The sequence below is a fragment of the Rhinatrema bivittatum genome, chromosome 4 (assembly GCF_901001135.1).
Source record: "Rhinatrema bivittatum chromosome 4, aRhiBiv1.1, whole genome shotgun sequence".
NCBI classification, from domain to species: domain Eukaryota; kingdom Metazoa; phylum Chordata; class Amphibia; order Gymnophiona; family Rhinatrematidae; genus Rhinatrema; species Rhinatrema bivittatum.
This window is the reverse complement of record NC_042618.1, coordinates 354,091,239-354,667,954: the sequence shown is the minus strand read 5'-3', so window position 1 is coordinate 354,667,954 and position 576,716 is coordinate 354,091,239. Positions and strand designations below refer to the sequence as shown.

At 44.6% G+C, this 576,716-nt stretch overlaps 1 protein-coding gene, 2 long non-coding RNA genes, 2 other non-coding genes and 2 pseudogenes across 7 annotated transcripts; 2 read left to right on the top strand and 5 right to left on the bottom strand.

Moving 5' to 3' along the window:
* Positions 1-40,529: 40,529 nt before the first annotated feature.
* LOC115090972 lies at positions 40,530-103,776 on the bottom strand. 3 transcript variants are annotated; one of them, XR_003856558.1, is made up of 4 exons: positions 103,242-103,776; positions 43,779-43,924; positions 41,221-41,261; positions 40,530-41,108 (listed from the first exon to the last, which is right to left on the bottom strand). It is a non-coding gene; the product is annotated as an uncharacterized LOC115090972 (long non-coding RNA). The 3 variants fall into 3 exon arrangements; XR_003856557.1 differs by lacking the exon at positions 41,221-41,261 and having other exon boundaries at positions 43,575-43,924; XR_003856556.1 differs by lacking the exon at positions 41,221-41,261.
* Positions 103,777-146,396: 42,620 nt separating this feature from the next.
* Positions 146,397-146,468, bottom strand: TRNAT-CGU. The gene has a single exon. It is a non-coding gene; the product is annotated as a tRNA-Thr (tRNA).
* Positions 146,469-146,491: 23 nt separating this feature from the next.
* Positions 146,492-167,023, top strand: LOC115089531. The gene is made up of 3 exons (XR_003856145.1): positions 146,492-146,715; positions 164,204-164,417; positions 166,786-167,023. It is a non-coding gene; the product is annotated as an uncharacterized LOC115089531 (long non-coding RNA).
* A 14,536-nt stretch (positions 167,024-181,559) lies between these two features.
* RAB11FIP4 (RAB11 family interacting protein 4) lies at positions 181,560-533,553 on the bottom strand. Its single transcript, XM_029600704.1, has 16 exons — positions 533,281-533,553; positions 460,208-460,295; positions 400,827-400,915; positions 257,415-257,623; positions 254,936-255,127; positions 245,921-246,055; position 245,784; positions 228,410-228,444; positions 227,719-227,818; positions 227,423-227,526; positions 225,674-225,814; positions 205,903-205,984; positions 197,169-197,306; positions 194,530-194,688; positions 189,169-189,312; positions 181,560-186,268 (listed from the first exon to the last, which is right to left on the bottom strand). The coding sequence occupies exons 1-16, from the start codon at positions 533,419-533,421 to the stop codon at positions 186,152-186,154; spliced, it is 1,875 nt and encodes a 624-aa protein (XP_029456564.1). The 5' UTR covers positions 533,422-533,553; the 3' UTR covers positions 181,560-186,151.
* Positions 294,828-294,933, top strand: LOC115091397. The gene has a single exon (XR_003856702.1). It is a non-coding gene; the product is annotated as a U6 spliceosomal RNA (small nuclear RNA).
* A 10,266-nt stretch (positions 533,554-543,819) lies between the features above and the next one.
* On the bottom strand, positions 543,820-543,940 carry LOC115091378 (annotated as a pseudogene).
* Positions 543,941-547,706: 3,766 nt separating this feature from the next.
* LOC115091384 lies at positions 547,707-547,822 on the bottom strand (annotated as a pseudogene).
* Positions 547,823-576,716: the final 28,894 nt, after the last annotated feature.

Here is a 576,716-nt window from a genome sequence, read left to right as displayed (position 1 = left end):
AAGGGTGTTGGTAAGGGTAATGGAGAGAAATCACCGGAGATAAAGTATGGTCTGTGGTGACACAGTAGATAGGGGCAGTTGGGTGAGCCAAGAAGTCTTCACTTGCCGATAACTACTGTGTTACTATATTATGAGTTTGTAGATGATTGTTTTAGTTTTTTTCATCTTATACTTTTAGCAGCGTGACATATGGAGAAGTAAAGTTTTGCGGGAAATAATCACATTTTTTTCCCAGTACTCACACCCTGACCTTTGCCCTAAATAAAACTGAAAATACAAATTGAAAGAAGGCCCTATAGTTTGTAATTTACAAGAGAAAGCCAAGGGCTGTCAGTCACTGGGAGTGGTTGAATCCCAAGTACTCTTCCTATATCTTCTGTCCTTAGACACTTGTCACGAAGCAGGAAATGCTGACCCTTATGTGTTACTAATTATCATTTCTATAGCACAGATACACGTAAGAAAAAAATCCCTGTCCTGTGAAGCTTACAGTCTAGTTAAGATACACAGTTTTCAGGATATTTATTTTTAGTGATAAACAGGGTTAAAACCTAAGGGGTAGATTTTAAGAGGCGCGCGAACAGCCTACTTTTGCTTGCGCATCAGACTCAAGCAAAAGTACGCTGGATTTTAGTAGATACGCGCGGAGCCGCGCGTATCCACTAAGGGGCGGATTTTCAGAGCCCTGCTCGCGTAAATCCGCCCAAAACCGGGCGGATTTACGCGAGCAGGGCCCTGCGCGCCGGGAAGCCTATTTTACATAGGCCTCCCGGCGCGCGCAGAGCCCCGGGACTCGCGTAAGTCCCGGGGTTCTCGGAGGGGGGCGTGTCGGGGGCGTGTCGGGGGGCGGGCCCGGTCGGCGCGGCGTTTCGGGGGCGTGTCGGCAGCGTTTTGGGGGCGGGTACGGGGGCGTGGCTACGGCCCGGGGGCATGGCCGCACCCTCCGTACCCGCCCCCAGGTCGCGGCCCGGCGCGCAGGAGTCCCGCTCGTGCGCGGGGATTTACGCCTCCCTCCGGGAGGCGTAAATCCCCCGACAAAGGTAGGATGGGGGTTTAGACAGGGCCGGGCGGGTGGGTTAGGTAGGGGAAGGGAGGGGAAGGTGAGGGGAGGGCAAAGGAAAGTTCCCTTCTAGGCCGCTCCGATTTCGGAGCGGCCTAGGAGGGAACGGGGGTAGGCTGCGCGGCTCGGCGCGCGCAGGCTATACGAAATCGATAGCCTTGCGCGCGCCGATCCAGGATTTTAGCCGATACGCGCGACTACGCGCGTATCTACTAAAATCCAGCGTACTTTTGTTTGCGCCTGGAGCGCAAACAAAAGTAGGCTGTTCGCGCTCGTCTGAAAATCTACCCCTAAAATCCTGGATCGGCGCGCGCAAGGCTATCGATTTTGTATAGCCTGCGCGCGCCGAGCCGCGCTGCCTCCCCCCGTTCCCTCCAAGGCCGCTCCGAAATCGGAGCGGCCTTGGAGGGAACTTTCCTTTGCCCTCCCCTCACCTTACCCTCCCTTTCCCTACCTAACCCACCCACCCGGCCCTGTCTACCCCCCCCCCTTACCTTTGTCGGGGGATTTACGCCTCCCGGAGGGAGACGTAAATCCCCGCGCGCCAGCGGGCCTGCTGCGCGCCGGGCCGCGACCTGGGGGCGGGTACGGAGGGCGCGGCCACGCCCCCGGGTCGTAGCCACGCCCCGTACCCGCCCCCAAAACGCGGCCGACACGCCCCCGAAACGCCGCGTCGACCGGGCCCGCCCCCCGACATGCCCCCCTCCGAGAACCCCGGGACTTACGCGAGTCCCGGGGCTCTGCGTGCGCCGGGAGGCCTATGTAAAATAGGCTTCCCGGCGCGCAGGGCCCTGCTCGCGTAAATCCGCCCGGTTTTGGGCGGATTTACGCGAGCAGGGCTCTGAAAATCCGCCCCTTAGGGGCTGTGACTGGGAAAAGCCAGGGTTTAAGATTTAAAATAAAACTCGAAAAGTTGGGGTTTTAGGCAGGACTTGAATCTAGAAAAAAAAACAAATCTCCACAGAGGTTCTACAGTGTAAAACAGTCCTTATACTTCTCTATTTAATCATGCTTTAAATTTGAAATTAGATTTTACATTTTATTTTTTTTTATTTTAGATTTTAATTTTTTTAATTGGGAGGAAAAGAACTCAGACTAAGTAGCTAGTTTAATATTTCATCCAAAACATTTCGATTATTGGTCAAAAAAATTCTATAATGTTTTTTTTTTTTAATAAGATTTGCCAAAAAATGTTGCTTTCTTAATAAGATAAGGGCATAGGTATTCATAGGGCTATCCAGAAAGGCCAAATATTGCTTTCTGGGGGCAACCGGCCCTATGACATGAGCACCGACAAAACCCTGTCGATCTTTACAAATTCCTGGCCAGAATAGGACAAGTGTCCTGGTGGTTCGGGGTTAGAGAAGGGTGTAACAGCTCCCATATGCTGGAAGGGGGCAGCAGCCAGATATGGGGAATATGCTGCAGATGGGGGATATCCTGGGGACAAATGGTTAGTAGGAGTAGCCAGAGCACTCCAAGTACACCGAGAGGTAGCTCCTTGTGAGCAGGGGACATTACCTTTTCCAGTGACCAACCTGATTACAATTGTGGCAAAGCTGATGAGAGCTATTCGGAGGCAGGAGCAACAAGTGGAATCTCCCTTCAACTCTTCCCCCTTCCCTTCCCCTCCCTCTTCCCCCAGACTCCAGGTGGCCAGTCTGGAGTGCAAGAAAATGTTGTGCCTGTGCCACCTTGAAGGCAGACATCTGATCAAACAAAGCCTGAGCTACTGCACAAACTTTAGTTGGGGGTCTCAGAAGTCCAGGTGTGCATGCTGCATCCACCCCCTCACGCAATTTGGGCAGTAGCCCTTTGTAAAAGAAATTTGTAAGGGCTGCCTGATTTCTCTCATTGTTTGGGTCCTCCAGTCCTGAATCAACAGACCCATCCACAGGAAGAAGCCATAGGGGGGCAGGCTTGCCCTATTCTACCAAAGATGGGTTGAGATAACGTCAGACAAGTGGCTCCAAACCATCATTCGAGAGGGATACTACCTGGACTTCCACAGTATCCCTCCAAACAAATTTGTGAAATCACCATGCCACGCCCCCCTCCAAGAGGACGGCGGTAGAAACTACACTGACAAAACTACTCACCCTAAGGGCGATAACACCGGTGCACATAAACCAACAAAATACTGGACACTATTCCATCTATTTTATTGTCCCCAAGAAAGGGGGAACGTTCCGGCCCATCCTAGACCTCAAGTCCTTCAATCGCTACCTGAGGGTTCCTTACTTCCGCATAGAAACCCTCGCTCGGTCATAAGGGCAGTACAGCCGGGAGAATTCCTGACCTTTCTGGATCTGTCAGAAGCCTATCTCCACGTCCCGGTCTATCACGACCATTAGCGCTTTCTATGCTTCGCGATACTGGACCATCACTACCAGTTCCGGGCGCTACCCTTCGGACTAGCTACTGCCCCCCGGATGTTCACCAAAATCATGGTCGTAATGGTGGCGACACTGAGGAAAGAAGGAATCCTCGTACATCCATATCTGGATGATTGGCTGATCAGGGCAAAATCTCCAGAGGAAAGTCACCAGGCGACCACCAGAGTCAAGAATCTACTGCAGAATCTCGGGTGGGTCGTCAACACAACCAAGAGCTGCCTGCAGCCCTCCCAATCACTAGAATACCTGGGAGTACGGTTTGACACCAAATAAGACAAGGTCGTTCTTCCCCCTAAAAGGAGAAGGAAACTGATGGACCAGTTGAGAAACCTGTTGACCTGTTTCCACCCCAAGATATGGGACTACCTCCAGGACCTCGGCCTCATGACATCAACACTAGAAGTCGTCCCATGAGCAAGGGCCCACATGCGACCACTACAACGTTCCCTACTCGCGATGGAACCCGATGTCCCAGAACTACTCCGTTCGCCTCCAGCTACTGGCAAATGTGCTGACCCAGCTCCAATGGTGGCTACAGGAAGACCATCTGAGCAAGAGATCTTCTTAGTGTTTGGATAATTGCAGGTTCTTGTGGCCTGGTTTGGCCTCTGTTGGAAACAGGATGCTGGGCTTGATGGACCCTTGGTCTGACCCAGCCTGGCAATTTCTTATGTTCTTATGTTTCTTAATTTAGCAATAGACTAAAAGGACACAAGCTTAATAAGAGCTTCCCCTGTAGTCAGCAGGACAGGAAACAGTTTCCATTCCAATGCCACTTATAATTGCCCAGCAGGTGGTACTGGGTTGAGAGGGCCTTCAGCATTCCCAGTGCCAATTGGCCTGAGCTATGGGATGCAAAGAGATCTCCCTTGTGACAGTGCATGTGCTGCTGGGTCCAGTTCCATGTTCATCGTGTTTTCTGAACAATGAAACAAAACGCACCCAAAAGAAGAGACACAGCAAATAGCCATGTTTGAGATGTGTGCAAATATACATTATTGTTAGGGCAAATATATTACTATTACAACATCAAATTTCCTGTATAGGCAATTCTGATTCAAATAATTTTTTTTCAGGTATCAGAGACTCAAAGGAACCTTACTTGCTTTAACCAAGCTTATCAAATTCAAATAAAATTTGTCATAGGCTCTCAAACCAAAATATTCTGAATTGTGGGAGATAATGGTGACTGTGTTGCTGTTGACTAGCTTTGTATTGGGCCCTGAAGCATGGTGGTATGGGACACATTATGGAAAATAAAAAAGACCCAAAGGATTCTCAGATTAGATTTCTCCTAGTCACAAAGAGGGCCTATATACTAAGTATTTTCCTGTGGACTTAAAATAGGGGACCCCAAAACTACATCAGGCCCAAAAATGACAGAAAACCTGCTCTGAGAGGCTCCCGGTTCTGTTCTGGTGATCCCATAGACAGGTTTTTAGGATATCCCCAATGAATATGCATAAGAAATTTGCATGTGCTGGGTCGCCAATGTATGCACATATAGCTGTTGCATAGTCACTATGGAGAGGGATGTACCGTCTATAGTGCCCAGTGGTGCACAGCTTAGAAAAGGGGTGCGCCATGCACCACCCCCAACCACCTCATTTTTTTTTTTTTGGCATATCGGAATTAATAAAATGGCAAGTGTTTGGCATGCTGCAAGGACAAGAGGAAGCAGATGGCACAGCAGCACTGACAATTATAGCAGGCTTCTTACTGCAGGGTCACCCAGTGGCAGAAGAACAAGACTGCATTAGCGGGAAGAATCAGCACGGGAAGGAAGAGTAAGAGGACAGAGTCTCTGCAGAGGCAGGAGGATCAGCGACAGTGGCAACAGTCTGTACACCCTTGTCCACAGTGACTATGCAACAGATATATTTGCATACATTAAAGACCCAGCATATGCAAATTTATCTCATGCTTATTCATTGTGGATATCCCGATAGCCTGACTGTCTGTGGGATCACCAGGACAGGGTTGGAGCTACCCAGAGAGTTACTGTAGGTCTGTGTGGGGAGCTGGAGCAGGAGGATTCAGTGGTGGCAATGACAGCAATCTGTGGGTCTGTGAGCTGGGAGGACACAGCGGAGGCAGTGGCAGGAGGAACACAAGTGGCAGCCAGAGTGGTAGACAATGCATAGCTGCAGCATGAGGGAGGATCAGCATGGGCGAGTGCCCAGCCGAGGAGGGAGTCTGAGTGATACAGAGAGAGAAGGCCCTACAACATGAGGCTGCTTATTTCTGCTCTGCAATAGTGGGGGTCTGGGAGGGGGGGGGGGGGGTGGTGAGTGTGAGTATTCTGGGAGAGGGCGTGTACCACCAACTTTAGCAATCATCCTATGCCCCCCCTGATTGTGGATATCCTGAAAACCTGACTGGCACAAGGATAGTTTTGGGAAATGCCAGTGTAGGTCCTTAGGTGATTAACTGAAATGTTGAGCTAAAGCTTTCTGTTGCAGTGAAAGTCAGTTTGGCCAAGTATAAGCTGACCTCTTTAATGCTGACCTGGACAATATATAAGTGCCATGCTTTTCCAGAAGACCACTTGATTTCTCATTCTGATCTTGTAGCTTGAGGTTTATGCATTGGTTCAGGAACCTACAAGAGAAGGAGCAATTTTAGATCTAATTCTCAGTGGAGCACAGGATTTGGTGAGAGAGGTAATGGTGGTGGGGCCGCTTGGCAATAGTGATCATAATACGATCAAATTTGAATTAATGACTGGAAGGGGGACAGTAGGCAAATCCACGGCTCTTGTGCTAAACTTTCAAAAGGGAAACTTTGATTAAATGAGAAAAATTGTTAGAAAAATACTGAAAGGAGCAGCCACAAAGGTAAAAAGTGTGCAAGCGGCATGGTCATTGTTAGAAAATACCATCCTAGAAGCACAGTCCAGATATATTCCACACATTAAAAACGGTGGAAAGAAGGCAAAACGATTACCAGCATGGTTAAAAGGGGAGGTGAAAGAAGCTATTTTAGCCACTAGATCTTCATTCAAAAATTGGAAGAAGGAACCAACAGAAGAAAATAGGATAATGCATAAGCGTTGGCAAGTTAAATGTAAGACATTGATAAGACAGGCTAAGAGAGAATTTGAAAAGAAGTTGGCCGTAGAGGCAAAAACTCACAGTAAAAAACTTTTAAAAATATATCCGAAGCAGAAAGCCTATGAGGGAGTCAGTTGGACCGTTAGATGATCTAGGGGTTAAAGGGGCACTTAGAGAAGATAAGGCCATCGCGGAAAGATTAAATGATTTCTTTGCTTCAGTGTTTACTGAAGAGGATATTAGGGAGGTACCCATACTGGAGAAGGTTTTCATGGGTAATGATTCAGATTGACTGAACCAAATCACGGTGAACCTAGAAGATGTGATAGGCCTGATTGACAAACTGAAGAGTAGTAAATCACCTGGACCGGATGGTATACACCCCAGAGTTCTGAAGGAACTAAAAAATGAAATTTCAGACCTATTAGTAAAAATGTGTAATCTATCATTAAAATTATCCATTGTACCTGGAGGATAGCTAATGTAACCCCAATATTTAAAAAGGGCTCCAGGGGCGATCCGGGAAACTACAGACCAGTTAGCCTGACTTCAGTGCCAGGAAAAATAGTGGAAAGTATTCTAAACGTCAAAATCACAGAACCTATAGAAAGACATGGTGTAATGGAACAAAGTCAGCATGGCTTTACCCAAGGCAAGTCTTGCCTCACAAATCTGCTTCACTTTTTTTAAGGAGTTAATAAACATGTGGATAAAGGTGAACCGATAGATGTAGTGTACTTGGATTTTCAGAAGGCGTTTGACAAAGTTCCTCATGAGAGGCTTCTAGGAAAAGTAAAAAGTCATGGGATAGGTGGCGATGTCCTTTTGTGGATTTCAAACTGGCTAAAAGACAGGAAACAGAGAGTACGATTAAATGGACAATTTTCTCAGTGGAGGGGGTGGCAATGGAGTGCCTCAGGGATCGGTATTGGGACCTTTACTTTTCAATATATTTATAAATGATCTGGAAAGAAATACGACGAGTGAGGTAATCAAATTTGCAGATGATACAAAATTGTTCAGAGTAGTTAAATCACAAGCATATTGTGATAAATTGCAGGAAGACCTTGTGAGATTGGAAAATTGGGCATCAAAATGGTAGATGAAATTTAATTTGGATAAGTGCAAGGTGATGCATATAGGGAAAAATAACCCATGCTATAGTTACACAATGTTGGGTTCCATATTAGGTGCTACCACCCAAGAAAGAGATCTAGGCATCATAGTGGATAACACATTGAAATCGTCGGTTCAGTGTGCTGCGGCAGTCAAAAAAGCAAACAGAATGTTGGGAATTATTAGAAAAGGAATGGTAAATAAAACGGAAAATGTCATAATGCCTCTGTATCGCTCCATGGTGAGACCACAACTTGAATACTGTGTACAATTCTGGTCGCCGCATCTCAAAAAAGATGTCATTGCGATGAAGAAGGTACAGAGAAAGGCGACCAAAATGATAAGGGGAATGGAACAGCTCCCCTATGAGGAAAGACTAAAGAGGTTAGGACTTTTCAGCTTGGAGAAGAGACGACTGAGGGGGGATATGATAGAGGTGTTTAAAATCATGAGAGGTCTAGAACGGGTAGATGTGACTCGGTTATTTACTCTTTCGGATAGTAGAAAGACTAGGGGGCACTCCATGAAGTTAGCATGGGGCACATTTAAAACTAATCGGAGAAAGTTCTTTTTTACTCAACGCACAATTAAACTCTGGAATTTGTTGCCAGAGGATGTGTTTCGTGCAGTTAGTATAGCTGTGTTTAAAAAAGGATTGGATAAGTTTTTGGAGAAGAAGTCCATTACCTGCTATTAATTAAGTTGACTTAGAAAATAACCACTGCTATTACTAGCAACAGTAACATGGGATAGACTTAGTTTTTGGGTACTTGCCAGGTTCTTATGGTCTGGATTGGCCACTGTTGGAAACAGGATGCTGAGCTTGATGGACCCTTGGTCTGACCCAGTATGGCATGTTCTTATATTGTATCAAGAATTAATTGCAATTTAAGGAGCTGATTCTGCAGATATCTATCGGTTGCACTGGGATCGATTTTTAGTTTTTAGCGCATGAGCTTTGACAGCTACACTGTACAAACTGTTTCAAATTGTGTTAACTGAAAAATGTGCAAAAAAGCACTGTGGGACTGTTGCTAAATCTGGTCTTACGTGCCATAAATAACTGCTTCATGGAGCAGCTGATCCTAGAACCAACATCCAGTCCTCAGTGGAACGCATGACCTGGTGCATGGGGTTACTATGATGGGGCCAATAAGCAGCAATGATCATAATGCAATCAGACGTAATCACTGGAGGGAGGATATTGTTGCGATCCCGGGCCGAGGGGTTCCCGGCCGGGATCTCCTACCAGGCCGGACAGGTCCCTCGACGGCGGCCGCGGATCGCGCGGGCCGCGGCACGTCTCTCCCCACATCAGTAAAGCAGCGTCGGGGAGAGCGCGGCAGGACCCGCCCCCTTATAGGGGCCGAGGTGGGAAAGTCGGGTCGGCCCCGGAGGTGACGTCAGACGCCCGGGGAGATTTAAACCTCTTCCCGGGAAGGCTCTATGCCTTTGCAACAAGGTTCTTCTGGTGCTATTGGAGTTCTGTCTTGTCTTCGCCTACCTTGACCCTGCCTGGATTGGATTTGCCTTGCCTGCCGCCTGCCCTGACCTTGCCTTGAACTGGACTTTGCCTTGCCTGCCGCCTGCCCTGACCTTGCCTGGAACTGGACTTTGCCTTGCCTGCTGCCTGCCCTGACCTTGCCCGGAACTGGACCTTGTCTTGCCTGGCGCCTGTATCGAGTTACTGCTCCACCTTCCGGAAGGGAATTCATCTGGACATCTCCTTGGTGAGTACCCTCCGGACCAAGGGTCCACAACTGATTGGGTTTGGGAACAGATATTAAGTAAAACTACTACAATACATATAGCTTTAAAAAAAGAGACCATGACAAACTAATGGGCCGATACAGTAAGGAGCGGTAGGGAGAGCTGCGTTAGTGCCGGGCGCACCCGCGGTTGCCGCACGCACAGTCCAGCTCACCTACCACTCGATACTGTATGTAAATAACTTGCAAATGCAAGCTGCGTCTAAGAAGCGTTTGTGAAGCGTTAGGCCCGTGCAACCCATTTTACTGTATAGAGCGCTATACAGTATCCTGGGTGCGCTGGCCTAACGCTTCACGGACACGCTGGTATCTGTCATTTCAAATGTCATTTCAAATGACATTTGAAATGACAGGTACCAGGAAGTGGATGGTTCTCCTACGCTCGGGATTGCCAGTCCTCTCTCCTCTCCTCCCGAAGCAAGCAACGAAAGGGGAAAAAAAGAAGAAAAAAAAAGTAGCAAGAGAGAGAGGGGAGAGAGGACAGGCAATCCTACGCTCGGGATTGTCAGTCCTTTCTCCCCTCCTCCCGAAGCAAGGCATGAAAAGCAGCCTTGCTTTTCGGGAGGAGGGGAGAGAGGACTGGCAGTGAAAAGCAACGAAGCGACTTACTTTTTTTGCAGCCTCCCTCCGGAGACGGACATTGGCGACGAGGGATCGCGGCTCCCCTCGCCTGCCTCCAGCTGCCCGCGAAGATAGACGCATCGCACGAGCGAAAGCGGCCCCTGTGCAATTGGGCCACTCAAGGCGCGACGTCACGATGTTTGGCGTCACGGCATGTGACGTCACGTCTTGAGCGGCCAATTACACGCACAGGGGCCGCTTTCGCCCGTGCGATGCGTCTATCTTCGCAGGCAGCTGGAGGCAGGGGAGGGGAGCCACGGTCCCTCGTCGCCGATGTCCGTCTCCGGAGGGGGGCTGCAAAAAAAGTAAGTCGCTTCGTTGCTTTTCACTGCCAGTCCTCTCTTGATTCGGGAGAAGGGGAGAGAGGACTGGCAATCCCGAGCGTAGGATTGCCCGTCCTCTCTCCCCTCTCTCTCTTGCAACTTTTTTTTCTGCTTTTTTTTTTTTTTTTTGCGTTTTTCCGCTTTCGTTGCTTTGGGAGGAGGGGAGAGGACTGGGGCTGTCCCAGAGACCAGCACCCATGTATGCGGCCAGGGCAGGTGAGCGGGGGCTGGGGGAAAGTTTGCCGCCTACCCTTACCCCTGCCTCTAACGCAGGGGTAAGGGTAGGCGGTAAGTTAGCAGGTTAAACGCGCGGCAAAATGGCAGGGTAAAAAAGCGATAGTCGGGGCGCGCGTTACTGTATGGGAGGGAATAGCTAATTCGATCGTTTACATGTAATATACATGCCGTGGGCGGAAGGGGTTACCCGGTGATTTAAAGAGGCGGTAAGAATGGGTTAAAGGGGATAGTGTATCGCAGGAAGGGCTAACGCGGCCGAAAAGTGGGTAGAAAGCGGGTTAGGAGCAGGGTAACCGCGGCCGCACTTTACTGTATTGACCTGTAAGGAAATTAGAAAAAACTAGTAGTTGCAAGAGTTAAAAGTTTGCATAAGGCATGGATATTGTTTTAAAAATACCTTGTTGGAAGTCCAGATAAAATATATTCCATGCATTAAAAAATGTCGAATGAAGACCAATGGCTGCCATCATGATTTAATGGTGAGGTTAAGAAGGCAATAAAGCTAAAAGGGCATCATTCAAAAAATGGAAAAGGGCTGAAATAATGAAAAGACTTAAGAGCATAAGTACTGGCAAGTTAAATGTAAAACAGTAGTTAGACAGGCCAAGAAAACTTTGAGAACATGCTTGCCAGTGAGGCAAAAATTAATAATTAAAACTTTTTCAAGTACTTTTAAAGCAAAAAGTTTGCAAGGGAAGCAGTTGGGCAACTAGATGACCAAGGGGCGTAAGGTTTGCTCAGGGAGGACAAGGAAAGAGCAGAAAAACTGAATGATTTCTTTGCCTCGGTCTCTATGGAGAAGGATGTTGGGAACATATCTGCAGCTGATACACTATTTAATGGTGGAGATTCTGAACAACTAAAAAAAACTATCTTTGACAATGAAGGATATAATACATCAGATTGACAAACTGAAAAGTAACAAATCACTGGGACCGGATGATATCTACCCCAGATTTCTAAAAAGAACTTAAAACATGAAATTGCTAACTTGTAATCTGTAACCTATAGTTTAAAACCGCCACGATTCCTGAAGACTGGAAGGTGGCCAATATGATGCTGAATTTTAAAAAGGGCACCAGGGGTGAACTGGAAAACTATAGACCAACGAGTCTGATGTCGGTGTTGAGCAAAATGGTAGAAGCCATTCTTAAAAACAAAATCACCGGCCATGATTTGTAAACCGTTACGATAGCATGTCTTAGTGACAGTATAAAAAACGTAATAAATAAATAAATATAAATAGACATGGCTAAATGGGGAAGAATCAAGATAAGGAGAAGTCTTGGCTTACCAGTTTTTTAGAATTTTTTGAAGGTGCAAATAAACATGTAAGAGTGAGCTGGGTGATAGTGTATTTGGATTTTTAGAAGGATTTGACAAAGTCCCCCATGAGAGACTCCTTAAGAAATTACAAACGGGCCGATACAGTAAAAGTCGCGGGAGAGCGGGCAAATGCCCGCTCTCCTGTGCGCGCGATTCTGTATTCAAATGAGGGCCCGCGGCAAAAAGAGGCGCTAGGGACACTAGCATGTCCCTAGCGCCTCTTTTTGGACAGGAGCGTCGACTGTCAGCGGGTTTGACAGCCGATGCTCAATTTTGCCGGCGTCGGTTCTCAAACCCGCTGACAGCCATGGGTTCGGAAACTGGACGCCAGCAAAATTGAGCGTCCGGTTTTCAACCAGTGAGCTGCGGGCCGATTTCAAATTTATTTATTTTTTTAATTTTTTAAACTTTCGGGACCTCCGACTTAATATCGCCATGATATTAAGTCGGAGGGTGCACAGAAAAGCAGTTTTTTAAGTCGGAGGGTGCACAGAAAAGCAGTTTTTACTGCCCGGAGAAATTAACGCCTACCTTTGGGTAGGCACTAATTTCTGAAAGTAAAATGTGCGGCTTGGCTGCACATTTTGCTTTCTGAATCGCGTGGGAATACCTAATAGGGCCATCAACATGCATTTGCATGTTGCGGGCGCTATTAGGTTCGGGGGGTTGGACGTGCATTTTCGACTCGCTATTACCCTTTACTGAATAAGGGATAAAGCTAGTGCATCGAAAACGCACGTCCAATCGCGGGTTATCAGTGCGCTGGAGCGCACTGTACTGTAACGGCCTGCAAGTCGTGGGATAGGAGGCAGTGTCGTATTGCGCATTGGCAATTGGTTAAAAGGCCGGAAACAGAGGGTAGTACTAAATGGTCAGATTTCCAAATGGAGAAAGATCATTAGTGGAGTGCCACAGGAATAAGTAGTGGGACCTGTGCTGTTTAACATATTTATACATTATTTGGAAAAGGGAACAGTGGGTGAGGTGATCAAATTTGTAGATGGCAAAAAAATTATTAAAATTTGTTAAAATGGCAGTGAATTGCAAGGAACTGCAGAAGGACCTTGTGAGACTAGGAGACTGGACATCTGAATAGTTGATGAAATTTAATGTAGAAAAGTGCAAAGCGATGCACATAAGGAAAAATAATCCCAAGTACAGGTACACAGTGGTGGATTCTGGATGCTAGATGCTGAGTCACTACCCAGGAAAAGGATCTTGGAGTCCTTGTGGACAATACGTTAGAGCCCCTGCCCCGGTGCGTGGCGGCAGTCAAAAAAGCAAGTAGAATGTTAGGAATCATCTGAAAAGGAATGGAGAATAAAATGGAAAATATCGTATTGCCTCTGCACCGAGCCGTGGTGTGACTGCAGCTTGAGTATTGTGTGCAGTTCTGGTCAACCCATCTCCAGAATGACGTAGTGGAACTAGAAAAAGTGCAGAGGAGGGCAACAAAAAGGATAAATTGGCTGGAGCACCTCTCCTATGATGAGAGATTACCCAGGCTAAGGCTCTTCAGTTTGGAGAAGAGATGGCTGAAAAGGAACATGACAGAAGTTTATAAAAGCATGAGTGGGGTGGAATGGGTAAATAAAGGATGGTTATTATTTACCCTTTCAAATAATACTAAAAACAAGGGGATATGCCATGGAAGGAACAAACAGCAGATTTAAAACAAATCATAGAAAGTACTTTTTCCCTCAGCGCACTATCAAGCTGTGGAATCTGTTGCCAGGGGACGTGATCAAGGCGACTGGTATAGTGGGGTTTGAAAGAGGTTTGGACAAGTTCCTGGAGGACATGATCAGCTAGGTAGACTGAAGAAAACTATCGCTGTCCCTGGGAGTGAGTAAGAGGAAACAGATCTATTTCATGGCCTCTGCCTGGTACTTGTGACCTGGACTGTCCACTATTGGAGACAGGATGCTGGGCTTGATAGATCTTGGTCTGACCCAGCATGGCAATGCTTATGTACTTTTCTGCGCACTAGAAAAGGGTGTCCTGGGGCGAAGTTGGGGGCAGGGAAAACATTTACATACATACTTTTGATTTTTGAAAGCATGTGTGTAAATGTGTGTGTACCCATTTATATCCGCTCCCAAACAGGTGTAAATGAATGTGTTTGTGTATCCTATGCTGGATTCTGCACGCATCCACTTTGGAAATTCAGGCTGAAGTCTGCATGTGCTTTTAACACAGAGACTTTAGCTCTAAGCGCGCTGTTATAAAATCTCCCTCATTAATTTCAACATTTTTTACGTCAGTCCCCTAAAAGCCTCAGCTAGAAAGGAAAATGTCTCTTCGCTGACAGGGATCATGATGCGAGGCTGGAAGGAGAGAGGCCTGGAGTAACATAAGAGAGCATTCCTTCACAGAAAGAGTGGTGCATGTATAGAACGTTCTCCTGAGGTGGATGTACGATTGGAAAATCAACTAGATCAAGAAAGACCTGGGATATTTTGGTTGGCAGGGAAAATACACAGACTTACTTGGGGCCTTGTGGTCATTATCTTCTTTTATCATGTTCTCTGCTTAGGAGATTGGCTGTGAAGTTCTCAAGAAAAAAGTGCAAGCATAAACATTCAGGAAGTATTTACCTTCCAAAAGAATGTCTAATTGGGTCTAGTAGGACAAAAGAAAACCAATGAAGATAGAGATGATACCTTTGTTAGGCTGCATCTTTGTAGTGAACTGATGACTGCATCATTGTACCAATCCAGTTAGACTTCGCTGGTGATCAAGCATGAATTGACACAGGGAGCCCAACTTTCAAACCTGTCCATGATACAGCACTTGTGTGCATAAGTGGAGATCAATGCTAGTATTTTATAAACTGTGAGGTGGGAGCTGCACAGTTCATAAAATACAGTGTATTTTTGTTCCAATAACATATGCGTATATTTCCACTGCAAGAAAACTCACACTTTCTTACCCATTTTAAAAAGATATGCGCATGTATTTTATGTACAAAATAAATGTGCGGAAGCATTTTATAAAGTATGCATGAGTACTTGGAATCACCAGTTCATTCATACTGCCACCAGTTCACCCAGCCTTTCTCCAGTTCACCTAGACCCTCTAGCACTTCACCCTGAAGACCCAACAATTCTCCTAGTCCTCCCACCCAAAATGTGCAGACAACAGACAAGTCTGATTTCCCTTGCAGGAGTCAATTAGGTAGAAAAGTGTACAAACAAATTTGGTAATTATTATTTTTTTTAATATACTGACATTCAATCTGAGATATCACATTGGTTTACATTCAGGTACTGTAGGTATTTCTCTATCCCCAGAGGACTTACAATCTAAGTTTTGTACCTGAGGCAATGGAGGGTAAAGTGACTTGCCCAAGGTCACAAGGAGCAACAGCAGGACTTGTCTGCTGGTCTCCTGGATCGTAGCTCACTGCTCTAACCACTAGGCTATTCCTCCTCCCATGTATGTCTCTTACAAAATAGCAGCTACTACACGTACTTCTGAATCTCATTCTGGAACACCCCATACCACCTTTTTTGTACCCGGTAAAATTAACATGTGTGGCACCCCTCTGGGTTGATTATAATGCCAAATAATGAATGTTTAATAAACTTTATTCAAAAATACATAACATATTTTATAAGGACCTCTATGTGCTGAAAACATCACAATTAAAACCATTAACGACGCATCACTCACAACATCACAATCATACCATTCAATCCATATATGTCCCCAATTACCCCTAAAAATCAATGTACTATAATACTATAACTTACCCAAACCACCCAATGTTAACATATTCAACATATGTCATACAATACATCACTGTAATAAAACTCTGTAATGTACTACATCAGGTAAAAACCTATTATGATTTAACCACACTCATAATTTTATACATATGACAATTATCAATATAACATCTATACCACCCCTTGTATTTATGCCACCCGACGGGATACCCGTTTCGCCCAAAGAATAGGGCTTCTTCAGGGAAATATTATAGATGTCCACTATTTATAACTCCATTAACAGTATCTTCATTATGTTATTATCTTCTCATTAATGCTCCTAATTGTCAAATTTCATCATTGATGGTCATGGATAATAAAACTGCTAAAAGCACATAGATCTGGTCTCTGTAACTTTCATGTCTGGAACTTTCTAAAAGACATTTGGAAAACTTTATATATATTTATTTCGAATGCTATCTGTGCATCTAATGCATCAACCGGAACAACAACTCCTTATGCCTTTTACAACAAGCCGTCAGCTTCGCTCCCAGTTCAAACGTAAAAATTTTAGATTACTCTCCCAGTATTTAGGTCTCCAAACTTTTCTTGCCAATTGCTCCCAGCATTCTATTCAGTCGATATCGCTACCGCGTCTGCTGCAGCTGAAACGCCATGAAGACTGGCGTATTACCTGGCATATTACCTGGCGTATTACCTGGCCATGAAGACTGGCCAGTCTTCATGGCATTTCAGCTGCAGCAGACGCGGTAGCGATATCGACTGAATAGAATGCTGAGAGCAATTGGCAAGAAAAGTTTGGAGACCTAAATACCGGGAGAGTAATCTAAAATTTTGACGTTTGAACTGGGAGCGAAGCTGATGGCTTGTTGTAAAAGGCATAAGGAGTTGTTGTTCCGTTTGATGCGTTAGATGCACAGATAGCATTCGAAATAAATATATATAAAGTTTTCCAAATGTCTTTTAGAAAGTTCCAGATATGAAAGTTACAGAGACCAGATCTATGTGCTTTTAGCAGTTTTATTATCCATGACCATCAATGATGAAATTTGACAATTAGGAGCATTAATGAGAAGATAATAACATAATGAAGATACTGTTAATGGAGTTATAAATAGTGGACATCTATAATATTTCCCTGAAGAAGCCCTATTCTTTGGGCGAAACGGGTATCCCGTCGGGTGGCATAAATACAAGGGGTGGTATAGATGTTATATTGATAATTGTCATATGTATAAAATTATGAGTGTGGTTAAATCATAATAGGTTTTTACCTGATGTAGTACATTACAGAGAAGAGCTGCAGTGGCAGTGTCACCCCCAGAAGATTTTTGGACATTTTTAGTAAGGGATTCTCTTTTTGTTGAGAGGAGATATTTTTCTCACCTCTCTTTTGGAGCTTGGGCGAGGTACCTGATCTCTATCAGCTACCGACTTTTCCCACTGAGAGGTCCAGAGAAAAGGATCAAGGTTGGAGTCATGAGAAGGAAAACAGTATTGGACACCCACCATTGGATCCCACCGCACAGGCTGGGTAGAAGAAAACAACTTTGAACTCAGATAAGACTGTTTAATGTTTAAGGGGATCCCAAGCAGAGCAGGATTTCCCTCAGTGACTTGTCCTCTCACACACTCGGAGAACAGAGTGATAGGGATCACCCAGGAACCTGAGTCACCACCTCGTGCACAGAGAGAAGACAAAATCCAGCTGTAACTTCAGTTTATTTGTGAGTTGGACATTGATTTGCTTTTTAAAAAAATCAGTAAACTATTTTATTTTGAACACCCAGCTCTGTGTCCTGTTTCATCTGACCCAGGCAGGCATTATCACAGTACCATTTCAGATAAACAGATGCACACTGATATAGGAAGCATCTCACCACCTGGGCCACAAGTAATAGCTTCTCCCCACAGAAAGGACTCACCCCTGGGGTGTAAACAGCAGGAGGGGACAAGTGGCAGTGAAGTCAGCCCCGTAGATATTAAAATACTTTTGTGTGCCCTGAACGATAATGCCCCTTCAAAGAAAAGGGTTACACATGCAAAATCGAAAATGCATACATGCTACTTACACACACATATATGTTATTTTTGTGGAACTCCTTTGAAAATTCACCGTGTAATGTAAAACGTTATGGAAATGATACGGGAAGAGGCTGTTCTTGCCAAGGCTGCAAATAATTGAAAAATAAGGTGACATAATCAGAAACAACTAGTTTTCCTGTATTTTTGCTTTCTTTTTTTTTTTCTCTCTACAACATTTAAAATTCCAGCCCTTTAAGGCCTGGTCTGCGTAGATACTGTGGCCATGGCAATTGAAAGTTTTCTGTTTTCTAAATTGCTGCTTAGACAATAGGCGAATGGCTTTTTAAGAGCACAATGACATTGTCATATTTAATGCCTTAAAATAAATCATGTGCTACAGTTACTGTTGAACAGAAACCCATAAAACTGCAGAAGAACAGTAGCACAACCCCGTTTAACTTCAAGCAGTGTCTTGTCTCCGACGTTACGTCAAAGATGCAACTTTGTGCTTTCCCAGTAAAGACCTGTTATTGGCCATATGGACTGTATGCACTCAACCAGAAGCCTGAACAATAGCCGATTACAACTGCTAATATTTACCTTAGAATATGCCAGAAAACTCTTTATTTTATGTATAAATTCTTCTCGATATTCCATAAGTTCAAGGTTGAAACAGAAAGAATAAATTAGGTCGCTAGCTTCAGTCATAAAGTGGCACCTACATAGATCTCTAATAAAACAGAGCATAAGAGCTGTCATACTGTAAAGGACCAAAAGGTCTATCACTTAAAGGTCCAGTTACTGGCATTTTGGTTCAGATCACTTGAGGAGTCTGGACTATGAGCTGAGGAAGATCCCTTCTCAGCTTGTTGACTGAGATTGGAATCTATACAATATGGAAATGGGGGGGGAGCCTGCCATCCTACCATATCAGGGGCACAGTTATTTTATGAACATGGCCAAAGCAGGAAGATTAAACCTTATGCTTAAAACAAATCCTGTCCCTGAGAGTAGCAGCAAGGAACGGATATTTGTAGGACATGAATAAGAAACAGGGCCACATCACAGTTAGCTCACATAGTTGCAGAGGCACTAGCTGAAATAAGTAATCAGCCCATTGATTTGACTCTTTGAATTGCTGAACTATCTGTGATGATTCAGGAGGCAAAAGATTTTGTGGAAACCTCGATCGACTCTAGTCTTGGGATAAGAAACGAGTGCCCTGAGACACACCAGCAATGGGCTGATTTTCAAGATCCTCTTTCTTCTGTAGGGTGAGATCGGCTTGGTTCTCCATGAAGCAGTCTCAGTTCCCACTGTCTTTTTTTTTTTTTAACTGACCTGTAAAATAAATCTCATAACCAAATATCATTGCTCCTTCTGAAATGTTTCACACTGATGAAGCACCACCCCCCTACCCGAAGGATTAAGCACATTTACCTTATATGACTCATTGACTTGACTTCTAGTTATTTCTCTGAAGCTGCTTTTCCTACAATACAAAAATAATCCTGATAGATTCAGAAAGTCACACAGTATTACTAATAATTTATTAACAGCTGCTGTGTTTGACTATTAGATTTAAGTATATGGCATTCATGGAGCTTTGAAAGCCTATAAACACATGGATTGTCTTCTTTCATCTTCTTCAATAGGGGTGGGAGGAAAGGATGCACTGAACCCAGTTCTGAATCACACCCGATGAAGAAGCACGAACAAACAATGCTACCTTTACTGTCTATTAGAGATTGTAAGAGATATGAAAATGTCTGAATGGTAGGACTCCAAAGCCACATGCTGCCAATTGCAGTATTCACAGAATAGGTAAAGCGTGGACAAAATCAAGGCAAGTTTCTACCACAGTACTTCCTCTGCGCAGGCCATTTCTAGAAGAGAAAGTCAAGTTCGTTTTTGGGGGACTCTTCAAATCTTGGTTTCTCTGCACACCAGGGTATACAACTTGTCTGATGATTTTAGTGACACAACCTCAAGTTCTCTTTCAGATCTGCCTTACTCCTGGTAGACCGAGAAAAAAAAAAAAAAGGTGCAAATGGTTCTCAAAATTCAACCATCTACTTTGCAGATGTATATTGATTGGCTCTATTCTAGATGCCTGCAGATTCAGAAGGTCACACCTGATTCTTCCAGGTCTCAAGGGGTCTGCCTCTAGCTTTCTGTGCAGGATAGAGAGTTTGCAGTAGACTGGAATCGCCGAGAACTGTTTTAACTTTGCTGGAAGTGTTGAGCTATCTGGATTTCAATTTGGGATCTCTTGAGAGGCCGATCTACTAACCTGCGTTTTTTTTTCATGGATTAGAGGCCTGTTTTTGTGAAAGTTCACGATGGATGCTAATGAGATCATTTAATCTGTAACAAATTTTCCTGAGAAATATTTTGTAGGGACGTGCGCATGTTATAAAATCGTTGGGTCGTGCTCACATGCGCGCCGGATTTTGTAATCCATGTGCGTATGCGCAGGCGGCGCGCACAAGGGAGATAGACTTCCGCCAAGTTTGCACAGCGATGCATCCCAGCCTTCCCCAGTTCCTTCCCAGGCCGTTCCGATTAAGGAGTGAACTGGGAGGGAACTTCCTTACCTCCCCCCTCCTGGAGTGGAGGAGTGGCCTAGTGGTTAGAGCAGTGGCCTAGGAACCAAGAGACTAGTGTTTGACTGTCACTGCTTGTGACCTTGGGCAAGTCACTTTACCCTCCATTGCCTCAGGTACAAACTTAGATTACAAGCCCTCTGGGGATAGAGAAGTCCCTGAATGTAATCTACTTTAAAGTGCAAAAAGTAGAATATAAAAATCTAAATAAATAAAAAAAACCTCCTAAACCCTTTCTCCTACCTTTATTTTTTTTTAATTTTGCTGCTCCGCTGGAGCAGCAGCAACTTGTATGCGTCAGCAGTCCCTTCCCCGGCACAGTGGCAAATGGCAGCTGTACCAGCAGCCGCCTCCAGCCCCGCCCCTCCCCTTTCCTTCGGCCCAGCACTTCTGCACGTAAATTACGCGCATGGCCGGGCCCCTTTGAAAATGTGTGCGGCGCGTGCCAGGCCATATGCATAACCCTCGTTTTTTACGCACGTGGCTGATTAAAAATTCGGCCGTCAGTGCGTTTTTTGCATTCATTAGAAATGAATGCACATCCTGAATATTCTTCGTGTTCCTGGTTGTAGCAACGTGTGATCCTGGCCCGGAATCCTTGAGACTGCCAGGGGCTGTAAGCCTGTTAGAAGCCCCCTGCCCCGTCCCCCACCATGTGTTTTTAAAAATCCCTGGTAGTCCATGTGGACCAGTCCTAATCCCTGACCCCACTTATGGACTGTAAAGGTAATAAAAAGGTATCCTTTCTTAAGTCTAGCACTCCAAGCCCCACCTCCTTGTCCCCAGAAATAAGTGCGAGCTCCAATTTTGGGGGGAAGGGGAGTGGCAACTCACCCTTGCTGTCCCCAGGAAGCTTACCTCATAGGTAGGGTGGTCTTCTGGGGGAGGTGCAATCTCTACTCGTTCATGCCCTGCCACTGCTATCCAGGGCCGGTGGTAGCACTAGGTGAACCAGGTGATCGCCTAGGGTGCCGAGCATTAGGGGGCGCTGAGCCGCTGATGGCCGATGGCCGCTGGTGGACTTCATCCCACTGGCGGCTGAGCGGTGAACTACTGCTGTGCTGTGTGCCGGATAACACAGCAAGAAGATTGGCAGGGCCATGGTGGAGCTCACGTCACCACGGCCTGAAGAAAACAGTCGCGTCTAAACGTGCAGGTGTTCCTCCTCCTTCGTGCCCACACGGCACCGGAAGAAAAATGTTGCCGGAGCCGCACAGGCAGGAAGGAGGAGAAGCATCAGCCGCATGCAGAAGAGGAGTAGCACGGCCTGAGAAGACCAGGGCCGCTGCAGAGCCCATCCTGCAGCAGCCCGTGAAGAGGAGGCCCAGAGGTGAGAGAGAGGCTGAGGGTTTGTAGAGTGTGTATGTGTGCGTGTATGAAATGAGTTGAGAGACTGTGTGTGGGAGCGAAGACCTGAATGTTTGCAGAGACAGCATGTGAGAGCCTCTGTGTGTGTGAGCGAGACAGCATGTGACAGTGAGAGCCTGTGCTTGAGCAAGACAGCATATGGAAGAAGTGAGAGAGAGCCTGTGTGTGTGAGAGTCAGACAGCATGTGAAAGAGAGAGATTGTGTATGAATGATTATATGAGAGAGAGCATGTGAGAGTGAGAGCCTGTGTGTGTGTGCGTGTGTGAGAGAGAGAGAAAGAGAGAGAAAGCATGTGAGAATGAGAACCTGACTGTGTGTTTGAGGGAAGAAGAAAGATGGAGAGAAAAGAAATAGAAAAAAAGACTATAAAAGGAATTGTCAAAAAAAAAGAAAGGGAAGGTGGAAAAAAAAAGCCCTTTACCAACTGATTAGAAAACTAAGATCAGACAGCAAATGTAAAAAAAAATAAATTACTTTTTACTGATTGGCACATACTGATTGGCACATGTAATCTTTGGGAATGTGCAAGAGTAGCACTTTCTCTATGCGGATCTCACAATGTTCCGAGATCAGCATGGAGGAACTGGAAGCCCATGGGGCCTGCACAGAGGAGGCAGCAGAATGGGCTTCAGTGCCAATAGCAGTAATCAGCACCTCCCCAATAGCCGCATGGCAGCAGTGACAGTGGCAGCAGAAGAATGAGAGAGGATCTGAGGTTGCTGGCAAAAGAAAGAGAGGGGGTCTCTGCCTTTAGTGTGTGCATGTGTATGAATGGGAGTCTGCCTGGCGGTGTATGTGTGTGAATGCATGGGTGCCTGCCTGAGGGTGTGTCTGTGTATGAGAATGAATGGGTGTCTTCCTGGGGTTTGTATGTGTGAGAATAGGTGCCTGCCTGTGTGTGGTGTATGTGTGTGTGAGAATAAATTGGTGCCTGCCTGGGGGTCTGAGTGTGAGAATTAATGTGTGCATGCTTGGGGGATGGGGAGGGAGTGGTGTGAAAATGAATGGGAGCCTGCCTGGGGTTCAGCGTGAGAATGACTGGGAGCTTGCCTGTGTGTGTGTGTGTGTGAGAACGATTGGGAGCTTGCCTGGGTGTGTGTGTGTTTGTGTGTATGTGAGGGAGCCAGTGAGAGTGAGAGCATGAGTGTGAATGAGAAAATCCAGGGGAGTAAGAATGTGGGGGGGGGGGGGGGGTGGAGGGGGAGAGAGTGTCTTACAGCCTGAGAGTGTGTCAGTGTCTGTGAGAGCGAGAGGTTATGGTTGGTATAAGAGCATGAATGTGTATGTATGTGACAGTGTATGTGTGAGAGAGAATGGACATGTGAGTCTGTGTGAGAGAGAAAGGATAACCTCCTAATCCTCGACAATATCAGGGTGACTGGAAATCAAGAGCTCCCACGTATGGACAGCAGGGGCTTTTTAAAATCCTTATTAGTTGTAATTATTATGTTATTTGATATATGTGCTGTTTTGAAATATTTTATTGGTGTTTGGGAAATTGTAAAAAATGTATATGATTTTAATTAATAGAAATTCTATTTATCAGTAGTTTTAAAATATTATTTTATTAGTATGGTTTTACTATTATAACTGATGCTTTGTTTTTCTTGATTTTATTGTTTTATGAGGAATGATGGTTTTGTTTTTCCATTGTTAATACACAGAGTCTGGCTTCTTGGGGTTTCCATTTCAGTTTTTTCTAATTTGTGCTCCTTTATTTTGTATTCTGTATTTGGTGAGGGGCTGTCTCTGCTCTGTGGGTGTGACAATGATGAGAGATTCTGCTAGCATGTAGTGTCTGTATAGGGATCTATAGCAATCGGGTTTGTTTTGTTTCCTCAGTAGGTGGTGTATTGTTATCCTAGGACCCAGTGTAATATTTACCCTTGCTTATTCACAGGTAGGGTTATTGTTGTTTGAGTCCTTGGTGTTATTACTGTTATGTTACGATGGGATTGCAGTATAGATTTTGAGTGTAGTTCACAATGTGTCTGGCAGTGGAAGGTGTTTGTGCTGCTGTTACTGTGAAGTGACACCAGAATTTGAAGATATCTTTTAGTATGATGAGCTGTAAGGGAAACATCCAAGCTCCATTTTGGGGGGGAATTTCAGTGGATGCACAGAGTTATAGAACTGGAGGTGCAGGATTTATATTGACATTCCTTCCTATATATTCCAGACTTCACTCTCATAGCCATATAGAATTAGTTGAATGAGGCTATCAAATAATTTTATAGTGTGAAACTGGCCAACTTTTTAAAATTACACAGAAGACCCTTTGGACTTTTTTTATTAACATTTTTTTTTTATAACCAGTTTTAAAGCAGGATCCATGCTATAGAGGTGGGTGTGATAAAGAAATGTCATTTTGGCTCCTCCCCCCCCCAATTCTTCTGTCTAGAGACACCACTGATTTTCTGTGACCTTAAGCATTAGTACAAGAAGGATTATGGGGGGGGGGGGGGGGGCGGGTGCTGGAGAGGCACACAAATGCATTGGCCCTCGGGCGCCGGAGACCCTTGGTGCGCCACTGGGTGCAAGTCATATGGGGCCGCAAGTGGTGGCAAAGAGGAGTGGAGATTTGGCGAGCCGCAAGCAGTGCCCAACCTGCTCATGACCCAGAAAACCACACAGTCAGCGGGCGTGATCGAGAATGAGGTAGGAGTCGGGGCCGAGACCGGGGGGTGGCGGCACAACTGGGGGGGGCGCAAGGGAGAAGGCTCGCCTAGGGCGCCAAATCCCTTTGCACCAGCCCTGCTGCTATCATAGACTGACTCCATGTACTGTTGCTATTTTCCACACAAAGCCCCCTTTTCAGAGAAAGCTTTGCAGCTTAGTACATCAGCCTCTGGTTATAAGACTTAAGGTCCTGATTCACCAAAGACTTTCCTCCCATTCTTTGAGTGTGGGAAAAGACCTCGATGAATCAGGCCCCAAGTATTTGGAACCCAGAGTTTAGCCAAAGTCTCTTTTTCTGTTGTTTGGAATAGTTCCTCGGGCCTGTTTCGCTAAACCTTGCATTGCACAGTCATTTGTACGGCAAAGAACAAGAGGTCTGCAGTTTCACTTTGCCTATGTAGAATTCTTCTTCTCCCCCTCGTAGCGGTGACCAGGCAAGGTGAGCCAAACTAAACAAGCCTTGCCAAGAGAGCAAAACATTTCATCTTATTCATAGCAGGATGGACGCGTCTTCCCCTGCTCAAATATAGCTTTGGTATGTAACTCAAAAACCATACCAGGTAGTCAGAGAAAGATCAACACACTGCACATCTGGATTCTGGACCCCTGCCAGTGGTGGTTAGTTTGACTGGGCTGAATTTACACACCATCAGAGGTATAGTTTCTGTTTGTTGCTGCTACTGAATGGAGATGGCAAAGAGAGATATTACTTGAGGCTCAGGGTCTTGTTGTCAGAAGCTGGTGGCTGTCAGACGATGCCAAAGCTTTATCTCACCAGGGATATAGCTGATCGTTCATTTCTGGCTAACCCACTTGAACTGACAGCGATATCTCAAGTACTGGCAAGCAATCCGATACGCTTTGTGTCATGCAATCTATCATCTCTCCCTGGCGTTTTCAACATTTAAACTTGTACAAGTCTGACATTCATAAGCGCTCCAGCAGAGATGCCACAGGGTGTAAATGAATATTGTCTTCATTTTTTTTAATTTTTTTTTTTTTTTAATAATTCTTGATACACTTCAAGTTTTTACTTGTTAGGCACTCCAGTATAGCTGTTGGCCTTCCCCCACTCTGGAAAACAGACAGTAATCAGCAGTCTTCTAACAGACTTCAGGCCTTCTCTGGAAGATGCAGTATCACTAGGCACAGCCCCCGCTGCTGGTGCACAAAGTATCAATCTTATCTAACCCTACTTCCTGTACTGCTGATTAAGCAAGACAGTTTGGTTCTGCTGCTATCTCTCTGTCACAACTGGAAAGGGGGGGGGGGAGACAGGAACCAATTAGCAGTGAATGCATTGCACAGGTCATTCTGAAAACACAGTTTAATTCTGCTCTGTTCCTTTGATGAACATATGCATGCAATCCGCTTTCTTATGAAAGGAACAATTCCGCAGGATTTTAGCAACAGAAAACATACCCAATGGAAAGCTTTCCCTTGGGTCATTGTGTCATGACCCAAGGGAAAGATTGGGTCATTGCGTCATGACCCAAGGGAAAGATTGCGTCATGCAATCTTTTCTTCTTACACAGGTGCCTGCTCTCAGGAACATGCAAATACTGCAGAGGGATGAGGAAGGCTCCGCTGATTCGGTCGCAAGCTGTAGGACAGTGGTCCAGTTACAACGTGTTTCTCTCCTGTTGGTGTGGCCGGCTGCCTCTACCAGTAGGGAATATTCTAAAGAAGCACATTGTCACAGGGCGCTAGGCCATTAAATAAGGATATACATATATATATTTTTTTTTTATTCTGTTCAAAAGAGAGTGCAGTCTTTTGCATATGTATTTATTTACCTATTTCACACTTATATTCCACTAATCAAATATTTTGCTCTTAGCAGAACACAACAACATTAAAACAAAAAATGCACACAAAACCGACCCAGCAGAAACAAGAACAAAAGCAGAGATACATCAGATTAAAATCGACAAACGTAGAGCGGGGGAATTCGGAAAACTGAACAAGAGGTCATGTTCAGTCAGGACCAAAGGCTTGTAGAAAAAAAAAAAAGAGGCTTTGGCCTTTTCCCGGAATGTAAAAAACACGAGAGGAAGACATTCCAGTGAACCAGTCCAGCTACCAAAAAATGTCTGGACCGTGTTTCAGCCAAATGTATCAAATTGGTGGGGGGTGGTTGGCTAAGCAAGATTTATCCAAGGGGTGCAAAGCCCAGGAGGGCACATATTCCATGAGAGCAGATTTAAGGTAACTTGGGGCATCACCTTTCAGGGCTTGGAAGACCATTTTAATTGTATCTCTCCGAATGATGGGCAGCCAGTGAAGGCTGGGTGTGATCGGGGTGGTGTAGTTGTGATAAAGACAGCCAATGATAAACTGAGCCAGCGGCATTTTTGAATGAAGCAGCAAAATGTGAGTTAATGAAGCAGGGAGATCAAATTATAGTAATCAGCTCCAGTCCATACTAAAGCCTGCACTACAGATCTAAAATTGCAAGGAAGCAGCAGTATCAACCTTTGAGCCAGTTTCAGTTTCTAAAAGACAGCTCTGGCTACTGCCTTAACCTATGTTTTCATTGATAGCCTGGTGTTAAGAATAACATCAAGATTTCTCACTTTCAGGGGAATCCAAAACACCTCAGTTATCTTTAAATTAAGGACTAGTTTATTGGCTGTCCATCCAGGAGTTTATTGCTTTCACACATTCAGAGGCAGTGACCAAAGTGATGTTCCCTGGAAAGCATAAACATCATGACCATTACCAATCAAACCAACCAGCTGAGTTCAATATTCATCCTGCACACTAGGGTAGGGCCTTCACAAGGGATGAGCAAGCAAGCCAGGGGGATACCGTCAACAAGGAAGTTTCGCAACCAGTCACCTGCACCTTAGGAGTCCCTCAAGGCTCGTCACTTTCTCCAACCTTATTCAATATATACCTTCTACCACTCTGCCAGCTCCTCATTAATCTAAATCTCATACACTACTTATACGCAGACGATGTGCAGATAATGATTCCTATCACTGAATCTCTCCAAAAAACCCTGGACTTCTGGAACTCTTGCCAACTAGCCATCAACAACTTGCTCATGAGCCTCAATCTGATTCTAAATCAAAGCAAAACAGAATACCTACTCATCTCCCAAGACGGAACCCACACACATCCCAGTACCATCTTGTCTTCTCAATTAACAATGTCCACACAAGTCAGAAATCTAGGGGTTATCCTTGATAATCAAATGAATTACAGATCTCTCATAAATAATATCGTAAAGGATGGATTCTTCAAATTACAAGTTTTGAAAAGGTTGAGACCTCTCCTCCATTTCCAAGATTTCCGTTTAGTGCTACAAGCTATCATTCTCACGAAAATAGATTATTGCAACTCGCTTCTACTAGGCCTCCCCGCTAACGCCATAAAACCCCTACAGATGCTGCAAAACGCAGCAGCAAGGATCTTAACCAAGTCCAATAAAAGAGACCACATATCACCTATTTTGAAAACCCTACACTGGCTACCCGTGAAATTCAGAATACTATTCAAAGTGCTCTCAATAACCCACAAGGCTCTACACAACTTGGCACCACTCGAGCTCAAAATCCCTCTCCGATTCCACACCTCCTCCAGACCAGTAAGACAAGCCTATAAAAACAACCTACATATACTACCGATGAAGTCAGCATTAAGCAAAAGAGCCTTCTCTACAGCGGGCCCCAAAATCTGGAACTCTCTCCCACCAGAACTCAGAGCAGTGCAATGCTCATCTACATTTAAAAAAAGACTCAAGACTTGGTTGTTCAACCAAGCTTTCCCATAACAGCTTCCTGTGGAACATCTCGGCCAATGATTACCCACCTGAGAGCTATTTAGATCATCTATAGAACTCACTTAATCTATGGCAGTCGAAGACATAACCTAGTCTTATAATTAGCAACTGTTTATTTAACTTAGGCCTCCCCTTATAATTAGCAACTGTTTATTTAACCTACATTAGGCACTGTATCTTTTACTTATACCTATATTAGGCAATGTATCTTTACTGGTTAACCCCATATTTACTTATCCAAGTTATATCGACCTGTTCTTTGTAAGACATTTACTTGTCAATGTTATTGTTCTGTTAAAATGTAAACCGAATTGATCAGTAATTCTGTTATTGGAAAGTCGGTATATAAAAATGCTAAATAAATAAATAAATACCGTGCTGCCCTTTTGAGTCAATCTGTGAGTCTGCAAGCACAGGAGACTGGGAAGGTGGGGGGAGGGGGGCATCAAAAGCATCCATTGCCCAGGATGACGTTTTGTCCAGTGATTGACCTGCACTGGGAGATATGTTTTCAAAACAGAATTTTAGGATTTATTGATTTGAGCCCAGTCCTGCAAAACATAGATCCCAGAACGAAAATATCATGTGAATTTATCCTTTGCTCTTATGGTTTCGGGAAACCAAAGGAAGACGTGTCCCATGAACCTAATCTTCATAAAGTAGATTCCTATTGGTAAAAAACATGCACAGCTTAGCTTGTCAGGAATTACGATGTTGGTCTGATGGCCCCACTCCAGGGTAATTCCCAAGTTCAGCTTCTGCTTCCCAGTGTGGCTGATCCAAGCGGCATTCCCAGCCCCCAAAGGGAGGGACTCAACAGCAGTAAGGGGCGGATTTTCAGAGCCCTGCTCGCGTAAATCCGCCCAAAACCGGGCGGATGTACGCGAGCAGGGCCCTGCGCGCCGGTGAGCCTATTTTACATAGGCTCACCGGCGCGCGCAGAAACCCCGGGACTCGCGTAAGTCCCGGGGTTTTCGGAGTGGGCGTGTCGGGAGGCGGGTCGGGGGCGGGGCCGGATCGTGCGGCGTTGCGGGGGGCGTGTCGGCAGCGTTTTGGGGCGGGTACGGGGGCGTGGCTACGGCCCGGGGGCGTGGCCGCGCCCTCCGTACCCGCCCCCAGGTCGCGGCCCGGCGCGCAGGAGGCCCGCTGGCGCGCGGGGATTTACGCCTCCCTCTGGGAGGCGTAAATCCCCCGACAAAGGTAGGATGGGGGTTTAGACAGGGCCGGGCGGGTGGGTTAGGTAGGGGAAGGGAGGGGAAGGTGAGGGGAGGGCAAAGGAAAGTTCCCTTCTAGGCCGCTCCGATTTCGGAGCGGCCTAGGAGGGAACGGGGGTAGGCTGCGCGGCTCGGCGCGCGCAGGCTATACGAAATCGATAGCCTTGCGCGCGCCGATCCAGGATTTTAGCCGATACGCGCGACTACGCGCGTATCTACTAAAATCCAGCGTACTTTTGTTTGCGCCTGGAGCGCAAACAAAAGTAGGCTGTTCGCGCTCGTCTGAAAATCTACCCCAGTGTGCACAACAGCAGTATCTACTCGTTGACTCAAGGGCACTCTTGAGCTGGCTTCCAGCCTGAGGAGGGTCACTGTGATTAATGACCTAGACGAGCATGGGTTAAAACTATGGGGAAAAGATCCATCCCCACCCTTGGCCCACGTAACTTCCAATAAAGTCTCATGGTGCTGTAGTCCCAATAGAGGACTAATTTAGGTTGAACTGGGAGCCCAATGGGTCAAGAAAAAGCTAACTGGGTGTTCTCCCCCTCAAACTCTTAAAAAAAAAGAAAAATCAATCGACAGAGTTGGCTGTCAGTGCTGTGTGCTCTGGTCTTGGGCACAGCAGTCAGATGCTTTGTTCACATTATCAATAGGCCTATGCTGTGCAAAGTATTAGAACTCTATGAGCTATTTATTATACAGGCTGAAGCAGGGATAGACATAAGACGCTATTGTAGGGATAACAAAACTAAACTGGTTAAAATCATATCAATTCCTTCTCTCTGTGAGTTAAACCCTCAATGATATCAGATTAGCAAAATTTGTGGTTATCTTCTCTATAAATAGATAAATGAGTTTTCGCAGGCCCCAGTGAGTAATTTTGATATCCTCATATAGCTGAGTCACAGGCATTCCACGTTCCAGTCTGAAAGCTGCATACGTGGGTCTCAGAGGAAACTTTAATACATCCAGTGAATCACAGGGGGATTGGGTCATGTTTAAAGTTATCCCACTGGCATTTCCCTTCCATTCATCGTAGCATGTCTGTCAACGCCTAAAAAATCGGCACTCAGAAGTGCACAGAGGAAATGGGGCGGTGACCTGCGAAGTAACCAATAGGAAGGCACCTTTTCAATCACCTTCCATAAACAAGCAGCCTGCAAAGGATTCGGGCACCTCCCGTGCTCCTCTAATTTAGGTCAGGTGACTTCCTTGTTTTGTTGTTGCTTATTCTTACTGAAAGAGCAAGACTGTAAAGTATTTTATTGACTAACTTATATCAAGGCTTGGGCTCTGTTTGCAGTCTGAGGGGAAGTGAAGATGGGCTGCTGCTTGTAGAGAAGGAAAAGCCCCCCAGCGAAGCTGGGGCTTTTCATTTTAAATCCAGAAAGACGTTCAGATTGGAGGGGAAAGGACAGTGGAGTCTAGCGCAGTGGAAGCCATCATTTGGAGCTCATGTGTACGTCACTCAATGCAACGACTTGCCACGTGCAATTTAAATATTTATGGTGCATGAACAAGAAACCTCTCTGGAAGAACAGTGCACCAAACCTGCAAAAAAAACGTCAGACTATGAGATCCTCCTAGAGGAGAGTAGGCTGGAAGGATAATAGTTAAAACACACTAATTATTTTATTCCCATTACAATAGATTGCTGTTTATCCAAAGGTTTTAGGGTTGAGGCCATTCCAGATAATGGATTTTTTCCAGATGACAGAATGGAAATTTTTCTGATCAAAGAATTTCAGATATTGGGTGATATTCTGGATAAAAGATCATCTGAAGCCAACCAAATTTCAGATAATAGACGATTTTCCACAAATTGGTTTAGGGCCCGGGGAGCACAATTTAATCTACATAATGAGTTTCCAGTTAATCGTTCTTTGGCTAAATGGTCCTTTAGGAGTCTAGAGTACAGTTTCTATCAAACTAAGGATGGGAATTTCACAGTCTTACAAGATGAGGTGTGCCTACAGATGCCATAAAGCGATACTAAAGTGTCAGCATACCCTGCAACCTACAAACTGCCTCAAAAGTCTGCAACATTGATTTCCCATCGATAGCAGGATGAATTAACCATGCGTCATGGGAACTGTCAATCAGGCCCGGGAGGCGGAGCTTCTAAGTGATGTCAGAGCTTTGCTCTGAGGCTGTGCGTAAGTTCCCACGTTGGAATCGACTCTCCTCAGTCTGTTTTTCCGTGCGCGGGATCGCACGCGGAGCTTCAGACCTCCTCAGCATCACTTCTTCCTGAGAGGAAAAAACTTCAAAAAAGTAAAAAATTAGAGAGAAAAAGATGAAAGAACACGGTAAGAAGAAAGGGGGACGACTTTCGGGGTTCAAGCCGTGCCCCTGCGGCAAGGTCATGTCCATCACGGATGGACATGACTGCTGCTATCTGTGTCTGGGCCCAGACCACCTGATGCAGGCCTGCCAACATTGTGGCAAGATGTCCCCCAGAGCGCGCCGACAACGGCACGAAAAAATGGTGGCGCTAACCGGGCAGAGACGGGGCTCCTATGCCCCACCCTCGGAGGCCTGATGCCCCCGCAGATGCGTCGAGCATCGTCGCTGGAACCAGCGACCTCCAAACAGGGTGAAGACAGAAGGCTGAAGCCCAAGCACAACGGCACGAGGCAGAGACCCGAAACACGTCGACCAGCATGGTTGAGACGCTCCATCGGCGTCGAAAGGACGAAAAATTCGGAAGCCGGTGCTGGAGACCATGGCTTCAGTCAGGGCACATGGCGTGAAGGAGTCAAAGGGTGCAACCTCATCGCCATCGACGCACGGCACATCTGTATTGCAGCTGACGCATGGCGCATCCTCGACGCCGGCGCACGGCGCACCCTCTTCATCGACGCAGACGCATGGCGCACCTCCTTCTGTGACGCTCGGCGCGATGCCGACGCCGGCACAGAAGCACAGCTCCAAGACAGTGCCTACGAGGTAGCCGAAGACCAGTCAGACTCAAACACCGACGACACACAGGAAGCGGCTATCCACGCACCCACGGCGCATATTGAAGCAATCACGGGAGAGGCCACACAGACCGTCCCCCATTGACATCGGGGCTGAAAGTTGCCTACAGGTTGATGAATACAACAACCAAATCACACGGGGCGTCCACCAGTGAACAGGGCTTCTCAGGTTCCTCTTCACCATCCGAGGGCGACGGTCCCCCACCGATAACACCTATATCCTCGGGATCCTCTTCGCCATCCCTACAGGTATTCTCGGACCTCTCCTCGGTGTCACACAGATCCATCAGAGGAACACTGCAGGAATCCCTATCGAAGAAACCAAGATTGGCTACGGAATCTCGAATGCCCCGTCACCACACACCACCGCCGGACTCAGACATCCTCGCAGCGGTCCTCGGCATCACCTTGCCCTCCGATGCCTCCTCACACAAAGGAGGCCTTCATGAATCTGTCCTTGGCCCTCTCGGGGTTTTATGAAGTCATGCAAGCTTCCTTTAATATGCCAGCTTCTTCCCGGACAGCAGTGAACGATCTCCACCGCCCTCTACTCACAAGTCATCCGCACAGTCCAGATCACCATCTCCAAGGGCCAAATCGCTGACGCCGCCTAGGTTATCACCCTCGCCGGACCTCATCGCACGGCCAATCTCTCCGGTGGACCCAACTACATCGCCTGATTCCTCCACGGGATACCCGTCCGACCCGGGAGAAGGGCCAGCGGAACCCTATTCCCCTCCGGAGGACTTAACGTATCCCAAGTTTTTGGATAAGGTGGGAAAAGCACTCAACATACAACTCCAGAAGGTGCCAGATCCGAGAGCCGACACTTTAGGCCTCTTAAAAATCTTTGACCTACCAGCGGAGCCCACCGCCCTTCCAGCACATGACGTACTAAATACAGTTCTGGACAAATCTTGGGAGACACCCTTCACACTACCTGCGGTGTCTCGAAAAACAGACCTAAAATACAAAATGCAACAGTCCCCTTACTATACTTCACCGCAATTACCTCATGCATCCATTGTGGTAGAATCGGCGATGGATAAAGCCAAAAAATCCAAGCTCCATTCCACAGCCCCCCCAGGAAGAGACCTGCGCTCCTTAGATGAGTTTGCGAGAAGGGCCTTCTGATCTTCCATGCTAGCGACCAGGATCAACCATCATCAATTTTATATTGTACAGTACATCTACGAGTTGATCCAGCGGGTGAAGGACACCTCCCAGCCTACGGAACCCGCTTCCAATACCTCTGACCTCACCAGAGATCTAGAGGAAGCCACCCATCATCTGTTGAGAACAGTTTATGAAGGATTTGAAGCCTTGTCGCATACCTCTGCAGCAGCGATTGCAGCACGTCGCCTAGCCTGACTTAGAGCGAGTTCCATCAGGAATGATGTCCACGGCAAGTTAGCTAACTTACCATGTAAGGGGGACAACTTGTTTGGAACCAGGTTCCAGGAGACCGTAGCCCAACTTAAGGAACAGTCGGTGGCGGTTCAGTCACTCACTACACCGCAACCTAACCCTTCGGCATGCAGATACTACGCCCCTCCCAGGAGACAGCCTTTCCAGAGATGAGCGTATCGCCCATATGCAGCATACTGGCCGGTTCCATATCAAAACCAAAGGAGGCAACAGAACCAGTCCTCCCAAAATAGAAGAGGTCGTCCTAGGCCACAGCAGCCCCAACCTCAACAGCCGGCCACCTCTAACAAGCCGGCGCAGTCTTTTTAACAATGACCATGCCACCATCTACAAAGGTATTCGCAGGAGGCATCCAAGCGCACATTCAACACTGGCAAGCCATCACCACAGATCAGTGGGTACTGGACATAGTCCGCCTCGGCTACCGGATTCCTTTTCCATTCCTACCTCCGCTCCCACACTTAACGTCTGGAGGGACCAAATCCAACCTCTCTCTGTTGGTAAGAGAAGTCTCCCTCCTATTACAACAAAAGGCGATTCAACGACTTCCACCTTCCCAACAGCATATGGGGTTCTACTCCCCTTACTTCCTCATACCCAAGAAGTCGGGGTATCTACGTCCCATCCTAGACTTCCGGGACCTCAACAAATACATAGTCACAGAAAAGTTCAAGATGATATCACTCAAATCCATCTTACCTCTGATCCAACCCAATGCTTGGATGTGCTCAATAGACCTCAAGGATGCTTATACTCATATTCCAATGCACCCTTCCTCCTGGCAATACCTGTCTTTCCAAGTCAACAGCCAACACTTCCAATACAAGATACTCCCCTTTGGTCTCTCGACTGCACCTTGGGTGTTCACCAAGTGCATGGCAGTGGTGGTGGCGCATCTCAGACAGAGGGGTATCATGATATTCCCTTATCTTGACGACTGGTTGATTGTGGCGTCAACCCCAACCACGTTATGCTAACACCTTCATGACACGATCACTTGCCTCAACCAACTGGGTCTAGTGGTCAATTACCAAAAATCCCACCTACAGCCATCCCAATGGCTTCAATTCATAGGAGCCTGCCTAGACACAGTCAAACACAGAGTTTTTCTACCACGGGACAAACGGTCTACCATGTGTCAATTGTTTCGCCATCTTCAGCTCACCCTATTTCCATCTGCCCGTCAGGTGTTGACAGTCCTGGGACACATGGCGGCTTCGATCCATGGTGTCCAATACACGTCTTCACATGAGGCAGATTCAGTGGGATCTCAAGAGGCAAAGGAAACAGCATTCACAGCCATTGACATTCAAGATACGCTTGACGGCGTACTAGATTGGTGGTTACAGCGTTCAACTCTCACCAAAGGCGCACAGTTTGTCCTACTCCCACACAATGCAGTGCTCACCACGGATGCCTCCCGCAAGGAACGGGGAGCGCATCTCAACCAACTAAAACTCAAGGTCAATGGACCATACAAGAGCAGTCCTACCAGATCAACTTCCTAGAACTATGAGCAATAAGGTACGCCCTTCAAACCTTTGTTTCTCACCTTCAGGGCCACCGAGTCATGGTATACACAGACAATCAAGTGGCCATATTTTACATCAACAAACAAGGAGGGTCGGGCTCCTGGATTCTGTGCAAGGAAGCCCTCACCATCTTCCAGTGGGCCAACAATCACTCAATTCTGTTACAAGCCACTTATCTCCCTGGCATCACCAACACTCAAGCAGACAGACTGATTCAAGTGTTCCACCCACATGAATTGTCTCTCCATCACGACGTAGCCGAAACCCTCTTCCACAGGTGGGGGACACCCTCGATAGACCTCTTCGCCACTGAATTCAACCGGAAGGTGGCTCGCTTTTGCTCAGTGTGGCCCAGCCCATACAGAGATGCCCAAGATGCTTTTCTCCTACCCTGGACAGAGCCACTAATGTATGCGTTTCCACCGATTCTGCTTATCACTCGTACTTTACAAAAGTGCATGCAGGACGGGGCCCAACTAATCCTAATAGCGCCCACATGGCCGCGTCAACCATGGTACACACACCTTCTACAGTTATCAACAGATACACCGCTATAACTACCACAGCAGGAAGACCTCCTATCCCAGGAGCAGGGGACACTTCTCCACCCACTTCACTCGTCTCTGCATCTAACAGCTTGGAGGTTGAACGGGTCTTTTTATCTGAGCAAGGATTCTCCATCACAGTCCAAGACATAATGTTAGAATCCCGAAAACCATCTACCAATTCAAATGGAAGAGGTATGCGACTTGGTGTGGATCCAAGGGCATAGACCCCTTCACAAGTGCACCGGATAAGCTACTAGACTATCTGCACTCTTTATATGCCGCAGGTTTCGCTACTGCCTCAGTCAGAGTTCACCTTAGTGCCATTGCGGCTTTCCACAGACTGTATGAAGGTCAATCCATTTCACTACACCCATCAGTGTCTAGATTCATTAGGGGTCTCAATCATCTATGACCACCGGTCTCTAAACTGCCAGTACCCTGGAATCTCAATCTGGTTCTAGAACAACTAATGTTACCACCATTTGAGCCAATGGACTTGGCGCATATCAAATTCCTTACTTGGAAAGTAGTCTTTTTAACAGCGGTCACGTCAGCTCAACAAGTCAGTGAATTACAGGCATTAGTACATTATAGCCCATATCTTCAATTTTACCACAATAAGGTTCTTTTGTGTAATCATCCAACTTTCCTACCGAAAGTTATTTCCCAATTCCATCTCAACCAATCTATTGAATTTCCAACATTTTGTCCAAGGTCACATCGTAACGAACGCGAGAAATTATTACACACCTTAGACTGTAAAAGAGCATTTTATTATAGGCAACGAACCAACTCGCAGACCAGACCATCCCAGCTCTTCATCTCCTTCAACCCCAATACTCCGGGTCTTCCAGTAGCAAAACGTACAATTTCTAGCTGGATCACCCAATGTATACAATTCTGCTACAAAAAATGACAGTGCAAACTGTCTTCTCTATTCACGACTCATCAAACCCGTGCAGTGGCAACTTCATTGACCCATCTTTGACACGTGGCTCCACCGGACATTTGTAAAGCTGCCACGTGGGCCTCTCTTCACACTTTCACTTTCCATTACTGTCTGGATCAACAGACCGCAGAGGATGCCAAACTGGGAAGAATTATTCTACAAACATTGTCCACAGAGTAACAGAGTTGACTGTCACTCATTTTCATCACACTTCAGGAAGATAAGAGACAATAATTTAGTCATTCAGTGTGATGTGGAGCTTAGGACTCCCATGACAGCATGGCTAATTCAGCCCTGCTATCGACGGGAAACAGCAAGTTTGCTTACCGTAAACGGTGTTTCTGTACATGGCAGGATGAATTAGCCATGCTGACCCACCTCCCTGAAGAGTCAACTCCGCCTTACGACCACGCTTGCTTAATCACAGACGATTCCAGCGAGGGAACTCACGCGCAGCCTCAGTGCAAAGCTCTGACATCACTCAGAAGCTCCGCCTCCCAGGCCTGATTGACAGTTCCCATGACAGCATGGTTAATTCATCCTGCTATCTACGGAAACACCATTTACGGTAAGCAAACTTGCTTTTGTACAACAGACCTTTTCTATACCTGATATCCTAAGGTCCCAGAAAGCATTAGCAATTTGTTGAGCTAGTGCTGTAAGTAGCACTTCTTTTTCCAGACCTGGAAAGGATGACTGGCTGCTTTGACTCTGTGACTCTTGATGGCTTAGCTTGATTTAAACGTTTGCTGAAATATTTTCAACTGGGCACCAAACCTCTACCACTGCACAGCCAGTCTGTGTGTAACCAAATAAATCATGTGATATTTTAAGTTTTCACTTGTGTGCAACTACTGTCGTGACCTGGTGGAAACGTGGGGGTGGGGGAGGTTTTAAAAAAAACACAACACAGTTGAAAGAAAAGGGGTACTTTTCATTATGATAGCCTGTGTTCCTCTTCTCACTAATAACTTTCTGCATAGTGAAATATACTATAGTCGTTAAGGCAATTCTTAGATACAAAAGCCCCCATTCATTTCAAATCTCATTTTGGCCTGTGGAGGATGAATACTGGGAAAAATACAAACAGCTACTGCCACAAAACCAGCCATTCATCCAAAAAAAAAAAAAAAGAACGTGCTCAGGGGTAGTGCTACGTGATGCCATGCAGAGGATATGGGTTCAAAGCCCAGGTCAGGTTGTCTGTTCCCTGTGTTGGGATGCTGCAGATGGGAGAGGAGGTGACACCCAGGAGCTAAAATCAGGGCTGAGGATTGCAGAGTTCCAGGAGGAAGTGTGTTGGTGCCCCCCCCCCCCCCCCCAGCTGAAGGCTGTCACAGCAGTGATTGGGCTGTGAGTTGGGAAAGGGGATATAAAAGAAAAGAAGAATCCTCAGGTAGTTGTAAATGAAGACTCATGGTGTCTGATTGAGCTGAAAGCCCAAAGAAGCAGGAAGAAAACTGCCTGGCAAAAATTCAAAAAAAGGAAGATTTTCATCATGAAAAGATATTTGGATTGTGCAGGAGGAGCCATCATAAAATGCTCCATTAACACTCTCTGCTTTGCCACCAGACTTCCTGCAATCACTCATTCATATATGCCTTTCATTCACCCCAACTCAAGGCTGCTGTATGTCCTGACTGTAGCACTAAACAGCTGTTCGGTTGTTCCTGTTGGACACCTTTAAAACTTTTTTTATGCTTGGGCAAGACTGGAAATCTAGCCATAACAAACTATCTTCTTTTACTTTTCAAATAACACCTCCCAAAAATAGTAACAACCTTTCCCCTATTTTAAAACACTGATTAACGTTTGCCATGCAAAAGCCACTTTTAAAGGGCCAGAGATGGTGACACTTTTTAAAAACTGCTTTAGCCTACCCTAACACTTAGGTTAACCTATACAGCCTGCAGGCCATCTCTTTTATCCTATTTTGAACCTAGTTCTTCTTGCAATCATAGCTTTACTACCTCTTGCTCTCCCTACATTCTTTCAGTCATATTGTGGCAGGTAGGGAAAAACTGAGTGCCTTATATCTCTCTCCCTCTGATCACTCACTGCTCATTTTTCTGGCTTTACTGCCTATGGCTGTCAGTGAATGATCCTTACTCGGATCCTCCCTCCTCCATTTAGTTATTTTCTCTGGGAAATGTCAAGAACCCAAACAACTGTTCCCAGTACAGCTGCTCTGCTCTGGCCTCACTCAGTTCCGGGAGGTTAGCAGCTCCTCTCTTCTTTTTGGTCAATGCAATCTTTCTTTCTGTGTCCGCCAGTACCATTTTGCATTAAGGTGTCAGCAGGCAAGAAGCAATTTGAGATCAGTCCTGTTTCATTAGGATCTGGTGGTATGCGCAGATATTAGTAAGTGGGTGCAGGGGTAGGTATCTGAGGGGTGCAGGGGGTAGGTATCTGAGGGGTGCAGGGGATGGGGCAGTGGTCTCAGCTAGGATGCTACAGCTTCCTTGGGGTGGCGAAGGGGAAGGATATTGTTCTCAATGGAGGAGAGAGAAGGGGAGGGCGAGGAAAGAAGGGCCAAGGGGGCAAGCGGTCTCTTGGGTTTGATGGTACTTTGGTGACACAATGAAAAAGAAACAAAACAATAGAATATCCAAATCTAAAAATAACAACAACAAAATATTTGGGTCAACAAAATGTAAACAAAACAAAAAGCAAAGATCATAACAAAAAAAAAATAACAAAATTTATTTTTTTCCCTGCACACCCCTATATTAGTAAAGCATGACTTGCTTTTGCTAAATCCATGCTGGCTCTTCCATATACCCAGTAATCCTGCTCTTAACAATAGCTTCCACTTTTTTTGCCTGGCACCAACATCAAGCTCTCTGGTCTGTAGTTTACTGGATCAATTTGGAGCCCTTCATGAAGGTTCAGAATTTGATCTGTTTTCATCCTATATTCTCATGATCTGAGGTAATCACTTAACTCCATGTTTCATGAGACAGGCTGAGCTAGTCTTGATTTTACCCCATTGCCTGCTTGGAAAACATTTATTTTTTAGAGACAACAAAACAGAGACATCTCCATGCATTCCATATTGAAATATTTAAATATGGTACAAATTCACAATTATGATCCCATGCATATGCTGTCTGCATGCTCAAATGAAGGGTAACAATAAGGATAGGTACCATGTGTTCTTAGTCCAGTTGAGCCAGTTACTGTGGCTGTGGGAGCCATTTGAACAACAGACTCATAGTTTTCTGGGAATGGGTAAGAACATTCAGCAGTAGAAGAGGATCCAGGAGCACATAATGACGGACAGACAGCAGGCTTGAAAAGCAGTCTGCCTTCCTCTGCAGTGTCTCCCATCAACAGCTTTCAGTCAGTTTTCTATTATTTCTAAAGGGTAAGTGGTCTAGGAGAAGATCACTTAAGCAACAACATTGTTCTTAATGGGTCCACATGCATTTTATATGCTGCTATTAGTGAATCGGTTGATCACTGACTAAAATCACCCAAGTTCCTCCACATTTTAGATGTTGGATTTAGCGAAGACTACAAGGAGACATACAGTGATCTAAAAAAGCATGTGACAAAAGGCATGCAAGAAAGTATGGAAATCCTACCCACAAATGAGTGAAATCTAGTTTCTGCTAGGAGCAGATAATGCACTTCCATGTCCACGTAGTTTAGAATGAAGGGAACAGACAGCCAAGTAGAGCTGGAAAACCTTCCCTTGAAAGTAAATAGGAAACATATACTAGCTATGTCAACTTGCACAGGCACTAAAATCAGAGGAGATATGAGACAAAAAGTAGACGGAAGATAGAATTGTTTACTTTTATTGGTTCACATTTATAGTCAAAATAATATATTTTCAATACATAGTTTTTATAATACACACAGAAGACTGTTTTCATTCTGAGTAATTCTGAAGGGATAGGGTTCAAGAGAAAGTCGATCAGGTCCCAGATCCAGTGCTGGGTCTTACAACATTATTATAATGCACAGAAAGGTAGGAAGAATTCATATTCACCAGAGGTTATAAAAGAAAGTGGATAGATTTGAAATCAAAAAGAAATGACATGAGCAAGTGCCTTTCAAACCTGTCATCCTTTTGGCTGTAACTAATAAGATATAAACCTGATAGGAGATGTTGTGATGCCATGGATGAATAGCAGGTAAGCCACTATTACGTGGTTTAAGAACTGATGCTGTGTACACTGCACAGCTGGTAGGGGTATGGTGGAAGGGTGTATAAGGCAGCAATGTTTTAGAGAGGGGCTTCTAGGTGTCCCCTGGAAAAAAACAAATTTGTTCGTTTTGAAAGTAAATTCAGAGCCGACAGAGGTAATTACAATGTATTATATTTTGTACTTCATCCCCATCGTTTTCTGAAAAAAAAAAAAAGAGACCTAAAGCAGTTTACAGCATCAATTAAAAACATCAGACAATTTAAAATAAAATACATTAAAAAAAACAAACAATTAATAGACCCTGACATACCCTGCTTTCATTTGGTTGTGAAACAGACAGTGGCAGTGGACCTTAAGGAAGCAGCAAGTGAGCAAAAGAAAGAAAAAACAAAACAAGGGAGCATCATTTTATGAAACACGGATCATTCTTTGCCAGCTTAAAAATCTGTGCATGGATTAGATGAACTAAAAATGTTTTCTCGTTTTGGGCCGGATTTTCAAAGGGTTACGTGCGCCGGGCCTATTTTCAAAAGGCCTGGCAATGCGCATAAAGCCCCGCACGCGTGTAAGTCCCGGGGCTTTACTAAAGGGGCAGAGGTTCCCGGCACAGCGGCCATTTGCTGCTGTGCCGGCGATTGCGCACCAGCAGTTGGCCGGCGCGCGCAACTTACTTCAGCGCAACAAGTTATAGAAATCGGGCGTACATGTGTGTGCGCAGGGTAGTGCGCGCACATGTACACCCGCGCGCTGTTTTGAAAATCTACCCCTTTGGTTTTGTGCTTAGAACATCTGTTCACCTGCTGAGAATACTTAGTCCGCTATAACCACTTTGGGCCAGATGTACTAAGCAAGGTCCCCTTAGTCACAAAGGGATCTGTCTCCTATGAGGTCCATATTCAGCAGCCGGGGACGTGCGTAAATTATCTGGGCAAAGTTAACTGGTTAACTTTGCTTGCACAGTCAGTGGAACGCAGTTGATCACGCATTCCACCGAACATACTCGGGTAAAGTCCAAGTTATCTGGATCACTTCAGGACTGCTCTCCAACCAGGCTCACCTGGATAATTTGGCCGGTTAATGCTGAATATCAGCGTTACCCTGCTAAGTTATCTGGATAAATAAGCCCCGCCCGAGAACACTTCCAATTTATGCGGGAAAATTTTATCTGGTTAAAATTTACCCAGATAATTCAGCAGTGGTTGGTGCGGCAGGAAATTCAAATCCCATACTTTGTTGCATCTGAACTTAGCCAGACAAACCATTTTGAATACAGACCTCTAAAGATTTTCTCCCGTTATATGCCAATGGGAAAAATGCATTGCAGTCAATTTTTGTAAGGTTTAACCTGTTAGGAGCAAATTGCTTAAACCAATGTTTCTCAAAATTCCCCCCAATTCCCACTGGCTAAATGTACTCTCTAACTGCACAAGGTTCATAAATTTAGCTAATTAAATAGGAGGGGGGTGATAAAAGGTCGTTCCTGGGATGAGTTTACGACATAGCCAATAAGCAGTGAGCTTCGGTGCTAACCAGCTAAGTTTTGGTGAAGGCTTAAATGTAGCTGGTCAAATTTTGACCTGCAAGATTTTGGAGAATTTTTGGTTGAAAACCTAGCTGGCTAGGCTCATCTGAATATTTTCCTAAAAGTAACTGGTGTCCAGCTTCATGCCTCTGGAAAGAGGGATTCCGTTGAAGAGATGTTAAGAGAAAGGTTTTGCCTGGATGATGAAAACCAAAAAACTTACGCTGAGCCCAAGTAAGACCAAAATATTTTGGGTATTGTGCAAAACTTAGTTATGCCTCTACAACAGCTAGACAAGATTACTGCGCCTTTGAACCCCCAAGTTTGGAGTCTTGGAGTTACTATGCATCCACTGTTAAATATGGATATGCACATTGATGCAATCTCTAGGGTTTGCTCTATTCACTTGAGTATGACTTGCCAGTTAAATCCTTGTTTTTTGGATCAAGAAAATCTGGCTACTGTGATTCATGCATTGATTGCATCAAGGCTGGACCATTGCAATGTTTTGGATTTTATAAACTCTCAAAGATCAATTAAAACAAAAGCTCCAGCTGGTTCAAAAGGCATGGTTACTTATTGGTCTTGGATTCCATGGTCATATTACCCCAAGTCTTTTAAGGATTACACTAGTTGCCAAAATTCTTCCCAGCACAGTTTAAAGAGCTGTCTATTGCTTTTAAAGCTTTGCATGGAATTGGCCCTGTGTACTTAAAGAATATTTTATCCTGTCATACTCCTAGGGGTTTATGTTTGGCAAATGAAAGCTTCCTCTTTATCCCTCCATTATGTAAAAAATCCATCTATCCAGGGCAAGGAGATGCACATTTTCTTGTACAGTTTCACTTCTGTGGAATTCATTACGGAAGAAAAGTCAGGCTAAGGACAATTTAGCGCTTAATTAAAACATGGGTTTTCCAGGAGGCATTTGGTTGATTTATTCCCGTGATGGTTTTACTGGGGTTTATTTCAATATGGTTTTAACCATTCCATTTTTGTTGTTTGTTACTATTTTCCATTTTACTGGTTTTATGAATATCATCGATATCATCTGTATACAGATTCTATGGTTTTCTTCCTCACCTTGCGCCTTCCGGAAAGGCAAGTGATAAACTGAAGTAATAAATAAATTAACCACTTACCTTTACTGCTCAGCGGCTTTCTGAAAAGTGACCCCTTAGTACAATGGGATCACAATGGGAAAAACTCATTTACCATGAAAGAGTAACATATTCCATTACACTGGAGCACAGGCACAATCAAGGTCTGAGTAAATGACCTCAGACTGATGCTTAATCCATGTGTTTGCCTCACACCCACTAGTGAATCATTCTGAAAATGCTTACACTATAGAACTGGCAAATCAGCGTAAAGGCACCACACAGAAAGTCGTCCAATGGGTTTCCATTGGACATTGTGAATTTCTCTTGTGCTTACTGGAGAACCAAGGCTGAAAAGTTCAGTGGCACATGAGCTTCTTAGTATTGGAAACCTGTGGATCAGAAAAGGAGTTAGGTTAAAACAAAAAGCAGTTTTCATTATATTAACATGTTAGCATATAACTGTCACAGGAGAACATGGAACATTTGATGAGAAACTGACTTTTACTTAATGGCTTGTGTTAGAACTGGAAAAATTACTACTTTTATTGCCTGAGACTAAGAGGCCAATATACTAACATGCAATATATGAGCCGCTAATGTGTGTTAAGCTATTATATGTGAAACAGTCCATGCTAAGGACATGCAAATCAGTTTGCAGGTAAATTTCATACGCGACATTAATATTAGTTATGTTTGCCACAGTAATGGATTTGTGTTAATGTGCTTTAAAACATATGAATGCTATTTGACTATGCATTCATAGGTAATAAGCCAATTTGCGTAATTATGCAGCTTACTACCCATTTTGCATAGATTTTGTGGTGATAGTCACACTATCTTAATAACACACTTGAAAAGTACCAATAATAGATGTAATACACATAAGCATTAATACACATAATGCATGTTACCGGTGCTTTTAAGACTTGCTAATGCTATGGGAAACATTAGCACAGCTCTGAGCTTAGCACGCTGGCCTCCCATAGTTCTAAATAGCTGTCTCCTATTTTACGTCAGCTGGCCCTTACAGCTGTCAACAGTTAACAAAATATCATAACATATATTTTTAGACTTATTGGGGCCAATATTAAAATCCATCTGGTTCTGTAAGTTAGCCAGAGAAGATTTATTCGGCTAATTTGCACGGGTTATTCAGCGGCACAGCAGTGTTGCTGAATATACCCATATAAGTGTTAAAGTTAACTGGATAAGCTTATCCGGCCAACTTTAGAACTGCTGAGGGCCCCATCTAACTTATCTGGCTCAATATCTGGCTAAGTTAACTGGATAGGTAGTGCCACCCAGTTATACCCACTACCCGTCCACTGACTATACGGCTACGTATTTAGCTGGGTAAGTCCTTTATCGGGCTTAAGTAGTACAGATGGATATTCATAGGGAGCCACTTAGCTGGATAAATCCAGTATACTGTAAAACTGGCATTTTCTCATTAAACTTGACCGTATAAACCATTTTAGGTTGATTAGCCAAATGTCCTCATTACTTTGGCATGAAAATCTTCAAGCTGAGCTAGGAATATGCTCACAAATCATTTTCAGAATAGACTAAAAAAGAAGCTAAGCTAAAGACCTGATTTACTAAGCTTCATTCACCTAGGCAGAGAATGGAGGAAAGGCTTTCGCAGATTGAAGCAATCTCTCCTAGGAAATCTACCTCTGTGTTTGGCTTTGGTTTTAAGTAATTCTGAGACCTTGTACAGTGCATCCCATTTCAGTTCTTCCAACCAATCCCATGCCAGGGGTCCCTCTGATGTTTTATTACAGTGGTATTAACTGATGGACCTCTAGGTCCACAAATGGGTCAAGCTTTCTGGACATCCCTAATGAATATGCATGAGATAGAATTGCATGCATGCTACATCAGTTGTACGTGAATGTGTCATTAGGAATGTCCTGAAAACCCGCCCCGTTTGCAGCCCTCAAAGACCGCCTGTGAATAATACCCACTGCTCTATTAGGTGCTGCTCGGCATTCAAGCTACTTTGCATTTACAACATTATACGCATGAAGCTTCCGTGTGCAAGTCATTTACATTAACATTAAAAAAATCATTCCAGTGTCTGTTGGAAGAACAATTAGGAGTAAAGCTAGAGGTCAGACCTTTGTCCCCTCACAAACGCCATGCACAATAGTTTTGGCTTCTAATGTTTCAGCCCAGGCCCCTGCCTCTTTCTCCTCCTCTTGTCCCAGACATAAGGATAGAAGGGCCCAACTCTTTTCCCCTCATGATAGAAAAGACGTAAAGCTTCTGTTTTCCTTCCTACCCCTTTGCTGGGCGATACCCCAGGCCTTCCTCCTAATTGTTCTTCCAAATGATGTTAATGTAAATGACTTGCACATGGATGCAGTGGAAATACAAAGTAGCCTGAATGTCCTAGCTGCAGTCGGTGCATCTGTCTTATATAGCTCTGTTATAATTACTTACCTTTTCATTTGGTTCCTTTGTGAATGGTAGGGTTGAACATTGCAAGAACAGTAAGGATTTTTAGGGGCATTATGACTGGGTTAGTAAAACACAGCTGCCCCTGAAAGTCCCTCAATTTTCTTGCTGCCTTTTGGTTTCTTCCAAGTGCGTCTCAGATGAAAAGATGGACAGAAGCTTATTTCCATTTGCCCCATTTGAGTCACACAATGAGGTGTCCAAGCTACATAAAACAGATGCACACAACTGAACAAGGGCAAGAACGGCACAAAACAGAACCATTTGTGCATTTATTATGACACTGATGCTGTGCCCTAAGCCAGGGGATTATAGGACAAGTTACACATGGGTACGAGGCTCTGCCCCCAGACAGCTTGCAATCCAAGGCCTTAATTCAAACAGGATTTTTGTCAATATTTATTCAATAGAGCCCCAAGTGGATATTTGAGGCAATGGGCGGCAACAAGGCTTGCTCAAGATCAGAAGGCGTTATCAGTGGGAGAGGCAGTATTTGCCCTCATTCCTCTAACCACAGTCCACCCTCTTTCCCCAGAGTCGCATGCTTTGTCTGAAAGGCTTTCCTACAAAAAACGTGTCAGGGATGGCTCTCAGTGGCAGCGCTGGATGTCACCTCGTGGAGAACCAGTGCTTGATTCCCAGGTTGGTCAAAGTTGGCGATGGGAAGGGGATCTCAGCCATTGGTCAACACTCACACCCAGTGGCCATTCTTAGGGCCCTGAGGGGAATATCCTGGCCAAATACGATTGCTGCGATAGCTGGGCTGAGTTGGATGAGGGATAGAAAAATGGGGGTGGGGAAAAGCCAGGTAGTTCTGAATGAAGATTTGTTGCTACATAGCCAACAGAGTCTGATTCTGACTGAGCTGGAGGAAACCGCCAGCACAAAAAAAAAAAAAAGGTAATTCATTATGGGCTGTAACAATGCAGAATAATATAAAACAGTATATTTCTTTGACATTTTCCCTTTGTGTTATTAAATGAAAATATCATCCTGGACAAGCCTGCCTGCAAGCTCAACCATCAATTACCCTGATCTGCTGAGATACATGTACCAGCATGTGTGAAAGCAAAATGCAACAACAGTGTGGGAGTAGCTGGATTTTGAGTCACTGTTTTTTTCCCAGAGAGCCTTCCTTCAGCTCCAGGAAATATACGTGAAAGCTCCTGTGTAAACTAGATCCTAATGCATTGCTAGTTTCCGAACTGGAAGACATCCTGTAATGTTCAAGGAATCAAGAAACAGAAGTGCATTTCCTCCTGTACTGTGCAAAACAGAAAGATACCAGAGATGCACCTTGCCCACAAATAACAAAGTCAAAGACTTCCCACAAAAGAAGGATCAGGAAAAAAGCTGCATAATTCTGGGGAGGAAAGAGGAGAAACAGCAGATAAAGTGGCAAATATATGTTATATTCTACCGACCACGCCAGAAACATAATCTGACTGAAGACATCACTTAACAGCACCAGAACCCCCAGAAACTGTCCTTTCTGTATTCTGTAATTATATTTTACTGCTATTATCACTATGTTTTATTTCTCCTTTTATTTTAACCTCTAAAAAGACAATAATGAAAGCCATTTTCATGAATACCATGCTGTTTAATTATTGCTCACCCTCACCCCAGTCACACCTGCAGATCATCTAGACCCTCACCAAATACAGAATAAAGAGATAATAGAAACATGCAAACAAAAACTAAATTGAAAACCATAACAAGACATATTCTGTATGCAGTGCAACAATGAAAAAACAGAAACATTTTTCCTCATAAAACATTAAGTAATAAAGTCAAGCGATATAAAAATTCATTCATAACATTAAAACCATACAAATAAAAAGAATAAATATGTCAAGCAGGCAACAGCCAATGGACATCCAGTAATTAAAATAACTGACAAATTTTTTCTAATATTTCCCACACACCAAATATTTCAAACTGCAGACACATGAAATAACACCCCAAAATTTAAAATAATGGGATTAAAAATCTCCAGCTTTCCATACCTCAGATCTTTTGATTTCCAGTCACCCATAGATTGTTGTGGGAGAACTGGGACCTCACAATCTTTATCTTCTCTCCCTCCCAACACACACACACATGCTGTCACGCACAGAGGCTCTCTCTTACATATATGCTGTCACATCCACAGGCTCTCTAACTCTCCCGCACACACCCAGTCTCTCTCACATACACACAGACTCAGGCTCTCACACATGCAGGTTCACTAACTCTGTCATATATATGCAATCTCTCACACATACACAGGCTCTGTTGCTCTTTCATACACACGCAGGCTCTGACACACACATGCAGGCTCTTTTGCATATACACAGGCTCTCACACTTACACATACAAATGCAGGCTGTCTCATACACAACCCAGGCTTGCTCTCTCTCTCTCTCATACACACACCCAGGCTCTCTCTCATACACACAAGCATACACACATAGAGTTTTCAGGCCTCCCCCCTTTCTTCTGGCCTTGTCTTTGACTGCTGTGGGATGGCAGTGCTGCTCCTCAATGCTGGAATGGAGATGGAAGAAGGCCGCTGCTACCCGCTGCTCCTGCAAGATGGGGGTGGGGGGGGGGGGGGGGTGGTGGGAGGGAGAGGGCCTTGGCCACACAAGCCTCTCTTCAGGCCGCGACAGGATGGGTTCTGTCGCAGCCGTGCAGGCCTCTCTTCAGGCCGCGACAGGATGGGCTCTGCCGTGGCCGCACAGACCTCTCTTTAGGCCTTGTCAGGATGGTGTTCGATGTGGCCTTGCAGGCCTTTCTTCAGGCCACATCAGGATGGGGTCTGCCATGGCCATGCAGGCCTCTCTTCAGGCCATGGCAGGATGGGTTCTGCCACGGCTGCGCAGGTTTCACTTTGGGCTGCAGCCTTGCTGAGCTTTTCTTTTGGCCAGGAAGCTGAAAAAAAACCAAACACATGATCGGAGAGACCGGCCCACCGGGGGATGCCCAATCCCCTGATAGGCCAATCTGTCCCTGAATATGCCCCTCCATGGTCCCCCTGACTCCTTCCATGGAGTCTCTGATGAAGAAAGGGGCAGTAGCGGTCTCCAGTTACTGTTGCCCTGCCTGCACTGGTTAAAAAATGGCGATGACTGATCCTCAGACCAGTGCCAAGTTGTTTTATACTCATATTGCTTTACAGTTGTAAAATGCTTTGGCGCTGGTCATAGGATCAGCCAATTCCATTTTTCAACTGGATCAGGTGGAGCATGAGCGCCTGGGGAGATCCTTTGTAAGGGGCAAGGCATGATTCATACCTATCAAAATCTGTGAATATCTTCTGAAATTGTGACTTAATTTCCACCTAATAGCTCTGCAATTCTTCAAAATCTGTCAGGTTACTAAAGTAAAAAATCTGTCTAACACAGATTGCATTACATTATTTAAGGGCAATTACAATTACTCTTCCAAAATTTTAATTACAAATACAATCATCATTTCTTAGTCATAATAATATCAAAATTATAATTACAAATTCAATTTGCAATCACGTGTGCTAGCTAGTTAGGTAAAACATATTTTTCCTAGAAATTTCAGGCAGGCCACATTTGGCATGTATGTTGGAGGCCCATACACTTTATATAATGGATGCAGAGTCATATATGATAAAATTCAACACTGCTTTGATTTCCAGAGTGGCAATGTGTAAGCGCAATAGGGAGAAGGCTAGACAGGACTTGCAGGCACAAATAACACTACTGACCAGGGAACATATGAGAACCCAGTCCTCGCGCTGTTATCGAAAACTATTGGCATTAAAAGACAAATTATCTCACCTTAATAATAACCAAGTTTTATATGCCCTTGATCTCACCATGCAAGTGTATTATGAAGGGGGGGATAAGGCGGGGCACCTCTTGGCACGACAGCTGCGTTCTAGAATGGCCCAAAATAATATCTCTAAAATTAAAAATGATGCAGGATTCATTCATACCACCTCTTCCGAAATTAGGAAGATTTTCTCAGAATTCTATAGCTCTCTCTATAGTGCCCGGACTACTATAACAGAGCCGGATATTGTAAACTACTTGAGCAGCATGACCTTACCTTCCCTAACTCCAGAACAACGGCAGGCACTAGAGGCAGGAAGGGTATATCCTCTGTCCCTTCCCGAAAGTAAGGGAAGGGATCGCGGCGGGAAAAGTTCCCGCAGTTCCCCTGATGACATCAGCGCTTCTACCTACTTAAGGCTGTTCCTGCCTGCTATGCCTTGCCTCAGGAACAGGTCGTGCTCCTTGTGGGTCTCTGGTTGTCTGTCGCCGTCTTCTCCTGGATCACCTCCCTGGTTTTGGTTTGGACTGTCTGGATTACGTTTTGGATTGCTGCCTGCCCTGACTCTTGGAACGGTTACGGACTCTGTTGGATTGCTGCCTGTCCTGACTCTTGGATCTGATATGGACTCTGCTGCATTACCACCTGCCCTGACTTCTGGCTTGTCCTTGACCCTGCTGGCTTGTTGCCTTGTGGAGTTGTTCCTCTCTGGAGACCTGTTCCTAAGTACAGCCAGCCCCGGTGTCCAAGAGTACAACTCAAGAGGAACAAGGGCTGGTATTGGTGAAGATCCTGTTGGGTCCCCAAATATGCCAGCTCCGCCTACCGAAGACGAGAACCTACAGGGTTTCCCCCTGAAGGTAGGTAACAACTTCGTCTCAGACTCAGGGTCCACTGTGTAACACATACAAAAATAGCACTAACTGCCAGCACTTAAATAGCAACAACCCTACTTATGAAAAGGCAACACTACAAATATTACACCAGGCCTTAAATACCAATGCACCTCCTATTAGGAAAACAGAACATACCAAACTGCTATATATCTCTACACAGAAACTATACACTAGCAGAATACCTCACCTTGGTCACTTATGCAGGGCACAGACAGACCCTCCCCAAATACAGAATAAAGAGACCATAAACAGAAATGTGCAGACAAAAACTGTACTGGAACCTGTAAAAGCTCAGACTTTCTATGCAATAATGGAAAAACAGAATCACCACCATGTCTCATAAAACATCAAACAATAAAATCAAGAAATATAAAACATCATAACAGTAAAACCACACTAATAAAAATAAAAAGAATAAATATTTCAAAACAGCTGACACATTAATAAAATCCAATCATTTAAAATTTATATACAAATTAAAAAAAAGTTCCCATAAAATTTTCAAAACAGCAGACACATCAAATAACACGCAATAATTAAAACTAATCAGGTTAAAAAAATCATTTGCTTTCCATATCTGGGAACTTTTGATTTCAGTCACCCTGAGATTTTTGTGGATTAGTCAGGTGTGAGAAGAATGCACAAACTTTCTACTCCCTCTTTCATAGACACACTCTCTAACAAACATGTTCATTTTTGCACACACGCTCTTATGCTCACACACATGCACCCTCATACATGCTTTTACACTCATGCATACTCATTGACACACACTCTCATACACAAGCTGACACATTCATATGCACACACATATATGCTCAAACACATGCTCAGACACTCGGTCACATACACAGCCACACTGTCATGCTCACTCACACATACAAGATCATACATATGCTCATGCTTTCTCACATATACTCAAAAGATCACACAAATACTCACTCATATGTTCACACACACCCAAAGCCATGCTCACTCACTTGTATTCACAAGATCACACACATGCTCACTTGTACACTCACACACACACACACATATACTCGCTCATGGGCTCAGATACTTGTGCATTCACACACTCAGACACATGCATACACACTCATGCTAACACTCATACCCTCATTCTCACACACTCTCAAGCTCACACTTGTATGCTCATATACTCGCTCATGTCCACACACATATGCTCATGCTCACACCTTCTCTCATGTTCACACATTCTTACTTACACACACATATACTCTCTCACACACACACACACACACACACATGCTCTTTCATGCTCACTCACAGGCTCTCTCACTCTTCTCCCCCTTTTTCTGGATAAGTTTAAAAAAAAACCCAAAACCCCAAACATTTTACTTATGTTGGTGGTCAGTGGGAGATTCAGGCAGGGCTGCCATTTGAGACTCCTGGAAGTGTTCCTTGCTTTGAGAAGAAACAGCTGACAGGTGGTGGAAGAGAGGTATTTGTTTGCTGTGGCCATAACATGTGGAAGGTTGGCACAGCAGAGAGCAATGGTAGGTCTTCAGGCAGCAGTAAGACAGCCACAGGAGATCTGCTGGCTGCCTCCTGCAACAGAAAAAGAGGTAGGGCGGATGGGAGGGGAGGCAGTGGCAGGAGTGTTTCCTATTGCCTCAGTGTTGGTGGGGGAGGGGAGGGATGCAGACAGCAGGCCCATGGAGCTGAGGCCGCAGACAAGGAAAAAAAACCAAAAATGGAGAGCTACAGGAAAGGCTCCCTCCCTACAGAAGTTATCCTTCTAAATGAATATTTGGGCACTTATCCAGCTAAATTCTAGTCAGATAACTTTATCCTACTAAAATTTGGCTGGATGAATCAGGGGTATTCTGGGGGCATAACGGGGAGAAGCTGAGTTAGCTGGATACATTATTCAGCTAAGTCTGACTGCCCTGTGGACCGGATATATCCAGTGGTATGGTCGCACCGCTGAATATATAGGCAAAGTTGGCCAGATAAGTTTATCAGGGCTAACTTCCTGATCCATAAAGCAGCTGAATATGGACCTCACGAGCTTTTATTGCCATCATGCTTCTATGTATGTTTTAATTCTCAGTGGATTGCAGAACCTGGTGCAAGGGTAACAGTGATGAGGCCACTTGGCAACAGTGATCCCGAGGCAATCAAATTTGATTTGATCACCAAAGGGAGAATATTTAGTAAAACGTCTGCAGTAGCATTCACTTTAAAAAAGAGTAAATGTATAACTCTCCTGGATCATCATTAGGTACAGATGAGAGAGATATTTTATTAAATTAAATACAAAATAAAATAAATACATTCATTAAACACTGACAAACCGAACTGAGATGCTGATGTGATTACAAAACCGATCAGTTTTAGAACACGATAATATAGCTCGTCAAAAATTCTTCATTGCCTTCTGAAGAGCATAATGCGTTTGCTTGTTACGAGTTTGTAATTTTACCTATGCACTTTTTACCCATTTCCAAGTGTCAAGGGTTAGGAATTATGGCCTCATCGTGCTGCCTGTGACCTTTTCACGGCAGAATACTGCAAAGATTTGCCGTTGCCTCTTGCAGCCCACAGCACCTGGTCCTCCTTGGTGGTCCAAAATCCAGAAACTAGCCAGGCCTAACCCTTCTTAGCTGCTGAAATCCAGCAAGCAGGGATGTGCATTCTTTTTAAAATGAATGGTCATGCTTACATATATTGTGTGAGTCTATAAATACTAGCTTAACACCAGTGGAAATTCCACGAGGCCCCTATAAATTGCCCTTCCCCTGGCCCCAGCACAGCCTGCTCTCCTCCTCAAAGCCCCAGTTACCTACTCAAAACCCCATCACGGCCTGCCTTCACTCCCTCAGCCCTGGCCCAGGGCTATCCCCCTAGCCCCAGCAACAGCACAGGCACCCATGGAAATTCCCCAGAGGCTCCTAAGTATTGCCCTCCCCCCCTCCAGCCCCAGGAGCCTGCCCTCCAGCAGATGCAGCCCTAGCACAGCCAGCCCTCCGCCCCCAGGACATAGCCCTCTCCCCAGTCCCAGCACAGCCCGCCCTCCACCAGATTGAGCCCCAAACACTCTAGCCTCCAGAGGTCAGACTCATTCTCTGAGGGTTAGGAGCTTTTTGCACCAAGCGCTCACATACAACCTCTCAACAACTGGTACTTAATTATGCATGCGACACTCGGTGCAAAAGACTAGATAACCCCCCTCTCCTTGCTGGACTGTCTACATCTTTTTTTTCTCCATATATCTTTATTATGGTAATGCACAAAGGGGCAGATTTTCAAAGGGTCTTCCACCCCCTGCGCGCGCCCCGGGACGCGCGCAAGTCCCAGGGCTTTCTTGGGGGGGCGTGCCGGGGGGCGTGTTGTGGCCGGCGCGTCGTCGGGGGGCGTTCCGGGGGCGTGGCCGCGGCCTCCGGACCAGCCCCCAGACCGGAATATGGTGCACCGCGCCGGCAGCCGGCCCACACTTGCAGGTTACGCCTGCCTTGGGCAGGCGTAACTTTTGAAATAAAGGTAGGGGGGGAATTAGTTAGGGCCGGGGGGCGGGTTAGTTAGGGGAAGGAAAGGGAAGGTGGGGGGCGCCGGAAAGAAAGTTCCCTCCGAGGCCGCTCCGATTTCGGAGCGGCCTCGGAGGGAACAGAGTCAGGCTGCGCGGCTCGGCGCATGCAGGCTGCCAATTTTGCGCAGCCTTGCGTGCGCCGACCCCGGATTTTAAAAGATACGCGCAGCTACGCGCCTATCTATTAAAATACGGCGTACTCTTGTTTGCGCCGGGTGTGCGAACAAAAGTACGTGCGCGCGTACTTTTTAAAAATCTGCCCCAAAATGCATAATCAAATTGTAACACTCAAAACAGCCAACTGTACATCACCCATTTTTGCTTTAAGTAACACAAACTGCTTCAGCAGTACATACTACATAAGGCAAGACTAACACATTCACACACCATTCAGCCTCATTCATCACCTCAGATTATCCTATTAAAATAAACTACTTATAAATTCGTACTGTCCATGAATTTTTCCCTGGCTAAGATATGTCACACTCATTGCTTTATGGTTCATTTTCGCATCTAAATCTTCAATGGATTTCCATTCCCTATTTGGTTTATCTGATTTAATACCAAGGTAATGTATATTTTTATTTTTATTATACTATCTCTTCCTTAGCTATGCTACCTCTCTAAGGGCCTCATTTTCCATCCGGATCGCATGCGAAAAGTCCCTTATCGCGTGCGATACCAAAATGGGGGCGGAGTCGGCCCCGGAAGAGGAGGAGTCGGGGCGTCACCAGGGCCGATTCCGCGAAGACGCCGCGGACGACGAAAAGGTAAGGCCCTTTTCGCGTCCAAGTTCGCGCCCAATAGCTACACCTTCTATGGTGGCGCTATTGGGTGCGAAACCGGCAGCGATCGCACCGCGACGGTGCGATCGCTGCCGGCTAGCGCAGGCCCGCCCCCCCCCCCCGTTTCGGCCCCCCGCCCCTCATTCCCTAAAGTATCGCAGGCCTGTGATACTTTAGAAAATGAGGCCCCTAAGTGTTTAAATGTTGATTATTTAGCATACTATTTAGTTTGCTGTGTTAATTATATTATGAAATAATGTATTTACTTCTTTCTTCTTTGGAAATGCAAATAATTTTAAATATTAATTGCTATCTACTGTAAACCAATTTGATATGCTTGCATGAAAAGTCGGTATATAAAAATTATCAAATAAATAAATAAAATAATACTTGGAAAGATGGAGGATTTACATTCACCTAATATTGCAATATTACAGATTTGGCTAATAACAATGACATTTATACAAACTTCTGATTACCCATAGGTAGAGATACAGCCCAAGTAACATTTCTCAACAGCAATACTTCCCCTAAAAAAGGTGGCTTTATGTGTATTATCCTATATATCTTATCTAATACTGCCACCCAAAAATCATACAATCTTGGGCACAGCAGAAAGCTATGAGTCATATTAGAGCATGTCACTTTACATATTGATCAGACAACAGCAGTCCTATTTGATATAATTTTGCCACCGTAAAATAACTTCTATGGATAATATGAAATTGCATCTCTTGTAATTTAATATTTACCGTTATCTTGCACAGCTTTTCTGTCTACATCTTAATTTTGTTCAGCTGTTAGAAATATTACATTTCTTAGGGAGTAGGGATGCTCAAACTAAGCTAAAATACTTTTAATCTATTGATTTATTTTATATTTGTCAGTGATCCTCCAGAGACTACAATTACTCTATTTATAACTATCTTGTTACACACCTTATTGACTCATTTTTTAAACTAATTCCCTGTTATTGTATCAAATAAATAAATATGTTGCTGAAAATGTATGGGAAGTGGTGTTTTGGTATATAACTTCTGATCCTCTGCAGCTGGAAAAAGGTCAGGGGCTGTGGAAGTTGAAATCTAGATGGCTTGTGAGGTTCTCTAGAGTCCTCTGCTGGGAGAGGTATGCAGATGAGCTTTCAGGTCCTTTACTGTTGGAAGCAGTGTAGGAGCTGTGGAAGCTGAAACCTAGATGAGTCATAGTGTCCTCTGCTGGGGCTGCTGAGAGAAATATGCAGATGAGCCTTCTAGTCTTCTGCTGCCGACAGACACCACTTCCCTCCTAAGCACATTATCTATCTATCTATATAGATAGATAGATAGATAAAAGCAAATGGTAAGGTAGAGGGGAAATAATTGCCATAGAGGGTAAAAAGTTACAGACCATAGATCAACCTGAAGACAAAACATCTATGCAGGGCGGCCCACTCTCTCTGAGACTCGAGATCCACTTAGAAGATAGCGGGGGCACACTTGCACATTGCCATGAACTGTCACATGAGCCATTTTCTGAAGGGAGATTTTGGCCATTCCTGGTTTTCAAATGTTCATCTCTGCATGTATTGTGAGATTTGAAGATTTCCATTGGCTATTGAAAACCAGCTCCATAGGTTTGTGGTAACTTGGCAGGAGTGGCTTGGTAACAGCCAGAAAGAATCAGGTGGCAGACACTGGCTGTTACCCTTTTGTGCACTTTATTTACAGTGAATAAAAGTTCCACACTCAAAGCAAGCAGTGCAGCTCACCTTAACTTCAGATAGTACACAAATCAGCTCAAAAGAAGTAGTACAGCTTTCCAGGTAATTCACAATCTTAACAGAGCAGGGTTTTTACCTTTATGTCTATCACAAACCTTAGACGTCACTGCTCCTTGTATATGGTGAGACTCTCTCAGCTTCCCGGGGCTTCTCAAATTGTCTAGGCCTGGGTTCTTATAGTACCATGAAGGGAACTTCCCTTCGCCCAGAATCCCTTGCTGCGTTCTGTCTTAAGGAGGACTGGGTTAAAAGCCTGAACCGGGATCCTTTAGGTAGAGTGAGGAAGTTTTCGGTACACTCCATCACAAGGTACCAAAACGAATCAGATGGGAACCAAGCAAAAAAAAAACAGTATGAGCCTAAAGTCCTTTCTTTCAGCTAAATCATCTGACAGCTCTGGCTGCAGCATAACTGTTCCATTTCTGTTTTTAGTACTGTCAATTTGGCACATTTATGAACAATGTAATTTCTAAAATGAATGTAAGAGTCTTGTCTTTTTACGGCGTCAATGTGAGTTCACATATTGTATCTGAAGATATTTAGTGCTACTCATCTTTTGCAGGAACAAAATATGGTGTAAATACAGCTTCATCTTCAATCTGCTTTGGGAATCACTCTACCCGTCTACCATGGCGGTAGCTCTCTTAGGAAAAGCTAACCTGATAACTTACAGTGCAGATAAATCAATAACTAAACATAAACCATCAGGTACAATATAGTAAATGATATTTACAGGAACCAGAGATGTTTTCATTTCTACTGCATGTGCAGAATATGGATTGAAGCAAAAGGAATGATGCTAAAGATAACAGTATTCAGCATGCCAGAAGTCATCAGTCTCACTTACCACACACCATGTAAAGCAAACATTCCTGTTGTTATTATTTTACAAAGTTCCAAGTAAGTACGGGCCAAATGGCCTCAGCTTTTTTTTTTTCCCATTGGGCCTGATTTACTGAAATGTATTTTTCCCATTCTGTCCATGGGAAAAAAGCTTAGTGACTCGGGTCCAAACTGAAGAAAATCCCTTAAGTGTATCCAGCCCAAAGCGCTGCTTTTTCCCGTGAAGCCATCCTTTGAAGAAAATGCAAATTCTATAGATCTACATGGTACGTAACAATGCATTTCATGAATTATCTTTCATTTTCCTTTGCCAAGTAGACTTCAGACTGCTTTTGAAGGGCGTCTGGAGAAGCGACCACTCCAGAAATAGCACAACCTGAGTGCTGCAGCCCTTATTTCCCGCAAAAGGAGATTTGCTCACAACCACTTACTTGCTTTGCACTCAAATAGATCAGAACTGGGAACTTCAGGAAAGGTTTGCTACTTGAGAAAACACAATACAGTTGTATTCCACTGCACAATATGCTTGCCATAGCTTTGGCTCTCATACAGGCAATGTGATTTACAGGAGGCCTTAATTAATAGAATGAAAGGCTGAAGTTAGATAGCAAATAGAGGCAAGGATATTACAAAGCATGCCCCCAAAATTTAGTTTATATTTCCGGCAAAATTAATAATGCAGGCTTGCCAACCCTCCCTCTGTAGGCCTGAACAACATGTTACTATTTTGCTGCAATTTCCTTCCTGAACTGTCTTTTCTGGGGGGGTTTTAAGAACATAAGAACATGCCATACTGAGTCAGACCAAGGGTCCATCAAGCCCAGCATCCTGTTTCCAACAGTGGCCAATCCAGGCCATAAGAACCTGGCAAGTACCCAAACATTAAATAGATCCCAAGCTACTAATACTTATTGATTAATAGCAGTTTATGGATTTCTCCTCGAGGAAATCTTGCCTTATAAATCTCCTACGTTTTTTGAAGGGGTGAATAAACATGTGGATAAAGGTGAACCAGTAGATGTGGTGTACTTGGATTTCCAAAAGGCGTTTGACAAAGTTCCATATGAGAGGCTTCTAAGAAAACTAAAAAGTCATGGGATGGGAGGCGATGTCCTTTTGTGGATTGCAAGTTGGTTAAAAGACAGGAAACAGAGTAGGATTAAATGGTCATTTTTCACAGTGGAAAAAGGTAAACAGTGGAGTGCCTCAGGGATCTGTACTTGGACTGGTGCTTTTTAATATATTTATAAATGATCTGGAAAGGTGTACGACGAGTGAGGTGATCAAATTTGCGGATGACACAAAATTATGCAGAGTAGTTAAATCACAAGCGGATTGTAATGAATTGCAGGAGGACCTTGCGAGACTGGAAGTCTGGGCTTCCAACAGTGAAATTTAACGTGGACAAATGCAAAGTGATGCATATAGGGAAAAATAATCCTTGCTGTAGCTATACAATGTTAGGTTCTATCTTAGGAGTTACCACCCAGGAAAAAGATCCAGGCGTCATAGTGGATAATACATTGAAATCATTGGCTCAGTGTGCTACAGCAATCAAAAAAGCAAACAGAATGTTAGGAATTATTAGGAAAGGAATGGAAAATAAAATGGAGGATATCATAATGCCTCTGTATCGCTCCATGGTGAGATCGTACCATGGAGCGATACAGAGGTGAATTCCATGTGTGGAATTCTGGTCACCGCATCTCAAAAAGGATATAGCTGCATTGGAGAAAGTTCAGAGAAGGGCGACCAAAGTGATTTGGGGCATAAAACGGCTGCCCTATGAGGAAAGGCTAAAGAAGTTAGGGCTGTTCAGTTTGGAGAAGAGACTACTGAGGGGGATATGATAGAAGTCTACAAAATCATGAAAGGTTTTGATCTAGGTAATGTAAATCGGTTATTTACCCTCTCAGATAATAGAAGGACCAGGGGGACACTTCATGAAGTTAGCAAATAGCTAATTTAAAACAAATCGAAGAAAAATTTTTTTCACTCAGCGCATAGTTAAGCTCTGGAATTCATTGCCAGAGGATGTGGTTTCAGCAGTTAGTGTAACTGGGTTTAAAAAAGGTTTGGATAAGTTCCTAGAGGTTACATCCATAAACTGCTATTACGGTAATTAATAAGCAATAGTAGCTTGTGATCTATCTAATATTTGGGTACTTGCCAAGTACTTGTGACTTGGATTGGCTACTGCTGGAAACAGGATACTGGGCTTGATGGATCCTTGGGCTGACCCAGTATGGCATTTCTTATGTTCTTAACTTATCCAAACCATTTCTAAACCCAGTTACGCTAACTGCCGTAACCACATCCTCTGGCAATGAATTCCAGAGCTTAATTGTATGTTGTATGAAAAATAATTTTCTCTGATTTGTTTTAAATGTGCTACTTGCTAACTTCATGGAGTGCCGCCTAGTCCTTCTATTATCTGAGACAGTAAATAACAATTCACATTTACCCATTCAAGTCCTTTCATGATTTTATAGACTTCTATCATATCCCCCCTCAGCCGTCTCTTCTCCAAGGTGAGCAGCCCTAACCTCTTTAGCCTTTCAATCTCCTTTATCATTTTGGTCGCCCTTCTCTATACTTTCTCCAGTGCAACTATATTACATTGAGATGCAGTGACCAGAAATGAACACAGTATTCAAGGTGCAGTCTCACCATGGAGCGATATAGAGGCATTATGACATCCAATGTTTTATTCACCATTCCCTTCCTAATAATTCCTAACATTATGTTTACTTTTTTGACTGCCATAGCCCACTGAGCCGCCGATTTCAATGTATTATCCGTTATGACACCTAGATCTCTTTCCTGGGTGGTAATTCCTAATATGGAACCTAACATTGTGTAACTATAGAAGGATTATTTTTCCCTATATGCATCCCCTTGCACTTGTCCACATTAAATTTCAACTACCATTTGGCCGCCCAATCTTCCAGTCTCAAAAGGACCTCCTGCAATTTATCACAATCCGCTTGTGATTTAACTACATAATTTTGTGTCATCCGCAAACTTGATTTCCTTGCTTGTTGTACCTCTTTCCAGATCATTTATAAATATATTAAAAAGTACTGGTCCAAGTACAGATCCCTAAGGCACTCCATGGTTTACCTTTTTCCACTGTGAAACTAGACCATTTAATCCTACTCTCTGTTTCCTGTCTTTTAATTAAACAGTTTTCAATCCACAAAAGGACATAAGCCTCCTATCCCATGACTTTTTAGTTTCCTTAGAAGCATTTCATGAGGGACTTTGTCAAACGCCTTCTGAAAATCCAAATACACCACATCTACTGGTTCACCTTTGACCACATGTTTATTCACCCTTTCAAAAAAATGTACGAGATTTGTGAGACAAGACTTCCCTTGGATAAATCCATGCTGGCTGTGTCCCATTAAACCATGTCTATCTAAATGTTCGTGATTTTATTCTTTATAATAGATTCCACAATTTTCCCAGTACTTAAGTCAGGCTCAGTGGACTATAGTTTAAGTTCTTTCAGAACCCTAGGGTGATTTACTACTCTTCAGTTTGTCAATGTGGCCTACTACATCTTCCAGGTTCACCGTGATGTGGTTCAGTTCATCTGAATCATCACCACTGAAAACAGTTTCCGGAAAGGGTATCTCTCCAATATCCTCATCCATAAGCACCTAAGCAAAGAATTCATTTAGTCTTTCTGCAATGGCCTTATCTTCCCTAAGAGCCCCTTTAACCCCTCGGTCATCTAACAGTCCAACCGACTCCCTCACAGGCTTCCTACTTCGGATATAATTTAAAAAGTTTTTATTATGAGTTTTTGCCTCTACAACCCACTTCTTTTCATATCCTTTCTCATCCTGTCTTATCAGTGTTTTACATTTAACTTGCCAAATGCTTATGCTTTTTCCTATTTTGTTCAGATGGATCCAATTTTTGAAGTGATGTCCTCTTTCATCTTCACCTTTTAACCATGCCAGCAATCGTTTGGCCTTGCTTTCACCTTTCTTAATGTGTGGAATACATTTGGACTGCACTTCTAAGTTGGTATTTTTTAACAATATCCACACCTGTTGAACATTCTTAACCTTTGTAGCTGCACCTTTCAGGTTTTTTTTTTAAACTATTTTTCTCATTTTCTCAAAGTTTCCTTTTTGAAAGTTTAGTGATAGAGCCATGGATTTACTTACTTACTGTCCTCCTTCCAGTCATTAATTCAGATTCAAGCGGCCCCCTCATCGTTACCTCTCTCACCAGATCCTGCAAGTTGTCTCCCTCCTTGGCTCACTGGATCTACTGTCTGGAGCTCTTAATGCTGTGGCTCGTATGATGAGCAGCAGAGCCTATGCATCTATTTTTAAAAGCTCAGTGAGAAGAGATTAAACTTTCATCTCAGGTGCTTTTGTTCCCATTTGACATGTTTGCAAACCAAGTACTTAGGGCTGGATGCAAGCTTTGGGCAAAAACGTGCAGAAAATGGTGCACAATTGCAAGAGGAATTTAATCCTGGTGAAATTTTCTTTTTTTTGCAGTTAAAAGCATTCTCAAGTGCATTTTGTGCTCAGGAATGGCGCTGGGATGATACGCTAGAGCTGGAAACAGAAGCCCTCAGTTAGTCAACAAAACCTAGGCAGCAGCAGTAGCAGCAGCAGCACGTTAAAATCTTCCCAAAGTCCCGTCAAATGTGCGTCAGCAATGTTCAGGCCATATCTGGGGGCAACAGGGCAGTTTAGGTCCCACACTTAATGCCCGTTCCTGTCTTCTGGGCTGGGAACTACAGTACCAAACGTGCTCTATTTTTACTGATGGACTGGAGCATCCATCTAACAGGCACTAAGCTCATAATACTTTACATAAACCACCATATGACTGTTCGATGGCGTTTACATTCAGTCTCTCCGGCCACAGGCCGCATTCAGGCCAGCCATGAAGAGCTGAGGGGACTCTGTATCAGTAGCTGTGTGATACTGGAGGGAGTCATGATCATTGCTAAGGGTGACCCCTGGAGGCTGGATTTAGAGCACACAGAAGCCCTGCTGCCCTGGCGCCCAGCTTCAGGACTGCTGCTGCCATAGCCCAGCTGGGAAACTGTAGAAAGACCATTAACAAAGGGGGGGGGGGGGAAGCTCTGGGTAGGAACAAATGGGGGCTCCAGCGCTGGTTCTGACTGAGCTGGAGGATCTACCGTGCCAAAAAAAAACAACCCAACCCATAACAAAAATGAAATTTGCTCCGTGAATCTTCCACTCAGTTTTTCACCACAGACTTGGAACACGTTACACTCTTAAATTAATAGGATCCCTAAAAAAAAAAAAAAGGAACAAGAAAAGGAATATTTTTTTTTCCTTTATTTCGCTTTACAACACTTCAAAGGGGATTACATTCAGGTATTCAGGCATTCCCAGCATAGGTCGTCCAGCACTTGTTCCACCAGTTATTATCATTAAGCGATTCCTATTATTTTATCATCATAATGTCAATTACAATTATGCTAGTACTATGCTTATTATTATCCTACACTACATTAGATAATTTTATATTTGCATGATATTTTATCTTATTTTTTTCATGTTATATATAATTTCTCTTGTTGTATATATAATTTATTGTTAATCGCACCATTTGCACTCTATGCCCTTTTCCTTATTAATCCCCCTTCCTGTTGTTGCTAAACCCCCCCCCCCCCCTTCGCTGTATTTCTCTCAATTCCATGTAAACCGATATGATGTACCCACAAATGTCGGTATAGAAACGTTGTTAAATAAATAAATAAATATTTCCCTATCCCCAGAGGGCTTTATGAGTGGTTCAGACATTGACATATAAATATTTAAAATAAAAAGTGCTTTATGTGGGATTTGAAGAATATCGTTGGTCACAGAGCAAAGGATTTTTCTTTCAGATACTTATGGAAAAAAAAAAAAAGGTTGTAATCTGTTTAAAGTGTCATCATGTCTGCAATTAAACTAATAAAGCAAAATAAAGCTAGTGTCAGATGCCAAGACAGTTTTCTTCCTGATGCCAGAAGCCCGTTCCAGTCATAAAACAGTTTCTCTGTTGTTCACAGCAGAAAGAAACATTTTTTTTTCGGGGGGGGGGGGGGGGGGGAGAGGCATTGCTTGTTTAAAAATCCCGGGAGTCCAGACACCTTCTCATGGGAGCACCCTGTTCTGCACACCCTAATGAGCAGCTTCACCGGATTCTCTTTCCTGGAGCCTTCTGAGCAGAACGTGCTAGATAAAGCTTGCTCGGGCCTCTTCCAGTGCACGCTTGTTTATCTGAAACCTTGTACTGGTGCAAGTGGCCAGGGACTTAACAGTTCGTTCCGATTTTCCTCATTATTAGGATCAAACTGAAACCCCAAATGCATGAACATCCCTGAATTACGGGCAGCATTTACTAGCAGGACCTGCCAATATAGATATTTATGATCAATCTACCTATATTACACCTATTTCTATATCATGAATATTACATCTAGAGCTGTATAGATATAGATAGATAAATGTAGATAGCTATACAGTAGATGTAATATATATCTATAAGTAAACTGCTTAAAACTTAAAGCAGTGGCATGGACTGGCAGAGTTAGTCATGCAGGATGTTCCCTGAGCAAGAACTCACTTAGGGGCAGATTTTCAAAGGGGTAGGGCGCATAAGATACGTGCGTAACCCCCGAAAAGCTGCCCTTTCCAACCCCTGCGCACGCCGAGCCTATGTTGCATAGGCTCTGCGCCGCACACAAGCCCCGGGATGCACGTAAGTCCCGGGGCTTTCCTGGGGGGGCGTTCAGGGGGTGTTGCGGCCGGCGCGTCATCGGGGGGCAGGGCCACAGGCGCGGTTCCGGCCCAGGGGCGTTCCGGGGGCGTGGACGCAGCCTCCGGACCAGTCCCCGGACCGGAAAATGGCACGCCGGCGCGCGCAAGTTACGCCTGCCTTGGGCAGGCATAACTTTTGAAATAAAGGTAGGGGGAATTAGGGGTAGGGGGCAGGTTAGTTAGGGGAAGGAAAGGGAAGGCGGGGGCACTGGAAAGAAAGTTCTCTCCGAGGCCGCTCTGATTTCGGATTGGCCTCGGAGGGAACGGAGGCAGGCTGCGCGGCTCGGCGCGAGCAGGCTTCCGATTTTGCACAGCCTTGCGCGCGCTGACCCCGGATTTTAAAATTAAAATCCGGCGTACTTTTGTTGGCGCCGGTTGCGCGAACAAAAGTACAGGCGCACGTACTTTTTTAAAATCTGCCCCTTATTGAATACTTTCCCCCACTTCCCCATGACTAATCAGGTCAGCATTGGCAGCTCATGAGAATGTATTTTACTGGCATCTTGCCAGATATTTTACTGTCAACCTAACCTTTTTTTTATGGACCCTTGTTTTACCATTGCCAGGCTAGGCACATCTGGACTTGCTGAGGGTAATTTGGTCGCAGCCCCCATCAGGCTGAAGACTGCGCACTGAAAGCGCACACAGACTTTAGGCTGAATTTTCAAAGCGGACCTATGTGCGAAAGCCTGCTTCAAAAATCAGCAGTTGTATGTGGAAGCCTGGCGGCACCCTTGCATGTGGATTCACCTGCACGCTTTCAAAAGTCAAAACTATGCACAGAAATGGTTTCTCCGCCTGCCCCAGAATGCCTCCTTCTATTGCATGCAAGATTAACATACAAAATCACATTTGCATGACCTTTGTATGCGCTCAGGTCCCCTCAGCGATTTTCCAAAGCCCGCTTACATGCGTAAAACTGAGTTTTAGGCGCATACATCCTTTTGAAACTTCAGCCCCCGCTATGCCCGGATTCACCCCTTTCATGCATCAAGGCACAGTCCACGACTCCTGAGTACTACGGCCTCACAGAACCTGAGCCCATGGCCACCGCAGACACAGGCCCCTTCACTTAGGCCATTTTAAGTGACACTCCTTTTTTTTTTTTTTTTTTTTTACTGACTCTCAGTAAATTTATTCCCAGCTGACCACCCTGAACTTTCCCCCCGGCCCTTGTGATTGTGTAGGAATAGGTCCTCCTGCAGCGGCAACTTGCTGGCCCAATTTCTACGTAATTCTTTCGAGGGTACCTACCATGCAGTACCCGCAGAGCGCAGGCCTTCTCCGGCAATAAACAACAAGTCATCAAGGGGCACAAAATCAGCTCTTTGGATTGGCACATCCAGGGCTTAAGCAAGTACATTCTGTCCATGCTCTGTGGCATGGAATGTATTGCTCCAAGAAGAGCACATTGAGAAATGCTCTTACTTAATTTATTTATTTATTTATTTTTAGATTTTTATATTCCGGTGTTCCTGTATGAAATACAAATCACATCGGTTTACATTGAAACTGAACATAAATTTTTGCCAATAGGCATTACATAGAACAAGGTTGTGGAACTTGGAAAAGGGTAAACTAGATCAAAATAAACATTGTAATGTAAATAAATTGGCTAACGAATCTCATAGAGCAGTATAAATAAAAACAAGTTAGGACCTGCGTCAGTTCCCATGTGCAGGACGCAGTCCTGGAGGCACACCTATCCCCACTCAGTCTTCTGGCTAGTCACAACGAGCAGGCATGAGGCAGATTTGGGGGCCTAGTGTTTGCAAATGTATCTCATGCATATTCATTACGGATATCCTGAAAACCAGACCGGTTAGGTGCGCTTCTGGGAAAACTGGTTTAGAGTATTCTCATGATCAATTGTGAATAGATATGGGGTGGGGGGGGGGGGTGTGCTTGAAGTCAATAAAACACTAACTGGCTCTAAGGGCTTTGCTTTTTAACTTACTTGTACCTAATTAAAGCTTTGTCACAGCAGTTTGCAACTGTGAGAACTTAATTTTGCAAAGCAACTCTCCTAGCACTGCTTAATAAGGTTGGAAACAAATTTGTAGGCTAGAAGTGCCAGCTTCTGAGCCAGATCTAGGTAGATAACTATTTGTACAGAAGGGGTGCTGCTGGTTTGAAAGTTCTCCTGATTTTTAAACGGCCTTTTGGCTGATCATCAGCTGATCATCATTCTGGTGAATGAAGCAATCTTATTCTGTTTTTAGGCTCTGAGATTCTGGGAATGCGTTAGTGATTTGTAATCCAGTAGCACACCTCGGAAAAGATTTATAGGAACATGATATTTAATATAACAACGAGGAATGGAGTAAACAAAATAGGTCAGGGATAAAAAAGGAAACTCGATTTCCTTATGCACCTGTACAATTTCTGAGGTACAGATCACAATTTGTCTTTCCTTTTTATGCAAACCTGCAAGAAGGACTGAGAAAGGCACACACCAGCTAAGGAGCCTATGGACCCAGACACAAAATGGAAAAAAAAAACCCTTTAGTATGTCTGATCCTAAATCAAATAACTTACAGCCTAATGCATTTTATTTACCTATACAGATTGCCGCTGTCCAATGGTTATTTATGTGAATTTTGCCCGTACAGACATCCAGTGGCTTTAAATCTTCTCTTGATCATTTATACATCAACTTTCAAATTTAAGGGGCCTAATTTTTCAAAGGGCTTCTTCCACTTTAGACACCTGCCAAAAGAAGGTTTTGGGCGCTGGTGTGTCTGGATTGCTAGGCAAAAACATGTGTAATGCACATGTGTCTGGAACAGGGCTCAGAATCTGACTCACAAGTCATCTACTTTCACACTGACAGGCTCCCCAGTTTTTTACTTCATGGTGACCCATTGCTCACAAGGCAAATGTATAAATGTATTTCTTTACATAGCTAGAGCAGAAACGTTGTATCTGCCGTCCTAAAGCTTTACAGTTTGGTTTCAAGAAGACACCAATTCAGCATCAGATAATAAGACACTTTATTCCAAGGCTTACTTTAGGTGACGCTGCTGCTGCTGCTACTACGGATACACCTGTCAGAGCACCGTTCATTGAAATAGATCCAGGATGGTTGAGAGCAGATGGGTAACTCAGTCTGGAGTGAACGACCTGATGACCGGAGTTTCTGAAAAGCCTGGAGTAGATGAAAAGAAGGAATGCAAGGCCCTGGGGGGAGAGGTCACTAAATTCTAGCTGGATATACAAGGGTCCAGATTAAAGATCTGGCCAGAAGTGCTTTTTCTGCATCTGATGCCCTGTACAATCCCTTCTCGTCTAGGTTTTTGACTTTGTGACAAGGTGGCAAGATGTGCACCTATTTGAAAGCTGCTTAATAATGGCATTTCTACAACATGGTTGGCATCGTTCCTAGGCCCTAGCAATGTTGTGGCAGATTTATGTCATCCAGGCTGGAAAAGTAAAAAAGGGAGGGGTGCTTCTGGTACAATTTTTCTAGGGCAAACATTTCAACGAGCGTTAAGCCTTGGGCCAAAAGATGGATAACCTGCCTTATTTATTTAAACAAACTTCTCTATCACTTTCCCAGTTAAAACAACTGTCCACAGCAGTGTACAAAATGCATAAAAAATGCTAAACAATTTAAAAATAATTGAAACATATAATAAAACAAAATATATATAAACCAACTTTAACCCCACCCCGATGTGCAGGTCCCAGCACGGGTGAGGCCATAAAGTTATTTATACTCTTCGGGGCAGGGACCCTTGCTAGCTCTTTTGGCTCTCTTGCTTCCCAAGGTGTGAATTCTTTGACTTGGGGTAGAAAGGAGCCCTCTGAGGTCCCAGTGTGGGGTGTCTGACTTCCTAGGCTGAATTCCTGGGTTATGGGGAATTTCCTCTGTGTGCCCCAAAGGCAAAACACCAGGACCAGCGGCTTAGTGTCCAAAATTAATACTTCACTGTAAACAAGTTGGCTTGGTGGCTCCATAAATACGATTTCCAGCTCAAACGTTCTCTTTCTTTTTCTCACTTAGGCCTGGATTTTCTAAGGCGGGCGGGCCTGCGAAAGCCGGCAGCGATGGCACCACCGCGGTGTTACCGCTGCCGGCTTTTCGCACCCAATAGCGCCATCGTAAAAGGTGGCGCTATTGGGCGCGCTGCTGGCAGCGATAAGGGTTCTTACCTTTTCGCAGCCAGCGATGTTTCCGCCGCATCCGCCCCGGTGCCGCCCCCGACCCCTCCTCTTCCGGTGCCGACGCCGCCCTGACTCCGCCCCCTTTTCGCGTGCGATCCCGTTAGAAAATGACCCCCTTCGTGTACAATTCTTATTTCTTATTTATTTTATTTAAATTCTTTTAATATACCGATGCTCAAGACCATGTCTTATCGTACCGGTTTACATAAAACCAGGGGATAACCATAAATAATAAAAGTGAAAGTTACAATGAACGGGGAGAGTAATTCTTGTAGCTTCCATCTCTGCAAGAGTCTTTGGTAAAGGCCAGGAATCCATCAACTCTCCTGAGTTAGGTTGAGCACTGATCCCCTTAGGATAGGGCCCCCTTTTGTGGACGGGAGCCTCTCCCAGATGGCAACAAAAATATTTTTTGGCACAGGGAGTTAATGTCTCTCTCTCCCCCCCAGGGTGTCGGAGACTCCAGATGGGTGTCCTCCCGTTAGATGTAATATTTACTCACAGTTAGGTGTCCTTTCTCTGGACGAGGATCCGGGTGGGAAGGATTCTGGGTGGAACTGCAAGTCCACCAATGGGTAGGAAAAGGGGCAGAAAATCACTTTCCTCCCAGGTCTTGTAAAATAACGTCTTTGTTCCCCAGAATAGATAACTTCGGAGGTTATCCTCTGCAACAGGTCACCACCACTTCTGGGGCAGGTCTTCCCTAAACCTGGACGACCTCACCTCAGGGTTCCCCAGTCCCTGAATCTCAGAAAGGCCCAGGCCTTCAGCAGGGCTCCTACTAATCCAAAATCCAAATCAGTCCCCATCAGAAACCACTCAGCACCTCGTGTGGAGAGAACAGCAGTGGGGCCCCGACCTGCCCTGGAGGGGTCTCAGAGGGTGTCAAAGGCTCAAGGTAGGCCCAAAAGGTAACTCACGATAAACCTCCAACCTTCCTCTCTAACTTCCAACTTAGACTGCACCCAGAGCCCTTTGGGGAGCTCTGCTATAAAACCTCCTGCCAGGGATATCCATTACAGCCCCGCTATTGGGAGGGCTGCCTCTGAATGGATCCTCCCCCCTAATTATCTTTCTCTAATTGCACTAATTAGGTCTATTCCCAGGGCTTAATGGTGACGCGGAAAGGTGCCCGGGTCACACAATTATAAAACAATCTTAGTAATAAATTACTTATATTGCTCAATCAACCCTTATCCCTCTATACCTGACTTTTTGAGCCAGAACAAAGACTTTAAGGTGAATTTTAAAAGCCTGGCGTGTGCCAGATTCAGGAGATGTGCACACATGTCGGGCTGGCGCACGCCAAGCGAATTTTGAAAGCCGCCGAGACACGCGCGTATCTCCTGCTGCTGCGCACACATCTCGCTTGTTTCACAAAAGGGGCAATGGTCGTTCTGGGGCGTGGCCAAGAGACGTGCGTGCCGATACCCACCTGGGCACGTGCCCAGGTCTAGTGCCACGTAAGTTTACTTTTGCTGTGGAGGAGGTGTAACTTGAAAAAAAATAAATAAATCCGAACCATATCTGAGGGGTTTGAAGGGTGTGGTGTAAATTGGGGGAATATAGGCTATTAAACTAGGGGGGTCGAAAGACCTACCTCTTAACTGGGTGCACTGGTGGATGAACCGGTGAAACTGGTAACGGCATGGGTGCCGTGACAGAAGCGGAAATCATGTGGCTAGACGCGCAGCCACACTTAAAACTGTGTGCGCCCAGGCTATTTTATAACATGTGCACCTAATGTGCCCGCAAGTTATAAAATCGCCGCGTCCCTGGGTGCGTGCCAACGCACAGGCACCAACGTGCAACCCGCACACCAGTTTGAAAGTTACCGACTTTATTTGTTCATTTTTTTTAGATATATTTCTTCCATGAAAACATCTCAGATGGAAGAATGATGGGACACATCCATTTTAGCTATTTTTTTTTTTTGTAAAAATATATTAATACAAGTCACATGACAATGAGGGTGAATTTCAAAGCGTGGTGCAGGCGTACGTGTGCGCACGTTCATCTCATCAGCCCGTGCGAAGGGACGCAGCTATTTCATAACAAAAGCGCGGATATGCACGCACATTATAAAATAGCATGGCCTCGCGCACGTGTGTGCTCAATTTTAAGTGATCGCGCGCACGTGTGCAAATCTCGCTTCTAAGGCATTCGTGGGGGGCATTTTAAAAGAGATGCATGCCAACACCATTGCCACTAAAACCAGTTTGTTCCCAGTTCGCCCAGTTTATGTCTTCGAAACCCCCCCTAGTTTAATAGCCTTCTTTCACCCCTGTTAGCCCCGACCTTTAAAATCCCGCTGATCTGCCTAGATTTTTTTTTTTGTTTTATCACTTACACATCAGCCATAGCAGAAGCAATTACGCAGCAGGGGACCCCGGTGCGTGCCAGTGCACGTAAGTATTTGCATGCAAATTTCCAGTTAAAATCCCAGAATGCCCATGTCCTGTCTAGACCACGCCCATGTCTTGCCCCTTTTTGAAAACTTTTCGTTTGTGCACGCAGTTGAGAGACACGCGCGAATGCGAGCAGCTTTTAAAATCTGCTGGGTGCCGCGCCGTCCCAACAGATTCGCGCATCCCCTGATTGATGTGTGCATCGAGCTTTTAAAATTCACCTTAATGCATGCTGGGGAGAATCTGAACTTGCATCTCAAGAGTTCTTCTGGCTGGAAGCTGAATGTTCTTAAGACCTCTGCAAATGGGTTTGCTTTGCAGGTGTAATGAAATATGTAAATGAACCAGAGAGTCACTACAAGCAAATGAATCTTATGAATATGCACTGTGGATGTCCTGAAAGGCAGACCCATTTGTAGCACTCAAAGAGGAGTTTGACATTCCTGACCCTACGCACTACACCACGTCTTTAGAATCCTGATGCATTCTACATAATTTGGATTTTTCACTGTAAAAATACAAGGGAGAGATGTGATGACAATACATGGAAAACAGTGTGTTTGCACAACCCAAGCACAGTATTGTCTACAAACAGATGCATTGTTCCCTCTGAGACTTACATTACCCTCTGTTCTCAAATAATTACAAAATATGCGGTACAAAGTCCCAGGACTGTAAATCCTTCCAGAGTAACTCCCACCAGATGTCATGAAATTAACTACAGAGATTTTTTTTTTTTCCTACAGTAGTACTAAAAAATTTCAGATAAAGCACATTTCTTTCAAACACTAGCTTTTACCATTTGGCGTTTTGACATCATAAACATAAAATTATGAAATTATAGCTTCAGTCTTTGCAAACATCACAGGAAAAATTCATTTGGTGGAGGACAGCTGGGAAGGGTTTCATTATGGCAATGGGTGGAAGAAAGCTGTAAAAAAAAAAAAAAAGCACAAACTGGATCAATGGGAAATGGACTCCTGTGCTGAAGCTTCATTAGATCTTGATGCATTGATTATACCAAGGCCTGCAGCAAAGACAGTGATAATTTCAATCCATATCCTTTCATCCTGACAGACTTCTAACAGCCGTCTACTGCAGCAGAACATTTCATATGCTGACCATAATCAACACTTTGCAATTGCACAGAGCATGAATGCCTTAAATATGTACGACTGTCTCCATTCAGTATGTAATTTGCTCCCCAGGGAGATGCTAAACTAACCCAACTGTGCTCCCAGCTTCCGCTAATGAAATGAGGCCTGCCTTATACACCGCCGCGCTATAAATAGCTTACGGCATGGCGCGACGCTACATTTCACTTCCCTGCCCTTAAACTTTAAGCCAAACATCACAACAATCCCGGGATGCTGCAAGCACTTTAAAAAGGAATAGGAACTCTGGAATCTGAAACATTGGACCCTGAAAATGTCCAGAATTTTTTTTTTTTTTAAGTTGCAAAATCTAGTTACAGCGTCAAGCACAGCCCTGGCCACCCCATTCCTCATGTCAGGCCTTTTAATCCCTCCATACCTGAACTGGCCCTTCCACCAGAACCCCATTAAAATGTCTCTTTTCGCTTGATCGCTGCCTACCAAAAATAGCTGATACTTTGTCCTCTGCAGATGCTCAGTTTTTCCTTTTCCTGGTCTAACTTACCATTAGAATTATTTGAGGTGCATTCCTCACAGAGCAAAAATCCAGCAGCCATCCAACTCCAGGCTTCTTTAGAACTTGCATATTTTACCATGCTTTTCTATTTAATTGCGTAAGAATTGTTTTTTTTTTTGTTTACAGTTCATTATTGGTAGAGAAGGCCTGGGAGTTTTGGCAAGAGGGCTTCACAATGACTACATAAGATGGGACAGAAAATTTCATGCAGCGTTTGCAAATGCCACCCCTCCGTCCTCTAGACATTTGCGCTCCCCCCCCCCAGGGAGAAGTTTATCATTTCAGCATCACTGATCAGGATCGCTTGAAGCCAGGAAGTTGGGAGGGGGAACTGGAGGGGGGGTGGGGAAGGAAATGACAAAGTTGCCAGGCACCCCATACAGTCAGGGATGCTCTCATTTGTCTCAAACCATTGCATTTTGAAATTGTTGATGAAGAGGGAGGGGGAAGGGTTTAGTGGTTACAAACACTGGAGTATGATTCAGTCATAAGCCAAGGCTTCCCTCTGCCACTAACTCTCTGCGTTGCCTTAGGCAAGTCACATCTCTGTGTGCCTCAGGGAATACCTGCTCAGCAAATGAAAGGGTCTGCTTATCAATTTATGAAGCAAATGAACGCAAAGAATTAGTCAATAGCCGCCACTGCAAAGAGTGGGAGCCACGGCAAACGACACACGTTGCTGCCCGTCCGTGGGCTGATAAGCAGATCTTTAAATTATTATTATTATTATTTATGAAGTATCATCCCTATCAAACTGCTGGGTTGGTCTTCTTCTTAAGTAGTTTTATTTTTGGTGTGTTGACAAGGTACTCCCTTTTGATGATATGTTAAAGGGGTCATTTTTAAAAAGGATTCTGCCCCAGGACATGGGAGTTGACCCATGGAGAGAGCCCCTCTGAAAACTGGCCAATCTCCCCCTCCCCCAGGGACAGGACAGAGCCCTCGTACACACGAGTGCGTGTGATGCCCCTGGCTGTCCCAGCAAAGTCCATGTGGGAAGTTGGTTTTTTTTTTTAAGCCCCCCCACACACACACATACGCACACACGCTTCCTAGCACGGAGTTTGCCCCCTACAAACTCTGTGGGTAACTCAGGTACCCAAGGACCCCTGCCGGGTCAGAAATTTTCAAATGGAAATTGTGTGGGCCTGCAAGCTCCACCGGAAATTGGTTCCCCTATATTTAGGGCTCTTGATTTTAGGTTTAAATGATGAACACAGATAAAACACCCTGCTTTAAAAATGAAATCGGTGTTTACTGGATGAACGGCAGAAAACCACTGTCCCTCCATTACTCTCTCTCTCTCTCTCTCTCAATGGGACCACGTCCCTCCTTGCCTGCTATAGTGATTTGGTTTTATGTTTTTCAGTTCATAATTTTAATGAATTTTATGGTTTTTTATGTTTTTTAATGGTGAATTATAAGGATATGATTTTGAATGTGTATTTAAGTTTGAAATATTGTTTAGTATTGTTAATATGTTGTGAACCATTACGATGGATTGTCTTAGTGATGGTATACAAAACCTAATAAATACATAAAAATATAGTCCCGCTGCTCTTGTTTCCGTACCTTTCTGTGCTGATGGCTCCTCAGCTGCACACGTTCTTATAGGCGGAAAGGCCTTCTGCTTCCCTCCCACCAGCAAACATTGGAGCTGGGGGTAAGAGAGTACAGAATGAGGAAAGAGCTCGAGAGAATGGGGGAGATAGGCTACGGGTAGAGAAAACTCTGGAAAAAAAAGCCTATTTTGTGCACCTACAATAAACAAAGTAGTTTGGGTGCAGTGTTAGGCCACAGCAATGAGTGAAAAGATTTTATTTCCACATGTCTACAAAAACTCTAAAATATCTCAAAATGGAACACCTACATTTATAAATTAGGAACATCTAAAAACAGAGAGGTCCATGTTCAGAGTGTTTGTCTAGCTAAGATTGGCATTTAACCGAACAAATGCCGGTCTGACTGCTCCTGACATAGCTGGATAAGCGTTTAGCTGGCTGAAAACGTACCTGACTATACCAGGGGTATTCTGGGGGTGGTCCAGGATGGGGCAGTATTATCCGGTTAAGTTAGCCAAATAACACTGAATTTTCAGCGTTATCCAACTAACATAGCCGGATAATTTTAAGACAGCTGAAGAGCAAAATTCAACAAAATTAGCTATTTACTATTTTTATCTATCAATTTTAGGATACTTAGGCACAAGTATCAGACCCTAGCATTGGCATTAACAGCATAGCGCCCTGTAGCACTAGTACTAAAGTCTGAGAGCAGAGCAAGAAGATAAGTGAAGAGCTGATTTCAGCACTATGTAGTGCTGCTGCTGACTAGTGCTGGAAAAGCAATAGCGTCCCTTGAGCCTATGTTATATACTGTGTACAAGAGGGCAGGCCTAGTGTTTTGTATAAGGAGCCCAATTTCATAACATAGACCTAGGGCTGAAGTCTGTACGTTCAGCCATAATTTACAAAGCAGATTCACAAGCGTAAATCCGCTTTCAAAATTAGTGGGCATGCGCGAGCCCTTGCGCGGCACATACTTTGCACGTTTATGCCAGCATGGGCACAGGTGGAAATGTTCATGCATACGTTTCTAGCCATATTTTATATTTTTTTAACTTACATGCGTAAATGTCTCCCCAGATTAACTCCACCTCCGGAAATGCCTCCGTCAAGTGTGCACAAAACTATGGGGCGGATTTTAAAAGGGTTACAAGCGTATATTCCGCGCATAACCCCGAAAACCCGCTCCTGCACGCGCCGAGCCTATTTTGCATAGGCCCGGCAATGCGCGCAAACCCCGGGTCGCATGTAAGTCCCGGGGCCTGAAAAAACGGGCGGGGCATGGGCAGGTCTCTCCCCTGCTGCTGGGCCCGGGGATCGCGCACAGGCCGAGCATAAATAAAAAAATAAAGGTGTGGGGGGGATTTAGGTAGGGCTGGGGGCGGGTTAGATAAGGGAAGGGAGGGGAAGGTGGGGGGGAGGCGGAAGGAAAGTTCCCTTCGAGCGGCCTCGGAGGGAACAGGGAAAGCCATCGGGGCTCCCCTAGGGCTCGGAGCGCATAAGGTGCACAAGTGTGCACCCCCTTGCGCGCGCCGACCCTGGATTTTATAACATGCGTGCAGCTGAGCGCGCATGTTATAAAATCCGCGCATAGGTACGAATATCTGGCCCAATGCGTGCAATTGCTTCCACACAAACTTTTATGCACACCACCTCCAAGGTAATTTTCAGAAGGCCTATATATATGTATATATTTGTATGTGTGTGTGTGTGTGTGTGTGTATGTATGTGTCTGTGTAAAACAGTTTTTTTTAAATTCAGTCCTAAGATTTTAGCACTGCAGTGGTACCAAATTAGTGCTTTAAATTTACCACTGCTGAAAAGGGGGGAGCACTTTTTATTCTGCAAAGAAATTCAAGATGTTTGCTTTGCAAAGTTTGAGTTTCACCTACCCACTGACTGCACTGGGACGGTGCTGTACGCTTTCTAACTGCTCATCCTCTCTAGTAGGAAAATTGCTCTTCCCACCTGTCACCTTGGGGGCTGAACCCATTGCTGGTGCTATTCCTAGCTCCGGCCTCCTGGGCTCATTTTAAGATTATACTTGTATATAGCTATTCTAATTATCTTAGCACTGGATAATCTCTCTCTCTCTCTCTATCTATATATATATATATATCAAACATATCTTACAGCACTTTAGATGTATCCTATTTAAATCAAACTGAAACCAGATAGGTCATGTAAGGAGAATCCAATAGCTTTCGAATGGATAAATGATTTTGCATTAACACTCTGAATAGCTTAAAGGTACTGTGATTGTCAGAACTTAGTTTCTGATGCTACTACCATGAATGCAGTTCCTGCGCTGCAGTCACATCACTGTAGTCCCATATTTGAAGCTGTGCTCTTGCAGTGACATCACCGCAGTCCCAGTTAGGGAGCTGCAGTGACACTACTATAGCACTATCTGAATCAATTCCAAGTACCACAATAAAAAATATATTTAAAAGACTGATTTTTATATAGACACGCTATCCAAATTCACGACTACCTATAGCAAATGAGCATTTGGCTCATTTACAGTAACATTCTAAAAAAAAAAAAAAAGATGACGGTCATTCATTAAACATTTTGAGAAATATCATATTTACTTGTCAAACATTTGCAGGTGAATAAAAATGAGGAATCTCTGAGCCATATTTCAACAAATGGCCAGAATATAAGATCAGATATTAATATTTCAAATAAGAATTTACTGTGTTGGAAGTACAATGTAGTGAGACTGACAGACTACAATCTGGGAAGGCTGCAATCCTGTCTGGCTTCCAGGATCCTCCTAATGAAGTGCACGAGGACATATTTGCATGCACTGCCTCCACTGTATGCAAACAGGTCTCGGGCATATTCATTAGGAATGGCCTGAAAACCAGACAGGTTTGTGACCCTCTAGGATTGCAGTTTGACAGTCCTGCCCTAAAGCATGAAAACACAGTTTGATAATTTGATTCGCCTGAATAGAATGTAATGAAAACTTTTAATCTATGCTTTGATCAAAAATCAATGAAAAGGGGAATATGATATTTTCTCTTCTTTTAACTAATAATTCGATACCTAGTAAAAATCCCTGGAGATGTACCATTTCCTCTGGCAGCCCTTTTCTAATAGCATAGTACTCCATGTGGAATTCAAAAGGAAAACCTAAAGGCTTGGGGGAACCACCCACACCTTAGCCATTCTTTGAAGGTAATGAGTCAGAGGAAAAAAAAGATATAGCGGAACTAGAAAAGGTACAGAAAAGAGCAACAAAAAAGGCTGGATTTTAAAAGGGTTACGGGCATAAGGTATGCGCGTAACCTTTTAAAACGCCCCTGCGCGCCCAGCCTATTTTGCATATACTCGTCGGCGTGCGCAAGCCCTGGGATGCGCGTAAGTCCCAGGGCTTGCAAAAAGGGGCAGTCGTGGGCGTGGCCAGGGGGCGTGGTGTCGGCTCGGGGGCGTGTGGGCGGTCCGGGGGCGTGGCCGAGTGCCCCGACACAGCGGCCTGTGTCGGGGCCTGCCGCGCCAGCAGACAGCTGGCACGCGTAAGTTACTACTGCCCGGAGGCAGGCGTAACTTTTCGAATAAAGGTGGGGGGGGGGGGGGGGGGGGTTTAGATAGGGCCGGGGGGGTGGGTGGAAGGAAAGTTCCCTCCGAGGTCGCTCCGATTTTGTTTGCACCTGGTGTGCGAACAAAAGTACGCGCGCGCGTAGATTTATAAAATCTACCCCAAAATGATTAAGGCGTGGAACCGTTTCTTTATGAAGAAAACCTTGACAGATAAGCATTCTTTAGCTTTGAGGAGAGGAGATATGATAGGGGGTTTATAAAATCGTGAGTGGCGTGGAACAGGGCAACAGGGAACGGTTTACTCTTTCCAGTAGAACTAAGAACCGAGGACACTCCATGAAACTAACTAGTAGCAGATTTAAAACAAATTCAAGAAAGCATTTCTTCAGTCAATGCATAATTAAACTATGTGATCAAGACTAGTCATTTTGCTGAGTTTAAAAAAAGGTTAGTATAAGTTTCTAGAGGGCAGGTACATTAACCATTATTTAGTCGGATAGCTGTGGGTGTCTCAGCATAGAATGGACTTGCCCATTTGGCACCTGACGTGCCCTTCCATGTAACCCAGACTGGCCATCATTGGAGACACATTGATGGGCTTGATGGACCATTGCTCTGACCCGGTTTCTATTTTGTAAAGGAATGCTGCACTGATACGTGCATGCACCACTGACTGCTGTCATTATAGGAATGACGGGCAGCAGTATCAGCAATGGTTCGGTGACGACAAGAATTAGGGTCCATGCTGACTGAGTTCTGGAGGAAACTGCAGTCTGTGGCCAAGGCCGGTGGAAGCACTAGGCGAACTAGGCAATCGCCTAGGGCGCCGAGCATTAGGGGGCGCCGAGCCGCTGATGGCCGATGGCTGCCAGTGGACTTCATCCCACTGGCAGCTGAGCGGTGAACTACTGCTGTGCTGTGTGCTGGATACACACAGCAAGAAGATCGGCAGGGCCGTGGCGGAGCTCACGTCACCACGGCCCGAAGAAAACAGTCGCGTCTAAACATGCAGGTGCTCCTCCTCCTTCCTGCCCGCACGGCCCCGGAAGAAAAATGTTGCCGGAGCCGCACGGGCAGGAAGGAGGAGGAGCATCAGCCGCGTGCAGAAGAGGAGCAGCGCGGCCCGAGAAGACCAGGGCCGCTGCAGAGTCCATCTGCAGCGGCCCGTGAAGAGGAGGCCCAGAGGTGAGAGAGAGGCTGAGGGTTTGTAGAGTGTGTATGTGTGCGTGTATGAGATGAGTTGAGAGACTGTGTGTGTGGGAGTAAAGATCTGAATGTTTACAGAGACAGCATGTGAGAGCCTCTGTGTGTGTGAGAGAGACAGCATATGACAGTGAGAGCCTGTGCTTGAGCAAGACAGCATGTGGAAGTGAGAGAGAGCCTGTGTGTGTGAGTCAGACAGCATGTGCCAGTGAGAGATTGTGTGTATGAATGATTGTATGAGAGAGAGCATGTGACAGTGAGAGCCTGTGCTTGAGCAAGACAGCATGTGGGAGTGAGAGAGGGCCTGTGTGTGTGAGAGTCAGACAGCATGTGCAAGAGAGAGACTGTGTATGAATGATTGTATGAGAGACAGCATGTGAGAGTGAGAGCCTGTGTGTGTGTGTGTGTGAGAGAGAGAGAGAAAGCATGTGAGAATGAGAACCTGACTGTGTGTCTGAGGGAAGAAGACAGATGGAGAGAAAAGAAATAGAAAAAAAGACAATATAAAAGGAATTGGCAAAAAAATAAGAACGGGAAGGTGGAAAAAAAAAAAAAGCCTGTGACCAACCGATTAGAAAACTAAGATCACACAGCAAATGTAAAAAAAAATAAAATTTCTTTTTACTGATTGGCACATGTAATCTTTGGGAATGTGCAAGAGTAGCACTTTCTCTATGCGGATCTCACAATGTACGAGATCAGCATGGAGAAAGTGGAAGCCCACGGGGCCTGCACAGAGGAGGCAGCAGAATGGGCTTCCGTGCCAATAGCATCAATCAGCACCTCCCCAATAGCCACACGGCAGCAGTGACAGTGGCAGCAGAAGAATGAGAGAGGCTCTGAGGTTGCTGGCAAAAGAAAGAGAGGGGGTCTCTGCCTTTAGTGTGTGCATGTGTATGAATGGGAGTCTGCCTGGGGGTGTATGTGTGTGAATGCATGGGTGCCTGCCTGAGGCTGTGTCTGTGTATGAAAATGAATGGGTGTCTTCCTGGGGTTTGCATGTGTGAGAATAGGTGCCTGCCTGTGTGTGGTGTATGTATGTGTGGGGAATAAATTGGTGCCTGCCTGGGGGTCTGTGTGTGTGAGAATGAATGTGTGCATACCTGGGGGATGGGGAGGGAGTGGTGTGAAAATTAATGGGAGCCTGCCTGGGGTTCAGTGTGAGAATGACTGGGAGCTTGCCTGTGTGTCTGTGTTTGTGTGAGAATGATTGGGAGCTTGCCTGGGTGTGTGTGTTTGTATGTATGTGAGGGAGCCAGTGAGAGTGAGAGCATGAGTGTGAATGAGAAAATCCAGGGGAGTAAGAATGTGTGTGTTTGGGGGGGGGGGGGTGGAGGGGGAGAGAGTGTCTTACAGCCTGAGAGTGTGTCAGTGTCTGTGAGAGCGAGAGGTTATGGTGGGTATAAGAGCATGAATGTGTATGTATGTGACAGTGTATGTGTGAGAGAGAATGGACATGTGAGTATATATGAGAGAGAGAGGATAACCTCCTAATCCTCAACAATATCAGGGTGACTGGAAATCAAGAGCTTCCATGTATGGACAGCAGGGGCTTTCTAAAATCCTTATTAGTTTTAATTATTGTGTGTTATTTGATATATGTGCTGTTTTGAAATATTTTATTGGTGTTTGGGAAATTGTAAAAAATGTATATGATTTTAATTAATAGAAATTCTATTTATCAGTAGTTTAAAATATTATTTTATTAGTGTGGTTTTACTATTATAACTGATGCTTTATGTTTCTTGATTTTATTGTTTTATGAGGAATGGTGATTCTGTTTTTCCATGTTTAATACACAGAGTCTGGCTTCTTGGGGTTTCCACTTCAGTTTTTTCTAATTTGTGCTCCTTTATTTTGTATTCTGTATTTGGTGAGGGTCTGTCTCTGCTCTGTGTGTGTGACCATGATGAGAGATTCTGCTAGCATGTAGGTCTGTATAGGGATCTATAGCAATCGGGTTTGTTTTGTTTCCTCAGTAGGTGGTGTATTGTTATCCTAGGACCCAGTGTAATATTTACCCTTGCTTATTCACAGGTAGGGTTATTGTTGTTTGAGTCCTTGGTGTTATTACTGTTATGTTACGATGGGATTGCAGTATAGATTTTGAGTGTAGTTCACAATGTTCCTGGCAGTGGAAGGTGTTTGTGCTGCTGTTACTGTGAGGTGACACCAGAATTTGAAAATATCTTTTAGTATGATGAGCTGTAAGGGAAACATCCAAGCTCCATTTTTGGGGGGAATTTCAGTGGATGCACAGAGTTAAAGAACTGGAGGTGCAGGATTTATATTGACATTCCTTCCTATATATTCCAGACTTCACTCTCATAGCCATATAGAATTAGTTGAATGAGGCTATCAAATAATTTTATAGTGTGAAACTGGCCAGCTTTTTAAAATTACACAAAATTACTTTTTTATTAACACTTTTTTTTTGTAACCAATTTTAAAGCAGGATCCATGCTATAGAGTTGGGTGTGATGAAGAAATGTCATTTTGGTTCCCCCCCCCCCCCCCCAAATTCTTCTGTCTAGAGACACCACTGATTTTCTGTGACCTTAAGCATTAGTACAAGAAGGATTACGGGGGAGGATGCTGGAGAGGCTCACAAATGCATTGACCCCCGGGCGCCGGAGACCCTTGGTGCGCCACTGGGTGCGAGTCATATGGGGCAGCAAGTGGGGGCAAAGAGGAGTGGAGATTTGGCGGGCCGCAAGCAGTGACCTGCTCGTGACCCAGAAAACCACACAGTCAGCGGGCGTGATCGAGAATGAGTTAGGAGTCGGGGCCGAGACCGGGGGTGGCAGCGCAAACAGGGGGGCGCGCAAACGGGGGGCGCCAAATCCCCTTGCACCGGCCCTGTCTGTGGCCCCCCGGGTGGAGAACATTCGCTGTGATGATTGGGCTGAACTGGAAGAGGGACACAAATACAGAGGCGGCGGCGGGGGGGAACCTCGAATAGTAATGAATGAAGGCTCCTGGCATTGGCTCCCTACCCTGGTTCTGACTGAGCTGGAGGAATTAAGGAATAAGAGGAAGATGAGAGACCAAAGCCAAAAAAGAATACCAAAGCTGATTTTAAGGTAGACAGTAGCTTGCAAACTCAAACAGAAATAAAACTTTTTTTTTTTAATGCTGCTGTATGGCAAAATGGCAAACCATGTTTCAACGTTCGGCAGAAGAATGCAGTCAACGGGCGATAGTGACGTAACCAACACTGTCCACTGCAGCAGGTCTCAGCAGAGATTCTCGACTGCTTCCTACTGTGCCCTCACAGCAGGCCGGCAAAGCAGTAAGAAGCGTGTTCAAATCCCCATCAGGGAGGCTTCTCTGGCTCCTCACTTTCACTGGCTTTCCACACCACCGACCGGACTCCCCTCGTAAACAGCAGGGAATGGAACTGACGAAGATGGCGAAGATGGATTACGTAATCATTTATACCAACACGAGTTTCCGATCCCTTGGCCTGCAGTTTGTGTTTGAGGTGGCCTGTCCTTAACCTGTTTATTTTTATCTCGAGAGATTTGCACTACATTTATCATGTTCCATCCTGTCTGCATTGCCACAGCAAAATGGAAAAAAAAAATATCAAGTTCACTAAATAGTTAATAATATGATTTACTTTCTCATCGTGAGCAAATTCCGCCTACTTTTCTTTTTGCGCTTGCATATCAGAGCTGTGACATCTTCTTTCATATCCTTACACGGATATGGCAATCCCAGAGGTAGTCTTTATTTTTTAAAGTAATAAAATCTGCCAGGGAAAAAAAGATTCTGCAGCTATTTTTTTTTTGGCATAAACTTTATTATTTTTCAACAAGCAATACATTGAGTACTATGAAACAATAATTGAAATTGAACAAACATAGCGGTATCATGCCCCTCCCCCCATCCTACAGCCCCCTTACTACAGTAAACTTATATAATGTGGCATAATGACATATTAGGGCTTCCATCCCTCATAAGCATCACTTAAGACATGCAGCTACCACATGTATTGATGAGTCAAATGTCCTCTGGCAATGACTGTACAAAGGAGTCCAAATCCTGGTAAATCGTCGTTAAGTACGATGACGTCTTCAGCTGTATCAACTGTGACTCCAAACAGAGCAACTCAAATCAGTTTCTACTGCATTCTGCAACTTATTTGGAAGACTGAAAAACCATCACGCTGCCAGCCTAATAAACCTGACCTGGAAAACTATGGCCTGATTAATGAAGAGAACGCCACTGCTGCAGTCAGAGAGCTACTCAAACTTAATTCTGCTCCTGGCCCATGCCACATCTAGCAACTGCAGAAAACAGTGCAACGGGCAACCTTCCTACTGTGAATATTCTGAAAACCATGGGGTCAATATTCAGCTGCTATCCAGCTAAACAAGTTAGCCAGATAAACACTTCTGGCTAACTTGGCCAGGATATTTAGTGGCGTGGCCACACCGCTGCGTATACCCAGCTATCTAATAATTAGCAGGATAAGTTTATCCTGCTAACTTTAGACCTCTCGTATGGCAGGTCTAATTCATCCATCTAACTAGGCCAGATAAGGCTGAATATTGACATTTATTCGGCTACGTTAGCTGGATAAGTAGCTCCACTCTGGAATGTCCCCTTCCCGCCCATCACTTGGCCAGCTATTTAACCAGATGAATAGTTATCTGGCTAAGTGGGTGCTGCTCAGTGAGGCCAAACATTGAAACAGTACCACCTAGCTGAATAAGTCCGAACTTATCCGGCTAAGTGGCACTGAATATTGGCCTCCATGTGTTTATTCTGCCACAGACACAGCTCTTAGGCAAAAAAATAAATCTTCAACAATAATACACAATTCTATTTATGTAGAAAATTGTAAATCTGTTACAGGAAGCTCAGACTTGTAACATAATTACTGATTGGTTCATAAGGGATCATCTGACTCAAAACACAATGAACTAATGCCCTCTGAGAAAGTAATACTTAATGCTGTAGGCAATAGTTGACAGAGCAATACCATCAAACTTTTTTGTTTTATGATGGTTTAATAAGGAAACTGCACAGAAATACTTAGTTTTTTTTTTGGCAGGAGTAAAATATTGGCCTCTTCTGGAAGATTAACAATGATCATCTGTCAGCTCCTATCACCCACCTCCTCCCCCACCCCAAGGTTGGTATCTGTCCATGCAAAGTCTCTGGAGCTTGCTACGTATGTATACATAGAGGGCAATTTCAAAGCCATTTCTGCAAGCAAAAAATTATTTTACTTGCAAGTGTTGCACCCGTCGGTCGCAGATGGCTGCGACCTCTCATGCTCACCTCTTTTCTTGCTATTTCGTCAATTCTCGGAAGAGTGGCAGCCTCTGCCAGCGAACGCCGACCTCCCTGGCGTCCCCGGGATGGTGTGGGCGATGCCGACCGCCATCTTGTTCCTGAAGTCACCTAGCTGGTGCGCGCGCACGGGCCGTCTTTAGTACAGGTCATGGCAGGAACCTCGGGGGTGTCCCATCCGCATGACGTCACCGCCTTGCTGTATTTAAGCTGACTAGCCCAACTCTCAGACGAGTTAGCAAGGAGTTCTTCTCATTGCTGAATCCGCTTCTCCTTGGAATTCCGTTTCCTACTTCCTGTTTCGCTGGGTGAACACTCTAGAGTATCCACTCCTCGGGGGCTCTTCCTCGTTCACAGGCTATCCGTTCCTCGGAGGGCCTTCCTGCCTGAACTCTTGGAACCTACCCTTGTGACTAGTTTCTACTTCATTTTCTTCAGCCTTGCTGGGATTTCCCGCGGCATACCCCAGGCCTCGGGCCACTACCGCATCTTCACCAGCAGGAGTCGCTACACTCAATGTTGTGATTCCGGTCGCGACACCTGCGACCGGGCTCTTACCTCCACGGCTGTCCCGGGCTCGGGCAGGGGCCCCCGGTCCAGTGCGAGGCCTGCACAGGCCTTCCCCGGCCACGGCGCCCTCCACGAGAGAGACGCCATCGAGCTTTCCTGTTTGGCCACACCCTCTGTGTACGCGCGCGCGCGCAAGGAGGCAGGTCTTGAAGCTGCAGGGGCGGGAGATCTCAGCCGGCCCCCGGAGTGACGTCAGACGCCGGTAGGGGATATAAGCCTGGTTCCGGCTCCAGGACATCGCCTTGCAACAAGATCGCTCTTGTGAGTATCTAGTTGCTGTCTCGTACGTGTTCCTGCTTCAGTTCTTGTTCCAGCTTGTTCCTGCTTCAGTTCTTGTTCCAGCTTGATCCAGCCTCCGCTCCTGATCCAGCCTCCGCTCCTGATCCAGTCTCTGCTCTCGATCCCGTCCTGTCTTTCCTCGGATTGTCTCCTGGTTTTGACCCCGGACCACACTTGCTTCTGTCTTGCCTGCTGCCAGTTCTGAACTGTGTCTGCCTTGTCGTCTTGGTTAGTCTCCTAAGTCCCAGCAGCCTGGGTCCTCATGGGCTCCTCCCGGGGGGACCTCGGGCATCCAGGGTGAAGCTATCATCTGGTTTCTCAGCTTGGTGCCACCTCCCGGCCTTTTTCACCTCTGCGGAGTACTTGTACGTGCTGACGTCACTCCACACGGCCGGCCCAAGGGTCCACCATCTCAGACATAAAACTCTACCCTGCACTGCAGGATATTTGCTCATCGTTTTCAAACATCACTTGAGCTCCAGACCCTGAGACTACCTCAGCATCTTCATCTCCACGCAAGTCATCTTCGGCGTACCCCGCGCTGCGGGCCACTACCGGACCGGCATACCTGAGGTATTTTCTACTCTACTGGAAAGACTATCTGGTGTACCCCGCTCTGCGGGCCACTACTGGACCGTCACTTCTGAAGTACTACTTTGGGTATTTCTCTCAGCTCAAGAACTGTACTTTGACAGCATTTCCCGCTCCACGGGTTCTGCTCAGAACTGCACCTTATTGCATTCCCCGCTCCTCGGGTTATGCTTCCTTTCTCTCTCCTTCATAATAAAGTCTGACTTACAGCTGTGTCCTGAGACTGCGCCTACCGATGATGAGACCCACAGGGCTCCTCCCTGTGGGTAGAGTCATCCCTCACCTCGGCCCAGGGTTTACATCCATACCAAAACATAACAGCATGAATTGACTATTTGAAAATTGCCCACCTTCAACACAGCTGAAAGCCTGTATGCTCTTCCACACTGCACATACTTTCATAAGACTAGCCATACTGGGTCAGACCAAGGGTTCATCAAGTCCAGTATCCTGTTTCCAATCCAGATCACAAGTACCTGGCAGGATCCCAAGGGTAGATAGATTCCAAGCTGCTTATCCCAAGAATAAGCAATGGATATCTGCAACTCCACCTTAATAATGGTTTATGGACTTTACCTCCAGGAAACTGTCCAAACCATTTTTAAATGCAGCTACAATAATAGCTTTCACCACATCCTCTGGCAACGAATTCCAGAGCTTATTTATGTGCTGAGCAAAAAAATATTTTCTCTTATTAGTTTTAAATGTAGTACCTAGTAACTTCATTGTGTGTCCCCCGGTCATTATATTTTTCAAAAGCGTAAACAACTGATTAACGATAATCATTCCATTCCACACATTATTTTATAAACCTCTATCATATCTCCCCTCAGCCATCTCTTCCTCAAGCTGAAGAATCCTAACCTCTTTAGCCTTTCCTCATAGGGGAATCATTCCATCACCTTTATCATTTTGGTCGACCTTCTCTGTACCTTTTCTAATTCTGCTATATCTTTTTTGAGATGTGGTGTCCAGAACTGCACACAATACCCAAGGTAAGGTCATAAGAACATAAGAACATGCCATACTGGGTCAGACCAAGGGTCCATCAAGCCCAGTATCCGTTTTCCAAAGGTGGCCAATCCAAGTCACAAGTACCTGGCATGTACCCAAATATTAAATAGATCTCACTTACTGATCTCATTTACTGATTAATAGCAGTTTATGGATTTTTCCTGTAGGAACTTATCCAAACCTTTTTTAAACCCAGTTACACTAACTGCCATAATTATATCCTCTGGCAATGAATTCCAGAGCTTAACTACGCGCTGAGTGAAAAAGAATTTTCTTCAATTTGTTTTAGAGCTACTTGCTAACTTCATGGAGTGTCCCCTGGTCCTTTTATTATCCGAGAGAGTAAATAACTGGTTTACATTAACTTGTTCAAGTCCTTTCATGATTTTGTAGACTTCTATCATATCCCCCTTTAGTCGACTCTTCTCCAAACGATATAGCCCTAACTTCTTTAGCCTTTCCTCATAGGGCAGCCGTTCCATGCTCCTTATCATTTTGGTTACAGCATCAGACTTCCTACATTGTTTTTTTAATGTTATCTTCAAGAAATATATATATATATTGATAAATCTGTACAACATTAAAAAATATTGCCCAAAGCCATGCTACCTTTCTTAGAAGTCAATACTTCCCATGTAATCAGGCTGTAATTTTTTTATTATACAGAGAGATTGTGAGAGACAGAGAGAGAAAGAAAACTGAATTATAATGAAAAAAGGAGTGAATCCAAGCAGATGTCCTTCCCTGTATTTTATGCCATGGATGATGCCTTCTCGCAGATGTCCCTATTGGTTCCATCTTATCTACCACTTTTCCCAATTGCCAGTGTACCAAAGAACGCATTAATCAACTGCAGGCTTAGATTTAAGAAACACAAATTTTGAAGACGCCAAATACCCAGGTCATAGAGGAGTGCAACTGTATCCAGGAGGGGCCTATTCCAGTCATCCACTTCAAAGAGGCACTGCTATGGCATGCTGGGACACTGGAGGGGGTAGTGGTAGTGGGTCTTCACCCACTAACTTTCAGGGTCTTCCAAACCCGCCCCTCCTCCCCCCACTCCAATACTGCCTATGGGTGCCCAAATCCTAAATCCAGCCTGATCCTATGCATCTAATTAATGAAATTAATCAATTAAGTAGGAATGCTGCCTACGTTAAAACTTACCAATATAACAAAAATAATATTTCACATGCATTTCTTAAATGATATGACAAAAGAAATTATTTTTATTACTTAAACTACACCCAACTGAATTGAGATTTTACAAATTATTTTTGCAATAGTTTCAACAAAATTCTGCCAGAACCTGCAAAATACACAAATGTCTTCGCAAATAGCCCAAATCTGACTTAGATAAAGCCAAAGCACACCAAGTTAAGTCAAATAAAACAGACCCACTAAACACGATTGAAATAGTGTACTCCATGGCGCACACAAAACTTCAAAAGGCGCTCTTTACCCCTGGCATTTATTTTGAAGGTTCTTCAATGCACTTGCTGCGTACTTCTGTATTTGTTTTGTGTGTCAGATGAAGGTTCTTTGTGGGGACTGTGTCTGTGTGACCGCCTTGGCACGTTTGTCGAAGGGTGTGTGTGTGGGGGGGGGGAGGGGGGATGCATGTGCGTCTTTGTGGCTAGTGTGGTGCTCCAGCCAACGCTGGGATGAATGTCCATGCATTTCTGCTGCCAGCTCCTCCTGCATACAGGTTTTTACACAGCTATGGGATTTTATGCTCAGAATCTTCCAGGGGGACTTTATTCACATAAACTGCCCTCGCACGGGCAGATGAAAAATGATAAATGGACTCCATCATCAGGTGCAAAAAGACGTTCCTGCAGTACTTCACAGTAAAGAACACTTACAATCTCAGAGTCTAGCAAGCACATTTACACATCACAGCAAACTGGTATTTCACCGTGCAGTATATAAAAACTGGATATACAGGCTGATTTTTGGGCTCCATAAAATTAGTTCTAAATAATGTCCAGCAGTAAATCATTGGGAAATTATGAAGAAGGCTTTGATAGCCAAAGCTTAGAACAGCATATTCAAATTACACTTGTTTTTAAGCATACCATATGGAACTCCATACTAACCCAAATACAAAAACTCCTATCCCAAATAGTACTCACCCTCAATCACACAAAAACTGAAATCATACACATCTCTAACAAACCACCAGCATGGAACATTCAAGACTACACATCCACGCAAAGTACAAACCATCTCATCACAAGTGCAAGAAACCTAGGCGTCACACTAGACTCCGAACTCAACCTGAAAACCTACATCAACACTATAATAAAAGAAGGCTATTTCAAATTACAAATCCTCAAAAAAATTAAACCCCCTACTACTCAGTCAAGATTATCGATCCGTACTCCAAGCCCTCATCTTCTCCAAACTTGACTACTGCAACTCCATCCTCCTTGGACTCCCAACCTCCACCCTCAAACCCCTACAACTACTCCAAAATGCGGCAGCCAGATCCCTCACAAACAGCAAGCGCTCCACACACATCACCCCCATACTAAAAGACCTCCACTGGCTCCCCATAACCCATAGAATCCAATACAAAATCCTTACCCTAATACACAAATCCATTAACAACGAAAAAACAGACTGGCTAAAGAACACCTTTCTCCCATACACCTCCCAAAGAAACCTACGATCCAACAACTCCGGACTACTCTCCATTCCCTCCAACAAACAGGCACAACGTACCTCAACACGTGAACGAGCAATCTCAATAGCAGGACCTGCACTATGGAACAAACTACCTGCAAATCTCAGAACGGAACCCTCATCACAGCTATTTAAGAAATCACTAAAAACATGGCTATTCGAAAAAGCCTACCCTGACAACAGTTAACTCCATGACATCTTCAACGACCACTACCAATCAGATCCATAACCCACACATATCCTACAATGAAGACACTTAATAATCAAATTAATCGGTAGCTAATATACTGCCATGGAAATAAGATGCTTTGCTTCTAAAATGTCACATTTCTTTTCTCTAAAATACTATAATTCGCTGCAGTTTCTAAAATGTTATAATTCTATTCACTACAATACTATAATTCTCTGTAGTTTTTATCATCTCAATGTAAAGATAGTGTGACCTGCATTCACACCATCTCACTAGTAATTATGTAAACCGATGTGATACCCCTGGGTGAATATCGGTATATAAAAACAAATAAATAAATAAATGTAGGCATTTGTACCAATCTTATTTGCTGTGTTTTCTCAATAGGACATGCATTAGTGGTAAATTACTGTCTTTTCATAAGGAAGGCTATTGTGCCTGGTAGTAAAGGGAGTTTGTTTTGCTTTTACTGAGATGTTATCAGAATCAGAATATCTTTTTTGTATGGCGAGTTGTACAGGGTAATGCCCTAGTTCTGCTCTGCACTCATTGCTGGGGGTTGAGGGGATTCCTGTGGATGCAGAGTGCATGTTTACACTTAGCCCCGTGATGGTCACATGTTCAGTGTGTCACGCATGTGAGAACCATCTGTCGGGTGTGTCCCGGCTGAAAAAAGGTTGAGAACCACTGGGCTAGAGCACAAGGTTGGAGGTTGTCTCCTTGGATATCCAGCAAAGCTTCGTCACAAACACAAGGGATCCACCCTTTTTTTGGACCTATTTTAACTTCTTGGTATAAAAGTTTAGAGGCTACTAGTGTTTCTTCATCTCTACCACCTTTATCACCCTTCTGGAATAATCCAGATTTCCCTGATCACTTTAATTTAACGCATTTCTCTAAATGGAATAGCTGAGAATTTAACATGGTAGGCCAATCTTTTGATAAAGGGGAGACGAAGACTTTAAATCAATTGCAGAGTTCTGGGGGAGGGGATGCCCTTCCTGTTTTCCAGTATTTACAGATAAAAGGCTTTTTTTTACTCGCCCAACTGTCTCTGTGATCGAAAACTGACCGCATTTGAGCAATTGGCCACTGCTCCTTATCAGGGCCGAGGTCTTATTTCTAAGATCAATAAATTATTATTATCTGGAAAGAGTGATGCCCTGCAGAGGATCAAATCTAAATGGGAAAAACTGGTGAATCAGAATGTCTCAGATGAACAGCGGGGGGGCATAATTTTTTCTCGATTATCAAAAGGTAATTCTATTTGTGTTATCAGCCAGGAGTCCGGTTATAAAAATTTTGTAGCACTGGTATTACACTCCTCAAAGACTAAAAAAAATTAGGTTTATTAGAATGTGAAGCTTGCTGTTGGGAGTGTGGAGGAATAGCTTTTTTCATATTTGGTGGGAATGTACTGGACAGAAGTCCTCTCCTGAATGTTCAAGTTCACAAACATTCATCTATCCTTGGATCCTCTTGTGATTCTTTTAGGATTGCCACATGGAAAATGTTTACCTATTACAAAGGGGGTGTTCGCTTAATTAGTCATATGTTGGTGGCAGCGAGAAGGAATATCGTATGCCACTGGAGATCTTCTTCTGTTTCCCCCTATGGCAGAATGGATACGTCTGCTGTGGAGGGAATACACTATGGAATCTATTACTTTCCAATTATGGGATTTCTATTCACATGTACCAAAAGTCTAGGAACCCTTTTTGCTTAAGGTTGACCTGTTCCTTAAAGAAATGCATTGAATAAATTTCTTAATATCTGAACTAGTAGAATTTAATGTAGTCTGGTTAAGAATTCAGGCTAATTTTTAATTTACTTATCTTTATTATTAGATATGTACCTTGAGCTAGCTCTGTATCAATGTGTACCTGACAATGAGTTTGACTTTAAAAAGAGTAATGTGAGGATTATATTATGGTGAAAGAAAGGTTAAGAATTCTTGTGCCATATTATTTACTATATTGTAATTGTTGAATTGTAAATATAGGCTAATCTGGCAATCCTGTAATTTTTAATGTTAAAAATGTAATAAATAAAACAGTAAAAAACAAAACAAAACAGTAGATACAGCACACAATACCCAATAATTAACATAACAATAAAAAAAACCCTCACTATACCTGGGAACTTTTGATTTCCAGTCACCCTGAGATCACAGCCGGTGCAAGGTTATAGGCGCCCTAGGCAAAAATTACAGCCTACTGCCCCCTCCTCCCACTGGGGTCACACCCTCCCTACACACAAACAAAATTATGCATTTATAAAAATGTAACATAAAAAGGCATTTAAAGTCTTCAGAGCTAAATATATTATTTATAACATGCATATTATATTTACATGCACTGCTGTGGTGCCAACTAGAATAATGTGCAGAAAAAAGTAAAAAGGACACTTGGAATTGATATTAGGCTTATTGTAATGTTTGTTGGATTTGGGCTTGACCCTCAGAAACTCATGAATAAACTGTATTAAGATTATTGTGAACCTCCCATACAAAAACAGTACTAATTACCAGCACTCAAACAGTAATAACTCTTCTTATGAAAAAGCAACACTGCAAATATTACACCAGGCCCTAAAACACCAATACACCTCCTATTAGGAAAATAGAACAAGCCAGGTTTCTATAGATCTCTACACAGAAACTACAAACTAGCAGAATACCTCATTTTAGTCATACATGCAGAACACAGACAGATCTTCACCAATTACAGAATAAAGACACCATAAACTATAAATAGAAACATGTAGACCAGTGGTTCCCAACCCTGTCCTGGGGACCTGTCAGAAAGCTCTGTTGTTAAAGCTGGTATTTAGCAATCTGTAGTTATTTAGAATAGTTGTGGGTGGATCCTTGGACCAGTGGCAGGTGACCACGCCCTCGGGGGAAATCCCGAGAGGGACCACTGGTCAGGCTTAGTATAGGAGACAGACACACACTACCGTGTTTCCCCGATAGTAAGACACCCCTGATAGTAAGACGTAGTGGGAATTTTAGGGGGGTCGGCTAATGTAAGACATCTCCGAAAGTAAGACGTAGTGTTCAAAAAAAAATTATTTTTAAATACCTGTCGGAGGGCCGCGTGGGTCCAGGCGGCCAGCGGCGGGAGCCGGGTGGTCGCGTGTTAAATCTAGGCCACGGGCGGGTGGGCGCTTGTTCCCGGGGGGGGGGGGGGTGGGTGGACGTGCGTTAGTTCGAGACGGCCGGCGGGCGGCGGGTGGTCGCGTGTTACATCTAGGCCGGGTCGCACAGGCGCGCATTCATTCACTGCCGGGGGGGGCTGCCTTGGCAGCCCCCCCCGGCAGTGAATGAATGCGCGCACAGGCCCACAGCGCCTGTGCGACCCCTGCGATTCGGTGCTGGGGGCTGCCGGTGGGGGCTGCTTTCGGCGCTCAAGGCAGTCACATGCCGTGACGTCACAGCATGTGACTGCCTTGAGCGCCGAAAGCAGCCCCCACCGGCAGCCCCCAGCGCCGAATCGCAGGGGTCGCACAGGCGCTGTGGGCCTGTGCGCGCATTCATTCACTGCCGGGGGGGTCTGCCGGGGGGGGGCTGCCGAGGCAGCCCCCCCCCCGGCAGTGAATGAATGCGCGCCTGTGCGACCCGGCCTAGATGTAACACGCGACCCCCCGCCGCCCGCCGGCCGTCTCGAACTAACGCGCGTCCACCCGCCCCCCCCCCCCCCGGGAACAAGCGCCCACCCGCCCGCGGCCTAGATTTAACACGCGACCACCCGGCTCCCGCCGCCGGCCGCCTGGACCCACGCGGCCCTCCGACAGGTATTTAAAAAATTTTATTTTTTTTTTTAACACTACGTCTTACTTTCGGGGGATGTCTTACAGGTTTTTTCCAATATAAGACATACCCTGAAAGTAAGACATAGTGGGACTTTTTGGGGTAAAAAGAAAGTAAGACGCTGTCTTACTTTCGGGGAAACACGGTAGTTCTTTTATTAGACAAGATGGTAAACCACCAGAGGTGGCAGTAGTGAGCTGGAAGCGCCCGGCTGGGCTGTAGTCCCTCAGGTACTGGAACAGCGATCCCCAGGTGGCTGAGCTGTAGAGAAACTAAGAAAGTGAGTAGGCAGTATATGCAGAGTTCTGGAACAAGTCCTTGATGGTAACACTCACACAATAGTCTCTTGAGGCAGCCCAGGAGATGGTATGCATTAGGCCCTCGAGGAGCGAGTACCTGATCCCAGGGAAAGCTCTGAGAGATAGATGGAAACTCACTGATGTTGTAAGCAGCAATGACTTCTTAGCAGAAGTGGTATTCAGGAGCAAGTCCAGGACGTGGGCCCTTGAGGAGCGAGTACCGGTTCCAGACTGCGACCTGAAAAGAAAAAGAAAAAGCGAGGCCCCCGAGGAACGGGTACCTCTATTGAAGTCCAAGGAGGCAGAGTAGCTAGGGTTGAGGAGAGCGAATCCCATCCGCAGCAACCAGAAGGAAGCTAGGTAATCCAATCCCTTGCTAACTCATCTTGTTAGCGAAAACTGAGACCTTAAATATCTGGAACTGGTGACGTCATCTCAGGGGAGGCCCCTGAGGTTCGCGCCAACGCTGGTACATCAGTTGGGTCGCGCGTGCATGCCCTTAGGCATCTGGTCAACATCGCGGCTTGCAGCGTCGAGCTGGTCCGGGAACCCCGGAGGAGGACGGCCTAGAGACGCCGCAGCAGCTAGCCTTCCATCAACCCCGAAGGGAGTCGCCAATGAGGTAAGGTGGGTGGAGCAGAGATGTCGGGCAGCGACGGACACAACAGGACCCTATAACATGCAAATGTTCTCATGCATATTCATTGTGGATATCCTGAAAACCCGACTGGCTGGGGAGTCCCCAGAACAGGGTTGGGAACCACTGGTGTAGACAAAAACTGAACTGGAAACCACAAGAAGCCAGACTCTTTATGCAGTGCAATAATGGAAAAACAGAAACATTCTTCATTAAACAAACAATATCAAGAAATATAAATTGTCAAGAGTAAAACCATACTAATAAGAAGAATAAATATTTCATAACAGCTGACAAATAGAACATCCAGTAATTAAAAGTTATACAAATTTTCCAAATACCAATAAACTATTTAAAAACAGATACATCAGACAGCACCCAATAATTACAATTAAAAAAGATTTAAAAACCTCTCCTGCTGTTCCATACTTGGGACCTTTTGAATTCCAGATGCCCTGAGATTGTTGTGGATTAGCAGCAGGAGCATATGTACACACATGCTTGCTCTCTCATACATAAACACATATTCCCTGCCTCTCATACATGCACACACACACATTGACATGTTTTCTCTGTTATATATGCACACACATGCCCTCATACATGTACATACAGACGTGCTTTCCCTTTCATACATGCAAACACGTATGACCTCTCTCTCATACATGCACACACACGGACATGCCCTCTCATATACGCACACACATGCTCTCTCTCTCACACACACATGCTCCCTCCCTCACTGCTCCTCCCCTGGCAGCATAAGGCCAACAGTAAAAGCCTTGTTCTTCAGCCCCCGGTGCTCGTCCTTTCTTCAGGCCTGCAGGAAATGACACTTCTCTGCCTCCTACGCAGCTTCCTACAGCTGAGCAGGGACCGGGGCCGATGTTACGGCTTCCTGAGTGGGTGTGGCCACGCTGCTCAGCTGCTGCTGCTCTTCATTGCAGCGAGGCCCGGGCCAGTACCGCTTCTTCTTGCAGCAAGGACGCACCCTTGGCATCGGCATGGTCTCTCCTTCCCACCCGCGCGGGACTGTGTTGTGACGCTTTCTCTTCCAGTTGTGTGGGCAGGAAGAAGGAGAGGCCATGCTGATGCCGCCCCCCGATCAGTGGCACCCTAGGCGGTCACCTAGTTTGCCTAGTACTTCCATCAGCCCTGCCTGAGATTGTTGTGGATTAATGGGGGCAAGGGAGTACACAAACTTTATCCTCTCTCATAAACATGTATTCTCCAACACACTAGGGGCCGGATTTTAAAAAGGTTCCGTGCGTAAATCCAGAGTATTTACGCGCATAACCTGTCTTATGTGCGCCGGGTCTATTTTCAGAGGCCTCCGACACAGCGGCCATTTGCCGCTGTGTTGGAGGATCGCGTGCCAGCAGGCTGCCGGCGCACGCAACTTGCGCCTGCCCAGAGGCAGGCGCAAAAGGTAAGACAAAGGTCGGGAGGGGGGTCAGAGTAGGGCTGGGGGGGAAAAGGTTAGGAGAAGGGGTGGGAAGATCAGGCTAGGGGGAACAGGGGAAGGCAGTGCGGCTCGGTGCACGCAAGGTGCACAATTGTGCACCCCCTTGTGCGTGCTGACCCGATTTTATAATGGTGTACGCCTGCACACGCATGTTATAAAATCAAGCGTACACGTGTGCGCGCCGGGTAGCGCACGCACATGTACGCCCGTGCGCACCTTTTAAAATCTACCCCATAATGTATGTTCATTCTCACTCACACAACCACACACACACACTGGCTCACGTTCTCTTACATGTTTGCTCACACACACACACACTCACTTACTCTTCTCCCATTCCAGAATGCACAAGTGGCAGCAGCCTCCACCTTCAGGCCACACAGCTGACGGGACTCCTCTTTCTGGAGCACGGCATGATACAGCTCTTGCTCCTTTCTTCTGGCCATGCTGGCTGGCGCTGCTTATACTCCTTGTGGCCATGGCAATTGCACCTCCTTCTTGCCAACTAGGCAGGCCCACATGATACAACTTCCTCTTCCGGGCCCATGCAGGAAGGAAGAACAAGGATGTGCAATAGGCACAGTCCTGCCACCGCTGTTCCAACCATATAACTAGCACCCTGGGCAATTCTCTCCCACTCAACTCCCCATATATTCTTGCTCCCTCTTTATTTCCTTCCCTTTCCCCTCTCACTCATCTCTTCTACCTCACTCACACCCCTTTCCCTTTTCTTCCCTCTCACCTCCTCTCACTCACCCCTCAACCCTATCCCTCTGCTCTCACTCACTTCTTCCATTCCCTTCCTTCTCTCTCACTCGCCCCCTTCCCTTCCTGTGCTTCCTTTCTCCCTCAGGCTCTTCCCTCTCACTGACCTGCTCTCCCCTTCTGTTCCCTTTCTTTTTACTCACATCCCTTCCCCTTTCCTACCCTGGACAGCCCCCTTTTTCTTCTTGCCGGTTGGGTGTGGAAACCCCACCAGTACAACATCATTGGCGATGCTGCAATGCTCCTCCTCTGGTCCCCGGGGTGTTTGGAATCCTGTGGGTGCATCCTCAGTATGTGCAGCGGTGAGGCTCCTCTTCTGGACTGCAGGGGGTGGAAGCCACCAGGGCCATGGAAGAGTATCCTAGTGGTTACAGCAGTGGGCTATGAACCAGTGAAACCAGGGTTCAAATCCTGGATGAGAAAGATCTGCATGCACTGCCTCCATTGTATGCAAATCTATCTCATGCATATTCATTGTGGATATCCTGAAAACCTGGCCTGTTTGTGGCACTGGAAGACGGGAGTTCACCATCACTGAACTTAGGGCCTCATTTACTAAAGATTTTTCCCACAGACACAGAATGGAGGAAAAGTCTTATTAAATCCAGCCCTTAGATGTGAGCCTTCTTGGGAGAGGGAAATGCCTACAGTACCTGAACGCACTCCACTTTTAAGTGCCAAAAAGCAAATGTAAATCAAATAAATTCAATACATGTCTCTGGCAAGGTGAGGTGACCACCACAGGAGTGTTTCAGGAACACTTTTTCCTTCTCCAAAATGTAACTGCTTGAGCCTCATCCTGCCCAATGACAGAACTGCCCCTGCTTGACTTCCTTTAACAGCAATTAATCTTTATTTTTTAAAAATCTGTTGTTATTATCGCAGAAACGGGCCTGATAAGATAGTGGAAGCAGAAAAATTATATTAGTAGGAAGAAACAGTCTGGAAGGCCCAGAAGCAGATTTTGTGATTTTTTTTTATTTTTTTTTTTAAATCAGATGTAAGTCCGAGGAGCACAATAAAAGAAAAAAGAACTGCTTTCTGGAAAAGACACCTGCAAATGGGACCGTACCCAGCTTCTACTGGGGAGAACAAGGGTAAAAAATGCAAAAAAACCCAAAAAACAAAACAGGCGCGCAGCCCAGCAGCCAGGAACAGAAGCTGGGGGGGGGGGGGGGAGGGGCACGCGGGCCTGTCAGAGCCTTTCTTCGGTGACTCAGGCTCCTGCAGCCCTGCTTGAACCACAATCCAGCAAAATAAGGTGAAAGCGATCTGTTTGCAAAAGCCCTTCCCAACCCTAGCTCAGGGCCCGTGCAGCTTTCCCCATTGCTCTCTCCCCTCTCAGGTGCAGAGACCCCTGCTGCACTCCTCCCTGCTGTGCATGAAACCTTTATCTGCTTAGTCCTCTATCACCAGCTGCAGCTGTACATTATCCCAAGCACATTTCAAGGCATTTCTAACTTAACCCTTTCTTTGTTAATGCCTCTTAAATGCTTCTTGTTCGGTTCTAAATTGCACGTTTGCCATTTTAACCATTTTTTAAAACTTTCCGGAGCTAACATTCGTTTACCTTAACGCGTATTCCGCCAATCCAAGGGACCGAGCTCTCGGCAAATCACACAAGTCGTACAATACAAAACTGCAACAATGTTTAACATATAAACAAGACCCAGGCCTGAGCACAAACCCAAAACCTAATGAAAGAAACCTCATTTCTATAAAATGATACTCCTAAGTGATTAGCACATAAGAACGTAAAAAGTGACCAAACATCCATCAAGCTCAGGATCCTGGCTCCAGAACTGGCCAGTCCCTAAAAGTCGATCCAGTTCCTTGCCGCTCATTCCATATAACAATTGGTGAGTATTCCTCTGGATTCATCTGGTTAATAGCTATTTGCAGACTTTTCTTCCAGGAACTTGTCCAAACCCTTTTCTAACCCCAGCTATGCTACCGGTAGTTACCTTGATCACATCCTCTGGCAACAAATTCCACAGCTGGATGGTGCGTTGAATGAAAAAATACTTTCTCCAATTTGTTTTAAATCTACTACCTGTTAGCTTAAAGGACTACCTCCTGGTCTTACACTCCGTCATCTAAAACCTTTTCTCTCCCAACAATGACTTCAGATCAGTCCTCCAATTTTCTCCAACATAGACTACTGCAACTCTCTTCTTCTCAACTTACCTCTAAACACCATTCGCCCACTCCAGATCCTGCAGATACAGGATTGAATACAAAGTCCTATCCATCCTACATAAAATTATATATGAAGAACAAGAAAATTGGCTAAGCCCTACATACAATTACATACCCCAAGCAGAAACCTTAGATCAGCAAATAAGGGACTCCTAAAAACACCACCAATGCACTCAAATCAACTCACCTCAACCCAAAAAAGAGCAATCTCCCTTGGTAGCCCAAAACTTTGGAACTCCCTCCCGACTAAACTCAGAACTCAAGAAAACCTAAAAACCTTCAAAAAGGAGTTAAAAACGTGGTTGTTCAACAAAGCATACCAACTCACCCAATGAACAACACAACATCATCGCCCTCCAATCCAACTTCATGAATAAATAAATTAAATTCATCACGTCTAGGTTTTCATAAATAAGAAATGAAACAAAAAACTGAACTAAATCCTTACACATGTTATCCCCTATGCTTAATAACAGTTTGTACTTTGCATCTCTTGTTTAACCCCCCTTATCCCTGTAACCTTATTTTGTAAACCATTATGATGGCGTTATTTTGACATTTCCGAATGATGGTATATAAAACTCATTAAAATAAATAAATAAATAGTCCTAATGTTATCAGAGGGGGTAAAGAGCCATTTCCTATTTACCTGTTATACTCCACTCATGATTTTGTAGATCTCAATCATCTGTTCTCCAAGCTGAAGAGCCCTAACCTGTTTAGCCTTTCTTCATACGTGAGCTATGCCAGTCTCTTAACCATTTTTGCTGCTCTCCCTTTTCTAACTCCGCTATATCCTTTGTGAAATGGGGGTGACCAGAGCTGTACACAATACTCAGGACACAACCTTCATCTGTACATTATGAGGGCTGTTTTATTCTCCATTCCGTACTGAATAATTCCTAGAATTCTGTTTGCTTTTTTTGGACGCCACTGCTGCACACTGAGCTGAGGACTTCAGCATACTGTCTACAATGACTCCTAGAGCCTTTCCTGGTGGTTACTCCTACTGCAGAACCCATCATTATGTGTCTAAAATAAGGGTTATTTTTCCCTATGTGCATTATTTTGCACTTGTCCACATTATAGTTAATCTGCTATTTAGATGCCCAGTTCTCCAATCTCACAAGGTCCTTCTGTGGTTCCCCGCAATCTGTGTTTTAACTACCCTGAATATTTTTGTGTCATCTGCGAATCTGATCACTTCACGTGCCACGCCCCTTTCTAGATCATAAATGAATTAAGTTGAACAGCACGGGTCCCAGGTCACTCCACTATTCACCTTTCTCCACTGGGAAAACTGACCATTAAGTCCTCCTCTTTATTTCCTGTCTTTTAACTGGTAATTGATTCACACTGAGACAACGCCTCCTATCCTATTACTTTTCAGTTTGCTGAGGAGTTTCTTATGAGGGACTTTGTCAAACGCCTTCTGGAAATCCAAATGCACTACAATGCCTGGCTCTGCTTTATTGACATGCTTGTTTACACTTTCAAAGAATTCTAGTGGGTTAGTAAGGCATGCCTTACCTTTCTCATTAAGCTATATTTATTTATCCATATGACCAGCAATTTTGTTCTTAGTTATGGCTTCCACAATTTTACCAGGTACAGATGTCAGGCTCGGGTCACCTCCGGAGCTTTTTTTTTTTTTAAATCGGCGTTACATTTGCCACCTTCCAGCCACAACGGTTAGCTCCATATTGTGAAGCAAGCCAGCAGAAGCTAGGGTCCAAATGCCTCACCCAAGAGTGAAATCCTACATTTTTATGTACTCTGCTCCTCTCTCACGCGAGCCCACCATGAGTTCTTTACACATCCACCTCCAAATATTTGCAAGTTTTGCATCAGTGAGATAAAGATCTGTCTACAGAGGGGATCGGCTACGATATTTTGTCATTTCCCTATTCATACTACAACAATGTGAGCAAACAGGAAAGGGGATTTCACTAGTTAAACTGTCAATACTAGAAGATAATTTAAGCAGGTATTTCTGCAGGCTGTAAATTGATTGTGAGGCACATTTGTGTACAGCGCATTGTTTATTGCAGACTAAAAGCAGTTTGGAAAGTGCATAAGAGGTCAGGGGCATAACTAACTAGTCTGGAGCACTAATAAAATGAATGTATCAGGTAAGGCAGAAGCATAAGTAATTACAATGTAAGGATAGAAGAAGGCCTAGCACTGTCAGGAATCCTACAATTACTCCTCAAGAAAAGATTGCTTAGGCCAAACTATTTAAAAAATGGCCTGAATTGCACAGATAAGCCAAGGACTACAAAGGCAATATACAGTAGTGCTATGTAACACTGCGGCATCTGATTATCCTATAGAGACTGGCCAAAGAGTCGATAATTACATGGAATAAATACATGGATAATTATTATATTATAACGCTGGATAATTACATGGAGTTGAGTACATTCTGTTTGAAATATAGTATGTCCTTATACAATATAACATCAAAACTGTTCTATGGAGCCCTTTGACCTAAACATTCCAGAATAAAAGTGAGTGGAGACCAACGCCTGAAAACCATCAGAGAGCAGCACAGCATTTGGCTGTGCACCTCTCTGTTTTAAATGCCCCTACCTAAATCCACTGCAATAAGGCATGCAGGCTGCCGCATGTCTCTCCTCCAGGCTCTGTTTTCTAACAGGAGGTGCTCAAGAAACTGGCCCAGCTTCACAATTAGCAAAACTATTTGGACACTTTATTTATTTAGTTTCCTGCTAAATGAGTGGTTTTATCGGTAGCTGGGATTTTGAGATTGTACATGGATCCAAAAAAAAAAAAATATGTTGGCCCGTGGCTGAGATTAGTGTGCAACTGAATCCAATGGTCAAACGTGAGCTTTGCTTGCCTTTGGGAAACAATTGCTTGTTACATTCTGTAGTCTATTAAAATGTTACCAAGGCCTGACTCTTAAGCTCGTGAAAACCAAACAAACCCCATGCTCAGACACTGCCCACTGAATTGTAGCACTGCTCTGCTCTACCTACGGCACCAGGATGATATACCCCTATACTCTTTAGGAGTGTTCCTGACCAACAGCATCATTAAAATCCCATTTCCAGTTAACTTGCGTTAGGAAAATATAAACTGGGCCTGCCTGTTGGCTCAGTGGCAGCGTTGCCTGCTGTCATGTGGAGGACCCGGGTTCAACATCAGGTCAGACCTTTTGTTTAATGGGTCAAACTATTCGGTAGAAGGCAGTTTCAGTGACAACCATTGACCAGACTTAGGGTGCATGTATGTTGGGCTCCGAAGGATGCTGCAGCCTGTGGCCCCTGGGCAAGGGCCATCAAGGCATTGGCTGAGCCAAGTAGTGAGAGCACGGGGAGGTAATACAAATACGGGGAAACCTCTGGGTAGTCGTGAATGGCACCACTGTCCAATGGAAACAAGTTCCGATTGAGCTGAAAATCCAAAAAAAAAAACAGAAAGAAAATGCTGGACCAAAAATACAATTTTGAAAAAAAAAAATGTACCTAATATATTACTGCTGCCTCATAATATAATATATATATTATGGTTTATATATTACTGCTGTCCCATAATGCAATTCATTGAAAAGATTCTGATTAGGAAGAAAATCCAGATCAGACTTGAGCTTTGTACCTCTCTGAAGTAAGTTTTTCCAATTAATTTCCGAAAAATAAAACATTGCAAAACCCCTGCCTTATATAATTCAACCAACCAAGCCAACCTCACAAAGTGGATAAGCTCTTTTGTCAAGGGAATAGTAAGCCAAGCTGCTTTTTTTCCATCTAGATATCCACCGTTAAGTAGTACCAAAGCCAGATGCTATGTCCCAACATCTTCTTGACATCCAAGGCTTACAGATTTTGTAGTGGAAGGTCCTGCGAGCTGAGAACTGGGACTTTGTAGGCCAGTTGGAAATTAAACCTCATCTCGCCCGCAAAGACCCAACTCCAAACTCACACTGTCCACAGCCACTCGCCCTGCAAGTTATGCCTTGAGCTCATGCTAAACAAGCGACAGCGCTGACCCTTTGATTTCTTCTTCTGTGCCACTATATTATGACAAGATATTATAATTTTCCTCAAATTATAATATCTTGCAAACTTGATTTTAAAACAGGTGCCAATACAACCAGGATAATCCCTGAAAGGGTTAAGAACAATAAAGAAAAAAAAAGTTGGGTGTGCTCCCCAGGAAATGAGTGCATTCTGTAGCGCGTTAACCTACCCTACCGCACTGAACAGAGGAGCAGGGTCACCAGCAGGTACAGTTTTACCCCATTCCAGCTGCAGCGCTCTGGGAAAACCCCCATGCAAAGCCAGATGTGGCCTTTACACCATGATCCATTTGCATTTGGCTATATTCTGAAACTGACACAAAATTAACCCCCCCCCCCCCCCCGAAAAAGAAAAAAAAATCAAATTATATTTCACATCTGTATGGCGTTACCTTATGCTGTATCGTGTTACATGACCCGGGCTTTTTTGTTAAGAGAGAGAGAGAGAGAAATGAGTTGTTTTCTTCCTCCATGGCAGATCTTCTTCTGTATTAGACAGAACTGGACGCAGAACTAAGTCGAGAGAAAGTGCCGAGATGACTTGGTTCCAAAAAAAACCCCCATTCGATTAAAAAAAAAAAAAGAAAAAGTATAAATCTTGTATTCATCACGTCGATATTTTTTTTCCTCTTTGCCCTTGTAAAGTGGTGCAACAGAGACGTTACAACATTTTGCACTGGCTCCTTTTTCAATGTAGAAACTCTGTAACACTTTACCCATACCAAAAAAAAAAAAAAGGAGACAGAGACAAGCGGTCAATTGCAACATAAGTCCCGATTCAGCCCGTCCAAGTGGGAGAAAAATATCCTGGAAAGTTTACCAGGGCGGCCCCACGTGTTCGTGACACATCCAGGGGGCGATCCGTCGGGATTCAGATGGACACCGCTGAAATCCGAGAGGACCCTCTTCCAGCGAAGCCCCCCTCCCCCCAGACCCCCCCCCCCCGGAGTTAGCTCAAGTTAGCCGGGCACCATCATCTGCACCGTCCACATGCCACAGCCCCGTGTTTTGGAAAACTGTCACAAGATTTGAGAGAGACAGAGGCAAAAAGCTACTGATCCGGCCCATGCACTGCTCCTCAGTCTTGATCCTCCTTTGTTTCCAGTGTCTTTTCTTTTTTTCTCACTTCGGTCTGTTCGAGTTGCACCGTCTGAATAAAATCTAGGTGGGTTTTCCATTTTTCTGGGAGAAGTGACAGGGGTCCCTCTAGTGGACAGATGTTTCCGGCAGCTGGCTAATGCTGAATGAGCTTCTTAAACAGTATACGCCGCCAAGGGACCCCGTTTCTTCCTTTGCGGATCCTGTAGGGCTGTGGTTTTCTCTGGATGGAGGGACTGGGGCTTGGGGGTGACAGGATGTAGGGAGATGCAGATTCTGACACCAGGGAAGGCGGACACTGTGATAAAAGTTACTTTATAAAATGAATGGCAGCTATATGTTAATTAATCTCATGCTGGGAGGTTTACAAATCCCTATTCCAAAATACACAAAATATAAACCTAAAAAAGAAGTGTGCAATGGGACTATCTACTCAAATTGTTATATTTTCCTTATAAACTAGTTATTATAAATAGACTTTTAAGCATAGGAATACATACAGCGTGGACAACTGGAATCATTTACAAAAATAAATCATGAAGTCGATACTTATGCTGTGGTGGCTTCATCCCTAAATCCCCATCAGTGGCACTGAAAGGGGCACATAGGGTCCCAGTGAACTTGTCTAGATGGTATATTTCAAAGCACATCTGACAAACCATTATGTAAAAAAAAAAAAAAAAAAAAAAAAGAAAGATCCTTGTCAGGCCAAAGGTGAACACAGGGCAATGTCCCTAGAAAGAATTTAAATTAGGCCAAGTTGGTTGCAACTGCAGATGTTTTCTTTCTGTTATGTAGACTTCCTGTGTGTCCTCAGTAGAGTTAGCAGGCATCCAACAGCTAGAAGCAGCCATCACAGCGATACTTGGAATAAACAGCGCTGAATGGATACACATAAGAGACACAGCCCTTGTTCTCTGGAGCTTAACAATCTAGTATCATTTGCAGGAACATTTTAAACACATACGGGCCGACCCCGTTTGGCCGCGCATTTTCGACGCGCTATTTTTACTCCTTATACAGTAAGGGGTAATAGCGCGTGGAAAACGTGCGGCCAAGCCCCCGAAACTAATAGCGCCCGCAACATGCAAATGCATGTTGATGAGCTTATTAGTTAATCCCGCGCGATCCAGAAAGTAAAACGTGCAGCCAAGCCGCACATTTTACTCTCAGAAATTAACTCCTGCCTCGGAGTGCCGGCTCTCCCGCGCACTTTACTGCATCGGCCCGAAAATTGGCTGGTTCTGGTTGAGTTCCACCAGGTGAGTGATATTATTAGACACAGACTCTGCTTTCTAAAACCAGATCTAAGATTATGGCATCCATAGCAGATGACCTGGGGCATCAGGTATTACCCCCGGAGATCAGACAGCAGCAGGGAAAGTCCCAGTTTTGGGGCGCCTTCAGAATTTGGCACCCTAGGCTTATGCCTATGTGAAATATGCCTAAATCTGGTCCTACCTGCACTATCTCTGGGTCAGGAAATCGATAATTATATGTAAATACAAGATTAGAGTTACATTTTGTGCCTTCTTCTAAATCAACACAAAATAATTAATCAGGCATAATAATTAAAAGGTCAAGCTTGATAGACTTCATATCTCCTTTTTATAGTTATGGTATCATCCAATGGAGAGGTCACACATTCATCAGCAATCCCTTGCAATGGAGGAGGATGGTCCTCCATAATTGTCCTATTTTAATTGTGTATTTGACATTTTACTGTAAACCGATGTGATGTTTCCTACGAACGTCGGTATTTAAAAACGAATTAAAAAAAAAATAAAATAAAACTGTGGGTCCTGAAGATGGCTGCCTGATGAGTCTGTGTATTAGCTTTACTATAAGTCTCATTGTTAATTGGTTTTATTCTAATTGAGTACAATCATATTTAACTCTGAAGATGCTACACAGGTTAGACAATGTGGAAATTTTGACCAGAATATGGAACTGATCCTTGTTCCCAAACTGCCAAATATTTCACATAAAAATGTTCTCTCCTAAACTGTCTACAAGATGCTTCACCTGGGAATATTCATAAATGTAGAACACTAGGGAGTGGTATGAATCAGGCACGTTGTTTCCACTGGCGCAGACCACAGTGTGCCCTTCCTTACTCTCACTGGATGAACAGAATTCAAAATCAGGATGGAAATTAGAAGAGGTGACTGATTAAAGATATAAAGTTAAAAGATCTTGGGCTGCAAAATAGGTTTGCTCAGTCTAATGGCAGATGATAATCGTGAAAAGGCCAAATACAGATAGAAAGGAAGATAGAAACAGTGGTGACTTTCTGCTTTTTCAACTTGCTTCCTGTTCCCTCATTGGGGAAAAAAAGTGGAGTGTGGAGGCTGGTGACTTTCTTGATTAATTGTGTTTTTCTTAGAAAATGACCATTGCACAGAAACAGAGAATACAGTGACAGGAAAGGACCTCCAGGCCTATCGAGTCAATCTGATGCAATAACCAGGTCAGGCGGAAATCCAGTTCTGGGCTTGCTTCGGCCTCCCATGCCTCCTTTGATTCCTTCTTTCTGCGCTGCCTTACTTCTTAAAATGTGAGCAAAAGGAGTACAAACGGAAAATACATCTGCATTTTTTTTTTTAGCGCCAACAATTGTAGGACTTGGCTCCAAAGAAGGAAAAGAGCTATTCTGCATCCGTTTAGGGACTTAGCAAACATGTTCTGAAAAACAGGACTGGTCTTTGAAAGGTCTGACAAGCAGTTGCAGTAAGGACCACCCTATATTTTAATCATTATTTCAGGTTTCATAATGATAATTGCTGGCAGAGGCTATCACACACACCAGGGATGCGACTCCAGAAAATGCTCCAATCCAGAGGTCTGCAGCAGGACCCATGCAGCTATCCTTCCTGGCACGCACTCTGCCCAGTTACTTGAAACTCAGCAGAAGCCTGGGAAACAGAGCCGTAGGACCATGCATTGCGGTACAATAGAAATGGCAATATGTAGATTTTATGTAGCATTTCTGCTTTGCAGGCAGAAGTCTCTATTCAGCAGAATTCCTCAGCTGTGTATGTGGCCGACTCCTGGTATTTGCTTTCTTTATGCTGTTCAGCTCCATCCTATAACGATTTCAGTCCTGTGCATAAATTTTTGCACACCTCCCAGTTTTGCAGCATAGATGCCTGACTGATTAGCACGCAGGGTACCATCCGGTATCTCACACACACTTCAAAGGTACAAGGCCTCCTTGCTACTGTTATGTGCCTGGATCGGTACTCGGCGTCAACAGGAACTCACATGCGATGAGGAAAAAAGCGCAGCTGACGATTTTAGAAGTTAGCAGGGGAACAGGGCTTGTACTTTCTTTCTGAATCTTAACGTGTTCACTACGAGTTAATTTTCAAAGCAGCTCTGTGCGTAAAATTAGATATATATGCGCAAATGTAGCTTTTACTCCTGTATATGCTATTGTAGGTTCATCAAAAGCATGTGTATACTTTCGGTTTCGCATACATTTGCATATGCAAATAAGGGGCGATCTGGAGCATTCCAGGATGGGGCCCAGAGTTATGTACGTAAATTGCTATTTTATAAGAGATGTATGCAACTACATTTGGCAACTTATTTGTACAATTTTACACCTGCTAATTAACTAGCGCAAATGATATCAGACTCGTCTGTTGTCCGCTTTTGTTGTCTGGGAGGTCGGGGTGAACAGATGAAGAACTACAAGGGCCTCAATGACCTGGATAAAAGACTGAGTGAACTGATGGAGGTGTCGGCAAACTGGGTGATTTGAATTACACACCCATGTTTTAAAATTTACTGACTTCCACGTATAAATCAGGCTTTAAGGCGAGCGAGATATATTTATTCTCGTGCAAACCATACGCGCGTATGTTTATAAAATAGGTCAGAAATGTATGCCCTTTCAATGCATGTATTTGCGCAGAACCAAACCTATGTGCATATGCTGGGCGGGGTTAGGGTGGCCAACTGACCGGTCTTGAACCGGACAGCCCGGTTTATAAGCTTGCTGTACAGTGACCGGTTACAATGGGCAACTGGACACTATAAAGCACAGTCAAGCAAGCCCTATACTATCGCATGGCATCTCAAGAACCAATCAGCTGGCTTAAATAGGGCCTACTGACGCAACCACAGAGTTGGAAATAAAGAAGTAAGCTTTGACTGACCGCATGCTCCTCATCCCGACTCCGCTGCTGCTGCTGCTATCGCTGCTCTGCGTGCCGGCCAGTGGCATACTGGGGGGGGGGCAGGGGGGCAATGTCCCTGGGCGCAGGGCCATAGGGGAGGGTGCTGACGGCCAAAATGGAGGCCCATGCTGCCGCTGATGGACCGCATCCAGCCGGCAGCTAAGCAAGGAATTACTGCTGTGTTGTGTGCCGGACGCACACAGCAGGAAGATCGGCAGGGCCGTGGTGGAGCTCATCTCACCACGGCCAGAAGAAAAAGGTCATGTCCAAACCTGCAGATGCTCCTCCTCCTTCCTACCTGCGCGGCCCCGGAAGAAAAATGTTGCCGGAGCCATGTGGGCAGGAAGGAGGAGCAGCAGCGTCGGCTACATACAGAAGAGAAGCAGCGTTTATGGACCGCTACAGTTCCGACATCGCGGTGGCCCGAGAAGAGGAAAAGGCCCAGTAGCAGGGCTGCCTTGGATCCCACGTCGTGGCGGCCCAAGGAGGCCTGGCAGGAGGGCCACCGCAGATCCCATGTTGTGGCGGCCCGAGAAGATCAGGGCCACCACAGAGCCCATCCCGCAGCAACCCATGAAGAGGAGGCACAGAGGCAAGAGAGAGCTGAGGGCCTGTAGTGTGTGTACGAGAGTCTGGTGTGTGTATGAGAATTGAGAGATTGTGTGTGTATTATGTGTCTGTGTATAAGAGTGAGTTGAGAGATTGTGTGTGTCTTATGTGTCTGTGAGTTGAGAGATTGTGTGTCTGAGTGAGTTGAGACTATGTGTGGGAGTGACAGCATAAGAGCCTCTGTGTGTGTGAGAGACAGCATGTGACAGTGAGAGCCTGTGCTTGAGCAAGACAGCATGTGGGAGTGAGAAAGCATGTGTGTGAGACAGCATGTGCAAGAGAGACAGTGTGTATGTATGTATGAGAGAGAGCATGTGAGAGTGAGCTCTGTATGCATGAGACAGCATGTGAGTGTAACAGCCTGTGTATGTGTGTGTCAGCATGCATGTGCATAAGAGAGCATGTGAGAGACAGTGAGAAAGTGTCAGCAAGCATATGAATGAGACTGTGTGAGGGTCAATGTGTATGTGTGAGCATTCCTGCTTCTTAATCCAGCTTTGATTGAGCCTGTGTGTGAGTGATCATGTGTGTTAGAGAGTGTGGGTGTGTTATATGAGAGAGAGAGGAGAAAGTCTGTGCACACCCTCCACCCCCGACTAATGTGTGATAACTTATTTGATTTTATATTCCCCCTTTCAGCCACTTCAAAGTGGATTTCATTCTCAGGATGACTGTAAAAAAAAAGTTCCCAAGTATGGGGAATGGAGGATTGTTTTTAATCATTATTTGTTTTCAATTATTAGGTGTTAATTGATATGAACCCTGTTTTGAAGTATGTTGTCGGTGTTTAGCAATTTTTAAGAAATGCGTTTTTAATTATTGGATGTGCTATTTGTCAGCTGCTTTGAAATATTCTTTTTATTAGTATGATTTTACTATTATTTTTTATTTTTCTTGAGTTTATGGTTTGATGTTTTATGAGGAATGGTGATGTTTCTGTTTTTCCATTGTTACACTGCATAGAGAGTTCGGCTTGTAGTGTCCAGTTCATTTTTTGTCAGCACACTTTCTATTTATTCTTCATGATCTCTTTGTTTGTATTTAGTGAAGATCTGGCTGTGTTCTGCATGTTTGATCTAGGTATCTATTCTGCTAGCATGTAGTTCCGTTTATTTACTTTCTAGATAGCTTTTAGATCCCTACTCCTGAAAAGAAGCTCGACATGGTCTGTTTTCCTTATAGGACGTGTATTGCTGTCTTAGGGCCTGGTTTAATATGTGCAGTGTTGCTTTTGTAGGGTTGTTACTGTTTGATTGCTGGCAGTTAGTCCTGTTTTGGTATGGGAATTTACTATATTGTAATGGTAATTGTTTATTCATAAATTTCTGAGGGCTAAGCCCACACCCAATGCATGTTACAACAGGCCTAAAACCATATGGGCTCCAAGTTGCATGATATGAAAAAATGCAAATTGATGCAAAAGAGGGGGAGGGAATAAACACTGCCCTCGGTCCTCAAGTGTCCAGTCGTGATTTGTGGAAGAGTTGGCAACCCTAGGCGGGGTAGACATATGCATATTTTATAACCCGATACGCACAGGTTATAAAATACTGTAGGTGTCTATATGGGGCCAGGCGGAGATCTTTGAAAATAATTACCCTCCGAGATTTCTTTTTTTTTTTCACTCCGTGGAGCTCTGGATGGTGGAGACGTCTGCGTCAGCCCAATGCAATCAAACTCCATTCGTTCCTTGAACGTCCCATCTAATCAACAAATTTGAGCTTGAAAGGAACTTATGCTAGCTCAAGTTTCCCCACTAGCCTTAAGGTAAAATAAGGCTTCAAACAATGTGCTGTGGACTGACCTGCCTCGGATGGATTGGGACGGTTCCTTTTTTTTTTTTGTCCAAACCCTCTGTGCAGAAAAGAAAACATTTTCTGTTCGACGGCAGTAAAAGGCTAGGGCTTGGCTGCAGGGAGAGACAAGTCTGGGCGAGCTCCCAAGAAGTCTGTGTCACACTGACTTCGGATCGATGTGTGTGTCTGGAAAGTCACCCTTTTGATCTGTAATTTTTCCTTTTGACATATGGAATACTTCACAGTCAAACCTCAATTAGTACATTAAATTCCCAGCGTGATGGAACTGGGCATCCTGTTACTGCAGGAAACATTGCCAACATTTGCACAAAAAAAAAAAAAAAGTGGTGGGGAGCGAGGTGGTGGAAGGTGGGGGTGGGGAGGGCGAGTGGGACTTGCCTTAATTCTTCACTGGAATGCTTGGCAGTTTAAGGAAGGAGACAGGAAATATTGTAATCTTTTCAATTAAAAAAAAAAACAGTCTTCTTAAAGGAAGGAAAGTTGCAAATTAAGCTTTAGCTACTGTATTTGTTCACTTCCAGGCTTTGGAGCTGAGATCTGTTAATTTAATTGAGGTTCTAAATATAACGCACTGTAACACATTTAAAATGTGTGGAACACATTAGTGTTCCCCCTGTATGAAAAGCATTATTTGAATTCCCTTACTTTGCAGGCTGTGCATGATATTTCAATATCTGTGGGATTAACTAGAGATTGGGGAGGGATTTCCTGTTGATCTGAGTATCCCATTGTTTAGAGCAGAAATGGACAAACTATAAACTGTGGGTCACATCTGGCCCACAGGAGCTTTTAATCCAGCCCGCAATGTTAGCCAAGTCCCAGTCCATAATGGTGACAGCAGGAGGTGTATGGCCAGAACTGAAAGCATCCAAATGGAAGAGACATTATTGGTTCAGTTGTACCTCCATCGGGACCTCTCCCAGGACCCTTCCACACCTTTCCGTTCCTCAAACTTCCAGGATCCTCCCTCCTATGTGGCTTCTGGGCGGAAAAGTTTGACCCACTCCTAATGTAGAGGACTATCCCATTGTGTCTTCAGTTTGGTACAGTTTTTCTGTACACTTTTTCAGGCAGGCGTTAATGGGATGTTGAACGTGCGTTTTCAACGTGCTAAACCCCTTACTGTATAAGGGGTAGTGGGCGCGCATCAAAAACACACATCCAACCGCGGGTAAAACAGGGCGCTCAGCTGAGCACACTTTGCAGAATTGACCTGTGTATCACTTGTTGCCTCATGTCCCCACTTAGAGGTGAATTTTAAAAGCCCAGCGCGTGCCGACATCGTGAGATATACACACAAGTTGGGCTGGCATGTGCCCACCGAATTTTAAAAGCCGCCCAGATGCAATGCATATCTCCTATTGCGCACACATCTCAAATGTTTTCAAAAAGCAGGGGGTATGGGTGGGGTCTGGGCGGGACATGGGCATTTTGGGGCGTGGCCAAGAGATGTGCGCGTAAATACGTGCCTGGGCGTGTACCCAAGTCCCCTGTTGCGTAAGTTTATGTCTGCTAGGGACAAGGTGTAAGTTAAAAAAATAGAAAGAATCATTTCTCAGGGGTTTAAAGGATCTGGGGTAACAGAGGGAAGTGCAGATTTATTAAACCAAGGAGGTTTGGAGGACCTAGACATTAACTGGGTGAACTGGTGGATGAACTTGTGAAACTGGCAATGACGTGGATATGCACCCAGTTTAGAATTCCCCGACTTATGCGGTGGAAGCGGGATTTACGCGCAGAAGGCACATGCCCACTTACAATTGGGTGCCCATATGTGTGCGGTCAATTTATTTTATAACAATTTTGAACCGGTAGATATAGTATACTTGGATTTTCAGAAGGCGTTTGACAAAGTTCCTCATGAGAGGCTTCTAGGAAAAGTAAAGTCATGGGATAGGTGGCAATGTCCTTTCGTGGACTGCAAACTGGCTAAAAGACAGGAAACAGAGAGTAGGATTAAATGGGCAATTTTCTCAGTGGAAGGGAGTGGACAGTGGAGTGCCTCAGGGATCTGTATTGGGACCCTTACTGTTCAATATATTTATAAATGATCTGGAAAGAAATACGACGAGTGAGATAATCAAATTTGCAGATGACACAAAATTGTTCAGAGTAGTTAAATCACAAGCAGATTGTGATAAATTGCAGGAAGACCTTGTGAGACTGGAAAATTGGGCATCCAAATGGCAGATGAAATTTAATGTGGATAAGTGCAAGGTGATGCATATAGCGAAAAAAAACCCATGCTATAATATTAATTACACAATGTTGGGTTCCATATTAGGCGCTACAACCCAAGAAAGAGATCTAGGTGTCATAGTGGATAACACATTGAAATCGTCGGTTCAGTGTGCTGCGGCAGTCAAAAAAGCAAATAGAATGTTGGGAATTATTAGAAAGGGAATGGTGAATAAAACGGAAAATGTCATAATGCCTCTGTATCGCTCCATGGTGAGACCGCACCTTGAATACTGTGTACAATTCTGGTCGCCGCATCTCAAAAAAGATATAATTGCAATGGAGAAGGTACAGAGAAGGACGACCAAAATGATAAAGGGACTGGTACAGCTCCCCTATGAGGAAAGACTAAAGAGGTTAGGACTTTTCAGCTTGGAGAAGAGACGACTGAGGGGGGATATGATAGAGGTGTTTAAAATCATGAGAGGTCTAGAATGGGTAGATGTGAATCGGTTATTTACTCTTTCGGATAGTAGAAAGACTAGGGGGCACTCCATGAAGTTAGCATGGGGCACATTTAAAACTAATCGGAGAAAGTTATTTTTTACTCAACGCACAATTAAACTCTGGAATTTGTTGCCAGAGGATGTGGTTAGTGCAGTTAGTATAGCTGTGTTTAAAAAAGGATTGGATAAGTTCTTGGAGGAGAAGTCCATTACCTGCTATTAAGTTCACTTAGAGAATAGCCACTGCCATTAGCAATGGTTACATGGAATAGACTTAGTTGTTGGGTACTTGCCAGGTTCTTATGGCCTGGATTGGCCACTGTTGGAAACAGGATGCTGGGCTTGATGGACCCTTGGTCTGACCCAGTATGGCATTTTCTTATGTTCTTATGTTCATATATATTCACAAGTTATGAAATGGCAGTGTATCTGGGTGCATACCAACGCCCACGCACCGGTTTGAAAGCTGCCATCTTAGAGGTAGATTTGAAAAGCATAGCTCACTCAAAAATAGCCACATTATGCTAATAAGGACATACATGTACAGAATAAGGAGCAGGGCATTCCAAGACTGATGTGTGTAACCATGTATGTTGCCTGTGTAACTTTGCTGAGAGAGTGAGAGAGAGAGAGAGCGCCTCTGTATAGGGTCAGTCTGACACTCTATATATACAGGTACCACTGTAGAGGGGCACTTTGAATCGGGGTGGGTTTTTGAGCGGTGGGTTGGGGTTAGGGGAGTGGTTACAGACACATTCATGTTAGTCTTTATAAGCTATGAAAAGGAGTTGATTTGTACAATTCAGCTAGCAGAGACTGCAGTGTATGAATCACCTCCTCTTGTTAGACATTTCAGACAATTAGACAATTCTTCAGTGATGTCAATTTTACAATGAATACCTCTGAATGTGTCTGTAACACTACCCCCTAACCCCTACCCACCACCCAAAAACTACCCCAAATCAAAGTGCCCCTCTACAGTGGTACGTATATAGAGAGTTTCAGACTGACCCCATACAGAGTCTCTCTCTCTCTCTCTCTCATGCCATGAGGATCATAAATGATATGCATGTTCTTTTTAAAACTTGGCAGTTTGATTGTAAGCTCTTTGGGGAAGGGATATATTGTACATGAATTCAACTAATACTGTAAGCCACACTGAGCTTCCTTTGGAAATCTGAGCTACAAATCCAAAAAGTTATCTGGTACGAGCTTGATTGCTCTCAACCTGTTCATGGTATGACATTAAAACCACAATGACTGCCAGTACAGGGGGATGAAAAGTTTTGCTAAAAAGGAAAAAAAACAGTCATGCCGGCACTTAAAAAGACAAGACCAACTCCGTCTTACACCAGCTTGAATAATATACTGCTGGAGGACTGCGTCCTCTGGCGCTAAACAAATGAGTGCCAGCGCAATTCAGGTGCTGACTCTAACTGGATCGGGACTTTGCAGCCTAGAGAGGAACAGGCATGTTGACCCGCTAGGAGGGAATATGATCTGGCATGGTATACAGTTAATTCTGTGTAAAAAAAAAACAATGGGCAGAGGGTGAGTTTCCTCCGGCTCAGGTCTAGGATGTGGCCTCACAAGTTTTCATTTGCGACTTCCCTGGGGAGTTTGTCTCTTATGTTACATTCCCTGCCGACTTACATTTGTCCAGTCATGGCGTCAGTAGTCCTAAAGTGGAGGTCACACACCAGGGCTCCTTCCAGAGGCCTGCAAGGAGGCAGCCCTGGCCCTGAGCACTAGGTGCAGGGCCGGTGCTAGCCGTTTTGCTCTCCTGTGCAAACAAGTTTTGTGTTGCTGCCCACCCCCCCAGAGCATTTTCATTTAATCTCTGTCTTGGGTCCACCAAAAACCACCCAGCTCATTCCATTAACCTACAAACTTTAAAAACTGTCACCCCCCCCCCCCCCCCACCTCCGGGTCTTCACCCCCTCCCCCAGAACCCATAGCCAGTGCAAGAGTATTAGGTGCCCACCCCCACCCTCTCCACACACACAGTTAAAAATATGCATTCATAGTAACAGATTTTACATGGAAAAGAATATTCAAAGTACAGTCTTCTGAGATAAGAAAAAATATCACAACATGTATATTACATTTACATGCACTGCTATAGTGCCAACCAGAAAACCCTACAAAAAAATGACACTTAGAACCCATATGGCATTAGGCCTACTGTAACACGTGTAGGGTGTGGGCTTGCCCCTCAGAAAGCTATGAGTAAATTACAATTAAAATATAATAAGCCTCCCATACCAAAACAGCACTAACTGCCAAGACTTATAAAGTAAGAACCTTATCAATGAGAAGGCAGCACTGCAAATATTACACCAGGCCCTAAAACACCAATACACCTCCTATTAGGAAAACAGAACAAACCAAGCTGCTGTAGAACCCTAAATGCTCGCAGAATACCTCACTTTAGTCATACATGCAGAACACAGGCAGACCCTCACCAAATACAGATAAAAGAAACCATAAAGTATACATAAAAACATGCAGGCAAAAACTGAATTGGAAACCACAAGTCAGACTCTGTATGCAGTGCAAAAATGGAAAAACAAAACCATCACCAATCCTCAGCCATTAAACAATAAAATCAAGAAATATAATAAATACATAAATCATAAGAGTATAAACATACTAATAAAAATAATTTTTCAAAACAGCTGATGAATGGAAGATCCAATAATTAAAAACATATAAAATTTGTTTTAAATTGCCCAAATACCAATAAAATATTTCAAAACAGCAGACCCATCAAATAATATCCAAAAATTAAAACTAATAAGGATAAGGATTCATCCTCTCCATGCCTGGGAACTTTTTATTTCCAGTCAACCAGGGATTGTCGATATTAGTGGGAGAGGGGTGTACAAGCTTTCTCTTCACGCTCTCATAGATATATATCCATACATACACACACACAATCATACGTTCTCTCTCATGCACATGCTCCACTCCACACGCACACATGCTCCCTCTTACACACACACACACACACACAAGACCTCTCTCTCACACCTACATGTTCTCACATATATATACTCAGACTCACACACACATGCTCAAACCCAAACATGCTCACAAACACACATGCATGCTCAGACATACACACATACAGTCTCACACCACACACATGCTGATACACTATGATCCATCTCACACATACATGCTCAGACACACACACATACACACACACACACAAACATGCTCACAAACACACATGCATGCTCAGATACACACATACACTCTCTCTCTCACACACACACACACACACACACATGCTCAGACACATATACAAAGAGAAGTGGCAGGCCTGGACTCCCACCCATTCAGAGAACACCCTATGCTTAGAGACCACAACCCCTCCTGATATAATCTGCATAATTTATTGCTCAAAAAGAACTATTTAGACTCTTACTCCATCATCCCTAGAGCTTTGTCTCTTCAATTATTTTAATGCTCCTTTTCACACACATATACTCAGGCACACACAAACACATGCTCACACACATGTGCTCAGATACACACACACACACACACACAGTTTCCCTCCTGCTCATACACATCTCGGCTCACTTTCACACACACACCAAAGATTCTTTCGGCAGCCACGGTCTCTTCTCTTCACTTCTGACACGGGGCAGGTTGGGAATTGCCTTGTGGCTTTTTTTCTTCTGGCTGCTGATAGGTTGGGAACACCGGACAATTCGCAGCTCCTTCTCAGCCGCACAGCAGGTTGGGAGCACCGGGCGACCTGCAGATCCTTCCTCTCATCTGCACGGCAGGTTGGGACCGCTGGGCGACCTGCAGCTCCTTCTTCTCAGCTTGTGCGGTGGGTTGGTATCCTCCTGATGGGGCCCGATGGTGGCAGCGTAAGCCGCATTGTCTTCATCTTGGGGCTGACTGTGGCCCCCCCCCCCCCCGGGTCACCGCCCCCTTCAGGCCACCAGCCCGTGCAAGTGCATGGCTTGCACAGTGGGTTGCACCGGCCCTGACTAGGTGTCACTACTGCACAATGACTGACTCCTCAGCTTCAAACCCAGGTCCTTCCACATAGTAGTGGGCAGCAATGTCCCGGAGTCAGCAAATCACAGGAATTCCTTAGAGAGAAAGACGCAGAGAGAGAGTGCAAGAGGCTTGCTGTAGTCAGAGTAGATTACATTGTGTCTTCCTGTTCTGGATCTGAGATAGGGATGGTGAGAGTTTGGGGAGAGGAGTAATTGCTTTTAACAAAGTTTGCTTTGCTGATCGTAATGGACTTTTCCTCACTCTGTGCCTGTGGGAAAAAATGTACTGAATAAGGCCCAACGCCCATTTTCCCCATCTCCTGTCTTTGCTGTTCTGTGTTATCCCATGTAAATAAATGCAGGAAAGCATTTCTACCGGAAATCACTTGTTTTTCTGCTTTACCCTTTGATGGTCATGGTATTGTTTAAAAAGTAATTGATGTTTCCATTCCTTTAGCTTATCATATATTTGCAGCTATATTAAGTTTACGAGCGAAAAGTGCTCAGTGTTGCCCAGTTGGTCTGGTCCATTATAGATACAAATTTTAAAATCAAATAAAGTGACAAGGATATATATTGTTGTAGTTTATTAATGGGCCGATACAGTAAAGCGCGGCCGTGGTTACCCGGTTTTTAACCCGTTTTGGACGCGTAAGGCATACCCGCGATTCAGTATCGGCTTTTACGCGTCCTTACTGCTTGCCGAAAAGGACGCGTATCCCTTTCCGCCCGCCGCATGTATATGACATGTTAATGATCGGATTAGCTATTCCCTCCGATACAGTAACGTGCGCCCAAATTATCGCCCTGTCAACCAGCTTATTTACCGCGTCTTTAACCTGAATATTTACCGCCTACCGTGTCCCTGGCGTTAGTGTGGATTACAAAGGGAAACTCAACCAAAACAGAAGAGAAGCACATGGAATACTACAATAAAATGGACCAGACAGGCAGAAGCACAGACCCCCGTACAGGCAGTGGGGCATTTCAGTCATGGACATCCGGAAAGAGACAGGAACGTCCATGAACGGAAGCCGCGACCTGGACCTTCCCGCCTATATCCAAGCGTCCATGATCGGCAGCGGGATCTGTAGAAAAGAACCATCCACTTACCTGGTGGAATGACATTTGAAATGGCAGGTACCAGCACACCCTGGATACTGTATAGGCGCTGCATACTGCTCTATACAGTAAAATGGATTGCAAACGCCCAGCACTTCATTGACGCGCTTTGAACGCCGCTTGGATTTGCGTCTAATTTGAATACTGTCTCGAGTGGTATGTGAACCCAAATATGCGCGCGGCAAACAAGCGGGCGCCCGGCACTGCCGCACTGTTTCTTACGTGTCCTTACTGTATCGGCCCGAAAGTAATTAACAGAAAGCAAAGAGAATCTCTCTGTAAACTACACTGACGGTTTATTAGATGTCTCCCAATGCTGGCTGCCACAGGACTCCATCCATTCTGGGGTGGTCAAAGAAAGAGAAGGCTGCCACGGGACCCCACCCCACATGAGATGGTGAAAGGGTCTGGCGATGGCTGAAGAAGCAGCTTTGGGACGTGTCTGTATGTGTGGGGGAGCCTGTGTGTGTGTATGTGTTTGTATGGGTGAATGTGCATGTAGAGAACCTTTGGATTCCCTCACTTACAGGAGTATTCTATTTAACTAGAGAGGTTCATTGCAGAAACTGGTGGGTTTTGGGGTTTTACTCCCCCATGTGGGAGCTGCAGATGGTGTGACCTACCGTGTTTCCCCGATAGTAAGACACCCCTGATAGTAAGACGTAGTGGGAATTTTAGGGGGGTCGGCTAATGTAAGACATCCCCCGAAAGTAAGACGTAGTGTTCAAAAAAAAATTATTTTTAAATACCTGTCGGAGGGCCGCGTGGGTCCAGGCGGCCGGCGGCGGGAGCCGGGTGGTCGCGTGTTAAATCTAGGCCGCGGGCGGGTGGGCGCTTGTTCCCGGGGGGGGGGGGGGCGGGGGGACGCGCGTTAGTTCGAGACGGCCGGCGGGCGGCGGGTGGTCGCGTGTTACATCTAGGCCGGGTCGCACAGCCCCCCACCGGCAGTGAATGAATGCGCGCCTGTGCGACCCGGCCTAGATGTAACACGCGACCACCCGCCGCCCGCCAGCCGTCTCGAACTAACGCGCGTCCACCCGCCCCCCCCCCCCCGGGAACAAGCGCCCACCCGCCCGCGGCCTAGATTTAACACGCGACCACCCGGCTCCCGCCGCCGGCCGCCTGGACCCACGCGGCCCTCCGACAGGTATTTAAAAAATTTTATTTTTTTTTGAACACTACGTCTTACTTTCGGGGGATGTCTTACAGGTTTTTTTCCAATATAAGACATACCCTGAAAGTAAGACATAGTGGGACTTTTTGGGGTAAAAAGAAAGTAAGACGCTGTCTTACTTTCGGGGAAACACGGTAGCTGTTTATCATCCCCAAGCACCATCAATCCTCATGGATTTTTTTTTTTTTTTTTTTTGTTAGAACTTGAGTTGACTGGGTGTGGATTTTTAGTTGGGTTTTGGTTCAGCAGGAGCTCTCTGCTGCCTGTCTGTGAATGTTTGTAACTTAAGGACTAAGAGGAGCTAATGGGATTCCCCTTGCAGTCAGCCTGCATGCTGGACTTCCTTTCTGATTACTTTCGCACTCTTTTAGTCCATCTTTTGGAGAATCCCCTTTGAGATCCTGGTCCTCCTTGTTGCAGTGGATTGGGGCGTCCCTGTGTTCAAGGCTGAATCACAGGGCAGGAAAGACCTGCAGCGCGCTATCTCTCCCTCAGAAGATAGGCCTGTCAGTGACCCGATGCTGGGAAGAGCTAGGCAAACTGAAAGTGGACAAGGTCATGACCACCACATATCTGAGGAAGCTCAGATAATGTGGTGGCCAGTCTGCTGAAAGACCTGTTCAATAGTTCCCTGGAAACAGGTGCCTTGGGATTGGAGAAGAGGGGGGGCCATCCCTCTTCACATTTATTTACTTATTTTTATATACCGACATTCGATCGAGATATCACATCGGTTTACATCAAACGTAACAAATAAGGCATGAACTGCTTATTTTGTTTTTTTACATTGTAACAAGTTAACGTGGAATAAAAATAAAGTGAAACAATTAAAACATGAGGTACAATTCTAACATTGGAGATACATCGTAACTTGGAGTAAAAAATACAAGAGATACATTTTTTAAAAATAGGATAATAACATTCTGTTGCTGAAATGTAGTTCTGAGAGGTTAACGTCATGAATTATAAGTAGCAATATATAACCACAGTGGGGATTTAGACTGAGGGAGAGCTTGATAATAAAATCTATGTGTGGTAGGACAGAACAATATATTGAATTGATAGTAAAATGTCTAAGAAGGGGAGGGTATTTGAATGATGGGGAGGAATTCATTGGGGTGTAGCAGATGGCAGACGGCTGAGGTGGGGGAGGGGGAGGGAAAGGAGGGGGGAGTGAAAGGGGGGTATGGACATAAGTGTTAGGAGGGGTATGGACATAAGTGAAAGGGGGGGTATGGACATAAGTGTTAGGAAAGAGAAGGCTGGAAACTACAGGCTGGTTAACCTCACCTAACTCTGCAGAAGGAAAGGATAGTGAACTATCTACAATCAGGTTAGTTGCTGGTCCCAAAGCAGCATGGATTCACTAGGGGAAGGTCCTGTTAGACAAGTCTGATAGATTTTTTTGACTGGGTGACTAGATAATTGGATCAAGGAAGAGCGCTCGATGTCATCTACTTGAACTTCAACAAAGCTTTTAGTACGGTCCCACATAGTAGGCATGTGAATAAAATGAGAAGCTTGGGCGGTGGTGGGATGGATTACAAACTGGTTAACTCATAGGAGACTGCGTATAATGGTAAATGGAACCTATTCTTGTTGTGGTTCACCCACATCACTCTGAAAAGAGAACATGTTGCAAACGACGTTGAGTGTGAGCCCCTCTTGCCATGGCACAATTGGCGCAACCTCGTGGGCTGGGCCGTAAGGTCTGCATCGACAGTGAGTGAGTGAATTTTGGCATGGGCCAGGCTATGACAGAGTCCAGGAAACTATGATGGAGGCAGGGCTGAAGACTAAAGCAGGCTGAAGACTTGGATCAGAGCGAGGCTGAAGACTTGGAGTGGAACAGGCTGAAGACTGGAGACAAGACTGAAACAGGACCAAAGACCTGAGGCAGGAGCAAAGCAGGACCGAAACAAGACCAGCTGTAGATCTTGCTGAGGCAACAAGGTGGTGTCAGGAGAGCCCTTTTATAGGGCAGCAGGTCGTGACATCATCCGAGGGCATCGCGGGTTTTCCTGCCGCAGGCCCTTTAAGGCTGCAGACCTCAGGTGTGTGGGTGCCTAGGGAAAGGTCCTTCGGGAGCAGCAGGATCTGGGGTGAGTGAAGCTGCTTGCAGGGCCGTCCTGAGAGCAGCAAGCGTAATAGTATCCCTTCCGCTAAGCCCCCTCCTCAAGCCTCTTCTCTTTGGCTTCTGAGGAGGGGAAGGTACTTCTTTACCAACTGGGGGCTCGGGATTCCAGACACAGGATCCAGAGATTTTTTGATTTTGGGACTGAACTGAAAAAAAGCTTGGCGAAAACAAAGTTGGCCAAAAACAAAGTTGAAGACTTGGAAGAGAACTGAAGTTGGTTCTGATCGATGGACAAAGATTCTTTGACAGGAAAGCAACACGGTTCAGAATTCACATAGGAACAGGATATTTATTACAGCAGCAAGTTACCAGCCTTGCTTGAGGGACAAGGACGCGACGGTACAATGTTCCCGACAGGATGGACCTCATTGGTTAATTTGTAAATGCTCCAGTCAATGGATGGTTGGTTCCAGCATCCTTGTCTTTAGTTCTTCAGCTTCTTCCTCGTTGCCAGCCTGTTCTTTTCACTTTCCTGCCCTGCCCTGTCTATCTGTCCCTCTTCTCCTCTTGGACGGATTCCCTGGTTTTGACCTCTGCCTGATCCCAGATACACCTGACCACTGCCTGCCTCTGGCCACTGCCTGATCATGGATTACGCCTGACCACTGCCTGCCTCTGACCTTTGCCCAGACCATGGATTACGCCAGACCTCCGCCTGCCTACAATCCAAGCAACCCTAGGATCTCCTCTTCTGCCATCAACAGGGACTCCATGTAAATCCTACCGGAACCAATACCCAAAGGCTCAGCTCACGGGGAACGAGGCCTGATATAGACAAAACTCCCACTGAATCTCTGCCACGTCTGGGTCCGCCTCCCTGCAGATTTATTTATTTATTTATTTAGATTTTTTTTTTTATATACCGATATTCTTACATAAAATGTAAATCAAACCGGTTTACATAAAACTGTAGAAGCAGGAAATATACTTCCGTTGTCTGATACAATGAACATTTATAATTTAACTTATTAACGAGTCTAAAAAGTTGAGAAAAGGAAAAAAGGGTTAGTTAAAAAAGAAAACGAGAAAAAGCATAGATAAATAAATATTAAATAAGGCACTAAGGATTGCACGAAGGGTGCACAAAGGGGAGAACCCCTTTGTCGCACCCCTTCGTCTTGCGGCACCTGATGTTGATGCGCTTTTGAAGCGCCTCCGAAGCTCTCACTGACGTCGTGGGAGGGGGCGTGGTCTCTCTCTGATTGCTTCCGTTCCTTCACCCGATGTTCCTGCCTTGGCCCAAGGTACCATGAACGCAGCACAATCGGAATAACCTGAGTAATTTGATCTATTTGGAGTAACTGGGGAAAGAAGAAATCCAAGCATTAAGAAGTTTGCTTTCAAGGAACTGAAACATTTTGCTACAGAAGTAAGGACGATAATACATATCATATGCTTCCCCTTAGTTCCATTTCTGCCAGCAAGAGTCATAAAAGATCTTCCTAATCTCATTAGGGGGAATACTGAATACTTCCAAATACTTCATTATCCATAGGGCAATTCTCTCCTTCTCATTCACATCACATAAGGTGTGTCAGAAAATCCACATTACTACTTAATAGGACACAGAAATTTATTATAACTGCAGAGTAGCATCCTGTATTAAAGCAAAAATTAGTGTTAAAGGTGTTAAATCTTATTGGGATTAAATGAACAATTTTTTCAGTGGAGAGGGGTGGGCAGTAGAGTGCCTCAGGGATCTGTACTTGGACTAGTGCTTTTCAATATATTTATAAATGATCTGGAAAAGAATACAATGAGTGAGGTGATCAAATTTGCAGATGATACAAATTATTCAGAGTAGTTAAATCACAAGCAGATTGTGATAAATTGCAGGAGGACTCTGAGCCTGAAAAATTGGGCATCCAAATGGCAGATGAAATTTAATGTGGATAAGTGCAAGGTGATGCATATAGGGAAAAGTAACCCGTGCTATAGTTACACAATGTTAGGTTCCATATTAGGAGTTACCACCCAGGAAAGAGATCTAGGCGTCATAGTGGATAATACTTTGAAATCGTTGGCTCAGTGTGCTGCGGCAGTCAAAAAAGCAAACAGAATGTTAAGAATTATTAGAAAGGGAATGGTGAATAAAAAGAAAATGCCATAATGCCTCTGTATCGCTCCATGGTGAGACTGCACCTTGAGTACTGTGTACAATTCTGGTTGTAGCATCTCAAAAAAATATAATTGAGATGGAGAAGATACAGAGAAGGGCGACCAAAATGATAAAGGGGATGGAACAGCTCCCCTATGAGGAAAGACTAAAGAGGTTAGGGCTGTTCAGCTTGAAGAAGAGGCGGCTGAGGGGGGATATGATAGAAGTGTTTAAAATCACGAGAGGTCTAGAATGGGTAAATGTGAATCAGTTATTTGCTCTTTCGGATAATAGAAGGACTACGGGACACTCCATGAAGTTAGCATGTAGCACATTTAAAACTAATCGGAGAAAATTCTTTTTCACTCAGCGCACAATTAAACTCTGGAATTTGTTGCCAGGGGATATGGTTAGTGCAGTTAGTATATCTGGGTTTAAAAAAGTTTTGGATAAGTTCTTGGATGAGAAGTCCATTATCTACTATTAATAGCATGGGATATACTTAGTTTTTGGGTACTTGCCAGGTATTTGTAGCCTGGTTTGGCCACTGTTGGAAACAGGATGCTAGGCTTGATGGACCCTTGGTCTGACTCAGTATGGCAATTTCTTATGTTCTTATGAGACTCCATCTGTAAATGAAATAAACAGTTAATTATAGAAAATGGTAATAAATAATCAAAATGCTCGTTATTATAACTTTTTTATAAGTTTATATATAACAATAGGTAGGGAAATACTCTACAAGTGAAACAACAAGATAGCATGAAACTATATTATTATGATACATACGTGGCAAATATCCAAAGTTTCCCTACATGCACATACACCCATACAGACACACATATATACATTCACACACAGGCTCCCCCCCACATACAGACACATCCCAAGGCTTCTTCTTCAGCCATCGCCAGACCCTTTCATCATCTCATGTGGGGTGGGGTCCCTTGGCAGCCTTCTCCTTTGACCACCTCAGAATGGGATCTATGGCGGCCATCCCCACAGACCCCTTCAGCCCCTCCTGGATGGAGTCCTGTGGCAGTCATCAATGGGAAACTTCTAATAAACCGTCAGTGTAGTTTATAGAGAGAATTTCTAAGCTTTCTATTACTTACTTAATAAACTACAACAATATATATCGTTGTCACTTTTGTTTGATTTTAAAATTTGTATCTATTAATTAGCACCTTTTAAATGTTTTTAAAAGTCTCTCAAAGTGAGGTATCCCCTCACCTCGAGGGTATCTTGAACTTCACCCTCCCATTGAGGGCTGGCTTACAGTCTTTACTTTGCTTGCGTATCTTCACCCTCCCAAGGAGGGATGGCAACAATTCACTGTAAACTCTTTAACTTTAGGCAACAGGCCAAACAGGAACACTATCTGAAATAAAGCCCAAACATACAATATAAAGGTAAAAAATGTCCATTCAGAGGTGTCTGTTAAGTCTTTAGAAGTCAACTCCACCTCAAAGGGTAAACCGCTCATCTACTGGAGGATCCTCTGACTTTGGCAGTCTCCCGTGTGCCTAGTGGTTGGGGTTAGGCTTCCTTATAATGACTCCATTTGGCAAAATACAGTTCACTGCATACGAGCACTGATCCTCACCCGTGATGATAAACCACTGCATGCTTGTAAATGTTCCTGCCCCATTGCAGTTCAGCAACCTTGCGGTCTAGAGTTGGGTGCTCCCTACTGTAGAATCATTTACAATGGTGCGGTCGGCATATTCTGCCAGCTAGGAATCCTGGTTCTCCTCAATGAAGTTCATCACATGAACGGACATATAAGGATACTGAAGCCTGAACATGGCCTGCACACGATGTTCTAGCAGACGCTGGCTGTGAGAAACCTTGTGCAAGTTGGGTCTCTCTCTCCCAAAAGGCTGGAGACAGCCCAGGATTGATCCCGGACCTCCAATGACAATGGTCTCTCCACTGAAAACTTCAGAGACTCCTGACGGTGCAGTTACCTCTGAAGGTGTAGGCCTTCTGCTGCTGGAGTAAGGTGTTCACCTGGCAATGCAGAATCTCCTCCTGATGAGACCCTAGAGCTGGATGGCAACACTGACACTTCCATCATCATCCAGCAAAATTCTCCCTAAAGTCTTAGGGGCCCTCACCATCAGGTTGACTGTTGGAGTAACTACCCCGTACAGTTCCTCCGCTTGCTCAGCCGTGTCGGCAATGCTCCATTCTCTTCGATCCAGGAAGCGAGAACATGCTGCAGGCCACGATCGGCCTGATAATCCAGAGCTCCCTGAAAGAAGATCTACAGATGGTGCTCTGCCCTGACCCATATGGGGAGCTGATGTGGCAGTAAGTCGCCCGGGTGTATCCTCTATGGGGTCAACGGCCGCAGGGTTTCCAATGGAGTGGGTTTAAGTCACCCTCAACCTCGTCCAACTATGGAAGCAATCATGGCTGTCTCTACTTCTTTAACTCCAGGATCTCTGTCTGATCAGCCCAAGAGAGATGTCCAGCTTCACTGCTTGCCCTGGCCCCAGAGGGGTCTTTGATGTAGGCCTCGACCATGACATTGGGGCTAACTCCATACGAGGCCTGACCATGCCTGGTGTCCATCTTGGCCACACCTGTCGCCGCAGGACAGCCTAGTGCAGGAGGCGACAGTGGTTTTGCCACTGAAGCCGCCTTCTCTTTTCCGGTACTCCCGTTGCTCTCATCTGACCCAATCAGGGAAATGTGACCACCACTTAGGTGTTTTGTCATCCAGTGAAACGCACTTGTAGCGGAAGGGCCTTCTTGCCAGCCGACAGTGATCCCAGGTCCCTCGCTGACATCTTGGAATAGTAGCCCTTTACAATAGTAGCAGTGGGTGAAGACTTTCTCGGGCCTTTGGCATGCCTGACAATCACCACATTCGACAGCAAGGATTGCGCCCATCCCAGCAAATGTCATATGGAGGCCTGAGAGGTATTGAACTGGACGCGCCACTTCAGTTAAGCCAAAAGCATGCCCCAGGTGTTGTGCTCGCCGCCCGCAGCAGCCCCGTGGTGTGGCCCTCTCACCTTTCTAAGCAACGTCCAGGCTCCGGCTCCCCATCGTTTGTGCCAGTGGGCCAACGGCTCCGACCTCGGTCTCCCACCAGCGCCTCCGGGCTGCTTCACTTTCCGGGACTTCCAGCCAGGATGCCTCCATCCATCGGGCCTTTCTGCAGGGTTTGCAGAGAGATGCCACCAGCAGCGCCACGCCCCTCCCTAGGTGCGCACGCATCAGTAAATCTTTTAAAGGGCCCATGGCGGGAACCTGGCTGCGGACCCAGATGCTAACGTCAGATCCTTCAGAGTATAAATGCTCAGGCCTCACACCATAGCGTTGCCTTTGCAACAGGTCTCCTCGGTTCCCTATTTGGTTCTGAGTACTCGTTGCCTCCGGGCTTCCTTGTTCCGTGTTCCTGATTGTCTCCAAGTTCCTATTCCTCGGTCGTCTCATCTGTACTTTGATTGACAACCTGGTGCCGACCTCTGCCTCGTCCGACCTTGCCTGCCTTCTCCAAGCCTGACCACTGCTACGCTTTACCTCGCCTGCCTTCTCCGTGCTTTGACCATTGCTACACCTAACCACGCCTGCCTTCTCCGTGCCTTGACCACTGCCACGTCTGATCATGCCTGCCTTCTCTGTGCCCTGATCATTGCTACAGATGACCATGCTATAGATTCCTTTGTGTCCAGAGCTCTATGTTGCTTGCTACACCTTCCAATTGCCGCCAGCTCTCATTCAAGTTCGACAGTGACACCTCTGTCCCTATCCTCTGGACGTGGACTCCAAAGGCTCCAGCCTTTCTTTGCTCAAGCACCTTCAGTCAATCCTCGTTCCTTGGTGCTTGGGTTCCTGTACTGGGACCAGTCCAGGATAGAACTACGCCACCTGCTGGCTGCTGTCTCTGGGCTGGACTACCTGCCTTTGACGTCGAATCTCAAGGCCCGCCTAAGTCTTGCCGGCCCCGGCACCCAAAGGCTCAACCTGAGGGGAGCATGGGCTGGTATAGGTGAAGCTCCAGTGGCCTCTAGCTTCAGCCCACTCCTGCTGATGGTGGGGACCCATAGGCCCTTGCCTGCGGGTTGCGTCAACTCCACCTCAGCGCAAGAATGGCCACCATTTTGTTGTAAGTGTCACAGTTATTTTCTATCGCTTCTAAGTACATTGTGCATATGCTGCAATTTCACATTTCTCGTCCGGAACACAAAATCACATTCTTTCACCTTCCTTGAAGTCTCACGTTTTTCAGGCGCCAAATTATGTAACCCTTACCCAGGATGTTTAGTCCCAAGGGCACATTTAGTCCCAAGGGCATATTTATAACCTCGGGCTGCTCCAGCTTTCCAGCTCGACTCTTGATTCCTGGGGGGATTCTTTCTATGGGGGGGTGACTCATCTATGCCCAGACAATGAAAGAAACTTTAGTGTATCCCTTGTGTGTATTTTTAGCTGTGGCATCCCCTGGAGGGCGATGCAGTGAATAGACAAACAGGACCAGGTGCTGGGTGTTAAATAATAATTTACTGATTGGTTTAAGGCAAATAAAAGTCCATCTTTAAATACTTGTGAGGTTACAGATGATGTCTTTACAGATAGACTGTTTCACTGTGGGTAGGTGTCCTTTTTTTTCAGCACACTGGTTGAGCTTCCCATGGTGGTGTAAATTGTGCACTCAAAACTCTCCCAGCGGCTTATCTGGGATTCCTAGGTCAGGGGTCCCCTGCTAGCATAGTAAAAATCCTGCCTTACAGTCCAGCATATTCCCGAACACCCAGCCCTACATTCTGGTTCCAAATTAGCAGAAATCTGGATGGGGGTCTCTTTGCTCTTCCTTGACTCTATTAAGCTCAGGCCCGGCGCGACCAGGTGTGCATATCGTTTACACGGGGCGGCACACCCGGGGAGGTGGCGGGCCAGCGGTAGCAGGAGAGACCGCCAGCAGCCGAAGGAGAGAGCGCCGGCGACCGAAGAAGAGGCCCATCTTCCATGTATGGGCATGTGTGCGTGCACACCCGTGCACAGCTTCCGCTCCTCCCCCCCCCCCCCCAAGCAGGAAGATCGGTGGGCTGTATGGCCCGAAGACAAGAGGCGGCCCGCGAGGCCGTGGTGAACTTCATCCTACCATGGCCCAAAGATAGCAGTAGGCATGTGGGGCCATGGTGGAGGTCATCCTACCACGGCCCGAAGACAACAGGACAGGAGGCCCGTGGGACCATGGTGGAGGTCATCCCACCATGGCCCGATGATCCTAAGTGTGTGTGTGTGTGTGTGTGTGTGTGTGTGAGAGCCTGTGAGTGTGACTGTGCAAAAGCTTCTGTGCGTCTCTGTGAGCCTGTCTTCTCTGTGTGCCTGTGATTGTGTCTGTGTGAGAGTTTGTGTGTTTGTGTACGTTTTGTGCCTATGAGAGCCTATGTGTCACATATAGGCTCTCTCTCTCTCTCACACACACACACACACACACACACACATAATGTATCTGTGAGAGTGAGGGAGAGGCAGCCTGTGTAAGTTAGAGAGAGGGAGTATGTCAGAGAATGAATGTGTTATTGTGCATGTGTGTGAGAGATAAGATAAAATTTGTGCGGCCCTACCTCCCCCAATCCACGACAATCTCAGGGTGACTGGAAATCAGATCCCAGGTATAGAGAGCAGATTTTAAAATCCTTATTAGTTTTAAGTATTGGGTGTAATTTGATGATTCTGCTCTTTTGAAATATTTCATTTTTTGGGAGGGAGAATAGGACATTTTTTAATTGGATTTTTTATTCATCCGATTTTTTTAAATTTGTTTTGGTGTTTGGGAAATTTTCAATATTCTATTCATTAACTGGTTTGAAATATTCATTTTATGAATATGACTTTACTATTATACTCAATGTTTTATATTTCTTGATTTTATTATTTAATGTTTTATGAAGAATGGTAATGTTTCTGTTTTTCCATTGTTGCTCTGCATGTAGAGGCTGCTTGTTGTGGGTTCCAGTTCAGTTCTTCTCAGCACGTTTCTGTTTATACTTTCTGATCTATTTATTCTGTATTTGGTCAGGGACTGTCTGTTTTCTGCATATGTGACCAAGGTGAGGTATTTTGCTGGCATGTAATTTCTATAGCAGTCTGGTTTCCTAATAAGAGCTTTTATTGGTGTTCTAGGGCCTGGTGCAATATGTGCATTGTTGCCTTTTCATATTTAAGGCTGTTAGGGTTGTTTTGGTATGGGAGGTTTACTATATGGTAATGGTAATTCCATTTATTCATGGCTTTCTGAGGTCCAAGCCCACATCCAGCATGCATTACAAAAAGTCTAATTCCATAGGAGGTCTAAGTCTCTTTTTTTGCAGTTTTCTGGTTGGCACCACAGAAGTGCATGTAAATATAATGGGCCGGATTTTAAAAGGGTTACGTGCGCCAGGCCTATTTTAAAAAGGCCCGGCGACTTGCATAAAGCCCTGGGATGCATGTAATTCCCGGGGCTTGCAAAAAGGGGCGGGGAGGGGGGCAGGGGTGGGTGGTCCGGGGGTGGGGCCAGAGGCCTCTGACACAGCGGACATTTGCCGCTGTGTCAGAGATCGCGTGCCGGCAGTCGGCTGGCGTGTGCAACTTACTTCAGCCCCAGGGCTGAAGTAAGTTTTGAAAGAAAAGAACAAAGAAGGAAAAGGTAGGGGGGAAAGGGCGGGGGAGGTAGGGGAAGGGAAGGGAAGGTGGGGTGGGGGGTAGGGAAGTTCCCTCCCAGGCCTCTCTGATTTCAGAGTGGCCTGGGAGGGAACGTGGGAAGGCAGCGCAGCTCGGAGCAGGCTCGGCCCGCGCAAGGTGCACAATTGTGCACGCCGACCCCCGCATGTTATAAAATCGGACGTACATGTGTGCGCACCGGGTAGCATGCGCACATGTACGCTGCGCATGCTGCTTTTAAAATCTACCCCAATATGTATGTTGTAAGTGATATTTTTGCCTCAGAAGACTGTACTTTTGAATGTTCTTTTTCATGTAAAGTTTATTATAAATGCATAATTTAATTGGGTGTATCTGTAAAGGGTGTGGGAGTGTGTGTGACAGGGAGCGCTGAAGAGGACACATATTCGCCCTCGTCCACGGTACCACTTCCAGAGTTGCCGCCATTAAGCCAAGTACCTGCAGGTACAGTTTGCTCTGTTTCCATCTGCTGGTAGAGGTGCATAACCCACTTGTTCTGGATTCATCTGACTGGACACTAAAAAAGTGAATTTTCCTTCTTGAAAAAACAGGATACATTTTGGCCATCAAAAATCTCACTCAGAAAGATCTGTCACCGGTCTTTCCCACCTAGGGAGTGGAGTGGTGTGCATGGATCTTCAGTCCTCTGGCTTAAGAGCCCTTTTGCCCCAAAGGGAAATCCAGCAAAAATCTATCTTACTGAATTACATACTTAATGATCCTCTGGCAGGTTGTGCACAGAGGGCAATCCCTTATAAAGGGAGGCCTGGAGAGAACAAAATGGCGGCGTGAAGAGAGGACGCGTTTGGTTGAGCTCCCGGTTTGGCGTCGTTTTTGTGTTCTATATTGCCTTAAAGACTACAATGCCTCATACAAAAAGAAAGGGGAAGGTAAGGGAGGGAACCTCAACCCCCCCTTGTCTACCCCTGTTCAAACGAGAATCCAGGAATTCTTCACCGCAGTGGGCGAATCTCCAGAGAGTCGACTTTGACATGTGAGGAAGTGCAGACCCCCGTGTCTCTCGATGAGATATCTTTGAGCCCTGGAGCGCCGGACACACCTTCTCATCCAGCCCGAGTCGGAGCGCTGGAGCCAGTAGAATCTTTGCTGCCAGTGATGCAACATATGGAAGAAACGATCAAGGTGGGCCCAGCTGCAGGCGCGACGGGGCAAACCCAGGCCGATGGGACCTTAATCGCCCTGAGGGAGCTGAATATCGGTGTGCTGAGCGGAGGGGGGCAGTTCTCTGCCAGACACCACCGCCTTGGGAAGGAGTCAGTTGGATCAGGCTGAACTGGAGAATGTAACGCGAGCTACAACGATAAATATATCTGAGATTAAGCTCTTAAATAAGCCAGAAACCATTACTTTAGACTCTCTCTGGAATGGTATATCAACCCTTGAAAAAGCAATAATTTCCTTGATGGTAATGGTTAAAGGCTTTCAAGATCAATTTAATATGGTGAATCCTGTTGTCCTTGCGAATTCTATGAAAATTCAAGAGATGGATGTACACATTACTCAGATCAAGCAAATTCAAACGGGCTTGATTCAAGGCGACTCTAGGATAGAGAAAAGGATGGAAATTCTGGAAAATAATCTTAGATATAACAATCTAAGAATTATCAATTTTCCTAAATGCAAACTAATATCCCCTATGGAACAGCTTAAGAAGTTTTTTCAAGAATCATTATCTATTGTGATTGGTGAAATGCCTAAGATCCTGAAAGCCTATTATCTACCTTGGTTGGACCAGAGAGGTGGTGGAGAGACGGGACAGTGAAGATCGAGGTCGGCGTCCGGAGTCATTATCCCCACTTGAAGATCTTTCAGGATTTCTTGAAACAACACAAGAAGAGCAAATAGAAAAGAGAGGCATACTGCTAGTGAAATTTGCAACTTCTGCTGAGAGGGACATGGTATTAAAGAGTTTTTTTCGAACTATAAATAAGCTATACCTTGGTGGGAAAATATGGATTTTTCCAGATATAATTAGATCAACCCAATTACGAAGAAAAACATTTCTCACTCTTTGCCCTAGAGCACGACAAATTGGTGCAAAAATAATGATAAAATGTCCATGTAAATGTGTCTTAAATCTAGAAAACACCAGATATGTTTTTACGGAGCCAGATCAACTGGAAATTTTCCTGAATTCAAAAAGTCAGTCTAGACCTGATCTGCCTACTAGTACCGACATAATTAAGTAATTCTCACTACTCTCTTCTTACTATTGTTTATGTATTAGGACTAGTTAATTTGCTCCTAAATTTCATTATTGTTCTCTCCTGATTGCATAGTAAAATCAGGCAGAGTTTACTGAGTTAATTTAGTATTAAAATATCAAATAATTTAATTTGTCTTACATTTGAAATATCAAATGATCTATAAATGTTTATATATGTTGCTTTTGGTATCATGTATATAATCTGCCTGGAATTTATGTATTAAATACTTATGTTTAATTTTGAAAATTCAATAAAGAAAAAAAAAAAGGGGGAAGCCTGATGAGGCAGGAGGCCTCAGCAGGGAGGAAAAAATCCTCCATCTTGCTTCTCTGGTGTCTGCTCTAAAATGAAATTAGCTGGGGGAAGTGACATCAGTCGCTGCAAATGGCTGCTTGAAGCCCAAGCTCTGCACGGCTTGAATGCAAAAATGGCTTATACGCAGTTCTGAGCACTCTCTGTGATTTCTCTTGGCAGCGATTTTATTCCCGGGATTATGGCAATTATGGATTATGGCCGTAATACAGTGGACCTCACGGAATTTTCTTACTCCAGAACCACGTCGCAACTAAGAGGCCGACGCTGGTGCAATTGGTGGGAGCACGCTGGAAACGGAGGCACCAGACATGAGTATCACAGCTGCCGGTGGTGTGGCGGGCCCAACGAGGACGGAATTTTTAACATGATTGCAAGACCTGAAATGCGACATTGCCGCAATAAAGCAAGAAATCCATGAAGCCATGAGTGAAATGTGGTGGGATGTGGTGACTTGGGCCACAGAGTGCTTGATCTGGAGCAAAAATCAGAAGAGCATGCTGCAGACCTGACACAGCAGACAAAAGATTTCCAGCAGTTGAAACAATTATCTGAGGAACTTACTGACAAACTCAAAAATTTGGAGAACAGATCTCATAGGAACAACATACGGATTTGAGGTGTAATTGAAGAAAAGGGCTTCACTGATTATATTGTGCTTGTCCAGGATATTTGTACGGCCATTTTGAGCATGAATCTGTTGACTCTGTTGATATGGAGGTGAAGATTGACCAGGCCCATAGATCTTTGGGAAGGCCGATCAATAATAAACCCAAGGACATAATGGCCTGTCTCCATGCTTTCCCTGTAAAAGATAAAATCATGCAAAAAGCAAGAAGTATGGGGACTTTATCCTGGAAAGGGATGAAACTCCAGATATTCAATGATATTTCTGTTATCACTTTACAATGACACACATCTATGAAGCACATTACTGATTCCTTGAGAGCGGGTAACATCCGATACAAGTGGCTGTACCCTTTTGGAATCTCTTTTACTATCAGCGGCCAATCCCTGACGGCTCACTCACTAGAATCTGCGGAGATCCTCCTGCAGCAGAAAAGCACTGAGATTAAAGATTCTAAGGTGGAAGTCTGGCCTGGCCCTCGATGGGAAGTGACCCAGTGGTAGAGGATAGGCAAAGGTGGAAAACGGTTAAGGAGGAATTCCAACAGTGATATTCCAGCACAGGAAGCTGGCATTTGACTTGAGATGTAGGCCTGTCCAGGCTATGTGATTGCCATGTTCCTCTTACCGGCTGGCGAATATACCTACCAGAGAACTGTCTGCTGGGTTACACTTGATTTTTCTTTTGACTCTGGACTTTGGCAGCGTGCACTTCTTTGATATTATCTTCAACTTTGTTAGGCTTTGCATTTTGATGATTCTTTAGCAAAGCCACTGTTTATGGTTGTGTAAGTTATGCCATTTAAGGGGGCGTCATTCCTCTTGATTAGGGTGTTAGGGGAGTTATGGTGGTAGGTGAGTTGGAGGGGTGGTGGGAATGGGTGGGTTTTGCGCGTTTCTGATATATTTTCTATATTGAGGTGGGTTGGGATCATTGGCTCTTATGGTTCTTTTCATTCCCTAATGGCTGATGGTTATGATTGTATCTTTAAATGTGAAGGGTCTTACTATCCTTCAGAAGAGACAACTTTTATTTGAAGAGGCCCATTCTTGGCAGGCATCCATTTTCTTCATTCAAAAGACACATTTTGTTAAGAAAGATGAACATTTACTTAAGGATAGAAATTTTCTACAGATATTTCTAGCATCTAATACTGTACACTGGAAGAGGGGAGGTGTGGGCATTATGTTCTGTAAAGATCTTAGGGATGAAGTTTTGGAGTGCAGGAAAGATAGGGAGGGATGATATATAGCTTTAAAAGTTAAGCTGGATGCTGTCCTGGTGACTTTAATAAATATGTATACCCCTAATGTTATTCATCTATCTACGACCAACTTCCTTAATACTCCCTCTTATTAGACGCGTCTCTGTTTGACCATCATAATAGACATCATTGTGTGGTGTTATACAGCCAATATCTTTCTGCCTTATTTTTAATCATAGGTCAGTCCATATTGTTGGAACAATTACTGAAACACTTTTTCTATTTTTTTGCTTCACAACCCGTGCAATTAAAATAAATACCTATGGTTCACTCTTATAATTTCGTAGTATAGATAGACTTATCTTATTATCATATTTGTCCGCACGTTTTTTCTCTTTTTACTTCATGCATGAAGATAGCAGTGTGTTAATTGGGCACATTGCTTGATGTTTGGGCATGAAGATAATGGTTGGTTGACAGCAGCAAAAAGAAGTAAAAAGAGAAAAAGTGTGCGGACAAATATGATAATAAGATAAGTCTATCTGTACTACGAAATTATAAGAGTGAACCAATGTATTTATTTTAATTGCACGGGTGTGAAGTAAAAAAATAGAAAAAGTGTTTCAGTAATTGTTCCAACAATATGGACTGACCTATGATTAAAAATAAGGCAGAATGATATTGACTGTATAACACCACACAATGATGCCTATTATGATGGTCAAACAGAGAAGCGTCTAATAAAAGGGAGTATTAAGGAAGTTGGTCGTAGATAGATGAATAGCTGATTGCCTGACCATTTCCATCACATAATTGGTCGTTCTGAGCATAGGCAGAGTGTTACCCCTAATGTTAACCAGGGGGAATTTTTCGTACACCTAGAACATAATTTGAGTGATATGGTACATGGCCCTGTACTGGTGGGTGGTGATTTCAATCTTACTTTTAATCCTAATATGGATAATCATCCCCTGCTGAAGGATGGGTTAAAAATGCATAGATTAAGATTTTTCAAGGAATCTTGGGGTATGCAAGACATCTGGTGGGTGCTACATCCCTTGGTGAAAGATTATTCTTTTTATTCCAGGGGACAAGGCTCATACTCTAGGATAGATATGCTGTTAGGTAGTAAATTCTGGATTCTGGGGTGTAGCTCTGTGGGTATAGACCCTATTATGTGGTCGGACCATGCCCCTGTTTTTGGCTGTTTCCGTTTACTCCAGGAAAATAAAGGCCAAAAATAATGGAGGTTAAATGAATCTCTGTTGTCTGATAAACAGCTTTTGTGAAGACATCCGGGAGGATATTAAAGAATATTTTCAAATTAATGATTCAGGGGAAGTATCGATTCAGATGCTCTGGGATTGTTTTAAGGCTGTTCTTCGTAGTAAGTTGATTTCTAGAGCTGTGGCTGCAAAGAAGCATTCACAAAAGAGAAATCTGATTTAATATTGTCTATTCAGCAATTAGAACAGTGACATAAATTATTGGGGGGTATTAAAATTCTTAGGGAATTGGACGAGAAAAGAACCAATACCTATCTTATGTGGGGACTTCAATTCTGGCTGGATGGCTTTAGAATATCCATTATTGTACTTATCTAATGGCTGTTAGTAAGGATACGGTGGCTACTCATATGCAGATTTGGGAGCCTTTTCTTTGATGGTACTGACAGCTAAAAGTGTAGTAGCTTAGGATATCCCTTTTTTTGTCTCTTTTGGGGTATTATAATGTTACTTAGCTAACTGGTGTTTGTGTCTACCTAGCTCATCTTGATTGGATATACTTTATGCATTGCTCAACCCTGGGGTGGATACTAATTACATTGATAAAACTTGTTAGCGGTATTACATTTTATCATGTGCTTGATGTATTCTCTTATTCTTGCTGTCCGTATTTGGTGCTATTTTGCTTGAGGATTACTTCATGAGGATTACTTCATGCTGACTTCAATAAAAACTAAATATAAAAAAAAATGAAACTAACCACACCTTAAACCACAAAATGACTGGTTATAAAGAGCATGAGTAACAATCCCTTCTCACCTAGGTGGGAGGAGGGCAAGAGGGGATGGATAGCTCAAGATGTTAGAGAAAAGGGAAATGGAATTAAGGCATATAGTGACGGATTGGAGGGTCGGATCACATCTATAAAGCACAGCATTAAATTATGTTTCACAGGTTACGTGAGGCCGTGAGAGGGAATGGACGTGCGCTGCCTTCTCTCCAGGGACCCTCTCTACATTTTGCTCATATTAAGCCTTAATGATCTTTATTACCTGCTAGCCCTAGTCTGCTATCCCTCCAGTTATCTCGGCGATATATTTTCAACGCGTGGTGGCACTGATGTCGACACGAACAACGCGGAGACATAAAGAGAAGCAACGGCCAGGCGAGATCAAAATGACTGACATGGAGGAGGATGACGCAGCAAGCCGATTTCTTGATGGCGCGGGGGCTGAAGCCGAACCTCCTTCCACTGCCCTAGCAGCTACGATATAAGACCAGATTGAAGGCATCGGAACCCGTATTGCTGGTTTTCAGCAAGGTCTTTGTTATGACCGTCGGTTGCAGACGGCTGCGACAGCATCTACTTACGTCTTATGCTGCCCTTCTCCCCTCTCCGGGCCTGCTCACGGCAGGGGCTAGCCTCTACCGCCGCATACCTCAAAGTTCGTTGTGGTGGCTGAGACGCCGCCACCACCCATGCCGACTCTGGGCCTTCCAAGGCGCACACGTGTGCGCACCACCAGGCCCTCCTTTGAAGACGCTACGGCAGGAAACTCAGGGGCGTCCCCGACTGATGACATCACTTGGTCAGGGTTCTTAAGCACAGCCTTCGCCCCTTGCTAGCTGACTTGGCAACGAGTTCCATCACCACTGTGCTTGCTCCTGTGGTGGCTGTCTCTGATCTATCTTGGACTCTGGACTCTGGCTCAGGTACCTGCTCTGGCTCAGGTACCTGCTCTGGACTGTGGTTCAGGTACCTGCTCCTCGGGGATCTGCTTGCGCTCCTATCGGAGACCTGGTCTCCTGGCTTCCCCCGCTCCTCAGGCTAGCCCTGCGCCTTCCAGAGGTCCTACCCGCTGGCTTCCCTGCTCCTCGGGGTTGCCTCTGAGAACTGCCTCACTACTTTGGAGACTCATCTCCATGCTTCCCCGCTCCTCGGGGCAGCGCCTTCGTTGTACACCTGAGACTGTCTGTGCTTCCCCGCTCCTCGGGGCAGTGCCTACGTTCCACACCAGTGACTGACTGTGCTTCCCCATACCAGGGCCGAGCCTACGTTCTACACCAGAGACTCTCTGTGCTTCCTCGCTCCTCGGGGCAGTGCCCACGTTCCACACCGGTGATTGCCTTTGCTTCCCTGCTCCTCGGGGCAGTGCCTTCATATTGCATCTGTGACTGTACTCACACGTCCCCGCTTCTCGGGGTGGTGCCTCCATTCCTCTACCAGAGGTTTCATTGTGCGCAGCCCCGCTCCTCGCGGTTGCTTACGTCATTGTCTGGAGACTCGACTCAGGCTTCCCCGCTCCGCAGGATAGCCTACATCATAGCATCAGTGCCTTCCTCGCTACGCAGCTCTGCCCCTTGGGGCTGTCTCTGCAGCATACCTCCTGAACTTCCTGCCTCATGCTCCCCTCTCCTCGGACCTGCCTAGCACCGCTCTCTCGGAGGTCTCTGCTCAGGTACTGCTCTCCAGCCCAACCTGTGTACTGTGGGGTCCCTCTGTACTGGGTCTCTCTTCCCCACTCCTTGGGACTTCCTCACAGACTTCTCTCCACAAGCTCCTGCTGCACCTGACCTCGCCCCCCCCCCGACGGTGAGGACCTGTGGGGCTCCTCCCCACAGGCGGTAACAACCCTCACCTCGGGCCAAGGGTCCACGAAACCCACAAATCCTAACAGATTGCCAAGTCCATGGACCCGGCAGAGGTCTCAGCCATCCAGGCCATCCCTGGCCTGGCACAAAGAATCAGCGAACAGCAAATGTTCCTGGAAACTCTGGCAGCAGCCATTGACAACTTGAGCACTCGTTTAGACACCACTGTGACTGCTGCCATGACGTCTACCAAGCTCAATTCCTCCACCTCCATGCCGGTCCTTCGGCCTACCGTGCCCTTGCCGGCACCTCCACGCTTTTCAGGGAACCTTCTTATGTGCAGGGGTTTCTTGAATCAATGCAATATGCACTTCTGTCTGCAACCAGCTTACTTCCCAGATGTGATCACCAAGACTACCTACATCCTTTCCCTTCTGGATGGTAAGGCCTTGGCCTGGGCGTCACCTCTCTGGGAGCGTGCTGACCCAGTTCATCGAGACCTTCCAGGTTTCTGGCCTTATTCCGCTCCGTCTTCGATGATCCAGGCCAAAGAGCCGTTTCCGGGTCATCACTTCTCCATCTCCAACAAGGCTCTCATTCATTAACAGACTATGTTATTGAATTCAGGACCCCATCCAACACATAAAACACAATTTCTGAATACACAAGTTGTCTTAAATTCTTTGCTGCATCAACATGCCCAAAAAGGCCTTATGTATTATAAATATAAATTTTTCCTCCATGGTAATAAAACTGGGCGCATGTTGGCTAATCTGGTTCGAACCTGGGGAGGGAAATCCCACATCGTAGAAGTGAAGGGGGCCTTCTGGTTATCTCGTTAGAAACGCTAAAGAGATGGAGAAACAATTTGTAGCCTATTATCAACACCTTTATGCTACTGAGGAGGTAGATCTTGGTACGCTAGAGTCCTATCTGCATAAACTCACAGCCCCTGTTCTGACAGCGGCATAGTTAATTGCCCTCAATGCTCCTTTCAAGTTCACTGAGATCTATTCTCTTATTAAACAATCGCAACTAAGTAAAGCGCCCTGCCCGGATGGCTTACCTGGAGAATTCTATAAGATTTGCTTGATCACATTTGTCTCCCATTGGGGCACATCTATGGCCCTTTATTAACCCAAGCTGAATTACCCATGGAGACCAATACAGCAAATATAAAAATCTTACCAAAGCTGGGTAGAGATCTGATATTGATCGGATCATATAGGCTGATTTTTTAAATTAAACTATGATGTTAAATTATTAGCAAAATTGTTGGCAGATAGATTAAATCTCTCCCTTCTTTGATTTCTTCCAAATAGGTGGGCTTCATTAAGGGGAGATATGCTGTATCCAATGTGCGCAAAGTACTTGCTTCCCTAAACCACTCTGCGCAGTTTCAGTTGAATTCTTTGCTCGTTAGCTTTGACGCAGAAAAAGCATTTCACGGGGTCAATTGGAGATACTGGTTTGCAGTTTTGGAGAAATATGGATTTAGAGGTCGCTTCCTAGATTATATCCATATTTTATACAAAAATCCCCGAGCAAGAATACTGATAAACAGAAACGTTTCGGAAGCATTTACATTGCAACGGGGTACTCGACAAGGGTGCCTGCTCTCTCCTCTCCTGTTTGTCTTATCTTTAGATCCTCTTATACAAACCATAGTATTGGCTGAGAATGTTCCTGGGATCGGCATAAGAAATCATGCTTTCAAAATGGTGGCCTTCGCCGATGATTTACTTTTTCATATTGATAATCTACATCTCTTCCCACTGTTACAGGAAATCTCCCTTTACGGGACTATAGCTGGTTTGAAATTAAACTTGGATAAATCTGAAGCTATGGCCATCGGTATTTGGGGGGGGGGGGGCGCAAGATTGGGAAGGCTCTTTCCCTTTAAAATGGGCAGAACGTCAGTTAAAATATCTTGGTATTTGGATTCTGGTAGACCGTTCCTCCCTGCATACTATTAACATTGTTAAATTACAAAATGACACCAAGCTTGTATGTGAAAATGTTGTGCTCGGGGGTGGACCCTTGTCCTGGGACAGTGAAGGAACGTCTCCTGAAAGGGAACAGGAGGTAACTGCCCCCAGGGGGCAGAGCACTGGAGGAGACAGAGGCTGTGAAGAGCTTCACCACTGGAAGCCCGAGGTCCCCCCAGGAGGAGCCCGTAGGGACCCAAGCCGCTTGGACTCAGGTGGGCCTCACAGGGTCTCCTGAGAGACTGAAAGTCCGGCGGGCCCACGGACACAGGGGGAGCGCGATCGGGTTCGAAGTTGGAGGCTGGTTGGAACAAGGAGAACCAGGACAGAGTTGGTGATGACAAGGCGAGGAACAGAGCCAGAATCTGGAGACAAGGTCAGGCAGGCAAAGGTCAAGATCCAGAGGTCAATCCGAGGAATGGTCAGTAAAGCAGGGGTCAGGTACCGGAGGTTAGACGAGGTCAGAGGCAGGCAGCAGGCAGACAGGCAGGTCAGGAGCAAGCTGAGGTCTTTGAGGCAGGCAGCAGGCAAGTCAGGAGCAAGCTGAGGTCAGTACTAGTAAGACAGTCCAAGGGTACTACCTGGGTAGACAGACAGACAAACATAGGAACAAGCAGGACGCAGGAACTAGGATGCAGGAACAAGTCAGGAACAGAACTGGAACAGAAGGATCCTGGAACGAGACTAGGAACAGGCAAGAGCAGGAACAAACACAGAGTCAATCTTAGAACAAACCGACCCAATTGCCAAGGCAAGGAAGCATAGGCAGGAACTTCCTTATATCGAGGGATCAATCAGGGTGCGCTGCAGAGCTAAGACCCGCCCTTGGCCCAAATGAGTCCGGGCGGTCCGCGCGCGCGTAGGGGCGTGGCTAACATGGCAGAGGACGCCAACCAAGCAGGGAGGGTGGGTTTATCTGAAATTCACTTGTATAATTACAGAGCCCGCTTACGTCATTTGGGTGACTGGCTTATGGCCACCTCCTTCTATTGTGACTTTTACTATGAAGCTGCGTTTGCCTATCCTATGCATCTCTGATATGTATTACATACTCCAAGCTCCCAGTTACCCCCTTATTTGAAATCTCATATTCTTGTATTACCTGCTGGAGCGACTTGGTGTTGGATTACCTCCAAAATGGGTCTTACTCACACGACTTCGCCTTCTTGCCCATAGCTGGTAATACGACTTGCACACTGGGTTTGGATAGAAAGGTATTTTCTAGCTGGATGCAGAAAGGGGTGTTTCTATTGTCACATCACGGACGATAATGGGAAAATGCTCTCCTTAGATTCTATGTGACACACGTTGACTGATGCTGCTGTGGATGTGTTCAACTATTTGCAATTGTGGCATTATGTTAATTCTTTGAAGTCGCTTGATCTTGCAGCTAAGGGGTGGGAGGTATTCCAAGACTGGTTTGATTTGGAAGATTCGACTGACATTCATTATCCTATTTTCATAAAACTTTCCTTTGTTAAATTTTCCCTGGACCCCTTGTGGTCTAAATGGACGCAAGATTTACATAATCCTATTTCTTTTTCTGATTTCAAGGCTTGCTTTGGGAATATCTCTAAAATCACACAAAATGCTAATCTTCGTGAAATGCAATATAGATTATTATCTAGAGCATACATATCACAGTGGCAAGCTTTTCTGATGGGCTTAACTGAACCTGACGTGTATTAAATGCAATGTTGAAGTGGGTACCTTGAAACATTCTTTTTGGTGTTGCACTAATGTACAATTTTTCTGAAAACAAGACTTTGATTCTATGGCTAATGTGCTATCTGTTCAACTACCTTTCTCTGTACATTTGGCAGTTTTTGGTTCTTTTCATTTGGCAAAAGCCTTTTCTGATGATCAGCGGTCATGGATTTCTAAGGTTTTGCTGGTCGCTTGATCTGTTTGGAGACAAGAACTGGATGTATCTTTCACCTTCTGGAGAAATGCTGTTCACCGTCTCTTAATTATGGAATTAATGATCAGTAAAAGGAAATAAGAAATGAAGAATTCTAGATACATGGCTTCCTTATTTGGATTACTTGTCACCACGTGTTCAAAGTCAACTTTTGAATACCTATTGATGGACATTTCACAGCTGATGCTGGATTGATATTATAACTATAGGGGATAGGGTGGTGGGGATAAAAGGGTTTCTACTTTGTTATTACCTCGATGACGTTTACTGTGTACCTACGTGTTCAGGAACAAACCATTAGGTTGCACCTTTTGTACGAAATACTCTGTTCTGGAGTTATTGACTTCATGTTTGTTTGTTATGATAATAATAAAAAAAAAGATTTAACTTAAAATATGTTTCAACTGGATGTGTGGTGATTTCCCTGGAAGTATATTTTGGCACTTGTCTTCTCCCTTGAGGTGTATCTGCCTTCATAAATTCCCTAGTAGTGCCTCTTTAATCTTTCCTGCTGCTTTAAAATGTACAACCAGTTGGCCTTGTCTTCTTATGTATATTCTTATGAAGGCATTGGGCAATGCTGGTGCTTTGTAGCTTTCATTTAAAGTGTTAACTTTGCTAACGTCTTTTGGGGCATTAAACACTGCCTTTAGCACTGGTGTTAAGGCCTGACCTGCCAGGCCTTCAGCCTCTTGTAAAATGGCACATTCTGCATTCAGGTTTTATTTTTAGCAAACACTAACTCTTCAGCATGATAGATTACCTGGCTTTTAAATGAACACTGATTTATTGCTTTTTAAAAATAAAATTTACCCACATGGTAACAGCATTCTGTTTTCTTCTTCCAGATCCTGAGATCTATTTACTAATTCGCAAAAATAATGCCCTCCTCAGCCTCAATGCCTGAACTGTGTGGACTCTCATTGAATACGCCTCAGAGGTTATATTCCTCCTGCAATAAATTATTCATGCCAGCACAGTGCTAGACTATTTTTGTCTGGCACCAACTTTTTCATTTTTAGCATCCAATATGTGAGGAAGCACAGACACTGAACCTGTGTCATTCCATGGAGCAGCAAGCTGAGAGTCTGGGAGACACTGTTCAACATTGTCTTCTCTAACCAGGGAATCCAAATTCTAGCTCAGTCTATCCTGTGCTGCTTTAAATACTCTGTGGCATAAAAGAGACACATGAATGGCAGTAAACATCTATATATCTAGAGCCTGACTCCCTACCAGATTTGGCAGTGCTTGCACTAAATACCCAATGCTGCTGACATTCTGCATTCTTTAGCACTTTCTATTTTTCCAGAGGCCTCTGCTCTTTAATCCACAGATTTAACGAGAAATATACCAAAATTTTAAAAAGAGTGTACTATCTATATTTTAGGACATTATATTCCTCTCAGAGATGGTAACTTTCAAGCAGGGGTGGGGGGGGGGGGGGCACATATACGCATGTGTGCAGGCGGGCAGCCAGACACGGGGCAATTTTATATCCTGTGAGCACATATGTGCATATGTTGTACAATAGCCCTGGTCCTGCGTAATGTTGGCTTTGAGCCGCGCAAGTGAGGGAACTTTATAGTAGGAGCACATCCACACCTTGACCAGTTTCACCAATTTATCCACCAGTTTGCCTAGTCTACAGCTAGGCCCTGCAAACCCCACCCCCACCCCCAGTTAATCCAGACCTCTAAACACTTCATAGATGCCTGGAAATAGTTTTATTGAGACTTACACCTCCTCCGTAGCAGAAGTAACTTTATGTGCAAATACACCTGGGTGCGCGCCAAGGAGGTACTTTCGTGCACATCTCTTGGTCCCAGCCCCAGAATGCCCAAGCCTCGCCCACACCATACGCACATTCTGCCCCTTTTTCTCCCGACGCGAGATATTCGCGCATTGGTACTCATGCGTGCATATGGGCAGCTTATAAAATCGGTTGGACGCGCACGTGTGCTATATGTGCACACATCTCCTGGTTTTGGCAAGCGCCTGGTTTTTAAAATTCACCTTCCAATGTGCCCGTTTTGAGAGTGCACTAGGCAGATTTCATACACTGGCAGAAGAATGCTATCATCTTGAGCACAAGACTTTATTTTCCTTGCTTGTTGAGTAACAGAAAAACCATTGGACAGCCACCTACCTCTTGTCTGCTCCCCCTCAGTTCCCACCCCAGTTTTTCAGTCTCCTAAAGGTAGGATGGATCACTCTGGCTATCCTAGCAAAAAAAGATCTCACTGAAGACCTGGGTAGGATTTTATCTGGACACAAGCACAATACAGTATGGCTCTACCACTTGAGACTGATTTCTATTATTCCATTTTAATTTTTTCCACACCCCAAGGTTGCATTTTTTTGGCTTTGAGAAAAAATGTGCTTAACATTAAAGCTAAATTGTACACCCCTTTAGGACACGGAAATTGAAAATGACTGAATGGCAAATATTTAATCCTAAGCTATCACGGCCAGTTTTTCTAAGCGGTTGAAGTAGCTGGACTGGAATTCTGACTGCACTTTAGAGACCGGCAATGTTTCAATCCATTTATAAAATGCCATTAAAACCCTGGTGATCCAAATTAAAATAAAAGCTCACTGAACTGGGAACTAGCAGAACAAATTATTTTCCCGACCATAAATATTCTGTAATTTTTTGTTAGCCGTTTTTAGGAAACACAATACTTAGCACATACCAGCAACTGGTCTGAAAGAAGAAATCTAATATATTCTTCAGCTCCCAGTAGAGCTTCCCAAATATGTACCAAGCATGATAAAACTATGCAGCAGACCCTTCTTAGCAGCCTTTACTGTGCTGAATAATTAGACTTTGCATTGGGCCGTACTGAAAATTATCCTTTTATTTATCTTTTTATATATATCACACTATATTATATTGTGATGTAAGGTATACTATATATTATAAACACACTATATATTATATGTATATATATTTTTTTTGGGGGGGGGGGGGAAGGAATGGGCAGGACTGAATTTCACATGCCCTGCACTCGGCAGTCCTCCTCAGCCTCACATCTTCCGGGTATCACTGCCTGCGTCGCTCTTTCTTATTGGTGGACGGAAACGGGGTCGGACCATCTGGCGGCAGCTCCCGACATCCCGACGGTGGTTCCTTCCCCGCCTCCACCAAGTTTGGTGGTCTTGCTCCTTAAAATCGTCCTTCCCTGGAAACTTTTATATTATATTATTTATTTATTTGCTTGATTGGGTCAGAAAGGGTTCAGCTAATCGCCGGAAAGATGACAAGGCAGCTCCCAATCACAAATGGGGAAGAGGACAGAGAAAGGTCCCTTCGTGCCGAGAGATCGCCGCCCGCTCCGCCATCATTCGGCGCCCCCCTACTCTCCGTAGCTCGAGTCCAGTCCTTTGTGGGCCGGACGGTGGCAGTACGGGCGGCTTCCTGGCGCAGCGCCAGCTGTCAAAGGAAGCCATAATGTTGCTAAAGTGTGACTGTCTTGTTATTTGCACGTGGAGAGATAATGATATTACGGTCTAGACTACAGTCTCCCACTGCAGTAGGGTCTCTGGCACAGCACAGAAACCCTGAGCTTCTGCACACGCCCTGGTGCAGCATAATTCCCAGGGCTGTGCTAAATCCTTTCTCCCAGCAGCGAATCTGCTTCCCGTCCGCCTCCTCCTCGCCTACAACTTGCAACAGCGATCAATCATCCCCGGGGATTTTTTTTTTTCTGCATTGCTTTGTCCTCTACTCCCTAAAGCCTTAATTACATTAAAACCCACAAAAAACCAAATGCACGTTAAAATGTTGGGCCTATTCCTGGGCCGGCTGAGCGGAGGCACGGACGGGGTTCGAACCCGCGATCTTCGGTTTACGAGACCGACGCCTTACCACTTGGCCACCGCGCCTGCCGGGAGAGCAGCAGGCGGAATGGGGCAGAGGAAGCGGCTACTGGAGGCGCCCCCGACCAAATCAACTGGGGACGTTTGCACGCAGCGAACGGCAGCGCTGCCCCGGTCGGGGACAGAGACGAACAAGAGTCCACTTCAGCGCTTTCCTATCGCGGCCCGCGGTATCCCGGTGCTTGCGTTCTGTAACGTAATCGCCCCCATCCAGCTCCCCCCCCCCCCTCCAAACGGATAGCGGTGCCCTACGGTATATACTATTTTATTTTCTTATATAGCAGAAATTAGGTCGAGGTGACTCCGAAGTTCTGCGCTAATCCCCCGGCCTCTGCCTTTCAGCTTCCTTAAATATGTTTTTAATATAAACCTGATAATAATTATCGTTACTATTTTAGAATAATAATTATCATTATTATGGGTATTGTCCGCGGTAAGCGCAGGCCGCCGCGCGGATTCTCCGGTTTACGTTTCTCCTGCTGAGGCGTTTTCTCAAGTTCCCCACCAGGCGGCGGCAGAAGGTCGATGCTAGCCGCGGTCCCGCCGCTTCATCCATCTCAACCGAGAAAAGGTGCTTTAGTCCTTGTTTTTTTGCCCCGTGGCATGCGTGGATTTGTAGTTCCTGCCCATTTTATTGGTGAGCTCAGCGTGAAAATGTTACGAGAGCTACAAATCGATCGCTGAGTGCTATGCAAGTCCCTCTGTATGATATGCTTTTAGATAATTTTGTTTGTTTATACTGTATGCTTGTCCATTCGTGTCTGGTATTAACAGACAGGAATGGACAAGCACTGCATATTCTTTGAATGAAGTTATATTACTTTGTACATGGTGTAACCCTTAGTGGGGTGTTTTAAGTCCCGCTCTGGCCGATCATTCACTCCCACGCTAAATTTTAAGGGGGGTGGCGGTCTCGCTTCGGCCCAGACGATGAAAAGAGGTCGGTAGTGAGTGTGTGCTGTGCTTGGCATGGGGTGAGAGGCAGTACGAACTCAAGACAGGGCCAGGTCTGGGTGTTAAAAGGGTTTACTGATTCTTAAAGTTAAAATCCATTTGTCCAAATTGACGAATGTACATCTGACTGTAGTTACAGGGTTCTTTCTGTGTATGTAGGTGTCCTTATTACAGACCTCTGGGTAGAGCCCATGGTGATTTTAAATGCGCTTACTCTCCCAGCGGCTGTCCCGTGGAATCCTAGTGAGAGCATTCCCTTTTAACTGCAAAAATCCTACCTTTAGAGATCTTTCCTGTGGACACCCAGCCTGTCCTGATTCCTTAGCTGGGATATGAGATCTCCTTCTCATGTGCTTTCTTCCTTTGGTCAGGCTGTAACTGTATTCCTCAGCAGAAAAATCTGTGGACCAGGCTGTACATTTGTGGAGAAATCTGGGGACCGGGCTGTTAATTCTGCGCAGAAATCCCAGTGGGGAAGGCGGATCCAAAAACCTCCCCACTAGTTCCAAAAATGCGTGAACTCTTAATCTGAATAGATCTCAAGCTTCACTATCTCTCGCAGCAGGATCCATCACTGGTGCTTGCCCACCTGGTAAGTGGAGTGGGCTCATGGATCTTTGGTCCCAAAGGGTATCGGGTTTAAAAGTCTATTTCACTGTAAATTATAAGAAGGACCCTCTGGTGGGGAGTGTACAGTGAGGAATCTCTTCTTAAAAGAAAACTCCTTTGAGCAAGAATGGAAGGCCCTACCAGAGTATAGAAAAAAATACATGCTGACCCTGCAGCTGCTCTCTCTAACTGAAACCCACCAGTGCTAAAATGGCTGGGCTAAGTAGCACTGAGTCACCCAATCCAAAGCCTCCTGGTGGGAGGGCCTGAAGGGAAGGATGGCTCCCACTGTGTGTTCTAAGGTCAAGGATAGTGGCATCTAGTGGCCAGACCCAGTAGGGGTGCCTGATTGGTACATATCATTGTGATATTTTATGGCTCCTTTTTGTGGTTTAATTTTGTGGCTTCCCCCTCTCCTCCCAGCTATTTTGTTGCATACATTAAATTCCTGGACTGCAGGCTCCTTGGGTGAAGAATATTATTGTGACTGAGTTAACTTCATTAGTTCAGCATTCTTTGCATTCAAAACATCCGAGTTGTGGTTCAGAGAAGTTCAGCTCTCAACTTGGCCTGCACTAGGCGTTTGTGTGGAAGCTCTTGGACCCAGGTAATCACATAGTAAATGACAGTAGCTAAGAACATGACAAGTACCATTGTGGATCATACCATTGGTCCATCAAGCCCAACTACCTGTCTCCTATAGTGGCCAGTTTGGGTCACTTGGATGTACCTGAGAGATAAGAACATAAGAATGACCAGGCTGGGTCAGACCAATGATTCGTCTAGCCTAGTATCCAATCCAGTCTCCATCGCTCATTCCCAGACATGGCAAGCCCCTTGTCTGCCTTGCTAATAGTTATTAATGGACCTGCCCTGCAGCTTGTCCAAATCTTTTGGAAATCCAGTTATGCTAATAACCTTGATCACATCCTCAGGTAATAAATGCCACAGCTTAATTGTGCGGTGACAAAAAAAAACCAAAAAAACTTTCTTAAAATAAATTCGTTTTAAATGTGCTACCAGTTAGTTTCATGGAGTGTCCCCTAGCCCTAGGGTTGTTTGAAAAGGTAAATAACCATTCCCTATTTACCCATTCCATCCCACTCATGATTTTATAGACCTCTGTCATATCTCTTCTCAGCCATCTCTTCTCCAAGCTGAAGAGCCCTTACCTCTTTAGCCTTTCTTCATAAGGGAACTGTTTCATCCCCTTCACCATTCTTAATTGCTCTTCTCTGTACCTTTTCTAGTTCCGCTATATCTTTATTGAGATGGAGAGAGGGCAGCCAGAACTGCACACAGCACTCAAGATGCATTATGATAGTCTCAGTTTTTGTTCTCCATTCCTTTCCAGATAATTCCTAGTATTCTATGTGCTGTTGTGACTGCTGCCACACATTTTTCAGTGTATTGTCCACAAGATAAGGAGCAGTTGGCCCACCCAGTCTGCCAAGCTGCGATTCTTTCTCTAGTTTTCTGCCACTTTGGGAAAATGCGCGTGTCAGTTCCCAACACTAGTTCCCCCTCCTCCATGTCTTGTACCCATCCTCTCGACCTTTTTTCTACCACTACCTCCATATCTATCTCAAACCTCCACCACCTTCAGCAATTTCTGTCTTGCCATCTTTCTCTTTGATTCTTACAAGAACAATAACAAATATTTATATTTCATCTTTCATGAGACACTTCAAAGCAGATTACTGTAGATATTTCCCTATCACTAAGAAACTTACATTCTGAGGGGCCTATTTACTGTTGCGCTGGTAGTGGAGCCTTGGCCCGAGGTGGGATTGATGCTACCCATAGGGCAAGCCCCACGGGTCCCCACTGTCGGTAGGCAGAGCAGGCCGGGAGACGGAGGCCGACTGGAGCTTCGCCAAATACCTCGTTCCCCACAGGTTGAGCCCTTGGGGGCCGGGGCCGGCTGGTCTTAGGTGGGCCTCCATCAGATGAATCCCGGTGGATGTTCGGAGTAGGCGGCCAGGGACCAGCAGAGGTATCGGAGGGACCTAGACAGGTCTGGATGAGGCAGGAGTCCAGAGGACCGGGCGACAGTGACAGATCAGAGTACAAGGATAGGTGACGCCCGGGCAGAAGAAGGCCGAAGCCTAACAAGGCCAAGTCCGAAGAGATACCAGAGACGAGGTCAGGAACAGGCTGATCGGGGCAGGCGGCAGTGCTAGGCAAGGTACAGCGGAGCAAAGGTCAAAGCCAGTAATCAGCCCTGAGCATAGTCCACCGAAGCAAGGGTCAAAGCCAGTAGTCAGTCCAAGGCAGAGGCTAGGTAGGAACCAAGATTGGATTCAGGAACAGGAACGGTCAGGAATGGGCAACGGAGCACACGACTAGTGTGGAGACCTGTTGCCAAGGCAAGGAATGAGTAGCGGGCCCTGCCTTAAATAGTGGGGCCCAATGATGTCAACATCTGGAGCCGCGGGTTAGTTTCCCGCTGCGGCCCCTTTAAAGTCTGACAGGACACGCGCATGTCTAGGAGAAGGCAGGACGCTGGATGGCGACGTCTCCCCGCGGCACAAGTGGGGAGACCCGCTGGGAGCCAGAGGGGGCCGCGGAGCAACTGGGAGTGCCCGAGGAGGCAGCGGGGGTGTGGGAGCGCAGGCGGCTGCCCACCGCCGCCAATGAGGACAGGCCAGGTCCGGGAGCCGGGCGCCGGAGGTGAGTAGGCCCGGTCGTGGGTCGGCCGGGGCACGCAGTATTTACTATGGGAAAAATGTTTAGCAAATAGGATCCTGTTTGTGCCCAAGGCAATAGAGAATGAAGTGATTTGCCCAAGTCATAAGGAGTATCAGCAGGATTTGAGTCTTTGTCTTCCTAGTTCACAACCTGATGCTCTAGCCATTAGGGTACACCTCCGCTCTACTCCACATTAATATCTAGGCCCCTGTCCCTCTCTTCCTACCAAATTTTGTAATAATCCACCTGGTCATACCTTGGAATGCTGCTGATTGGACCTGGACACTCCAGAATTCTAATAGAATTGCCAGCTCTCTGGGCTAAAACCTAAATTTTCCTGGTGCCCTACTGCTGATGCTACTGTGTCTGCAGGGATTAGAAGGCACAGGCCAATCAGAGGCCTCTGCATTTTCTACTGCTTCACAGGCAAATGCAAGGCCTTCTCCCTTTTCTGCTGCTCTTGCAGGCCAATGGGAAGCCTCCTCTCTATCTTTTGCCCATAGTCAGAAGGTAGAAAACATCTGATTGGCCCCTGCTGGCAGGAAGAACGAAGAGGCTACTGATTGGCCCATGAGGGAAGGAAGAAGTTGAGAGTCCCTTTTACTCTCTGGGGAATTTTCTCACGAAATTTAAAAATTCTGTGCACAAACATGTAAAATTCTGCAAAACTCTTTTTTCTTTATATTGGACAAAATAACACTAAATATATTACAGTCTTTGAGTAATTAATTTAGAAAGTAATGCAGAAATGTATTACTCAAAGATGAGGAGTTTTAAATATTTTCTGCATCTCTTTGATTTCTACATTTATCGCTCAGCTATTAACGCCTGCCTGGTGCAGGCGTTAATAGCTGAGCGCACTGAAAAAAGTACAGAAAAGCAGAAAAAACTGCTTTTCTGTACTTTTTTTAAAGTTAAAAAAAAACAAAAAAACTGCTGGCCACTTTGAAGACCGATGCCGATATGCTGGACATCGGTTTTCATAACCGGCTGGCTGCAGTAATGAAAACCGACGCCGATAACATCGGCATCGCTTTTCATAACTGGCTGACTGCAGTTATGAAAACCGACGCCAAGTTTATTGGCATCAGTGTTCATAACTGGCAGACCACCGGTAACCCCCTAATTTGTTTATTACATGGCGCCCCCTTGCAGGCGCCATGTGTGCACTAAGAAAACAGGCGCTGAAAAGTCAGTACCCGCTGTCCGCAAATTTTATTGCATCGGCCCCAAGATTAGCCCTTAGCTCCTCCTTCAGCTCTCTCATTCTGCTGTAGGCAGGATGGGCTCGGCCTGCAGCTATCCTGGGCTCTCTCCCTTCAAGCTTAATCTTCAGCCAGGAGCAGGATGGGCTACTCTCGTAGTCTGCTAGGCTCCTCCAGTTCTCGGCCATGAGCAAGATGGGCTTTGCTCGCAGTCCCCTAGGCTCCACCAGTCCTCGGCCATGAGCAGAATGGGCTCTGCTAGTGGCACCCTGGGCTCCCCTACTCCTTGGCCGTGAGAGGAATGGGCTCCACTCATGGCTCTCTGGGCTCCTTCGATCCTCAGCCGCGAGTGGGGTGGGCTCTACTAGTGGCCTCTCTCCATATTCTGTGCAAAATATAACAATTCTGCACAGAAGGGGAATTCTGTGCAAACTCTGTGCTGCACAGTATTCCCCCAGGAGGACCCTTTGGCCCAGAACAGAAGCAGAAGCTGGAGATGGCATGGCTGGAAGGGGTCGCAACGGCTCACGACAGGAGATGAAGATGGCATGGCTGTAAGAAGAAGTCCCATCCGCCGCGGGGGCCCTAAGGAGGAGGTTGCTATCACCGGTGGGTTTGGGGTGGGGAGAGATAGTGAGTGTGTGGGGGAGGGTGTGTATGTGAGGGGGGCATATGTGTGTTGTGTGGGAAAAATGAGAGGAATGAGTGTGAAAATGAGCTTGTATGTGTTTGAGAGAGCATGAGAGTGAACATGTGAATGTGTTAGTGTGTGTGCTTGTAAGAAGGAGGAAAAAGCTTATGTGCATATCGCCCAACCTGCCCCGTCGGGGCAAAACATCCCCCACCCTGCTGCTAATAAAAAAAAATCTCAGGGTGACTGTAAGTTGAAAGTTCCCAGGTGTGCACATAGTCTCCAAAATTAATGAGGCTGTGGTCCAAAATACAGTATATGGTCACTCATTCTCATTAATGCTTTGGTTGGTCACTCCCTGCAGGTTTTCCTGTCTTTCTTTGGAAGCTTGATATAGCTGTAAGATTGCAATTATGGTCGTGACTGCTGCTCCATGCAATTTACTCCAGTACTTCTCTACCTCCTGGATAGTAGAACATACAAGATCCCACACTTAGTCCCTACTCCATGTCTTACTATTAAGCTTCATAATAATCTAAACATCTCCCAAACTAATGAGGCTGTTGCCCAGACATCTGGCTTCCTAGATCCCCATAAACATACTGGACAGTACCTGCTCACTACTAACCTGCGCTACCACATGGCCTGCAGTGTCGTTAGGTTGCTCTTCCATTCTCTGCCCTTTTGTTTTGTCATTATTACCTCTCTCCTTGCCTCTACTCCTGAGGGAGTGAAGAGTGAACCGTTTGCAGTACTACAGCCTCCCAACCCTGTTCCTACCACTGTCATAGAATAATGCAGCAGATAGGGACCTTTAGGCCCATCATGTCTGCTCAGTTCTACTCCTGGCCTAATGCCAAAGACCCTGACCATCTCTGGCTCTCCCCTAACCTCTGCCTCTAGGAATCTTCTGTTCTTATCCTAGGCTTCTTTGAATTCTGTTACTGTTTTATGTCTTCACCGCCTCCACTGGGCATCCATTTCATGCATCCACCACCCTTTCCATGATGAAATATTTGCTGATGTTTCTTTTCCCCCATAGCATGTATTTTCCATAGTCACAAAATTGATCTTCTCATTACAGACTCTTGAGCCACTGGGCTTGAACCGGGACATTGGTCAGTTTTCTGATTCGGTTTGATTGGTTATTTTTACATCATGTGACTTTTTTGTGCCATTTGGCTGACTCAGCTTACTAAATCAGCAGATAGTTTATTTGATCTTATAGACACTATTTTGACAGCTGCTATATTTCTGAAATGCCTTCTGCTCCAAGTACAGGTTTTCTTACCTTATCATTTAGGAACTATTATAGGATTTAGTTATATTATCTTATATTATTATATTAAGGTGTTATCTTTTTTATTTTTATTTCTAGTTTTTGTTTTAGCTATGTTCCCCCCAAGGAAGCCGTCTAACGAAAAATGGTCATATTGGGGGATTTAATTTAAACACCTTATTGTTTATGTAAAAAGCTTCACATCCTGTCAAACTTGGCAAATTGAAAGTGAAATTGCTGTTTAAAAATTGCCCTGGAGCACCACATTGTGTTTAAATAAACTGGAAATTGATTTTGAGATTCTCCTTTAAATACCCTGTTATTTGGACAAAATGGGTAAATCTGTCCTGAGCACCGTGCAAGCCAGTTTAATTTTTGGGATATCCACAATGAATATGCATGAAGATAAATTTGCCTGCGTTGGGCAAATGTACATTTGTCTCATGTTTAGTGACTGTGGATATCCTGAAAACTGCAATGGACGAGGGCACCCAAATACAGGTTTGGGAACTACTGGACATTTGGCACTAGTAACTTTCTGTCAAGTCTGATCTGCATGACTGGACTCCATCAGCTAAGCAATACATACTCCTGGGGGAATTCTGCACAAAACATTTTAAAATTCTGTGCACAAAAACTTAAAATTCTACAAACTTTATATTGGTCAAAATAACACAATTTACATGACAGTCTTTAAGTAATTACATTTTAAATTAATACAGAAAAATGTTATTACTTAGAGATACAGAATTTTAAATGTTTTGAGCAGAATTTCCCTAGAAATTCACTGTAAGAGTGTCTCTTCCACTCGCTCTCCCTACTCCCCTGGCCACTTTGCCCTCTCAGGCCCCAGCTCCTCCACCTGCCAGTATCTCTCCCCTCCACCTCTAGGCTCAACCCCTTCCACTCTATCGCCAGTCCCAGAGTTTGACCCCATTCTTAGTACTGCCCCTCACACAAGCTCCCTCTGTCCCTCCCTCCCTCTCTCACACACATGCTCCCTTTCTCTAATACACATACAACCATCCTCGTACAGGCTCCCTCACTCTCTCGCACACACACATCCCCTAATACAGTCCCTCTCTCTTGCATACACACCCACACAAGCTCCCTTTCTCTTTCACACATACATGTTCATACAGGCTACTTATGTCTCTCTCTCATGCACCCCTTCACACAGGTTCTGGCTCACACATACACAATCCCTTCACACAGGCTAGCACCCTCACATACACACGATCCCTTTTTCATACACACCAGCTCCCAATCTCTCACACACATACACACTCCTTCACAATCTCCTCATATAGGCTCCGTCTCTCTGGCACCAACACTCAAGCACCCCCCCCCCCCCGCTCTCTTACCTCCCCCGCTCTCTTACCTACCCTGCTCTCTCACCTCCCATGCTCTCTCACACCCTCTTGCTCACCCCCCTGCTCTCACCCCTCTCCCTGCTCTCTCACCCTCCCCTCCTCCACACCCCCTTTCCTCCCCTCGCCTCTCTCACACCCCCTCCCCTTTCTCACACCCCTCTCCCTCTCCTCTCACACACATACAATCACTCTCACCGGGGTCTTCATCTTCGCCGCAAGTGGAGCACACTCCGTTCACGGCACACAGGAGCCTTCATCTTCTCCGTGAACAGTGCGCCAGGGTCTTCATCTTCGCCACGAGCAGAACGCATCCCTCGGCACAGGGGGGGCCTTCATCTTCATGCGCTCCGTTCGCGGCATGCCGGGGTCTCCTCTGCCATTTTCTGCGCAGAGGGGGGAATTCTGCACAAATTCTGCACTCCGCAGTAGCACAGAATTCCCCCAAGACTAAATACATCCTGACAGAAAAGATCCCTAACCATAATGCCATGCAGAACTTAAAAAAGAATCCCTCTCCCCCTCCCCATAGTGCTCAACTTGCTGAGGCACAAAGCATCAGAAACTAATTTTTAAAAGGAACATACTATCATTTTTTTTTGAATATAGAGGTAACTTCTTGTTGATTTATCTGGAATCTGTTGGTTTTTTAAAACTTTGTTTTTTGTATTTCTGATTTCTTACTATCCTTACAGTAAAAGAGTTTCTAGAGGTGTTTCCTGTCTTCCCTGTGAATGGCCAATTTGGTAGTCATGCTTTTCCTGTTGCAAGGCATTGTGGGTAAGAAGGACAGCTCAGTACTGTGTAGAGTTCATTTGTAATCATGACACAGATTTACAAAAAAGGGGAAAAGAACAGCAAGTTGAGCTACTAAATTCACAAGTGTCCCTTACCATTTCTAGGTGTGTTTTTTTGGGGGGTTTTTTCTGCAGGACATTGAATCCTCCTTGCTTTGGCCATGGTCCTTACATCCCCGATGGGGATCGGGTTGCTGGACATGAACCTCGCCACTGCCCCTCCCCTCCGCACTGCACACCAGGGCCAGATTTAAGATTTTGGTGTCTATAGGCAGATTACCATGGCAACTCTCCTTTGAAGCTGTGCTAGCACATGGTCCTAAAGCAAGCAGAAGCAGGCTCCTCTTTGGTCTGCATATTTGGCACCTTCACATTCTGACTCTCTAGGAATTGTCTGTGCTGCCGCTGTCTAAATCGGAACCTGCTGCACACTTCTCAGTCTCGGCCCGAAGACTAAGAAAGGACTGTCCTCGGCTGCACTGCCATCTTAGCCAAAAAGATGCCGAGAGCCTCTTCGGTCTGCAGAGAAACCAGCATATGTAGTTCTGGGCAAATTATATTGACTCTGACAAAATGCAAAAAATAATGTCTGCCCCCCCCCCCCCCACACACACACACATACACTGGCTATTTATTTATTTTAAACATTTCTATCTTGTCCTATCTCTTCTTTGCAGGGAACAACAAATGTGAATATTCAGTTAAAATAATAGAAGCCACTCAAACTGTCTTTCCCTTTCACCAGTAACTTCACCATTGCGCAGTTTGGAATTAGTATCTTGTGAGTTGATTTCCTAGCTCTTCACAGATCTTTGCAGCCAGTGGTACCTCTTATAGGACCAAGATAAACCTCCAGAGACCTACGCTGGATATAGAGACCACATCAAGGCTCCAAGAAGAATATAAATTCATCTGAAGCAGGGGAGGGGGAAGTAGGGAGGCAGCCACAGAGCAGAAATGAAGACTCCAGGGGTCTTCAGGTGGGCAGACATGGTGAGAGATTTCATAGTCATCAGTTGGGTACAGTTCTGCTGAGGTGTTACTTCATCACCTCCTCTCACTTCTTCCCCTGATCGCATACTTCTAACACCTCCAAAGACTAAGCTTTTGCTAATTAATGCTAGTTCATTTAATCACTGTGGAACAAGGTAGGTGACAGTGTAGCCCACCCGGCTGCATAAAATAAATTGATTTGTAAAGGAAATGGTTATTGAACAATCACAAGAGACACCTGAAAAGCCAGGGCACAATTTACACTCTTCAATCTGCTTCCAGCCAAATGAAGGTGCACACTTTCCAGCAATGAGTATTATGGGCAGGATAAGATGGGAAACATCCCACAGTATATTCTCATTTGAGGTTAAGAACTGCAGTGCTTCTTTGATTAGAATCTAGCCTTATGTTGGAACACTCTGGATTTTCTGGATTAGTCTGACCCCTCTGTCTCTGTGATCTGACTTGCTCATGGGGATGTTAAACAAGAATCTGGCTGAAACTTTATTTACTTGTTAAGGTTCAGGTTCCAGAAAAGAAAAAGATGTAAGGGATTTTTATTTTCAGTTCAGGCCTTTGGATGATGGAGTCTTACAAACTAGGGCAACGTGTCACATTAGGTCCCAGCTTTGTAATCCGCTTTCTCCAGAATGGAAAGGCAGAAAATACAATTTTGAACAAATAAATAAACAAGCTGTGGTCTCCTTGAAGTGAGAAAAGAGATCGCGCTCTTGAGGTTTACTTCCTCCCCTCTCCCTCATATTAATGCACTTTGGACCCATGCATACTTTGCTTTCTTCTAGTGGCATAGGGGGTAGCTGGGGCACATAAAAAAAAACATTCCAAATAACCCGGTGGGCCACAAAACAATGTTGAATTTGATTCATGTGGGCAAGTCGCAGTGTTGGCACTCACTATTCCGTTGCTAGTACGGCAGAGCTCCTGTGAGATACGGTTTTATATTCCATCACAAAAACCTGGTGGCAAAAGACATCGTGTTTAGTCATATAGAAATGTATTAAGTTAGTCCAATAAAAAGGTATCACCTGATATATATTTTTTGTTTGTATTTTGGTGCAAGAAAATACAGAGTATGAGATCTGGTGGTACTCTGCAACATATTTAAATCACGTAATTGTGTCAGAATTAATGGTATTAAAATGAAAATCTTGCTTGAGTTTGTTGCCACTTCAGGTTTGTCTCAAAGATTTAGTTCATGCCAGTTTCTAACCTCACAATTGGGGCCGATGCAAAAAACTTGTGCTGAAAGCGGGCGCTGCCTATTCAGGGCCCGATTTCATAACGCGCCCCCAGGCACCTCTCCTGGGGGTGCGATGCGATATTTAAATTAGGGCTTGCGCTGTCGAGTAGGCGCTAGGGGCCTAGCGCCTCCGTGACAGCACAAGCCGGAGAGGTCCGCTGTCGGTGGCTGTCCGCCAGTTAAGAAAACGGACACTGAATTTATTGTATTGCATCCGCCCCAATGTGGGTTTAATAGTCTGATTCTTATATTAGGCTGCCGCCTAGGGGACTATTTGAAGTAGTGTATGTTTCTCAGCTCTATCCCAGGAGCCCATGATGTTGGTAGATTTTTAGAAGCTAAGCAGGATCAGGCCTGGCTCATAGATAAAAGACCCTCTGCAGTATCCTTTAAAAACATCAGGATGATGGGGTTGTGGTCACTCAAAAACCTGTACCAGGCAAGGCACTCACCAGCACCCAGGGCCCCGTGCTTCCATTAGGCAAACTAGGTGGGTGCCAAAGTTTCAGGAGTGGCAAAATCAAACCAGCACAAGGCATAGAAGAGTGCTGTGCCAGATCTAATACTAGATCTAAAAAGGGAGCACTGTGCTGGAGTCACTGCCACTGCTAGGAGGGAGTGCTGTGCTGAGCTGTCACTAACAGGTAAATTGGAGAGGGGGTGCATGACCGAAGGTTTGCCTAGGATGCCAAATACTCTTGCACCAGCCCTGCCATCACCATCCAATTTTACAAAGTTTTACAGCTTCCATTGGTTTAAGGATTTCAAACTCAAAATCCCATTGAAATGTTCTGCAGCTCCGGTAAACGGCAGTCCACTTTCTCTCTTGCATATACTAATTGGCCTCCTCCCCTCCCTCCACATTCTGTGTTTCTCGTTGGTCACTCAAGAAGGTCCAAAATCAAGGAGGACAAATGGGAGCACCTTGAAATGTGGAATTAGTATATAGTTTTTGAATTACAGAAAGTACAAAAATGGGTTTAGAACATGTAAATCTTTGTGAGAAAAATTATAGCAAAGTCATGAGAGCAAGAGCTGAAAAAAAAAAAATCTGAGCCACGTCAAGGATTATCACGTCTCAGCACTGGCAGATAAGCCAATGATTAATACATTATTTAGCACCTTGCGTAATATTTTTAGAGGTGTCACATATGGTTGGAATGAAGATTTCCAGTTCTAAGAAATCTGAGGGCTAAAACTTTGAGGCAGTTTTTTCCATTTGTGTCCTGGTTTTTTTTTTCCCTGGAAATTAAACCCTGTTACCTTTATTGAAGTACGTGATAATTCATGTTAATGCTGGATTTTTCTGGGTGGGGCCAGTTCTTATTTCCTGCACATCGGTAGATTTTAACAGATGTCAGAGATTATTCGGTGATGAGTCACATAAACATTCTGTGTACCGTGAGCGGGTTTTATTCAGCAACAATCGAGTTCTGCTTCTGCCACTCACAGTGACCTTAGCCAAGTCACTTTATCTCCCACTGCCTCAGGTGCCCACTTAGGTGCCAATGCAATAAGAAGTGTGTTAAAAAGAGCGCTCGTATTCCTAACGTGCGCACGGCTACGTCTCCTGAGCACCCAATGATATATTATAATGAGCTGCTGCATTAAAAAGGACACACTAGGGAAAAATTCTCAAATGCATCGAGCGCCCGGGCGACGTGGCTGTGCGCTCACAATTGCAATGGGCGCTCATTTTATCCCACTTCCGGTCAATACATGCACAATAGCAAGAGGCAAAATGGGCCTGGAGCGTGTATATTTTGCGTCCAGTATTTTTTTTTTTTCATCAAGCTGTTACATTATACCTTTATTCTTAAACACCACAAGCAGTAGGTTTTTAAGAATAAAAGTAGGAAGTGGAACCACACATGACACTAATTTTTAAATTTCTGATGAGCCCTTGACTCGTGGGTTGATTTAATGCCAGATCTGGGGCTGGAATTAAATTTGCGGTGTTAAAAGGTGTGCGTTGGGCATCCAGCGATTTTCTGCATCAGGGAGTAATAGCTAATAGCCTCATCTACCCAGAATTTACATGGGATGAGTGCTTTCGGCTATGTGTTTATTTGGGCATGCATTTTGGACATCCTAATCTCCTTATTGCCTCGGGTGCTAGTCTAGCGTGTCCAAAATGCACGTCCAACCGTGTGTAAACTTGTGCGCTAGACTGAGCACACTTTATTGCATTGGCCTGTTAGTAAGCTCTTTGGGACAAGGAGTCATTTTATTTGCTATACTTTGTTGTATGGAGCCTTGGTTAAGGGCACCACATAAATGCCTAAATCAAATAAGTTATGAACAGATCAGGGAGTTTGTCGCTATATTGATAACTAGGGCAAAATACAATTTTTTATACTAGCTGGGAAAAGGCAGGGCATTTTTGCTCACTCTTTCCAGTCATCTGAATAGCAGAATTCAGAGTAATTGATATCAGAGGATATTCAAGTAGTCATCAAAGGGTCAGAGGAATTTGCTGAAGAAAGGCAAATAAAAGTCAGCTATGAGACAATAAGAAAAAAGCCAGTGGTTTTAATATCAAGAAGACTCAAAAATAAACAAAAGAAAAGGTAAGTTTACTGGTATATGAGAGCACCGTACAGGATATTTAAATACAGAACACTACTTACCTATCCCCTTAAAGCAATATTTCAACATATTGATCAACAAGTTAGCTCTGTGGGAGTAATCCACTGTAATTTCTCATTTTCAGGCCGATACAATAAAGTGTGTGGGAAAACGGGCCCTCAGTGTTGAGCGCCTGCTTTCCTAACGTGCATCCAGTTACCTCTCCTGGGCGTGCGGTACTGTATTTAAATGAAGGGTCTCGCTAAAAAGGAGGAGCTAGGGACAATGGCGTGCCTCTAGCGCCCCTTAGCAGTGGAAGCAAGGAGAGGTGGCTGTCAGCAAATTTGGAAAATGGACGCTCATAAAACTGAGCATCCGTTTTCCTAACCTGACCTGCCAGTACTTTTTTTTTTTTTTTTAATGAAAAAAAATAAATTTTTTTAACCTTTTGGTTCCTCCGACTTAATATCGCTACGATATTAAGTCAGAGAATGTACAGAAAAGCAGTATTTACTGGTTTACTGCACACTTTTTCGGGCTGCTCAGAACTTGGGCAGGTGCTAAAATTTGAGTGTTAAATGTGTGGATTGGGCACACTTTTGTTTTCTGTAACCTAGGCGAATATTAATAGCCTCATCAACATGCATTTGCATGTGATGAGCGCTATCAGTTTCAGGGGGGTTTGGATGTGCGTTTTGGATGCGCTAAACCCCTTATTGTATATGGGGTAGTGGACGCGCATCCAATACGCACGTCCAACCACAAGTAAAACAGTGTGCATTTTACTGTATCGGCCTGTTTATGGGCACCAGAAACCTTTTCCCCTTTCAGATGGCTCTCCAACCTTCTGCTGTGTCCTGCAGGAATACTACACTTCCTGATAGGCCCTAGAAGGCAGTTTATGTGCAGGGCTGGATTTAAGATTTGGGCTTTTATAGGCAGAATGCCAAGGTGGCACTCCTTTGAAGCTGTGCCAGCACACAGCTCTATATCAAGCAGCAATAGGCACCTCTTTGGCTTGAATAGTTGGTTCTTTGAAAATTTGCCATCTTAGGCAGTTGCCGATGCCTAAATTCGTGCCTCTGTGTGTGTGTGTGTGTGTGTGTGTGTGCACGTGTAAATGGGGAAGAGGAGTTAGAAGTGACTGCTAGCAAACCTTCACCCCCAACAGTTCTAAAAATTGCAGAAAAAAAATAATTAAAAGATACAGTTTGTTGCTCTGAAGGTAGTACCAAATGGTGTTATACAATGCTGGGTAAGCATTTCGGTACTTGGGTGAAGTGTATTCTGAAATGCTATTTTAAAGAACTTATGTTAAAAAAAAAAAAAAAAAAAAGATCAACAAGGCGGAAGACCAGAATTTGTTGAATAAGGTCTTGCCTTTTATTTTTAATTCAAACTGATCTTTTACCTGGAGATAAGCTTGTGGCAGTACATCAGTGTTTCCCAACCAGTGTGCCATGGTACGCTGGTTTGCCTTCAGGTCTTATCGAGTATGCCATGGAAAAGTCACCACTGCCTAATGCTCAGATCCAGGCCAGCACCAGGGCTCTATTTTCAGCCCCTCATAGCAACAAGAGACATCAGCGGTGGCTCTCAAATGTATAGGAACTCCTTTCTGAGAACATGTGTATTCATGCATGCCTCTTCCTAGCTAAGTATGAGCCCCAGAGTGTGGTAATTAATGGGCAGCATGCAGAGCATAGATAGCTTGGCCCTGCTGTGTGCAGTACACACTGTGCACACAGTACTTTCTCATTTTCCCCCTCCTGATCCTCCTTCTCTGAGCCTTTTCAGCATCTCTTTTATCCCCAGGCTGAGTAAGATGTGGTCAGCATGCACTGAGCACTAGATGTGATTCACTCTGAGTCTGATTGCAGTAATCTGCATGTTAAGAACCTGTGTGCTGGATTTTAGTGCAGTTTTAATGCACAGATTAAAATTTTTAACTCCTGCTGCAGTAAACTAATGCTATGCTAATGCATCAAGAGTTTTAAAAAAAAGCACATTGACTGGAAAATAAGTGTTCAGCACAACCCAAAAACACATTTTAACTCAGGAAGAGGCATTCCTTGAAATATATCGCTGGAGAGAGAACTTATCCAGCTAAGTGGCAGCAGTTAGCACTGTGGCAATACATGTTTCAAGGGACGCCCCCCCAGTTAGCATTGCCACTTAGCTGGATAAGTACGGACTTATCGGCTATCTGCCAACTTCTTTGTTTTCGCCTCTCCCTTGGTTTTAAATCCAACACAGCAATGCTGAAAACTTTATTCCACCTCTGACCAGGAGAAGTGTCCAGCATTAAGAAAGGTGAAATTACTGCTTACCTGATAATTTCCTTTCTTCTAGAGAAGTCAGGCCAGTCCATTACACATGGGTTATGCACTCCTACCAGCAGATGGAGACAGAGAACAAACAGGCTTGCTGATAACACATTCGTCGTCCCTGTGCATCAGCTCGTAACCTTGGAATCCTCTTCGACTTCTCTCTCTCCTTCTCTAAGCATATCCAAAACACTGCTAAAACATGTCATTTCTTCCTTTATAACATTGCAAAAATCTGCCTTTCCTTTCTGAACACACTACCAGAACCCTTATCCACTCTCTCATCTCCTCCCCTTAGACTATATTGCAACCTGCTCCTAACAGGTCTCCTGGCAAGCCATCTCTCTCCACTGCAATCTGTCCTAAATTCAGCTATGCGACTTATCTTTTGCCAAAGTCGCTACACTCACATAACCCCTCTTCTGAAGTCACTGCATTGGCTCCCTATCTACTCCCACATACAGTTCAAGCTCCTCTTTCTCACCTACAAATGCCTTCACTCTGCAGCACCTCACTACCTCTCCTCTCCTCTTCACCCCTCCTTGTGCTCTCTGCTCATTGGATAAGATACTCCTATCCATGCCCTTCTCCTCTACTGCCAATTCCAGACTCCGTGCTTTCCACGTGGCTAGGCCGTATGCTTGAAATAGTCATCCTGAACTGGTGTGTTATCTTCCCTCTCTTGCCATGTTTAAATCCAATCTACAGACCCACCTTTTTGAAACCACTTTTAAATCTTATGCCTGATTGTCTGCTTTTAGTCTTGACTTTCTTTACTTTTAACCAAGTTTCTTGTTCTGTATGTTTGTCTTATTAGATTGGAAGCTCTATTGAGCAAGTACTGTCTTTTTGTATATTTGTACAGTGCTGCATCTGTCATGTAGCGCTATAGAAATGTTAAGTAGTACTAATAGTAGTAGTAGTATGTCACTCTTTATATATACATCCGTGCTGACACCAGTCTGCCAATATTATCAGCAAAATCTAATTGTGAGCAACTTTAAAACCATATATAAATACATATATGATCTTCCTCATTTTTTTTTTTATTTCCAGACCAAGAAATCAAATGGTCTAGAGGGAAGATAGGCAATAGAAAGAACAGGGTGAAATGTGAAAATGCATACTCACCCAAAATCTTACCCGTCAATCATCTCCTCTGTCAAGCCCTGCCAAATTGGGCTTCCAGACAGATCTCGGCAAGAAACCTAGCTGCATTGGGAGGGAACATGATCTGGCCTGACTTTTCTAGAGGAAAGAAAATTATCAGGTAAGTAGTAATGTCACCTTCCTCAATGTTCAGTCATGCCAGTTCATTACAGAGATTCCTATGGATTCCATAGATTCAGCTGTTGATTCCTGGAACTCCACTATGCTTAATATTCTAGATAGCATAGATCCTAAGAAAGCAATAAATCTTAAGAGGTCCAAGTCAGCAGCTTGGTATACATCCTCTTTCTAAAACAACAATTACTCTGTTTAAAATGTAAATGGCAAAAATACCCTACAATGGAAAATAAAAGCAGATTTTATCAAAAACTTGCCTCTTATAGAACTGTGATTAATCATATAACAAAGTGCTATTACTCCCAATGTATTCATGAGGCTGGTAATAGCACCTCTGCACTTTTTTACATTATAAAGGTAATATGGGTAGTAGGGATGTGAATCGTTTTTTGACGATTTAAAATATCGTCCGATATATTTTAAATCGTCAAAAAATCGTTAGGGCCACGATACAATACCAATTCCCCTGATTTATCGTTAAAAAATCATAAATCGGGGGAAGGGGGAGGGCAGGAAAACCGGCACACTAAAACCCCCTAAAACCCACCCCAACCCTTTAAATTAAATCCCCCACCCTCCCGAACCCCCCCCCCCCAATGCTTTAAATTACCTGGGGATCCGGCGGTGGTCCAGAACGGCGGCGGTCCGGAACGGCCCCCTCAATAGAATCGTGTTGTCTTCAGCCGGCGCCATTTTTCAAAATGGCCGCCGCAAAATGGCGGCGGCCATAGACAAAAACGATTCGACGGAGGAGGTCGTTCCGGACCCCTGCTGGACTTTTGGCAAGTCTTGTGGGGGTCAGGAGGCCCCCCCCAAGCTGGCCAAAAGTTTCCTGGGAGTCCGGAACCCCCGCTGAACGACCTCCTGCAGTCGATCTCCTGCCGGCGCCATTTTCCGTACGAAAACGATTCGCGGCGAGAAATCGCTCCCGGAACCCCGCTGGACTCCCAGGAAACTTTTGGCCAGCTTGGGGGGGCCTCCTGACCCCCACAAGACTTGCCAAAAGTCCAGCGGGGGTCCGGAACGACCTCCTCCGTCGAATCATTTTTGTCTATGGCCGCCGCCATTTTGCGGCGGCCATTTTGAAAAATGGCGCCGGCTGAAGACAACACGATTCTATTGAGGGGGCCGTTCCGGACCGCCGCCGTTCTGGACCACCGCCGGATCCCCAGGTAATTTAAAGCATTTGGGGGGGGTTCGGGAGGGTGGGGGATTTAATTTAAAGGGTTGGGGTGGGTTTTAGGGGGGTTTAGTGTGCCGGCTCACGATTTTAACGATTTTTCACGATAGTTTACACACCCAAACGGCAACAATACGATTCCCTCCCCCTCCCAGCCGAAATCAATCGTTAAGACGATCGAGGACACGATTCACATCTCTAATGGGTAGCCAGGACAGTCGCTTCTGCTCACGCCCGTCCCTTTACATTCAATAAATACACTTGACACCGGTTGGGATCAACAGGCCGCAACTTTTATTAACAATATCCCGATGCCCGAGCCAAATTCACCATAATATCCAATTTGCCCCACCCCGCCCATCCGCCACATGTAAGCAAGATGGGCAATCCAAGGCTATCCCAGCCTGTATGCAGTTACATTATAAACATTATCCCCCCCACGACTCCCGCCGCCGCCAAGCAAGGGGCCGACCACCTCGACCCCCGCCACCGCCCAAGCAAGGAGCTGTGCCATCAACAACTGCACCCAGTTGTTAGTTAGAAACCACTGACCTAACACCTGTTAAGTCAAATACTGAAATGTTTGCTGCATCCCCCGGAATCGCCTTCGGCTCCTCCCATTCCCCTCTGTTTGAACCCACAGGAACCAATGGGTTCCCAACGCATCAGAGGTTCGAACATAAACCTCCCACCACCCCCCCTTCCTCGTCACACCGCACGAGCCTGCATCCAGGCCATTGTACCTCCTCCCACTAGCTTTAACCCTCGGCATGTCAGCTATATAGTCTGGCACCATATTACTTAGTCCAGGCGGTACAGATCCCACCTGACCTTCCATTCTGACCTTGAACTCTTCTTCCCCATGAGTGAGCACTAATACCACTGTTTCTCAAGATAATTAATTTACCAATTTCTTTTTTTTTTTTTATATTTAAATTTTATTAACCATAGCATAATAAACATCGAATCCCTTACATCATAGGGTAAGAATAGACAACATGAAAATGGTACATACACAAGGTGCTAGTACATAGAACCGTAATGAGTTAGCAACTACCCCTGAAACGACAGTATAGTAAAGTAGAATAGGGATTCACCACCAACTCCGTATCTTCAATGATGTTTTATGTCCCTAACCCTCCCCCCACCCCCTTACCTCGTATACATATAGAATGGAATGGGTTAAAACCCTGATGAAGACTACATGAGAAGATAATACTAAGAACCAGACCGTGTCCCTTGGCTTCCGTGATGGCAACAAACAGAAAACATCAAATCAAACAGTTGTCAAGGATGGAAATGCAGTGTCCTGTGCAGATTTCCATGTCATGTAAACTTGCCAAATCTTTTCAAATTTAGGGATGCATTTATGTTGATAAGCTGTAATTTTTGATAATAAATATATTTTGTCCACCTTAAGTTGTATGGCTGCTTTTGTTGGCACCCCAGAGGATTTCCAGACTTTTTCTATTTCACACCGAGTAGCTGTCAAAATATAATGAGCCAATCTATTATGTTCCTCAGAGATACCCGAGATACTGAAACCCAATAAGGCTTGTCCTGGTGAAACAGTAGCTAAACCAAGAATCATATCCCCCAGCCACTGAAATATCCCCTGCCATAGCTCCTGTATTACAGGACAGTCCCACCACATATGAAGGAAGGAGCCTGTCATCGCACAAGCCCGCCAACAAAGATCTGAAATGTGTGATTTGAATTTATGTGGTCTTTGAGGGTACATATACCATCGGTGTAATAGTTTATAAGAATTTTCTATCAAAGAAGAGGCAATATAACCTTTTCCGATCTTCTGAAAGACCCTTTTCCATTCCTGGGATGACCAGTCTAAGTGAAGGTCCTTTTCCCAGGCTTTCTGGAATGTTGAAGGGGACTCGTCAGATAGCAATAGTAATTGATATATCACTGATAATGTCTGCTGAAATATGTCTGCTTTCCTGCATAATTTTTCGAAATCAGAGACTCCCAGCTTCAAGTGGATATCAATCATACTGGCACGGGCAAAATGAGCTAACTGAAGATAAGGGAAAGCGGCCGAAGCCGGTAAGTCAAATTGTCGTTGTAAGTCTGAAAAGGGGCGTAGACCCTGAGGACCCCAAACATGTTCCCATGTGTTAATACCCTGGTGCCGCCAAAGGTGAAATGTTGGGTTCTCATACCTGGGCCGAAACGCCTTATTGGCAAATAGGCCGGTGCTAAGGTGATATTCCCTCTGCCCCAGAAGTCTGGAACCATGCTTATGCCACAGTGTTATCAGATTGAGGACTAATGGGGGAGAAGCGGCCCCTATCTCTACAAGCCAGGTTCCTTTTGGTTGCCAAAGCAGGCTACTGAGTGGGGTGTATCCAATTATTTCTTGGTTAATTTGTACCCACTGTTTGCGCTGACGTACTTTATGCCAGTCCACCAATTTCTTAAACTGAGCCGCCCAGCAGTATCAGATATATCTGGAATGCTAAGTCCTCCCTGACTTTTTGGCTTGAAAAGAACCCGCCGGGCCACCCTCGGTCGTCGCCCCGCCCATATAAAAGCCATAAATTTCCTCTGCCACAACTGTAACTGTGAGGCGGGGATCGAGGTAGGCAATGTTTGAATTAGATACAATAGCTTTGGTAATATAGTCATTTTGATAACCGCTATCCAGCCCAACCAGGAAATGTGATAGCGGTTCTATTCCTCCATATCCTTAGTTAGTTTAGCCCATAAAGAAGTATAATTTATGGAGAATAAATCCTGAGAAGCGCTAAGGTGCACCCCTAGATATTTAATCTGGGATCAAGCCCATCGGAATTTAAACAACCTTTGCAAGCGTAAGGTCTCTGTTTGTGGAAGGTTAATATTCAGTATCTCAGATTTCTCCCAATTAACTCTGAAGCCCGAAACCCTACTGAATGCCTCCATTTCTTATGTGAGAGAGGAAAGGGATAATTCGGGATTAAGCATGAGTAAAATATCATCTGCATATAGGGACAATTTAGTAGTAATTCTGCCCACTGTCAGCCCTGTGATAGTTGCCTGGCGCTTGACATTAATTGCAAAGGGTTCCAAAAAGAGAGAAAACAATAACGGCGATAGCGGACAACCCTGTCTAGTTCCCCTGCCCATCGCAAATGTGGAAGAGTAACCACCATTGATCTTAAGGCATGCCTGGGGAGCATTATATAACTGACGCAACCATTGTAAGTAGGGAACTCCAAATCCCATTCTCTCCATGGTGGCAAAGAGATATGGCCAGTGAGCATCTATGCCTTCTGCACTGTGTTCTCTCCTGCGACTGAAGAAGCGCGCTGCCTTCGCATTCCATTGAGTGGCCATCAGATCTAGGTGGGGCGTTCCCCATCTTAGCACCAGGAATCACATTGCTTCTTCGGAGAGTTCCCACTTTCCCGGATCTAAGAGCTGGCGATTGAGGAAATCTGCTTGAACATTGTCTACTCCTGCGATGTGAGAAGCCGCTAACTGGGAGAGGTGAGCTTCCGCCCCTAGCATCAACTTGTCGGCCTCTTGGGAGACATGGTGACTTCTCGTGCCGCCTTGCCGGTTGATGTATGCCACTGTCGTCACATTGTCTGAGAGAATTCGTACCGCACGCCCCTGGAGTAAGGGAAGAAAATGAATGAGTGCCAGATGGGCCGCCCTGGTCTCTAGACGATTGATAGGCCAGGTCGCCTGGGTGGGAGAGCATTGTCCCTGTGTCGACTGTGATCCGCAGACTGCTCCCCAGCTGGAGAGACTGGCGTCCGTGGGGACTATGGTCCACTGAGGGGTCTTCAGGTCCACTCCCTTCAGCAGGTGATCCAGGTTGAACCACCAGAGCAGGCTGTGACAGATTACATTCGCCAGTGGGAGAGGGGCATGAAACTCCCGCGACACAGGTTTCCAGCGCGAGAATAAGGCCTGCTGGAGCGGCCGCATATGGGCAAAGGCCCACGGCACCAAGTCTATGGTGGACGCCATGGAGTCCAGCAGTTGGAAGTAATCCCAGGTAGAGGGCGGGGAGAGAGTCCGGAAAAATCGCAGTTGAGAAAGGAGAGAAAACGCCCGATCCCAATGGAGGAAGACCTTCCCCTGTGTGGTGTCGAAGTGTGCCCCCAGGAAATCTATTGTTTGTGAAGGAGAAAGATGACTCTTGTGGAGGTTGATGATCCAACCGAGGGAGCGTAGGAGATGTAGAACTCGCTGTACCGCCAGCTGACACAGACTCCGGGACTTTGCCCTAATGAGCCAGTCATCCAGATAAGGATGAACTAAGATTCCTTCCTTTCGTAGGGCTGCTGCCATCACCACCATTACTTTGGTGAAGGTTCGTGGAGCCGTCGCTAGCCCGAATGGAAGAGCTTGGAATTGAAAATGTTGTCCCAGCATCTTGAAGCGAAGGAAGCGCTGATGAGACTGGTGAATAGGAATATGTAGATACGCTTCCTTTAAGTCTAGGGAAGCTAAAACTTCTCCTTCGTGAACCGCCGTTATGACGGAACGTGAGGTTTCCATCCTGAAGTGTGGAATCCTGAGGGCCTTGTTGACCATCTTGAGGTCGAGGATAGGCCAGAAGTCTCCTTCCTTCTTGGGGACCACGAAATAGATGGAATAGTGGCCTGACCCTATTTCCGACAAGGGGGACCGGGATGATGGCCCCTAAGCCCAGTAGTCGGGTCAGCGTGCGCCGAACTATATCCTGCTTTTCCAGCGGACCACATGGGGAAAAGACGAAACGGTCTCTTAATGACGAGGAAATTCTAACACGTAGCCATGCTTTATGATATCCAGGACCCATTGGTCTGAGGTGATCTTGACCCACTCCTCGTAGAAGAGGGACAGCTGTCCGCTGATCCTGGGGTTGGAGGATTGGGCCTGCAAGATTTCATTGGGTGGACTTAGCAGCCCCCTGGGAAGGGCTGTCTCTGGACAGTCTGCGACCTCAAAAGGAATGAGATCAGGACTGTGACCGGGATGAGGTATTTCTCTGCGGGAGTGGTCTGGACTGACGAAACAGACGCTGACCCCTGAAGCGGTAATGTGTGGAACCGAAAGTCCTAGAGCCCCGAGGCCAGTCTTCAGGTAACTTGTAAACTTTATTCTCTCCAAGGGACTGGATGAGCTGGTCCAGCTCGTCTCCAAAGAGCAACTTCCCTTTAAAAGGCAAAGAGCTGAGTCTAGCTTTGGAAGAAGAATCCGCTGACCAATTGCAGAGCCAAAGTAGGCGACGAGCGGAGACGGCTGAGGCCATAGTTCTGGCCAGGACCCGGAGGAGATCATAGAGAGCATCAGCCCCATATGCCATAGCCGCCTCCAGGCAATCCGCTTGTTGTGCTTCATCTGGCAGAAGCTCTTGAGCCCCAAGTAATTGTTGCATCCAACGAAGTCCCGCACATTGCATGAACGAGCTGCAGACCGCCACGTGGACTCCTAAAGCTGAGACTTCGAAGATCCTCTTCAAATACACCTCAAGCTTACGATCTTGGGTGTCCTTTAGCGCAGTGCCCCCGGTGACCAGGATAGTTGTCCGTTTTGTGACTGCAGATACCGAAGAATCAATGCTGGGCATCTTAAGGAGATCTAAGAAGTCTTCAGGAAGTGGGTAAAGCTTATCCATTGCCCTGCCGACACGTAGCGTGCCATCCGGGACTTCCCACTCTCTTGACAATAACTGGAGGAGCCTGTGATGGAAAGGAAAAGTTTTTGCGGGGGGCCGAAGGCCCGCCAAAAGAGGATCTCCCTTCCTCCCCGTCTCACTAGGGCCCGCAGGTTCCTGTGGGACTTCAATGTCCAGTTCTTCTAGAACTTGCGGAATAAGTGGGTCCAGTTCATCCCGCTGGAAGAGTCGTAAAACTCACGGGTCATCCCCTTCCAGCAGCGGTATGGGGTCATCTAAGTCAGGGTCCGGGTGTTGGGGGAGGAAAGGGTCTGGATTGGGCATCTTGAAGACCCCCTGCACCCGAGATGGACCAGGTAGTGCCGGCGGATGGGAGCCCTCTGTGGTGCCTGCCCCTGGGGGGCGGAAGGCTGTGAACCCCCTGAGATACCTGCCCCTGAGGGAGGCAGGGGAACAGGGGAGATATCTGGGATCTCTCCCAAACCTTGAAGTCTGGGAAGCTTAGGGAGAGGAGGAGCTGCTGGATCTTGTGAGAGGCTCGCCAAATATGCACAATGCATGAGTAAAATAAACTGTGCTGAAAAGGGCCCCAGAGGGGCAGCAGGAGACTCTAGAAGGCTGCCCCTCGTTGAGATTATGAAGAGCAGGGCTCGTTGGCATCAAAATCGGCGTGGGGGGTGAGGAACTGGAGTCATCCGGTAACTCGGGAGATGCCGGAGCAGGCAGCTCCGAATCCAAGATGGCCACTGCCTTCGGAGCCAGCCTCCTCGAGGGCGGGCGCGCAGAAGCGAGCGAAATTGGACGGCCCTCGGAGGCGGACGATCCCTCCCCGCCGGGGAGGCAGTCTGGACAAAGGCCTTTGCGGGAGAGTCGGCCCGACTCCCCGCAGGCTGAACATCGTGCCGAGCGTGGCATGGGAGAGGGCAGATCGCTCTCCCAAAGTCGGCAGCAACTGGCTCTAAAAGAGCTAGGCAGAGGAATGGCGCTTCTCTGCTCACAACGGCCCGAGGAAAACGGCTTCTCAGGGCTGGCTGCTGCAGGGGGAAGAGGTTGTAGCCACCAACATTCATCCTGGCTGGTGCTGCAAATGAGAAAATACAGAAAAGAAAAACACTTACCCCCTAGGGCAGACAGTAAAGCAAGAAAAAGTGTATCAGGTTCTGTCTGCAAGTCCCAAAGAACTGGGAGAAGTGATTTGAAATCTATTAAAGCTTAGCTTCTTTTTTTTTTTTAAAGTTGCTCTATACCTAGGTAAGCAAAGTAAAAAAGTAATGAGAAATGCTGGGGAGCCTTAGGTGTCCCCTGCCATCTGCTGGAGTCAGAGAAAAATACTGAAGGGACACAGAGGGCGCTCCAACCTATAAGGGGCCGTCTTTTAAGTTTTTTGCTCTGACTCTATCTGCTGGAAGGGGACATAACTCACTGTCTGGACTGATCCGAGTACGTACAGGGAATTTCTATTTTCCTGCTGACCAAACATGGCCACCGTTCCCACTGGTAGAAACTAGAATGCAGCCCACCCAGTCTCGGTGTGGAGCAATCTACTGCACATGCTTGAGTGGTCCTGGTGAACGGGAACCCCTCCCCAAGGGTCTAAAAGCTATTCCTCGATCAGCCACCAACACTTAAAACCCCTGTTGCTACTGTGTCGCCGAAGATGTGCATGCAAATGGCCAAAAACTATGCTGCCCATGTGCCCCACCAAAACTAGCTACTGCCTCTCGTCGCATTAAAAAGCTCATTGCTGCACCAGGGTTTAGGGAACATGTCCCCTCAACTCACCCAGAAGACCTGCGGGGTCCTAACTGCTAGCCGCTTCAGGGTAAAGCTGCCTTCTTTGTTGCTAGGTTTTGGGGGTTTTTTTTTTTTTTGCAGACTTAAGCATACAGGCAAAGGCACAACAAGAAAGAGACAAAAACACCTTTTTTTTTTAAAGAAAAGATGTGGATCATGGCAAGGGAGAAGGGGGAACCAAGCATTTACCCAGCAGCAGTCCTGGTTTTGCAAATAGGCACCCATTATGCCTGTGTCTAGGGCAGCAAATATTTAGGAGCAGTAGGCTGCTAAGATTTACTGCCTTCCAGCTCTACTGAATCTCATTCAGCAAAGAACAGCCCTCTGCCACCCTGCATCAGACCCTTGCAGGAGGTAGGGTGTTGAAAGCACCAAAAGTGCCTAGGGGCAGTAAAATCCTAAATCTGTCTCTGCCCACAGGTAGCCATCCCTAGCCAGGCTGTGCCCCAAGAGGGAGGGAATCCACACTGTCACCTCAGGAGCCACCATCTTCCCTCTCACAACTCCAGGGCACTGCTCAACCAAGTGAGGGACCTGAGGCTGTCACCATGGGGGTTGCAGCACCACAGCCAAGCTGAACCAAGGCCACTCTCAACTGAGGGAGAGAGAACCCTCTCAACCCAGGAGCCAACTGCAAAACTGCATTCCTGTTCATCAGGCCTAGCCAGGCCTCAGCTTCTAACATGGGAAGCATGTCCATCATCTGCTGGAGACAGACAATACTGGCAGACTGGTGTCAGCACGGATGTATATAAGGAGTGACATCAGCTGGTAGGAGTGTATAACCCATGTGTAATGGACCAACCTGACTGCAGAGGAAATTCAGGTTAAACCAGTGCACGTCTCTGCATCGGGGAATAATGCTTATTGCTTAATGCCCGTGCGACCCGTGCGATTTCGGCGCTCAAGGCGTGACATCACGACGCCCGTTTTTTACACTTCCTGGTGCCTGTCATTTCAATTGTCAGTTGAAATGACATTTGAAATGACAGGTACCAGCGCACCCAGGTTACTGTATAGGCGCTTAATACAGCGCCTATACAGTAACCTGGGTGCGCTGGTACCTGTCATTTCAAATGTCATTTCAACTGACAATTGAAATGACAGGCACCAGGAAGTGTAAAAAACCAAAAATATGTATAAATACCTGTCACTTTCCGAATCCCCCAAGCGTGCGGTCATCCAGGCGGTGGTGGGAGCCGGCGGGCACGCGTTGGGTCCAGGCGGTGGCGGGAGCCGGGGGGCGGGTGGGCACAACTTGGTATCAGGCGGGCGGGTGCGCGTTCGAACAAGGCGGCGGTGTGGGCGGGTGGGCGCGTGTTCGATCCAGGCCGCGGGCGGGTGGGCGCGCATTCATCCAGGCAGAGGGAGCCGGCGGCGAAAGTGGCCTCCGGCAGCCCCCGCTGGCAGTGAATGAATGCGCGCCTGTGCGACCCGTGCGATTTCGGCGCTCAAGGCGTGACATCACGACGCCCGACGTCACGGCATGTGACTGCCTTGAGTGCCAAAATCGCACGGATCGCACAGGCGCGCATTCATTCACTGCCGGCGGGGGCTGCCGGAGGCCACTTTCGCCGCCGGCTCCCTCCGCGTGGATGAATGCGTGCCTGTGCGACCCGTGCGATTTCGGCGCTCAAGGCAGTCACATGCCGTGACGTCATGCCGTGAGCGCCGAAATCGCACGGGTTGCACAGGCGCGCATTCATTCACTGCCGGCGGGGGCTGCCGGAGGCCGCTTTCGCCACCGGCTCCCTCCGCCTGAATGCGCACCCACCCGCCCGCGGCCTGGATCGAACACGCGCCCACCCGCCCGCCGCCTTGTTCGAACGCGCGCCCACCCGCCGCCACCTGGATGAACGGGTACCCGCCCACCTGGATCGAACACGCGCCCACCCGCCCGCCAGCCCACACAGCCGCCTTGTTCGAACCCGCGCCCGCCGGCTCCCACTGCCGCCTTGATCGAACGCGCGCCCACCCACCCGCTGGCTCCCGCCGCCGTCGCCCGGATGAACAGGCGCCCACCCGCCCGCCTGGATCGAACACGCGCCCACCCGCCCGCCAGCCCACACCGCCGCCTTGTTCGAATGCTCGCCCGCCGGCTCCCACCGCCGCCTGGATGAACGGGCGCCCACCCGGCCGCCTGGACCCAACGCACGCCCACCCGCCCGCCGGCTCCCGCCGCCGCCTGGATGACTGCACGCCTGGGGGATTCGGAAAGTGACAGGTATTTATACATATTTTTGTTTTTTTACACTTTACGCTGCAAATGCAAATATATATATATATAGAGGTCGTCCATGGTACATTCCGCTATGTAGCTGTTCGAACACCACACTAACACCTAGTAGAGGGTAGGCGGTAAACTAACACGTTAAGGCCGTGGCAAAATAGCGGGTTACTAAGGAGATTATCTGAGCGCGCGTCACAGTATCGGAGGGGAATAGCTAATTCCTTCATTAAACAGCTAATTTGTTCATTTACATATCATATACATGCTGGGTGCGGGAAGGGTTATGCGTCTGTTTTAAGAAGCGCTAAGGACGCATGAAACTGGAGACTGTATCGCAGGATCGCCTTACGCGTCCGAATTGTGCGCCCACAGCGTGTTACGGATGGGAAATCTTCAACCGCACGTTACAGTATCGATCTGTAAGTGTTCCTGACTTCTTTTTAGGTCTTTCCCCCTCCCCCACTTTTTTTTTTTAGTATCTTAAGTACCAGCACAGTAACATTGAAAACGTAACTCCATTTCTGACCTGGAATTAAGTTTCCAGCACTAAGAAATTCTGAGTTGATCCAACGCACCTCCCTGCATCGGGGAGTACTGTTTAATGCCCTCATTTGCATGTGATTTCCATGTAAGAGCACTAAGCAGTACTTCCATTTAGGAATGGACATTTTCTGTGTTGGCAGTAAAGTCTTGTGCACAGAAAATGTGCATCGAAGAGCAGGTAAAACGGTGCATTCGGCTGTACACACCTCTCTGCATTGGCCTGAGAGTGTTGGGCAGCAGTGGAGCAGCTCTGGCAGCCATTTACAGCAACCCAAGGTAATTAACTGGGTCAGCTGCCTGCACCACACCAGCCCTCTCTGCACTTCTGTATAGAGGGAGCTGGTCCACTGTGACAAGTTCAAGTGTGTCTCTGCTTTCTTTCACTCTGTTTTAAAATTTGGAAGAGAGACTGGTGAAGCTTTCATTGTTCCATGCACTTCTTTTGGCTATATATATTCGCACTGCTTATTCTGTGGAAACTGATGTGGAAGCTGATGTGTCACACAACATTTTTGTTAATGTAGGTGAGCCTTGGGCTTGAAAAGGAAGGGAAACACTGCAATACATGTGACCCATGTATTGCAGTGACCCAACCTGGAATGGACACCTTAAACCAAAGATCTCATCTTGTGTTTATTCAAATAAGATAGAAATCTCTGTTGACTGGGCCTACACCTATTGTTTCTGCCTCCCTAATGTCTGTGATCCACTCAAGAAATCATTAGCAACTCAATAAAATAGACAAGCAACAAGATTCATGGTCAATTCTCTTATAATAAATAATCCGTTGCAGGAAAACAGTTAAGTTAGAATTTTCTTTTTGAATGTGAAGTTGCTTATACAAAAGATATTTGCTCATCAAGCACAATACTTCCAAAGTCCAAGGTAAAACATCTCCCTTTTTTAATTTGCTAAAACACTTTCTGGCATGTTCCTAACATTTCTAAAAAAACAAACAAACAAAAAAAAACAAACAGAACAAAGATACACAACAACCACCAATAAAACAGTATAAAATGAAACAGCTTTTTACATAGCATTGTGGCACATGAAATACAAATCTGATCTATTTTATGTACACATTAATTTACATTCTATGAAAAACACAGGGACAGTGTTTCAATGGAAAAATGTATATAAAAGGTGCTCAAAATAGCAGATTAATCCTGTACAGTCGTATCACATTTGAATAAAGGCACAACGACCAGAAAGTTAAACTCATGCAAAATATAAGTACAATCTGTGCAATAAAGCAAACATGTAACATCTCCTGCACAAAGTACATAGTAATTCTCTAAATACATCAGTATTTAAACATACTGTAAGTGCAGCTTGCACTGTCTTTGTACCGTAATATGAAAAGTCACAATGGTGGTGTATAGCAGCTTGTGAAAGCCACAATCAATTCAGATCTTATTTTCATGACAATAATTAACATTAACTTAAAGAGTATGGAATAAACTTGTGCGTACGCTCACAATAGGAGTTTGAAATGCAACCTAAATCAAAATCCAGGTGTGCTGGTACATGTGTCCACTTGGATTTCAAGTCTCCTGAAAAAGAAACTTTTCTGAAATGCTTTCTGGCTGTTACTTTCAATTGGAGAGGAAGCACCTGCACCACTAACCTCAAAATAAAAATCTAGTTTTAGAATACATGTGCTATCTCCAGTAGATTTGAAGAAGACAATTTTTTTCCAGTTATTTAACTGATGCTTACTGGTCTAACTGGGTCCAACATTCTGCTGGGCTCCTCTGGTGAAGACACCAAAGAGACCAATCACTCTATCATCAGTTCAGAGGAGCTTTCAGTAGAGTAGAAGGACTGTGTTGATAATATTGATTTAATTACATAAAAACACCTTTATACTATCGATACACCACTTCGAAAATGTCCATTAATTACGGAAACAAATTAAGAAAGAAGTCACTACTGTATATTCATGTCAATGCAGTTCACATGAGAAAACTTAGCATTTGATCTGCCACACATACAGATGGTGCCCCAACACTGTCCTATTGACTTCAATAGATCACAAAATTTTGCCTTAGATTGAGCACTTCTTAAATTTCCAGTGCCTAATTTTGAATTGATTATAGGGCGCCACGTGTTTGCAGCACAGAGGAAATAACATTTATAGAGAATTGTGAAATCCATGAGAGCAGCAGCTTGAGCATTCTTCATATCTAAGAGCAGGGTAAGAACAATTTCTCTTTAATTAACAACAAACACCAAGCCAATCAGTCCCAATAAACTACATACTTTCCTTTTTTTTTTAATTAAGCATCTCTTGATTTTCTGCCTGTTGCAAAAATCTTATGAAAATATGGCATTCAGACTATCTGAATGAATTCTGAAGTGCTTCCAGATTAACTGAAGTAGCTTTAGGTGTTTGCAATACCACCCTGGTAACAAAAAAACTGACATAATCCTTCCATTTTTTTTGGAGCCTGTCTGATCCCTCTTAACTCAGAATGCCCATAAAACAATCCATGTGGCCCAGCCACTTTATAAACTGGAATAGGAAGTGAAGAAAAAAACATAGCAATCTTAACAGTGGTTTCTCTTTGTACTCTGAAATGGTTTGCTGTTTTTGAACATTGCTGCCATACAAGAACATAGTACGTGGTGGCTCAGTTTGTATTTTTATCAGTTTAAGGATAGGGTGTTGCAATGGCATTGTTTTATAATTGCTGAAACACGACTGCTTGGTACTGTTGAAACAGAGTCTTTGTTCTGTCTTAAATCCCACACAATACGCTGAAAGGTAGATTTTCAAACCAACACATGTGTCCATGAGCGCGCAGATCCTGGCATGTGCACACGGATGCGATCGTTTTATAACATGCATGCATCAGCGTGCGTATGTTGTAAAATACGATATCTGCACGCACATGCGCGCTGGCCTGACTTGCACGCGTTGGGGGGGGGGGGGGAATTTTCTAAAGTACGCATGGCAACGTGGTCGGGCCTTTGACCAGTTCCCTCCCAGTTCGCTCCCATTAAGGAGCAGACAGGGAGGGAACTTTCCTATAACCTTACCTACCCTTTCCTCCCTTTTCCCCTTTCCTCCCTGACCCCTAAACTAAACCTAACTATACCATATTTTTTGTTTTCATACTTACTGCTCCTCCAGTGCAGAAGTATCTTCCGTGCGCTGGCCAGCTGCCAGCGCGTGCTTTCCCAGGACAAGGCCTACCCCCTCCCCACTCTGCCCCTTTTAATTGGCCCGACTCTTCGGTGCGTATCGGGGGTTACATACATGGCCAAGCTCTTTTGAAAATGCGAGCGGTGTGCTCAGGGCCCGGCCACGCATGTAACCTTCAAATTTTACGCGCACAGGCCTTTTAAAATCTACTTGCCACTTCTTTGTCATTTTAAATTGTCCGTTTTCATTTTCTGCTTCCATTTTAGTTCCTGTCTTTGTGCATATAGTTAAGTCAAAGTTTGAAGTTTCTCTATTCAATCTGTCAGGTGTCAAGCTCCACTTTTCCCCATCCCCTCCTGAGAAATTTGATTTGGATAAATTATGTGGTATGGCCTAATGGTTACAACAATGGGTTCAAATCCTACTTCTCCCACCAACACTCCTTGCAACCTTGGGCAAGTCATTTTATCTCCCATTGCCTCGTGTACCCAGTTAGATCATAAAACCTTTAAGGCAGGAACTGAATTAGTATCTGAATACTAAAAAACTATAATGAACATTATTTAGAAAGACAGACTAAAAATCTAACAGACTATTACTCATTTCACCCCTTGTCCTTGGGACCTTAAGTTCACTGTTAAGTTGAACTGAACCAGCCCAAGCACCCAAACCACTAAGCATCTAAATATGTATCAGTGTTACATTTACTGTGTAGCAACCTCCATCTTACTAGGGTAATCTAGCTCCATCAGGGTCTATTTTGTGTAAAGATAAGCAGAAGTATGTGGTCAAAGTCTGTTTCAGGATATCTGAAGGCTGAGTGTAAACTGACCTGAAAAACTAATACTGAAGCTCATCACAAGCGACATATGCCCCAATATTCAGGAAAAGTTTCTAAGAAAAGCAGTTTATAGTTTAGTTCTAATTTAAATGACGGAGAAGAAAAACATATTTATCTATTTATTTACACATGCACACAGTGACTTTTATTCTGGTAAATCTGCTAACATGCAAGAAACTACATTCAGGAGGAAATCTCCATAGGGTAGAGATGGATTATCCCCCCCACCCCCCATCTGGCAAAATCTTTTTGCAGCATGAAGTTTAGAGAAATGAGGACAATGTAAGAAGGATCAATATGACCATTATAAAATAAGGCTACAAATATTCAAATACAAATATTACAAACTGGACTGCCGCACACATGTGGGGCAAACAGAGTATCATTTCTATTTTTTTTGGCCCAGCATCTTCCTGCTCCTTTGGGTTTCCATCTCAATTGGAACCAAACCCAACATTCATTCACAACTATTGGGGAGGGGGGAGGAGATGGGTGAAGGTTTCCTCCCTCGCTCCCATCTATCTCAATTATTCTATAGCATCAGTGCTCAATCTGAGAAGCACGGACCCAGCTCCAGGGTGACCTTCAGCTAGCCGGGATTGCTGTTGTGTCTTGGTTGGGGTACCTTATCTTTACATCTCCAGGTCCGTTGATCAGTTTCTTCTTTTATGTGACTATTTGAATCGTGCAGTTCAGCGGCAGTGAAGACAGCAGAGCAGAGCTGCTTACTTGTAACAAGTATTCTCCAAGGACAGCAGGATGTTAGTCCTCAGACATGGGTGACATCATCAGCATACCCTATACCATGAGTCCATGCAGGGTCCCTCTTCAATCTCGTAACATAGAATTACAATGAAAAATAAAAATAGGAGGACTCCATCTCCGTGGGGTGGTGGGCAGGTTTCGTGAGGACTAACATCCTGCTGTACTTGGAAAACAGCTGCTACAGGTAAACAACTCTGTTTTCTCCAAGGACAAGCAGGATGGTAGTCCTCACACATGGGTGAATCCCTAGCTACAAGCTGCTCCCCAACACAAAAGGGGACCAACAGACACCTAACCAGGTGCCAACGGGCACGACACCACCAGTGCTGTTGATAACAGAGGGAGAGACAGCCTGAACCCAAACAACAGGCCCTAGGTTGGGAGAGTTAGCTTCTACACCTTGAACAGGTTCCTGAGAACAGTTCCTGAGAACTGTCTGGATAGGAATGGCTGAACCTACTATTGTGTCAGCCATTCCTATCCAGACAGTAATGGAATGTGAATGTGTAGGGAGAACTTCCATGTCACAGCTTTGCAGATCTCCTCCACATGAACTGCTTGCAAATGGGCCACCGACACTGCCATGCCTCTGACAGAATGAGCCTTGACATGACCCTTAAGATGCAGCCTGCCTGTGCATAACAGTTAAGATGGAAATCCGTCACCATCATAGGTAAGAACTCATGGTGCCTAGGCAAGACCACCCTGTCACGACAGAATTTAGTAGAAGGTGAATAAGTCACTAAGGCCTGGTGCTCGCTGACCCTGCGCGAAGTGACCGCCACTAAAAATATGACCTTCCAGGTCAGGTACTTCAGGTCACAGGTGTGCAGCAGCTGAAAAGAAGCTTTCATTAGCTGAGCTAAAACCACAAGTTGAGGTTGCAAGACATAGCGGGAGGCCTTATGGGAGGCTTCAACTGAAGTAGACCCCACATAAAAGGTACAACTATAGGCTGAACAGAGATGGGCATACCATCTACAATGTGGTGGTAAGCTCCAATCGCACTAAGATGGACCCTAATGGAGGTTTTTTTTGTTTTTTTTTTAATTTAAGATTTTTGAATCGTAACCATGATACAACACAATAGCACGGTAATAACTAGTACAACAGAAACAGACTCCTTCCATCAGTATCAGGTTACATTGTAAATCACAATCTGATCAAGTTGCATCTGAAACATACACATATAACCACATTTTTCATTGTATCACCCTCCCTCTCCCCCACCCTCCCCAATCCCTCATCTCTAGACTGTATTACACTTTAGGACCCCTGTCTTCGGTATAGGAAAGATTAGACAAGATATATATAAAATTAAAGGGAAATTTAAGAATGTAAAAAGAACTTAAAAAACGACCATCCCACACAATTCAATTGTCTTAGAAGACCATTATAGCTAGTAAATCACTATTACTAGTTGAATGCCTCAGATTTAAACAACCATGAAGAATCTATGTGTCCTGTGGAATACCCGAAACCCACTCTTCATAAGGTCGCCAACGGATCTGAAACCTTGACATGCGCTTATGTTTAATGGCCGTCAACTGTTCCAAATAATGGATCTGTATGAGTTTTTGTACTACTTGCGGTCGAGTTGGTGCTTCTGTCTGCTTCCAGCCTCGAGCAACCACCATCCTAGCGGCGGTCAATATATGTGTAATTAAATAAAAATGTTCCAATAACTCGTCTGTGGTCTGTATGTTCAATAAAAACAGGGCTGGGTGTGGATATAGCCTGGTATGTGTGATAGTACAAATTAAACTTGCAATGTCCTCCCAAAAAGCTACGATTTTGGGACAGGACCACCACATATGAAAGTACGTGCCAATATTACCACACTTCCGCCAACAGCCAATGTCCCATTTATCAGAGAATTTATTTAGCTTAGATGGGGTGATATGCCAACGATACAAAAGTTTGTATCCCTGTTCCACCAATGAAGCAGAGATAGAGCACTGCTTAATCCTCAAGAAACCTTCTTTCCAATACTGGTGACCGCCTAAAACAGGAATATCCTTCTCCCAGCTTTTAAGGTGGGCAGGCAGCTCAGGCAGATCCCCATTGAGCAACATATATAATTTGGAAATAACCTTGCCCAGGGTCTCAGCTTTTTCACAATACCCCTCAAGCAATGATTTTCCTTGTAACAGATCTCTCTTAACAGGATGTTGTGCCATATAGTGCTTAATTTGTAGATAAAAGTAGTGATCTGAAGAGGGCAAAGCATATTGCAACATTACGTCATTGAATTCCCGAATTATGCCCCCCTGGAGCAAATGCCCCAAGCTAGAACAACCACCCGCTATCCACCTCTTGGCCACCCCCAGCGAGCATCCTGATAGAAACCCTTTCTGAAAGAATATTGGCGTGCTAAAGAAAAACTTCCAGTCGCCCACTAATTTTGATTTCCACACATCCCAGAGTGCCAAAGTATGGCTTATTGTAGGTGCAACATGACTAAGCTCCGGTCTATCAACTTTTCTCAGCCAGAGTAGGGAGCTGGGTCCCCCTCCCCGAATCAGATCTCTTTCTAATCTCACCCATCTCCTCCCTTTCCCAGAAGTATGCCAATGTATGGCCGAATGTAACTGTGCAGCAACATAGTACCAGGAAAAGCACGGTACCCCGAGACCTCCCCTCGGTTTAGGTAAATACAACATCTGTCTACTGACTCTGGGTGGTCTGTGACGCCAAATAAATCTCAATAGCTTCCTCTGCCACATAGTAAAGGACTCGACTGGGATGGCTATAGGTAGAGTTTGAAATAAGTAATTAAATCTTGACAAAATATTCATTTTTACCATCACTATGCGACCTAGCCATGATAATTCTAGTCTTTCCCATGCCTGCAAATCTTGTACAATTTTGGGCCATAGTCCCCCATGGAGTTGTTTTTTTAAGCCAGGCTCCGGTCCAAGAACGGGTGGTACCAGCTCCAGTTCTGTCGGTGCCACGGGACCGTGGCCTTGCAGTGCCTGCTCCATCAACAGCTGGACTTGACGCTCCAGCTCCTCCTTGAATGTTGCTGATGCAAACAACAACTGGGAGGAAGGAGGGGTGGCCAGATCCTCCTCTGACCCTTGAGGGGGATCGGTGACTGGCACTAGGACTGGAGGAGGCTGTCGCAGATCCTGGGCATCGATGGAGGACTGGCGCTCCTCGTCATGGGTTCGCTTCGAGGGCATCGCAGCAAAAGCCAGTGCATCCCCGTGCCTGGCACCGTGCATTGATTGGGACCAGTGCCAATGTTTCTTAGGCTTCCCTCGATGCTCGGATCGGTCTTTCTAGAAACTTTAACGTTTTCCGCATTGGGCTCCATCTGATGATGTCACCCATGTGTGAGGACTACCATCCTGCTTGTCTTGGAGAATCAGAAGGCTCAAAAACCATAAGTGAACATGTTTTTCCTTGCTAAATTTGTGTAAATTGCAAATAATAGCTGAAAAGTTTACACTGGGCTGTAAAATGTGCCTATGTTATAGCTTCCAAATGCTCTTAGAATATTATAGGCATTGTAAAAATAATGTGTGTTTGATTTTTAAGTTGCACCCAATCACCTATTAATTCTTTAATTTTGGAAACGCTGCTGTCACCCGAAGGCTGCTGATCCATAGCAATATATAAGGTAATTCCTCGAGTCATTGGTGGGTAGTCTGAGTAGTGATTCAGGGTCTCAGAGCAACACAATGCCAGGAGCTTGGGAGAGGCATCCAAAGGGGTGACTCTTCCTTGGGCTCTGAAGTTCCATAGGAGAGGGTCTCCTCTCTTGCAAGTGGCCGCAGGCAGTGATGGAAGATTCTTCCTTAGACCAAGAGGAAAGGATTGGGACTCTCTGCAGTCAATGACTGCCGGTAGGAAAATGAGGAGGAATTTTATACCTATTATTGGAGCCTTGAAATAAAAAGGGCTTTTTGGGAAGTTAATCCAAAAAGTACCCTGAGAAGAATGAGGGTGGTGAATTTTTGAACTGTTTTCCTGCATTTTTCTGTCTCTGAAAGTGACCTTTAAAGAGGGGATTACATATCAATATAATCAGAATGCAATGAAAAATTTTACCACTACTTTTTAAAAATGTAAGGAATCTTATTTTTTCTTGTATTAAGGATACTGGCTGCCAGTATGTGCCGATGTGCATGTATATGAAGTATATACACCAGATATTTATATGGTCACACACTTTTAATGTGTATATAACCCACATGTGCACTGTATACTGTGCACACACATAGAAATTTGGGTTTATATCTGCAATATCTTTCCCTAAGTGCGACACTGAACAACATCAAGTTTATGTTTGCTAGCTTTGCTATGCTATTTCTTATGTACATTTAAACCTTAAGGCAGCTGCTATATGACAACATCACTGCCAAAACAGCACTGTATAACAGTTACCCAGCAACCTATATGCAGAATCCTATAAACTACTATATCAATAGATTTTTTAAAATATATATTATAGTCACTATAACTGTCCAAATATTACATCTACAAATCAGAGGATTTGTTATCTATGTTTTTTTAAGCTTTTAATAGGTTTAATCCATGGGGGAATCTCGCACTGCAGTTACTCATTTGATATACAGTACATTATTTCTAAGGAACAGTAAGAAGCATTAACAAACAAAGATTTATTTTTTGTCACTTTAAATATGTTACGGGAATATTTATCTTTCTTTGTGTATCCAGTAAACTCCATGCGCTGTCTCCAGTGTATTTCCTACTATTTCATTTCCTTACTGTTTCACAGTTTTTCATTGCATTTAATTTTTTACCCACTACAAAGCACTGTATCTAAGAAAATATAAGCAGGAGAACAATATATATTCATATAATATATATTTTCCATTTATATATATGTATTTTTGGGGGGGGAGGAGGGGAGATACATTAGGTATGTGTATCCATTGTGCATTACGTAAATCAGCAAGCACTGTCACAGAGGGTAGTACACTACTCTCTGTGACAGTGCTTTCAGCTGATAGAGGCAATCAAGGACATCTGAAAGGTATTCTTAGATTAAAGGTTGTGTACTTCCTTACTTCCCTTGTCTGTCCTACTCATCTCCTGTATATCAGAGGAATGGATGATGCCACTTCTGGTTCATTTGAGTACCACAGGACCAGTGCAGTGAGGAGCAAATCAGTTCAGAGACAAGTTTGTTCTCTGCAGGTGCACAACTCAGTAATATGGGCTGGAGAGAGGCAAGCTGGACTGATGGAAAAATCAAAAGCAGATCCCATTGGACAGATTACTGGTCAAGAAATCTTTGTCTTTTTCTTAACAAAGAGAGGTAGAGTGATATCTAGCCAATGTCTGCACTATCAAGTTCCAGTCCTATTCACATTTTAGTTCAGTCATGAATTTTAGCATAAAATAGTAGGGATTTTTTTTTTAATATTGAAAGTGCATGTAAAGCTGACTGAAAGCAAATTGTATGTTTCACAAAAAAATACAACTTACTATACTAAATATAAAGACACAGGCCCATAAGCACACTCATACTTCTGCACTCACACATTGTATTGTTATGTACACATCTGTATATGTTAAAGTGAAGTTCAGATCCAGCAGCATGTTCCTACATTTTTCACTCCGTGGCCTTTTAATTTTTAATCTCCAAGATTGACGGGTTGTGGTCCAGGATTGCTAGAATAATCTTGTCCATGTACTGACGAAGTCGGTAGTTTATCTCTTCCTGTTCTTTAAGTGCTTCCATGAGCTAAAAACATACAAAAACAAGAGACTGAATGGAGCAATTAAAATCAGTTTCCCTTAATAAACTCAGTAATGCAGGCCTGGGAGAGCCTGAATGTGCCAGATCTTGAACCTAAGCAGGGTCTGGCCTGGCCTTGATGGGGGACCACCAGGAAAATGGGCAAAAGGAACATAAGAACATAAGAAAATGCCATACTGGGTCAGACCAAGGGTCCATCAAGCCCAGCATTCTGTTTCCAACAGTGGCCAATCCAGGCCATAAGAACCTGGCAAGTACCCAAAAACTAAGTCTATTCCATGTTACCATTGCTAATGGCAGTGGCTATTCTCTAAGTGAACTTAATAGCAGGTAATGGACTTCTCCTCCAAGAACTTATCCAATCCTTTTTTAAACACCGCAATACTAACTGCACTAACCACATCCTCTGGCAACAAATTCCAGAGTTTAATTGTGCGTTGAGTAAAAAAGAACTTTCTCCGATTAGTTTTAAATGTGCCCCATGCTAACTTCATGGAGTGCCCCCTAGTCTTTCTACTATCCAAAAGAGTAAATAACCGATTCACATTTACCCATTCTAGACCTCTCATAATTTTAAACATCTCTATCATATCCCCCCTCAGCCGTCTCTTCTCCAAGCTGAAAAGTCCTAACCTCTTTAGTCTTTCCTCATAGGGGAGCTGTTCCATTCCCCTTATCATTTTGGTAGCCCTTCTCTGTACCTTCTCCATCGCAATTATATCTTTTTTGAGATGCGGCGACCAGAATTGTACACAGTATTCAAGGTGCAGTCTCACCATGGAGCGATACAGGGGCATTATGACATTTTCCGTTTTATTTACCATTCCCTTTCTAATAATTCCCAACATTCTGTTTGCTTTTTTGACTGCCGCAGTACACTGAACTGACAATTTCAATGTGTTATCCACTATGACACCTAGATCTCTTTCTTGGGTTGTAGCACCTAATATGGAACCCAACATTGTGTAATTATAGCATGGGCTATTTTTCCCTATATGTATGACCTTGCACTTATCCACATTAAATTTCATCTGCCATTTGGATGCCCAATTTTCTAGTCTCACAAGGTCTTCCTGCAATTTATCACAATCTGCTTATGATTTAACTACTCTGAACAATTTTGTGTCATCTGCAAATTTGATTATCTCACTCGGCAAGAGAAAATTTGCTGGATGATACCAAGAAAATTTCACAGGCACTCTGGTAGGGCTCTGATTGCCCAACTCTTGATACCTGGAAGTGGGTAGACAGAGGATAAGAAAACCAAATAAACATACTTACTAAAGTTGTGCTATGAGCTAGTGCTATGAGCTAGTGCTATTAGTAGCACTACTTCTCCCTGTCCAATGGAATTTAAAATAATTGACTCTGCAGTGTTTGCAGAATATAGCAGGGAGTTGTACAGAACATATTCTTGAAAGAATGGAGCCACAGGGCATAATTTTGGACCCGGTGTTTGAAATGCAGAAGCATAATGGGAGGTTTGACATAACATTATGATATGAAATAAAGCTGGATAAGTAGTGCTGCTGATAGCCTGATATTCAAAGTCTGAAGCAGATAAAACTTGTCACAGGGTAATAATAATTAGTAATCTATCTGCAAAGATGCCACTGATCTTATTATATATTATTCTTAACCATGAATACTCTATTTGACAAAAAGAATATTAGTCAGGAACTCATGATTTTGATGTGAAATACCTGAGTATTAAAGAAATAAATCTTAGCAGGGTGATGCTATTGAAATGTGTCCTTCCGCCTTCCCCAGGTTTTTAATTTTCTGATCCACTAGTGAGGCTAGGATAAGGTAGGAGTTTATTCAAATATTTAGCAATTAAAACAAACAAAATCATTTGATATAATGATTTCATTTACATTTATAAAGAATAAATGTCATAGTAATGAAGTTAATTCTGACATGGATGAGGGGGAACATCACTGAATCTTAGTCAGTGCCAACTACAAGGAAAGTTATGTCGGCCATGTTCATGAAATTAAGACAGCTCAGTAAAAACATCTGCCAGTCTACTACCATGTCTTATTTCTAAAGGCCTACTAGACATACACAGCACTGTATAAATACACATAAGAACTGTAAGCTCCCCAGAAAGGGGACTATCTAGTCAAGGCACACAAGCAAGATAAATAGTATGTACCTATGGGCAGTAACATGATCCATTTTTCCTGTATTGGTTTGTTGCTTATGGATTTTGCTTGGCTTCGGGCATCATGGAAGGTGTGTGTATACTTAGGGGTGGATTTTAAATACCCTGCGTGCGTAAATCCGGCTGGATTTACGCGCGCAGGGCCCTCGCGCGCCTATTTTGCATAGGCTGCCGGCGTGCGCAGAGCCCCAGGACGCGCCTAAGTCCCGGGGCTTTGTAAAAGGGGCGTGTCAGGGGCGTGCCCGGAGTGACGCGGCGTTTTGGGGGCATGTCGCGCGTGATGCAGCGTTTCGGGGGTGGCGACGCAGGCGTGGTTTCGGCCCGGGGGTGTTCCGGGGGCGTGGCCGCGGCCTCCGGACCAGCCCCCGGGACCGGAACACGGAGCGGGGCTGCAGGCCAGCGTAACTTTGCCGACAAAGGTAATGGGGGGGGGGTTTAGATAGGACTGGGGGGGTGGGTTAGGTAGGGGAAGGGAAGGTGTGGGGGGGTGGAAGGAGCGGCCTCGGAGGGAACAGGCAGCGTGTGCAGGGCTCGGCGCGAGCAGGTTGCACAAATGTGCACCCCCTTGCGTGCGCCGACCCCAGATTTTATAAGATTCGCGCGGCTACGCACGTATCTTATAAAATCCAGCGTACTTTTGTTCGCGCAAATTTTTAAAATCTACCCCTTAGTGTACATGTGGTGCACCCTGTGATAATTTTGCAGTCAGGTTTCTTACCTCATCTCTTGATGCAGAGTCGATTTCTGCAGCCAGAGATTGCGCCTTGGTCTGAGTGGCAAAAAGATTCTTTGCTTCGTAAAGGCTAAGACTTAAGATCTGTCCATTGAGGTCATCGTTTTGGTCTCGAAGTTTCTGATTCTCCTGTTAAGGCATTAAGAAATCTTTATATAACGTCTGCTTTATTTTACCGGTTCTTTGCAGGGCTTGTTTTAATTTAAAAAAAACCCCAAACTCCTCTACTGTTATAGCACAGAAAATCTGCTGCAGGGATTCTATTGTGAGGATCCATTGTTGACTTCACCTCTAGCCAGCAGGTGGCACTGTAAGGTGCTTGGGCTAGCAATCCAGTCCTACATAAGAACATGATATGCCATACTGAGTCAGACCAAGGGTCCATAAAGCCCAGTATCCTGTTTCCAACAGTAGCCAATCCAAGTCACAAGTACCTGGCAAGTACCCAAACATTAGATAGATCACAAATTACTACTGCTTATTAATTACTGTCATAGCAATTTATGGATTTATCCTCTAGGAACCTACCCAAACCTTTTTTAAACCCAGTTACACTAACTGCTGTAACTTCATCCTCTGGCAAGGAATTCCAGAGCTTAACTGCGCTGAGTGAAAAATAATTTTCTTTGATTTGTTTTAAATGAGCTACTTGCTAATTTCATGGAGTACCCCTGGTTCTTCGATTATCTGAGAGAGTAAACAACCGATTTACATTAACTTGTTCAAGTCCTTTCATGATTTTGTAGACCTCTTTCATATCTCCCCTCAGTCGTCTCTTCTCCAAACTGAACAGCCCTAACTTCTTTAGCCTTTCCTCACAGGGCAGCCATTCCATGCACCTTATCATTTTAGTCACCCTTCTCTGCACTTTCTCCAGTGCAGCGATATCCTTTTTGGGATGCGGTGACCAGAACTGCACACAGTATTCAAGGTGCGGTCTTACCATGGAGCGATACAGAGGCATTATGCAGATGATATTCAATTAATTCTACCAAACGACGACACAAATAGAAAAAACATTAAACCTAGCTAACATGTACCTAGACATCATAAAACAACTATTAAACCAAATGGAACTCGTGATTAATATTGAAAAAATGGAATTTCCACACTTAGAAAAAATATCGAAATCATTCAAACCCCAATAATACTCAAAAACAACCAGAAAATAGAACTAGTGAAAAAAGTACGGAACCTTGGAATAATAATGGACCCCGAAATTAATCTAAAACAACACATACCGCTAAGAATAAAAGAAGGCTACGCTAAACTCATGATCCTCAGAAAACTTAAACCGCTACTAACTCCTGCAGATTTCAGAACAGTGCTTCAGGCACTAGTTTTCGCCAGTACCAATTACTGTAATGCACTTTTACTAGGACTCCCAAATACAACAATAAGACCACTACAAAACACAGCAGCTAGAATACTAACTGGAAAAAGAAGAAGAGACCATAACAAACTCTGGCCGAACTTCACTGGCTACCCATAGAACAAAGGATAAAATACAAAGCACTATGTACCATACATAAACTAATACATGATGAAAAAGCGGACTGGATAAACACTGTACTACGGGTACATGTCCCACACAGGAACCCTCGTTCAGCAAACAAAGCTCTCTTAACCATTCCCTCAGTCAAGACATCATGACTAACCCAGGAAAGAGAAAGGGCATTATCTTTAGCAGGACCCACACTCTGAAACACAATGCCTTTAGAGACCAGATTACTGAGAGACCCCAAAACATTCAAGAGAAGTCTAAAGACATGGCTTTTTAAACAAGCCTTTTATAAAGAGACCGGAGAATAGAAAATATACTGGAATAAACAGAAGAGCGCCGGCACACAGCACTATTCTCAAAAAATGTGCATTACAATATTTCAACAAATTTAGCACACAACGAACGTAATAATAAAACACAGGAAATGAGATTTTTTTTTATCTATAAAGTACCTTCCAGGTACACCTGGCCAGAACCTACATCACTAAACATTTATGCGTATTTTGATGATTTAATGTAACCGAAACTTAATGGCACCTGTTAGAATGTACTATAGTACGCTTACTCCAACATTACTTATGTGCCTACATGTAAACCGTTGCGATGGTATATATTTTAGTGACGGTATAGAAAAGACTTTAAATAAATAAATAAATAAATTAAATAAAAATTATGACATCCTCTGTTTTATTTTCCATTCCCTTCTTAATAATTCCTAACATTCTGTTTGTTTTTTTGATCGCCACAGCACACTGGGCTGACGATTTCAATGTATTATCCAATATGACTCCTAGATCTCTTTCCTGGGTGGTAACTTCTAAGATAGAACTTAACATTGTGTAACTACAGCAAGGGTTATTTTTCCCTACATACATCACTTTGCACTTGTCCACATTAAATCTCATCTGCCATTTGGAAGCCCAATCTTCCAGTTTCACAAGGTCCTCCTGCAATTCATCACAATCCACTCGAGAGTTAACTACTCTGCATAATTTTGTGTCATTCACAAATCTGATCACCTCACTCACTGCACCCCTGTCAAGATCATTTATAAATATATTAAAAAGCACCGGTCCAAGTGCAGATCCCTGAGGCACTCCACTGTTTACCTTTTTCCACTGTGAAAACTGACCATTTAATCCTACTCTCTGTTTCCTGTCTTTTAACCAACTTTCAATCCACAAAAGGACATTGCCTCCTATTCCATTGTCACTTATCGATTGTAGCCTATTTATTTTCTCTGATTGGGCCTCCAAGCATATGTCGCACTCGTTGACTCTCCGGCATATGTCCGCCATTTCTTCTCACATGTCAGAGATCATTTCAATTACCTCACGCTTATTTTCTTTCATTTCTTTTTGGATTTCTCCAAACCACTGGCGAAAATCTTCTCTCGCTGGTAAATCTATTTGTGGTGTTAAAGTGGGACCAGATGTTATGCCAGAGTCTTTATCGGACACGTCAGGTCTCTCTGTGTCTGTCGGCCCGCCATGCTCTTCCTCCTCCGGTGCCGTTTTGGTATAAGAAAACTGTTTAAAGTTCTGCCCTTTTTTTTTTTTTTTTAGAAGTCATCGTCGGGTGTTTGGACTATTAACTCCAGCCAAATACAGCCTTTTTAGGGATGGATGGACGGCGATGCAATCAATATATTGCACAGTGGATGAGGGAGCTCAGAGTTAAGCGGCCATATTGTCCGGTGACGTCAACAGCCCCCAATAACAGTTTTTAAGATATATCTTAAAGTAGATATATCAAAGTTTATTCCTATTTAATCAACAACATTCCATTGCTTTCAATAGGACAAAGAACCAGGGCCAAAACTGAACAATTTTTGCTGTTTTACTGAAGAACAACCTTTAGACATCTGCTGTTTAAGGGTTGCAAATGCAAATTTAATTACTGAGATACCTGATTAGAGAATGGGGAGTACTCAGTTTGGTGAGAAACAAACATGGAGCACCAATGGGCAAGCGCTAACCACAATGGTCCAGTAAGATAATGGTTTCATGATAAAAAGGTGTTGGCTCTCTGATTCCAGAGCAGTTGTTAGGCTGGTACATACCCATCATACGATGTTCAGTTGTCTCATGTATCTTGTAATTTTTTTTCTTTAACCTTAACAAATACAGTTTCCTGCCAACCTCTTCCTCAGATGTTGTTGCGACTCTCGGCCGCGGTAACCCCCGGCTGACCCCCCCACCTGCTCCTCGGGTCCTTCTCGCCGCAGCGCTGCGCGGTGCGTTCCGCACTGCGGCAGGCCTCCCCATGGCCCACCACATGGCCGACAATGCCGTCTTCCTCCTCCCAGCGATGCTCTCCCTAGGCGCATGCGGGAGGCCCCGCCCCTTAAAGGGACAGTGGCAGGAAAAGCCAAGCCCGTCCCCGGATGATATCATCCTTTAGAGGGGTATTTAAACCCTACAGCTGCTGCAGAAGATTGCTTTTGCAACAGATCTTCTCTGTTGCAGTTTGGCTGTCCTTCTTGCCTTGCCTTCAGATTCCTGCCTTGCCTTGTCGCCGAGTTCCTGCCCTGATCCAGTACCTGCCTCCGTTCCTGTATCCAGTCCTCGGCTTCATCTCCAGGTTTGACCTCGGCTTGTCTTCTCGTCTCTGATCATCTGCTGCCCGTCCTGACCCTTGGCCTGTGACTCTGTTCCGCTTCTTTGCTACCTGCCCCGGATCTTCTGCCTGGACTCCATTCCGCTTCTTCGTGGAGCTTTGGTTTCTGGTTCCTGTCACACTGGGTGAACGCTCTGAGTACCCGCTCCTCGGGGACTCTCCCGCGTTCATAGGCTATCCGCTCCTTGGAGGGCCATCCCACCTGATCTCTTGGAACCATTCCGTGTGAGTACTTCTCTTCTCCAGTTCCACCTCCCGTAGACGAGTTCCATTGGGGGCAATCCCTCGGTGGTCATCACCGCTCACTCCGGCTCAAGGGTCCACAACCGTAACAGATGTGCTCCCAATTAATCTCCAGTTCTATATGTTCTGTCTCTCTTTGATCTGCATCAGCTCCACCCTTTCTTCCCACCGTACCAGCAGTCATTCATTAAAGTTAGGCTTATGATAGACAGAACCATATCTATTCTGTTTTTATTCCATATAATTTGTACTGTGTATACAAGGAGACAGCTAAAGGTTAAACAGACTTGACCTAATGGTGCAAATAAGTTAACAGCAAGTAGGAGTGTACAGTTAATGAAACATCATTTAGTGTAAATCACTCAATTTATTCTAATGATCCTCCATTAATGCTTGTCATGTTATTTAAACCAGATGTTCCTCCTGGGTAACACTGTTTGTATTGTTAAGCACAGTGCACCGCTCTCTATTTGGTTGATATGCATAATTCTATTTGTTTAATTCCTATTTAACACCGTGTTCTTCCTTCTTTATTCATCCCCCCTCCCCTCCCCCTGATACATCCTTGCCATCTGAGAGGACTGGAAGGAAATTTCCTCTGAGATTTGTCCCTCCACAGCACTCTGTTGGCAACAAACATCCACTTTTCCTCCCTGGGCTTGAGAGTGGCACCTCTGTGGTGGTCTCAACTCCAGCTCCATCAAACACAAGACTCAAATTTATGTCTCTTGGGGGCCACAACGCTGTGGTGAGAGCCAGGAGTAGCGGACATATTTCATTCAATTTTAAAGCACCTATCAAATTGAATGATACAAGACTCTATATTTTAGTGCCTGTGCTAAAAGCCCGTCCATTTTAGACTATGATTGTACAATGTATCATTACTTTATTAGCCTTTTTTATAGGGACCCAAGCCTGGTCCCATCAAAGAACCTTAAATGGATTATGGGTACATCAAAAAAAAAAAAAGGATCCCTTACCAGCTTCAGTCGTTTACTCTCTTGCTCAAGTTCCACTTCTCTTGTCCTCGCATTAAACTCACTCACGCTGGAGCATGAACTTCTTCCTCGCCCAGGTCTTTCACAGTCTAACTTGTACAGTTGCAAATGTTCCAGTTCCTTTCGTAAGTCCTCGATAAGCTACCAAGAAATGGGACAGAACATGTGCCATCATGCAAAACTCAAGTTAATTAATAAAACCTCCTGATTATTCCATTTCTGTGAAGATTCAGAGCTAAAATATATTGGTGTTAGAAATCCACATTGACTTAATAAGATCAAACTTGATTTGATGTTTTTTTAACATTTTAATATTTATTTATTTGGCCGATTTCTATTCTGATCTGAAAATCTCGGTGGATTACAATTTCACGTACATAGTCTGACAGATAACATTAAATTGTGTTACATAAAAATTAAAGCAAAATTCAAGTCAGGTACAAGCATAACATAAATAGGTAAGCTTAGTCAGCAAAGGCAAGTTTTATCCTGCTAATTTACATAAACATTTAATTTTGAATATTTACCTCAGAGTTACTACTGCCTGACGCTCACTGATTCTGCGGGCTGAAGTCACCATCACCCAAAACAGGCCCTTCCTGGTCAGGTGCTTCAGGTTACAGGAGTGCAATGGCACAAAGGAGCTTTCATCAGCTGGGTCAGCACTACGTTGGAGGCTTCAACTGAAGCAGGTCGTGCATGGATCGGACAACTAAAAGGTTCTACAGAGATGTGGATATCAATGTGATAACCCTCTGATGTGAAAGGAAGGCTTTTGTCTAGAGTCGTATTTAGCAGAGCTTCTATAAACTCCAACTGATGACAGGATCAAATGGAATTTGGGATGATTTATGATGAATCCTAGCCACTCCAACACTGGATGGTTCTGCACATTGATTCTATGGCACTTGCCTGATATGTGCTCTCGACCAACCAATCAACTAAGTAAGGGAGCACATGCATTCCCAGACTACGTAGATGCGCACCCATCATGACAACATAATTGGTAAAGACATGCATAGCTGTCACTAGGCCACAAGGCACAATACAATACCGGAAGTGACTATCTTTTACTACGAATCTGAGATATTTTCTTTGACCTAAAAATATCTCTATGTGGGTGTAAGCATCCTTGAGAGAGCATATCCAGTTCCTGTTTTGTAGAAAGGGAATTAAGGCACCCTGCGAAACCATCTTGAATTTTTCTCTTTTGCTCAAGGCCCTTAGATTTAGAATGAGCCGGAGTGCCCCCTGTTTTCTTTGGAACCAGAAAGTACTTGAAGTAAAATCCCTACCCTCTTTCCCTTGGTGGAAGAAGCTATATATATATATATATATATATAAAAAAAACCTTGATTTTATTTGCTAATAAAGTTATAGTATTAAAACTTTTCTGTACAGAGCTACACATGGAGAAAGGCAGCAAGGTAAAGAAGATGCTTTTATTTTATCATACCTTTATATCAACTGTATACTAAAGAATTTTACAAAAGTTGTAGTATGTGTTGTAGCACCCATGTTGCAGATAGGTGAAAGAAACAAAACACTAAGGAAAGTGGTGTAGAGAAGAAACTTGGTTCAAAGCACACATATAGTAAATGACAGGATGACATTCAACCCTGCCGTCTCCTGGCTTTAGAACCCTACATTCTACCAGGAAGCTGCATTTATCTATAGGACAGGGAGGAGAAAAGTACTGCCTGAATCCTAAAGTGAAGGGATATGGTCAGTGAATGATCCTGGGTGAATTAAAAGGTTGGGTGAGTGTTTTACTTGTCCAACATTATTGCACTATTATTGGGAAACACACTGACTAAGAACATAAGAAATTGCCATGCTGGGTCAGACCAAGGGTCCATGAAGCCCAGCATCCTGTTTCCAACAGAAGCCAAACCAGGTCATAAGAACTTGGCAATTACCCAAACACTAAGAAGATCCCATGCTACTGATGCAATTAATAGCAGTAAACTTGATTAATAGTAGCTAATGGACTTCTCCTCCAAGAACTTATCCAAACCTTTTTTGAACCCAGATACACTAACTGCACTAACCACATCCTCTGGCAACAAATTCCAAGCTTAATTGTGTGTTGAGTGAAAAAGAATTTTCTCTGATTAGTCATAAATGTGCTATTTGCTAACTTCATGGAATGCCCCCTAGTCCTTCTATTATTTGAAAGTATAAATAACCGATTCACATATACTCGATGAAGACCTCTCATGATCTTAAAGACCTCTATCATATCCCCCCCTCAGCCGTCTCTTCTCCAAGCTGAACAGCCCTAACCTCTTCAGTCTTTCTTCATAGGGGAAAGACCCACAGAAATCAAAACCCATGACCGGAAGTCTGTAACCTACCAAATGTTTCCAGTCTGCAGCCACTAGAGTCATTGTATGTAACAACAGTGCAACTTGTGAAATCTAACAAATTGCTTATTTCTCAGGCTAGCTAGATAAATCAACAATGAGAAATCCGAAGGGGGCTGGCTACACTTCGTCCATGTGTACGCTGCCTGGAAAATATTATAGAAGACTTAACTCTGTAAAAAGAATATTAGATGCCTATGCCCAGTAAGGAAAATGTACCCTTTCTCCCCAAAATGTTGCTTCAAAGGCACTGACCTCCTGAGTAGCTTCTTTCTCCTTTTGAAAATGTTGTCGATTCTGCCTCAGTTTGTCCATCATCTTCTTGTACAAATCCATCTCATCCTTCAACCGCAGACTGGTATCTTCCAGTTTATCTGACATTCTTTGTCTCTCCTGAAATAAGTGAGTTCATGATGGTACCATCCAGCAAAGTCAGCCTCTGGCCTTGTTAAACTGGTAGACCCCCCTCAATGAGTTACTTTGCATTTTCCGCTATGTTTTCCCTAAAGATAAGAAATTACTCCCCAAACTCCCACTTAATATATCTTCCAGTTTTTCCACCTTTTTGGAAAGAAATGACTTAAAGGTCATCTCTCAGTGCATAAGAACATAAGAAATTGCCATACTGGGTCAGACCAAGGGTCCATCAAACCCAGCATCCTGTTTCCAACAATGGCCAATCCAGGCTACAAGTACCTGGCAAGTACCAAACACTAAGTAGATCCCAAGCTACTGACACCAGAAATAGCAGTGGCTATTCCCTAAATCAACTTGACTAATAGCAGTTTATGGACTTCTCCTCCAGGAACTTATCCAAATCTTTTTGTAAACCCAACTACACTAACTGACCTAACTACATCCTCCGGCAACGAATTCCAGAGTTTAATTGTAGATTGAGTAAAAAAAATGTTTTCTGATTTGTTCCAAATGTACTACTTGTTAATTTTTGGAGTACCCTCTAGAAATTTTATCTGAAAAAGTAATTAACCGATTCACATTTACCTTTTCTAGTCCTCTCATTATTTTATAGACCTCTATCATATCCCCACTCAGCCAATTCAAAATCTGCAATGTTAGCATGCTTCCCTGTGATTCAATAATTCTCTGCTGTGCCTTGAGAAGAAAATTTAACTTTCCAAAACCAATTACTGCAGCTCTCCGTTTTGAGGTCTATGGTGCTCTGCTCCTAGATATCCCTGATTGCCTGCAGTCTTATCAGGGAACTCTTAAAATACGTTGTGTGGGCTTTTAAAGAAATTCACTTAGGTTATCCTTCATATTTGACTACCCAATTGATTTTATATCAACCTGGCCGTTTATTGTGTAACTCGCAAGTTAAATTATTAAGGTTACCTTCTGTGATGAAAATTAGATTAGAAATGACATGACAAACTAATCGCTGGATCATAATAAGTTCAGTATTAGAGCACAGGAGATAAAGGGTCATTCAAAGGTGAAGGACCTAGACTTAAGGAAAACTAACTTTGTTAAAATGGAGGTGTACCTCAAGGAGTCGTTAGCTGTTTGGGAATATCTAGGGGAAGTAGAAGAGAAGTGTGCACAACTAAAAGGAGATATTATAAGGGCAACAAACCTTTTTTGTTAGGAAAGTAAATAAAAAAAAGAGAAAAATGAGGTTGCTATGGTTTTCTAAAGAAGTAGCTGAAAAGGTAAAGGAGAAAAGGTTAGAGTTCCAAAACTATAAGAGGTCACAGAAAGAAGACAGGTAATAATATCTGGTAAAGCTAAGAGAAGCTGGGAAAATAGTCATGAATGCAAAAATTCAAATGGAAGAAAAAAATAGCAAATATAGTAAAATAGGGGACAAAACATTTTTTAGATACATTAATGCTAGAAGAAAGTACAAAAGTGGCACTGTGAGACACAGAAGCGAAGGGGAGGAATATGCAGAGGCTGATGAGGAAAAAGTGAAATCGCTCAACAAGTATTTCTGTTCAATGCTAACTGTGAAGCGATCTGGAGCAGGACAATATAAAATGAACATGAGTAAGACTGGAACTGGGGTAAACCTCAAATGAATGTCAGAAAAGGAAAATTAGTTCTTACCTGTTAATTTTCGTTCCTGTAGTACCACGGATCAGTCCAGACCATGGGTTGAGCCTCCTTTCCAGCAGGTGGAGACAGACCAAAACTGAAAGGGTATCCTATATGAGGACAGAGCCTACTCTGTAGCCCTTCAGTATAACCATTGTCAAAGCAGAGACGATAAACACCATGGAACAAGCAAGTAACAGAAGAACTCGAGCAAACAACAAAAGAACTTTGAAAATTTTGAACAAGAGAAAACAGTGGATGAATGAATGAACTCCATGCATGGACACTCTTGCATGAATGCCCACAATCATCACTTGGATGCTTCCGGTGCCTCCCATGAAGGAACATAGAATAAGGATCTTCGAGCGGACAGGAAGATAGAAAGGGAAGGGCATCTGGACTGATCCGTGGTACTACAGGAGCGAAAATTAACAGGTAAGAACTAATTTTCCTTTCCCTGTACGTACCCGGATCAGTCCAGACCATGGGATGTACCAAAGCTTTCCTAGACAGAGTGGGACCTTGACAGGCCTGCTCGAAGTATCTGCCGCCCAAAGGAACCAAAAACGGGCGCCTGAATATCAAGACGGTAATGTCGAGCAAAAGTATGCAGAGACTTCCAAGTAGCTGCCCTGCATATCTCCTGCGGGGAGACCGACTGGCTCTCCGCCCAGGAAGCAGCCTGAGAACACAGGGAATGGGCCTTAAGGCCCTCCGGGACCGGACGTCCCTGACTGATGTAAGCTGACGAGATCGCTTCCTTCAACCAGCGAGATGTCATAGTCTTAGAGGCCTGTTTGCCCCGGTTGGGGCCACTCCATAAGACAAAAAGGTGATCTAACACTCGAAAGTCATTACCTCAAGATAATGCATGAGAACGCGTTTCACATCCAGACGGCGTAGATCATCCCCGCCCAGGCTTGCAATGTCCACAGAAGAGAACGCGGGGAGCTCGACCGACTGACATGAAATGAAGACATGACCTTCGGTAAGAATGACGGGACCATCTTAAGAGAGACCCCGGAATCCGAGAAACGTAAGAAGGGCTCGCGGCAAGACAACGCTTGGATCTCAGACACCCGTCTGGCGGAGCAAATAGAAACCAGAAATACCGTCTTGAGTGTCAAATCCTTGAGGGTGGAACGGCGAAGGGGCTCAAAAGGAGCCTGACAGAGCACCTGAAGGACCAAATTCAAACTCCATGAGGGACAAGTAGGACGCAATGGTGGCTTCAAATGTTTGACCCCTTTGAGAAAATGGGCAATATCCGGATGAGACACAACTGCGTAGCCGTCGAGGCTTCCCAAGAGAGAACTGAGGGCAGACACCTGAACACGGAGTGAGCCAAAGGAGAGACCCTTAGAGAGACCCCGCTGGAGGAACGAGAGGACTAGCGAGACTGGGGCCGAACGTGTCGTAACGCCCGCTTCCACGCAGGCCAGCTCGAAAACCTTCCAGACCCGGACATAGGTAAGGGAAGTAGAAGTTCTGCGGGCCCGCAAAATAGCAGAGATGACGTCCTCAGCATATCCCCTCCGCCTTAGTCTTCGCCGTTCAAAAGCCAAGCCGCAAGACAGAAGCGATCCGCCTGGTCGAAAAATACGGGACCTTGACGGAGAATGTATCGAAGATGGCCTAGGCGAAGAGGACCGTCCGACGCCAGGTTGACTAGATCCGCGAACCACGGTCTGCGAGGCCACTCGGGAGCTAAGAGAATGACCGGACCTCTGTGAAGCTCTATCCATCTGAGCACTTCCCCTATGAGGGGCCACGGAGGAAACATGTACAGCAAAACGTTGCGCGGCCACGGAAGGGCTAGGGCATCCACCCCTTCTGAGCATTGTTCCTGCCAGCGGCTGAAGAACTGGGGAGCCTTGGCATTGTTCAGAGTTGCCATCAAGTCCAGGTGCGGGGGACCCCACCTGTTGATAATTAGAGCCATGGCATCGTCGGACAACTCCCACTCGCCTGGGTCCAGACGCTGACAACTCAAGAAGTCGGCTTGCACATTCTCGTTGCCTGCTATGTGGGAGGCCACAAGGCAGTCCAGGTGCCGCTCTGCCCACATGAGAAGGCGATTTGCTTCGAGGGCCACCAGTCAACTCCTGGTGCCCCCTTGGCGATTGATGTTCGCCATGGTGGTAGAATTGTCCGAGAGCACCTGGACCGCCCGTCGTCAAATTAGTGGGAGAAATTCCTTGAGTACTAGATGAACCGCCCGGGTCTCCAGGCGGTTGATGTGCCAGCGAGACTGGGTTGGGGATCAGTGCCCCTGCGTGGTCTGAGACTGGCAAACCGCTCCCCAACTGGACAGGCTGGCATCCGTTGTGACTACCATCCACTGCGGGGTCCGAAGGGACATTCCACAGAGGAGGTGCTTGAGAGAAAGCCACCATTGTAATTCGCTGATGGTAGAGTCTGAAAGCGAGAGCTGCATCTGAAACTGTTCCGATACCGGCTGCCAACGGGCCAGCAAAGCTCTCTGAAATGGTCGCATATGTGGAAACGCCCAGGGGACCAGGTCGATCGTGGAAGCCATGGTCCCCAGGACCTGCAGATAATCCCAAGCCGTTGAGAGGCATGGAGAGGAAACTCTGGAGCTGATCCATCAACTTGAAAGCTCTCGAGTCCGGTAGAAAAACCTTGCCGACGCGGGTGTCATAGCGAGCCCCCAGGAACTCCAAGACCTGGGTCGGGTGGAGATTGCTCTTGGAAAAATTGATGATCCATCCCAGGGACGAGAGAAGAGCAAGTACTCGGTCCACCGCCTGGCGGCACAGGGTCTCCGACTTGGCCCGGATTAACCAATCGTCCAAGTACGGGTGAACCAGCATCCCGTCCTTCCGAAGGGCTGCTGCCACCACCACCATCACCTTGGTAAACGTGCGTGGTGCCATGGCGAGATCAAAGGGTAGAGCCCTGAACTGGAAGTGCTGACCCAAGATGTGGAACTGGAGGAACCTCTGATGTTCGGGATGGATCGGTATATGCAGGTAGGCCTCTGTCAGATGGAGTGAGTCCAAGAATTCCCTGGGATGCACCGCCGCTATCACCGCCCGAAGGGTTTCCATCTGGAAATGGGGCACCTTGAGGGCCCAGTTGACCCTCTTGAGATCCAGGATGGGACGGAAGGAGTCGTCCTTCTTCGGGACCATGAAGTAGATGGAGTATTGGCCAGTGCCGCGCTCCGCCACCGGAACCGGGCAGATGGTGCCCAGCCTCTGGAGTCTGAGAAGAGTCTGGGTCACCGCGGCCTGCGGGATGTCGCGAGCAAAATCTAAAGCGTAGTTTTTGTCTATTGTTTCGAGGACCCACTGGTCCGACGTAATCTTGGCCCATTCCTCCACGAACAGGGACAATCGACCACCTAAGTTGGGAACGGAGGGATGGGCCGGCAGATTCTCATTGGGAGGTGGGCCTGGGCGCAGGATGGTGGGTAGCGGCATCTCGAAAGGGCCGATGGCCTCGAAAGGACTGGGGCCAAGACTGGGCCCTAGAAGAATTTCCCCTAGAGAAAGCGCCCCTTGCTCTTGGGTTATATCGGCGTTGGCCCCGGAAGCGGGTACGAGTAGGGTAGAAGGATCTAGCCTGTTTCGGGCGGTCCTCAGCTAGTCCAGATCTTCACCAAAGAGCAACTTACCCTTTAAGGGGAGAGTTCCCAGCTATGCCTTAGAAGACGAATCAGCCGCCTAGTGTTGGAGCCAGAGGAGCAGTCTCGCTGAGACTGCCGAAACCATCACCTTCGCCTGCACCCGGAACAAGTTGTATAGGGCATCCGCACCATAAGCTATGGCGCCTTCCAACCTGTCAGCCTGCTCTGCCTCTGCAGACGGGAGGTCTTGGGTGTTGAGTAATTGTTGGACCCACCTAAGGCTTGCCCGCTGCATGAGACTGCTGCAGATGGACGCCCGAACACCCAAGGCCAGGATTTCAAAAATGCGCTTGAGATGGAATTCCAGCTTACGCTCTTGGACATCCCTCCAGGCCGTAGCCCCCATGACCGGAAAGGTGGTATGCTTAGTGACCACCGTAATAGAAGAATCCTCCTTAGGCATTTTCAATAACTCTAATCACACCTCCAGGAGGGGATAAAGCTTTTCCATGGCCCTCCCAACCCGGAGGCCCACCTCGGGGGCCTGCCATTCCCTGAGGAGCATTAATTTGTGCATGGGATGGAAGGGAAAGGAGCACGGCAGGCCCCTAAGTCCCGCTAGGACTGGATCTGAAGAAGCTGGCATTGCTGCCGAAAACTCATCCACTGGGGGAAAGTCAATCCCCAATTCCTGGGAGATGAAAGGGAGAAGAGGCTCAAATTCCTCCCTCAGAAAAGACGGAGGACCCGGGGGTCATCCCCATCTGGGGTGGGGGGGGTCAGCCGAATCTGGGTCCTGGTCTGGATCCTGGGCAGGCGGGGGGCCGTAGGAGCTGGTGGAGACAAAGGGGGGGACGGACCCCCTGAACCACACGGATCTGGGTCGCCCCCTGCCCGTCAGGAGCCGCAAGGGAGGGAGGGACAGAGAGCTGAGGGACCTTAGCCGGATGGGGAGCCGGAGGGGGGGCCGCTTTCTCCTGCAAACTTGCTGAGTAGGATTTTTGCAGCAAAAGCACAAATTCAGTGGAAAAACGGGTCCTAACACCCCCGGGGGGGGTTTTGGGGGGGGGGGTCTGGATCTGGAAGAGGGGAGTGAGCGGGGCTCAAATCGGGGGGGGGGACACCGAAAAATTGGGTCCGGAGCTTCAGGGAGCTCTGAGAAAGAAAGTGGAGAAAAAGCCCAAAATGGCCGCCATTCCCGTGGTTTGACGGCCCGGGAACGGCGGGGGTAATCGCTTTGGGGACCTGGCCTGGGTCCCTGAGGGCATCGGGGACTCGGAGGAACCTTCCCCACCCGGTAGGCAGCGAGAACCGAGCCCTTCCCGCGAAAGCTGGACCGAGGAATCCCCACAAGCTAAACACAGAGGAGATCTTGGCATGGCTGCTAAGTGGGGGAGGGGCAGCACTGAAAAAGAACTGAGCTGCCGGTGCTGAGGGAGCAGAGGCACAGAATGAACTGTGCATGCTCACAATTCTCTCTCTCGAGCTGCAAAAGTAAAAAGGGAAGGCAGGAGCTTGCACCTGATCCTGTCAGAGGCTCCTCTTATATGAAATCCTTTTTTTTTTTTTTTTTTTTAACTCCAAAGAAGGAACAAAAACGGTCCCTGTCAGCAGCTACAGAATCAATGGATCCTAGGGAGCCTAGGCTATATAAAACAAGGGGCCAAGCCCCCTAGGCCCCCACAGAGTAAGGAGACAGGGACAGTCTCCTGTAAAGGATCCACAGAGTTCACACAAATCAAGAGAAAAACTGTTTCTTTTTTTTTTTTAAATTAGTAAGTCAGAAATACTTGCATGATCCAAACACGATAGACACACAGAAGGAAAGAATGCCCAAAAGGGACAAGCTGAAGTTAACAAGGAACCACAGGGTGAGCTGTTCCACCTGCTGGAGACAGACAAATACTGAAGGGCTACAGGTAGGCTCTGTCCTGATATAGGATACCCTTTCAGTTTTGGTCTATCTCCACCTGCTGGAAAGGAGGCTCAACCCATGGTCTGGACTGATCCGGGTACGTACAGGGAAAGTGTGTTTATAAGGAGCTATAGAAAACTTAAAGTACATAAGGCGATGAGATAAATCTGAGGGCACTAAGAGAACTTAGAGTTGACTTGGCAGCTTCACTGGCTGACCTTTTGAATGCTTCTTTAGAATCGGGAGTAGTTCCGGAGTTCTGGAGAGGGGCAGATGTGGTTCCTATTCATAAAAATGGAAGTAAGGAGGAGGCTGGGAACCTGATCTCTGTGGGAGCAAATTAATGGAATTGCTGCGAAACACAAGATAGTACAGTTTGTGGAAGCCAATAGATTGCAATATCCGTGGAAGCATGCTTTACAATATAAAATAGAGAAAGGTTGGACTTAATGGACCGTCCTCTTGTCTTCTTTTAACCAAACTAAACAACGCACTCTCCCGGCGTTGCATAAGTGTTGCTGAGGAAAGTACTAGTATTCTAATTTGAAATTTATCCGTGTGACTGTATGTGGGTTAAGTGAACCATATGTATCAAGATCCTCTGAAGGAGAGATTTCTGAAGTGGGAATTTAATGATAATATGGCAACTATTTTTGAAAAGGCTGCAAATTCTGAATAATGCTTAAATAAAAAACTGAAAGGGTTTTTGACCTGTGAGGCACTGAAAATGACTGCACACTGAAGCATCTAAAGAATGAAATAAAAGATCTCAAATTGAGTGCAGTCTGAAGTTTTCCCTTTCCAGAAATCAACAGATGCATATAAGTGATGGCTCTGCAAATTCCACAAGTTTGTATAACTGGAGAAGTAAAGTAAAAAAAGGAGGAATAAAACAAAAATAATTTTAAACAGGAAAAATATAAAGATCAGTGATTTGTATTTCACTGTAGCATTCTTTTAACCTAAACCAACTATGTAACTATAGATTCATAGGAAAGTGCTTCAGAAGAACTTGATATTGTTTTAACTGCTGCTTTTTAAAAAAATAGAAACTAGAAGCCTGATTTTAGTTTTGAAATCTAACTGACCACAGCATCTAACTCCTATTACATTTTGTTTGGACATAATCTAACTTGCTCTTCAGATCACAATCTGAAGTTTTGATGCAATATCTGAATCTGCACTGAACTAGTGGTTTATACTTGACCTCTTTGAACTGGAAAATCTTTGAAGCAGACCTCAAAATAGTGGCTGGAGTACAGACCTTTCTATGGCTGAGAAATTTTGACTTTCTCCTTTCTGCACCAGAAATTCCACTGAGTCCTTTCTGCACTGAGCAAACCCATCACTGGTTAGCAACTTAACAGTCTGATCTTCACTATCTTTTCCCAAAAGCTTCTTGTTTTGCTTTTCATCCATGTCATTACCTCATCTAATTTCTCCGATTGTGACCTCAATTTGGTAACTGTGGTTATGAGGTCACAGTTTTCCTCTTCAAGTTGTTCAATCCTATGGAGACAAATCAAGAAATAAAGGATTGCATGAATGCTCATACCATAAATGAAAAATAACAAAAGTAGCCCTACAATATACATTGCAAGGCTGTATTACTCTTGACTGGGATCTAGTGATGCCAATGTAAATTGCAAAACAGTAACTGATTTTTTCTTTTTAGAAATTGCCAAACTGGGTCAGACCAAGGATCAATCAAGCCCAGCATCCTGTTTCCAACAGTGGCCAAACCAGGCTACAAGTACCTGGCAAGTACCCAAAAACTAAGTATATCTCATGCTAGTATTAGCAGTGGCGATTTTCTAAGTCAACTTGATTAATAGCAGGTAATGGACTTCTTCGCCAAGAACTTATCCAAACCTTTTTAAACCCAGCTACACTAACTGCACTAACCATATCCCTGGCAGCAAATTCCAGAGTTTAATTGTGCGCTGAGTGAAAAAGAATTTTCTCCGATTAGTTTTAAATGTGCTACATGCTAACTTCATGGAGTACCCCCTAGTCCTTTTATTATCCGAAAGAGTAAATAACTGATTCACATTCTTCTGCTGCCTCTAGGCACTATTAGTATTGGAAGTTATGCCATCCCCCAGCCCCAGCAATTTCCTCCCCTCACCCCCTTCCTTTGGCTGGTCCTCCTATTCAAATCACCCTCCCTCCCATCCAACCACAGAGCTCTGGCTCCAATGTCAGTGCTGCTTTTACCACAAGGAAGCAAGCAGGAACTAAGTAATCTCACAGTCCTGTACTCACAGGCACTGAAGTGTCCCTAATCCCTTTGGGCTTCCGTACAAGAGGCTGAGACTCTGAGTGTGCGGCCTCAAGTCTACAAGTTACCCAATTCCTGCTTGCTTCCTTGTGATAACAGCAGCACGGGCATTGGAGCTCAAGCTCTGAGATTGGGGGGTGGGGGCAAAAGCCTGCAAGACTACACGGTGCAGGGGCAGGAAGTGATAGGATGGGATTAGAGGCCTGCTGGATGATGGTATGGCAGGAAATTTGCTAACCTAGGCACAGGCCTAGTATGTCTATGCATAAATCCAGACCTCCCACAAAAGCAGAGGCTAAGAGATATAGGATGTTGTTAGTACCTCAACACTGCACTGGAATTTTGATTGCTTAAGTAATTCAAAAATTTATTTTCCACACATATCTAACATTCAAGGTGTATTGCATAATAACATTCATAATAAAAAACACCTAAAAGACCAAAAATCAAAATACAGCAACACATAAATAAATACAGTAAAAACTCATTACAGTAAAACAAAACAAAAAAACAGTAAAAAAAACATTAACAAAACATAAAAGGTGCATTGTTAAAGAAGGCCTTACGTAAACAAGATATATTATTCCACTATGCTGAACACTTCTTTTTTAACAAAAGTACTAATTGCCTTTTGGAAAGTAGATAAACATGTTTGGCTCCTAACTGCGTTGGAAAGAGCATTGCAAAGAGTGAGCCCTGTGACAGAAAAAGCTTGCTCTTGAGCTTCATCTAAATACACCAGCCTAAAGGATGGAACCTTAAGCAGAGACCTACTGGCAGATCATATGTCTTTAGTTCAATGACTATACACTTTTATGCCGGGAGGATATCAAGTGTATCTCTATACAGTAAATGTAGGTTTATAGGCATATTCTATAAAAGTCAGTTCAATCACAGCTGCTTATTCTTTTCTAAAAGAAATATATCAAATGGGATGAAAATAACCATGTACTCTAGAAATAATAATCATTGGTGCCACCCTTCAATGGAATTTTAAAAATGTGCAAAAAATAATGCACATAAGAACATAAGAAATTGCCATGCTGGGTCAGACCAAGGGTCCATCAAGCCCAGCATCCTGTTTCCAACAGAGGCCAAAACCAGGCCACAAGAACCTGGCAATTACCCAAACACTAAGAAGATCCCATGCTACTGATGCAATTAATAGCAGTGGCTATTCCCTAAGTAAACTTGATTAATAGCCATTAATGGACTTCTCCTCCAAGAACTTATCCAAACCTTTTTGAACCCAGCTACACTAACTGCACTAACCACATCCTCTGGCAACAAATTCCAGAGCTTTATTGTGCGTTGAGTGAAAAAGAATTTTCTCCGATTAGTCTTAAATGTGCTACTTGCTAACTTCATGGAATGCCCCCTAATCCTTCTATTATTCGAAAGTGAAAATAACCGAGTCACATCTACTCGTTCACATTCACTCTCTGCATGCCCGAGTTAAACAACTTCCCTCTCCCCACTCCATGCCTTCTCCCTCTCCCCTCTTTCCTCACCCCTAAACACAAATGAAACATCCTTTATGTAATAGGAGAAAAAAAATGCAGTAGCTCGAATATCTTCAGCTATTCTAGAACCGATGCCTCAAACATGTACCAGGTTCTGCAAAACACATTGGGGACAACTTTCAAGCTGTCCACACTTGGCCAAAGAATGTGGTTACTTTTTACCCGTGGACTTTGCCCCAAACTTCAAAGTTAAATTATTGGTGTCCTTCCACTTTAAAACTTGTTATGGATACAAACTACTGAGTCAGGAGGGACAGGAGCCCAAAGGATGAGCGATAAGGCCAGTTATGTAGGAGTGATGAATATGTAGAGGAGCCCTGCAGAGGAATCAGATGAGCTTATAACAGTTAATAGGGCGTGCAGCAGTGTCTCCTGAAGATAATTGTTTTCCAGATTAAATGCAAAGTACTGGGGACGCTAATGAGTGGTTCCAAACTAAGGCAAATTCGTGACAGCTCTGCAGGGCTGGATACAAACTATACATGATCACGTGCATCTGCTTTTTCCTAAGGGGAGAATCATGCAGAAAAAGTGCAAAGATCTGATAGTGCTTCTGCGCACATCCTTTTTCTCCCCCCACCTAAATGCTCCCCAGGGAGCACATCCCTTCGATGTCCCTAAAGGTTCACAGTCTTTTGGCCACACTGAGGGAAAACAATCTTCAGATGGCCAATTAATGTGGGCAAAACTCCTTTTTACTTGTGGAAATCATTTTAAAAATTGACCTCAGGAGGAAGTGACATCACGAGATCATCCAATGATTACAAACATATAACACTGTTTTTTTAATTCCCAAACATCAATAAAATATTTCAAAATAGCAGACACAGCAAACACTTCCCCAAAAATTAAAATTAAAGCTAAAATAAATCCCCTACTCTCTGTATCTGGGAACTTTAGATTCCAGTCACCATGAGATTGTTATCGATTAATAATGGGTGGGAGATATGCACAACTTTCTTCTCTCTCTAACACACATGTTCATTTTCACACAAACACCCTTATATTCTCTCTCTCACACATGCTCACTAGATCACACGCTGTCTCTCGTACATGCTCACTGGCTCACATGCTTTCTCTCATAGACATGCTCACTGTGTCACACACTCATGCTCTTGTTCACACACATGCTCATTGGCTCATTTTCTCTCTCATATGCATGCTCACACACATGTTCACTGACTCATTCTTGCTTACACATATGCTCACTGACTCAATCACTTTCTTTTATACTCACACACATGCCCACTGGCTTAAATAATCCTCTTGCTCAAAAATATGCTCAATGGCTCACTCATCCTCTCTCACTCATGAACATACTCTGGTACCCACAACAAGCCCGACTGTATTATGCAGTGCAACGATGGAAAAACAGAAACATAATCACGACTCGCAAAACATCAAGCAACAAAATCAAGAGATATAAGACATCATTCATAATATTAAAACCATGAAAAGAATGAATATATCAAAGCAGCTGACAAACATAGGGGGTCCAGTATTCAAAGCGCGTTCAGCACTACTTAGCCGGATAAGTAGGACTTATGTGGTTAAATAGCAGCCGCCGAATATGCGCTTACATTTAGTGGCTGCTGCTTAGCCACATAAGTCTCTTATAGGCCGATTCAGTAAAAGTTGTGGGAGAACAGGCAAGCGGCCACTCTCCTGTGCGCACGATTCAGTATTTAAATGAGGGCCCGCGGTAAAAAGAGGCGCTAGAGACACTAGCTCGTCCCTAGCGCCTCTTTTTTGACAGGAGCGGCGGCTGTCAGCGAGTTTGACAGCTGACGCTCAATTTTGCCGGCGTCGGTTCTCAAACCTGCTGACAGCCATGGGTTCGGAAACCGGACGCTAGCAAAATTGAGTTTTTACTGCTTTTCTGTACACTTTCCCGGTGCCGGCAGAAATTAACTAGGCGCTAATTTCTGAAAGTAAAATGTGTGGCTTGGCTGCACATTTTACTTAGTGAATCGCGCGGGAATAACTAATAGGGCCATCAACATGCATTTACATGTTACGAGCGCTATTAGTTTCGGGGGGGGGGTTGGACGCGCATTTTCGACGCGCTATTACCCCTTACTGAATAAGAGGTAAAGCTAGCACGTCAAAAACGTGCGCCCAAATGCGGGTTAACAGTGCGCTCTGCTGGAGCGCACTGTACTGTATCGGCCTGTTATATGGCTAAAAGGTTAGCTGCATAAGTTGTGGGCGGGCAGTGGGTGGAGTGACTTAGCCATATAACTTATGCAACTAAATGGCAATAAGCCGCATAAGTTTACTAGCTACATTAGATGGTTATAACTGATACGGCTAAGTACAAATATATGCATATATTCAGCGACAAGACTGTGCTGCTGAATATACCATGTAATTTAGCTGGATAAGTTATATCTGGCCAAGTTACTTAAATGGCCATCTTTCAATATTGGGCCCCTAATGATTTAAAAATTCACATAAATTTGTTCTAATATTTCCCAAACACCAATAAAATATTTCAAAACAGCAGATACATGAAATAACAATCCAAAATGTAAAATAATTAAAAATTAAATAATTAAAAAATCTCCAGCTTTCCATATCATTAAACAAATAAATACCTGGCATCTTTTGATTTTCCAGAGATTGTTGTGGATTTGGGTGAAGGCCACAAAATCTATATTCTCTGTCTCCCTCCTTCACACACATAGGCACTCTCTTTCTCATACACATGCAGGCTCCCACACACCACATGCAGATTCTCTCTCATGGACACATACAGGCTTTCACTGTCTCATGCACACATGCAGGTACTCTCATACAAATATGTAGGTGCGTTCTCTCTCATACACATGCAGGCGCTCACTCTCATGCACATATTCAGGTTGTCTCTCATACACACTTGCAGGCTCTCTCTCTTTTGTCCACACGTGCAGGCTCACTCTCATGCACATATTCAGGCTCTCTCTTTTGTACACACATGCAGGCTCACTCTCATGTACATATTCAGGTTCTCTCTCTTTCATACACACAAGCTGGTGCTTTCTTTCATACACACACACACACACACACCTCTCAGGCATCTTTCCTTTCTTCTGGGCCTTGGCCGAGCCCGCGCTATTCATTTACTGTCGGAAGGGGAAGTGGGAGGAAGTGGCCCTGCAATTGCCAGACGCTTCCTGTTGTCGAGCCTGTAGGCCTTTCTTTAGGCCGAGACCTCCCTCGAGGTGTGCAGAGACTTCCCTCGGGCCGCGCCAACACTTCCCTTGGGCTGCGATGGGTTGGGCTCCATTGCTGCCCTGCCGACACCTCCCTCAGGCCGCGTTGAGTTCCACAGCAATCCCTCAGTAGGAGCTGAGATTGCCATGTGACCAGGGCGACCGGCTCACCGGGGGATGCCCAGTTTGTCCCAAGATGTCAACTTGCAAAAATCGATCGATTTGAAGCACTTTTCGTTCGAATCTAGCAGGGCAAGAAAATTGGCGAGCCAACTGAGTGAAATGAGAGGAGAAAATGGCGATGAGGAGGCAGGCCGCGATGATGATGCAGTCCCTGCAGCAATGTTGGAGAAGCAGGCAGCTGAGCTGCTCTCTTGAGCAGACTTCCAAAATTGGTTTAAAGAGCTCAGAGATGATATGAGCTCTTTGAAAAAAAGAAATTTGCTCAATAGTGGGAGACTTACGAAGGGAATGTGCAGAGCTGGAAGATCGTATAGGTGCCATAGCAACTAGACTGGATGAGCAAGAGGCTGTATGGGAGAATGCCCAGCAAGAGATGAAACAGTTGAAGAAGGATAATCTTTTACTAAAGGACTGGGTTGAATATCTAGAAAATAGGTCCCGCAGAGGGAGCCTATGCATTCAAGGTATACTGGAGGAAGAGTATTTGTACTGTGCACAAGTGGTAACCAGCATTTCTACAGTTTTGCTGGGAAGCAAAACAGAAGGAAATGACATGCCTAAAATTGAACTAGTCAGGGCTCATAGAGCTCTGGCTAGACCGAGGGGCAATGTGCCCAGGGATATAGTGGTATGCTTCCATGAATTCTCTGTGAAGGAAAATGTTTATGAGTACTGCCAGGAAACTACAAGACTTTCATTGGAAAGGTCACAGAGTGGATATTTTTCAAGATTTGTCACCGATGACTATCAGGAAAAGAAGGAATTTCAGAGAGGTGCTTCTCATGCTTAGGAAAGAAAATCTGTGTTACAAGTGGCTGTTTTCCTTTGGCCTACAATTTATCATACGGGGGTATCCTCTTGAGTTAAAGCAGTAGAGGAGGCCGAAAAGATTCTACAGGCAGCGGGTCTGGTGAACAAAATGGATGGCAATGCTGGTTCCTCCTCTCCACTACTGCACAGAGGGAACAGTTCCAGATTGCAGCGGGTGCAATATGGAGGAAAAAGACTTGGAGGTATTCTGGAGGATCTTCACCTGCGAGAGAAGCTGCCACCTGAAAGGCACCTTCGAGAAATTGTGGCTGGTTGAAAGTGAAGTGGAACTCCAGAGGCTTTATATTACCAGTTAAATTATACCCTAGTTAGGGTTATTTCTAATAGGTTGTTCTTTACCTCGATATGGAGTGTTATTTTGATTTAAGGAGGATGGTTTATATTAGGGTTTTCTTATATGGAGGGGATAGGAGGGTGAGCTGTGTACAGCAGTTATGAGATCCAGGGATGACAATCCTCAGGGTATTGGTTGGAGAGGTATAGGGGGGAAGGTGGAGGGGAGGAGGGGGAAGAAGGGGAAGAAGGAGGGAGAAGGGTTGGAAAGATAATTTTGTTGCTTATTCTGGACTGGCGAGAAAGTAAAGTTGGGAGCAGTGTTTAGTGAAAGATTACCAGTAGGAAATTTAAATATGGGTTACTTAAAAGGAAGAGAGGGTGGACTATTCAATGTGTTTTGCTGGGCCAGCAGTATTGGAGAATACCACAATGTTTTGCCAGACGGGAGAATTAAAGATTTTATCCTAAAATGTAAGGGACTAAACACTGGTACAAAGAGGAAACTACTTTTAAAAGATGCTATCCGCAGATATACTATTTTGTCAGGAAACTCATTTAAAGAAAAAATATGAGAGGCTGATGATCTCACATCAATTCCCTCAACAATATTTTGCAGAGGCGACAGCTGCTATTAAATTTAGAGGGGTGGGAATTCTTTTCTCTAAAAATGTGGTAGTAGATGTTTTATCAACTATTAGAGATCAAGAGGAAAGGTTCTTAATTCTAAAATTCAGAATGCAGAAGGATATATTTACATTAGTGAATCTTTATTGTCCCAGTACTGGGCAGGGAGCTTTTTTGGAGACTCTATCACAAACCCTCTGACAATGGGAAGAGGGAAATGTCATAACTGGGGGAGATTTTAATCTGGATAAGAGTGGTGGTCACGTAGGTGCCTCTAAATTTAATAGATCAAGGCTGAAAGAGTTTATATCAGATTGGCGACTGATAGACATATGGCGGCTGATGCACCCTACAGAATGAAATTATACCTTTTTCTCTAAAGCACATCAGATATATACCAGAATAGATTATTTTTTGATAGGTAAAAATTTGGTAAAGTAGGAAAAGCGGGGATAGAGCCAATCAATTGGTCAGATCGTTCCTCAATATGGTCTCTTTGAAGGGGGTGGGGAGGTCAGTGGGTAAGAAATTTTGGAGATTAAATGAGTATTTTAGAGGATTCTGAGTTCTGTGATCACTTGTGCCTGGAGATTCAGGATTACATTAGGGAAAATGACAACGGGGAAGTAGCCCTGGGGATAGAGTGGGATTGTGTGAAGGCTGTTATTTAACTTGAATTATAATTTTTTGTGGAAAAAATAGAAGGGGATCTTCAGAGGTGGGATAGGGACGATCTGTCATGGGTGGATAGAATAGCCGCTATAAAAATGAATATTTTACCTAGGCTTAGCTATCTTTTTCAAACTCTCCCAGTATTCATACTAGAAACGTGATAAAACAATGCAAATTATTTTGTTTCATGTGGAAAAGAAGACCGCTGAGGGTGAGTAAAGTGATGTACTTGCCTAAAAATAAGGGAGGCCTGGGAGTTCCTTGTTTATTGTGGTACTATGTTGCAATTCAAATAAAAATTATTTTAGATTGGCATAGGAGAATAGGTGATAAAAGGTGAATAGCATTGGAACAATCTATGCTATATGATATACCACCAGATGTTCTAGTCTGGCTCCCTGGAAAAGCGAGAATGCTGCCTGCTGTGGTGTCCCCGATCATAGTTAGCACTAAAAATTTGGGACAGATGGAAGATATATTTAGTGGGGGACAAGTATTATTTTCATAGAACATCTTTATATTTTAACAATTTCTACCAGGCTGGATGTATGCTACTTCAAAGAACTGGAAGGAGAAGGCTCGTGATTGGTTAGAATAAATGTGGTATGGCAAGCAGGTGCTTGATTTCTCGACGATAAAAACAACTTTTGCTCTCTCACAGGCAGATCATTATTTCTGTCTTCAGGTGCATCATTTTATAAAGCAAGAAGTGGTATTGGAGGTGTTATTTATTTATCTCTATTTTCTACCCCACAATTATTTCTTCAACCTTGGCATAGTGGTATTATGTGTAGCTTAGTTCTTCAGTATTTTACATGAGGGCCTGTGTCATGCTGACCTGTTAATTTAGACCTGATTTAGAATGAGATGATGAAACGAAATGCAAGAAATTATGATTAGTCCATCTGAAATGTTGTGTTTTAACCAAGATTTTGTAAAAGATAGAGAACATATAAGCTGGGTTGTATGCATTAGTTTTTTTAGAAGTACCCCGAGTGTACTTCTCATGTATTATTACATTAAACAAAAATAGATACTTATACTGTTTTAATGACTTTTCTATTATTATTTTTTGGGGTAACAAAGAGGGAAAATGCTTTTTTATTTCTACAATATAAGAAAATTATTCCTTACCTGCTAATTTTCGTTCCTGTAGTACCATGGATCAGTCCAGACGGTGGGTTATGTCCCCCGTCCAGCAGATGGAGTCAGAACAGAGCTCGAAGGCACCGCCTCCTATACCAGCTCACCCTCTGCTGGAGCTCAGTATCATGAATAACAAAGCCCAAAAAAGCAAGAACAAAAACAATTTGGATCCAAAACCCTGACGTAAATCAACATCAAGAACAATTAATAGGCAAGACCCAGAACAGGGTCGCCCCCGTCAACTTGTGAGGAGCTGTACAACTCTGATAGAGAACCAGAGAGAAAGAAAGAGAAAACAGAAACACGCACATACATCCGAGCAGGGGCACAGTATCCCAGAGTGGTGGGCGTCTGGACTGATCCATGGTACTACAGGAACGAAAATTAGCAGGTAAGGAATAATTTTCTTTTCCCTGTACGTACCAGGATCAGTCCAGACGGTGGGATGTACCCAAGCTTCCCTAAACCGGGTGGGCCCCTGAGAGCCCTGCTCAGAGAACCTGATCGCCAAAAAGCCCAGGGGCTGAAAGCGGCAGGTGTAACCGATAATGCCGAGCAAAGGTATACAACGACTTCCAGGTCGCTGCCCGGCAGATTTCCAGTGGTGAGACGGACCGAGACTCCGCCCAAGACGCGGCTTGCGAGCGTGTAGAATGAGCCCTGACGCCTGTAGGCGGAGCACGACCAGCCCCGATATAAGACGCCGAGATGGCATCCTTGATCCAGCGGGCAATCGTTGTCTTTGATGCGGCGGAGCCCTTCTTAGGTCCCGACCAGAGCCCAAACAGGTGATCGGAAACCCGGAACTCATTGGTAGCCTCCAGGTAACGGAGCAGAGCCCGTTTGACGTCCAAATGACGAAGGGACCTCTCTTCTCCTGGAGAGAATGTCGGAAGTTCCACCGTCTGATTCAAGTGGAAAGGAGAAACCACCTTCGGAAGGAAGGATGGTACGGTACGTAGAGAAACCCCCGCATCAGAAAGGCGGAGGTACGGTTCCCTGCAGGAAAGCGCCTGTAGCTCCGAGATGCGACGAGCCGAAGAAATCGCCACAAGGAAAACCGTCTTCATAGTGAGGTCCTTGAGGGAAGCCTCCTGCAGTGGCTCGAAAGGAGCGCCCGCCAGGGCCCGGAGAACTAGGTTAAGGCTCCACGACGGGCAGGGATCTCGAACCGGAGGCCGAAGATGCTTAACCCCCTTCAGGAAACGAGCGATATCTGCTTGGAGAGGTAGAGAAACCTCTGCCTGTACCAGGGCATTCAGGGCCGCCACTTGTACTCGGAGAGAATTGTATGCCAGGCCCTTATCCAATCCGTCCTGCAAAAACTGCAGGATCAGGGGAACCGTTGCTTCCGTCGGGCGGGTCCCATGACCGACACACCAAGACTCGATGACCTTCCACACTCGCCCGTAGGCAACAGAGGTCGAGGGCTTACGAGCCCTAAGCATCGATGAAATCACCGCCTCCGGATAGCCTCGGTGGCGGAGTCGGCGCCGTTCAAAAGCCAGGCCGCAAGACAAAAGAGTGCCGCCTGCTCGAAAAATACCGGACCCTGATGCAGGAGCCGGGGAAGATGACCCAGGCGGACCGGGCCGTCCACCGCCATGTGGAGTAGATCCGCGAACCAAGGCCGCCGCGGTCATTCCGGGGCCACTAGGATTACGGGACCGCAGTGGTTTTCGATTCTTCGGAGGATCTTGCCCACCAATGGCCAGGGAGGAAACACATAGAGGAGCTGACCTGTCGGCCACGGTAATACGAGAGCATCCACCCCCTCCACGCCGCGCTCCCTTCTGCGACTGAAGAAGCGCGGGGCCTTGGCGTTGAGGGCTGTAGCCATCAAGTCCAACCGTGGCGGTCCCCAGCGTTGCACCAGGAGGTCCATCGCCTCGACGGAGAGAGACCATTCGCCGGGGTCCAATCGCTGACGACTCAGGTAATCCGCCTGAATGTTGTCTACCCCGGCGATGTGGGAGGCTGCGAGACGTACAAGATGGAGTTCCGCCCATGCCATCAGGAGCGTGGTTTCCGCGGAGACCTGCTCGCTCCGCGTCCCGCCTTGACGATTGATGTAAGCCACTGTCGTCGCGTTGTCTGATCCAAATTGTTAGCACCAAAAGAAATGACAGAATAGACCGGAGTGAAAATAAAACTCAAAACCTGTCACTCTGGGGAAGCACTGATTCCCCAACTCACATCTGCTGGAGTCAGAAAGATACTGAGCTCCAGCAGAGGGTGAGCTGGTATAGGAGGCGGTGCCTTCGAGCTCTGTTCTGACTCCTCTGCTGGACGGGGGACATAACCCACCGTCTGGACTGATCCTGGTACGTACAGGGAACTAGGGATACGTTATTTTTTCTCCTGAATATACCAGTCATGGGAATGAATGACACAGTCTCGTATATTTCTCACCAAGTGGTCCTGGCAACTAGGGGAAAAAAAGCTAATACTCTATCTCTTTAAGGAATCATTCAAAGATTAGATAAGGTGTATTATATGAGTACATTTATGGCTATCAAGAGGAAAGCAGAGTTGCTTACCTGTAATAGGTGTTCTTCTAGGACAGTAGGATGTTAGTCCTCACAAGTGGGTGACATCATCAGATGGAGCCCGGCAAGGAAAACTTTGACTGGTACACTTAGCATGCCCAGCATGCCACTATCGATGTGTCCATGCAAGGTTCCTCATGTGTCTTGTAATATAGAATTACGAAAAATAAAATAAACTAGAAAACTCAACTCCGCAAGGTGACAGGCAGGTTTCCTGAGGACTAACATCCTGCTGTCCTAGAAGAACACCTATTACAGGTAAGCAAATCTGTTTTCTCCTAGGACAAGCAGGATGGTAGCCCTCATAAATGGGTGAATCCCTAGCTACAGGATGCTCCCGAAACAAGGGGACCAACAGTCACTTAACCAGGTGCCAACAGGCACAACAACTGAGGAGCTATTGGTAACACAGGGAGACAGCCTGAACCCGAACAAGGGGCCTGAGGTAGGAAGAGTTGGGTTTCACAGCTGAAAGAGATACCAGAAGACAGACTGGACAAAATTGCTTTTGTGTCGGCTGTCCCTGTAGTGAGAGGCATAGGTGTGGAGGGAACTCCATGTCGCAACCTTGCAGATCTCATCCACGGGGACCGCTCGCAAGTGGGCCACCGAAGCTGGCATGGCTCTGACAGAATGAGCCTTGACATGGCCCCCCAAGCTTGTTACGTTCGTGGCTGCTCTAAGCCCTCACTCCACCCTCTCTACCTCTGTGGCGACTCCTTCCGGGCCTGATGGACGGCTTGTTGCCGCAGCGTCTCCATGCCACTTCTCTCCGGTGTCCCCGGACCGGCTCGATGCTGCGGATCCGGCATGTTCCTGATGACGTAGGGTGCGCGCGTGCGTACTCCGAACTATTTACCAGCAAGGGCGCGTACCTCAGGGGCGTCCCCCTGTATTGATGTCATTCGCTTCCAACATAAACGGTCTTCACTTTCGCTTTGAGTTAGTAAGGACAGACGGATGGACGGATATGAATTGTCAAGCTACTCTGCCTCCTCAGACTTACCAGAGGTACCCGCTCCTCGGGGGCCTCGCTCTCTTTTCTCTATTTCAGATTACAGATAGGAACTGGTACTCGCTCCTCGAGGGCCCATGTTCCTGAATACTCTGAAGATTCTCTACTGCCTGGAAGCTATCACAGATACAGACATTCGTGAGTTACCACAGCTCTCTCTCAGAGCTTTCCCTGGAACCAGGTACTCGCTCCTCGAAGGCCTAACTCTTTCCAGCTACTGAGCCTCCTTAAGAACCTATGTGAGTTTGTCATCTACTACTGGCTATGTATACAGCATATCCTGTCTACTCACTATCTATAGTCTTTCTACAGCTCAGCAACCCTGGGATCGCAGTTCCAGTATCCGAGGGACTTCAGCCCTGCCGGGCATATCAGCTCACTACTGCCACCTCTGGTGGTTCTACTAACCTGTCTAATAAAAGAACTATCTGTGTCTGTCTCCATACCCAAGCCTAGCTGGTGGTCCCTCTCAGGATATCCTCCTGGGGGTGCTGTCATCTGCCATCGGCCCAAGGATTCACCTATTTACATTCCTTTCCAGCTGAGTACCCTCTCTAGCACTCTGCTGGTACAGATTGCCAACTCAGCAGTCTATATCATAACAAGATTGCTAGTTCCACCTACGGAGCATATCAGATTGCTAAACTCCTCCTTCCACGGGAGCCAGTCCCTAACAGATTGCAACTCCGCATGGACTCATAACAGATTGCTAACTCCTCCCACTACAGGAGTATCCAGCAGCAGATTACAATAGATTGCTAACTCCTCCCCTCTGGAGGAGCAAAACTTAACAGATTGCTAACTCTAGTGAATCCGGCTTTAAATTTGGAGAAGCAGTACTCCTGGGAATCCAGCTTAAGGTATGGGATGTCAGTAACCCATGGACCCGGCACACCTCTCCGCTTTGCAGGTTATACCAGGCCTGGCTCAATGCATCTCAGAACAGCAAGAAACCTTGGAGAAACTTACTGCAGCATTTCATCAGCTTCACACACAGAAGACTCAAGGCACAGCTTCTATACAAGAAGGTCAGTTACAGGAGGTAACTTTAAGGACAGCTGTTCCACTGGCAGCGCCTATTTGATTCTCCGGAGAACTCCAGAAGACTCGGGGCTTTTTGAACCAGTGCAGCTTACATTTCACCTTACAACCTTCATTGTTTCCCATGGGCCTCTCTAAGACCAGCTATATCCTATCATACTTGGATGGGAGAGCCTTGTCGTGGGCATCTACCTTGTGGGAAAGCAAGGACCCTATTCTGCAGGACATAGAAGGATTTATGGACTTGTTTAAATCCGTTTTTGATGACCCTGCTCGCATGTCTGTTGCCGGATTTGCTTTAGTGGACTTGAAGCAAGGCAACAGATCACTGGCTGAATTTGTCATAGAATTCAAGACTCTTGCAGCGGAACTTTGCTGGGACCCCAGATGTCTCAAGACACTCTTCTGCAGAGGCCTGGATACCCGCGTGAAAGACGAGCCGGCCACTCGTCAGACACCTGACTCGCTGGAAGAATTGATAGCCTTAGCTACTCGGATTGATTGTCAGCTCCAAGACAAGGTGAAGGAACTCCGGCCTAAGGTGTTACCTGGGTTGAAACAGGCCAGTACCCTGCACCATGGATGGGTCCAGCAATTCCTGCTGTTGATAAAGAGGAACCGATGAAACTTGGTCATGGTCACTTGACTTCTAAAGAGAGAAGATTCCGGAAGAAACGTGGCCTGTGCATGTACTGTGGTCAGCCCAGCCATGATGTCTCTACATGCTCCTTACGGCCGGGAAACGGACGGGCCTAAGTCCCGCGGGAGGACTGTTCTTGGGCCATATGGCATTATCTCCTCCACTCTCTCGTTTAGTCTCTGTGAGCTCTGAACCAGCGATGGTTCGGACCCCTGCCCTGGTGGACTCAGGGTCAGGAGGCAACTTTAATCTCAGACGTTTTGTGGAAAACCTGAGGAGTCCCTTCGTCAAATTAGAAGATCCATTATTGTATTACAATTTGAAGTGGGCCTTGGACGTTCCTTTACATTGCCACTTCTCTTGAAGATCTTATGACATAGACAGCAGTTCTACTGGCTGCTGATACTCATAGTGGTTGCTATGCTCGCCTTGGCTAGATGGCGCTCTACATCCTTATTGTCTTCACGGACTATTATTGTGAGATATCTGCTACGATTGGTTCACTCGGAAGTCGTGCCTGAAGAATTACAGCACTATTGATTCCGAAGAAGATATCTCTAGCTACCAGCTTGTTTGTTTGCTGGTGCTGCCATTAGTTCCGAAGAAGATATCTCTAGCTACCAGCCTTTATGATTATTTCACTTGGAAGTTGTACCCAAAGGCCTATGGCACTGTTGATTCCGAAGAAGATATCTCTAGCTACTAGCCTATATGATTATTCCACTCGGAAGTCGTGCCCGAAGGCCTACGGCACTGTTGATTCCGAAGAAGATATCTCTAGCTACCAGCTTGTTTGTTTGCTGGTGCTGCCACCATCTCTCTTCCAGCAATTTACGGAAGAGTTATCCAGAAGTGGGTTTTGGACGTACATCAGCTTGCCAATTCTGATGAAGTTCATTGACGTCCATAGCAGCTAGATATTGCTGCTGAAGTTCACTACTCATCCAGCATTGAAGATATTCCTTGAGAAGTGGGGTTGGACGTACCCCAACATCACCACTTTTGCTGAAGGTTCAGTGACGTCATAGCTGTTGAGCTATTGCTGCGGAATTCTATACTTCATCCAGTTACATGACTGAAGAAATTACCCTTAGTAGTGGGGTTGGACGTTCACCAACATTGCCACTTTCGCTGATGGTACACTGATGTCATGGCAGCTGAGTTATTGCTGCTGAATGCAACAGCTCATTCTGTTATTACTGAAGAGATACCTGTAGACTTGGGGTTGGACGTACCCTATCACCGCCACTTCCATTGAAGTTTCAGTGGCATCTATAATAGTTAGCTATTGCTGCTAAATACTATCAACTCTCATCCAGCAACATCTACTGGACAGTCATCTTTAGAAGTGGATTTTGGACATTCTTCAACTTCACCACTTCCACTGAAACCCTAGGTGACGTCCACAGCAGCTCCACTCATTGCTGCTGATATCATCAATAACACTCTGCAAGATTCTTCCAAATCTCAAGATCCATCTGTCATCTTTGCAGAAGACGAAGTTGAAATCAAGATCAAAGAGATTCTGGATGTTCGTAACAGAGGAAAGAATTTTGAATACCTTCTGGTTTGGGAAGGCTTCGGCCCTGATTTGATCACTTGGGAGCCTCAGACCAATAGCTTGGATAAAGAGATGCTTCATCAGTTCAACCTCGCGCACCCTTTGAAACCTAAGCCTGGTACCCAAAGAGGAGATCGCCCTTTGAAGGGGGGTACTGTTGCGTTCGTGGCTGCTCTAAGCCCTCACTCCACCCTTTCTACCTCTGTGGCGACTCCCTCCGGGCCTGATGGACGGCTTGCTGCTGCGGCGTCTCCATGCCGCTTCTCTCCGGCGACCCCGGACTGGCTCAATGCTGCGGATCCGCCATGTTCCTGATGACGTAGAGCGCGTGCATGCGCGTGCTCCGAAGTATGTACCAGTACGGGCGTGTACCTCAGGGGCGTCCCCCTGCATTGACGTCATCCGCTTCCAACATAAAAGGTCTTCACTTTCGCTTACGATTTGAGTTAGCAAGGACGGACGGACAGACGGACGGATACGAATTGTCCAAGCTACTCTGCTTCCTCGGACTTACCAGAGGTACTCGCTCCTCGAGGGCCCATTTTCCTGAATACTCTGAAGATTCTCTACTGCCTGGAAGCTATCACAGATACAGACATTCGTGAGTTACCACCGCACTCTCAGAGCTTTCCCTGGAACCAGGTACTCTCTCCTCGAGGGCCTAACTCTTTCCAGCTACTGAGCCTCCTTAAGAACCTATGTGAGTTTGTCATCTACTACTGGCTATGTATACATCATACCTTGTCTACTCACTATAGTCTTTCTACAGCTCAGCAACCCTGGGATCGCAGTTCCAGTATCCGAGGGACTTCAGCCCTGCCAGGCATATCAGCTCACTACTGCCACCTCTGGTGGTTCTACTAACCTGTCTAATGAAAGAACTATCTGTGTCTGTCTCCATACCCAAGCCTAGCCGGTGGTCCCTCTCAGGATATTCTCCTGGGGGCGCTGTCATCTGCCATCGGCCCAAGGATTCACCTATTTACATTCCTTTCCAGCTGAGTACCCTCTCTAGCACTCCGCTGATACAGATTGCCAACTCAGCAGTCTATATCATAACAAGATTGCTAGTTCCACCTACGGAGCATATCAGATTGCTAAACTCCTCCTTCCACGGGCCAGTCCCTAACAGATTGCAACACCGCATGGACTCATAACAGATTGCTAACTCCTCCCACTACAGGAGTATCCAGCAGCAGATTACAATAGATTGCTAACGCCTCCCCTCTGGAGGAGCAAAACCTAACAAAGCTGCAGTCCCACCTGAGTGTAGCAGAAGGAGATGCAATCCGCTAGCCAGTTAGAAAGAGTCTGCTTAGCAGCCGCAACTCCCAATCTGTTCCTGTCAAAAGAGATGAAGAGTTGCATGGACTGCCTATGGCCTGCTGTCCGCTCCAGATAGAAGGCTAAGGCTGTCTTGCAATCCAAACTGTGCAGAGCCCGTTTGCCCTGGTGCAAAATAAGGTTTTGGAAAAAAGGTGGGTAGGATGACTGACTGGTTTAGATGGAAATCCGCTACCATCTTAGGCAGGAACTTAGGGTGTATGCAGAGGACAACCTTGTCGTGGAAGAACTTCATGTAAGGTAGATACGACACCAAAGCCTGAAGTTCGTTGACCCTGTGCGCCGATGTGACCGCCACCAAGATGACCTTCCAGGTCAGATACTTCAGGTCACAGGAGTGCAAAGGCTCAAAGGGAGCCTTCATAAGCTGGGACAAGATCACATTGAGGTCCCAGGAAACAATAGGGGTCTTAGGGGAGGCTTCAGCTGAAGCAGACCCCTCATAAAGCGCCCCACTATGGGCTGCATCTAGATGGGCGAACCGTAGGTCCCAGTAGCACTGAGATGCACCCGGACAGAGTTGGTCTTTAGGCCAGCTTCTGAGAGGTGCAGGAGGTAATCAAGTAGATTCAGTAAGGAGCAAGCGAACAGATACAAGCCATGGTGCTCATACCAAATGGAAAGCCTCCTCCACTTCAGACCATAAGACTTCTTGGTAGAAGGCTTCCTGGACACCACCAGAATCTGAGACACATCAGCCAAGAGATCTAGGGGCTGCAAAATCACCCTCTCAAAATCCAAGCCATTAGGGACAAGGCCTGGAGGTTGGGATGGCGCAGTCTTCCTTGATCCTGCGTGATGAGGTCTGGGGAAGTCTCCAGACTGATCGGCTCCTGGAGGAAGAGATCCTGCAGGAGGGAGAACCAGATCTGCTGCAGCCAATTCGAAGCGATGAGGATCATGGTTCCCTGGTCCTGTTGGAGCTTCAGAAGAGTCTTAGACACTAGTGGAAGGGTAGGATACTCATACAGGAGGCCCGTGCCCCAATGTCGGGCGAAGGCATCCGATGCTGCTTTGCCATTCTTTCTAAACAGGGTGCAGAACTGATCTACCTTTCTGTTGCAGGGGGAAGTGAATAGGTCCATGTCCGGGGTTCCACAGAGCCGGAAGATCCAATCCGCAACCTCTTGCTTCAGGGACCACTCTTGGAGGCAGAAAGAACGATTCAAGTCGTCTACCACCACATTCTCTGTACATGGCTCATAGCAGAATGCTCAGGGTCAGAGCCCAAGATCAGATCTAGACTGCCTCCTGAAGGAGGATGAACAATCTCGTGCCTCCCTGCTTGTTAAGGACCCACCTGATTGAGGTACAGACCCGATTGTCGGTCTGGATGAGGACTGCCTTGTTGGCCAGGTGATCTTGAAACACCCAGAGAGAGTATCGCATTGCACGAAGTTCCAGGAAGTTTATCTGACACCTCGCTTCTTGAACGTGGAGATCGAAGGACTGGACTTTCTGTGGCTGAACAGTTTCTCCATCTTATCTAGGCTCACATGGCGACCCTTAGGGGTCATTTGGGCACAGAGGGGACACACCCTAACGTTGTCCGATTCCTCCAGGCACAAGACACAGACCTCGTGGGGATTGGTAATGGACATCATCGGAGAGCACGGGGGGGCAGTGGTGAAAGCCCAATGCCACCATGTCAAAAAATAACCGATGAGCAGTCGATGGTCGGCAGTCACTGGGGAATGGCACCAATGGGGATCAACCGCGAAAAATGTAAAACTCACACAATGCCCACTAACTAGGGCTGGGTTTTTTCCAGCGCCGAAGGACCCGGCGCTGGAAAAAACCAAGAAAATAACTTGAATATGGACGTTTTCCAAGAAAAACAGAATGAGCACCACATCCGCAGAAAAGAAGAGACTGAAGAGAGATCCCACGTGGATGCGTGGATAGCAGCATGCTGGGCATGCTCAGTGTGCCAGTCAAAGTTTCTAGAAACTTTGAAAAATGTTTTCTGTGCCGGGCTACATCTGATGATGTCACCCACTTGTGAGGACTACCATCCTGTTTGTCCTAGGAGAAACAAATCACCAAAATGCGAGAAAATGTGGCAGCAGTATGTGAAATGGAAATTTGATGCTGGGGGGAAAGGAGGGGGGACTAAATGTGAGGGGGTATATAAGGGGAGAGATGAGATATTATTGAGATGATTATTCATTAGATTTTTTTGGTAGAGTTGTACCATTGTTTGTCTTACATATGTACGATTATACAATTGTGGAAGTGAAATTGTGTGTTAATAAAAAATTTTCAATTAAAAAAAAAAATTGACCTAACTACTAATGAACGCATTCCATAAGTGTTACCGTGCATTTAGCAGTTCAGTTTCCGTGGCCTTTTCTTTCTCTAGTTTGCTGTATGCTTCTCGGTGTCTCTTCATCTCCTCCTCGAGGGTTTGCTCTGCTCTGGTCTCCTGGTCTTTCAACAGCTCTTCCAGCTCATGAACTCTATGAAAATTATTTTATTATTCTAATTAACAACTCCAGGAAGAGATATATACAAATATCATCAATACACATAAAAGCTGTCAATAAAAATTCAGATTTCATTTCTCTAGTAGTGATGACCACTCTATATACAGAGAATCTGATGATAGATAAGCAACACTGATCTGCTCAGTTTCATTCCTGGTGCAATGCCATAGTCCCCAGGCGATCTCTCGCTTTTCTCCCTGGGCCTGCTCCACGGTTCAGGTGGTGTAAGTGCTGTGCATTCATAAGTAAAAGGCCATGGGTTTAAATCCCAGGTCTACTGGCAAGGAGTAGGGCAACATGAGCACTTCTAATGAGAAAAATTTGCTGTGGAGGGAAAGGGGAGATATGACAGAGACATTTAAATACCTCAGATATTAATGCACAAGTGGCGGGCAATTTTTAATGGAAACGAGGCTCTGGAACAAGGGGTCATGAGATGAAGGTGAAAGGAGTTAAGAGTCAGGAGTGTTCTAAGGAAATATTTCTTTACAGAAAGGGTGGTGGATGCATGACAGTATCTGAATTCAAGATTCAGGGGGATCTCTGTAGGAGTGGTAGGGATTGCAGAGCTGAGCAGTTGGTATGATTGGGCAAACTAGAAAGGCCATATGGCCTTTATCTGCCATCATGTTCTGTTTCTCTCACTTCTTTCCAACTATCAACCTCGCTATGCCTCTACCAGGTTCTCCTGAATTCTGTTACTGTTTTTGTCTCTACCAGCTTTACTAGGAGACTGTTCCATGCATCCACCACTTTTTCTGTAAGGAAATATTTTCTGATGTTGCTCCTGACTCTAGCTCCATAAAGCTTCATAATATGACTTCTTATTCCAAAGCATTCTTTCCTCTGAAACTCATCTGCTTCCTTCTTCAGAGGAAAGAATGCTCTAGAAGAAGGGGTCACAGTATAATTTCTATCATGTACATCACAGCTTGTCTGATCCATTTCAGTAAAATGGAGTAAGAACTGACATCCCAGACTGACTCCAAGCTACTCTCTAATTAGAATAATTTATGTTTATAATAATTTTTTAAAAATTTATATTCCACTTCTAGGGATTTCCCTGTCCCTAGAGAAATTATAATCTTAGGACCTGATTTACTAAGGTTTTTCTCCCAGTCTGTGTTTATGGGAAAAATGCTTACTTAAACGAGGCCCTGAGGCAATGGAAGGTGAAGTGACTTGCCCAAGGCCGCAAGAAGCATCAGCAAGATTTCAACCCTGGTTTCCCTGGTTCTTAGGCTGCTACTCTAGGCTACTCCTTCCCTCTATTTATGTTTGAATACTTATTTTTCCATGCTTCGTGTCCCACCAGCAAGGCACATAGGTCTAAGTAGACACAAGCCTGTCTGTGAAAGGGGCATGGAAGGATCTCTTTGAATCTGGCTTCCACAGATTGCTAAGACATTTGTATGTAGCACTGAAATACAGCCAATTCATTTCTGGATTCCAAGTTCATTACAATACAGGAACAAAAATACAGTCTATGGCATCCCCATGGGTATCCCCTCTCCTTGGAATTCTCAGGACGTGCAGTTACCAGGTAGTGTGAAGCTGTCACCTGTCTGCACGTTTCATTACCTGTGAACCAGCTGCGTGTTCTCATGTTTCAGCCTGCTCTTCATGTCTCCGTTTGCTAAGTTATCATTCTCCAGCTCGGTCACTTTTTTCTCCAGGAACGTGACCTAAGAGAAAGAGAGCGAGAGAGGAAAAACATTGCATTACACTGTAAACATTCTCCAATACCCATTCCTAACAGGCCCCTTAATACATGGGTGCCATGTGCTATAGATAGGGAGAGGAGGAGGTCATGTCTGCCCCTATTGGGAGAAGAACAAAGCTGAGCAGAATTTTGTGCCCCTTTCTTTCTCCCTCACCTTCTCCGTGATATCATTGTCACAGGAGTCTATACTGTCCCGGAACAGGTCTTCTGTGCTGCCATTGCTGCTGCTAAAATTGCTGTTGTGAAAAAGCTGTCTGCATAAAAAAAAAAAAAAAGATAAAAGGCAGTTATTTCACATGTTACATTACATTTTCAATTTTCAGACAGCGCATACTTTTAACCACATTGAGGTAGGCAATTTGCAGACAATTTACATATGGAAATCACCATCTAAAAAAATGTCTTTGCAAATTGTCTTCTGTATGCTTCCAGCTATATTGGAACTGGTCTCTAGTGGGCTAAAACACCAGGAGCCTTCATTGACAACTATTTGGGATTCTTGCCTATTTTTAACTTTCCCTCAACCTCTGAAATAACAATCATTTGTTCAACAGTCTGCTGCTCCCTCCATGTGCACTTTGAGTCTGGCCTCTAGATGTCGCCACTGTGCAATGGCCAAGACTCTCTTTCTGCAGGGGCTGTGAATGCTGCTACTACCAGGTGTCACCATTGGGTGTCGCTGAAAAAAACAGCAGAGTTAGACTGCATCCCTAGCATCTCTGGCTCCCGCTGGTTCAAAAAGCAGGGAGTCCGCTTGAGAAGTGAATCCAGATTTCCCACACGGCAGCATACAACACCTACCCCAACCCACCCCAAATAAATAAACAAATACATAAATTTCTTACCTTCCAAAGGCAGTGCTTGATATTTTCTGTTGGGGCTAAATGGGAGACAAAAGGAAAACAAGAAATTTGGATCCTTGGCTAAACTTAGAAGGTATGTATTACAAGTCAAAAGAATTTCATCTCTCTCTTCTCCTCACAGCAAGGGTGGCATCCTCATAGAAGGCCTGCTTTATTCACCTTCACTTGACCGCAGTGGAATCACCCTCTTAAGTAGCAAAATTACTCCAATTTAACCACTGAAAGTCATCGAAATATCACTTATTGATGACTTGGTAGATTGGCGGACAGAGAATTATTCTACAAACCAGTAGAGGTAAATTCATACATCTTTCCTACTTCTGGTCATGTCATATGGTGGTGATATCTCTGCTGACCTCAGCAAAGCAAACATTTCTTTGGCAGCTTTAGAGTCACAAACTCAGAGAGAAATTAGTGGCATTCCCAGGTTAAAAGAAGCACAGGAAAAAGGAAGCCAGCCTGAAACTCTGATTAACAACTGTTGCTCTCTAATAGGGTATAGAAGTATGTATTTATAGGAGGAACCCTCTATGATGAATATTTCAATCTAGGCAACTTTTTGGTAAAAAAAAAAATATATATATATATATATATATATATATTTTTTTTTTTTTTCTTCAAGCTGAAAATTCTGTACCTGTTCATGAAAACCTTCACCTGAATCTCTAGACACAAAGTCCAATGCATTTGTATGGCATTGACATAAGTCAGATATCAAATTCTAGCTGGATTTTGCAAGTTATGATCAGGTTTCAGAAAACCCAATTTTCTTGGAAGTCACTAGAAGACAACAGAAAGTCTATGAATGGTTGCCATCCAAGAGTTTATGTTTGGAGAAAGGATCTATATTGGGATAAGATTTATACAGTCCTTCTACAGTTGGACACTGGCTCTCAGAAATGGCAAGTCACAGAGGCAGGTGGCAGATCGTTCTGCCAAGGAAATACTTTCCCCAGACACCTGAAAGCAGTTTTCTCCCAAACTTCTACAAAACAGATGTAACATTTTGACTTGAGAAATATTCTGACTCTCTTCCCCCCCCCCCCTTAGCCACAACATCAGACAAACAGCTGAGGTTTCCAGTAGAACTGATTCAATGTGCTTCCTTAGAACCAGCCTCAGTCAGAAAATCTGTACTTTGATGAGATTTCTTCTGATATTTACTTCAATTAGCTGCCAGTAGCTTTCTTAAATTAAAATAGGTATCCATTTTTACAATGCTAATTTTATTCTATTAATTGGATTTTAAATTACTAAATAGTCACTGTCAATTCTAGTTAAAATGCAACCCTGTTATAGTTTTAAAAGAAGTTTCATGAACAGCCATTGTGCATATAGTGCTACTGACAGCACTTCTGAGAAATTATTACTTACCTGATCATTTTCTTTTCTTTAGGACAGTCAGATGAATCCAGAACAAGTGGGTTATGCACCTCTACCAGCTGATGGAGACAGAGCAAAAATGACATCACAGTATATATACCCCTGTGGTGACATCAGCCTGCCAGTATTCTCTTCAAAAGCAACAGTGGACAGACTAGCAAAACTTAATTAAACAGATAACAATTTGAATTCTCAGCCAATAGGCAACGCTGAGCTCAGACAAGAATGTATTAACACTAGTCTAGGGACTGGACGAACACCTACCAGTCATCCCTATAACACATAGCCATGGAAGAGGTCTATAATACAACCATGCGGCACCCAAGGGAGGGAAGCTGGATTCATCTGACTGTCCTAAAGAAAAGGAAATTATCAGGTAAATAGTAATTTCTCATTTCTTAGCATCCAGTCAGATGAATCCAGAACAAGTGGGATGTACCCAAGTTACTCCCGAATAGAGCAGCAGGCTGCTCGTGGTCCAGACAAAACTACAGGTGCAAAGGCTGTGTCCTCTCAGGCTTGCACATCCAGATGATAATACCTGGAAAAAGTGTGTAAGGAGGACCATGTTGCAGCTCAGCAAATGTCAACCGGCGGTAACAATTTCACTTCCACCCATGACACTGCTTGAGCTCTAGTGGAATGAACCCTGACCTGAGTTGGTAACGGCTTCCCAGCAGCAACATATGCAGCCATGACTACCTTCTTAATCCAGCGAGCTATGGTAGCCTGCGAGGCCAACTCTCCCTGCCTAGTACTACCGTGAAGGACAATCAGGCGATCCATCTTCAATAAATGCTTAGTAACTTCTCTTGACATCCAAGGGTCACAACAGATGATACTCCTCTATATCTTTCTCTTGTCCAGAGAGGGCAGGGAGATGGACTGATTCAAGTGAAAGTCAGTGACCACCTTCTGTAGAAAAGAAGGAACAGTATGCAGCTGTACCACCCCTGGAGTCACCCAGAGGAATAGCTCCCAGCAAGACAAGACCAGCAGTTCGGAAGCCCTACGCGCAGAACAAATTGCCACAAGAAACACTGTTTTCAAGATCAGTAACCGCAAACTCTGGTTATGCAATGGTGTAAACGTAGGGCCTGCTAAGAAATCCAATACCAAGTTAAGACTCCATAAGGACACTGGAAACCGCAAAGGACGATGAAGATGTTTCACTCATGTCAGGAAACGGTCCACATTAGGATGAGCTGACAGGGATCCACCATTCACCTGACCTCTGAAACAGGCGAGAGCTGCTACTTGTACCTTTAAGGAATTAAGAACCAAGCCTTTATTCAAGCCATCCTGCAAAAATTCTAAAATAGGCGGGAACTTGACCGAACAATGAAGAATACCTCAATCCTCACACCAGGCCTCAAACTCTAGCCAAACCCGCACATAGGCCAAGGGAGGGGAGAACTTTCCAGCTCTTGGCAAGGTGGAAATCACTGCTGCAGAGTATCCATATTTCAGCAAGCGAACCCTTTCAAGGGCCATACCATAAGACAAAATTGAGCTGGATCTTCATGAATAGAACTCCGCTGTAAAGGTCTCTGGGTGCCGAAAGGGTGATTCTGCCAGGAGCTGCCGCAGATCCGTATACCACGGTCTCCTGGGCCAATCTGGAGCAACCAAGAGTGGTGCTCTGTGGTGCTCGATCCTTTGGACTAATCTACACAACATGGATCTTGGAGGAAAGGCATACAGCAACTTGTCTTCCGGCCACTCCTGCACCAATGCATCCATCCCCCACAACTTTGAATCTCTCCTGCGACTGAAGAATCGCAGACATTCGCATTGCGAGAAGTCGCCAGGAGATCTAGGTTTCAGTTGAAATGCCTTATTTGATAGCATCCATTCTCCTGGGTCCAGACTTTCCTTGCTGAGAAAGTCTGCTCTTACATTGTCTTTTCCTGATCTATGAGAGGCTGAGATTGTCTGGAGATGTAGTTCGGCCCATTCCATAAGTTGATCTATCTTAGACACTTGTTGGCTCTTAGTTCCTCCCTGCCAATTTATGTAAGCCACAGTCTTTGCAATGTCCAACATTATCTGGACTGCTTGACCCTGCAGCCTGTTGCTGAACTGCAAACATGCCAATCAGACTGCCATGGCTTCCAAACAATTGATGTTCCAGAGAAACTCTTCTGCATCCCAGCATCCTTGCACCATCAGCTCCTGACAGTGAGCTCCCAATTATGGAGGCTCGCATCTGTCGTCAGTACTAGCCAGTCCATTGGTGTTAGGGAAATTCCCTTCCTTACATGATCTGGCTATAGCCACCACTGCAGTCCGGAGGAGACCTCTATCAGCAGATGGAGCCGAATCAAATAGTCCAGAGACTGTGGGTTCCACGGAGACAACAGGGAGCACTGAAGAGGACGCATATGCGCTCTCACCTAAGGTACCGCTTCCAGGGTTGTCGCCATTAAGCCAAGTACCTGCAGATAGGATCATATGGTTGGGTGCAGCATGTTCATCAATAGATGTAGCTGTGCCATCAGCTTCTGAATACGAGCTTCCAGCAGGAAAACCATGCCCTGCTTTGTGTCAAAACGAATCCTAAGGTATTCCAAGGATTGAGCAAGCTGAAGTCTGCTCTTGGCCAGGTTCACCAACCAGCCAAGCTCCTGCAACAGGGAGATCACCTTGTGGGTCACCAGGTGGTTGACTTCCAAATACTTGGCTCGAATCAGCCAGTTATCCAAATACGGTTGTATTAGGATCTCATCCTTTTTCAATTCTGCCGCAACTACCACCAGACCAAAAGGCAGTGCCCGAAACTAATGGCATCCCAGAACTGCGAACCGCAGAAAGCGCTGATGCTCTAGTCAAATGGGAATGTGAAGATAATCTTCAGACAGGTCCAAAGAGGTCAGAAATTCCAACTGCATAGCCATTATCACCGAGCGCAAGGTCCCCATGTGAAAATGCATCACCCGCAGATGACGATTGACACCTTTGAGATCCAGGATGAAATGGCAGAAGAAATTTTATGTCGACAAGTGCAAGGTGATGCATATAGAGAAAAATAACCCATACTGTAGTTACACGATGTTAGGTTCCATATTAGGAGCTACCACCCAGGAAAAAGATCTAGGCATCATAGTGGATAATACATTGAAATCGTTGGCTCAGTGTGCTGCAGCAGTCAAAAAACAAACAATATTAGGAATTATTAGGAGGGGAATAGTGAATAAAACGGAAAATGTCATAATGCCTCTGTATCGCTCCATGGTGAGACCGCACCTTGAGTACTGTGTACAATTTTGGTCGCCGCATCTATAAAAGGATATATTTGCAGTGGAGAAGGTACAGAGATGGGCAATCAAATTGATAAAGGGGATGGAACAGCTCCCCTATGAGGAAAGGCTAAAGAGGTTAGGGCTGTTCAGCTTGGAGAAGAGACAGCTGAGAAGAGATATGATAGAGGTCTTTAAAATCATTAGAGGTCTAGAACAGGTAAATGTGAATTGGTTATTTACTCTTTTGGATTAATAGAAGGACTAGGGGACACTCCATGAAGTTAGCAAGTAGCACATTTAAAACTAATCAGAGAAAATTCTTTTTCACTCAACATACAGTTAAGCTCTGGAATTTGCTGCCAGAGGATGTGGTTAGTGAAGTTAGTATAGCTGGGTTTAAAAAAGTTTTGTATAAGTTCTTGGAGAAGTCCATTAACTGCTATTAATTAAGCTAACCTAGGGAATAGCCATTGCTATTACTGGCATCAGTAGCATAGGATCTACTTAGTGTTTGAGTACTTTCCAGGTACTTGTAGCCTGGATTGGGCACTGTTGGAAACAGGATCCTGGGCTTGATGGGCTCTTGGTCCAACCCAGTATGGCAATTTTTTATGTTCTTATGATCTTAGGATGGGATGAAAGGATCCCACTTTCTTGGGCACAACAAAATTAATTGAATATCGCCCTGTATTTTCTTGAGACATGGGCACCAGAATCACAGCCCTCAGACTAAGGAGCTTTGCCAATGTATCCTCCACTGCCTGCTTCTTCTGCGGGGAGTGGCAGGAAGAGACCATGAACACATGCCAAGGAATACAGCGAATCTCCAGCACATATCCTTCTCATCTCACCTCCAGGACCCATTGATCCGATGAAATGTTGACCCACCTCTGATAGGAGAGAGGTGTCCCCCTATCTCCTGCTCCCGGGGGTGGGTTGGCAAACCTTCATTGAGAAGCTCGGGAGGATCCACTACCCGAGCCCATGTCCCTTCTGGGCTGTTTGGGATGAAAGGACTGAGACCTATCAAAAGGTCGAGTTTTCTGAAATGTTGCTTCTCTATAGGGTTGAAAATGCTTGGATCCCCTAGAACGACCTCTCATGCTAAAGGAGCATGGCGTCTGCTTCTTATCCCCTGGTAATTGAGGAATCGGTGATATGCCTCACTTACTGGCCAGTTTCTCCAACTCACTCCCAAACAAAAGTGAGACTTTAAAGGGCAATTTCAAGAGATTAGCCTTGGAGGTTGCATCGGCCGACCAATTTCTCAGCCATAACTGATACCTAGTCACTATTACCAAAGACACCCCTCTGGCTGAGGTGCGGACAAAATTGCAGACTGCATCTGCCAAGAAGACGGCTGCTGGCACCATAACTGCCCTGGAATTCACCTCAGAGTCATCAACCTCTTGAGAGAGAAGTAAACAAGAGCAAGTCACCAGGGAACAATAAGAAGCTATCTGCAAAGTCATTGCTACTGCTTCAAATGCTTGCTTAAGAATAGTTTCAATTTTCCTATCCTGTACATCCTTCAAGGCCGCTCCTCCCTATTCGGGGATAGTCATCCGCTTGGAGAGTGCACATATAAGTGCATCCACCTTCGGAAAACAAACGCTCTCTCACCACTGGATCCAGAGGGTAAAGGCCTTCCAAAACCCGAGCTCCTTTGAAATTAGCCTCTGGGGTGCCCCACTCAAGATCAATCAATTCTTGAATGGCCTCCATCAGAGGGAAAAAACAAGAGGCTTTAGGTAGAGATATCAAAATGGGATTTTTCTTTGGCTCAGACATGGAATCTGCCCCAGGTACTCCCAGCATTTTCAAGGTCTGGGAAATCAGGGCCGGCATTTCATCTATATGGAAGAACTGAAGCATAGACCTATCCGGTTCTAATCCTGGAGGAATTTCACCATCCTCAAGACAGTCAGGATCGGCATCATCATCCGTGCCATCTGGATCTCAATCGGGTACTCCCGCTGCCGCTTTAGGAGTACTCCAGCCCTTACCAGTAGGTCCAGGCAAGTTATGCATCTGCGACTCTGCCCTGGGAGCTGGACAGGGCTGAAGTCTGCACCTGAAGAAAGGATTGCAATCCCTGAAAAAATTCTACCAATGAAAATGTAGAAGTATTCAGACCAGGAGGTACCTGAGGCGTACTCACTGAGCTGCCTTCCCCTGCTGAAGAACCAGTTAGGGGAGTTCCAAAATCAGGCACCCCTACTGAAAAGTCTTTATCCAGACCTACATCTGGCTGGGAAGAACCAGGCTTAGTGAAATCAGAGGAAGATAATTTTCCCTGAGCCTCCAAACAGCGCTGACACAAGTCAGTAGGCATTGCTGGTTGAGATGCTCAAATATGATAGGCAGTGCAAAGAGAAAGGCCCTTAGGTTTCTTAGATATTGGCGCCATTAGACCAGCAGCATGCTAATCGGCGACTGGATACGTGCATCTAGCTTTTTTTTTTTCTGTTTTTATACATGTCCAAAAATTCTAGGTGTCCAACCTAGATGTCCAAAAATTAGGCATCCAACACCTAGCGTCTCACACCTAGGCGTCCCAATGCCTAGGCGCCCAAGACTTAGGCATCCCTAGGATAGGTGCCGTAAAAAATTAAACATACAGCATCGCTCAACTTGTGCACATAGGTAAGCGAATGGCTACTTAAGGCGCCGCTTAACTTGGAAGCACAGACTACTAGACCTGCCTAAGCATTCTAGAAACTTTGACAGACACACTGAGCATGCCCAGCATGCCACCATCCACATGTCCATGCATGGTCCCTCTTCAGTCTTATAATATAGAATTTGCGAAAAAATAAAATAACAAATCAAAAGAAACCCAACTCCATGGGGTGGCAGATGGGTTTTGTGAGGACTGACATCCTGCTGTCCTTGGAGAACAGGTAAGCAAAAGAAAATTATTCCTTACCTGCTAATTTTCGTTCCTGTAGTACCACGGATCAGTCCAGACAGTGGGTTTTGTCCCCCTTCCAGCAGATGGAGTCAGAGCAAAACTCAAAGGGTGGCCTCTTATAAGCTGGTGCACCCTCTGCATCCCTTTCAGTATTAAGAATATCAAAGCAAGAAGAAACTTTTGGATGGATCAAGAAAACTGTAACTAGGTATTGAACATAAAACAGTGGAAAAATCTTTAACTTACTTTTTATAAAAGCTTGCAAACTGAACTAAACGGTATCAACAGTTCTGAATTACATGAAAACTACATAAGTATTCGAGCTGAGCGACTATCCCGATCCCTTGAAATCTTAGGGAGGGCGTCTGGACTGATCCGTGGTACTACAGGAATGAAAATTAGCAGGTAAGGAATAATCTTCTTTTCCCTGTACGTACCCGGATCAGTCCAGACAGTGGGATGTACCAAAGCTTCCCTATGTACGGTGGGCCCCGGATAGCCTGGCTCAAATTACCTGGTCGCCAAAGGATCCAAAACCTGGTGGTTGGACATTTAAGCGACAGTGTTGTGCGAAAGTGTGTAGTGATTTCCAGGTAGCTGCTCTGCATATCTCCTGTGGCGAGACCGCTTGACTCTCCACCCAGGAGGCTGCTTGGGCTTGAAACGAATAAGCCTTGATGCCATCCGGAGGTCGTCAGCCGACACCAACATACGCTGAAGTAATTGCTTCCTTCAACCAACGAGCAATTGTGGTTTTAGAAGTCTGGTTCCCTCTTCTGGGACCACTCCACAGAACAAAAAGATGGTCCGATAAGCGGAAGTCATTCGTGACCTCCAGATATCGAATAAGGACTCGCTTAACATCGAGTCTTCGAAGTTCTCCCAGATCCTCATCAGTGAAGGATGGAAGTTCCACGGCTTGATTCAGATGAAATGCCGAGACAACCTTTGGCAGAAAAGGCACTGTACACAAGGACACTCCAGAGTCCATGAAACGGAGGTAAGGCTCTCTGCATGATAGACCTTGTAATTCAGAAATTCTATGCGCAGAACAAATAGACACGAGAAAGACTGTCTTCAAGTTAGAAAGAGTTGGATATTCATGGCTGAAATAGATTACAAAGGACCGACTGACAGAAATGACTGTCACGTTGTCCATCTTTGTCCAGACAATAATGAGAGGTGAATATGTGGAGAGAACTCCAGGTCACCGCCCTGCATATCTTATGACAGGTAAGTGAGCCATCGAAACTGACATGGCCCGAACTGAATAAGCCTTGATGTGACCCCCAAGTTGAGTCACGCTTGAGCATAGCAGAAAGAAATACAGTCTGCTAGCCAATGGAATACGGTCTGTTTGGACATTGCGACTACCTACCAGTTTCCGTTGAAGGAGATAAAGAGTTGAGTGAACAGATAGTGAGGTGCTGTTCGTTCCAGGTAAAAGGTCAGGGCCCTTTTACAATCCAGAGTGTGCTGTCTTGGAAAAAAGGTAGGTAAGACAATGGATTGATTGAGATGAAATTCTGTGACAACCTATGGAAGGAACTTCGGGTGTGTACGCAAGACCACCTTATCATTACAAAATGTTGTATAAGGTGGATACGACACCAAAGCCTGAAGCTCACTGACCCTGTGCACTGAGGTGACCGCCACCAAGAAGATGACCTTCCTGGATAGGTACTTCAGATTGCAAGATCGCAGGGGCTCAAACGGAGCCCTCATGAGATGGGGCAAGACCACATTGAGGTCCTAAGAGACCTCTGGGGGCCGCGTCAGAGGCTTAAGTTGCAACAAGCCTCGCATGAAATGCCCTACAAGTGGTTAGGCGGAAATGGACGCACCATCCATCCCCTGATGATGTGCCCCGATGGCACTGAGGTGAACTCTCACTGAAGTGGTTTTCAAGCCACCCTTGGAGAGGTGCAACAGGTAGTCTAAAAGCTTTGGTGGGGAACAAGAGAACGGGTCCAGACCATGCTCTTCACACCAAACTGAGAACCTCTTCCATTTGAGATTGTAAGATATCCTCATGGAAAGCTTCCTGGACTCCAAGAGAACCTGAGACAAGCTGTTTGAAAGGCCCAGGGTCTGCATGGTCATCCAGTCAACATCCATGCTGTGAGGGATAAGGCTCGGAGGTTGGGCTGGTATAGCTTGCCCTGATTCTGCGTGATCAGGTCTGGAGCAGTCCTCAGCCGGATCGCAGGGCGTGAGGAAAGTTCCCGTAGAAGTGGGAACCAAATCTGGCATAGCCAAAAGGCATGATCAGGATCATGGTGCCTCGGTCCTGTTGGAGCTTTTGAAGTGTCTTCAAGACCAATGGCAGGGTAGGATAAGCATACAGGAGACCAGTGCCCCAGTGACATGAAAAGGCATCCAACACTGATCCCCTGCCCGCTCGGTCCAGGCAGCAGAATCGATCCACATTTTTGTTCTCTGGGGAAGCGAACAGATCTATGTCCGGGGTCCCCCATAGGCAGAAGATGCGGTTCACAACCTCCTGTTTCATGGCCCATTCGTGGGGTTGAAAGGCCCTACTCAATGAGTCTGCCAGGATGTTGTCTGTCCCCAGGAGGTACACAACTCAGAGGAAGATGCCCCTCGAGAGTCCAGGACCAAATCTGCACTGTTGCTTGGCAGAGGAGGTACAATCCCATCCCCCCTTGCTTGTTCAAATACCAAATCGCCACTTGATTCTCGATTTGAACCAGGACTACTTTGTTGATCAAGTGCTCCCAGAATGCCCTCAGGGCATAACAGATCGCTCATAGCTCCAGGAAGTTTTTCTGGAAATACCGCTTCTGCACGGACCAATGGCCCTGGGTGCTGAGGCCTGCAACATGGACTCCCCAACCCGTGTGAGACGCATCTGTGGTGAGGACAATCTGGGACTGAGGGACCCAGAAAGGCATCCCCTTCTCCAGGTTGAATAGGGTTTCCCACCCCATGAGGGATTGCCAAAGTGAAGTGGTGACTAGGACGCAAGCCTGAAGATCCTGAGTGGCTTGGCGCCACTGTGAGCGCAACGTCCATTGTGCCCTGCGCATGTGTAGTCGAGTGAACAGTGTGATGTGAACCGTCACTGCCATGTGTCCCAAAAGGCGCAGAAATGGGGCACTGAAACATGAGGGCAGCGGGAAACTACTGTTGCGTCCGTCGGTCTTCGACGGCTTTGCCCCGCCTACCTCTCTCTACTTGGGGCTCCTCCCGCTCACCTTGGACTGATGGCCGCCGCGGCGACTGTTTGCCGACCTCTCCGGTGTCCCTGGACCGGCTTTGATGCTGCCTCCCGCCATGCTCTTTCAAAGTACCTCTAGGGCCATGTTGGTGCGAACCTCAGGGGTATCCCCCTGTTTTGACATCACGACTCCAGGGTATATCTGCCTACTACATTTGCTAGCTCGTTGAGTTAGCAACCGGAACTCGTACGGATGGGATTCGCTCTCCTTTCCTAAGCTACTCTGCCACTCCAGCTCCAACTGGAACTCTTACTACTCTTCGGGGTCACTAACAGGGTACCTGCTCCTCCGGGGTCTCTCTGCTTCTTGCAGGTGCTATCAAGAAACCAGTACTCACTCCTCAAGGGCCCATGTTCCCTGTGTCGCTGCCTGCAATTTCTACCTTCTACTTGGAAGAACTAACTACAGTCACCATCTGTGAGTACAGAAACATCTCTCTCTACAGTACTGCTTTGCTGGAATCAGGTACTCGCTCCTCGAGGGCCTGCCCTCTGCTCCAGTGCCAGACCTCTCGTCTAGTGGAATCTCTGCTACTGCTAGTGAGTACAACACTACCGAGTCTCTCTGCTCTAAGGGATCGGGTACTCGCTCCTCGAGGGCCTGCTCTCCCTGTCTCGGAGCTCTCCTATTCTACTTGGGACTCTGCTAATTCTACTGTGTGCTCATAACTCTCAGTCTCTTTCCACTACAGCACTGCTTACAGAGGATCCATTTCCAGCGTTCTGTGAGAGACGCGCCCAGCCGGGCTCTACAAACACTACTCACTACTGCACCTCTGGTGGTTCCATATACTGTTTAATAAAAGATTCAAATTTGTGTTTGTCTGTCCGGAGTTTAGCTTGACCCTGTGGTTCCTCACGGGACTGCCCCCCGTGGGCGTGGTCAGCTGTCACAGTGTCCAAGGATCCACCCAAACACCAATAACCATAACAACTACCCTTGTCAGAAAAGCGAGGTCCACTGCCCGGTCTTGAGGTAAGAAAGCCTTCCTCAGGATGACCTGGCTCCAATGAAGTCCAATTGCAATGACGGCTGGAGATGGGATTTCGGGTAGTTGATTAGAAATCCCAGGTCCTCCAGGGCACATATGGTGGAATGTAGGGAGCGCAATGCCCCCTAACTGTAATCGCTCTTGATCAGCCAGTCCTCGAGGTAAGGGAAAGACATATACCCCTTGTCTCCTGAGATAGGACCCCACCACCGCCAGGCATTTTGAGAAGACGCAGGGCGCCAACGCCAGGCTGAAAGGCAGCACCTGATACTGGTAGTGCTCCTCTTCTACTATGAATTGAAGGTACCTCCGATCTGTGGGAGAAATGGGGATATGGGCGTATGCGTCTTTTAGATCGAGGGAGCAGAGCCAGTCCCCAGCTCTGAGGAGAGGGATCAGGGTTTCCAAGAGACCATCTTGAATTTTTCTCTGGCAAGAAAATGGTTTAATGCTCTAGTATGGGGCGAAGGCCACCAGTTTTCTTGGGAATCAGGAAATACCTGGAGTAGAACCCATCTCCCTGCTGGCCTGGTGGCACTAGTTCAACCACTCAAGTGAAGAGTTCCTCTCGGAATATGTGCTGGTCTCTGTACTTCTCCACCAAGGACATGGAGGAGAATGGGGAGGAGTCAGTTGGAAATGCAACCTATATCCCTGCCTCACGATAGACAGGACCTATAGGTCCGAAGTGACTAAAATCCATTGGTCGGCGAAGAGTTGCAGGTGGCCCCCCACTGGGTGATTGCTGTCCTGGGGTAGGGTTTGCTGGCTCAAATCCCCTTTCCACCAGTCAAAACCCCGTGGCAGGGTTCTGAGGTGGGGCAGGGGCTGGTTGAGGGGCACGGTGCTGCCGTGCCCTTGATCTAGCCGGTGCCCGCTGGGGTCTTGCTCTGGATGCCGCCGGATAATACTTTTGTGGCCAGTAAAATGGGTGTCTTTTATACTGTCTGGGAGGCTTCTTTCCTGAGGGCTGGGTGTCAGAAGTGCTGGCTGACAACTGTTGAAGGGTTTTGTGATATTCCTTCAGTTGTGCTACCGCCTCTTTAATTTTGTTCTCCCCTATACAGGGAAGATCCGCCAGACGATCCTGCACTTCAGGACTGAGGTTGGAAGTGTGCAGCCAGGCCATGTGATGAGCCCCAAAGCTGGCCGCTGCAATCCTTGTTGCGGTTTCAAACATGTCATATGCAGAGCGGACTCCGTGCTTGTCACATTCCAGGCCCTGTTGAACTACCTTCTGGAATTCGGTCTGAAATTGTTATGGGAGTTCCACCAAATCTTGGACTTGTTTCCAGAGGTTTCTGGAGTATTGGCCCATATAAAGTGGATAGCAGGCAATGCTGGCTGCCAACACTGAGTCCTGGAATACCTGCCATCCAAGAGCGTCCAGAGCTCTGTGCTCATGACCCGGGGGGGGGCAGCCGAAGCACGAGTCCAGAGTCTCTTTGCCTTCTTCAAGGCCAATTCCACTACTACTGACTGGTGTGGAAGCTGCCGGCATTCAAAACCTGTGGTGGGCTGGACTAGATAGACTGCATCTATCTTCTGGTTCACTGGAGGGATGAGATGGGATGTTCCCAGAGCTGGACAACTAGCTCCTTAAAAATGTCATGTACTGGCACAGCCACCACTTCTTTAGGAGTGTCAATAAATTACAGGATCTCTAACATTTTATGTCTACAATCCTGCTCTGTTAAGAGCTGGAAAGGCACAGACTCTGCCATGGCCTTCAGCAAAAGTCAGATCCTCTGGTGGGGACTTACACCTCTCATCTGCTGGAGAGAGTTCGAAAGGCAAGTCCTCAGATTCCTCTGTGGAGGAAACTGATGCCTCTCCCTCCCAAGGATCGTATGGGGCTTTCTCCTCACTTTGAACGCCCAAAGACACATGAGGTGGAGCCCCCATTGGAGTCTTAACCCGCGACCGCGGAGGCCTCAGGAGCATTGGTGGAACTGAAGTCGGCACCAAAGGTACCGGCGGGATCCAAGGGTGCATCGGCACCGATGGACCCACAGGCATCAGGAGCGCTGGGGGAATCGATGGCTCCGAGGCTACCGGGCCCAAAGGCCCCGAAAGGGCTAGCTACTGTCGGGGCGTCAAGCACGGTCTGGGAGCCGTCGACTCAATGGACCTTCCTCATCGAATGAATCACTCACCGGAATGGGAACCGATGGAGGCTGCAGCGAAGCACCCTTTGATAGTGAAGGAACTCGGGGCATTGGGGCTGGCTGCATCGGTAAGACACCGAGCAGTAGGTCCAGCTGCTCCAACAGAGGCGCAAACACCACTGGAGTCTGTTCCGGTGGCAGTGGTGGTCCTGGTGAAACCAGAGGCTCCATGCCCTGCAGGGCCCAGCCGACCGCCAGCTGCATGCATCTCTCCAACTCCTCCTCGAAGGCTGCCAAGGACAGGACTACTTGAGGAGGAGGAAGCAGTGGAATCGGATCGCCCTCGTAATCGTGGGGAAGGGGGGGGGGCCCGAATCCTCCACCAGTATCGGTGGGGAACACCAAGATTCCTCGGGTGTCCAGAGGGTACAACATCCTCCACCCAGGACAGCTTCGGAGAAGGCACGGACTACGTCAGTATCTTCCCGTGGTCTAACATCTTCGAGGAGGAAGACCGGTGTTGATGCTTCCTGGACCTTTCCAGGTGCTCACCTTGGTCCTTCCCCGGAACCGATGGAGATGGAGAGGAACCCGATCTGGAACGCGAGGATATTGATCTCGCTCGGTCCTCTGCCCCTACCTCTGGACTGGGGCTCGATAGCGAAGGGGACGCCAAGGGGGTTGTGGCCCAGACTCCCTTTCCTTACGGCGTTGAAGTCCCGGATGCTGAAGTCTATGGTTCTGATTTTTTAGCACCTAACAGTTTCACTATTTTGTCCAGGCAAGCCCGAAGACCCTTGGGGGTCATCTGGGCACAAAGGTCACAGCCACAGACATCATGCAATGCTCCTAGGCACAAGACTCAGAGTTCATGTGGATCTGTGATGGACATGGTCCGGGGGCACTGGGGAAGCAGCAGAAGCCAGATGATGCCATGGCAAAAAAAAATATGGCGTGTGGTCGATGCCCGACAGCCACCGGGAGGCGACACCATCAGGAATTGACCACAAAGTACCACAAAAACTTACTGATACCATGAGAAAAGACCCGAAAACAAGTAGAGGGACCCAACGGGACTTGGGAAGGAAGAAAAAAATTATTTTCCACAGCAAAAAAGGGCAAGCTCCACAGCCGCAAGGCTTCAGCTTCACAGAAAAAGAGAGAATGAAGGGGACTCCGTGTGGATGGCGACATGCTGGGCATGCTCAGTGTGTCTGCCAAAGTTTCTAGAAACTTTGACAAAAGTTTTCCATGCCGGGCTCCATCTGATGATGTCACCCATGTGTGAGCACTATCATCCTACTTGTTCTTGGGGAAAGGGCATTTGCCGTCACCACCATGCTAGGCTTCCTGCACCCGCTACCTTTCAGCTGCTTAACAGCTAAGTCCATGCCGGCTGAAAAACCAGCTACCGGACCAAGGCACTCATCTTAGGGACCACGGAAATTATCTCAGGAATTCTCAACTGGAGGAAGGAACTTTTGGTATCAGCGCAGGAGAGTGGGGCAAATTTATTTGCCTTATTTATCCTTTTTTAAATCGAAGCAATCTCCAGTAGGGAGATGCACATACACCATCTGCTGGAGACAAAGAATACTGGCAGGCTGATGTCACTGCAGGGATATATACATCAGTTTGCTCCATCTTCATCTGTTGGTAGAGGTGCAAAACACACTTGTTCTAGATTCATCTGACTGGATGCTAAAAAAAACCGACATTTTGCTGTGAAATCTCCTTCCACATTTTAATATTGAATATTTGGCATATTATAGAAAATAAACTTCGAATTACATGATCCCTTCTCAAAAGAGATTAAATCAAAAACAGGGCAGGTTAGGTGAACTAATTGAAGTCACATAAGTGGTAGCAGTTGAATCTGAATTTGGGTCTTCAGGTTTTGCAATTCTATGTTCTATCCATTAGGCTTCACTGCCAGCCCAATTAGAAATCAAAACAAGGCCTACTAAAATTACTGCAATCTAAAGTAAATATCATGCTTTCTTTACTGGGAGCTGTTCTATAACCAACAGTAGGGTCCAGTGGGTAAGAAGATTAACTTCATAAACTCTTGGAGAACGTAGTGGACATCAATCTGGATTATAAAGCAGGCATGTGCAAAGAGACTGAAATCAAGATGACTGTGAGAGTACTGTGTGTAGTGCTGCCCTCCCGCCAGCGGGGGCCCTCAGGGGGCTATGTTCCACCCTGCTCAGCCCTCCAAGACCTATGGCTTGGAGATTCTGCTGGCGGCTATGTTCCAGCACTGCCATTGGATATAAACTCTCCACTGTGAGTAACCTCTCTCAGTTTGAAGTCAATTTTGATCCTAGTTGTGACCATTGTTCTTAGTTCTCTGCCACTGCCTTGCCTTAGATATATACTGGCCCAAGTTTGTGGCCTTCTGGTACGCTGTGTTTATCCTAGCTTTGTATCTTGTTTGCTTAGTCTGTTTGTCCTGTATTTGGCCCAATTATAGTGGCCCTCTTTTCCTGTCTGTGTCTGTCCTGCTTTGTTCTGTCTAATCTTTGTGGTGCACTCGTCTTGTGTGCTTTTTGTGCTCATGCTTTCATTCCCTGTATGTTTTAGCAACCTGTCTTGTACTAGTGGGTGCCTTTTTATACTTGCATATACTTCCTGTGAAATCCTGGCGGTCACCAGAAGGCTCAACCCGAGGGAGAGGTGGCCAGTCAGGCAGAAGACTTGTCATTGAGCCAGTCCTGTCTTGCACAACCTGTTTCTGACCTCAAGCCAGCTGTTCCTGGCTCCTGCCTACTCCTGTCTTGGGGATTACCCAAATACCAGTGACCATGCCCTGATATTAACTTTTTTTTAGACAGCTATAAAGACAAAAACATATAAACAAAGGCGTATCTTGTCTTCAGAAGTTTTTTTTCTTATATTTTGGGCACTGTCAAGGACCCAATCCATTCTGATTGAATGTTCTGGTCTCCGTTCGCCTACACGCCCCCCCCCCCCCCCAAAAAAAAACAAAATGCATGAGGTTATGTTCTTGAATTTACTGAGAAATATCTTTGCATACATATTTCCATATAAAAGACATGGCAAACACTTTCTGCGGTAAGTTTACAGTCTTTTCATTTTCCCAACTGAAGTTCAGGACGTTGTTTTAAAATTTACAGGGAGGAGATGCTAAACAACCCGTGCCACTGGTGAACACAATGGAAATATCATTTCATTTTCTGTGCTATCAATGCAGAGCTCAGCTGTTGTCCTGGGAGTAAACGTCTGGGGGGGGGGGGGTTGTTGAGACCCTGGAGATTAAAAAGAGGGGGGAAGTACTCCCTTCCCCCAGAGCGCCATGGCTGCATTTCTTTCAAGTGGATGATGGGAGCAGGCTCCTCCTCAACACAGTAGCACTCCCATGCATTTTTAGCCCTGAGGAATTACCTATGTTGCCTACTGTATGCCTATATCTGGGCCTGTGAGCAGCAAGGTAATAGTTTACAAACAGAGACACTATGAAAAGTGTTACTAAGCTCTTCACAGGTATGGATTTTTTTTTTGCTGGTCTTTTTTTCTCTGTTGGCATTCCTCTTCGGCCCTCATGGTTACAGGGGCATTCCAAAGAACTCAGTTATCCACGCAGTCTCACCTGTTTGCTTTCAAGTTCTTCAGCCTGGCTTCCAAGTCATTCAGGAGGTTAATTTTTTTACAGCATTGAGAACAGTAGACGTCCAGAAGCTCACTATTATAGAGGTGCCTCATTTTTCTTGGGGTTTGTCCAGCGCTGTTTTATGGGGAAAGAAAGATATGTTAATACTTAATAATTCAAGCAGCTAAGATGAGAAAAGAGCAGGTTTTTTCTTTTTACAGGTTTATCTACCTACATGGAGTACCAGAAAGTAATTGCATAGAAACCTGAACTTCCAGAACTGCATAATACACATGACTTCAGAGCTGTCAGCTTTCCCAGAATGAAAAGTTCTACTCAATTTCCAATATATTTTCTTCCATAAGTTCCCTTAATGTATTCCTATCCCCCTCCTCTATTTCCTATCCAAGTTTCCATCTTAAAGGCATGTACATGACTTCCATGACAGCTTTGTCTGTTAATTCCTTGACCTCGCCTTTATAGGAAAATTAGTTCTTACCTGCTAATTTTCGTTCCTGGAATACCACAGATCAGTCCAGACTCCTGGGTTTTACTGACACTGGCATATAACCTAGAGTGCCACCTGCAGTCCCCCCAGTATTTCTCTGTCTCCAGCAGATGGTAGAGGTGCAAAACCTGCAATTGTTATGTTTTTGACATTGAGTCGTGGACCTCTGTTCACTGCACCTCCCACAACGCGGAGCCCTGTGGGGACTTGCAGTGATAGGCTAGTTCTCAACAGAAAAAAGTACAGCGGATTGTAAGTCTTTATTGCACAGCAAAGTAGTTGGCAACCCGGGGCATGGGTTGAGATCCAGGGCAGAGGAGAAACATAGAAACATAGAAATGACGGCAGAAGAAGACCAATCGGCCCATCCAGTCTGCCCAGCAAGCTTCACACTTTTTTTCTCATACTTATCTGTTTCTCTTAGCTCTTAGTAACCTTAGGTTCTATTTCCCTTTCACCCCCACAATTAATGTAGAGAGCAGTGATGGAGCTGCATCCAAGTGAAATATCAAGCTTGATTAGTTGGGTAAGTGGCAGCATAGCTCTCTGCCATTGAAGCAGAGAGTAAAATATGCTGGATATGCGTGGATATGCGTGAAGTATTAGTTTTTCTTCTCCCCTGCCATTGAAGCAGAGAGCTATGCTGGATATGCATTGAAAGTGAATTATGCCTTGAAGGTCACATTAACTATCAACAAATACTGAATAAGCCTAATAATCGGTAATTGAATAAGCCTAATAATTGGTAATACCTATAGCCCATGAACCCACCCCTGTTTTTTTGTTTTTGTTTTTTTAATTTGGAGATGGCAGCCCTCCATCCTTCCGCTCCGTGAAGGTGGAACACCAACCACTGGCCACTGGCATCCCGCTTCGTGAATGCCTCTGTGGCTACTGCCGCTCCGTGCAGTGTTTTGCTGCCTCCTCTTTATACGCGTCCTGTAGACCAGGGGTCCCCAACCACCGGTCCGCGGACCGGGACCGGGCCGTGGGAGTTTTTTGTCGGTCCGCGGCGCCGCCAAGCACCGGCAGGTGTGTCGCGCGCTCCCGGTCTCTCCCGCTGCTCTTCCTTCCCTGCTGCCGTTGCCGCTGGGCTATCAGCACGTTCAAGCCCAGCGGGAACGGCAGCGGTGCAAAAAAAAAAGCTGTGGAATCCGCGGCTGGTCTTTTCTTCTTCCCGCGCCCCCCCCCCGACCCGGAACAGGAAGTGATACGCGGTGCGCGGGAAGGAGAAAGAGCCGTGCCGCATGAAAAAATAGCAGCGGCGACAGCAGCATCGGCCCCCGAGCAATCGAAGCAGCTGATAATAGGTAAAGGAGACAGCAACGTGAGCCTCCCGCGGCCGATGGGATTCTTCTTTCTTGGCCTGCGGGGGCTGGAGGAGGAGGAGGTGGTGCAGCTACCGTTTGTGCTCGGGGGGGGGGGGAGGGAGAGGAAGTGAGTGAGAGAAAGAGAGAGAAGCAGGCAGCCAGCATGTGTGTGATTGACTGGTCAGAGAGCTGATGTGTGTGTGTGTGTGTGTGTATGTGAGAGACAATGAAAGTGATTGCTCAGGGAGATGACTGATGTGTATGTGAGAGTGTGAGACATTAGTCAGGGAGGTGACTGATGTGTGTGTGTGAGAGAGAAAAAGCATGGAAGTGAGAAGTCTGGGTATGTGAGAAAGCATGGGCGTAAGAAGCCTGGTGTTGTGGGGGTGAAAGAAAGCATGGGAGTGAGAAACCTGGGTGAGTGTGCATGCATGAGAGAGAGAGACTGCTTGGTAAGGTGACGGTGTGTGTGAGAGAAAAAGACTGGTGTGTGTGAATGTGAGAGAATGTGATTCAGGGAATGAGAAGCCTGTGCACGTGGAGAGTGAGCATGGAAATGAGAGACTGGTGTGTGTGTAACAGAGAGAAAGTGATTATGGGAATGAGAAGCCTGTGCATGTGAAGAGAAGTGAGCATGGGAGTGAGAAACCTGGGTGTGTGTGAGACACAGCATAGGAGGGAGAAGCCTGTATATCTGAAAGAGAACATGGGAGTGGGAAGCCTGTGTGTGTGTATATGCATGAGCGAGATCAGGTGACTGGTGTGTGTGTGTGAGAGAGAGAAATAAAGTGATTATGGGAATGAGAAGCCTGTGCATGTGAAGAGTGAGCATGGGAGTGAGAAACCTGGGTGTGTGTGAGACACATCATGGAAGGGAGAAGCCTGTATATCTGAAAGAGAACATGGGAGTGAGAGACTGGTGAGTGTGTGTGTGTGTGTGAGAGAGAGAGACAGAGAAAGAGATTATGAGAGTGAGAAGCCCATATATGTAAGTAGAACACGGGAGTGGGAAGCCTGTGTGTGTGTGTATGGCATGAGAGAAACTGTTCAGGAAGGTGACTGGTGTGTGTGTGCCAAAGACTGTTTGGGAGATGATTGGTGTGTGAGAGACAGAAACTGGTCATGGGGGCATGACTGGTATGGTGTGTGTGTGAGTCATGGGTACTAAGGAAGAGGACCATAAGTATAGAGCTTAGCTTCTACTGCTGCTTCTGGTGTGTGCCACGGCCTGCAGGGAAGGGGAGTAGGACAGCTGCTGGAGGGGGTAAGTAAAAGTGGCTTTTTAAGTTTATTTTTCTTGACTGCCATTTTAATTGTGTGATGTCTGCTTTTTTGAAATATTTTATTGGTGTTTGGAGAATGTTTAATAGTTTTTATGAGTTTTTAATTGTTGGATGTTATTCTATTCATAGCTGTTTTGAAACATTTATTCTGCTTATTAGTATAGTTTTACAATTATTTCTGTGTGGGGATCTATAGCTGCTTGCTAGTTCTGTTTTCCTAATAAGAGGTGTATTGGTTTTTAGGACCTGATTTAATATTTGTAGTGTTGCCTTTTCATAGATAGGGTTGCTCCTGTTTGAGTGTATCCCATAATACAGGTGTAACTGTGTGCAGATTAGTTTATGTGCATTACTACAGATCCTGGGAGTATGTTAGGTCAGTTCTGTGTCTGTTGCCGAGATGAAATATTTTGCTAGCATGTAAGCGTTTGTATCGGTCTTATTTGTTGTGTTTACTCAAGAGGACATGCATTGGTGGTAAACTGCTGTCTTTTCATAAGTAGGGCTATTGAGCCTGGAAGTAGAAGGAGTTTGAGTTACTGTTACTGAGATGTCACCAGAACATCTTTTTTGTAGGGTGAGTTGTATGGGGAATGTCATAATTCTGCTTTACATCCATTATTGTGGGTCAGGGGGGTTCCCGTGGATACAAACTGTACTTTTACATCTAGCCCCATGACGATCATGGGTCAGTGTGCCATGCATATGAGAACCTATGGTGAGTTGAGTTACATTCACATTATAAATGTCATAATTAAATAAGTGTGCACTAAAATCCAACCCCCTCCATAACCCCGCCCTCATATGACCAAAGCCCCGCCCCTGCCCCGCCCTGCCGGGCCATGGAAAAATGGTCTTGCTTGAAGCCGGTCCCTGGTGCAAAAAAGGTTGGGGACCACTGCTCTAGACCTGATGGATCCACAGTGTTTATCCCACGCCCCTTTGAAGTCCTTCACAGTTTTGGACTTCACCACTTCCTCCGGAAGGGCATTCCAGGCATCCACCACTCTCTCCATGAAGAAATATTTCCTGACATTGGTTCTTAGTCTTCCTCCTTTCAGCTTCAGCTCGTGACCTCTGGTTCTGCTGATTTTTTTCTGACGGAAAAGGTTTGTCATTGTCTTTGGATCGTTAAAGTTTTTCAAGTATCTGAAAGTCTGAATCATATCACCCCTGTTCCTCCTTTCCTCCATGGTGTACATATTTAGATTCTTCAATCTCTCCTCGTATGTCATCCGATGAAGACCCTCCACCTTTCTGGTCGCCCTTCTCTGACCCGCTTCAATCTTGTCACTGTCTATTTGTAGATACGGTCTCCAGAACTGAACACAGTACTCCAGGTGAGGCCTCACCAAGGACCTGTACAAGGGGATAATCACTTCCCTTTTCTTACTCGATATTCCTCTCTCTATGCAGCCCAGCATTCTTCTGGCTTTTGCTATCGCCTTGTCGCATTGTTTCACAGACTTCATATCATTAGACACTATAACCCCAACGTCTCTCTCCTGCTCCGTGCACATCAGCCTTTCCCCCCCCTATCGAATACAGTTCATTCGGATTTCCACTCCCCATATGCATGACTTTGCACTTCTTGGCATTGAATCTCAGCTGCCATATCTTCGACCACTCTTCCAGTTTCCTTAAATCCCGTCTCATTCTCTCCACTCCTTCCGGCGTGTCCACTCTGTTGCGGATCTTAGTGTCGTCCGCAAAAAGACAAACCTTACCTTCTATCCCGTCCGCAATGTCGCTCACAAAGATATTGAACAGGACCGGTCCCAACACCGATCCTTGCGGTACACCACTTAAAACCACTCTCTCTTCAGAGAAAGTTCCATTAACCATCACTCATTGTCTTCTGTCTGTCAACCAGTTTGCAATCCAGGTCACCAACTCGGCACTCACTCCTAAGCTTCTCGTTTTATTCACCAGTCTCCTGTGCGGAACCGTATCAAAAGCTTTGCTGAAATCTAAGTAGATGACATCGAGCGCTCTTCCTTGATCCAATTCCTTGGTTACCCAGTCAAAAAAGTCAATCAGATTTGTCTGACAGGATCTTCCCCTGGTGAATCCATGCTGCCTCAGGTCCAGTAATTCTCCAGACTGTAGATAGTTCACTATTCTCACTTTCAACAGTGACTCCATTACTTTTCCCACCACCGAAGTGAGGTGGGAAAAGTAATGACCTTACTACAACATCAGAGAAGAGTCTCTGATGTTGTAGTAAGGTCTGTTCAATGCAGCGTAGATAAGAGACTAACCAGGTCCCGAGAGGGAGAAGGGTCCGGTAGTGGTCCGCAGAGCGGGGTAGGCCGAGAACCTGAGCATAGGTGGAATGCCGATGAGGGTAGATCCGGTAGTGGTCGGCGATGTGGGGTAATCCGAGAATCTACTTCAGCAGAGACAAGGCAGAGAGACAATAACTCTAGTACTCACTCTGAGGCTGGAGAGAGCTGTAGAGAGGGATCTCCGAGGCGAAGGCCCAGGACGGAGCATGGTCCCCGAGAAGCGGGTACTTAGACGTCCTAGCTGGAACAGAAGACCCTGAAGGGTAGGTAGGAGCGAGGCAAGGCCCCCCCGAGGAGAGGGTACCTTAAGAGTCCTTGCTGGAACAGAAGACCCCGAAGGGTAGGCAGGAGTGAGGCAAGGCCCCCGAGGAGCTGGTACCTAAGTCATTCCGGAGCGAGAGTAACCAGAGCGAGGCATCTGGTAGCAGGCAGAGATCAGTAGGGAGAATCCTTGCTAACTCATAGCTGAAATGGAGAGCGGAGCTTAAGTACCCGGAGGTAGTGATGTCATGCGGTGGGGACGCCCCCGAGGTTCCCGCCATGATGTATTCAAAAGCAGGGCTGACGCGCGTGCGTGCCCAAGTGACCTCAGAGGAAAAATGGCAAACACAATCGCCTATGCGGACTTCTGTGGGGACCCAAAGGCAAGGGGCTGGGAGGCAGCCGACCTGGAAAGTCCTTTTGAGAACAAAAGCCAAACAAGGACAACTCTGGCCAAGGTGCTGGTGGAGCTACATCCTTGCAATGAAGCGAAGCCGGTCATCTCCACAGTCCCAACTATTGGGGGTAATCTGACTCTCTTTTACGAGGAGCAGGCCAAGATCACGACGGATCAGTAGGTCTTATCATGATAAGAGATGGTTATGCTTTAGAATTTGCTTGTCTGCTAAAAGACTTGTTGTTCATGGTTTCCTGTTGCACCTCCTTGGCCAAAAGGCAGGTGGTCCAGGAGACCGTGGACCACTTGCAGAGGTTGGGGGTCATTGTTCCCATCCCTGTAGGGGAGCGGGGAAAAGAAAGGTATTCCATTTATTTTGTGGTACCAAAAAAAGGAGGGGGGTCCTTCCATCCAATGTTAGATTTGAGGAAGGTAAATGTGGATCTCAAAGTTCCTCGTTTTTGGAGATGCTGCGGTCGGTCATTGCAGCAGTGCACAAACGGGAGTTTCTGACCTCTCTGGATTTGACTGAGGCATACTAACACAAAGCAATCCATCCGGATCACCAGAGATTCCTGAGTTTCATGATCTTCGGGAAACATTTTCAGTTTTGTGCCCTTCCTTTCGGATTGGCGATGGCCCCACATACCTTCACCAAGGTGATGGTGGTGGTAGCGGAAGTTCTCAGGAAGGAGAGCATAATAATTTACCCATTATCTGGATGACTGGCTCATTTGAGTGAAGTCATAAGTCCTCTACCAGCAGGCAGTGTCTCTGGTTCTGCGGAGGATGAGATCATTGGATGGGTGGTGAAGCTAGCGAAGAGTCATCTCACCCCTTCTCAGGTGTTAGAATTCTTGGGGGGATGCTTCGATATCAGGATCGGGAAAGTGTTCTTCATCAGGGATTGTAGCCACAAACTTCAGATGCAGGTTCGCGGTGTTTTGGAGTGCACGGTGCCCAGGATCTAGGACTACCTTCAGGTACTTGGTTCTACGATATCGACCTTAGATTTGGTCCCTTGGGTCTTTACACATATGCAGCCTGGTTCGCGGTGTTTTGGGTGCACGGTGCCCAGGATCTAGGACTACCTTCAGGTACTTGGTTCTACGATATCGACCTTAGATTTGGTCCCTTGGGTCTTTACACATATGCAGCCTATGCAACAGGCTCTTCTTTGCCAGTGGAATCCGTTGTCGGAGCAGTTTCATCTTTCTCTGCCACTCGAGGAGGTTGCAAGTTCTAGTCTTTTATGGTGGTTTGGTTGGTCCCAGCTGAGTTGTGGGGTGGACTTAGAGGTACCGAATTGAGTAGTAGTTACCCTCGATGCCAGTCTCTCCAGATGGGGAGCAATGTGCCAGAATCAATCAGCCAAATGCCAGTGGTCTAGAGACAAAGGCAGTGTGTCTAGCATTACATGACTTTCTGTCTCTGTTATGCAGTCAATCGGTGTAAGTCCTGTCAGACAATGCAATGACAGTGGCTTATATCAACTGACAGGATGGAACCAAGGCTCAGGAAGCAAGGAGTTATTTCACTGGGTGGAGCAGCATCTGGCATTGCTAGTGGTGTCCCACATAGCCAGAGTTTTTCCAGTATAAGGTTCCATTTTCCTCCTGCTTGTTAAGGAGCTGCAATCTAGTATATTAGGGTTATTGTTGATTTTATTTTGGCTTGGGTACAGGTCAATACTGAGAGACTGCAGGTGGCACACTAGGTTATATGTCAATATCAGAAAACTTTCTCTGTCTCCATCTGCTAGAAGGGAGGCAAAAACCAGGAGTCTGGACTGATCTGGGTTTGAACAGGAATGTTTTTTGTTAGCTGCTGGATGCTCATGTTATGTTGGCGAAAGGAAATTTTACAGGGCAAAATAAATGGAAGTATTCCAATATTTTAACTTTCTGATCTTTTAGAATCACACAGTCTGTAATACAATACCAATTATATAAGTCATAATAATATGAAATAACTCTAAGAGTTTCTGAATGTCACAGTATGTAATAAAACTATGATATTCAAAAAGGCTGAGCATCTAAATTTAGTTCCCTAAGTTCAGCTTAACATAGAAGCCTAAGAGGGTCAATATTCAGACAGTTTGTTCAGACAAACTGTAGTTTTCACAATACCAGTGCTCTGACCACCTCCAAGTTAGCCTGCTAAGCAGTTAGCCGGAGAAAACTTATTTGGATAATTTGGAGGTATTCCAAGGGCATTCTGGGTGGAATTAAGTCAGCTGGATAAGTTATCTGGCTATCTCCAATATTCAGAATTATCTGGATAACTTACTCAGCAAAGTTAAGGCCTGCGGCAAGCAGTCCTAAAATTAGCTGGATAAAGTTATCTAGTTAACTCAGACTTTATCTAGGTATATTCAGTGGAATGCTTAATGGACAAGTGCTCTGCTGAATATCCCAGACAAGTTATCTGGCTAACTTTAGCCACTTAACTGGTTTACTTGCTGCTTTCCTTAATATAAAGTCCTAAGTTTTTAACTGAAAATTCACCTCAGTTCAGGCCTGCTATTATTTCCCTTAATTTAGGCTCTTAAGTTAGGAGTCTTGTGCTAAAAATCAGAGCTAAGCACCCAACTTTGCACCCCCCCCCCTCCCTCCCATCCTAACTCTGCCCCTGTAGCTACCCACTTTGTAGAACACTAAATATAGGAGCCTACATTTTGGAACTCAGCTCTAATAAATTTCAAAAGGGCCAATATAGAAGCCTAACTCCAAAAGCTAGGCACCAAAATCATTTGAAAACTGGCCTTCAAATTAATGATTAGCAAGTTTTAAAATAAAATGTGAACAGTAAAGTTGTGATTACTCCAGAAATCTATTTGCTAAAAGTAATAAAACACCCCAGGGTAATGTGTTACTTAGAATACTGTCACTTGTCAACTGGTCTGATGGGACCCACAACAAAATACTACTCCAGAGTGTCTTCATGTTTCCAAAATAAATGCAGCAACCTGGATGACACTGATGATCCCAGATCAGAAAAGGCGTTAGCTCTGCTCTCATCATCAGGGCATGGGCTGCTAGGAGAGAAATCCACATCATCCCCTTCTCCATAGTCCTCAAACTGTTCTTCGTTGCTGATCAGAGAAGTCGTAGAGTGGGTTGAAAAGTCCGATGCTGTTGAAGGATTAAGCCTATTTGACCTAGAAAAAAAAGACAGCAGATTTTCCAATAGAAGCAATACTTACACCATGTTTATGCATCATCTGCTACCCCAGAATTAATCAGTTTAACACTTTCTTGATTTTTTCTGGAATTATTCCACATATGAACATTACCTCTTGAATGTTCACTCAGCTTTCTGAACAATTGAGCACTGTGTTCTTGGATGTAGGTTGTACAGCACATGAAGGAAGAGAGTAGAGCTCCAGGGGCCAGGTGTACTAAGCATTTTTCCCATAGACACAGACTGGGAAAAAACCCTTTAGTACATCTGGCCTTAAGGATCTTATTTTAAAAAGGATTATGCCATGGGCAGAGTACAGGTGAAGCCTTTCTGAAAATAATTTAATGCAATAAATTCTGAGTGAATCACTTCTGAGAAAGCACTAAAAGAAGCATGGGACAAGCACGAAGTATCTGTGGTGAAATAAGGGTAAATCTGGAGATCAATTAGGTTCTGTGATAGGCAGGGAAAAAAGGAGGACTAGGTGGACATTGCAGTTTTTATCTGCTGTCATAGTCTCTGTTTCCATGACTATAAGAAATATCTTTTATGGTTTATGAGACTCACTCTATAGGGAACCATAACCTCTCAGCTTTCACTCCCACGGCACAGGATGTGTCTCTTATTCCAAAAGAGACTTCACTTACAAAGAGTTATTAATCATCTGCCTTTGATGAGGTTAATTCCAGCCTGTTATTTCTTTCACAATTTCTCTGCTGCCAACCTCTACATAGTCGGGAACTCTTGGACAAGGATAAAAATAACAGAAGTATGACAATTAAAAGATTATTAATGCAAAAATATCTTCTCTAATGTGCTCCAGGCAAGCTGAAAGAATCACAGTATACTTGAAACATTGTACCCTGATCCTATTTTTTTTCTTAAATGTGTGTTATTACAAGCTACATAGCTCTGTTGTACTCAACATCAAGCACAGATCTGCTTAACTAAAAGTCTTTTGAAAACTTGACACCTTCTTTGGCACTGTTTGAAACATCTGTACTCTTGAATACTTTCACACAAGGGTAGAGAACACCACAAATAACAGGGGAACAGTGAAACAATTGGGTAGAACAGTGACCCATCACTTGAGTTGCATGAACCCTCTAGGATCGAGGAATGCTTCATTGTTTTCTGTAACATTTCAAGTATCACTGCTATAATTTGTAAATTGTCAACAGAAGGTTAGTGAAACTCAAATTGAAGAGCAGAGTTCAGTGCAAGTGATTTTCAACGTACATCCATGATGTCAAGGGACAACTGAATTGTTGATGAGTGAAATGACAGGGAGAAGCAGCAAACGATAGGCAAGATACATAATCTATTTAGGAAAATCTACTATGATCTATAATATGATAAAAAGGAAAACAGGTAAAAAAAAAAAGTAAGAAATCAGTTTCTTCTCATGATTATATGCGAGAGAATTTGCAATATGATTTTGGTTCTTTACCTTATTGAAGATGACTTGTGAAAATCTTGATTTCCGATTAATCCTTTTGCCCTAAGATTCAACTTTTTGGCTATTTTTCACTGATGGAAATACACTGGACAGCACAACATGATATATGTATCTTAAGAGAAAGTGTAATTCCCATTTTCTTGCTTTAGCAACAGATCTGAAAAGTACTGTTAGTTTTTTCCTATTCATTAAATTTTCGATATGAGATGGGAACTCCCCTTTATTGAGCCTGTTATTATAGAAGTTTAATTTTTAACTGATTGAAGTTTATTATGAGTTGTTTTTCCTAACTCTATAATAAATATTATCCTAAACTTTGTGATTTTGGAATTGTAATTCTTCTTTTGGAAAGCTCATTAAATTTTAAAAAAGTGATGTTAGTCAGATTCATTACTGTAATTATCAGCTAATGGAGAGACTATTGAAAATTTTCCAAGAGCTAAGGTGTGGTGTTGTTGCCTTTCTTTTTTTCATTTTGTTTACTTCACTTCAAATGAATGAAATGAAATAAATCTAAAATGAAATGAAAACACGAAAAAGAAAATCCAAAACAAAACATTTTTCACTACACAACCTTAATGGGCACAATGACATGACACCCCGTGCCTGCAGGAGAAGAAGTGATCACTATTTTTAGAGGGAACAGAGGTCGCTCTAATTGTAGGTGGTCTCTTAAGTCAAAGGTCATATTTCTCCAGACAAGTTCAATCAAAAATGATTACATTTCACAGAAGTCACTAAAACTGATGGTGTCCACTGTACTTAGGAAAACACGGACCAGCAGACTACATAAATCATCACTCACTTGTCCCCAGGCAGAAAAAGCCCTCCAAGCATCCCCTCTTTCTCCTCGGTTCTACACACATCCGAGGCTTCAGAGCTCTGGGCGCTCTCGATGGCGCTGTCCATGTCCGACTCATGATGGACCTCCTGCTGAGCTAGGGTCATGGTGTCCTCATCAGGGAAGAGCTCAGGCTCGCTGTACCCGCTTTCGCTGTCTGTGACCTCGCTACCCTGCAAAAGAAAGATATCCCAATCTGAAAACAGAGTACTGAACGGAGACAGGGAATGTAGGAGCCATACGCGTTTGGAAATGTTAGGCAGCCTGAAGAATTTCTTTTCGAAGTGACCTATGTAATCAGGTTAGGAAGTTTGAGGTTAAACCTCCATTCTCTGTGCAAATAAAGGTCAATAACCAAACAACAGAAGGCAATACCAGGTTAAAGCCTGGTTAGTTGTCTAGGCTTTTAAAATGTTATGGTTCAAACTGATTTATGTTGTAGTTTTGATTTTAATTGCATGGGCATAATATTTTTGCTATTGTGTTGTTTAGAATTTTTTATTCATTCGGTGTAACTTGTAATATTTTGTGTTTGTTTTTAAATTATTGTTTAGGTAACACTATATTACATGCCTTGTTGATCACTTCATACCTATACACTGTTTTGGGACTTTGTTGGATTTGCACTCTACAAATAAAGCAGGATTGGATTGGATTTATTTGAGTAATGTAATACATTTCTTGACTAGCTTGACTACTCTCTTCCTCAAGCCGAAGGAAAATGGGCAGGTCAGAGCAAAAGAGAAGGTTGCCTGAACATTCAAGTGAAACATAGATTACACCACAATGCTGAATGGGAAAGGGGAAGGGGGATAAGATCCCTGTGTTAGCAGAGTGCTAAGAATGTGAGTGATATTGCCTCTATTATGTGAAATCCAGAGAGTCCCAAACAATAATGCTCTGCAATATATCCTCAAATGATAGAACCAAATATCCACTGAGCTGGCCAAAACATCTATTGTGTGGAGTGAGTAAAATACTAGAAAGCAAACGTATCTAGATATTTAGCAGTTACATGACTGCAGGAATAATGCAGAACTTAGGCCAACTGGTGTAAAACTGTTCCCTTGTGTTTATTCAATTAAGCACCGGAAATAATCGCTTGCTCCTAGGGTATTTTTGACCAGAACAGTACTGCATATTGCTACTCTGGCAGAGGTGGCACTAGCCCATTGGGGGGTCCTGAGCTGGGAGATGCGAGAGAGAGAGAGAGAGAGAGAGAGAAGAAGCGGAGGGTCCGTGGGAAAAATAATAATAATAAAAAATGAATCCAGGGGCCCCCTTGAGCTGCTCAGGGCCCTTAACAAGTGCTTTGAGTCCTTATTTCTAGTGCTAGCCCTGTTCTCTGGATTACACAGTGGGAGTACCCGACACCAGCTCTCTTAGGTAACTTGTGGAAATGTAATCATTCTGCAATGAGAACAAACTGCCCATATGTTTAAGCATGCAGCATGGCTAGAGAACGATGGTACACAGCCTTTGTGGGTCACTCTAGCAGAAAGTAGAAGTTTCTTTTTAATTGTAAGTAAAACCTCCATTGAACTTTGTGCTGCTATAAATATTTATTTATTTATTTATTTTAAATTTTTATATACCGATGTTCCTGTAAAGAATACATATCGCACCGGTTTACAAGGAACTGAACAGTCGCCTCCAGGGCGGAAAAACATTAAAACAGTCGCCTCAAGGCGACAAGAGCCCCCATATAACTTGATCCTCAGATTGAGTATCATGGCTAGAGAAGATAATGTTATCCTCTAAACTCTAATTACACTTAAAAAAATGCCAACACCAATGAAATGTTTTAATCAGCAAAATGCTTTACTATAGTCCCAGTTGTAGTTACACAAGTATTTTTCCATTTGGTGAGCAATTTGGGGAAGAAAATAATTTAGATTGTTTGATGACAGATTGTCCATGCACGAATGGCAATCATTAAACACAGGGCAGACTTTCTATCCACTACCTTTTGTGCGAAGTCTCCTGCCTAAAGTTCCAACAATATATGGTAGCCCCTAAGACTACTTAGCAGTTCTTACAAGCCATTGAACCATACGCAAACAATCAGGCCAATTCAGAAAAACGCACCGGGGGAGCACCCGCTCTCCCGGCGCGCGCACAGGCCACTCTCCTAGGCGCGCAATTCAGGAGGGTGGCCTATGCAAATTAGGGCCCGCGGTAAAAGGAGGCGCTAGGGACACTAGCGCGTCCCTAGCGCCTCCTTTTTGACAGGAGCGGTGGCTGTCAGCGGGTTTGACAGCCGACGCTCAATTTTGCCAGAGTCAGTTCTCAAACCCGCTGACAGCCATGGGTTCGGAAAACGGATGCCGGCATAATTTTTAATTTTTACTTTTTTTTTTACTTTTGGGGCCTCCGACTTAATATCGCCATGATATTAAGTCGGAGGGAGCACAGAAAAGCAGTTTTTACTGCTTTTCTGTGCACTTCCCCGGCGTCGGCAGAAATTAACGCCTACCTTTGGGTAGGCGCTAATTTCTGAAAGTAAAATGTGCGGCTTGGCTGCACATTTTACTTTCTGTATCGCGCAGGAATAACTAATAGGGCCATCAACATGCATTTGCATGTTGCGGGCGCTATTAGTTTCGGGGGGGGGTTGGACGTGCGTGTGGTAAAGCTAGCGTGTCGAAAACGCGCGTCCAAATGCGGGTTAATACACTGTATCAGCCTGAAAGTGATTTAAGTCATTTAGCACCATTCTCTTAATAGTAGTTCTTTGCTAAGGTTTACATGGAGTCAAATGTCCTCCTGAAGAGAATCATTTTTGTATATAAGGCTAAACTGAAGCTTAGTCAATGATAAAGAGCCTCTGCAGAGACCATTAAGGGTCTAATTGACACAAATTAATACTTTCAACAAAACCTAGAGTAATCTGGGTGACGACACTTATCTATTTATGTTAAAAAGAGCAGGATTACCCCATGGTGTCTCTAGTTCAGCTTCCTGGCTTAAATCTTAAGAAGCACTCATTATTTTGACTTCTGAGTCACAAGAACAGAAGTAAGAGCGATAAAGGTTGTGTTTATGGGCTTGATTTAAATATGCTCATGTCTTCTTAAGGTAGACCTATTAGACCAAATCATGTAACAATTAATCTTAGAGTTTCAAATATTAAATTCTAAATCTGGACTGAACTTACGCGCGTAACCCCGAAAACCTGCTCCTGCGCGCGCCGAGCCTATTTTGCATAGGCCTGGTGATGCGTGCAAGCCCCGGGACGCGTGTTAAGTCCCAGGGCTTGAAAAAAACGGGCGGGCCGTGGGCGGGGCGTGTGCATGGCCAGAGGCCTCTGCACTGCTGCTGGGCCCGGGGATCGCGTGCCAGCACTTGGCTGGCGCTCGCAACCTACACCTGCCCAGAGGCAACCTATGCCAGAGTCAGGCGTAAATAAAAAAAATAAAGGTGGGGGGATTTAGGTAGGGCTGGGGGGGCGGGTTAGATAGGGGAAGGGAAGGGAAGGTGGGGGGGGGCGGAGGGAACGGGAAAGGCCATCGGGGCTCCCCTAGGGCTCGGTGCGCGCAAGGTGCACAAGTGTGCACCCCCTTGCGTGCGCCAACCCCAGATTTTATAACATGCGCGTGGCTGCGCGCGAATGTTATAAAATCGGGTGTAGATTTGTGCGCACTGGGTTGCGCGCACAAATCTACACCCGTGCATAGGTACGAATATCTGGCCCATTAGTTGCGCGCAGGTTGTAAAATACAGTGGTAAATGACTGTGTACCCATATACATGCATATATGGGTGCATGCAAGCAGTTTTGAAAGTTATCCTCTTAGGTTAAGTCAGGGGTTTTTAACCAGGGTGCAATTATTCACTTCATGAGGTTCTTTTCCTGGCATTTAAAAAAAAAAAAAAAAAAAGAGTATTTATGTGCATTTTTCTGGGGAAATGGTCCATAGCTTTCATCAGATTCACAAAGGTGTTCATGACCTGTAAAAGCTTAAGAACCACTGGGTTAAGTCAAAATTAACTATTAACAATATTAACAGCTGAACACAATAATAAACATAAGCAAAATAAAATAAACGAGAATAAAATAAAAGAGACTAAGGCAAAGGATGCCAATTCACCATGAAGATTATAAATGGTTTGCTCTTCCTGGACCCCATTTACACTCCCTTTCCCTTTCTCCAGTCTTCTCCAAAGTCCATCAGCCAATTCAGACTTTGTGCATAAGTGTGTGTCACACAAGCAAGCATAATGAGAAATATAGAATCGAGACAGAATATGAGAGCAGACAAACAGGCCGATTCAGTAAAGATCACGGGAGAACAGGCGCTCCGTGTAGAGCGCCCGCTCTCCCAACATGCACCCAGACACCTCTCCTGGGCATGCGATCCTATATTTAAATGAGGGGTCACGCTAAAAGGAGGCGCTAGGGACGATTACATGCCCCTAGCGCCACTTTGGCCCAGGAAAGGTATCTCTGTCAGCGGGCTCAGGAAACCGATGCTCAATTTTACGCGCGTCGTTTTTCTGAACCCGCTGACAGCAAGCAGTTAGGAAAACAGACACTAGTAAAACTGAGCAACTGTTCTCCTAACCGGACCAGCCGGCACATTTAAAAAACATTTTTTTTTAATTTTTGGTTCCTCCGACTTAGTATCGCTAGGATATTAAGTCAGAGGGTGTACAGAAAAGCAGTATTTTCTGCTTTTCTGTACACTTTTCTGGCTGCTCATAAATTAACGCCTGCTTGGCTGCACATTTTACTTTCTGAATCCCGGGTGACTGACTAATAGCCTCATCAACATGAATTTGCATGTGATGAGCGCTATTAGTTTTCAGGGGGTTTGGCCTCTCGTTTTCGAGGCGCTAAACCCCTTACAGTATAAGGGGTAACAGACACCCCTCGAAAACATGCGGCCAAACCTGTTTTAAACAGTGCGCATGGTCGAGCGCACTTTACAGAATCGGCCTGAAGAACTGTAAGCCCTATTAAGTTTGCCCTTTTGTATTGTCAGAGACCACAGATGATTTTTGTCCTCCCCTTCACTAACTGTGGAATCCATAATGCCCTCTACAAGTACCCCCTCTACACACACCCCATCTCCCCATTTTCTCCAACACTCAGCACACCACACTTGTTCCTCAGTGGAATTACAATGCTATAGCTTCATTCTACATATAAACAGAAGATATATATGCCCAAGCCAGTACCACCCTCCACCTGCTACTTCCAGCTTTCCCTGCTTCCAGCCAGGCTGAAAGAAACGGCTGATGCAGCAATCAAAGCCAATCCCTAATCTTTCTTTCCGTCACATCCTTGGCCAATAGGCTAGTTGACAGATGCACCACTTCCTTCATTTGTGCTTAAATTTTCCACCATAACACTGTACTAACATCCCCTTATAGCTTACTGGCTCAGTTTTATCCACCACTTCCAAAGCACTGACAAAAATTTCCTACCTGCAGATTTGCTCCAAAACTGTCAAAATAAGGAGTGGAAGGGTTGGCACAACAAGAGGCAAAGAGGTCATGTCATCTGACTCGCATACTTTTAGCCCCTATCTGCTTGCATTACCTCCACCCCCTTTTCCCCAGTGCTGACTACTTCTGTCCAGCAGACAAAAGGAAGAGAAGATAGAACCCAGCATCCCCCTCTTGGGGGAACATCAATGACAAGTTAAGGGCGCCTCCCTGGGCAGTTTTGGTCCAAGGATGGCTTCTCCTTTCTTCATAACTAAGGAAACTTTTGTTCTTATCTCAGGTTCACTTGAATTCTGTCACAGTTCTAGCCACCAACACTTTCCCAGAGAGTCTGTTCTCTGCATGGGAGTTTGCACCCTTTACATGAAGAAATATTTTTCTGATGTTGCTCTTGGAACTTCATATGACCTCTTGTTCTAGAGCTTTTTTCCCACTGAAATCCATGGTCTGTTCACCATGCAGAATTGTGTGTTACAGCGGCCCTGTAGCACCCAGTCCCGCCAATATTTCAGTGAGAATGCGGAGGGTGGAGGAGAAGGGGTTGGTGGTTTGTCACAAGTTAAAATGTTTTGAGGACAACTTCAGAAGAATCTAACCAGCTAAATATGCAGGGCTGCACAGTGGCAGTTTCATTATGCTTCGCATGCACTCAGTAAAGCAACAATTACTGGCAGTTAGTCATGCAGAAAAAATAAATATCCACAGGATGTGTGTCATTTTTTATGCTGTTTTTGTTTCTTCTCATTCATAACTGGACAGCTCTCTTACTTTATCTAAAAAGCTCTAACCTCAAATAGGTTTGATTTTGGTTGTTAATCCACTTCCTAAAGAAAATGTTCAGCTATTTTGAAATGGAATGGGAACTTGAATTATTTAAAATTTTTACATTTGAGTTACGAGCATGCAGTAAATCGTCTTTTCACTATGGGTCTGCAGAGATCAAGATGATGGGGTGCTAGACTGAAACTGGCCTTAGATTAAGGAATTTTCAGCTCTTCTGTAATCACACATATAAATGGGAACCAGCCTTCAGTTCATGCTAGCACATGCTCTGCTGGCATCCTTGGTGAGAACAGCATCTCCTTGTATTTAGCTTTTCCTTGACATAAGCCAGTTTCTATTAAGTAATAATGAGATTAGTGCAGCTATTTTAATGAAAACTGAAACCTTTATTTCTCACCTTGTGATTCGTGAAACAAGCAAATAGCCTGCTTATTGCTGTACCATAACTACTGATAAATATCTCTCTGTGTGGGGTCAGAATCTCTCTGGACACAATTTCTCCTGATTATGGCTGAACATTTGAGATCCATTTTCAGTAGTGCAGGTAAATTACCAGATAACGTCACTTGTTTATTCAGCAGAACACAGCTGATTATGCGTTCCACTGAATATACCCGGATTAAGTCCATTATCTAGATAAATTTGTCTGGATAATTTTAAGACTGGGTCTAACACAACTAGCCTTACTCAGAGGACTTAGATGGATAACATTAAATATTGCCTTTATCCATACAAGTTAGCCTCAGTAAGTTTTATCAGTGGTGGTCAGCAGGGCAGGAAATTCAAATCCAACGATTTGTCTAGCTAAGTCCAAACTTAGCTGGACAAACCACTTTAAATATGGACCTCGGAGCTAAAATAATAATAACAAAAATAATCAGCTAAGCCTTTGCTATATAAGACAGACTGAAAATGCCAAAGAAAAGCTAGGAAGGGTACTTTTCAAAAGGGAACTCTACAGATAAAGCAATGCTTTGCCTGCAGAAATGGCCCTTTAGAAACTTTTGTGATTAATACACGCATGCAATTACATACATACACACCATATGCACATAGTTTTACATGCATAAGGAAGAGACATTCCGGGGGCTGGAGATAGGGCTAGGTCTTAGTCCCACGCTGTTTGATTTTAAGAAGTGTGCACATAAATGCAAATTTGTTTACTGTAAACGGTGTTTTCTGTAGCTAGCAGGATGAATTAGCCATTAGTGACATCATCGGGTGGCACACAAATTCAGTTCATGGAGAAGGGTGGGAATGCATGGCTAATTCATTATGCTATTTACGGAAAACACCGTTTACGGTAAGCAAACTTGCTTTTTTCCATCGATAAGCAGGCTGAATCAGCCATGCTCCATGGGGAGTCCCAAGCTGAGTGCTGTCAAAAAAGAATAAGGCCTCATCTAGCCAAGAGTCATTTTTTATACAACACAGCTTCCTCTGGAGAATGCATCTATCTGGATGATAGTTGGCGGAATACTGTCTTCCCCATTGAACCATCTGTATTAAGAACATAAGAACATAAGAAATTGCCATGCTGGGTCAGACCAAGGATCCATCAAGCCCTTGGTCTGACCCAGATTTCTTCTATTGGCACATTTCGCAAATGCACTATAGAAGTTGCCGTCGCTCGAACTTGATGCACCTTTATAGGATGTGACAGAATAAGGGATTGCATCTCATAGCAGTATTGTATGCAGAATGTTATCCAAATAGAGTTCGCTTTGCAACTGGTGCTCCAAATCTATTGGGATCATAAGATAAGAAAAGCTGAGAGGATTCTCTATGATCATGTGTCCTGCGTTTGTAGTAGGCTAACACTCGCTTGCATTCTAAGGTATGCAGTTGTCAATTCTGCTCCTGCTTATGCGGCTTTGGGAAGAAAGTAGGGAGCGTGATGGATCGATTCAAGTGGAATACTGATACCACCTTTGCCAAGAACTTTGGATGGGTCCATAGAACTACCTTGTCCCGTAAAAACGGTAAGTATGATGAGAACTGCACTAACACTTGCAATTCGCTCACTCTTCCAGCCAAAGTAATTGCCACTAAGAAAATTACTTTCCATGTCAAGTATTAGTTTGGCTTTATCCAGAGTTTGGAATGGCGGTTCCATTAAAGCTCCGAGTACTACATTTATGTCCCAAGGCACTGGAGGCTTTTGTATGGGGGGGATGTCCTTTCATAAACTGCGAAATGAGAGGATGTATTGAGGTAGAATTTCTGCTCTCTTGCTGATAAGCTGCTATTGCGCTTAGATGTACTTGAATGGAAGAGATTGCGAAGCCCTTTTTGGAAAGGAGATGCAGATATTCCAATAACTGATGAGGTTCACAGGAAAGTGGATCAATGGAATGGTCTTTGCATCATGCAGAATAACAAATCCATTTGAAAGCTTAGTTTATTTATTTATTTAACACTTTTCTATACCGACCTTCATAGTAATAACCATATCGGATCGGTTTACATCGAACAAGGATCAAAAACTGAATCGGCAACTAAAGTAAATTAAACAATAGAAGTGGAAGGGCAAAGTTACATTCAACAAGGAGTAAGAACTTGGAAGCTTAAACAGCTGGAAAGAGGTTAACGCAGGTATTAATATAAATATAATACAAAGAGAAAACAGGTTAAAGCATAATGTGCTCAAATGTGCTCAAAAAGTGCCAGTCCGTCGTTCAGGTATATGATAAGGACAAATTATTGTGTGTCTGGGGGGTCAGAGATTAGTTATAGCGTATAGATGGTTTTCTTGCCGATACTAGGATATCCTCAACATTGCTAGATAAACGCAAATGTGCTAGTGTCGAGCATTCAACATCCATGCCGTGAGACTGAGTGAAGGCTGTAAGGGGTGAAGGAGCAAGCCTTCTTCCGGGGTTAGCAGTGCTGGGCTGTTCCCCAGACTTTGCGGGGGATTTATTGAAAGTTGTATGAGATATGCATACCAAGGTTGTCTTGGCCACGCTGGGGCTACAAAGATCACTCTGGTGTGGTCTCGCATGCATGTTTGCACTGTTTTGGTGCAAAATGCAGCTGCACGAATTCTGACAAATACCAGGAGAAGGGACCACATAACCCCCATTCTAAAGAACCTCCATTGGCTACCTATACACTTTAGAATAATATACAAGGCCATTCTCATCACATACAAAAACATCCACCAACTGGCTCCCATTGACCTACAGATCCCTCTCCGACTACACAATTCGTCAAGACCGACAAGAAATGCATACAAGGGTTCGCTACAGGTACCACCGCCCAAATCTACCAGACACAGCACACTAAGAGACCGAGCTTTCTCTACAGCCATCCCACCGTTATGGAACTCCATACCCTCAAATCTCAGAATAGAACCATGCATCTCAACCTTCAAAAAAAGACTAAAGACCTGGATATTCACACAAGCCTTCCCAGACGTCAATTGATCTAATACTTCCAAGCCACCCCTAATCTCCATCTACACCATGGTCGACCTTATCTCCTATCGTTTACTTGTGTAAATTAATAACCTGTCCTTTCTCTTCCTCTAAGCCAAGTTCTTATCACCGTGTTATATGTAACTGCTTTTTCAGCACCATTGTTATTGTTATGTTTACTTTGCACCCCTGTTTTATGTGAACCAGCATGATGTGACTGCTGTCTCCAATGCCGGTATATAAAAATCTAAAATAAATAAATAAATAAATATTAGTGGAATCAGGGGGAAAGCATAGAGTAGCCCTGAGACCATGAAATTAGGAAGGCATCTGGAGCCTCTCTGTATGGGCTGGGGCATATGGATCAAAAACAGGTCACCTTCCTGTTCCCTTCTGTGGTGAATAGGTCTATCTAAGGATGTCCCCTTCGATGGAACAGGTGATCAGTCAGGTGGTTGGAAAACTCTACTGAGTCTGTCCGCTTCCGTGTTTGCAATTCCAGGAAGATAAACTGCCTGCAGGGTTACTAAGTTGATCTTTGGCTTTCCAGGTCTTCAGAGTTTCTTGGCAGACAGACTATGTAATGTATGCTATTTGATTATCGGTAATATGTAATATATTGCTATTTGGCTGTAGGTATGAATCATTATGTTCTTTCCCTGAAGCATGCGTTGATAAACTTCTAGTGCACTTCGTATTACTCTTAACTCTAGTAGATTTATTTGGTAGCTCCTGCATTTCGAATAGCTCCCCAGCCCCGAGTGGAGGCATTCATTATGAGTATGATCTGATGTGGTTCTGGTTGAAATGGGGCTCCCACTTTCAATACTCCTTGACAGAGCCACCATTTGATATTCATCTTCATGAACTCAGTAATAGAATTCTGGATGAAAGGGGTTATAGGAATTGATTTCACTGTGCTGGCAACCCCCACTGCAGACGTCACATATGTAGATGGGTTAAAGGGACTACATATATTGCTGCAGCTAGATGTCCCAGTAATGTTAGGATGTGATGTGCAATGTACAGGTCTGTTGCTGGAGACACTTTGCTAAGATATGAAGGTTTTTTGCTCTGTCTTCTGGGAGGAAAGCTCTGGACTGTAGTGAGTCTATCTGAGCCCCTATGAACTATATTGACTAGTTTGAACTTAGATTTGACTTTTCGTAATTTATTATGAAACCTAGTTTCTCCAGGCAGGTAATGGTTGGCTTTGTGTGGGAGTATAGGGTATCTTTCGAGAAGGCTTTTATCAGCCAGTTGTCCAAGTAAGGAAAATTCCTTATTTCAGAACAGCGCAGATGAGCTACCGCCACAGCTAAGTACTTTGTAAAAACTATTGGGGCTGATGACAGGCCAAAAGGGAGCACCTTGAACTGATAGTGTTTCTCTGCCACTCTGAGGCAGAGGTAATGCCAAGAGGATGAGTGCATAGGGACATGAGCATAAGCATCGTTGAGGTCTAGAGAGCACATCCAATCCTGTGGTTGGATGAAAGGTAAGATGGTTACTAGAGATGTCATTTTGAATTTCTCTCAGTGCAGGTGTTTGTTGAGAGATTTGAGGTTTAGGATATGGGGCAGACTCTGGGAATGAGGAAGTATGTGGAGTAATAGCCCTGATTGTACTGAGAGTGGGCTATTCTTGTATGGCATTCTGCTTCAGAAGGGACTGCACTTCCAAATATAGAAGAATCATTTGGGATCGGTCAAGTAAGAGTAACACCAGGTGAGGTGTCTGAGACTGGCTCTTAAAATTTAGGTGATAACCCTTCTGTACTATTGTCAACACCAACTGGTCTGTGGTTATTGTGAACCAATAGCTCGCAAAGTGTTGAAGTCTGCCCCAGACTGGTGTTACTTACTGTGGTGGTAGTGATTTTAAAAATTCTGTTGCAGTTTTGCCACCGGCTGTGGCATTTGTTTCTGTTGGCATTGATTCCTTCGACATCCACGGGATTGCGAGGTTGACCGTTGAGGACGTGGTGGTTGATATGGAACCTGCTGGTAGCTCTAATATGGTCGGTATGATCTTTTTGGGAAGAAAGATCTCTTATATTGAGGGTAGAAATGCCATTGCGTACTTGAATGGTCACCAACAGTGGAGAGGGATTGCATTTTGCTCCTTTATTTGTATGACCATCTCCTTCAGCTTTTCACCAAAGAAGTTGCCATCTAGACGGGGAAGGTCTGTCAACCTGTCATGCACATCTTCTCTTATGCTGCTTGCTCGCAGTCATACCATGCGTCTTGCTACTATTGATGCCACTGATATTTTCACCGTTCTGTTGAATGCCTCATACACCAACCATAGGAAATGCTGGAGTCCTTTCTCCATGTCATAAAGAAATTGAGGCAAGATTGATTGGCCTTCTTCCGTTCTGATGAATGTTTTTAGCAACTGTAAACACTTATGCAAGTATTGTACCATATAAAACTGGTGCTGCTGAATACGTGTTATCAGCATCAAACTTTGGAAAACTTTCTTCCTGTCCAATAGTTTGTGATCTTTTCCTGGGAGCAAGTTAGAGTGGAGCCTTGATTTCTTTTGCCCTCTTTATTGATGATTCAATGACCACAGAGTTATGGGGATGTTGCACAATGCCATAGCCTGGTGATTTTTGTAGACAAAACTTGAGATCTAGTTTGCAGGCTACTGTTGCCTCAGCATAGGGGGATTCCCACAACTTCATGAGTGCTTTCTGGCGAATCAGATGGGATGGGAGAGCGGTGGGCTCTGCCAAGATCTCTTTTTTAAGATTCTCATTACCTTTGCTGGGGATATGGACCTTTCTTTATATTTACTTTAAGAAAAGTTCCCACCTTCTCTATAAATCGAGAATATGCTAAATCCTCTAGACAGGAGGAATGGTGTCGAGGTTCCTCTGGTGGGTCTGATGGTAAGCCTGTTGAACTTCCTGGGGACTCCCCTGGAGATGGTAATGTGGAGCTTTCTGATCTTGCAGAAAGTGCCGGTGATGGTTCCCTAGAATGGCAAAAGGAGGTGGAAATTCTTCCCCATTGTCCTCTGAAGATCCAAGAGTACGAAGTGGAGGTGGTCCCAGCATTACCAGTTCTGTTGTTACTGGTCAGATGGGCTACACTGGTGGAAAACTTGGTGGCTGAACTTGCGGGCATAAGGATAAGAAGAAATTCCTCTCAATGTCAGTAATTTACTCTTCTGCCTTTTGTGACTGACAGCCAGGAGATTGAAGGGTGTCCTCTTCAGGCTCTATGATATGTTCCTGCTTCACCTTCGTTATGGAGGTCCTTGGTAAGACTGAAAAAATTGGCTGAGGTGTTTAGAGTTGTAGACCCTGTTACTATAGGTTAGAAGCCAGAAAGGTACTCAGCCCTCCAGTTGGAACATGGATTATCATCTCGTAGGAGGAATGGATTCCCCTTGGCACCCTTGGTGGTGGAACTGCTGCAGCCAGTATGTCATGCACTAGTGCCGGTCCTAAGGGAAGAACCGGAACCTGCTACTCTGTAGGAAAGATATCCCTTTTGGGGGATGTGAGATCTAAGAAGATTAGATGTTCACTTTCATTTGAGGACCTTGAAGTTCATGGGGAGGGTTCCTCAAGAACAGGTTCCTCCTGACGTGGAGATCTTTTCTCCTTTTGTGTGGAACTGTGGATTCTGGGAGCAGAAGTTGAACTGTGGGATAAGGACAGTGACCCTTCCTTGGCATGTTCTTATTTCTCTTTGGTGGCAGAGATCCTTCCTCCACTTGTCCTTGCATCGTTTGAGTCGTAAGCATTAAGGCATGCATCAGTTTCGGCCCTTGTAGAATCATCTTCGGTGCATGGTGTGTTGTCTTCGGCATATGGTGCGCTATAGGTAATGATGCACTGTAGGCGATGGTGCGCTGTGTTTTTTGGCAATCTTTGCGCCATACATCTGTGGCAGCGGCTTACATGCCATACTGGGAGCAGCGTCGTACACCGTGGTGGTGTGAGTTGTCAACTCTTTTGGCGCCCCTATCTTTTGCTATTTCTATCTAATGCTATGGGTCTTTTTCCAGACTGCTCCCGCGGAGGCTGGTCAGCTCTTCTGAACTTGGGACTGTCTTGATTGACCCGAAGATTTTGTCGACCTGTTATGGTTTCTTACCTCGCCTGATGAGGATGAGGGTGAGGCCAAAGAATGTTCCGAAGCCAGTGTGTCGTTTGCCCAAAGGCGAGCAATTTCTCTACTCTCTGTCTCTGTGCCCTCTGAGACATCCATCCGTAATCGTGGCAATTTGCCTGGTTGTGGTCTGGACCTAGGCATCGATAACAACAGTTATGGTCATCAGTGATGGACATAAAGTGGCCACAACTACAAGTTTTCTTGTGGGCCATGTTTAGCAATGAAAAGTGATGTTTGGGGTTCATGTAAGCAAATATTTGAAGTAAAAACTGAGGAGAGGAATCGAGAGACAGGATTCCACTGTCCGTGTGGACAAAAAAGAACTGAAGATTTCTAGAATGATCATTCATGCGGGAAATACTGCACATGCCCAGTAGGACAAAAGTTCTAAAGCTCTGCCCAATTCCATCCAATGACATCACTTATGCAGCATGGCTAATTGAGCCTGCTTATTGACGGAAAAATTCTCTTAGCAGAACTATGCGCATCACACAGACCAATGCAATGAACTACACTCAGCCTAGCGCACAAATTAACCTGCGGTTGGATTTGCGGTTTGGACATACTAGACTAACACCTGATGCAATAAAGGGATAAGCCTATCCAAAATGCATGTCCAAAGAAAAGCATAGCTAATGGCGCTCATCATATGTAAATGCCATGTAGATGAGACTATTAGTTATTATCCCCAACGCAAAAAATCGCTATGCGCCCATCTCACACTTTTTAACACATCAAATTTAATGCTAACCCTGGCACTGGTGTAAAGTCTTGCTGTGCGTCGAGAGCTTAGCTAAAAAACAAAAAATACTGCTTTTCTGTGGTTTCTCCTAATTAGCATCATCGCAATACTAAGATCTTCTTGCAATGACTAAAAATTATTAAAAAATGAAAGGCGTGATGAAAAATACATTTTTTGGGTGCACAATATACAAGCACAATATACACGCTCTAGGTCGTGTATATTGTGTGTGTGTATTGTGCCAATAATTATCTTCGGTGGAATAAAACGGATGCTCATATTGAGCGTCCGTTTATTTATTTATTTAAAGGCTTTTATATACCGATGTTCATGTACTGGTACATATCACGTCGGTTTACATAGAACCAAAGTTGGAAATTACATCGAACAAGAGGTTACAAATAACAGGGCAAAATAATATTGCATCACATGCCCAGGAGAGATGGATATGCCCAGTTTTGACGCATGTTTTTACATACGTGATATTGCATCAGCCCCAGAAGGTGTAATTGTGGTGAAATAATTTTCAAAGCAGACTTGTGTTTAAGTCTGCTTTGAAACTTGGAGTATTGTATGCGCATATTTGCCAGCTAACATCTGCATGATGTTGCAGTGCTGAAAAGCGGAATATAAATCAAATAAATAAATAAAAATAACCCTATTGAGAGCAATTTCCAAAAGGATTTCTCTGGGTAAGAAGCGTTTTACGCGCACATAGCCCACATCTGAGAACTGCCTGCCCTGTATGCAGGCAGAGTGCCACAACCTGTGTACTTTTTCCTGCATTGCAGTGGAGGCCTTCCCAGGTGGAGTTAGGTTGGGGAGAAAGCTACACACATAGGGGTAGATTTTAAATACTTGCGCGATTGCGTACTTTTGTTCGCGCACCAGGCGCGAACAAAAGTACGCTGGATTTTATAAGATACGCGTGTAGCCGCGCGTATCTTATAAAATCCGGGGTCGGCGCGCGCAAGGGGGTGCACATTTGTGCAACCTGCACGCGCCGAGCCCAGCGTGCGCTGCCTGTTCCCTCCGAGGCCGCTCCCTTCCCCTACCTAACCCACCCCCCCGGCCCTATCTAAACCCCCCCCCTACCTTTGTCGGCAAAGTTACGCCTGCTGAAAGCAGGCGTAACTTTGCGCGCGTCGCCGGCAGCCCCGCTCCGTCCTCCGGTCCCGGGAGCTGGTCCGGAGGCCTCAACCACGCTCCCGGGCCGGCACCACGTCCCCGGGCCCGCCCCCGAAACGCTGCGTCGTTTCGGGAACGTCCCCGGACACGCCCCATCCCACCCCTTTTCGAAAGCCCCGGGGCTTTACGCGCACCGGTGGCCTATGCAAAATAGGCGCGCGGGCGCGCGCGGGCCTTTTAAAATCCGCCCCATTGTTTTTTGGATTTTCAAAACTCTGCGTGTTGTTTCTTTGGGGAAAAAGATTCCACAGAAAAAGTACATCAAATCTCTGTGTGCACATTCACCCTGGGGCAATTTTCAAAAGAAAGTACCTGCAAAGACCGGGTAAAAAGCACCTGCAGACTGTGCAGCTAGGCAGACAGGATGAAATCTGCCCCCAGAAAGCTCATCGTGCAAAGACCCCTGTCTCATTCTGCTGTTGCACAGGTCCTGGAGCACCAAAAACTGTCAGTCATGCCAAGATAGCTAGCCATGATCAATTATCTCTTTGTCACCAGGAGCTGAGAAGGGATCATGTCATAAGACACTTGTGAGTAAGGCTTCATATTTTCTTTATGTTACAATAGTAAAACTTCAGTTTTAAAAAGAAAAAGCACCTGCATCTTGGCTCCCAGCCCTATTCAACCTCATTATAATTATCTTCCTGCAGGATTCCTCATATCAGGCTTCCATAGATAGGGCTGGAAAGGGTGGACCATACATTCAAGATCAAGAACAAGTGACTTAATACCAGTGCGTAATCTTTTTAGGAAGTTAATTGTGGAGTCTGCTTGCATTGTCCAGGAAACACTGACCTTTCATCAGTGACTCCAAGGCTACAGATTTATAAAGAAAGTAGGGAGACCCTAGTAAATATGGGAAACTACAGTAAAGACCAACCCAGACCTTCGCCAGCCAGTCCATTCCCACTAATGACAGCAGCCAGTGAAAAGTTAGAATGATCTGAATGAGATTCACAAGATTTACAGTCTTGGAAAAAAAAAAGCAGCAACAGGCCTTTAAAGGTGGGAATAAGGGGAATGAGCAGAGAGATCCACCTCCCCTTATTCTGGTTCTCATTATTGGGCCTGATGTATCGGTTTGTGGACAATGGGAAATAACAACAATAGTGAAGAAGGTGAAGAATGACCAACCAAAGGGGGATATGGGTTAAATCAGTTTTATGAGCTGCAAAATCAATCAGCGTTCACACTATAAGGTCACTAGACATCTCCCCAGCCCTACTCAGAGGCAACTGAAGAGGGTTCTACCCAGAACAGCTTTAAATGAATTTGGTGAGCAGTAACTGCACTGATATATTGGATTAAATTGATTCAGTGTATGGACATGGGTACTACAGTATGGGATGGTGGCTCCCAAGTGAGAACCAGAAGGGAAAAGGTAGGGCACAGCTCAAGGTGGGATGGTACATGCCTAACTCTATATTAACCCAACCCTGGAGACCATTGCAGACTCTCCACATCAGTGGAGTTATGGCACTCCTCGCCGCAGGGTTGCTTCAGGAGCATCCCAGCAAAAGTCGTTGCATCCAAGGGCACTATGCATCAACGTGGACCTCTGCCAATGATTCTTCGGCTTCCCTCAATGCTCGGCCCAGTCCTTCCCTGGTGCTGAGGCTGATGACAAGGAACCCGATGTCCTCGGCCTGGAGGAGATCAAAGATGGTCGGTCTCCAGTCCCCCTGTCCGCCGGCGACATTGGCAGAACTGATGGTCCTGCCGATGTCGATGGCTCGCTGTCCATCAGTGTGGCTCCTTGGTCCTTCAATGCCGATGCTGCCAATGCAGAACAGGTCGAGGAAGTCTGTGCTAAGAGCTGCTCCATCTTGTCGAATTGAAGCTGACATCCCTTTGGGGTCATCTGGGTGCATAAGTGGCAACCCTGGACGTCAGTGCCCCTAGGCAGAGGACACTTCTCATGCAGATCCATAATGGACATGGTCTTTGGGCATCGGGGGCATTGCCGAAAACCGGACGTGACCATGATGGACGAAACAAAAGGGGCACTAACAGAAAACAATGGCGGCAGGGTGTCATGGTGTTACTGATGCATCGCTGCCACGGGGGAATCGACCGCAAAAGGAAATTTATTTGAATTGCCGAAAACCCTGACTAGGAGACACTAAGTGAGGGCACTGAGAGGGACCCGGCAATGGAACAATGAAGAAAAACTCATGAAAAACGCAAGAAAAACAAAGTTTTCCAAAGGCCAAAACCAGCCAAAGTTAGCTCACTCTCACTGCAATCCTTGCAGCTCCGTGGAAAAAGAGAGACTGGAGAGAGAACCCGCATGGACATGTGGTATAGAGCGTGTTCAGTGTGCCTTGTCAAAATTCTAAGACTTTGACATAAGCTTTCCGCAACGGGGCTCCATCTGATGATGTCACCCATGTGTGAGGATTACCATCCTGCTTGCCCTCGGAGAACATCATTCTGCTTATTTGTAACTCAACTCCATTTCATTGTTGTCATGAAGATTCATTTTACATTTCAGAATATATTTGTGCTCTAAGTCTTCTAGGACTCCAGTTCTCACATACATCAATTAGTCTGCAGCCCCCAGTATAGCATGCATGCAGCAAGAGAAGGCCAGGTGAACAGGAGTGTGCAGCCAGAGGCCTGTGCAGGACAGGAACAGGAGAGATCAAAACCCTACAGGGAAGAAAAAGTGGAAAAACTGCAGCACTTTCTGTTAATATTAATCAACAGTGTGCTCAACAAATGCAATCTGCCGTCTTTCAAAGGCCAACCATGAAAGAAGGAGCAGGATGGAAGAGATTCAGGGATTTATAAACTGTGCACTGGGCGTTTTTCAAAGTGGAGTTATGCACTGGCTTTCATTCTCTAGCTCTAACAGCAAAATCTATCACAACTGTTCCATTTCCTTTCCTGCATTTCGCTTTGTCTATCTTTTTCTGCCACAGTGCTCCATTCCGCTCTCTGCAATTTTCCACCACCCCCAGGAACCTTACTCTATGAGAGACCACGCTGAAATGAAATAAATAAGACAATAATCTTGTAACCTAAACCCACTCTGCATACAGGGGAAAGCAGTTCAGAGCAGGCTTGTAGAGCTGAGAGTTTTGGGAGTGGGGGTGGGGTTAATGTAGTCTGTGCTGCTTCACTCCAGTGAAGGCACATCTGGGAAATCAATAAAATATTTAAAGTAACAAATTCTGCCCTGTGCATTCAATAGGAATCCAATTAATATGGAATAACTGGGTGCACAAGTGCTGACTGAATAAATGAGCAGACATGGTCTCTATCCATCTTGACACCTTATTAATATTTTTTAATATGGGGGTGGAATAAAATTACTGCAAAAACATCCAGCTCAGCAGTCAGCTGCCTTATGCTGGCCAATGAGTTCTTTTTCAGCAGTGAATTTTTAAAGCCATTTCCGTTCATCAGACCTGGTTTGCGGCACGCAAATGGCTGTTAAAAAAACTAGCCCCAAGCTCAGTCGCATACAAGTACAATCTTATACAGGCTGGAGAAAGGCGTTCGCACTCTCCTTTATTTTCAAAAGCATCTGAAAACTTGCAGTAAAGTCTGCACGGAAAAGTTATCCCTATCCACACAGTTCTAAACGTATCCTCCCAGGTCGAAATCCCATCATCGGATTCAGTTGAAAAAATGGTAGCTATTTTTGTAGGCTTTGCTGGATGACTTTTTCAAGCTGTTTCAAAATAAAATTAATCTTTTTGAATTATTTTCCAGCAAGACTGAAAGCACCGCAGCAGTGAATTTGATCCATCTGTTGGGGGGGGGGGGGTGGGAATCATTGATGGGATAGAGGAGGAGGGGCATGGGCCTGGCACCTACCCATTGAAAATGACCTCGATCCAAGAAGGGCGAGCTTATTTTCAATACGATCAAAGTTCGAAAGAGCTAGAAAATCCCCAAGTAAGCACTGCTTTCATTTCCTTCCTTTTTTATTTTAATTTACTTTAGAATGTCTCCTCCTTCTGCCCCTGGCCTGAAACAGGGGACAGTGCCTAGCAACATGCAGAATATATTTGTATTTATTTAAAAGATTTATATGCTGCCTACATCCACAGCTCTAGGAGGCATATAAAGTAATGCATTCATAGAAAACCTATATGCAAAATATACAGCAGAGAGACTATCACAAACCAAAGCCTAAACTCTAAAAACAATACTACTGACAGCGAACCCCAACTCATTCAAAGTGAAATGTGCAGAAGCTCTGCCTGTTTAGTTCAAACCAGGATGAACCATTATCCAGATGCTATGCTAGCTTGAGTTCCAACACACCACCACGCTTCACCTAACCAAATACTCAGGGCTAATTCTGTAATAGCCTGCATCAATTTTGAATCAAATACCCACAGACTTCACTCCAGTTTTCCCTTTGAAAATAATCCCACCAACACTGCCTGCACGGTCGGCATGCTAATCTGTGTGCAGAGCTTTTCCAGAAAATTGTATGCTCAGACTTTGGAAACTGCAAGAGTATGCATGTAGGTGCAAGCCCCTCCCTAACCCCTTCCCCTGGGAACACTGGTGCTTATTGCGGGTAAATGTACATGCGTATGGACATAGGGGCATAAGTGTACCCGCATACTGGGTGGGCATCTTTGTAAAAAAGTCATTTCTGAGGATGAAGCACTGCACTGAAATGGAAAAGGCTTTGAAAACCACCCTCCCTATCTCCAGCTTATTTGTGTCAGTCCTCACAGGCAACTTTAACAGCATACAATGAAGAAGTACATGAGATCTAAAATATACCATTTCTTAGACTGAAAAACTAATGCACTGAACTAAACCTTTGGGTTCACCCTTCCTTAGGAGAGCCTTGAACACCAGCTGCCCCCAGGCTGATGAGATTGTTACCTTAGCTTGTTCATAATATTGTTACCTTACCTTGTTCATAATATTTCTAACATCTCCAGCTACTAAATCAGGGCTATTGGGACACAAATTCAATCTCCACTTATCATCTGGAGAACTCTCTTGTGTAACTTCCTGCCCTACAACAGTCTCTAAATTGTGATGCTTCCTCCCTTGAGGCTTGGAGTCACATCTGAAGAAGGGATCTGTGCAATCTAAAAAGCGCAGGTAGTACTTATGATGCTCCAATGAAAGGCATCACAGCCTGCAAAAGAGTCCAGTTCCTATGGCAGAAAAAGACCAATTGGCCCATCTAGTCTGTTCAGTTACTCCTGTCCATGCTATAAGGATATATCTTATCTGCCAGTCATAGAAGCTTGATTGCCAGTAGGAAATCACTCCTAATCCAGTCTGTTTTGGAGGGTGTCCACAATGGGAGATCCTACAGTGACAGAGAGAAAGGGCCAATTGCTTCTGCACCTTACCACATATTTATTTTATTTATTTAACGTATTTATATATCATTTACCAATACAAATATTGATCAAAACGGTTTACAACAATGTACTTAAAATCAAAGCTATCTAATAAAAAACTAAAATAAAATAATAAATAAAATAAATAAGTAAAAAATAAAAGTAAAATAAAATGAAATAAGCATCTAAACAAAGTTTGAATAAAAATACAATTACTGTATGTTCTCTGGTCACCCAATATGTTATTGGGTGACCAGAGAATACCGTTAATCGGGTAGCCCCACTCCCAAACGATACACCAGTTGGAACAGAGGTGTAGCTATGTGGAGGATGTCTGGGGAGCAGAATCCGAGGGAGCAAGAGAAAAGAGTGGTGTAGAAAAAAAGAAAAAGGGTAATACCCTTCTGTATGCATCATGTTGTAAATCATGCCATTTTGAATGGTAGGATTTATGTGTGGAAGGTTTTGTGATGCTACCAGTACCTGAGAACATCAGTGAGTCTACGATTTGTGACTGGTGAGAAGGCGAATTGGTTACTGGTGTGATAGATTGAGAAGTATGGGAAGCATACTGGGCTCGGCCAGGACGTGGGTATGAGGAACAGTGAATCCCGTCCCGGTCCAGCATTTGAAGAGTGCTAGCTATGAGAGGCCGCAGAAGAGACACATTTAAGAGGCCCTTGATGGGAACGCATTGGAAACATGTGTAGGGAGTAGAATCTGTGCACCGTATGGTTTGATTTGGACGCAGAGGGCAAGTTCGGTTGACCTCAGCGCTAGAAGATTTTTCTCGCTACATATGTAGTCCGAGACCATTCGAGAGAATGGAAACCTATATGGCATCCTTGACATATGTAAAGCAGCAACATGGAATTCTCTCCACACCTTTGCAGCTCATTACTGTTTGGATAAACAAGGACGACAAGATTCAGCCTACGGATAATCCGTCTTAAAGAACTTGTTTCCAGTATAAACCCAACTCCTTCTACATCCAACCTGCTGTGATCTTCGGCTGACTCATTTCAACAACAATAATTCACTATTGTCTTAATGTAGTCCTCACGAAACCCACCCGCCACCCCGCGGAGTTGGGTCTCATTCCAATTATTAGTTTATTATTTTAATTTTGCTAAAGCTTATTGCTACATATGAGACTAGAGTGAGACCCCTGTGGCAGAGAATATCATGGCATGCTGGGCATGCTCAGTGGCCTCACAGTGCCAGTCAAAAGTTTCTAGAAACTTTGACAGAAGTTTTTCCCGCAATAGGGCTCCATCAGTGACGTCATCCATATGTGAGGACTAGCATCCTGCTTGTCCTGGGATAATGTATTTACTGCAATATGGAAGCATGGTGATGAGAGATACCATTTTACCTGTGCCTTCTGAAGAAAGTTGGTATTTCTGAGGTCCAGGATGGGCAGAGAGTAACTACTTTCTGTTGAAAGAAAGAATAGTGTAATTAAAACTCCCCAAACCTCCTCCCTCCTGCGCTTTGTAGCATCTGGGGGAGTATACCGGGAACCTTGGTACAAAGTGGGGTGGCCGCTCTGATATCCGGCCAGTTGGGAGACTAGGAAGTGTCCAACTGGAGGGGCTGATGTAATCTGGATATCATGTAACCTCCCACGGGAGCGTGAGCGCTAAAGTCTTACTCGCATTTCTGTGTGCTGTACAAGGAGACATCGAGACCTGTCGTTAGGCTTCGAAGTGGACTTGCACTTGAGGCAGTATTTGCTGGATCTCGTGTTTAGCAGATCAGCGAATGCATCTGGAACTTTGGTTCTGAATTAGGAACCAGAAGCCAGAGTATTAATCAGTACAGAGCCCTGTTGCTGAAAATGGGAGGATGTCCTGATGCAATCCCAAAGAAATGATAGAGAAGTTCTCTTGGTATTGTGGCTGACATAGCTGGCAATAGCGATATGTGACACTAATATGGTACTTGGAAGGTAGATGACCTAGAACTTTTCGAACCATGTGGCCCAAATTAGAGAACACATCTCAATGGGAATGCGGCAGAAGCAGGTACTTACCATCCAACGTGGATCGCCGAAGGACGAGCCGGTGAAGATTGCTGGCTCCGTGGATTTCAGGAGTCATCGAGGGGTAGCCTGTCGGACGTAGACGTCCGTCTCAACTCTGATGCCTGGTATGATGGCGCAAGTATAGAGGAGACAGGCTAGGCGTGGCTGGTGCTACCACAGTAATTTTTGGAGGGCCACAATCCCGCACCGATGTCGCTGGGGCACGCCTCGGGAACAGGGAAGCCATCTTTACTCGTGAACCTGGCCCTCGTCACAGCGGCTCGATGTCTTGTGATGCCAGTGCAGAATTCTTCGGAACTCGTTCCGGTGTTTCTGGAGCACCAAGGACTGCAAGCGCTGTGCGGAACAGTGGCGATGGCAGTGGTGATGTTGCTCGGCCCGGGCATTCTCCAGCACCGAGAAGGATAGCACCAATGTGCTGGATGGCGTCGGTGGCGGACGGTCACCTTGTCGGTGACGATGAGTGCCACGGTGCTTGGCCCGGTCTTTCCCCAGCGCCAAGGTAGATGCCCTTGCTGTCTTGGATGGCGACTGATGACGGGCTGTCAGCATGCCTGCACTGCTCATGGCACTATATAGTGTCATAGGCTAATACGGGGCTTTAATAAGAACCCAAAGCATGGAACACTGTGTTTAGGTGAGGGCATTACGTGGAGGTGCTATGTCGGTATTGATGGTGTCGATAGCAGCCGAAGTGGCCTCGAGGGTATCGTCAAAAATATATATAAAAAAAAACGTCAATGACCCAGGCAGAGCAACGATGACAGTGTCGGAAGCACTGACGGCATCGGCGTAGGTATCTATGGAAACGATGTGGCATCGAATAATTGAAAAACATCGTTGGCATCGGAAAAATGATACCGGCATCTACGGAGTCGATAACCGCATCGATAGGAACATCGAAGACACCGATGGAAACGATGTGGGTGTCGACTGCATCGATGTATGGAGGCGGGCGCCGACGGCATTAGTGGCATGGGCATCGACGGCATCGATTGGATCAACTCGGGCACCAATGGCGTCGATGGTATTGATGCCACCGACATGGGCATCGATGGCACCAACATGGGCACCGATAGAATTTATGTTGGCATGGATTCCATTGATGGAATAGACATTGGCATCGATGCCACCGATGGAATTGACCATGGCATCAATGCCACCAACGGAATCGACCATGGCATCGATGTCCTCGACGGAATCGACCCTGGCATGGATGCCATCGATGGAATTGACATGGGCATCGATGCCATGGACCATGGCATCGATGGAAATGTCCTGGGCATCGATGGAAGTGCCCTCGGCGATGGTGGCATCGATCCGGGCATGGATGGCACCGACGACAGAAAGGTGTGCGTCGATGGCATCCATCTGGGCAATGATGGCACCGATGAAACCCAAGGAAAAATCAGTGCCATGGATGAAAAACATGGATGGCACTGATAGAAATGATGCAGGGACCGATGGCATCAGTGTACCACGGGTGGAGGGGTACCGATGGCATCGAAGAATCCAGGACGGTCTGAAAGGGGGTAGCGATGGGGGCATCGACTGTGCAAAGGTACCGAGGAAATCGAAGGACCTGAAATTGACAGGGGCCCTGGTGGCAACGGAAACCGTGGAAGTCCCTGTCCCACTAGCGCTAACAACCAGGCAGAGTATCACAGAGGGACACTCACAGGCTATGTGTGGCTAACTGAAAACATAGGGAGAGGGAAGGCCACAGTCGGTTGGCAGGACAGGGAGGAGACAGGAACAGACCGAAAAAACAGGGCATAGTACTCACCGAGCATCGAATAAACGTACGTGAAGGGAGACCCATGCAGGGAAAAGTGTTTGTGAAGTAAAAGTTTAAGTGTTTGAATTTCTCACAGAGCTCCTAACCACTATGCTTTCTACAGAGCAGAAAAAAGAAGACTGAGGGAGACAGCTGTGGTTCACAGGGATAACTGCAGGCTGAGCATGCTCAGTGCCAGTGTCAGTCAAAGCTTTATAGAAACTTTGACAGAAAAGTTTTCCGTACAGGGCTCCATCCTGTGATGTCACCCATATGTGAGGACTACCATCCTGTTTGTCCTGTGAGAAACAAACCGCCCTTAGAATTGGGTAGATGACAGCCTAAAATGAACTGATGTGGTTAAAACTATTAATTTAGTGCTCCCATGCATATAATTTATAAAGTGAGCTTTCTAGCTCTCTTCTTTGTGAAGTGCCAGTAAAGTGCTAATTCAGGGTCCTTCCTTAGCAAATGAGAAGTGGCAAATCAATGAATACTGAATAATGAATGCTGGTGGAGAGTGTACACTCTAGGTCTATCGCAGCAGCCCTTCAGGCTCTCATAAGAGAGGAACGGTGACAGAAAGCCCGAGAAAGCTTGCATTAACATTTATTGGCATGCAAGAATTCCCAAAAGGCAAGTAGAAACATTGCAAGGTTAGTGACAACAACAGAACCTTCTAGTTAAAAAAAACAAAACTGCGGGATTCTGTCTGGCAAATGGGAATTCACATCATTATCCATTTAAACTGTTTCACTAGCAAGTTTGTTTTTCACATTGTAATAAATAATTAAGGTTTAACATTGGAATGACAGTCAGGGAGGTAACTATATATGCAAAACTTTGCAGGTTAGGTATTAATTTCCTATAAAATTTCTATGAGCTCTATCAGTGTGAATTTTAAAATATCAAACCCATGTGAAATCCAGTGTCAATAATGCAGTTTTGATATTTCCCTATACAATTTGGCATTAATGATTTCCCAAAATCATATGCAAATTTTTTTCAAACTTGAATCCACTGATAAAGCTGTAAAAAGTTAAAGCAGGTGCATGCCAGAGGTGTCACGTAAAATCCCTTATGCCAGAGAGGCGTTGCCAGCTACCTCCCTTCTTACCTGGGCAGTATGAGCTGGATCTGGTTTTACCTCACTGCATGAATGACCAGACTTGTCCTGGCGACCCTCCCAACCAGGCAGGTTTCCAAGGCATCCACTTTGAATATGCATTACAGAAGGGCACTCGTTTGAAACAGGAAATGTTATTGCAATTTCCTGTTTTGCTTCAATTCATTTTTTAAAATAAAGTGAAAGTAAAATAACATTCTCTAACCCCCACCCTCTCTGAACCCACTTACCATAGTTTTCTTCATGGGGCAGGAGCCCTGCCGGAGGTAACAGAAATGGCACTGGCAGAACGAGGCTGCATCATTATTAATTTATTCTATGCAAATGACGCCAACCAGGCTCAGACCCAGGACAGTGCCATTTTGTATGTAAGAAATTAACAATGGTGCCAGTCTCAGTCTACCATCCCTCTGGCAAAGCAGGAGCAACCGGGGATCGCTCCTGCCCCATGATATAAATGAAAATTACAGTAAGAGGCTGAACAGCCCTAATCTCTTTCTTCACAGGTGAGCCATTTCATGACTTTATTATTTTGTACAGTTTCTAGTTCAGCTGTATCTTTTTTGAGATGCGGTGACCAGAACTGTACACAGTACTCTAGATGCGATCTCACTATGAAGAGATATAAAGATATTATGACATCCTCCATTTTATTCTACATTCCTTTCCTAATAATTCCTAACATTCTGTTTGCTTTTTTGATCACTGCCACTCACTGAACGGAGGATTTCAAAGTATTGTCCACAATGACGCCCAGATCCTTTTCCTGGGTTTTAACCTAATGGAACCTAATATATAAATATTAATATAAATATAGTGTGGGTTATTTATCCACATTAAATGTCATATGCCATTTGGATGCCCAGTCTCCCAGTCTTGAAGGTCTTCATGCAATTTCTTACAATCCACTTGTGATTTCATTACTCGTAATAATTTTGTGTCATCAGCAAATTTAATCACTTCATTTGTCATTCACTATTCCAGATCATTTATAAATATATTAAAAAGTACCAGTCCTGGTACAGATCCCTGGGGCACTCCACTGTTTAACTTTCTCCACTGAGAAAACTGACCATTTATTCATACACTCTGTTCCCTATCTTTTAACCAGTTTATAGTCCTCAATAGGACATTGCCTCCTAACCCATGACTTTTATATTTCTCAGGAGACTCTCATCAAGGACTTTGTTAAACACCTTCTCAAAATCCAAATATACTATATCCACTGAATTACCATTATCCACGTTTATTAACCTCTTCAAAAAATGTAGCAAATTGGTGAAGCAAGACTTCCTTTGTGTAAATCCATGCTGGCTGTGTCCCATTAAACCATGCCTTTCTATATGTTCTGTGATTTCAATCGTTAGAATAGTTCCTACAATTTTTCCTGGCATTGAAGTCATGCTCATTGGTCTATAGTTTCCCGTATCACTCCTGGAGCCCTTTTTAAAGACCAATGTCACCCTCCAATCTTCAGGTACAATAAACAATTTCAATGATTGGTGACAAATTAATAGATCTGCAATTTCATTTTTTAGTCCTTTCAGAACTCTGGGGTATGAACCGTCTGATCCAGGCGATTTGCTATTCTTTAATTTGTCAATCTGCCATATTACATCATCCAGGTTCATGTGATTTGTTTCAGTTCTTCTAAATTATCACCATTAAATACCATTTCTGGCACAGGTACCTCCTCAACATCCTCTTCAGTTAACACCGAAGCAAAGAATTAATTTAGTCTTTCCCTTATTGCCTTGTCTTTCCCAAGTGCCCCTTTAAGCCTTCGATCATATAACAATCCAACTGATTCCCCCACAGTCTTCCTGCTGTGGATATATTTTAAAAAGATTTTATTAGGAGTTTTTGCCTCTACGGCCAGTTTCTTTTCAAATTCTCCTTTTCCCTGACTTATCAATGTTTTACATCTAATTTGCCAATGCTTTTCTTTTTTTTCCTATTTTTTCAGTTGGATCCTTTTTCCAATTTTTGAAAGAAGTTTTTTGGCTAAAATGGCCTCTTTCACCTCACCTTTTAACCATGTTGGCAGTTTGGCCTTCCTTCTGCCTTTTCTAATGCATGAAATACATCTGGTCTGGGCTTCCAAGATGTTTTTTTAAACAATCCACGCTTCATGTAACCTCTTTACCTTTGTAGCTGTACCTTTTAGTTTTTTTTAACTATTTTCCTCATTTTATCAATGCCTTTCTTTTGAATGTTAAATTCTAGAGCAGTAGATTTCCTTAATGTCCTCCCTCCAGTCGTTAATTCAAATTTGATTGCATTATGATCACTGTTGCTAAGTGGCCCTCTATATTCCCTCTCATACCAAATCCTGCATTTGACTAAGAATTAGGTCTAAAATGGCTCCCCCTCTCATCAATTCCCGGACCAGCTGCTCCCTGAAACAGCCATTTTTTTTCAATTTAAATGAATCCATAAAACAAATGAATATATAAAAACTGTTTAACGTACAAATGTTATTTCTCTTGCCATTTCCCACAACCCATTCCCTTCCACCCCTCCCATCCTTTATATTATCAATGGACATCACGTAATAATATCATAGCTATTCAAATGATATCAAAGTATCCCAAAACACCCAGGACATAAAAAAGATATTTACCCATCTATATTGCTTTATCAGTCATAAACATAATCTTGAAGAATAGCAGTATAATGATAGTCAACCAAGAACATCAGTCTATTCTCTTTTTCATTGTACATAAGGCAACCAGACTTTCTCAAATTTGAGAAGTGTATGGTTCCTAGAAGCTGCAATCCCATTCAGTCTGTATATACAATGTGTCTATAAACTGCTGACATAGGGGCCAGCAGGATTTTTCCACTGATAAGCTATTTCACATCTAGCAGCCAAAATCAATTTTAACAATAATTGTATATATTGATCACTTTGCACTACTGGTATATTTAACAAAACTGGTATATTTAACAAAACATGTTTGGGAGACGGTACCAAATCCAGACCCACTATGACCTTCATAAAAGAATAAATCTTATCCCAAAATGAAGTGATGACAGGCCAAGACCACCACATATGATAAAAATTTCCAGTATTCTTACAACCTCTCCAGCACTTATCATTAACATTTGGGAAAGCAACAAGTAACTTCTCAGGAGTGTGATACCAGCGTAAAAGGAACTTATAGCTTTTTCAATTATTGATGTGGAAATAGAATATTTACTAGTATGGAAGAAGGACAGATCCCATTCATCTTCTGTTATTTCAATACCTATATCTTTTTCCCAAGCTAGTATATGAGTAGGAGCTGAGGGTAAATCCTTGTTCAACAAACTATAAATTTTTGTGATCGAGCCTTTTAATGAATTAGCCAAATTACAGTATCCTTCAAATAAGGTCTTGCCTTTTGATAGATCATCCTTAATCTGCCTCATCTTCAAGAAATGCCATATTTGAGAACATAAGAAATAATTTTTGGCCTCGGGTGTTAACTTATCTCCCAGTTCTTCAAAACTCTTTACCTGTTTCTCCTCGCATAGGTGTTCCATCAAATATAATCCACGAGCAAACCATTTCTGATAGTGTTTCAATTCAAGCCTGGGGCTAAAGTCTGTATTATGATATAGTGAGGAGCTATAAAAGTAAGCTCTCAATTGTGAACACCATCGGGCCTATAAACGCAACGTATGTAAGGTAGTTGGAGGAATTATATTTAATGGTCTCCAGGTCCTCTTAGGTTGCCAAATCATTGCTGTCAAGGGCATATCACCCACCAAATTTTGTTTCAACTATACCCATAATTTATTGTCCTTCTTTCTATGCCAGCCTATCAAAGCTCTTAATTTGGAGGCTACATAATACCATATATTTGGTGTTCCTAAGCCTCCTCTCAGCTTTGGCAGGTACATAACATTTCTAGGGGGTCTCTTTTTCCAATGAAATAATAAATCTTTCTCTGCCATATCTTTAACATAGTGTTAGGAATCAAAATCGGAAATGTTTGGAACAAATAAAGTAATCTAGGCAGAATATTAATTTTTATTGTGGCCAAACATCCCAACCACGATAACCCAATCCCATCCCATTTCTCTAAATCCCTTAATATGTTTTTAAATAACGTGTTATAATTAAGATCAAACAAGTTGCACAGTTTTGCACCTATTCTAATTCCCAAATATTTTATATTTCCCTTGGTCCATCTAAAAGGAAAATTTCTCTTCAAGTGGGGAGCATGGCAATCAGGAACTGAGATATTCAGAACTTCATATTTATCAAGGTTTTACTTAAATCCCAAAACTTTGCTAAATCCATGTAGTTCTTTTACTGCCTCTCCTAATGATTCTTCAGAATAAACTAAAGTAAACAGAATATCATCTGTCAATAGTGAAAGTTTGTAATTATCCTCTCCCACTCTTACTCCCCTTATGCGATGATCAGCCCTTATTCTTATTGCTAAAGGTTCTAAGAACAAAGCAAATAGTAAAGGGGAAAGTGGACAGCCCTGACATGTGCCCCTGGCCACTGTAAATAAAATCTGAGTATCCCTCATTTACTTTCACACAAGCTTGGGGTTTATCATATAATTTCTGAATCCAATTAGTAAAGAAATGACCAAATTTCATTCTTCCTTGGTGTTAAGTAAGAAAGCCCAATTAATCATGTTGAAAACTTTTTCCGCATCCACAGACAGGAATATAGCTGAGATATTTTCTTTGTATCCACAAAACTCTATCTATTATCTTTTGATCATCATCAGCCGCCATTCTATTAGAGATAAAACCAGCCTGATCTGGGTGAACCAGACTAGCAATGATGCTATTCAGTCTGTCTGCCAATATTGTGGCCAGGTTTTTGAGATCTATATTGAGAAGGGAAATTGGATGATAAGATCCACATAAAGTCAGGTCACTAGCCGGTTTAATAATAACTGATATGCCAGCCAAATTAGAGTCCGGTAACAGTGATTCCATATCTCTAAGGGAATTAAACATTCTAGTCATGAGAGAGACTATGCTAGAAGCACATTTTTGTAAAATTTGGCTGCATAGCCATCTAAACCTGGTGCTTTACCAACTTTAAGATCTTTTATGACCTGAAGTACTTCTGCAATTTGAATTTCCCAATCTAGGAAAACCTGTTGGTCTGTGGACAAAGTTGAGAGTTCAAGCCCATCTAAATATTCATCAATCTCCTCATTTATAATGGACACGTCTACCCTGTACAATTCCCCATAAAACTTACGGAATATTATTGTGATATAATTTATACTCTGGTATAGCACTATCCCATTGGTTATCCTCCTTCTCTGAAATGCCAATTGTCTACCTCTTCATTCAGTACTATACATTCTAACTCTCCCATCTTACTTTTTAGACTTCTGGCATTAACATATATTTTAAGGTATGTTTTTTATTTGTATATACAACTTTCTTAACAGTTAATAGGGATAATTTGGAATTCTTTAACTCAATCTCTTCTTTACTAATAGGCAAATAGGCTACATATGCTTTTATTGGAACATCTTTATCGGGATGCCTTAAATCCTCTGTTATTTTAGTATCCTTTGAAGATACCTCCCTCTGAACCATGCACTGCTCAGCGACTGTCAGCTTTTCCTCATGTTTTAATTTAAAAGCTGCTCTATCTCCTTTTTAAAAGTTAGTGCCAGCAGCCTGGTTCTACTCTGGTTAAGATGTAGTCCATCTTTTCGGAATAGGCTCTCCCTTCCCTAAAATGTTGCCCAGTTCCTAAAATAACTAAAGCCCTCTTCCCTGCATCAATGTGTCATCCAAGCATTGAGAGACTCTGGAGCTCTGCCTGCTTCTGGTGATCTGTACGTGGACAGGGATTATTTCAGAGAAAGCTACCCTGGAGGTTCTGGATTTCAACTTTCTACCTAAAAGCCTAAATTTGGCTTTCAGAACCTCTCTCCCACACCTTCCTATGTTGTTAGTGTCCACATGTACCACAACAGCCAGCTCTTCCCTAACACTGTCTAAAATCCTATCTAGGTGACATATGACGTCCACCACCTTTGCACCAGACAGGTAAGTTATCAAATGATCCTCACGTCCACCAGCCATCCAGCTATCCTCATTCCTAATGACTGAATCACTAACTATAATAGGTGACCTAACCATTCCCTCCAGGGCACAAGCCTTTGGAGACCCATCCTCGGTGTGAGAAGATAATGCATCACCTAGAAAGCAGGTCCTAGCTACAGGATCACTTCCTGCTACACCAAGTTATTTCACTAGAGTATGACACTGCCATGGGCACTGGGCTAGAAGCTGCACTCCAGAGTTAATCTGATATCACTGCTCTGATTAGATATTTTGAAGTATCACACTTTAATAGAATGAAATTTCAATATAAGATTTTATTTATAGTAGCAATTCTATTACTTTAATTTCATTACATATAATCTGTGTGTATATACAGTAAATAGATATACACAAATATACTGTATTTTTTTTTTTAACTTGGCAGTTTCCTCCTGCTCTTTTGGGTTTCCAGCTGAGTCAAAACTAGGGTTGGGCTCTTTATTCATGATTGCCAGTGGATTTTCCTCTATTTTATTTTTCCTGTCTCCCAATCTCACTGCTGTTCATTGTAGTGACGTTCTTGGACTGGGGCCATAAACCTGGGCTCTTTCTGGAACCCTGCAAACTTGGGCTGTGGATCTGGCCACAAGGTGTTACCCTTGAACCATGACTACTACTCCCGCTGATCCCTCCCCTGCCTCCACCCCCATCCCCATCTCCACCCCAGGGGACTGTGAACATAATTTCCAATATTACAAAACATAAAGTAAAACATCCCAAGATACTCTGTTCTTTTTGGCCTCTGTTTCATTATTTAAGGGATAACATAATCTATGGTTGAGATCACAAACAATATCACCTTCTTTAGCACTTTCTTCATGGAAACCTAATCTAAAACTACTGAAAACTAGCAACACTCATTATCAAAGTTTTTTATAATGTACCATGCACCAAGAAATTCACATTGCTGTGACAGGCATGTACTGTCTGCCCTTGGTTTCTGCTCCTTGATCCATCCTTTAAAAAGTCAGTCATGCTTAAGACTAGCCTTGCACCTACTGAATTTGGCTGTTTAAAAATAGCAGAGCATGTTCACAGCCTAAACCTGGAATCCCATTTTTACCTTTGGAAGCTCCCAGCTAATCAAGAGGCAAAAAGAGAGAAGGGTTGGGGGACAGAGGACTAGCAGGCCTTGTATAAAACAATAGATTCAATCTATTGCAAAGAAACATTTTTTCCACTCCATGTTATGGTGACATTTAAGACTTTTATTTTGGATCCCTTAATTGCTGATTTTATTTGAACCCCTTGAATTTCTTTACTGGGGTATGACTAAGTTGTGGTATCTTTTTTTTCCTCCTGCTTCTTTGGACTTTCAGCTATGAACCTTCATTCACAACTACCCACAGATGTTTCCCCTATTTCATATCTCCCCCCACTCAACAGTGTACCTAGTGTGTTCATTGCAGTGATGGTTCTATGTGGGGGCCACCATGTACTAGAACTCCTTCTAGAATTCTACAATCATGGGTCGTAAATCCAGCTACTAGGTGTCACTGCTAACCAAGGACCATGACTCCCTCCCTGCTGGGGGTGGAGCTGTGAATGTTGCCTCTGCAGCATCCTCAGCCAACCTAAGCAGCAGATGTCCCAACTCAGGGATCATCAACTTGGGGAACTTCTGTATGGCGGTATGCAGCATTGCAACCAAGCCAGCCCATGCTACTTCTCAAAAGGACCAAAGTGGCCATGTAATAACTCTATTTCTGCAGGCAGCCGAGAGGGGATAAAATATAACATGCAGATTTTGGAAAATGCCACATACATTGTTTTTCTTTTCTGACCTAAATATGCCCAAGGGAAGGCCTCTGTAAAACCCCTGCTAAAAATGCCCAGTCCAGAAATGTGAGAAATAAATTCATTCATTTGAGCCTGGCAGAGAAGGGCAATTTTCAGCCAAAGCATTTTACCTGGGTGAATGGCTTTGAAAACTGTCTTGGGGAGGGCAGGGGAAAGTCTTCTGGCATCTTGGGGAGGGCAGGTGGAAAGTCTTCTGGCATCTTTTACCTGCAGCCTTCGCCCAATTTTCAGAGCGAAAGTGGGTGCGGACTTTCACTTTGAAAATCATCCCCAGGAAAAGTACCTGCACACATTTACATCTGATGACATGGGAAGATGGTTTTCCAGAGAAACAGCTGCCCGGCTCCTGCTTTTGAAAATGCAGAAGTGTGCACATGGCTCTAAACCCCATCCCCGGGAATGGCTCTTGTCACTGCAGGTAAACGTATGTGGCTAGAGGCCCTAGGTACACCCTTGCACTTTTTCTCCCTGCGTACTGGACGGTCAATTGAAAACAAAAAACACAATCATTTACTCAGTAAAGTGGAAATGGCTTTTAAACGTACCCTTCTTATGTCTTTGCTGATGTGACATGGTGTCAGAATAAGAGCCTTTGGCAGAAGCTGAGATGGTTCTCTCTTTCACAGCCCCCCCACTCTAGTGCTGCCAGTCTCGCCTCTCTGCCACACTGCAGTTTTCAGTGTCAAATCTCACATTAAGGAAGCAGAAATTTAACCCCTCCTTCTCCAGCTGTGTTTTTCAAAGCTGTGCTAATGATACTATACTAGTGACTGTGAAGCTGAAGCTTTAGTTTCAGCAATTCACAAAGAATAATCTGCACACATTTTGTCTGGCACCTTATAACTTAATACGGAAGCAAAGTTGCTGAGATCTGGAGTTATGTGATAAATCTAGGAATTCCTTGAGGCCTTGCACAGCATCAGCTAAAGTAAAATGCCTTCCCTAAAAATTTGTTAGGATGAATAGAAAAAAGTATAAAGACAATGCTTAACTAGGGACAAATGGGGGAAAACCTATAGTTTGGCATAGTTAGCAAGCAATGCAGTCTTATCTAGCAATATATGCAGGGGAGGAGCAAGAAGAGGTCCCCTTGAGGCTATTTCCTGACCTGTTAAATAGTCATAAACATTTCCTAGTTTATTTTTCTCTTTTCAGACAAATCGGTAAGAAGCCAAAGATCTTAAAGGGCAAACATGATCTCCAGCAAAGAAAAGTACATCTTGCTTAGGGACCTTTTGAGTGTAATTTCCAACCAGTCTGCATAAGCCAAAATCTGCCAGTGCTTTTTACTCCCAGATTTTGGCCTGCATTTTCAAAGCAGATTTATGCTCATACATCCCCTCTGACAATTTGCAGGTGTGCAGTGGAACAACGCTGCCTGCTTGGGAGCAGGTGTATCTTTGTGCATGTATATTTATGTTCATACTTTCGAAAATCGAGAAGGTTGCACGGAAATTATATCTCTGGCCCAGTTCTGTCCTCTGGGCATGCATCTTTGTAGTCTGTATATGCAGGAAATGGCATTTGCTCGTACTTTTATGCACATGACCTCCTGGGTAATTTTTCAAAGGCCCTTTATGCCTACAAAAATGAGGTTTATGCACGCAAACACTTTTGAAAATGATGTCCTGGATGTGAAACTTTAACTATGGCTGCCAAAAATGGAAGTTTTAAGATGACTTTTCTAGGGTCTTTTCGAGTCACAAGTGATGTCTGGGAATGTAGCATTCTCCCTGGGAAGCTGGAGCACAGTGTGCTTTCCAATTACTCTTGAGCAAGTCAGAGACAACTGAAATCTTACATGGAAATAAAGGGTCAACAAATAAGTTGTAGGTGGTACTCTTTTATTTTATTTTTTGGCTTGACAGTTCCAGCTCAATTGAAATGGGACCTGACTTCCTTTCCCCCATATTTTAATAGTCCCACTCTCTTCCACTGTTCCTAGTCTGCTCATTACAGTAAGAGTCCTGAGGCTGGAGGTTATGCCCCAGGGCTCTTTGTAGCATGAGCTTTAAATCCAGCCACCTATTGTCACCTTTAACACTGATCATGAACCCTTTCCCCTCCTGGGACTGTGAACACTGCTTCCACAGCATCCTGAGCCCACCCAAGGGCTGATACAATAAAGTACACCCAGTCTAGCAGACAGGTTTACACGCGGTTGGACACATGTTTTGGACGCACTAGACTAACACCCAATGCAATAAGGAGATTAACGCGTCCAAAATACACACCCAAACAAATGCGTAGCTGATAGCGCCCATCACATGTAAATTCCATGTAGCTATTACCCCCAATGCAGAAAATCGCTGGGCGCCCAACGCACACTTTTTAACGCAGCAAATTTTATTCCAGCCCTGGAAGTGGCATAAAGTCAATCCGTGAGTCAAGGGGCTCATGAGAAATTTAAAAATACAGTCCTCTCTGGTTCCTCCTACTTAGTATTGTTGTGACACTTAAATGTACTGCTTGCGTTGTTGAAAAATAAACGTACGGTATATTGGCTTGATTTAAAAATAAATAAAGTTTTTCTAGACTCACAATTTAGACACCCATAGCAAGGGGCGCTTAGCTACAGACGTCTTCAGCAACCTCATCAAAATCAGCCTGAAGCGGGATAAAAATGGATGCTCGATTTAAGTGATCATTGCAACTGTGGGCGCCCGATGTAGTTGAGCACTAGAGATGCATAATTTTCCCTTAGCGCATCCGTTTTTATGAAACCCCTGATTTAAAAACATCATCAGGAGCCCAGGGGATGTGGCTGAGTGCATGTGTGTCTTATTGCATCGGCCCCCGGGGTGTGGAAGACCCGAACTGGGAACCAAACCAGTGATCTTTCACACAACAGCACAGGCACTGGCACTGAGCCACCAGACTGCCCAGGCAGTACCTATTTACTGGACTGTGTGTTGCTCTGGAAAGCTATGCCCCCCCTTCATCAGATCAATATAACCACACCCCCCCCCCAAAAAAAAAAGTTAGATGAAATAAGCATAGCTCTTGAAAGTTTATCACAAGTGTATTACCCTTAGTCGAGTAAAAATGTATTCACCTGTTACATATTTGTTGTCCTTTGTTTCTACATATCCAAGAGCATTAATGCAGCAACCAAACAACTTTATTCAAAATGAAATCTACAGAAACGTTTCCTGAATTCAGAAGCAGCGTAAGTTAATTTCAAAGTTCCTGCAAAACCAAATGTTACGTATCATGAGATCTCACGACTTACCACTGAGTTCACTGAGTAAATTGGAGTTAACACATGAGATGTCGTAATATTGCAAACGGCTTGGTTCAGTGTATTGTGAAAATAAATAGATGTATCACAGACTACTGGACAGTAAAACTGAAGCAATTGTAGAGGAAACCATGACACTGTAACTGCTACTACTGCATGAAATACGGAGGTGGGCAAAAAAGAATTATGCACAGGGCTAAGTTTCAACAGGAGGAAGCATTGTGGGATTTGTAGCCCTTTTCTTTCTACTGAAGCATGCGCACTTTGGGAGCACATATACAAAAACTGAAATGATACAGAGAAGATTAGCATGTCCCCTGCACAAGGATGACATACATTGACACTGCAGTCCCCAGCATAGTTTGGAACAAGAGTTAAAAACTGCATCAAATGGACATGTCCCAATCTTAAGAAACTCTAAGAGGTCTTTATTCAAAAGACATTTAGATGGATAACTCAAAAATTATCCAACTAAATGGCAAATATGGCATATTCAGTCACTTATCTGTCTAAATTATAGCTGTATGTAGTTATCCAGCTATTATTTAGCCAGATAAAAAAAAGAGGCGTTTTGCGGGCTTTCCAGGGAGGAGCTGAGATATCCAGCTAACCTAGCCGAATATCAGGTATATCCAGCTAGGTTAGCTGGATAAGTATAAACCTGCTTCTGAGCAGGTCTAAAGTTATCCGGCCTTGAGTGGCCGGAAACGTGCTACTTAACTGTATATGCTTAAAAGATATCCAGCTAAGTAGCGCTGCCATCACCAACCAAAATAAAGAAAAAGATAAGCAGGCCAATTCCCTCCCTCCTCCTCCAAAGCATAACACGAAGACTCTGTCAGACTGGGTATCCTAACATCCCTCCAAATCTTTTTAAAAAATTAGCGAATCCGGGCTCCCATCCCGATTTTAAGTTAAAAACAAAATCAGCCTGCCTCCCCTCTCATCCCTCCCACCCACAAGGAATCTTTGCCCTTACTCCCCCATCCCCCTGACCTTCCTCATCCCCACCAATACTTTTTTATCCCAGCTGGGAGTGAGGGGCCCTCTTTCCTGCTCCCGGTGCCGCAGCACTGCTCTGACAGAGACAACACTGGAAGTGTAAGCTTAAGTTCAAGTTTACACTTCCAACACTGCGTACTCAAGACCACTCTGTCATGATAAAAATTAGTATACGCTAAGGCCTGGAGCTCGCTTACCCTGCGTGCTGAAATGACTGCCACCAAAAATATGACCTTCCAGGTCAGGTACTCCAGGTCACAGATACACAGTGGCTCAAAAGGAGCTTTCATCAGCTGAGCTAACACCACGCTGAGTTCCCAAGACACAGCAGGAGGCTTCAATTGAAGCAAGCCCCACATGAAATGCACAACTCTAGGCTGTACAGAGATGGGTGTGCTATCTACCCCATGGTGGTATGCGCCAACTGCACTAAGATGAACTCTAACAGAGTTGGTTTTTAAGCCAGCCTCCCATAGGTTTAGAAGGTAATCAAGCAGTTGTGTGGGGCAAGAGAATGGATCTAGGGCCTTCTGCTCACACCATATGGAAAACTTCCTCCACTTCAGTCCATAGGGCTTTCTAGTGGAAGGCTTGCTAGAAGCCACCTGGGTTTGACTGAGGAGCCGACTGGGAATTAGGAGCTCCCTGCTGCCTGGGATGGCCGTGGAAGCTCTGATGATGTTGATGGGAGTGAGGAGGCGGAGGATAGAACTTCCTTTGGCAAAAGAAAGACTTCCTCCTGGAGGAAAAGGACGGGTCTCGACAGCTTCCTGGAGGAGGAGGAGGACGGGTCTGGAATACTGGCGGAGAGTTGTTGGAGGGTTTCATGGTGGTCCCAGAGTTTTGGGCCACAGCATCCCTCACCCTATCTCTGAAGAAATTCTCTCTTGTACACAGCACGTCAGCAAGTTGTTCCTGTACCTGCAGTCAGAGATCCAAGGCCTGCAGCCATGCCATTCTGCAGGTGCCGATTCCTGCTGCAGAGACTCTTAATATTGTCTCAAAAACACTGTATGTCGCACAAACCTCGTGTTTCCTGCACTCCAGACCCTTATGCACCAGCGACATAGGGTGTCTTGCTGCTGTTGAGGCAGCTACTCAGCCACCTCCTGCACCTGCTTCCAGATGTTCCACAAGTACTGGCTCATGTAGAGCTGGTAGGCAATGATGCGGGCAATAAGCAGGTTGACTTGGAACACCTTTCTCCCAACAGCATCCATTGCTCTGTGGTCCTTCGCCAGGGGTGCAGAATAATGTATCCAAGAGCGCTTTGTCATCTTGAGGGCGAATTCGACCTCCACCGACTGGTGAAGCAGCTGATGCTTATTAAATCTGGCAGCCTTTGGACGAGGTAAACCACCATCCGCCTTCTTATTAATGGGAGGCACTGTGTAGGGGTGGTCCAAAATCCTCAGCAGCAGCTCCTTAAGGATCTCGTGTACTGGGACTGCCACAATCTCCTTAGAAGGCTCCATGAACTGAAGGATCTCAAGCATTTTGTGCCTGGCATCCTCCTCTGTGAAAAGCTGGAATGGGATGGCCTCTGCCATCACCCTCACAAACCCTGCGAAGGTTAAGTCCTCAGGTGGAGACTTCCTTCACTCATCTGAAGAAGAAGGATCTGATGTGAGACCACCCAAGTCCTCGAAGACTCCGTCTGATCATCCCCCCAGGGGTCATAGGGACTCTCATCCTCACTGTATGCCACAGTGGATGGGCCCTAGGTGCTTCGGCCTACATCCAGAGGTGCAGGCACCGGTGTAACTGGATGGAGAATTATAGGCCTCGGCACCTCCACCATCCTTGATGGAGCTTCCCTCTTGGAGGAACTGGCGATGACCACTATATCAGTAGGGGGAGGCCTTGGTACCACACCGAGCACTGGTGCCATCCTGAGAACCAGCGCCAGCTGGGTCAGTAACTCACTGATGAGCACGTTGAGGTTCTCCAGTAGCAGGAGGATAACAGGCAGCACTGACTCCAGTGCCGTTGGTGCCAATTGGCCCGATGCCCCTCAGTTCTCAATCCACCGCTAGCTGGACTTGACGCTCCAGCTCCTCCTCCTCCTCAAACGCTGCCGATGCCAACACAAACTGGGAAGAAGGAGGGGATGACCAGATCTTCCTTGGAACTGTGAGGTGGATCGGTGACTGGCACTAGGACCAGCGGAGACTGTCATGGACCCTAGCACTGATAGAGGATGTGCCGTCCTCGCCGTGGGGTAGCTTTGGGGGCATCATGGCAAAAGCCGCTGCATCCTCCACGTCTGGCACAGTGCATCGATGGGGACCGATGACAATCCTTCTTAGGCCTCTGTTGATTCTCGGCCCAGTTTTTCCCTGGTGCTGAGGCCGGATGATGAACCCGGTATCCTCAACCCAGAGAAGATTGACAATGGTCAGTCTCCAGCGCCACTGACGGAACTGACGGCCCCGCCAATGTCGATGGTGCAGTGTCCATCGGTACGGCTCCAAGGTTCATCGATGCAGATGCCGCTGATGCCTATGCCAATGGCTCGGATTTCTTCAACTTGAAGAGCTGATCCATCTTGTCGAGCCAAAGCCGACATCCCTTTGGGGTCATTTGAGCGTATAACTCCTGACTTCATGCAATGCCCCCAGGTAGAGGATACAGACATCATGAGGATCAGTGATCGACATGGTCCTTTGGCACTGGGGGCATTGACAAAACAAAAGGGCTGCAAAGTCGAAAATGATGGCAGCAGGCATTGATGATCGGCGGGCACCGAGGCATTGTCGCCATGGGGGAATCGACCATGAAAAGAAACTTACCCAAATTGCCGAAAACCCTGACTACTGTCACTACAGGAAGGCACTGAGAAAGACCCAGCAATGGCCTGAGAAGAAATACCGCAAAAAAAGCAAGTTTTCCACAAGGCTGAAAACAGCCAAAGTGAGCTCAATCACACCTCAAGGCTTACAGCTCCGCGGAAAAAAAGAGACTGAAAAGGGACCCTGTGTGGACACATTGTATAGGGCGCGTTGGGCGTGTTCAGTGTGCCTAGTCAAAGTTATAGAAACTCTGACCTAATTTTTCCGCATCTGGGCTCCATCTAATGATGTCACCCATGTGTAAGGTCTACCATCCTACTTGCCCTCGGAGAACTAAAAAACCTACCTGGCTATATTCAAACATACAAAAACAATCAAGAGCTGTGCTCTGTCGCTGACATTTGAATAAACTTTTGATAGATAATGTATTTGTGTTTTGTGTTTGTTTTAATAAAGTGAATACCTACACAATAAATGGGAAATTTTATGAAAATTGTGTATATAAATTGATTTAACAAATAATGAATGGAGTCAGAGAAAGGTTTCATACATGGTGTAGGTGCCCAGCACCTCTGTAAGGTGATCTTATAATCATTAACCTTCCTCCTCCTCCTCAAATGCTTTTAACAATTATTTTTTAAGAATTTTGTTTATAATTAGTGTTGTCCCGAAGGACACCTGAAGACTCTTCCGTGGCAATGTAATATTTTCAAATGCGTTCCCGCAAAAATTGACTAAATGAAACTCTATGAAATGTCAATAAAGGGTATAAAAACAGACTTCCCCGATTCTAGTTGGTGTGTCCACCTTCTTGTAAATTATCCCGACATGTTTCAGACATGAATGCCTTTCCTCAGGGAGTTTGATGTTTACTGAGACCAACTTCACGGAGTCTGTGACCCTTTGCTCGACGATTCCTCCAGAGCTCAGAGTTTTTGCCACATGGCGATCTTCCTCTGTCGATCGCCGGGAAGAACATAGTCAGTTAGGGGCGGATTTTCATACTCCGCGAATAGGCCTACTTTTGTTTGCGCTCCAGGCACAAACAAAAGTACGCTGGATTTTAGTAGATACGCGCGGAGCCGCGCGTATCTGCTAAAAACCTGGATCGGCGCGCGCAAGGCTATCGATTTTGTATAGCCGGCGCGCGCCGAGCCGCGCAGCCTACCCCCGTTCCCTCCGAGGCCGCTCCGAAATCGGAGCGGCCTCGGAGGGAACTTCCTTTTGCCCTCCCCTCACCTTCCCCTCCCTTCCCCTACCTAACCCACCCACCCGGCCCTGTCTAAGCCCCCACCTTACCTTTGTCGGGGGATTTACGCCTCCCGGAGGGAGGCGTAAATCCCCGCGCGCCAGCGGGCCTCTTGCGCGCCGGGCCGCAACCTGGGGGCGGGTACAGAGGGCGCGGCCACGCCCCCGGACCGCCCGGGCCATAGCCACGCCCCGTACCCGCCCCCAAAACGCTGCCGACACGCCCCAAAACGCTGCGACGACCGGGACCGCCCCCGACACGCCTCCCTCGGAGAACCCCGGGACTTACGCGAGTCCCGGGGCTCTGCGCGCGCCGGTAGGCCTATGTAAAATAGGCGCACCGGCGCCCAGGGCCCTGCTCGCGTAAATCCGGGCGGATTTACGCGAGCAGGGCTCTTAAAATCCGCCCCTTAGGTTTTTAAGTTATTTGGCTACATGTAGCCGGATAACTTTAGGCTGGTATATTCAGTGTACATTTATCCCGCTGAATACATGGAACAAGTTATCAAAGTTAGCTTTAGCTGAATAATTTGTTCCCTATCCAGCCTATTAAATATGGACCTCTAAATGTACTGAATATGGACCTTTAAATGAAGAAACTACTTCAAGGCTGAACATATACATTCACTCTATAAATAATAATCATCCTCATATTGGGATCCATGGTGTCTCTTTAGTTATATTATGAGAGACCATCAAATATTGCACCTCAACAGCAATTCATGCTACAGGGAAACTCTTTCATTATCAGTCTCTTTTTGTTGGTTATATTATTACATGTAAAACATTTGAATTAGTAATTTATCTGCTGGCGATCAAAACTGGTCAACCTTACACTAGTGTTTCAAGAGTCTCAGTATGTGCTGTCTTCATCAGGGATATTCGTCTCTATTTTAAAACATTATACCAGAAAAAAAGGATCTGTTTTAAAATAGAGGCGATATACCCCTGATGCACAGAGCACACACTGGAGACTCTTGAAACACTACTGATTGGCAGGTTGACTGGTCTTGATCACCTAACAGATACGATACCAGCCATAAGAGAGTCATGGGGGTCATCCTACAGTAGAGCTATATATTTTAATGGGCTACAGTAAATCTAAAATGAGTCTTTTTTCATGCCTACTCAGAACAATAATTTAGCCTATGTTCACTTTGGAAATATAAGTAATCACACATAAGCTGAAGAAAGATATTTTTAGAAAAAAAAAAGCAGGTCAGCCAACGACACTGGAAACCAAAAGAGGAACCACAACCTTCTTTCCTGTTTTACAACTTTGTGCTTTAGTTCCTCAGTTAGACTTAACACTACTGACTTGTGAGGAGCACAGACAGAGAGAGCTGTGATTCAGTGCTCAGATCACAGAAAGTCACTGTTTAAATAATGACTTGTTTTCATATCCTGGTGAACCTTAGGACAGCAATTCTGTAATTAACTAGAAGTCCTAGATGAAACAGATGCAGGCTGTATGTCTGGGCAACAGCTTCACTAGTATTAGTGACTATTTAGACTGTTACAGAGCCTTGTGATTTGGCATGGGAAAGGTGGGTGCTGGAAGGATCCTGTATGCTCTTCTACCTAACAGGCCCGTACAGTAAACTACGCGGGAGAGCTGGTGCTCCGAGGCGAGCGCCCACTCTCCCAACGCGCGCCCAGGCACCTCTCCTGGGTGCGCGATTCAGTATTTAAATTAGGGCCTGCGCTAAGGAGGCGCTAGGGACACTAACGCATCCCTAGCGCCTCCTTATTGGCGGAAGCGGCGGCTGTCAGCGGGTCTGACAGACGATGCTTAATTTTACCGGCGTCGGTTGTCGAACCCACTGATAGCCATGGGTTTGGAACACGGATGCCGGCAAAATTGAGCGTCCATTTTCCAACCTGCGGGCAGATTTTTTATTTTTGGGGCCTCCGACTTAATATCGCTATGATATTAAGTCGGAGGGTGTACAGAAAAGCAGTTTTTTCTGCTTTTCTGTACACTTGCCGTTTGAAATTAACTCATTTGCCTTTGGCAGGAGTTAATTTCTGAGAGTAAAATGTGCGACTTGACCGTACATTTTGCTTTCTGTATTGCGTGTGATGAGCGCTATTAGTTTTGGGGGGGGGGGGGGGGTTGGACGCGCGTTTTCCATGCACTATTACCCCTTACTGTATAAGGGGTAATAATAGCGTGTCAAAAACGCGCGGCCAAACGTGGGCTAATGGTGCGCTCGGCTGAGCACATCGTTCTGTATTGGCTTGTAAGATGGTGAAGTACAAGGTAGGAACATAGAAAAGACCATCCTGGATAAGGAGAAATCTTGCAGGTGGTCACACTCTGTGGCTGGCAGCTGGAATGTGTACTTAGCAGTGGTTACAGAATAACTGGGCCAACTGAATGGTCTTTTTCTGCCATCATTTACTATGTTACTATGTTCTGCATACTTAAATTGCTGTTAACCCACCCATGAACTAGTAAGTGTCAAATTTGCAAGTCATTGTTTTTCTAAAATGTTCCTGTTCTAGAAAAAAATGCAGTTCCTCTTAATTTAAATTGTAAATGAGAAAATGATCAGAGTGTTTTCAGTCTCTTCTCCCCCACCTTCTATTCTTTTCTTTCCCTCAGGCTCCTTGACTACCACTTTGTTGTTTCTGAAGTGGAACTCAACGGGTGCTTGAGGTGTGATGGCAGTAAGATGGAGACCAAGGATCCAATGGTCAGTTTTCTTGGTTTTCAGTTAACTGCAGAGCAATCCTTTGTTTTAAAATGGAGAACAGCGCTTGGAAAATATACTCCAACTCACAGCAAATCTGAATTTCGCCCTGAGCAGGCTGCATTTCTGCTTTAATGGGTGACTCAGCATCCCAATGTTTGAGAGCAGAATAAATGTTTTAAAAATCCTGTGACGTATGGGGGCACAGTGAGAGGCCCCAGCCAGCCACTTGTGGTTCCTGAACTTCAGGCAGTATAGTTCTAGCCTAGTGCACAAGCAGGCCGATGCAATATCGGCATGCAAAAAATAACACACGTCCATCCTCCTCTCCTGGGTGTCTGATGCAGTAGGCAAATGAGCCGCTGTATTAAAAAGGAGGTGTTAGGGGAAAATGTACATCCCTAGTGCGTCCTTGGCATCGGACGCCCAGGAGAAGTGGCTGTGTGCAAGGGTTAGGAAAATGGAAGCTCAACTTTACAAGCGTCGGTTTTCTTAATCTGTGCACAGCCATGGGTTAGGAAAATGGACGCTTGTTAATTGAGCACCCATTTTCCTAACCTGACCGCTGGCAAGTCATTTAAAAAAATTTTTTTTTTTTAATGACACTCCTTTTTCAGTTCCTCCGACTTAATATTGCCACCATATTAAATCAGAGGAACTATGGGAAAGCAGTATTTTCTGCTTTTCTGTTAACTTTTGGGGCTCCTCAAGACTTAACGCCAACTCCAGGTTGGCGTTAATTTTTGAAAGTAAAAATGTGCAAGTCGGGCGCACATTTAATTTTTACATAAGCGGAGAACAGTTAATAGCCTCATCAACATGGTATTTAGATGCTATTAACTATGCACTGGTTTGGACACGCATTCTAGAGATGCTAATCCCCTTACTGCATAAGGGGTTATGGATGCGCGTCCAACCACAGGTTAAATTGTGCACTAGCCTGAGCACAAGGTTTTGTATCAGCCTTAAGGTGCAGCGAGATCCTCCTAATGGGTTCGTCCAAACTCAATCCCAAACTCCCTGTTTTAATCTGGCAAATGTTTTTTAGCTTCCCCAGCTGTAGCTGGATAATCATAATGCTTTAGATAGGTAGATCTTTGGACAAAGAACCAGCTTCTACAATTTTCTTGCATGCTAACTCGTTATCAGCACTCTCTGAATTCCCTAGGTAATTATTAATGAGATGAATTCAAGGAAGTTTGCAGGATCTGAGCCACATTTAAAAAAAAAAATTGTTCTTATAGACACCAAGTACTTAATCCTTTTTTAAATCTGAATAATTTACCATCTACTGTTATGGAGGATAAAGCATAACTGAACCATTTTATAGCCTTTTTTTTTTATTGAAACTGATAAAATGATTCTGGCAGTGAACAGCCAAAGCAATTTATAGCTTTCTTTGTGCATGGTGTGAAACCTGATTTCTTTTCGGTCAGGAGGAAAGAGAAGCACCCAAAGCTCTCTGTAGATCTGGGGTTATTCAGAGACTGTGATGTGTCTGCCTGCCCTTCCCCCTCTTTCCTCCATCCCCCACCACACCTGTACAGACAAAGAAGTGATACAAAATCCTGGTTTAAACAGGACTAGGAGTATTCTCATGCAATGGGAGGTAAGTGGGAAAAAAAAGATTTCGCCATACTGAAATCTTCTCTTCTTTCTGGCCTGGGGTCACTATGACACTCCTCTCTGCCCTTCCTCTCCTGTCCCATAACACTACAAACAAGTGATCAGCCCATCCTCCCCCTTCCCACCCATTATAGACTGAAATCCTGTTGCAAGACCACCAAGGTGGAGAATCCTTTAAATATTCATTCCCTCTGGGAACATACTTGGGACTCACTAGTGCAGAAAATTAATATGCTCCTTGTCTCCTATTTAACTTAGTTAAAAACTTGTCTGCCCATAATGCTATCAATCTAATTGTACAGGTTATGTGCAGCTTATTAGTGATAAACTACTGTTTTCATCTAAGCATTAGTATTAGTATTTTTATGTAATGTTCACAAGCACTCTTATTTTGTTCCATGTTCTTTGTTCCATGTAATGCTCTTAGGCAAGTTGAATTGTTTCACTGTAAACCGGTTTGATTTGCATCCAATGCAAAAGATCGGTATATAAAAAAACCAAAAATAAATAAATAAATAAAATAATAAGAGTGGTAAAGAAATTAAATATAAAAAATGATGGCAGAAGATGTAAAAAGCCTGCTTCCCATATGCTGTCTTTTTTGTACTCCTTCCCAACCACTGAAAACAAGGCTGCTCGAAATCAGGCGATTACATTTAAATAAGTACATAAATGAAATATCTGCTATCTCTGTACATGTGGACCTATCTAGAGAAGCCCACTGCCACTTAAGGAGTCTGTCCTGAAATTAATCTGTGGTCGTAAGATTCCCCATGTGAAAGGCTGATACAAAACCTGAGAAAATATGCAGCACCTCACTTAACCTGCAGTCATTCTGCAAGTGGCCACTAAGCATTTGTCCAGCCTTAGCCAGTGGAAAGCGGCAACGAGAGAAGCACCGACTTGGAGAGAGGCTCCAGTTGCAGGTGTGGAGAGTGGCACCTTCGTGCCAGGTAGAAAAAACGTCAAAGAAAGATTCCAGCCGCACCTCCCTGGAGGCCACCTCACCATGTCTGACACAAGCCCTAGCAAATGCGTATCAGTTTCAGGGTCACTTGTTTAGAAGGCAGGACTATCCCGGCCCTCATTCCTGCCCTCACCAAGTTACAAAATACTACTGCATTTTCTTTACATTTCATGGATAAAGTAGTGTGGTAACTAGGCTGCTTTATCCTTTACTTTTCTGAAACCACAATGCAATACTTTGGACACAGGAAAAGGGAAAACTAAAGCTCAGCTTCAAAGACTTTGTTGGATTTCAGCTATTCCTCCCTGGATCCAGAAGAAAGAGCCCCTTTGCAAAGATGCTCTGCTTCCGTACAAGTACCGGCCCAGATTCAGCTGAACCGGGTAAAGCAGACTTAAAATGCATCTTCTGCTTCACTAGCCATATGGCATCTCAGAATCAAAGCAGCATTCTGCTTTTACAGAGAAGTCAGCCACGGCCAACTGGCTTTCCAACCGAGTTAAGGATATGAAAGAAGCGGAAATAAAAATAAATGTTTCACCGACTTTGCTTTAGAAGAATTACAGTGGCTCAAAATATAAGGGGTCGTGCCACATGCAACCAGGAAAAGTTACTTCCCGGACTAAGTGGCTGGTATTTGGCTCCTTAAATCGTGGCTTCCAATGTCTGAAAATCTTTCAAGAAGGTGTCGTCATAATAACAAAGTATTCCCAGGAAAACTATTGCTTTATCTTATTTAGAAAATAAAGTCACTACCTCGATGCAGCTCATAGTGTCCAGTACTACAACCTCTCTCAATTATCTAATTTGTATATTTTTAAAGCACCAAGTACAAGATAATTAACAGTGCTCGCCTTTCCCCAGAGTGCAGGAAGAGTAAGTGACGAACTCAAGGGCGAATAGTGCTGCGGGTAGGGGAAACGTGCACTCTGCTGGGGTTTGAGGGGGAGGGATTCAATCTGCTTTAGTTTCTACCTGGAGTCCCTTATCAATGTCCGGTACCCCCTTTATTCCATCCTGCCCCACAGAATGTAAAATTCAATCTTCTGTACACAAAAAAAAAGCCCCGCAGCGACCACCAAAGCATTCCTTACCTGGGCAAAAACATCGCAAGAAGTCTCATTTTCGAGGCTCCCGGTTTTCAGTTCAAGTACAGAAACCAAGGAAGACATTCACCTGAACGAAAATAGATCGGCTAAATCCAGAAACCAAACAGAAAAATATGGTAGCGGAAGAGAGGGAAGAGCTGTCCAGCGCCTACACTTGAAAGACACAGCACAGAGGAAGGTGCGGTGCGTCCCCGGCGCACCGCCCAAAGGCACCGAAACTCCGCGAACCCCTCCCTCTCCCTGCCTCCCTCCCGCCCTCTCGTGCGCTCCAGGTCAACAGTTGGGAGGCAGAGGAAACGCCCCCTCCCTGTTGCCAGGAGACCGGCGTCGGCTGAGCTGCCCATCAGCACTGACATCACCGGCTGGTGCGAGACTGCTTCGAGGGAGGAGGAGGAAGGAGGAAGGTATAGTTCCTCTCATCTACAAAACGGAAAGAAAGGGACCTCCCTCTCAAAATTATACTTTTAAGGGATTTTGGAAGCTATTTTTCAAAATGTAAGAACTGCTGCCGTTTTGGAGCTCTGTGTTAATTCAATTAAGAATTACTTTTTAACATTAGGGTTATTTTTCTTGCAGAATGCCCAAGTTCTACTCATCACTGTCATTCACAGTGAGCTCGAGAAAATCACTAAACATCCCTCTGTGGGCCATCAGATTGCAAAGTGTGCAAGGTGTAATGTGTGAGAACCACTTTCTATAGTTCACTATTAGGGCTGGTGCTAGCTTTTTTGCTGCCCTGTGCTGCCTCCCCCCCCCCCCACACACACACTCTCTCTCTCTTTGTTCATTGTCCCAGAGCCACCAAAAAAACAAACTTTGAAAACTGATACTATCCGCCCCCTCCCCCGGGTATTAGGTGCCCTAGGTGAAACTTATAGCCTCCCACCCCTAACCTCCCCCCTCAGCCCACTCCACACACACGATTAAGAGTTATGCATTTATAATAACTTTTTACATTAAAAATATCAAAGTACCATATTCTGTGGTAAAAACACTTACATGCACTACTGTGATACTAACCAAAAATCCTGTAAAAACACTTGGAACTCACATGGTATTAGGCTAATTGTAACATGTGTTGTGTGTAAGCTTGACCCTCCAAAAATCCTAAAATACGAATACACTTCCTATTTGGAGAATACCTCACCTCAGTCACACATGCAGAACATAAACAGACCCTCACCAAATACAGAATAGAGCAACCAATAAAATAGAAATATAAACGTGACAAAAACCTGAACTGGAAACCACAAGAAGCCAGACTATGCAGTGGAACAATATAAACCAGAACCATCACCTTGCCTCAAACATCAAATAATAAAATCAAGAAATAAAATAAATACATAATCATAATAGTAAAGACATGCTAATAATAATATTCCAAAAACAGATGACAAATAAAAGATTGAATAATTAAAAACTTATATACAATTATTTTTAAATTTCTCAAACACCAATAAAATATTTCAAAACAGCAGGCACATCAAATAACACCTGAAAAATAAATCTAAAAATAATTTTAAGAATTCACACTCTCCATACATGGGAATGTTTGATTTCCAGTCACCCTGAGATTGTCGTGGATTAGAGAAAATGGGGTGCAGAAACTTTCTCCTCTTTTTCTTATAAATACACATACACACACACTCTCTCTCACACACACACACAGCTCATACATACGTATATGCTCCCTCTCAGACATACCCACAAGCATCTACAGCTCTTCTTTGTTTGGGATCTACCAGCAGCGCCAGGCCCTCATCATTTCTGTTGCTGGCAGGTTGGAATTCACCTGCAACCCCATTCTGTCTCTCTCTCATACACACACACACACAACCCAGGCAGCTCCCATTCTCTCTCTCTCACACACAACCCGTACAAGCTCCCATTCATACCCACACACCCCAGGCAAGCTTCCATTCACATCCACCCAAATGCCACGCATTTGGGTGGATGTGAATGGATGCCTCCCATGCATGCATGTGCACACACATACACATACACACATATATCCATCCTAGGCAGGCTCCCATTCACACACATGCACGCATCCCAGGCATCCTCCCATTAACTCACACACAACCTAGACAAGCTCCCATTCACACCCACACACTCTAGGCAAGCTCCCATTCACACACATACCCATCTCAGGCAAACTCCCATTCACTCACATACACATGCAGACCAGGCACGTAGGGTCCACGGGTCATTCCTTTTCCTCTGCTGCTGCCAGGTTGAATCTTTTTCGTTGGGGAGAGCAGCCGTTCTGCATCTCCTCCTGCATGCTGGCCCTGCAGGTCCTACTATCAGATGCAGCAGAACATCCAATGGCGGCTCCCTGCCACATGATGAACATCCACCACCAAGGATCTGGGAAGGTGGCTGGATTCTAACAGTACCCCCTCCTCAAGCCTCCTCTTCGGCTTCTGAAGAGATGAAGGTACTATTTTACCAACTGGGGGGCTTGGGGGTCCAGACCCAGGATCGAGATTCTTTGGTTTCAAGACTGGACTGAAAAACTATTCAAAACAGAAGACTTAATGAAGAAAAGGTTGAAAGCTTGGACAAGGAATGAGACTGGTCCTAATTAACGGAAAAGGTTCTTTAGCAGGAGGACAACACTGTTCAGAATTCACGTAGGAAAAAGATGTACACAGAAGCAGCAAAACCGGCACTTCAGATGAGGTGGTTTGAAGTGAAGAGGCTGGAGACAAAGATGAAATGATATAATGTTCTTGCAGGCAGTACCTATTGGTCAATCTGTATATAATTCCAGTCAATAGGTGGTTGATGAAGACTCAACCAGGGTAGTCCAAGTACAAGTGGGCTGGATGCTTTAGATAGTAAATAGAAATTAATGTTCTCTTGATGAGACCCAATCTGCATCGTGATGGGTGAGAAAGCTGAAGTCACACAACCAAGTAGGGGTTCTCCATAAATGATGAAATGACAGAAGGGGTAGTTAAGCTGGCAGTAGAGCAACTGCATAGATGTAGCAGTGATTATTGAAAAAAGTTGCCCCCGGCTCCAGAATCTACTAATGCTTTGGTCTGAAGTGAATGTTTTCCATAGGTAAGACACACCGGAACCATTAGTAGCGGAGAGGAAGCAGGATGGTGCAAGGCTACCTTTCCAACTAGGCTTCTCTTTATAGAGTTTTCCAGTCTCAGGGGGCAGTGACGGACAAAATGATTTTGTGCGGCACAGTAGAGACAAAGATTTTGCGATCTTTGCCTTTGTTTCTCATCAAGCAAAAGTCGGTATTATCCAATAGAATGGGTTCTTCGAAGGTAGCCACCTTCAGTAGTTCCAGGATGGGTGCGAAAGATTTGTAGGTCAGGGAACCATAAGCGAGGTCAGCTGAGAATTTTTTTCACGAACCTGTTCCTGGAATCTCAGGTCAATATGAATAGCCGAGTACTTCAAGGGACGGAGGAAAGTCCTTGGCTGTAAGTTCATCTTTTATTCTCTCAGATAATCAATGCCAAAAAATGGCGGTTTGGTTATCTTTGCCCCAACTAAGTTTGGAAGCTAAGGTACAGAATTCTACTGCATATTTGCCAACAGAAAGATTACCCTGATGAATACGAAGGAGCTCTGTGGCAGCAGACATGAAATGCCCATGTTGATCAAAAATCAGATGGAATTCTGAATGAAATTGTCCAATTCTTGAGAAGCAAATCATCATGTTCCCACAGGGAAGAGACCCAAGCAAGAACTGGATCGTCCAACAGGGAGAATATATATATTTGATCTTGACATGGTCAGAGAAAAAATGAGCCGGCTGTAAAGCAGAGTTGCTTAACTGTAACAGGTGCGAGCGAAAAAATAAAATAATAAAACATTTCGGACCCAACTCCACGGGGTGGCGGGTGGGTTTCGTGAGGACTACATCCTGCTGTCCTGGGAGAACACTTGTTACAGGTAAGCAACTTTGCTTTCTCCCAGGACAAGCAGGATGATAGTCCTCACATGTAGGTGATTAGCAAGCTACAGGCTGACTCATATTTGTTTGGACCAACAGCGTACAACTTGTGCAATAGGCACAACAACTGGTGTACTGTTGGGAAAAATGAGGCAGCCTGAAAATCACAGCAGTGGATGTGGAAGGAATTGGGATTACACTGGAAAGAAGTTCTTTAAGACAGATTGGCCAAAGGCAGAGTCTTGACGTCCTTCCTTGTCCAGGCAGTAATGTGCTGCAAATGTGTGGAGAGAGCTCCATGTTGCAGCTTTACAGATGTCAGCAATCGGTACTGAACAATAGTGTGCTACTGATGTTGCCATGGCTCTTACTGAGTGCACCTTCACTCGTCCCTGGAGAGGAAGGCCTGCTTTGTCATAGCAGAATTCAATACAGTCTGCTAGCCAATTGGAGAGAGTTTGTTTGCCCACTGCAACTCCTGGTTTGTTTTTATCGAAAGAAACAAAGAGTTGGGTGGATTTTCTATGGACTGCAGTACGGTCTAGGTAAAATGCAAGTGCACGTTTACAGTCCAAGGTGTGTAAAAACCCTCTCGCCCTGGTGAGAGTGGGGCCTTGGGAAAAATGTGGGCAAGACTATAGACTGATTCAAGTGGAAGTCAGGAACCACTTTGGGAAGGAATTTACGGTGAGTACGAAGGACCACTCGGTCATGAAGGAATCTTGTATAGGGTGAGTATGTGACAAGTGCTTGTAACTCACTAACCCTTCGAGCAGATGTAATGGCTACTAGGAAGAGAACTTTCCATGTAAGAAATTTAACATCGCAGGAGTGCAAAGGCTCAAATGGGGAGCGCATGACCTTGTAAGTACTACATTTAGGTCCCACTCAGTGACTGGTGGTAGAGGGGGCTTGAGTTGTAGTAGGCCCCTCATAAACCTACTCACAAGGGGTTGCGCTGTTATCGGGGTATCCCCAACTGCTTTGTGGTACGCTGAGATGGCACTCAGGTGTACCCTCACTGAAGAAGTCTGGAGACCAGAGTCTGAAAAGTGACAGAGGTAGTCTAATAGAGATGAAGTGGGGCAGGAAAAAGGATTGATACCTTTTAGCTTGCACCATTTGGTAAACCTATTCCACTTAGAACGATAGGATTTTTGTGTGGAACGCTTTCGTGAAGCTACAAGCAGTTAAGAGACATTGGTTGAAAGGTTGAGCGGTTGCAGGATCAAGCTTTCAACATCCAGGCTGTGAGGGATAGGGTCTGAAGATTCGGATGGCGTACGTAACATGCCTTGGTTCTGAGAGTGGGTGCTGTGCCCAGGCAAATGGGTTCTCTGATCAAGAGGTCGAGAAGCATGGGAAACCATACTTTTCGAGGCCAATATGGGGCAATGAGTATCATTGACCCTTTGTCTTGTTGCAGTTTCACGAGAGTTTTGGCTATCAGCGGTATCGGGGGATATGCGTATAGGAGGCCTGTGTTCCAGGGGTGAGCGAAGGTGTCCATGGATAACTTGTTTTCTCACAGGACAAGCAGGATGGTAGTCCTCACATATGGGTGACATCACAGGATGGAGCCCAATCACGGAACACTTTTGTCAAAGTTTCTAGAACTTTGACAGGCCCCTACTGGGCATGCCCAGCATGGCACTAACCCTGCAGCCAGCAGGGGTCCCTCTTTTTTCCGTGCAGCAGTAGCCACGCGGTTAAGGAGCTCTGCAAGGATTCCTGACAGGAATTTTTCCTCACGGAATTATTAAAAGTTAAATTGCCCCACAGGGGTCCCTCCGTTAACTTTTTCAGTCTGCGGTACTGCGGTAAGTTTTTGCCCGTTTTCCGTCGATTTCCGTCGAGTTTGGCCCTCACGGCCTACTGGCCGTCGACCGTACCGCGGCTCGATTTTTTCTATGGCCATGGCGTCGGGGTACCGTTGGTGCCCGGACTGTACTCGTCCCATGTCCATTACAGACCCTCATAAAGTATGTGTAATGTGTCTTGGACGAGAGCACAATGTCTTGACCTGCACCAAATGTGCCCTAATGAAACCAAAAGGTCGCAAGGCCAGGTTCACCGTGATTTCGTTCAGTTCGTCTGACTCATCACCTCTGAAAACCATCTCCGGAACTGAGGATGTTGGGGAGATACCAGTTCCGGAGATGGTTTTCAGAGGTGATGATTCAGATGGACTGAACCAAATCACGGTGAACCTAGAAGATGTGGTAGACCTGATTGACAAACTTAAGAGTAGTAAATCACCTGGACTGGATGGTATACACCCTAGAGTTCTGAAGGAACTAAAAAATGAAATTTCAGACCTATTAGTAAAAATTTGTAACCTGTCATTAAAATCATCCATTGTACCTGAAGACTGGAGGGTGGCCAATGTAACCCCAATATTTAAAAAAGGCTCCAGGGGCGATCCGGGTAACTATAGACCAGTGAGCCTGACTTCAGTGCCAGGAAAAATAGTGGAAACTACTCTCAAGATCAAAATCGTAGAGCATATAGAAAGTCATGATTTAATGGAACATAGTCAACATGGATTTACCCAAGGGAAGTCTTGCCTAACAAATCTGCTTCATTTTTTTGAAGGGGTTAATAAACATGTGGATAAAGGTGAACCAGTAGATGTAGTGTATTTGGATTTTCAGAAGGCGTTTGACAAAGTCCCTCATGAGAGGCTTCTACAAAAACTAAAAAGTCATGGGATAGGAGGCGATGTCCTTTCGTGGATTACAAGCTGGTTAAAAGACAGGAAACAGAGAGTAGGATTAAATGGTCAATTTTCTCAGTGGAAAAGGATAAACAGTGGAGTGCCTCAAGGATCTGTACCTCGACCGGTGCTTTTCAATATATATATAAATGATCTGGAAAGGAATACGATGAGTGAGGTTATCAAATTTGCGGATGATACAAAATTATTCAGAGTAGTTAAATCACAAGCAGACTGTGATACATTACAGGAGGACCTTGCAAGACTTGAAGATTGGGTATCCAAATGGCAGATGAAATTTAATGTGAACAAGTGCAAGGTGTTGCATATAGGGAAAAGTAACCATTGCTGTAGTTACACGATGTTAGGTTCCATATTATGAGCTACCACCCAGGAAAAAGATCTAGGCATCATAGTGGACAATACTTTAAAATCGTCGGCTCAGGGTGCTGCAGCAGTCAAAAAAGCAAATAGAATGTTAGGAATTATTAAGAAGGTAATGGTTAATAGAACGGAAAATGTCATAATGCCTCTATATCGCTCTATGGTGAGACCACACCTTGAATACTGTGTACAATTCTGGTCGCCGCATCTCAAAAAAGATATAGTTGCGATGGAGAAGGTACAAAGAAGGGCAACCAAAATGATAAAGGGGATGGAACAGCTTCCCTATGAGGAAAGGCTGAAGAGGTTAGGGCTGTTCAGCTTGGAGAAGAGACAGCCGAGGGGGGATATGATAGAGTCTTTAAGATCATGAGAGGTCTTGAACGAGTAGATGTGACTCGATTATTTTCACTTTCGAATAATAGAAGGACTAGGGGGCATTCCATGAAGTTAGCAAGTAGCACATTTAAGACTAATCGGAGAAAATTCTTTTTCACTCAACGCACAATAAAGCTCTGGAATTTGTTGCCAGAAGATGTGGTTAGTGCAGTTAGTGTAGCTGAGTTCAAAAAAAGGTTTGGATAAGTTCTTGGAGGAGAAGTCCATTAATGGCTATTAATCAATTTTACTTAGGGAATAGCCACTGCTATTAATTGCATCAGTACTCCAACATGAACATGTAAGGGAATAATTGCTTGGTGGTAATCTTGTACGGAGGTGATCCTGTGAGGGTAACCGATTTGCAGTTATCCTCTTGTGGACCTCCGTCTATTATTCTTTTATTAATTTGACCGACATCTTTTTTTATTTTTTTTGGAATTTTCAATTTTTTAATTTTTACTAAAAATCCCTTCTCCCCTGCTGCTTTTCCGCCCCACTGGTATTTTATTTCATACTTATCAGGACATCACCTCTGAAATGTCTCATGGGTACGGAGCTGCTTGTCCGACACGGGCCATGTTTCGGCACGGGGTGCCTGCTTCAGGGACTATGGGAGAATGAGCTGTGTCCAATACTGGGTTCACAGCGTGTGGAAAACCTTCAATATATGAAAAAGTTAATCTTGAATAGCAAAAGCCTTCTATAGCCTTTATTGCACATTTAATGACAATACTTAGCCTAAGACCCACCTTGCCTTTAAAAACTTACTGTTGTGCTGCTTTTCTTTGTCGTACGTGGGACGCCTGTAGTGCTTGTCTGGGCGTCAGCTCAGTTCTGACTGTTTATATAGACCTGCCTAAGGAGCCTACCTCCTACTCTCTGTCAGACCGAGGCTATCTCAGATGTAGGGAATTAAAATGATGCTTTGAATTTTCCGGCGGGAACGGACCTGACGGGGAACTGCTTAATTTCGTCTATGTGTTTCTGCCTTATAGAGCGGACCTGGTAGAGAACCGGTGCTCACCACGTCCGTTCAGAAGTTTTTTTTCCTTTTCAGAGGGCGGCATAAATTAAACCAGGGGCGTTTTCCAGGCGGGGCTAGCCACTCTTAATTTTTTCTTTTAGAGGGCGGGTTTGATTCAATAGAGGGCGTCTCACAGGCGGGGCTGACAGCCGCGCCTGTTTGTAAATTAAAAACTTCTTGTTTCTCTATGAAAGGGCAGGTTTGATGCCATCTCACGTGCCGAAACATGGCCCGAGTCGGACAAGCAGCTCCGTACCCATGAGACATTTCAGAGGTGACGTCCTGATAAGTATGAAATAAAATACCAGTGGGGCGGAAAAGCAGCAGGGGAGAAGGGATTTTTAGTAAAAATTAAAAAATTGAAAATTCCAAAAAAATAAAAAAAGATGTCGGTCAAATTAATAAAAGAATAATAGACGGAGGTCCACGAGAGGATAACTGCAAATCGGTTACCCTCACAGGATCACCTCCGTACAAGATTACCACCAAGCAATTATTCCCTTACATGTTCATGTTGGAGTATTTTTGAAAAGGGAAAGAGGTTGGTTAGTGATTAATTGCATCAGTAGCATGGGATCTTCTTAGTGTTTGGGTAATTGCCAGGTTCTTGTGGCCTGGTTTTGGCCTCTGTTGGAAACAGGATGCTGGGCTTGATGGACCCTTGGTCTGACCCAGCATGGCAATTTCTTATGTTCTTATGGGACTTCTCTTCCGTGCTCAAACCCCGACTCCGTCCATTGCATCGACGTAATCTGAACTGGCACCGTCAACGTCACGCCAGCATCGGCCGGTGACCGTCTGGCATCGACAACTTCTCGGCCTTCAACACCCTCTTCTCCCCCTCAGGACTGAGGGGATCGTAAAGAGAAATATCGCCATCAGCACAGAAAGTCTCGGACCATCGAGGGAGCAAAACCATCGACCTCGCCATCATCCGAGCCGCCGAAGAAACCTTGTCCAGAAAAGGCACCGACCTTTTCGGCGACCGGGTCACCGAGGCAATTCTTGCCCAACAGGGCATCAGGAGCCGCGACTCCGCCTTTAACGGTGGTCCCTCCGGCTATGCCTCTGCCTCCTTTTTCTGCTCCGGAGCCGGGGCTGCTTGCTCCAGGTCTCTGAGAAGAACTGGACCGGATGGTTCAGGAGGCCATCGACAAGGCGATGCACTGACTCCAGGTTCCCCCGGCACCGACATCGGTACCGATAGTGGATCCGGCTACTGACCCGATTCCAGCAGCCTTGGCAGCGCTGCTATCGAGGATGGAAGAGCTTATAGCCGCTTTTCCACTGATGGACCCCGGGTCACCGATGGCTCCGGTGCCCTCCCGGCTTACTTTATCATCGGGAGGAGAAATACCGTTCCGCATTCCTCCATCGGGAGTTCTGCCCCAGCCATCGAGATCGGTGCCGATACCACCATCGAGCCATCCACCAATGCCCTCGATGCCTGTGCCGGGGCCTTCATTGCTTTCATCGGTGCCTCCGGTTATTCCTCCGATGCCTTCGGAGCCTAGACCGGGACCTTCAGGTATCCAACTCCCCCGTCCCTCTCCAGTTCCTAGAGGGACAGGTGCTGATCCTTATGATACCTGGACTGATGATTCCTCACCAGACACCGATGATTTGCCATCACCTCCTTCATCTACTGAGAGTAGAAAGCGTTCTTCTCCAGAGGACCTTTCTTTCATAAATTTTGTGAAGGAAATGTCTGAATTGGTCCCCTTCCAATTACTAACGGAACAGGACGACAGACATCAAATGATGGAGTTGCTTCAATTCCTGGATGCGCCCACCAAGTTCTTCTAGATCTCCTCAAGAAGAACTGGGAACATCCTGGCTCCATTGTACCAGTCCACAGGAAAACTGACTCTACCTATTTGGTGCAGTCAGCTCCAGGCTTTCAGAAGCCTCAGTTGGATCACCAATCTGTGGTGGTTGAATCTGCGCAAAAGAGAGCGAAAAGATCGAAACCTCACACTTCCTTTCCCCCTGGCAAGGAACAGAAGTTTTTAGATACCATTGGTCGCTGAGTCTTTCAAGGATCAATGTTGATCCTCCGAATTGCCACTTACCAACTTTAAATGACCCAATATAATAGAGTCATTTTTAAGCAGATACAGGAGTTGACAACCCCCATGCCTCAGTCACTTCCAGAACAACTCCACACTCTAATTAACAAGGGTTTGGAGGCAGGAAAACATGAGATCAGATCATGTTATGACATCTTCGACACTGCAACCAGTTTATCTGCAGCTGCTATTTCAGCGAGACGATAGGCTTGGCTCAAGTCTTCAGACCTTCAACCGGAAGTCCAAGATAGGTTGTCTGACCTTCTCTGTATAGGAGACAGTCTCTTTGGCGAGCAGATTCAAAAGACAGTGGCAGAATTAAAAGACCATCATGAGACTCTCAGACAGCTCTCTCTGATACCTTCGGATTATCCTTCCAAACAGCCTTTCCGGAAGGACTCTAAAAGTCTTTCTACAGACCAAAGAAGTCCTACCCGCCAGCAGCCAGATGTCGTTCTGCGAGACCATTCCTCAAATCACAGTCTCGTCAGACCCGAAAACCCCACACACAATTAAAAGTTATGCATTTAAAATTAAGATTTTACATAAAAAATGTCAAACTATGGTTTTCTGAGGTAAAATATCACTTACAGCATGTATATCACTTACAGCATGTATATTACATTTACTAACTGTGGTGCCAATCAGAAAATCCTATTTTCTGACTTTTCTTGTTTTAGTTATAAACTTAGTATAGTTATGTGAAAGAATTAGGGATTATAATTATACATTGTATTTTTTTTCCATTACTTTACTTATTTTATTTATATTTATTGATTTTGTTTTTGTTATGCAGTTTTTTGTTTAGTTATCTCTTTTAGTTTTTTTTTTTATATTTTGAAGTTGTGAACCGTCTTGGTCAGACTTTGTGAAAGTCGGTATATAAAATGTTTTAAATAAATAAATAAATATAGAAAAGACACTTGAAATCCATAGGGTATTGGGTCTATTGCAATGCATGTTGGGTATGGGCTTGGCATTCAGAAAGCCATGGGTAAACTGAATTCTAATTATAGTATGCTAAACCTCGCATGCCAAAGCAGCACTAACTGCCAGCAGTCAAACAGTAACAACTCTATTTATGAAAAAGCAACACTGCAAATATTATACCAGGCCCTAAATCATCAATACACCTCCTATTAGGAAAACAGAACAAGGCAAGCTGCTTTAGATCCCTACACAGAAAATACATGCTAGCAGAATACCTCATCTCGGTCACACAAGCAAAACACAGACAGACCCACACTAAATATAGAATAAAGCATAAATAGAAATGTGCAGACAAAACTGAACTGGAAACTGCAACAAGCCAGAAAGGGTATGTAGTGCAACAATGAAAAAACAGAAACATCACCATTCCTCATAAAACATCAAACAAGAAAATCAAGAAAAATAAAACATTGCAATACTAAAACCATACTAATAAAAACATATATATTTCAAAACAGCTGACGAATAGAATAACATCCAATATTTAAAAACACATACCAAATTTTAAAAAATTCCCAAACACCAATAAAATATTTCAAAAGAGCAGATACATCAAATAACACCCAATAATGAAAACAAATATGGAAAAAAATCCCCAGCTCTCTATATCTGGGAACTTTGGATTAGTGGGGACAGGGGGTGCACACAAAATTTCTCCTCTCTCTCTTTCTCTCACAAACACATACATGCTCACTCCCTGTAATGCATATGCTGGCTCTCACACACACACACACTGTGAATGTATAGGCTGTCTCATACACGCACATTCTCTCTCATGCACCTTGCTCACTCACACAAACACACTTTCTCATACACATGCACGCTCTCTCTTATGCATTTGCTCTGATGCGCACGCACACTCTTTCATGCACATGCTGTCACGCACATGCACTCTCTCATGTACATGCTTTCTCACACACAGGCTGTCACATGCTCACATAGACACACTCACATGCTTACTCATATAGACACACACATATGCTCACACACTTTCTCTCACTCACACACATGCTTACTGTTCTTCCTTTTCTCAATGTACAAAACAGCAGCAGCCTCTTCCTTTGGCTTGCACGGCTGATGGGATGCCCTCTTTTTCTTCTGGCCATGCAGGCCTACTGTTCCTGTCCCTCTCCTCCAGGAGGCAAGGGTGGGCCAATGTTGCTGCTTTCTTCTGATCCTGCGGGCCCACAATATTGATTCTGCTCCTTCTGGCTGTCCGTGGGACCGACACTGCTCATTTCCTCTGACCCACTGATGCTGTTGCTGCTGCTTCTTCAGCCTAGCTGTAGCAATTTCACCTTCTTCCTGCCCCTGTGAGCCTACACAACAGGATTTTCTCTTCCTGGTTGCATGGGTGGGAAGAACAAGGGGGTGGAATCGCCATAGTTCTGCCACCCCAACCTCTGGAGCTTTAGGCGGCCACCTAGTCCATTTAATAGTTCCACCAGTCCGGCTGTTTCTGTTTTATATACACATTGTAATTGTCACTCTGTGGCTATGCAGTATTCTCAGTCACATTGCAGACAGACATATTACTACCCAAAATAATAACTTCTTAAACTTTGGAAAATTTTTGCATCTCATTTTATTTTGGCAAAGTGAAATACTTCCCTTGGTTTTCAGCTGTAAATTCAATTTACATTGAGTAAATATTTCTCCTAAGAGCACTCAACTTCTCAGCTCCAGCCGCAATGGAGCATCTTGCTGTTAGCAACCTGATAGTGTACCAAGTACAAATATCTGAGCTCAGGAAGTCCCCCCTGGTTAACGAGGATCCTGAGAGGCTACATGCATATTTCCAAGGTAGCAAGTCGCTCCTGACATCACTTTCACGCTTTTATCTCAGATTTCAAAGCAATTTAAATATGAGAACCATATGACACAGCTCTTAGATTTATATTTATGTAAGTTTTATATCATTCAAGCAACTTCAGACTTTTGTTACACTATGTAAAAAGGAAAGGAAAAGACTCCGTAGGAATGGGGTTCACAGTAGCAATTTACTAGTCTCTTTTTCCATAAAATCCTTGACATCTTTACAAATCCAACTTGACTTAGAATCTGCAATTTAGGCTTCTTAAATTCATGCACTTGGTCTACTATTTAATTTAATTTCATTTAATTTAAAAGGCCGGTCTTGCACTTTTCTAGGTATAACTACCTCATCGATGTGGATAACTCAACAAATGACAAAATTCATGGTCGGGAGCCAAAATTGGAGAGAGGGGTATGGAGAAGGACTGGAGAAATGCAGTAAGATCGCCTTCTATAGAGGGATGTGTTTCACATAGAGCTTCTCAGTATTTCTTCTCTTCTTTCCAACTTATTTTCTGTGTTATAGGTTGCTTTGTTTCTGGGAATAAGAGGGGCGAAACCTTCTCTTATTGGAGTTCTCTAACCCTGATCTTCGCTTCTGTTCCAGGAACCCTGAAAAGTTAGAGCTGTACTTGTTTCCAGCATTTGCAAATATAAAATCACCTTATCAAGGGAGCTAAAAAGCGCAATATGTCAAAAGGCAGACTTGATCAGCTTTCATACATGCAATCTGGATACTGTTCATGGCATGAAAAAAAAGTCTCCTTTTGCAAACCACACACTATCACACAAACTCAAGTTCCAGATACTGAGAGGACAGAATATAGAATATTATATGTACCTCAAAAAATGCCAGAAAGAGCTGCTGTGAACACTAGGTCTAAACATAGCCCAAAAACTGCAACAAGTAGCATTTTCTGCAGCATCCCATAAAGCTTTGCTAAGCACAACTGGAGACAATTTTCAAACAGCTTGCACAGCTGCACACTATGAGGCCAGTTTCAACACATGCATTTTACCCAAATTTTCAAAGGAAAACCACTGGGGTACTTTCTGTTTACTTCAGCTACTTAAGCACTTCTATAGCATTACTCGACATATACAGCGCCAAACAAAAACATATAAGAGCAGTCCCTTCTCAGCAGAGCTTAAATCTAATTAAGACAAACATATAGAGCAAAAGAGACCCTGGGAATTCATTTTATTAAGACAACAGTTAAAATCAATAAGGCTGTAAGTGAGACAATCAAAAGTTAAGATTTAAAAGCAAGGCAAGAGAGGGAGCATGATGCACCAACTCAGGAAGTCTATTGCAAGCATTTGGTGCAACCAGATGGGATGCATAAAGTCAGGAATTAGCAAGAGAAGAGAAGGGCATAGACAGGGGTGACCTGTCTAATGACCAGAGTTCATGAGGAAGGGTGTAGAGAGAGATTACAGAGAAGAGGTGATCAGGAGCTGCAAAGTGAAGGCTCTTGTAGGTGAGTAAGAGGAGCTTGAACCGAATGTGGAAATGGATAGGGAGCCAAAGTGATGACTTGAGAAGAGGGGTTACAGGGGTGTAGGGACTTTGGCAAAAGATAAGTTGTACAGCTAAATTTTGGATACATTGTAGTGGAGAGAGAGGTTCACTGGGACAGTGGTTCTCAACCATTTTCCTTTCGGGACACACCTGACAAATGGTTCTCACATGTAAGATACACTGAACACATGATCGTAAACACATAGGGGCAGATTATCAAAGGGTTACGCGTAACCCCAAAAACCTGCTCCTGTGCGCACCGAACCTATTTTGCATAGGCTCAGCGACGCGCGCAAGCCCCGGGACGCGCGTATGCCCCGGGGCTTTGAAAAAGGGGCGGGACGGCCGGGTAGCGTGCACAAATGTAGTTATGCGCAAGGCAGGCGTAACTCCTGAAATAAAAGGGGGGGGGGGGATTTAAGTAGGGCTGGGGGGTGGGTTAGATAAGGGAAGGGAGGGGAAGTGGGGGGAGCGGAAGGAAAGTTCCCTCCAAGGCCGCTCCGATTTCATCTTGCTGCTCCACAATGTGCTGGGCCAGGCCCGGTATGGCCTGCAAGGCATTAAGTTGTGCCGGATCCATGGAGTTAGCAATCTGTTGTTATTTAGGAGAGTTGTGGGTGGATCCTTGGACAAGTGGCAGATGCCCACGCCCCCAGGGGAAAGATCCCGAGAGGGACCACCGGTCAGGATCAGAGTTAGGAGGCAGACACACACTAGTTCTTTTATTAGACACTATACTGAACCATCAGAGGTGGCAGTAGTGAGCTGGAATGCCCGGCTGGGCTGTAGTCCCTCAGATACTGGAACAGTGATCCCTGGAGGCTGAGCTGTAGAGAAACTGAAATATAGTGAATAGGCAGGGTATGCAGAGTTCATGTACCGAACCTGATGGTAACACTCACACAATGTTTCATAGAAGCCCAGGAGCTGGAATGTATAGGCCCTCGAGGAGCGAGTACCAGTTCCAGGGAAAGCTCTGAGAGAGCGATGGTAACTCACTGATGTAGTTGGCAGTGATGACTTCCAGGCAGAAGAGAATACGGAGCAAGTCTGGGAACGAGGGCCCTCGAGGAGCGAGTACTGGTTCTAGACTGTCACCTGAAAAACAAAGGAGAGAGTGAGGCCCCCGAGGAGCGGGTACCCCTGGTAAGTCCGAGGAGGCAGAATAGGTAGAGTAACCCCCCTGCTAACTCTATCTGTTATCAAATTCTAAGACCTTATATATCCGTCACGGGTGATGTCATCTCAGGGGGACGCCCCTGAGGTTCGTGCCATCGCCGTTACTTCAGTCGGGGCCGCGCCGCGCGCGCACCCCTAGGCCTCCAGGAAACATGGCGGGTTGCAGCATCTAGCCGGTCTGGGGATGCCGGAGGACTGCAGCAGACAGATGCCGCAGCAGCCAATCTTCCCGCGGGCGAAGAGGGAGGCGCCAAAAAGGTAAGGAGGGTGGAGAGAGGGCGTCAGGAACCGACGGACACAACACATAGTTATGTCTGGTGGAAGACTTCCTGGATGCGATAAGGATATCTTCTACTTGCAAAGGTAGGCCTAGGTGGTTTAATATTTGCCTTTCAATCTCCACGCCATGAGATGGAGGGATTGATGCATTGGATGGAGGAGGGAGCTTCCTTCTTGTGTTAACAGTCACGGATGGTTCTCCAGCGGAATTGCTGAGCGTATGGAAAGTCGCATGAGATATACATACCATGGTTGTCTCGGGCATGCTGGAGCTATGAGGTTCATGTCCGCTATGTCCTGAATGCATTTTTGAATTGTCCTTGATCCCAGCGGAATGGGAGGGTAGGCATACAGTAAGCCCGTCGTCCATGGGATGTGGAAGGCATCCGGAGTGTATCGAAGTTTGCTGGGGTAGATGGAGCAATGCACGTCTGATGGTTGCTTTCCGTGGCAAAGAGATCGATTGTTGGGAAACCTCATTTTTGGAAAATGGTGAGGGCCACATTCCGATTTAAAGTCCATTTGTGTGGGTGAAAAACCCTGCTTAGGCGGTCCGCCGTTACAATGTCCAGACCCGGAAGGTTAGTGGCCTGGAGGGATACCTGGGCTGTAGTAACCCATTGGAGTATTCAAATAGCTTCTCGACACAGTGTCCAAGAACCGGACCCTCCTTCTTTGTTTATGTAGAACATGGCGACTTGGTTGTCGGTGTACACCATGAGACATTTTCCTTGTACTTGAGAAGAGAAGGTCTGAAGTGCTCTCCAGATTGCGCATAACTCTAGGAGATTGATTTGGTACATAGATTCTTGCGGAGACCAAAGTCCCTGAGTTTTGAGGTCGTCGAGGTGGGCTCCCCAACCTTTTCTGGAGGCATCCGTTGTGAGCGTTAGTTGATGAGGGGGCAACCTGAAGGGAGCTCCTGAGGACAGGTTGCTGGGAGAGAGCCACCATTCAATGTCTGCTTTCATTGATTTGGTGAGTTGAACTCTGGAGTGGAGGGGCTGCAGGAACTGTGATCATTGAGATTTGAGGCCCCATTGCAAGCGGCGCATGTGCAGTCTCGTGTGGGGAACTACATGGATGGCTGCTGTCATGTGGCCCAAAAGCTTAAGAACTTGGCGTGCCGATGCTTGATTTTGGTTGTATAAATTGTGCTCTAGGCCTGAAAGCATCTGCATCCTGTCCCGAGGAAGGAAGGCTCTCTCCTCTATGGTATTGATGAGAGCTCCTATGAATTGCAAAGTTTGCGTAGGTTGTAGGTGTGATTTCTCGTAATTGATGAGAAACCCCAGTGTCTGGAGACTGTTGATCATGCGTACCATGTGTGCTTGAGCGTATTTGGATCCGATGCTACCAGCAACCAGTCATCTAGATAAGGGAATATGTGGATCGATAGTTGTCTGAGATGAGCCACCACCACTGCTAAACATCTCGTGAATACTCTTGGGGCCGAGGACAGGCCAAACGGCAGAACTTTGTATTGGTAGTGCATGTTCTGAACTTAAAAACAAAGGTAGCACCACGAAGATGGGTGCATTGGTATATGGGAGTAAGCATCCTTCAGGTCGATAGAGCATAGCCAATCGCTGGGCTGTAACAGTGTAAGATGTTAAGAACATAAGAACATAAGAAAATGCCATACTGGGTCAGACTAAGGGTCATCTTGAACTTCTCTTTCTGGATATGTTTGTTGAGGTTTCGTAAATCCAGAATGGGGCAGAGACCCCTGAATACTTTGGGATGAGGAAGTATTAGGAATAGCATTCCTAATTTTGTTGTTGAAGAGGGATTGATTGAATAGATTTCTGAATCAGCAGATTCGTATTTTCTGCGTTGAGGGATGATAAGTGGGAAGATGTACTCCGAAGAGGAGGTATGTGGGGAAGGGATGGGAGGGTCAAGAAGTTCAGGCGAAAACCTTCCTTGATTATGTTGAGTACCCATTAATCTGTGGTGATGGACTCCCAGTTGCTGTAAAAGTAGTGCAGATGTCCTCCTATGAATGCTGGTGGGGGTGGCTCTCTGGCACTCAAAAAGCAAGCGGTTGCTTTTGTGGAGGTGCAGTTGCCTGTTTAGATTGTTACTGTTGACGAGGCCTGCCCCTTGACTGGGTTGCGACGAAGGTCTTGGTTGACCATAGTGCTGAGACCTGTAAGGTATAAAAGGTCTAGAGGGTGCTCTTTGGTAGGATCTCCTGCGATAGGATGGATAAAATCTTCGAGGGCCCGTGTGCATGTCAGAGGGTGTGGTGAGAGAGAGTACCGCCGTGCTCTGCTCCTTTAGATGGGACACCGTTTCCCCGAACTTGTCACCAAATAAGTTATCACCCACGTATGGGATATCTGCCAACTTTTCGTGAACGTCGTCATGAATCGCACTTGCTTTTAGCCAAGCAAGTTGCCTGGCTGCTATGGCCGTTGAGGAAGCTCTTGCAGAAGATTCGAAAGCCTCATAGACTGATCTAAGTAAGTGACAGAGACCTTCTTCGATATCTAGAAAGTCCTGTGGGAGGGTGTTATCCTCAGCCAGACAAATAGGGCACAGTCTTTGAAGGCACTCATACAGGTATTGTGTCATGTAAAACTGATGATGTTGTATTTTTGTAGACAACATTGCTGAATGGTACACTCTTCAGCCAAAATCATCCATGCATTTGTTATCTTGTCCCGGGGGTGCGTTTGCATGGGTCTTGGAGCTCTTTGCTTTTGCTAATGCTGACTCAACTACGATGGAGTTGTGGGGAACTTGAGTGGAATCATAAATGGCAGAATTTCTCATTCTGTATTTTAAATCTGTTTTACAAGATGCGCCAGTGGTGGAAAAAGGGGTTTCCCACATCTTGTTCAGGACCCCATCAAGGACCGAATGAGGAGGTGAGGCTGTTGGTTCTGGTGGCATCTCGAATATTTTGAGAATTCCCAGCATCTCAGCTCTGGGATCAGGAATTTTGCCTGTCTCCACTTGAAGATTTCCCACTTTCTCAATGAATTTTGCGTATGAGAGGTCCTCCGGCGGTGAATACGGCTCTGGTAAACCTTCTGGCGGGTCAGAGGGCATTCCCGTTGAGGAATTTGGCGAGGATGAGGTTATTTGTGAATCCAGGCTGCATTGGAGAGATGGAAGGTCAGCTGGAACAGGAGATCTAGGAGCAGGCGCTGAAGATGGAGAGTGGTGAGCGTGAGGAGACTCTACCAGTGGATCCGATTTCGCGTGCTCAAGATCTTCAAAAAACGAACTTAATGCTTGCGAAATTTTCATCATGGCCATGGATGCCAGGGTTCCTGGTTGTGGGGGTACGTGCCCCGGCGTTGAGGATGGTCTTGTAGGTAATGCAGCCAACAAGATATCCTGTGGAGTCGTTCTTCTGAGCTGAGGTGTAGGTGGAATAACCGGAGATGGTCTGTGTCTTTTTACAAGGGGTATTTGCAGTTGAGGAGATAACCTTTTGCTGCGAGTGTTGTGTCCGTCGGTGCCCGACGCCCTCTCTCCGCCCTCCCTACCTCTCTGGCGCCTCCCTCTCCGTCCGCGGGAAGATTGGCTGCCGCGGCGTCCTCCTGCCACTTGTCCTCAGGCGTTCCCGGACTGGCTCGACGCTGCAACCGCCATGTTTCCTGGAGGCCTAGCGGCGCGCACGTGGCGCGGCCCCAATTGAAGTACCGGCATTGGCGCGAACCTCGGGGACGTCCCCCGAAGATGACGTCACCAGCGACGGATATTTAAGGTCTCAGAATTTGCTAACATATCGAGTTAGAAAGGGTTGGGTTTCGCTACCTAAGCTACTCTGCCTGCTAGGACTTACCAGAGGTACCCACTCCTTGGGGGCCTCGCTCTCTCTTTGTTTTTTTCAGGTGACAGTCTGGAACCGGTACTCGCTCCTTGAGGGCCCTGATCCCAGACTTGCTTCGTATACTCTTCTGCCTGGAAGTCATCACTACCAACTATATCAGCTACATCAGTGGGTTACCATCTTTTCTCTCTGAGCTTTCCCTGGAACCAGATACTCGCTCCTCGAGGGCCTATACTTTCCAGCTCCTGGGCTTCATTGGGACGTTGTGTGAGTATTACCATCTGCATACCCTGCCTACTCACTATTTCTCAGTCTCTCTTCAGCTCAGCCTCCAGGGATCGCTGTTCCAGTATCTGAGGGACTACAGCCCAGCCGGGCTTACCAGCTCACTACTGCCATCTCTGGTGTTTCAGTATACTGTCTAAATAAAAGAACTAGTGTGTGTGTTTGTCTCCTAACTTTGAGCCTGACTGGTGGTCCCTCTCGGGATCTTCCCCCGGGGGCATGTTCATCTGCCACCGGCCCAAGGATCCACCCACTACTCTCCTAAATAAATAACAGAAAATAACAGATTGCTAACTCCTAGCATCAGATCCTGAACAGTGAGATACCAAAGACAAATCTGAAAAATAACCTCCACTAATTGATGCATCCTTTGAAGACTGGGAATCCGGGTCAGAAAGGAGCTCAATATCTACATCTGAACTGTCACGTGGACGTTTAGGTGTTGTAGAGCATCCAGAGTGAGTAGATGAGGCTCTATGTGTGTGTTTGTCTCTGTGAGACTTCTTGTGGAGCAGAAGTTGTTGTTCCTGGCCTGGTTGCGTCGGTGGCTTCGAAGCGTGCGTCGCGGTTTGCGTCTGATGCTTGGGGTGCGTTGTAAGCGTTGAGTGTTTCTTATGCGCCGTATGCTCAGGTCGCTTCGTGTGCTTCACGTGTGTCGATGGAGTCGAATGTGTTGAAGGTGCGCCGTGCATCGGCTTTTTCTGATGCTTTGATTGCGTCGAGTCCTTCAGCGCCGGGGAGCAGGGTCGGCTGGGAACAAAGCCCTGTGGCCCGATCGACGCACCCGCGACTCTTTTGTCCCGCTGAGGTACCTCTGCTGGCGCCCCAGCTTTTTTGGGAGGCTCTAAGGGTCTGTGAAACCCAGGCCTGGTACCTGAATCAGCGCAGCGCATCTTACTTGGTCCAAGGGAGGAGGCCCTCTTCATGGACGCTTTCCCTTTCTTCGCCGGTCTCGCGAAAGAATGTGTGGAGGCTGTTGGGGCATAAGAGCCCGTTCAGAGATGCTCCATCTTTTCAGCGCACTGGTGCTGGGCCCTCGGGGACATCCGACCACAGTCTCTACATGAGGCTTGGTTGTGGTCCGGGTCTAAACAAATATAGCAATAGTAATGTCCATCAGTGATGGACATAACTTTGCACACTGGCAGTATTTAAATCCAGATGGCTTCGGAGCCATCTCGGATCGAAAAATGTTCGAAAAATCGCCAAAAAAGATTTCCTAACAGGAAAAAAGGTCTGAGAGGAAAACCCTGCGTGTGAATGGCTCGCGGAAAAAAAGAAACTGAGGAGAAGAGGGGAAACGTGCGGGAAGATGACCGCACAGCCACACAGAGTCAAAGCTATGTGACTCACTGAGGAAAGCCTACTTCGGGTCGCGAGCGCTCCCAGACAGCATGGCTAATTCCGCCGTCAGGAACTCTCCTTTTAATATGGGTAAAAATCTGCACGGGAGAGGTGATTGTTATGAATCCATGCATGCTTGAACACAGCTTGTATTGACTGTCTTCATATCTGAGCAGTCTGAACTAAGACCACAATGTTTTCTGTCATTCCTATGGGTTTTTCCAATACCAAAGGCCTGATTCATTAAGGCTATTCTCCCACTCTCTGTCTATAGGAAAAGGCTTTGATGAATCAGGCCCTTCATCTCTTACTTAGCATGACTAAAAAGATGTTAATTAGGACATAAATGCATTATTAAAGGCATATTATTGTATTTCTCATCAATGAGAATTCAGCTCGAAAATTCAATCCCAGTAGCTCAGAGACTAGTCGGAATGTTCTTAGCAACCTGATCATGTTTAAGCAATAAGGAAAAAAAGAGTTGGACTTGACCTAATGAGTCAAGAGGACAAATCTCTCAGGGTGGGAACATTAAGCAGTAACTTTACCCTCAAGCCCCCTAGGAGTGCCATATTGTCAGTGCATTTCTGTTTGACACAGACAGTATTGTTCATAACTGAAATACCAGAAACCAGATACCTGGCTGTTAGCCCTGTTCTTCAATAACCAAGCAGTAACACACATTCTATAGGGTGGTACAATGATGTCAACAGAACATATGGCAGTGTAGGGCAACGGCAGATCCGCTATACCATCCAAGCATACTTTCTACAGAACAAAGATTAAACAATGTCATTTTCTTGCCAGAACAAAAAAAAAAGGTTGTAACTAAACAGAAACACTGATCTTTTTGGCTTACAGGTATCCAGAGATTGTTCTGGCCTTAAAACAGTAGTTACTAAGCAGGGAGAATGGTGGCGTCATCCACTAATAAAACTGCACTGAGTGAGATATAAGTGCATGAATAACCGAGGAATCACACAGCTTTTCCAACTGCTCAAGTGTCTGCTTTGATCACATTCAAAAAAGAGACCCTCTGTTTTAAAAAAAAAGCCCCAGAACCAGCAAGAAGAAGAATCCAGGGCTTAAGTGGATAAGAAGGGCAGCACTATGTGATTAGTTTCCTCCATCATCATCACTATCACTATCTACCTTCTCATAGATCAGCCTGCACATAATTGTAAGGATGTGCCATTTTAAAAACGACATGAAAACATCAACAGTATTTGTTATATCGTTTTATGACATTCCTATCCGAAACACAACCTCCCCCATATTGTTTGTTATATTTTTGTAATTTCAGCGCACACTGTTCCCAAAAACAGAAACAGAGCAGCCATAAGTATGCACATTGTAAAAACTGCATGTATGCTGTAAAAATACAGCATGCACTAAAACAAGACAATTTAAAAACACAGGAAAACAGAATACAAACAACACACAATCAAAATAAAATGACATCGAACAAAATGTTTTTTTTCTTGCCATGCCCATCCCTACAGAATTGCAACAAGAGCTCATTTTTCCAGTTCTCCCCAAGTCCTTACATGGCTGGCCACAGGGTTGCACACACTGGAGTAAATGCTTTTATTTGTATTGTCCTTTTGCTCCTATTACACATATATCAACTTTAAAGAATTTCAGCTCCCAAGCTCTCCTACCTTGAGCTCCATCTATGCACAACACATTCACTAAATTAGTGCTTGAGACAATTAGACAAGAAGAAGGGGTTATAAAAAAACATTGCCAATGCAGAACTAAATAATTCAGTGCTTGTTGCTGGTGGTGAGAATTTCCTGCAGGTATTATTACTGCTAATGCAAAATGCATGCATACATTAGGGAGGGAGGTCCTGAACAGCCTGCAAGAATGGGTTAGTTGCTTTTTCACAGTTGTTAATGAAGTTTTATATAAGAACAGAAGCAGGGGCTCAAGAATTCTGGACTTCAAGGAGTAGCAGGTTTGTTAATATGGAGGGAGGACCTCAAAGAGGCGTTAGCCTGGTGGGAATAACCTTGTTAAGAAGAAGTATAGCGGGCTAAATTAAAAGGCGCCAAGGTATGACTTTCAAAAATACTGTCTGAAAAGCAGATGTGATTTTCTAAAAAAAAAAAAAAAAGTACTGGTTGAGAGGTGCCAGGATAGTAGCAGGGATGGGGACATGGAGTGAGCTGTGCCTTCTCTCTGTATCTCTCCGCAGCCCATGTTTCTCCTTCCCCCCACCTGTGTTCCAAGTACAGTGGTGCAGGCCTTCTTCCTCCCTTTGGCAGTGGGTGGGATGGGCTTCACCAGTCACCATGAGTAATTAAATGTTAATGGAAAAAAACAAAGTCTCTTGCATTTGGAGTGCAGAAATTCAAGACAATAGTAGACGATGGAAGGCGAGGTATTGATGTTCACTGGTCAGGACCTAGATCTCAGGATGATTCATAGCTCAAGTTAGTAAAACAGAAGTGGGTGGAAACCAAAACAGTAACAGAATTCAAGAAAGCCTGGAATAGGTATAATACTTAAGACAAGAAGAGGTAAAGGTAAAGCCTGAGAATGGGTAGGTACTACAGTTTTGTATCAGAAATGAGGAGACTAGATGGGCTTAACATTGCATCATTTTCTCTGAAAATATCTGGTTAAGTAGCTAAAGTTATCCAGCAAATTTAGCTGGATATAACTGAAATTTGACCAAGTTAGCTGGATAACTTTAGCATGTCCTGGAACATATCTTTTTTATCCAGCTACATTATAGCCGGATATATTATTATGTGGTACCCAATTCTTATTTCTGTTGCAGATTTGTCCCAGCTGATAATTGCATGCACATGTGGCTCCTGTTCATTTTTAATATTATCCTGTACTTTCATCACAGACATGGCCCCAGCTACTCCAAAAGTCTTATAGATCATGTGTCATTCCTTCATATATTAAGCACACATTACAGCTAAAGAAAAGAGTCACAGAGAATAGATGGGATTACTGCGGGACAAAGGAATTGAAAAAAGCATAAAGAAACTGAAAAAGGAGGTGGGTACATAGGTCAGGGCATTTGCAGGGGTGGGTACATGATTTTGTATGAAGATATCTCCACTGACTGTTCAGGTTTATATAAGTCTGATGGTGTACACTTATCAGATGTGGGCATGACTTGTTTATTCTCTCCCTGCAAATGGCCACAAAAGCGTTAGTGGGTTCAGTAGGTGGGGGTGGGTAGGGACCAAGTAATGAGTTACTGGTTCCTACTTTGGCAGGCCTTCATGAGTGCAAAAGAGAAAGATTAGTAGCACTGGAGGGCTCAGGTGCCAGTGAATAAAGGGCACCCGGGTCTGGTGGTGCCACTGACTGGCAGGTTTCATCAGCCCTTTGAAAATGTGGGCTGGAAGCCAGTCAAAAAGGGGCCTTGCGTGGAAATATGGAATCCAAAGACTATGGTATGGGTGGTTTGGGGAGGCCGGGTCAAGTGTTTGATGGTTACACAGGCAGCGGATGGGTGGCCTTACAAGGCTTAAGGGCAGCCAGGGGTAGGTGAGGCAGTGGTGCGCTTAAACGGAGCGGCAGTCACCACATGCCCATCGTGGCGGCATTCATGGAGCGGAATGCAGTTGACAGACAACTATCATGGAGGGGAAAGCTGGAAGGCAGCCACTTCACCTGGGTATCAGTAGTAGTTCGGCTTGTACCTAGGGAGTGTGTTAGATGGTGCCAGTGTGGGCATCAGTTACCTTGGTTTTGAAAATTCATTGTTGTTTTGCACTTGACTTTGGTATATTTACAAATGTTATGCTTAAAGTTGTGGCCATTTTCATCCACTCGGTAAAGGGGAATTTTTGAAATTGAAAGAAAGGTGTCATTATTAGTAAATGAAGGGAAGTTGGGAGGGATGGGGGAAAGGGGTTAGCAGCGAGAAAGGTACAGCATGCCCCAGTTGTGCTCTAGGGAAAGGATAAAGTGGGAAACAGTTTGGGAGGGGAAGGGAGGCATCAAAGCACAATGTAACAAAGATAGAGGGTCCAAAGAATTTGATTAGAAACCTTAAAGATGAATTTGAAAAGCCTGGCATGCGCATTAATTAGGGGATGCGTGAATATGTCAGGATATGCGCGTAAATGCCGAGGCGCATGCATCTCAGAAGTTGTCAAAAAGGGCTGGGGCCTGGGTGTGGCCTGGGCAGGGCATGGGTGTGAACCTGAGATGTGCACGTAAATACTTACGCAATCTGGCGCACGCTGAGCCCCCCTGTTGCATAACTTTATTTCTGCTATGGATGATGTGTAAGTTAAAAAATAAAGAAAAATAGGAAAATCTGCGGGGTTTTAAGGATCGGGAATAACTGGGGGGGAGTGAAGGCTATTAAACTAGGGGGGTTTGAAGGATCTCTCTCTTAACTGGGCGAACTAGGGATGAATTGGTAAACCTGGTAATAGATAAGACGCGCACCCCTTTTAACATCCCCATATTTATGCAATAGAAGCGGTATTTGCATACACTTGCACCTGCCCACTTAAAATTTGGCACACACATACGGGGCCAAGCTATTTGATAGCGTGCGCTCATAAGCGCACGTATGTTATAAAATGCCATATTCCTGGGCACGGGCCGATGTATGAATGCCAATGTGAGTCCGCGTGCCAGTTTGAAAGTTACCATCTTAAATTTGTGCTGTTTTATTTTATTTTGCCTTTTGGAAAGTCAAATATTGATAAAATGTATACATATATGCAAATACTTAAAAAATTTTAAGTGGGTAATTTGGATGGTAAAAAGTTAAATGTCCCAATCTTCTAGTGAAATAAACTGATTCTTTTTGGAGGATGAAAAGCAGTCTGTAAAAAGATCATCCCTAAGCACAGAAAATACCTTACTGCTGCCATCCCAATTCAATGTTGCACTGTAATTTTAATATAGTCCTCATATATATATATATATATATGCAGATCAAGGGGGTGACTCCATCCTAGTCTTAGTAGATCTTTTCACAGTCTTTGATGCAGTCGACCACAGTCTCCTGATTCAGCACCTAGGAAACATTGTCATCGAAGGTACTGCCCTTAAATGGTTTGAATCTTTTCTATCCAACAGAACTTATGTCATGTGGGTCAACAAATCGTTCATCCCTAAAAACCTTAAATGTGGAATGCCTCAGAGCTCTGTTCATTCCTGATGCTCTTCAATAGCTACACATGTCCAATCTGCAATCTGATTCTATCCTTCAACATTGAATATCAACTGTTTGCAGATGACATCCAGCTTTGTGGTAAAATAAGATTTGACCAAGCTTCTCCCATTGCCAATCTCAAAAACCATCTTACGACAGTAGCCCAATGGCTCAGTAACCATAAACTCAAACTTAACCCCTCCAAATCTGAAATACTCTGGCTTAGCCACAGAAGTCACCCCCTGTGCTCTCTATCTTCTCTATCAGGACATCCCCCTCCAGCCCAAAGAATCTATACAAAGCCTAGCGGTTCCACTAGACCCCAAATTAATGATGGAATCCCACCTCTATAAGGTAGTGAAAGTCTCTTTTATGTACATCTGCCAGATTTGGCAACTACGCAATTACCTAAATCAGCATAACCTGGCTTCTGTTATTCATGCACTAATCACCAGTCAATTAGATTATTGTAATTTGCTACTAAATGGTATCTCCCCAACCAGCTAAAACTCATGCAAAACACGGTGGCCAGATAAGGCCCATCCTATACAGACTATATTGGCTCCCAGCTGAAACCAGAATATAATTCAAAACCCTAAGCTTTACCTTCAAATGTATGAACAAACAGGCCCTTGAGTATCTCTTCCATCTCCTTGCCTTCTACACTCACTCTAATAATCTCAGATCCTCACAAAAGGCCTTCTTTCCTCCCCTTCCCCCCACAAGACTGAGGGCCACCACTCATTCGCCTGGAACTATGCTACCTCATTTTCTGGAAGAAAACAAAGGCATGGCTGTTCAATCAGACCTTCCGTCAATCCATTTGTTAGGAAAGAACTAAGTTACTCTACGTCTGGACTCTATACTTTTATAAAGGCACATAATGCTATGGCTATTGTTTCTGTTAATGTATCTGTCAGTCTACAAAAATTGATTTAATCTGCTTTGAGACAATCCTGGAAAAAAATAAATAAGCCTTAGTAATACTGACTAGGAATGTGCATGGTCAAAAGGTTTGTTTCAGTTCGTCAATTCATTTCATAGGTTACAGTCATTTGTCAGGTTTGTTTAAAACAACAACAAATATTTGTTATTTAATTCAATTCTTTTTTTGCTTGTTTTACATTGAACTCAATATGGGAAGGCCCGGGTCTGAAGCCAAGTCCCGGGCCGGGGTCTAAGCCTAGGCTCAACAGCAGGGCCTGGCCTGAGGCTGGGTCCCATTGCCAAGGTCAGAGGCCTTCCGCAGATCTCTTTCTTCTGTCGATGAAAACTGACACCGTCTGGTGGAAAGACATGCCTTAGTGACACCACTAGGGCACCTTCCTCCCAAGTAGATGGTGCCATATTCGTGTAGAGCCATACATTTCAATGTTGGGATGCAGGCTATACTCTCTGTGATTCAGTCAAAACCCCATCCCTGGAGCTGACTGGGGTGCAGGCTGTGTCTTAGGGGCCTGTTGTTACCTCAGATGGGCATGTGGAACCTGTCGTGCTCAGGACTGAGGGGGCAGGGGATAGTGATTCCTCGGATGGAAAAAGTGTCTCCTTTGTCCTGGCTACAGGTACCTCCTGGAAGTGGAGGACGGGTCTGGAATGGTAGTGGTGAGTTGCTGCAGTGTTGCACAATACTCAAGGATCTGTGCCATTGCATCTTTCAACTTATTTCCGAAGAGATTCTTTCCAATGTTAGGCATGTCTGTGAGTCTTTCCTGGAACTCAGGTCGGAGTTCTGAGGCTGTAGCCAGGCAAGTCTGTGAGGATCAATCCCCACAATAGAGACTCTTAATATTGTCTCGAAAATAACAAAGGTCAATTGGACCATGTGTTTTCCGCACTTGTCCACCAATGACTAGAGGGCATCTGGCTGCTTCTAAAGAAGCTGCTTGGCTACTCCCTGCATCTGCTGCAGAAGGTCCCATATATACTGGCCCAAGGAGCTGGCATTGCTCCTTGAAAGACCAAGAATGTTCAGGGTACGAAACGTCTTCTCCTGGGGCACCAAGGAGGAATGAGTCCTCTGCTTCTTGGCACTCTAGACAGATCTGACCACCAGAAATTGGTGTAGTAGCTGTCTGGCTTCAAAACTGGGAGCTTTCTGGATGAGGTAAACTGCCTCCAACTTCATGTTAACAGGAGCCACATCCTAATCTGCATGTCCAAAAGAATTTCAAGGATTGGGACTGCCATAACCTCCTTAGGTGGCTCTACAGCAGTGGTTCCCAACCCTGTCCTGGGGACCCCCCAGCCAGTCGGGTTTTCAGGATATCCACGATGAATATGCATGAGAGAAAATCTGCATGTTATTGTTGCTTCCGTCGGTCTCAGACGGCTTCGTCCCACATGCCTCACCTCAATATTCGCTTTCTCCACCAGCCTCGGGAAGATGCGACCACCGCGTCTGCTTGCCGCATTCTCTGGCGTCCCCGGAACGGCTATGGTAAGGCATTCCGCCATGATTCACCTGAGGGCCTCCTAGGGTGCGTGCGTGCTACCCACATCTTTATTCCAGCATTGGCGCGAACCTCGGGGGCGTCCCCCTCAAGTGACGTCACACCATCCGGGTATTTAGCCTGCCCATTTGCTGACTTACTTTGATTTAGCAAGGATTGGATTCACCCAGTCTAAGCTGCTCTGCCACTTCTTGCTGCTGCTGGAAGCTCTCTCTACCCTCCGGGGTTCTACTAACTTGGGTACCTGCTCCTCGGGGGCCCTATGCTTCTTTCCAGGTGCCTTTCCAGTATCCAGGTACTCGCTCCTCGAGGGCCTGAATTGTCTACCTTAGTGCCTGCTACCATTACTTCTATCTGCTGGGAACTCTACCATTACAGCTACAAGAGTTGTGAGTAAACTAACATCTACCAGTCTGTCTCACCTACAGCTCCACATTGAAAACCTGCATCGGAGCTCCCTACACCACCATTGTGGGACGGGTCTCCTCAGCCGAGGACCCAAGACTGCTGCTGCAGGAATCTGCTCACTACTGCCACCTCTGGTGATCTCCACAAGCTTTACAATAAAACTGTCTCTGTGTTTGTGCATCTGAGTCTAGCCTGGTACTGCAGTTCCCCACGGGCTCCTCCCTGTGGGAGTGGCCATCACTGCAGCACCTAAGAATCCACCAAACACCTCAAAACCATAACAGTTAAGGAGGCAGTGCATGCAAGTTTTCTCTCATGCATATTCATCATGGATATCCTGAAAACCTGACTGGATGGGGGGTCCCCAGGACAGGGTAGGGAACCACTGCTCTACAGACTGGAAGATGTCCAGCATCTTGGTTCCAATCTTATGCTTCATCTGTAGCCTTCGCCATTCTCTGAATAAACCTGTGAAGGAGAGGTCCTCAGGAGGAGATTTCTTTCTCTTTGGAAGAGGAGAAAGGTCAGAGGTGAGACCCATCGACTCCTCTTCTATAGGTGCATCGTTTGATCCATAGCCATACTCCCAAGAATACTCAAGAGTCTGACTTCCTGTGGTCTGCTAGGGGTGAGGACTGTGGTGGTGCTGACCCTCAGAGAGGGGGCACTTGGCTGTTTTAGCCTGGACCCTGAGGAACTCCGATGCCTTGGGGAAACTTCCTCCACCGATGGGCTGGAAATCACCATATTACTCCAGAACTGTTTTCTCTGCATTGTATCCCAGAAACAAATCAAACTTGTGGTCAACAACCACAACCACAATCTTCTAAATAATATCTCTTCTTCCTGGATCATTACAACATTAAAATGTTACACTCCACAAACTCTCAGATCCTCAAATCAAGGTCTCCCCAATATCTTGTTTCTCAGGCTTGCCCCTCTCAACAAGACCAGACAGCATGCTTTCTTGACTGCTGGTCCTGTAATCTGGAATTCTCTGCCAGCAGATATAAGAACCATTAAGGAATCTAAACTTTTTAAGAAAGCCCTCAATACTCATTTCTTTCAAATGGCATACAGCATGCTCAGTTGATCTTTTCTCTTTGTTTTATTATTTGACCATTCTTGTGTTTTACTATTGCTTGTTTTGCATGTCTTTTGCTTATTTGAGTGTATGTTTTTATGCTTACTGTGAGTAATTTTGTATCCCACCTTGTAGCTTGGAAGTGTGGTTAATACATTTTTTAAATAAATAAATAAATGGGATGGCAGGCAGCTACCCTGAGCCCCCTCTGGAAACCAGTTTCAGCATTGGTATCGGTGCCGGAGCCTGGCCACTGGGCAGTCGAAGGAATTCAAGCAGCAACTTGAACATGGTTGGTGCAGATCCCAATGCCAAGGCACTGAGGTCCTGTAGCACACTTTCCAAGGTCTGCTACATCTTCTTATCCAACTCCTCCTTGAAAATAGCTGATGCCAACACCAGCTGGGGGGGCAGGAGGTGTGGCCACATCCTCCTTGGAACAGAGACGTATATCAGTGGCTGATATCAGGCCCTATGGAGGCTGTTGCAAATCTTGGGACTTTTGAGAGGATGCACTCTCCTCGCTGTAATATCACTTAGGGGGTTCTCAGCAATTGCTGGACTTCCCCTACTCCCAGCTTCAATGGAGACCAATACTGATGCATTTTTTGCTTCCCTCGATGCCTGGATTTGAAAATCCGTGATGCTGGTATTGAAGAGGCAGAACTCGTCGCTGATCAGGAAGAGTCGGGCGATGGTCTGTTCCTAGGTTCCCTATCAACCCTTGGCACCAAGGGAACCAATGGCTTCCCCAATGCTGATGATGCTTACTCCACTGGTGCAGCTCTGAGGTCCTTTGATGTCAATGCCTCTGATGCCAATGCCAGTGTATCAGACTTCCGGTGTCTGAAGTGCTTCTCCATCAGCTCCATTCAGGGCTCTTGTCCTTTCAGAGTCATGGTCATACAATTTTGATACTCCAGGACATCATGTGATGCCCTCAAGCACAAGACACATCTATCATGAGGATCAATGATATGCATAATCCTGGTATACCGAGGGCATCACTGGAACCTGCCAGACATGCTCAACCAAACAAATAAGGGAAGCAAAATCAAACTCGATAGCAGTAGCGATTGATGCCTCTCAGACACCGAAGACACATGGACCTGGCATAGAGATGAGAATGAAAACATAAACACTCAAAACCCTACCTAAGGAAACTAGCTATATTAGAACAAAAATGCAATCCCATGGACAAACTATCCTGCTTCCAAAAAACTGCGGCAGAAGCCTAAAGCAGGAGAAGTGAGGCAAACTGCAGCTGGAGGCTCCACAGAAAAAGAGAGACTGAAGGGACTCCCGCATAGATGTGTGATATGTTAGCATGCGTGGGCATGTTTAGTGAGGCACAGTCAAACTTCCAGAACATCTGACATAGAAACATAGAAATGACGGCAGAAGAATACCAAACAGCCTATCCAGTCTGCCCAGCAAGCTTTCACAGTTATTTTTCTCATACTTATCTGTTACTCTGACCGCTGAGGTCAGGGCCCTTATTGGTAACTTTTTGGTTCTAATTTCCTTGCACCCCTGCTATTGATGTAGACAGCAGTGCTGGAGCTGCATAAAAGTGAAGTATCAAGCCTAACTGGTTAGGGGTAGTAACAGCCGCAATAAGCAAGCTACTCCCACGCTTATTTGTTTACCCAGCCTGTGCAATTTTGTCCTTGTTGGTTGTCTTAATATAAATCCTCTTTTTTTCATTCCCCCTGCTATTGAAGCAGTGAGCCGCTCTGTATACGTATTCAAAGTGAAGTATCAGGCTTAATTGGTTCAGGGTAGTAACCGCCGCAACAAGCAAGCTACTCCCATGCTTATTTGTTTACCCAGACTATGCAATTCAGTCCATTGTTGGTAGTTGTCTGAATGTAAATCCTCTTACCTTCATTCCCCTCTGCCGTTGAATCAGTGAGTTGCGCTGTATGGGCCGGATTTTATAAATTAGCGCGAGCGCGTACTTTTGTTCGCGCACCAGGCGCGAACAAGAAGACGCGGGATTTTAATAGATACGCGCGTAGACGCGTGTATCCATTAAAATCCGGGGTCTGCGCACGCAAGGCTGCCCAAAATCGGCAGCCTGCGCGCGCCGAGCCACACAGCCTGCCTCCGTTCCCTCCGAGGCCGCTCCGAAATCGGAGCGGCCTCGGAGGGAACTTTTCTTCCACCCCCCCGCACCTTCCCTTCCCCTACCTAACCCACCCTCCCGGCCCTATCTAAACCCCCCCCCTACCTTTGTCGGCAAAGTTACGCCTGCTAGAAGCAGGCGTAACTTTGCGCGTGCCGGCCGGCTGCCCCGCTCCATGTTCCGGTCCCGGGGGCTGGTCCAGAGGCCGCGGCCTCGCCCCCGGAACACCCCCGGGCTGAAACCATGCCCGTGGCGCCGTCCCCGAAACACCGCGTCACTCCGGGCACGCCCCCAACACGCCCCTCCATGCAAGCCCCGGGACTTACGCGCGTCCCGTGGCTTGCGCTTGCTGCCGAGCCTATGCAAAATAGGCTCGGCGCACGCAGGGGGGGTTTGGGGTAGGTTTTCGGAGGGTACGCACGTACCCCTTTGAAAATCTACCCGTATATGTATTCAAAGTGAAGTATCAGGCTTAATTGATTTGGGGTAGTAACTGCCGCAACAAGCAAGCTACTCCCACACTTATTTGTGAATGCAAATCCTTTGTCCCGCATTTCCTCTTGCCGTTGAAGCATAGAGCAATGTTGGAGTCGCATTAACCGTGTGTATGTTTATTGAATAAGGGTATTAATCACCAGGTAGCAGCCATCATTCCCGCAAGCCACTCCCATGCCTCTTCTCTTCATTCACATCCTCAAGACTTTATGGATCCAGAGTGTTTATCCCACACCCCTTTGAAATCCTTCACAGTTTTAGTTTTCACCACTTCCTCCGGAAGGGCATTCCAGGCATCCACCACCCTTCTTTCCAGGCATCCACTACTTCATCTTTCTGAGCAGAAGCTACATTGGATGTTGTCACCCATGTGTGAGGACTGCCATCCTGCTTGTCCTTGGCGAAATGTGTTCATTATAACACAACATTTTCACAAGTAGTGAGATTGCCGTGCTAAGTCCACTGGGATATACAGAAATGAAGGTTAACAAAAAAGTTGTAGGTGAGATTTTTTTTTTTTATTGGACTAACTTATTATATTTGTGACAAGCTTTCCAGAGTTATGCTTTGACCTGATGAAGGGTTTATTTCTACAAAAAGGATATTAAATTATATATCAAAAACACACTTCTTGGTCTTTTATAATAAATGTTATCAATCAAGAGAAGTGATATTTTTTTGTCTTAGTGCACTGTCAGTGAGAAATAATATCCAGCATAGCCAAAGCATTTGAAACTCAGACGTAACGTAACAATGTTAGTTTTTTTAAATTTTTAATCACAAAAAGTAGTTCACTCTTGATACCTTACAAAATAACCTCAAATCTTGTACTGGCCCTTGGCTATGCTTGCAGATCATTCCAACACCACAGGTTCCTCAGCTGTCACATCTTCTCCTGACTTGACATTACAGGGAGGTATGTCCTATTCTAGAGCCGTGTCAAGGAGGACAACTTGGGATCAGTCTTGTTTTTTTGGGGTTTTTTTTTAACTTATATCCCAATATGTCCCTGTTTCTACCATTTGAAATCAGTGCTGCAGGTACAAAAGACATCAGGATGGGAACAGTCAGAAATCCAGGAAAATCTCCCTCTTTGAACTGAGTGATTTGGCATCTGTGCAGTTTTAGACACCACTCCTGATCTTCTGTGCCACACCCTCACATAGGGTCTGCTTCCTGTAGCCTTCTGACCATAGACATAGAGTGAGAGAAATACCTTAGTAAATCAGGATTGTAAAAAAGCAGGCTAGTGTGAAAATCTTTGCACTGTGTACTGTGCTTTTCCTGCTATATATAGCAGGATGCTGAAGTCCTTAATTTATTAGTGTAATTAGTAGGGAATGTTTATGTCATTCTCTCTTGTAGACAATCCAAGGTTTATGATCAGAAGGGTTAACCTTTCCTTTCTTCTCCCCTACTTATGCGTTTCATGAAGCCAATAATGGCAGTGAGACCACAGACATCAAATAGATCATCCCAGTAAAGACTTATATTTCAGTCTAGGGAAATCTCTCCATTTCAAAAGGATTAGATTATACCCTAATCTACATTTCACACTGAGGCTATCTGATTTATATCTTAAAGCATTTTCCTATACTATGAAAAATGATTTATCTTTATGCTTTACAGGAGACCTACCAGTAACTCAGAATTCAAGTGCGCTGTGGAGTGCAATAGCCACAATTGTGCAAACAAATTAATATTTGTTTCCAAATGTTGGAAGAACGTACCACATGTTCACATTAAGTACACACCTGCTTTTTGTGATGCCTGAAACCAAGCAAAATCCATAAGCTACAAACCCACCACAAGAAGATGTGATCAGGTTACTTCCCACTACTGTATCTACACAGGACACATCCTATTTGCGTCATCTGTGTCCCTTGACTACATATTGCAAGCTGCATGGGCAGGGACTGTCTCTTCTATATATCTGCACAGTGGTGCATCCATCTAGGATCACTGTAGAGATGACAAATAAAATTTTAATTTTTACGACATATATAACATGTTAAAACAATCTGGTTAACAAGGTTAAATAAAGTAAATTAAAAGAGCAGTGTTTTCTTTACTTTTTATGATACTATTTCTCTGCAGTGTACAGAAAATGCTACCATGTCAATGGGCTTACACTGAAGTGAAGCACAATGGAACAGATGCTGAAAGCATTTTTTCTATAGGTCATGTGATGCTGATGACTAACACACAGCTCCCAAAAGCTACATTAATCCAATAAAACGCTTTCCCCTACATTTGTGACCCTTATTTCAATATGGGTTATAAATATTTTAAATGCATAAATAAATAACAATATTCAAAGCAGACGAACAATGGCAGCATAAAAACACAGGAACATACCATACTGGGTCAGATCAAGAGCCCATCAAGCCCAGCATCCTGTTTCCAACAGTGGCCAATCCAGGCCATAAGAACTTGGCAGGTACCCAAAAACTCTTTCGGATAGTAGAAAGACTAGGGGACACTCCATGAAGTTAGCATGGGGCACATTTAAAACTAATCGGAGAAAGTTCTTTTTTACTCAACGCACAATTAAACTCTGGAATTTGTTGCCAGAGAATGTGGTTCGTGCAGTTAGTATAGCTGTGTTTAAAAAAGGATTGGATAAGTTCTTGGAGGAGAAGTCCATTACCTGCTATTAAGTTCACTTAGAGAATAGTCACTGCCATTAGCAATGGTTACATGGAATAGACTTAGTTTTTGGGTACTTGCCAGGTTCTTATGGCCTGGATTGGCCACTGTTGGAAACAGGATGCTGGGCTCGATGGACCCTTGGTCTGACCCAGTATGGCATTTTCTTATGTTCTTATGTTACTAAGTCTATCCCATGTCACAGTTACTAGTAATAGCAGCGGCTATTTTCTAAGTCAACTTAATTAATAGCAGGTAATGGACTTCTCCTCCAAGAACTTATCCAATCCTTTTTTAAACCCAGCTACACTAACTGCACTAACAACATCCTCTGGCAACAAATTCCAGAGTTTGTGTGTTGAGTAAAAAAGAACTTTCTCCGATTAGTTTTAAATGTGCCCCATGCTAACTTCATGGAGTGCCCCCTAGTCCTTCTATTATCCAAAAGAGTAAATAACCGAATCATATTTACCCATTCTAGACCTCTCGTGATTTTAAACACTTCTATCACATTCCCCCTCAGCCATCTCTCATGAAAATGTTTTGCAAACGAGCCTCTAGACCTGCCTCCAATACTGTACAAAACTGAGGCATAACAGATGGTTTTGTCAAGCATTTGGGAACTGCTCCCCCCCCCTCCACCTCCCCATTATCTGCAAGAATTTTTGCCATTGGCATGAAATGGGAGAAAAAATGGACCTACATGATACAGTAAGACAATATGGGCTGGACTTTAAAAAGGTTACACGCGCCGGGCCTATTTTCAAAAGGCCCGGCAACGCGCATAAAGCCCCGGGGCGCATGTAAGTCCTGGGGCTTTACTAAAGGCGCAAGAAGGGGGCGTAGGCATGGGTGGGGCGGTCCGGGGTCAGAGCCTCCAGGCACAGCGGCCATTTGCCGCTGTGCTTGGGATCGCGTGCCGGCAGTTGGCCGGCAGGCACAAAAGGTTAATTAAAAATGTTGGGGGGGGTTAGAGTAGGGCTAGGGGGAGGAAAGGTTAGGGGAAGGGGTGGGAAGGTCAGGTTAGAGGGGGGAGGGAACGGGGAAGGCAGCGCGCCTCGGCACGCACAAGGTGCATAATCGTGCACCCCCTTGCGCGCGCCGACTCCCGATTTTATAACATGCGTGCGCATGTTATAAAATCGGGCGAACATGTGCACGCGCCGGGTAGCGTGCGCACATGTAGGCCGCGCACGCTTCTTTTAAAATCTACCTCTATGTGGTTCATTTTGGGTCTGGAGTAGCATGATACCCAAAATCAGATTATTCTCATGTTAGATAGTCAATGGAAGTATCTGTCCTAATTTAGCATCCTCTGTTACACTATATATATATATATATATATATATATAATAAAGCATTTCTCAAAGAAGGAATTACAATTTGAGAAACTGCTTGTATAGAATAGGTGCTTGCCAAGGAGAACTGGCTACTTGGTGATTAGTGGACCAAAGTCTGCTGACGATAATTTTTTTAAAAGGCTGCATGCACCCATACACACACGTATCGGCGTGCAAGCAAAGATACGCTGGAAATGTAAACACTTGCATGCGTATGTTTTACATACATCAACCAAACGTATGCTCCTAATTTTAAGAGGTTACTCAAGTGAAGCTAGTGAGTGTGTCTTCCATAGGAATTTGTTGGCTTTTACGTACATATATAAATGATTTTAAAATATACTCGCGCAAAGCACATTCCCAGTTTTCCAGTTAGTCCGCCAGTTTGTCCAGTTAATATCGAGGTCTTTTAGACCCTTTTGGTCCTTCATCTTGCATGCCGCTCAGTTAACTCGGACCCCTCACCCTGTACTATAAGCCCTAAAACTTGAAATCTACTGACTTGTTCCTCGTCAGGAGCAGCAGTAGTTACGCGGATATCTCGCGTACGAGTATTACGGTTTTTGGTTTTAAAATACTGAAATACATGCATAAGTGTTGGCCCCATCCTGGAACAACCGTGCCCTGCCCCTTTTCCGCCCACTTGTTTTCAAGTGCGCATGGATACATAGGCGCGTAATTTATGGCGCTTTCAAATCCATGTTGCTTGCATTTTTGCACAAGCAACACTTTTAAAATCAACCTCTCCGAGTTAAAAAACCCCCCACAGATTTACTAATAGTGTGCTTTCTTCTTATTAAATCCATGTCTATAATGGAAAGATGTGTGAGTTTAGAAATTATAATCAAGGATAAAAATATGTTATGTAAGAATGTAAAGTGTCATGAAAGGCAGAATATAAATTACAAATTATTATTATTAAAATGGATTCATTTTGTTCATGGAAATGCTACAATATTCACACATTGTTTACTGATTCAAAGCTCTCTGCTTATTAAAGACCTTCTACTGTTTTGCATCCATGGTAAAACAGTTTTAACAAAATAGACCCAAACATACTCTTGATTCTGTGGTGGTGGGCACTTGTTTAAGCTGCAGACAATGTTCCTGTAAGCAGAAACTGTCAAGTATTCATTGATGAAGCCAATAGATTTAATTCCCAAGTTCACAGCTTTCAATCTGTCTACCTTATTCTGATCTGCAATACCTCGGTTTATTCAGTATAAACACTAGCCTCACACAGCTAGGTAGAAGCATTTTTCAATCTTTCCTATCCAAGACATCTTAATTAACAGGTGCAACCCAGTCCCAAGCTCAAAGCCGGGCAGAAGTCCTAAATGTATTGTATCTGCAGTGGCGAGCAGTGACATGTATAGCAGGGGATTCAGTCTCATTCCCTCAGTCCCCTCTCCCTTCCCACAGACACCGCCTGTCCGCCCTCCCTCCCCCCCCCCCCCCCCAGCAGTCTCACTCCCTCAATCCCCTCTCCTAGATTCAAAAGACATATGGAACCCATATGGCATTAGGCTTGTTGTAACATGTAATGAGTGTGGGCTTGGTCCTTAGAAAGGCCATAAATAAACAATTACAATATAGTAAACCTCCCATACCAAAAACAGCACTAAGTGCCAGCACTCAAACTACAACCTTACTTACGAAAGCCAATACTGCAAATATTATTACATCAGGCTCTAAAACTCCAATATACCTCTTATTTTTAGAAAACAAAATAAGCCAGGCTGCCTAAAATGCCTGTAAAATAAAAAATATACATGTCAGTGGCATAGCCAGAAGTGATTTTTTGGGTGGACACAAAATTAACATGGGTGGGCTGTCAGCATGCAAGTCTGAGACCTACTAGTTGTATTCTTATTGAAAAATAATGCCATATACTGCATCCTACAATGACTTTCTAAGTAGTTTGCAACAGCCATTATGCATCCTGTGTGAAACTTTAAAACATTTTACCTCAATTATTTCAAGCACTTACCAGAATTAAAAATTCCATATTAATCTGTATTAATTTATTTTATATTTATTGCAGTTTATAAATGCAAAAGTATTTCATATAAAAAGCAAAGAACACAAACAAACAACATATCCAATCAATCATGTAATACAACAAAAATCAATGTATTCTTTCATGAATCCTCTTTGCAGAAAGCCAGAAATGCTACAATAAAACAGCATTAATCATCAGAACAGGTGCAGAGCAGAGCTAGTACAATTCACATTACAATCAACATGAAAAAAAAAAATTCAAATTCTGGTGTCAACTCAGCAAAAAAATCCCTCCATTGCTAAACATTTTGTGAAATAACACAAACTCCTGCAAAAAAGGAGACATCTAGAGCCTTGCCATACTATGCAGTCCCAGCACTGATTCTCAGGATTCAAATAACAGCAACCTTATGAAAAAGCAGCAATGCAAAGACTACACCAGGCCCTAGAACATTAATACATCATCTATTAGAGTAACAGAACAAGCTGACTACAGAGAAACTACACGCTAGCATAAATACTGCACTTCAGTCACACACATACACAGGCAAAACAGAGATGAAGCCTTACCTAATATAGAAATAACAGACTACAAATTAGAAACAAAAACATGCAAACAAACTGAAATAGAAAACCTGAGAAACTAGACTCTGAACAGTGGAATACTGAAGAAAGAGCAAAATACAAATATATAAGAAATGCACATTCCCAAATATGTACATATCCCCTGTACATATTCCCTGTACATATTTTTTCCTCTTGTATCTGTCTTACCCTCCCCCTGCTCCCCCCTCTGTCTCGATCATCCCCACCCCTCCCTCCCCTAGTTACCTAGTTATTACTCTGTTACTATGTTTATGTTACACACTGTTCCTTGTAAAGGCTTTGCCTACATATAATCTGGTTGTAAGTTATCTGTAAACCGGCACGATGTGCAAACGGTTGTCGGTATATAAAACTAAATAAATAAAATAAAAAATAAATAAATGGCATATTCCAATTACTAAAATCTCAAAATATATAGGGCCAGATTTTAAAAAGGTTACGCACGCCGGGCCTCCCGGGGCTTTACTAAAGGGGCGGTCCGGGGGCGGAGCAGTCCAGGGGCAGGGCCAGAGGCCTCCGACAGAGCAGCCATTGCCGCTGTGTCGGAGGATCGCATGCCAGCAGGCTGCTGGCGCTTGCAAATTGTACATGCCCAGAGGCAGGCGCAAAAAGTAGGATAAACATTTTGGGGGGGTTAGAGTAGGGCTAGGGGGGGAAAAGTTAGGGGAAGGGGTGGGAAGGTTAGGTTAGGGGGAAGGGAACGGAGGAAGGCAGCGCGGCTCGGCGCACACAAGGTGCACAATTGTGCACCCCCTTGCACGCGCCAACCACGGATTTTATAACATGCGCGCGTCTCTGCACACATGTTATACAGTCGCGCACATGTATGCCGCGTGCGCTTCTTTTAAAATTTACCCCATATATTTTTTTACCTTTGTGGTCTGATCTTTTCATTTTTCTAATCAGTTGGTCCCAGTCTCTTTTCCCTTGTTGGTCATTTCCTAATTCCTTTTTAGGGTCCCTCTTCTCTTTATGTTTCTTCTCCTATTGTCTTTATCCCTTCCTCCTTCTCTCTCTCTCTCTCATACACACACACACACACACACGTGCTCATGCTTTCTCTCACAGACACCCTCACAAATACAAGCTCTCACTCTCATATGCTCCCCCCAAGCTCTCACTCTGACATTCACTACACACATACAAGCTCTCACTCTAACATGCTCTACCATACTCACACAGACAAGCTCTCACTCTCTTATTCACTATGCAGACACACAAACTCTCACTCTAATATGCTCTACCATACATACACAAACAAGCTCTCACTCTAATATGCTCTACCACAAACACAAGCTCTTACTCTCATATCCTCTCCACCTCACACAAGCTTTCACTCTCACATTCTCTACCCACACACACACAAGCTCTCACTCTCACATGCTCTACCACAAACTCAAGCCACTACTCTCTCACCCCCTCCCCCAGCCCCCATTCTCACACACACACAGATGCACACCCAGGGTCCCATTCTTATACACACAGACGTACACCCAGGTTCCCATTCTCACCCACGGACAGATGCACACTCAGGTTCCCATTCTCATCCACACATGCCTAGGCTCCCATTCTCATCCCCCCCCCCCCCCCACACACACACACACCCAGGCTCCCATTCTAATCCACACACACACACCCAGGCTCTCATTCTCACCTACATACATGCACACAAAGGCTCCCATTCTCACCCACATATACATACTCAAGATTCCATTCTCACCCACACACACATGGGGTCTAATTCATTAGGAACAGCCAAACTCCTACTTCTGCCACCGCGGGGATGGGATCTCAGAATGGCCTTGATGCTCTGGCCCTTTTCTTCTCTGTCGCAGGGATGGGATCCCGTAACGGCATTACTGTTCTGGCCCTCTTCCGCTGTCAGACAGCCCTGGTTGGGTGGGGCCTGAGCCCAAAGTGGATGAGCTATGACCCATCCAGGCCCACCCATGGATAAGCCACTGATAAAATGTACCTAAAAATATTGTACAAAAGTGTTTAAAACTACATAAGTTCCTTTTTCAGATGTCAGAACAGACATTCACATCTCAGTAACTCATGTACAGTATTTTTGGATAATACTTACATAACTCCAATAAAAGCAATTACAGCCTCCTAAGAATGCAGTTTTCCTCAAAAGACAAATCTGCCATTTCAACACAACACTAACTCCCAGGACTCAATAATAACAACCCTACCCAGGAAAGAGCTGTATTGCAAATATTACATCAAGTCCTAGAAGACCAATACACCTCCTATTAATAACAGAACAAGACAAACTGCTATAGACCCCTACAAACTATAAACTAGCAGAATCCCTCACCTCGATCACACATATAGAACACAGACAAACCCTTACCAAAGGCAAAATAAGAGACCAACAAACAACAAAATAAAGAAATATAAAACATCAATCAAAAGTAAAACTACACTAATGAAAAGAATAAATATTTAAAAACAAATGAATAGAACATCCAATTAAAACCTCATAAAAAATGTTTATAAAATTTACCAAAATACCAATGTAATATTTTAAAACAGCAGACAGCAAACTATTAAGGATTTTAAAAATCTCCTTCTCTTCATACCTGGGATGTTTCCATTTCCAGCCACTCTGAAATTGTTGTGGATTGGGGGATGGAGAGCTGTACAAACTTTATCCTCTCACTCACATACACACAGGCTCTCACTCCCTCACACACATAACCAACACACAGGCTCTCCTCCACACACAAACTCGCAAACATTGGCTCTCATCCACCCATACTGGCTCTCACATCACACACACACATGCATGGGCTCACCTACACAGGCAGTCACCTACCCACCCAAACACACACACACACCCCTACAGTCATCCACCCACACTCACACACTGACAGGCACACATACACACACACAGGCTTTCACACCCCACACACAAAGGCTGTCACGCACCCACCCATTCCCACACATACACACACACACAGCTTCTCACCCACAAATACACAGGATCTCACCCACCCACTCAGGTAGTCATCCACACACAGAGAGACAGTCACCCACCCACATAGTCACACATACACACACACACAGGCCCTCACCCCCACACAAACAAAAGCAGTCACACACACAAGCTTTAACTCATCCACCCCCACACAGTCTCGCTCACACACAAAACCACACAGCCTCTCACCCACATGTACACAGATATCATCCACCCACAAACACACAACCAGGTTCTCAGACACCCAGGCTCTCAGACACCCAGGCTCTCAGTCACCCAGATAGTCATCCACACACATACAGGCAGTCACACATACACAAGCACCCCCACCCAGGCTCTCACCCAGCCACACTCACCCACAGACATCCACCTACACCAACCGTCACCCCTCTACACACACCCAAGCAGTCATCCAGACACACACACACACACATATATATATAGGGCCTGGGCCTCTTCTTCAGCTGCCAACAGGATAGGGTCCGCTAGTGGCCATCGAGTTCTTCTTCTCTCTTTGGCCTCCAGTGGGATGGGGTCCACTGGCAGCTACTGCATCCTTCTCTCTTCAGCCGCTGCGGGACAAGCTCCACAGTGGCCTGCTGAGTTGAGAGGTAGGCAGCAGCAGAAGTCACATTTATTCAAATGTCATCTCCTGCTGTTGCAGGGCTGATATTGCGGTAAGAGCTGCAAAACTGGCCCTGCAGCAGCAGGAGATGACGTTTGGCTAAACACGATTCCTGCTGCCCATGGGGGGAGGAGGTGTAGCAAGGTGTGATGCCATTGATTGGATTGGGCAGGGATTTGGTTTATCCCTGCCCGATCCAATGTATAAATCTGGGGTGGCACTTGCCGCCCTGTAGCGATGTCTATTGGCTGGGGATTCATTGAATCCCTTAAAGGCCCTGACCACATGCCACTGTTTATCTGGTTACATCGTAACACTACCACACAACTGGACATAGTTAATATTCTGGGTCCTTCATTTATATGACCACCGGCAGTAATCACATTAAAATAATAAATATATTAAAGTTAGTTATTTCTTTTTGTAGCTAAACTTGATTACAACAGTGCATCTGTAATCCTACAAGGTTAATTGTTATAATTGTCAAATTATGATCCAGCAAATCTTCACAAACAAAACTGTGTTGGTTTTCGGCTCAGGGACCTCTGCAGATAAAATCACTGTAGGGACCTCCTTGTTTTAATGAGCTTTGTGAACTTCTTCTTCCCACTGCTATTTAGAGCTAAGGGACAAGAGTTCATGCAAGTCTTAGCTCTGTGGCTTTCTGCACATTTGTTGGCTTACCTAGCGGAACACCAGCAAACAATGAGCTTCCATAGATTCAAATTCATTCTATGCCGCTAAGTGCTAAGTTAATAAATTTTGCCTTGTGGATGGAAGGGATGCAACTGGAATAATGGAGGGATGGGGGGAGCAATAAAGTTACTACTTACAGAAGTACTAAAAAAACTGGATTATGAAACTATTAATCCATTCTTATTAATATTAAAGACTGCATTTTCTTTTGAAGAGCATGCAAATTTTCCCAGGGGGCTGGGGTCGGGGGGGAGAGTTAGGGGAAAGGGCAGTGCTGCCTTGGGGATATGCCTGACTGCTGCTGCCTGAGAGCTTCATTAGCGAATATTGAATCTTGATTTTTAAGAGCTGCATTATCTTAATGAGCTGCTATGCAATTACTCATTTTATAATACTTGCTTAAGAGAGCAGCAATTTGTATGTCATTTTTATAGTTGCTTAAATTAGATCTTTTGTTATTAACTCTGAATGACAGTGCCTGCTTGGCCAAAAAAATGAAACAGTGTCAAGAAAAAAAATAGGGATTTTTATTACGGATGCGCATTTGTCACATCCGTTTCGGCGGCTTTGCGCATATCTCGCCGACTTTCTAGCCCAAGCAAAAAAATGGATATTGAGGGGCAGATTTTAAAACCTGTGCGCGGGCGCAGATTTGTTCTCGCAACCCAGCACGAACAAATCTACGCCCGATTTTATAACATGCGCGCACAGGCGCGTGCATGTTACAAAATCCAGAGTCGGCGCGCGCAAGGGGTGCACAATTGTGCAACTTGTGCGCGCCAAGCCGCGCAGCCTACCTCCGTTCCCTCCAAGGCCACTCCGATTTCAGAGAGGCCTCAGAGGGAACTTTCCTTCTGCCCCGCCCCTTCCCCTACCTTCCCCTACCTAATCCACCCCCAGCCCTACCTAGAACCCCCCCCCTTACCTTTGTTGAAGAAGTTACGCCTGCCTCCTGGCAGGCGTAACTTACATGCACCAGCCAGCCCACGATCCCGGGCACAGCGGCAAAAGGCCACTGTGCCTGGAGGCTCGGGCCCCGCCCCCGGACCGCCCCAGACCGCCCATGCCCCGCCCCTTTTTGCAAGCCCTGGGACATACACGCGTCCCGGGGTTTACGCTCGGCGTGCGCAGGAGGAGGCAGGGGTAGGTTTTCGGGGGGGTTGCGCGCGTATATTACGCGCGCAACCCTTTGAAAATCTACCCCAAAGTCTCTGATTCCAGCCAATTAATCCATTTCCACTGTTCTTTCACAGCAGTACTACTTTCAGTAGAAACCATCCTCATTTAACTGCTTTCATCTTCCCAGGGAACCTTCAGTTTTTCAGTGCTGCTTGGAGCAACATGAGGGTGCAATAAGTGTAGCCCGGTGAAGCATGGAAACTTTGGCTAGCTCCCCATCAACTACATCAAAGGCTGGTGGGGGGGTGGGGGGAAAAGTAGACAGTTTTAACATTGGGCTATACACTGGAAAGCAGATGCTCACAAACATGGCAAATGTATTTCTAGGCCAGGGCTTCCCAAACCTGTCCTGGGGACCCCACAGCCAGTCCAGTTTTCAGGATATCCACAATGAATATGCATGAGATACGTTTGCATCCCATCAGTATATGCAAACGTATCTCATGCATATTCATTGTGGATATCCTGAAAGCTGGACTGGCTGTGGGGTCCCCAGGACAGGTTTGGGAAGCCCTGTTCTAGGCCAAATGAATGTCAACCCACTCATGAGTCCCACATTGAACTGATGGGTTCTGGTCAGTAAGGGCACCAGCACTAAAAACAGAGAGGAGGTGGTAGTGGTAGGAATGATGAAGGCCCTGGCAGAGCTGTGCGACTCTACGCCCTTGCTGTGCCCACACATTGCTGCATCCTCACTTTCCTAAGTATTACAGTTCACCAGATTCACCCAGATACAGGAGGAAAGGGAACACCTCCTGTTCAGGAGACGTCCATTCATTTCATGCACATAATTAGTAAATGTCTAGAGATGGATGCTAACTTATTTGCAGCACATCTGAGTGATATTTCTATATGCTGCTCATGGTACATTCTCAGCTGCCCCTTCTCACCTTTTCTCACAGTCTTAACTGCTTTCTGTTTCACATTTCAATGATCACATGTTGGAAGAAGAAGGAGCTAAAAGTTTTTGAAGAACAGCAGTTCAATGGTAGATGGTTCCTCTGCCAGGAATTCTCCCTCCCTCCGAACAAGATCTATATGAGAAATTGGGGTTCCCCCTTACTTTTATCAAACTGGAGGGAAATGTATAGAGCAAGAAAAGCATACATTGAAAGATACAGAAATAATCCCAATTGTATTTGGTGCCACTGGCCTGAATTAAATAAACTTTCCATTTTGATATATTGCCAATACATTCTACATCCTATGAACTCCAGAAGGAAGCTGTCTTTGGCACAATGCAAATATTAAGAACAGCATTTTACTCAAAAATTACAAATTCTACATATATTTTAAAATTGTGCAAACTGGTTTTTTTTCAGATAACAAAATATAATCACTGACTTTGAGTAAGAATTCATTTGTAATGCAATACAAAAATAAGTTATTACTCAAAGATGCAGAATTGTTTATGTTTTGTGCAGAATTTTCTCATCATAAGCCTGGCTCCAGACTGCTCTCCTCTCCTCTCCCCCAACCATAATAACCCTCCCCAGCTCTGTTCCCATTATGGCTTGTATCACTTCCTCATGATTGATCTCTCCTTCCCCTCGGATCAATCCCCGAGTTTGCTGTCTTCCTCCTCCTTTCCCCAGGGTTGACTCCTCTCCCATCACATTTCCCCCAACAGCTTTCTCTCTGTCCCCATTCCATCTCTCCCCCCTGCCCCCCAGGAAGTCTCCCATAAAGCTTGAACCTCTCCCCAGCTTCGCTCCCCTAGGTCCCTCCCCTCACTCTAGCACCCCCTCTTTTGCAAGACCCCCAGCTGTCTCCTACCCTTCCACCAAGCTTCCTCCTTACCTCGCTCATTCAGGCACTACCATATCCCCACTGCTCCCTCCTTTGAACAGGCTGCACAAGCCAAGGCCAATGCTGCAGGCTCATCTTTTCTGGTCTGCATAAGCCAAAGCTGATTCTCCCAACTCTTTTCCAGTCCACAGAGACCAGCCCGCCACTGCTCCTCTCTCACTTCCAGCTGACACTAATGCTATTCCTTCTCTTCCAGCCCGCGCAAGCCCCCAATGTCATTGCTGCTACTTACTGGTCTCCATGCCTAATTCTTTGGGGCAAATGTAGAATTCTGCAGAGGAATATTCTGTGCAAGCGTGCAATGCCAAATTCCCCCAGAAGTAGCATTAGCAGTAAAGTTGAGAGAATGAGATCATTCCAAATATATCTTGGTTTAGGAATGAGGTTCATTCCTGTCTAGGTGCAGGCAAGACAAACCCACTTAGAGACACTGTACATGTGAGAAAGCTGGCTGAGACAGGTCCTATGTATCAGAGACAGCCAAAAAAAGCTAATCACAAAATATATTTCCAGGCATTTCCTGAATTGCATACTTTCTTTTAATAATTACTACTGAATAGTATATGTCATTCATTGTTAAACTTGAATGAAGGCAAGCGTGTACTGTACCAGTAAGCTAATTTTCCAGTTATACCACCATACTTTGAAATACTGCAAATGTCTGAGAGTCAGAAGGAACCAGTCTTGTCATATTCAGTCATCTGAATGACTCCCCATCCCAGATGGAAGTCAAATGCAATTCATTCTGCACTACTGCATCAGATGGAAGCCAGTCTGGAGCAAGTACATTTTGAACAGATTATATCTTTGACATATTGGTAGGGTGAAGTCTAATGGGTAGGCAGACTATCATACTGGGATCCAGGGCCCTCTTCCACTAATTTTCATGATAACTTCAGGAAAACAAATTCACTTTCCCACCTAAACTTACCCAAATGGAACTGAGCAATAATAATGTTATAGTAGTTCCTTTGTAATCCCTCATTTGAGATTATCTGGCATTCTCCAAGCACTGAGTAGAGTCAGTCCCTGTGACATCTATCTTTCCCCACAAGTGGCTGAATGTATGGTTGGTTGGTTGTTTTTTGTTTTTAAATTCCTTGCCTGCAAAAGCCTTTTGAGATCCTATGCACAGTTTCAAATTCGTTCTTAATTCAATGCCAACATCTTTGTTGTACTGACCTAACAGTAAAATGCTTAAAGTGTTAAGTAAAGTAGCACAGAAAGAACACATCTGATCTGTAAGCACCGCACACGCCGCTGAAGCGTAGCCTAGAGGCAGGAGGCTTTCTCAGAACACAATCAGGCAAGCAGACAAGATGAATTCTAAAATGAAAAGTGCACGATACCATCGACTGAGACAAGGCAGAAAGGAGAAAGATTAGTACAGAGCAGAACTGAGCAGTGAGCTAACATTAAACTCGGAAGCACCCTATTTATTCCTGCTTCAAGTGTCGTTTAGAAAATACAGCAAAAGCTCAAAAAAGTGGCATTTAAAGTTAATCTTAAAATCACACGTCTGAAGAGCTTGGAGGAAAGAAACAGAAGCAGCTCCATGTACAGTCTTGAAGTACTGCCGCGCAGCTTTTTATGTGGCAGCAAGTAGTATTTCAATAATTGGTTGGTAATTACTTTCCCTCTCAATGAAATAAGAAATGCTTTGTTTCATTTTGTGTGCAAGGCTAAAAAAAAAAAAAAATCCTTATCAGGTTTCTAAATTAAGGAAGAACATTTTCTGGTTGAGATTTGCAATTGTTTCCTCATCGGACAGAGCGATTCATTTGGTTATGGCATGTTTTGGAGTATAATTTAAAATAGCTCCCAGGCTGCCATCTCTGGTAAACCACAGACTCATCCCCGCTGCCTCAAATACCTTTTCACTCCCCTCCCCTCCCCCCCATCACCAATAACCCCCACACGCCTAACCCCATCGCAGCAATCCCTCAACCCCACACCAGCTCGTTCCACTCTCACTGGCTCACAGGCTGCCAGCTGCAATCCCATCAGTCTGTAAAACGTTTATTTTATTATTATTTTTTTTTTGCAGCAGAAACGTTAAAAAGTCCCTACCATGTGGACACTTTTACCGTAATTTCGTTTCGACTGCATCAACACCGAAGCAGTTTGTCAGTGAAAAGAAGAAAGGATCGTGTGATGCAGGAGTTCTGCACATTGGCAGTGTTTAAATCAGTGTCGGGAAGCAGAACTTACTAAAAATGCACCCCCACCCCCCAAAAAAGGGCCCATATGTCTACTTCACTATTAGTTCCTAGAAACAAAGTTGCCTTCTTACCAGCCAGGGGAAACGGGCCAGCTTAAGGAAGTGTGGCTTTCGCTGGTAGGCACAGGCTCCCTTTGAGCCCAGCTCCTCGCTTTCTTTCCTTGACTATGGCCAGAAGGTCCCTTGGGTGGAGGCCTGGGACATGCTCTTGCCTCCTCTGAGCTCCAGGAGAGGTTTTCAACTGTGTCCTTGTTGCCAAGAGACCAACCGCCGTCTGGGAAGCCTTTACCATCGTGGCCTGCTCCAGGCATTCCCAATCAAATGCCAACAGGGCCCCTAAACTGTTGAGAGCGGAGTCGCTGTGGGACTGAAATGGGTCGCTTTCCCCAAAGCAAGAGCTTGTCAGTCTACAAGTTTACTTTTAACACCCAATGAGCTCTTTCTGGAATAGCTTTTATGTGCTATTCTAACTATAATTAGGTGACCATATAAACATTCTTTTATGTACTTCTCACACATTTTTTTTTTTTTTTATAAATTGTTTCTATTAACTATATTTTCCTGCCTTTTTTTTTTAATCTCAGTGTTTTGCGTTTTCCCCTTATGATATATTTTCCCCTTATGATCTGTTCTCCTTCAGTGATGTCATGCATGAAGGCGGTACAGAGTATGTATTGGGCTGTGAGCTAACATGGGTAAGTTTGGAAGATTCCAACCATCTTAGGCAAACAGAAAGCAAAAATTCCTAGAATACAAACAAATAAGTTGCCTCCACAAACACTTATATAATTGTGATGTCTTTATGTCAAATAAATCTTGTTTTAAATGGAGGAAAAGACCTCAGAATCCCACATGCCTTGTTCAATCTGAACCTATAAACTTGCTGACGGGTAATATCATTGGTCAAAAAACCTCCAGACCATCCATTTTTTATTTTGTTTTTAAATCAATGAAAAATGTTTTTTATACATACTTTTGGTTTTTTTTTAAATTAAAAAACGAGACTTATCTCCTGCTCCTGTGCCCTCTGGTCTGTGAACAGTCAGGAGGTTTTTTGACGGATGATAATATTACCCGCCAGCATGCTTATAGGTTCATAAAGACATCACAATTATATAAGTGTTTGTGGAGGCAACTTATTTGTGTGTATTCTAAGTTTGGAAGATGACATGGGTTAGTACTACTATTAAACATTTATGTAGCTCTACAAAGATTAAGCAGCACTGGACAGACAGAGAAGAGTCAGTTCCCATTCTGCAGAGTTTATAATCCAGTTGACAGACGAACATTGAGAACAGGGGCTGCTTTAGTTAATTTATTTTATTTTATTTATTTATTTAAGTTTTTTATATGGGGATCTTTGCCCTCTAGTCACAATATTATGCCAAACAAGCCAGAATACACAGTAAACATGCTGAAAGTTTAACTAATTAAACTTAAGTATTGGCCAGATGAGCACATACATCAACAAATATAGGGCCAAAAATACTAAGGGTTATTTCCATTTTTCCCATAGACACAAAATGGGAATAACCCTCTACAGTGCTTAATTTGTAAACAAAGAAGAAATGGAACTGTGGAGTGAAGGGGGGGGTGGGGGTCAGAGCCAGGGCAGGGTTGACCTGTGTGAGGGGGAAGGGGAAAGAGCCAGCTGGATATGAAATCCCTTTATGCTAGGCGCAAGCACATGCAAGCGCACACTCTAGCATTCACGCTTTTCCTTTTCCTTCCTTCTCCTCCTCCCTCCTTACCTCAGTGATTCTCCAGTCCCTACCAGTACTCAACCCCCAGCCATTCTTCACCCAACAGCGCTCAGTAAATGACAAGGCGGCAGGGCCTGAGAAGCCAGCAAAGTAGGCTACAATAGGCCAGGAAGCCGACATACCCAGCAGCAGCAGAAGCAGTGAGGCGGACAGGCATTCACCTTGTGCCTTTTCAGTCTTGGCCATTTTCCCTCATGGCCTCCTCAACTGTGCCAGGAAATTGAACAAAAATCAAAGCCATGTGGCTGCTCCCTTCTCAGGGTAAGCAGCTCCAACGCTCTGCTCTGCTTCCTCTGGGGCCAGAAATGATCCATGCCAACACCAGCTCTGTTCTCTTTCTGCAGGGAGTTGGAACTGATTTATTCCACCAGCTCTGTTAGGTTTCCGCGGGGGAGCCAGGATTGATTTACATCACTCTGGATCCTTGGGTTTCAAATAAAAGGTGGCACAATGCCATTATGGGTAATTCTACCAAAAATTAAGCCCTGGGTAACAGACACAAAAAGGTACTGAATGAGCAGAAGTTTGAAACTGTAGTGCTAATTATCAAGGCCAGGGTTAAAGTCTTGACAACAGGCACTACGTCTCATAAATTTCAAACATGCTAATTCAACCCCTTTTTGTGTCTGTTCTTTGTTCTGCAGTAATACTTCAGTATCACCCCTTCCCCTTCTATTCTCTCTAGGACAGGAGGGGAAGGGGAAGAGGAGAGAAGGGATTGGATTAGTGAAAGCCGCTGTTTTCTAAATTCCTCTCCAGGCTCAACTCCTTCCTTTAATTTTGCCTGAATTGGAGGGGTGCAGCAGAACAGCCCCTGCTGCTGTGACTCTTAAAAAAAGTGCCAGAACTGCATTCCAGGCCATTTCCCCACAAATTAAGTCCTGACCCTTCAGTATATTTGGCCCTGTTGATAGATGTGCTCAAAAGCTGAAGCAGAAGACAGCAGACATCATGGAAAACAAAAATATATCAGAAAATAATGAAAGACATAACATGAAATACAATAAATGATGATTTTAGTAATTGTAAAACTCATGGAAGTAATAGGATACAAAGAATAATTACTGATTTGTTATATCCCATGATCACAAACACACAGTCCTAATTACTGATGCATGAAAGAAAAGAAGACACATGTGTATAACACTGATTAAACAGGAGGTCGCAATCCAACAAAGTTCAAACTTAGCAAATATATTGAGTAGTGAATGGCGATACCTGGCTGTACCACCCTGCCCAATGTGGCCCAATGAGAGAACATAAGAACATGCCATACTGGGTCAGACCAAGGGTCCATCAAGCCCAGCATCCTGTTTCCAACAGTGGCCAATCCAGGCCATAAGAAACTGGCAAGTACCCAAAAACTAAGTCTATTCCATGTTACCGTTGCTAGTAATAGCAGTGGCTATTTTCTATGGGTATGTTGCAGTTCGCAGTACCTTGCTTAGTTCAGTTTTGATTTTTTGAATTATGTTTCTATTTTTGTGATGCTCATGGTCTGCCATGTAGTTTGCATGATGTATCAGTTATGTATTTTCTTGATTAAATTTCCTGTAGAGACACATAGTACATGCCATGGGGCCACTGATGGATTCTGGCTTGCTATTGTATGTATTGTACTGTAGCTTGTTGCATAGTGAGTGGCAGGGCAGTTCTATCATTAGGCAGGGTGAGGCAGCTGCCACAGATGGCAAAACGTTGGGGGAGCTGCAAGTGCCCCCAAATCCCACAGGCAGAAAAAAGACCCCAGCGGCTGCATGGGATGATGACATGCCTGCGGGGTTCCCAGACCCTGCAGGCATAAGAACATAACATAAGATATGCCATACTGGGTCAGACCAAGGGTCCATCAAGCCTAGTATCCTGTTTCCAACAGTGGCCAGTCCAAGTCACAAGTACCTGGCAAGTACCCAAACATTAGATAAATTAAAAGCTACTATTGCTAATAATTTACCGTAATAACAGTTTATGGATTTTTCCTCTAGAAAATTATCCAAACCTTTTTTAAACCCAGTTACACTAACTGTTGTAACCACATCCTCTGGCAATGAATTCCAGAACTTAACTATGCACTGAGTGAAAAAGAATTTCCGTCAATTTGTTTTAAATTAGCTACTTGCTAACTTCATTAAGTGCCCCCGGTCCTTCTATTATCTGAGAGAATAAATAACAGATTTACATGAACTTGTTAAAATCCTTTCATGATTTTGTAGACTTCTATCATATCCCCTCAGTTGTCTCTTTTCCAAACTAAACAGCCCTAACTTCTTTAGCCTTTCCTCATAGGACAGCTGTTTCATGCCCCTTATCATTTTGGTCGCCCTTCTCTGCACTTTCTCCAGGGCAGCTATATCCTTTTGAGATGCGGTGACCAGAATTGCACACAGTATTCAAAGTGCGATCACACCATGGAGCGATACAGAGGCATTATGACATCCTCTGTTTTATTCGCCATTCCCTTCCTAATAATTCCTAACATTCTGTTTGCTTTTTTGATCACCAAAGCACACTGAGCGGACGATTTCAATGTATTATCCACTATGATGCCTAGATCTCTTTACTGGATGGTAACTCCTAATATGGAACTTAACATTGTGTAACTATAGCATGGGTTATTTTTCCCTATATGCATCACTTTGCATTTGTCCATGTAAAATTTCCTCTGCCAATCGGAAGCCCAATCTTCCAGTCTCACAAGGTCCTCCTGCAATTCATGGGCAGCCCCCCCAGCATAGATGTGCAAGCGCCATGAATAACCGAGCGCCTGATGCACCCGTGGGGCGGCCGCCCCCACCGTGTCGGTGCCTTTCCGCTGGCATCGTGGTGGTGTCACCTGTGACGTTGCTCCCACCCAATTGGCCCAGCATCGTGGGCGGCAACATCATCTGGACGTGCCCTGACGCCGGGTCACCCGATTGGCCAGGAGGGAGAGCGCGCCACTGCATTGGGGGAAGGATAGCCAGCAGGTAATTTAAAACCCACCGGCTCCCCTCAGCTTAGTCTCTTCCTCCTCGGGCCCCCGAGCGGAGCAGTTTTGTTTCTTCCTGCTTTGAATCTCCATGCCTGGCCTTCTGGGTGAGTCCTCATTGGACTAAAAAAAAAAAAATTATTATTATTATAGTAGAAGCTCTAACAAGTTTTTCCACTTCCTGCTGTAAAGGAAGTTTGAGCTTCTTTTGCTTTCTGTGGGGAACTTTGCAGCGGGACCTTGGGCTGTACAGCCCATTAGGCTCTAAATATTAGAGCTGCCCGCCGTTTTCCGCTGCGCTCCTGTCGATTCCTGTCGCACTCCAAAAAATATAATAATAAAATCTCCTAATTTGTTGCGATTCTGCCGATACCCGTCTGGGTTGCGTTTATCATAAGGAGGTGCTGTCAACATTTGTACAAATGTCCCTGAGGTTCAACTCCTCGACTGTAGCTCAGCAGGCCCCAGCACAGTGCACTACAGGGGTTTTAGGCACCCCCATCCCCGAGGTGCCCATTGGTTCGGGACCCTGTGGTTCTCCTGCCCGCTGGCGTTTCTGACCACAGGGGAGTTAGAAGCCGACGGGGAGGAGGTAGGGCACCTGGGCCACCTCGATGAGCAAATGTTACTAATAAGGGAACCACAAAGTATGGGGGAAAGTCCTAAAAGGCCCCTTTTGGAAAGCATAATTCGGCTATTTTGGCAAAAAACGGGGGTCAAAGAGGAAAAGCGTCGGAAGGTAGCAGCAGCGGCATTGGTGCTCTTAGCACCGATACAACACAGCTTGCCCCCGAGGTGGGATAGATGGCCTCACTATTCCCCTACTGCATTTCGATCTCCACCGCCCCACACTGAGATTTCTCACCATATCCCGATAGTGGTGAGGGATCTGGAGAACATAGCCACTTCCCTGCCCAATTCAGAGGCAGCCACAGTCGCAGAGAACGGCCTGCAGCGCCTTTGGATGGCCCACATGCGAGACGGAGTTGGCGACACTCGCAGTCTGAGACATCACTCGTCTTCAGTGCTCTCTGCAGTGTCTCATCACAGCGCTGCTCACAGATCCTTGACTCCGAGGCCGCCTCCAAGGATCCCTTCACTGTTGGAGTGGCCTGACGAGGAACAGGGTAAGCCTGATGCCCAAGGCATAGAAGAAGTTCTACTAAAGGAGCGCAAAGACAGGGATAGGTGCAAGCAGCCGAGACACAGGCAGGTGTCATTTTTGCCTTCCTCACTTAGTAGCTCTTCCAGCTCCTTCTCCTCTTCCAAAGTTCAGAATCTGCTTCTATGGCGCGCCGGTGTGACCGGGAGAACGTTGTCCACCCCCCATGAGCGGCTGAAATCGGAACATGAACTTTGGGAATTGGTGCCCAGGCCCCTTAGGCGTATCAGACACAGGCACTACACTGATTTGTTCCACCTGATGGAGGGACATAGGAGGCAGGGCCAGACTAAGCAGGAGAGGAGAAAGGAGCTGGAAGCAGCCAAGGCCACTCAAAGAGAGATTCATAAACTGGGTGTGTGCTTTCGTGCATTTGGCCTCAGTCATGGTGTGTTCTGAGCTTGCTGAAATGCAGCCTTTGCTCTCTTACTTAGACACCATCCTGGGCGCATACAGATAATTCAGTGGTTTCGCATGGCTCAACTATGAGCGGTTTTCATAACTGCAGTCAGCCGGGTATGAAAAGCGACGCCAACTTCATCGGCGTCGGTTTTCATTACTGCAGCTGGTCAGTTAAGAAAACCGATGCAGAGCATATCAGCGATCTTCGAAGCAGCCGGCAGAGTTTTTTTTTTTTCGTTTTTTTTTTAACTTGAAAAATAGTACAGAAAAGCAATTTTTTCTGCTTTTCTGTCCTTTTTTTCAGTGTATTGCATCGGCCCCTAGGTGGCTGTCTATTGAGTCTTGAGTGCAGTTAGTTAGTGCTGTTGTGGTATGGAAAGTTTACTATATTGTAATTGTTATTCAGTTTACTCATTGCTTTCTGAAGGCCAAGCCCAAACCCAATGAACTTTACAATAGGCCTAACATCATATAGTTTCCAAGGGTCTTTTTGTAGGGTTTCCTCATTGGCACCACATCAGTGCATGTAAATATGCATGTTGTCATAAGTTATATTTTTAATCACAGAAGACTGTAAATTCCTTTTTCACAAAAAAACTGTTACTATAAATGCATAATTTTGAATTGTGTGTGGTGGGGGGAAGAGTGCAAGACTATAAGGTTCACCTAGGGTTCCTAATACGCTTGCAGCCCGGTTGTGCCACACACAGACCCTCACCATTCACCCACTTCCCACTTCCCCTGGAGGTAAATGCTGGGGAAGGATGGAAGGTGGGTGGTAGGGTTCCAGGCAGGGGTTGCCAGCTTCCTATAAATATTATCACTAAAACTCTATCTGCCACTCCACTGGGAATCCAGGCGTCCGCCTCCCCCAGGTCCCTAGCATTTCAAATCCCTGAAAAAGCCACACTCCAAGGGATTCCCTCCCTCCCCATCCTCTTAGTGGTTTGACTTGTGTCACATCTTGGGAGGTGAGGGGAGCACCATCTCATCCCTTGCCTCAGGTAGCAGATTGCCTTAAGCCGCCCCTGGTGAACAGAAATTGGCTGTATCATTTGAGACATCAAAAATGAATGAACTTCTAGCTTCAAATTTAGGGGCAAAATGTGCTAAGTATTTTTCCCATAGACACAAAGGGCATGAGTTACCACACTTTCCCCCTTTTAGACATAGACTGGGCAAAAAGCCTTCACAGAATTGGAAAAAGCCTTTATTAATTAATTTTTTTTAATTATTATTTAAACGCCTTATATCCCGCATTCTCCAACACAAAATACATCTGGCCCTTATTTATTATTTTATTTATTTCAAATCTTAAATTCTGCAGCTTCTGAAACATTTCGTCCAGTGTGGATCACAAATAATACACTCATAAAATCAACACACCTGACATTTAATACAATCAACAAATGCACATTGATCGCTATTCCTTTTTCTTCTTGTACCCATCTACCAAAAATCATATTCCTTTACACAGATGAGCAGATTTCAGTCCTCCGTGCAGGGGTAAGCCAGGATAGGGCTACCCCCCAGAGCCTGCAAGAGGAAAACATCACAGTCCACTGCTGATACATTTTAGTATTAGATTTAGCTGGCAGCTAGCTGTAGGTGACTACCAGATGTCTTAGGTTTATTTTCTTTTTTGGGATGGTCCTGTAGTAGATTGTTCCTAGGTATTTGCCTGGCTCTTTTTATCTGTTTTCTCACTTCGTTGGGTGGGTATTATAGATTCAGAAATGCCCTGATGATGAGAGTCCCTCTCAGAGGGTTGGAAGAAATGTGCTTGTTTCTTTGTTGGCTTTGGGTGGTATCCTTTGTCCTGGCTTGCCCCTAACCTCAAATGGCTATCACCAGCAACCACAAGCACTTTATCTACTGCCTGAGAAACATGATCAAAATGTTTGCAAATCTACCCAGCTTTTGGCCAGCTGAAGACAAATAGCTAAGGACCCTATATTCAATAAAGTCCTGGGCAGTTCTAGCCACCTAACAAAACTTTTTTTTAAATCATTTACATCAATTTGTTGCGCCCTGTTGTGCCGGAGGTGGACCTTTGAGCCGAGGTGAAGTTGGTGCTACCCACAGGGCAAGCCCTACGGGTCCCCACCATTGGTTGGCGAAGCTGCCTGACTGACGGAGGCCGGCTGGAGCTTTGCCAATACCAGCCCTCGTTCCCCGCAGGTTGAGCCCTTGGGTACCGAGGCCGGCTGGAGTTAGTTGGGCCTCCATCCGAGGTCTTCTGATGGACGAGGAGGTGGTCAGCCAGGGACCAGCAGTGGTAAGAGTAGCAAGACTGATCTGGATGAGGTGGAGTCCCAGAGACCCTGGCGCCAAATGGAACGAGAGGCAGACAGGGGGTGCCCGAGTAAGAACAGGCCGAAGCCTGAAAAGCCAAATCCAGAATGAGTATAGCAGAGGCGTCTTTGAACAAACTGGGGTCAGGGCAGGTGGCAGGCAAGGTAGAGCGTTAAGGCAAGGCAAAGATCAAGTTCAGGAGATGATCAGTAGCGTGGTCAGGCAAAGCAGAGGTCCAGGAGTCAATCTGTAGAACAAGTAGAGTAGTGCAGGAACACAGGAACAAGGAGAATACCGGAACTAGGATCTGGAACACAGACAAGACAGGAACCAGGAACACGACGGAATCACCAGGAGAAGCAACGAAGCATACGACCAGCATGGAGACCTGTTGCAAAGGCAACTAACTGTGGCTAGGCCCGGCCTTATATACCGGGACCCAGTGTCGTCATCATCTGGGGCTGCGGGTTAGTTTCCCACCGCGGCCTAGGGAGGGGTGCGGTGTGATACGGCGGTGTCTCCCCGCGAAGCTTGGATGTCCATCGCAGAAATAGGAACATCAAGGTTGGCCCGAGGTTGTAGGCAGTGGCCCCCTGGCCGCTGCGGAAGTGGAGCCAGACGATGGAGCAGGCAGAAGAGGGTAAGAGGGCCTGGCCGCGGGCCTGCCACAGCCGGCACATTCAACACAATTTTAGAAAATGGATACAAGATCTTATTCAGATGATATTTAATATTTCATAGATTACACAAAATATACCTACAGGTGTCAGTTAATTGTTGGAGACAAATACAGAGTAAAGAGACTGTAAAGCATAAATAGAAATGTGCAGAAAAAATTGAACTGGAAATCACAACAGAGTCCAGATGCTGAATGCAGTGCAACATTACTATTCCTCATAAAACATCAAACAATAAAATTAAGAAATATAAATCATGATTCATAAAAGTAAAACCATATTAATAAAAATAATAAATATTTTCAATAATTAAAAAGTGTTAATTTCCAAAAACACTAATAAAATATTTCAGAACAGAAGAAACAACAAATAACACCCAATAATTAAAACTGATAAGGATTAAAAAATCTCTTGCTCTCCATGTCTAGACTTTTTTGAGATTGTTGTGGATTGAAGAAGGTGGGGCCACATAAATTTTATCTTCTTTTTCACACACACACTTACATGTTCATTCTCTCAAATAGTCCCTCTCTCATACACATGTCCATGCTCTCACACACACTCCCTTTCTCTCACATACAGTACACAGGCTCTTTTTCATACACACATTTTCACTCTTTCATGCACACACATTTTCACATGTTCATTCTCTCACATGCTCGCTTTCTAATCACATGCCCATGCTCTCATACACATTCCCTCTCTCTCACATACAAAGGCTCTCTATCTCTCATACAGGCAAAAGCTTACTCTCTTCCTCACACACACATACAGGCTCTTTTTCTCTATCACACACACACACACACACACACACACATAGGCTCTCACATGTACCCTCTCTCTTTCACATGCACAGACATGGTATGCATGACACAGGGTATGTGACGCGTGTGTGTGTGTGTGTGTGTATGGCAGAACAGTTGTGTGTGAGAGCCTGTTGCATGTGTGTGTGAATAAAGGAGAGAGACAGAGAGCTCTCACACACACACACCCAGACTCAAATACACACAGGCTCTCACTCATTCACACATACACACGTTTATTCTCTCATACACTCCTTCTCTCATGCTCACAGACTCCCTCTCTCACTTACACGGGCTCTCTCCCTCACACACACACACATATACACACACACACACTTATTTTCCCTAGACAAAAATATTATGAACAAGCCTAAACATTTAGAGCTACAAAGCCATAGCCAGGCATGGATCAAAGCCAAATATCAATCTGGAGGGTAGATCCTCCCACCCACTGCCATCGCTAAGGATGCAGGAGGGGGAGAGGTGGCCCCCCCCCCCCCCCCACCCAAGGATGTGCCATGCCTCCTCCCTCTCTGTGGCCCACATTCTCCAGGGGCTTCCCCCATTCTAATGGTGAGCTTACACCTTTAAGGAGGCAGGTGCACGACAGCCTGTCTGGCTCACCAGGGGATGCTCGGATGCCCAATAGGCCAATCCAGCCCTGGTCACAGCTTTTAATTGAACTCAGATTAGGAAGCATGTTAGCAGTATGATTAATTCATAACATACTGTAAGGTAAGAAAAGTAGTTTGTAACTGCAGGGCACCTTTTATTCAGGCAGGATAGCAAACACACTTTACAACTAACAGATCAAAATGTAAAGGGCACACATGCAGTCACTACTGAAATGAGCACAGGGCCAGCGCAAGCCACTGTGCAAGCCGTGCACTTGCACGAGGCAGCAGCCTGAAAGAGACGGCGACCTGGAGACCACAGTCAGTCCCAAGATGAAGACAAAGCAGCTGATGCCACCACCACCGGGTCTCATTAGGAGGCCAAGAATAGGAAGAGGCCACTGCCGCGCAGCGGTTCCCAACCTGCTGTGTGGCTGAGAGCAAGGAGCTGCAGGGTTGCCCGGCGGTCCCAACCTGCCAAGCAGCCAGAAGGAAAAAAGGCTGCAAAGTGATTTCCAACCTTCCCCGTGGCAAGTAAAGAGAAGGACCCGTGGCTGCCAGGAGAGTCCTTGGTATGTGTATGAGAGAGGGAGCTGATATGTGTGTGTGTATGAGCAGAAGGTAACCTGTGTGTGAGTCTGAGCATGGGTGTGTGTGTGAGCATGTGTTTGATTCTGTCTGAGTATATGTGTGTGAAAGGGAGCATGCACATCTGTGTATGTGTGTGTGTGTGTCCCCGAGCATGTATTTGTGAAAGGGAGCATTGAGACCGGAGAAGTGACCAAGCTCTAGGGTTGATGGAGTAAGAGGGCTAAATGGTTCTTTTTGAGTAATAAATTCTACAGCTTATATTAGGAAAGGTTGTGGTTTCTAAGCATAAGGGGTTCTCTGAATGGGTGGGAGTCCAGGCCTCTATGTGTGTGAGTCTGAGCATGTATGTGTGAGAGGGATTGAGTGTGTGTCAGCATGCATGTGGTATATGAAAGAGAGGCTGTATGTGCATGTGTTTGTGCTTGCATGTGTGTGTCTGAACATGTGTATATGAGAGAGGGAGCATGTATAAGAACATATGTATGTGTCTGAGCATGTAGGTGTGAGAGAGATCTTGTGTGTGTGTATGTAAGAGGAAGCATATGTGTATGTGAAAGGGAGTGTGTGCATGAGAGAGAACATATGTTTGTATGATTGTGTGTATGTATGTAATATATCTATATCTATGAGAGAGGGAAGAGAAACTTGTACATCCCTCTCCCAGGTATGGAGAGCATGAATCCTTATCCTTATTAGTAATTAGTTTTAATTTTTGGATATTATTTGATGTGTCTGCCTATTGAAATATTTTATTGGTATTTGGACAATTTGAAACAAATTTTATATGAGTTTTTAATTATTGGATCTTCCATTCATCAGCTGTTTTGAAAAATTATGTTTATTGGTATGTTTATACTCATGATGTATGTATTTATTGTATTTCTTGATTTTATTGTTTAATGGCTGAGTTTTGGTGATGGTTCTGTTTTTCCATTTTTGCACTGCATACAGAGTCTGACTTGTGGTTTCCAGTTCAGTTTTTGCCTGCATGTTTCTATTTATACTTTATGGTTTCTTTTATCTGTATTTGGTGAGGGTCTGCCTGTGTTCTGCATGTGTGAGCAAGGAGAGGTATTCTGCTAGCATTTAGGGTTCTACAGCAGCTTGATTTGTTCTGTTTTCCTAATAGGAGGTGTTTTGGTGTTTTAGTGCCTAGTGTAATATTTGCAGTGCTGCCTTCTCATTGATAGGGTTCTTACTTTATAAGTGTTGGAAGTTAGTGCTGTTTTGGTATGAGAGGCTTATATTTTAATTGTAATTTACTCATAGCTTTCTGAGGATCAAGCCCACACTCAACACGTGTTACAGTAGGCCTAATGCCATATGGATTCTAAATGTTATTTTTTATAGGGTTTTCTGGTTGGCACTATAGCAGTGCATGTAAATATAATATACATGTTGATTTTTTTTTTTTTAATCTCAAAATACTGTACTTTGAATATTCTTTTTCATGTAAAATCTGTTATTATGAATGCATATTTTTAACTGTGTATGTGGAGAGGGTGGGGGTGGGATGCAAGGGTATAAGGTTTGCCTAAGGCACATAATACTCTTGCACTGGCCATGGGTTCTGGGGAGAGGGGGTGAAGCTCCGGAGGTGGGGGGGTGACAGATTTTAAAGTTTAGGTTGCTGGAAGGAGCTGAGCTGTTTTTGGTGGTCCCAAGACAGACTAAATGAAAATGCGGGGGGGGGGGGGGGGCGGGGGGGCGCAGTAAAACGGCTAGCACCGGCCCTGAGTGAACACATCATATTCTTGGCATCTGTACTTCAGGGTTTAAGGAGACATGCCCCCAGTGAGTTTAGCATCTTCTATGTGCAATTTTAGTACCACAAATGTACTTATAATATGCTACACATACCTAACACTGAAAAACATCAGCCCCTCTGCATTTGCTCTGCAATCGGCTAGTTAGGCCTAAACAAAGCTTTCCTTTAAAACTGGGCTTTTGTGGACCTGCATTGTGTTGCAAAAAGACTTCAATGCAGCTTCTCAATAGCTGTCAGAATGCTCTATAGTTTAGGCTTCTGGTGTTAAAGGAAAGCCATCCTTATTTAAGAGGATATCTTACTTCTTGACTTGAATAGAAGGTATAGAAGAGAGTCCCATAAACACAATCATTTGTGTAAACCAGCAGCATAGATAAAACTACCTTAACCTCCTCGGATATTCAGCTATTCATACCAGGAAGACCTCTTTTCTCAAAGAGCTTTCAATGCAGTGAGAAGCAGCAGTAGGGCTGGAGGGATGTTTACAAATACCATAGGAGAACACCCAGTTAATTAAAGAGCTACAAAGCTGGGGAAGCTCACCTGCAGAAGCATTGACTGAGACTGATAAAATCAGTAAAACATTTTCAATTGTAAAGTAGCATGAGGTAAAGGCCTCTCTCTTTGGATTATTTAGTAAATCATACACACAAAAAAAAAAAAAATGAGTGAGCATGAGGCTTGATACTTGTGGGTAAATTGCACCAATTCTCAAGGTTTCAGATTTACCGATGGGTCCCAGCTCTCACAAGTTTCAAACTTTGTCTACTTCAAACCATTTTCTGAGCACATTAACATAGTGACAAAGGAAATGAGGGCAGATAAAGGCCAGTTGGTACACCCAATCTGCTCAATCTAGATTCCTCCTCTCTGGTTAGGGTTGTAACTGCTGCTCCTTGCAGGTTACCCAGTGCCTCCTTGAAAGCTTGAAGCAGCTGTACCGTCCGCTGCTCTGTGCCGGTTACCCCAGTGTTGTAATGTGCCCAATATACATGTGCATACGTTTCTTTCTGATTATTCAGTAATCTAAGACAGATAACAGTACTTTTCAAAATTGCTAGTTGTGGGCCCTGGTTTTTGAAATTTGCCACTGCGCTCCCAGACAAAATTCAAAGGCATTTTTGAGCCACAAACCAAAAACGGAAGTACTGGACTTCTTGAGTGTTGCGTACCAAATCTGCTACCATTTCTTATGCAATAAGATGCGCTCAGCAGAATCGACAGTTTTACCCCATGGCTGTGTGCACATTTTTTGTGTGTAAACCTTACTGCTGAAGCAGCGAGGAGTTTTACGTGCACAAAATGTGCGTCTAAAACTGTGTGTCCTGCTTAGTGCTTACAGCCCTCACGTGGAAAACCTATGCAAGTAAAGGGCGTTAAGCATTACCCCCCCCCCCCCCCCCCCCCCCCCAATGTAGAGAGCTGTGCTGGCCTAACCCAGGTTTTCTTAGCTCTGGAAACTTTACTCCTGGTCAGAGATGGAGTAAGGTTTCACAGCGCTACTATGCTCACACTTCACAGCACAAGGAGTGGGCACTGGACGTGCAAGAAGGCTGTTGCTGCTGTAATGTCGCTTCCATTCCTGCTGCGAGAGCCTCCCCACTTCAGACAGTCTTTGCCAAAGCACAACTTTTTCAATTACTCAAAATAAGATCTTTTTCTCCCCTCCCCTCACTTTCTGTTTTTTTTTAACCTTCCGTCTTCAGGTTTTTTTTTTCTCCTTTGACACTGGTCTGCTGGTGTGTCCGGTGTGCCACCGCCAAAGCCAGCTATTCATTTCAAAGGTATCAGAGCTAAGTTTCATGCTTTTGGTACCCTCTTCCCCCTCCCCCGAGTTACAACGGACATTCAGCCTATGTTGAATGCACCCTGTAACTCAGTATGCATACATCATAACTTCCAATGCATTACCATGGCCTTAGCTTACTGCATCAGGGATTAAAAAAAATGAAGCGGCTCGTGCATTAGGAAACTGTGCGCTGAATTTCAGCATCAGTTTTTTTAATGCTCAACTTTCTGCATCACTCTGTACATTAGCTCACTTTTGTGCAAATATGTAGATGCTTATAGAAGCAAATAATCAATATTTGAAGGATGGACTGGAAAAGTATGAATTTTACTGTGCAATTACCTACACATCTGGAATAAAGCTGAAAGAAGTAGGCTTGTACATTTCCTTTTTGCAGGTTGGCCAATAGAGGTCCCTGGGTCCTTACAGAAGTTAACCAGCTAGAGGGAATACCACTTTAAGCTCCTCCCCTAGAAACAGCTTGAGTGGGTGAACCCTGCTTATAACGAGGGAATGAGAGAAGAGTAGGTGTAGCCTTTTGTTTTAGCTCTTGAAGAGGAAAGAGCTCCTTTTCATTTGGTTGTCTATGTGAGGCCTATATCCCTCCTTAGGTGAAGACTTTGGTTGAGGAAGATCCTTGCCCGGCTTTCCATGCCAGAGTGGGGCTATCCTGAGAGTATAGAGAGATTTTTGCCAAGTTTTGTTTCTGAGGAAGTTCTTTTGCCACCCCTCCTCAAATGGGGCTGGTTCTGTGGCTGTATCAGCTCAGTCATCAGACCTTTCCCACTGAGAGGTCATAGACAGAAAAAACAAAAGGAACAAGGTGGGAGAGCGAGGAGCAGACCTGAAGACCCAGTACACAGGCGTAGGCTGGGTACTTGTCTAAAGTGTACTGGAACTCAGGTAGGACTGTTTCGACCTCTAAAGGTATTTCCCTCATAGCATAGGGCTTCCACAGTCTGAACATTGAAACTCTTACTTCAGGAGAATCAGGAATCATCCAGGAGCCTGTCACTAGGGATGTGCATTCATTTTAAACGAATTTCAAAAACATAATGAAGAGAAGACAGAATTCCTTCATTTAGAAAGAAAAAAAAACATGGAGATCTCACACATCCCAATCACACTCAATAACAACAAACAAATAATACTTGCAGAGAAAGTCAGGAATCTAGGAGTAATAATAGACACAGAACTAAGCTTAAAACAACATTTATCCATAAAAGTAAAAGAAGGATACGCCAAACTCATGGTCCTCAGAAAACTTAAACCACTTCTAACGACCGCCAACTTTCGATCAGTACTACAAGCGCTAATATTTGCAAGCACTGATTATTGCAATACCCTTCTACTAGGCTTACCATACACCTACATAAGACCACTACAAATATTGCAGAACACGGCTGCAAGAGTATTAATGGGAAAAAGGAAAAGAGACCACATTACAGAAACACTGGCCGAGTTACACTGGCTTCCCATTGAACAAAGAATACAGTACAAGACACTATGCACTATACACAAGTTAATACACAACGAAAACGCAGACTGGCTGAACACAGCCCTTCGCGTACACATCCCCAACAGAAATCTAAGATCAGCCAACAAAGCTCTTCTGACTATTCCATCAGTCAAGACAGCAAGACTAACACAGGTAAGAGAAAGGGCGTTATCCTTAGCGGGACCCATATTATGGAACTCCATGCCATTGGAATTAAGACTACAAAGAGAAAACAAAACTTTCAGAAAAAATCTTAAAATTTGGCTATTCAAACAAGCCTTTCAAAAAGAGAAGGGAGAATAGAATCCAGGGAAATGCAAGGTTTAAACCAGGTAAGGCAAGGGACAAAATACCCTCACAAACAGAAATCACTAGGGTGTATGTTTTTGTTTTAATAGAATTCATCAGTAAAGGATAAGTTACTTATAGATATGAGTCCTTGACTCAAAACTGCTATAGAATCGACCGGGACATGATAGTGTTCACTCTCATTAAACAACTAACATTGATTAAAACTATGTTACCGAACATTATGGCACCTGTGTAAACTGATAGAGGTTAATAGCATTACTTTTTGTGCCTTACTGTAAACCGTTGTGACGGTACCCACCTTAACGACGGTATAGAAAAAGTTTTAAATAAATAAATAAATAAAAATAAGGGCAATTTGTTTCATTTGGGAGGGAGGCCACGAAACAAATCGAGGACCCCTTGAATGAAATGAACCTCATTTGTTGCATTCATTTAAAATGAATGAATCAGGCCTAGCCCTAGGTTGGGACCTTGCCTATAGAATAGGCCGAGGCTCAAAGCAGGGGCCACGGTCTACGGCTGAATGTAACACCAGCACCTTGATCTGGATCCAGGCCCGAAGCAGGGCCTGGAGGCCGGGTCCCTACGCTTGGGCCTCTGCCTAAGGTCAAGCCCAGGCCTCGCAACTCCGTTGATGCCGTCCTCTTCTTTCTTTAAACTGATGTTGTGCGCTGGGGTCATGCTGGAGTTAATTAACTCTGGTGCATTCACCCCATCGGACGGCACCATTTTGATGTACAACAGTGTATATCAAAATGGCGCCAGCCTTCCATAGGCCAAGGCCAAGGTTGCCGCAACCTACTGTGGCCTAGTCTTATGCAAGGCCAAGGCCTTGTCAGTGGATTCCCACCGGACCGGATAAGTTGGGGTCAAGGGAATCCTTGCTCTGGCATTTTTCCGGGTGGGAGGGATGGATGGTGGGGACGGGACATGAGGCCTTGGGAGGCCTGTTTTCTTTTTTTGGGTTATTTTTGGGTTTTGTTTGGTTTTTTAAATGTTTAATTTGTTTTTCTTTTACACAAATGAAATGATTCAAACATTCTATGAACTGAAATTTGTGAGGAAAAATGCTCCTGAAAACAAACTGAAAAATGAAAACACATTTTTTATCCCTGCACACCCTTATTTATTATTATTTATTTATTTATTATTTAGCGTTTTTTATATACCGAGGTATAGCAGAGTTGCCTTCACTCCGTTATGAGACACTGGCACCTACACAGAGAGAAAAAGGACGCTCATCTTAAATTTCTTTATTTCACATGGACATTAATTACTTTTGAAGAAATCAGTAAACATTTTTATTTGAATACCCAGACCTGTGTCCTGTTTCACCTGTCCCAGCCAAGCACCATCACATCACCATTTCAGCCAACAAGCTGCGCACTGACAAAGGAAACCACTTCATCGCCTGGACCAGAAACACTAGTCCCCCCCCACCCAAGCAAGGACTCACCTCCTGGGGTCAGAAGGAGGAGGGAACAGGTGACAAAGGAAGACAGTCCCAATTTATAAATTCTTTTTGTGTGCCCGGTAAAAATGCCCCTTCTAAGAAAAGCCATTTATTCTGAACAGAGTGCTTGAAATGTCTGTTCACTTGGATATATAGAAATAAATGTCAAGAAATTGGTCCAACGTAATATATTTAGGACTAATTTTCAGGGAGCTACACTCTCGTTCACAGCACTGACCTGATGAAAGAAGCACAGCTCTGGAAAGTTACTCATAAATGTATTGTTAGCCCAGTCAGAAGTTATCATTAGCTTGTTTTCTGACCTTTAGTCCTTTGCTTTTAGAAACCAAGGATGTGCTGTCGTATTGTTTTCGAAACCAAAGAAAAATTAACTAAATGCTGTTTGTATTTTTGCCGCCTTTTAAAAAAAATAATAAAAATCCAACATTTTTTTAAAACAGCCCTCAGCTGCCTTTCTTCCATTCCTTGAGGGATCCCCCTTAACTTATCGGGATGTCAGGGTCCTCATCCGCCTCCCCTCCCATGGGAGCAGGAGTGATCCCCAGGCATCTTGCCCTGCCAGTAAGGTTTCTCATAATGGCCTGGCCAACCCAAATTTTTGCAATGCAACAAAATAGCCCCGGCTGATGCTCTGTCGTCTGCTTCAAAGCACTGTACATTTATTCATCAATAAAGTCATATCAGGATTCGATGCCTCATATTATAGCCGGGGAGGTATTTAAAGATGACAGGGAGAGCAACTCGTTGGCATATGCTTGGATCTGTCTTCAGAACAATCTGCTTTAAAAAGGGAAAGGCAAATAAATAGCCCTCTCCCAGGGTTGCCAATGTGCACTTCCCTCAGATGACTGTGGAGTCACTGAGGAGGCATTGTGGAAGACACCCAACTATCGGCGGTTAAAATAACAGAGGCTGAGCTTCTTAATTGTAAAATGTTCCATGTTTATTTATTATTTTTTTTGTTGGCAACAGAAATATTTACTTCCGTTACCTTTGTAATTTTGTCCTTATGTAGTGCTCGTCTTCTGAAGCTGCAAATTGCTCTCTCGTCTGCTATTAAACTGAGGGATGTGCTTTAATATATCGCCATGATGTTTAAAGCATTCCAAACCCCGATCCAGAAACGGTCATGGATCAAGCCCTGTGGAACCCACAAAATGCAAACTCCTATGAAGCTATTCCAGATTCTGCTGTGCATATAAATCAAGCAACATGGGGAACATACACAAGCAAGCTACAATTGCATTACAATGGGGATGTGTTGTTGTCAGTTTAGCAAAGGGACTGGTCAGCGTATGACCAGAGATGGCAGATTATGTATTAATTTCCAAAAATATATTTGGCATATTAACATGATAGTTTGGTTCCATGTTTATGTTACTTGTTCCCATTTTTCAGCTATGGGACTCTTAATAAAAAAAATCCTACACAGCCATAAATGGTTTTATTGATTTGAAATATAAAATTGCACTTACCTGAAAGATTGCAAAATCAATAAGACTTCTTGCGTCAGTTGAAAGAAAGCTGCAGCTATTTTCTATTACTGTGGTGTCCTTGAGAAAGTGTGTGTGGGTTGTGGCGGGGGGGAGGGGGCGGTGCCTAAACCTGAAAACTCTAAATTGGTTTGTCTACAGGGAAAATGGCAACGAGACCCAAAGGAACACATCATCATGGCAAAAGACGTTTACCAAGTCTGAACAAAATTCACCTGAGACTCCCAGAGCTCAAACCTATTAATTTCCTCAGATAACAAAAAAAAAAAAAGAGTCAGAAGAGAATAGCTCTTGAAAACTATTCCTTTGGGAGTCCATTTTCAAAATCTTTAGCTGGTTAACTTTGGGAGTTATCCCAGTGAAACCTCTGCTTTTCAGATGTAAGGAACCCTTGGTTTCCTTACCAAAAGTGTGTACCAAATTCTGGGGAGGTTCAGAGTAAGTGAGTAGGAGGTTACATAAGAACATAAGAAATTGCCATGCTGGGTCAGACCAAGGGTCCATCAAGCCCAGCAGCCTGTTTCCAACAGAGGCCAAACCAGGCCACAAGAACCTGGCAATTACCCAAACACTAAGAAGATCCCATGCTACTGATGCAATTAATAGCAGAGGTTATTCCCTAAGTAAACTTGATTAATAGCCATTAATGGACGTCTCCTCCAAGAACTTATCCAAACCTTTTTTAAACCCAGCTACACTAACTGCACTAACCACATCCTCTGGCAACAAATTCCAGAGCTTAATTGTGCGTTGAGTGAAAAAGAATTTTCTCAGATTAGTCTTAAATGTGCTACTTGCTAACTTCATGGAATTCCCCCCCTAGTCCTTCTATTATTCGAAAGTGTAAATAACCAATTCACATCTACTCATTCAAGACCTCTCCTGATCTTAAAGGTTGAGGTTTTGACTTCCCGGTGTAAGAGCAGCAGATGGTGTGCTCTAGCAGTATATAATCCCTTGCCATCATCTTAGGTTGTGGATTCTTGGTTCAGATTTTTCTTGAGTTGTTCTGCCCTGATTGTGCAGTCCCTCTTTCTGTTTGTTTTCTGGGAAAAGAACCCTAAAGGTTATTTTCCCAGACACCTGGGTAAAGAGAGTTGGAAACAGAGTTTTCTGAACCCTAATTTTAGTCCCAGAGTTTTGGCGACCCTTTGCTGGTGGAGAGTTAAGAGTTTGTCCGTGGTTTCGTCCACTGAGAACCCTAGGGCCCAGAGACTCAGGGTTTTATGTAATGGAATGTGGCTGGACTGTCTGATTTGGGTCCCTGACCTTACCTGGAACCAGGATGTATAGTGTAAACAAAAAAACAAAACATAACTGGACAGGTGACAACTGTTTCAGTTTAAATCCAACATGAGACTTGTGGTGTTGCAGAAAACAGCCGTTATCTGATTACTCGAGGCACAGGAAGTTTAATTACTATCATAAGCCAATGGGAGCCAGCTCATTACCTGGAGAGAGGATGAGAACTTCAGACCAATCAGAAAAGAGAAAAAAAAACAAAGCCTAAGGCACGAGGAATCAGTGCTGCGTTTTTTGGGTAATGAGCCTAGCTACCAAGCTGAGCTAAACCGTTAAGGGAACTAGAGAACAGAGAGGAGAGATATCAGAGTTGGAGAGAAGATGGAGAGAGAGATCAGAGAGCTGTGCTTGGGAGAGGATTCCGCCAACCAGGAGACAGAGTGCACAGCAGGAGAGTCCAGGAGCTTCAACTACAGGAGCCAGGAGTTTACGTCCCCCCCCTGCAGGACCCATTGCAGCTAAGTAGCCCTAAATTGTTCAGCAGCAGCAGTACAATGGGTTATGCTTTCGTTCTTTGTCCCTGCCTTGCAATATTGACATCAGACTGTTGCATCAGTGAGCTGCCAGATAAACACTGCTGTTAGTTACTAACTGAGTAGAGACCTGCCCTGAATTTTCACTCCCTGCATCAGGGCGGGGAACCAGCGTGTTTCCCCTTGTTTGGAGCCTCTGTAACAGGCCGATACAGTACAGTGCGCTCCGCTGGAGCGCACTGTTAATCTGCGGTTGGACGCGCGTTTTAGCGTGTCGAAAACATGCGTCCAACCCCCCCCGAAACTAATAGCACCCGCAACATGCAAATGCATGTTGATGGCCCTATTAGTTATTCCTGTGCGATTCACTAAGTAAAATGTGCAGCCAAGCCGCACATTTTACTTTCAGAAATTAGCGCCTACCCAAAGGTAGGCGTTAATTTCTCTCGGCACCGGGAAAGTGTACAGAAAAGCAATAAAAAGGCCTGTGCGCAGGCCGGGATCCCGCGTTTCTTTCTGTATCGGCCTGTAAGACTGGAGCTTCCCCAGAGAGTGCCACTATGTTTCAACTAATACAGCCTTCATTGATTATGCATTAAGGGGGTATACACTTCTTGGACTGGGGGCTATGAGAGTAACAGTAGAACACATTTTGATACACTGGTATGAGAATTACCCTTAGAGAAGTTTTCTAGAGTACAGTCTAAGCAGGCAAATCAACAGACTGCTATGGATAATTCGAGTTGATCATTGTCATGGCTGACTTTGCAGATTGCTAGATTTAATAGCAAGTACTATTGGACCATTTTGTAACTGTTATGCTTATTGTCTCGTGCTAGTAATAAGTATTTTCCCTTCTTTTGCTGTATTCATCATTCCACTTACCTGTTAATAGTAAAAGAATTGAATGTTTACAGTAGAGTGGTGATTTTCTGCACTGTACCCTGTTCCCAGGGGTGGGGTGGGGTGGGAACCACAGGGACCCACAAAAGAGAGGATCGGGGCATTTGGATTATCTATCCCAGAGGTGCTAACGTAACCCGTAACCCCCCACTCTGAAACTCATACCCACGGGTGCAGGTGGGGGGTTTTCTTCTTGTGCAGCCCCTTTCCCTTGGCAGCATAATACTTGAGGAGGTGTTACAGGAGGATTTCAACAAGGAGGAATGGATTCCCGTCCGTTGCTACTGAGGAATGAAGATGATTTTTTCCCAAGACTTTTGGTACCACACTTGGAGCTGACTGGAGGAGGGAAAGAGAATAGTGAAGACTACTGCAGAGGTAGGAGATAATTGGGGCTTTTCATTCAGTTGATTGGGACTACTAAACTGACCATTTCAAAATGAGAAGAATCTGATATAAATTTGAGCAATTAGGAGAAGGTTTACAACTTTTATCAGTCAAAATATTTGGAAAGGAGAAGGCATTAAATTATCAAGGGATTGGCTGTTACAAATTCTGTAAGAATGAGGTCACAAATTTATTATTTACTCAAATCTTTAATCAATTGGAATCAACATCAGAGAGCTGGAAACAGCATTTTTCAACTATTTGATCAACTGTAAGTAAGAGAAGTTGGAAACCATACAGCGTCCAGCGTGTTTATGGCTGTCAGACTAGGGAGATTAGCAATGCTGTTTACAATGGGCTTAGGGGGTCCTGTAGTTGTGCCACATGCAAAAGAGCCTTGAAGCTAAGCTTAACCCAGAGGGAGCCCTGGACCACTCAGAAGTTTAAAAGCAGTGTCTAATCCTTGATTGTGTGACTTTGGGTCCGGTATCCCACCCATGGGGTTACACAAAAAGCCATCCCTCTCTGCCCCCAACTGACCAACTAAATTGAACTCTCTAAATGTACAAATGGCTCAAATTTAGCCAGGCAAGAAAAGGGTCAGCGCCAGAGGAGACTTAGGACTTAACCAGTTATCGCTGGTTTCAGTGCTAACTGACTAAGTTTAAGTGGGCAACACCAGCCACGCAAATAGAGGCCCTAAATTTAAGCAATCAGACTCTGGCTGGCTAGTATTAGGAAAATGTTCAGATGAAAACCTAGCTGGTTAGGTTCACCTGAAAATTTGCCTAACAATAACCGAGGCCCTGGCAGACCACTAATGGAAATGGTGCTGGCAGACCGAGGTCAGGGTCATTGTTAATTTTTGCTATACAAAATCAGCATCGTTTTCTACAACCAAAATTAACAATGGTGATGGCCTCAGTCTGCCTATACCATTTCCAGTAGTGGCATTGGTGGGGCAGGATATACCGGGGACTACTCCTGTCTCAGAAAGAAATTTGCAGCTAAAGGATAGGAGGGTCTGCAAATATCAGAGGTGGGACCTGTCTTATGTTTTTTTTAAATTTTTTTTGGGGGGGGGGTTATTATAAAGAAACAAAAACACCCCCAAAACAAAACAAAATTTAAAAAATGTTTCTGCAGACCCCTACAACACATGCACATTTGCAAACTCCAATTTACATTTGTTTTCCAAAGTCGGCCAGGGGAACCCTTCCCCTCAGTCTGGCTAAAAGTGTGCATGTTATGAAACCCCCCCACACACTTTTAGCTGAACTGACAGCAGTTTGCAGACAAGCCAATTTACCCAGGTAAATAACTTTACAAATGATCTTCTCTATACATTAACGTCTATTTGTGTGTTTGGAATGAGAAGGGTAAGAAAGGCCAGCCAGACAAGCCTGCATTTTACTTGTTCATTCAAACATCATTATCCTTAACTTACTGTGAACTGACCTGATGAAGGGCACAAATATTTCTTGAAAACCAATCACAAATTAGTTATGTTAGTCCAGTAAATAGGTCTCACCTACAACTTGTTTGTTTTTATGTATCCAAGGGGACTAACAGGGGTGACCACAGAACTTTATTCTATAACACATACCATACGTCCACAAATTCACTGCTTCTCAGAGTGAAATAGAAAACCTGTCAGCAGGTGAACCGACCTCGCTCTCCTCAGATTAAAACGCTGTTAGCGTCATTCTTTTATTGATTTCAGGGCCCAGATCGCTCAATGCTTTGACCTATGGTATAAGAAAACTCCAGGCCGCATCACTGCTTTCCCCACTGCATAACAAATAAGCCGGTAATGAGCAGTCAATTAGCTATTCCAGAACTGAGAAAATGAAACCGCAGGGCCTCAGGCAAGCTCCTGTCCAGCAAACTTGGATGGAGAAAATCATTAAAGAAACATGAGTTGATTCTCTGGCTCTACAGAGTAACATCGTTGTTGCCCAGAGACTTATCCCTGTGACAGCACTGAACTTGTAGCATGTATTGACTTGCTTTTTACTTTCTTGATTACCTTCTTGTAGATCTGCAGTGAACGAACCTGAAGCTTTATTAAATATGAAGACTGAAATATGATTCTTAATATTATCAGGTGCAGGTAGGCCACATTTCCATATGAAGTTAGATGGGGAAGGATGAGTGATAGACAACATTAATACCACAGATGACTGGAGAGGACTCTGCAGTTGACTACAGTTTAGATCATGGGGGATACATGATGGATGAAAGGGGAATGGAATTTATTTTGTTATGGGATACAACAGATTTTTCACGGTCAGAAAATCCCATACCTCTCCTGCTTTCTGACATAGCCTGACCAGAATTGCAGTTCTTGCTCCTGTAAATGAAATTAATCTGATTTTATGTGGCACTTGCTACTCAGCATCTAGACAAGACAGATTTTCTCAGTATGATGGATTCCCACAATAAGAACGTGTCAAACACTAACCAAAGATCAAGCAACGACAGCAGAATGCATAACAGTAATAATCAGACTGAGCATTCATTTCATTCTACTGCCAATGCCAAATTTGCAATGTCATCCTAGAAAGGGGGAAAAGAAATACAATCAGTGCATCATGGCAAGGGGTCATTATATGAGACTCAGGAACAATGTCAGGAAATATTTTTTCAGGGAAAAAGTGGTGGAGTGGGTGGTGGAGGCTAAAGCAATAATAAGACGTAAAGAAGGCTTTAAGATCATCTGCTCACTGTCTTCTCAGTGTACCCTCATTTAAATACATTAGGCTAGACGAATCCCGTGAATGACTTTTCTATGTGCAGGGGCCATCATGGTGGAATACCTTGCGTTTAGGACTAAAAGAGGAGAGTTCAGTGCTGTGGTTTGGGAAATTGTTCAAGCCAGATTTTTTTTTTTTACAAAGTACTTTAACTTGCCTGGTGAAAAGAGTATATAGAATGTCCTTGACAGAATTAATTACAGCTTAAAGTTATGAGGATTCAAAGTTGCCTTTTTAGAAATTTGCAGCTTATTATTGATGGTTTTATGGTTTTATTATTTTAGTTGGTCTTATTTTTACTTTTGGCTTTGTTTTATTATTCTAACCAAGTTATTTATTGTATTTGTTTAATGGTCTATGTTGTATTATCGATGTATTAAGTTGTTACCATGTAAACCGGTGTGAAGGCAGATTGCTATAAGTCGGTATATAAAAAAATTTGAAATAAATAAATAAATATCTAACTGTGAATGTGTACTTGTAAACCCCTCAGAATTTTAGATGGGCAGTCCATACATTTTGTAATAAATAAATAAAAGGGGATCCTTGGTTGCAAACTGTGAAGAGAAAACATAAGGATGACCAAGCAACCTGTGTTTAAAATGCCTAATATGAATGACTTAAAAATGAGGACTGGGGCTACTAGAATGAACTGCAAAGTAGATAATAGGAAAGTCTTAGCAGAAACTCAGGCAACCCCACAGTCAGGACAGTCTGGCAGGTTGCTACGATGGAATTAACAGTAAAGTCACTTAAGCCAATTTCCAGCTTAGCCGGCTAAGTGGAGGTGCATGAATACTGCGCATCCGCCACTTAGCTGTCTGATAATCCAGCTAGTTATTGGCTGTCCTATAGTTAGGTGGATAAACTCAACTGGCTAACTATAAGGTGGCTGCTGAATAGCTCAACCTAGTTAACCAGATAAGTTTATCCGGCTAACTTGCTCAACTGGATAGTAGCTGGCCTCTAAGAGTCCTAGTGGAAATGCAGTCAGTCTCATGGCCAAATCTGTCTGGCAGGCTGTGATGACAGAATTGATTAATTAATTTTTATTTGTGAGCATTTGATATTCCACCCTTTCCTAAAGGCAGATCCAAGCTTTCCATGCCCCTGCCCGTTCCCTGGCTCCACATAAATAAAAAAAATTAAGTTTTTTTAATAAGGAAATACAATCCATCCAACAATATAAACCTCATCAGTGCATAGTAGCACTTAATTATAACACATTATTCACACTAACATCGGCCTTGTGAAATACCCAGGAGAAGTATCCTCTGCTTCCCTCCCACTCTCCTGGTGCCTTTGGCAATCTCTATTTTCTGCCGGGATTGTGGTATGCTGCTAACTAAGGTTTTTCTCCCAGGGACACGGAATAAAACAAAAGACTTATGGTCAGTTTTCAAACATGCCTCTGACTGGCAAAGATAACCACTGGTTACTGCTGATTTTCAACTGGACTTAATTGACTAGATTTACAGCTGAAAATTTCCCTAAATTTAGCCAAGCAGAATTTGGCCAGCTACATAAGAACATAAGATATGCCATACTGGGTCACAACAAGGGTCCATCAAGCCCAGCATCCTGTTTCCAACAGTGGCCAATCCAGGCCACAAGAACCTGGCAAGTACCCAAACATTAGATAGATTACAAGCTACTATTGCTTATTAATTACCGTCATAGCAGTTTATGGATTTTTCCTCTACGAACTTATCCAAACCTTTTTTAAACCCGGTTACACTAACTGCTGTAACCACATCCTCTGGCAATGAATTCCAGAGCTTAACTATGCACTGAATGAAAAATAATCTTCTTTCATTTGTTTTAAATGAGCTACTTGCAAACTTTATAGAGTACCCCCGATCTTTCTATTATCTGAGAGAGTAAATAACCGATTTACATTAACTTGTTCAAGTCCTTTCATGATTTTGTAGACTTCTATCATATTCCCCCTCAGTCGTTTCTTCTCCAAACTGAACAGCCTTAACTTCTTTAGCCTTTCCTCATAGGGCAGCCGTTCCATGCCCCTTATCATTTTGGTCGCCCTTCTCTGCATTTTCTCCAGTGCAGCTATATCCTTTTTGAGATGTGATGACCAGAACTGCACACACTATTCAAGGTGTAACACCATTCCAGAGGAACCTAGGCAATGTAATATGCCCAAGAATTTTTTGTTTATTGTGTATACAATTTTATGAATACATACAATATCTAGGCATTGTGTGGGACACTTGTGCATGTACAATTACTTAAAATCTAAGCAATACAAACATATCTTAACTATTAAACCTACACTCATATACCATACACACCATTCATTCATAAAATCCTCAATGCATATACATTCATGTAAATATATACATCATCTGTTGTATAACCTATTCAAAGAGCATTATTCACCAAAAAACCCACTAACATATTTTACAATGCTCCGACGAGATTTCTCGTTTCGCCTGCATAAACAGGCTTCTTCAGGGAAACTCAACAAATTTCACGGAGTGGTATTAATATAATAATGTTTACAAATCAGTTTTCTTAATGTAATTTAATTATTGATGTTCCTCCTGCCGATCATGTATCTCAAATTCACATCGTTTCTTCACGGAATTATGTCATACATCTCTCAATGACGTACATGAGGTCCCCACATTGCCTCGGACCAAATTCTAAAAAAATTTTTTCCCGTTTTTATACTCCTTCAATGAGTTACCGGCGTCTACCTCGCCTCTCACAGATATTTAACTTGGTTTTTTACTTCAATATCTGAGACGCGTCCAAAGACGAAACTTTGTAGTGATACCAGGAATATGTTTAAGTGCCTCTTCACTTCAAAAGACCCATCTGCCATACATTCCAGTCTAAGAACCTTCAAACTGAACTGTAACTCCAAAACTTTGCCATATCCTTGCCGACGCCAATGCTGTTAACAACAACCAGTCTCAGACATTCAAATTTAGATAATGTTTTCAAAGGTTTACCGCAGCCTAGCCTGTTTCAATACTGCTTCCAGCCTTCCAGCCGTATAAAAACGGGAAAAAAATTTTTTAGAATTTGGTCCGAGGCAATGTGGGGACCTCATATACGTCATTGAGAGATGTATGACATAATTCCATGAAGAAACGATGTGAATTTGAGATACATGATCGGCAGGAGGAACATCAATAATTAAATTACATTAAGAAAACTGATTTGTAAACATTATTATATTAATACCACTCCGTGAAATTTGTTGAGTTTCCCTGAAGAAGCCTGTTTATGCAGGCGAAACGAGAAATCTCGTCGGAGCATTGTAAAATATGTTAGTGGGTTTTTTGGTGAATAATGCTCTTTGAATAGGTTATACAACAGATGATGTATATATTTACATGAATGTATATGCATTGAGGATTTTATGAATGAATGGTGTGTATGGTGTATGAGTGTAGGTTTAATAGTTAAGATATGTTTGTATTGCTTAGATTTTAAGTAATTGTACATGCACAAGTGTCCCACACAATGCCTAGATATTGTATGTATTTATAAAATTGTATACACAATAAACAAAAACTTCTTGGGCATATTACATTGCCTAGTTTCCTCTGAATGGTGTTACAGTTTAGACATTAGACAGAGGTATTGCACGAATGTAATGTACACACTATTCAAGGTGCAGTCTCACCATGGAGCGATATAGAGGCATTATGACATCCTCCGTTTTATTTTCCATTCCTTTCCTAATAATTCCTAACATTCTGTTTGCTTTTTTGATTGCCACAGCACACTGGGCTGATAATTTCAATGTATTATCCACTATGACTCCTAGATCTTTCTCCTGGGTGGTAGCTCCTAATATGGAACCTAACATCGTATAACTACAGCAAGGGTTATTTTTCCCTATATGCATCACTTTACACTTGTCCACGTTAAATTTCATCTTCCATTTGGAATCCCAATCTTCCAGTCTTGCAAGGTCCTCCTGCAATTCATCACAATCCCTTGAGATTTAACTACTCTGCATAATTTTGTGTCATCCTCAAATTTGATCACCTCACTTGTTGTACCCTTTCCAGATCATTTATAAATATATTAAAAAGCACTGGTCCAAGTACAGATTCCTGATGCACTCCACTGTTTACCTTTTTCCACTGTGAAAACAGACCATTTAATCCTACTCTCTGTTTCCTGTCTTTTAACCAACTTGCAATCCACAAAAGAACATCACCTCAATATCCCATGACTTTTTATTTTTTTTTAGAAGTCTCTCATGCGGGACTATGTTGAACACGTTCTGAAAATCCAAATACACCACATCTATCGGTTCACCTTTGTCCACATGTTTATTCACCCTTTCAAAAAACTGTAGGAGATTTGTGAGGCAAGACTTCCCTTGGGTAAATCCATGCTGGCTGTATCTCATCAAACCATGTCTATCTAAATGTTTTGTGATTTTATTCTTTATAACAGTTTCCACAATTTTTCCTGGTACTGGTCAGGCTCACTGGTCTATAAGTTTCCTGGATTACTCCTGGATCCCTTTTTAAATACATGGGTTACATTGGCCATCTTCCAGTCTTCAGTTACATTGGACAATTTTAATGATAGGTTACAAATTTTTAATAATAGGTCTGAAATTTAATTTTTTAGTTCTTTCAGAACCCTGGGGGGGGGGGGTATACCATCTGGTCCAGTGATTTACTACTCTTCAGTTTGTCAATCAGGCCTATCACATCTTCCAGGTTCACCGTGATTTGATTCAATTGATCTGAATCATCACCCATGAAAACCTTCTCTGGAACGGGTATCTCTCCAATATCCTCTTCAGTAAACACTGCAGCAAAGAAATCGTTTAACCTGTCCACAATGGCCTTATCTTTTCTAAGTGCCCCTTTAACCCGGGTTTCCCAGGTAAAGTTAGCCAGTCAATGCAGAAAAGCAACTCTCACCAGTTAATGTAATGCTTGGTTGGCTGCAGGACTGCCTCACGATCGGTCGCACTCACCCAGCACGCTACTGAGCCCTGACATGGCAAGGACACCGACATTGCCCCTAGGTATGCAAACACTGCGCGCCAGTTTATTAAGGCCTCACAGCAGGAAAGTCCTGCAGCAGCGACTCCTGATGACATCATATGGCTGGGTATTTAAATCCCAGCCATGCCTTCCTCGATGCCTCAGCAACACTTCCTTCTGCTCTTGTAGTGTATGTTGCTTCATTTTCTCTTTTCCTTGCCCATTGTCTTCCTGCCTTGCTGTTACCTTACCCGCCCTGCCTTGTTGTTGTCTTCCCTTGTCCTGCTTGTGTCTTAGACCCCAGTACTTGTGTTGTCTGTCTGTCTCTGCCTGACTTCCTGCTTAGACCTCAACACCGCTTGCTCGCTGCCTGCCCCGACCTTGGCCTGGACTTTGACACCATTTGCTCGCTGCCTGCCCTGACCTCTGCTCGCTACTTGACTCATCTGACTGCTCCATACAGGACTCTCACCTAAGCCCTGCCAGCCCCTGGAACCCAAGGACTCAACCTGCGAGGATCAGGGCTGGTAATAGGTGAAGCCCTAGAACCAGTCCTAGTAAGAGCCTAGTAGATTCACCTGCTAGGCTGTGTCAACAACACCACAGCCCAAGGGCTCACATCCGTGACAGCTAAATTGTAAGTCTGCCCTGGGAATGCCTCTGGAGCTTCCCCCCTTTTTTGCCCAGTTGAATCTGTGACTTTAGCTAGTCAGCAAGGGAGATGTCTTTTAGAAGGTGAGTTTCAGTTGGCTAAGTTCCAAATGTAGCCAGTTAAGCCTTTTGAAAATTGACCTTAATGAACCTGGCTTGTTCTGTTGCCCATCCAGCTATGGAAACCAGATCTTGCCAGGACTTAAGTATAACTTCATTTTTGGTTGTTTGTTTTCACTTGTACAGTCTGGTCTCAAGGAAGGTGATCAGATCTTTTCACCAGCTTTTCCTAGTAATGACTATGAAAGGCATGGTGTTTCCTAAAAATGGTTGGGAAGAATTGACTTCTGTTGAAAATGCTTTCAAAAAAGAAATCCAGCAGATGCCTAAAACTCCTGTATTTAAACTATTTATCTGTAGAACTAAGGGTCAACAAATAAATTGTAGATGATACCTTTTTACTGGACTAACTCAGTACATCTGTGACTAGCTTTACAGAGCTCTGCTTCCTTCATCAGGTCAGTGTTGCAAAGGCTCTCATATGCTAGTCACAGGTGTATTGAGTTAATCTAATAATAAGGGATCATCTAGACTACAACTTATTTGTTGACCCATATTTCTAAGTATTCAAGTGGCCTAACATGGCAGCCACAATAATTTGCTCAACAATTTATCAAGCACACTCTTCCTACACTTAATCATTTGAGGTAAAAGGATAAATCGGGGAAGGGGAAGGTGATGGAGTGGAAGAGGCAGGGCAGAATAACTTTGATGTTCAAGGAACCGCACCTTCAACACCTGTGCAAAACAAACTCAGGTGGCACACTTAGAAACTCAACAAAGCGGGCATCAAATGAATCGTAACATGACAGGTGCTGAGAAAAGAAGGGAAGGCCGTGACTTCCACAAAGGTTAATGTCATAATAACTGAATATGCTGCATTTGCAATAAAAGTATGAGGGGGATAAGTAAGAGATTTTAACAGTTTTAATTGATGATTTATTTTTTTTTTAAATAAACATTTGAGTTACATATAAAAGAACAGTAGGTTTACCGGTGATATTACAGTAACTACTGAGGTCATTTTACATCGGAACGGTGATGCATGAATTATTTCCGCATGTTATGGTACGTGCATGAGTGATATGAGATTGACTTTATTAATTCTACAGAATTTAGCATTTCTCACAAAACTTCACTTCCTTAACCCAAAACTGTGCCATTAGAAAGAATGATATTCCTAAACTTGAAAAGGGCATGCACATATTTTGGTCATACGGCAACAGATACAAAAAAAGGGGTTGAGTTAGCACAAGTTTGAAACTTGTGAGCAAGGGTGCCAGTCAGCAAGGGTTGAAGCCTTAATGATTGGCACTACTGCTCACAAGTTTCAAACTTGTGCTAATTCAACTCCTTTTTGTGTCTCTTCCTAAACTTGAAAAGATCCATATTCAGCCACTATCCAGCTGAGCAAGTTAGCTGGATAAACATATCCAGCTAACTTAGCTGGAATATTTAGCAGTACGAATGAATATACTCAGCTGCCTAATAGTTTATCTGGCTAATTTTAGACCTGATCAATAGAAGGTCTAACTTATCCAGCTAACTTATTTATTTATTTATTTATTTAGAATTTTTTTATGTATACCGACAACCGTTTGCACATCGTATCGGTTCACATATAACTTAGAACTAAGACAGAATAGCTGTCATTTAGGCATAGCCTTTACAAGGAACAAGGATAACATAAGAACGTATAAAAGAGTAAACAGGTGCATGAATATTAGCAGGGTGTAGGTAATGAAAGGTACTAGGAGATAAACAGTTTGATATAGGTGCTGGGCGTCAAATGCATACAAAGTACTAGATACAAAAATTTAGGTTGAAAAGAGGGGGAAAGGAACTGAAGGAAAGGGGGAAGATACAACACAATTGAGCATTAAACATCATCATATGAACTCATGCTTAGCAGTAAGTTGCCGGGATGGCTGGAAAGGGATGGGAAGGCCTGTAGGAATAGCCAGGTTTTTAGTTTTTTTTTAATTTGGAGGTTGAGGTTTCAGTACGTAAGTCAGGAGGCTTGGAATTCCAAAGGGTAGGGCCAGCCATGGAGAATGCTCTGTTTATGGTGGAAATGTGCTTAGTTGATTTGATTGAAGGATTGTGGAATGAACCCTGCAGGGTGGATCGGATTGGTCTTGTAGATGTGTGAAGCTGAAAGGAGCGTTGATCCAGTGGGAATTTTCATTTGTAATACTTTTGTGAATGAGGGTTAGGGTTTTATATGAGATACATGATTGTATTGGAAGCCAGTGTAGTTCGATAAGAGTTGGTGTAATGTGGTCTCTCTTTTTTGAGTTCGTGAGAATGCATGCTGAGGCATTTTGTAAAAGCTGTAATGGTTTAAGGTAGGTAGCTGGGAGGCCAAGAAGAAGAGCATTACAGTAGTCTATTTTCGAGAAAATAATAGACTGCAGTACTGTACGAAAGTCTGTGAAGTATAGCAGAGGTCTGAGTTTTTTAATTGTTTGAAGCTTGAAGTAGCAGTCACTGAGGATGGATTTAATAAAGGGTTTAAAGGAGAACTGGTTGTCGATGAGGACACCCAGGCTACAAGAGTAGGGGGGGAAGGTAGTTGATGAGTAAGATAGGGGTATTGAAGGTGAAGGGCGTTTGTAGGAGATGATAAGAAGCTCAGTTTTTTGAGGGTTGAGAGCTAGATGCATGTTGGTGAGTAGCTGATTGATAGAGGTGAGGCATGATTCCCAGTTTTGGAGGGCAGTTTGAAGAGAATCAGCGAAAGGGAAAAGAATCTGCACATCATCGGCATAGATTAAGTGTTTAATACCAAGATTGGAAAGGAGGTTGGTGAGAGGGAGCATATAGATGTTAAATAAGGTGGAAGAGAGGGAGGAACCTTGGGGGACCCCCCGGTCAAGACTGATAGGGTCGGAGTCGTTGTTGTCAAAGGTGACAGTGTAGTGACGATTTTGTAGATAGGATTTTATACAGGAGAGAGCAGTTCCAGAGATTCCTATATTGGCCTAGATTCATCAAATTGCTATGTGTCTTCGCAGGAGGTGTCCCACTATCGCAGAGGGAGTCGCCGCAATAGTGGGGCACTGCCTCCAAAAACACATTGCGGCTCCATGGCACATTCTGTTGTGCCATGACCAAACAACGTGACACAAAAGAATGCAGCGAGCGGCCCTTTAACACAATGGTGGCCCAATCTCACGGGACCACCATTGTCTTAAAGGGCTGCTGGCTGCCCAAAAATTACCCATGGCCAAACAGGGAGGTTAAGTGGGAGTCATTGCTGTACCCAGGGCCGCCAGTCGAGATGGCCCTGACCCCCTCAAAATACAAATAAAGTTAAAAACATGAGCATAGCGGCGGTGGTGGCCCTCCGATACACAATCACCACCTCCTCCTGGCTCCCTGATTTCCATAGTCCAAGATCCCCTTCCCCTCCTGCCCCCAATTGCAATCACCCAAAGATCCCTCCTCCTCCCCTAACCACCCCAAGAGCCATCAGCCAAAGATCTCCCCTTGCCCCTGACCCACCTGAGAGCCACAGCCAAAGATCCCCTTCCCCCTGACCCCCCCAAGAGCCATCAGCCAATATTACCCTCACCCCTGACACCCCCATGAGCCATAATCAAAGATCCCCTTCCCCCTCCCATTAGCCAAAGATCCCCCCTCGCCCCTGACCCCCCCAAGAGCCATAGCCAAAAAATGTCCAGATACCTGACCCCCCTGATTGCCATCAGCCAAAGATCCCCCTGTCCCCCGAGAGCCATAGCCAAAGATCCCTCTTTGCCTGACCCCCCGTGCCATCCCCCAAAGATCCCACCTCCCCCTGACCTCCCGATTGCCTCATCCATAGATACCCATTTTGGAAAATGGTGCTAACAGGGACGTGTGCGAAGGTGCACCCGTCTCCGCTGTAGGATCGTGGAGAAGGTAAGGGAGTCTCTAGAAGGGGGCCAGGGGAAGGGGCACTATGGATCTTGGGAGAGTTGAGGGGAAGTGTTATATTGGGTGAGGCCATTGGGGACAGTAGAGGGGGTTCTTTGGGTGATGGCAATCGGAGGGGGTCAGGAGGGAGGGGAAGAGAGAAGAGGGATCTTTGGGTGATGGCAATCGGGGGTCAGGGGAGGGGGTATCTTTGGGTGAGGGAATTGGGGGGTCATGGGGAGGGGGGGATCTTTGATGGCAATTGAGACCTCTTTTTCTTGGGTCCAGGGGTGGGCAACTGCTGGGTCTGTTTGTATGTGTGAATCGGGTACTGCTGGGGGAGGGAGGGTGAAAGGGCTTTAAGACTCCTTGTGCCTAGGATGGCCTGGTTAGAATGGGGAATTTCATCTAGCAGAAATTTAATATTCAGGTTTTAGCAAGCCCATGGAAAATATCGGGTGTGGAGAGCACATGATGCTCACTCCTTAAAAACAAAACAAACTCAGCTGGCCTCACTGAAGACCGATGCCGATATGCTCGACGTGGGTTTTCATAACTGCAGTCCGTCAGTTATGAAAACTGATGCCGAGTTTATCGGTGTCGGTTTTCATAACACAGCCAGCTGGTTATGAAAACAGACGCCGAGCATATCGGCATCGGTCTTCAGTGAGGCCAGCTGAGTTTTGTTTTGTTTTTAACTTTTAAAAGAAGTACAGAAAAGCAGTTTTTTCTGCTTTTCTGTACTTGTTTTCAAAGTGCTCAGCTATTTATGCCTGCGCCAGGCAGGCGTTAATAGCTGAGCGATAAATGTGCGTCGGAGACTCACATTTATTTTTTTTTAATTGAAGTAAATGAGTAATAGCCTCAGTCACATGCATTTGCATGTGATGAGCACTATCCCATTCACTCCGCGTCGGACACACGTTAAATAGGCGCTAATCCCCACTATTGAATTAGGGGGTGGATTAGCGCCTATTTAACCCGCGTCCGACTGTGGGTTATACAGTACGCTCGGCTGAGCGCACTGTATTGCATCGACCCCATAGTGTGCTATTTTCAGCATATGTAACCAGGGGTTAAAAATACAATAGGAAGGTAAAGACATTTTTTTTTCTGACCTGAGTTCTGAGGCTGTAAGAAAGCATTGCTGGGATATGGCTTGCTTTCTTTCCTCTCTGGGTATGTGCCTGCCTAGGGAAAAGGAACTGTTGTGGCTCAAAGTGGAAGAACCTGAAGCTGTGTGACAAGATTCTCTAAGTGATAAGCTGCAGGGAATGAAAGAACAAACAAGCAGCATTTAGTTATCAGTGCTGGCAGGAAAACACCACCTCCAGTGGACTTAGAAGCCTCGGGGGAAATGGGGAGAATCAGTTGTGAAGGTTTTTTTTTTTCTGACTTCCTGTCAGTTTACAAGAGATGGGCAGGACTGAAGTAGAATGACCTCAGCAGGAAGAGCAAGACTGAAGATTCTGATTGTCAGTTTGCTATGTCAGTCCTGTCAAAGCTAAGGCTTATGGGAACTCCATGCTGAGAGATATGCTAATGACTAGCCCCCATGAGCAGAAGAGGGTTTTGCACATGGAGAGATGGGACACAGAGAGAGAAGTGTATACTGCTCCTGTTTTTGCTCCTTTTATGGGGTCCATTTTGCTGAGTCTGAAAGGTTGAAATTCAGAGGGAATTGTTTGATAATATACTCAGAGTAGAGTGTGTGGGACTGAAAGGAAGGAAAGAGATTGTGATGTAAAAATTGTGTTCATATTAGAGCAACCCAGGTAAGAATAGTGGCAGCATAAGTATAGTAACAGTCAGATAGTTAAAATTACAGCCAAGACATGGCTTATTTCAGTTAGACTGTTGTAGTGAGAAAATTTATTGTGTATGAGAAACTGAGGTGTATAAACACATTGTGTGTTACGCTTCTGAAAGTGGACCCTTGGTCCGAGGTAGAGTTGGCACTATCTAAGAGGGTAAACCCTCTTAGGTCCCTACCGTCGGAAGGCGAGGCTGGACTCAGGTGGACCCTTGAAGACAGAGAAGGGATCTGGATGCAGGCGCCTCCTGCAGGTCATATACTCCAGATAGCTGGCGCCTCCAGCAGGTCGAAAGTCAGTCCAAGGGTTAAAGCCTGAAGAATGGTCGGAAGCTGGTCCAAGGGTCAAATCCTGAAGAATGGTCGGCAGCCGGTCCGAGGGTCAAATCCTGAAGAATGGTCGGAAGCCGTTCCAAAGGGTCAAAGCCTGAAGAATGGTCGGAAGCCGGTCCAAAGGGTCAAGTCCAAAGGAATCCGACCAACTGGGAGAGAAGCAGAACCAGGAGCGGAGAAACCAGGAACTCAGAGCACAGGGACACACCAACTAAGAGCCAAGAAGCCAAGGCAAGGTCTGAGGAGCAGACCTTGCCTAAAACAGCAAACCGGAAGGTGGAGTCCACAGGGAGGAGCCACGACAATTTCCTGTCGTGGCCCCTTTAAATGTAAAGTATCTGCCGCGCACGCGGCTCTAGTTAGGCCAGAGGGGGAGGAGTCTGCCCGGCCGAGAAGGGAGCCATGCAGCCAGGCCCAGCAGTGGCAGCGGCCGCAAGGACAATACTAAAGGGGCCTGTCTGCTTCTGCAGGATCCCCAGAGGTGACCCGATGCCTCGGGTAAGTCTTTGGCCCCGGTCGCGGACCACCGCAGCCAGCAGCCATGACACCTGGTCCCGGTCGCAGCCCACCGCAGCTGGCAGCCATAACATTGTGTTAATATTCTTTTTACTTGGTAACTGAAAGTGTAAATAAACTTTTTCAGTCTGACCACACTGAACCTTTGCTGCATAAATTGATAGAGTCTGAGAGTTAATGAGCTTTTGAAGTTCTACAGTGCAAGTACTTAACTCAGATTCTCGTCTGAGAGTGACTGTGCAATTTAAGTGACTATTCAGTGTTCCATATGAAACAAGACTAGATATTTCTGGGTCAGCTTTAATTCAAAAACTCTGAGAACAGTAATATATCAAGGGAGTAGAACTATAAATATATTTAAGCTGTTTTTCACTTAAGAGTTCTGGGTGCACCAGCATGTGTGTATATAGATTTTTTAACTACCCTGAACCAAATAATTTTCCCTCTTTTAGTGAGTTTAGGGCGGGAACTGATTACATTTTATTTTACACACCAAGTTAGACCAGTTCAATAAGACGTCGAAGACACCACATTTAGAAACATTATTTAAACACATCTTCAGAAGAGAGGATCGCGGATAGTATATTCAGGGAATACATGCTTTGATTTATTTAAAGATAGGCAGGACTTCAAACACATGCACCAGGAGATGGAGAGAAGAGACAGACCGCCTACAGCCATCTGCATCCAGCACCTGGAAAGGACAAAGGGAGAGCTGCAGCGAGGAAAACTGGAACTGTTCTGGAAGGATTATAGGACAGCTAAGTGAAAGCATCATTCACCACAAAATTGTGGGATGACACAATACAATAATAATTTGAGAAAGCTACATACTTACACACTGCATAGGTGTGAAAATAAGGAATGTGTGCTACTACTGGTATTTTTTTCTTAGTGAAGCAAAGAGAACATTAAAGAGAATAATATAAACCAACAAACATATTTACCTTCTTTGTTGCATCACACCTGAGGATCAGCCTGAACACCCGAGGAAAGAAGGTTTTGAAAGGATCATGTTCTTTTATAATTGACTTTGGAAAGATCTCTCCCTCTCCCCCTCCCCCCCCCCCTCTCTCTCTCTCTATATATATATAGATAGATATAGATATAGATACACACCTGGGACAAAATCAGGTATTGAGTTAACACATAATATCTCAATTATACTCCATGGCATACTAAGGGGGGGGGGGTCTGCCCCGGGTGATAACAGGGGGAGGGGTGCCATTACCACGGTCCCGCGGCAGCACAGAGAAGTAACGTGCTGGCAGGGTTCCTACTCCCTGCCAGCAAAAGTGAGGTCCTGCGGCGGAAGAAGAGGTCCAAAATGTGTGAGAGAGAGCGAGAGATTGGACCTGTGAGAGTAAGTGCCTGTGTATGAGAGGGTATGTGTGTGAATGAGAGAGTGTGTGTGTGTGTATATGAGAGGGTGCCTGTGTGTGTGTGTGTGTGTGTGTGTGTATATCAGTGTACGAGAGGGTATGTGAATGTGTGTTTGAGAGGGTGCCTGTATGTGTGAGTGTATGAGAGGGTTCCTGTATGTGTGTGACTACGAGAGGGTGCCTGTGTGTGTGAGGGTATCTGTGTGAGTTACTGTGAGAGAACGTGCCTGTGCCTGCTCGGGTGACTGTGATAGAGTGCCTGTGGAAGAGTGCCTGTATCTAAATGTGTGAAAGAGATTAAAGTTTGTGCACTGTCCTCCAATCTAGGATAATCTCAGGATGACTAGAAATCTAAAGTTCCCAAGTATAGCGAGCAAGAGATTTTATTTTTATCCTTGTTAGTTTTAATTATTAGATGTGATATCTATTATTTTGAAATATTTTATTAGTGTTTGGTAGTTCTATTCATCAGCTGTTTTGATATGGGGTTTTTTTTTGGATGGTTTTACTATTGTGATTGATTTATATTTCTTGATTGTATTGTTTTGAGAAATAGTGATGTTCTGCTTTTCCATTATTGCACTGCATACAGAATCTGGCTTGCTGTGGTTTCCAGTTCATTTTTTGTCTGCATGTGTGTGTGTGTGTGTGAGAGAGAAAGATAGGAAGCATGAGTGTGGGTGAGAGGCAGAGGAGTGAGTGTGTGTATGTGTGAGAAAGAGAGAGGAAGTGTGTATGTATGTGTGAGAGATATGCTTCCTCTGTGTCTTTCTCCCAACACAGACATGCTTCCTTTATCTCTCACCAAGTATGTATATGTGTGTGTGAGAGAGGGAGCATATTGTGTGTGTATTTGTGCATGTGTGTCCCCAGTCTATGACAATCTTAGGATGACAGATATGGAGAGCAGGAGATTTTTAGAATCCTTAGTTTAATTATTGGGTGTTATTTGATGTGTCTGCTGTTTTGAAGTATTTTATCGATGTTTAGGAAATTTTAAAATTATATATGGGGTAGGGGGCAGGGTTGCCAAAGGAAGTATCCACCCCAGGTGCCAAATATTTTAGGTATGCCATTGATTATACCTACCTATAAAATTATACTGTACTTTCTGTCTTAAATGTTTCTTTTGTAAACTCACAAGAATTGGAATTACTGACTTACATTATTTTCTTGGTAGACAAACTGTTTAAAAAAACTCTTTTCTTTACATTTACATTCAATTTTTCTCAGTATTATACTTTCAAAGACTCTGCCTTCCCTCCCTACCCCTGGGAGACTGGTTGGGTGGGTTTCAGTCCCTTGTTTCCTGTTTTTGGAAGATCCAACAGGAAGGAGAGCCTATGTACTGCTTTCTGCAATCTAATTAGCAAAATTCAGAGCCTTCAAATCTTTTAACTACAAGCAGGCTGCAGACAACAGCCCTCTGAACATCACTGATGAAAACTGAACACAGCATGATAATCAAATGTCACTTTAGCTCTGAGGACTTTATACTTTGACTAATTACTTTGCTGAGGAGATTAACAGAATTTAACTCACACAAGCTCTTAACAAGGGTTCAGTTCGATGTCTGCTGTGAATTGTAAACTCGAGATCACTTTGGCACAAGGATGAGTGGGTGGCAGACCCCCCCTTTTTTTTTTAACTGTAGTTAAACTTTATTGTTCAAATTGCCCCTCCCCCAGTAGTAATACAGCTATTGAAATGTCACTTATGCTTCTCTGTTAATCATGGCAAGGAGCATTTTTACAGGAATCCAGCCAGGAAACTACAGTTTCCTAGGTGCGGTTAGGTCAGGGGGAGCTACCTGCATAAAACTCAGTTCTTCGAGTCTACATGTGTACTTCTACCTTTGTTACGCGGCGCAGCAGGCGCTTTCTTTATGAATATTAGCGGCAAGTCGGCGTGTTCGAAAGCACCCCGCACATCTGCACTGAGGAGGGCGAGTGGAAACTTCCTATACAGCAGTTTATTTACGATTTTTCATCATACTGGGGGACCCCGGACAAGGGACAAACACTGTAATCTAGAATTCAGCGGCTATTCATTAAAGTCTGAGAAACTGAAAAAGAGCTCCAACGCTCAGGAAATAAGGCCAGCTCCAGGCTGAAGGTCTTTATCTGACTTTTTTCCGAAGGGAAGAAGGCTCATAGATCAAGTGAGTGAGTGTGTGTATGTGTATGTGTGTGTGTGTGTGTGTGTGTCTTTGTCCCCATATGTTCCCTCCAGGTATCCAATGGGCTAACACCAGGATTGGCTTGGCCTGCCTCTTATGACATCAGAGCAATATGCTCACCGTAATTTTACTTTTCATGCCTTCATGGAAAGTGCACATTAGGAGTCCTGTGAGAACCCATTTTGGGAATTGTATCGGGCTGAGGCACAATTTGCAAGCAGGTGCCGATTACGTTCATACTTCCAGTCTTAAATCCTCCAGGGCAAGGAGGAGAAGTGAAACCGGTACAGGAAAAAAAATGTTTGCCCTGGAAAGGGTGGTGAATGCATAGTACGGGCGGGCCTCCCGGGGAATGCGGTGGAAACATAAGCAGTAATGGAATTCAAGAAAGCCTGGGACAAGCATGGAGGGTCCATAGTTACGAAGAGAGGGAGGTGGGGGGAGGGGGGAAGGGCAAAGTGATGTAAAGAAGAGGTGAGGAGAAAGCCAGGGACCATCTGGGGTCTACGGCATTGCACCAGCAATGAAACTGGGCAGAGCCTGGATGGCCCTTACATAGGGACCTTCATTTTCAGTTTTATTTTTTAAATTTGTCCCGGGAATCTATCAGGGTTTATTATGTTAAGAACAAAAAATAGGAGAAAATGAGTGGAAAACAGAGACGCATTATTTTTCTGGATACTTACTAGAGTTTATTTTGGTGGACAGAAGCTAGGACAATAAAACGATAATAAGCGGATTCTCCCATTCATCCCCTGCCTAGCATGTCCCTTTCTCTCCCCCCCCCCCCCCCCTCCAAGAATCTCCTTCTTCCCCCTCCCCCCATTTGCAACACTCTACATCCTTACTAGAGGTGGCTCCAGGCTTCCCTCCCCTTCAGGAGCACATTTACTGAGGCTCCTGTGCTTTGTGGCCCTGCACTTCTGCTCCTGTTCGGGGCCAGGGAGCCTGCCCGGAGGTGCTTCTGGTGGACAAGGCCCACTTCAAATGCCGCATTGGTGAAACCAAGGAGCAGGGACTTTGGTGGCCTGAAGGGAGGGGAAAGCGGGACTTGAAATGCCACATCGTCGGCGCTACAGGGCCAGCGCTTTCGCAGGTGGAGGGCCGGGGCTTGAAACACTGCAGGTAATTCGGCCCGCACTGGCTTCCAGCAGTTGCTGGACAACTTGAGATGCTGCATCTGCAGCCACTCTGTAATCAGCTTAAAATTAAACTGATTGGCATTTTTGGAAAAATCTGGGAATTTATGGGTAAAAATCGGTTTAAACTGAAAATAAAGGACCCTACCCTTACAGTACTTGCTTGCCATTAGCTTCTATCTTTGTGTAGAACAAAGGAAATTAAGGCAAGCAGCTTCCGCTATTGTTAACTCCATATGCTGAAAATGCATTTCCATAATGGTTAACTGTGGCACAGATATTGCTGAGCTTTCCGATGTTAGCCAACAGGACTGGGCGTGCAGAACTCCCAGTATACCCTACACACACTGCAGCATGTGACCACCTTCCTTTGGTCCTATACTGACATCTAGTGAATATTTTCAAACTTACAGCCAGCACCGCAGGTGAATTTAAACGTTCTTTTATTCTTGCAGGCTTTGCCTGTCTTTATAGCATGTGTGCCAATTAATAACAGGAACATAGCTCTGGGATGTAGCTAAGTGCATCTGATTAAAAAAAACAAACACATTTATGTATATTGACACAGTAAAGTATCCTTTATTCAAAGACCCATTGCAGTGAAACTCCCATTATCGGAAATATTGCAGACCCCACCCAGAGCCTGAACTGCCCCCACACACCCCCCCACCAACCTGTTCAGAACCCCTATGGACCCACAACACTATCCCCCCCCCCCCCCCCCCCCCCCCCCAGTTCCTGTGAAGTCAGCCTTTCTTAACCCCCAGCTTTCTTAACCCCCAGCTTTCAGATCTTAACTCCCATGTGGTTTACAGTCTTGGCTCACTGTTTGCTCATTCATTTAGCTCCATGTGGTTCAAATAGCTGAGCTGAGACTGTGAACTGCAAGTCTGAGAAGTGTCAGGCCCCTCTGACTCTGCTTGCTATGGGGATGATGGAGGCAGAAAGAGGATCTAGTTAGGCTGCAGGGGATGAAGTCCATTATTCAGAAAAAGCACATTATCCAGCATAGCTTCAGTCTCAACCAGTCTGGATAAATGGTATTCTATCACTACCCTTAACAGAAGGTTTGGGGGTTACCTGCATGGAGCGGCAGTTACTACCCTTAATAGAAGGTTTTGGGGTTACCTGCGTGGAGCGGCAGTTACTACCCTTAACAGAAGGTTTGGGGGTTACCTGCATGGAGCGACAATTACTACTCTTAACAGAAGGTTTGGGGGTTACCTGCGTGGAGCGGCAGTTACTACTCTTAACAGAAGGTTTGGGGGTTACCTGCGTGGAGCGGCAGTTACTACCCTTAACAGAAGGTTTGGGGGTTACCTGCGTGGAGCGACAGTTACTACTCTTAACAGAAAGTTTGGGGGTTACCTGCCTGGAGCGGCAGTTACTACTCTTAACAGAAGGTTTGGGGGTTACCTGCGTGGAGTGGCAGTTACTACCCTTAACAGAAGGTTTGGGGGTTACCTGCGTGGAGTGGCAGTTACTACCCTTAACAGAAGGTTTGGGGGTTACCTGCATGGCGCGACAGTTACTACTCTTAACAGAAGGTTTGGGGGTTACCTGCATGGAGCGGCAGTTACTACCCTTAACAAAAGGTTTGGGGGTTACCTGCGTGGAGTGGCAGTTACTACCCTTAACAGAAGGTTTGGGGGAACCTGCATGGAGCGGCAGTTACTACCCTTACCAGAAGGTTTGGGGGTTACCTGCATGGAGCGGCAGTTAATACTCTAAAAAAAAAAAAGTAAAAAGAAATGTGTTGGGCAGAATGAATGGACTATTTTGGTCTTTATCTGCCGTCATTTGTATGTTACTATATTAATATATATATATATATATATAACATTTTTTAAAGCAATACCCCAGTCCTGCTATAAAATATACATATGTTAAATGAAATCTTACGCAGCATTTGTTATAGAAATCAAATTTACAAAAAAAGTTTTCTAGTACAACAAATCTTTACACATAGTTAACATGGTATCTTACAGATATATATACAAACAGAAATCTGATCTACAACTTCTGAACAAAATGTTTTACAGACTAAAATATTACTGCTAAGTAACTTGAATATATTTAAGAATCTTCTTGTATTAAATGTACAGAATATTTGACATTCTTAGCAGGTGCAGACTAGCTGAAACATGTTAAATTGCTTGTGCCCAGTGAAAAGGACCTTTAGGTTTGACCTCTGCTCCCCTCCTGGCTCAATAGAGCCTTGTAGTTAGAGATGTGTGCAAGCCGTATCCTACCGTACAAAAATGCTTCTGTAGTGAATGGACAGAAACATTTAAGGCGCAGTACAGAATTTGTTTATTTCAGGAAAACAGATTCAGCATTGCCTGGTTTTACCTCAGGGCTGATTTGCACATTTTCTACCAAAGCTGAGTTATAATCTATGGGCATGGTTCATGCAAATCTGGGGCTGGTGAGACATTGTCCAGCAGGAAGTTTTTGTTTTTTTTTGTCAGTTTTGGCAAATAAATAGATCGACATTGCATGTTATAAACACAGCTCAGAGGCCCTGAGTGACTCAAGAAAGACAAAAGAGGCCTTCTCCCCCCCATGGCCAATCAGAGAATCAGCAGACTTGGGTGAAGGTAGCTGAGTGGCTGCAGCGGTGCTCAGGGTGGGGCTTCCCCTAGCCTGTAGCTGGACAGATGTTTGCAGACAGGTGCCTGGGCAGAGTGGAAGGCACAGGATGGTGGTAACACTTTCATCTGCATGCTCCCAATATCTTTTTTTTTTTCTTTTCAATCCATGGCAAACATTTTTTTTTGGCTGAAACATTACCTGGCTATCTTCTTTTATGACTAGGTAGCAAAACCCTAACTTTGGAGGTCCTGGGGATGGGGGAAATCAAATCTTTGGGTCAAAAGATAGATCTGTAAACTCTTACCTGGTAATAATAGTCCATGTATTCTCTGTCATAATGAGGACGCCCAGCGTTCTCCACCCCCAGCACATCCTTTAGCAGCTCTTCACAACCTGTGCAGAGAAGAAGAATGGCAGTGATTCAGTTTGTGAACCTGTAACATCCCCTAAGCTCTGTGCATCTTTCAGAGATGTAAAAAACAAAGAGCCTGGCAATCACACTAGATCCTCAGATATGTGCCCACAAGTAAATGCGGTATCAAGAGCCGTATTCTTTAAACTTAAACTACTATGGAATTTAAAGCCTGTGCTTCAGCATTCAGTTTTTCAGATGGTTCTGCAAGCTTTGATACCCAATTTTTTTGTGGGGTAACCACGTCACCCTACGGGCTCTACAGTTTGCGCAAACGTCTGTGGTCCAACTCCTTTCAGCAGAAGCCATATCTCTCCAGTCCTGCATGATTTGCATTGGCTTCCTTTATATGCCAGAATTACATACAAGATTGTTTCTGTTGTTCAGAAATGACTGGGCAATGCAGATTTTCCATGGATTTGTGCACTTCTAAAAGTGTACAATCCTCAACGTGCCCTCCGGTCATCTCAATCACGTTTGTTTGTTAATAATTCCTCCTGTTAGATCAGCACACTTAGAAGAAACCCGGGAAAGAGCTTTCTCCATAGCAGGTCCTACACTCTGGGCTACTCTTTCAGAACAGTTGCATTTGATGCCTTGCACCAAGGCTTTTAAGAAGCTGCTCAATACTTTTTTTTGTTTAAGAAAGCTTATGATCGCTTTATTGTATAACAAGCTGGCTCATTTTATGTTGCTGTTCTGTTTGTTTTTATTTGCTTTTATGAATGTCATTTTTGTAAACTGCTTTGAACATGGTGCAGGCGGTATATACATTTTTTTAAAAATAAATAAATAAGAGCAGTAATGTTCCCTTCCAGCATCTGTTCAAACAAACCAATATGGCAACAATCTCTGACAATTAAGTTTGTACCAGAGGTAATGAAGTAACTTGCCCATGCCCAAGGTCACAAGGAGCAGCAATGGGATTTGAACCCTGGTTCATAAGCCACTGCTCTAACCACAGCTGCTTCTCCCCTTTACCCCTAGTACCAACTGTTGGGCCGATACAGTTGGAGCGCACTGTTAACCCGCCACTGAACGCACGTTTTCCCTTACCCCTTATTCAGAAAGGGGCCGAAAACGCGCGTCCAACCCGCCGAACCTAATAGCGCCCTCAACATGCAAATGCGTGTTGATGGCCCTATTAGGTATTCCCGCGCGATTCAGAAAACAAAATGTGCAGCCAAGCCGCACATTTTGCTTTCAGAAATTAGCGCCTACCCAAAGGTAGGCGCTAATTTCTTCAGGCACCGGGAAAGTGCACAGAAAAGCAGTAAAAACTGCTTTTCTGTGCACCCTCTGACTTAATATCATGGCGATATTAAGTCGGAGGTCCCGAAGGGTAAAAAAAGTAAAAAAAAAAAAGAAAAATCTGAAGTCGGCCCGCGGCTGTCAGGTCGAAAACCGGACGCTCAATTTTGCCGGCGTCCGGTTTCCGAGTCCGAGGCTGTCAGCGGGCTCGAGAACCAACGCCGGCAAAATTGAGCGTCGGCTGTCAAACCCGCTGACAGCCGCCGCTCTGGGCTAAAAGGAGGTGCTAGGGACGCACAGGTGTCCTTAGCGCCTCCTTTTGCCCGTTTCTACTGCCGGGCCTCATTTAAATACTGAATCGCGTGCACAGGCGAGTGGCCTGTGCACGCGCCGGGAGAGCGGACGTTCGCCCGCTCTCCCGCGGACTTTACTGAATCGGCCCGTGTGATCTGAGCACTGGAGAACAGAGTTAAAATGACAGGTAGTCAGTTGAGGAGGGAGAACAGGTGTAATTAATAACAATCTAGTCCCTTAGAGATGTTTGGCTTTCTTTTAGTCGCCTAGTGCAATGAAGCAGGGGCCAGAATGACGTTATCTAGTCCCATAGTAAAGGAATATCAAAAACTGTGTGTTCCAGGATCCCTTCTCAACTTGGGACCTGTGAAAGAGAGTGCGATCAAGGGGGACTGAGGAAAACTGTGAGTAATACTAAAGTTGAGTTACATCAGAGGACTCCCCTTTCGAAGTCTTCGCCCCTGGGAAGAGAGAGATAATTGAGAATACTGTGCAGAAACTGTGTGATAGATTTTTGGTCAGCTGGAAGGGGTTTTCCGTCCCAGCAAGGATATCTCTGCCCATTTGGGAACCTCATTAAGTCAAGCCCTGGACCAAACTAACGAGACCCTTGCAGAGATAGAAAGAGAAAGAACTGTAACAGCCGCCTGTGGAAACTAAAGGAATTAAGTAGAATTGTGCCATTTTTCATCAGTAAAAGCTTTGTTTTGTGGACACTCAACCCGAGTCTCCTGTGTATTATTTCTGGTACTTACAACGCACATATTGTGGAGAAAAGTGCATCCCTTCCAAGAAATGCAAATAAGAGTCAACCCTGTCACATTGGGCCCCGAAAGTAAATCTTTCCCCCCCACCTAAAAGGATCTGGCCCTGGGAGAAAGAGAGTTAGCCCCGAAGAGAAACAAATTATTTTATGGCCCCATTGGGTAGCAGTCCGCAACCGGGGATGGGGTTACATAGCATTATAGGTTGTTGTAACAGGAGACACTGCCTTCATCAGATTAGTCCTTTCTTTCCATAAAGAATGAGATATTTTAGTGCAGCTTAACAACAAACAGAAAGCTTTGCATTTCTGCACACCCGGTTCCTGCTTCGCTGGGTCATCAACATGGGCACTGCTAGTCAAAACGTAGTCGGTGAGTCCAATACAAAGTATTCACCTGCATCTAATTAATTGACATATTTCTAGCAGCCCAAAATAAACCAGGTCAGCTTATTTTCATCGTTTCCTGGTCTAGATGATTCATTTCGATGTTCTTTCTCTTCTCCTTGGCTCTGATTTTCTTCTCTTAGGTTCTGACCTCCTTTTTCTAACTCATTTCTCTTTCTTTGTGCTCCACATGCTGTTTGCAGTTTCATGTTGGGGGGGTGGGGGTGGGGAAGGTTTACTTACGGTGCCCAGCACAGGGGTGACTACCTTCTTGATACATCCCTGGGAGAGGGGTTAATTCTCTTCACTGAGGGAGCAATGCGCCAACAAATCACACAGGGCACACTGGGATAGTGTCCAAAATAAAACCTTTCTGACTAGAATGGTCAGATGGAAATGGCACAAACGAACAACTCCCAGCACCACAGTCTCTCTCTCATTCGTTACAGTCTTTACCTCTGTCTCTGCAGGAGTCTTACATGCGGGGCAGGGAGCCATCCACCCTCCCTGGATTAGGTGAGGTGGGGGGTCCCAGTGGATAGGGGAACCTTAGACTGGTCAAGAATCCTTTCCAAAGAGTCTCAACCTCTCTCTCTCCCCAGGGTGAAGACTCCAGATGAGTGTCCTCGATGGTATTTACAGTTCTTTTACTCACGATTAGCAGATCTTCAGGATCTTTTAGTTTCTCACAGTCTCTCTTCAGGATCCCTGATGGGAGGGATCCCTGGATGGAGGTATTTTACCTTGCTCCAATGAAAGAAGGAAAGGACAGCCAAAAACGATCTTCCTGCTGGACCTTTAATTTAATGTCCCTTTGCTTTAACCAAAGTTAACACTGGAGTTACTCCTCACAATGGGTCACCACCTCTGAGGGCAGGTCTTCCCTATCCCTGGGCGTCCCAGACACAGGTTTCCCCGTGCCCTGAATCCAAGAAAGGCCCAGGTGTCCAGTGAGGCCCCTACCATGATAAATCTCAAATGCCTGAAAATAACCCAGAGGGATATCTCCACCAGCTAGTGAGCAGACTGGAAGGAAACCCTTTCCAACCCTGGTCAGTATCCCCAGGCAGGGTCTGCCTGGCTCCTCTGACTAGGCCTGGAAAAATAACAAAGGCAAAAGCTCCTCTTCACCTCCTAACTCTAGACAAGCGATAAGGGACTGCCCCAAACTCTCTGTAGGGAGTGGCTATACAGACTGTCAGAGGGATGGCCATTCCAAACCCCTCAAAGAGAAGGGCTGCATTTGAATGGTAACCTCCCCCTCACACTAACCTGCACTCTTACGGGCTAAACTAAAGGTTCACCCAGATCTTAATAGTGACTTAACCGAAGGGTCCATCACACTAGGTTTTTTTTTTATCTTGAATTTGTTCTCCTTCCTCTTTGTGCCACTTGCCTTTCTTTTGTCTCTCTCTTTTTTTTCTGTCCCTTTATTCTTTTATCACAATCTGGGTACCTGCCCATTCTTGTGTTGTAATTTTATTTCATTCTTTCATCCTGTCTTGCTTTGTTTTCTATCTCAGACTTTTCGTTTTTCGCTCTTCACTCTGGTTTCCTCCTCATGTCTTGGTTCTTACTTTTTTTCTTTCTCTGTGCAGTTTCCATCTTTTCCCTTCTCTCTCACATCCTACCAGCTTTATCGCTTCTCCCCTATCTCATCCCTACCCTCACCTCTGTTTCTCTGTACAAATTAAATTTCCTTCTCCATCTCTGTCTCCTAATTTATAGCAGTCTCCGTCTCTCCTTTACCCATCATCATCTCTTTTCTCAACTCTTCTTCCTTTCCTGTCATCATCCCATCTCATATCCACCCCACATTCGCTCTTTCTTCTATCTCTCCATTTTATCTCTTCTAACTCATTCAGAAATGGATAAATACAGGGAATCCCTAGTGCTTAGAGGATGGAAATGAAAACACCAGGTAACTTGTCTTAAATTTTAGGAATTAAGCAAAAAAAGATCATTTAGTATCAACACACATCTAAAGAGATAAACAAACAACTCTAACCATAAATACCTGTGATGTCCAAAAATATAATGCAAGAGGAGGTGGTTCACTCATACAGAGAAGTTCTCTATCCACTAGACAGTGCTCATTCTCATCATCGTGTCCCGCTTCCTCCACCCAACTTACTTTTTTGACAATTTTAAGATTAAGCAATTAAAAACAAGTTTCCTGTCTTTTGTTTCTTCGTTTCTACAATCTCTTGAAATTGCCGAATAAAATGTGTTCAAAATTGTCTTTCTTTTGTGACTGCAGATATACACTACATTCATAACGTGATATCCAAGTGAAGTAGCGTCATAACCCATAACCAGCGATATCAGGACGAAGCAATATCCTAACTTTAGGTATAACATTTTTGAATGGGGGTAACCTGCACCATGCAAGAGTTACTACCCTTCACAATGCATGGGAGTAACCTGCACGGAGCAAGACCATTTGAGTTTTCATAAACAGCGTAAAGCTTGATTTTCTTAGAATGGTGTTTTTTAAATTAATTTTTAATATTACTTTGTAAACCCCCCCTGGACCAGGAGAGCCTAGACTTACTCCATTGGAGTGGAAAATACTGTCTCTGGGTCCCATGGATTGTGGGTAAGCTATCCTGCAAGGTCAACTGGGCAGAGGCTACCTCAAAAAATATCACAATCCACAAAAGAATTGGTGCTATGAACAGAAACAAGTTTAGTAGAAAAAAAATCCAGTTCATCAGGATACCCCCACCCCACCCCCCATGAATTTAAAGACCACAGCAAAACAGGGAGAAAAGCAGGAAAACAATAAATACATAAATTTCCACAGTCCAAACTTTTTTACTCAAATTCCACACCCCCTCTTGAAAATTCCAGTTTCCTTACACCATTTGCTGAAATGGCCCCAAGACAACGTTTCCCCTCATATAGGCAGATGAAGTTTCCCAGTTCCTGCACTGAAACTCTGACAGGATTTAGCCTCTTGCTGTCCTTCTGGCCCTAGCACTGTTCCTGATTACTGACTTCCAGTTCCAGACTTCTTTCAAACTTCTCACCAAACTCTAGGACACCACAATAATTCCCAAGATCTCCACAGGAATTCCAATCTCCCCTTGTACCTCATGAGAAGCATTTTTTATATCATCCAAATGATCTCATCCCTAGGGCTCAGCTTAGAAAACAGACTCCAGATAATGACCATATACCCCTTTGACTCTCTCTGAATCTCCTTAGCTAGAAGGTTCCTCATATTAACGATAGCTCACACTTTAGAACACACCTCTGTCCTTTCTCTGAAGCTTATTAACTAGAAGATTCCTCATTTTAAAGGATAGGATACACTTCACAAAACCTCTGCCCCTTCAGTGAACCCTCCATGCTGGAAGAATCTCTGTATATCAGCATAAATTACACTTTACTACCATCTAGTGGGCTACATCTAGATAATTACAAATGCAGATTCATCTAATTCTGATTTTTAGTATAATGTAATTTGATGTCAACATTTTAATTTTGATTTATTTTTGGTTTCATGGTCTACTATTTTATTTGGTGATATGCTTTATGTTATTATTGGTTTGTTTTATGTATATCTTGTTATTATAATTTTATGTTTGAACTATAAGTTGAATTTCCAGAAAAACACCAAAAAATAGGATATGGACAAACATTTTTTCAAATTTATTATATTTAAAGAAAAATGAAAGCCTATCAAAGGGAACATGGCAGTAGAAATTAATGGTGTCAAACGGTGTATCCCACCACTAAAACAAACAATGCCTATTGTGCATTCAGGCCCCCCCTCCCCCCCCCCAGGAAGGTTGAGCGTTTTTTCGCCATTTTGGCTTAAATAACACATAATGATTTTTCAGTGTAGTTTTTGATAGTGATAAGGACTGGCAAATGAATGAAATCTCAGGTGTTGTAAGCTGATATTGCTTGGGGCCCTTTGCATGGCGAGAGGCGGTAGATGTACACTGATTGACACCATTAATTTCTGATGCCGTGTTCCCTTTGATAGGCTTTCATTTTTCTTTAAATATAATAATATAAATTTGAAAAAAATGTTTGTCCATATCCTGTTTTTTGGAGTTTTTCTGGAAGTTCAATTTAAGGGATACCTCCCCTTTTATATTGTTTGAAATATAAGTTGCTCAGAGTTTCATTTCGAAGTGAGCATCGAAGATACTGCAATAACAAATAAATAAATGCATAGGGATAACCTGCAAAGATCGGCTGTTACTACCCTAAACAACTTGATGGGCACACTGAATGAACCATTTAGGTCTTTATCTGCTGTCAATTATTACTAAATGTTACAATCTGGGTGATGCATCAAGCTGGAGTAGTCACATTGCTGGGGCAAGGTCAGGTCGGCACCATTTTGGAAACTGGCACCACCCAGGCTAGATTCATGGATGTGCCCGACCCTGATGCAGGAGCTGCAACTTACATTTGGGAAAGGTGTGGGTATGAGAAGGGGGCAGGGGCACCTCAACTTCCCACTGTGTGGGGGGAAGAAGGGGCCAGGGAGGCTGGGGGGAGGGCTGCTTATATTAACTACTATGTGGGGGGGATGGGACCATTGCTGCATGACTACATTTTAACTTTAAGTTTGGGGGAAATCGGAGCCACGTCAAGTGGCGGTCCCAGGTTGAGCCAGGGGTCAGCCCTGACCCCCTGCTCAACCTCCCCATTTTCCTGTGATTTTTTTTTTCATTTGGACCAATAGCCCTTTAAGGTGATGGTGGTCCCTTGAGGTTGGAGCAGCCATCACGTTAAATGGATGCTAGGCACATTCTTTTGCACTGCAGTGTTTGGCTGTGAGATAAAATGAATGCACCATAGAGCCGCAAAGGATTTTCATGATAGGAGCCCTGCTATTGCGGCGACCCCTCCCACGATAGTGGTACCCCCCACCATATAACTTCATGGTTTAATGAATCTAGGCCTATGTTTGCTGTTAATGATTATATGTAATTTTTTATATGTATGTAGCACCCTCACCAGGTGACGTGGGGAGAAACCTGCCATCAATAGCTGGAGGTGTGCTGCAGTAGAAGACCCCTCCAGCCCCCGTGTAATAGGGTCAGATGGGGGTTATGGGTTCTTTAGATACAGGGGGAAATGACCCAGGCACCCCAGATTCAATGCAGTTAGTACCCCTGTTCCTGAGCAGGTGACCCAGGATACACTACAATACACTGAAACTTTCAACACAATTTTACTCTTTGTCAAAGACAGAGATATAAATGCAATGGCAATCAAAAAAGAGGCAGAATAATGCCCCACAGTAACACGGTAGCGGCAGGAAGGCTCAGATATGACGAGTGTTTTTGTACCTGTTTGCAAATATGATATTAGTATAGTTTGTTTCTGTGACTAACACGTCCTGCACAAGAAATATTGCATGATCCCCTTTTGGTAATATATTCCCCCTGAGGAAGCCAAGTTCGGTGAAATATAAGGGCTTTGTCGAGGTTTGAATGCTCATCAATTGATCTTTGGTTCACCTGTCACCTAGTATCATCTGAGACTACTATAAGGCAACAGTAATGAAAGGACTCATGCATTATGTGCTATGAGATTGATAATGTACAACTTCTGAGAAAGAAATATGGAAGATACAATAAGTTGAATTTGATATCTGATATTTTGAAGTCATGGTTCTTAGCCTTGTAGTATGAGTTTCTTTATTTTGATATATGGTATGTTTTGATTGTTTCTATCTGTAATATGCTGTTTACATTGAGAATACTCAGTGGGGTAGATTTTTTAAAAAAGCGCGATCGCGTACTTTTGTTTGTGCAGCAGGCGCAAACAAAAGTACGCAAACAAGTAAGATACGCGCATAGCCGCGCGTATCCTCTAAAATCCTGGATCGGCGCGTGCAAGGCTGCTGATTTTGGGCAGCCTGCGCGCGCCGAGCCGCGCAGCCTGCCTCCGTTCCCTCCGAGGCCGCTCCGAAATCGGAACGGCCTCGGAGGGAACTTTCTTTCGCTCTCCCCTCACCTTCCCCTCCCTTCCCCTACCTAACCCACCCCCCCCGGCCCTATCTAAACCCCCCCTTACCTTTGTTCCTAGATTTACGCCTGCGAGAAGCAGACGTAAATCTACGCGCGCCAGCGGACTGCTGGCTCGCCATCTTCCGACCCAGGGGCTGGTCTGGAGGCCTGGACCACGCCCCCGGGCCAGCGCCATGCCCCGAAATGCCGCGTCATCCGGTCCCGCCCCTGCCGCGCCCCCGACACGCCCCCTTCAAAAAACCCCGGGACCTACGAGCGTCCCGGGGCTCTGTGCGCGCCGGCGGCCTATGCAAAATAGGTGCGCCGGCGCGCAAGGCCCTGCTCGCGTATATCCGGGCGGATTTAAGCGAGCAGGGCTTTTAAAATCCGCCCCAGTATGAATAAGTCTTTGTGAAATTATTTAGTTTTTGTAATTTTCGGTACCTTGTTAAATTTTGTTTTTTCTATAAAATATATATATTGTACATAAAATAAAAAAGTTTTTTTATAAAGTTGCTCATTAGTGTTCTTTGCAATTCTTCAACAGATGCCTTACAAATACTTGTTGTGCGTATACATAGATTCACTGTGTGTCAATACATCAGATGTTGCACTTTTAAGAGACAGAATATATAAACACAAATACATACACACACATACTAGCATTCATTCCATACACACAAAATTAACAGCCAATGATGTATACAAATTGTATTATACTAGACTTTGATTATAGCCAGTATTGCTCACTTTTTTTTAACACATGTAGTTCATGAATAAAGTACTTTATGATATTAATTCCACATGAGTACTTTTTTCCTTTTGGGAATTTTCTCCCTCTCTCTCTCTATATATATATATATATCTTTCCCTAACAATAGCAGAATGTCAATTTTGATAACAGCAACCCCAGAAACTGCAAAAGGCATGCAAGAAGCCCCAAAACCCCAGAGTAAGGTGCTAGAAATAAAAATGGTTTCCCCAGTCCTGGTGGTGCATACACAAGAAAAAAAAATACTACATGGCAGGGCCCTGGATGTCCTGAATAAACTACCGTAAATGTCTAAATGTCTACACAAGGCTGCCGTGGCCGGTTGATATGGACCCTCCTGTGAAAATGGGTTTAGTTCAAACTGCGTGTTTGTATGAGCAGACAGTCACTGTTGGTCCTAGTGTTTACAGCACAGAGGGTTTCTCTGAATTGAAATCCCCCTGCAGCCTTGCCCCTCCTGTAACATTTGCCAGTGTAGGGCAAAACTCCTAGCACAGTAGACTCTGTGTAGCATCCAGTAAAGGAATACACCTTTAGGGAAAACTCTCTGGTTCTCACTGTCGGGATGATACAGTAAAGTGCGCTCCAGTGGAGCGCACTGTTAGCCCGCTTTTGGCCGTGCGTTTTCGACACGCTATTTTTACCCCTTATACAGTAAGGTGTAATAGCGCGTCGAAAACGCGCGGCCAACCCCCCCGAAACTAATAGCGCCCGCAACATGCAAATGCATGTTGATGAGCTTATTAGTTAATCCCGCGCGATCCAGAAAGTAAAATGTGCAGCCAAGCCGCACATTTTACTTTCAGAAATTAACACCTGCCAAAGGCAGGAGTTAATTTTGGTTGGCACTGGGAAAGTGTAGAGAAAAACAGAAAAACTGCTTTTCTGTACACCTTCTGACTTAATAACATAGCGATATTAAGTTGGAGGCCCCAAAAATAAAAAAAAAATTAAAAATTAAAAATCTGCCTGTGGCCCGCAGGTTGGAAGACGGATGCTCAATTTTGTCAGCGTCCGTTTTCCAAACCCGTGGCTGTCGGCGGGTTCGAGAACCGACGCCGGTAAAATTGAGCGTCGGCTGTCAAACCCGCTGACAGCCACCGCTTCTGTCAAAAAGGAGGCGCTAGGGATGCACTAGTGTCCCTAGCACCTCCTTTTACCGCGGGCCGATACTGAATCGCATGCCCAGGACACTGGCCTGTGCGCCCATCGGGAGAGCCGGCACTCACCGGCTCTCCCGTGCTTCTTTCTGTATCGGCCCGTATTAGAGTTAAGATTTAGATTGTTTTGTTGTTTGATTACTTATGTCTGTTGGTTCCTTCAGCAGAGGAATGACACCCCCCATCCACAGAAACTGCAGCCAGTGTCTCCTGACATAGAGGACAGCAAGGGAGGAGTTTAGTTCCTGCTGGACCCTGGACCCTGCTGAGAGATTCTTTCCCTTTTACTGATGCTCAGCAATGAATGCCAGATCCTGGCCTCCTTTTACTGCCAGCTCCCTGTTGCTTCCCTCCTTTCCTTTCTGCAGAAGGCCCCCCCCCCCTCCTCTCTCCCCATTAGTCAATTCTGGGTAGTTCTGAGGCTCCCATTGGTCCAACACACTTCCTGCAACATCACAGCTTGGCTGTCCTCAGGAGGGGAGGGGGAGGCTTTAAAGAGCAGTGAACATTTATTCTGCATTCACTGTCAGTTCTCTGCAGGTTTTCTTGCTATAAATCCTTTTTATCTCAGTAAAGGGCTGTAATAGTTGATGGATATTTTCCCTGCATGGAGCTTAAAAGCAGCTTGTCAGTATTAAGTCACTTAAAGTCCTTGTGCTTTAAGTGACTTAATTTGTCCCATCCAGAGACATATTCATGCTCATGGGACAGGTACCCTTGGTCACATGCTTTTTAGATTTTATATTTTTCATATATGATTTATTTGTATTGTTAACCGCTTTGATTTATTTTGAATAGAGTTATATCAAAGCTGATTAAACTAAACTGATATCATGGACTCTGAATCTGGCCACTAGGTGTCATCCTTAAGCAATGACTAAGTCTCCCTCCTCCCAGGGGTTGCAAACGCCGCTTCCACTGCATTCCCAGCCCTTGCTGACCCAGGAAATGGAGGTCTTGACTTGGAGCTCAAACTGGGTAGCTTTGGCATGGAAACGTACAGCACTGCCCCTGAGCCACAGGATGGGCCTGTTTTGTGCAAGATTAGATTTCCTTTAACTTAAGGGTCAACAAACAAATTGTAGATGAGACCTTTTGTGTTGGACTAGCTTAATGTATCCGTGCCAAACTTTTGAGAGTTATCCTCTCTTCCTCGGGCACCAGTGTAATAAGGTGCACTTGACTGTGCGTGCATAAGCTCATGGTTATGTGCACATTTTTGTGCATACAAATTTACTTCCGATTTAACAAGTTTACCATGCAAAAAAATGTTTATATACATGTGAGCAAAGCTGTTTTCACGGTTTAGCGCACCTGCATGCAAATCCCAGTGGAGCTCTCCTTGCAGGAGAGACCGCTGATGGGCTGACAGGTGGTGAAGATACCCCAGATGGGGGCACCATCGCCAGGAACTCTGGGGGATGTTGGCTGACTCGGGAGAGACCTAGGTTGAGTCTCTCGCCATCCGGCCTGCTGTTGAGGAAGTCCATGGTAGAACGAATCTGTGGAAGGGGGGTGGCTCAAGAGAATCGGCTGCCTGAGGCGAGGGATTGAGATAGCGCCTCCCACGGCACAGCACAGCAAATCATCGAGAGGGCCAAGGGAGTCTGGCCCTTTCAGTGATTTGAAATGCCGCAGAAGGGGGGAAAGCATGGGTCAGAGTCCCCAGAGGAGTGCAAGTAGAGTCTCAGTGATACAATTTCTAGGAAGCTGGCTACCCTGCCACACTCCCGAGAACCCTACCCGCTGCCTCCCACATCTCTCCAGCATTCACCCCCTGGGAAAGTGGGATATGGGTGAATGGTGGGGTTTCTGTGTGTGGCAGACTCTCTCCAGGTTGGTGCAAGGGAATTAGGTGCCCTAGGCAAAAACTTTCCATCCTTTCCCCACCTCCTTTCCAGCCCTCATCACACACAATTAAAAATTATGCATTTATAACAACAGATTGTACATTCATAGTAAAAATATCACAATAAAATGTATATTGATTTTATGTGTGCTGATGAGGTGCCAACCAGAAAACCCTGCAAAAAAGACACTTTGAACCCATAGGGGAAGATTTTTATAATGTGCGCGCCAATTTTATAACATGCACAAGCCGGCGTGCGTATGTTATAAAATCCAAAAGCCAACTGCATATGCGTGCCGGATTTTATAATCCGCACGCATATGTGCAGGCGGCGGGCACAAGGTGGGACTGGGAGGGAACTTCCCTACCCCTTACCTAAACTTCCTATCTCTTCCCTTCTCCTCCCCACCTCCTAAACCCTACCTATCTTTTTGTTTGTTTTTAGTTTTATAACTTACTTCTTCAGGACAGCCAATGGCAAGGCCTGGCCACACACGTAAACCTCGGGATTTACACGCGTAGGCCTCTGAAAATCTACCCGATATTGTATGAGGCATATTGTAAAACATGTATGATGTTGGCTTGGCCTTCACAAAGCCATGAGTAAACTGAATTATAATTACAATATAGTAAACCTCCCTTACCAAAATTGCTCTAAATGCCAAAATTCAAACAGTAATAACCCTACCTAGGAAAAGACAACATTACATATATTATACCAGGTCCCAAAACACCAATACACCTCCTATTAAGAAAACAGAACAAGCCAGGCTGCTATAGATCCCTACACAGAAACTACATGCCTGCAGAACCCAGACAGACCCTCGCCAGATACAAAATAAAGTGACCATGAAGTATAAATTGGAATGTGCCGACAAAAACTGAACTGGAAACCGCAGTCTCTGTATGCAGTGCGACAATGGGAAAAAAGAGACATCATCAGTCTTCATAAAACAACAATAAAATCAAGAAATATAACATCAATCATAATAGTAAAACTATACTAATGCAAGCATAAGTATTTCAAAACAGCTGATGAACAGATCATTCCATAATTAAACAAGAACAATTTTAAAAAGTTCACAAAAACAATATATTTCGAAATAATAGACATCAAATAATACCCAGCAATTAAAACTAATAAGAATGAAAAAATCCCTGCTCTTTATACCTGAGATCTTTTGATTTCCATTCACACTCCCTCTCTCATATACACACCCATGTTCTCACACACACACACACACACACTCCCTCTCTCAGAGATACACAGTCTCTCTTGTCACTTACACCCACACACTCTCTCTCACACACATAAACACAGAAGCATACAGGCTCTCTCACACACATACACATGTACGCAGGCACTCACTCACACCCTCTCTCTTTCACTCACTCACACATAGACATGCACACAGGTTCTCTCTTACACAAACACACCCATGCATAAAGGCTCTCTCAACACCCCCACCCCCACCCCCACATATACACCCTCCCCCCCCCCCCCCACACACACAGAGGCTCTCTCCTTTCTTGCGCCACTCCGGTGCCTCACATTCTCTCAGGGCCTCCCCTTCTTTTCCTTGGCCATTGCTGGATGGGGTTTATGGTGGCCTACAGGGCTCCTCTTCAGGCCGCAGTGGGATGAGCTCTACTGCCGCCTTGTACTTCGGATTGCAGCAGGATGGGCTCTGCTGCAGCCTCATTGGGCCTTTACTGTTTGGGCTGTGGCCACAGCCATAGGAGTGTTTTGGAAAGGGAGGACACTTTTTGCTGATCACAGAATGCTGCTGCTTGAGTCAGCCGTCTCACTCTGCCTTGTGATAGAAATGTCCCTGCCATCAAACTTGACAGTTAATTTAAAAATAGGATTTTTGTGTGGACACCTCGTGGGATGTGAGGCCCGCTATGTTTTCCTGTGGCACTAGGCCTGGTATATACTGTTTTAAAATAGGCCTCTCTTTATCAAGCTAGTCAGAGATATATTAAATTAGTCCAATGACTACGTGTTTGTTGATCTTTAATTCTACATATCCAAGTGGACTAACATGGCAACCGCAATCCTTTAACATAGGAAAGGGAAAAATTAACAGAAAAGGTTGTACAAGCATAATTAAGATTCAGCCAGCATTAGGTGCTTTCTGGACAAGTTTTTGTTTGCGTGATTTCTTGTTGCATTCAATTTTTTTTTCCAGGAGCTGTAGAAAATTCAATCCTGGGGCAAAAGATGCCCCGTTCTAAAATTATTCAAGCTAATTGACTTGGGCCCTTTATTCCTCACCCACCAGAAATCTCATTCTTAGAACAACCCTCCACTGCTCCCCATAATCCTTTAAGATTCCCCTCCTGCACCACTCTGGTTCCTCAGTTTTCCAGCTTCTTCCAGTAACTTAGGGAAATCCCAGAGGCAGGCCTTGATGGCAGAAAGCTGCTCTGATTCAAACACCATATGCAACGTACGGCAAGGAAAGAGCTCAGGCCATTTGACTCAAACTCTGGCCTCCTTCTTGCTCTTTGCTTTTTCCTGCTGTCGGTATGTCTACTCTTTCTTCACCTTTCTGTCGGGCCGATTCAGTAAAATTCGCGGGAGAGCCGACGCTCCGAGGCGAGCGAGCGCCCGCTCTCCCAATGCGCGCCCAGGCCAATCTCCTGGGTGTGCAATTCTGTATTTAAATGAGGGCCTGCAGTAATAAGGAGGCGCTAGGGACAGTAGCGCATCCCTAGCGCCTCCTTATTGACAGAAGCGGCATCTGTCAGCAGGTTTGACAGCCGACGCTTAATTTTACCGGCGTCGGTTGTCAAACCCGCTGACAGCCACGGGTTCGGAAAACGGATGCCGGCAAAATTGAGCGTCCGTCTTCCAACCCGCGGGCCTCGGGCAGATTTTTTATTTTTCTTTTAGAATTTTAATTTTTTTTTAATTTTTGGGGCCTCCGACTTAATATCGCTATGATATTAAGTTGGAGGGTGTACAGAAAAGCAGTTTTTTCTGCTTTTCTTTACACTTTCCTGGTGCTGGCCTAAATTAACACCTGCCTTCGGGCAGGCATTAATTTATGAAAGTAAAATGTGTGGCTTGGCTGCACATTTTACTTTCTGTATTGTGCGGGACTAACTAATAGGCTCATCAGCATGCATTTGCATGTTGCGGGCGCTATTAGTTTTTGGGGGGGTTGGACACGCGTTTTCCTCCCGCTATTACCCCTCAGTGCACCGTACTGAATCGGCCTGTATGAAATGTTAGTGTAACCCAATGTTACTACGGTAACAGCATGGCACTCTAGTGACACCTAGTGGCAAGTCTTAGCATTTTTGCTGCTGTATAAGAGCATGAAACAGTCTTTGGAGAGCCCAGATCTCTGTAGAGCTATCTGGAGGCTCCAGGGCAGCGGCATAGCCAGAATTGATTTTTTGAAGGGGCACAAGGTTAACATGTGTGGGCTGTCAGCATGCAGGTCTGAAACCTACTAGTTGTATTTATTCTTATTGATAAATAATGCCATATACTACACCCTGTAATGGCTTTCTAAGTAGTCTGCAGCAGCCATTATGCATCATGCATAATGGCTGCTGCAAACAGCATATTTTTTCCTCAGTTATTTCAAGCACTTACCAGCATTGAAAATTCCTTATTAATCTGTATTAATTTACGGCCAGATTTTAAAACGGCCACCACTTACGAGCAAGGCAGAGCCATGCGTGCACTGCACGCGTTTGCAAAAGGGCCCGGCCCCTTGCGTAACCGCTGGTACGCGCACAAGTGCTGGGCCTCTTCAAAGGGGTGGGGCAAGGGATGGGCCGGGACGGCGCCATTGTACGCTGTCCTGGGGAAGCGCGCGCTGGCAGCTGGCCCACACACGTAACTTATTTCTGCTCCCGAGGAGCAGTAAGTAAAAAAATTTGTAAAAAATTCAGAATAGCTAGGTAGGCATTAGGGGCCGGGGTAGAGAGGAAAAAGGGAAGGAAGGGTAGGGAAGTTCCCTCCCAGTCCACGCCTTAATTGGAGTGGACTGGTAGGAAACTGGGGGAGGCTCGATTGTGTCACCAGGCGTATTCATGCAAAATTCGGCCGCCCGCACATGCGCAGGCGGATTTTAAAATCCGGCATGTATGTGCCCGCGGACATCGAATTTTATACCATGCGTGCGCTGGAACGCGCATGTTAAAAAATCGGCACATCCATGTGCGTGTGCAGGGAATTGCACGGACATCGATAGCCGCTCGCTGTTTTGAAAATCTACCCCTTATTTTATATTTATTGCAGTTTATAAATCAGAGCCAATCACTCATGTAATAAAACAAAAATATGTAGTCCTTCATGAATCCTCTTTGCAGAAAGCCAAAAATCATGATAACTACAATAAAATATCATTAATCATCAGAACAGGTGCAGAGCAGAGCTAGGACAATTCACATTACAACTAACAAGAAAAAAAAATATTCAAATTCTGGTGTCACCTCAGCAAAAAATATCCCTCCACTGCTATTTTGTGAAGTAACACAAACTTGTGCAAAGAAAGAGACATCTAGAGCCTTGCCATACCATACAGTCACAGCACTGACTCTCAGGATTCAAATAACAGCAACCTTATGAAAAAGCAGCAATGCAAATACTACACCAGGCCCTAGAACATTAATACATCACCTACTGGAATAACAGAACAAGCTGGACTACTATAGAGAAACTACATGCGAGCAGAAATACTGCACTTCAGTCTCACATACACACACAGGCAAAACAGAGACCAACCCTTACCTAATATCAGGCCGATACAGTACAGTGCGCTACGCTGGAGCACACTATTAACCTGCGTTTGGACGCGCGTTTTCGATGCGCTAGCTTTACCCCTTATTCAGTAAGGGGTAATAGCGCGTCGAAAACACGCATCCAACCCCCCCAAAACTAATAGCGCCTGCAACATGCAAATGCATGTTGATGGCCCTATTAGTTATTCCCGCACGATTCAGTAAGTAAAATGTGCAGCCAAGCCGCACATTTTACTTTCAGAAATTAGCGCCTACCTAAAGGTAGGCGTTAATATCTGCCAGTGCCGGCAGAAATTAAGTTGGAGGTCCCAAAAGTTAAAAATAATTAAAAATAAAAAATTTAAAATCGGCCCGCGGCTTGAAAACCGGACGCTCAATTTTGCCGGCGTCCGGTTTCCAAACCCGTGGCTGTCAGCGGGTTTGAGAACCGACGCCGGCAAAATTGAGCGTCGGCTGTCAAACCCGCTGACAGCCGCTGCTCCTGTCAAAAAAGAGGCGCTAGGGACGCGCTAGTGTCCCTAGTGCCTCTTTTTACCGCGGGCCCTAATTTGAATATGTTTTTTTAAGTGAATCACGCACACAGGAGAGTGGCCTGTGCGCTTGCCCACTCTCCCGCGAATTTTACTGTATCGGCCTGTATAGAAATAAGAGACTACAAATTAGAAACAGAAACATGTAGACAAAACCGAAATAGAAAGCCTTTGAAACTAGACTCTGAACAGTGGAATGCTGAAGAAAGAGCAAAACATAAGAAATGCACATGCCCAAAGATGACATATTCATATTGCTAAAATCTCAAAATAATTTCGTTTCTTACTTTTGTTGTCTGATCTTTTTTTATTTGTTTGTTTTTATATACCGGTGTTCGATTTACATATCACATCGGTTTACAATATAGATTGAAAGGTGCAGGGAAAAGGAAGTCCTATCATTTGACAGGTACAGAAAACGTTAGAGAATGATTAGCAGAAATATTGGTATCAGTGCCGAACTAGATAGGATAAATAATAATAATAGTGCAACAGAGGGAATAGATGGAATCAAAGTGGTCTAATAGTAGTAATTGGCATTGGAGTAACAGGGTAAAAATAATAATCATTAGGTATCTGTGTAGCAAAGACAATAGTAGGCATAAATGGCAAGACAATAATAAATAGCAATGACAATAATAGGAATAAATAGTGTAGCATAAATAGAATATAACGGCAGTAGCAAAGACAATAGACATAAATAGCAAAGACAATAATGAGTAACAATGACAACAATAGGAATAATTAGCATAAATAGCATAAATAGAATAAAATGGCTGTAATTGGCATTTGAGTAACAGGCATTTGAGTAACAGGGGTGTATTTATTGGTGCGGTGTATTTATTGGGGTGGTGATGGTGTGGTGGTAGAATAAAATGGCAGTAGCAAAGACAATAATAGGCATAAATAGCAAAGACAATAATGAATAGTAATGACAACAATAGGAATAATTAGCATAAATAGCATAAATAGAATAAAATGGCTGTAATTGGCATTTGGGTAACATGCATTTGAGTAACAGGGGTGTATTTATTGGTGTGGTGATGGTGAGGGGGGGGGGTGTTCTGAGTGGAGGGTTAGGGTTGGATTTAGGGTTGGTTTGTATGTGATGTTGGAAAGGCTTTGCGGAATAACCATGTTTTAAGATTTTTCTTGAAAGATTGAGTGGATGGGTCTGTTCTGAGTTGTGTGGGGAGTTTGTTCCATAGGATGGGGCCGGCAAGAAAAAAAGTTTGTCCCTTGTTGATATCCATTGGGTGGCTTTAGGGGGCGGTGTTTGTAAGAGGCCAGAGTTTGAGGAGTGAAGATTCCGTGTGGGGGTATGGAGGAGAAGTGGGGTGGGCAGCCAATTGGTTGTGTTGTTGTGGTGATTTTGTGGATGAGGGTTCAAGTTTTGTACTGTATTCGCTGAGGGATTGGAAGCCAGTGCAGGTCTTTGAGGATGGGTGTGATGTGGTCTGTTTTCTTGCTGTTTGTGAGTGTTCTGGCCGCTGTGTTCTGGAGTAGTTGAATGGGTTTGAGGGTGGAGGCTGGGAGGCCTAGTAGTAGGGTATTGCAGTAGTCAAGTTTAGAGAAGAGAAGAGCCTGTAGAACTGTTCGGAAGTCTTGAGGGTATAGCAGTGGCTTGAGCTTTCTTAGGATTTGTAGTTTGTAAAAACCGTCCTTTAGTAAGCTGTTGATGTGTTTCTTGAAGTTCAGTTGGTTGTCGAGAAAGATGCCGAGGTATTTGACTGCAGAGAGTGTTTGGTTTGTAGGATGCTGTGTGGAGGGGTCGGTGAGGGGTGGTGGTGGGGTTCTGGATAGGTATAAGATTTCAGTTTTTGTGTGATTGAGAGTAAGGGATAGTTGTGATAGTAGGTATTGATGAGAGGTGTGTGTTCCATCGCTCCAGGGTGTGTTCGATGGAATCTTTGATTGGGAGCAAAACTTGTACATCATCGATGTATACGTAATGCATCGACATATCAGCCGCGTTTGATACCGTCAACTTCAAAAACATTACTACTCAGACTATAGGAAATCGGAGTACAAGACACAATGCTCAGCTGGTGGTATCAAACGTGGCTGATATGTCGATGAGGATGAGTAAGTAGGAGGTGTTACAGTGGAGTCCTTTGAGGATTGTGACTGAGAGAGAGTGTAGTAGTGTTTCAGTGCTGAGGGAGGTTCTGAAGCCATGTTGTGCGGGGAAGAGAATATTGTGGGAGTCCAGGTGTTCAACGAGTTGCCGGTTTGCAATTTTTTCGAGGATCTTGGCTATGAAGGGTAGGTTCGATATTGGTCTGAAATTTGCTAAATCATATTCATCGAGATGAGGTTTTTTGAGTATCGGTTTGATGATGGCGCATTTTAGGTTTTCGGGGAAGATGCCTTGGTCGAGTGAAAGGTTGATTATGGTTGCTATTGGTTTGGCAATGTGGCTGGGTATTTGTTTATTGTATTTTTCTAATCAGTTGGTACTGGTCTTTTTTCCCATTTTTCCCTTGTTGCTCATTTTCTAATTCCTTTTCAGTGTCTCTCTTCTCCTACTGTCTTCTTCCTTTCCTCCCTCACACACACACGCTTTCTCTCACAGACTACCTCACACACACAAGCTCTCGCTCTCATATGCTCTCCCCTTCACAAGCTTACATTCTCTATACACACATACAAGCTCTCACTCTACATGCTCTATCATACACACATAAGCTCTCACTCTCTCCCCCCAAGCTCCCATTCTTATGCACACACAGACCCAATCCAGGCTCCCATTCTTATACACACAGAGTCGCACACCCAGGCACCCATTCTCACCCACACATACACACATTCAAGCTCCCATTCTCACCTTCACACACGCAGGGACTTGTCATTAGGCACAGCCAATGTCCTACTTCTGCTGCCGCGGGGGATGGGATCCTATGACAGCATTGCAGCTCTGGCTCTCCTCTTTGCTGCTGTGGGAATGGGATCCCGTGACAGCCTTGCAGCTCTGGCCCTCCTCTTCGCCGTCGTGGGGATGGGATCCCGCGACGGCATTGCTCCAACACACCTCTTCCAGTTGGGTGTGCTTGGGCCCAAATTGGGTGGCAACTGCCCACCCAGGCCCACCCATGGCTATGCCACTGCTCCAGGGAAGATAATGACAGCAATTTTTCTGGGATTCCCCCTGCCCCACTGTTAGTGAAATCTCTAAAATATTAGCAGCATTGTCTGATGCAGGACTGAATAAATGCTTCAGGCAGTAATGTCTCTGGCAGTTTTAGGATTTCTTTGAATGCAACTACCTCATGTCTGGAACTTGCATTCTCTGTGTTTAAATGTGCCAGGAAATAAACGAGATGGTTGGACTCAATGTGAGCTAATCCCATAGTTTTATTTGGAGTTGCATGAGGGCACAGATAGTGGAGGAGCTGGATAACGATTGTACACCCAATGCTTGCCACCTATGAAATCCTGCTGAATTGAAAGGACAGTGTAGTGGCAGGTTACATTAGTTTTACAGTGGATTGCAGGTTCATGCTCCTTAGAAATGGTTTTTGAAATAGAAGGATAATTCTCTGCTGTCTGTAATGTACTCACTTTCTTTTCCCCAGGGAAAGGCAGGCCTAATTTGTGAGTTTGAGCAGCACTCAGACAGGAGTTTCCTGGACTACAGAAAAGCACACACCATCACCGAGATAGGCTGTGAGCTGTTTTCTTAGCGCACAGGCTGGATGTGAAAGCTGGTATTTATTTTATGTTTTTTTAATTCTAAATTTCTTCTGGCAGTATATTTAACCAGCTGTTCCTGCTGATGAAAATATGGAAGGTTTGCCTGCCCACGTGCAGAGGATACATAAAGTGATATCCATTCCAGGGTTATTGCCAGAGCCTTTTTGCAGAGATCTTATTCAGATTATTCAAAACCTACTGGTTCACTAACTAGCAAGATTCTGTAGCTGTACAGGAGAAAATGTGATGATGATTAAAGTCTGTAGGAATTAAAATAAATGGGGACATAGCTGTTTTGTAACGAGGTGAACGAGTGAGTTGTGAAGTATGTGAGGAAGGGAAACAGGGATTAAAACAGGGGGAGCGAATGACACTGGGTGGCAGCAGCTCTCTGTATTAAAGGAGGATTTCATACCGAACTTTAGTGATTGAAAGCTTTGCTTTGTACATTATTACTGAGCAGCTGGTTGCTACAGAATAAAAACTTCTAAAGTCAGCTGTAAATTGAGCTTTGAAAAAGGCTGTTGGGTAGCAGGTAAATGTTCAGAGAGGCTCAGCCAGCCTCAGCTAGATCCATCCCACATCTTTTTCCCATTTCCCAGGCCTTTCAGCATTTCACATACACCCCAAATTCACCCATCTACAACAGCTCAAAATCCCAGCCTCAAAAACAAACAAAAATGGATACATTTTTTGTAATTGTCTTCTTAGTTACAAGATACTTGAAGTGGACAATCCAGGCCATAAGAACCTGGCAAGAAACCCAAAAACTAAGTCTATTCCATGTTACCATTGCTAATGGCAGTGGCTATTCTCTAAGGGGTAGATTTACAAACAATGCGCGTTCGCGTACTTTTGTTGGCGCACCAGTCGCAAACAAAAGTACGCTGGATTTTAGTAGATACGCGCATAGCCGCGTGTATCTGCTAAAATCCAGGATCGGCACGCGCAAGGCTGCCGATTTTGTGCAGCCGGCGCGCGCCAAGCCGCGCAGCCTGCCTCCATTCCCTCCAAGGCCGCTCCGAAATCGGAGCGGCCTCTGAGGGAACTTGCTTTCGCCCTCCCCTCCCTTCCTCTATCTAACCCACCCCCCCCGGCCCTATCTAAACCCCCCCCTACCTTTGTCCGGGAATTTACACCTCCCGGAGGGAGAAGTAAATCCCTGCGTACCAGCGGACCGCTAGCGCGCCGAGACGCGACCTGGGGGCGGTTCTGGAGGGCGCGGCCACGCCCCCAGACCGCCCCGGGCCGAAACCACGTCCCCGGGCCCGCCCCCAAAACGCCGCATCCCGCCCCCAAAACGCCGCGTCGATCGGCCCCGCCCCCGACACGCCCCCGACAAAAAACCCCGGGACTTACGCGAGTCCCGGGGCTCTGCGCGCGCCGGCAGGCCTATGGAAAATAGGCGCGCTGGCACGCAAGGCCCTGCTCGCGTAAATCCGGGTGGATTTACGCGAGCAGGGCTTTTAAAATCGGCCCCACAGTGCTGTTAACATTTTTGGTATCTCATGCATTTAAACATAGCCACGTGTACATGTATGCATTATATACAATAATAGTGATTGTTCCCTTGGGAAGCTTTCGTGCACTCCAGGCATAAAAATTGTGCTGCCACACCATCTGGTGGAACAGTAGATCCAGATATTTTTTTGTATAAATATTAAATCATAAAAGAGGCAGTTTTGACATTGCCCAGGGAAGCTTGCAGGTTTGCAAGTGAAGTTTCCCTATAAAAATCTAGGGCAGAGTACGCATGGGGTTGTCAAAATGAACTCCTTCAGGCTGATGTAATACCATGCATTGGCCGCAGCACACAGCTCAATACGTGATTGGACAAGCGCTTTGGACGTGCGTCCATAACCCTTGATGCAAAACAGGGGTTAGTGTTGCGCTCCGCGGCCGGGCCTGCTCACCTTTCTCTCCCGTCCACAAGCTCCGGGCTCCTCTCCTCTGCAGCCGCAGCCAGTTTGCGCCGTCCCCGGCTTCCCCGTGCTCATTCTCCCGTCCAGGCCTCACGGCGGGGCTAGGTGTCCTCCTTGGCATCGGCACACTCGTGGACCGCCCAGCCTCAAAGGGCCAGGGGCGTATCCCAGCTTTGTGGTACGCACAGACACCACTTCCTTGCCTTGGCATTCGGGTTGTACACTCTGGTGTCTCTAGTTTGCCTGTTCCGATGTCTCCTGTTCCAGTGTCTCCTGTGTCTCCTCTTCCAGCATCTTCTGTTCCTTCGTCTCTCCATCCCTGGTAGTACCCTTCGGACTGATCTCACGGTACTGACCTTTGCTTGCTCCTGACTACTCCTGATTGCTGCCCAGACCTGACCTCTGCCTGTTCTCTGACTACTCTTGATTGCTGCCTGGAACTTGACCTCTGCCTGACCTGACTACTCCCGGATTTGCTACAGGTACTGACCCTTGCTTCGGCTGACCATTCTGGACTGATACTCTGGCCTTGATCCTCGCTATCCACTCGGACACTCTCTTCTGGCCTCCCGCGACCTCTGGACATTCCTGCTTGGACATCGACCGCACACTCTTGTTCGTGGTGGGCACTCCCCTGCACTTCCTCTCTAGGAGACCCTGTGAGGCCCACCTAAGACCAGGTAACCAAGGGCTCAACCTGAGGGAACCCCCGGGTTGCTATTGGTGAAGCTCCAGCTAGCCTCTGTCTCCTTCTGTGCTCCGCCTCCTGGTGGCAGGCGCTCTCCGGGTCCAACTGGAGGGCTGTACCAATCCTGCACCAGGCCAAGGGTCCACTTCCAGCGCAACAGTTAGCATGTCCAAAACACATGTCCAACCAAGCATAGCTAATAGTGCTCATCACATGTAAATTCATGTTGATAAGGCTATTAGCTATTTCCCACTAATGTAGAAAAAAAAAAAAGTGGGCCCGACGCGCACATTTTTACCCTGAAAAATTAATGACTGCCCCAGAGCAGGTGTAAATTCTTGAGAAGCCCAAAATGTTTACAGTAAAGCAGAAAATACTGCTTTTCTGTAATTCCTACGACTTAATATCATGGTGATATTAAGTCAGAGGAACCGAAAAAGGAAAAACCTTAAAAAAAAAAAGTGTGCCGGCAGTCAGCTTAGGAAAAGGGACTCTCAATTAACGAGCATCCGTTTTCCTAACCCGTGGCTGTGCACAGGTTAAGAAAATGGATGCTCGTAAAATTGAGCGTATGTTTTCCTAACCCGCTGACAGCCACCTCTCTCGCTGCCGAGGAGGCACTAGGGGCGCAGAGTTTCCCCTACTACTTCCTTTTTACCGCAGCAGCCTGTTCAAATATTACATTGGGCGCCCCTGAGAGGTGCATCGGCGCGTGTTAGGAGAGCGGACGCTCAATCATCAGCGCCCGTTTTCCGTGTACTGATACTGCATTGGCTTGTTTGTGTGAACTTTCCCATCCTCCATAACTCCACCCCTTTTTTATGTGACCAAACAGTACTTTTGGTAGCATTAAGAAATGGGAGCTATTTTCTCATGAGGAAATCTAGCCCCATTAAGCATTATTAACATGGTTAGACGCCTTTGAAAATTATCATCAAAGTGCACTGGTAATCTTATTTGAATAAAAGGACTAATATAATCATATACATTTGTAATCACATAGAAATGCTGCATTTTGACATGGCAGAAGGTAAAGAGGTAAGTTGTATAATAGATGGCATGTTCTGATTCTTCTTTGTAGGCAGAATGTAGAGATCTTGTTACGGAAGCGCTAGGAGAGTGGTTCCACTTTCCAGGGGTTTGTGTGTTCTTGGACCACAGCTCAACCCCAGAGGAACTCCAAAGAGGTGCAGAGGCAGGAGAGGCATGCCCGAGCATGGGCTGGACAGGAGCAAGGCTGGACTGAAGACAGACGATGGAATCCAGAGCAGGAACAAGACTGGAATTAAGACAATGATGACTGAAGGTACTGACCCTCCACCGGACCTGCACACTTCGGGAAGACCAACAACACAATGATGGTCTTTGAACAGTCCTCCGACCGTTCCAAGCCCTTTCGGACCTGCCACTGGGTAATGGCAAGAAGTGGCAGGCCAGACGGAGGCCAGGGGCAGGCGAGGACACTTGGACGAGGTTCTGAAGACAAGGAGTCAGAAGCGAGGCTCAAGAGCTGGGATGAAACTGCGATGCAGCTCGCCTACACAGCCCACCCGCGGGACTGGTTGCGGATCACGCTGGGACCGACGTAGACTCTAGACGAGACAGTGGAGTAATGAGAGGAACATGTCCCAGAAACTGAAGAGGCTTGCACCGGAGCGCACCCTACACAATCACTAGTGGCTGGTCGCAGACCACGCTAGCATGGCACAGGTTCTGGCAGAGTCTTTGACACGGACGGAGGAGGAGCAAGGAATCCGTAGATCAGGGACAAGGATTCAAATGAAAGACTCCCGGAGGCTTGAGCTGCGGTAGTGAGGAAGGCATTGTACCACGAAGCACCCTACACAGCCCGCCCATGGGGCTGGTCGCGGACCACGACATAACACGCCAGGAAAGGTGGCGATAAGGAACCAGGGGTTCAGGACATCTGAACTGGATCACAGACATCAGGAACGGAGGATGGACATCTGGACTAGATCATGGACATCAGGAACTGTAAGACAGACATCAAGACTGACCGTGGACATAAGGAGCGGAAGACGGACATCTGGACTGGATCAAGGACAACAGGACAAGACAAGGAGCTCCCACGAAGAGCAAGGAACACAGGACCTTGAAGAAGCAATGGAACAGCGAAGACTCCTGGAGTGAAGGACAGGAAGATCCCAGGAGCGTCTAACTCCTTGCGAAGGCAAAGCTGAATGAACGCTGGGCCCTTTTGTAGGGCTGAAGAGGACTACGCCCGGGGAGGAGCTCACAGGGGCCACACCTGGCTGGCCCTTTAAATACAGAAGAGAGGCATGCGCCCGCGCCTTAGGAGATCCAGGAGAGAAGTAGGTTCGATGGTGGCGTCCTCCCAGCCACGTGGAAGACCCAGCAAGCGAGGCAGGCAGCGGGAGCAGCCCTGCCGTGAAGCTGGAGGAAAGGCAGGCTGCAGAAGCGGTTCCAAACTGTGAAGAGGAATAAAGACAGTGGCAGGGACGGCTTTCCTGCTGGGAAAGGACCCCGGCATCAGCAAGAACGGTTCCCTTGCCGTGCGAGGACCCCAGGAGCGGCTGCAGCACGTTGGGGAGAGCAGGAGCAGCAGCGATGGTTCTGACCACGTGGGAAGGATCCCAGCGGCTCAGCCCTGCCGCACAGGGCAGGAGGCGACTGGAGAGGAGCCCGGACACCGCGGCTTGACTGCTGCGGAGGAAGCAGCGCCAGCGGCCCGTCTGGCCACGGCAGGTAGGGGGCCTGCCTGCGCTCGTCGCGGGCAGGTTCATAACAGATCTTCATCGTCCTCACTCAATAAAAGGTTTCTGCAAGCGACAGGATGTTTGGAAAAAAAAAATTTGATTGGGTGGAGAAATGCAACAGTGTTCATAAGATTTTCTCTAGATACCTCAAGCAAGAAATTCTAGTGGCCCACAGGAGAAGGAATGGCTTGAGAAGTCACAGCACAAGGTTGCAAAGGGTTGAGCCAGGGAAGCTCACCTCTTACCAAAACTGACAAGGACGTGCTCAGTGGATGAGCCAGAGTAAACAGGAGCTGCTGCTGAAGCTGCCACAGTGTTCCATGTCGTTCCGCACAACCTTTCCTACTGCTCTTTGGAATGTGACGTGAAGCTCTGTAGCTGGGTGTTTGTGGATTCGGTTATCGCTAAGAAACTGTCTTGCAAATCAGCAAAGGCTGAAGCCCATGTGGAATAAAATGGTCTTGGGCCCTATTCCCTTGAGTGCCTACTAGCCAGTTTGCAAACTTCAGGTGTGGCATTTGCACTTTTAGATTTCTGTGAGGTGCAGAGAAATCTGCCCGTGGGGTAGTCAAAATGTTTCCCACTCTTTGCAAAGGTATTTCCTCTGCCCTGGTCTTGAGTGTCTGCTGGAATTGCCAGTAAAAGTTATAAAGCGAGATCTGAATGAAGTCCACAACCAATTCAAGGAAAAGTCTCCTACACTTCTGAATGTCAACTGTCTTCGTCACATCACCCACGGGACTGCAAGAAGAGAAGCATCAGAATTCAGCTATGATGTGGAAGGAATTTTGCAGAAATTATTTATCCATTTCCCTTGTTTAGGCCCAGAACTGCTTGAGCTGATAGATTTAGTTGATTTGTATATGATGGACTTTGAATCCCTTTTAAAGGATGTGCCATGCTATTCAAAGGATTGGGGCAAATCTTTAAACTTACGCAAGGGAGCAGATTTGTTCACACAACCCGGCGTGAACAAATCTACGCCCGATTTTATAACATGCGCACGCTGCCGCGCGCATGTTATAAAATCCAGGGTCAGCGCGCACAGGGGGGGTGCACAATTGAGCAACCTGTGCGCGCCGAGCCGAGCAGCCTGCCTCCGTTCCCTCCCAGGCCGCTCCGAAATCGGAGCGGCCTGGGAGGGACCTTTTTTTTGTCCCTCCCACCTTTCCCTCCCTTCCCCTATCTAACCCACCCCCCAGCCCTAACTAAATCCCCCGCTACCTTATTTCGTGGAGTTACGCCTGCCGCTGGCTCTCTGCCCTGGCACAGGCCGTTGTGCCGGAGCACTCGGCCCCGCCCCTGATCTGCCGTCACGCCTCCGGCTCCGCCCATGGACTGCCACCACGCCCCCAGCCAGCCCCTTATTCAAAGCCCCGGGACTTAGGCTCGGCGCGCGCAGGGCGAGGCAGGGGTAGGTTTTCGGGGGTTGCGCGCGTATCTTACGAGCGCAACCCTTTGAAAATCTACCCCATAGTGAATAGCCTTTTTCATGTCCATTGCAGAGGATGAGAATTTGACAATTCTGTGCTAGTTACGAAACTGGGCAGGAGAACATTGTGCAAACTTTGCCACGGTGCTACTTACATTTCCTAAATATTGTTCTGGTAGATTTCTATGAACAAGTAGTCCAACTGGAAAGACCTATGACGATAGCCATGGAAATATTTGAAATCGTGTCTTCTCTCAAAAAGAAACCAGAAATTTGCATAAAGGAAAGGTTGTTCGGAGGTAAATTGTATCTTCTAATGAAGCAAGTGCAAAACGATAATGGCAACAAAGTGGAGTAAGACTGTGCTGTGTTTCTTGACACTGCATTGAAGTGCCTGGGGCAGTAGTTTGACTCCAGCGAAAAGAGTGTTCTGAAAAAGTATCTCGTCTGTCTCTAAATCGAGCGTCTGGACGTTATTGCACCATTGCCTGAGCAGGATGCAATAGACAAGGTTAAGCTCTTCGAATATTAGGCCCTCCTCAAGCTCCTGAAGCCCAAGATTGTGAAACTGAATCTGTTGCCCGTGGAGAAGTGGCAGAAAGTTTTCAGAGATGCTCAGGTGTTGCTTTTGCTGCATCCTGTCATCGCTCGGATAATCAGCATCCCGCCATCAAACGCCTTTTCCTGAGAGAGTTTCTACGTTGATGCCGTAAAATGGCAGAAAGTGGAGCTACTGAAAGCGGATCTGAACAGCAGAATGAAATGCAACAAATTTCATTGCAAAATGTGGTCAAACAAAGCCCCTTTTACGGGCAGTTAAAGCAGGTACTAAATACTGTGATAAATTAAGAAGCAACAAGAGCTGTAGCTGGAAGTGAACTGTCCTTGGGAAAACTGTATTATATTGTCATTGTCCTCCATTATTTCCTTCAGGCCGATACAGTACCGACGCGTAAAAAAAAGTGCGGCAGTGCCGGGCACCTGCACGTTTGACGTGCGCACATTTTGGTTCGCAAGCCGCTCGATTCAGTATTCAAATTAGACGCAAATCCAAGTGGCAGCAAAGGAGCGTCAAAAGCGCGCCTATGAAGCGGTAAGCGTTCGCAATCCATTTTACTGTATAGAGCGGTATACAGCACCTATACAGTATCCAGGGTGTGCTGGCGCCATACCTGTCATTTCAGCAGGTAAGTGGATGGTTCTTTTCTACAGACCCCACATGGACACCAGGGCCGCTGCCCTGAGCATCCAGACATCTCTGATCGGAGGCCACCCCCTACCTTCCATGTCCAGGCACTCAAGGACGTGCAAGGACATCCGGGCGTCTGTGAAGGTCGGGGCCTCCGAGCATGGATGCCCGGAAAGAGACGGGAACACTGCCTTCCAATGTCCATGGCCGCTGCCTTGAGCGCCCGCCCGGACGTCCAAGGTCGGGGCTTCCGTTCATGGATGTTCCCGCCTCTTTCTGGACGTCCATGATCGGAGGCCCTGCTGCCTTCCAACGTCCATGGCCGCTGCCTTGAGCGCCCGCCCGGACACCCAAGGTCGGGGCTTCCGTTCATGGACGTTCCCGCCTCTTTCCGGGCATCCATAAACTAAAGACGTCCATGGCCGCTGCCTTGAGCGCCATGATTGGAGGCCGATCACGGATGTCCGGAGGAAGGCTTGGCGTGGCTCCCATCTCACCGGTGTCCATAGAGGTGTCCATGTCTCTGCTGGACCCCCGGAGCCTCAGGACGCCTAGTAGACGCTGGAGGAAGGCCTGGCGCGGCTCCCATCTCTACGGCGTCCGTAGAGGCGTCCATGTCTCCGCTGGACCCTCGGAGCCTCAGAGACTCCCAGAGATGGATGGTACCATTGAACACATACCTCCTCCAGTCTTGCTGCAGGGTTCTCCTGTTGGCCTCTCCAATCTGCCTTCTAGAATTCGCTTGCCGAGCATTTCTTATTCTGCTTCTCAACCGAATGAAAAAAAATCGCCAAAGCCAATATATACATGTTGTCCATGACGCTGTCCGGTCCGAAGATGACCGAACACCACACTAACGCCAGGGTCAGGGTAGGCGGTAAATATAGAGGTTAAAGACGCGGTGAATAAGCTGGTTAAAGACACAATAATTTGGGCGCGCGTTACTGTATTGGGGGGAATAGCTAATCCGATCATTAAGATACCATATACATGCGGCGAGCACAAATGGATACGTGTCTTTTTCGGCACGCGCTAAGGACGTGTAAAAGCCGATACTGAATCGTGTGTCTGTCTTACGCACCCAAAACATGCGTCTAAAGCAGGTTAAAAACCGCGCAACCGCGGCCGCGCTTTACTGTAACAGCCCGCTTGTTAATAAATAGTTATATGACTTGTTTTTTTTTAAATCAGTTTTAGGTTTTGAATTCCTTAAAATACTGTATGTAGTAATTAGTATAATATTTGGGTTTTTTTGTAACACAGCTCTCCTAACCCCATGAAAGATCTGAGCTCTCAGTGTAGACAAAGGCAATTTGAGATGGAATAAAATCCAGAAATGGACAATAATAATTCTTGGTGGTGTGTTTTTCTGCTGCAGTATTGCACCTTTATGGACTGATTCAGGCCACTAAGAATTTGCAATTACTGACTGCCTCTGGTGGTGATAATCTTGCCATATATTGGGGTAATAAGGCACCCAAAGCCACCTTGTCAGTTCCTCTTCCCTGAGCCTGATAATCTAGAGAGATTTCTGTATTCGAGTAGGAAATGTGCTAATTTTCAAGCTGATTCAGTAAAAGTCGCAGGAGAGCGGGCGAGCGCCCACTCTCCTGGCGTGCACACAGGCCACTCTCATGTGTGCGCGATTCAGTATTTAAATGAGGGCCTGCGGTAAAAAGAGGAGCTAGGGACACTAGCATGTCCCTAGTCCCTCTTTTTTGATAGGAGCGGTGGCTGTCAGCGTGTTTGACAGCCGACTCTCAATTTTGCCGGCGTCGGTTCTCAAACCCGCTGACAGCCACGGGTTCGGAAACCAGACACCGGCAAAACTGAGCGTCCGGTTTTCAACCCGCGAGCCGCCGGCAGATTTAAAAAATTTTTTCTGCTGGTGCCGGCAGAAATTAATGCCTATATTTGGATAGGCGCTAATTTCTGAAAATAAAATGTGCGGCTTGGCTGCACATTTTACTTAGTGAATCACGCGGGAATAACTAATAGGGCCATCAACATGCATTTGCATGTTGCGGGCGCTATTAGTTTCGGGGGGGTTGGATGTGCGTTTTCGACGCGCTATTACCCCTTACTGAATAAGGGGTAAAGCTAGCGCGTCGAAAACGTGCATCCAAACGCGGGTTAACAGTGCGCTCCGCACTGTACTGTACTGTATCGGCCTGTTTGAGCTGCCCTTGGTTCTACTGTAAGCAAGCATTGTTTGAAACAAAATACATGCACATCCACAGATTTCATCATGTCCTAAGGAATCGACCCAACAGAAGGGATGTGCATGAACTAAAATGTTGGTTTGTGTTATGTTGTTATTAGATTAACTTTCAAAAAAAGACAGAGTGCCTAATTTAGGGCCTGATTCATCAAGGTACATATGTATATAATTCACGTATCATATTCTCCTACCATTGTTAACCCTCTCCCTGTTAAAAAATGATAATATTGTAAAGCTTGTTGCTAAGTTATGTTACAATGTGAACCGAGGTGATGTTTTGCAAACGTGCCTCGGTATATAAAAAACCCTTAAATAAAGGTATTTTCCCATAGACACAGAATGGGAGAAAAGCCAAATTTTAGCTGGTTAAGTTACATTGATGTTGAGCTGATTCTAGTTGGCTAGATTTAGGGAAGTATGTTTACCTAAATTTAGCCAGCCAGCGATGAAAATCAAAAGTTTACAAGGATTACCAAAATTGACCAGGTGTTGTGAGTTAGCATCTGGAGAGCATTTGTGAACAAATTGTGATACTTTTTCAATTTTCCTGATATACTGCAAATTAATGAAGACTGCAAGCTTGCAGAGCTCCTCGCCAAGCCATAATGGTAAAAAAAAAAAATTATGTGGTGGCTTCTGTTTCAATAAAGGCCACACAGATTAGATTAAGGATATGTAGCTACATACTTAAAAAAGCGACCAGATGAAGGGCTTGGGTTACTACTCTTTATTTTATTTTATTTTTTTTTATCATAAACACAGAATAGAAAAAAAGCATTTATTAAATCAGATTCTTTTTTTTTTTAATTCTTTATTTTCGATTTTTGAAAATTTATCCCAAGAAATAATTTTTGTACAGAAAATTCGATGTCTTTAAACAAGTTAGAAAACAAAAATAAGGCATAGAATACTTACATATTCCATTTCATATGTATATTCAAGACATCTAAATTATAAGAAAATAAGGAGGCGGGAATAGAGCAACTAACATAAAAGAAAAAAACAAAATATTACAATAGGAAAACTAGGTGCGCTGAATAGTGCTCTAAACCATTTCCCTTTTTCTTTCACGCCGAGCCTGTTGTGGCTACTTGTGGGGAGTGTGCCACTAAGAACGCTCTTAATTGCTCGGGTTCCTGAAAAATATAGTTATTATTCATATACCTAATACATGCCTTTCAGGGATATTTCAATATAAATCTAGCACCCATGTTAATTACATCAGTTCGCAGTAACAAGAATTCTTTTCGATGGTTTTGCGTAATTTTAATAACATCAGGAAAGACCCAAACAGGGTGACCATAGAACTGAATTTGCCCATTTCTAAAGAAAAGTCTCATTACATGATTGCGCTCTGATAGAAAAGCGAAAGAAGCTAGTAATGATTTCCTTTGATTAAGCCCAGTTTCCAGGGACATCTCTAGTATATTTGTTAAGTCGAAGGAAAAGTTTGCTCCTCCATCTGGTTGGACTGCTGCAAATAGAAAGCTTTAACAATAACCGGGAAAGCTGTTTCAGGAATTGTTAATATTTGTTTCATATAAGTCTTAAACAAATTCAGAGGGGAGATCAATCTGATTACTGGGAAATTTAGAATGCTTAAGTTATGTGCCCTTAAGGCATTCTCAACCACCTCCAGTCTTTTAGATGCAAGTCCTTCTGATTCAATCAATTTTGATTGCTTTTTTTCCCCACAAAGGGAATCCTTTTATCCAGCTCTCCTGCTTTTACATGAAAACTAGAAATTAAATTATTATTTAACAATGTTTGGTTTTCTGTATCCAAAGTAACCTGTGACAGAATTTTAATTGAACTTTCAATTGATTTTAATACAGACCAAATTCCATCCAAAGTAATATTTTCAGGTCTTGCTGTTATAGCACAGACTGTGAGAGCCCTCAGCTGGTCTTCTCCCCGCTCCACAACAGTTGCCCAGCTCAACCCTGTACCTTGAGGTGTTAACAATTTAGCGGCATTTTGGGCCAGTGGTGTAGAGGTCATTGCTGCTCTCTCCCCACTCTCCCAATAGCTGCACTTCGCTGGTCTCTCCCAGGTCTCCATTTCGGATGGCTCCACTGCTTTTAACCCGGGCCATTGGCAAAGCCGCTCCTGCTTCCACCGACGCAGGAGAAGGTATATCGATGTCCCCAGGCTGAGCGGGTTTATCCGGCTCTCCGGGGCTAAGGGTGACATCAAGGGTCAAGGGGGAACGGCATACGCTCCTCTGCCGTTCCCCCAGCGACCAAGCTCTCCGGCATTAAGGTTCCAGCTCCTGAAAAGAACCCGGGGATTTGAGGCTGTCGAGGGTCGATTACGGGTGAGTTAGTACTCTCACCTCTTAATCTACCCTTCCTCTTTGTAGGAGGCATTATTTTATAATACTGGAAGAAAATATAAGAAGAAAGAGAGAACCTTTCCTCCGGCGTTCCTAACCAGTTCTAAACAGCAGGGGCCTTACACACCGCCTCCTTAAATCAGATTCTTAAGATATGACCCCTGAGGAACAGGTAAGGACAAATGGTCCATTAGAGCCTGGGTTTTCAGGAAACACAACTTAGACTAGTACCATTAGACATAGAACCTCAGTACATATTTCTTTTCCAACAATGCTTTCGCCTCTTCCTTTAACTGACTTCCATTACTTCTCTTTTTTTTTTGGCCCAGCAGTTTACTCCCTCCTGCTTTGGGCTTCCAGTTCATTCAGGGCTATGGTGCCATAAGCCTTCATCTGCCACTACCTGGGAAGGAGGAATTCCTGCTACTTTTATAAATCCTCCACTAGTCCACCCATTGCTGTGACAGTCGTGGGCCGGGAGCTCTAAACCATGTCTGACTCTGGAACTCGGCTAACATGGACTCAGTCTGTCGACATAAGAATCAGTTTTCAAAGGAGTTAGCCGCCTAATGTTAAGAGAGAGGCAGCTGCATTAGTCCCTTTGAAAATTTATGGGGCATGCGTTCCTAAATTTCAGTGGACAACAAAAGAGGTGGGGTTAGGGCAGGAAAGCTGGATTGTTAGGTTGTATAATCCTTATGTATTATACCACCTATGTATGAAATTTGTCTCCTGGACAGAGTATCTCATACATTTCAGCCATTATCACAGCAAGTGGTAATGGCTGAAAACAGTAATTGTTAGAACTGCATGTGAAATGGTGGCGCCAGATAGCTAGTGCAATGCACTTTTCAAACACTTGAAAGGTTCACCACCTACAACTTGAATTATGACAGCCCCTCGGGCTGAGATATAAGGGAAGCTCCGCCTAGCTTGGAGGTGTGGACTTCTGGCTTTTCTGCCTCTCTCCTACCTCTTCTCCTTCCCAGGTCCCTCTTTTCCTTCTTCTCCCTGGTCGAAATATGACCTGCAGGAGGACCACTGGGGCTTGCAGGGATGCGAGGGAGCCAGGGGGCAGTGAAGGGGTGGGCAGTAAAGCTGCCAGGGTGGTCTATGGCCATTCCAGTGCGTTTGTGTGTGCTGGTGACAAGAGTTGCTATCATATTTTGTGTGGGTGTGCTTGTGTTTGCCTGTGAAATAGAGGATCGCTGGATGATGTGTGAGTAAGAAATGGACTGCGTGTATGTCCTTGCTGATTTTCAGCTCATATGCTTAACTTTCCATCCCTGTCAGTTTCCTCAAGTAAGCTGCATGGTGTAGGCAAACGTCTACACTTAAGTGGACTCTGATGTGGGAACGGATGCTATCTTGCTCCGTCTGATATAATCAACATACATGCCTATTTTGTCCGATGCCGCAAAACTTAGACGCATAATATTCTTGGCTTCAGAAATTCCCAAGTATAAGTTTATAAGGACATGGATGGAGATGGACTTTGGCATAGGGTGTTCTCCAGCACTTCCTGTAAAGAATGGCTAAAAAGATTCATGGGATCCTTTCCTAGAGACAATGAAAGCAAATCCCTGGTCCTTACTTAGGTGTGTTGTAAATGTGAGGAATGCTTTGAGAGCAGGTAACTAGGACCCCACAATATATGAGTCAAACATGGTTTGCATGGTCCAGTAGATAATAAGAACCCCACTGTGGTATTCCCTGTTAAAAACTTGATGGAGAGCACAAACGAACAGATAGAAATTTATATTTTACTGAGGAGGGAGAGGGGAGAGAAGGAAGTCACGCAACATTTTTCAGGGCATGGCGAATGATCAGAGCTAAACAACTAATAGCAATAAATTTAGCTAATTAATTTTTTTCATCAGACTTCATGCAGATGTCCTTAGAACCAGATGTAACACATACAGAGTCACCTACTTTTCATGAGCAATTAAGCAATTTATAGAAAATCAGGTTGTGTTACATAATAAGATGAGGCTGCTGCTGTTCACATTATATATGAATCTTAACTGCCACATCTCTGTTGTGTCTTTGATAGAATAATATAATTTACAGTTAAGTTTTATTATGCAAAACTTTATGGTATGTTGTAGATTGTGTGCTTTATATCTACAAGACATTAAGAAATCAATCAAGCTTACTAGAAACATGCACACTGTTCTACAGGGAGGCATATTTAATATTTGTCAACTCACTACATCTACTCAGATAAGTTAATGTAAGCCCACCAAATGTACCAAGATAGATTTCAATCTGCTCAGTTTCACCTTTCACATTTCCCCTCAATAAAATAATGGGTGAAAGTGGCCAGTTTCCTTTCATATCTTATGACAAAAAATTCTGTTGGGTAGTTGGCCCTCGGAGAATGTCCATAGCCTGCCTATTGTTCACTGCAGTCCAGCCAACCATATTCTTCTGGTCAGGCTAGAAAACAGACCAAGTCTGACTGGAATAGTCTCCATCAACCCTTGGACTGGCAAACGCATTTATAGAAACATGTCTACTATTAGCTACCCTTTCATATCTGCCCTGATCAATTTTATAGGTAAATAATACACATGGGGTAATTAATAACCCAATATCCCCTTACAAATAGTCCATAGCAAATACAGAGAATATGACATACTGTTCAAAGTTATGTGAAATCTTTATTAATTCATATAGAATACCTCTATCTAGACCAGTGGTTCTCAACCCTGTCCTGGGGACCCCCCCAGCCAGTCGGGTTTTCAGGATATCCACAATGAATATGCATGAGAGAAAATTTGCATACACTGCCTCCATAACATGCAAATTTTCTCTCATGCATATTCATTGTGGATATCCTGAAAACCCGACTGGCTGGGGGGGTCCCCAGGACAGGGTTGAGAACCACTGATCTAGACAATAAAATCTAATTATACCACATACATACTCATTCATACCAAGCTAAAAACATGTTAAAATATAATTCCTCCAAACATTGTGACCCAAAAAATATTTTAACAGCAGATTATATTATGTATGAAAGAAAACCATATGAGGCTTTTATCACTTCAATACTTCATCTTTATTGCGATGTATTCATCAATGTCACTGTTCCGTTATTCCTTTATTCAGTCACTATTGCATTGTCCAACAAAAGATCTTTGTTTCTCCCCTCTCACGCGGCTCTAAGTCAGCCAGGAGGGGAAGGAGTCGTCCCGGCCATGCAGAGCCCTGCGGCCGGCCTCAGCAGCGGCCATGGCCACGGGGAGAGCGTCGAAGGAGGCTGTCTGCTCCAGCAGGAGCCTCGGAGCTAACCCGGCGCCGCGGGTGAATACTTGGTCCCGGCCGCAACCATGACAGTTGGCCCTGGTCATGGCCCGCCGCAGCCAACGGCCATAACACTACCCATTTATTGCAGGGAGGTCAGGTCTTCATAAAGGAGAAATTGCAATCCAAGCTACAGCAGAATAATTAAATTTAAGAACTTATAAATTATACTTCATTCATGTTCAATTCACAAAGTAAGAAAAGCTTTGTTACAGAAACATAATGGATTCCTAATATAGCATTATTTCAAATAGAAGCCAAGAAAAAGATAAAATAAACACAGAAAATCAAGACTCTCACTAATTTTAGTCCACAAGAAAGATTGAAGGAGTAAAGAAAATAACATAGGAGATCATAAGGAAATTACATTTACACATAAAGACTGGAACCTAAGCATGGTGTAATTTGTCAATTAATAAACTGGATCAACTAAACATCACCTCTGTCAGCCGCTAGATTAGCACCAGACATCTTTTGAGCATCTAAAAAGAACTGCAATTGCTCTGGGGCAAAGAAAACATATTTAATTGCATTTTATTCCTAGTGGCTTGACCCACATAAATGTTATGACACGGATATACAAACAGGTACACCACATTCTGTGAACTGCAGTTAGTCGCCTTTGTCTGATGTATCCTGAAACCTGTCAGCAGATGTTGCCAGTATGGTCCCAGTATCATGGGAGCACACGTCGCACGAGCCATATGCAAGGGCTGATATATAAGATATGCACTGAAAAACGGGATATTGAGCACCCGTTTTCCTAATGCATGTATGGCCACATCCCCTGGGTGCCCGATGCAATATTTAAATGAGAGGCAGCATTAAAAAGGTGCGCTAATAGAGAATTGAATGTCTGTAGTGCTCAATGGTTTATTGCAACGGGTGCTCAATATGAGCATCCGTTTTGATCCTGCTTTTTTTTTTGCTATAATTCACGTCAACAACTTCAGCAAAATATTAGGCACCCCTTGCTATGGATGTCCAAATTGTGTGGAGATAATAAATGTTTTTTTTTAATGAAATGAAAATATACAATTATTTTTCTCCACCAAAAATAGTAAATTAAATTGTCACAATGATATTAAAGGAGAGGACACATTTATCATAACATATAGAGAACCTATATTTTAATGTTTTTCATGAGCCCTTGACTGCAAAATGACTTTACTCCACCTCCGAGGCTGGTGTTAAATTTGCTGTATTAAAAAGTGTGCATTGGGAGTCCAGCGTTGTACTGCATCGGGATAATATCTGGTGTTCTCATCTACATGCAATTAACATCTGACAGGTGGTATCAAGCTTGCATAATATTTGTTAGGGTGCGCATTTTGGACACACTAATCTCCTTACTGCATCCGGCACTAGTCTAGTGTGTTCAAAACACGTGTCCAAGCGAGTGTAAACCCATGTGCTAGGCTGGGTGCATTTTACTGCATTGGCCCCGCAATGTGCTGAACCTGCTTGTATATCCATGTCATAAAATTTATGTGGGTTGAACCACTAGGAAAATCATGGACACGTCTCATAGAACATAGAAGTTGCATTGGTACTTAAGATCATGCTCTTGTAGTGGCTCACTCTATAATGTCAGATCACTCTTTTTCTGACTCATGGTGGGTGATTTTGGAACAGGTTAGGATCTCACCGCGTGAAGGTAGTGTTCAAACTCTGCTGAATAAACGAGAGTTTTATTGAATCTTTTGCTTGAATTCAGTGTTTCTAAAATCATTTCAATGAAAAAATTAATTGGCATATGCTTTAATGAAAAACATTTCATTTTTAATTTTTATATTTTTTTACTAGTTACTATACTTTCTGTGACTTGCTCCAACTGGATGGAACCGGTGCCTGATTGACAGTTCTAACTCCCATGCTCAGTTCTTTAAAAATGGCAGTGCTTAGCTATGGTGTCTCATCCCATAGGTGCCACAGGAAGCAAGTGGTTCTTGAAGGAAATACCAAGCTTTTCTAGCCATGAATAAGGTATAATATATGTACCTAGCCTAGGAGCATTTGGTTTCTAGAGTAGAGTAATAAGTTTTTGCACAATGCATAAGAAAATAAGCCTTGCCATACTGAGTCAGATCAAGGGTCCATCAAGCCCAGTATCCTGTTCCCAATAGTGGCCAAACCAGGTCACAAGTACCTGGCAGGATCCCAAGAGGTAGATAGATTCCAAGCTGTTTAGAATAAGCAGTGGATTTCTGCAACTCTCCCTTAATAATTGTTAATGGACATTTCCTCCAGGACCTTGTCCAAACCTTTTTTAAATGCAAGTATACTAATAGCTTTCACTACATCCTCTGGCAATGAATTCCAGAGCTTAATTATACATTGAGTAAAAAATTTTTTCTCTTATTAGTTTTAAATGTATTACCCAATAACTTCATTGTGTGTCACCTGATCTTTGTACTTTTTGAAAGAGTAAATAACTTAACATTTACTCATTCCATTCCACTCATTATTTTATAGACCTCTATCATATCTCCCCCTCAGCCGCCTCTTCTCCAAGCGGAAGAGTCCTAACCTCTTTAGCCTTTCTTCATAGGGGAATTGTTCCATCCCCTTTATCATCTTGGTTGCCCTTCCCAGTACCTTTTCTAGTATCTTTTTTGAGATGTAGTGACCAGAACTGATACAGAAGCATTATGATATTCTGTTTTATTCTCCATTCCTTTCCTAATAATCCCTAGCATTCTATTTGCTTTCTTTGCCTCTGCTGCACATTGAGCAGAAGATTTCAATGTATTTTCAAGATGACACCTAAATCCTTTTCCTGAATGGTGACTTTTAATGTGGAACCTTGCATTATGTAGCTATAATTTGGGTTATTCTTCCCTAAGTGCATCACTTTGCACTTGTCCACAGTAAATTTCATCTGCCATTTACATGCCTAAACTCCCAATTTTGCAATGTCCTTTTGCAGTTTCTCACAATCCTCTTGTGATTTGACAACTTTTAATAATTTTGTGTCATTGGCAAATTTGATTACCTCACTTGTTGTTCCCATTTCCAGGTCATTTATACATATATTAAAAAGCATCAGTCCCAGAACAGATCCCTGGGCACTCACTATTCACCTTTTTCCATTGGGAAAATTTACCATTTATCCCTACTCTTTGTTTTCTATTTTTTAACGGTTAACCAGTTGGCAGTCTCATGAGGGACTTTGTCAAATGCTTTCTGGAAATCCAGATACATTATATCAACTGGCTCACCTTTATCCACATGTTTATTTATGCCCTCAAAAAAAGTAGCAAATTTATGAGGCAAAACTTCCCTTGGCTAAATCCATGTTGGCTTTGTCCTATTAAACTATGTTTATCTATATGTTCTGCAGTTTTGTTCTTTATGATAGTTTCTACCATTTTGCCTGGCACAGATGTCAGACTCACTGGTAATTTCCTGGATCACCCCTTGTTCCCTTTTTAAAAATTGGTGTTACATTGGCAACCTTCCAGTCTTCAGGTACCATAGATGATGTTATTAATAGTTTACAAATTTCCAATAGCAGGTCTGCAATTTCATTTCTCAGTTCTTTCAGTACTCTGGGATGTATACCAACTGGCCCAGGTGATTTGTTACTCTTTAGTTTGTCAATTTGCCCTAATACATCTTCCAGGTTCCCTGAGACTTGTTTCAGTTCCTCTTAATCAACACTTTTCTGGCATGGCACAATGTTAGCTTTGACACTTGAACATTATTTATGTTTTCAATGCCAGGGATAGGAGCAAACTTTAGCAGTCAGCAGATGTCTCCATAAGAACCGAAGAAAATAAGAACATGAGACTTGCCATACTGGATCAGACCAAAGGTCCATTAAGCCCATTATCCTGTTTCCAACAGTGGCCAAGCCAGGTCACAAGTACCTGGCAGAATCTCAAGGAGTAGATAGATTCCAAGCTGCTTATCCCAAGAATAATCTACCATTATTAAGGTAGATTTCAAAAACTCTACCTTAATAATGGTTAATGGACTTTTCCTCCAGAAACTTGTCCAAATCTTATTTAAACATAGCTACACTAATAGCTTTCACCACATCCTCTGGCAACGAATTCCAGAGCTTAATTATACACAATTCTCAAGATGAGGTTGCACCATAGAGTGATACAGAGGCATTATGATATTCACTGTTTTATTCTCCATTCCTTTCCTAATAATCCCTAATATTCTATTTGCTTTCTTGGTTGCTGCTGCACACTGAACAGAAGATTTCAACTTATTTTCAACGATGACACCTAAATCCTTTTCCTGAGTGGTGACTCCTAATGTGGAACCTTGCATTATGTAGCTATAACTTGAGTTACTCTTCCCTAAGTGCATCACTTTGCACTTGTCCACATTAAATTTAATGTCATTTGCATGCCCAGTCTCTCAGTTTTGCAATGTCCTCTTGCAATTTCTCTCAATCCTCTTGTGATTTGACAAATTTGAATAATTTTGTGTCTTCGGCAAAATTTGAACACCTTACTTCTTGTTCCCATTTCCAGGTCATTTATAAATATATTAAAAAGCAGTGGTCCCTGGGGCACTCCACTATTCACATTTTTCCATAGGAAAAATGTATCATTTAGCTCTCCTTTCTGTTTTCTATCTTTTAATCAGTTGGCAATCTACAACAGAATACTGCCTCCTATCCCATAACTTTTTAATTTCCTAAGAAGTCTCTTATTTTCTGGAAATCCAGATACACTATATCAACTGGATAACCTTTATCCACATGTTTATTTACACATTCCATCTTCTTTGTTATATCTTAATATCAACCCCTGAAGAAGAAAGGTAGCTTTGAAATGCTGTACCGACAGAAGAGTTAACACCTAAGTTTTGCTTTAGAGATTTGAGTATTCCTGTGGAACAAACATTGTTGCACTGGAGGTGGACCCTTGGCCTGGTACAGGATTGGTATGGCCCTCTGGTCGGACCCAGAGAGCGCCTGCCACCAGGAGGCGGAGCACACAAGGAGACAGAGGCTAGCTGGAGCTTCACCAATAACAGGCCGGGATTTCCACAGGTTGAGTCCTTGGGTACTCGGACCGCCTGGACTTAGATGGGCCTCTGGTAGTCTCCCGGAGAGGTATCGGAGAGGTGTGCCCACCACGAGCAAGGGTGCCCAGCTGATGCAGAGCGAGTGGACTAGACCAGAACCGGAAGCTCCGGAGACCTCGGGAAGGCAACAGTTCAGAGAGGTCCTCCGGAAGAGGCAGGCAGCGCCTGCAGGTCCAGCCACGTGGAAGCCGCGGTTGTTATCCAAGTACGTAGGCCCGAAGGTCATCGAGGCAGGAAGAGAGTGTCCGAGTGAAGCGCAAGGGTCAATGCCAGAATATCAGTCCAAGAGAGGTCAGCCAAAGCGGGGGTCAATACCAGAGTCAGTCTGTGTGTAGTTGTGGCAAGCGAGGGTCGGTTCTAGGAGGCAGACAGAAGAGTGGTCAGGCAGGCATTGGTCAGTTCCAGGCAACAGGCAGAAGACGCTGGAACAGGAGACGCAGGAACACGAAGGCAAACTCACTACACAAACTGTGTTGGCCCGATTGCCAAGGCATGGATCAGGGGTTTGAGCCCTGCCTTATACTGGTATATGGAAAGCTGATGACGTCATCGGGGCGCACCGACCGAAGGTTTCCGGCGCTGGGCCCTTTATGAACGGTGAGGTTGGCCGCGTGCACTTATGGGCGGGGCCGAGCCGGCCGAGGATGCGGATCCCCGACGGGAGCTCCGCTGTGAGGCCTGTAGCGATGGAGACACCGAGAGAGGCTGCAGTGAGCGACAGGGATGCCAGCGGTTAGCGGCAGAGGGTAAGCCTACACTAGAGGATGGTAATGCCAGGTGAGCAGACCCAGTCGTGGCAGCCACGCGGCCAGGACACATAACAAACATCAGTGGAAGCCTTCAATTGAGAAATAAATCCCTGGGACCCCTGAGATAAGTAGCGGTCTTTAATTCTAAATTTTTTTGACTTCATATTCAAATCTTGTTCGAACACAAGGGAGATTAAGAATGTAACTCTTTCCTGATTTCTAGATTTCTCCAAGAAGGTTGTCTATTCATAGATAGTTGGGTTACACCTCTCTCATCTCCTTTAGCCTTCTTGCGCTTCCCTGCGGGATGAAAAAAAAATCGTATTTACAAGAGGAACCACATCATCTAATATATAATCAGGAATGGATTTAAGATCATTGCACCCATAGGCAGAAGTTCAGGGAAATGAGGTGTTTTGCCACCAGAAATCAAATAGCGGCATGGGGAGTGCTAATATTTGAGCACCTTCAGAACTTGGTGCCCTAGCCACGCACCATTGCTTCCTAAATTCGGCCCTAACTTCAGTCAAATATTTTTTTACAAGTCTCTCCAAAGACTTTAGGAAAATGTAATAACTGTAGATTTAAATGTGTAATATAGTTCTCAACATGCTCCATCTTTTGATATATCACCTCTTTATCTTGCATTACTGCGGCATTCACAGCTTTGATGTCTTTCACCTCTTTTTCCAAATTTTTGTTCCTTCTCAGTTCTTCCTGACAGAAATACTCCTGTCCATGAGCTAGTGTTTCCACATTTAAAGTCAAAGAACTAATTTCAAAAGAACATTTTACTACTGAAGTGTCTAGTTTAACCAGCAGCTACCACAGGGAATCCAGCATAACAACAGGGGGCTTTACAGGCAAAGTCTGGGATTCATCCGAAGCAGCTGTCATCACGCTTTGGGATATGTCAATATTCTGACACCCCACTGGGCTCTAAAACAACAGAGCTCTTCCCTCCTTATGCTGACTGTGCTCTGCCTGCTTCCCAGATGCAAACGGAAATTCAGACTCATCTCCTGGCACAGCTGCCTTCACGCATGAAGAATGCTGAAGCCTGAGTTCCCTCTCCTGCTTCCACAATACTGCAAGCATCAGCGAGCACGCCTTCAGCCTCCTGCTCCAATGTGCACCCCCTCCGGTGGCTCAGAAATGCTTCCTCTCCAGGCAAGTCCAGCGCTTTTCCACCGATCTCAACAACAGGGCCCAATGGGCCCTCAACTACAGGTCTATGAGCAAAGAATTAGTCCATTCTCTGCTGGAAAGATGAGGAGGTCTGAGTGTCAGAGGGAAAACCTCATACTTTTCCTTTTCTTTTCACCGGCATTGCAAAAAGATAGCAAGAGACGGGTCATTGAGCAGAGGTTCAGCTTTGGAAGCCACGCATGCCGCCATCTTGACTCAACCCCCTTCTTTTAGTAATTTAAGTACACTTCACTGCTTGTAGCTTAAAGGTTGTCCTACATTCAGAAATATCTAGAGACTCGCATAACTTTTTTACACCAGGCAAATTAAATTTACATCATCAATATAGCAAGAAGCTAAGGCAGTAAATTATAAATGTAAACAAGTTCCCAGCTGCTAAAAGTAATACGAGTTCATGAATTATAGCTTCAAACCAAGGAATTTACAAGGTCTAAATTTTGTCTCTGTTAATTAAATCTGATATTTAGCTATGATGGTAGATGCATAGATCTGCTGTAGTGAAACCGACAGATTATCATAGGTATGATTTCGCAGCTCTGCTCCTGCCTTACATTGCACTAATGGAAAATGACATATCATAAAATTAATCTTCAGTTCTAATACAGGCATGTCTATTTGTCAATATTAACATAAGCAATTAGCACTGCCTGCTGTTTAAAATCAATGAAGCTTTCATAACCTTAGGTATATTAACTCATATGATTGGATAAAATATGTAATTGCTGTGATTGTCTCACTTCAGAAGGATCCTTTTGATTCATAGCAGATGGTTTAACTAAGCATTCCTTATAAATTTGCTTATGACATGCAACGAAAGCAGAACTGCTTACTTCTTCCAGCCTAAAAGAAAATAAAGAAATAGGACTGTATGATAATAACTTATTTTTAACCTGAAGAAGAAAAATCACAGCAGGACAACTTAGATGTTCTTCCCAGGTGACCAACTCCTCATGCCCATCACACAGTAGACTTTACTGAAAATGCAAATGAAATGATTTTTTCATAAATAATGTGTGAATTGCTAACTTCTACCTTTCCAAATGGAATAATTAATGCCCTTCTGGATGTGGAGACAGCCCTGGGATTTTATTAATTATTGGTCATATTAGCAAAGTGCGCAAAGAGCGTTCAAAATGGTGGACCAAAGACCCAAGACTGGACAGCAAAAATTTGAGGTATCTACAGTTTTTTGAAAGGCTGTAAACCTCTTGGTACTTTATTGAAGCTTGTTAGATATTTTAGTGTTTCTTTTTTTTCTTCTAGAGTGTATATATCTTTAGCTCCTCCAGTTCCTCTGAGGATGACAAATACCGTAGGCTATTGTACTCTTTTGGTGATCATCCCTTGAATTGTTTTTATCTTGTCAATGTCCTTCTGTAGATGTGGTCTCTAGACTTGAACACAGCTGTTAAGGTGAGGCCTCGCCAGAGACTTGTACAACAAATAATATTACATCCCTTTTCCTGCTAAGTAGCATTCCCAACTGAATGGCCACGTTGAAGTCATCAGAGATGATAACGCCCATATTTCTTTCATGTTTGGCATCTGCTAGGTCTTTATTTCCAAAAAGTTATTTAGCTTTGGATTTCTACCTCCCAAATATATTTTTGGGGGGATAAAAGCATAGTTGCTATTTTTTAAAGTCATCTTATTTACCCCATCTGGCATGTCTATTCCGTTGCAAATTTTCATATCATATGCAAAGAGGCATGTGTTCCCTGAAAAGATCCAATAACAGATTTTATTTTTATGGCAATATATCATGGCCATTATTGAATTAATAGTCCTTGGATCTTTCTTTTGTACATGGGACAAAAGTTATATGATGCCCAAAAACACTTGAATTAAACATCTTTAATAAAGACAAAGTAAAAAATAAAAAGAAGATTATACACAAAGAATTGAGCCTTCTTTTATGGTTTCCCTTGGTTTATGAGAGCCTGGGGGTGGGGAGGGGTGGTGGCAGTGGTAAATTTAGGAGGTTAGGTCATGCGTATTTTTATGTTACGTTAAGTTACATTTGTATGCCACCTGTTTAAAAAAAAAAAAGACATGATTTAATGGAAGACATGGTTTAATGGAACAAAGTCAGCATGGCTTTACCCAGGGCAAGTCTTGCCTCACAAATCTGCTTCACTTTTTCGAAGGAGTTAATAAACATGTGGATAAAGGTGAACCGGTAGATGTAGTATACTTGGATTTTCAGAAGGCATTTGACAAAGTTCCTCATGAGAGGCTTCTAGAAAAAGTAAAAAGTCATGGGATAGGTGGCGATGTCCTTTCGTGGATTGCAAACTGGCTAAAAGACAGGAAACAGAGAGTAGGATTAAATGGACAATTTTCTCAGTGGAAGGGTGTGGACAGTGGAGTGCCTCAGGGATCTGTATTGGGACCCTTACTTTTCAATATATTTATAAATGATCTGGAAAGAAATACGACGAGTGAGATAATCAAATTTGCAGATGACACAAAATTGTTCAGAGTAGTTAAATCACAAGCAGATTGTGATAAATTGCAGGAAGACCTTGTGAGACTGGAAAATTGGGCATCCAAATGGCAGATGAAATTTAATGTGGATAAGTGCAAGGTGATGCATATAGGGAAAAATAACCCATGCTATAATTACACAATGTTGGGTTCCATATTAGGTGCTACAACCCAAGAAAGAGATCTAGGTGTCATAGTGGATAACACATTGAAATCGTCGGTTCAGTGTGCTGCGGCAGTCAAAAAAGCAAACAGAATGTTGGGAATTATTAGAAAGGGAATGGTGAATAAAACGGAAAATGTCATAATGCCTCTGTATCGCTCCATGGTGAGACCGCACCTTGAATACTGTGTACAATTCTGGTCGCCACATCTCAAAAAAGATATAATTGCGATGGAGAAGGTACAGAGAAGGGCTACCAAAATGATAAGGGGAATTGAACAGCTCCCCTATGAGGAAAGACTAAAGAGGTTAGGACTTTTCAGCTTGGAGAAGAGACAGCTGAGGGGGGATATGATAGAGATGTTTAAAATTATGAGAGGTCTAGAACGGGTAGATGTGAATCGGTTTACTCTTTCAAATAGTAGAAAGACTAGGGGGCACTCCATGAAGTTAGCATGGGGCACATTTAAAACTAATCGGAGAAAGTTCGTTTTTACTCAACGCACAATTAAACTCTGGAATTTGTTGCCAGAGGATGTGGTTAGTACAGTTAGTATAGCGGTGTTTAAAAAAGGATTGGATGAGTTCTTGGACGAGAAGTCCATTACCTGCTATTAAGTTCACTTAGAGAATAGCCACTGCAATTAGCAATGGTAACATGGAATAAACTTAGTTTTTGGGTACTTGCCAGGTTCTTATGGCCTGGATTGGCCACTGTTGGAAACAGGATGCTGGGCTTGATGGACCCTTGGTCTGACCCAGTATGGCATTTTCTTAAGTTCTTATGGTGATCCACAACAAAAAATTAAATACAATAATTAGATACAACACTGTATCTGATTTTTCTTCTGTTTCACTATAAATGGATATGCCCTATGATCTCTATCCTGTGAAATTCAAAGGTACTTATATGAAGTAGAAAGCAATGGACCCTGTATTGATTGATACACTTTTCACTGTCATAAGTACTATTAGCACTAACACAATAGCATTGTAGGACATCTGCCCATCATGCTCACAAAGCTTCAGGGAAACCTTGAGCCCTCTCTTGATATTGATACTTGCATACCCTCTTATCCATTAATACTTCTGGAATTCCTGTCTACTTTCCATCAACAATCTCCTAACAAAGCTTAATTTGATACTTAACTCCAATAAGACAGAATTTCTGCTCATCACTCCAGATGGCAACCATTCCTCACTCAACACACACTCCTTTTCTCCTCCAGCCTTCTCCACCCAGGTCAGAAATCTTGGGGTCACCATGGACAATCTGCTGAACTACAAAACTTTCATCAATAACATCATAAAGGATTGCTTCTTTAAACTTCAATTATTAAAGAGACTAAGACCCCTATTATATTTCCATGACTTCAGATATGTTCTACAAACAATAATATTCTCGAAAATAGATTATTGTAACTCTTTACTGCTTGGTCTACCCGCTAACACTTTGAAACCTCTACAATTATTACAAAATGCCACTGCGAGGATTCTAACCAAATCCAACAAAAGGGAACATATTACACCCATCTTAAAGAACCTTCACTGGCTCCCCATCAATCAGAGAATCTTCTATAAAACCATAACAATAATCCACAAAGTCATCAAAAACTCTTCTCCAATTGAACTCACCGTCCCTTTACAACTTCACACCTCTTCCCGTCCAACGAGGCTAGCCCAGAGAGGCACGCTTAAGGCCCATCCGCTCAAAACTTCTCTTAGTAAAAGAGCTCTTTCCACCGCTGGACCTAAACTCTGGAACTCTCTCCCTCCTGACCTGAGATTGGAACAATCGACTCCCACCTTTAAAAAGAGACTCAAGACTTGGTTGTTTAATCAAGCATTCTCCTAATCCCAATAACTATTCTGATCTTTTCAATATTCGACCTCAGGCCCAACTCATTCAATTCCGAACATATATTCTCCTAAATTATTTTGTTGTTTAAATTGTACTCTCCTTACTCCGTTGAAGTTATTTATTGTTCTCATTAAGTTATTTTATTTTATTTTTCCAAGTTAAATCTTCCCTGTTCTCTGTAAGACATTATTCTACATTCTGTCAATTTTATTGTTACAATGTAAACCGAATTGATTAGTAACTTTGTTGCTAGAACTTCGGTATATAAAACTGTTAAATAAATAAATAAAATAAATAAGTTCTTAAACACTAAGATGTTTCAGTTAACTCATAGGGCCAAATTATTTCACAGCCTTCCTTAGCCTAATTATGAAGAAACCCTCCAATGTTTTTAAATTAATGCATCCTTAAATAGTTTGCATGTCTGCTTTCTGGTTCACCCTAATCAAGGAATCTTGGTTACGTTTTCATTAAAGAGTTGCTTAGCTTAATTTAAAAAAGGACAGCATTACAAATTAATGATGACAGATCCAATTTGGTGGTGCTGGTGGGCGGGGGAAGAGTGTTGGACTCAGTTTAATGATTACCATTAGATACAGTAAAAAGAACAGATGTTGGCTGCACATAAAAAGCTGATGACTTTGTCTTCTGGATCTGGGCTGGCTTAACCATTTGGCAAACTAGGCAGTCACATAGGGCAGCAGCTTCATGCAGATGCTGAACAGCAATTGCAGCCATAGGAAAACAACAGTGCCCTTTATGGTGTGGTATGTTTGCTATTTAAGTTCTGACTGCCCTTTGCAGGATTTTGTGTTACTTCACAAAGTGTCTTGTAATGGAGAGACTTTGTGTCACTGTTACTGTTGTGTCACTATTACTGTTTGTGTCACTGTTACTGTTCTTTCCCTCCATAAAAATTTATTTTGAGTAAACACTATCTTTCAACACAAATAAAGAAAGAGAACCCTCATTGGGGGACACAATTGATTGAAATTTTGTTGTAAGACAGTTTTTCATATATCAAGAGGCGATATTTAATGCATTTTTCACTGTTACTGAGGTGACACCAGAATTTGACATTTTTTATTGTATGCTGAGTACTAAGGAGAAATATCCTATTTCAGCCTAGCACGATTTCAGAGATTTACTTTAGCAAATGTGGTATGGATTTCTTTTAGTTTATAAATATACATATTTATTAACTTTATTTGCAGTCTATCCCCCCAAAATCACAGATACATTCATCAGACATTGTGACATGATTTCTGAAACCAGTTTATATTATGGATATGTGTATGTTTGTGCTTGTGGGGTTCCCACCCCCCTGGGGCCTGCAGAGGAGACTTGCAGCAGTGCACTTGAATGCTGCGCCTGTGGAACTCCCATCCCCTGTGGGCCAACAAGGAACATCAAGGTGCTGTCAATAGAAAATAAAAGAAGACCCAGAGAGGGGGAGGATGGGAAGGGGGGCTGAGGGAGAAAGAGCAGAGGGAAAGGGGTGAGTGAGAGGGGGAGAAAAGAGAGTCAATGAGCGGGGAGGGAAGGAAGGGTGAGTGAGTGAGAGGGAAAAGAAGTAAGGGTGAGAAGGGATGAAAGATGAAGGAGGGAAGAGTTAAGAGGTGAGAAGAAACGGGTGAATAAGAGGTGAAAGGAAGGAAGGTATGAGAGGTGGAAGAGAGGAAAAGGGTGTGAGGCGAGGGGTGAATGAGCAGAGAAAGGAGAGGGAAGAGGGGTGAGAAGAGAGAATTGATTGAGCAGGGAGAAGAATGAAGGGTTGAGAAGAGAGGGGTGAATGAGTGGGAAGAGGGTAAGAGTTGGAGGGAAGGAAGAGGGGTGAGAAGAGTGGTGAATAAATGGGGAAGGAAGAATGGTGAGAAGAAAGGGGTGAATGAGCGGGAAGACAAGGGTGAGAGTTGGAGGGGAATGAAGAGGGGTGAGAAGAGAGCAGTGAATAGATGGGGAGGGGAAGGAAGAGCGATGAAAAGAGAGAGGTGAATGAGTGGGAAGAGGAGGGAAAGAGTGAAAGAGGAAGGAAGGGGTGAGAAGGATGAATAAGTAGGGAAGGCACGGAGAAAGGCACAGGCAGAGGCAAGCGTGGCTGGCGGCCAAACACCATGGAGAATGGAGAGACATCGGTGGCAGCGGCACTATGCGTGTTGTGTGACAACTTGGCCCAGGGTAACAATTCTGCCCTGCTGGTCATTCGCATATGACCGTAGGAAGGTCTTCAGCGTATGGTTGGTTCTCTCCACTTGGCCATTTGCCTGAGGGTGGTAGGCTGATGTGAAGTTCAGGGTGATGTTAAACTTTTGGCATAATGATCGCCAATATTTAGCAGCAAATTGCGGTCCTCGGTCTGAAATTATTTCCTTGGATAGACCACGCAAGCGGAAGATGTGTTTCAGAAATAACATAGTGAATTCTGGAGCTGATGGAAGGCTCCGTAGAGGAATAAAATGACCCATCTTAGAAAAGCGGTCAATGATGACCCAGATGACGGTGCTATCTTGAGACGGAGGCAGGTCAGTAATGAAATCAGTTGATTGCCTCTGTTCGAGATAACTCACCTTGTTATTACACATTGGTTTATCCATTTGTTATTACCATTTGTTATTACCTATTCATTGGCCATGTTATTACCTATTTATTGACCAGTTATTATTGACATGTTATTGCCCCTTGTTCGATGTAACCCACCCATGTTCAATGTAAACCGATGTGATATGACTTGTCATGAACGTTGGTATAAAAAAGAATTAAATAAATAAATAAAAAATATACTCGACCAAGGTTTGGTGGGTGCTGGAAGCAGTTGGAGAAGTCCCCATGGTCGACCAGTTGGAGGCTTCTGTTGAGCACATATAGGACAAGAATCAAGATAATTGCGTGAATCTTTTACCATACTGGGCCACCAGTAGAACCTCCTCAGCATCTCAAGGGTTCTAGCTCGGCCAGGATGTCTGACTAGCTTTGAATCGTGCGCCCAGCAGAGTACACGCTCACGTAATCGGCGTGGGACAACCGTCTTTCCGGCGGGTACCATGGTGGTAACCACGAAACACACAGGCTGGATCAATTATGTGTCTTGGGGAGTCTGGTGTATCCTCTGGTTTGAGGGAACGCGAAAGTGCATCTGCGCGGAGGTTCTTCAATGCTAGCTGGTAGCGCAGCTCGAAATTGAACCGTTCAAAGAACAATGCCCATCAGGCTTGTCTTGGGTTCTATAATTGTGCTTCTTTTAGGTGTTCAAGAATATGGTAAATCAGTGTTGTGCTCCTTCCAACCATGGACGCCACTCTTAGAGTGCTAGCTTGACAGCGAGAAGTTCATGATCTCCAATCATGTAATTTTGCTCTGCTGGTGAGAATTTGTGGGAATAAAAAGAGCACGGTACCAATGTACCCTTGGAGGAGTACTAACTCAACATCACCCTGGCTCTGATGGCAGATGCGTCGACCTCAATGATGAATGGGCGGTTTGGGTCTGGATGTCGCAGACAGGGACCAGAACAGAAAGTCTCCTTTAATGCGTGAAATGAGCTTGAACCTTGGGACTCCATACCCGGAAATTGGTTCCTTTTCTAGTCATTTTCTATAGTAATTTGTGAATCCGAGGAATCTCTGTAAGGCGCGGAGGCCTACTGGCTGGGGCCAGTCATGAATCCCTTGAAGCTTTTCATGATCTATAGTAAATCCTCGATCAGAGATGATATACCCCAGGAAGGGCAGACAGTTTTGTTCAAAGATGCACTTTTCCAGCTTTGTGTAGAGATGGTTCTCTCTGAGGCGTTGAAGAACTGTCCTGACGTGAGTGCGATGGAACTTAAGGTCCTTTGAGAAGATCAGGATGTCATCCAAATATACAACTACAAATGAATAAAGTAGGTCTCAGAGGATCTCATTCATTAGGCGCTGAAAGACCGAAAGGGCATTACAAAGGCCGAAAGGCATCACTATGTACTCGTAGTGGCCATCCCTGGTGTTAAAAGTGGTCTTCCAAATGTTTTCAGGCTGAATGTGTATGATGTTGTACGCCCCACGTAGATCCAGCTTCGTGAAGATCTGGGCCCCTTGCAGGTGATCAAACAATTCACTGATGAGGGGCAACGGATAACGATCCTTGCGGGTGATGGCATTGAGCCCACGATAGTCGATACATGGGCGTAATCCTCCGTCCTTCTTTTTGACGAAGAAGAAGCCCGCTCCTGCTGGAGAGTCAGAAGGTCTGATGAACCCTTTCTCTAGATTCTCTTTGATATACTCGGACATTGCTTGAGTCTCGGGAAGGGAGAGTGGATATGTCCTGCCTTTGGGAAGCATGGTGCCTGGCAGAAGTTTAATAAGGCAATTAAACTTTTGGAGTAGAGGCAGCCTTTCAGCCTTTTGCTTCGAGAAGACATCCTCGAAGTCAGAGTACTGGGCAGGTAGACCAGAGAGAGCTGTAGTCTTCAAGATGGTAACTGCTGGGAACACTTGTTTCAAGCAGTGTTTCTGGCATTGAGGGCCCCACTGAACCAGCTGGAGGGACTGCCAGTCAAATTGTGGTCCATGTATCTGGAGCCAGGGGAGCCGTAGGATGACTGGGAATTTGGAGTGTTTCAAGACATACAAGGATATTTCCTCCTCATGGAGTGTTCCCACGGTGAGGCAGAAGGCCACCGTGCGATGAGTGATTCGTCCGGGCAGATGTTCCCGTTGGATTGATGAGATGCGGAAAGGCACCTCTAGGGGTTGCAGTGGAATCTTCAGGAAGTTGACGATGTCATCCATGATGAAGCTGCCACTTGCTCCAGTGTCTATAAGAGCAGTGATGGCGAAGGAACAGGATTCCATGGAGAGGGAGATTGGAAGTAAAAGTTGGGGACCAGAGACTGTAGCGCCCAAGCTCGGAACCCCTGCCAGGCTTAGGCTTTGAAGTTTTCCGGGCAAGCTGGACAAGACTGCCATAGATGTCTGGAGGCACCGCAGTATAAGCAGAGACCTTGCTTTTTGCGCCGAAGATGCTCTTTGGGAGACAAACACCCACGGTTAACTTGCATCGGCTCTTCTGTGGATGGAGGTGGTACTGGTAGAGCCTTCAATTGAGGGCTTGGGGCACGTGCTGGACATTGAGGTCGGGGTGCTTTCATTTCTTGGTGCCGTTGCTGGAGGCGACGGTCGATTTTCCCAGCGAGGGAGATCAGGTCCTCTAGAGATATGGGAATCTCACGGACAGCGAGCTCATATTTGAGTGTGGGAGACAGGCCTTCTAGATAGAGTACCCATAGACAGTCCTCTTGCCATCCCAGTTCTGTGGCCAAAGTGTGGAATTCCACCGTAAACTCAGAGAGGGATCTTGAGCCTTGATGGAGGTGGAGAAGATGATGGCCCGCAACCGCCTGACGACCAGGGTCTTTGAAGGTTCGTTTAAAGGCGGCGATGAACTGGGACAGTTGGGTGAGGATAGGATTAGAACGTTCCCACAGTGGTGAAGCCCATGCAAGGGCCTTCCCCTCAAGGTGTGAGAGGATGAAGGTGATCTTGGTGGATTCCTTCAGGAACAATGAAGGCTGAAGGGAGAACTGCATGAAGCACTGGTTGAGGAAGCCTCGGCAGAGGCGTGGATCCCCATTGAAACGAGGAGGAGTTGGAAGAGCCAGTGATGCCTTTGGTAGTAGGGTAGAAGGCGGGCTCGCGGGGTTAGTCACTACAATGTCCTGCATTTGAGAGCGAAGCCCTTCTACCGAAGATGCTAGAGTTTCCAGAGCTCGTCGTTGCTCTTGGACAGTTGCGGTCAGACCCCAGATGGTCCATATGGCTGGAGACTCCGCCGAGTCCATGGCCTTGGCAACCTGTTGCGCCAGGAGGTGGACCCTTGGCCTGGTGCAGGATTGGTAGGTTCCCTGGTCAGACCCAGAGAGCGCCTGCCACTAGGAGGTGGAGCACAGGAGGAGACAGAGGCTAGCTGGAGCTTCACAAATAGCAACCCAGGGTTCCCTCAGGTTGAGCCCTAGGTTACCCGGGCCACCTGGTCTTAGGTGGGCCTCGCAGGATCTCTGAGAGATAAAGTTCAGGGGTGTGCCCACCACGAACAAAGGTGCGTGGTCGATGTTCAGGTCAGGTCAGCTGAAAAGTCAGCGCCTGCTTTCTTAATGTGTGCATGGCACCCGCAAGGGGGGGCACCATGCTATATTATAATTAGGGGGTTGCATTAACAAGGAGGCAGGCGGTCTGCCAGTTATGAACACTGACGCCAATAAACTTGGTGCTGGTTTTCATAACTGCAGTCCGCCAGTTATGAAAACCGACGCTGAGTTTATCACGACGCCGAGCATATCGGCATCGGTCTTCAATGCAGCCAGCTGAGTTTTTTGTTTGTTTTTTTTAACTTTTAAAAGAACTACTGAAAGCAGTTTTTTCTGCTTTTCTGTACTTCTTTTCAATGCACTCAGCTATTAACGCCTGCTCCAGGCAGGCGTTAATAACTGAGCGATAAATGTGCGTCTGAGACGCACATTTATTTTTTTGCATTTGGAGTGAATGAGTAATAGCCTCATCCACATGCTTTTGCAAGTGATGAGCGCTATCCCATTCACTCTGCATGGGACGCGTGTTAAATAGGCGCTAATCCCCCTATTGCATTAGGGGGTGGATTAGCGCCTATTTAACCTGAATCCGACTGCGAGTTATACAGTGCGCTCAGCTGAGCGCACTGTATTGCATCGGCCCCTTAGAGTGTAATGTGTGTGTGGGGGAGGGGGGGGGGAAGGAACTGCGGTGGGTAATAAGCAAGAAATATTGCACTGGGACTGGACCTACGGTGCTCACGTTATGATGACTGACAACCCAAGTGAAGCCGGCACGGTGTTTAACTGGCATATGCCACTTTTTTTTTTTTTTTTTTTTAAAGGTTTACAGCTGATTTTGCAGGTTACAGTTCTGCTGCAAACCCAGTCTAGCTGCAAATGGCTTACATCTATCCAAATTGATTTATGACCTGGCCTGCTTTGCTTCTCATTAACTCCCCTGATTCAGATTTCATGGCCACTGGTTTATCCATCTCTAGTTTCCTCACATTATACATTTATTTTACAGCTGCCTCAAGGCATAGAAGAGGGCAGATTACTCTTCTGAGATCCTTCAGACCTGGACCCCAGGTCTCTCAATGAGTTTAAGACACACAATCATACTCTTGTTTTTGAATGGATAAAAAGAGATGCTTGAATTATGTTTGCACTGTTACTGGCTTTAATAAAATACTTGCAAAACTCATAATCATGGCATCAAATCACGCCCTGTTGTGCAGAGAGCCATAGCGTGCGCACCGCGGCTCACCCTCTGCTGCAGATGCTGGCAGAGGGATGGTATATTATGGGAACTGAGGCCTTTTCATTATTACTTTACATGCTTTGGCATGTCCTAAAAATTGTCAGTATATCTGATAAAAATTGCTAAATAAATAATTTAAAAAAATACCCACTTTCTTCCCTGCCACTCTTCTATTTCCTGGACAGGATATGGAGTGATTCCTTGAGATTTATGGGAGGTGGGGGGGGGGGGGGTATGATGGGAAGGTCCCCTCTCACTGTTCTATTTCAGGGGTCATCTCGATTTCTGCAGCCAGGTCCACCCCATGTTAGTAAGGTAGGTTGCTGATCCCTGGGCTTACAAAAGGTTGAGAAACACAGCACTAAGAGGCCCATAGCTCCCTCCCAATACCACAGAAGCCCTTGGGGCTGAAGAAAAATGGCTGCTCCTGCTGCCCATTCCCTGCCAAGACAGCCTGCAGGGCCAAAGACCTGGTACTGTCTTGCTTTCTGACCTGGTTCGCAGGGCCAACAATCAGCTGTTGTGCTCTCCCCATTCCCTGCCCTCTCTCCTTCATTGCCCAAGTGACAGAAGAGTGGAAGCTGGCAGCCACCTCTATCCTCCCCCTGCCACCAGCTCCCCTCTCTCCCATGTAGTTCAAACAGATGATCTGCGTCGGAGACAGGGGACCCAGAAACAAGAGTAGGTTAGAGGCATCAGGCCACTTGTTCCATGCTCCTGTCAGTTGGGCTGCAGGGGAAGGGACTTGAAAGGTTAGAAAGATGAGGGGGGGAAGATGATTTGAGAAAAGGAGTTAGGAGACCGACAAGAGGAAATTAGCAAAAAAAAAAAAGAGATGAGGACCAATGTGATTAGAAAAATGCTCGGACAAGAAAGACGAAAAAAGTCTTTTATTTTCAGTTCACTGACTGGAATATGTCAGCTTTGGGAATGTGCGTATCTGATATATTTGCATTTTGCACAGTTCAGGAGGAAATGTTTTTTATTTCTCTGGTGTTGTACTGCATGCAGAGTCAGGCTTCTTGGGGTTTTCATTCCACTTTTTCTTTACATGCTTCGATTTCTAATGTGTGCTCCCTTATTCTGTATTTGACAAAGATCTGCTCATGTTCCGTATGTGTGACAGTGGCGAAGGATTTTGCTAGTGTTTAGTTTCTGTGTAAGGATCTGTAGCAGTCCAACATGTTCTGTTTTCCCAGAAGGAGATGTACTGGTATTCTAGGTGCTGTTACTATATCTCAGTGCTGCGTTTTTATAGGAAGGATTGTTGCTGTGCAAATCCTGGGTATTTGTGCTGTTATGGTATGGCAGATTTAATACAAAGATTCTCAATTGTTTTTGGAAGGGTTTTATGGTGCATCAGAATGTGCCTGGTACTGGAGGGAATTTGCTGTGCTGTTAATAAGATCTAGAACCGAATTAATTTAATATAATAAAAAAATAACACTCCTTTTTCAACCCCTACAAGGTAGAGATTACTAATCAATTGGGTAGAGGCCAAGGATCACATCCATACAGACCTTAGGGCCTCACTTGTGTCTGGTTATAGATTATAAATAGTAATAGTGTTTTGAATTTTAAACAGCCCTCCATCCATTTAACAGTGCCTCCCAGCTCGTGATGCCGTGCGTTGAGTACAGAAAGAGAGTACGCCATAGCTGGCCATAGATGTCAAATTGCCTGCTTACGACTCTGCTATTATACTGCCACAATCAGAAGCATATCCTTGACACTACAGAAAGGCATTTAAAAATAGATTTTTTTTTTTTTTTACCATGCAATTTCCTACTGCTTCTATGGGATTTCAGCTCAATTAGAACAAGCCTTTGTTGGGCTAAACTGCCATTAGCTTTCACTTGCTACTATTGGGCTTTTTCTACTACTTTATAACCACCACCGCCTCTCCCCAACTACAGCAACCATTGCAATAAAAGTCCTTGGCTAGGAGCCACAGACCACTGCGCCCTCTGGAACCTGGTACTTATACACTCAAGGCGTCACCCTTGAGTAATGGCTGAAATTCCCTCACCCTAAGGGCTATGAACATTGCCTCCGCAGCATGGCTGGCCCCGGGGAGCAGAAGCTGCATGTTGGAATTCAACCTGGGTCTTCCGTATGGCACCGTGCAGCACTGCCACTGACCCACCAGCCCGGTCCCAGGAAGTTTTAAAAATAGACGGTATTGGTGCATGAGACTTGATTTTTGTTGACGCTATTATAGGGGGGGGGGGCACTTCCATTCCTTGAGAGCCACAACCAGGCCTGGTTTTCAGGATCTCCACAATGAATATGCATGAGATCGGTTTGCATGCACTGCCACCACTGTATGTAAATCTCTCTTATGCATATTTATGGTGGATATCCTGAACACCTGGCCTGTTTGTGGTTCTTGAGGACTGGAGTTGGCCACTACTGGGCTATTGCATGCCAACCGACTGCTCCATGGTGGCAGTTTTTGCGAACGTTTCAAAATTTGCTGGTCAGCTGACCTAATCTTACAATGCATGAGATTTGCAAAGTTGGCATGCACAATTAAAAAATATTCAAGTGCCTGATGCCCTTGCCAGCTGTGCATGGGATGAGTTCCCTATGCCTCTGGGTTCCAACTGCTGGCTTCTCCCAGTGCTCTCACTTCTCCAGCTCTCTTGCCTTCAGCGGCTGGCAGGGTGGGCTCAGTCTGCCGTTACACACACCCTTCCATGTCAACCTTCAGGCAAATTTTGGGAAGGCTTAGTAATGAAGAAAATGTTAAGCTTTGTAGATAACGGATACAGAAAATTTTCCCTCATAAACATCCCAGAGCCCAACTGCATAAAGCATAGTTCTTTATTATATTATTATGGTTTGGATTTAATTTATTAATTTCCATTTTTAATCCCCCGTCCACTGTGCCAGGTGATGTACAAAACCTAATAAAAATATACATCAAAACTAACATAAACAAAGCATAAAATACAATACATTATCATTAAATAAACAAAAAACAAATATAAGACCAATATAATAATCACAGATAAACAAATTAAACCCAGCTCAAACATCATATCTTTTCATACTGTAAACATTTCAAATATTCATATCCATTTCTAAGCCCACTGTACATTATGAGAATTCTAGGTATAAATCATAATCATAATTATAATTATAGGTATAAAAGCATCAATTACCTTTGATGGCAAAAACTCCATGACAGAAGTCCTTGAAGTTTAGTTTACCCAGGTCATGTGGATCCAAGTACTTAGCAAGTTTCTCCACCTAAGAAAAACATGAAAGACTTTACTATCTGTGACCTTAGTTTGGTTTTTCATATTTCTTTCTATGAGCAGATGATTTAAAATAGTTTTTATGAGATAGGAGAGACAGATCCTCCAAATCTGTCATATGCTGATTGTGATCCACAGACCTCATGGCTAGCAATCTGTGATCCATTTGGGTTTCTGGAACCCCACTTTGTGTTTCCCAAATCATGTTATGTGATTCAGTAGAAGTACTTATAGCTACATCACTAAATCAATTTCAAAGTCAATTTAGCAGAAAAAAGAGATATTTAATTTAATTTCTGATTTATATTCCCCCTTTTGTGACTGGTCAGTCACTACAAAGCAGATTACATTCAGAAGGCTCACAATCTAAGGGCCTCATTAACTAAGTCACGGTATTTTTATCAGAGGGCATATATCGTGGGGCTTATTCAGCAGCAGTACTCGGCATAGCCACTTTGTAAATCCTGCAGTATTTTCCCCAGCGGTAAAATACCATGGCATTACTTGCCCCCTAAATTCCACACAATGGCGGCTCCCAGGACTGTGAGGCTGTCATGCCTTAAAGGGGCCGACTGACCCTAAAACCCCCCACCAAGAATGTCATGGGTCTCCATAGACCCCTTTTCCCAACCCACCTCTCTCTCCTCTGGCTGTTCCTAGAGGTGGACAAAGTGGGGAAAAAAAAAAAAGGCAAGTGTAAAATACCTCTGGGGCCAGCCTTCCACCCCAACCTACCTTCTGGTGCCACCCTGGACATGCAAAAGTAGCCCTGATGATCAAGTAGGGATCTAGAGTGCTCCCTAAACTTTGGACCTTGTGGTGGTCATTTTCCAAAATGGCACCAGCTGGCCAGCAATTTGCCATTGGCTCATCACATGATAGGGATAGCCGGTACCATTTTGGAAAAGGGGCACCATAGGGACTGGAGCCTAGGAGGCACTCCAAAAGCCCCCACTAGATAACCAGGGCTACTTTTGTAAGTCCAGGGGGCTCCGGATGGTGGGCTAACATGGAGGGCTGACTTCTGGAGGACAATTTTTAGTCAAAGGGGAGGGGTTGGGGGGCAGGGCATGTCCTCAAACGTATTTTACATAAAATCTTTTTTTTTTTCACTTTTGACTGTCTAAAAGGGTGGTGGGGGTAGGGTGGAAAAGGTAGTTTACAAAAAACCCTGGGAACTTTAACATACTTAATTTGGGGAAGGTGTTACTCAGAGCCAATTGGCCCCTTTTAAGGCATGACCCCAGGAGTATCGGAAGATGTGCTAGAATCCCGATGCTCTTAGGGAAGTTAACTACAACTCTTGAATTGTAGCTAATTTCTATTCAATAACACAGCTTGTGATTTTTGAATTTGCAAATTTTAGGGTAGTAATGAGATGATTAGCATTCATTTTCATACGAATCAGCTCATTAGCATATGCATAGAGCCTGGAACAGGATAATATATGGTCGGTATATAAAACCTGTAAATAAATAAATACATTTTAAATAACGTGTGTTATCTCTGTGTTAGGCCACATGCTGCATCGTAAACGGTCTAACGTGGCTTGGTAAACGAAGCAATGAAAAAGTGACTTCCCCAATGGTCTGATTATAGAGCTACACACAAGGAAAGTGCTAATCCAAGAATTTTAAGCTGATGGCCATATTTAGGATCAGAAAGGAAATGTTTCATTCCTGGAGAACTGGCAATACCTACAGATGACTACAGATGTGCTACCCTTTAAAACAAAGAGGTAGGCGATCTATGATACCGTCAGGTGAACACAAAAGGAATAGATGCCGTTATCTTTTCCAAATACTTTATTGATGCAGAGACGTTCCAGATAAATTGCCCGACTCTGGCCGAGTTTCGCGGCCTTCTAGCCGCTGCCTCAGGGGCTCCAAAATTCAAATCATTAATAATGTTTGATCCACTCAAATCAGATAATGTGCCAACGATGATAAAACAACTTCACAACGATGGGTCCAAACACAGATTTGTGTGTAAACCGCAGTCTCTGTGTTTGGACCCATCGTTGTGAAGTTGTTTTATCATCGTTGGCACATTATCTGATTTGAGTGGATCAAACATTATTAATGATTTGAATTTTGGAGCCCCTGAGGCAGCGGCTAGAAGGCCGCGAAACTCGGCCAGAGTCGGGCAATTTATCTGGAACGTCTCTGCATCAATAAAGTATTTGGAAAAGATAACGGCATCTATTCCTTTTGTGTTCACCTACCCTTTAAAACGACATTAATAGAAAACACAACAAAAAGTGTTTCATTTTGTGTGATTTCCATCTGAAACAAGACAAAAGAAAAAGACAATGACATTTTGTTTCATTTTGTTTTGTCATTTTAGTGCTTGCTGAATTGTTTTAATGAAAGCTAAAATGACAAAATTAAATGAACAAAAAGAAACAAAAAATGAAATTATTAGAACATGAAATTAAATTTTCCTACATACATACCCCTATAGCTGAGTTAGTGAAGAACATGGACTTTGTTAACTGGTAAAACAGCTTTCCTAGCTGCCTGTGTTTATTTGTTTATTCTTAGATTTATTAAACCATTTTTCCCAAGAGCTCATGGTGGACTTGTTGAATAGCCCTAGCTTATAATCCTAACACTCCCTTCATGGATAACTGTGATTGTAAATATCAAGAGGTAAACAAATATAGAGGTATTACAGGTTCACTGCCTGCTTGCAGCAAAACACAAAATCAGAATCCCCCAAGGCCTTTTCCCTGGGGGAATTCCAAACTCTGAAACTCAAACAGGGCCAATATCCTCCAAGCACATCTCCCTGAGTGGGACTTGTGGCCCTGAACACAAAACCCAAACCAGCATTCTGCAAGCAGCCCTCCTCCCCATCAGGATCTGTTAAACTCAAAGCACCACACACTCACACTCTGAGACAGCCCACAGTACATTCCAGAATAGCAATGTTTTATTATATGCCCAGTAGAAGGCAATGCAGCAAAAGGTATTACACATACACAGAGTAAAGGCAATAGTTACAATAAAGCAATGCCATACTTCCCTTTCTCTGTTATCTCAAGATCCGAAGGACGGCATAGGCTCTGTTTCTTCTAATTGTTTGACTACAAAATCTTTCTCTCCCTTCATTATATCCCTCTTTCTGTTTGTCTATCTGAAACCATGTTTTGAGAAATGCAAAACAAATTACTTTTCTTGTGATTCTGCACATATGCTATTTACCTCTTATGTTCTCACAGTTATTAGTCATGTGATGTGTGTAATTGTAGGAACCCTGAGTCCACTAAGGCCTAGCTTCTGATTACATCCTTAGCCAGAGTATTCACATTCAGGGTAAGTAATTCCATTACAAGGAGCTGTAAGAAATTATTATTTTTTAAGTACATAAATATACCTAATCCAATATATTTTTCTATTGTACTCTGGAGGAATATTCCTTTAAAACATTTTTGTAAAGTTAAAAAATGTTTTATGAAATATATTTTATAGTTTTCAGGATCATTTAAAAGTTGGTGCTGCTGCTCATATGTCTCAAACTTGTTAATTCAACCAACTTTGCTATAGATTTGGAAAAGTATTCAAAGACCAAACATCTTAGAGCTGTTTCCTCTCAAGCCACATCCCATTTTTTGGGTAAGGAATCCTTTCATTATTTAGTATTATTTATTATTGTATTACTTCATTATCTGGTTAAGGAATCATTTCATTATTCAAGATAATGAAAAGTACTGTGATAGAAAAATATTAAACTTTTTAATTGAAGATCATAGCAAACTAGCCATAATGCAAAATTTGGTAGCCTGTTTTTGAAATTCCCCTTGATATTTATTTACAAACATTTGATATTTCACTATATTGCCAGAGATGGTCTCAAAGCATATTACAGTCAATAAAAGGATTAACAAGTATATTCATAGAGATACTAGATAGCACTGTATGAACTAAGAAAACAAACATTTAGGGGAAGGGAAACTTTGTTCTTCTTACTGAGCCCACAATTGGAAGGCTTGGTTTAATAACCATGCCTATGCTTTTTTTTTTTTTTTTGGAAGCTGGGATAGTTTGGTTCTAGAAAGATGGATAGTGGAACCTCATTCCAGATTCTGGAAGCATAGCAACTGAAGTCTTATACAGTTGAGTTTAGTGTAAGTAAGGGGTGAAGAGGACAAGAGGGCCTTTGTTTTAAGGTCAGAGCTCTCTAGCAGGGGTGTAGAAAGCAAAGAGACGGGTGCCTGTTTGTTCACGCATTTGAAGACTAAGCACAGGGTTTTGAATTTAATCCTGTTTCAATCAGTGGTCAGTATAGTTTGTGAAGGATGGGCCTTATGTGATCCGTTGACTTGGCCTTTACCAAGATTCTGGCTGCCGTGTTCTGAACAAGTTGTAGTCATTATAAGCAGGTCTGGGAGATACCATTCAGTAAAGAGTTACTGTAATCTAATCAACTGGTGATTAATATGTGTAAAACGGAAGCAAGGTTATGCTGGTCGAAGTAATTACACAATTGCTGAATCTGATGGAGGTACATAAAGCAGGCTTGTACAACCTTGGAGACGTGGGATTTCATTGTGAGTTTAGGGTCCAATTATACCCCTAGGCTTCACAACAAGTCAGTGGCCTGGAAGGGGGTCCCAAATAGAAGGGTATGGACTGTAGGGGTGACCTTGGATGCTTAACCAGAAGAGTTCAGATTTGGAGGGGTTGAGTTTGAGTGTACAATTGTTGTTGGGCTACTGCTGTGAAACAGTTGTTGAGACTGGTGATGGGAGAGGTTTGGTTTCAATTTTGACATAAAGTAGATGTCATTTGCAAATAAGTGACAATCAATGCTGTAAGATAGGATCAGGTTGCAGATAGGACTGATGTAGATGATGAAGAGAGTTGGGAAAGAACAGAGCCCTGAGATACTCCACTAGCAAGGTTTTTAGAGGTGGACTGTTTGTTGACCTACATGACAGATTGGATTCTGTTGATTAGAAAAGATTCAAATCATTTAAGGGCAGTACTATCATTTTTAATATACTTTAGATGCTGAATCAAGAGACTGATCAACTGCATCAAATGCTGAAGAATGATTTAGTAAGACTGGGATAGTGTCACCTCCTTGATCTGCATTTAGATGAATGCCATTTGTGATGTCCAATAGGACAGATTCAGTGCTGTGGCCTTTTCTAAAGCTGGACTGATGGGGGTGCAAGATGTTTCTCTCCTCAAGGAAGACAAGCAGTTGGGAGTAGACTACTTTTTCTACGAGATTGTATAAGAAAAGAAAGATGGAGACTGGGCAGTAGTTATTGATTATCTTAGGGTCAGAGCCTGGTTTCTTCAGAATAGGCTTGATTATTGCTTTTTTTAGTGTGTCAGAAAGGAAATCTTGAGTCAAGGTGGTATTGATTATATTGGAAAGCCACAGGGCTAGACCTTGCTTTTAATTTATTTAATTACTTATACAATTTAGATCCCACTGATCCACAAATCTCAGCAGGTAACAGAAAATATACAAATAAAATACAATCAAACAGCAATAAACTATTAAACATATCAGCAACTGTACAGTAAAACAAAGTCAACATGAAACAGAATGGCTATGCAACCAAACTTAGAGGGTCCTAGACTGTAGTCAATGTTGTGAATGACCCTTGGGGAAATTGGGTCTAGTGGACTAAAGGATTGGCTAATTCTTAGGAGGTTATTTTCCACCTCTTGGGGGGTGATGGTTCTGAAGGTTGGCAATGTAGTGTTGTCTGTGGAAAGTTGAGATGTGTCTGTAGTTAAAGAGTGTGAGGCTATTGGAAGAGATGAGAAGGAGGTACAGTTCGCAAAGGAAGAATGTATAGCCAGGATTTTATCCATGAAGAATTTAGCAAAGTCCTCTGCTGTGTGGCCACTTGCGAGGGTAGTGGTGGTTTGAGAAATAGGTTTGGAGATCTTCTGTACTAGTTCAAACAGTTTATGGGGGTGGTTCATAGAGAGTTCTAATTGTTTGGCAATGTAGGCCTTTTTTGCCTGATGAATGGCTGGTTTGTATTTCTTGGCGTGTTTCTTGCAGTTGTGAAGATTTGTGTCTGTTTTATGTTTAAGCCAAGCTAGTGTGATTGCTGTTTCAGGAGTAGAAGACCCTTGTGGAACCTTGAAGAGTTTCCTCGGCATCCAGTTTGTGTTGCGGGAGCGCTAGGGAGCGGTCCCAATTCTGGGGAGGTTAGTGTGTGCCCTTGGACCACGGCGCGAATGCAGAGAGCTCCAACGAAGCGACGAGGCAGGCAAGGCGTGTCCAAGCACGGGCAGATAGGCTGAAGACCAGGAGCTCTGACCACTGCCAAACCTGAGCGCATCGGGAGAGACCCAACAACGCAATGCTGGTTTCTGGGGTAGCCCTCCGGGCACTCGATAGCGCTTTCGGACCCGCCGCCTGGAAATGGCAGATGCGACAGGATGGACAGAGGTCAAGGACAGGCAATGGTACTGGAACAAGACAAAGACACTTGGAGACATGGTCGGCGAAGGTACTTGGAGACATGGTCGGACGAGAACACTAGGCAAGAAGGCAAGGCTGAGGCTAGGCTGAGGCTAGGCCGCGGAGGTGGAAGCAGGACGTTGGCGGCCCCGACCGCTGCAGGAGGAGTGATGGCGTCAGGAGAGCAGGCAAGCTGGAGGTGAAGGTGAGAGGCTGCTCGCAGGCCTAGCCGCGAGCAGAATCATAACAGCACACCCTCCTCAAAGGACCCCCTCCACAAGACTGCTTTTCTGAGACTTGGACGGTTTGACGAAGTGGAGATGGAATACGCAAGGCCACATCTTGGGTGAGACAATCTCGAACTGAAGCTCGATGATACTGGCGATGAGGGTAGACTTAGCACTGGATGTGGAAACCTGGGCGCAGGTGCCTCCTGTAGGTCATATGAAACCCAGGCAGAGGAGCCAACATCGTAATGAGAAGAACGAGGATGGCAGGTGCTTCCTGCAGGTTGTGAGGAAAAATATACCTGGGTCTTATAGGTGCTTCAGGAAGGTTCGTGGCTATCAAGTGGGTGCAGGCACCTCCTGCAGGTCGTAGACAAGACACACAAATCTTCCAAAAAAAAAAAAAAATTGAGAAGAAAAAATTTCTAGAAACAAACTCTTGAAAGTCCAAAACATGAGCCAGACACAGCAACACCCTCACCGGACACTTGGCCTTCACAATCTGTTGTGAGAGGCTGCTTGCGGGCCTAGCCATGAACAGAATCATAACAGTTTGCCTGAGTTTCAGTGGAGCTATGGTGTTTATTGCTGTAGAAGATGTGTTGTTCCATTGCTGGACTAGGGCTTCTGGTGGGTCAGTGGGTGTTAGCATTTTAGTTATGTTGAGTTGTTTTATATTGTCACTTGTGATGGAGGATAGGTTCTTGGATGGTGGCTTTGGTGAGGGGGCAAGATGGGTTTGTTTTGGGATAAGAATGTTGGCTCGTACCAAAAGGGAAACTGATAAAATGAGAAAAATTGTTAGAAAAAAACTGAAATGTGCAGCTGAAAATTTAAAAGTGTACAACAGGAGTGGACATTGTTTAAAAATACCATGTTAGACACTCCGTCCAGATTTATTCCACGCATTAAGAAAGATGGAAGGAAGGCAAAATGATTACTAGCATGGTTAAAAGGTGAGGTGAAAGAGGCTATTTTAGCCAAAAAAAACCATCCTTCAAAAATTGGAAGAAGGATCAATCTGAAGAAAATAGGAAAAAGCATAAGCACTGTCAAGTTAAGTGTAAAACATTGATAAGTCAGGCTAAGAGAGAATTTGAAATGAAGTTAGCTACAGAGGCAAAAACTCATAATAAAAACTTTTAAAAATATATCCAAAGCAGGGAACTGCAAGGGAGTCAGTTGGACCGATAGATGATTGAGGGACTCTTAGAGAAGATAAGGTCATTGCAGAAAGACTAAATTAATTATTTGGTTCTGTGTTTACTAACGATGTTGGGGAGATACTGGTTCCAGAGATGATTTTCAAGAGTGATGAGTTAGATGAACTGAACCAAATCACTGTGAACCTGGAAGATATAGTAGGCCAGATTGACAACTAAAGAGTAGCAAATCACCTGGACCGGATGGTATGCACCCCAGGGTTCTGAAAGAACTAAAAAATGAAATTTCAGATCTATTAGTTAAAATTGGTAACCTATCATTAAAATCATCCATTGTGCCTGAAGACTGGAGGGTTGCCAATGTAACCCCAATATTTAAAAAGGGCTCCAGGAATTATCCGGTGACCCTGACTTCATTGCTGGGAAAAATAGTGGAAAATATTCCAAAGATCAAAATCACAGAGCTTATAGAAAGACATGGTTTAATGGAACACAGCATGGATTTACCCAAGGGAAGTCTTGCCTCACAAATCTGCTTCATTTTTTGAAGGGGTTAATAAACATGTGGTTAAAGGTGAACCTGTAGATGAAGTTTATCTGGATTTTTAGAAGGTGTTTGACAAAGTTCCTCATGAGAGGCTTCCAAGAAAGCTAAAAAGTCATGGGATAGGAGGCAATGTCCTTTCATGGTTTACAAATTGGTTAAAAGACAGGAAACAGAGTTTTGGATTAAATGTTCAATTTTCTCAGTGGAAAAGGGTAAACAGTGGAGTGCCTCAGGGATCTGTACTTGGACTGGAGCTTTTCAATATATTTATAAATGATCTAGAAAGGAATACGATGAGTGAGATAATCAAATTTGCAGATGATGCAAAATTATTCACAGTAGTTAAATCACAAGCGGATTGTGATACATTGCAGGAGGACCTTTTGAGACTGGAAGACTGAACATCCAAATGGCAGATGAAATTTAATGTGGAAAAGTGCAAGGTTATACATTTATTTATTTATTTATTTATTTAGTATTTTCTATACCGGCATTCACGGAGTTCGTATCATTCGTAGGTTTTAAAGGGTTACGCGCGTAACCCTTTAAAACCTACCCCTGCGAGCGCCGAGCCTAAGCCCTGGGACACACGTATGTCCTGGGGCAGCGGTGGTCCCGAGTCCTCCGGCACAGCAGCTGTGCCGGGGGTTGGCACGCCGGCAGCTGGCCGGTGCGCGCAAGTTAACTCCTGCAATAAAGGTACGGGGAGGATTTAGATAGGGCAGGGGTGTGGGTTAGATAGGAGAAGGGAGGGGAAGGTGGGAGGGAACAGGGAAAGCCATCGGGCCTCCCTTAGGGCTCGGCGCACGCAAGGTGCACAGGTGTGCACCCCCTTGCGCACGCCGACCCTGGATTTTATAATATGCACGTGGCAGCGCGCACATGTTATAAAATTGGGTGTACATTTGTGCGCCAGGTAACGCGCACAAATGTACCCCGCACACGTAAGATTAAAAATCTGCCCCTCAGTGTGCTATGTCAGTCAAAAAAGCAAACAGAATGTTAGAAATTATTAGGAAGGGAATGGTGAATAAAACAGAAAATGTCATATTATCTCTATATTGCTCCACGGTGAGACCGCCCCTTGAATACTGTGTTCAATTCTGGTTGATGCATCTCAAAAAAGATATAGTTGCACTGGAGAAGTACAGAGAAGGGTGACCAAAATGATAAAAGGGATGGATTGGCTCCCCTATGAGGTAAGGCTAATGAGGTTAGGGCTGTTCACCTTGGAGAAGAGACGGCTGAGGTGGGATATGACAGAGGTCTATAAAATCATGAGAGATTTAGAATAGGAAATTGTGAATTGGTTATTTACTCTTTTGGATAATAGAAGAACTTCGGGGCATTCCATAAAGTTAGCAAGTAGCACATTTAAAACAAATTGGAGAAAATTCTTTTTCACTCAACGCACAATTAAGCTCTGGAATTTGTTGCCAGAGGATGTGGTTAGGGAAGTTAGTGTAGCTGGGTTTAAAAAAGGTTTGGATAAGTTTTGGAAGCGAAGTCCATTAACTGCTATTAATCAAGTTGACTAAGGGAATAGCCACTGCTATTACTGGCATTAGTAGTATGGGATCTACTTAGTGTTTGGGTACTTGCCAGGTTCTTGTAGCCTGGTTTGGCCTCTGTTGGAAACAGGATGCTGGGCTTGATGGACCCTTGGTCTGACCCAATATGGCAACTTCTTATGTTCTTAAGATATCCCTAATGAATATGCATGAGATAGATTTGCATATAGTTGAAGCAGGGTGCATGCAAATTTATCTCATGTATATTTGTTTGGGTTAACCTAAAAACCTGACTGGTATGCAGCCTTTGAGGGCTAGAATTGGACTCCCCTGCTCTAGATGCTTATAGTGTCTGAATTTCATTATAGTAAGGCAGGGGTGCTCAAACCGGTCCTTGACGCTCCCCAACCAGTCAGGTTTTCAGGATATTTCTAATGAATACATATGAGATGTATTTGCACGAACTATCTCCTATTCTTACCGGCTGGGTGGGAGTGGGGGGATTCGATGAGTGGTTTGATCACCCCTGCAGTAAGGTAAAGAGAAGGGATAGCCATTTCTAGCTATCAAGTCATAACTATCCATGTACTTTAGAAGTCGTGCCTTAGCAATTCTGCCTGTGGACAAGAGTCCACAAGCAGCGTGGAGCTCACATGTCGCTCTTATCTCTGCCTTACAGCTGTGTAACTGCACAGTTTGACTTCTTACCTATGTAGTTGCTGTTTTATCAATCTGTTTCTGCCTTGTTGCAAAAGTTTTGGCAGAGTTTCCTGCTGAGCTCCTGGGTGAGTCCTGGCATTTCAGCTCTTACCATGACAGGTTCTGAGACTTTTCTCATTATCTTGTTCAGTGTGTCCTTAGTGTGGAGAAAACGAATGTGTAAGTAACATCTGTCCAGCTGTGATGGGCATCAAGCACAGTTCTTTCTCCTTGGGAGGATTTCACATATTAATTAATAGGAAGCTAAGGGCATTCTGTTGACTCATAATCAGAGTTTGTTTACTGCCAAATGTGGTGGCAGCGTTTGACAGCAATGAGCTAGATCAGAAGAAGCTTTCCCAGTTGGGTTGTACCTTTTCTTTAGAATGAACAGTTTGACAGTCAAATCCATATTACAGCTGTCAGTTTTATTCTTCAGGGATGGATGCTAAAGTTATTGTGCATAGTTTAAAATAGAAGTTGTGCCACAGAGGCTCGATAATATTACTAGGCAATGTGGATAAAGGAAAATAAAAACATATATTTCATGCACTAACTCTGGGTTAGTTTGGAGAAGTCCCACAAAGCTCAATAGCTTTATAGGTGTGTGTGTATTACATGCATCATTGTTCATGAAGTTTCTTTGAATCAGATTGTTTTCTTTTCCAGTATCACCCAAATTTTGAGCATAAGCAGTGCGGTAAAACAAGTCACACCAGCTGCCTCTTTTGCTTTGCATCTTTGTCTTGATTAGATTGTAAGTTCTTCTGACTAGGGACTGTCTCATATGTTTTTGTACAGCACTCCATATATCGAGCAGTGCTATAGAAGAGATAAGTGGTAGTAGTAGTAGTAGTAGTAGTAGTAATACCTGCAAGTTACATACAAACATCAACATTCATTGCTCATGTATTTGCAGTATTTTTATTTATTTTCAAATTTATTAACTGCCTCTCTCAAACAGGCTACACAGCAGTACACAAAGAAACAAATGCAATTGGACAAAAAATGAATTAAAACATAATACAGACAGAAACAAGTCAATCAAAACCTTTGTTAAAAAGCCAAGTTTTACATATTCTCCAAAACGTCAGAAGATCATCAGTCGACCAGCAAAAAGATAATGATTTCCGAAGCAGAGGATCTGCACTGAAAAAAGCTCTTTGCTTAGTTTCTGAAAAATCAATAGACGTGTTCCGATAGAGAGATTAATTAGCAAAATACTTTACATTTTGGAGTAGGCATGCTCTGTCTGCTGTCTGGTTTATCCCCCACTGCTGTGATAACAGAGTCATTTTTCCAAGCAAGAATAAACGTGAAAGCGTTGAGCTCCAAAGCAAGCACTGTCCCCCCATAATAAGAATACATCCAATGCGCGTCCTGCCCATTACGTTAATTTGCAGCAAGTTGGTAGCTGAGGGGGGTTAAGAAATGGAGACATTCCCTCCCACTGATACTTAAACAGAAGACTTTGAGGTGAAGAATGAACTGGGCTAAAGAAAAGTCTGGAAGGTGGGACACATTGGGCCTTGCTCAATAAAAACTATTTTCCAATAGACACAGAACGGTAAAACCTCCTTTTTGAATAGGGTCCAGAGGCTCCTTCTCAGCTCCTCATCGTATCTGAGGAAGGGACCTATGTGGCTTTAAAAACTCAAACTGTGGTGTGTGGATAATCTTTGTGCTAGGCCAAGGAAAGGCTGCAGAAGCTGTAGGGTATCCAGCCTTCTCCAGAACGCTGCTCCTCCCCATGACATGTTGGAGGCTTCGCCAACCAGGTGTTGCTTCAGAATCTCCCAACCAGTGGCTCAGCCTGTCACTAATTAGTGAGGAGTAGATTTGCCGACAGTCCCATATTAAAAGGGAAATGCTACATTTTGATTTGTATAAAAAAAAAAATTGCCTCCCATTTGTATTCAGCATGGAGCTCTTCGCTGACTGTACATTTCAGTGAAAAAGCTGGCGATGCAATATAAGATGTGCTGAGAGGGAGCTGGAGCCAACATGGCAATCACTCAGAAAGGTCCAGTTCTCTAGTCCCTTTTTAAAAATAGATGAAGCAAAAGTAATAATTGCCTTCTTCTTCCTCCTCCACTTACTTGCTGTGCAATTAGTGTAAGAGGAACACCAGTCTGAAATCCTCAGATTTATCTCAAATGACATTTAAGTGAAACCCAAAGAGCCAGAGGCATTCTGGGAGACATCGGGACTGGATTTTGTCATAGTATGTAGCCTCGTTTATACATGCGCTGGCACTTTGATGTAGTATCAGTGACCCAACATCTCTGTAAGCTGTATTCACATCGTAGAAGCCCTCTTTATAAACCAACATGGCTGAATATTTCATCTGGAGCTCCAGAAAGGCCTAGAACTGGAGCGGGAGGGATGCTGTTGCTTGTGTGGGGTTTGAATGAAAATCTTATATTCTGCCACCCATCATGATCTGGTACAAACAGCATAATGCATGTTGATGATCAATTAAGAACAGCAAGAACAACAAGGGAAGGAAATCCAAGTTCAACATACAGGGTCTGCTCGACCTATGAGTAACTCACAGTGTACAGCAGCAATGGGAAACCTTAGAGTGCGTGTACCTCAGTGCCACATCACTTCCATAATTACAGAAGGCTCAAATATCCTTTCTGCCTCATTTCTTTTGCCTCATAGACCTGCATGGGTTGTTTTTTTTCACTATTATATTTAGAGGTCTATTTTCAAAAGGTTTAGATGCTTAACTTTTTGAATTAGGCTCCCAAAGTGACTCTTTTGAAAATGTACTAGGACTGAGTTCCTAAATGTCAGCTCCTAATTTTACTAGGCCCCTAAATTTAGAATCTTAAAAAGTGGGTGGCTATAAAGATGGACTTTCGGCAAGAGAAAAAGAAACAGCACTAGGCTCCTAACTTTACAGCCTAAATCTAGGCAAATGAATAGAAGGCCTTACATTTTAGGCCTCTAAATTTAGGTGAATTTTCAGCTGAAAGTTTAGGCTCCTAACTTTGACTGAAAACAGGCATCACCCAATTTAGGTTCCTAAATTTAAGAGCACAACTTTTTTTTGAAAGTCAGCCTCTTAGCTTTGCAGTATAAATGCAGTCCAGTGGGGAATATTTATTATGAAAACCTTTTAGCACATCAACACAGTTATTTTCCTTATTCATAACAAATTAATTCTTTGTACACTGAAGTATAGTGGATATATCTTGCATTTACTGTTTTGATTTTTAATTAAATATAAATGCTAGTTATCCGGTCAGGTTCAATGTTTAGAAGTATTTGTGGGTTTAGTTGTGCAATACTTTTGATGGAGGCTAGTATTTTTTGGGGGTTGTTTTTTTTTATGTAGATTACGGTTGTAATTCATTTTGTTGCCAATACGAGTATGTGTATGTGTAGGTTTTGTCATATGGATGAAGCCCAGGGCTTGATTTAAAAATACAGCCTCATTTTTACGCTTCTTGGCTTATTTTACTGCATGTCGACTAGAAAACTAGAGGCAGGCGAGGAATCATGATGAGGACTCAAATTCAAAGCACATCTTTTCCACGGTGCCAAATAAATAACAGTAGATAGAGAGGAATGAAGCTTCATCCCACTGGCAGTGACCCCAGCGATAATCAGCTGATCTTCTGGAAGTAAAACCAGATACTCCTAGGCCACATAAAAGTGCCCCAGACCACAGTCAGGATGTTGCCAGAAATACTGCAGGAAGCCAACAGTAGATCACCAGGGTATTGTGCCTTTGCCACCCATGGCATGTTTTGGTTCCTCTTTTCTCCTGCAGCCTGCTGTGTTGGCCCCCTCATGGCTTCTTGCAGTAGTTGTGGGAATAAATAACTGCCACTTTATTTTGCATAGATCTTGTTTTCACTTGTAATCCCTGTATTTTACCACAGGTTGACATGGTGCGTTGCCGGCATTTTAGGCTGAGGTGGACTCTGGACAGGTGGCTCTTGCCATGGCCGGGTTTCTCCAGGTACAGTATTGGTGAGAATTTCTTTTACTGTTGAAAGTAATTTTCAGCCTTTCTTGAGTGCGTTTGGCTTCCTTGTAGGATGCTTTATGTGCCTCACCAAAAAGCTAAGCCTGTTGTGTAAATAGTTCCCTACATATGTCCTTACACTCTCTAACATCCACCTATGGAAATCTGTCAGGCTAAAACTTCTTACACTACTATCATGACAATAGTGTTAATAATCTGATCCTAAAGCAGTGACCTTGTGCTCTTCTCTTGTGATTCACAGCTTACATTTATGTGAATAGTGAGAGAAATTCTAGGAAGCCCATATCTAGGAATATTTGATTTCCAGTCACCCTGAGATTATCATGGGGTAGCAGGATGGGAACCCGGTAGCAGCATGTGCCTAAACTTTCTATCTCACACACAGACTAACACACTCATATATTCACTCACACACATGCTTACTCTCACTCCTCATTCACCCACATACTCTTAAACACACATGCACACTCACTCACTCTTCTCCATACCTGGGAACTCTCCAGATTTGGCCCGGAGACTCTGGAATTCTCTCTGGGTGCTGCAACAAAACCAATCTGCTTGGACCCGAACAGAAGAAATGAACGTCATTGGTCTTGCGCGGCTGATAAAGGAGGAACTCGACAGTGATTTCTGCCATCTCCGGACCTTTTTAACTTAACTTCGCTTCCTCATGACACCACCTGCTCCTGCACAGCCTGTTTCCTGTATCCAGCCACTTGCCCGCCCCATCCTGTTTGCCTTGGCCAATCGACATTGCGATTTCCTGCCCGTGCATCAAACGAGGAGTGAGAAACAGGCAACGTCCACTTCCTCAGCACAGGAGGAGAAGGAAGAGGCTGCTGCTGCTCCAGGAGCCCAAGTTAGAGTCTGCTGTTGCTAGTGGTTTTTGAAAGGGGGGGAGAGAGAATGAATGAGCATGTCTGTGAGAGTGAGTGTGTATTTGTGTAGGAAGAAGAGATCTGAGTATATGTAGATGAGTAGGAGAGAGCTGAGTGCAAGTGAGCATGGGTGTGAAAGTGAGTGGGCATGTGTGTATGGAAGAGGGAGAGACGTGAGTGAGTGTGTGTGTTGGTGGGAGAATGGCAGAAGTAAATGTGTAAATGGAAATGTGAGAATGTGAGAGAATGAGCAGTGAAAGTAAGTGTGAACACGTAAGAGTGTTTATGAGAGCAAATTTGTGAGCATCCGGTCCCACTGTGCAGTTGCTCCCCCCCCCCAATTCCTGGTAATCTCAGGGTGACTGGAAGCCAAAGGTTCCCAGGTATGCTCTTCTCCCTCTTCCACACACACCCATGCACATTCCCTCCTTTCCCTCTTTTCCACACACACATACACACTTGCTCATTTCTCTCCCTCTTCCACACAAGAACATGCACATTCATTCTCTCTCCTAACCTCGATCCTCGTTAGCCACAGCTGCGTCCTCTTTCCCCAGGCCCATGGGGTCTAATGCTCCTCATCCTCCTTCTGCAGCCTCGGGCCCAACACTGCTTCTGTTTCATTATTCCTGCATGGGCCCAACGCTGCTGCTATTTCTGCAATTTTTTCTCCTGCCACATGGGGGCAGACTCTTCTTCTCCTCCTGCTCCTGCTGTGGGGACCTCTGTTCCTCCTCATCCTCCTCGTGCTGCATGGGGGCCCTTGCTTCTCCAACCACTTTTTCTTCTGGGCCCTCTTCAGCAGCAGGACACCCTGAGTTCTTGGGTGTTGGCTAGGAGACCTGGCAATTTGTTCAAAATGCCGGAGTTTCTGGGCCAAATTCTGAGAATCCCCAGATATGAAGAAGATTTAACAGTGGATAATAGATAGGGACTTTAGTTTTCAGTTTTTATTCTATTTTGCCTGGGATTTCAATGCTATAACAAAAAAAAAAAAAAATCAGTGGAAAAAATGTACTTTGTTATAATTCACAAGAAAAATAAAAAAAATCAGTGGAAAAGTCATTTTTACACTGATTTTTTGTTAACACAATGAAATCCCCAGGAAAAATAAAACAAAAACTAAAAACAAAGGTCCCTAATGTAGAGCAGCAGTACTATCCTATTAGCACAGAAGAAAGATGGTCTTAGCATTGCATTGATATGTCACAGTGTCCTGAAAATGGATTTTGTGCTAAACAGACCAAGAGGACCCTGATTTTGCACTATTTTACCATTCAATTTCACTCTGGTTTTTTTTTTTCACCTTTTATGATACTTCAAAGTGGATTACATTTGGGTATTTCCCTAACACCTGAGAATTTATACCATCTAAGGGCCTCATTTATGAAGCATGTTCCTATAGACACAGAATGGGAGAAGTGCCTTAGTTTGTAAGTGACTTACCCAAGGTCACAATAAGCAGCAGCAGCAGGATTTAAACTCTAGCTTCTCTGGTTCACAAGCCACTGCTCTAATGACTATTTTATTTATTTATTTATTTAGCAGTTTTTTATACCGACCCTCATAGTAGATAACCATATCGGATCGGTTTACATTTTAACAAAGGGTAAAAACTGAGGTAACAGTTCTGGTAAATAATAGATAACAAAGGAAAAGGAATAAGTCAAAGTTACAATCAACAAGGTATGGAAAACTTGGAGGCTTAAGGACAAGCTGGAAGGAAGATAGAGGCAGGAAGAATAAATATAACATGATACAAATAATTTAACGGGTTAGAGCATATGCTTTAACCAGGAAATGCCAGTGTCCTAGTGACTAGGCTTCTCCTCTCTAAAGTACAAGAGAATCTACTGCTAGCCCTGAGGAGCAATGTATAGTTCTGAAGCCTCATGAAAGACTGACAATGCAATATATTATGAGGACAACTTTCCAAAGAGTTTTACCAACGTTAATGGGCCGTCTGAAATTCACCCTTCCTCAATGCGGCTCAAAGATCTCCCACAACATAGGGACTTTCAGTCGCATTGACTGGAGGCTTTTCCAGGGGGACGTAGGTCAGGGGAGCAAAAAGAGAACACATATATTTGTCTGTAGCTTTCCAACAGAACTGTACCTGCAGAAAAAGGCAGGTGCAAGGGCTAGCACATACCTTGTACCCTTGGCAGGTTTCAGAGTGAAAGCATGTAGGCATGTTCACTTTGAGCATTGGTGCAAAGCCCGCAGGTAGAACGTAAGCACGATATTTGTCCCAGTTGGGACTGTCTGAACATTGTCTCTTTCCTTATTCATAATGTATATGGGCTGGGAGAGGGGTTCAGGGTAACCTCTGTTTTTACACAATTAAATTAATTTTATGATTTGATTCATTTATATAATTTCATGAGGTTTTTTTTAGTAATATTTATGGGGTACATTTTATAAAACTACGCAGGCGCAAACAAAAGTACACCGGATTTCAATAGATATGTGGGTAGCCGCGCGTATCTGTTAAAATCCGGGTTCGGCGTGCGCAAGGCTACCCAAAATCGGCAGCCTGATCTCGCCACGCCGCGCAGCCTGCCTCCTTTCCCTCCGAGGTCGCTCCGAAATGGGAGCGGCCTCGGGGGAACTTTTCTTCCACACCCCCCCCCTGCACCTTCCCCTCCCTAACCCACCCCCCCTGGCCATCTAAACCCCCCCTACCTTTGTTGCACAAGTTACGCCTGCCCAAGGCAGGCGTAACTTGCGCGCACCGGGCCGGCTGCCGACGCGCCATGGTCTGGTCCGGGGGCTGCTCCGGAGGCCACGGCCATGCCCCCGGAATGCCCCCGATGGCGCATTGGCCGTGACACGCCCCCGACGCGCGTCCCGGGGCTTTGCCCGCGCCGGCAGCCTATGCAAGATAGGCTCAGCGCACGCGGGGGGGGGGGGGGTGGTTTACCTTCTCTGTAAACCGTTGTGAAGGTAAATACCAACATCGGTATAGAAAATCAAGTAAATAAAAAAAATAATAAATTCAGGTAGCCCTAAAGTACATTTCACCCAGATATTGCAGCCTACTTTTCATAATCATGTATGCTTTTATTTAAATTAAGCTAAAGCTACTTTTCACTTTGGAAAACGTTCTGCACTACTCTTGTGTTCTGAAATTTTAATTAATTGCCTTGTAATTTGCAGTGCCTTGCCCTTCCCATGATCCCATCCCCACCACAGAACACGTCCTCTATCATGGTCACATGCTTGGTGACACAAGTTTGTCCTCCATCTCATTATGGATTTAATATTTAAGTATGCATCAGAGCTGCTGCTTCTCATTACCAGTGACCTAATTTGTTCACTAACTGCAGCTAAACTACATACAAATGAAGACCAAAAAAGTGCAGTGTGGGAAGTCTGTCCCCTAAGGGTTACGAAAGGAGGCAAATCTCATTATTTAACTGCAAAAGGAACAGACAGTGCCTTCTTCCCTTCACTGGACACCTCTCTTCCTCTTTGCCTGCCGGAATTTGTTCAGGAGTGAGCACAATATGTATCTTGGCAAAACATCATATTTGAAATTCCTTGAGAAAAGAAAAATCGAATCTCCTCAGTGTTGCATGGAATACAAATAAGTGGTGGTGTTAAGCAGAATTTCACCTTTTATATGTAGTTTGCAGGGGAATAAAGTACTGTTTTCGCCAAGCTATTCTTAAACAACTAGAAATGGATGACCTTACAAGCAGGGTCTATCCAGGAATGTAAAACATTTGAACATAAAAGGCCTAATTTTAAAAGGCCTATGCACGCCTATACTGGGAGACAACGTGTGTGGCTGGGCTGCGTGCACGCATTTTCGAACACCCACAGCCATGCGCGCAACTCCCGGTACACGCCGAAGAACGGCTTGAAAAAAAAAAAGGGGGGGAGGGACCAGGGGCGGGGTCTGGGTGGGGCATGGGTGGGCCGAGAAAGCACGATTAAGCACTGTCCCGCTGAAGGTAGTTAGCGGTGTTTTAGGGGTCAAGGCGGATAAGGGAAAAGGGAGGCAGGTTAGCTAAGAGGTTTAGGAAGTTCCCTCCCAGTCAACTCCTTTAATGGAGCGGACTGGGAGGGAACTGGGGAAAGGGCCTATCGCATCGCCACACGCATCTACTGAAATCCCCCACTTACGTGCCTGATTCGGCATTTGTGCGCGCCGATATAAAATCGGGCCCGTATGTGCGAGTGGGTAGATTTTATAACATGCGCGCGTTGGCGGCGCATGTTATAAAGCCGGCGCATCTACGTGGACGCCCACGCCCGGGTTTAAAAGTTACCCTCAAAATGAGCAAATGAACTTGATGGAATACAACAGAGATAATCGATTGCCTCACCCATTCCCACATTGGAAGGGAAATCAACAGGCCCAGATTTAGGTATAGACAACACAGGCAACTGCCTAGAGTGCCAAACTTTGAAGGCAGCAAACATTCAGACCAAGGAGAAGCCTGCTTCTGCTTGCTTTAGGCCAGTGTCCTGGTATAGCTTTAAATGGCCACCACAGAGACACTTTTGCCTATTGGCATCAAAAACTTAAATCCGGCCCTGGAAGTCAATAAATAAGGTGACTTTAAACTGTTTTAATGTAAATTCATCTTATTTATTGCCTGTCCTTCATATAAGAGCATGAAAAACGTCATGCTGGGTCAGACCAAAGGACCATCAAAGCCATCTTTCTATGTCTGACACTGCCAATTTGTACCCTACAGATCCTAATGGAAAGATCCCCTCTCTGCTGTTCATGCCCAGCTCCCAATGGTAAGAGATAAGACTGGCTTTTGAGGTGTGTGACCTGTGCAGCTACACTGGGGGGGGGGGGGGGGGGGGCATGCTCAAGGAGGTGTCACTGACCCTTCCCTCCCACACCCTTCTATAGAATGTCCTCAAGCAATAACTCTGTGCATGAGGAAGGAAGCTTCTCTCTCTGGTGCTACGGTAGGTGAAGGATCAGCCTGTAGGGGAGAGGAAGAAGGGAGGTGAGAAAAGAGGGGGATATTGCTGGCCAAGAGAGAAAGAGGGGAATACTGGGCACTGTGGCTAGAGGGAAAGAGAGAGCAGGGCAGAGGAGATACTGGGGCTGGACAGATGGTAGGGAGAGTGTGTGTGTGTGTGTGTGTGTGTGTGTGTGTGTGTGGAGGGGGAGAGAGGTGAGGGGGAGCGATAGGTTAACTGTGCCGGAGACACTGCCACTGCTGAAGGAGGCAGCGCTGCTGCTATAGAGGGAGGGAAGTGGGAGGCATTGATTTCAGTTTTTGCACGGGGTGCGGATCAGCCTGGAGCCGGTCCTGGTAAGACATTGTGTTCTCCAAGCCTTCCCGGCTAATAGTTGTTAATTTTCACTAACTGCACATTTTGCTGTTCTCTCCTCTGACCTCCCTCCTTCCTCTTGCAAGTCCTCCCACATTCAAGAAAACAAATACAATTTGTTGACAGATATAATGGTTGAAAGGGACCCCCAGGCATATCCAGTCTATGTGTACAGCTCTGTCATCAACTCATTGCCCCCCAACATACACGCCATCCTGTTATTGGATTATGATTACAGATTCTTTTCTGTACAAAATAATGCATACAGTATGGTGTGTTGTATTGCTTGAAATCCTTTAATAAAAATGTAAATAAATAACAAGAACGGCTTGTTGAACCACTGATCTGTTCTTATACAAAGTACTGTAATACAATCGATTTGTTTATGTATTCAGGAAACATCATTCTTAGCTTATTTTGCATAAAATGGAAACCATAAAACCAAACTTTCCCATGTATCTTTCTACATATATTTATTTATTTGGTTAACCTCATTTGATTAGGTCCCCTTTATCCAGGACCTCAGGGCAGATTACAACAAAATAGCATTCAAATAAAAAAAAACCCAAAAACAAAACAGCAGCCACCCAATCTTTCCCCCCCCCCCCAATAATAATCAACCCTTTCCATCCATACATCAGTATCCTACATAAACATGATAATAAATAACTCTCCCTACCCACCCTTTTGTCAGCAACCCGTTTAGCCCCATTTGACCGAGCGTTTTACACGAGCTATTATTACCCCCTTAGACTGTAAGGGGTAATAGTGCATGGAAAACGCGCGGCCAACCCAACCTCCCCCCCCGAAACTAATAGCTGAAAGGTAGGCGTTAATCAGGGACAACACCGGGAAAGTGTACAGAAAAGCAGAAAAAAACTGCTTTTCTGTACACCAAGGCTTCCCAAACTACAAGTCGGGACCCCAAATGGGGTCATACGTCCTTCAGTTGGGGTCACAAATGCCTCAAGTGACCGCACTCTTTAGGTGCCAGCAGCAGCAGCATTAGTAGGGGAAGTCAGCATGGGGCCTGTAAATAAGTGCACACTCATATTTTGTGCAGTGGCACAGCCCTCGCATGAGTTTCTGTAGTTGCAGGAAGCCCTGCGCAAGGAGTGATCAGGGCTGCCGCAGGGCCTGATGTGATCTCCATGCGGCAGCAGCTTGGGACCAGCCATGAAAGAAGGGGAAGATTGTATGTATGGCCAGAGGAGATTTTCACTGCTGCCCTCCTCTCACCAACCACTGAACCTAACCAAGAGAAATATGTTGCCCCTGTCATCAGCCTGCTCTCTCTTCCCACTGTTATCATCCATCTTTTGCCCAGAGCCCAAAGGAAAATTTTATCATTGACTCTGGCCAGTGAGATGCTTGGAAGAGGAGCTATTGGAAGAAAGGGATGAGAGGCAAGAGGGGTTTTTTTTTGTGTTGGATAAGGTGGGGAGGGATTACTTACTTCTGGAGAGTGAGAGAGAAGGAATGACAGAAGATCAACTGAGGGATGGAAAAAGAATCAGAGATGTGAAAAAAGGGTTGGAGGGAGGAGATAAAGCTGGAAGTTTTGAGAGATAGAGGAGGCAATGGGAGACGGCGTGAGAGGGAGCGGATGACAGAGAATCAACTGGAAGAGGTGAAAAGGACTGGAAGAGATGAGAGAGAAGGGGTGGGCTGGGGAGTGAGAGATACAGAGATTGAGAGAGGGGAGGAGGTTGAGAGGGCATTAGAAGGAGTACAGGAAGGGTGAGAAGGAGGGATTGATGGAGGGGAACTGCATCACCGCTAATTTGTTTTGGTCATCCTCTGGGCATACTCGGGAACTCTCCGGATTTGGCCTGGAGACTCCAGAATTCTGAACAAATTGCCGGGTCTTCGGGCCGACACCCGATAACTCCGGGTGCCCTGCTGCAGAAGGCCGGAAGAAAAAGGGTCTGGAGCAGCGCAGGCTCAAGGAAGGACGAGCGTCAGCACTTGTACCTCACGAAAATGACGTGAAAAGCGAGATGAGCAGGAGTGTTGCCCTTCTCCATGGGAAACAAGAAACTGCAGATGTAAGATGAGGAGCAACAACTTCGGCCGCACGCTGAAAATAAAACAAGGGCAGAGCAGCCCGACATTGCAGGAGGAGGAGTAAGTGGAGCATGTCCTGCGTCCCTGGGGAAAACGAAGTCTCCTGTGGCTAATAAGAATCGAGGTGAGAAGAGAGAACGAGAGTGCATATGTGTGTGGAAGAAGGAGAGAAGTAAATGAGTGTGTATGTGTGTGAGTGTATTCGGAAAACGGACGCCAGCTAAATTGAGCGTCTGTCTTCCGACCCGCAGGCCGCGGGCAGATTTTTAATTTTTTTTAATTTTTAATTTTGTTTTTTTTTATTTTGGGGCCTCCGACTTAATATCGCTATGATATTTATTTATTTATTTATTTATTTAGAGTTTTTATATACCGGCAATCATGAAAACATATCTTGCTGGTTTACATCGAACAGGAGTGCATTATAAACAAAAACTAGAACTGTGGTGTCCGAAAGTACAGTTACATTTAACAAGGGTAGCCGAACTTGGAGAAGGAAGAAGAGAGGAGAGAAAAGAGATGGTTAAACAATATACAATTTAAATATAGTATACAGAATAAATGTTATATACAAGAGGAGTGGTGTTTTAGGAGTCATTGGAATGTGTCATTGGGTTGTGTCCGGAAATGCTTGTTTGAATAACCAAGTCTTAAGTTTTTTCCTAAAAGTTGGGAGGCAGGGCTCCTGTCTGAGGTCTGTAGGAATGGAATTCCACAAAAGAGGGCCAGCTGTGGAGGTGGCGCGATCTCTTATGGTGATGTGTCTGGTCGTTTTCGCTGGGGAACTTGGAGGGAGCCTCTATAAGCATCTCTAGTAGGTCTGGTAGAATTATGTGTTTGGAGAGGGAATTGAAGATCGAGAGTGGTAAGTTGATGTATAGTTTTGTAGGTGATGGTTATGGCTTTGTACATGATGCGGAAGTAGACTGGTAACCAGTGAAGCTCTTTCAGGACGGGGGATATGTGGTCTCTTTTCCTTGCGCCTGTCATGATTCGGGCTGCTGAATTTTGAACCATCTGTAGGGGTTTGGAGTATGATGATGGTAGACCTAGCAATAGGGAATTGCAATAGTCTAGTTTCGAAAAAATGACTGCTTGGATGATCGTTCTGAAGTCTTGAGCGTGGAAAAGAGGTCTTATCCTTTTCAGGACCTGAAGTTTATAGAAGCAGTCTTTGGTTGTTTTGTTGATGTGTGCCTTGAAGTTTAGCCGGTTGTCTATTATTACTCCTAGGTCTCTAGCTTGTGTGGTAGGCAGATTGGTAGGAAGAGAACTGTTGGAGGTGTTGTTCTCAGGAGAGATGAGTAGGATTTCAGTCTTAGAGGAATTTAAGATGAGGTGTAGGCTGTTGAGTAGTTGTTTGATTTTTTTGTGGCATGATTCCCAGTAGTCAAGAGTATTAGAGTATGTGTCTTTGATAGGGATGATGATTTGAATATCATCTGCGTATAGGAAAAACTTTAGATTGAGGTCGGTGAGAAGTTGGCAGAGAGGAAGAAGGTAAATATTGAATAGAGTCGGAGATAAAGACGAACCTTGTGGGACTCCTATGGCAGAGTTGAATCTTGAGGATTCCTTGTTTTGGAGTTTAACTTTGTAACCTCTATTGTTGAGAAAGGTTTTAAACCAGGAAAGGACGGTGCCGCTGATTCCTATGGATGACAACTGGTTAAGGAGGATAGAGTGGTTGACCGTGTCGAACGCTGCGGACAGGTCCAGCAAGATCAATAGGTATGAATTTCCTTTGTCAAGGCCCAGTAGGATATGGTCTGTCAAAGAGATAAGGAGGGATTCTGTGCCTCGATTTTTTCGGAATCCGTGTTGTGGGGCGAAGAGAAGATTGTTGTCTTCGATGTAGTTTGAAAGTTGAGAGTTGACTAGTCTTTCCATGATCTTGGCGATGAATGGAAGGTTAGCTATGGGGCGGAAGTTGTTAGGGTCCTTCGGATCAAGGTTGGGTTTCTTTAGGAGTGGTGAGATTGAAGCCATTTTGAGATCATCTGGGAAGGATCCTTGGGCTAGAGAGCAGTTAATGATGTTTGTCAATGATGTGGCTATTGTGTCTGGAATAGATAGAAGTAGTTTGGTAGGGATGTGGTCTGCGGGGTGAGACGAAGGTTTCATTCTTCTCAAGATGGCATGTATCTCAGTGGAAGAGACGGGCTCAAAAGTGTTTAGGCTGGAGTTTTTGAAGGTTGGGTGTTGATATAATGGAAAGGCGTCAGCGGTATTGGAAGGCAGTTGAGTTAAAAGATTGTTGATTTTATTTTGGAAAAACTGAGCGAGTTCATCAGCTTTAGACTGTGCCATGTCGCAGGGGATTTCTCGCGGTATGGTTTGAGTGAGGCTGGAGACATAAGCGAAGAGAGCTTTAGCATCAAAGACCAGGTTGTGAATCTTAGATGCAAAATAATCTTTTTTTGATTTTGAGGTGAGGGCTTTGTACTGATATAGTGTGGATTTGTATGAAGAAATGGTGCTGTCACAAGGGGTTTTACGCCAAGTCGCTTCTTTCTTTCTTAAGCTTTGTTTTAGTTTTCTAAGTTCATTGGTGAACCAAGGCTGTCTGTTGGAGGCGTTGGTGTGAGATTTTTTTATAGTTGAAGTTGATTTATATTAAGTCGAAGTGTACAGAAAAACAGTTTTTACTGCTTTTCTGTACACTTTCCCGGTGCCGGCCGAAATTAATGCCAGCCTTTGGCAGGCGTTACTTTCTGTATCGCGCGGGAATAACTAATAGGCCCATCAACATGCATTTGCATGTTGCGGGCGCTATTAGTTTCGGGGGGGGTTGGACGTGTGTTTTTGACGAGCTATTACCCCTTACTGAATAAGGGGTAAAGCTAGCGCGTCGAAAACGCGTGTCCAAACCCAGACTAACAGTGCGCTCCCCCGGGCTAACAGTGTGCTCCACAGTACAGTGCGCGCCACCGGAGCGCACAGTACTGTATCAGCCTGTAAGTGGCTATCAGTCCACGGGTTCTTGCACAACGAGTGCCTTACTTTTAGCTGAGGTCAGAGAAGGCATTTAGGTCGGAGCAGGAAATCTACAGCATGGGTGACATGTTCAAATTTTTGCCTGAACTTTTTGCAGCAAAAAAAATCTCCCTGCAGAAAAAGCAGGTGCAAATGACCGCACCTACTTTGTACCCACGGTATTTCTGAAAGAGAAAGGCCATGCATGCCTTCCCTTTGAAAACTGAAGCAAAGATCACGGGTAAAAAGTAGAAGTCGACTTTGTATCAGTAGAGGCGCATTTCAAATTAAACCTTTCAGTGTAGTGCTATCATAATTAAAATGGAATTTCCACCCCAAGAGCATCAGCAAGGTTTGCACAAATAAAAGGTGACAAATCTGGATATTGCTCAGGATGATGAGAGTTTAAAAGGATCCGTCCCTGAGCTCTAAGGGGAATTGTTTTAGCTGTGAATAGGTTACTTAACATATGATCTACAGACGTTCACGCAGGGGCAAAAGCTGCTAATTACAGTGGAAATCCGACGCGTGGAAGGTGCTGCCCTGCTGGGAATTCTTGTTGCAGGAGGGAAGCCCCACGTTTCCGGTGTTCGCGCCATGAAAGTATCCAGAAGCCAGTGTGCTATGGCCCGATATGTATGAAATGAAACAAAAAGGATCTTTGCATTCAGTGACTAGCTTTAGCCTAGGGAGCAGATTTAACCAATGAAAACTCAGAAAAACACAGATCGTTAGTCATTCAGAAGTGACCGATTGTACAAATAACTTTGAACTATGGCAAAATCCACTTCCTTATACCCCTCCTGATGCCTGATTTTCCCTCGACCCTTGATTTCCTGAAAAATCCTACATTATTATTTTTTTTTTCACTTGTACACTGCTATCAACCATCTCCCAAAGCTAGTGCCTCTTAGCTGTGCCCCAGGGAACATTTGTTCGATTTCATTTAAGCAAAAAAACAAAAAACAACAACCCCAAAAAACCGTATTCTCATGTTACAGCAATCCCATCCGTTTCACAGGCCTACCCTTACAAATGGTTTTTTCAATGCTTAATTAAACACCCAGGTTAGGTTTTAGTGCTTAATCAATGAGGCAGCTCTTTATCGCCTCCTTATACTTCCGAGAAAGGGACAATAACCACTTTGCTGTACAACAAATTTTATCCTGATCGAGGGCTGTGTCGTCCCTGGAAACTGAGGCATGACAGTTTAACGCAAGGAAGGCAGTTTTAAGAGGCGCTAGAGTCCGCAACCCCGCGGGCTTTTGGGAAAATGCCCCCATTAAAAACAAAACTATCATGCCTTTGATGTTCAGGGACAACCTCAAGTGATACAAAAGTGTTCTCGCTTCGTAGCTATTTAAGCTGGTGAGGTGGTTTGGCTGAAAATGCACCCCCCCGGGTCTGGCTAAAAGTGCGCAAGGTTTCAATAGCGCACGCACTTTTAATCTGATTAAAAGGTGATGCTCCTGTAAGTTTGCATGTTTCATTCGGGGGGGAGCGAAACAGTGCACGTACATGGGATTTTAAAAGCTATTTTGCCCCTGAACAGTTAGCAGGGGCAAAGTAGGGGGACAGAAGGGGGTTAATGTATTGGATTTGGTTTTCTTAATATTATTAATTGGTTTAGTCGTACTGGGCCTGATTTTCAAAAAGATTGATGCCCAGGAAACTGGGCCTTAGGCACATAAATGGACTTTTGAAAATTGTCCAAGGGGGGGGGGGGGGATTTTGTTCTCCGAAAAGTGTACACATTAGGGATCCCAGGCTTACTTTTATGCACGCTAGTAAGAGGCACTCCGGGGGAGGAATCAGGGGCAGGGAAATGATTTAAGGATATACTTTTTGATTTTCGGAAGGAGGTGAGTAAAAATCCGCATACACGTTTCCCACCTGCATCCGAGTGTGTGCAAATATGGGCGCGGACGCTGCGCCCGGTTCAAAGTAGATTTCCATGCTAAAGTCTGAGAGCACTTTGTACATGCTATAGAATGACCCTCCCTGTTGGTTTATATTTGTCTACTTATTGTACTTTGTTTCGGATTACTTCATATTGTAACAAGCTGTTAAGCCCGTAACAATGGGCTACATTAAAACATTTTTTTCGGCTAGGTTTTCGGAAACGGCACTCTTCTAGACTTCTTCTCCCTCACTCCCCCTTCCCCTCAGTCACTCATCCTCCTCCCTCTCGATCACCCACCCCCTTCCTCCACTCACCTCCCACCCCTCCCCTGCCCCCACTCAAACTCCCTTCCCTCAGTCTTATTCACCCTCTTTCTCCCACTGCCTCCCTCCCCTCTCACTGAAACCCCCTTTCCCTCACTCTCACCTCCCCCCCATTCTCACTCCCACTCCCTCCACTTCCCTCCTCAGTCACTCCCCACACTCTCCCAATCCCATCCCCTCTCAGTCACTACGCTATGTGACTCACTCCTTCCCTTGCGGCACGGCACATCTGTCAGAGCTTTCGACGTTCTTCCCGTCCCAACTCCCCCCCCCCCCCCCCCCCCGATACTCCTTTTCCATGCGCTGAACTCGCGCCGGTTCTAGTCTCCATGGAGCGAGATGCAAGGCACGTCAGTCAGAGCTCTCTGTTCCCCACATGCGCAGTAGAGGTGCTCTCTACTGCGCATTTGCGGGCCATCGGTCAGAGCCTATCCTCTTCTCTTTTCCTGCCATCCCCTCTCATCTTCCCTTTCCTTCCCCTCTCACCTCATCCACAAGCCCTTCGCTCTCCCTCAGCCCTCCTCCACTCCCTCTTTTCCACAACAAGTTTAAAACTGTAAAAAAAAAAAAAAAAAAAGGCAACACGGAGGTCTCCCTACAGATACATTACCTCTGAGTTTCAGTTTCATGTTACGACCTCTACACGTGCTCTCCTAAGACAGATGAATGGCAGCATTATGGATTACCTGACCATATACCATTGCACGTGGCCAACCCTCCATGAACTGTCTGAATAAGTGAATATGTCAGCATAGAAAATAACAGATGGCATTTTGCTTGAACACTGAGTAATACTAATAACCTTGGCAGGATCATCGCTGGGGGACATGGTCTGGGCACCCACACCCCACCAGACACTCTCCCCCCCCCCCCCCCCTTCTAGTCCCTGACTAGCTGTGTAGCTCCCTGGACTGCCCCTAGATGGAGCAGGCTGGGCCGCTATTGATTACCTTGGGGAGTGCAAGTGCATAGCCAGGGATGGGAGAGGACACTGTAGATACACAAGGAGGCCCGAGTGATGCATGGCTCACTTCTTTTGCCTCTGTTCTTTGATCCTCTCCCTGGTTTGGCACTCTGGGTGGGGAATCTGGCATGCCCTGAACCTTGGGGAACTCATTCAAGCTAATTTTGAGCAAAGTATTGCAATTGTAATATTAGTCCACTTGAATATGTTTGAAATAAGGGTCAGCAAACAAGTTGTAGATTTTATTTTTTTTACTGGATAAACGCAATACATCTGTGACTAGTTTTTGAGAGCTAATTTTGAAAATGTTTTCCTAATGTGTATATAGCCTAACCATGAAGAATCCTTTTCCCCCAGTGAGCTTAGACACTAATAATAAGCGAGATCCATAATCAAAGGGCATCATTTGTAAGTGGAACATTTTCGATTGGATATTTTTTCCCAAAAAGAACTGGTATGGGCAAAGACTAAAAAGACACTATTTGGTTATATCTCTTCCTATCTATCTTTGCATTCTTCTGGTTTTCACCCAGGGCAGGTGCTAGCTTTTTTTGCTGCCCTGTGCAAACAATTCCTGTGCTGCTCCCCCCTCCGACCCTGCTCATTCATTCTCTGTCCCAGGCCCACCAAAAAACCACCCAGCTTCCTTCAGTGATACAAACTTTAAAAACTGACACCATCCCCCTCCCCCCCACCAAACCCATGACTGCAAGGGTATTAGGTGCCCTAGGCGAACCTTTTAGCCTTGCACACTGCCCCTGCCCCATTCCACACACAGTTATGAGTTATGCATTTATATTTTACATGAAAGTTATCAAAGTACAATATTTTGAGGTAAAAATATCACTTACATTCTATTTACATGCACTGCTATGATGCCAACCAGAAATCCCTGCAAAAAAGATCCTTGGAACCCATATTTTATTTATTTATTTCATATGGTATTAGGCCTATTGTGATGTGTGATGGGTATGGGTTTGTCCCTCTGAAAGCCCTAAATATACTTCCTGGACATACCCAACTCAGTCCAGACCAGTGTTTTATATCCTCCTACCAGCAGATGGCGGCAGAGAACAAACTTTGAGGCCCGGCTATATAACTCTAATCTGCAGCTCCTCAGTCTTTGTCTCCAGCAGATGGTGGTCGTGCATCCTGCAGCTCTGGACTGAGTTTTGGCAGGGCTCCCCGAGGTGTGAGGTTCCGATCGCGGGCCATCCCTTGGGTGGAGCAGAGCAAACGGGGGATGGATATCTCTGGCTGTAGAGCCCTTGGATTCTGGGGAGTTGGATAGCCAGGGGACTGGTTCCCTCCGCTTCCCGAAGCCCTCTTCATGCGCCTCCTAAAGGAAAGTACCCCTGTGGGGATTTTTTTGTTCTTACTTCCTGAGTTGGAAAAAAAATTTTTTTTCTTGCCTTCAGTTTTTTTCTCTGCAGGGGCTTTTCTCTGAGGCTTGCCTTTTCAGGCAGTGCTCTGCTGGGGGAGGAGGAGCATCCTAATTCCCAGAGCCTCCTCGGGTGGGGAAGTAGCTCCTGGGAATATTTTGGCCTCCGAGCAGGCATTCTGAGGGCCTGGGCTAGGCTGGGAGCCATTTTGTTTTTTATGCTAGACCCAGCCCATCAGATTTCTTCCTTCTGGTAACCCAGTCGTGCTGGGAGAAGGACTGCCATGTCTGAAAGTGCCCTGGTGAAGGTTTATAGGCCTGTGTCCTGCTTTTAGAGTTGGATGCTCACTCTCTCTGTGCCTCATGCGCTGCAGGGGGGGGGGGGGGGGGGGAGGGCTCTACTGCCAAGGGTCAGAAGCCCAGAAAGCCTAGAAATGTACCTGCGGGAAGAGCAGGATCGACTGTTATACCCCCAGGGTTGAAGGTTACCTAGGGGAAGAAGGCTAAGGAAGTGTGTGTGTGTCGTTCCCCCCCCCCCCCCCCCCCCCTTTCTCCGCTATACCTGCTTTTTCCTAGCAGTGGTGGAACCGGGCCAGGGAGACCCGAAGGATATAGCTTTGGATTCCAGCAGCAAGGATATGGGACCCGGAGGTTTTTTTCCCCGGAGTCTGTGCTACTAATGCACGAGGCCTTCCTCGCTAGGAAGGCTGCAAAGAGGAGGTCCCAGGACAGCGCTGGTGGCTCTGCCAAGCGTCTAAAGACTCGGGTCCTGCCTTCTCCGGGCCCTAGGGCAGCCACACCCCAGGGTGACTCTGACCCTCATCCGGACCCAGAGGCTGGCGGGGACTACCCATTGTTGCTGGTTGCCCCTGGGGGGGATGACCCTCGGGTGGTTCAGCTATTTAAGCCCCTTATTCCCCAGGTGCTGGAGGAATTAGGGCTCAAACTGTCACAGGAGGATTCAGACAGCGAAGGGGTCAACCCGGTCCTGGATGGGCTGCGAGGAATTCCCTCGGCTTTCCCAATTCCAAAGAAGATACAGACGCTTAGCAGCAGGGAATGGGATGCCCCACTTGCCGGCCTCAAGGTTGGATGGGCCATGGCCAAGCTGCATCTGCTATCAGAGGAGAATTGGCAGTCCTTTCAGACCCCCAAGGTAGATGCGGCGGTCTCTGCCGTCATTGAGCAATCTACCATTCTTGTGGCAGGTTCGGCGGCCCTGAAGGATGCCCAGGATAAAAATAAATTGGAAGTCCACCTGAAGCTCCTTTTTGAAGTCTCGGCTTTGAGCCTCAGAGCGGCTATATGTGCCAGTATGATGCAGCGCGCCTGTCTGGGTTGGATCCAGCAACCTCAGGATCCGTCAGCCTCGGGGACCATGTTCCAGGTGCAGGTGGCGCACCTGGAGGCGGGAGTGGATTACACAGCGGATGCCCTGTATGACCTTGTAAGGACTTCAATGCGTTCTATGGCCTCTTCAGTAGCGGCCCGAAGCTTGCTGTGCCTCCGGAATTGGTTGGCTGACTCTTCTTCTAAAGCACGCTTATGTAACCTTCCCTTCAGGGGGAAGCTCCTGTTTGGCGAGGACTTAGACCAGCTGGTAAAGTCACTGGGAGAATCCAGAGGGAATAGGCTCCCGGAGGATAGAAAGCCTTTGCCCCAAGGTCCCGGGTCAGAGATTCCAGAAGGTCTACGTCAGGAAGAAGGGGTTCCTCTGTTTCCTCTGGATCCAGGCCTTCCTCGGGACATCAGCAGTCCTTTCAGGGACCCAACCGGGCTGCGAGAGGAGGTTCTGGCAGGGAACTGCAGCCTGCAAAATCTCCCAATGACATCAGGAGCTCCCACTCCCCGGAGATGGCGGTAAGGGGAAGGCTGCCCCAATTCTACGAGAAGAGGCAAGATGTACGACCAACCAGTGGGTACTGCAGGTCATCCGCATAGGTTATGCCTTAGAATTTTCTCACCCACTCAGAGACGCCTTCCTAGTGTCACGGTGTTCCTCCACAGACAAGCGAGCCACGGTGGAACCACGCTACACTGTCTGATAAGCCTGCAGGCCATCGTTACACTTCCTGAGGCAGAACGAGGGGCAGGACGGTACTCCGTGTACTTCGTGGTGCCAGAAATAGAGGGGACATTTCGGTCCATTCTGGACCTCCAACAGGTGAACCGCAGTCTGAAAGTCCCACTTTTTCCGGTTTGTCAGCGCATTCGACGCAGGCACAAGCGGCCTCTTGCGCAGAGTGCCAGCTGGTTTTGCCACAGGAGATATGTAGGGCCGCGGTTTGGTCCTCTCTGCATACTCTTTCCAAGCATTTCCACTTGGATGTTAAGGCGCCAGAGGACTCCAGTTTTGGGGATCAAGTGTAGTGTGGCTTTGGTACATCCCACTGGTCTGGACTGATCTGGGGATGTCCAGGAAAGGAAAATTGGTTATTACCTGCTAATTTTCATTCCTGTAATACCACAGATCAGGCCAGAGCCCCACCCCGACATGGCTGCCGAAAGATTGGCTGTCCCTTAGGGGAGCTACTGTGTTGAAGAATTCTGAAGGAAGTGCTCCTTTTACCAGTATTAATGGAGTCGGGGTAAGGTTTCCAACCTTAGGGGAATTCAACCCTCCTGTTTTTCCTTTTTTCTGGATGTTCGCCTTCAGGGTGAATAGATGTTTAAAAGCTATTTTCAATGGTTTGTTGCTTGGGCATCGACCAATACTGAGGAGTTGCAGATAGCACTAGAGTTATATAGCCAGGTCTCAAAGTTTGTTCTCTGCCTCCATCTGCTGGTAGGAGGATATAACCCACTGGTCTGGACTGAACTGTGGTATTACAGGAACGAAAATTAGCAGGTAATAACCAATTTTCCTTTCCTATTAGGAGAATGTCTCACGTCATTCTTACATGCAGAACATAAACAGACCCTCACCAAATACAGAATAGAGCAACCATAAAGTAGAAATACAAATGCGCAGACAGAAACTGAACTGGAAACTGCAAAAAGCCAGACTCTCTATGCAGTACAACAATGAAAAAAAACAGAACCATCACCATTCCTCAAACATCAAACAATAAAATCAAGAAATAAAATAAATACATAGTCATAATACTAAAAACATACTAATATTTCAAAAAAAGCTGATGAATAAAAGAGCAAATAATTAAAAACTCATAAACAATTTTTTTAAATGTCCCAAACACCAATAAAATATTTCAAAACAGCAGACACACCAAATAACACCTGAAAAATAAAACTAAAAAGGATTTTAAAAAATTCATGATCTCTATACCTGGGAACATTGATATCCAGTCACCCTGAGATTGTCATGGATTAGTGGGAGAGGGATGCACAAATTTTCTCCTCTGTTTCTTATACACACACACACACACACACAACACACAAGGTCATACACGCATCTGCTCCCTCTCAGACAAACCCATAGGGGTCTCCAGCTCTTCTTTGCTTGGGATCTACCAGCAGCCCCGGGTCATCATCTTCATTTCAGCTGCTGGCAGGATGGAATCCACCTGCAGCCCCTATTCTTCCTCTCTCTCACAGACACACACACCCACCCCAGACATGCTCCCATTTTCACCCACACATCCCAGGCAGGCACCCATTCTCATACAGACACACCCTCAGTCAGGCACTCATTAATTCACACAAACACCCCCAGGCAGACTCCCATTCATACACATGCACACAAACCCTCTCTCTTTCTTTTGCCTGCAAGTCGAAGCTTCTCTTGTTCCTCTGCTGCCACTGTCACTGCTGCCGCGTGGCTATTGGGGAGATACTGATCGCTGCTACTGGCGCTGAAGCCCGTTCTGCTGCCTCCTCTGTGCAGACCTCACGGTATCAAAAATTTGCGTGGCTTCCAGTTCCTCCATGCCGATCTCGTACACTGCAAGATCAGCATAGAGAAAGTGCTATTCTTGCACATTTCCAAAGTTCATGAACTTTGTTGGCAGACTCCGCAGCTATACTGCTGCACGTGAATAACATTTTGTGCTTCAACGTACTAAACCAGTATTCCTCAGTTGAGGTCGCCTCTATTAAAAGCTGTTTTGCGGCATAACAACACTAATGCAAGTAGCGTCTCAAGACGCAACAGGCACTAGGTTAGCCTATATATGATACTCTGACATTGGCCCTGCAGGCATATCCTCAGTCCTGCTTTATCCGATTGCCCCTGAGGCAGCTCTATGTAAAAGAGCGAAACTTGTCCAGAGTCGGGCATACTTTAATAAAGGGCTTTTTCCATCATCCGATTCTTATTTTCTCCACTGCTACACAGCCAACTGGATCGGCTTCCGCTTTGCTTCTTGGGTCCAAAGATAACATATGCCAATCACTAAAAATTCAAAAATGATTTTTATTTTTTTTACCTTTGCTGTCTGTTCTTAGTTTTCTAATTGGTTGGTCACAGGCTTTTTTTTCCCCACCTTCCCTTTCTTGGTCTTTTGCCAATGCCTTTTACATGGTCTCTTTTTTTTTCACTTTCTTCTTTCCTTCTTCCCTCCTTCCCTCAAACACACTCAGGTTCTCATTCTCACATGCTGTCTCTCTCTCTCTCTCTCTCACATACACACACACACACACAGGCAGAGGCTCTCACACACACATGCAGTCTCACGCACAGAGCTCTCACTCTAAAATGCTTTCAAATGCTGTCTCACTCTCATACACACAGGCTCTCACATGCTGTTTCTCTGAGCATACAGGTTCTCACTCCCACCCACAGTCTCTCAACTTTCTGTCACACACATTCAATCTCTCAACTAACTCTCATACACACACACACACATACACACACACACACACTCTACAGGGCCTCAACCTCTCTCTCTCACCTCTGGGCCTCCACTTTGAGGATCACAACGGGGTGGGCTCCGCGGTGGCCCTGATCTTCTCAGGCTGCTGCAAGGCGGGATCCGTGATGGCCCTGTTGCTGGGTTCTCTTCTTCTCGAGCCGCCATGAAGTAGGATTCACGGTGGCCCTGTTGCCGAGCTTTCCTCTTCTTGGGATGCCGTGAGGTGGGATCCCATCTCGTGATGGCCCTGACACAAACGCTGCTCCTCTCCGATGCTCCTCCTTCCTTACTGCCTGCGTGGCTCCGGCAATGTTTTTCTTCCAGGGCTGCGCAGGCAGGAAAGAGGAGAAGCGCCTGGACGTAACTTTTTCTTCTGCCGCCGATGGACCCAATCCCACCGGCGGCACCACAGGCCTCCACTTCTTCCACTGCTGGTGGGAACGGGTCCACCAGCGGCAACACGGGCTTCTCCCTGCTCCCGATGCCACCCCACCGGGTATGATGCCCTGTGCAATTGCACAGTTTGCACACCCGGTGGCACCAGGCCTGCTTTCACCACTGCTCTATTGCATGGTTTGGCTACCTTGAGATCATCAGATGATCACCCTACAATCTCTCTCTTCTATGTTTAAAGCTGTTTCACACTTAAAGGAACTGTTGATGAATTAATGAATCTACATCCTCCTGAGTTGCTAACATCAAAGTCTCCAGAATATGAATCTGTTAGAGCTGCAATGCCACACATCTCATTAGCAGGCCTGTAGCCAAGCTTGCGGAGTGAAAACAGTCCTAAAGTAAGGAAATGAAAAGCTTATTTGTGCAAAATATGGGAAAGAAACTGATAGGTAGCGTCAGCTGAGAATGAAGATTTTATGTATCATATTGGTCTGAATGCAAGACATCTTCAAACATAAGATGGCCATCTATTATTTCAGGCCAATATGGTAGAATCCTTGTGGAACTGGCGGTGTTTAAAAATCAACCTGAAGCAGTCCCTTCAGATATTACAGATCAGCTCACTGAAAGTGATGACTGCTCCAATCTCCTTCCCTCATCCCTGCCAGCCTCTTACTCCTCCAACCTCTCTCCCACATCTTCTTCTCTCAGTCTCCCCATCCGTCTCGTCCTTGCCCAGTTCCTATCCATCCCCCTATTGTCACTGTTCTGGCCCCACTGCTGCGGGGCTCTGTTTATTCTGTGAGCCAAGCAACATTATGGATATGCAAAATGTCTGAAAAAAAAATCCTCAACTTATATTCAAGTCAATATGGTTAACAGTATATGACATATCCACTCTATTTATTTAGTTAAGCTTGATTACTCACCCTACCCTTATTTATTTTATTGAAAAGGTTTTTACTATAACGCTTTTCTCAAATACATCATTCAAAGTGGTTAATACAATGATTCTATGCACAGAACATACATGAGAACATCAATGATAAAATCAAACAAACAGAAGTTCACAAAATAAACCATCATAAAAAGCTTCTCATCACACAGTAAACACTACCCCAACCAGAGCCTTAACTAGAGTTAAAGGTCTGCATAAAATAATGCACCTTAACTTGCTTACGATGCCTTCTAGCCCAGAACAAGTTACATAACATCGAATCTGCCTAAAGCAGTAAAAAATTTTCACAATGTACAAATAACATCACAAATAAAACAGTCCACTCAACCCACTCACTTTCTTCTTTATCTCCTAAGAAATACAGCCCCCCCCCCCTCTACCTCACCCAACTTACTAACCCCCATTCCGAATGCAGTGGCAGTTTGCTTTATTCAATCTAATGCAACGATTGCAGTACAGGATATCTTCATTATGGAATGGAGGGGGGACTGGGTAGCTCAGTAGATAAGCAAAACAATACAGAATCTTTCGCCTTTTCAATGGGTTGATTGTGTCTGGTTCATGTCAGAAGTATTCGCTGGAAGCCATTACTGGAGTTTCTTTTAGTACAAATGAAGAAGCCATTACTACTTGAATTTGCCAGAGAATGCTGTGTCCCTAGGTTCTTCTTCTGGTTCTCGGCTAGTTTTTGTATTCTTTAAATTTATTGATATTTCATTGTTCACTTTCAATTGTTTTTGAGAAAGGACATCTTGAAAGCTTCCATATTAGCTGGCATATGTTTTGCTGGCCACCATGTTGGTCCTGGAAGAAAATGGAAGCTTTGTGTGATACCCTTTCACTGGACAGCCAAAACCTACCACAATGCCTTTTTTTGTTGGTTCAACAACAGATATCACAACCTTCAGCGATTCCAGTGTTCAATTTTATTGACATCATTTGCCGTTCTGTGCCAGTTTCTCTTTCCTCTTTTATCATGCCTTTCAAGGAGGACTGATGAAGCTGGGAGAGCTAAGACTTTCTAATGAGAGAAGGCAAGTTTTAAAATCAAATGTTATAGCTAATTGGGATGAGATTTAAGACAAATTGGTAAAGACATGTGCACAATTAATTGTTCATGTTTTGAATACTTGAAAATATCACCAAAAAATATGCTAACTACTAATTAACAACCAGTGCAACCTGGACAGACATTAGATGATATTTTAACTACAAAAGTCAATCCACATTAAATATTTTCAGAAACCATGAAAACCTTCATAACCGAAAATGCTGCGGGCACTTTGATTCTATGCTCGAACCTTCAGCATAATCGTAATGTCCCTTGGTTTCATTACTTCTTGCCTTCATCCAACTATATTTCAATTTAAACATTCACAAGTCCGATATCATTTGTTGTTCACAGATGGAACATTTATCTTATGACCCCCTTCTACCGACCCCGACATGGGACTGTGTTTTGAAGTTTCTTTTTGCTTCAGGGTGACTTTGCAAGCTGCACCAAAATTGTTACAGCCATCTTCATAAAACTCTGCCTGTTCCCAGGATTTTTAGATGCACTTTTTTTTTTGTTTCTTTTAATGAGGACATTTCCGCATGAACAAGCAAAAAAAAAAAAAAAATCTCTCTTCTTGTTCAATTTCTACTGCCGTCTGGAAGCCAGTCTATATATAGCTGTCTGACAATGCTTGCGACATGCTTCTATCTTCTGCATTACAGGGGCAGCATGCACCTTAAATAATCTGGGGCAGAAGACTAGAAACAATAAAAAACGCTTATTTAATTACAAGTAAAGGAACTACTTTGCACCTGCAGCTTATCAGCGCATCCAGTATCTTATAAAGCTTCCATGTGTTGCATTATGCTGCGGGATGAATGTAACTAGTGGACATGAAACTAGTGTTTTATTTTATATTGGGGGTTTTTTTTTTTATTATTTCCAAAGTGATTTAAAAAAAAAAAAAAAAGACATTTACTAGGGCGGGTGTTCTGGTTTTCATTTTCTTATTTTTTTTTTTTTGGTTTCATTTTTCAAAATAGCGCGCACTATTTCCACATAGAAGCCACTTTAGTGCGCAGTACTTGCAACTCGCGCACACACCATTTCAGAAAACGAAACAAAACAGCACATCCCTAACATTTACAGGAGTACCATAGAGGAAAAGCCTTCTGTCTGCTACATTTGGTGGCTCACAGGACTTCCCCCCTGAGCCGCCGCACTCACCCCCCCCCCCCACCACTGATCGATGCTGCCGGAGGCCTCCAGCCAGGGCAGAATGCTAACCATCCCCGCACGCTGCTGACGTCACTGGGCTGCCACCTTCCCTTAGCTGTGCCCGCATAATACAGGCCCCGCAGCGGAAAACACTGAGCAGCACTTCCCGATGGCGTCAGCCCGACTGGGCTTATTTAAGCGAGGGCCCTGCAGCATTACCTCGCCTCGGCAACAGATCTCCTGCCTTGCAGTGTGCGCTGCTTGCGTGTTCCTAGTTCCTGTTCTCCTGCGTTCTTGAGTCCAGCCTTGTCTTCTCCAGCCTCTCTCGTCCAGCTCACCTTGTCAGTCTTGCCTTGTCCTATTCGTCTTGTCCGGTGCCTTCAGTGTGTCGTCATTCACTCCTTGGCCTGTCTCTGTGGATCTTGACCCCCTTGCTTGGACCTGACCCCTCTTGCTAGCCACCTGCCCTGACCTTGGCCTGTCTCTGACTCCGAAATTCTGCTGCCTGCTCTGACCCCGGTACGCCTTTGGACTCCAGTTCTCTTCACCGTCCCTTGGGACCCGCTTGCCGGCTGCCAGAACCCCAGGGCTCAATCTGTGGGGGAGGCAGCTGGTACAGGTGAAGCGCCAGACGGTCCCATGGCAGGGCCTGTTTGTCAGCTGCTGGCGTAGGCCTTGTGGGTTCGCCCTTGAGGCTGTGACAACTATGCTGCTGCACACAGGGCTCACACACCCACTACCCTTCACGCTGTAGTATGAGATTTTGTAAGACAGAATGCTACGTATAACAGGATCCATAAAAGGATGCATTCACTATGTCTCTTTCCCTGTCTCTGCGAAAAGACCACGGGGAATCAGACCCTTAGGTCTCCTGTACATAGGCATATTAAGGAATGAGTAATTAAAGGATTTTCCATTGTACCAAATGGATGCCAGTTATGCTTCAAAAACTGCGTTCCTGTGCTGCCATCGCCATAAATCTACCTCAGGGAAAACTGCTATTAGAGAATCAGATTCAGTGGAGTCAGGTAGATTAGCAACCACCAGCACGAGAGATGGGTCAGAAACGCGGAGAGATTTAACATTGAAACTGGGAGCAAAAAGGTAGATGCTGATCTTTTACACAATGCCGTTTTTCTTTTTGAGGATTATCTTCTGTGTTCTTGTCTTTCCCTAGTACGTTTGCCAGAACTGGCTCATGCATTACTACCCCTGCACTTGTTCACATTAAATCTCCTCCACCAGTTTTCTGCCTAAAGTACCTCAGCCCTCGTGTAAAATCAGAGCTCATCAATTTATCTACCCTCCGTCCAAGTAAACGCAAACAGAGCTCTAAAACCCTTCCAAAATACATTCAGCTCCAAATATTCCTAAGAGAACAAGGATCTTCACATTTTAGGCCTCCATGTCTAGACATTTTGTACCAGAATGGACTCTGTATTGACAAGGATTGATCTGTTTGGATCACCGGTCCCACAAACAGAAAACTTTAGGATTTTTTTTTGTGCTGCCAAACTGCTCCAATCAGCAAAAACCATGCCTACGCCTTTGCATAATGCCTGACAGTTTTAATGAAATGCTAGAAACACTCATGGGGAAAGGTGCTATTTGAATTAATTTCAGAGCCCGTGAAACCGACCCGGCCTCTTTAGCAATATTTCGCAGTTGCTGGCTGACTGAGCGCCGGGGAAACGTTGTTTAGCAACTGTCGCAAGGGTCCCATCCAGATGACTGGCAAAACCCTGCTACTTCCGGAACGTAATTTTCACCACATTCAGACAGCTGATGGCTTTAATTTTTCATACGTCCCAAGTGAAAGCCACCCCCGCCTCCCCCCGCCCATCTCTTTCATAGAACCGTTTCACGGGCACGTGCCCATGTGCAGGAGAACTGCCGACCTTTGCAACCGAAAATGTTTACCTGGCAAGCTGAGTGTTCAGTTTCCAGGGTGACAGCTGATGCTTGCTTTCATTGACATGCCCCTAATTACAGATGCTTAACGACATCGACGTATGTGTGTTGAGTGTGCTGAAGTACAGGAGCTGCTAGACATTTATAGCCCTCTCACTTTTATTGTTTGACTACTTAATTCTGTCATCCTTGGAGGGGGAGGGAGCATCAAGGACCCAGATGTTTTTGTTTTGCATTTTTATTGTAAGTAAGTTTAGGTTTTCATCTGAACATTTTTCTCACATTCACGCTCTTCCAGGAATAAACTCCCTTGAAAAGAGTATTTACTGGCACCAAAAGACTGGTCTGGAGGAGCTGAAAGTCCTGTGTTTTGGACTTTTTTTTTTAAGCCAGCATTGGCAGTATAGTTGCAAGCGTAGCTGCCTTCCTAGCCTTTAACTTCAGTTTGATTCCTGGCTTACACGGTATTTGGTTTGTTCAGACTCCCATGGGGCCTTGTGGTTGGACATGGAGGGGGGGGGGGGGGTGCTGAATGTAAACCCAAAGGGGAATCATGCATGCCTGAGTACAGTGGAGGAAGACCAAAAAACCGTCTTGGATAAGAAGCCATATCTTGTAGGTGGTCATGCTCTACGCCTGGCAGCTGGGATATATCCTTAGCAGTGTGGTCAGGGATGTCAGGATGTAACATGTGGTCTTTTTCTGCCATCATCTATTCCGTTCTTTAGGTTTTTTTTTCTTCTCCTTGTGACATCTACCCCACATCGGACTATTTTGTCACCCATGCTTTAGCTTGTTCACTGTGCAGTGTGCCTTCAAGCAGAGGGCACAGCAGGTGTTGCATTGCCTTGGGTTCGATGCCACAGTCACAGGTGGATGTAGCCCCACTTCTTCATAGATTTCATAGAGCGCGCCTCTCTGATGCATAGGTAGGTGCGGCACGGTCATCTTTGCCACAGCTCATCTTTCCCTAAAAGCATTGCTGTATTCATGCTTCACAGTGAAACTGGGATGGCATTCTCAGACGGGTCACCCCCTGATTTACTCTGAATAGACAAGAAGGAACGGCTTTCTAAATACTGATCAGGGCACCCCCTGATTTACTCTGAATAGACAAGAAGGAACAGCTTTCTAAATACTGATATTGCCTTAGGAATTAAAAAAAAATCAGAATGAAAAAGAGATCATAATGATTTTGTTTGTGATAACTGCTAACTGAATTATCTAAAATGGTTTGCTGATTTAAAACAACTGCGTACCAGGCCATGCTTTATTGTCAAGAGACAATGTATAATTAAATTTAACACTATGGGCATTTAACATTTTTCTAATGCATTCCTTTTAGGGAACATAACAGACCCTCCAGTGAAATGTGTCCTAAGGTAAAAACAAATTAGTTGTAATCTAAATATGCATAAGACTGATTGAAAGCCTATTCCTGAACTACAGAGCACAGCAAAGAAGCTTCACTGTTATGTGAAAAAAAAACAAACCAAAAATCTTGCATGCACAGCACGTGCGGGCATAAAGTCTGAAATAGATAGATCCCGTCATGTCCAATGCTCAGGCTCTGGAACAATGGTGCCAGCAGCTAAGAATTTCAAAAAGACAGGGGGAATTAATTATGAATACCTTGGTTTCAAAGCACATACTCTGAGCGGGAATCGGACTCGCTCACGTAGCCAGATCTGCGTGGCACATTGCCCTCTCCTTGTAGTGGTTGGGTTGGGCCAGATATTCAGCCAACAGCCACACTAGTACTCTTAGTTGTTTAGGTTATTAACAAACTTTCAGGCCGAAGCTTATGCTATAAGGGGATTAGCGTGTCCAAAACGCATGTCCAAACCCCTCCCCCCACGAAGGTAATAGCATGATGATGCAGCTATTAGCTATTCTTCCCCAATTCAAAAAAAAAAGTGCGCTTCATGCGCACATTTTAACCTGCAAAACTCAATGCCTGTCCGGAGCAGGCGTTAATTCTTGAGCAGCCCAGAAAAAAATAACAGAAACACAGAAAATACCTCTTTTCTCTTCCTTTTTTTGGTTCCTCCGACTTAATATCGTTGCGATAATAGGTTGCGATATTAAGTCGGAGGAACCGAAACAGGATAATTTAAAAAAAGAAAAGAAAAGGGTGCTGGCAGTCAGGTTAGGAAAAGGAACACTCAATTAGCGAGTGGCTGTGCACAGGTGAGGAAAATGGATGGCCACCTCTCCTTTTTTTTACCATGGCACCCGATTTAAATATTAAATCGGGTGCCTGGGAGAGGTGGATCGGTGCGCGTTAATGGCGCGGGCACTCAATCGTGAGCACCCGTTTAACGCGCGTGCCCACACTGTGTGCTCTTAAACGAATGTTAAGAAAATCTCTCCAGTTACACAGAGCCCAACAATACACCATTTTCCTGAATAAGCGGACCCACTAACATTATGCTAATATTTCATAACTTGAATAGCAGGCGTCGCACGGTTTATAAAATACCACATATTTCTGCCCTCAAAGGTACATGCCTATTTTTCAGTACAGGCAAATATTGGCAATGCAAGAACACACATACTTTCTCTAACCATTTTATAAAACAATGCTCATATATTTTACGGGCATTTAATAATTATAACAATCCAGAATTAAATGTGGGGGGGGCAGGTATGTTATAAAGTATGAGTGCATGCCGCTTCTGAAAATACTTATGCACAGAAAAAAGATCATAAGAACGTGCCGTACTGGGTCAGGCCAAGGGTCCATCAAGCCCAGCATCCTGTTTCCAACAGTGACCAATCCAGGCCATAAGAACCTGGCAAGTACTCAAAAACTAAGTCTATCCCATGTTACCTTTGCCAGTAATAGCAGTGGCTATTTTCTAAGTCAACTTAATTCATAGCAGGTAATGGACTTCTCCTCCAAGAACTTATCCAATCCTTTTTTAAACATAGCTATACTAACTACACTAACCACATCCCCTGGCAACAAATTCCAGAGTTTAATTGTGCGTTGAGTGAAAAATAACTTTCTCTGATTAGTTTTAAATGTGCCACATGCTAACTTCATGGAGTACCCCCTAGTCCTTCTATTATCTGAAAGAGTAAATAACTGATTCACATCTACCCGTTCTAGACCTCTCATGATTTTAAACACCTCTATCATATCCCCCCCTCAGCCGTCTCTTCTCCAAGCTGAAAAGTCCTAACCTCTTTAGTCTTTCCTCATAGGGGAGATGTTCCATTCCCCTTATCATTTTGGTCGCCCTTCTCCATCGCAATTATATCTTTTTTGAGATGCGGCGACCAGAATTGTACACAGTATTCAAGGTGCGGTCTCACCATGGAGCGATATAGAGGCATTATGACATTTTCCGTTTTATTCACCATCCCCTTTCTAATAATAATCAGCATGATTTCAATTGTGCATGTCAGTTAGCAGATGTAAAAATGCACGGACAAGTTGCCGCTTATGAAATAGCAACAAGTGACATATGCCGGAACCCCGCCCCAGGAATGCCCTTAATACACTCCTGTTTTTTTATTGTTGAACATTTAAACATGATACTGCAAGTGCGCACCTGCAGGATCTATGCATGTACATGCTACTTGCAACATGTACATGCTTTGAAAAGTACCTCCAGGGTTGTTATGTAGACTCAAGTGCCGGAAGCTTCATTCTTTCAACTGAGAGCTGGAGCTTAAAGGAGCTGCCCACCTGTCTCCAAGCAAGGCTCAGCTGGTCAAATTCCTACAAATACCACAGGGCCCTGCATGCTGTAGACCAGGGCTATCCACATATACTGTATTCCAATGCATGCAAATGTATGCAAATATGTCGCATGCATATTCATTGGGGATATCCTGAAAACCTGACTTGCTGCAAGCCGGGTCCCCAGGATAGTTCTGGGGAGCCCTGCTTTAGACTTTCCCACCTCCAGAAGGGACAGCGGCTAAGACAGGGGGATGCGTAGATCCTTCCCTGTGTTGTCATGGCTTCGACTTTCAGAGCTTGTGTTTTAAAGTAAAAACTGGTCGAAAGTTATCTTTGAGGTTTTTTCCTGTATAAACACTTCTGATATTTTCACTTGTGCCCTTTCTCATTAGGAATTTCTTAACAGCAAATAACGAAAGTGGAGACAGAACCAGAGAGTGAAGACTATTTGGGGAGGATTAGAGCCCCAAGATATCAATGAAGAAGAGATAAAGCTTTGGCCTTCTGCTCTGCCACCATTTTTTGAGATCGTGGGTAAATCATTGTACCTGCATTTAGCAAGTGAATTTGGGTGATAACATTAAAATTAAAATGATCCCTTTTCCCACTGAAAGCTTGCATGCACCCTGCTGCCATGATTGTGCCACCAGGCCATTCGTCCCAGAAGTGGCTGCACACATGTTTCTGAAGTACAAAAAAAAAAAAAAAAGTTATCGTGTCTGGATCCAAAGCAAATATAAATGCAAATTCTCCTTATTTAGTAGTAGTATAAATTTACTGCATCACCCCTGATGTAAATTTGTTCGAGGAATATTTTGTTTTCCATTGCAGGTAAGAGCCTTAAGGGCTGTGGGACGTCAGACTGTGCCGTGAAAATGCTGCAGGGAACTAGGGACAGAGAAATGGGCAAAGAAATCCCTATCAGTCACACTCAAAAAAAAAAAAAAATCAGACTGGTACAGGGCCGGTGCTTCCCATTAGGTGAACTAGGCGGTCGCCTAGGGCGCCAACCATTAGGGGGCGCCGAAGAGCAGCCATGTGGGGCCACAAATGGAGCCTATCCTGCTTGCGGCAGAAAGGAGTAGAGACTTGGCAGGCTGCGAGCAGCGCGCATCCTGCTTGCGGGTTCAGAGAAGCACACACTTGGCGGGCCAAGAGCAGCGTCTCAGCGAATACGGTAGGAGTCTGAGCCAAGGGGGGGGGGGGGGGGAGGGGTGCGACTAGGTGGGGGGCGGGTGCCAGGCAAAAGGTTCACCTAGGGCACCTAATACCCTTGCACCGGCCCTGTACTGGTGCTGACATTTCGGGACATGTCATGATTGATTTAGTTTTCTTAAGGTCTCCTCTCAGTATCTAGGAATCTTAATTTAAAAAAAGTATTTATAGATGCCACCAGTCTTTAGAGGGACGGTTTATGCATACACGCAAGTTCATATCTACTGGAAACAAGTAGGAAGCAAAATGCATTGCACTTGGGTATAAAGACTGGTGGAGGCTCTGCGGGTGAATGTATAAGCGAGGGTCCTAAGAACATGCATGCGTCAGCATAGAGTACACGCGGTCTTTCTGTGGTGGAGAAGAGGGGTGTTCCCGGGAGTGCAGGCAAGTGACAGAGCACTCATATATGCGGGTTTTTTCTCCCATCATTACTGACAAGCCCTTACATTAATAAATATATATTCAATTATCTACAATTAATAGTCCAATTAATATAGATCCAAACTCGTGCAAACCCTGAATCTTTTTTACTGAACACTGGATAGCCGACTTTGAACCTAAGCGGGTCCTTTGTTCTTCACAAAGTGCACATTTGGTGATTCTGATTCGCTTCCAGAGCAAGCTGATTGCTCAGTGGCATAAGGCAGCCTACTCTGCAGCTGGAAGACCTGCGATTTATTACGCTGATGTGTATTTTTAGACACTCAGTCACTCTGTGCCTGTCGTTATTGCTTTTCGATGCACAGAGTTCTAGCTGGAAGCTTCCAGAGCATCCAACGTCAGTACAGATCAGGTAGGCACGGAATTTGTAACAGATTTTTTTTTTTTTTTTACTTAGGATTGTATAAAGCACTCAGTTCTTTTTATAAACCAATGGAGGGAAAAAAAAACAAAAGTTCAACAGCAATCTTGGTTCCCTTGCAGAGTTCTCATGGCTTGTTCGTTAGCCACATTTTCATGCTGAATCAAGCTCTAACACTTGTGTCAGCAAACAGCTGCCAAGGACAAACTGGAAACACATTTCTCAAATATCTTTCTTTTATTTTGGATCTGGCAGTTTACATTTTTTTTTCCTTTATTCAAAGTTCCACATTCTGAAGCATAAAAAAATAATGCATTACTAATTATTCATCTGCAAACATTTTATATTCCACTTTTTTTTTTTTTTTTGCCAGGGAGGGCCTCAAAGTGGATTACAATCAAATTAAGGATTAAACAGTATATTAATGGTATATTCTTAGCAAAACTGGTTAGTAAGGTATTTTGGGACATTGTGATAGCACAGTCCATGCTCCTTGTGCCAAATTAGGTTGGGTCAGATATTTAGGTATCAGCCACGCTAGTACAGGCAGCCATTTAGATGATTAAAAATCTTTGATCTTAAATGAATGTTTATAATTACAGAGCCTAACTTTCAAAACTGTCTACGGTACACCATTTTCATGCATAAGCGGGTGATAAATTGTACAGTAGGCGCCACACTGTTTATTAAATACCGTGATTTCTGTGCCAAAAGTACACCCTCACCCGGTTGGCAAAAGAAGACTGGGGCAGGAGTACAGGTGAAACATTATAAACCACCTGGATGAGGAGCAATGGATCCTTCTGGCAATACTGAAAGGGGAAGAAAAAAAATTACTCAAAAGAGAATCAGGGAAAATGAGACTGGTTTATAAGAAGAGCAAAGCTCCTCCTTCATGCAACTGATCTCAGCGGCAGTGGTAGTGGTCAGCCACTCAGTTACTGAAGAAATAAGACTGCGGGGAAGACTCACTGGGCTGGTGGGGGGGAATTCTGTGCTCAGTTGAAGAGGGTGAACTGAGATGGGGCATTCTTTAATCTTCAGCTCTGTCACCCTAAAAAGTCCAGAGATCCCAAAGTGCCACCAGCACACAGACCAGCCTGTCAAAGGCTTGCTACCTGCGGTGAAAGAGCGGCATGTTGGAACATCCTGAGGCCTGGAGATCTGGTTTTCTCTTCCCCATTGGCACTATTTTCCCTATTATTCCCTACTGGAATTCTATGATTAGAACATTATTTACATTGTAATTTTTTTTATTTTAGGTATTTTGTATTTTTTTTTTATTTATGATATGAAATGATGATAGGATTCTTGAAAAGGAGTGTGATTATTTTTTTAGTTATGTAATATGGCCTTTCACTCCTCTAGTAGAACTAGGAGTTGTAGTTGTTTGTGTTATGGATTTTTAATTACTATTATTTTATTTTATTATTGTTATAATGATGTATTCTTTTTTTTATGTATTATGCATGTATTGTGTTATGTGAATACCTTCCTATGTAAACCATTTTGGGTCCCTTTTTTGGGGAGGAAGGCAGTGTATTTAGGGGTAGATTTTATAAAAGTATGCCCGCGCGTACTTTTGTTCGAGCACCAGGTGCAAACAAAAGTACGCCGGATTTTAATAGATACGCGTGTATCTTTTAAAATCCGGGGTCAGCACGCGCAAGGCTGTGCAAAATCGGCAGCCTGCGCACGCCGAGCCTCGCAGCCTGCCTCCATTCCCTCCGAGGCCGCTCCGAAATCGGAGCGGCCTCGGAGGGAACTTTTCTTCCACCCCACCCCCCGCACCTTCCTCTCCCTTCCCCTAACTAATTCCCCCCTACGCCTAAGGCAGGCGTAACTTGCGCACGCCGGGCCAGCTGCCAGCGCACCATGGTCCGGTCCGGGGGCTGGTCCGGAGGCCGCAGCCACGCCCCCGATGATGCGCCGGCCGCGACACACGCCCCCGACGCCCCCAGGGAAAGCTTCGGGACTTACATGCGTCCCGGGGCTTTGCACGCACTGGCAGCCTATGCAATATAGGCTCGGCGTGTGCAGGGGGTGCTTGGGGCAGGTTTTCAGGGGGTACACGTGTATCTTACGCGCGTACCCCTTTGAAAATCTGCCCCAAAGTGTATAAGCCTAACATAGAAATATAAATAAGACTCAATTGTTCATTAATAAAACGTTTAAGGATTACTAAGTTCTACTACTCTAAAAAGAAACAAACTGGAAAGGGTTAAGCACCACGTAACATGTAGGTGCATTTAGGATTCCCTAAAATGTACCAATTAGAAGGAAACTCGTGATGCCACCCCTCCCCGAACATGTAATGAGGAAACACCGTACCAATTTTCAGCCAAATCAGATGAGACTTTCTGCTACTAAAACATGTGAACAGACCGACTGACAGACAGTTGACAAGATGCTCTTGCACTGACAAATGCATCTAAGTAGGAGTCTTCCTGACTTTGTTTTGTTTCAAAGCTTTTGCTGCTACACGTTTTTGTCTTCACGCAGCTGCTGACTGACCCCTGGTCAACCCAAAATGCTGGTCCAGTCCTGGTTTTCCCTTGGAGCACGCATGGACACTTAGTCCTGCTTAGAACTACTTCTGCACGCATGCAGTAGGGTTAAAGCAGGGCTGGATCAGTCTCATTGGGTTGACTTGAGTTAGTTGGCAAGCCTATTTCCCAAGGCGATATTGTAATTGCTCCCTCTGGGACTTCTAGTATGGCAAAAATAAATTCTCTATGACTATACATGACACATAACCATCCCAAATTATTCATTAAGCCCCAAGCACTGTAACAGATATATGTGCATCTGCTGTCTTGAACATACTTCCTGTATACCTACTATATTAGGGTGATTGTATGATATTCTCTGGAACTGCTGATACCAGTTCTTAAATTCTGAGTCTTCTATTAAGTTGGCTCCTTTGGCTCTGCAGCAGTACGAGGCAGGTAGACGGTATGAAGCCACCTCCTTTTATCACCAGCGCGGCTCGCCTTTGAATTTCACTCACACCGAAGTAAGCAATTCTTCTTTTGTCAAGAGAGCCGACTAGAACTAAAATGATAAACCCAGTGAGAGGGCCATGGACCACTAGTCCAAGAAGCTAATTTCCTGACTGATTCATGGCCTAGGCAGTGGCACTGCAAGGCAGAAATGGAGCAGACAAATCACTGTCTCACATCATGATCTAAAACCCTGACCAGAGTTTGTGTATTTCCCATGGGGTGCGATCAGGAGGATTATGATCCAACAGAGGGAAACTCTCAAATAAAATCAGGGTATAAATATTTCCCTGACACCGTATGAGAGCTTGAGACCAATTAATTCTGTCTTGTTTTACACATTTGAATTTACTGATCTTAAATTTTCCTGCTCAGAGCCGCTATATTTGTAACTCCAGGAGTTGTTTTGCAGCTGCAATAAATTCTTAAATGAAATCCAGGACAGGAGCAGCCTCCTCAGCTCTCACAAGGCTGGTCAATCTCTCTTCTCACTCCCTTTACAGACCCCCAGGAGGGCTTTGACTTGCATCACATGGTCTGCGAGGAGATGCTAGTGGGATGTTCTTGCATTGCTTACATTGCAAAGTAAAGTGGAGGCTATAAAACAAATTCGGCCGGATTTTAAAACACTTACGTGCGTAAAACCCGGGGATTTATGCGCATGGTCGGGCCTTACGCATTCCGAGCCAATTTTCAAAGGGCCCGGCTATGCGCGTAAACCCCCAGGACACGTGTAAGTCCCGGGGCTAACCAAAGAGGTGGTCCGGGGGCGGGGCAGGGTGGGCTAGAGGCGCCCGGCACAGCGGCCATTTGCCACTGTGCCAGGGGATTGCACGCCGGAAAGGTGCCAGTGCACGCAACTTGCTCCTGTTCGGAAGCAGGAGCAAAAGGTAAGATAAGGAATTTGGGGGTATTTAGGATAGGGATAGGGGGAGGGAGGTTAGGCTTGGGAAGTTCCTTAATTGGAATGGACTGGGAGGGAACTGGGGAAGGCCCCGATGCATCACCACATGTAATTACACATCTCTACCCCCCTTGCGCGTGCTGACCCAGCATGTTATAAAACAGCATGTCCATGTGCATGCACCGGGTAGCACGCGCACATGGACGCCCACGCGTAACGTTTTAAAATCTACCCCATTATGTTTAGATAAAAATAGTTTCTTAGGAAAGATACCAAAGAACCATAAAGCTCATATCACAAACAAAACAGCAATGGAACAAATAAAAAATATACTCCTATAAGATCAATAATTGAAACCTGCTGTTTGTAATTGTCAATATTTGCACCTCATCGACATGCGCATGATCTCATTCTCTTATGCAAAGATTTCATAGTCATCACTGGTCCCTTATATTAGTTTCCAGGTAACGCAAACCAGCCAATGGCTTTATAGAGAACCATCAAGAGACATAATTTGGATATACTTTTGTTTGTTTGGCACTGTTGTACTAAAATCATTTTGAGTTAATGAACAAATAACTTTTTAATGGACACTAAGTTTATGGGTATTTATGTTAAAATGAGGTGGGGGCATGGCCTCTAGCCCCTCTGTTCCAGTGCTTCTGCTACCCGGAGCTAAAACGACCTCTTCTAAGCAAGGAAAGGGTGAATGAAGCGTAGCCTACGGTTAGAGCAGTGGGAGCCAGGTTTCAAATCCTGCCGATAATCCATGAGACCTTCACCCTCCATTGCCTGAGGTACAAATTTAGAGACTCATCTACTATGCATTTTCCCCACAGACACTGAATGGGGAAAAAGCCTTAATAAATGACCCCCTTAGACTGTGAACCCCCTGGGGACAGGGAAATATCTACAGTACCTGAATGTAATCTGCTTTGAAGTAGCTGACCAGTTACAAAAGGCGGAATATAAATTAAAAAAAAAAATTCAAATCATGACTGTGGCTTCCTTACAGTAGCAGTCTGCTCTAACCTTTAAAAGAACCATTTGCTTCTAGCCCAGTAAAATAGGCCTCTCTTTCTTCTCTCCACCCCTTTCCTTTTGATCATGAAATGGAACAGTCCAGCATAAGAGCAGCAGTCAAACCAAGGCTCTTACTAGCAAAACAAAAAACCTGTTATTGCACCATTTTGTGGATTCACAGAATACAGCAATAGCACCAGGTCACTCTCATTACTCACACGTTGATATGCCTGGAGTCTCCTAGTGCTATCCAGGCCAACTCCACCTGCACTTATTTCTAAACATTTCCAGGAAGAAAGACCTCTCGTCCTCAGGGAAGACGTAATGGGGAAATGGAGGCTGGCTGCATCCCAGGCCTAGCAAAGATTGGTTGGGGGCCTTCCATCCTTCGTGTGCCGCAGGAGGAAGATGCTGGAGACACCGTAGTCCGTGACCCACTGACAAGCCCTGCTTAGCTCAAGCAGTACTGAGGATATTACTCTCTCAAAGAAAGAATCTGGAACACATCCAAAATAATAAATGCACCATTTGTCCCAAGGGTGATCATTAACTACATGAGATCTTTCTCTCTCTGTCTCTCTCTTAATAATAACTATAGGTGATTTTTTTTTCTCCCTACCAAACTAATGGCTAATGGCTTTGCAAGCAAAACTAAAATCAATCAGGATCACAACATAGCACTTCAAAAAGATGCTTTCAGTAGCCATTTCTAGGATGGTCAAGCATGAGTGCTATGCTGTAATCCTGATTGGTTAAAGAACCCCTCAACCTGTCACTTACTGTACCATGTGGAATTTATGATCAATGAAGCAGTAGCATTCCCTAGTGCATTCAGTGCAACAAGACATATTTAAGTACCCGCATCGTTGATTTTAGCTTTGCTTTGCCCACTCAGAGCCCTGACCTCAGTCCAATCAAACATCTGTAGCATGACTTGAAAACTGCTGTCCATTAATGCTTCCCAAGATGCTTGACAGAGCTTGAACAGTTTTATAAGGAAGAATGATCTAATACTGACAAATTGGTGGAGACCTATCCCAACAGATTCACACATGTAATTCCTCCCCTGACTCAGGGGAGTGGAAGCTTATCCAAGAAGGGGGGAGTGAAGATTTATCCAATTGTTGCATTTCAGGTTTGGTTTTTTTTTAATCCATAAATACTTTGTTCCCTAGTAAAACATTTTTGGCCTTAAAAGGTGTGGAGTATGGTGTGTTGATGAGTGGGGAAAAAAACTCGTTTAAATGCATGGACATCTGATGCGCTAACACAACAAAATATGATCAATGTTCAAGGGAATGTGGACTTTTCGATAGCCACTGTAAACAGAGGATGCCTTGAATTAATAACAAATCTTGTGTTTTGATGCACTGCATCATTCCTGTCGAGATACACAGTTTCCTCCCTCACCAGCCTAGCCCTAGATTGTCTGTGTGGATTTTTCAGTAATGTTCACTGACTGATGTACTAGAGTGGACTCTTAGGTACTCTTAGAAATCCCTTGTTCAGTTTTCTTATAACAGAAAATTAAGCAGAGCAGGGAAGAGCTGCAAAAGCCCCTTTGATAAGAAATCATCAGCGCATCGCTGGTTGCTCATGTAATTCAGTACGTGTTATCCAAAGTTCCACTTGAATTCATCTTGCAAAATCTGAAGTTGTAATATTACCTTGCTGAAAATTCCCCTTTCAACTAAAGAACTGTACAAGAGGTAAGCCCCTTGTTGCCTTCAGCATCTTCCATTCTCTAAGAACAAATTCAATAACATAAACCAGCTAAATGCATACAAGAAACACTGTAGGTCATATCAAATTGTCAACAAGAGAGCACATTTTGTTTCAAATTACTTTTGCTGTACAGTCCTTTGACAGTGTTTAAAAATAGTTGCTTTAAGGTTGCAAGCTCCTGAAATAGATAATCCCTTTAACTAAACAAGAACTGTACTTTTCATAAGGCACGACTTATTGATTTATTTAATACCATTCTAAAGCACCTTTTCGTCAGTCTCTAGGCGCAGTACAAAAATGTTCATACAAATACAATCCTATAAGACCAATACATCCTGTGCAGTAGTGAATAACAAAATGCAGCTCAATAAAATCAAAACACAAAACTTATAAATTATTTTAAGATATGAATTCTTCAACACCAAAACTATACATAAGTGAACAAACACACCACTGGCTCACACACAGAAAAACCTAAAATTCCCCGTAAAAGAGGAGCAAAGCTAATGTACTAACTCATCAACATGATTTGAGGATATGCAAGAGAAAAGAAATCGTCATCTGTAGAAAAATAAAATATTGTTTTCTCATCACCATGAACATTTCAAGCATCTCTTGCCACTCTTCACTCAATGACACAGGTTCGATTCACCCAAATTCTAAGCTTAGAAAAATTTCTGTTACAAAGATCTTCCGGAAAAAATCTGAAGAAAAATAAGCATGTTCTGTTTTTAAAAAGGCAGCTCAGAAAAAAAAAAAAAACAAGCAAAGCCCCAGTATTTGGGATTTTAATTCAAACCCTCCCAACACACTCTGTATAGTATAAATTCTTATCAGCTTCATCGCAGCGTTTATGATCCTTAGTATCCCTTTTCGATGCAGTCGCTTTCCTGACCTAATCAGTATGTGGTAGAGGAGGGGTGCTGGGTTAAATTTTAAAGGGAATCTTGCATGCTCAGCTACCTAGGTGATGGAATACAATGGAAGAAGCTGACAAAAGAAAATGTCTTGGATAAGAAGCGTTATCCTACAGGTGGGGAAGCACTGGACAATCTTCTTGGAGTGACGGTTGCAGTCCAAGGCAGCAGTGATATGGCTGCACTGTGCTTCCTGGAAGGCATGGGGGTAACTTGCACGAAGCAGCAGTTGCAGCCCTAACAGGGCCACAACAGGATTGGGGGTTGGGTTCCATGGGGGAATTTGATTTCCTTTGGGTAGATGTGCATAAAATTGTGCTAGGCAAATTATGATTATGATGCTCTGTGGCTGGCAGCCGGGATATTTCCTTGTAGTGTGGACAGGAATACTTGGATAGAGTGGTCTGTTTCTGTCATCGTCTACTATGTTACTATTTATTATAGCTTTCATTTGTTTATCACCTTTCTAAAAACTGTCCAGATGATGTACATATGATGCATACATAATACAGGCAAATGAACAACAATCAATAAATAACAATGCAGCAATCAATAAATAACAAAATGGTAAGTAGCTAGCAATTAAAAGAATACAACTAGCATAAATATATAGGGGTGGATATTCAGATACTACTTAGTCATATAAGTTGGATTCATCAGGCTAAGTGGCTGCCGCTGAATATCTGGCTATACCACTTGGCTGGATAAGTCACTTATCTGGCTAAATAACTCTACAGTCAGTGAGTGTGCAGTGGGTATAACTGGGCAGCACTACCTATCCGACTAACTTGGCCAGATAAGTGGCAATATTGAGCCTTATCCGGTTAAGTTAATTGGACAAGTTAGATGTTGCCCATAGCAGGTCTAAACTTAGATGGATAAAACTTATCTGGCGAAGCAGCGATTTATCTGGGGATATTCAGCTGCATAGCTGTCCAGCTGAATATCCTGATAACTTAGATAGCCAGCTATTCTTTTAATATCTACCCTGTAATAAAAAGCAGCTACTGTCAAATCAGAAGAACCAAACAATTAAAAAGTCTGTGGGAAGATACAAACCAACCTTCTCGAATACAGTACTGAATAATCACATTTTAACTGTGTTTCCATGACTGTATTACTGACTGTGTGTGTGTGTGTGCGCGCGCGTACAGCTGTTACCAATTAGAGGTTACATGTCAGTACATAGCTAAGCTAAAATTCTGAAATTATAAGAAACTTGCTTTCCTCAAAGCATGAGGATACAAAGAAACGTAAGTTGCATCTATTTAATAGCAAAGTTATGCATCCCTCCTCGGGGACATAGCTGACTGCGACCACATCATACATCCACTACAGCAGTCATCAGTCATTCCCAGTATTAGCTGTTGCAGGGGGTAATTACTAGCAGTCATTTTATATTCACAACATACAGTACAGCAGAGATTTATACTGTCATGCAAAGAATTACATGGTAATAAAGACTCAGTTCTCTGTCTTACTTTCCATCCAAGTCCATCAACCTCACTCTAATTTTGAACAGCTGTCAGGTTTCGAGTCTCTAATGCAAACCACAGTCTCATGGGGTTTCAAGCTTGGCTTTATTCAAACCAGCAATATAACAGTAATGTCCTCCTGGCTTACATGCAGGAGGTTTGAACACAAGGTACAAGTTAAATTACTTCAAAGGACTCTACACAAATAGGGGATTTGGTTCCAAACTGAAATACACAACTTCAGTTCATATTACTCACACAGTTCAGGATATCCATATACTCATAGTAGTTCAGTTCCTTCACATCCACAAACACAATATTCAATTACTTCAACAACAAGAGTTCATGGATTTCTTTACAGAGTTCTTCTGCATGGTTCAGCAGCCCACCCATCCCTTTTGCAAGACCTTATGAGCAATCTGGCTCCTCAGGGGTGGGGCTATAGGTCTTAGCCTCAGGCTCCATGAAAACTCTCGTAGCTTGCTCCAACTTAAACTTACCAGTGCCTATCCCAGCAAACACACACATACACACACACTCTCTCCTCCCCCCCCCTCCGTTTAAGACCCACCAGAGCATTTTTGCCCTTTAACAACAGATGGCATCAGTTTCCTAATCATGTTGGAACTGTTTGAGAGCTCAAAAAGATGAAAGAAAAAAAATGATGTATTTTTGTTAAATAAAAACATTTAAAGTAGAGTACTTTAAAAAAATAATACAATGTTTTTTTCAACACTTCTGTTAAATTGCCTGCAAGGTAGCTCATTCATCGGTATATAATTTTCGTAACCAACGCTACATAGTAACCACAATATTCTGCCTACAAGTGCTGGAGCATCATATAATCATTGACACTAGGCACATTTTTCCTTTTCTTTTTTTTTTTTTTAACCAAAATGTATAAATGAGTCATGTAAACCATCAAAAATAAGACTCAAGAAGATATACTTAAACACCAAAATCCTGAGAAAATGTCCCATTCCAGGAAACAATGATATCAAATTGGAATGTCATTCACTCAGCAGGTAACAGAACACTGTTTTATGTTTTAGAAACTTGCTCAAAGGACATTCTTGCTTTGCACCTCTCCTCTTTCTGCAGGGGGTGGAGGGGAGGGGAAAATAGCATGCAGGCTTCTGAAAATCTCAAAGATTCGCACAGTTTTATTCCCTTCACCCCCTCCCAGGGACGCCTCTTTTTAAAGCAGCTAAAAGCACCCGTATTGTGGGGGCCTGCACCTCTTTTTAGCTGGGCAAAGAAGGGCAATTTTCAGACAGGCCAATTTACCCAGTGCAATTGCTATTTAAAACAGCTTTGAAAATTGTCCCCACAAATCGGATTTACCATTGTGACTTGCATGTAAAGTTGCAAAATAAAAGTCCCCAAAATGAGCACATTAAAAACCCCAGCCCTCTGAATCACAGTCCACCAATCACTGGGCTCATCGACAAAAATCCCCCTAAACCGACCACGCACCAAAGTGCATTTCCCAAATAGTCAAAGAAAGAGACAAAGTGAGAGGTGTCATTAACCCTCCGACTTGTGTTCTCCAAACAGCCACATGAAATAAATCCGGAATGCATCCCCTAACCTTGCTCAGTAATTTAATCACATGCAAGAAAGAAAAAAAAAATCTCCCAGTGCCGATCCATGAATCATTAACCACGAATCAAAGGATGGGATTTCAAAAATTTGAATCCAGTCCAATCCAAATTCGCTTTTCCAGTTTGTCACAAACTGCAAACTACTCGTTAGGAAGTTCACAGGTCCCAAACTACAGGTGGATTCCCTCTTGCTTTGATCTCGCCCACAGAAAGGAGATGTGAAGCTGCCTGAACGAAGGAGACGCGGGCGGGAGCACTTTAGCAGCACGGTTTCCATGGTGAGCTATTTTTAAACTCGCAGCCCAATGCATTTTGGGGTTATATACCGACAATAGCTGTGCTTTTATTAGTAAAACTAAAATCCGCTCCATCATCAGCACGAGTTCAGGAAAGAACACGCGGCAGCACGGTGAGCTAGAGAGCGAGGGTTGTGCCCAGGCTCGCCCAGGGCCTGCAGTTATAGGAACTGGAAGGCCTAACCAGGGCAGTCCATTGGTATCTGCTGGCTCAGGCCACCACGGTTTGTTACTTGCATGGAGAGAGGGCAGAAAATAACAGAAAGTGCAGCTTTATTTACCAACCATGCAGGCCGATACAGCACAGTGCGCTCCAAATGCATGTTGATGGCCCTATTAGGTATTGCCGCGCGATTCAGTAAGTAAAATGTGCAGCCAAGCCGCACATTTTACTTTTAGAAATTAGCGCCTGCCCAAAGGTAGGCGCTAATTTCTCCGGGCACCGGGGAAGTGCACAGAAAAGCAGTAAAAACTGCTTTTCTGTGCACTCTCCGACTTAATATCATGGCGATATTAAGTCTGAGATCCCGAAAGTTTAAAAAAAGTAAAAAAAAAAAAAAATTTGAAATAGGCCTGCGGCTCGCGGCTTGAAAACCGGACGCTCAATTTTGCCGGCGTCCGGTTTCCGAACCCATGGCTGTCAGCAGGCTCGAGAACAGACGCCGGCAAAATTGAGCGTTGGCTGTCAAACCCACTGACAGCTGCCACTCCTGTCAAAAAAGAGGCACTAGGGACGCGCTAGTGTCCCTAGTGCCTCTTTTTACCACCGAGCCTAATTTTAATAAATTAAAATACTGAATCGCGCGCACAGGAGAGTGGCCTGTGAGTACACCGGGAGAGTGGGCACTCTCCCGCGTTTTTACTGTATTGGCCCGTGAGTATACTTAGAAAGGTTCTAGGCACCCTTCAGTTATCATCCAACAGGGGTGTGACCTTCTATCCCCCCATTATTTTTTTTTAACCATCAGATTCTTACTGTTCCTTTAGGCTTGGAACCAGGGCTGGGATCCGGCGCCAGGAGCCTTCATTCACAAATACCTGGGGATTTTTTGCCTGTACCTTGTATCCCCTCCAAACTTGCTTAGCCCAGTCATCACAGTGACAGTTTTTGGTCAGGGGTCGATTTGAGCCTGGCCAGCGCCATTTTGTACAATTAAAAGATTTTACAGTGGTGCCAGCCTCATTCGGCGGCACCACTGTAAAATCTGTTATCTGTGATTTTGGGGAGATAAACTGCTAAAAGAATAACCAAGAAATGAATGCATTTCTAAAGCAAAAGAAATCCATGGCCGCACTGGCTGAAGGTGACCTCGGAAATGACTGACATGGCTGAGCAGGGAGCAGACAGAGCAGAGAGGAGAAGATCCACTTTGCTCCCGAATCCAGTCTCTCCCCTCCTGTTCTGCAGTTTGGAGTGGACAGAGCAGAGCAGAGCTCCTTAATCCTGCCCCTCCCCGCCTGTTTCTCCCCCTCCCAGCCAGCCTGCAGGGAGCAGGAGGGGAGGGGTTGGCACAGGCACCCAGAGATTTTTCACCTGTCTCCTGAGACCCTGAGATTTCACTGAAAATCCCTGAGCCTGTGGTCAAACTGGGAGAGTTCCCAGTTCCTCCCTCCAGGTCTGCCTTTTTTCAGCAGCAACAGGCAGAGTATAGTTCATTAACATGGCTATTGTAATACCAACCAGCAGGAGTCCTAAATGCACCACATCTGGGAAGCCTCTGCAGTTAGGCTCTGGCAGAATAAAAGTTTGTGGGACTATTAAAGTAAAACGAAAAAAAAATTAATAGAAGTAATTCTATCTCCAACGACTGCGGCTGGCAGAGGAAAGAGAAGAATAAGTTTCAGTTAATTGGCAGGAATAATTTCTCCTGTACACTCTCCTTTTACAGGGAGATTTTAACCTCACTCCCTAAGGGGTAGATTTTATAAAGGGCGCACGCGGGTCCATGTGCGCCCGCTTCCTGGCGCGCGCACATGGACGCACCGATTTTACAACATGCGCGTGCCGGTGCATGCGTGTTATAAAATACGTGGGCCGCGCGCACATGCGTGCCGGCTTTTAAAATCCGTGCACGTATGTGTGGGTGGCGCGCGCAAAGGGGGAGGATTTTTTGCAATTTCCGCGCGGTGACACATTCCGGCCTTCCCCAGTTCCCTCCCAGACTGCTCCATATAAGGAGCGGACTGGGAAGGAACTTTCCTACTCCCCTACCTAACCTCCCCACCCCCTAAACCCTACTTTTTTCTTTTTTTTCTTGGTTTCACAACTTACTTCAGCTCCAGAGCTCCTGGTTCATAGAGCAGTGGGCTATAAACCAGGAGACCAGGGTTTGAGTCCTGCTGTTGCTCCTTGTGACCTTGGGCAAGTCACTTTACCCTCCATTGCCTCAGGTACAAAACTTAGGCCTGGATTCACCATTCTATCGCAGAGTGGTGAATCCAGCGAAAACGGGGGCGGGCCTGCGATAGCCGGCAGCCATCGCACCACCGCTGTGTTTTCGCTGCCGGCTTTCGTACCCAATAGCGCCACCGTGAAAGATGGCGCTATTGGGCACGCTACTGGTGACGATAACGTTACTAACCTTATCGCCGCCAGCGAAGACACCACCGAGTCCGCCTACTCGCCGCCCCGATTCCTCCCCTCGCCGCCCCAACTCCGCCCCCAGCATGCTATCGCACGCGATAAGCCTTTGAAAATGACCCCCCTTAGATTGGAAGCCCTCTGGGGATAGGGAAATATCCACAGTACCTGAATGTAATCCACTTTGAAGCGCTGAAAAAAGTGCAAAAAGCGGAATATAAATCTAAATAAATAAACAATAGAAGTAGTGCATGCAAATCTCTCATATAAGAACATAAGATTTGCCATACTGGGTCAGTCTAAGGGTCCATCAAGCCTAGTATCCTGTTTCCAATAGTGGCCAATCCAGGTCACAAGTCCCAAGGGGTAGATAGATAGCTGCTTCTCCCAAGAATAAGCAGTGGATAACTGCAAATCCACCTTAATGGTTTATGGACTTTTCCTCCAGGAACTTGTCTATACTGTTTTTAAATGTAGCTACACTAATGGCCACTTACTCTGGCAACAAATTCCAGAGTTTAATTATGTGTTGAGTAAAAAAATATTTCTCTTATTCATGTTAAATGTATTACCTAGTAATTTTTTTGTGTGTCCCTTAGTCTTTGTACTTTTTGAAAGAGTAAATAACTGATTAACATTTACTCATTCCATTCCACTCATTATAGACCTCTATCATCTCTCCTCAGCCATCTTATCCCAAGCTGAAGAATCCTAACCTCTTTAGCTTTTCCTCACAGGGAAATCGTTCTCTCTTTCATCATTTTGTTTGCCCTTCTCTGTAACTTTTCTAATTCTATATCTTTTTTTTAGATGTGGTGACCAAAACTGCCCATATTATTCAAGATGAGATCACACCATGGAGTGATACAGAGGCATTATGATATTCTTTGTTTTATTCTCCATTCCCTTCCTAATAATCCCTAGCATTCTATTTGCTTTCTTGGCTGCTGAGCAGATTTCAACAAATTATCAACGATGATGCATAGATCATTTTCCTGAATAGGGCCTCCTATTGTGGAACCTTACATTGTGTAGCTATAAATTTGGGTTACTCTTCCCTAAGTGCATCATTTTGCACTTGTCCACATTAAATTTCATTTGCCATTTGCATGCCCAGTTTCCCAGTTTGGCAAGGACCTCTTGCAATTTTTCACAATCCTCTTGTTATTTAACAACTTTGAATATTTTTCTGTAATTGGCAAATTTGATCACCTCACTTGTTGTTCCCATTTCCAGGTCATTTGTAAATATATTAAAAAACAATGGTCCCTGGGGTACTCCACTATTCACCTTTCTTCATTGGGGAAAATTTACCATTTAGCCCTACTCTCTATTTTCTATCTTTTAACCATTGGCAGTCCACAATAGGACACTGCCCCCTATCCCATGATATTTGAATTTCCTAAGAAGTCTCTCATGAGGGACTTTGTCAAATGCTTTCTGGAAATTCAGATACATTATATCAACTGGCTCATCTTTATCCACATCTTTATTTACTCCCTCAAAAAAAAAATGTAGCAAATTGGTGAGGCAAGACTTCCCTTGGCTAAATCCATGTCCCATTAAACTATTCCTATCTATATGTTCAGCAATATTGTTCTTTATGATAGTTTCCTGGAAACCCTCCAGTCCTCAGGTACCATAGATGATGTTAATGATAGTTTACAAATTTCCAATAACAGGTCTCAAATTCATTTCTCAGTTCTTTCAGCACTCTGGGACATATACCATCTGGGCCAGGTGATTTGCTACTCTTTAGTTTGTCAATTTCCCCTATTACATCTTTGAGGTTCACTGAGATTTATTTCACTTCCTCTGAGTCATTACCTTTGAATATCATTTCTGGCATGGGTATTTCTCTTACATCTTCCTCAGTCAATACCAAAGCAAAGAATTAATTTAGTCTCTGCTATGGTTTTGTCATTCCTAAGTGTCCCTTTTACCCCTTGATCATCTAATGGTCCAAATGACTTCCTTGTAGGATTTTTACTTTAAATGGACCTAAAAAAGATTTTATTATGAGTTTTTGCTTCCATGGCAAGATTATTTTCAAATTCTCTCTTTGCCTTCCTTATCAATGCTTTACATCTAACTTGCCAGTGCTTGTGCTGTTTCGTGTTTTCTTCATTTGGATCCCTTTTCCATTTCTTGAAAGATGTTCTTTTAGCTATTATAGCCTCTCTCACCTCACTTTTTAACCAAGCCAGAAGTCATTTAGACTTCCTTCCACCTTTTCTAATACATGGAATACATTTGGTCTGGGCTTCCAAGATGGTTTTTTTTTTTTTTTAATTTATACTTTATTGAATTTTTCATTTATTACATCATGAAAAAAAAAACACATTTACCAATATGTACTCCAAATATTCAAAGCAATTATGAACATTAAATAAAAAAACATTCCAAGTAATATTTTACTTAATTGGTGTACATAAAACATAGTTGGGGGAGATCTTCCATATTTTTTGAGGAAAAAGAAAACATCTATTGGTCCCTCTTTAATCTTGGGAACCATTACTAGATGACTTAACAAATATAAGGAGACTGGAGACTTTTAATTCTCTTTAAGGACCCTTACCTAAAAAAAACTAAATTCAACTTTCTAATACCGTTTTATCTGACAAAAAGGTCTCTAAATGCAGTGGGTCTGAAAAACCAAACTTTTTCCCTTTATAATTAATATAGCATACGCATGGAAATTTCAAAAAGAAAGACGCCCCTAGAGCCACCACACGTGGTTTTAAAGTCAGGAAGGCTTTCCTCCTTGCTTGGGTGGCTCTAGCTACATCCGGGAAAATTTGGATTTTAGCACCACAGAAAGAGACATCTTTGTGAAGAAAAAATTTTTGAATAGTCTATCTTTGTCCTGTTCTGACTGAAATGATATAAAAAGAGTAGCCCTATTCTCAATTATGTCTAGAGACTCTTCCAAAAAGGTAGAAATACCTATACTTGGGGGAGTCTCCGCAACACCATCTTGAACATTTCTCTCCTTTTTCTTAATAAAATAGTATATTTTTGACAATTTTGGAAATTCCCCATCTTCATACATTAATACTTCTCTAAGAAATTTTTTAAACATTTCTAATGGTGACAATAAACGAGTGATTGGAAAATTTACCAATCTTAGATTTTTTAATTTCAAAACATTTTCCATCCGTTCCAATTCTTTATGGATAATTACACTATCATGTATAAATGTATTACCCGATGATTGAACAGTTTGCATTTTCTCTTTTATATCCAAAATCTCTTTTTCACATACGGATACTTTTATCCCTTGCTCATTTATTTTCTCAGTATTAAGATTTATCACAGTGGACAATGATCTATTCATTATAGCTATATTATTATCAAGTTTAGAAATAATTTTCCATACATCGGCTAATGTAACATTGTCAGGCATAGTATCTCTAACAGTGCTACTAGAAAGAGCTGGTAAAGATTCCCCAGATAATACTTCAATAAAAGATTTTTCAATCCCTTGGTTTCCAGCCTGGGTAACCAAGCTTACTTCCAAGGGATGGATTCCTACCAGGTCTGACACCAGTTCAGTGGATGGGCTCTTACTAGGCTGCGGTGGTAATACAGGTCCTTCTCCTGGACTAATGGAAGCCAAAGATAGACTCCCAATAACGTCCTCTCTAGGATCAACCCTCTGCCTCACCACGTGTTGATCCATTGGGCCGGTACTCACTTGAGGTACTGGAGATGAAGTCAAAGTCCTTGCTTTCCTTTTCTTCCCCATCCAAAGAAAATTGGGCAAAAACAAAGTTCCTGGCCAAACTCCCAAACTCTCCCGGACTAAGCCACGCGCCCCTTCGGCACGCGCGGCTTAGGCGTCATGCCGGCGGTGTCTGCGCCGCCCCGCTGATGATTTTAAACAGCTGGGCACGCCCCTTCCAGCGTGCTCACGTCCTCTCAGCCTGCCGTCGCTGTTCCAAAGTCCTGGGGATAATGAGCTCTTTAACTCACAGATGACAACAGGAATTCCCTCCTTACTGGCAGGTATCGGGGAGGGGGGTAGCCGACAGCCCACACTCCTTGCTCCTTCTCACTCTCCCCCAAGATGGTATTTTTAAACAATGTCCATACCTGATCTAAACTCTTAACCTTTGTAATTGCTCCTTTCAATTTTTTCCTAACCATTTTCCTCATTTTATCATAGTCACTTTTTTGAAAGTTAAATGCTGTTACAGTAGATTTCTTTAGTATCCTCCTTCCAGTTATTAAGTCAAATTTGATCATGTTGTTTTTGCTATGGCCAAGTTGATCCAACATTATTATCTGTCACACCAAATCCCCTCTTGTTGATTCTTGGACTAGCTGCTCCATGAGGCAGTCATTTATTTCATCTAGGAACTTTACTCCTCTAGAGCATATCCTGATGTGACATTCACCCAGTCGATACTGGGGTAATTGAAATCACACATTATTACTGTACTGCTGATTTTGTTAGTTTCCTTAATTTCTTTTAGCATTTCATTGACTGTTTGTTCATTCTGGCCAGGTGGATGGTAAGATACCCCCACTACTATTTTATTCCTCTTTTCACCTGGAATTTCTATCCATAAAGATTCAACATTGCATTTTGTTTCCTGCAGAATTTTTATCCTGTTTGACTCAATATCCTCTTTCACAAATAGTGCCACCCCTCCACCAATTTGATCCACCCTATCATTTCAATATAATTTGTACCCAGTATCACAGTGTCCCATTGGTTATTCTACTTCCACCAAGTCTCTGAGATGCCAATTATATCTACCTCTTCATCTAATGCTATACACTAAACTCTCCCATCTTATTTTTTAGACTTCTAGCATTTGTATACAGACGTTTCAAAGTATGTTTTTTGTTTGTATTAACAAGTTTCTCATCAGTTGACAAGGGTAATATTGAATCATTTAGGTCTTTACTTAAAGGCACCTGGTCTACTTTGGCATTTATTGCAACCTTTCTACTGGGATGCCCTAATTTCCTTGTTTTCTTAGTATCCCTCAAAGATTCATCATTCCAAACAATGCGCTTCTGATCATCTGTCGGCTTTCCCCCATCATCTAGTTTAAAAGCTGCGTTATCTCCTTTTTAAAGGATAGTGCCAGCATCCTGGTTCCACTCTAAGGTAGAGTTCATCATTTCGGGAAAGGCCCCCCTTTCCCAAAATGATGCCCAATTTCTAACAAACCTAAAACTCCCTTCTCTGTACCATCGTCTAATCCAAGATTTGAGTATCTAGTGCTCTACTTGCCTCTGGGGACCTGCATGTGGAATGGGGAACACTTCTGAAGATGCTACCCTGGAGGTTCTGGATTTCAACTTTCTACCTAAAATCCTAAATCTGTCTTCCAGAACCTCCATCCTACACTTTCCTATATCATTGGTACCCACATGTACCAACACAGCCATCTCCTCCCCAGCAATATCTAAAATCCTATCTATATGATGCATGAGGTCTGCCACCTTCGAACCAGGCAGGCAAGTTACTAAGCGATCCTCACATCCACCAGCCACCCAGCTATCAACTTTCCTAATAACAGAATCACCAACTACAATGGCTGTCCTAACTCTTCCCTCTTGGGCACATGTCCCTGGAGAACTATTCTCTGTGCAAGAGGATACTACATCATCTTGAGGGCAGGTCCTAGCTACAGGATTGCTTCCTGCCTTATCAAGATGATAGTTCACCTGGAAGGAGAATTTCTCCTCCAAGGCAGTACAGGGGCTGCCAGATTGGAGGTGGGACTTCTCTACTATGTCCCTGAAGGTCTCTATATACCTCTCTGTCTTAGCTCCTCCAGGTCTGCCACTCTAGCCTCCAAAGATAGGACTCATTCTCTGAGGGCTAGGAGCTCTGCACCTGTTGTACACATATGTTGGAGTTATTTTTTGTTACTTTTGCTGAGGATGTATATAGAGGTTAGGCCATATGGATTCAGAGTTTTCACCCAGACACAGACTAGTTTGAAGGCCACAAACCAACCTCTGAGTGAACGCCTATTTACTGTTTTGCACTGTGAAATGTCTACGAACAGGCAGCAGTCTGTTTACTTAGTTATTCCACTAAGTCTATGATGAGAAAGCCTGAGAGAGAGAATGAAGGCCACACAATTGTGCCTGAAATTTGATAAGAAATCAGCAGGAGGGACATTTGTAGTGTATAAGGAGAGAGAGAGAGAGAGGGAAGAGAGAGCGCTGGACGTGAGAGCACAGGCTGATCCTTTGGAAACGTAAGCTTTCTATATGTAGCAATTGTTATTATCTACCATTACTTCTTCTGTGCAATCTGATTTTATTTGTTCTATCCTCCTATTGCTCAAATAAACTTATTTTCCTATCTGGAAACGTGATGTACTGAATCAAAGTGTGTGTGTGTGCTCTTTGTGTAGGGAATAAACCCCTGGGTTCAAGCCACCAGGTATAATCCCAGTAATTGTGTGTTTATATGGGATAAGCCCCTCAGGTAACCCCCCAATGTAGGCCTCAGTGAGATTAGCCTCCCTCCCCCGGTCAGAGCCCCTGAGAAGACAATGACCGTCAAAACACTACAATTAATCAAGATATTAATTACCCACCTTATTAACTCTTGTTCTGAACTAAACTCCTTCAGTTTAGTAAACTTATAGTAAGGAGCTTTGAGATGGCACATGCTTCCATCCTCTTCTGCTGCAAGGGGTATGGGGCCTCTGGAAGCTGGGTCTGTGGAGCCTGAAGCTTGGATTTGCTCACGGTGACCTCTAGAGTCCTCTCCCAGGGGCTGCTGGGTAGAATATGCAGGTGAGCCTTCCAATCCTCTTCTGCTACAAGGGGGTGCTGGACCTCTGGAAGCTAGGTCTGTGGAGCCTGAAGCCTGGATTCGCTCGCAGTGACCTCTCCCGGGGGCTGCTGGGTAGGACATGCAGATGAGCCTTCTAGTCCTCTTCTGCTGCACATTCACTGTGGATATCCTGTACACCTGACTAGTTAGGTGTGTCCCAAGGAGTGATCTAGCGCCCAACTAACTCCTTCACAGGTCTTTTGCTTTGAATGTACTTGAAATAGGCTTTATTGCTTGTTTTTACCTCTATGGCAAGCTTCTTTTCAAATTCTCTCTTAACCTGCTTAATTACTTTTTTACATCTAATGTGCCAATGCTTATGCACTATCCTATTTTCCTCATTTGGGTCTGTTTCCATTTTTGAAAGATGCCCTTTTGGCTATAATTGCCTCTTTTCTCTTCAAAATTAAAACATGCTGGTAGTCATTTGATTTTCCTTCTACCTTTTTTAATGCATGGAATACATTTTGCCTAGGTTTCAAGGATAGCAATTTAACATCCCTGCCTACTGCAAGTTTTTAACCTTGTGAATTTCTCCTTTTAATTTTTGTCTTGACAAATCTCCTCATTTTATCATAGTCTCCCTACAGCAGTAGTTTTCCATAGTATTCACTGTCTAGTGATTTTGTCAAATGTATTTTCACTATTATCACTGTTGCCAAGCAAATCCACCACCTTTATCTCTTGCATCAAATCTTACATTGCACTGAGAAGTAGATTTAATATAGAACCTGATTTACTAAGGCTTTTCTCCCATTCTGAGTCTATGGGAAAAATGCTTAGTAAATGAGGCCCTTAGTTCCTACTCTTGGTTCCATGACCATAACCAACAGCTTTATGAAGCAATAATTGATGGCCTCCAGGAACTCTCCCATGTATACCCTGATGTGATGGACAGGATACAAAATATAGTATAGTAGTATGGCTGTATAACTGCACACAGACAGATGTAAAGATCCTCTGTTCTTAAGCTGGCCCCGACCAGCTGTGAAAATGATGAGAAGGCTGACAGTGCTGCTCATGGATCCATACATACTGTATGGACAATACCTGGGAATCACACCTTTTACTATGCCAGACTAGACAAGGACTGACCCATAATTCCTGGGTTTCTTGTTCCCTGCTATCAGCTCCCCTTCCAGCTGACTCAAGCCCTTCAGCAAAAAGGACATCCAGTCGCTGCTTAGACTGAAAGTACCTGAGGTATTCTGTCTGAGTGAATAATCACTGTCCCTTAGTAAAATTCATGTTTTATTCAGCCAGTGTCTATAGCTTGACATGCCTTTCAGTCATCTGCTAATCACATACCCCTTATGCTGCTCCCTGCTATCCCACGCTGGGACTGTTTCTCAGGCATCTTCACTCCTCATACTTACCTTTTATGAAGGGAGGTGCATTTGGTTCTTGTTGGGGTTTTTTTGGTTTGTTTTTTTTAATTAAAATATCAGTGGTATGCTTTCTTGTCTACAGTGCAATCGTCTCTCTATATAACACTGTGAACTAGTATATAACTCTCATAGACAATTGTTTAACAAAGCAGCTGCTGCTATAAAATTTAGAATTTGAGGATTAACCCTGGGGAAGGGGGCAGGGCAGGTGTCAAGATATCATTGTTGTAAAGGCATACACACATGCACAGAGCCACCCCTGACCTCTACAGAGCTTCAAATTCTTGTTGGAATCTGTAACCCGTCTTCCTGTCCATGCACATACCCTAGTTTTCAGTTTTAAATGACCATATCCCTGCTATCTGACATGTTTTCTCCAGAATAGCACAGCTATACAGTACATTGTCAGGAAGCTGAGCTAACACCCCATTTCCCAAACCTTTAGATATTCAGCTGTGGATATGTAAATATAGCAATATCTTTTGAGCAACAAGAAACCAAGCGCTGATTGTTTGTTTTTTTTTAATTGTAAGCCAAATGATTCACCACTAAATTACACATTATTCTTCTGTAGTCTGCAGACAATATCCAGGCTCCCAGCTTTTTCTCACTGTTAGTCAGCACACACACACACACACACATTTTCAATGTTCCCTAGATATTTCAGCGCCATTTCTCCCAGGTCCGGAAAGCTACAGGCATACTGCCAGCATTGCTACGGTGTTTCCTGACTGATGTTTCATGTGAAATAACCTGGAAGTGTTGTTATGGAAACCCATTGGCCAATGGGTCGTTGGCATCATGATAAGTCTCATCCCCCCCCCCGCCCTACAGACAATGCGTGTCCCCCCATTCGTCTTGCTTTTTCCTGCAGGGGCTAACAGTGAAGACAGCGATGACCAATCGTGTCTAGTTCTGAGGTTTAAAGAATGAGCTCTAATTAATGGAGGGTCTGATGTGGAAGGGCTCCAAGTTGTGTATGGAATAGGGGAGTTCTGGAATTCTAAGGAATGAAAACCTTTTCCCCGTCTGAAAGGAAGGCCTGCAAAAGCTAGTGAGTGTGAATCTATCCACTAAAACAAAAAAAAAACCAAACCATGTATGTGTTGACACACTTGCAAACTAAACATTTGAAAACATGTGCAGTATTTGTTAAAAAAAACAAACAAACAAACATGACATCTGTCAACAAGTAAAGGCATTTGCTATGGTTGTATTTCAAGAAAACCATTTTCTTGTTGACAAAGTGCTGAGGTTTCAGTGATGAGAACGTAAACGTAAGTTGTCCGTGAGAGACGGAGCCCACTCACAGGTCACGAACAAAAAAAAAACCAATGTAAGGGGGAAGCTGTTGGGGTTTCGTTTTCTTCAGATTCCACTTTTCCCCTCAGCCATACACGGTAAAATATTGCAGACACTATCTATGAAGAGTATTCTGAGATGATAAGCTGATATTCTGAGGGAAATCCTCCCCTGACTTTCGGAGTTCGCTCTCTCCCATGCCAAACCTCTAACCCGACTGGGGCAGATTGTCCTATTGGTGGGAAGGGAGTAAAATCATACATTCCCTGGTGGGCAGGTGTGCCAGGCTCCCTGAGAGTGGGGAGAAGCAGGAGGGGAGGGGATGGAATAGGGAACAGAGTAGTTCCTTGCTCTGCTCCTTCCTGTCCATTCAAATTTCACCCCTCTCCTTTCCTCCCTGCAAGACAGGAGGGAATGGGCTGGACAGGGAGAAGAGTGACTCTTCTTCTGACTTTTCCAGCCTCTGCCTCACTCCCTCTCCTCCTCTTCCCCTGCAGGCTCCCTGGAAGGGAAGGGGGCTGGAGCCGGAAGCAAAGGATGAGGGAGCTTCCTCGCACAAGCCCTGAGTGCTTCTGCCTAGGGTGGGGGAGAGCTCTTGGGGCCAGGGAAGGAAGAGGGTGCTGAAATCATCCCTGGGGGAGTGGGAGGGGAGAGAGAATGTGTATGGGTATGGGGGGGGGGTGTGGAAGAGAGAAAGTTGCTGTGCATACCCCTCCCCCAAGCCATGCCTCCATCTCAGGTCAACCACAACTCAATGCAAGTTATGGCATTTGCAAAGAGGTGGCTGAGTGGGGACGGAGGGTGGAAGAAGGGTTTGCTCTTCCAGGCTACATGCAAACACGGTGCACTGGGATGTAAGCGGGCCTAACAGACAGGCCAATGCAATAAAGGCGTGTCCAGCCAAGCACATAGTTTTACTCTTGGGTGAGCGTGCGCTCTGCGTGCATAAAATTAGCCAATGATGCAGCAAGGATATTAGTGCTTTCAAAACGCGTGTCCCAACAAATGCATACTGGACAGCACCCAACGCAGGTAAATTAAACGGAAATAAAGACATTAGCTATTATCGCCCAGTGCAGGAAAGTGCACCCAAAGAAGACTGGGTGCCCAACGCACATTTTTTTTTTTTTTATGTGGGAAAATTAACTCCAGCTCTGAAGGTGGAGTAAAGTTTACTCGCAGACAAGGGCTCATGAGAAATATAAAATTGTGGCCCTCTATGTTGCGGTAAATGTGCCCCTTTGTAGGGTAGGATTATTTAGAGAGATTAGTACAAGATTTAGTTATTTGGGGTTAGAACAAAAAATAAAAAATGTATAGAGGGACTAGTGGAGTGTAGCATGATGATTAACTAAAGGACACCTTACAAAACCGTGGGTGATTCCTTTACTTTTGGTAAAGAGGCATTGCAGATTTCCATAACTTTGTGTAAACAATGCACTTTTGATACGAACGCACAGTTTAGATGTCCGTGCGCCCGATGCAATATACTTTTGAGTGCCAGAAATGCACATTTCCCCCTAGCACACCCTTTTTGTGTACCACTCCAATTTCTTTCTTATTTGAATATTGCATCGGGAGTAAAAGACATGTGGCTCTGCGTGCGTTAGGAAAACGGGCGTTCAGTAGGAGCGGCTGTTTTTTTGCTCGCATCTTTTTGCACTGGTCTGAGAATCTGAAGTGATGTAAGTGCTGATCACATTTACAAACTAAAAAACAAGAGATTGGGTTAGAAAACTAACCAGTTGCAAAAGAGGAGCCTACTGTAGACATGTGGCTAAAGGAAAAATCTAGTGAAAGACTAAGCACTGAAAGGCATTTGGAAAGTGGGTGAATGGGTCAGCCAGGTGTGTGTGTGGAGAGAGGAGCCTGGTGTGCAAAGGGCTGAAGCTAACAGGAACCACAGGTGAGGAGGAAGGAAGGAGACTGAAACACTGGTGAGATGGTGAAGGGGAGGGAGAGAGCCTCCGCCCCCTCCTGCATGCTTTCCTCTCCTCTGCCTCCTTCCTGGATGACTTTTTCCCCACAATCTACCCTTGAACTTGAGACCCTTCAGTCCTCAAGGGCAGCAAACTGGTCTGATTTTCAGGATATCCCTAATGAATATGCATGAGATAGATCTGCATACAGTTGAGGCAGGGCATATGCAAACGTGACTCGTTTAAATTTGTTAGGGTCATCCTGAAATCCTGACTGGTATAGGGCTCTCGAGGACCAGCCTTGATGAAATAGTCACCTTTTCACTACAATATCTAAACTTATTCTAAAAAAAAAAATGATTTCCAAACCCTAACTAGGGACAATTTTTAAACGATGCTAGCCTTTTGGTTTTATTGGTCCCTGGTGGCAAAGCTGTGAGAAGAGCAGCTCTCTTCAACAAGGAGAATTATTTAAATCAGAACTTGTGGAAGGGTCAAGCACTTAATAAAAAAAAATCTGTTTTAGAAAACGTTAACACCTGAGGAAGATTCGTAGATGCTCTGCCCTCCCTTTTACTTTTGCTGGTGTTTTAACAGGCAAGGCAGTGTGTGTGTGTGTGTGAGAGAAGCAGTTCAACAATTCAACCTGTCATGTCCATATACCAGCTGCGATAGCTGCTTTTGACCTGCATTAATATCCTGGAACTTAAGTGCTCCGTGCGCTGAATCGGATTCCCAGCATCACCTTGAGTGATGCAACTTATCATGAGGGCAAGGAATAGATCCGGAGTCTATCAAAAACTGATAGGAACCCTCTCAGTTGCTACAACCAGCCAAGCCCCTGCGAAATACAGCGCACAGGAAGGGGGGCTGGTGACAGGTGCCCGGGATAGGCAGGGAACCTCCCTTCCAAATCATGCGCCTAACCGCGATGGGAGCAAGAAAGCAGAAAACAAGGGACTCCTAAGAGGATTCCTAGGTATGACAAGACAGAAAATAATCTACCAGGAGATCATAGCAGCCAAGTAGCATAAGGGGGATGTAAAACAAACAGTGCAAGCCCGGGAGCATGCCCCCAGGAAAATAGAGTTTGTAGGGCAATAAGCAACTGATGTCGGAGATTTATAAACACCACGTCCACCGATCCCAGGGTACTATAAATAAACTTAGGGCTCACAACCAGGTCTTCCCTAATTCCCCTAGAAAGGACAGACATATTATAGGCAAAAGGTAAACAAGAGGGATTCTTGCGCTTGAGTTAATTAGTTGTTGGCATTGCCTGGAGTCTGCAGCAGGTGGGCTGGAATGAAATGACTTGTTCGAGGGGGGCAGGAGAACTATGGGTGGTACTTGCAAAAGCCACACTGACAATCGCTATTAACACGTCTGATTATCTCAAAATTGCGTTTCTCCAGTAAACACGCAGACCCCAGAATGTTTTTAAGAATGGAGATTACATTTTGGGGGCATCAATGTCAATGACTTATTCCAAGGAAAGGGGGTGGGGGGGTGGGGGGGGATGCTGTCTGTCTTTTTGAATCTCCAGATCGGGGCTTTTTTTTTTTTTTTTTTCTTCTTGCTTTCTCTTCCCGCTTGGGACGGCGCTACCGCTCCCCCCCCCGCCCCCCCGCTCACCTCCTCTCCTTGGCCGAACTGCAGCCCCAGGTCCACGAAATGTTCCACCCGGATGAAGCCGTCGGCATCCTCGTCGCACACGTCGAAGACCTGCTTCAGCTTCCGCAAGAACCGCAGCAGGTTCTCCGGCTCGCCGTCCATGCTGCCGCCGGCGCCCCCCCCCCCCCCCCTCCCCGGGGGCCGAGCAGCGGCAGACCTAGCGCGCTGCCGCCCCCGGCAGCAGCGGAGCCTCAGCCGCCATGATCGGCTGCAGCCGGGGAGAAACAGCAGCCGGGTGACATCACGCGCGCTGCCCGCCGCTGGAGGGGGGAGGGGGAGGCCACCGCACTGACCTATCACAGCCTCCCCTCGTCTCCTGCAAAGCTGGACCAGCCTTGCTCGTCGCTGTCCACCCCTTTTTTTTTTTTTTTTTATTATCTTTTGCTTCTGGCTTAAACCGTTTCCCCACTCAGGCTGTGTCTTCCTCCTGTCCTCTAACTAAAAGGTGCTGGGCCCAGAGAAAGAGCGTTGTTGGGCTACCGAAGTGTTCGGGTAAACGCAACGGAGCTAAGCAAATAGGTCCATCCAACTCGGCGCCCAGTCGTTGGCAGCGGCCGGTGGGGCGCACACAGGTGTCTCTGGCAGATCCCAAAAAAAGTAAATCGATTTCCTTTTACTCGCTCCCAGGGACAGCAGTAGCGTTCTTTAGTCTAACTGGATTGCAATGCTTCAAGGAGTTTTCTTCAGGGACTTGCCCAAACCTCACTTAAACCCTGCTATCAGGCCGATACAGTAAGGAGCGGTAGGAAGAGCTGCGTTAGTGCTGGGCGCACCCGCGGTTGCCGCACGCACAGTCCAGCTCACCTACTGCTCGATACTGTATGTAAATAGCTTGCAAATGCAAGCTGCGTCTAAGAAGCGTCCGTGAAGTGTTAGGCCCACGCAACCCATTTTACTGTATAGAGCGCTATACAGTATCCTGGGTGCGCTGGCCTAACGCTTCACAGACACGCTGGTATCTGTCATTTCAAATGACATTTGAAATGACAGGTACCAGGAAGTGGACGGTTCTCCGACGCTCGGGATTGCCAGTCCTCTCTCCCCTCTTCCTGAAGCAAGCAACAAAAGCAGAAAAAAGCGAAAAAAAAAAAAGTAGCAAGAGAGAGAGGGGAGAGAGGACGGGCAATCCTACACTCGGGATTGCCAGTCCTCTCTCCCCTCCTCCCGGAGCAAGGCGCAAAAAGCAGCCTTGCTTCAGGAGGAGGGGAGAGAGGACTGGCAGTGTAAAGCAACGAAGCGACTTACTTTTTTTGCAGCCCCCCTCTGGAGACGGACATCGCCGAAGACAACCGCGGCTCCCCTGCCTCCAGCTGCCCACGAAGATGGACGCATCGCACGGGCGAAAGCGGCCCCTGTGCGTGCAATTGGGCCGCTCAAGGCGTGACATCACGACGTTTGGCGTCACGGCATGTGACGTCACGTCTCTCTCTTGCAACTTTTTTTTTTTCGCTTTTTCCCGCTTTCGTTGCTTCGGGAGGAGGGGAGAGGACTGGGGCTGCCCCGGAGGCCAGCACCCATGGACGCGGCCAGGGCAGGTGAGCTGGGGCTGGGGAAAAGTTTGCCACCTACCCTTACCCCTGCCTCTAATGCAGGGGTAAGGGTAGGCAGTAAGTTAGCAGGTTAAACGCACGGCAAAACAGCAGGGTAAAAAAGCGATAGTCGGGGCACGCATTACTGTATGGGAGGGAATAGCTAATTCGATCGTTTACTTGTAATATACATGCTGCGGGCGGAAGGGGTTACCCGGTGATTTAAGGACGCAGTAAGAGTAGGTTAAAGGGGATAGTGTATCGCGGGTTGGACTAACGTGGCTGAAAAGTGAGTAGATAGCGGGTTAGGAGCAGGGTAACCGCGGCCGCACTTTACTGTATTGACCTGTATGTTAGTCAACAGCAACAGCTTGAGAGTGCGCTGTGGAAAAAAAATATATATTTCCTACCATTTGATAGTTTCATGGATTGTCCCCCTTCTTTTAGCATTATTTTAAAATGTAAATATCTGTCCTATATTTATGTGTTCCACCTCACTCGTATTTTATAGATGCCTGTCATGTCCTATATCAGCTCTGTCCTTTTCCCTAGGTAGCCTTTCATCATAGGAGAGATGTTCCATCCCCTTTATCATTTTTGTCACCCTCCTCTGCACCTTTCCTAGTTCCGCTATGTCTTTCATGAGATGGAGTGCCCAGAACTGCATCAAGACACAGTCGCACCATAGATCAATACAGAGGCAATATGATATTTTCCATTTTATTCTCCATTCCTTTTTGGATCATTCCTAACATTCTGTTTGCTTTTTTTTTTTAATGTTTATATTTATTTCATAATATTAACATAAGCAAATCAACTTACGCTTACAGAAATACTGCAGCAACCCCAACAAGAAAACACATACAATGTAAAACATAACATATAAGAAATAAATAATACATGAGGACCCGAGGACATAATTAATCCATAATTATTCTATTTGCCTTTTTAACCACAGCCACAAACTGAGCTGAAGATAATGTATCCTTTTTATTTCAAGAACTCCAAGGTCCTTTTCTTGTGCACTGTGCACCTGTAGCCGGAGTTATGTTTTCCCCTATGTGCATCACTTTGCACTTTTCCACACTTAAATTTCATCTGCCATTCAGATGCCCAGTCTCCTGCTCACAAGATCCTTCTGCAGTTCCTCATAATCTGCTGCTATTTTAACAACTTTGAAAAATTGTGTGTGGTCTGCAGATTTTGGTCCCCTCACTCATTCCCTTTTCCAGGTCATTTGTGAATATGTTGATAAAGCACTGGTCCCAGGTACAGATCCCCACGGCACACGACAGACAGTTACTAGTGGCGTGAATGACTGGGCAGCAAGTAATTATAGACTCAGCCGTTCAAATTCAATCAGCATCAGGCATTATGAGCGTGATTTCAAAGCTAGATTCCAATAATTATATTAATTGGAAGTTCCCTATCACAACAGCACTCACAGTGCGGGAGTTGCTGCCATATTTAACAGTGGAAAAGAAAATGCAAGTGGCAGCAACAGAGAACAAAGCTTATAAAAACTGGTTCAAAAAAGGACAATGAAGTAATGCATAGAGATGCACATTCATTTTTAAATGACATGAAAAACATGATGAAGCCCAGTGATTCATTTCATGTTAAAAACAAAAAGGAATAAAAAAAACTCCTTTTTTCATTGACTTTCATTTCTGTGGGAGGATGTGCCGCAGAGGATGAGAAGGAAAGTTTGGAAGCAGAAGTTAATAGATTTGTTTTTCCTACTGGAGGGCTTTGTGAGAAGAGGAAGAGGGAAACATGATAGGGGTGTTCAGGCCAAAAAATATCGTTTTATTTTTATCTCACGTTGTTCAGGAAAAAATGTTTGTGTCAAACCGGGAAAACCCCAATTGGCCCTAACAAACATCCCACCCGGGGGTCTCTGAAGACCCCCATCCCTCCTTCCTGCCACTCCTGGAGGCAGATGAAGTTCTACCAATAAAGGAGATAGCTGTGAGGAACCTAGTGCAGCCCCTCAACCCTTCCCTTTGTTGAAAAGCAGCCTCCCCCCCCCCCCCCCAAAAAAAAGTCAGCTTGCCCACCTTCCTGATCCCCCCAGACTTACTCAATCTGCCCTAGTGGTCTAGTGGGGGCCCAGAGCTATACCCTATGCTCCGGACCCATCACCCACCATGTTCCAAAATGGCTCTACCTGACCTTTTGTCCCTATTAAATGACAGGAGCTGCCAGCACCAGTTTGGAAAATGGTGGCCATCGTGTCTGGAATGTAGAGTGTCGTTCCAGACCCCCACTAGAGCACCAGGGCAAATTGAGTAAGTCTGGGGGAAGGGGATCCGGAGAGTGGGTGGACTACTTTTCAACAAAGGGGAGGGGTTGGGGGCGAGACTGCACTAAGGTTCCTCACAGCTATCCCCTCTACTGGGAGAACTTCAGCTGCCTCTAGGGCAGCAGAGGGTTCAATAGTGGTGGTGTTAGTACAGGGAGTCTCCAGGGTCCCCTGGGGTGGCATGTTTGTCAGGGAAACCAGTGCGCACTATTTGTAAATAGTGCATACTAAAAACAATAGAAAATAAAACAAAATTTCATGTTTTTTTCTATCATTGACATTGCCTATGTTATTTTAAATAAACGCACATCCCTAAAATATAGTAAGACAAAGAGTTCCTCTAGGCTTAGAGTGAGGGTAGCCAGGGATATTGACAACTGGACCTGACTTTTCTGGTATTCACTTCTATTGTTTGCCTGAAGGACCCTACTCTGATAGGGGACATGCTTAGCTATGTAGACATGATAATAAGGGGCTTCCTGGGATCTTTTGATTTCCAGTCACCCTGAGTTGGTTGTGTATTGGGAAAGGGGAGAAGGGCAGCACAAACTTTATCCTGTCTCTCTCACCCACACACCCCCCTTACATACGCCCTTTCTTGCGTTTATTTATTTAAAAAATGCACGTGCCGCGCATCATCCTTAGCACAATGTGGCACAGAATTAAAAAATTCATAAATAAAACAAACAACAATAAAAACAACAAATGATTTATTTATTTGTTGAGTTTTATATACCGTCATTCGGTAAAGCCATCATAACGGTTTACAAAGTTCAAATTGCAAGACTTTTAACAATTGAGCAAAAGGCATAACAGGAAGCATATTAAACAAAAAGAGAGACATCCAATTGCAAAGATATTAACTGGAACTTGCACTATGGATTGCCCTAAGGGGTGCACAAAGTGGAGAGCCCCCTTTGTTGTGCCCCTTCGGTGCGCGACGCATGGCGTGCGGCGCCCAGTGGCAAGGCGCCATTCAACAGTCGGTGCTGCCCTTGATGACGTCGGGGGCGGGGCTCCCGATCGGGTCTCTCTCTCTCTCTCTCATCGCTATTCCCTTTCATTTGTTGATGTTTTTCTCCTTTTCTTTTCTCATGGCAGTGGAGATGTGCTGCAGGGTGCCCAGAGATGGCGGACGGGCTCCCAGTTCGCGGGCACCCGGTGGCAAGGCGCCGTTCAACGGTCGGTGCTGCCCTTGATGACGTCGGGGGGGGGGGGGGGGGGCAGGGTTCCCCATCGGGTCTCTCTCATTGCTATTCCCTTTCATTTGTTGATGTTTTTCTCCTTTTCTTATGATACCCTCATATCCTCACTGCTTCAGATTAAGTGATTGCAATAGTTGTTACGGTCCCGGTCGCAACCGGGGCCTTACCTGCCCTTCGCCGGCCCCGGCGGCGCAGATGCCGGCGGCGTTCCTGCGGAGGCCTCCCCGGGAACGCCCTTTCCCTAGACGTGCGCGCAGGAAGGGGGCTGAAATAGCCCGTTTCCCGCTGCGCGATGCTCCTCCCTCTTCGATGACGTCAGACGCCGTCGGGCATTTAACCCCAGCGTCTGCTCCCACTCGGGGCCTTGCAACCGGGTTCCACCGTGGTCCCTAGTTGCTCCAGGCCCCGAGGTGTTCTACAGTGCCTGCCTGCCTGCCTGCTACAGTGCTTGCCTACCTGCTACAGTTCCTGCCTTCTTGCTACAGTGGTCGGGCCCCTGCGGGCCCCTCCCGGGGGTGCTCCGGTCTCCGCTACAGCTCCTGCCCGGTTCCAGTACCTGTCTTGCTTCAGCTCCCATCCGGTGCCAGTACCTGTCTTGCCTCAGCTCCAGTCCGCTGCCAGTACCTGTCTTGCTTCAGCTCCAGTCCGGTTCCAGTACTCGCTTTACCTGTCCTTATCCACTACCCGCCTAAGTCCCAGCGGCCGGGCCCCTACGGGCTTCTCCTGGGGGGAGCTTCGGCTTCCAAGGGTGAAGCCACCTAAGTCCCAGCGGTTGGGCTCCTACGGGCTCCTCCCGGGGGAGCACAAGCTTCCAGGGTGAAGAGCATCGTCTACGTCCTGCCAGATATCTGCCTCCCGACCTGCTCATATCAAGAGACATTAGAACACCTTATCTCTTGCAGGTCGCCCCAAGGGTCCACTAAAACAGCTTATTCACAACAATAGTTACAATAATTACCTCCTGACCAAAAAAACATAATTCATATACACACCTCCCATGTTTCTCTTTCCTCCTCTTCACAAAGACTCCAATAGGGTAAACAAGCCTATGAACTTCCGCTTCAAATTTTCCTTCTGATCCTTAGCAGTATATCTTCCCCTAGAAATGAAAGTCAGTGAAAAAAAATCATTTTGGAGGGTTTTTATTCTTTTTTTGTTTTTAAATTAAATGAATCACTGGGTTTCATCATGTTTTTCATTTCATTTAAAAACAAATATGCATCCCTATTAAAACATGCATTACTTCATGCATTACACATGCATGCAGGCTCTCTCACACACATCTTCTCACTTTCTCATACACATACAGGCTCTCACTCTCTGTTATGCAGACGTGCGCGCTCACACACACATTCTCTCTCTCTCAGGGCCTCCCCCTCTCTTCTTGGCTGCAGTAGGATGGGGTCTACCATAGCACCATTGGGACTCTCTTCATCCATAACAGGATGAGGTCTACTGCGGCCCCGGCAGGCATCTCTTTGGAATCCTGCGGGCACTTCGGTAATCACATGTCTTCAGCAAGGTGAGGCAGTTGCCCCAGGTGGGGGGTGCTTTTTACAACCTTCAAAATTTTGCTGCCTGATGTGGTTGCCTCATCTGTCCTAATGATAGAACTGCCTCTAGATACTCCTTCATGACCTAGGTGGAAAAGAGAGCTTGGAGTCAGGTATATGGGTATATCAGTGATGGATTTAGGTTTTTTTTCCACCCTTACTTGTGTCTGTACAATTTATTTTGCTTTTATTGTATGAGGAAAAGATTTCTCACGTGTTAGTACAGGTAGGAAATCTCAAAGATGGGAAGGAGATGGGGGAAAGGACAGGGGATTGGTGAGTGAGAAGAAGAGAGAACCAGAGACGGGGGAGGAAAGCGAGAGTGGACTAGGGATGGGGAGAATGGGAAGAGGTAGGCAGGGATCAGGGGCTGGAAGATTTGGGATTGGGGTGGGAGAAGAGAGAGGTAGCATGGAATGGAGGTTCAAAGATCCTAGGGATAGAATCCAAGATCATGGGACAGAGGATATGAATTATGGAGGGGACAGGAGGAGGGAGGTGTCCCCATTATGCACCTATCCTGCATGCCCTTTCTAACCTCCCAATCAATCTGGTATATATACATACACCCAACACCAATCCCTTCTATGTCACACACACAAACACTGACTCCGTTCTCCCCATTCCTCTCTCTCTCTCTCATATACAGACATATGCACCCCAGTCAACCTTCTCTCATCTACCAGCCCCTCTCTTCACCCCTCAATGATTCCCGCTTAGTCCCTCCTAACCTCCCCAAAATTATTCCCCTTTGCTCCAGACTCTCCTTCTCCCACCTGTTCTCTGCAGCTGCATAAGGAAGCAGAGAGTTGTTCTCTGCTGAGTGAAATTCATCACTGCAGGAAGGCCTCAATCCTTCAGGCAGCCTGCTGCCCCCACATTTTTTCCACCCTAGGCACAGACCTAGTATGCTTATTGACAAAGCCAGGCCTGGTGTAAGTTTACACCCAGAGGTGTCCATGTGCTGTGTAAAAAGTGCTACGGCATGCAATGATCTGCCCCAGGCTAAAGAATCAAGAGAGTCAATGGCAGAGGGGAGAGTCATACTGATGTGCCTGGATTTCCGATGACTTATATAGCATAATGGTTTGGTCCCATTCACCATGCCTATCAACAGAGCAGAAACCCAGTTTGTTTAGATTCATAATGGTGGGAGCTAAGTTAGAAAAGCTTCAAAAAATTACCCTTATTTCATCTGAGGAATGAAATAAAAGTCATAAAATATGTGCTGGGTTTCTGTTAGTCCCCTACTAGAGTTTGTTAGGATTTTACCATTTGATATGGAGAGATACAGTTTAGGGATAGCGAGTTTGCAGCTCCCCCATGTGGAGGCGAGCAATGGAACTGCCTGTTAGTTTAGACAGAGGGATTATCATTTTACTCTCATGAATCCCTTTTTGCTTTCGAAGAGACAGCATGTCTTTCGCTGGTCTCTGACTTATCTTCAAACTCCATGGAGGTCTTTGTTTTGAATGAGAGTTTCTTTCCACCCTCTCATTCCACTCCTTAATCTTCGATTACGTAGTAGAGTTAGACGTGCCAAATCCTTTTGGACTCAGTTAAGCTTATTTAAGTTTGCTCTTCAATTCAATGGGAGAGGTTCCCTTCCCGCAAGGGGAACCTGAGATCACCAATAACCAAGGAGAGGAAGACTTCCAGCCACCCTGCGAGAGGAGGAAGAAGGAGAGGAGAGGGACCACATTAATGGCCCATGGATATCTGTTGAAGATTTGGAGATGAGGGGAGATACTATAAGAAGAAGTAGGAGATAAATGACTAAATACTAAAAACTAATCGGAGAAAATTCTTTTTCACTTAACGCACAATTAAGCTCTGGAATTTGTTGCCAGAGGATGTGGTTAGTGCAGTTAGTGTAGCTGGGTTTAAAAAAGGTTTGGATAAGTTCTTGGAGGAGAAGTCCATTAACTGCCTTTAATCAAGTTGACTTAGGGAATAGCCACTGCTATTACTGGCATCAGTAGCATGGGATCTTCTTGGTGTTTGGGTAATTGCCAGGTTCTTGTGGCCTGGTTTGGCCTCTTTTGGAAACAGGATGCTGGGCTTGAGGGACCCTTGGTCTGACCCAGTATGGCAATTTCTTATGTTCTTAGATTGTGGTAACTTGGCAATAGTGGCTTGGGAAACAGCCAAAAGGAATAAGGAGGCAGACTTTGGCCGTTTTCTTTATTTACAATTTATTTATAGTGAAAGAAAAGTTAAACAAACATATGCAGCTCACCATAAGTTCAGGTAGCACACATAAAATGGGTTTCTGTATGCTCCTCGGGGCTTCTCTAACCCTTCTAGGCCCTACATTCTTGTACTGATGAGAGGATCCTCCCTTCACCAAGGATTCCTTGCGAGTCTGGATCTTAAGGAAGACTGAGTGAGACAACTGTGCCCGGTCCCTTAAGGTGGTCTGAGGGAGTTTCCTATAGACTCTCTCACTTATCCTCCCCCTCAGCTCACCCTTATTTAGGTGAGCACTTGCCAAGGGCACCTCTTGGGACAAGAAATGTGCATTGGTGTTTTCCTTTCGTGCCCTATGTTGTATTTTGTAGTTGATTGGCTGTAGGGCCAGGAACCATCTCATCATCCTCGCATTGGACTCCTTATTTCTATTTATCCAAAGGAGTGGTTGGTGGTCCATTACAAGCATGAACTGCTGTCCCAGCAGGTAGTAGTGCAAGGCTTCTAAGGCCCACTTGACTGCCAAGGCCTCTTTCTCGATGGTTGAATAACAACACCTTTTCTGTGGCATCAGCTTCCGGCTAATGTATACCACAGGATGTTCTTGGCCAGGCTGCCCCTAAGCTTACTTTTGAAGCATTGGTCTACACTGTGAAGGATTCGGTGAAGTCCAGACTTATCAGGACCAGTTCAGAGCATAACGCCTCTTTCAGAGCTCAGAAGGCCTTCTTTGCTTCAGCTAACCACTGGATCTTCTCCGGTGCTTTCTTCACCAATAGCCTTGTGAGAGGCTCCACCTTCTCTGAATAATTGGGGATAAATCTTCTATAAAACCCTGTGATGCCTAGGAATGTTCTCACTTTAGCTTTTGCTTGTGGGACTGGTACCTGGGTGATCACCTTGATCTTCCAGGTCTGTGGATGAACCTTGCCCTTCCTCATGGTATAGCCAAGATATTGGACTTTTCCCCCCCTAGGAAGCACTTCTTAGGTTTGTCCGTCAGTTCTGCTTTCCTCAGACTGGTTAGCATGACCTGGAGTTGGCTTAGGTGTGTCTTCCAATCTGGTCTATACACCATGATGTCATCCAAATAGGTGGCTACGTACCCTTGATGTGGGCGGAGCAGGCAGTCGATCAAGCGCTGAAACATTGCAGTAGCACCATGGAGTTCAAAAGGGAAGACAGTGAACTGGAAAAGTCTCCCGGGCGAAAAGAACACAGTCTTTTCCTTTGCTGCTGGTGTGAGAGTCACCTACCAATACCCTTTTGTAAGTCCCAGGGTAGTGACAAACATACAATCAGCTCATCCACTCGAGGCATCAAGTATATGTCAAACTTTGAGACCTCGTTGACCCTTTTAAAGTCAATGCAGAACCTTATGCTGCCATCTGTCTTCAGCATCAACATTATGGGTGAGGATCAATCGTTAACTCCTCTATAACTCTGATCTGGAACATCTCCTTCACTTCAATATCAATGACACAGATCTGGCATCAAGAATCCTATAGGGTTGGTGCTGCACAACAACTCCAGGAGGTGTTGTGCAGCACCATGCTGCACCAGGCAGGTTCAAGAAGATCTCCTTGTTTTGCTTCACCAGCTGCTTTAAGACAGCTGTCTGTGCAGTTCCAGACCACACATCTGTGGAACCCACTTCTTCAGAAGGTTTACATAGCAGATCTGAGTTCTCTTTTGTTTACCACTCTAGTTTTTTTAATAGCCTACAGCACCTAGCATTCCCAGGACACCCATCCAAGTAGTAACCAGGCCCAACACTGCTTGGTTTCTGAGATCAGATGAGATGAGATCAGGCATATTCAGGGCAGTATGGCCATAGGCCAGAATGATGAGGAGGTACTTATTTCCTCAAGTAGATATCTCTAGTGGTCCCACAAGAAAAGGGGTCTCGACTATAGGAATTAGTATGAGAGGTGCTGCCCATACCCCAGCAGGCTTGATGAGTTAGCAAGTAGGGCAGGACCAGCAATACAACTGGACTTATTTATGTAGACCAGGGCAATAGAATTGTGCCAATATTGCCTCCTAAGAACATAAGAACATGCCATACTGGGTCAGACCAAGGGTCCATCAAGCCAAACATCCTGTTTCCAACAGTGGCCAATCCAGGCCATAAGAACCTGGCAAGTACCCAAAAACTAAGTCTATCCCATGTTACTGTTGCTAGTAATAGCAGTGGCTATTTTCTAAGTCAACCTAATTAATAGCAGGTAACGGACTTCTCCAAGAACTTATCCAATCCATTTTTAAACACAGCTACACTAACTGCACTAACCACATCGTCTGGCAACAAATTCCAGAGTTTAATTGTGCACTCACTGAAAAAGAACTTTATCTGATTAGTTTTAAATGTGCTACATGCTAACTTCATGGAGTGCCCCCTAGTCCTTCCATTATCCGAAAGAGTAAATAACCGATTCACATTTACCCATTCTAGACCTCTCATGATTTTAAACACCTCTATTATATCTCCCCTCAGCCGTCTCTTCTCCAAGCTGAACAGTCCTAACCTCTTTAGTCTTTCCTCATAGGGGAGCTGTTCCATCCCCTTTATCATTTTGGTTGCCCTTCTCGGTACCTTCTCCATTGCAACTATATCTTTTTTGAGATGCGGCGACCAGAATTGTACACAGTAGGGATGTGCATTCATTTGCAACGAAATAGGAAATATAGACGATATTTCCTATTTCGTTGCATTTCGAGGGGTCCCTGAAACAATAGGAAAACCCACAAAATATTGTGTGGTTGTCTTATCATTTTGGGGGGGGGGGGGGGGGGGAGAAAGGGCACATAAAAAAAAAACAACCCACCCCAACACTTCAGATTTTATTAATTACAATCCCCTACCCTCCCGACCCCCCCAAACTTGCCTAAAGTCCCTGGTGGTCCAGCAGGAGTCCCAGGAGCGATCTCCCCCTCTCGGGCCATCGGCTGCCACTAATCAAAATGGCGCCGATGGCCCTTTGCCCTTACCATGTGACAGGAGCAATCTGTGCCATTGGCCAGCCCCTTTCACATGGTAGGAGCAATGGATGGCCCGCACCATTTTTTTAAGATGGTGCAGCCTGTCCATTTCTCCTACCATGTGACAGAGGCTGGCCAATAGTACAGATAGCCCCTGTCACATGGTAAGGGCAAAGGGCCACCGGCGCCATTTTGTTTACTGGCAGCAGACAGCCTGAGAGCGGGAGATCGCTCCCGGGACCCCTGCTGGACACCAGGGACTTTAGGCAAGTTTTTTTTTTGGGGGGGGGGGGATTGTAAGTAATTAAATCTGAAGGGTTGGGATGAATTTTTTTTTTTCGGTTTGGGACAGCCGAAGAAAAATCGGCCCAAACCGCGGGGAAACAAAATTTCCCGTGGCAGGCCAATAACAAAGACTGAACCAAAAGGTTCGGCCGAATCACATCTCTAGTACACAGTATTCAAGGTGCGGTCTCACCATGGAGCGATACAGAGGCATTATGACATTTTCCGTTTTATTCACCATTCCCTTTCTAATAATTCCCAACATTCTGTTTGCTTTTTTGACTGTCACAGCACACTGAACCGACGACTTCAATGTGTTATCCACTATGACGCCTAGATCTCTTTCTTGGGTGGTAGCTCCTAATATGGAACCTAATATTGTGTAACTATAGCATGGGTTATTTTTTCCTATATGCATCACCTTGCACTTATCCACATTAAATTTCATATGCCATTTAGATGCCCAATTTTCCAGTCTCACAAGGTCTTCCTGCAATTTATCACAATCTGCTTGTGATTTAACTACTCTGAATAATTTTGTATCATCTGCAAATTTGATTACCTCACTCATCGTATTTCTTTCCAGATCATTTATAAATATATTGAAAAGTATGGGTCCCAATACAGATCCCTGAGGCACTCCACTGCCCACTCCCTTCCACTGAGAAAATTATCCATTTAATCCTACTCTGTTTCCTGTCTTTTAGCCAGTTTGTAATCCACGAAAGGACATAGTCACCTAGCCCATGACTTTTTACTTTTCCTAGAAGCGTCTCATGAGGAACTTTGTCAAATGCCTTCTGAAAATCCAAATAAACTACATCTACCAGTTCACTTTTATCTACATGTTTATTAACTCCTTCAAAAAAGTGAAGCAGATTTGTGAGGCAAGACTTGCCTTGGGTAAAGCCATGCTGACTTGTTCCATTAAACCCTGTCTTTCTATATGTTCTGTGATTTTGATATTTAGAACACTTTCCACTATTTTTCCTGGCACTGAAGTCAGGCTAATTGGTCTATAATTCCCGGATCGCCCCTGGAACCTTTTTTAAATATTGGGGTTACATTAGCCACCCTCCAGTCTTCAAGTACAATGGATGATTTTAATGATAGGTTACAAATTTTTATTAATAGGTCTGAAATTTCATTTTTGAGTTCCTTCAGAACCCTGGGGTGTAAACCATCCAGTCCAGGTGATTTACTACTCTTCAATTGTCAATCAGGCCTACCACATCTTCTAGGTTCACCATGATTTGGTTCAATCCATCTGAATCATTGCCCATGAAAACCTTCTCCGGTATGGGTATCTCCCCAACATCCTCTTCAGTAAACACGGAAGCAAAGAAATCATTTAATCTTTCCGTGATGGCCTTATCTTCTCTAAGTGCCCCTTTAACCCATCGATCATCTAACGGTCCAATTGAGTCCCTCACAGGCTTTCTACTTCGGATATATTTTAAAAAGTTTTTACTGTGAGTTTTTGCCTCTATGGCCTACTTCTTTTCAAATTCTCTCTTAGCCTGTCTTATCAATGTCTTACTTTTAACTTGCCAACACTTATGCTTTATCCTATTTTCTTCTGTTGGATCCTTCTTCCAATTTTTGAATTAAGATTTTTTTGGCTAAAATAGATTCTTTCACCTCACCTTTTAACCATGCCGGTAATCCTGGGCCTTTTCCTCCTCAAGGTGACCCCCTAGAAGGTAGCTATGTGCTAGTTTCATGACGGTCTGATGATACAGTTTGGGAACTAGGAGTTGTTCTATCAATTCTCCCTCTATATTTCCCTTTGTGACTCAGTAAAGTAGATCCCTTTTCAGGGACTACCTTTCCATCCACCTTTTGAATATTCTCCTGGGCCCACTTAAAGGACTCATTCTTCTTCTGGGCCCACCTGAAGCTCCCCAGGTCACCCTCTTTTTTCCACTCAAAAGGGCCAGGTAAGACATTCTGGGTGGGTGGCTGTTCTTTTGACTCCCTCCTCCCCAGCTGCCTATAAATAAGCAGCATAAGTGTATTTGTCCGGTCGGTGCTGCCTCCGGGACTTAGGAGTCTTGGAGTCTTTATGATAGAGATATGGATCATCCAAGGGAAAGAGTTCTGGAACGTCCAATTCTTCATTGTTGTGGCTGAACAAACCTGTTATGAATTGGTTCCAGAGGCTCTTAAAGTTTGAACAGTCCTGACCTATAACCATGGGGTAGGGTATCCACTTCAGGTCTGACCTCTGGACCAAACTCTTCTTCTTGTACCACTCCTCACATCTGTGGAACCCACTATTGCAGGTTTACATGGTAGATCTGAGTTTTCTTTTGTTTACCACTCTAGTTTTCCTAATAGCCTACAGCACCTGGCATTCCCAGGACACCCATCCAAGTACTAACCAGACCCAACACTACTTGGCTTCTGAGATCAGATAAGATCTGGCATATTCAGGGTAGTGTGGCCATAGGTCAGAATGATGAGGATGTATTTCCTCAAGTAGATATCTCTAGTGCTCCCACAAGATCTATGCCCATCCTTTCAAAAGGGGTCCCGACTATGGGAATTGGTATGAGAGGTGCTGTCCCATACCCCAGCAGGCTTTTTATCTTTGCACTCCGGGGTCTTCAGTTGTAACTGGCTTGTCGAATATTGCCGTTGTTCACTGTGTATGCATACCAGGGTCACTACTCTGTTGTAGACAATCTGGACTTGCTTCACTAAATTTTCTTCAAATGAGCATTTTCCTACTCCCAGAGTTCACTAATGCTTGGGTTGGAATGCCATCTAGCTCAACCACAATCACAAAAATAAATAGTCTGGAGAGTTCCACAAAATTACAACAGTGTGTGTGGCCATTGCATTAACATCCATGGGTTCATCTTCCCTATGGGAACAGTCTCTGGCCCACAGCTGAAATATGGTGGACCAGCTGAGGGTTGCGATTGAGATGAAAAGTCCGGTCGAACCTGTGCTACTAGTTGTCAGGGCATCTGGCTCTTAGGACTCCATCGTGCTCTACCCAGGTCGAGTAGCTTTTCTGGGAACCGTGGTGTCTCAGGCATAGTCTGGGCCTGAGAATAGGTGTTGCGAAAGAAGGGTAACTGGAAAGGGGGTGTTGTAGACACCAACTCCTGGAGTGGTGCAGGACTGGAACGGAGTGTAGATGGTCCAATGAGGCTGGAGCACTGGAACAAGGTGCAGGCTGGGATGGGGCACTGGAATTGGAACCAAGGGAACAGAGTGAGGTAAGTGTGGAACTGGATGCAGGTAAGCATGGCACTGGAACACTGGAGCTGAGACTGGGGCAGACAGGCTAGGACAAGACAGGACATCCCAGGACTAGGACTACACAGAATATGAAACATAGAATGCTCAAAGGCAGCATAGACAAGGAAGGCCCTGAGGGGCAATGCAGAGAGAGGCCTAGAAGCAGGGAGAGACCTAGGGGTCTCAGGGCTAGGCCAAGAGTCAGGAGAGGCCACGGGCAGGCCACCAGGCAAGAAAGGGTCAGAAGGCCCACAGGCCACAGAGCAAAGCTTAGAACAGAAGGCCAGATGGCCACAAGGCAAGTCCAGGGCAAGCTGGGAACAGAAGTCCCAGAGGCCAGGAGATAGGGAAAAGCAGAGGCCATGAGACAAGGCTAGGAATAGCTTGAGAAAGCCACAGGGCAGAGAGGGCTAGAGCAGAGAGCCAAGAGGGACTCAATGCTGAAGCCTTGAGGCATTGGAGAGACAGAGTTAAGTAAGGGTGAATTCTGGGTGTGGTACAAGCAGGACATAAGGGGTTGGTTGGCCAGGGGAATGAGCTTGTGGATGTCCCTTGCTGGCGTGGAGGCAGAAGAAGAGGCTGAGGACAGGAGCCAGAGAATGCTGGAGAACAGTTCAGAGCCAGGCTCACTGGGGTCCTCTGGTGGAGAGAAGGCCATGCAATGGCTGGAATTGCAATAGACCCCCCTCCCTTTTAAGAGCCTCTCCTCCTGGTCCCATCTCTTCAGGGGAGTACTGGCTGAAGGAAAATGCTGCGCATTGACCTGGGCGGATTGCTCTTGTTGAGAGGACTTGCTGAAAGCAGGCACCTTCTGCTTGACAAGGTTGCTTGGGCCCCCTTTGGAGGCGACATGACTGGTTTGGGCTCCCCCTGGACTTGAGCTCCTCTTGGGGCTTCTGGACAGATTTGGAACAGACGCCCCTTTGTGGTTGGAAATGTCTTGGACAGGCATCCCCTGCTAGACAGGCTGGTAGAGAACAAACGCCCTTTTCTGGGCTGGCAGGTAGAGTACAGATGCCCTCTTCTGGGCTGCCTGGTAGAGAATAGAAGCCCTCTTCTGGGCTGGCTGTTTGAGATAAAGTGCCCCCTGCTGGACTGGGTTGCTGAGGCTCCTCATGGAGCTGCGTAGCAGGCTTGAGATGCTGCTGGAACTGCACAGCAGACTTGGGATCCCCCTGGAGTTGAATGGTAGACTGGGGCTCTGCCTGGAGCTGCTGGACTGGTTGGGGCTCCACCTGGAGTTGCTGGACTGGCTGGAGTATCGTGGCTGGCATGGACCCCTCTGGGGTATTGTGGCTGGAACTGAACAGATGGCCCCTCTCTGTATGGGCAGGTTGCGAGCAGGAGCTTGCTGCTGCTAGAACTAGCTGAGTGCAGGCGCCTTCTGCTGGTCGTGAGGATTGTGTGCAAGCTTCTCCTGCTGGGACAGTAGATAGTGTGTAGTGACCTATTGCTGAAGGAACTGGCTGGGTGCAGGCATGGTCGTGGTGATGGTGTACAGGTATCTGCTCCTGTCAGAATTAACTGGGTGCATGCGCCTGCTGCGAGTCATGGTAGCAGTGTGCAGGCATCTCCTGCAGGATGAGCTGGTGAAGAAAGAAGGTTTCTTCCACACTGGAAGCTATTTACTGGCCTGGTTGCATCTGTAGCAAGGCTGGCAGTCTTAAACTGGAGTAGCCTGAACGATGCTGAAAAGTTCTGCATAGCTATTTGGGAACAAGCTGGATGTCTTTGTTGTGGAGAGAGAGCAAGCAGAGAGTATCTGTGGGTAAGCCCAGGTTGGTTGGAACAGCAGAGATGGGAGCTTTCTGCTGTAAGACATGTGGACAGGACATGTGGACAGGGCCCCTTTAAGAAAGATTTGGCAGGCAAAACAGAGGTTTTTTTCCTTATACTCAGCCTGTATCAGAGGTTTGGGATCAACGGGAGACCCACCAGAGAATGAAGAGGCAGTGGCATCCGGGTCTGGAGCCAGTGCAGCGGGTCTGGAGTTGGTCTCAAGACGTTGCTGATTCTGAAGGCAGGTAAAGCAAACAGGTTTTAAAATAGTATATGTATACCTGGGCAGATTTTCCCCTGGACTGGTTGCCCAATTTGGAGAGAATTGTGGCTGTAAGGCAGTTGGAATTAGCTGTGTTTTGAAAGGCTCACAGATTGGCTTAATTAACACCCTCCAAGGAAAAAATGCTGCAGGGTTGTTTTCTTTTTTCTTCTTTTGCTGCTGCTGTTGTGGGATCTTGCCTGTGCTTCTCTGTTAGGCAAGAAATCCCACTTCTCCCACCATGTTAGATGCCAAGCAGGAGGTTGACCTCCCCCCCCCCCCCCCTGAAATCCACCCTGATCCTTCCACTGCCAGACAGATTATTGTGCCTCCAGACAGGTTTAACTACCACATTAGTGTTTTCTAGCCTAGAGTTGAAGAGTGCTAAAAATTAGTGTATTATTCATCTATAAAGCTACATATGATGGGAGTTGATTAGTTAAGCATTACTCTTACTGAGACAGAGATGAATCATAGCGCATATTCACCACTGGCAATACACATTATAATGAACCATCTGTTTCCTCATCTTCCAGAGCAACAGTGAAAAGCTTAAGGTCAAACGTCATTTATACAGGAACAATTCAGCAGCCGGTGTACTCAGCCCTGCTACAAATAGCCAGGTAGCTTTGAAGCACTATTAGCACTAAATGATGGTGTTCTTGAAAGAGGAATAGCCTAGCAGTTAGAGTAGGAGACTGTGAACCCCAGGAGATGAAGGTTCATAGTCCCACTGTCACTGCCTCAGGTACAAACTTTGATTATAAGCCCTCTGGGCTCTCTGCTTTCACATGCTGAAAAAAGCAAAATATAAAAATCTAAAGAAAAAAATGACCAGAATTTGGAGCCCCCATAAAACATTTATTAGTCTGGAAAGAGTCAGTTTCTAAGCTGATATTATTAGCTTTTAAAATATCTTGTTTATTATAATGTTTGCTTTTCCAGTAATAACTCATGCTAAACCAGCTGTGATAATAGGATTTTGGACTGGTATGCATACTTTCATTCAAACAGTTTTTATTTATTTAAAAAAATTGTATAGCCTGCTCAACACTATGTCAAGGCCAGTAACAATACATTCAGAAACATATAATAAATAAAAATAAATATAAAATAAAACAAACTTTTTGAGCACCAAAATAGGCTGAATGTTATCATAGAAAGCAAGTGATATGTAGGTCTTTCATAAATAATGTGTTACAAAGAGACTATCAGCCTGCTATACCTAAGATGCACACCAGAAAATGAACAACTATCAGCCCCATCAACCTTACAGATACTCAGCCTTTCACATACTACCAAACCGTATTACATACACTAAAGAACTTATATGTTATCAATGAAAGCCTGAAAGAATAAAAACACCTTCAAACGCTTCCAAAATCTCAAGAGAGCTGTCCCTGCCTTTAAATGACTGGTTAATGCATTCCAAAGTTGGTGCCCCACCACAGAGAACAAATGCTTTCTGGACTCAGCCAGTGTGAGGGACCTGAAAAGAAGATCTCAACCTATGAGGAGGGTGACAGACTTTTAAAACAGCATTAAAGCATTGATATTCAGAGCTATTTAGCGGACAAGTAGCAACTTATCCAGCTAAATGGTGGTTGTTGAATATCTGGCTATGCTCAGCAGCCACCACTTAGCTGGATAGGTCATCTGGTTAAGTAGTTAGCTGGATATCCAGTAGGTGAATCAGGGTGTCACTACTTACCTGGCTAACCAAGGGGGTTATTTATCAAAGTACTGTATGGCATTTTCGCATGCGAAAACACCTTTAACGCATGGTGCGATGCAAATTAGGAAAAGGGGAGGAGTTTGGGGTGGGATTTCTGGCCAAGTGGGCCCGCTTTGCAATTTGCAAAGCCATATCATCCAGCTTTAACACAGATTTTAACTACACCTTTTTCATTTACGTTAATCCTGTGCGATATGGCTTTATCACACTTTATTTTCAATATTTTAAGCTGGGAGAGAGAGAGAGAGAGAGAGAACACCTAGCTATAAGGCCCTCATACTAGGTAGGTATTTATACCTCTATAGGAGGCCCACCTAGCTACTCGAGGTGAGGTTTAGGTATTAGTGTAGGGGTTAGGGGCCACTTTGACATGCAGACTGCAACATACGAACAGAACAATGCACTCTTGTGAAGATTTGATGACCTTCAGAGTGAGGAAACTCACCCAAAGATGAGATTTGTGACAACATTGCACAAATCTCATCTTTGGGTGAGTTTCCTCACTCCGAAAGTCATCAAATCTTCACAAGAGATCACAAATCTTCACATTCTGAATACATCCTTAGCCAGAGTAGTCAGACTCAGACTAAATAATTCCATTACAACTCTTAACATGGAACTCAGCATCATGTATCTGTAGTTGGGACCTTGCAAGACTGGAAGATTAGGCATCCAAATGGCAGATGAAATTTAATGTGGACAAGTGCAAGGTGTTGCATATAGGGAAAAATAACCCTTGCTGTAGTTACACGATGTTCCATATTAGGAGCTACCACCCAGGAAAAAGATCTAGGCATCATAGTGGATAATACTTTAAAACTGTTGGCTCAGTGTGCTGCAGCAAACAGAATGTTAGGAATTATTAGGAAGGGAATGGTTAATAGAACGGAAAATGTCATAATGCCTCTATATCGCTCCATGGTGAGACCGCACCTTGAATACTGTGTACAAATCTGATCGCTGCATCTCAAAAAAGATATAGTTGCGATGGAGAAGGTACAGAGAAAGGCAACCAAAATGATAAAGGGGATGGAACAGCTCCCCTATGAGGAAAGGCTGAAGAGGTTAGGGCTGTTCAGCTTGGAGAAGAGATGGCTGAGGGGGGATATGATAGAGGTCTTTAAGATCATGAGAGGTCTTGAACGAGTAGATGTGACTCGGTTATTTACACTTTCGAATAATAGAAGGACTAGGGGCATTCCATGAAGTTAGCAAGTAGCACATTTAAGACTAATCAGAGAAAATTCTTTTTCACTCAATGCACAATAAAGCTCTGGAATTTGTTGCCAGAGGATGTGGTTAGTGTAGTTAGTGTAGCTGGGTTCAAAAAAGGTTTGGATAAGTTCCTGGAGGAGAAGTCCATTAACGGCTATTAATCAAGTTTACTTAGGAAATAGTCACTGCTATTAATTGCATCAGTAGCATGGGATCTTCTTAGTGTTTGGGTAATTGCCAGGTTCTTGTGTCCTGGTTTGGCCTCTGTTGGAAACAGGATGCTGGGCTTGATGGACCCTTGGTCTGACCCAGCAAGGCAATTTCTTATGTTCTTAAGAGTGCACTGATCTGTTCGTATGTCGCACTCTGCATGTCAAAGTGGCCCCTAACCCCTACACTAATACCTAAACTTCACCTCGAGTAGCTAGGTGGGCCTCCTATAGAGGCATAAATACCTACCTAGTATGAGGGCCTTATAGCTAGTCTCTCTCTCTCTCAATTGCTACAATTGTGGTACTTAGTGCACTTTGTGATAAACAGCCTATTACCATAAAACACACCCCTTTTCCTATCGCATGCAATATTTAATGCATTTTGATAAATCCAGGCCTAAGCCGGATAAGTAGCAATATTTGTACTTATCTGGTTAAGTTAATCGTATAAGTTCAACCTACTATACAGCAGGTTTAATTTAGCTGGATATAACTTATCCGGCTAAGAAACATCATATACGGGGATATTCAGCAGCATTCGGCTAACTTAGTAGATATTCAGAATAAAATGGCTAGGTAAGTCGTATTTAACTATAAAAAGGGGACTATGATAAAATCAGGAAATTTGTTAGAAAAATAAACTGAAAGGAGCAATCCACAAGATTAAAAATGTGCAGGAAGCATGAACACTAAAATTATCATCCTTGATGGCCAGATAAAATGTATTCCATGCATTGAGAAAGGCCAAAGAAAAACCAAATGAATGCCAGTATGAATTAATAGTGAGGTGAAAGAGGTAATTAAAACCAAAAGGGCATCATTCAAAAAATGCGAAGCAGACCCACCTAGGAAAATAGGGAAGGGCATAGGCACTGACAAGTTAGATGTAAAAAAGTAACTAAGCAGGCTAAGAGAGAATTTGAAAAGAAGCTTGCCATAGAAATAAAAACAAACTAAAATGTTATTCAAGTACATTTGAAGCAAAAAGCCTGTGAGGTGATGAGGGAGTCAAGGAAATAGCAGACAAAATATATTCATTCTTTGCCTTTATCTTTTCTGAGGAGGATATCAGGGTCATACCCACACCAGAAGCATTTTTTGATGGTGATGATTCCGTGAAACTATTTATTTATTTTATTTAAAAGTGTTTGTATACCGTCTTTACAAACAGTGTTTAATCAAAACGGTTTACATAACTAAATAAAAAACAAATGTAAATAAAGATTTAAATTTAAAAGAACATAAAGATTATCAAATTATAAAAGCTCAAAATTACAAAAATATATAATAAAAATAAAAATCTAAAACAATGAATAGTTTACATAAAAAATAAATCAATATATAATAATGTTGTGCCCTGTGTGATGGAGAAGTAGTTATGTTATTTAGTGTGTGATATATGGAAAGCAGATTGAAATAAATGTGTTTTTAGGGATTTTTTGAAGTGTTTGGAGTTGGATATGGATCTTAAAGAGTCTGGTAATGCGTTCCATAAGATTGGTCCAATGACAGAGAATGATCTTTTTCTGGTGATGTCAAGACGGGCCTGTCGTGGTGATGGGATGTCTAAGAGGTTTTTGTCCAGTGATCTTAGATGTCTGGTGGGTTTGTAAATCCGGAGAATGGAACATAAGGTAATTGAATTAGGAGTGTAGATGAGAGAGTGTATAATGGACAGGATCTTGAATTGTATTCGGTATTTAATTGGTAACCAATGTAATGATTGAAGTATCGGAGTGATGTGATTTTTTATGGAAGAGTTTGTTAAGATACGTGCTGCTGCGTTTTGGATCAGTTGAAGTGAGTGAAGTGTGTTATCTGGGAGACCTATATAAAGAGAATTACAGTAGTCAAGCCCAGAAAAGATGAGTGATTGAAGTATAGTCCGAAAATCGTGAAAGAAAAGTAGAGGACGAAGCCGTTTCAAGAGTTGAAGCTTATAAAATGAATTTCTGGTAATTATGGATATGTGTTGTTTTAATGAAAGATCTGAATTAATGGTTATACCTAAATTTTTTGCAGATTTGGAGATGGGGATAGTGATACCGTTAAATACTAATTGAGGGGGGGGGACCTATGGATGAATCTGTAATTGATGAGAGGTGGACTATTTCTGTGTTTTTTGGATTTAGTTTTAGTCTATTGTGAGAGAGCCATGTGTCAATAGTCGTGAGGTATAAAGATACTAAGGATAATGTGTGAGTCCAAGAGGTGTTGTATGGTACCATAAACTGTATGTCATCGGCGTAGATTTTGAATTGTATGTTTAGTGAGGTTAAGATGCGGCAAAGAGGTAGTAGATAGATGTTGAAGAGAATAGGGGATAGAGAAGAACCTTGTGGAACACCCGATGCAATAGAGTATGGTTCAGAAGAATGATTGTTTATATTGACTTGTTGAATGCGATCAGACAAAAATGAACTAGATGGAATCACTGTAAAACCAGAGGACATAATAACTCAGATTGAGAGATTAAGAATAACAAATCACCAGCACTGGATGGTATTCACCCCAGAGTACTGAAGAAACTAAAAAATTAATTTGCAGACTTGTTTCTGGTGATTTGAACATATAGAAAGACATGGTTTAATGGAACAAAGTCAGCATGGCTTTACCCAGGGCAAGTCTTGCCTCACAAATCTGCTTCACTTTTTTGAAGGAGTTAATAAACATTTGGATAAAGGTGAACCGGTAGATATAGTATACTTGGATTTTCAGAAGGCGTGTGTCAAAGTTCCTCATGAGAGCAGTGGCGTAGCCAGAATTGATTTTTTGGGTGGGCACAAGGTTAACATAGGTGGGCACAAGGCATGCAGGTCTACTAGTTGTTTTCTTACTGATAAATAATGCCATATACTGCACCCTAGAATGGCTTTCTAAGTAGTTTGCAACAGCCATTATGTGTCATGTATGAAACTTTAAAATAATTTACTTCAATTATTTCAAGTATAGAAAACAATCAAATCCAATCATATAATAAAACAAAAATTAATGTATTCTTTCATGAACCATCTTTGCAGAAACCCAGAAATCTTCATAAATACAATAAAATATAATTAATCATCAGAACAGGTGCAGCGCAAAGTTAGGGCAATTCACATTACAAGTAACATGAAAAAAAAAATTCAAATTCTGGTGTAATCTCAGCAAAAAATAACCCTCCACTGCTATTTTGTGAAGTAACAAACTCTTGCAAAGAAAGAGGCATCTGGAACCTTGCCAAACAATCACAGCACTGACTCTCAGGATTCAAACAGCAACCTTATGAAAAAGCAGCAATGCAAATACTACACCAGGCCCTAGAACATTAATACATCACCTACGGGAATAACAGAACAGGCTGGACTATTACTACAGAGAAACTATATGCTAGAAATACTCATTTCTGTCACAAACAGGCAAAACTGAGACCGACCCTTACCTAATATAGAAATAAGAGACTATAAATTAGAAACAGAAACATGTAGATAAAGCCAAAATAGAAAGCCTGAGAAACTAAAATGTCTGAACAGTGGAATACTTAAGAAAGAGCAAAATACAAAAATATAAGAATGCACATTCCCAAAGATGACATATTTAAATTGCTAACATCTCTCTCGCTCTCTCTCTCTCTATATATATATATAAATTTTTTTTTACCTTTGTTGTCTGATCTTTGTATTTTTCTAATCAGTTGGTCCTGGTCTCTCTTTCCCATTTTTTCCCTTGTCGCTCATTTCCTAATTCCTCTTCAGTGTCTTTTCTACTACTGTCTTCTTCCCTTCCACACACACACACACACATATATACATAAATGCTTTCTCTCACAGACTCCCTCACACACTCAGGCTCTCACTCTCATATGCTCTTCCCCCCCAGCTCACATTCTCTGCAGACACACATACAAGCTCTCACTTTCTCACCCCTCCCAAGGCTTATATTCTTATGCACACACAGATGCACATCCAGGCACCCATTCTCATCCACACACACAAACCCATTCTCCCATTCTCACCCACACATACACACATTTAAGGTCCCATTCTCACCCACACATACACACTTTCAAGCACCCATTCTTACCCACATATTCAAGCTTCCATTCTCACCCACACACACAAACCCAGGCTCCCATTCTCACCCATATATATACACATTCAAGCTTCCATCCTCACCCACATATTCAAGCTTCCATTCTCACCCACACACACACACACACACAAGGCTCCCATTCTCATCCTCACATACACATTCAAGCCTGTGCACAGTTTCCGCTTCCTCCCCCCAGAGCAGGAAGATCAGCTGCCTCTCCTGCTGCCATTGGCCTCCTGCTATCTTCGGGCCGTATGGCCGACCGATCTTCCTGTTTGGGGGGGGGGGGGGGGAGGAGAGCAGAAGCGCCGCGCACAGTTTCCGCTTCCTCCCCCCCAGAGCAGGAAGATCAACTGGCCTCTCCTGCTGCCACTGGCCTCCTGCTATCTTCGAGCCATACGGCCGACCGATCTTCCTGCTGGGGGGGGGGGAGCGGAAGTTGTGTGCGGCGCTTCCGCTCTTCTCCCCCCCCCCCCCCCAACAGGAAGATCGGTCGGCCGTATGGCTCGAAGATAGCAGGAGGCCAGTGGCAGCAGGAGAGGCCAGCTGATCTTCCTGCTCTGGGGGGAGGAAGCGGAAACTGTGCGCGGCGCTTCCGCTCTCCTCCCCCCCCCGAACAGGAAGACCGGTTGGCCATACGGCCGCAGCAGCGCTTCCCCACGTGTGCCGTGATGGCGTGTCAAGCATGGGTTCTCCTCTTCACTGTCGCGGGGATGGGATCCCGCGACAGCCTTGCAGTTCTGGTGTCAGTTGGGTGGGCCTGGGTCTAAATTGGGTGGGCAGCTGCCCACCCAGGCCCACCCGTGGCTACGCCACTGCATGAGAGGCTTCTAGGAAAAGTAAAAAGTCATGGGATAGGTGGCGATGTCCTTTCATGGATTGCAAACTGGCTAAAAGACAGGAAACAGAGAGTAGGATTAAATGGACAATTTTCTCAGTGGAAGGGAGTGGACAGTGGACTGCCTCAGGGATCTGTATTGGGACCCTTACTTTTCAATATATTTATGAATGATCTGGAAAGAAATACGACGAGTGAGATAATCAAATTTGCAGATGACACAAAATTGTTCAGAGTAGTTAAATCACAAGCAGATTGTGATAAATTGCAGGAAGACCTTGTGAGACTGGAAAATTGGGCATCCAAATGGCAGATGAAATTTAATGTGGATAAGTGCAAGGTGATGCATATAGGGAAAAATAACCCATGCTAAAATTACACAATGTTGGGTTCCATATTAGGTGCTACAACCCAAGAAAGAGATCTAGGTGTCATAGTGATAACACATTGAAATCGTCAGTTCAGTGTGCTGCGGCAGTCAAAAAAGCAAACAGAATGTTGGGAATTATTAGAAAGGGAATGGTGAATAAAACAGAAAATGTCATAATGCCTCTGTATCGCTCCATGGTGAGACCGCACCTTGAATACTGTGTACAATTCTGGTCGCCGCATCTCAAAAAAGATATAATTGCGATGGAGAAAGTATAGAGAAGGGCTACCAAAATGATAAGGGGAATGGAACAACTTCCCTACGAGGAAAAATTAAAGAGGTTAGGACTTTTCAGCTTGGAGAAGAGACGACTGAGGGGGGATATGATAGAGGTGTTAAAATCATGAGAGGTCTAGAACAGGTAGATGTGAATCGTTTATTTACTCTTTCGGATAGTAAAAAGACTAGGGGGGCACTCCATGAAGTTAGCATGGGGCACATTTAAAACTAATCAGAGAAAGTTCTTTTTTACTCAGCAAACAATTAAACTCTGGAATTTGTTGCCAGAGGATGTGGTCAGTGCAGTTAGTATAGCTGTGTTTAAAAAAGGATTGGATAAGTTCTTGGAGGAGAAGTCCATTACCTGCTATTAAGTTCACTTAGAGAATAGCCACTGCCATTAGCAATGGTAACATGGAATAGTCTTAGTTTTTGGGTACTTGCCAGGTTCTTATGGCCTGGATTGGCCACTGTTAGAAACAGGATGCTGGGCTTGATGGACCCTTGGTCTGATCCAGTATGGCATTTTCTTATGTTAAAAAGATTATGGCTCTAGCTTGGAAAAGAGACAATTGAGAGGGGATGTGATTAAAATGTACAAAACCCATAAGTGGGTGGAACTGGTAAATAAGGAACAGTTATTGAAGCTTTCAAACAGCACTAGGACTATGAGACATTCTATGAAATTAGCAACTGGCAGATTTAAAATAAATCATAGGAAGTATTTTTTCACTCAGCGCACAATTAAGCTTTGGAATCTGTTGTCAGAGGACACGGCTAAGGCAACTAATTTAATGGGGATCATAAGAGGATTAGACAAGTTCCCGAAGGAAAAGTCCATAAACAATTATGAGAAAAGCCAGCACTTATCCCTGGGAATGAGATACAAGAAATAGATCAACTACCTGTGATCTGGACTGGCCACAGTCAGAGATAGTAGGCTGGTCTTGTTACATAAGGGGTGTTTTAGTGTGCCCTTGGGCCTCAGCCCGACACCAGATGGATCCAGGACCGAATCGAGGGTTGGCGACATATCCCAGGATGGCAGAAACACGGTCTTACCCTCTGCTGGGCCTGCAAGCTCCCAGCGCCAACAACAAGATGATGTTGGTAGGTGAACGGTCCTCCAACCGTTCCGAGCCCTTTTGGACCTGCCGCTTGGATCGGCATGGAGCAGCAGGCCGGCCTGAGGATGCGGGCAGACGGAGGCCTTGACACGAAGACATGACACCAAGGTTGATGCGACGGCATCACAGACAAGGGTTGTAGCAAAGACATGATACCAAGGCTGGAAGACATGACACCAGGGCTGTTGAAGACATAACACCAAGGCTGATGCAACGGCATTAGAGACAAGACGAGGAACTTGACGAAGTCCAGACGAGACGAGAAGCTGGGTAGGTAGACATTGGCACTGTCTCTCAGAGCGCCCTACTCAGCCCACCTTCACGGGCAGATCGAATGGGCTGGTCGCGGACCACCCTGTCCCACTGCGTGCCCTACACAGCCCGAGGAGGCTGGTCACTGACCACGCGGAGAGCGGGACAAGCGCAGGGAAGAATCCAGCTGAGGCAGAACTTTGACGACTGAACCAGATGTCATCCGAAGCACCACAAAGGCTGGCAGGACAAGACTGCTCAGGAGCACAGGACACCAGTCCACTGCCGGTATCTCCCATGATGGCGACCCGTCACCCAGAGATCCAAGGCTGGCAGAACAGAAGGCTCCGGAGCAAGAACGAACACCAAGGAGGGCTAGAACACCAGGAAGCGAGACATCAGGAGATGAGACACCAGGACACCTGGACGGGGACCTCAGGCAATGAAGACATGGCATAACGAGACGACAAGACGAGACAAGGAGCTCCACGAAGAAGATAGAAGACCTGATGGAGCTCTGGCAGGCAGGAGCCTCCAGGACTGAAGTCACTCCGATGCAAGGCAACCAGGAAATGCAGCAATAGCCCTTTTATAGGGCTAGCACAGGAAATAGTCACTAGGTGGGGCCCAGGGCATATCCAGCCGTGGGCCCTTTAAATGTAGAAGAGAGGCATGGCCGCGCGCCTAGAGGAAGCAGGAAGCTGGCTGTGCAGGACTGTGGACAGCGGTCCTGCACCGACGTCCACAACACAGGAGCAGGGCTGGGCCAGGAGACAGGCCCCGATGACTGCAGCGGCTCCAGCCACTGCAGGAGGCCCTGGGGGCAGCTCCAGCCGCCAATCCAGGCCGGGGCTTGTGGCCTCCTGCGCCGGGGATCCTTAGGATGTCGGCGGCGGCTCTGTGCCGTGTGATGGGAGGCAGAAGTCTGCGGCTCCAGCCGCGGTGAAGAGCAGGGCTGGATGGGAGGCCTCCGGGCCGCAAAGGTAACTGAATTTGCAGCTCCAGCCGCACAGGAAGGCCCGACTTCGGCGGCGTCCGGCCACATCGGGTACAAAAGCAGTAAAACGGTAAAGTGCCTGCTCGCGGAAGGGTTCATAACAGGTCTCAATGGACCTTGGTCTGATGCAGCATGGCAATTCTTATGGTTTGTTTGGTTTTTTAAATTGAATTTTAAACATATTAACAGAAATAGAATATTTTCAGAACTGAAATACAGATCTTAGCAAATTAGCTTAAAGAAAACAGATGTTCTGTAACTATATTTTCCATATTCACCCCATATTCAAGGAAATATAGGGAAACCAAGATGTGAAAGGAAGCAGTTATACAAAAGGAAAATAAACAAGTATCAATACAAATGCTGTGTAGTTCACTCCGCACTACTTAACTGTACCAACCCACAGTGGTGGTTCCTAGGAATGAGAATCTAAATAAGAGCGTAATTGATCAGGGTCATTAAATGCATACTTAGAATCTTTATACACAATCATACATTTACAAGGAAATCGTAATACAAATTTTGCCCCTCTAGCAATTACCTCCCCCCTCATTGCAATGAACTGTCTTCTTCTAAGTTGGGTATTCCTTGCAATGTCCGGAAATATTCTAATCGGGTAACCATAGAAGTTCAATTTTTGAAATCGGAAAAAGGATCTAAGAACATTGGGGCGGATTTTCAGAGCCCTGCTCGCCTAAATCCGCCCAAAACCGGGCGGATTTAGGCGAGCAGGGCCCTGCGCGCCGGTGAGCCTATTTTACATAGGCCTACCGGCGCGCGCAGAGCCCCGGGACTCGCGTAAGTCCCCGGGTTCTCCGAGGGGGGCATGTCGGGGGCGGGCCCGGTCGTCGCGGCGTTTCGGGGGCGTGTCGGCAGCATTTTGGGGGCGGGTACGGGGGCGTGGCTACGGCCCGGGGCGGTCCGGGGGCGTGGCCGCGCCCTCCGTACCTGCCCCCAGGTCGCGGCCCGGCGCGCAGGAGGCCCGCTGGCGCGCGGGGATTTACTTCTCCCTCCGGGAGGCGTAAATCCCCGGAGAAAGGTAAGGGGGGGGTGTAGACAGGGCCGGGCGGGTGGGTTAGATAGAGGAAGGGAGGGGAAGATGAGGGGAGGGCCTTAGAGGATTCCCTCCAAGGCCGCTCCGATTTCGGAGCGGCCTCGGAGGGAACAGGGGTAGGCAGCTCGGCTCGGCGCGCACCGGCTATACAGAATTCATAGCCTTGCGCGCGCCGATCCAGGATTTTAGTGGATACGCGCGGCTCCGTGCGTATCTACTAAAATCCAGCGTACTTTTGCTTGCGCCTGATGCGCCAGCAAAAGTACGCCTATTCGTGTTTTTTGAAAATCTACCCCATTGTCTCTCTCCGTCACAAATGTAAATTGAACTAACAAGGTAGCTCTTGTTTTTATATCCATCTCAAAGGATTTCTCCAACAGATCAGACAAATCCACATTTATATCTAGCTGATTTTCTTGTTGTGAAATGATATCTTCAGAAGAAGGTAGGGGCAAATAATACATTTTAGATATTGCAGGCAGTGCCTGTTCTGGATACTTTAATATATTCAAAAGGTAACTCTTGAATAAATCATTTGCCAATATCATCTTCATCTTGGGGAAATTTAAAATCCTAAGATTTGCCCTTCTCATTTATCTCCAATTGATCAGTGTGTATTTTTTCAGATTTTATAAGATTAATTTGGATTTTCTCCACATCTTCTATTTTTCTCTCCATTGCTTTTACCGTTGTTTCCATATTTTCCATTTTTGTCTCCAAAATCTGGGTCTTACAGATGCCTCTTATACCATCGTAGTCAAATTATTTATGGATTTATGCATGATCATCAACATATTCCAAATTTCTTCTAGGGTATTTTTTTGTGGTGCAATGAGTGGGGTAGTACACAAAACTCTTATTTTATCATTCTCCGTTCCTACCTCCTCTGGGCCCTCTCCAGGCTGGTCCCGGCATTGTTGTGCCTCCTCGACTTGGCTCCTGGAACCCAGTACTTCCGGGTTCACCGAAGAACTGAGTAATCCCTCAGCTCTTCTCTGGATGCCAAGATTCATCGGGGTAAATTTTTCTCTCAGAATCTCAGGTGAAATTTCCTCCTCTCTCAACCCAGTCAGTGGTTCGGGTGTCGTTAGTGCGCCCGGGTTTAAAGATGCCTCATAGGTCAGGGGGCTTGGTAACTGCTCCTTGCCGATTACCCCAGCGACCTCGCCTCCAGGCTGTATTGGTGGAGTCCTCGCAAAGAAAGCCTCTATCCGTGGCTGTCTCCGTTCGGAAATTGGGGTTGAAGTCGAATCTCTAACTCTGGCTTTCCTCTTAGTATGAGGCATGTTTTAAAAAGTATTTTCCAAGGAAAAAGAAGGTAAATAACCAGAGAAGTAATAGCAATAGCCTGGAGCTGCTGTGCTCGCTACACAGCGGCCATCTTGGTCTCCCAATTCTTATGTTCTTATGGATTTGCCCATGCAAGGCCTTATACATTAACAATCACTTTGAATTTTACCTGCAAACATATAGGAAGCCACAATACTTATGAAATATGCTGGGATCTGCCTCTAGATACTGCAAGTTACTGCAGCATCTTTAGTGGGAAAACTGCTAATGTAAATACCTTCATCTAATGTTATACGCTCCATTTCTTCTCTTCTCCCAGTTCTATTACCTTGTTATTTGTAACTGCTTCCTTCCACACCAATAGGTTACTCAATTGTTCATGGTACACCCCTGTTATATGTAAACCGGCATGATGTGTTTGTAACATGAATGCCGGTATATAAAAATTTTAAATAAATAAATAAATCTCTGCTTGAGATCTCCTAAAAGGGAATGGCAACAAGAAACATAGACAATATGCTGTGAGAAGAGCTGGTCACTGTCTTATGCAGAGCCATGAACCCAGGGGAGCAGGGAAGAGTTGCTAATTTCAAGTCCTTTGCTGGAACCTTTTTCCCAGCTCCCTAGAATTAACAGATGTCATTATTCTTATGAGCATCTGTGTACTCCTGAAGATTAGAAATGATGGCCCATTTCAGCAACACATTGTTCACTAGATACTGGATCCTACAGTGCATGAAGACCACCCATCAATAAAGGACACCTGGATATGAAGACCATGAGTGGAAAGCACAGCCCCACTGGTGATCTTACTAAAATGATGGAATTACATTGGGTAAGTTATGGCTTACACACATGCACCTTCTATTCAGGCTGAACTAAGCTCAAGGGAGGTGGAGTAGGGGAGGGGGGAGAGCAAGGAAGTTTAAAGATAAATGTCTACCTAATTACCATTAACTGTATCAATAAAAACCCTCAAAATCCATTTTAAAGTGATATGAAATCTTTATTAATGATTTATTTTCTTGGAGGATTGATCTGCTACACATGAAATAGCTTTGTCTTGAAGATTATATAGAAAGTACAGGGCATTAGTTTGATACATCATCTCATTGATTTTGAGGGAATGACAAAGCATCTGGTGTCTTTTTGTTATATCGCCATCTTAAGTATTAAGCACATAGTTTCACTCTTGTCCAACAGAGATAACTCCGTCCTCACTCCCTGCACAGATTCAGACATCCCGAGAAGTGTGGAGTTATTTGAAGTAGAGGACCTTTTAGTCTTCTGATAATTATGATTTATATTACAATCTTATTTTAATATTCTCTGGCTAAAAGTGACCTGCAAGGAATGATGACAGGATACTAATGGTACTGAATTCAAATCCTAGGCTAGATTATCTGAAGTTCCTGCAACTCTTCCTTGATTAAAAGTTATAAAAATGGAAAATTACATTTTACTTTACATTTTTATAAGCAGAACTTGGCACTCTATCCTTATCCTAACAGTTAATGCAAAGAACTGGTGAAATCTAGACAGTGGGCTAAGATCCTCTCTCTGCCACTATCACATTCTCAGTGCTGGAAAATGGATAAGTCTCTTCAACCTTCCCCTGGCTCTTTGTCTTTTATGCAGACTAAGGCCTGGATTTTCCATTCTCGCAGAGAATGGTGAATCTCGCAGAGAATGGTGAATCCAGCGGTAACGGGGGCGGGCCTGTGAAAGCCGGCAGCCATCGCACCACCGCGGTGTTATCGCTGCCGGCTTTCGCACCCAATAGCGCCACCTAAGCTCTTAGGAGAAGGGGCCTTTCAACTTGTGTTTGCTGTTGAGCTGAATGCTGTAGATAGACGGGTTAAGGCGTCTCTAGTCGGTGCAGGGCAAGAAGAACGCCACTACACCAGGAAGGACTACCCCTTGGATGAGGCTGTAAACAGCAAGGAGCCATTCAAGCCAGTTGGTATAGTTCTGGGCTTCTCAAACCTGTCTTGCGGACCTCACTGCCAAGCACAATGAATACGCATGAGAAAAATCTGCATATATTGTTTTCAGTATGTTCAAATTTATCTCATGCATATTCATTGTGGCTATCCTGAAAACTCAATTGGCTTTTGGGTCCCCAGGACAGGTTTGGGAAGTCTTGATACAGCTAGCCAGAGCATGTAGAAACATTAGCACGGATAAGCTAGACAAACACCGCTGCGTCTACAGCATTATCAGTCATATTGTCAGAAAGGCCTGAGCCCTGAGGAACTTACTGCACACACTACAAAAAAAAACCAAAACTTGTAGCCTTCTGGGTTTGGTTCCTGAGCCCATCTTTTCTGCTCTGGCTGGACAGGACTGGGGATGCAGCAGAGATGTCATAGTCATGACTGAACAGCGACATGCCTACAAAGCTGCAGAGTAAGCTGCAGTCCAAGGGCCCCTTATCGAGCATTGTCACTACAATGGCTGTTCGAAACTGAAGAGGGGCTAACAACAGGGATACATTTGAGGTACTTGGGAATGAAGGCTTATGGCACTGTAGAGTCGACTGAGACTGTTTCTGATTGATCTAGAAGCCCAACGGAACAGGAGTGAAATGCTGGGTCATATACAAAAATGAACCTGGGGCCTGCAGTATAAATAGGCCATTCCTTGCATTGTTTTACTCTGGAGATTTCCTGAAGTGTGCACACATATTCGCTTATCCGGATTATCATACTAAATGATTATGCAGCCCAGATGGTAAATAAAGAAATAGAGAATAAATAAATAGCTCACTTCAAGCAATATTCTCCACCCATCTTGTACTTCAACATCCTTAAAGACTTTATCTCCATAAAATGTTAGTTCTCTGTCACATTATACAGATTTTCCCAAGACTAGCCTTCACTCTTTTTATACCTCATAAAACATTAACTGGGTCATGAATCTGATTACTTAATAATATGGATGTGATTTACTATGCCTGGGACTGAGTATATTTCTGCTCCAAATGCTTTCTGCATGCACTAAAAAAAAACAAAACAAAAAAACCACACACACGCTATTACCGGATCAAACATCTCCCCATAGGAAAAGGGAATGTGTCTCAAATTACAAAGATATAAAACAATTTCTGGCCTTCTGTTTTAAATCTGTTTGGCGTTTTGACAATTTTCAGATGCCTTGTTTAAGACAGACTAATGTACATTCAGAAAGTACTGAAATGGAGACAGGAGGGCATTCATCTTAGTTTGCAAGAACCTTAAAACTCCCATGGTCCATTGAAGGTGAATGATTTCATTACACTAAGTTGGAGAACACCCACATAGGTGTGAGGCACAGGAGGAAAAAGGGCCAAACAGCACATAAGCCAAAGCATGCTGGAGTGGATCAACAGTCCAGTGAGGCCAGCATCTTGTGTTGAACAGTGGCCAGTCTGGATTATTTCAAAGCACCTAGTCCATGCCCTGTTACTCACTCCCAGAAATAAGAGGTGGAGACAACCAAGTCCATCTGGCTAATAATCAATCACTGATGGCCCCTTTCCAAAATAAAACTCAGCTACACGCCTAGCCTCGACTGCATCCTTTAGCAACAAATGCAACAGCTTACTCATGTGTTAACTGAATAAATACTTCCTTCAACTGGTTTTAAATCTGCTACCAGTTAGTTTCATTTACTTTACAATTGCTACAGGAAAAGCTGAAATCATAGAGATGGATGAATGCAGCTACCTGCTGAGAAAGGAAATAATCTGCAAAATTAAGAAGTACTGCATAAAAAAAAAAAAAGATTCCTTTCTACTGTTGGTGATAGGATTGGCTGCTTTTGCTTGCTTTGCAATTGTGAGCCCTAGGGCGTAGGGACCAGACCCAAGTCCTCTGCATGGAAGTGTACAGACCCCTGCTCGTGCCTTTTGAAGATGCACACTTCTTTTTATACTCGCAGGGATTACTCTGTCACTTACATTGCAAAGTGGAAGAATATTATTTCCTTTGAAGGTCCCTTTTGCGTCCTTGTAAACATGAAACTCTTGTGTTCATTTGATTTTTCCAGGGAAGAATGTTAATACAGCTATAACACCCATGTGCACTGCGGGATATTGTTTGAATATCTGTTGTATGGGATAGGAGGAACAAAAGAAGAGACCACCTTTAAATGCCACAATTAAGAAATGGGGAAAGCACTGACACATATCAGGGCTTTGTGCCTACAGAAGTTTAGTCTCCTTATTTGTGCACGTTTAACCTTAGGTGACCCAACTATGGTCTGCACGGTCAAAGGCATAAAATAATGACTTATTTAAATTTTCTTCTTAATCGCTTCCCAATGAAATGTTATTTTTTTTGTTTCGACCAGAACTCTGAAGCAGATATGCCTTTCTGACTCATTAAAAAGAGCAAAAGAAATATGCAAGAAATTGTTAGCACAACAGAAATCAGCTGAGAGAGGTCACTGTCATCTTCTAATTAAAACAGCAATCAACATTAAGAAATATCACTGTGGTTAGTAGGCTGGGACATGCCATCATATGATCAGTATCTCTAGTGAATAATTCCTGGACATCATTTTGTCTGAAAGCAGGAAAAAATCTGAAAGGAATGAGGAAATAAGCAAAGCAGATAGAGCTACCAGAGAAACTGTGTGATGGCATTAGCTGCCAGAGAAAAGAAGGCATTAGAGAGCCAAGCAGGAAGTACGACCACCACTAAAAGGACATGGAAGGAGTATCTAACAAACATAAAAATAAGTATATGAATTGTCGAAGGAAGGTAGCAACTGAATCAGTTTTGGTGCATAAGGAAAAATCCCTTCTTAGGATCAGAGGCACTAAGGGATTCCTCTTTGTTTTCTCTCTTTAGAGGTAGGTGTATCTTTTTCTGTAAAGAAAATATTTTAGCATAGAACCTTTTAGATGGCACTCTGTGCCATAACCTTGCTGCAAACCATCTATATATATATATATATATATATAAATAAAAGGATCACCAGGGCAACACATGCAGGCTGATGGCACAGTGCTGCAAGCTGTGTACCAGCAGCATGGCAGGCATGGAACTCAGGCCCCCACCAGCTGAAAGTCACAGGACATCAGTAGCACTAGCTGTCAGAACTGGCAGGGAACCCAGGCCCCACTACCGTAGCTGCTGAAGCAGAGTAGTAGCTGGGACTGAGGTGGTGGCTGGAGAAGAGAAAGAAGGAAAAGAAGGGCTAGCAGCAAGGTGTGCAAAGGAGAAAGCATGAGCCTCCCATGCATCCTCCAGCTGGGCCTTAGTGGGTGGATGTAGTAGGGATCCAGAGCAGAGTCCTAAGGCATGCCTGGAAGAGACAGGGAGACATGAATGTAAGGCTGTTTACATCACACTATCTAGGTTTCATTCAATAACAGTAGTGTAAAAATAAATCTTTTTTTATAATTTATACTTTGAGATTTTAAACAAAATACAGTTGTAAAAAATCAAAAAGAAAACATTTTTCATGTATGAATACACTTAAAGAAATCCTATTTAAATAAGCAAATACAAATACATCAAAAATCCTAGTCCACATTATGGGAGGATCAATTCACTTGTATTGTTAGGAAATTATGCAATCAAATTTGCAACATTGGAGAAATACATTTTTATTTATTTGCAGCTATCTACCTCAGGCCTTATCTTGCAGGAAAGTTTCCAAATGAGTTGGATCCTGGAAAATAAATTTGTTTCTTTGTAGCACTACTAAACATTTGCATGGAAATTTTAGGAAAAAGGTTGCCCCTAATGCCAAAACCCTTTGTTTTAACATTAGAAATTGCTTCCTCCTTAATTGCGTGCTACGTGAAACGTCCGGAAAAAATAAATCTTAATATTATCTAGTTTTTTTGTTTTGTTTTTCAGCTTAAGCCAACTTTAACAGAAAATCTGACCTTGGTCCTAGCAACCTCCAGCTTCAAAAGCAGATAGCTTGATATTCTAGCTCTAGTGAAATGGGTTGCTACTGGCAACCCATTTCACTAGAGCCCCTACTGAAGAGTCTGAGAACTCTTCAGTAGGGGCTCTGCAGCTGTAATCTTAAAACAAAAATTTACAGCCAGAAAAATAAATATATATTGCACAAGCAAGAGCAGGAGAATGGCTTTTTTTTTTTTTAATTTATGATTTTACAAAGTTAGTCAAAAAACAAAAGGCCGGATTTTAAAACCCTGGTGCGTGTAAATCCCGGGGTTTACAAGCATGACCGGGCCTTACGCGTACCGGGCCAATTTTCAAACGGGCCCAGCCACGCATGAAGACCCCGGGACACGTGTAAATACTGGGGCCTTAAAAAGGGGGCAGTCCGGGGGCAGGTCTAGAGGCACCCGGTACAGCGGACATTTGCTTCGGTGCTGGTGCGCGCAACCTGCTCCTGCTCCCTTGCAGGAGTAAAACGTGAGTTAAAAAAATGGGGAGGGGGGGGCTGGGAATTCTCTCCTAGTCTGCTCCTTAATTGGAGTGGACTGGGAGGGAACTAGGGAAAGCCCCGATGCGTCGCTGTGCAAATTTGCTAAAATTTACTCCTCCTTGTGCGCGCCAACCTGGAATTTTATAACACATGCGCCAGCACACGCATTTTTTGAAAATCTACCCCAAACTCTGTAGAAACATTGTTATTTATGTTTCTGGTTTCCTCTCACAATCATAAATCCAATAAAAAGAAAACTAAACAACCTTCATCACATCAAAGTAAGCAAATCAAAGAAAGACATCAGAAATAAGGGAGAATATAAAGAAAACCTAAATGAACTAAGAAATTGTAATTACATGACTTAAACCTGCCTTAATATACTATTGATCTCCTTAAGCTCATTCTGAGATATATTAGTCATCTAAAAAGGAATCTAAAAAGGAACATAATGCTCTGGAGTAAAAAAAAAAAAAAAGAAAAGACATAGTATTCACGATTACATTTAATAAGGCATTTGCATGGATACCTTAGCAAGAAGGAAGCACCCAAAGCTACAACTTCAGATCTTATAGTCAGAAACTTTTTCCTGCTTTCCTGGGTAGTTCTGGCTAGGTCAGGAAAAATTCTTACACACTGCGCTAGAAAGATAACATCTTCATCAAGTCTGCTTGGGGCAAGATGGCGTCCTGAATGGAGCCATGTTTGGGAGCTGCTCTTAGACTTTTCTCATCTATTCCTTTTATAACTATGCCGCCTAAATGGAAAGGCAAAGTGAGGGTTTTTCCCTCTCTCTCTACTCAGCTTACCGGAACAGCCTTTGATTACTACTTTTATCGCTCCTGGAGCTGCAACTATTGGAGGGGTTTCCCCCGTTGTGATACCGGTTGGAGGAGAGCCACTTTCACCTGGGGGAGAGGTTTCCCTCAGCCCCTCCGATACCTGACCGCCAGCCGCTAGGAGTGAGTTAGCTTCAGACGCCCGGCAGACGTCACTGCATGATGATGATGTCAGCGACTTGGTGCTGCAGGAAGGAGAACGATCGGCATCTTTGCAGTCGGGGAGAGGAAAAGACTCTTCTGTGGAAGATTTATCGATGCAAGCTGGATTCCTTATGCCATCTTTCCCTGATGGTGCCCCCTCTACATCGGGTGAGCTTATGATACCTCCAATTAAACCTGCGGTGGTCACGTTGGATAGTTTATGGGAACTAACTGCTGGGCTTTCAGTGGCAGTTAAATCTTGTAATGGTAAAATGGACTTACTTCCTCCTTGAATTCTAAAATTAAAGCTCAGGAGGATTCTCTCCATACTTTGAAGTCCTCTGTAGCCAAAATGGAAACAGATATTCAAATTCAAAGTTTTAATGTGGCTACATTTAAAGATAGATTAGCTTTATCTAGGAGGCTTGAATTAATGGAAAACTGGAGTCGACGTTTGAATCTTAGACTGGTTAGTTTTGCCAGGATTATGGGAGACCTTCCATAAATTATTACCTTTAAGAGATATCTTCGGGAAGTACTTCTTATTCCAGAGATAGAGCTTCTCTCAATTAATAAGGTGTATTTTCTACCTATTACTTCAGTGTAAAGACACCCACCAATGGATCCTGGAGGACTTTCTTTGGATATGCAAAATCTTACTACCTTTTTGGAATCGTCTGGCATTGAAATCATTGATCGTCCTACCTTACATGTCTCATTGCTAACTGAACAAGACATTAATTTACTAATGTCCTGTTATTTTCATCATTTAAATTCTCCTTTTCATGGTTCTAATGTGCGAATGTTTCCTGATATTTAAAAAATTACCCAAGAAAGGAGAAAAGGTTTCTTGGCTATGAGACAAGAAACTATTTCCTCAGAGGCTACTTTCTTATTAGGATACCCTTGTAAATGTATAGTTAAGACAGACAGTGATTGTTATATTTTTTTGTCTCAGAACAGCTGAGAGCCTTCCTCGATTCATCTACTATTTAGCCTCTAAATCCATAAAGTTCCAATATTTTTGGTAATGTTCAAGCAGCTCTGTTTATTCAGGATTATGCTTTTTCTTCTTTGTTTCCTCTGTACTCCTCATATACAACCCCCCCCCTTAGATTGACTTATTAACCATGTAAAAAGCCAATTTTTTATTATTTTGCTTATTTAATGTTTCATATTGGCTTATACGTATTTCCTAAGTATATCATACTTCGTATGTATCTGAAAAGTTATAAATAAAAGAAAAAAAAGAAATCCATCTTCATGATGGCACTTAAATCTGATTCAGATAAAAAAAGAAACAAGAGGAGATAAATGCTCAAAAACTTCCACTGTGGAATTTAAGAAAACTGGTCAAAGTAGATAAATCTAAGGAAACTGGAAACTCTCACCTTTGGGAATTAGATGAAAGAAAATAAGCTCTAGCAAATGCCGGAATATTCTATTCAGACAGAGGAAATACCTTATTGAAATTTTGGATAAGAGTCTATCTAGGTGATGCTTCCACCACACGAGGGAAGTTTAAGAAACAAAGATTAAGGTGCCTCTCACAGTGCACTTATAGGCCCTCACTGAAACATTTTGAAAGGTCACAAGACATTTTGAAAAAAAAAACAAACCTTAGGTAAAGAGGAATAAACAGCCTTTATGTGATAAAAAGTAAAACATTGGAACATGAAATTGTGTTGTAATGTTGTAGGTTACATAGATAGTCAGACCCTATAAACTAGATAAAGATACAGAGCTTCAAGATTGCAGAATGTTTTGAACTGATCTCCTTCCTCTGTTAGATGAAATGTCATTCCTTCTACGATTGAGATACATTTCTACAAAGACTAGGCCAATTGACCTGCCTTCTAAGATTATAGAAAATATTCTTAGAACAAATTCAAGGTTGCTAATGCTGGCAAATTACAAGAAAGCATTTACATGGAAGATGAAAATTAAATTACCATATGGCCATTCAGATTATTTGTTTATAATAGAAAGCCAATCAGAGAAATGTTGACAAAGTCTGTGACCTAGTTTAGGGGGTTAGAAATAACAAAGAATTGTATAGAATTTCAATTGTATCAGTAAAGTCATTTGAGAGAGAGTTTATGCTAGTTTTGCATAGCACTTTATTAAATAAGGTACCTTATGGAGAGGTAATGTTTAAGATTTATATTAGTTTATAGCATTTAATAAGCTTTTCTCTACAGCTAGTGGACTTTTAAGCATTCTTATTTTCAAGGAGCCACAATAGCTCTTGTAACCTACAAAAATTATTCAAAGTTGTTATCAGCACATTTGATCACCTCACTCTTGTTCCCATCTCTAGCTTATTTATAAATGTTAAAAGCAGTGGTCCCAACCAAATCTATCATGGTATTATAGTGCGTCTAAATTGAGAGCAATCTTAGATTTTCATCACCAGGCAGCCACTAAACAATGGGTACATATTGAGCAAACAATAGTAGGTCCTATGGAATTAACTGATTTATTATGGCAACCGCAAAATACCTGGTGGCTGCCTAAAAATATCCCTTGGTCCCTAGGAATCACCTTACATATTTGGGCACATAATGGTCAGACCATATGATTATTGAATAGAGAGGATTGATAAAAATAATGTGCAATTACCTACTGGATTTCAAACAAAATGTATGCAAATCTGGAAGGAAGAGGGCATAACCACTGTAGGCAATATACTTCATCAAGGTCTACTTTTATCTCGTGACCAATTATTTGATTTACATTATTTAGACTCCTGAGATTTCTTGGTATGTGAGCAAGCCTCTCATTTTGTACGATGCATTCAATGTTCCAACTCTAAAACCAGGAAGGACGATGCTGGAATCTCATCTCCTTCACAGTGATGCACTAAAGGGGACAATCTCAAAACTATTCCAACTAATTATGACGGTCCCCCCGTTACGCATACACAGGCTCCAATGGGACACTGACCTAGGCACTCAATTGAGCACGAAAGACTGGGGGGAAATCTCTTTGACCAGGCAGTGCTCCATTTCTGCTAGATTGCAAGAGAGTTGCTACAAAATCGTTTTTAGGTGGCATCTTACCCCAGCAAAACTCAACAGAATTTATTCTCACATTTCTGACTGTTGTTGGCGTGAGTGTGGGGCTAGTGGCACTTATATGTATATATGGTGGGAATGTCCTAAACTTGCATCTTTCTGGAAGGAGATTTTTTGACTGGCTCAGTGGTATATTGGGGGTCCCTTCTGCAGCAATGGCTCTATTTGCATGTTTTCCCTGAGTCTATAGCCACTGGGCATAGGAAACATCACATTCACTTGTTTATAGCAGCCCATAGCTTATTGGCTCTTAAATGGAAATTGAAGAACCTGCCCCAAATTCGAGATGTTATTGCAAAACTACATACCTACTACCATCTCGCATCCCTCACCGCTGAAGAGCATAAGCTTGCTTCCTTTCAGAAAATCTGGCAACCATATTCAGCCTATAATCACACGACTGTAACCTACAGTTTCAATATGTTTTGGACACTGACTTTCAGTAACCTTAGAAATTCAAGTTCACAAAGGACTTTGTACTCTGGAGAGACCCATTGGACGAGTTTTTTTGTTATACACCGTGAAATGTGCATCTCTCAATATCTATATCGACCTGCGTATTTGTTATGTACAGAAGAACTCTGTTATATTGGAGGGAGAGGGATGAGTTTGACATTACAGAACAGCATATCTTCTGTCATGATTTTTACTGGATGTTTTTTTCTTGTTAAAACTTAATAAAATTACAAATTAAAAAAAAAAAAAAAAAAAAAAGCAGTTGTCCCCATACAGATTGCCAGGGTACTCCACTAATCACCTTTCTCCATTAAAAAAAAAATTGAGCATTTAGCCCTATTTTTTTAAAAATCTTTAAACTACCAAAAAACATTGCCTATCCCATCCCATGACTTAAATTTGCCTAAGAGGTCTCATGAGGGACTTTATGAAACACTTCCAGTTTATCCACTATATCTGGATTTTCAGGTTCACCTTGAGCCACGCTTAAAAAAATAAAAGAATGATGGCAGATTAATGAGGGAAGTCTTACTTGCCAAACTACACTGATCTAGGTCTTCAGTAATTTTGTTCTCTAATAGCTTCAACCATTTTTCCTGGGATGGTTATGCGCATGAATCTGTAGGTTTCTGGCTTAGCCCTGGAACTCAAAACCTAGGATTACATTGGTGACCCTCCAATCTTCAGGTAGCAGAGCTGATTTTAATGATAATTTTCAGCTTACTAGTAGTTCTTTCAGCATTGTGGGATATGTACTAAAATGAAATGGCAGCGCTATCTAGGCCAAGTGATTTGCAATGTTTTAGTTTATCAGTTTTCCCCATTACATCTGCCGGGTTGACTGCGATTTGATTCAGTTCCTCTGAATTATCACCTTTAAATATCACTTGTGGCATGAGTATTTTCTTACATCTTCCCCAGTAAATCTTGAAGCAAGGAATTAATTTAAATCTCTATACTATGGCCTTGTCCTCTTAGTGCCCCTTCCTTCAATCATGCAATGGTCCAAATCACTTTCTCGTAAACATTTTGCTTCAAATGTACCTGAAAAAGATTTCATAAGTTTTTGCTTCCACACCAAGCTTCTTTTCAAACTCTTTGCCTTCCTTATCAATGCGTTGCCTCTGGCACCTTACCTTTTAACTAGCAGCAGTTGTTTGGCCTTCCTTCCACTTTTAATACATCTGAGCTGAGGCTCTAAGCTGGTACTTTTAAACATCCATGCCTGATGTAATCAACCTTTGCAGTTGCTCCTTTCACTTTTTTCCCTAACCATTTCCTTTCAAAAGGGAGACTATTGCAGTCGATTTCTTTATTGTCCCTCCTTCCAGTTATTTCATTGCTTTAAGGTCAGTTTGGCTAAGATCCAAGTGTAGGGTCTAAGCTATGAGGTAAGCACAGGCTTTTCCTGAACATTCAGGCTGAGTTTGAGAGCACCCGTATAATAGCAGGAAGGCATTCAATATCTTACCCCCACTAGGGACATGAAACCAGACCCTGATCAAACTGGGATGATTAAACATCCTCTAATAAAAAAGTACTAGAAATAAGACCATGGCAGATAAACATAGGCCACAGTAGAATTCACACCTCCATTTCTTTTGGATGTGGTTCAGTTTTAGAGAAAAATACATATTTAAAATTTGCTGACCAAGAAACCAACATTAAAATGTTTAACTCTAGCCTGTAGGCACAAAGCTAAA

Bases quoted from the DNA above. Each gene is read 5' to 3' on its own strand.
- RAB11FIP4 (XM_029600704.1), bottom strand. From the start codon at position 533,421: ATGGACGGCGAGCCGGAGAACCTGCTGCGGTTCTTGCGGAAGCTGAAG. The intron at 227,819-228,409 runs GTAAGAAATTTA...TTTTTTATGCAG, and splicing joins TCAAGCACTGCCTTTGGAAG to ACAGCTTTTTCACAACAGCA. The intron at 186,269-189,168 runs GTAAGAAACCTG...GTATGTTTTTAG, and splicing joins ACTCTGCATCAAGAGATGAG to CTCATGGAAGCACTTAAAGA.